General features: G+C 46.4%; 1 protein-coding gene across 1 annotated transcript; it reads left to right on the top strand.

Moving 5' to 3' along the window:
- The first annotated feature begins 186,766 nt into the window (after window positions 1-186,766).
- On the top strand, window positions 186,767-445,317 carry LOC144826439 (CDC42 small effector protein 2-B-like). Its single transcript, XM_078684766.1, has 5 exons — window positions 186,767-186,895; window positions 253,165-253,394; window positions 304,505-304,606; window positions 321,651-321,768; window positions 444,009-445,317. The coding sequence occupies exons 2-4, from the start codon at window positions 253,341-253,343 to the stop codon at window positions 321,723-321,725; spliced, it is 231 nt and encodes a 76-aa protein (XP_078540892.1). The 5' UTR covers window positions 186,767-186,895; window positions 253,165-253,340; the 3' UTR covers window positions 321,726-321,768; window positions 444,009-445,317.
- Window positions 445,318-576,716: the final 131,399 nt, after the last annotated feature.

Below are 576,716 nucleotides of genomic sequence, written 5' to 3'. Positions count from 1 at the left end.
ATATTGGATACACCGTCTTCTAGCGATGCACCCAAAAGGACTCAATGACAGATTGGAATACAGCTGTTACCTTTAAATATATATTATTCCAATATTGTATTCGTTCTATTTGCAAATTGACATGCTCATTTGATTGATAACCTTTATGTATATTTGCCCTTTATGTATATTTGTCTCGCACACATCAGGATGTTTTAGTAATTAATTTTTTTGTGACCCTCCCTCTGTTCTTTGCATCATCCTTCTCTTGAGTTTTTCTCATTATATTCATCTGTGTACTGTCTCTGATACATGTCACTCTTTTACCTACACCGCCTCCTGTATCTTTATTATTTTACTTTCTTCTGCACAGGCCTCTCCTTTGTGCTTTACTTCAGTTTGCTAAATTTTTTGATTTATATTATCATTTGATTCTTATATTCACCCCTAATTCATTGCTGAATTGTACACCTTCGTTTCTTTTCTTTTCACTCGTGTTGCTCGCTAAGTCTGTTTTCACTGTTTCGTCTCCATGCGCTCTTAACTCCATCCAACGCGCATGCGTGGCGTCTTCCGGGTTCTCGAATTTGAGCTCGGCACTCACTCGGATTACTTTGCGGAATGGGTCTAACCTTTTGTATATTCGGTAAGAGTTTTGCTTTTTCACGTTCTCAGTTCGGTAAAGCAGCATCCTATGCTCAACGCACTGTCGCTTTTACAATCCCACACGTTGGTATTTCGGGTGCTCTACTTTGAGATACTTTAATTCTGCACAGTGTTTCTGCCGATTAATATATATATTCGTATTCTTCGATTCCTTTGGTGTTTTACTCTTTGGCTGTTTAATGCTTAACTTGGACACTATCTTTTAACACACTGGCATGTTACTTTCACGATTGAAACGGCCTTTAGTCACGTCCTTTTTCCATTAACCACGGATGAAACCACACTGTCTTTTCACCCTCTCGCCTAAAGTATACTTTGGCACCGCCTTTACTCACCATTGTTTAGTCTCGTTGTACACATTGTGTGTCTAGGACTCCTGTATCAGCGCCCTACATGTGGTTTCCTTTTACCTTTCAGATTCCCCCTGAAGAAGTGCATCTCAGCACGAAATGCATCGGGGACAGCTTTGAATGTATAACTTTAAAAGAAATGCAAATATTTATATTCATTGGATCATATGACTATAATATGATGATGATATTTTGAATTCGTGATCAAATGACTACTATTATGCACAAGGATTGCTGAAATAAACTTACCACAAGTTTACGTTCAACGTTTGAGTTCAAAACTTTATTGATCTTACGCACCACGGTGCCCATCAGAGTGCTTAGAATTTGTCCTTACTGTCTGTAAGGCTCATCTTGTTTTCATATTCGTGCACCTTCTGGACCAGGAAGGTGATCTTCTAAGCACCTATAAACCAGACTACTGATCCCACTTCGTGTATACACCAGCTTACCCTGGAGTGCAGCGGTTCTTCACATATTATTTATTCCCTCCCGGTCCAAACCGCTTAAGGGCACCCACTGACTATGTCTTACGCTGATATTGCAGGAATTACCACAAATAAAGCGGATACCTTTGAATTTAATACAGATGATACTGATCGTATATATGCACTAATACAGGAGCCAGATTACATATCCTCCAGTACTGGATCTGCACAAGCTAACATTCGACAACTCCTATATACTGCCAAAAGGGAAATCAATCAAAGACTGCATGCTTCAACCTTAATCAGATACCATCGGGTACAACGCATTCCCAGAGGCTTGCGAATTCCATTGAAATCAACTTTATGCAAGAACAATCCCCGATTCACAGAGAAGTGGTACGGGATACTCAATAAGTGCTCCCTTGATTTAATATTGCTCATAGTGGAAGAACTATCTAAATTACTAGAAGAGCTTGATAACGAAGTCAAACAATTAAAACACGACCTAAGCACAAAACTCACCTCAGAGGAATTGGCTTCAACATTGGAAGACATTAACAGCCAATTAGATAAGTATGTGAAAGAAATTAATGAGAGAAAAATACGAAAATTCAAACGAGACACAGTTGATTATAAACTGGGAGAAGTTTATAATTGGGCTGAAATTTACGCGGCTAGGCGACAAAACCGCGCACAAACCAACAGATCAACTGACGGAGACACCTCATCATCTGAGGACACGTCAAGAACAGGACCTACCAGAGGTCAACCAAGATCAAGGACCAGTGCACCTGACCGTACAAGACCAGACCAGCCGTCAACTTCCAGTTTACCAAGTGACTCAAGAAATCGTACAGATGTTACACCCTCTTCTTTTTTAGAAGTGGGCCAAGCACCAATCACAGACCCAGGAGGTCCCGCAGGACCCACCGATTTACCACCGGCGAAATCCACCAGGAGTCACAGAATTTAGTAATAAATATTTCACAAATCCCATTAACTAATATTCAGCAACAAGCTCTCCAAAAAGGTATGAATTTCGTACCAACGTATCACACTAATGAACTTGACACTACCATCTCTTTTTACAAGTTCATGAGAACTTTGCGTTTAAGACATTTTTTCACTAATGTATGTCCGCCACAAACTACTCAAGATCAAAGTACCCTAATGGGATTAAGACCAAAGAGTTCCTTTATCCCACCTACGAGTCACAAAGTGTTGGACACATTTGAAATAGCTGTACAACAAGACATTCACACTATCTTTAAAACGTCCTCCAAACACCGTTCCAATTTACCAACTAACGAATTTCAAGCATTAAGACAACTCTCTTCTAACAGCAATATAAAAATTTGTAAGGCAGACAAAGGAGGCGCACTAGTAGCCTTAGACACCAGCTACTACAATCTTCATTTAGACAAACATCTGAATAATCCTGATCTATATTTGCTTTTGGATACTGATCCTACCTATGAATACAAGCAGGTTCTGATTACCATCGTTACCAAAGCTGTCTTATCTGGAACCATCACCGAAAAAGACAAAAGATTTCTAGTCAAAGATTACCCTCAGATACCATACATCTATCTTGTCCCCAAAATTCATAAGCATGCCACCAAGCCACCTTTCAGACCGATAGTGAGCACATGTGATTCCATCCACGAACCAACCGGCAAGTACATTGATAAACATTTGCAAAAATCTGTGACAAACATGTCTACTTACATACAAGATACCACAGACTTTCTAATTAAGCTTCAAAACATCAACATACAACCCAATCAACCTGTGATCTTATGTACTATTGATGTTAACTCTTTATATACGTCGATACCTCACGATTTGGGATTGGAAGCACTAGAAACTGCCTTGGTACACAGTGAAAAACCTATGGACTTACAAGTTTTCATCATGGAACTCATGCAGTATACTTTGCATCACAGCTATTTTAAAGCATCAACTGGCAAATTCTACCAACAGTTATCAGGAGTCGCCATGGGCAACTGTGCGGCTCCTGCATATGCTAACCTGTTCATGTACTCGTTTGAGACCAAATACATATTGAGTCACCAATCATGGCAACCACACATACATGCCTACTACCGTTATATTGATGACATTTTTCTAGTGTGGACAGGCAATGAGAACCAACTTCACCAAGCCATCAATTATCTTAATCATGTAGATGATCGCATTCAATTTACTTACAGTTTTGATTCCAAATCCATATCTTTTCTGGATGTACAAATCACATTAACCAACAACCAATTTGTCACTTCAATCTATACAAAAGCCACCGACCGGAATAACTACTTGCATTACAAGAGTTTCCACCAACCCAGCTTAAAGCGACACCTGCCATACTCGCAACTCTTGCGGGCCAAAAGAATTGCATCTACTCCTGAAAATTTTGACCATAACAGTTCCACCATTATCACTAAATTCAAACAACGGGGATACCCAGAGGAAGTTACAGAAACAGCTAAAACCAGAGTCTTGAATAAATCCAGACAAGAGCTATTAAAACCCAGAGAACAACTTACAGAATCAGACACCCGAGTTGTATTTGTCTCAAAATATTCGACACAATCCTCAAAGATCAAACAATCCATTCGCAGGCACTGGCAAATGCTACAACTTGAAACGGACTTTAACAAGATATTTGACCAACCGCCAATTTTTGCTCACCAACGCTCTAAAAATATTGCGTCCATGCTTAAGCAATTTCCAACTCAAAAACAGACAACCTACAAAGGCACTATACCATGCCACAATTGTGGCCATTGCAGTAGTATCATTTCAGGAAATTGTCTATCACACCCTACCCAAGGGACGCCTATTCATCTGAAAGTCAATGCCACCTGTGACTCAACTAACGTCATATACATGCTGAAATGCCCGTGTGGCCTACCTTATGTAGGTAAAACTGAAAGGAAAATCAAAATAAGATTGACAGAGCACCGTAGCAACATACGCACTAAAAACCTCAAATCTTGTGTAGCAGCCCATTTTGTGCAACATGGACACAATCCCAGCCAAATTCGCTTCCTTGTTTTGGAAGTAGTGGACAAACATTCCCACATAGACAATAATAAAAATCTGCTACGTCGTGAATTATATTGGATACACCGTCTTCTAGCGATGCACCCAAAAGGACTCAATGACAGATTGGAATACAGCTGTTACCTTTAAATATATATTATTCCAATATTGTATTCGTTCTATTTGCAAATTGACATGCTCATTTGATTGATAACCTTTATGTATATTTGCCCTTTATGTATATTTGTCTCGCACACATCAGGATGTTTTAGTAATTAATTTTTTTGTGACCCTCCCTCTGTTCTTTGCATCATCCTTCTCTTGAGTTTTTCTCATTATATTCATCTGTGTACTGTCTCTGATACATGTCACTCTTTTACCTACACCGCCTCCTGTATCTTTATTATTTTACTTTCTTCTGCACAGGCCTCTCCTTTGTGCTTTACTTCAGTTTGCTAAATTTTTTGATTTATATTATCATTTGATTCTTATATTCACCCCTAATTCATTGCTGAATTGTACACCTTCGTTTCTTTTCTTTTCACTCGTGTTGCTCGCTAAGTCTGTTTTCACTGTTTCGTCTCCATGCGCTCTTAACTCCATCCAACGCGCATGCGTGGCGTCTTCCGGGTTCTCGAATTTGAGCTCGGCACTCACTCGGATTACTTTGCGGAATGGGTCTAACCTTTTGTATATTCGGTAAGAGTTTTGCTTTTTCACGTTCTCAGTTCGGTAAAGCAGCATCCTATGCTCAACGCACTGTCGCTTTTACAATCCCACACGTTGGTATTTCGGGTGCTCTACTTTGAGATACTTTAATTCTGCACAGTGTTTCTGCCGATTAATATATATATTCGTATTCTTCGATTCCTTTGGTGTTTTACTCTTTGGCTGTTTAATGCTTAACTTGGACACTATCTTTTAACACACTGGCATGTTACTTTCACGATTGAAACGGCCTTTAGTCACGTCCTTTTTCCATTAACCACGGATGAAACCACACTGTCTTTTCACCCTCTCGCCTAAAGTATACTTTGGCACCGCCTTTACTCACCATTGTTTAGTCTCGTTGTACACATTGTGTGTCTAGGACTCCTGTATCAGCGCCCTACATGTGGTTTCCTTTTACCTTTCAGATTCCCCCTGAAGAAGTGCATCTCAGCACGAAATGCATCGGGGACAGCTTTGAATGTATAACTTTAAAAGAAATGCAAATATTTATATTCATTGGATCATATGACTATAATATGATGATGATATTTTGAATTCGTGATCAAATGACTACTATTATGCACAAGGATTGCTGAAATAAACTTACCACAAGTTTACGTTCAACGTTTGAGTTCAAAACTTTATTGATCTTACGCACCACGGTGCCCATCAGAGTGCTTAGAATTTGTCCTTACTGTCTGTAAGGCTCATCTTGTTTAACAGTACTCCATTGCCATCAGTCTGGAGGGTTTGCGCAAGCAAATTTAGATGTCCTCATTGTGCTGGGGGTGTCCTTGCGGCGGAGTCTTCACGGAGTGAGGCCCTGGTGCTGTGTAGATTGGTAAGTACTACTATAGCCTTGTAGCCCACCCTAGCGGGCTATACCGGCCATTAAAGATCCACTCTAACAAGGGAACTGGGCTTTAATGACCGGTATAGCCCAGCTACGAAGGGCTAGAAGGCAATTAGAACATTTTGCCACTAGAGGGCAGAATGTTCTAACAAATAAAACAAAGGCCTCTCGAGCCCAAGAGGGTTTGAATCCCCTCGGGTTCCAAGAGGCCTTTGTTCACAGCACCAGCTGTGAACAAAAGAAACATTGGAATGTTGCTCTGTAGGCTTTTACCGGCCCGTAGGAGCATGGAGCACTCCATTGTATTCAATGGAGTGCTCCACATTCCAATGTTCTAATAATCATGAACTCACTACACATATATGTTGTGAATCAGTCAATATGTATATGTACGTAATGTATAATGCCATTTATGTTCCATATAGCATTTCACACCAACAAGATATATACACTATTATATGTACACCCCTAGTCATCACAAGCACAACAGCCACAACCAACACCACCAAAGGAATTTTTTCATGTGTCAACACTTATGCATGACACTTAAAAAAAAATGGATGTGAGAACAATGTAAAAATATACAAGGCAAAAACTAATGTTAACACATGATTGATAAAGAGACAAGTGACACAGAAGCCTAATATAGATTCTGGCGACAACAGGGGTTGCTAAGCTTTGTGGTCAAGTAGCAGCAGCACAGGAAGGACCTGGACAATGGGGTTCAAGATGGAAAGGGAAGTGCGAACCCGAAAAAAGGTACGTTTTTACCTCTTTTTCTTAGTTTCAGCCAACCCGAGTATAGAGGTTTCCCATCCACAGTTACCTAGATGGAAAGATACATCGTAATCAGCTCTGCAGTATTCTTGGCGGGACTTACTCCAACAGCCACACCTGCCTATTATGCTGTTGACATGGGAGGAAGATTCTGGCGGAGATGACGGGACTCCGATGGTCTTCCCTCCAAGAACCCGCCAACATCTAAATACAGCGAGCGGACCACCAAGCCGGTGGGTGGGAAAAACTGTCAGAAAAGCGGTGGCTGGACCCGATCTGCCAGATTCTAAACCAGGCCCTAAGAGTGCTATATTATATGTTTTAATACACAAATGTCTTGACACAGTTAGAGGACATCACCTATTGGTCATCACCGTCTCCTTGCCTAATATAATGACATTGTAGGAGTAGTGAACCCTATCAACAGCATAGCATCTTGCAAAACGTTAAACATGTTTAATTACACCAGATTAAATTATAGCCCAACATTCTATGGCACCTGAAACTTGACCTATGCGAGAAGAGCTGGGTGCGGTGCAAAACATCCTAATGCTGGGTCTGTTGATGCCGTACCAAATGTGACATTGCTGGTATGGGTGTTTATATTTATAGTATAAGTGAGAGGTGATAAATTGTGCTTGATGCAGCGTTGCCCAAAAAAACACATGTATTGGTGAAGTCTCACCTGAACATATAGTGTGTAATATCCCGTCCCTCCATTGGGTCTCAGTAATTGATAACTGTTTTTGTTTTTGTGGGTTGAGTGGACCTAAATAGTCAAAGAGCTATGGGGCATATTACCAACAACTAGCGAAATTTATCGCAAAATGCGCTTAGCGACTTTTTTTCATCGCTGCCTATCGCTGGATATTTTAGCTGAGAAAACATGCTATTAGCAACGTTTTTCTTCATTGCGCTAAAATATCCAGCGATAGCGGCGTAATGGGAGAATATCGCTGAGAATACATCGATATTCTCGCATTAGCGACGAAATGCTCTTAGCCATGTTATCCACCACCCATTGGATAACATGGCTAAGAACTGGTCTGAGCAGGCGTTAGTTTTTGGCGATAGCGGAAATATTTCCATCGCTACGCCAGCCTTGTTAATAGGTGATAGCGACGTTATCAACTGCTTTCAGTCGCTAACGGGTTGGGTACGCCCACTTTGCATTTCATTAGCGATAAATATCGCTGACATGCAAAGCGGACCCCAAACCGCTCGCTATCGCCTTCAAGCTGTCGCTAACTGCTGTTAGCGACAGCTTGATAATAGGGCAATAGAATTTTCGCCGCTTAGCGGCTGAAAACGGCCGCTAAACCGGCGAAAAGTGCCTATCGCCCCCCTTGATAATATGCCCCTATGTTTTTAAAGACTTCCAGAAAGCAAGGTGGGTGTGTAGTTTCCTGATCTTGGTGGGGTGGCAATTAAGCAGTTGGCTGGCTCAGACTAATGATGAGTGTTAGATTGGCAACTTCATCTAGACCTTTGGATGTAAAATTGATGTGCAAGGAATGTTGGTCCTATTCCAAGCAGTGATTGATGAGTTATAATTATGGCTTTGAACACATTCCAGCAACAGACTAGAAGCCAGAGCTAGGTCACAGTGGATGGAATAACGATGTAAGATTAGACTAACTGTTGACATTTGAATCTGTTGCAACTTGTTGTAGGAAAACCGCTTTTTCTGAACAGTCACCTCATATTTTTCGCCATTTGGTGGACTGTATAGTTGTGCTGGCATTAGACCTCTGTGCAGTTTAACCCTACTAGCCAGTGGTAAAGGGCCTATGCTCCCTGTTTAAACATGATTGAATTGGCATATTCCTAATCTATATATGTAACTTACATTTAAGTCCCCAGTTCATGGTATAAAATGAACCCAGTGCCTGTAAGTAAAATGTCACTAGTTGACTGCAGAACCTTTTGTAAAACATGGTCACAGGCCTATCTTGTAGCATGACTGTAACAGTGTAAACATTGCAATTTGTACTGTCCTAATAACCCCTTGTGACAGGTCCAAACCTGCCTTCTAAATGTTAATAAGTCAACCCAAGTCAGTGCTTGTCACCCACAAAAAAAGGGTGCATGGCATTTCAAAGTAGGGCAGTAGAAATGTAATGTTCAAATGTCCTTAAAGAGACTAGCACCCAAAAGCTACTTTTCCTTGTGGCGGGCTGCCTAGCTGTCCTATGTATAAAAACCAGAATATAGATTAAAAAACAGGTCAGGTATCCCCTATCCTAAAAAAAACAACAGCTGACCCATCTGATTTAAATAACTATTGCCCGATATCCAACATCCCCACTCTAGCCAAGCTCTTAGAAAAATGTGTTCACATGCAGCTTAGCAACCACATTGATCAACTCAACCTGCTCAACCAATATCAATCAGGCTTCCGGGCAGGTCACAGTGCAGAATCAGCCACGACCCATGTGAGAAGTTGGCCTGATATATGATGCTCACTAGTTCTAGTGATCACCTTGTATCAGTCCAAACAACCCTTATGGTGATTGGTTGTAAGTCAACCTTATAGACCAGCTATCCTAATGGTAGCATGGAAGAAGCAGTCTTAGGCTAAACTCTTTTGGCATGTGAAGCCAGCTGTTTTACCACAATATAACCCCTTGAATACCAAGTGAAAGGACACCACACAGGTTGTTATGAAAATAAACTGTATATTTATTAATAACAACACCTCTGAACTCTTTATGAGGTCAGAGGGCTAAGCACATGACAATCTCTTACGAAAAATACTCCAAGTTGCATAAAATTACAATGGTGCCCTAGGGGCACGACAAACCATATACTAAGTAAGAGGAATGTGAGAGTCGATAAAAGGAATGGAGCTGTCCAGAGGCTGTAGGATCGATGGGACCACGCTATACTAACTTCAGGTAAGTAATAGGAGGCCCACGGAACGCGTGTGCAGAGTGTGAACTCACACGCGAGATGTGTAACAACGTCTATGGACAGTACAGTTCAAGTTAAAGGTGAGTACGGACAATCCTGACTAGGTAGGACTAAAACGACTGTGGAACTGGACACTAGGACAGTTAAACTACCCTTGAGCACCGAAATGCTCTTGTTACCTCACCCACGGGCCGCGGGTGCATAGGTGTCAAAGTGCGTCGGATTCTCGCGTTGAAGTCAATGGAGCCTGAAAGAAAAGATGCTTCAGGCGACCAGGAGGAAGATGTCCGGTGCAATCCAAGGGTGGATTGTTGAAGAAGGAGACCTGAAAGCAGAGGGGACAATGTTCACAGTCACTAGCCAGTGACTGGACTGGAACCAGGAAGGAACCAGATGTCGTTGTCGCGATCAGGTGAAGAGTGGACGCTTGACTCTGCAGCCACGTGGACCAGGAGGTGTCTTCGATGACCAGGATGGAGGCACGAGCTGTCCGACGCAGGCTCTCGCTGTCGGCGGTGTCGGATCCGGGATTGGACTCAACAGGCCTTGGCAAAGGCAACCCACGCGGTGAGTGAAGAAAGCGTCTGGTGCGGACTAGGAGAGTCCGGGGTGCCCCTCTTTTGGAAGGGAGCAAGGGCCAGTCTGGAGCAACCAGACCAGCAGTGAAGATTTAAAGGTTCGTCGTATAGGAGGCCACTAGCCAGCCGGCAAGTGACCAGACAATGCGTCGAGCAGCAACAAAGCAGAAGGGCCTCACGCAGATCTCGTGGATGCTGGAGGGCTGATCTTCGGTGCAGGGGCTGCTCAGGGCTGGGGCTTCTCAGTCCCCAAAGCACTTGGTCGAGTTTACCTCGGGAGTTGTGCTGGAAGCGAAGTGCAGGTTCGTTCAAGATGGCCGGTCCCATGTGTCTCGTCGCACCCACGGGTCTCAGCTTTGCTGCAGATGTAGGTAGAGGTCGGAGAGGTCTGGGAATCCAGGTCCCGTCGGGCTCTGAAGTCTGGATCCTCGAGGGAAGACGACAAAGTGAAGCCGCTGGACGCTTGATGGTGCCTGCAGTTGCAGGGTGGACACTCCTTGCCCACAAGGGAGATAAAGTCGAAGGCCAGAGTTTCTTCGTGTTGAATAGTTCAGGATAATCTAATTTGGAATGGGACCAGCTCCTACCTTTATTCTCCTAAAGGGGGCTGCACTACTGACTAGGTCCCTCCCCTGGGTGGGACCAGGAAGGGGGGTGGCTACACCCCCTATCCTTTGTCCGGTTTCCCGCCAGAGCTGGGGCAGGGTGCCCCAGCAACTGGTTTGAACCGGTGTATGCACAGGGCACCTTGTGTGCCCCAGGCATGTCTCATTCCTTTCAGGCCTCCCTACCTCAATACACAAAATCCTGTCTGGGGTGGTGCTAGCACCTCCCAAGGCAGGAAACCCTTTGTCCAAGCCATCCTCGCTGGAAGGACTCCCAGCAGCAGGAGGTCAGACTTGTGTCTGTGGTGGCAGCATCCATTTTGTGATGCTGAGGCTCGAGTTAACTTTAACAGGGGTTCACAGTTACCTACATGTCGTGTCCCTCTAGAAGGGTGGAATGCTACCCCCGTCGCCAGAATTGGCGAGGGGGTAGTATTCCAAATCGTATGACACCTTACTCGACATGTTTTGATAATGTTATACCAGAGTTAGCATTTAACCGCGAGGTTGATAATGCACTTAAGAGTACATGGTATAGCGTTATCATGGAACAGCTATTAGGACTTGGTTCCGCAAGCTGCAAACGGGCTCAGCTCATGCCAGAGCACCATCTCACATAATTCCAAGCACTCTGCCTTCAGGATTGATAAGGCCTGCCATAGGAGTGACTGATAGGAATATATGTGTCCATTTTTAGGGTTAGATATAGGTATACTATATCTACAGCAAAGGGTGATTACACCACCTTGCCCCAGCTGTCATGCAGCCAGTTGTGTCAGATTTAGGTGGCCAGCCAGGGGTGGCATAATACATGCTTCAGCCCCTGGTAGGCCCTGGATACACCTATGCCCTGGGTACAGGGACTGATAAGGTGGCCCAGTACCAATTGGTAAATGCACCTAAAGTACATGGTTGTCAATTTAGAGAGAGAACAGCTAGGCTGTGGGTCTGATTAGCAGGCCCACGGCCAGGGAAAGTCGTAAACCAGTGAAGCAAAAAGCAAAAATCTGGGGTGACCATAGGATTGCAGATCCCACTCTCCTACATGGTATTGGATGGGCATCTGTCTTAGTGACAGCATTGAGACCCCTGTAGTCTACACAAAACCTCATCTCTCTCTTACCATCCTGGGTGTGAGGTTTAGGCACTAGAACTACAGGACTAGCCCAAGGGCTCTCTGAGGGTTCAATGACTCCCAATTCCAACATCTTTTGGACTTCTTTCTTAATGCAGTCCCTGACGTCGTCAGGTTGCCTGTAGATTTTGCTCTTGACAGGCAGACTGTCACCAGTGTCCACCTCATGGGTGCACCAGTTTGTCTGACTGGGGGTCAGTGAAAACATTTGCCTGAAGGATTGAAGAACCTGTTTACAATCCTCTTGTTGATGGGCAGAGAGGCTGTCAGAAAAGACTACACCATCTACTGACCCATCATCAGGGTTCTGAGTGAGCAGGTCTGGGAGAGGGTCACTCTCTTCCTCTGCCCCTCATCTGTGGCCATGAGCAAGCCCATGTCCTCCCTGTTGACAAATGCTTTGAGCCTGTTTACATGAAGCACCCTGTGGGGGCTCCTGGGAGTTCCCATGTCCACCAAGTAGGTGACCGCTCCCTTTTGCTCAATGATGGTATGGGGTCCAGACCATTTGTCTTGGAGAGCTGCTGGGGCCACTGGCTCCAACACCCACACCTTCTGTCCTGCATGATACACAGTTAGGACAGCCTTTCGGTCATGCCAAGCTTTTTGAAGTTCCTGGCTGGCCTCAAGGTTTTTAGATGCTTTCTCCATGTACTCTGCCATCCTGGAGCGGAGACCAAGTACATAGTCCACTATGTCAAGCTTAGGCTTTTTGAGAGGTAACTCCCATCCTTCTTTCACAAGACATAGGGGTCCTCTTACAGGATGCCCAAACAGAAGCTCAAAAGGGCTGTAACCAACCCCCTTCTGTGGGACCTCTATGTAAGCACACAGGAGGCAGGGTAAAAGGATATCCCATCTTCACCTGAGCTTTTCAGGTAATCCTTTTATCATCCCTTTGAGGGTCTTGTTGAATCTCTCAACAAGCCCATTGCATTGCGGGTGATAGGGTGTGGTGAATTTATAATTGACACCACACTCCTTCCACATAGCAGTCATGTATCCTGACATGAAGTTTGCACCTCTGTCAGAGACAACCTCCTTAGGAAACCCCACTCTGGAGAAAACTCCAAGTAGGGCCCTGGCCACAACAGGAGCTGTAGTGGTCCTAAGGGGAATAGCTTCTGGATACCTGGTGGCATGATCCACTACCACCAGTATACATCTGTGCCCAGTTGCTGCTGGGGGGTCCATTGGTCCAACAATGTCAATCCCCACTCTTTCAAAGGGAACCCCCACCACAGGTAGTGGTATAAGGGGGGCCTTTGTTGTGCCACCTGATTTGCCACTGGCTTGACAGGTGACACATGAGCGACAAAACTCTTTTGTGTCTTCAGACATATGAGGCCAGTGAAAGTGTGGGGCAAGCCTGTCCCAAGACTTGTTCTGGCCTAAGTGACCTGCAAGGGGAATCTCATGGGCTAAGGTGAGAAGGAAACCTCTAAGAGACAAGGGGATGGCCAGCCTCCTAGTAGCACCAGGCTTGGGGTCTTTTGCCTCAGAGTATAGGAGTCCATCTTCCCAATATACTTTATGGGCACCTGTAGCATTCCCTGCAGCCTCAGCAGCAGCCTGCTGTCTGAGGGGTTCAAGAGAGGAATAATCTAATTGGGCCTGCCTCAAGTCTGCCCTGGAAGGTTCCCCCTGTCCCAAGAAACTCAACCTGATCAGGTTCAAGTTCTTCTAGGACAGTTCCTTCTGGGGTCTCTGGGTCAGCCTCCTGAGAGGGCTGATCCTCAACCTGAGGCAGGGGGGGAGGCTCTGCCTTAACCCTACCACTCCTTCTCTTGGGTAGTGTCTGGTCCATTCTTCCAGGATCCAGCACTTGTTCAGCTGGGCATTTCTTGGCCCCTGACCTAGTCCCTGTACCTAGTCACAGCAAGGACATGTGAGGAGAGACCTAGCATTTCTACATAAGTCCTGTACCCCAAATCTGACCACAGTGAGGATTCCAAATCATTGCCCAAAAGACAATCTACTGGGAGGTCTGACCTAACTACAACCCTTTTGAGGCCAGTTACCCCTTCCCAGGAGAAATTAACAACTGCCATACTGTGATTGGTAGTGACATTGCTAGCATTGGTCACTAGGTAATCCGAACCTAGCATGATATGGTCAGGGTCCACAAATGTTGGTGTCACCATGGTGACACTGGCACATGTGTCCCTGTAGGCCTGAGCCATTTTTCCATTAATTAAAGGCGTTTGTCTGTATTTGCCCAGAGTACTAGGACTTACAGTAGGGGTCATATCCATGTCCCCAGTACAAACAAGAACTGCCTGAGTAGGAATTCTAACTAAGTCAGAACCCACCTCAGTTCCCAGGGTTAACCCAACTATAGCCTTGGGAGGTACACTACCACTACTAACTGTACTAGGGGGTGCTGGTGTCTTAGGGACAGTAGTGGTCGGGGTTTGGCCTTTCTTGGTACACTCACTAAACCAGTGAGTCTTACTTTTACAGTATTGGCACCATGGTTTCTTAGGACCATCATTCTTCTTCTTTTGGGAAGTTTGGGACCCACCCTCCTTAGGTTGTTGGGGCCCTGTTGAAGACTTCTGGTCATTTTGCTTATTCTCATTACCCTTCTGGTCTGCTTTCTTCTGGCCACCACCCTGGTTCTGGTTCTGCTGCTTGACCCTTGTCCTGACCCATCTGTCTGCCTTCTTTCCCAATTCTTGGGGAGAGGTCAGATCTGAGTCAATCAAGTGCTGATGCAACAACTGGTTCTGACAATTATTTAAGATTTGCTCTCTCATAATTAGATTATACAATCCTGTGTAATTAGTAACTTTACTTCCCTGTAACCAGCCCTCCAGAGCCTTAGTGGCACAATCAACAAAGTCAGTCCAATCTTGAGCCTGAGTTTTCTGGGTATCCCTGAACATCAACCTGTACTGTTCAGTGGTTAAGCCAAACCCATCAATCAGAGCAAGTTTCAAGACTTGGTAATCATTAGCATCCTCATCTCTAACAGTGAGGAGCTTGTCTCTACCTTTACCTTCAAAGGAGAGCCACAATATAGCTGCCCACTGACTCTGGGGTACCTGCTGTACTTTGCAGGCTCTCTCCAAAGCAGTCATCCACTTGTGGATATCATCCCCTGTCTTATAGGGGGGCACTATTTTACTCAGGTGTCTATTATCAAAACTCCTGTCTCTATCCCTAGGGATAGTGCTGCCACCAGTGGGGACTACCCCACTCAACTGTTGCTCTCTAGCAAAGGCAAGCTTCTCTTTGGCAAGGGCAAGTTCTTCCCTCTGGATCCTCAGATTAGCCTGTCTCCTCCTTGCTTCATGCTCTCTCCTCTAAGGGGAAGTCATTCTCCTCTGGGGAGAAGTCATTCTCCTCTGAGCAGATGCATGAGAGTGCACAGATCTATTGGAGTCCCTAGAATGAGACCTATCTCTTCTATCTCCAAAGTTAGGCCTGCTCAGGGTCAGTACTGGGGGTCCCCCAGATCCTTCCCTATGTAGGTCTAAGTTGGCCCTTGTAAGTCTGCTGACTAACTCAGGACCTTTGTCTGCCTCATCCCCAGAGGTGTCCTCTTCTTCCTCCTCCTCTTCCACATTCTCTGTTTCAGGGAGGTCTGGATCTCCAAGGGTACCCTCTAAGGCTGGCATGTTCCCATCTTTGTTAGAAGCCTTTCTAGAATCATATGTCTCTAAGAGACCTAACAGAAAAGGAGTGGTAGGGTTAGAACCCTGTTTCAATTTCCTGGAGGTACACAATTGTCTCATCTCCTGGAAACTGAGAGCTGCATATCTGGAAAGGACCTGTGGAGGGTCACTAACCACCTGGGGAGTCTCTGAAGTCTCTCCATGGGTAGACATGCTTTCTAGTGAGGTGTAAGTGATGCACCTACCTACACTATGGGTTTTCCTACTGATCCCTTGCTAAGAGTTGTAGTCAGGGTGTGCTAGGCCCTTTCTACTACAACAGCTGGTTCAGTAGAACTCAGAGTATTTCTAAGCTTGTTATATGTACCTAGGTACCTTATGTGATCTTTCAAATGATATTTCAAGATTATACGTGGTAAAAACAACAGCAAGCTCAAATCCCAACCGCTGCACACCAATGTGAGAAGTTGGCCTGATATATGATGCTCTCTAGTTCTAGTGATCACCTTGTATCAGTCCAAACAACCCTTATGGTGATTGGTTGTAAGTCAACCTTATAGACCAGCTATCCTAATGGTAGCATGGACGAAGCAGTCTTAGGCTAAACTCTTTTGGCATGTGAAGCCAGCTGTTTTACCACAATATAACCCCTTGAATACCAAGTGAAAGGACACCACACAGGTTGTTATGAAAATAAACAGTATATGTATTAATAACAACACCTCTGAACTCTTTATGAGGTCAGAGGGCTAAGCACATGACAATCTCTTACGAAAAATACTACAAGTTGCACAAAATTACAATGGTGCCCTAGGGGCACGACAAACCATATACTAAGTAAGTGGAATGTGAGAGTCGATAAAAGGAATGGAGCTGTCCAGAGGCTGTAGGATCGATGGGACCACGCTATACTAACTTCAGGTAAGTAATAGGAGGCCCACGGAACGCGTGTGCAGAGTGTGAACTCACACGCGAGATGCGTAACAACGTCTATGGACAGTACAGTTCAAGTTAAAGGTGAGTACGGACAATCCTGACTAGGTAGGACTAAAACGACTGTGGAACTGGACACTAGGACAGTTAAACTACCCTTGAGCACTGAAATGCTCTTGTTACCTCACCCACGGGCCGCGGGTGCATAGGTGTCAAAGTGCGTCGGATTCTCGCGTTGAAGTCAATGGAGCCTGAAAGAAAAGATGCTGCAGGGGACCAGGAGGAAGATGTCCGGTGCAATCCAAGGGTGGATTGTTGAAGAAGGAGACCTGAAAGCAGAGGGGACAATGTTCACAGTCACTAGCCAGTGACTGGAGTGGAACCAGGAAGGAATCAGATGTCGTCGTCGCGATCAGGTGAAGAGTGGACGCTTGACTCTGCAGCCACGTGGACCATGAGGTGTCTTCGACGACCAGGATGGAGGCACGAGCTGTCCCACACAGGCTCTCGCTGTCGGCGGTGTCGGATCCGGGATTGGACTCAACAGGCCTTGGCAAAGGCAACCCACGCGGTGAGTAAAGAAAGCGTCTGGTGCGGACTAGGAGAGTCCGGGGTGCCCTTCTTTTGGAAGGGAGCAAGGGCCAGTCTGGAGCAACCAGACCAGCAGTGAAGATTCAAAGGTTCGTCGTCTAGGAGGCCACTAGCCAGCCGGCAAGTGACCAGACAACGCATCGAGCAGCAACAAAGCAGAAGGGCCCCAGGCAGATCTCGTGGATGCTGGAGGGCTGATCTTTGGTGCAGGGGTTGCTCGGGGGTGGGGCTTCTCAGTCCCCAAAGCACTTGGTCGAGTTTACCTCGGGAGTTGTGCTGGAAGCGAAGTGCAGGTTCGTTCAAGATGGCCGGTCCCATGTGTCTCGTCGCACCCACGGGTCTCAGCTTTGCTGCAGATGTAGGTAGAGGTCGGAGAGGTCTGGGAATCCGGGTCCCGTCGGGCTCTGAAGTCTGGATCCTTGAGGGAAGACGACAAAGTGAAGCCGCTGGACGCTTGATGGTGCCTGAAGTTGCAGGGTGGACACTCCTTGCCCACAAGGGAGATAAAGTCGAAGGCCAGAGTTTCTTCGTGTTGAATAGTTCAGGATAATCTAATTTGGAATGGGACCAGCTCCTACCTTTATTCTCCTAAAGGGGGCTGCACTACTGACTAGGTCCCTCCCCTGGGTGGGACCAGGAAGGGGGGTGGCTACACCCCCTATCCTTTGTCCGGTTTCCCGCCAGAGCTGGGGCAGGGTGCCCCAGCAACTGGTTTGAACCGGTGTATGCACAGGGCACCGGATCTTGTCGGGCTCTGAAGTCTGGATCCTCAAAGAAAGACGACAAAGTGAAGCCGCTGGACGTTTGATGGTGCCTGCAGTTGCAGGGTGGACACTCCTTGCCCACAAGGGAGATTCTTCAGTCTTCTGTGGAGCAGAACGTCGAAGGCCAGAGTTTCTTCGCGTTGAATAGTTCAGGATAATCTAATTTGGAATGGGACCAGCTCCTACCTTTATTCTCCTAAAGGGGGCTGCACTACTGACTAGGTCCCTCCCCTGGGTGGGACCAGGAAGGGGGGTGGCTACACCCCCTATCATTTGTCCGGTTTCCCGCCAGAGCTGGGGCAGGGATGCCCCAGCAACTGGTTTGAACCGGTGTATGCACAGGGCACCTTGTGTGCCCCAGGCATGTCTCATTCCTTTCAGGCCTCCCTACCTCAATACACAAAATCCTGTCTGGGGTGGTGCTAGCACCTCCCAAGGCAGGAAACCCTTTGTCCAAGCCATCCTCGCTGGAAGGACTCCCAGCAGCAGGAGGTCAGACTTGTGTCTGTGGTGGCAGCATCCATTTTGTGATGCAGAGGCTCAAGTTAACTTTAACCGGGGTTCAGAGTTACCTACATGTCGTGTCCCTCTAGAAGGATGGAATGCTACCCCCGTCGCCAGAATTGGCGAGGGGGTAGTATTCCAAATCGTATGACACCTTACTCGACATGTTTTGATAATGTTATACCAGAGTTGGCATTTAACCGCGAGGTTGATAATGCACTTAAGAGTATATGGTATAGCGTTATCATGGAACAGCTATTAGGACTTGGTTCCGCAAGCTGCAAACGGGCTCAGCTAATGCCAGAGCACCATCTCACATAATTCTAAGCACTCTGCCTTCAGGATTGATAAGGCCTGCCATAGGAGTGACTGATAGGAATATATGTGTCCATTTTTAGGGTTAGATATAGGTATACTATATCTACAGCAAAGGGTGATCACACCACCTTGCCCCAGCTGTCATGCAGCCAGTTGTGTCAGATTTAGGTGGCCAGCCAGGGGTGGCATAATACATGCTTCAGCCCCTGGTAGGCCCTGGATACACCTATGCCCTGGGTACAGGGACTGATAAGGTGGCCCAGTACCAATTGGTAAATGCACCTAAAGTACATGGTTGTCAATTTAGAGAGAGAACAGCTAGGCTGTGGGTCTGATTAGCAGGCCCACGGCCAGGGAAAGTCGTAAACCAGTGAAGCAAAAAGCAAATATCTGGGGTGACCATAGGATTGCAGACCCCACTCTCCTACATGGTATTGGATGGGCATCTGTCTTAGTGACAGCATTGAGACCCCTGTAGTCTACACACAACCTCATCTCTCTCTTACCATCCTGGGTGTGAGGTTTAGGCACTAGAACTACAGGACTAGCCCAAGGGCTCTCTGAGGGTTCAATGACTCCCAATTCCAACATCTTTTGGACTTCTTTCTTAATGCAGTCCCTGACGTGGTCAGTTTGCCTGTAGATTTTGCTCTTGACAGGCAGACTGTCACCAGTGTCCACCTCATAGGTGCACCAGTTTGTCTGACTGGGGGTCAGTGAAAACATTTGCCTGAAGGATTGAAGAACCTGTTTACAATCCTCTTGTTGATGGGCAGAGAGGCTGTCAGAAAACACTACACCATCTACTGACCCATCATCAGGGTTCTGAGTGAGCAGGTCTGGGAGAGGGTCACTCTCTTCCTCCTGCCCCTCATCTGTGGCCATGAGCAACCCCATGTCCTCCCTGTTGACAAATGCTTTGAGCCTGTTTACATGAAGCACCCTGTGGGGGCTCCTGGGAGTTCCCATGTCCACCAAGTAGGTGACCTCTCCCTTTTGCTCAATGATGGTATGGGGTCCAGACCATTTGTCTTGGAGAGCTGCTGGGGCCACTGGCTCCAACACCCACACCTTCTGTCCTGCATGATACACAGTTAGGACAGCCTTTTGGTCATGCCAAGCTTTTTGTAGTTCCCGGCTGGCCTCAAGGTTTTTAGATGCCTTCTCCATGTACTCTGCCATCCTGGACGGAGACCAAGTACATAGTCCACTATGTCAAGCTTAGGCTTTTTGAGAGGTAACTCCCATCCTTCCTTCACAAGACATAGGGGTCCTCTTACAGGATGCCCAAATAGAAGCTCAAAAGGGCTGTAACCAACCCCCTTCTGTGGGACCTCTCTGTAAGCAAACAGGAGGCAGGGTAAAAGGATATCCCATCTTTGCCTGAGCTTTTCAGGTAATCCTTTTATCATCCCTTTGAGGGTCTTGTTGAATCTCTCAACAATCCCATTGCATTGGGGGTGATAGGGTGTGGTGAATTTATAATTGACACCACACTCCTTCCACATAGCAGTCAAGTATCCTGACATGAAGTTTGCACCTCTGTCAGCGACAACCTCCTTAGGAAACCCCACTCTGGAGAAAACTCCAAGTAGGGCCCTGGCCACAACAGGAGCTGTAGTGGTCCTAAGGGGAATAGCTTCTGGATACCTGGTGGCATGATTCACTACCACCAGTATAAATCTGTGCCCAGATGCTGTTGGGGGGTCCATTGGTCCAACAATGTCAATCCCCACTCTTTCCAAGGGAACCCCCACCACAGGTAGTGGTATAAGGGGGGCCTTTGTTGTGCCTCCTGATTTGCCACTGGCTTGACAGGTGACACATGAGCGACAAAACTCTTTTGTGTCTTCAGACATATGAGGCCAGTGAAAGTGTGGGGCAAGCCTGTCCCAAGACTTGTTCTGGCCTAAGTGACCTGCAAGGGGAATCTCATGGGCTAAGGTGAGAAGGAAACCTCTAAGAGACAAGGGGATGGCCAGCCTCCTAGTAGCACCAGGCTTGGGGTCTTTTGCCTCAGAGTATAGGAGTCCATCTTCCCAATATACTTTATGGGCACCTGTAGCATTCCCTGCAGCCTCAGCAGCAGCCTGCTGTCTGAGGGGTTCAAGAGAGGAATAATCTAATTGGGCCTGCCTCAAGTCTGCCCTGGAAGGTTCCCCCTGTCCCAAGAAACTCAACCTGATCAGGTTCAAGTTCTTCTAGGACAGTTCCTTCTGGGGTCTCTGGGTCAGCCTCCTGAGAGGGCTGATCCTCAACCTGAGGCAGGGGGGGAGGCTCTGCCTTAACCCTACCACTCCTTCTCTTGGGTAGTGTCTGGTCCATTCTTCCAGGATCCAGCACTTGTTCAGCTGGGCATTTCTTGGCCCCTGACCTAGTCCCTGTACCTAGTCACAGCAAGGACATGTGAGGAGAGACCTAGCATTTCTACATAAGTCCTGTACCCCAAATCTGACCACAGTGAGGATTCCAAATCATTGCCCAAAAGACAATCTACTGGGAGGTCTGACCTAACTACAACCCTTTTGAGGCCAGTTACCCCTTCCCAGGAGAAATTAACAACTGCCATACTGTGATTGGTAGTGACATTGCTAGCATTGGTCACTAGGTAATCCGAACCTAGCATGATATGGTCAGGGTCCACAAATGTTGGTGTCACCATGGTGACACTGGCACATGTGTCCCTGTAGGCCTGAGCCATTTTTCCATTAATTAAAGGCGTTTGTCTGTATTTGCCCAGAGTACTAGGACTTACAGTAGGGGTCATATCCATGTCCCCAGTACAAACAAGAACTGCCTGAGTAGGAATTCTAACTAAGTCAGAACCCACCTCAGTTCCCAGGGTTAACCCAACTATAGCCTTGGGAGGTACACTACCACTACTAACTGTACTAGGGGGTGCTGGTGTCTTAGGGACAGTAGTGGTCGGGGTTTGGCCTTTCTTGGTACACTCACTAAACCAGTGAGTCTTACTTTTACAGTATTGGCACCATGGTTTCTTAGGACCATCATTCTTCTTCTTTTGGGAAGTTTGGGACCCACCCTCCTTAGGTTGTTGGGGCCCTGTTGAAGACTTCTGGTCATTTTGCTTATTCTCATTACCCTTCTGGTCTGCTTTCTTCTGGCCACCACCCTGGTTCTGGTTCTGCTGCTTGACCCTTGTCCTGACCCATCTGTCTGCCTTCTTTCCCAATTCTTGGGGAGAGGTCAGATCTGAGTCAATCAAGTGCTGATGCAACAACTGGTTCTGACAATTATTTAAGATTTGCTCTCTCATAATTAGATTATACAATCCTGTGTAATTAGTAACTTTACTTCCCTGTAACCAGCCCTCCAGAGCCTTAGTGGCACAATCAACAAAGTCAGTCCAATCTTGAGCCTGAGTTTTCTGGGTATCCCTGAACATCAACCTGTACTGTTCAGTGGTTAAGCCAAACCCATCAATCAGAGCAAGTTTCAAGACTTGGTAATCATTAGCATCCTCATCTCTAACAGTGAGGAGCTTGTCTCTACCTTTACCTTCAAAGGAGAGCCACAATATAGCTGCCCACTGACTCTGGGGTACCTGCTGTACTTTGCAGGCTCTCTCCAAAGCAGTCATCCACTTGTGGATATCATCCCCTGTCTTATAGGGGGGCACTATTTTACTCAGGTGTCTATTATCAAAACTCCTGTCTCTATCCCTAGGGATAGTGCTGCCACCAGTGGGGACTACCCCACTCAACTGTTGCTCTCTAGCAAAGGCAAGCTTCTCTTTGGCAAGGGCAAGTTCTTCCCTCTGGATCCTCAGATTAGCCTGTCTCCTCCTTGCTTCATGCTCTCTCCTCTAAGGGGAAGTCATTCTCCTCTGGGGAGAAGTCATTCTCCTCTGAGCAGATGCATGAGAGTGCACAGATCTATTGGAGTCCCTAGAATGAGACCTATCTCTTCTATCTCCAAAGTTAGGCCTGCTCAGGGTCAGTACTGGGGGTCCCCCAGATCCTTCCCTATGTAGGTCTAAGTTGGCCCTTGTAAGTCTGCTGACTAACTCAGGACCTTTGTCTGCCTCATCCCCAGAGGTGTCCTCTTCTTCCTCCTCCTCTTCCACATTCTCTGTTTCAGGGAGGTCTGGATCTCCAAGGGTACCCTCTAAGGCTGGCATGTTCCCATCTTTGTTAGAAGCCTTTCTAGAATCATATGTCTCTAAGAGACCTAACAGAAAAGGAGTGGTAGGGTTAGAACCCTGTTTCAATTTCCTGGAGGTACACAATTGTCTCATCTCCTGGAAACTGAGAGCTGCATATCTGGAAAGGACCTGTGGAGGGTCACTAACCACCTGGGGAGTCTCTGAAGTCTCTCCATGGGTAGACATGCTTTCTAGTGAGGTGTAAGTGATGCACCTACCTACACTATGGGTTTTCCTACTGATCCCTTGCTAAGAGTTGTAGTCAGGGTGTGCTAGGCCCTTTCTACTACAACAGCTGGTTCAGTAGAACTCAGAGTATTTCTAAGCTTGTTATATGTACCTAGGTACCTTATGTGATCTTTCAAATGATATTTCAAGATTATACGTGGTAAAAACAACAGCAAGCTCAAATCCCAACCGCTGCACACCAATGTGAGAAGTTGGCCTGATATATGATGCTCTCTAGTTCTAGTGATCACCTTGTATCAGTCCAAACAACCCTTATGGTGATTGGTTGTAAGTCAACCTTATAGACCAGCTATCCTAATGGTAGCATGGACGAAGCAGTCTTAGGCTAAACTCTTTTGGCATGTGAAGCCAGCTGTTTTACCACAATATAACCCCTTGAATACCAAGTGAAAGGACACCACACAGGTTGTTATGAAAATAAACAGTATATGTATTAATAACAACACCTCTGAACTCTTTATGAGGTCAGAGGGCTAAGCACATGACAATCTCTTACGAAAAATACTACAAGTTGCACAAAATTACAATGGTGCCCTAGGGGCACGACAAACCATATACTAAGTAAGTGGAATGTGAGAGTCGATAAAAGGAATGGAGCTGTCCAGAGGCTGTAGGATCGATGGGACCACGCTATACTAACTTCAGGTAAGTAATAGGAGGCCCACGGAACGCGTGTGCAGAGTGTGAACTCACACGCGAGATGCGTAACAACGTCTATGGACAGTACAGTTCAAGTTAAAGGTGAGTACGGACAATCCTGACTAGGTAGGACTAAAACGACTGTGGAACTGGACACTAGGACAGTTAAACTACCCTTGAGCACTGAAATGCTCTTGTTACCTCACCCACGGGCCGCGGGTGCATAGGTGTCAAAGTGCGTCGGATTCTCGCGTTGAAGTCAATGGAGCCTGAAAGAAAAGATGCTGCAGGGGACCAGGAGGAAGATGTCCGGTGCAATCCAAGGGTGGATTGTTGAAGAAGGAGACCTGAAAGCAGAGGGGACAATGTTCACAGTCACTAGCCAGTGACTGGAGTGGAACCAGGAAGGAATCAGATGTCGTCGTCGCGATCAGGTGAAGAGTGGACGCTTGACTCTGCAGCCACGTGGACCATGAGGTGTCTTCGACGACCAGGATGGAGGCACGAGCTGTCCCACACAGGCTCTCGCTGTCGGCGGTGTCGGATCCGGGATTGGACTCAACAGGCCTTGGCAAAGGCAACCCACGCGGTGAGTAAAGAAAGCGTCTGGTGCGGACTAGGAGAGTCCGGGGTGCCCTTCTTTTGGAAGGGAGCAAGGGCCAGTCTGGAGCAACCAGACCAGCAGTGAAGATTCAAAGGTTCGTCGTCTAGGAGGCCACTAGCCAGCCGGCAAGTGACCAGACAACGCATCGAGCAGCAACAAAGCAGAAGGGCCCCAGGCAGATCTCGTGGATGCTGGAGGGCTGATCTTTGGTGCAGGGGTTGCTCGGGGGTGGGGCTTCTCAGTCCCCAAAGCACTTGGTCGAGTTTACCTCGGGAGTTGTGCTGGAAGCGAAGTGCAGGTTCGTTCAAGATGGCCGGTCCCATGTGTCTCGTCGCACCCACGGGTCTCAGCTTTGCTGCAGATGTAGGTAGAGGTCGGAGAGGTCTGGGAATCCGGGTCCCGTCGGGCTCTGAAGTCTGGATCCTTGAGGGAAGACGACAAAGTGAAGCCGCTGGACGCTTGATGGTGCCTGAAGTTGCAGGGTGGACACTCCTTGCCCACAAGGGAGATAAAGTCGAAGGCCAGAGTTTCTTCGTGTTGAATAGTTCAGGATAATCTAATTTGGAATGGGACCAGCTCCTACCTTTATTCTCCTAAAGGGGGCTGCACTACTGACTAGGTCCCTCCCCTGGGTGGGACCAGGAAGGGGGGTGGCTACACCCCCTATCCTTTGTCCGGTTTCCCGCCAGAGCTGGGGCAGGGTGCCCCAGCAACTGGTTTGAACCGGTGTATGCACAGGGCACCGGATCTTGTCGGGCTCTGAAGTCTGGATCCTCAAAGAAAGACGACAAAGTGAAGCCGCTGGACGTTTGATGGTGCCTGCAGTTGCAGGGTGGACACTCCTTGCCCACAAGGGAGATTCTTCAGTCTTCTGTGGAGCAGAACGTCGAAGGCCAGAGTTTCTTCGCGTTGAATAGTTCAGGATAATCTAATTTGGAATGGGACCAGCTCCTACCTTTATTCTCCTAAAGGGGGCTGCACTACTGACTAGGTCCCTCCCCTGGGTGGGACCAGGAAGGGGGGTGGCTACACCCCCTATCATTTGTCCGGTTTCCCGCCAGAGCTGGGGCAGGGATGCCCCAGCAACTGGTTTGAACCGGTGTATGCACAGGGCACCTTGTGTGCCCCAGGCATGTCTCATTCCTTTCAGGCCTCCCTACCTCAATACACAAAATCCTGTCTGGGGTGGTGCTAGCACCTCCCAAGGCAGGAAACCCTTTGTCCAAGCCATCCTCGCTGGAAGGACTCCCAGCAGCAGGAGGTCAGACTTGTGTCTGTGGTGGCAGCATCCATTTTGTGATGCAGAGGCTCAAGTTAACTTTAACCGGGGTTCAGAGTTACCTACATGTCGTGTCCCTCTAGAAGGATGGAATGCTACCCCCGTCGCCAGAATTGGCGAGGGGGTAGTATTCCAAATCGTATGACACCTTACTCGACATGTTTTGATAATGTTATACCAGAGTTGGCATTTAACCGCGAGGTTGATAATGCACTTAAGAGTATATGGTATAGCGTTATCATGGAACAGCTATTAGGACTTGGTTCCGCAAGCTGCAAACGGGCTCAGCTAATGCCAGAGCACCATCTCACATAATTCTAAGCACTCTGCCTTCAGGATTGATAAGGCCTGCCATAGGAGTGACTGATAGGAATATATGTGTCCATTTTTAGGGTTAGATATAGGTATACTATATCTACAGCAAAGGGTGATCACACCACCTTGCCCCAGCTGTCATGCAGCCAGTTGTGTCAGATTTAGGTGGCCAGCCAGGGGTGGCATAATACATGCTTCAGCCCCTGGTAGGCCCTGGATACACCTATGCCCTGGGTACAGGGACTGATAAGGTGGCCCAGTACCAATTGGTAAATGCACCTAAAGTACATGGTTGTCAATTTAGAGAGAGAACAGCTAGGCTGTGGGTCTGATTAGCAGGCCCACGGCCAGGGAAAGTCGTAAACCAGTGAAGCAAAAAGCAAATATCTGGGGTGACCATAGGATTGCAGACCCCACTCTCCTACATGGTATTGGATGGGCATCTGTCTTAGTGACAGCATTGAGACCCCTGTAGTCTACACACAACCTCATCTCTCTCTTACCATCCTGGGTGTGAGGTTTAGGCACTAGAACTACAGGACTAGCCCAAGGGCTCTCTGAGGGTTCAATGACTCCCAATTCCAACATCTTTTGGACTTCTTTCTTAATGCAGTCCCTGACGTGGTCAGTTTGCCTGTAGATTTTGCTCTTGACAGGCAGACTGTCACCAGTGTCCACCTCATAGGTGCACCAGTTTGTCTGACTGGGGGTCAGTGAAAACATTTGCCTGAAGGATTGAAGAACCTGTTTACAATCCTCTTGTTGATGGGCAGAGAGGCTGTCAGAAAACACTACACCATCTACTGACCCATCATCAGGGTTCTGAGTGAGCAGGTCTGGGAGAGGGTCACTCTCTACCTCCTGCCCCTCATCTGTGGCCATGAGCAACCCCATGTCCTCCCTGTTGACAAATGCTTTGAGCCTGTTTACATGAAGCACCCTGTGGGGGCTCCTGGGAGTTCCCATGTCCACCAAGTAGGTGACCTCTCCCTTTTGCTCAATGATGGTATGGGGTCCAGACCATTTGTCTTGGAGAGCTGCTGGGGCCACTGGCTCCAACACCCACACCTTCTGTCCTGCATGATACACAGTTAGGACAGCCTTTTGGTCATGCCAAGCTTTTTGTAGTTCCCGGCTGGCCTCAAGGTTTTTAGATGCCTTCTCCATGTACTCTGCCATCCTGGACGGAGACCAAGTACATAGTCCACTATGTCAAGCTTAGGCTTTTTGAGAGGTAACTCCCATCCTTCCTTCACAAGACATAGGGGTCCTCTTACAGGATGCCCAAATAGAAGCTCAAAAGGGCTGTAACCAACCCCCTTCTGTGGGACCTCTCTGTAAGCAAACAGGAGGCAGGGTAAAAGGATATCCCATCTTTGCCTGAGCTTTTCAGGTAATCCTTTTATCATCCCTTTGAGGGTCTTGTTGAATCTCTCAACAATCCCATTGCATTGGGGGTGATAGGGTGTGGTGAATTTATAATTGACACCACACTCCTTCCACATAGCAGTCAAGTATCCTGACATGAAGTTTGCACCTCTGTCAGAGACAACCTCCTTAGGAAACCCCACTCTGGAGAAAACTCCAAGTAGGGCCCTGGCCACAACAGGAGCTGTAGTGGTCCTAAGGGGAATAGCTTCTGGATACCTGGTGGCATGATTCACTACCACCAGTATAAATCTGTGCCCAGATGCTGTTGGGGGGTCCATTGGTCCAACAATGTCAATCCCCACTCTTTCCAAGGGAACCCCCACCACAGGTAGTGGTATAAGGGGGGCCTTTGTTGTGCCTCCTGATTTGCCACTGGCTTGACAGGTGACACATGAGCGACAAAACTCTTTTGTGTCTTCAGACATATGAGGCCAGTGAAAGTGTGGGGCAAGCCTGTTCCAAGTCTTGTTCTGGCCTAAGTGACCTGCAAGGGGAATCTCATGGGCTAAGGTGAGAAGGAAACCTCTAAGAGACAAGGGGATGACCAGCCTCCTAGTAGCACCAGGCTTGGGGTCTCTTGCCTCAGAGTATAGGAGTCCATCTTCCCAATATACTTTATGGGCACCTGTAGCATTCCCTGCAGCCTCAGCAGCAGCCTGCTGTCTGAGGGGTTCAAGAGAGGAACAATCTAATTGGGCCTGCCTCAAGTCTGCCCTGGAAGGTCCCCCTGTCCCAAGAAACTCAACCTGATCAGGTTCAAGTTCTTCTAGGACAGTTCCTTCTGGGGTCTCTGGGTCAGCCTCCTGAGAGGGCTGATCCTCAACCTGAGGCAGGGGGGAAGGCTCTGCCTTAACCCTACCATTCCTTCTCTTGGGTAGTGTCTGGTCCATTCTTCCAGGATCCAGCACTTGTTCAGCTGGGCATTTCTTGGCCTGTGACCTAGTCACAGCAAGGACATGGGAGGAGAGACCTAGCATTTCTACATGAGTCCTGTACTCCACATCTGACCACAGTGAGGATTCCAAATCATTGCCCAAAAGACAATCTACTGGGAGGTCTGAACTAACTACAACCCTTTTGAGGCCAGTTACCTCTCCCCAGGAGAAATTAACAACTGCCATACTGTGATTGGTAGTGACTAATTGCTAGCATTGGTCACTAGGTAATCTGAACCTAGCATGATCTGGTCAGGGTCCACAAATGTTGGTGTCACCATGGTGACACTGGCACATGTGTCCCTGTAGGCCTGAGCCATTTTTCCATTAATTAAAGGCGTTTGTCTGTATTTGCCCAGAGTACTAGGACTTACAGTAGGAGTCATATCCATGTCCCCAGTACAAACAAGAACTGCCTGAGTAGGAATTCTAACTAAGTCAGAACCCACCTCAGTTCCCAGGGTTAACCCAACTATAGCCTTGGGAGGTACACTACCACTACTAACTGTACTAGGGGGTGCAGGTGTCTTAGGGACAGTAGTGGTAGGAGTTTGGCCTTTCTTGGTGCACTCACTAAACCAGTGAGTCTTACTTTTACAGTATTGGCACCATGGTTTCTTAGAACCATCATTCTTCTTTTGGGAAGTTTGGGACCCACCCTCCTTAGGTTGTTGTGGCCCTGTTGAAGACTTCTGGTCATTTTGCTTATTCTCATTACCCTTCTGGTCTGCTTTCTTCTGGCCACCACCCTGGTTCTGGTTCTGCTGCTTGACCCTTGTCCTGACCCATCTGTCTGCCTTCTTTCCCAATTCTTGGGGAGAGGTCAGATCTGAGTCAATCAAGTGCTGATGCAACAACTGGTTCTGACAATTATTTAAGATTTGCTCTCTCATAATTAGATTATACAATCCTGTGTAATCAGTAACTTTACTTCCCTGTAACCAGCCCTCCAGAGCCTTAGTGGCACAATCAACAAAGTCAGTCCAATCTTGAGCCTGAGTTTTCTGGGTATCCCTGAACATCAACCTGTACTGTTCAGTGGTTAAGCCAAACCCATCAATCAGAGCAAGTTTCAAGACTTGGTAATCATTAGCATCCTCATCTCTAACAGTGAGGAGCTTGTCTCTACCTTTACCTTCAAAGGAGAGCCACAATATAGCTGCCCACTGACTCTGGGGTACCTGCTGTACTTTGCAGGCTGTCTCCAAAGCAGTCATCCACTTGTGGATATCATCCCCTGTCTTATAGGGGGGCACTATTTTACTCAGGTGTCTATTATCAAAACTCCTGTCTCTATCCCTAGGGATAGTGCTGCCACCAGTGGGGACTACCCCACTCAACTGTTGCTCTCTAGCAAAGGCAAGCTTCTCTTTGGCAAGGGCAAGTTCTTCCCTCTGGATCCTCAGATTAGCCTGTCTCATCCTTGCTTCATGCTCTCTCCTCTGAGGGGAAGTCATTCTCCTCTGGGGAGAAGTCATTCTCCTCTGAGCAGATGCATGAGACTGCACAGATCTATTGGAGTCCCTAGAACGAGACCTATCTCTTCTAACTCCAAAGTTAGGCCTGCTCAGGGTCAGTACTGGGGCTCCCCCAGATCCTTCCCTATGTAGGTCTAAGTTGGCCCTTGTAAGTCTGCTGACTAACTCAGGACCTTTGTCTGCCTCATCCCCAGAGGTGTCCTCTTCTTCCTCCTCCTCTTCGACATTCTCTGTTTCAGGGAGGTCTGGATCTCCAAGGGTACCCTCTAAGGCTGGCATGCTCCCATCTGTGTTAGAAGCCTTTCTAGCATCATATGTCTCTAAGAGACCTAACAGAAAAGGAGTGGTAGGGTTAGAATCCTGTTTCAATTTCCTGGAGGTACACAATTGTCTCATCTCCTGGAAACTGAGAGCTGCATATCTGGAAAGGACCTGTGGAGGGTCACTAACCACTTGGGGAGTCTCTGAAGTCTCTCCATGGGTAGACATGCTTTCTAGTGAGGTGTAAGTGATGCACCTACCTACACTATGGGGTTTCCTACTGATCCCTTGCTAAGAGTTGTAGTCAGGGTGTGCTAGGGCCTTTCTACTACAACAGCTGGTTCAGTAGAACTCAGAGTATTTCTAAGCTTGTTATATGTACCTAGGCACCTTATGTGATCTTTCAAATGATATTTCAAGATTATACGTGGTAAAAACAACAGCAAGCTCAAATCCCAACCGCTGCACACCAATGTGAGAAGTTGGCCTGATATATGATGCTCACTAGTTCTAGTGATCACCTTGTATCAGTCCAAACAACCCTTATGGTGATTGGTTGTAAGTCAACCTTATAGACCAACTATCCTAATGGTAGCATGGACGAAGCAGTCTTAGGCTAAACTCTTTTGGCATGTGAAGCCAGCTGTTTTACCACAATATAACCCCTTGAATACCAAGTGAAAGGACACCACACAGGTTGTTATGAAAATAAACAGTATATTTATTAATAACAACACCTCTGAACTCTTTATGAGGTCAGAGGGCTAAGCACATGACAATCTCTTACGAAAAATACTACAAGTTGCACAAAATTACAATGGTGCCCTAGGGGCACGACAAACCATATACTAAGTAAGTGGAATGTGAGAGTCGATAAAAGGAATGGAGCTGTCCAGAGGCTGTAGGATCGATGGGACCACGCTATACTAACTTCAGGTAAGTAATAGGAGGCCCACGGAACGCGTGTGCAGAGTGTGAACTCACACGCGAGATGCGTAACAACGTCTATGGACAGTACAGTTCAAGTTAAAGGTGAGTACGGACAATCCTGACTAGGTAGGACTAAAACGACTGTGGAACTGGACACTAGGACAGTTAAACTACCCTTGAGCACCGAAATGCTCTTGTTACCTCACCCACGGGCCGCAGGTGCATAGGTGTCAAAGTGCGTCGGATTCTCGCATTGAAGTCAATGGAGCCTGAAAGAAAAGATGCTGCAGGCGACCAGGAGGAAGATGTCCGGTGCAATCCAAGGGTGGATTGTTGAAGAAGGAGACCTGAAAGCAGAGGGGACAATGTTCACAGTCACTAGCCAGTGACTGGAGTGGAACCAGGAAGGAACCAGATGTCGTCGTCGCGATCAGGTGAAGAGTGGACGCTTGACTCTGCAGCCACGTGAACCAGGAGGTGTTTTTGATGACCAGGATGGAGGCACGAGCTGTCCCATGCAGGCTCTCGCTGTCGGCGGTGTCGGATCCGGGATTGGACTCAACAGGCCTTGGCAAAGGCAACCCACGCGATGAATGAAGAAAGCGTCTGGTGCGGACTAGGAGAGTCCGGGGTGCCCCTCTTTTGGAAGGGAGCAAGGGCCAGTCTGGAGCAACCAGACCAGCTGTGAAGATTCAAAGGTTCGTCGTCTAGGAGGCCACTAGCCAGCCGGCAAGTGACCAGACAACGCGTCAAGCAGCAACAAAGCAGAAGAGCCCCACGCAGATCTCGTGGATGCTGGAGGGCTGATCTTCGGTGCAGGGGCTGCTCGGGGCTGGGGCTTCTCAGTCCCCAAATCACTTGGTCAAGTTTACCTCGGGAGTCGTGCTGGAAGCGAAGTGCAGGTACGTTCAAGATGGCCGGTCCCACGTGTCTCGTCGCACCCACAGGTCTCAGCTTTGCTGCAGATTTAGGTAGAGGTCGGAGAGGTCTGGGAATCCGGGTCTTGTCAGGCTCTGAAGTCTGGATCCTCAAGGGAAGACGACAAAGTGAAGCCGCTGGACGCTTGATGGTGCCTGCAGTTGCAGGGTGGACACTCCTTGCCCACAAGGGAGATTCTTCAGTCTTCTGTGGAGCAGAACGTCGAAGGCCAGAGTTTCTTCGTGTTGAATAGTTCAGGATAATCTAATTTGGAATGGGACCAGCTCCTACCTTTATTCTCCTAAAGGGGGCTGCACTACTGACTAGGTCCCTCCCCTGGGTGGGACCAGGAAGGGGGGTGGCTACACCCCCTATCCTTTGTCCGGTTTCCCGCCAGAGCTGGGGCAGGGATGCCCCAGCAACTGGTTTGAACCGGTGTATGCACAGGGCACCTTGTGTGCCCCTGGCATGTCTCATTCCTTTCAGGCCTCCCTACCTCAATACACAAAATCCTGTTTGGGGTGGTGCTAGCACCTCCCAAGGCAGGAAACCCTTTGTCCAAGCCATCCTCGCTGGAAGGACTCCCAGCAGCAGGAGGTCAGACTTGTGTCTGTGGTAGCAGCATCCACTTTGTGATGCTGAGGCTCGAGTTAACTTTAACCGGGGTTCACAGTTACCTACATGTCGTGTCCCTCTAGAAGGGTGGAATGCTACCCCCGTCGCCAGAATTGGCGAGGGGGTAGTATTCCAAATCGTATGACACCTTACTCGACATGTTTTGATAATGTTATACCAGAGTTAGCATTTAACCGCGAGGTTGATAATGCACTTAAGAGTATATGGTATAGCGTTATCATGGAACAGCTATTAGGACTTGGTTCCGCAAGCTGCAAACGGGCTCAGCTCATGCCAGAGCACCATGTCACATAATTCCAAGCACTCTGCCTTCAGGATTGATAAGGCCTGCCATAGGAGTGACTGATAGGAATATATGTGTCCATTTTTAGGGTTAGATATAGGTATACTATATCTACAGCAAAGGGTGATTACACCACCTTGCCCCAGCTGTCATGCAGCCAGTTGTGTCAGATTTAGGTGGCCAGCCAGGGGTGGCATAATACATGCTTCAGCCCCTGGTAGGCCCTGGATACACCTATGCCCTGGGTACAGGGACTGATAAGGTGGCCCAGTACAAATTGGTAAATGCACCTAAAGTACATGGTTGTCGATTTAGAGAGAGAACAGCTAGGCTGTGGGTCTGATTAGCAGGCCCACGGCCAGGGAAAGTCGTAAACTAGTGAAGCAAAAAGCAAAAATCTGGGGTGACCAAAGGATTGCAGACCCCACTCTCCTACAACCCACATAATAGATGACGCACTAAAAATCCTTGACCAAAACGAAGCCTGGTTACTTATCTTACTTTACCTTTCATCTGCATTTTACACTGTCAAACACGACAACCTGCTACACCTCCTAAATCACAGAATGGGACTATCTGGATCTGTGCTTACCTGGTTTACCTCTTTCCTCCAAAATAGATCTCAAAGATTCAAGGTCAATCAATCCTTGTCTAACCCCATCCCAGTCACGTTAGAAGTACCTCAAGGCTCTTCCCTTTCACCCACACTTTTCAACCTCTTCATGGAGCCTCTCACCAAACTTCCCAGTCTCTCGAATGTCCTTTTTCACATGTATGCAGATGACACTCAACTCTACATCAAGATCCACTCACTTGAGGATATCAAATCTCTCAACTCAACGCTTCAAAAAACTCAAGCATGGTTGGCCGAAAACCAATTGAAACTAAACTCCCTCAAAACCGAATTCCTCTTAATTGCCCCCCCCCAACAAATCGTCCAACATCCTCAACTCGATGAAGCACCTAACAGCACTCAAAGGACAACCTCTCACTGTCAAATCAGCTAAATCACTGGGTGTGACACAGGACAGTAACCTAAAGATGCAGAAACATATCAGCACTTCCACTAAAGGTGCAAATTTCCACATGAACACCTTAAGAAGACTGAAATCCTTCCTGCCAGCAAATGACTTCAAACAAGCAGTTCAAGCCCTAGTAAACCCAAGAGTGGAATATGGGGCTGTAGCCCTATGTGGCCTCCCCAGATCGACGACAGCCCGCTAAGAGCCGCTATCAACTCAGCCGCAAGACTCATCACAGGTTCAAAAAGAAACACTCACATCTCCCCAGACCTTAGAGCCCTCAACTGGCTACCGTTCAAAGTTAGAATTCATTTGAAAATTGCATGTATGATGCACAAGGCCTTACATCACAACACTCCGAGCTATCTAGCTCAGAAACTGGTGCTCTGTGCTGGTAATAGAGCCTCTAGGAGCTCCAGGAATCTTCTACTGAAACCACAACAATTTGCCAAGAAAAAACTTACAACCGGACCTTCTCGGGAATGGCTCCTAGGATTTGGAATGCTTTGCCTACAGAAACAAGACTGAACCATTCTACTGCTTACTTCAAAAAAGAAGTGAAAACGATTCTCATGGCTAAACTCACTTGAATTATGTATTTACCTCTGTAATATAATTATTAGTCTCAATTAATGATCTCCTGTTATCGGAATCACCTATATTTCTATATTTCTATGCATGTACTTATGTCCAACAGCTTCCTTGTAAAGCACTCTGATACCCGCAAGGGTCTTGTTTGCGCTATATAAAACCTTCAAATAAATAAATAAAATACTGTATCTATGGAAAGGCAATTGCTAGAAAAACAATTGAACATCTCTTTTTAATAGTTAGAAAAAAATCCAATTCAATAGTAAAGTCGGATTTTTAATACATATTAGGAAAAGGAAATGGGCTGAACTCCTTTCAGAGGTCCAAGGGGCAAGCAGGGGTTAATCAGCCCAACCATGGGGGTTATAGCCTTTAATTCCTGATGTCCTGGTGCCAGCCAACTCTGAGCTCTGAGTAAATAAGCAAAGTACTACCCCATCAACCCTTGACTTTCTTTGGTAGCCCATGTCCGGAAGTACAAGGCTTCTCAGGGGGAGGTAGGTGTAAGGTGTACACGAGCACAAGACTCAAAATATGCTCAGTAACAACAATAAATTAACATCCAGCCCGGATACTTGCTTTTATGAAAAAGTTGTATTTTTATGCAAACACAAAGTGAAATGCAGCACAACACAAATGATACAGTCTTCGTAAGGCCAGCACTTTAGCATTGTCTGGGTAAGAGCCTGAGTCCCACCTGCCTGTTCACGGCCTATGGTTATTCCCCATTTGCTTCAGGCAACATTCAGGTTAGGTCCTGCAAGTAAATACTAGTCTTACAACCTTATTGACTTTTTAAAAGTCAAAGTTTCTCAGCGCTGTAACGCTTCAGTCAAAGCAAGTTCCTCCATAGGCTCTGCGGCTGGGAGATCAGTCTTACTCGCTCCCTTCGGTATTGCAATACAAAAGGACTGGGTGCTTGTCCATGGCCTGGCGATGAGCAGTAGTGTGGATGCTGTGGGTATATGTGCAGGTATCATCGGTGCACTACAGTCGTGCGGTAACTCCTCCTGATTCTGATGGCAGGCCTCTGGGGGTAATTAGTTGATGCTCTACTTACACAGATCACAACCTACAATGCTTCACTTTCATGTGCTGCTTACGGGCGATAGCCCTCTCGCTTTATCGTAGCATATGAGGGCCACAAACAGCGGCACATAGGGCAACAGCCCCTCAGGGCCACAAAGAGTTACCTAGCAATGGTCCTTTTTGGTCACAGCTATGAATCAGAATGACATCCCTCAACCTTCACCACGGCCCCCACTTGGTATACGGGGTCGTGAACAGCGCTGCACAGGCCGACGGCCCTCTACAGTTACAGTGATGCACCAGGGAGATGGCCTTCAATCTTCTCCGTGGACACCCACTTGGTATATGGGGATCATGAACAGCGCTACACAGGACAGTGGTATCAATGGGTCACAGCGCAGCACATGGTGATGGCCCTCTTCAGTCAGAGCAATGAACCAGGTTGATGTCCCTTAAATTTTAACGCAACCCCCAAATGGCATACGGAGATTGCAAACAGCAGCATAGGGGCAGACGGCCTGGTCGGTGTGGCGGCCCGATAAGACACTTTGATTTAGGGATCTACTCAACAGGATCCCCAAAGGACCACGCTCCCTTTATGCACTCCCTCCCTTCTCCCAGGGGCCTCTGGTCTCAGCGGCAGGAAGAAGCTGGTGCTCCAGGCCAAGTGTCTTGATTCTCTTGAGTCATGTCCCCTCACCTAATGGGTAGACTAGCAGATCTTGATTCTCAGTCGTAGTCCCAACAGGCTGAAGACGTATTGAGCTTCTCCATACTGATACAGAGCCAAAGGCTCCCAGACACAAATGTGAATTAGTGAAATTTTGAGGTGGGACCATGCAAATTTATATATTTTAGATCAGCAGTATATGCTAAAATTGATTTTTAATGTAAATATGTATTTTACTTCTGTGCTTCTATGATTTACTTTTAGATCAAATAAAGCTATTTCTGATCTGATTTAGTGTCTCAGTCTTTGGAGTCTGGGTTGGGGTTGTTACCTCCTTTGAGGGGCCCACTCTTCTGTCCTATCTTTTACCTAGGAAGCATTCTGTCACAGTACGAGTGACTCCAACTTTGATAGCCTCACAACATAGACAAGGGGAGTGACTCAAGGATCACACCTGAATTTCAGCCACACTGATATATGCCTAACAAAAGGTGACAACGACCCCAGTTCTGTTCTTTAGGATTCCCTGTCTCCTCATTGTTTCTGTTATCAGCCCTATCTTCTTCCAGACGATGTGCCTCTGTCTCACTGATTAGAGACCTATTCAGAATCAAAGTGCCCTTTTGAAGTGCACGGAGAGCCTGACTCTCCCTTCCTCTAGAGGGTGTCCCACCCGGTTCTCAGGAAAGAAGTACTCAGAAACTCTGTCTGGTATGGCTCCATCACTTGCCTTTCCAAAGCCAGGAGTTCCAATATTGAATCCACAGGCCTCTGCACTGTATTACATGCAGGCACACATGAATCCCAACACCCACACACAGGGAAACAAAATGCCAAAACAATTCTTGTGCATCCACTATCTTTTTGCTGGAATACCCTACTTTTGTTCTACCAGACTATCTCTGGGGTTATTGTGGGTACAGAGGTTACCTCCAACTGGATGTTAGTGTTAGATGTGGTAGGACACTAGGATTACTATATTACACTCCCAACACACACTCCAAGCCCTCAGAATCCAAGTTCAATTCAATTATAATCTTTATTCGGTTCTTAAAAAGACACCATAAAAGCACAAATACAATATATGTACACAAATTAAAAACACAGCAAGAGATATTCAGTTTAAAAGATATAAATGTTAAGGTTTTTTATACTCAAGGAGAGGGCCAGGATTACTATATTACACTCCCAACACACACTCCAAGCCCTCAGAATCCAAGTTAAGTGTGGCCAAAGTGTGGCCAAAGTCTATCTTTATTGTCCAAAGTGAATAGGGTTGGCCCCAGGAACTTTTACCCTATTGGTTAGGGAGTGCCCTAGAGTAATTCGTACCCACCAGCTTAACTAGGCATAAATGTGACACCTCAAGGCACACACTTCAGAAAACTCCTGGCCTGAGAAAGATCAGAAGAGATTTGAACATATTGCATGCGACCTGAGAAGAGCCCTGGAGGACAGGACCTGCCCTCTTTTATCAAGAACAAAGAAGTGGACTCAAAAGGTCATAAGGCTGACCTTTTCAAGCTTCAGGGATACAACAAGCTAGGGGAGGCCTTTCCTGCAACTTCCCAACTGATCAGTGGCAACACTGTACCCTCCTGTTGGCCTCTGCCTGTAATCTCGTGAGTGTCTAAGTGACCCCCTCCCCCCACAGCTCCCCCCAGGAGGTCCTGAGGGGCTTTAGAAGTGCACTCCTTTTGTGGATTGAGACTTAAAGTACTAAAGTCAGAAGGCAAAATCTTCCACCAGGACGAACTTGGTGTACGTAGCCAACCTGCGCTCAATTGAGGTCAACGTCAAATTGTGCCTAGGTCCCAGTCTACTGTGACTATTGAATATGATTGGCTGTTTATGATTCTTTGAGCTATTACTGCTTCAGACTTTAAAAAGTCATTTCTCTGGTTCGCAGTATTGGATTTTTGTACTCTCTGTGGAATTTTGTTTATTGAATTTCAGTCTCATTTTCCAATTTAGTTTGGGACTTTATTACTATTTTGGTCCTGAAAAAAATTCTTTACATGTTCCCGTAATTAAACCTGTCTGTTCTGTGCCATAACTACCATGGGGTTGAGCTCAGGGTTATTTAGTAAATTTAGTGGTTTAACCTGACAGGGGTTGTGAGTATTTCTTGTGGTGGGTAGTCACGCACTCCAAATGATAAATCTATTTCTTACACTTGTTTGGGAGGGTTTGCTAAACTCCTTATTATAGACCTTTTGCATAAGTTCTGAGACAATTCAGAAAACCTCTTTGCAGTGCACAAAGCAAAGTAAAGGCAAAATCTATAATATTACTTTTCAGGTTTCGCTGAGCACGTTTTCGCTATTTTGGAGACCTAGGGCCTTATGTATCATCAACCTGATTTGCGATTCTCAAATAGCGATTTTTTTAGAAATCGCTATTTGAGAATCGCAAATAGGGATCTATGTACAAAATCGCAATTTTTTAGCAATTTCTTAGTATTCCTTAATTGCGATTAGCAAATTGTGAATCGCAATTAAGGAATACTGTCCCATTCATTTCTATGGGCCAGGAGGGAAGTTATTCTCAATTTGCGATTCGCAATTTGAGAATCGCAAATTGAGAATAATTTCAAGGGTGCAGGGGTGTCCAAAGGACACCCTGTTTCACCCCTGAAATCAGCATGGGTGCACATGTGGTGCACATACATGCCCACGTATGTGCCTCACACTTCACTTTGAAAAATGCAAAAAAGTGCATTTTTCACGGAATTCGCAAATTACCACCAACTTGAATTTGGTGGTAATTTGCGATTCTTTAGGGCCAATTTGCATTTTTTTGATGCTTCATACATTGCATTTAAGGAATCGCAAAATTTGCGATTCCTTAAATGCAATCGCGAAATAAGGAATAGCAAATTTTGCGATTCCTTATTTTGCACGCAGATTTCTTTGATACATACCATTTTGCACTAATGCGTTTGCAAATGCAGAAATTCTGCGAATTTCGGCGTTTGCGGATGCATTAGTGCTTGATACATATGGCACCTAGAGACCAATTTAAAAATGCATTTTGAAATAATGAATGGAATTAGTTTCCTAGCATGAGATTAATTTAAATAATTTCAAAAAAGTTATTTTAAAAACATGCTCTTGTTTACAGCGTTATGGCTGACCCTTCTACTGCAGAAAGTTTATACAATTGTTACTCAAGCTGCACATTATAATAGGACAAATAAAAAGTGTATACTATATTTGTAACGTACAGACATTTTTTTTAAACCTAAGTAAAATAGTTTGGTAGCTTTGTACCATCCCCTACTTGTGGTTACGCAACAGCCCAGTACATTTCTACACCTATAGATGCCATTACATAAGACGATTTGTTTTAAAATCATTTGTCTTTCAGTTGATCTTGCCGGACAGCAACATAAAATATGCTAAATAGATTTATTTTTGTGTTTACACCGTCAACAATTAACAGGAGTATTCTCAAACTGCGTCCTAGGCTAATGTGTCTGAGTGTAAGAGTGGTTTTCTTTCATTGCTATAGCGTTCCCATTAATACAATCGTATCAGGGGGAACTGAATTGGGCAAAGCAACTCATACAAGCTAGTTTTCATACCCGAATAATTTCCAGTGGCAAGGAATATATCCTAAATAAATGTTGTGTTTTACGACTGTTGTCATACATACCACGGTCTTCTGAGACGAAATCTGAAGATATACGAAGTATAACATTTGTGGCATCTTTATTACATCCTAGTTGAGAACAAATCCAGGCAACATGGAACACTATAGAAATTGCATATCTAGTCGATAGCTTCAGAGACTTACCTGTGCAGTGAGGGCATTCTGGAGTACGTAAAGTGGAACTCCTGGCGTACTTTTCTACGTACTCTTACATGACTTTGTGAATTGGCCCCAAAGCACCTAAAATGGGAACAAAGTAGGGTTATTTAGAGAGTATTCATTTACAATTAGTACAAATAGAAAGGACTGTATCCTCTTTGGACTTTTACTAGTGGGACATTTTGGAGCCCATACACAAAGGAGTGTAAGTGTACGTAAAAGAGTACTCCTATAGCACTACTTTCCTTACTCATAAATGCATTTGTGAATCTGCTACGTCATGTCGACAATAATTTCAAAATTACATGATCAAGAATCATACAGAGAAAGTGGCCCTTGGGTCTGCCCCCTCCAGCGATTAGCTCTCGTGTAATATGCGAGGATGGCCTTAGCGTGGAGGTGCACCCATCAAGAGGCTGACATTTCGTGCTAGGTCTCAGTGTCCAGTTTGTGCTCCCAGTAGGTGTTGGTGAAGGGACATACAGTAGGTCTGTACTGGAGGCATGTTGCTGCCACCTCCCCTCTCTGTACCATCACTCCCCCGACCTACACTTGATCAATGCTCACCCCTGCCATCCCACCTGCCCATCAGCCCCACTTCACTCGCTCTTGTTATCCCTTGCAGTCACCCAAAGCACTGCAGTCATCCACCTACCGTCCACAATAGCCATGGAATTAGCTCACTGTCAGAGTGCACGGTTTCTCGTGCAGTGGGCCACTGTTTTACGCCCCTTCCATTTCTCTAACAGCTCGAGCACGATAATAACTGTTTGGGGTTGATATATGGCAGTATCAGCTGGTGTGAACCCCACCCGCCTTGTACAACACTCTGTGTATGCTGAAGAGCATGGTAGTAACTCAACAATATACAAGATGGCCACACCTTCATAATTGATGTTTACCTAATTGAACAGGTTGTGCACAGATTGGAATGGGCTTCGAGAATTGTTTTTCAGAGTAGGGCAGCATGTCTAAGCACTCAAATGCTATATTGGTTATAAACAAACTTAAGACATGCTGCCTCCCCCTGCTCTCCTTCATTTGCCCTTGTCAGCCTGCAGAGTGTTAATCCACTCTGCAGCCATGCTTGGTAGGGTGACCAACTGGCATGGGTGCAAATTCAGGACGGTGAGTGTAAAAATTCAGGACAAAAGTTCAAATTCAGGACAAGAGGTCAAAATTCAGGACAAAACTTCGGGACAAAAGATAAGCATTACAGACACGTCAGAAGAGGTTGAGCAATAGTATATAAGTAAGTAAATAGACAACCACTTAAGTAAAAGTCAAAATAAGTTTATAGTAGGTTGAGACAATCGTGCACTTCACGTTTTTCCAGTATGCCCGCAGCTTGCTACCTTAGACGATTCAAAACTCACATCTCACTCCAGCAGGTACATTAGTCACCAGACAGTGGTGAACCACATCTGGATATAAGTGAGGCTGCTTTTATTGTTGATTGAAAACTACTGGATATACAAGGAACTTTGCAGTGCCAGCCAGCCACCTTGTAACAAAACTGCCCCCCCTTTCCAGCCTCCCAGGGAAACACCCGATGCCTGGTCCGGCCTGTCCGGCCTTGCTACCAACCTCCAATGGTGCCCCTCATCTTCACAAAGACCGTCTCCCATGTGTATTTAATTTCTTTTATAGGGCTACTCATACCAAATATGTAGGGCAGGCTGTCGGAGTGTGTTACATCATACACATATTATATAGAGACAATGACTCATGTAAACGTGAAAGTCAATGTATAGGAAATGTTACTTAAGATAATGGGTGCTACAAGGTGTAATCATTCTTTCATCTATCATTCAGTCTTTCACCATTCAAGTTCAAGTTCAAGTTCAAAAGACCTTTATTCGAATTTCATAAAATTCATAAAAGTACCGATTACAACAATAATTCATTAAAAAATAAAAATATAATACATACGAACAAATAAAAAAAAGTTGTACAGAAAAACATTTCAAAGTTTTATGCAATAACAATAAAATAGATTCCGTTTCATTACATTATATATAAGGTGACACCATTGTAGCTAATTACTGATTTCAAGGGTTTTCCATCGTCTTACGTGCTCGTATGGCCATTCTTAGGAAAGTGCTGGTGCGAAAAGTCAATTCATCATTGTCCAGTTTAAGCAGCATTATATATGATTCTTTGAGGGTGAGAGGTCTGTGTTTTTTAAAATAGGGGGTTAAAAAACATTTAATAAATCTCAGATAAAATTTACAAAAAAATAAAAAGTGCAGGTCATCTTGAGTGCTCATGCCATCACAAGGACATGGGGTAAGATCAGCACTATGTCGATACCCCAAAGGAAATGACAACAAGAATTTAACAGTTCCTGCCCTCAATCGAAACAATAAAGCTCTCTCCCAACTGGACATAGGGAGGGAGAGATAGGGCGGGAGAGTTTGCCCACACAGTCCGTTTCCTATATATTTCGCAACACTTGATTTCTGGGATTCTCTTCCAAGACGACCATTTCTGTAAAGTGCATAGAGTGCATTTTGAACCTCCATTTTGTCCTTTGGTTCAATTAACATTGGGTCGATAAACAAGGTACCTCTGTCAACTTCATTAAGTGATTTAAAAACTTCTGTGAGCCAAGGAATCTTCATTCCATGTTCACAATTTAGGCAGTCCTTAATAATATTTTGTGTAAGGACGGCAGCATCATTTCTCCAGATCCTAATCCAGAAAAGAGCTGGTCTGGCTCTAATAAAATCACTTATATGAGGGATATTTAGTTCTTTGTGACAGATGAAATCGGATGAGGAAATCGGGGCACCCAACACTTTTCTACAGAAACGGTTTTCCTCTCTTTGGATACATGTACTGCTTCCCAACCCCCATACCTCTGCTCCATACGTAGCAACAGGTGAGCACTGTAATTTAAAAATCTTTAAAATAGCCTTAGTGGCACCAATCTTCTTTGGGCGAGGGAGGCTCAACACAGAATTGTTGGCTTTCGAGAACTTGCTCGTGGCGTGGGCCAAATGCCAACTCCACGAGCCGTTCGCAGCGAAAACCAACCCTAAATAAGGAAAATTGGGAACAGATTCTAGTTTGTCTGTGCCTATTCGAATTGTGTTAAGTTTCCTTTTGCCCGGGCCACAGGACATAATAAAAGATTTTTTTAAATTTACCTTTAAATCCAGACCCTCCATAAAATTTACGAAGCACTGTGCCAGAAGACGAAGAGCATTTGGGGTGCGGGCCATAAGCACCGCATCGTCTGCGTATAAAAGCACGGGTAAAGGATTTCCTAAAATCATTGGGACGTCTGATGTAACTTTTTTCAGACAGTTAGATAGGCCATTAATATAAATGATGAACAGCAGGGGTGCTAAAACGCACCCCTGTCTCACCCCCCTCCCTATCTCAGTAGCTCCCGAGACCTCTCCACCCATCCCAATACGTACCCTTGCTTTTAAGTCAGTATGGAGATAGGCTAGAAAACTGACGAGAGTGTCATCAAGACCATTGGATGAAAGAATTGACCACAGCTTAGATCTATTTACGAGATCAAAAGCGGATGAAAGATCCATAAAAGCGAGGTAGGTAGGGGATGAGCGGGCAATGCAGTATTTATCAATTATCAATTTCAAATTTAAACATTGCTCCACTGTTCCTACCCCACTCCTGAATCCCATCTGGCATGGGTCCAGGAAGTCAGTATCCACCGCACATTCTAATACCCTATTATAAATTATACGTCCTAGGACTTTTAGGGTATTGTCCAAAAGGGAGATAGGGCGATAGTTTGCTGGATCTGACCTGTCTCCCTTTTTATATATTGGGACAATAACACTGGTGGCCCAGGTAGATGGCATGGCAGCTTGTGGAAGACTATTAAAGATATTAAGAAGTATAGGTGTCCACAAGTCCACATTATATTTAATAATGTCAATAGGGAGACCATCTGGTCCAGGTGCTTTATTTCCTAGACTTTCCCTTATGGCCATTTTAACTTCATGTTCCATGATCTTTAAGCCATCCAATTGGTCTAGATTAGGGAGAAAATACTCATCAGGCTCTTCAGGAGGTGTTTCATATATTTTAGAGAAATGGCTCTCCCACGCTGCACTTGTTATATTACAGCTTATTTTGGTAAGCTCTTTACCCATTTCCCTCGTTTTCCGGACAGCGGACCAGAATGGGCCGCTGCCACCCAGATTTGCACTAATTAACAAGGAGTCCCAATGATCGGACAGTAGGTTAGCCTTCCTTTCTGATATTTTCTCTTTGTAGTTTTTCCTGGCGGCTTGAACAGCAACTCTGCACCTTGGTTTGGCAGAGAGTACTTTTCTTAACTCTCTGTTAGCCAAGGAGCAAGCTGAGTCAAACCACCTGGGCTCTTTGCTTTCTTTGGGAAATGGGACTGACAAAAGGGTTTTAATAGTATGACATAATGCTTCAAAATCTGCTATTAATTTCTTGTTGTTATCAATGGGGGACAAACAAGATTTTATCAGATGTGGGTATAACTTTTTTACGCTATCTAAGATAGCCCCACAATCAACTCCTCTCCATTTCAATCGAAGGCCATCAATTGAGGGTGTGATGTCCCTTGCCCCATTTAAATTCATATAAATTGGACTGGATACAAAATTTAGAATCACCAGCAATGGATTATGATCACTAAAGGAAGTTTGCACCACAGAACTGTTTACTATGCAGTCAGTTAAAAGTAGTGAAGTGAATACATCATCAATAGTAGAGCTACTATCCCCACTGGTGAACGTGGGGGCATGGGAGAAATTCGTGTTATTCCCTATCCTCATAGCATCAGCAAGGTTGAATTCAATTAATATTTTGAACAATTCTGATCCCCTGCGGCCGGCTGAGTCAGGGCAAATAGGATCATCGGACCCGCAATTCTCTGTTAATTTCACATTGAAATCGCCCCCTATTAGAATACCAGTGTTAGTATCTTCTGATAAGGAACATTCAAGCATACTTAGAACCCTTGACAGTGCCAACATTTTTTTGTTCGGTACACAATAAAAATCATTATTATAAAAATTAATTAAATAAATCATGGTCTTTGACTTTAACTTATATTCAAGAATTTGGATGTTAGGATTATCAGAGTTTTCAATCTGCAGATCTCTGACTGTACCACCTGCCAGAATTCTGATCCCTATGAATAAGCCACCCACTGCTCGACCAAATCTAGGTTTGGGTGATGTTAAACTAAAACAGTGGTATCCCTCAATATACAAATTCCCTACAGCCCATGTTTCTTGAAACATAAGAATATCCACGTCATTAATTATCTCAATCCATGCAGGGTCCTGTAACTTTGCTTCCAGTCCTGCAACATTCCAACTTAAAATAGATAAGCCATAAGCATTGCTACCTGTGCCCAGTCTACTCCCAATTTTCCTAGTTTCATGATACATTGACTTATGGGAAAGGGGCAAAATGGGCAAAATGCTATTGGTGGGCATAGTTTCTATCGGATCAATCAGGTCATGACAAGGTGCAACTGAAACCGGAGATCCCTCCAATTTACCAATTGCAACCTGTCCATACATTTCGTTATTAGCCGATATACCCAGTCAGTCCTGATCATCTAAATTGGAAAGATATTCAAATCGATTGTAAGTAGGAATGTTGAATGTTGTTGATGTGAACTGATAAGGGTCATGAGCTGGGTAAGACCTTTCTCTATAATTATGTTGGTGCACGGTTGGGAATTGCGGATAGTGGAGAAAATAAGGGGTAGGGATTGACATTAAAGGCTGATTCCACAAATTGTTGTTTTTCATATGATTGGCAATGGGATTCTGATTCTGGATGAAAAGCGGAGATTTGATCCTTGCTCCAAAATTCATTTCTTGATGAGGGATTATAGGATGATTCGGTATAGCCTGATCAGGAGGTATCATATGTCTGTAAAAATAACCTAATGGGAGGAGTGTGGTGTTAAATTCCCGGGAAGAGGGCATTGGGGCGCTAGCAAGTGTTTTCTCCGCCCATTGAGGGTTTTTGAAAGTTATAGTAACACAATCGCCCTCAAACTTTTTCCTGAGTGGGCCTATCCAACCCACTCGCTGAGTGTTAATAATCTCCCTTGCGCCATCTATAGGAAAATTGCAATTTGCAATTAACCAGTGGAGTGTTTTATTTTTGAGAGATGAAAAAGTTTCATCCTGGTCCTTCCTTAATTTAGTGACATTTACCAACACCAATACATATGCTCCGCATTCTGGAGGAAGATTGATGCGAGAGGGGACTTGCTTGGTTGTTCTTTGTGGCGGTTGGGCCACAGAAGAGCTACTTGCGGGATTCGTAAATTGACCAATAGTAGTTGCATTTGCTTTTTTGGTATTCTGATCCTTCCTTTTATCCAGAGCTACGTTATTAGTGCTAAGGGTAGCTGTAGCTGCTGGCGGCTGCCTAAGAGGTGGACCCTTCGGTGTCGCTGATGTAGCTGATGAGATTTTGGGTGTATCATTAATGTTTGTAGTTGGTGCTTGTGGAGTATTGAGTTTGGTGCCAACTATTTTATTTAAGCTGGAGTTAGTTGCACCATTAACGATACGTTCTTTATGTAAATTCTTAATAGGGATACTCAGATCAGCTATTTGTTTTTCGATCCGAATAAGCCTACTCTCAATGGGAGATAAATAAATACTCAATAATTCAGCCAGCCTTTCCAACATACAATCATTTGCACTTTCAGGGTTGTCATTGATGGTAACATTGTTAACTAGCATTCCACCCTGCTGCTCCTTCTCTCTACCGTCCTCCTGGATAGTCTCTGCGAGTCTCGTTATATTTTGGTCAGGGTTAGAGTTAGATCCTTTCCCGGTTTTTCTTTTAATCAGACCGTGTTTCCTAACCTTTGTGGACCGAGGCTTCGGTACATATACTTTCTGTTTTTGAATAGCCCCCTCACGCCTACCTCTTAGTTGTCTTATGTTATCAACAGGTATTTCTTCAGGGGTAGGATTAATAAGTAAATCTGGGGTCTTCTCCAAATCCGTACTAATGTCTGTGTCAGAGTCTATCAGAGGAATAGAGGCTGATAGATTTACCTCACTTGGGATGGTATGAATCTCGGCACATATGTTTACTAAAGGTCTAATATTGTTTGGCAAGACCTGAACAGGAGTGGTAGCAGCAGCGATAAGACCAAGGGAAGAGCGTCTGGCATGGGCTAGATCTTGAGAGACCCTGCGCTCTAAAAGCGAAATACCTTGGTTTATAGCGTCATTGGCCTTAGTAATAAAATTATCTATGGGGCCAATTATAGAGCCGCCCCCCGCAGCAGCTGTCTTGCTGCGACTGCCCCTTGGAGACATAATGATGGAAACGTATACTAGGCCAAAAACAATATAAGCTAACAGTAGTAGTAAACAATAAACTAGATAAACATACAGAGCCAAAAACTAAAAGGAGTGAAAGGTTGGAATTACCACTCAATAGGCAGTGTAAGATAATTATGGGCCAGTATACAAGTACACCCTGCTACAGTGTAGAACAAAGTCAATGTCAAAGTCAGTGGCACAAGACTCCCCAGCTACAACTGTCTTTGGCAAATCGTAAACATGAACTAGGATGGAAATGCCTTACGGGGATAGCATTAGGGGGGTTGCCCCGTCCCGTCCTCTTCGTGCCACTGAGGGCCACAGAGGGCCCGCCCTTGTCCCGGGCTTCTCCCGGTCGCTCCCGCGCGCGACTCGCGGGGCGAGAGGGGTGTCAGCCTTTTTCTAGCGCCTCCGGGCGCTCCTGGCGCGTCACGGGCGCGCTGCCCCAGAGGCTGCTGGGGAGTGTGGTCCGGTCGCTCCGGTCTGCCTCCCGGCGTCTCCGTGAGCAGATGAACACTACCGCCGTTCCCCTCACGGCTCCGCCCGATGGCGTATAAGCAAAATGAAATGCCTCCTGGTGTTCCCCCTGGGCTCCCGGGGGTCAGCCTTTTTCTAGCGCCTCCGGGCGCTCCTGGCGCGTCACGGGCGCGCTGCCCCAGAGGCTGCTGGGGAGTGTGGTCCGGTCGCTCCGGTCTGCCTCCCGGCGTCTCCGTGAGCAGATGAACACTACCGCCGTTCCCCCTCACGGCTCCGCCCGATGGCGTATTAGCAAAATGAAATGCCTCCTGGTGTTCCCACTGGGCTCCCGGGGGTCAGCCTTTTCTAGCACCTCCGGGCGCTCCTGGCGCGTCACGGGCGCGCTGCCCCAGAGGCTGCTGGGGAGTGTGGTCCGGTCGCTCCGGTCTGCCTCCCGGCGTCTCCGTGAGCAGATGAACACTACCGCCGTTCCCCTCACGGCTCCGCCCGATGGCGTATTAGCAAAATGAAATGCCTCCTGGTGTTCCCCCTGGGCTCCCGGGGGTCAGCCTTTTTCTAGCGCCTCCGGGCGCTCCTGGCGCGTCACGGGCGCGCTGCCCCAGAGGCTGCTGGGGAGTGTGGTCCGGTCGCTCCGGTCTGCCTCCCGGCGTCTCCGTGAGCAGATGAACACTACCGCCGTTCCCCTCACGGCTCCGCCCGATGGCGTATTAGCAAAATGAAATGCCTCCTGGTGTTCCCCGTTTCACCATTCATTCTCTCCTTCCATCTGTGTGCCCATCTATATCCAAACATATTCAACCTTTTGCAAACATATCCATCATGTATCCTTCCATCCATCATTTCACTCATACATCCCTCCATCCACCCTTTCACTTATCCATCTATTATTCATCCATCCACCCTTTCACCCCACCCATCCGTACAGTCATCATCCACTCTGCCACCAATCCATCTATTCACTCATCCATCCAGCCATTTACCCTTTCACCTATCCAGCCATCCTTTCACTTACTCATCCATCTATCTATCCATTTGTCCATCTACCCCCTTTCACTCACCCATCAATCCTTTCATCCACCCTTTCACTCATCCATCCATCCATCCATTCACCCTTTCACTTATCAATTCATCAATCCATCCATCCTTTCACTCACCCATCCGCCTATTCACTCGCCCATTATCTACCCTTTCACTCATCCATCCATCCTTTCACACACCCATCCACCCTTTTACCCATCCATCTACCCTTTGATCCAGCGCCCTTATAGAAAATATGTCATAACAACGCTACCCAACTCCACAATACTCACCATTAATCATAAAACATTCACAAGGCCCATAAACTAATGTGATATATTTTGAGCAACTGAATCATGTGACCTAATTAATAAAACCTATTCACAAATTATATACACATTTATATACAACTGTAGTATAATGATTTCATCATAGTATTTGTAAAGCTTTGTATTTAATTAAGTCACTGAGGCAAATTAATCTGCTGATGGTAATGACCATAAAATAACAAGTCCAGCTTGTCTTTTCAAAAGTCTTATTTATTAACCATTTATTCAAGAAAAATGCATTTTTTTTAGAGGAATAGCAAATTAGACTGACAGTTCCAAGCAAAATCAAATAGCATGTTAAATGAAGAATAAACAGTTTTCCATCACCTAAGCCCTATTTTCCCTGTCTAAAAATTAATTTCACCTAAGTGAATAAAGGTAAAAGTCATTCAACCCTATTGATCCTTACGTGCTCCAAAGAGTCCGTCAGCACGTCACGCCTAACAGGAATCAGGAGAAGATGAGCAGCAAGCGCCCCCTCCCTCCCATGGGGACAGTTTTTATACCTTTTCTAACTAACTAAAGTATCTTTATCACTCTTTTTTCTGAGAATCCAAACTTCCCATTGGCTGAGCTATATCAGTCCACTATTAGGTCACGCTCTCCTGACCAAGTCCGGGGCCTCATCATAGCCCTTATTGTTCTTAGATTCACCATCCTTTTTGCTTACTCAAAACGATACTTTTTCAGAGGAGAAACTCCTCATTTCCTAATCTTGGCAGGCCATTCAGCACCCTGTCCTTGGAAATGTCAACAAGAACACATTCAACTCGATCACGATTGCTTCTGCATTAAACGTTGTCAGCTCAGCAAAATACTCTGCGCATGTGTGAAGACTTCACTCTGGTCAAGTCTCGAAAGCTGCAGCACTGGCAGCCATTTTCTTTAGGCCCATTCGTAAAACTAATGTATAAACAAACACAAATCATTGATTAATAAAAGAAATAAAGTTCGTTCTGTTACCCACCCACCTTTGCTAATTATTAACCCATTAATTTATATTACCTAGCAGAAGCGAATAAAGCATTTCCATAGGATACTCCCCAACATAGATACCAAGACCATTAAAACAAAAAAAAAATAGTGCACATAATTCCTTCTTGACATTTCCAATAACACATATCAGCAAACCGAGATTTATGATTGAATTTCATTTTTTTTTTAAAAACTGCTGCATCAGACAGTGTAATCTCTACTTTAATTTTGAGATATTTGCTCTTCACCTGATCAATCTCGCACCCTTCCCCTCCCGTTCCCTCCCTCTTAACCCCACCCCTCCTCCACCCCCACCCCCACCCAAAGAAAGGCAAAGGGACTAAAAAGTCCCTCATCTTGATGAGAATGTGAGATGCAACTTGTGGGACTCACCACTAAACTACAGAAAAACATTAAAGTATATATGTCCTCCATCGTCTAAGAGAAGTGAGTTAATATACAAACTAAACAAAAAAGAGATATAGACGTGGATGAACTTAACTAATGAATAATAATAACACTATCTGTGACAATCATTACTGCTAGATATTCCATGAAGGGGGTCTAAGTTAAATCATATCGATATAAGTAACTCTTTAGCTGCCCCCTCTGATGTTAAGAAATGTGTTCTCTCCTTGAAGATAACCTTCAATTTAGCGGGATTAAGGAGATAGGCCTGCGCTCCCTTTGCTTGGAATGATGGAATCAGCTGTCGCAATTGCCATCTAAGTTGTACAGTAGAATGGCAATAGTCGGGACGGACAAAGAACTCGTGGCCCTTCCCCCTGCGCTTTCTATCTGGCCTAGCTAGGTCATAAAGGGCTTCTCTTGCCAAAAAGTTATTTAGACAGATAAGAATAGCCCTGGGTTTGATATTAGAGTCACTTCTAGCATGTTTTTAAAAGGGAAATCTATGCGCCCTTTGAAGTTCTATATCCCACTTCCATTGAGTAAGCTCTGGGAAGGCTTCAGTAAAAAGATCTACTACGAATTTTCTGATATCTCCCCCCTCGCTAGCTTCAGGAATACCTAGAATACGCAGGTTGTTCCTGCGTGACCTACTTTCAAGATCAACAAGCTTCCAATTAATCTCTTCTTTCAGCCCCTCTAGTGATGACAACTGTTTGTTCTGATGAGTCATTGAGTCCTCAATTGCTGAAATCCGAGCTTCTGCTTCCACCACTCTAGCGGACACCTCACTACAGGTTTTGCCAACTCGTCGAAGATTATTTTGGAGGCGACGAACTGCGCAAGTTCTCAGTTCTGGTCTCTTCACGGTGCTGAAGCATAACTTGGTATAGAGTATTTAATGTTATTTCAGATGTCGCAGAAGTCTCAGATGTTAATACCAAAGGAGTAGGAGACAGCTCAGTGGACGGACCTTGGATTGTAAGAACCGTGTGCTCCTCGTCACCCCAGTCAGGTCTCTCCGGGGATTTATCATAGTCAATGTCAGAATCTTGGGGGGAGCTATACATACTCTTCCCGCTCTCATCGTCCCCCCACTCACCGCCTCCTTCTGCTCTGTCCTCGTTGCAGCTACCAGCTTCCAGCGCATTTGATAAGTCCGACATCGAATAGAATTGTCCTGCCGAGTCAGTTGATTCTACTTCTGCACGCAGATTAGCCGCCTCAATAATCTCCAATGTATCTTGGAGAATGATATCAGGAGGTGAAACCGTCTCCGCCTGTAGCTGCTGTATCTGCTGTGCAATGTCAGCCAAGCCAGTTGTGAGGGTTAAAGAGTCATTACTAGCGAGGGTAGTTTGTTGAATTGAGAGCTGCTCAAGCTGTTCAGGCTGCTCAGAAGTTTCCTCTTGCTCCCCTTTTCCTTTATTGGTAGTTTTGTTTACTTTCCTGAACATGCCATGAATTTTCGGAGTTGTACCTGAACTGGCACTACTAATCCCAGAGTGCACCGGTAAAATATGTGCTTGGTCCCGGGCTGGAGCGTTCGTGCTTGTTACAGATAATCCTGACCCCCCTCCAGGTGGTATTTTGCTCTGAATTGCATTGCCATCAGCTTTGTCTTTTTGAGTACTCTGAGTACTCTGAGCCGCTGATGGTGCGACAGCTGCTCGAGTGTGGGCCGTGTCTTGAACTGCCGCAGCTGTCGCGGCGCGGGTCTTTGGTTTTGGTTGTTTCGGCATGCTGCGCGGAGCGGGTAGGGCACTGCAATCTGCCGCCGCCGTGGTCTGAAATAAAGCAACAAACAGAATTTGTGCAACATAAAAACAAAAAGACAAAACATGTGCACACAGAAATAAGCACATGCCATTAATAAAACAGCCGCATTTAATTCTGACAAAACAATATACAAGATTAGTTTATTATTTTTCACAAACATGCATTTGCAACAAAAGCACATATATGAGCACATATATTAGTTCTCACATGTCGTGATCTGCATTTTAATCTAGGTTGGTTAGTACTATTCACTCTGTTCACGTTAATATAATAATTTTATTATAGAAGTTTAACTTTGCGAGTTGAAATAAATATATTTCAAAAACTCGCTCCATCAATTCCCTCATCTGGTGATTTAAAAATCACCAAACCACACCCAAAAAATTAGCAACATTTTTATCCCATAGAAGAACATGTTTTGATTTTCACTGTGTTAGTATTCTAAAGACTTGTTTCAGCTGTTTGTCTGCAACTCTCATATTAAGTTCTACGAAACTCTTCCAGTTCTATCTCTCTCTCCTGTTCCTTTCTGATCTTGTATATCCTCTTCTTTTCCCTCAAGTATTTCTTTCTCTTGTGTAACATGCAACTAATCTTTAACAACAGTATCACAAAGACTATAACTAATAAAGGTGTCAGTATTTTGCCAATAATTGAACCACCAATCTCTTGAAACCAGGTTTTGATTGCTGCAAATCTTTTGCGTAAACGTTCCGAAAAATCATCCTCTTCTAGGGGTACAATTTCTGATTGCAACTCAGTGATATTTTTTATATACATCTCAATATTCTGACTCTCATCAGGAATATAGGTACAACAGTGTTGGACATGCAAAATGCCACAAACTCCTCCCTCTTTTGGCACCAGAATGTCTAAAGCAAGACGATTCTGCATTACCATGGACCGTATAGCAATGAGCTCAGTATCCACTAATTGGAAGCCACTAGCTGTGTCAGTTGACAATCTGTCAACAATTGTGGACAATTTTCTGATTCTACCTGCATTCAGGGTTATACCCACTAAAGGTATTACTGCTTCAAAGATGTCTCCCAAAATTTCTGAGAAACTTTCTCTTTTAAACCTGTTTAAATGATTACTGATTTCAAATGAACCTTCTGCATTTCTGTCAACATGGAATATTTTTGGAAAAACGAGTCCAACAAAACACGTCCCATACCAGTGATCTGGGAGGTTATAATAAGCTTTGTCTCCACATACAAAATAAATTCCAGGAAAAATTGGATCCTTGCCACCTTTGAATCCCCAAACCCCCATGATTTGATAGGTGTCCTCACAATGACTTGCACCCACAAAATAATTATCGAACAATCTATTGTTTCTCCTAATACAACATTTTCCACTAATTGGTTTGTCAATGTGAATAGCAACATTTTCAAATCATTTACCATTAAGCTTTTCGTCATCTAACCGCCAAAATTTAGATTTTGTCTGTTTAAACATCTCATTTCTTTTATAAATTGCTCTTCTCTCCTCAACTAAATTCAGGAAAGACGTTTCCTCAGTTCTCAATTTACATGTCAAATTATTTCTAAAAGCATACTCATAGGTGAGTTCATTTGTCACAATGAAAAATTCCCTCATCTGTTTGGCTTGTTTGTGCTTATTTAAGCTTTTCCCAATTTTCAGGTTTGCAAAAATCTCGTCATGGTTAGAATAGTAATATTCTAAACGACCAGTTTGATAAAAAATAAGCTAGCTATCACACTACAGGTTATGCCATAAGTAAGAGGAAGCATGTTATAGGTCACTCCTTCCGAAACAGAAGCAGGCAATTTCACACAAATGTAACAGTCTTTGACTTCCATGACCTTTACATATTCAGCCAGGAGTCTTGAAAAAGTATTGTTAGAAAAATCTATCTTGATGAATCTCTGGTCTATGATCAATAACTCTGTTAGTTTTACCTGTTGCACTATGTTTGTTTTGTTTAACTGAAGCTTTGCTCGTCATATTAGCCTTATACACTTCCTTGTCAATTCCAAAAGGGAATATGACAGCTAGAATTAACCAAAGCAGGATTATTAGGACCACACAAATCAAAGACATCTTACAGCATCTCCTACGAAGGGAACATCTTGAACTGTTATTAACAAAAACGTAAGGCATTTTTACTCTTCTTAACAAAGTCTTGTAAAGAAAATAAAAATCAAAAATTAAAAATGTCTAAATTTTCTAAATTTCTAATACCCCCTTATTTTTTTTTTTTTTTTTATAAAAACCCCACCTTCTAACAACTTTTTTTCGACCTTGCGTCACAATTTGTTTTCCAGCTAACACAATTTCTTCGACCTTGTGTCACCTAACACAATTTTTTTTTTCAGCCTTATGCCAAAAACGGAAACCCTAAATTTTTAACAGATAATACTTCAATCGTTGTCACTATTGTCTTCTATCTCTTCCTGACTACTGCTGTTGACTTCCACTACAGGTGGAATAATTATGTAAGTCCACTCAGGTGACTTATATTTTTGGTTTGGTTTCACAACTCTCTTTGCCCTACTACTAATAACTTCTATTTTCTTTCCTGCCTCACTTTTCTTTTCAGGATCCTTTTGACTTGATATTTCATTAATTTGCTCCTTTGAATTTTTTATCAATTTGAATTTCAGACCTTCATTTTCTCTTGGCCAGTTATCACCCTTTCTCGGTAATTTCTTCTTTGGCTCGGTCACATTACACTCTGTTCTGCAAGCCCTTTTTCTGAAATTTCTTATCTGAGAATATTCATCACTCTCTTCAGTTTCACTGTCAGAAATTTGAATTCTGGACTCAGGTACTTCTTTACTCAGCAATTTCACTCCTTATAGTTGGTACTTGATAATTCGTCTTCTCTTCTTCAATTACCTTCATCTTCCCAGTTTCAGATATCCTGTTCCTGCTTTCAGAGCTTCTTTTCTGCTTTTCAATACTCTCCTGGTCTTGAATCACAACTTGATCAGACTCTTTTTCTGCTTCTTTTTCTAGCACATCTTCGTCATTTTCAGAGTCTAGTATCACAATTTCCAAATCTTTCTCATTCGATGCTTCATTTACATTTGAACTTTCCAGATGTCGACTTTCCTGTCGAGCTTCAGGATCTGGATTTTTCTCAGGTTCTTCTTCGGAATCTGAATCTGCTGTAGTGTCACTGTCACTTTCATCAGAATTTTCAGGTGGAGGTACACAAATGATATGGCTTGCGTGGATCCACCTCTACAGATCTTTGCACTTTACTGCATTTGTTGTGACTAGAATGACTTGTCTTGCTTTCTGCCACCTGGGTACCAGACAGTTTCTTCTTCAATGAACTTTTGTCCTTACCCAGTCACCTGGCAAAAGATCATGTGCTTGCTCTTTTTCTCTTGTTTGCACTTCAGTTCCCACCTGATGGAACACAGAAGTCACGACGTCAGATAAGTTCCAGCAGTATTCTAAAATGACGCTATCATTTATTGTCATCAATTTTCCTACAGGTATAAATGCTTGTCTCATGACTCTGCCCATGACAATATCATGTGGACTTAACCCTGTCTTTTTATCAGGAGTACTTCTTAGTGACACAAAACAAGTGGAAGTGCATCAGTCTACTTCATTCCTATAGCTAGAAACATTTTTCCAATCCTGTTCTTAATTGTCCCATTCACTTGCTCAACAACACCTGATGCTTCTGGTCTGTATGCACAGTGTAACTTTTGCTCCATGTTCAATGCTTCACATATCAATTGTAACAATCTGTTTTCAAAATGTGTTCCACGATCACTTTCCACAGTCACCGGAAAACCGTACCTTGGTATGATCTCCCTTAAAAGTAACTTCGCAACAGTAACTGAATCATTGTGACGTGTAGGAAACGCTTCAACCCATCTTGAAAACAAACAGACTATTACAAGGACATAACGTAACTTGTTGTGTGTTGGCATGTCAATGAAATCCATTTGTAACCTTGTGAATGGACCACCCTCCCGTCCTATAGTTCCCATGCTCACAACTGTTTTTCTGTTGGGATTCATTTGTTGGCAAATCAAGCACCTCTGGCAAAAAGACTCTGCTATTATTCTGAACTTTGGATTGAACCAAGTCTGTCTGAAAAGCCTAATCATGGAATCTCTTCCTATATGTCCCTGACCATGATACATACTGGCCATGTCAGCAATCATGCTATTTGGTAAAACTGGTCTGCCATCTTTGTAAGTCCAAATTCCATCTTCTTCTCGCTGCCTACATTCTGCCTTTAACCATGTGTTTTTCTCCTCATCACTTGCCTCATCTTGTAAATCCTTTACTCCCTGCCATGTTTCAACTACTGATGTTAGCATAAGTGAACTCAAGACATGTTCATCATTCTTTTCCCGATTAATTGAATAATTATTTTTCGCACAGTATCTCGCAATCTCATCTGCATAGGCATTTCCTTTTGTGATAAAATCTTCTCCTTTTTTATGAGCTGCACATTTCACGACAGCAATCTTTTCTGGTAATTGAATGCCATCTATTAATCTCTTAATCAATTTTGCATTTCTGATGGGAGTACCTGCAGATGTTAAGTAACCTCTTTGAGACCAGAGCTGTCCATAATCATGCACAACTCCATATCCATATTGACTGTCAGTGACTATGGTGATTTTTAAATCTTTTGCTCTTACACATGCACGAATCAAAGCAATTAATTCCGCTACTTGAGCTGAACGAATTCCTTCAAGACATGATGCTTCAATCACAGTAGCAACTGTTCAAACAGAATATGCTGCTCTCAGAAAACCCTCCTCTGTTCTCAGGCAAGAACCATCAACAAAGTAAACAAAATCTGATACAGGCAAAGGAACATCTTTAATGTCCTGCCTAGGCTTGGTGCAATATTCCAAAACATCCAAGCACTCATGATCAATGTCGTTTTCATTCCTGATTTCTGTTACAGTACCATCAGGTAATAATGTGGAAGGATTTAAATTCACACATCTTGCTATCGAGACATTATCTGATCCCAGAATAATTTTCTCATATTTTGTAAGTCTGTTACTTGTTAAATGCTGAGTTTTGCTTCTGGTAAGCAGAATTTCCACTGAATGGAGTACATAGACTTTTACAGGAAATCCCATTATAATCCCCTCACTTTGCTCAAGGCTCACACTTGTTGCAGCTACTTCTTTCAAGCAACCTGGTAATGCCTTTGCAACTGGATCAAGAACTGCTGAGAAATATGCTATTGGCTTTCTCAGTTTCCCATGTCTTTGAATCAGAACAGACAATGCACATCCTTCTCTTTCACTGCAATATAGCTCAAAATGCTTTTCATAGTCTGGCATACCTAGAGCAGGTGCTTCACACAAGCTTCTTTTTAATTTTTCAAAAGCTTCCATTTCAATTTCTGTCAGAACAATTGGATCTTTTATATCTGATTTTGTTAATCTCTGCAGTGGTTTCGCAATTACTGAAAATCCACTAATCCATTGGCGACAATAGCCAACCATTCCTAGAAACATCCTAACCTGTCTCTGTGTTTTTGAAGGTTGCGTTCCCTGAATCATTTTTATTCTTTCAATTGTCACGTGTCTTATTCCCTTTGCAATTCTGTGCCCAAGGTATTTTACTTCTTGTTTGCAAAACTGTAATTTTGCAGGAGACACTTTATGTCCTTCATCTGCTAAATGATTCAGAGGAGTAATTGTATCTGTGACACAGTTATCTCGCGTTTTTGCTGCTACAAGTAAGTCATCAATGTACTGAACTAATGTTGATTTTCCAGGTAAATTTAGATTCTCCAAGGACTTTTTTAACAACTGATTAAAGATAGATGGACTCTCTGTATACCCTTGAGGGATACGACACCATGCTAATATGCGGTTCTGGAAGCGGAATGCAAACATTTGTTGGCTGTCTGGATGTCTGGATGCAATGGAACAGTAAAGAACGCATTGCAAAGGTCGATAACTGTATACCATTCTACATCATGCGGGATTTGGTAAAGAATCACTGCTGGATTTGGAACAATTGGGCAACATGAAACAACTATTTGGTTAACCTTTCTCAGGTCTTGAACTATTCTGTACGTTCCATTTGGCTTTTTGATCCCCATAATCGGTGAATTACAAGGACTGCTTTCAATTTCTTTTAGAACACCTTGTTTTATGAATTTGTCAATTACAGGCATGACACCTTAAATTGTCTCTGCTTTCATTTTGTACTGTGGAATGTTTGGAAAATCTATTCCTTGTTTCACTGTAATTTTAACTGGGTCTACATTTTTCATCAAGCCCATCTCATTTCCTGACAAATCCCAAATTTTAGCTTTGACTGTCTCTTTCAGTTCTTCAGGTAAATTGTCTTTATCAAATACAGGAAATAATTTACTTTCCTCTGCTTCAACCATTAGCATTATCAATTTGTAAAGCCCATCTTCTTCTAGTGTCTGAAGCTCAATACCTTCCGGTGAGCAGTATATTTTGCAGTTCATCTTGCAGAGAATGTCTCTCCCTAGCAAGTTTACAGGACTGCTGTTACAAACTACTGTGTTTGTCTTTAAATTTGCCAATTTCAATTTTTACTGACTCTGTTAAATCTGTTTTAATCTGTTGATTAGCTACACCAACTACTCGGATTGATTCTCCAGAGAGAGGCAGGTTTTCTATTTCCACTGACAACAGTAGAACGAGTAGCACCAGTGTCCACAAGAAAAGTGATTTCTACATCATTCACTTTACCATTTACAAATGGACCAGACTGGTCAACCTCAAGAGTGGCTCCAAGCACACACTCTTCCCCCTCTCTCAGGCACCATCATAAATAATCCTCCGAATCACTTCCACCATTTTCTGTCATCAAAAATTGTCGGGAAACATTTGGCACATTCACTCTTTGTGGTCTGATTACCTGATCACCTCCGCTGAATCCTGTTTCCGAATTATACCTCTGACCACTCACACAATTTGGAAGAGGAGGTTGTGGAATCTGACTCTGCTGATTCGCTAACTGTCGCTGTAGCTGTTGCTGAAGATTTAGCTCATTTAATTGTCGCTGTAGCTGTTGCTGCAGATTTACATCATTCTGCATCTGTGGATTTAATGATGCATTTTTAAAATTTCTGGGCGGATTTTTACATTTGCGCTTCCAGTGTCCAATTTCGCCGCAATTAAAACAAGGCAGCTTTTGCTTTAGCTCTTCAATATTAACATTAAATTTCGGTTTATTAAAATTGCCCTTAAATTTTCCTTGACTCTGATTCTGATTAACATTGACATTTTTGTTCTCCAAATTTGCAATCTGCTGCTCAGCTACTTTCACCTGTACCCACATTGCCTTTTCCTTAAGCTTTTTCTGCTTCGCGTCCATCTCATCACTACAATATTTTGCCTTTCTCAATATATCGTCAACTGAGAGTGATTGCCAGCCGACAATTCCATTTCTAATCATCTCACCAATTTCAGGTCTCAGGCCATAAACAAATCTGTATATAAAGTGGCTCATGTCCTTTTCACTTAATTTTTCATAGCCACTGTACTGTTTAAAAACCAACAGTAGTCTTTCATAAAATAAATGCACTGATTCTTTTGGCTCCTGATTTGTTCTGTCAATTTTGCCCCAATCAACTTCTTTTGGGGGAATTTTATTTTTCAACCAGTAAATCACTTTATCATACAGACCCATAACTTCTGATGATGGAGCACCTGTTACTTCATCTCGAGCAGGTTCTACTTTTGGCCAACTTACTGAGACTTTACATTCTGTCCAAAGATCTGACGGGACAACAATGTCAAAGAATCCATCCAGATCAATCCACAGAACTTTTGAAACCTTTATAAATCTGTGTACCTGTCGATACCATTCCACTGGCTTTTCTCTCAACCGAGGAAAATCATTTGTGAACAACAAAATGTCCTGTCTAGACCAAGGAACATGCACGTAACTGATGGAGCAGATTTCATCTGCAGTCATGCATTGTTTTATTTTTTGTGCTTCAGACAGGCTGCATTTAAATTGCCACGCACATTTTGGTGCAGGTTAAAAACATGGCACATGAAAAACATGAAAAGTGAGGCCTATTCACTTCAGACTGAAAATGCTTTTGCTGAATTAAATTAACATGTGTTTTTTGCAATGTAGAGAAAAAGTGGCCTTTTTACCTTTGAAGATTTTTAATAGAATGTGTTTCTCTCTTCCCAGCACATCCATGTAAACTAAATGTATTATTCCTGTCTTAATAGACTTTGACTTGTTGCACATTTTGATAAACATTTTCAGTTAATAACACCTCTTTTTATAATGTGTGTGAATTAATAATGCACTTGGGACACATAATGGACTGATTTACATGAAATTAATATTATCTTTGTGTTTGTTTTATTTTTGGGGCCTACACAAAACATGGCTGCCTGTGAATCCATCAAGACTATGGCTTGAAATTTAATGAGAAGGGAGCATGCGCAGACTGTGGCAGCTTTCCTCATGACAAAAAGTCAAGGACAACCTGAATTCTTGTCATTCTGCCAATGTGCCAGTTAGTTAAAAGTGTCCATCTACTGCGCTGAGAAGGAAGGAAAAGATGAATTAGATTGAAACATTTTTCCTAGTAAATGTTGCAATGTTTATAAATGTAGTTATTCATGTATGCTTCTTTTGTTAAGACTAGTGAAGTCAGGTTTTTAGAATGAGTCAGGGAAGTGTGACCTCATGCCTTTATGACTGACCAATCACGTAAGGTTCTCCTGAAAAATGTTACATCTTTGTGTACTCTGCCAATAATTATGGTATAAATACTGTCCTCTCTGGATGGGAGCCGCCACTTCTTCTTTTTTCTCAGCTCAGCTGGCTTCTATGGGTTAGGTACGAGAAACGTCTCGGGAGATTGCTGAAGGGCAGGTTTGCGTCCGAGGAGATTCAGGGGGAGGTTTTTTGCTTCCACGTCATATCTTGGCACTTCATGCCGCATTCCTTTGAGGTCTGGTGAAGGAGGGGCTGCTTTCCTCTTTAGACACAGACAGACAGAGAGTGCAGTGGATCAGGATAGATGCTAAACTTTAAGTTCATGTTTTGACTAATTAATTAGGTCTAAAAGATTTATTTGTCTTATGCATTTATTTCTCTTAATGGGAGATTTTTGCCAACTATTTAATTATTGATTAGCTTTGCAAGACTATTTTTCTTAGAAACTCTTTAAGAATTGTGACTGAAATTTTGCGCCACATTTTCATAACTACATGTAATGCTTATATGCAGACTGTAATGTGTTCTGTATTATTGATATTTTTCCTGTTTTCCAAAATTCTGTAACCTAATTGATATTTTACTAATGAATAAAGGGTCAGAGAAAAATTAACTTTTTGACTAGAAAATAAAACCCTTTAAAATAATCAACAACTCTCTTTATTGGCTTACAATAATAATTGCATTTTGACTGTTCATCTTTATTTAAATTTCTCCTGATGGTAATACATGGTGTGAAGGGCCCAACACCTTTTGAGCGGTAAAATAGAGGTAGCATGAGGGTTTTGCATTGAGAAACTACCAGAAGAAATTACCGCTCTCCATCAGTTTTTGGTAAGCAGAGGATGGTCATTATTGATTAGTTTGGTGATTAGTAATTTTTGATTTCACCATCAACTACTCAACTAATGGATCATTCACCTTAAGAGGGAAATAAAATAATTGCCCAAGTTAGATAAATGTCCAAGTCCTGATTCCTGACTCCAATGCTCAGAACCTGAAGACTGGCAAAGCAGTACTGGCAGGTGATGCAAGAAGTGGTGTGAGTATCAATAGGGTTGTGAAATGGTGTTAATATGCTAGCATGTTTTTTGAAGTGTTGAAAATATTAAGTTTTTTTGCTATTGGTGAAATTTAGCTCATTTTGAATTGATGGTGTTATTGATTATATTGGTAATTTCATAGTACATACTTTTTTGGTTATTGATTACATGTTTTAACTCTTCATGTTTAGTTAGTGTCTTGTTCTTTGTTGTCTGGAACACGCAGGTATGCACACCTGTGGAATCCCGGGAAGGAATAGCGGGTGGTAAATGGAAGCCACACTGCACTGAGGTTACTCGTCTGTTGGAATAGCACTGAGAAGCTAGGTAGGGCTGGCAGTGTTAAATTAGGGACTATTTTCTGTGTGAGTGATTAATAGCAAAGAGTTCGCTGGTGAAACTTTGGTCTGATATCACCTAGAAAGGGTCACACCAAAGGAGTAGCAGGTTCTTCTGAGCTTGATTGATAGCAAAAGGGTTCGCTGGTGAAACTTTGGCCTAAGATATATCCTGAAGGATAAGTCCAAAGGAGTAGCAGGTTCTTCTGAGCTTGATTGACAGCAAAAGGGTTCGCTGGTGAAACTTTGGCCTAAGATATATCCTGAAGGATAAGTCCAAAGGAGTAGCAGGTTCTTCTGAGCTTGAGTGAAAGGTAAGCGGAAGGGATTTACCTGTAGTGTTTGAAGAGTAAACGGAAGGTCTTACTTTGTGAAGGGTAAGCGGAATGTGTTACTCGCAGTGAATATAAATCTATCCTTTATTTAGCACAACAGACAGAGTAGCGAATGTATTTATGTTGTTACTAACAGAGTAATTGATTAAGAAAATATTGCAGTAAGATTTTGTGGAGGGTCAGTGGTAGGAGTAAAACTGACTGAAATTTAGATTGACATCTTTGAAGAAAAGAAATTGCATTGAACTATTGCAAAAATGAAACTGTTTGAAGGTTTAAAGAAGCTGTTAGGAGGTAAAGTGAAAAATTCGTTTTTTATTGGTGATGCTCCTGAAGGAACACCTGTGCATTTTATGTCTACCAGTTTGGGACAAAACACATGTATGTGGGTTCAACAATGGTGCAAGATTACTGAAAAAGAGGGTGCTTTGAGGTTTCCAAAAGATGGTACTTTTGAATTGCAAATTATTTACAAATTAAGGGAAGTGTTATGTGAAATAAAGACACCATCTAAAGCTGCACAATTTGAGGCCTTAAGCCTGTGGGAAAAAGCAGCAAGAGAGAAAGCAAGTGAGGATGAAAAGGTAAAGCACCATATACAGGAGAAGGGAATTAATGCTGAAAAAGAGCTTCAAATAAATAATAATTCAGGGGATGAAATAATGGATGCATTGTTAACTGAGTGTCCACCACTTTATGTGGTTCCCATGAAAAATACTGAAAATAGTGCACCAGTAAATACTACAGGGGCTACTGCTTCTGTTGAACAGAGAGAAATACAGACTGAGAGAACTGTGCAGACATTTTATATTGAACCATTACCTGTTGATTCAGTACTGACAGTGATACCTCCAGGTGTTACTGCTTTAAATGTGCCTGATTTAGTCCAAGAATTGCAAACTGCAGATGCACAGATAATGCCTAGAAAAATTATGACTGTCCCAATTAATATGGTCCCTACTGAAAAGGTTCAAAGAGCTGCAGAATCAGTGATTTTGCCAGGGTTTATTTCAGAAACTAAGAACACACAGATTATTGAACAGAAAGTACACCAAGCACTGAAAGGTGAGAGAAAAATGGTATTTACAACATCTGCAGCCCAGGATAAAATAAATATATTTGAAAATGGGATTTTTCAAACCTGCTCTGAGGAAGCAGCAGTGATTAAAAATATAGAAAACATGGGGGAACATATTAACACAGGCCCTGAAAAAGAGAAACAGCTTAGTGTTTTAAATTCAACATGTGAACATGAAGAAATTAACTGTCCCTGCTGTTTAAATAATGAAAATGTGAACCAGTGTCAAGAAAAAGAATTAATTTCCCTGAGTAAGGAAACAGCTACATGTTCATTAATTACTCATAATGGACTGACAGATTTGGCTCAAAAATATAAAACTGATGTTTCAGGAAGTTTTCCATTTCAGAAAAGTTTCAGGGTACACATGGATGATGAAGCAAATGAGAAAATGTATTCTTCAGAAATGCAATTGCACCTTGCAGAAATAAAATATATTTTCAAATGCAATGGGTTTGAGAAATTAGGAGACAAATGGGCACGAAAACATGAGAAGAAAAAGAAACGACCAGACCTAGCAAGGAAACTGGATAAGGAAAAGAAGCCACCAGATTTAGTTGAGAAAAATAATAAGCAGAATGAGGGAGAAGCTTTTGCTTACTCATTGAGAGAAAAGGTGGGAGAAATGTATGTTTATATGCCACAGAATAAAAGTGAACTTGCAGCATTTCTGAACATAATCCCACAATTGAGAGACAAGATTGTGCTGTGGTACCCACAAGTTGATGGATTTGATGAAATATTGAAAGAGTTGTGCATTCATTTGGAAATGTTCTTTTATATTGGCATGCTGACTAAACTGTGCTTTGAATCTAAAGTTGTTGTTCAAGGGCCAAGTGAAGAGACAATGAAAAGGGTTTGCATGAATGCACCATCATTTTCTGTTGTTATGGAGGAAAATATAGCAGTGATTTATTTCCTAAAGGGCAGAGTGCTAGCAAAGGATGTTGATTGGGTACAGATTAAAAGAACACAGGATGGAAGTAAAGGTGTTTTGGTTTGTGCAAATTCAGGTATGGATGTTGTACTGCTGGAAAATGTGTCCTTTTGCCATCTTTATAACAGATTTGAGCATTGGAAGAAGAAAACTAAATTTAAACATGATGCACAAAAACATGGAGAAATGCAGGTGCAAAATATGCCAGTTAAGCAAACGCAAATGTCAGTTCAGAAACAGGTACCAATGGCAGGAATTTTTCAAGCACAGATGGTCCCACAAAATATGGAAAATGCCAACATGAATTTAAATAAGTTGTCCAGAGCCAATGTGAATTATTTTCAGAGACAAAATCAGAACCCAGTTCAACAGGTTACTGTGTTTGCAAATGAGAGTTTTAACACTCACAATTCTGAATTTACCAATTCCATTGTGAGGGCAGTGGAAAGTCCAGATTTAGTTGCAGGAGTTTTAAAGAAAGAAATTACAAACCAAGTATTAGAAAATTGTGCACCAAAATTAGGCCCATTTGAGGAAGATTGCAAAACTGTTGTCTGTGACTCAGGCCTAGCAGGAAAACAATTATTTTGCAAATTAAGCAGCACAGATTACTGTACACCAGATAATGCTATTTTTCAGATTCCTGATGAGGATGTACATTTTAAAATGGCCCATCAAGAGACAGTTGTAGCATTGTTTTCAGAAAAGACTGTTGAAAAATTACCTTCTGCTTTGGAAAAAATATTAAACACAGAAATAAGAGAGTTCACAGAGAAGGATGCCAGGCTAATAAAATGTGCTGAACATGTCTTATTAAAATTTGAACCAGATGACATGTATTCAGGAACACAATCAGTTGCAGGAATTTTACCAATAAAAGGATTTTTGATGGAACTGATTGGAAGTTTGTGTAACTTTCTGATCATAGGTTCACAGAAAATAAATGAAAAGAACAGAATAGTGCAGGAGATTAAAAGCATATTTTTTCCATGTTGTCCTGTGGTACCGAATCCAGCCAATATATTTTTTCACATTCCATGTGGTGAAGAATGGCTTACTTTTATTGATTTTTGCCAAGTTCATGTCACAGTGCCATTGCATGAGAATAGTCAGGAGTACTGTCAAAAAGAAGATGAATATCTGGGACACAAAATTGGAAAGGGAGGTAGAAAGGTGTCACCAGAGAAGGTGGAAATAATTTCCAAGATGAATCCACCTCAAATTCAGAAAGAAGTCAGGACATTTTTGGGAATGGTTAGCTGCTGTAGAGAGTGGTTAATAAACAGTTCCCTAGTGGCTAAGCCTTTACTGAGGCTGACACACTCAGGTGTGTCTGATCCGCTTCCATTGGACAACAATTGCACAAAAGCATTCCTAGAGTTGAAAGAGAAAAAATGGCGCGCCCCAGCACTAGGAATGAAAGTTTATTTGAAAGAAAATACACTAATTTGCAGTGAGAGGGAGGGCTGCGCTCTCTCATTGCTTATTCAAAAAGATGAATGTTTTCAAAGGTCTGTGATGTATTGCCCAATGACCTTTGACCCTAACTTCACAGAAATGTCAGCAAATGAATTGGATTATGATGAAAATGAATATGAGTGTCTAAATATCATGAAAATATGCATAAAGCCAAATTCAGACTTGAAGGATGAACATCTGAGTCAGCCCAACAATGTCCATTTTGTAGATGGCCCATGTTTGAAAGGTGACACATTAAAAGCAGCACATGCTGTGCTCCTTATACATGATGTTGTCAAAGCTTCATGGCTTTTAGTAATTACCCCAGCCCAAAATTCGAAATTGATTGCCCTTACCATAACATGCAGTATATCTGCTCAATTGGGAGTCACTGTTGTCATGGGAGAGAGAAATGCTAATTCAGTTGCACAAAATTGTGTTCTGTTAGCATATACATTCTATGGAATCTTCACAGTTAAGTTTAAAGAGGCTCAAGAAAATGTTTTTGAAGCAGCACAACAGGGTTGTATCAGAACTGTTTTTGAGAAAAATGACAACTTCAAAGTGACAAATGTGTTATTGCAAAGACTGATGCCCAGGTATAAATTGCCAGTTTCTCTGAAATCAGATCATAATGTGGTCTCAAAGATAATGAGTGCAGAACAACAGATTGGACAAGAAATGGATTGTAGCTATCTGCCTGAAGTGTCACGCATAATAAAGCAAAACAATGGCAGCACAGAGTTACCTTTTGCAAAAGACTGTTTTTCAGCATTACCAAAGTGGCTTGAAAATGCATATGCAAATACACTTGTGGAAAACACTGAGGAGAACACTAGCCATTGCTGTGTAGGTCTGGTTGATGTACAGTGTGCAGTTTCTCACCAGATTGCAGCTGCTACACAAGATCTGCATAATGGATGGTGCAACGGTTTTGATCTGAGAGATGTTGTGGTGAAACATCTGAATCTGATCAAAGTGAAAATAAGAGTGAAAGGCCTTGGTTGAAAAAGTGCAAAGGATTGATGGTGCTCTGTCAGAGTTTCTCAGCACCTAAGTAGTCCAATTTGCATGGAAAGTATGAGCCATACTGATGACAAGCTGATGACAATGAGTAAAGAAATGCTGAAACTGTCCTGTTGAATTCCTTTTTTATTATTTTACTTACTTATTTTAAAGAAGACTAACTGTTCCAAAAAGCTACTTACAGAACTCAGCACTAAAACAATTGAACTTGGCTATATATGATCTGATTACAGACCAAACTTGTGTTTGCCTTAGAAATAGAAGTAACATTCTTATATGCTCAGCTTTTGCAATTTAAAAAAAAAAAAAAAAAAAAATTGTCACTTATGAAATGAAATATGTGTGATGAATTATAAATCATTTTATTATGATTTGAATTATCAAGAGGGTGGATTGATGGAGCAGATTTCATCTGCAGTCACGCATTGTTTTATTTTTTGTGCTTCAGACAGGCTGCATTTAAATTGCCACGCACATTTTGGTGCAGGTTAAAAACATGGCACATGAAAAACATGAAAAGTGAGGCCTATTCACTTCAGACTGAAAATGCTTTTGCTGAATTAAATTAACATGTGTTTTTTGCAATGTAGAGAAAAAGTGGCCTTTTTACCTTTGAAGATTTTTAATAGAATGTGTTTCTCTCTTCCCAGCACATCCATGTAAACTAAATGTATTATTCCTGTCTTAATAGACTTTGACTTGTTGCACATTTTGATAAACATTTTCAGTTAATAACACCTCTTTTTATAATGTGTGTGAATTAATAATGCACTTGGGACACATAATGGACTGATTTACATGAAATTAATATTATCTTTGTGTTTGTTTTATTTTTGGGGCCTACACAAAACATGGCTGCCTGTGAATCCATCAAGACTATGGCTTGAAATTTAATGAGAAGGGAGCATGCGCAGACTGTGGCAGCTTTCCTCATGACAAAAAGTCAAGGACAACCTGAATTCTTGTCATTCTGCCAATGTACCAGTTAGTTAAAAGTGTCCATCTACTGCGCTGAGAAGGAAGGAAAAGATGAATTAGATTGAAACATTTTTCCTAGTAAATGTTGCAATGTTTATAAATGTAGTTATTCATGTATGCTTCTTTTGTTAAGACTAGTGAAGTCAGGTTTTTAGAATGAGTCAGGGAAGTGTGACCTCATGCCTTTATGACTGACCGATCACGTAAGGTTCTCCTGAAAAATGTTACATCTTTGTGTACTCTGCCAATAATTATGGTATAAATACTGTCCTCTCTGGATGGGAGCCGCCACTTCTTCTTTTTTCTCAGCTCAGCTGGCTTCTATGGGTTAGGTACGAGAAACGTCTCGGGAGATTGCTGAAGGGCAGGTTTGCGTCCGAGGAGATTCAGGGGGAGGTTTTTTGCTTCCACGTCATATCTTGGCACTTCATGCCGCATTCCTTTGAGGTCTGGTGAAGGAGGGGCTGCTTTCCTCTTTAGACACAGACAGACAGAGAGTGCAGTGGATCAGGATAGATGCTAAACTTTAAGTTCATGTTTTGACTAATTAATTAGGTCTAAAAGATTTATTTGTCTTATGCATTTATTTCTCTTAATGGGAGATTTTTGCCAACTATTTAATTATTGATTAGCTTTGCAAGACTATTTTTCTTAGAAACTCTTTAAGAATTGTGACTGAAATTTTGCGCCACATTTTCATAACTACATGTAATGCTTATATGCAGACTGTAATGTGTTCTGTATTATTGATATTTTTCCTGTTTTCCAAAATTCTGTAACCTAATTGATATTTTACTAATGAATAAAGGGGTCAGAGAAAAATTAACTTTTTGACTAGAAAATAAAACCCTTTAAAATAATCAACAACTCTCTTTATTGGCTTACAATAATAATTGCATTTTGACTGTTCATCTTTATTTAAATTTCTCCTGATGGTAATACATGGTGTGAAGGGCCCAACACCTTTTGAGCGGTAAAATAGAGGTAGCATGAGGGTTTTGCATTGAGAAACTACCAGAAGAAATTACCGCTCTCCATCATAACCACCTCCTGCTATTTCTCTCATTGGGTACTGATTAGCCACCATGCCCCTTTCTTTCCTTTTTTCCTCTCTTTTCTTTGTCCATTTTACTCTCCATTTGCTTAAATCACCCAATTTTTTGATGTACACAATCAAATCTTTTATATGCAGAATTCTTCCCGTCGCATTAAAATTCCCAATGTCTTTTTCAGAAAATTCTAATCTGTAATGTTTTCCCAAATTATTTTGTTTGCTGAAGTCAATTTCTAATTCTGCAGCTAATTCTTCTAACTGTTCATATTTATTTTTCATTTTCCATTGTACGCTTTTGCAAATGAATAACAGTTCATCATCTTACTAATGCTTTAAACTGTCAGGACCAATTGTGCCAATGATTAATTCCTCCAAATCTGCCTTAAGTCTCGCGGCATCAAGCTTTGAGTTTGAATCTGTTTTCTCAACACTCTTTTCTGTAGATTCAGTATCTGATTCTGCACCTATTGGTGTTCTGCATAATGAACCTGGATTAAAAGTTAAATCAGGCATCATTGCTTTTTCTCGATGTATTTCAGTTAATTTCGAATAAAAAAATTCAGCCACTTTCTGAATTTCTGCATTTAATGGAATAGTCAAACCTGGATGTTTAATCTCTCCCTGATCAAATACAGGTTGAACAGGACCAATCATTACTGGAACTGTTACTGCTTCCATTCCTCTAGTTAATTGCCGAATTAATTCTTCTTTTGATCGTAAATATTCTGAAGTACTTGGAGTTTCCTCATCTCTTCCAACACCCATTAGACCTCTGGAAGGAGTCTCATTTCTTGAAACTGGAGTTTCAGGAAAATTTCTACTTTCACCGTATGCACTAGAATTAGTTCTTGTTTCTAATCTTTCAGGAGTTTCTGTATTATTTGGGTAAAATCTGGGTGAATGCTCATTAAGTGGAGGTGCACTCGGGGTGGTTCCTGTACAAACCATCGGGGTAGACCATGAACAAGCTGGTTTTAAAGGAGTCTGTTTCTTATTTGTAAGATATATTTCTTCTAAAACTAGATCTTCCAAATCACTTTCTTCAATATTATTTTTCTTTTGGGTATTCTTTTGACCTGGTATTCAGTAATCATTACTCTCACTGGATATAAACCATCACACATGTCTGCCTGTCTCCATCGACACATTCTATCCTCATGAGTTTCTCTCTCAAAATTTGATTTTGGACTTTTTTTATACCACAACTTTCCCTTTGCAGCTGAAACATCTCATACTCCCATTCAACTAAAGCCTCAAATTGTGTTGGTCTAGGCTTCGGCACAAGAACCATCATTTTCTCTCTCAACTTTTTCAAAATTCTCATATTAAATGAGCCATCCTCTGGCCAAGCTAAAACACCATCATTCTTGGTATAATCCATCCAGTTATCAAACCAAAGGCAAGTATGATAACCATATTCACCTTCCATATAGGCTGCAGGGGTTTTGTACTTATGAAGTAATTTTCCACCTCGCGTTTCAATTTTCTTATCGGGTGAAAATATATTTTTCAATTTCTGAAGCCTTGTAAGCTTCTTTTCCTCTTTTCTGTAATAATAACTCATATTTTTAATCAAATCCGTTCAATTTAAAATGATCGTAAATGTTTCCTGGTAGTTCCACAAAACCAACTAATCCGTGTGCGCGAAACACACAAACAAGCCAATCAGGTTAAGCCATGTCACCACCTTGCTTACAGCTTGACTCAGTCACGTGAACCAATCAGTGTGCTAGCTGTGACGTATGTTAGCCAATCACAGCGCGAACCCTGTGACGTACACAGCCGCTGCAGCTTCTCGTCTCTCACTCCTAGCGCTCACCCCTCCTTCACAAAATATTTTCACAGCGCCATTTTAAGAAAACTTTCTCAATGGATTTCAATTAATAACAACAAATAAACAAACCATTTGTCTGTTTCGCTAAAATACAGTGATAGTTTATACAATCATTCAAGTATTCTTTTGTGTGAATAGACGACGCTACTCTCACAGAATATTCAATCGTTGATAAAGTAAACTTTTACTCTACCCTTCTAACATGTAATAACGAACTCGTTTCCCTCTGAATGCACTTTAAGTAGCAATTCAAAGTTTGACTCGAACGCATTTACAAAATCATTTACGCACTTTCAAACAGAAAACTTCCCTATCCATACAGACATGAAATCTTGGTAGGACTTTAACCAACCATAGAAATCCACTTTTGCCAGTAAGAATAGACGACGCTTCCTTAGCCTTCACACAAGCTCGGATAAAATTCTATTACTCTTTTCGCAGTGAGTTTTAAAACAGGCTCTAAGTCCCTATAATCGAAAACTACAATTTCATAGACAATCCTCACTATACATTCTACCTAGCACACCTAAAATCCCTAAATTCATGCTGTACATCCACAACACTAGTAATATATGACAATATCACTATTTTGAAACAGAACAAATGCACTGTGTAACTTCATTTGTCACACCACTCATATGCCGGCACAACTAGGATTTTTCACACTGCAGGAAAAACCTTTCGACTACATGTAACAAATGAACAAACTCAACATATGTTAAACATCGATCCTATGTAATTACCATGTAGCATGTCAGTTACCATAGCAACAGTAACTCTGCTACCAGAGAATTGATCCAGCGCCCTTATAGAAAATATGTCATAACAACGCTACCCAACTCCACAATACTCACCATTAATCATAAAACATTCACAAGGCTCATAAACTAATGTGACATATTTTGAGCAACTGAATCATGTGAACTAATTAATAAAACATATTCACAAATTATATACACATTTATATACAACTGCAGTATAATGATTTCATCATAGTATTTGTAAAGCTTTGTATTTAATTAAGTCACTTAGGCAAATTAATCTGCTGATGGTAATGACCATGAAATAACAAGTCCAGCTTGTCTTTTCAAAAATCTTATTTATTAACCATTTATTCAAGAAAAATGCATTTTGTTTAGAGGAATAGCAAATTAGACTGACAGTTCCAAGCAAAATCAAATAGCATGTTAAATGAAGAATAAATAGTTTTCCATCCCCTAAGCCCTATTTTCCCTGTCTAAAAACTCATTTCACCTAAATGAATAAAGGTAAAAGTCATTCAACCCTATTGATCCTTACGTGCTCCAAAGAGTCCGTCAGCACGTCACGCCTAACAGGAATCAGGAGAAGATGAGCAGCAAGCGCCCCCTCCCTCCCATGGGGACAGTTTTTATACCTTTTCTAACTAACTAAAGTATCTTTATCACACTTTTTTCTGAGAATCCAAACTTCCCATTGGCTGAGCTATGTCTGTCCACTATTAGGTCACGCTCTCCTGACCAAGTCTGGGGCCTCATCATAGCCCTTATTGTTCTTAGTTTCACCATCCTTTTTGCTTCCTCAAAACGATACTTTTCCCGAGGAGAAACTCCTCACTTCCTAATCTTGGCAGGCCATTCAGCATCCTGTCCGTGGAAATGTCACCAAGAATACATTCAACTCGACCACGATTGCTTCTGCATTAAACGTTGTCAGCTCAGCAAAATACTCTGCACATGTGTGAAGACTTCACTCTGGTCAAGTCTCGAAAGCTGCAGCACTGGCAGCCATTTTCTTTAGGCCCATTCGTAAAACTAATGTATAAACAAACACAAAACATTGATTAATAAAAGAAATAAAGTTCATTCTGTTACCCACCCACCTTTGCTAATTATTAACCCATTCATTTATATTACCTAGCAGAAGCGAATAAAGCAACAAACAGAATTTGTGCAACATAAAAACAAAAAGACAAAACATGTGCACACAGAAATAAGCACATGCCATTAATAAAACAGCCGCATTTAATTCTGACAAAACAATATACAAGATTAGTTTATTATTTTTCACAAACATGCATTTGCAACAAAAGCACATATATGAGCACATATATTAGTTCCCACGTGTCATGATCTGCATTTTAATCTAGGTTGGTTAGTAATATTCACTCTGTTCACGTTAATATAATTATTTTATTATAGAAGTTTAACTTTGCGAGTTGAAATAAATATATTTCAAAAACTCGCTCCATCACCTTCCACCCATACAGCCATCTATTTACCTTTTCTCTCATCCATACCTCCACTAATTCACTCATCCATCCATCCTTTTTATCATTATCTATCCATTCACCCTTTCATTCATCCTTTCACTAATCCATCCAGCCATTCACACATTTCTTCACTTATTTACTCACCCATCTTTTCACATTAGGAGTTGAGCCTTTGTCGGCAGAGTTGCAGACAGAAGAGGCCCATCAAGAACTTGACCTCACTGTAGTTCCTAAAGCAAGGGGTGGTGTGGGGGAGGGTTCACTATGCCCCTGTAGATAGGCAATCTGAAAAGGTAGAAGTCATAAGTCCTGCATGATGCACAGTGCCAGGACGTGAGGTGACTTTGACATGGTGTTGTTTCCAGGGCTTTAAGTGGTGTAAAAAAACAGGGGGTGGTCTCTACAAAGGGGGTGTTCTATGTAATTAAGGGCGTGGTTTAAAACACCTAGGCTAAAAATCTGTGCTTAGCATTGTGTTCCGCCCGACTGGTATTATGTTGTTTTTGTCATTGCATACAGATATATAATACTGCAAGTATCATTACACCAACAACAAGCCAGGACTATTGACTTTGTCAATGGTTGTTAGTTGCTTAAAAAAAAAAAAAAACAGCAACCATGGCTGTGTTGAATATAATATTGAAAATGCCTCAGTTCTAAAAGAATGAGACAGTGAAAGGACTATAACCCGTTCTTTTTAACTTGTTTCACAGGCTTCGTTATATAAACTGTTTTCTCACGTTGGAGCATGGGTGTTTTATCTTTCATCCTTCTAACAGAATGCCTAGAACGAGGCAGGAGGAGGCCACCACATGCTATGCCAGCCCAGACTGCCCCATTGTCATTCCGTTTGTGGCAATTACCCGGCATACAGAATGACAATGGGCGGGTGGGGCTGCTCTTGTGCTTTAGGAGGAGTGTGAGGCGGCCCCATCAAGGGGTCAAAGCTTCTCGCAGGGGAGCAGTGCTGCTCTCTGTGATGACCAAAATTACAGACAAAAGGCGTCCGTGAAAGGAATCCTCATGGACAACGGACGTGAGATCCAAATTACGGTTTGTCCGTGAAATTTACAGACGGTTGGTCACCCTAGTGCATGGGAAGAGGTGCTTGTGGATGATGTAATCCACTCTGCAGCCGTGCTTGCGAAGAGGTGCTTGTGGATGACGTAATCCACACTTTAGGCGTGCTTGCGAAGAGGTTCTTAAAGTTCTGGATGAGGTAATCCACTCTGCAGCCGTGCTGGCGACGAGGTGCTTGTGGATGACATAATCCACTCTGCAGCCGTGCTTACGAAGAGTTGCTTGTGGGTGACGTAGGCAGCTCTCCCTTTCCGAGAGTTTCCGGTGCATCAGGTGCTTTTGGGTGTTACAGGGGCATAAGGGAAAATAGTGGTTGTGGCTGCAGTGAGGGACTGTAGGCAGATGTCCTGAAATCTATACTGCACTCTCTGTGAACACATTCCTGCAGCTACCAAAGTCATGCATCAAATGCTAAGCAGTGGCGTAAACACATGCCCATGCAGCTCCTGCGGTGCTGGGGGAGGGCGCAAACCTCTAGGATGTCCCTAAGGGGTCTCTTATTCAGCAGAAGGCCAATGAATATCTAAAATATAGGAGACTCAGGGCAGTTTTGCAGGGTCGGATTGGGTTTCAAATACGGCCTGGGCACCCCCCAAATAAGTAGCCCACATTCCCGGATCACACCCGTTTGTAAAACAGCATTTGGCTAGTCTCATTTTTAGAGAAATGTTGGATAAATTACATATTTTTTAAAGCTCTTAGAGCCAGAAACATTGGTGAAAACTAGAAGCACTACATTTTCGCTAGTCACGTGAGGTGACATAAAGTGGCCAAAAGGCCACAGCTCCTGACGTGGCTTTGTTTGCCACCTGGTCATTTTTTTAACCAGCATTACCAGTATTTTAATGTCCTGGCTGATAGGAAAATGATGAAAATCGCCTAAAGCTTGTATTTTCTCCTCTGATCAATATGTACTTCAAACAATAAACATAAGATGAATACAGTTTCAAAATGTGATCTAAAGCTGTTTTAATGATCTGTGATAGATAGTTAAAAACTAACCAAAAGCAGAAAAGCCATGTTAAGAACAAATACAGAGGTATTTATAATTGTATAAAGAATCATATTTTATTATTATTCCAGCCTTTGCAGACTCTTCAAACATGAGCAAACAGAAGGTTATGTTTTTTATTGTAGTTTTAGTGTGAACTCAGCCCAAGGGTAGTGATTATAGGAGCACCAGTCACATTACAGAAGATTAAATTCATTTTTATTTTAGGCCTTGGGCAATTAAGTCATTTCACCAGAATCACAGGATGTTGAGATGAGGCTAGCACTTGAACTTATTTCCATAGTTACAAATTCGGCAGCTCTGACCCTAACATTACATGCTCTCAATTTTCCTCGCTGGGAAAGATGCCTCACATCCAATCCTATGCAAACATGCCCCCTGACCCCCAAATGTGTGAAAGACACTGGGGCAGAGATGCCAACAACAGGCCTTCCGTGTAGCTGATTCACTTACCCTTCCACCTCCCCAGCAAACAAACAGCCTCAGGGTGATGGCCTGGCAGGGGAGGGGTGAAGAAAAGCAGGGAGCTGCTGCTGCTACAGGGGAGATGAGCTGATGACGGGCCAACAGCCACATCACCTGCCCCCAGCCAGACACCTCTTTTTAAGAGCACAGGAGGGAAGTGGGACACTGCTTCTGAGCATCTACCCCGGCCCCATGGGGACCAAGCTAAAGTCTGCAGCAGCTAGAATCTGGCCGCCTAGCGACGTTGATTCAAGCTTCCCCCTCCGAAACTTCCTCCCCATGATGCTGACCCCACATTACAGTGGCCTGGCGGGTAAGAAACAGTAAAGCTCTGTGGGCCCGTTGACAGAGCTCCTAATAAAAACCGGCCCACAGGTGACCCTTGGAAAAGGCCATCGGCCAATGCCCGACTGCCCGCCTTCCCAATCCGATGCTGCAGTGCCGTAACGAAACTCAAGGGGGGGGCCCTGCAGAGTACACAGAGGGGGCTCCTCACGTCCCAGACCCAGTCAAGGAAATGTCTTCCTTTGGCCTTTCTGCACTTTTGCTAAGGCATGTAAGGACTACGGAATCGCGCCGGGTCAGTTCATGGCACGCAGTCGCCTAACTTAAGCAACTTGGCTGATGTAGTTTAGGGAATGCTCGAAGTAGAGGTTGATAAGATACTACAACCAGTGCTGTGCTGGGTACATGGGCAGTAGAGAGTCTCACAACTATATAGACTTCTGCTGGGACCCATAGGTAAAGCACTCTCTGGGTTACAAACAAGGTGGACAGAGAGCATGGGGAGAGAATTTGAAACAACATTATTAACAAATTTAGTATACCTGAACAGAATGATAAAATACATCTTTTAGTGAAGTTGGTTATAACATTCTGTGTTTGAAAATACCACTTTTAGAAAGTAGGTATCTTCTTGCCTAACTATCCAAGCCTGCCTCTGCTAGGTTGTATATTCCTTGTCTGGTTTTTGAGTGACAGGGGCTGAGGGGCTCCAGGAGACTGGGTGAGTCAGCACAGGGCTGAATAGACCTATCTGCATGTAGAGTGGTGGAAGGAGTTGCACCTGGGCCTGAATAGGGCTGTGCCTGCCTTCCACAATGCTGGCTCCACCTCCTGTGGTGTGTCTGATGACCCTGGCCCACACTGTCAAAGGAAAGAAGGAGTCTGTAAACAAAGTGCTCCAGGACTGCACAGAACTGGTTTGGACTAGGTACATAAAATGGGGGACCCAGACCCCAGAACTTTAGATCACTTCTGGGAATCAAGACAAACCTTTCCTGAGGAGAAGAACCAGGAAGCTGAAGGAGGAGACTACCCCTGTGCTGTATGTTTGGGGGTTGGCCTGCAGTGGTTGCTTCATTGCCAAAGAAAGGAGAAGAGGACTGTGTGTGTTTTTCATCAACTCAATGAAGAATCTCCAAGGGCTTGAACTTGAGCTTGTATCTTGCCTGAAGTCTCAGGGATACAAGACTTCACCAACCAGCTCCCCCCTGAATTCCCTTGCTGGGAATTGAAGTGCCTGCTGTTGTGCTGGGCCTTCTGAGAGACTGCGTGTCGCTGGGAGCTGGAAGCACAACTCAACGACGAGAAGCATGTCCCCGTCACAGCAGTTGCTGTTGCATCGCCAAGGAAGCATGCTGCCGCTGTCACCATCGAATCACCGAAGCGCTTTGCATCACTGGAGAAGCGTAACGCCGCCACAGAGGTCGCCGTCCCATCACCGGAGAAGCGTGTTGCAGGGCCTGTCGCGGCTCAGAAGATCATCGAGGTGCCGCACGGCCGTCGGTTGTGCAAGCATTGCATCAACGCTGTCACATCGTAACCAAGACTCCATTTTGTCGCATCTCAACTGGAGAGAAGTATCGCATCGAGGCCCCATCTTGTCGCATCGTACCGGAGAGCAGTAAGAAACCGAGGCATCACCTCCCCACACAGTAAGGAAGCGAGCATCAACTCCCCTACGCAGCAGTAAGGAACCGATGCATCCACTCCCCTGACTGTAAGGAACAGACGCATCACCTTCCCGGCAACCCTTTTGTTTGCATTGTGTTACGCATCCAAGAAACTTTGAGAGTAAAGAGTCACATTTACAATCTTAAGACAACTGAGCTATTTCCTACCATTTTAAAGTCTATTTTTGAGTACAGTATTTTGGATTTTTGTTGTTTGGTCTTGTGATAAGTCTATATAAAAATACTTATTTTTATAATACAACCTGTGTGTTGTGCCTCTGTAGTGTTGTCACTGTATTACTGTATGTGTTCACAAATGCTTTACACACTGCCTCTGAGATAAGCCTGCCTGCTCGTGCCAAGCTACCAAGGGGGTGAGCAGGGGTTATTTTAGGAGTGTAGCCCCTTACCCTGACTAGACGCAAGGGTCCCTATTTGGTCAAAGGTACCTAACTCTGCCAACTAGAGACCCCCAAACCTAACATATACAAATTAAATATCTTGATAGGCCCAATCTGACACTGTCCAGGCTACGTAGAATATTTGGACTTGCCTCTGGCTATTGCCGTAGGTGCCACTCATCAGAGCCTGTCTATCTCTGTATGGTCTGGGAGTGCCTGGTGTTGACCCTGTATTGGTCTCCGGACCAGACTGGCCATAGCGGCTATCGGGCGTTTCCCCGGGAGGCTGGTAGGGTGTGGGCCGGTTCAGCTGCAGTGCGGGCCGGTTTTGTTGCTGGGGGGCGGTTTTGCGGCAGTGCTGCAATATCGGCCCCCAATAACAAAAGCAGCAGGGCTTCAGACTTGCATCCCCCTTCCTCTCTCTGGGGCTGGTCTCACAAAATTGCCAGTGCTTCCCAGGGTTCCCAGTCTGGCCCAGTTAGGTCTGAGATCCTTACTTGTGCCATAGGCTGCCCATTGCTGGTCCCCCTTGCTGGCACTAGTTTCATACACAGGTGCTAAGAAACATAACAGTAGATTTAGAACAACCAAGGCACATCTGAACCCAGTGAACCCATGGGCCAAGGGGAACTTATCTCAGCTGGTACCTTCTCATTAGAATCCTGCTAGGATGTGAAGATTAGCCTTACATATGCTTATAGCACTGTTATTGCTTCAACATTACAGCAAGTCCCTGCCCACCCTCAACTCTGAAACCTGACGTTCACGGAATATTAATTAACTTTGATATATTTTCTATAAAAATATAAAAGAAAGACTGACCTGAGAGCTATAGACTCAGGAATAGCCATCACCAGCGAAGAGGCAACGAGACAGCATTGCAAACCTCAGAACATGCAAATATGTTGCATGGCAATGGGATTCTAAATCCTGGAAACCCCTCTAAGACATATTAAAGGAGCCCCCTAGATCAATGACGACTGAAGTCTTAAGAGGTTGGGTGTTCGTGTAAGAACATACTTAAAGGCCCATATCTCGAACACCATCCCTGAAATCTTTTATAAACAACAGTGGCCTACCCCGGCTCTTCAGAACTGTGCATGACCCTGCATCATGGGGTTTCTATTGGCCATAGAAACCTTGAGGATTTCAACAGATGCAACTCCCAAAACCTCAAAGAAGGGTTATTACCAAGAAGGTAGAGGAGATGGTGGATTGAACCTACACAACAGGTCACATCTACCATTTTGTTTAAAAGAAAAATCCCTTGCATTGTCCACTGTAGAAGGGGTTCCATGTGGCATTCCTCATAAGCTGCACCCATTTGTGCCCGCCACCCATCTCAAGAAAGAGATGATCTCTCTGAATGTGATGAGAGTTTTGGAGGAACCTACCACTCACCCCGCAAATTAAGGCCAAAAATGGGTAGTAGTAATGGAAGATTTGGCATTGCTTATCGAAGGGAAATCTGGACTGTAGAATGAAAATAATGAAGACGTAGCATGGTTTTCAGGGTGTGAACACAAGAGGACACCACAATCTCGTTACAGTAAATCATAAACAAAGCACAGAATGCAAAAGAACTAAGCCTGCTTCGGGGGAATAGGTAAATAGAACTTCAGGTTGAAAGGTCATGTATCTATGTCTTTATACCAAAACTGAGGGACAAAAATCATTGTTAAGGCCGGTTGCAGAACTTGGAACAGGCGATTACTTGATAAGTCAGATTCGAATATTTGTGTAACCCTCTTCCGATTAACAAAGGCTGGAGCCAAAGCAGTCAAATGTATAATTTAATTTATTTCCTGAAATCTGTAACGCTTCAGCCCAGAATATAAAACATGAGGGGCTGATTTACAACGTCCTTGCGCCGCTGTTGCGTCACTTTTTGTAACATAAAAAGTAGTGAAAGTGTTTGTAAAAATGGCCCTGAGTCTTTGTTTGAATGGCATCTGCACTCTTATATTTAGTTATAGAGTATGTAGTGTAGCATTGTGACTATCCTGTACTGTGTACTTGGCATTTCTCAATGAGTGCATTCAGTGTCATCTGTTAACATTGAAGCCAGGCATGCATCCGGGATCCGATTGATTTTCAGCGCCTTTCATTGGCTCGGGCGCACCTGTCATGGTTCTTTGACAGTGCGTCATTCGTTACGTGCATCTGACCCCACGAGTTCTGGCCGTTGATAATCATGGAGTCGCATTGCTCCGGCGCGTGCTGGCCAAGCTGATCACGGGCTATTCAAAATCTTCAACTGAAACCCGTCAGTTTCGAAGCAGTGAAGAACAGTGCACACCACCACCCGACATCCTCGTAGACAGGCGCTGGCGTCTGGTCGAGCGGGGGTCTCCAGCAGTCACTGGACCCGGTTCTGGGTATTGGGGGAGGTGCAGCAGATGGGTCATCAAGGGTCAGTAGTCCCAGCGGCACAAGAGCACCTGCAGCAGAGTTCGCCTATGGTGCAGTCCTGGGACACAGCAGCACTTCCACCTCAGGCACAGTTGTCTTCGTTGCAGCACAAACCGAATGTCTGGTATCCCGGTTTTCACTTTAGCCGCAGTCTCACACTGAATGTAATGCATGCTGCGAGGCCTAGTCTTGTTCCTTAACAGGAGTGAACTCTTAAACATGTCATGTGACCTGAAGGTATGCACCAAATGTGCCCTAATGTTAGGGGCAGTGTACTACTTTCCCTGTTATAGCATGTAGAGTGATGGTGGCACTGGCAGCATATTGTGTTTTGTGAAACCAGAGTTGGGACCAGATCTTTTTTAACTGTGTCACTGGAGTGGAGGCCTATTGGCCCATGTGTGTAAAGGTATGCTTTTAACCCAGATTCTAGCACTAACATCCCAAGTGTGTGTTGTATGTGTTCCCAGATTAAAGCCCTGGTAACTTATCAATGCATTCATAACAAAACACAACACACCCCAGCAGTACATATTTTATTTACCATGTTTCTGTTCTGTGGTCCAAGAGGTGTTCTCATGGTGTTAGCATTCTCTGAAGCTAGGCAATTCTTGTGCTTGGGAGTAGATGGAACAGCATAGAATAGTCCCCATTTACTCCAACACAGGAAAGGGGGTCATGATATAACAATTTAACCCATTTCAAATGCCCAGGAATTAGGTTCATCCTCCCCAGCACCTGAAACAGACAAGGCCACTGTAGTGACGGCCACAGATGACAAGGACGTCACGTAGATTAAACAGTGGTGTTTATTTAAGTAAAAGATATACACTGCGACCTCAGCCACAGCCTCCGCTTCTGCAGCTTCCTCACACTAATCCACGGCGCTCGCCTTGGAACGCTGGTCGCGGTGACATTCTGAGTGATGTCACTGCGAGCAGCTCCATTACACGCGGAGACGCCGGGGGACGCTTAAGGTGGGAGATACGCTTAAGGTGGGAGATACCACACATCCCCCTCCCCTGCGGAATAAAAACATAGAACAATGCATGAACAATATGAAACAAAGGGGGGCAAATTAAATCCTGATGGGAATGCCTTGAGAGGCTGGTCACTATCCTGCTAGGAGGAATAACTCAAGAATGGCAGAGTAGCAGGGGCTACATCATAATATATTGATCGAAATGCCTGGGGGGTCTGGTCACTCTCCTGTTAGGCCTACCACCTGGGTGGGGGACTGACAACAGCTTCTTGGTGTTGGGACCTCGGTCCTGCCTTGCATCACCCTCACCCCCCCTTCCACTCCCAGAGTCATTCCCTGGTGGGTGGAACCTCACTACTCTCCCTAGGTTCCATATCTTTCCCTCTTGAGTCTTGACAGCATTCTTGAATAGTTTTGTGATTTTGGTAGGACTACTGTACCCTGACCAATTTGCTCTCCCAGTGGGGGTTCTGATCTTGATGCTATCTCCTACTTTGAATTCGGTCTCCCGTGTGGCCTTGAGCTGGTCGTATCTTTCTTTCCTTTTTCTCATGGCTTCCTCTTGCTTCTTCAAGCTTTCCGCTCCTTTGGTTTGGTCTGACCACCCCTTGTGCCACTCCATCCACCCTGGGGATAGCTTGGTGTTGGGTATCCTTGCACGGAGCAGCTCGAATGGGGTGACTCCCGTCGTCTGGTGCGGTGTGAACCTGTATGCTTCTAACCGCCTCCACGCCTCTTCTTTCCAGCTTATGCCACTGGCTTTGGCTAACTGGATGCTCTCCTTGAGGGTTTTGTTAAATCGCTCAACCATGCCATTGGTCTCGGGGTGGTACAAGGCGCAACGCTTGTGTTTGATGCCTCTCTCCACAAGGAAGTCTTCCATTTCTTTCGAACATAGTTGCACCCCATTATCCGTGAGGATGTTGCTGGGCAGCCCTTCCCTGATGAACACCTCTTCCAGGAACCCGATGACTGTCCTGGTCGTGGCTTCATTTACAAACTTCATCTCCGGCCACCTAGAATACAAATCCATAAGCACCAAGATGTAAGGCGTTCACAGTTCTCCAGACATTGGGCCCACGATGTCTAGCGCCAACTCTTCCCATGGTCCTGACGGTGGCGGCCTACATACCATTGGGGGTGTCAGTTGCTTCAGGACTTTGTCACTGTTGCTGCACGGAATGCAATCTCTGATTCTCCTTTCGGTGACCAGGTCCATGTTCGGCCACCAATAGCTCTCCCTGAGTCTTTGTTTAGTCTTGGTGATACCCAGATGTCCTTCGTGGGCTATCTCGACCAGGTTGTCTCTCACTGATACAGGTGGTACAAGTCTCGTGCCCCTGAATAGGCATTCGTCTACTATGGACAACTCATCCTTGACAGCCCAGTATGGCCGCAGATTTTCTTCCCGTTTGTCTTCATTCTTCCATCTGCCTTTTATTCTTTTGCACACCTCCTCCAGTATCTTGTCCTCTTCCAACGCCTTTCTCCATGTTTCCTCTCCCAACGCCCTCTGGATGGTGCAGACGCTCTCCATCTGAAGTCCATCCTCTTCTTCATCCAACTTCTTTTGCTTCTCTCTCGCCTCATTTTCACTGACGAGTCTCGACAGACAGTCTGCTGCAAAATTTCGTGTTCCTGGGACGTACTCGAAGCCGAAAGTATATTCTTGTAGGCTGACCACCCACCGCCTTATCCTGCTGGAGATGGCATCCAGACCTTTCTTGCTGAATACTTCCACCAACGGCTTGTGGTCAGTACGAAGGGTGAACTGAGTTCCCCACAGGAAGTCTCTGAACTTTCCCACCGCCCAGGATACTGCCAGGGCCTCTTTTTCAATTACCGAGTAGTTGTTCTCGGACTTCTGGAGTGACCTTGAGGCAAACGCTATGGTTTCTTCTCCTTCCTTGCCTACTTGGGTGAGAACTGCTCCCAGCCCCTTGGCACTTGCATCGGTGGTGACTACCGTCGCCCAGTTGGGTATATATGACTTTAAGCTGGGGGCCTCTGCAAGTGCCCTCCTTACGTCTTAGAACTCCCTCTGGCACTCCTGACTCCAGTTGAATTCAGTCTCCTTCTTCAACAGCAGCCTGATGGCGGAGGTCCTTCCTGCCAGGTTTCTTATGAACTTCCCGTAGAACTCCAACATCCCCATGAATGACTTGATCTCGTCCTTGCTCGTGGGAGGTGCCAGATTTACGATGGTGTTTTGCAGTTCGGCCTTGGGACATATTCCTTCTGTCGTCACCTTGTGCCCCAGGAAATCTAGCTCTGCACAGCCAAACACACACTTATCTTTCTTCACTGTAAGTCCTTGTGACTGGAACCTCCCTAGCACGCATCTCATGCTCTTATCGTGCTCTTCATGGTTCTTGGCGAATATGAGCACGTCATCCTGGTAACACATGACGCCTGGGATGCCTTTCAAGGTGTTGCCCATGATTCTCTGAAACACGGCGGCCGCCGAGAGTAGCCCGAAAGGCATCCTTTTGAACTTCTATGCGCCCATCGGTGTCACAAATGCTGTGAGTTCCTGTGACTCTTCGTGTAGTTTTATCTGGAAATAGGCCGAGGTGAGATCGAGAGTGGAAAACACCTTAGCTCCCTCTAGCATGCTCATCATCTGGGTGATGTTCGGTAGGGGGTATCGGTCGACCACGACCTCTTTGTTCAACGCCCTTAGGTCGATGCAGAGCCGGACCGACCCATCCTTCTTCTTTGCGGCCACGATGGGTGCCAACCATTCCGTCGCTTCCACCGGTTCGATGACTCCAGCCTTGCACAATTTCTCTAATTCGGATTTCACCTCTTCTTGGATGGCAATAGGGAGCTTTCTGACTTTAGCCACAACTGTCTTGGCGTTCTCTTTCAATCTTATCTTGTGACAGTAGTTTTTTAGGCATCCAAGTTCTTCTCTGAACACTCTTTTGAACTCTGTCACTATGTCAGCCTTGTGTTCTAGTATCTCCTGTATCAGGATCTGGGGATTACTGTTGGGATTAAGATAGACCCCTAACTCCTTCTGTGCTTCCACCCCAAGATGTTGTCTCCTACAGTGGACACGTACACTTTGGACACAGTTGCCCTGTTACTGTATTCAATTTTCACTAAGAAATATCCTTTCATAGAGATGGGGCGACCAGCATAGCCCCCTGGCCTCAAATCCATTTTCCTCAAGGTTATCTTTCCCTTAGACACTCGAGAGAACTCCTTCACATTGATAATAGTTATCCTAGAACAGGAATCGAACAATGCTTCCAGATCAACCTCCCCTACTTTTACGGTGTCTTTTGGGCTGTTGACCTGGCCTTCATCAACCTGCACCACTGTTTCTTCACACATGGGGTCGTTGGGACTTGGGACCTGCAACTCTTTTACTTGCACCATAATTTGGTCGCACACTACATTCGTCCTGTCTCTACTCTGTCTACTGACCCCTTGCCCACTCTTGCAATATTGTTTGAAGTGACCTTTCTTTCCGCACTTGTTACATGTGAATCTGAGGGCGGGGCACTCTTTGTCGTTAGCTAGGTGTCCTTGCTTGCCACACCTATAGCAGGTACCCTTGAACGATCCCCCAATCTGCTCTCCTTCTGTTCTCTGCCCGCTACCTTCTGGCCTTTGATCACAGACACTGCCTCACATTCGGTCACCACTTCACTGACATTGGTCTTGTCATCGTTTTTCTTTTCCCCTGCGTCTTGCTTTATCTCCTTGACACACTGCAGCATGTGCTCCACCTGCTTGGCTATGATAAGAACCTCCCTCAACGGTGGGTCATCTTTAAGCCATAACTCTTCCCGCACACGCTCCATCCTGCAAGCCAAAACAAATTGGTCCCTAATTCTTTCCTCACTCGCTCCACCGAACTTGCAAGTAGCTGCTAATTTCCTCAACTCAGAAACAAAATCTTCAATAGACTCTCCTTCCTTCTGTGCTCTTTTCCCAAAGTGGTACCTCTCCATGATTGTGCTTGTCTTGGGGAGGTAGTGCAAATCTAATTTCTTTAGACTTACTTCAAACTCATTCAGACCCCTTGCTTCCTGTGCCCCTAAGTCTGGGAGGTGATCTAAAACCTCCTCTCCTTCTGCGCCTAGGTAATAGGCTAACAATGCAACTTTCCTTTCTAAACCAAGGTTAGGCCCACATACAGTAGCGTAATTCAAAAACACTTTTTTCCACTTTTTCCACTGGATAGTGGGATCACCTGGGTTGGTCAAGAAAAAGGGTGGAGGAGTCACACTTTGCATGGTTATTCGTCACAGGGCTATATATGGATTAACAACCCAGATGAGAATGTACAAGTCCTGCTGGACCAACTGAAAGCGTAGGGAAGGGTACTATTAGCCTGCACCAAAAGAAGCAAACATTTATAAACTACATACGAATACACTTCTACTTCTGGTGTCAGTTTCCAAACAAACCTCTTGTAGGAACTGTTAGGGTGAGCCCCAGTTGAATGGGCTTCTAGATTTCTATGCTACAGGACAGTTAAATCACACATGTATAGCGCAGTCCACATTCAGCCCGCAGCGGAAATGCTTCAGAAAACTCCTTGGTTTTATTTTCCCTGCACGGCCCACACTCCCTGGAGCAGACTGCACTCTGCATAAAGCTGACTGCAGAATAATGCTGGCTCTAATAATGCGTGGCCACCCTCCTTCAAAATGTCATTCCTATATTCACTTGGTGCACTGCACCGTACTGCCAGCACAGTTCAAGTTGAATCACTCCCGTGGTGACAGGGAAAAAAAACTCCTTCTTCACATGCCCCTCAATGCGTTAGGAAACAGCACACAGTTTATGACGAATTCTGGTTAGAACGACTTCCACATACTGTCAATGCTCATATTCCTTTGTGAGAGTGTGTGCGTTACACTCCGTTCACTCAGACTCTGGGTTGCTGGCAATGTCATTAATCAAACGCTCTGTGAGGTGGCAGAAGAGCTGCTTTCACCGCACGCGCCTTGCTGCGTTGATTCTAAACAGCTGCCTTTCCTGACATCATCCGATTGCACACTTGATCATCGGCAACGTAACTAAGGAAGGTGAATCGCACTTAACGACCAGTTCTAGCCGTGCTGTTCACTTCACTCTGCCCTTAGAATGCGCTACACCGCACTCGAGTCAGACTTGGGTCAAAGGTGTCTGCTCTACGCTTTCGTGACTGCCTGTCACAGGCTCCCCATAAAATTCTGAAGTGCGTGAGGGAATCGCGTGCCTGGCTCTCGCTTGTCGACGCGACTCAGCTGGTGCTCTGCTTCACCGCTTACCAGACACCAACCGCACCAAAACGCCTCACACGCTTAAGTGACCCTGGATGCCAGTACATACCATGCAGGTCGTTAATCACAGGTCTAAGTGCAGTGCGCTAGGATGGCTGACAGGCGTTACCTCACTTCTTGCTCGCACTGACGGGTGACATATTCTCACTGACCCTCAGTCGCCCTTTTCCTCATTCCTTCTTCCGCAGAGCCTTCTTCAATGGTTTCATCATTTTGCCTCTCGACCCCGCTGCTGCTCCTAATTCCGAAAATTCCTCCGCGACACGGTCTGCTTCTGCTGCATCCGCATACTTTTCTCTGTCAGCCGTCTCCTTTTCCTCGTGGGAATTCCTCTTGCTTCTTCGAGTCAGCTGATCTTTTACCTTCCTCTGGCGTGTTGAGGTCGCAAGCTTGTTTACCCTCGTCGCCAGTGTAGTGACGGCCACAGATGACAAGGACGTCACGTAGATTAAACAGTGGTGTTTATTTAAGTAAAAGATATACACTGCGACCTTAGCCACAGCCTCCGCTTCTGCAGCTTCCTCACACTAATCCCCGGCGCTCGCCTTGGAACGCTGGTCGCGGTGACATTCTGAGTGATGTCACCGCGAGCAGCTCCATTACACGCGGAGACGCCGGGGGACGCTTAAGGTGGGAGATACCACAGCCACTCAAGGGAGTCAAAAGAGTTTGAGGCATCTTATGACAATAACCCGGCCAGCTGTGCTGACAGTTCAATAGGTGCCATACATCCATGTAACCACCTTCAGTTCAGCCTACTGATCCTGCCCAGGATAAAACCAGATTGCTTTGGATGTACTACGTGGTTATAACTCTACCTAACCATGTCCCCAGAACCTTGCCCAGTATCTAGATCTCAGTATTTAGAAGAGATGTTGGTCTTTCAGAGGAGCAGAATCTAGAGGGCTTATCGGATTTGTTTATGGCAGTAAGCTTGTCTAGTGAAGTTCCCTCACCATTGAGCCCTGCTTTCTCACTATACATTTTTAGGAGATGGCTCGATAGTCTACTAGAAAATTTGGTCCTGGGGCCTTGCCGAATTGTAGGGATCCAATTGCTCCCTCTATTTCTTTAGTTATTATCTGCACATCTAGGGCATTATTCCTGCGTCATCAATAACCAGCAATGGTATGTTTTTAAGAAAATCCCTCACTTCTGCTTCCAAACAATCCACAGAGGAGGCATATAGGTCTGGTAATATTCAGCGAACACCTCACCAATGTTACTATTCCCTTTGACACTTAAACGTGATCTCGAATGGATCTCGCTCAGACATCTTGTTTACACTTCTCTTTTTCCCCAGCCATACTAAAAGCCTACTAACCTTGTTGTCCATCTTATACAGTCTTCTCTGAGTTGCCAAGTAGTGATTACAAGCTGTATTTGACGATCAGCTCCTAGTATTCTCTGTGCTTGAGATACAAGTGATGTATTTCCATCTGAAGGTTATGTTTTTCAAATGCCAATGCTAATATTTTTTCTTCTATCTTTCGTACTTCTTCCGATCTTCTTTTATGCTTGACCAAGGCTGGCGATACCACCTGTCCCTGTAGCACAGCTTTATACACCCCACACAGGACTACCCCAGAGTCAACAGTGTCTTCATTTTTACAGAAATAGTTGTCGGTAACTTAGAATAATTCATCCGCTGCCCCCTCCTGTTTCCACATCCAGCTATCAAACCACCACCTTTGTAAGTCCCCCTCCACCGTAAACCCATCTCTGCATAAAGAAGTGAGTGGTCAGAGATCCCCCAGGCCAGAAACCTAATGTTTGAAAACCGATGCACATAAGAGCCCAGTGTAAATATTAGGCCTGGGGGGAACTCGTGGAATTTCACTTTGCAGAATCATGTGAAGTTACATAAAAACTCCACGTTATTCCACGGAGTTCCGCCAATGGGCGGAAAATGTACACTGCGCTGCTCACGCCCTAAAGAATGCACAGGAAATTGGAGGGAAAGTACTTTAAACCCAGGTCCCAGGCCTCCCAACAATGTGCAAACCTTTTTCCTTAGAAAAGACAAAAACATTTCATGCAATATCGGCCCCTACTGCAACTCCAGGCTACTCAGAATCAAATTGAAAAATTGTAGAAAAAAAGGAAAAAGGGAAAGAAAATACTGGTGCATGCCCTCCATCAAACAACAAACGTATCCAAAAATTCTAGACCTTACTTGATTTTTCACAAAAACAAACGTAAAATCCAATAGTATATATATATATATATATATATATATATATATATATATATATATGCAGCAGGGATTGTAGACAGAGGGAGGGATCCTTTCCTCCAAATTCATATGAAAAGTGACAAAGGGATGGACAAAGCGGTGGGAGGAGTCTTCTGGACAGAAAGAGGAAGTTGCAGTCTCTGTGGCATTTCTTTCCTGTTAAAAAAATAATGTAAAATAAATAAATGTGTTTCAAGCTAAAAAAAACTACCTGAACTGTCTGTTCAGGTAGAATATCTACTCAAAAACAGTTTGTGAGTTGATTTGCCGCCACTCGAGTAGAAAATAGACTCAGGAAGCAACCCTCTGACGTGACCACCCATAATCTGGAAATCATGCTACGGGACGCAAATACCGTTCCCCAGTTCGGATTCTGAAGCTTTGTGCAGAGGCAGCTCCTCCATTCGAGCAGAGAAGTGCTGCACTGCAAGCCCCTGACCTGAAAAAAACAGCAATACATTTTATTTGTTGCCGTTTTATTTTTTAGCAACCCATCCTGAACTAAGTGTCAGGACAGGGTGGGGCCAACACTGCCGAGTGGCAGCAGCAGAGAGCTATGTTCTTTAAAATGTGCATGTCTCTTTGGCCGGCTGTCTTGGATGGCCAGGCAGACATGCGCATTTTAAAGTTCTCTAATCTAGCTGTCTTAGACATTTAGGTTAGAGAACGTGCAGGTCTCCAGTAGTCTTAGGAGCGCTGATACAGACTGCTCTTTCATGCTGTGAAAGCAGCACCACGATTGAGTTGTGCAGTTTTCTGCATCGGTAGCATCTGTGAGGATAGAAAACACCAGAGGGAGCAGGACGTCATGCTGCAAGATAAAGAGTAAGTCCATTTTCATTTTTTTAAATTTTTGTACCCCTGCCTCACTACACTTGGTACAAGCCAGCCGCCTCTGGCTTTGTGCTGTTCCCGTTGTCATCATGTTGCTCAAATGAAAAAACAATTCCGCCACATGACAACTGGTAGATTTTGGCAGGAACTGTGTGTTAGAAGTGTAACGCAAAGTCACCAAAATTCTCCAATCCGCTTGTGAAATTAAAATTCTGTTCGGGGTTAGTAAATACATATTCTAGCATAGAATAAGATTTGTGTACTCCTGAGTGAAAACAAAATTGCAACACATGATGTATTATACCTCCTCCACACTTCCACTAAGCCACAAGCCTCCACAGATCTCCTCAAGTGCAAGCTTCCACTGCTACCTCTCTGACAAAGTCTATCCATGATCTCATTCATGATGAGATTAAAATCTCCCCCATAACCAGCAGCCAATTCAGACGTTGCAAAAAAAGTGCTCCCAAGTCCTCCAACCTGCAGTTGAGCTGCAAGTATATCGAGCCAACCACCAAAATCATTCCATTCCATTTTCCAACCACCACTGCATAGAGGACCGAGGGGCCAACCCCCACCTTTGACAACTGCAAAGGGAAAGGCCTTCAAGGTCAATATCGCTAACCTCTAGACCCCGAGGAATAACCTGCCCGCAACGCCAATCGGTAAGCCACCCTAGTTCATATACAACATCTATTGCCTATCAGATGGGTCTGCTGGAGTGGGAAACAGCCTTAACAACGCGGCCTAAACCACGTGTGCCATTACAACGCAAGCAGAACAACGCTTGCCTTGACCACACATATGCCTTAACCACGCATATTCCTTTACAATGATTTCTGTTGTAAAGGTGGTAAAGGCATATGTGTGGTTAAGGCAGTCAGCGGTCTAGCATTGGAACGAGTGGGCGGGTGTGAGGAGGTGTTGGAGACTTCCTGTGGACAACAATAGAAGGAAAATCAGCTTGGTGAGAACTTTTTCGTTTATTTTATGGTTGGACTGGGGTCGAGGTATTTCACAGGGCTTGGGGCAAGGTTTCAGGGCGGGGGGTTGGGGTATTTTTTCAGGGCTGGGTCAGGATTTAGTGATGAGGGCGGGGGGTCGGGTCGTTTTTAGGGCTCAGATCAGGACATTTTTAGGGGCTGGGTTTTTGGGCTCAGGGCGGGGGGTCGGGTAGTTTTTAGGGTTGGGGGCTGGGTACTAGGGTGGGGGGTTGGGGTATTTTACAGGTTTTGAGGCCTGGTTTCAGGGCAGGGGCTCAGCATATTATTCAGGGCTGGGGGATGGGATTTAGGGCTGAGGGTGGGCGTCAGGGTAGTTTTTAGGGATCGTGTCGGGGTAGTTTTTAGAGCTGGGGTCCGGGTTTTAGGGCTGAGGGCGGGGGTCGGGTAGTTTTTAGAGCTGGAGACGGTTTTAGGGTTGAGGGCAGGGGGCTGGGGTGTATAAAGGGCAGGAGTTGGGGTAGTTATTAGGGTTGGGGGCTAGTTTTAGGGCTCAGGGTGGGGAGGCTTAGGTATTTTAAGGGCTGGGGTTGGGGTAGTTTTAAGAGCTGGGGCCGGGTTTTAGGGCTTAGGGCGGGGGGCTGCGATGCAACCTTTACCACTCATTTACCTTTACCAATCATGCCTTTACAACTAAATGCTTTGTAAAGGCATGTGTGGTAAAGACATGGTCGTTGATAAGACCGCGTTGTTCGGGCATACATTGTTAGTGCAAGCATTGTTCAATTTTCCCACTCATCATTCTTCCTGCCAACAGGAATCCCATCCTCCCCAGGACGTACTTAAAGGAGGCCGCAGTTCTACCACGCCGTTGGCACGCATGGCAAGCCCATCTGTGGTGGTATGTGCCCAGTGCCACAAACCCTGGTCCTCCTGCCCCTTGATACAACATCGGCAAGCTCTACACCCTCGACCCTTGACACCGCAACAAACACTGCAACTTCGTCAACCCATGCTCCACAGTAGGACCTTCCCCTTCACCGACTGCCACTTCAGCTGCCACAACACATACCCAAGCCACCGACCACCCCACCCCGAAGACATCACAGACACCAACTGAACTAAAACATCAACTCACATGCGTCCTTCTCAACACAAGCTTACTATGCAAAGACACCACCGAAATTTGGAACCTCATCTCCTCCCTCTCACCAATTATCCTCTTCCTCATTGAGACCTGGCTCAACCCCATGTCAGGGCCCAACATCACCACTGCAATATCCGAAGAATACAAGAACACCCACAGCAACCGCATCAACAAGCCTTGCGGAGGGATCTCCGTCATACACAAGGAATCCTTCCAGTGCACCACCACAAATCACAACATCACCCCAGCCATGGGACACCTCAAGTTCCGACTCCAAACAGACAAAACCACCATCAGGGGCACCCTCACCTACCATCCTCCAGGACCAAGTCCAGCCTTCAACAACTTCATTGTCGGCTTCACTACAGACTCCAACAACTACATTGCCCTCGGCGACCTCAACTTCCATCTCGACCACCACAATGATATCAAAACTACTAACCTTCTCGACAGCGTAAACAACATCGGACTCACCCAACTTGTCCATGCACAATGCAGGTCCACACGCTAGACTCCATCTTCACCTCCAGTGACCACATCAGGTACAGCCACATGATGGAACTCAACTGGACCAACCACTTCATCATCTACTTCAACATCACCAGCTCACCCATCTCCGCCCCCAGTCTGCCCAATGCAATCAAACCACAACTAGAGCAAAGTCTCAAAGGAAACATGCATCAAAGCCCTCAACACCACCCACCCTATCTCCTCCAAAAACCTAGACCAGTACAATAGAAACTTCAACAATTCGATCACCAACTGTACCAGCAGCATCGCTCCCATCAGTAACAGCACACAGAAGGTCCATCAAGCAGACTAGCTGGTACACTGAATACCTCAGTACCACTAAACAACACTATAAAAAACTGGAAAGGAGATGGTACACCAGCAAGGACATGACTGACAAGACCACCTTCAAGACAGCCCTCAATCTCTACCACAGACTGTTGAGACAATCGAAGAAAATGGCCTTAGCCTAGCAAAGAACCCTTGAACATCGTCAAAGAATACGCCAACCCCTTAGTTGCAACAAACAGCATTACCCCCTCACAGGAACTCTGCGACAACCTTGCAAACTTCATCCATGCCAAGATTACCAATATCTACAGAAACTTCAAACCGCAGCCCAAGGCCACCAACTACTTCAAGCAACACAACAACCCTGCCTCTACCACAGACATCAGATTAAACGAATGGAGCCAGGTCGCCACACAGGGTGCCGCTTCCATTATTAACTTGGTCCATTCAGGGGCCCCAACCGTCCTATGCTCTCACCACATCTTCAACCTAGGAAAAGCCAGAATCAGTCACGTACTTACCACTTTGTTCAACACCTCAATTACCAGGGCCACCTTCCCTGAGGACTAGAAACACACAGAAGTCAACGTCCTACTAAAGAAACCATTGACAGACCCTACAATTACCGACCAATCTCTCTGCTCCAATTCCCGGCCAGAGTATTAAAAAAGCCATCAACCAACAACTTTCCTCACATCTGGAATGGACCTACTCGAGTCCTCTCAATCTGGATTTCGCAGCAACCACAGCTCGGTGACATTCCTCATTGCGGCTTCCGACAACTTCCATGCCCTACTCGGCAGCCTTCGATACAGTCTCCCACCACACACTCATTACAAGGTTGCACAACATAGGCATCCAAGGAGCTTCTCTCAGAAGGATGACCTCTTTCCTCACCTGGAGAATGCAAAAAGTCTGTCTTACCCACTTCATCTCCGAACCCAAGGAACTCATCTATGTAGTATGCCAAGGATTCTCGCTCAGCCCCACCCTCTTCAACACTTATATAACATCTCTAGCCAGCAGTGCCAAAACCGACAAACTTAACATCATATCCTAAGCCAATGACACACAACTCATTCTCTCCCTCTCCAAAGACACCACCAACACCAAGACCAACTTCCACAACTGCATGACAGACGTTGCCAACTGGATTAAGGACAACTGCCTGAAGCTGAACTCCGAAAGACAGGTACTGATTTTTTTCAACAAAAGCTCTCCATTGAACGCATCTTGGTGGCCCTCAGAACTCATACTTACTCCTACCCCCATTGGCCATGCTAGGAACCTAGCCATCATTTTTTCGTTTATTTTATGGTTGGACTGGGGTCGAGGTATTTCACAGGGCTTGGGGCAAGGTTTCAGGGCGGGGGGTTGGGGTATTTTTTCAGGGCTGGGTCAGGATTTAGTGATGAGGGCGGGGGGTCGGGTCGTTTTTAGGGCTCAGATCAGGACATTTTTAGGGGCTGGGTTTTTGGGCTCAGGGCGGGGGGTCGGGTAGTTTTTAGGGTTGGGGGCTGGGTACTAGGGTGGGGGGTTGGGGTATTTTACAGGTTTTGAGGCCTGGTTTCAGGGCAGGGGCTCAGCATATTATTCAGGGCTGGGGGATGGGATTTAGGGCTGAGGGTGGGCGTCAGGGTAGTTTTTAGGGATCGTGTCGGGGTAGTTTTTAGAGCTGGGGTCCGGGTTTTAGGGCTGAGGGCGGGGGTCGGGTAGTTTTTAGAGCTGGAGACGGTTTTAGGGTTGAGGGCAGGGGGCTGGGGTGTATAAAGGGCAGGAGTTGGGGTAGTTATTAGGGTTGGGGGCTAGTTTTAGGGCTCAGGGTGGGGAGGCTTAGGTATTTTAAGGGCTGGGGTTGGGGTAGTTTTAAGAGCTGGGGCCGGGTTTTAGGGCTTAGGGCGGGGGGCTGCGATGCAACCTTTACCACTCATTTACCTTTACCAATCATGCCTTTACAACTAAATGCTTTGTAAAGGCATGTGTGGTAAAGACATGGTCGTTGATAAGACCGCGTTGTTCGGGCATACATTGTTAGTGCAAGCATTGTTCAATTTTCCCACTCATCATTCTTCCTGCCAACAGGAATCCCATCCTCCCCAGGACGTACTTAAAGGAGGCCGCAGTTCTACCACGCCGTTGGCACGCATGGCAAGCCCATCTGTGGTGGTATGTGCCCAGTGCCACAAACCCTGGTCCTCCTGCCCCTTGATACAACATCGGCAAGCTCTACACCCTCGACCCTTGACACCGCAACAAACACTGCAACTTCGTCAACCCATGCTCCACAGTAGGACCTTCCCCTTCACCGACTGCCACTTCAGCTGCCACAACACATACCCAAGCCACCGACCACCCCACCCCGAAGACATCACAGACACCAACTGAACTAAAACATCAACTCACATGCGTCCTTCTCAACACAAGCTTACTATGCAAAGACACCACCGAAATTTGGAACCTCATCTCCTCCCTCTCACCAATTATCCTCTTCCTCATTGAGACCTGGCTCAACCCCATGTCAGGGCCCAACATCACCACTGCAATATCCGAAGAATACAAGAACACCCACAGCAACCGCATCAACAAGCCTTGCGGAGGGATCTCCGTCATACACAAGGAATCCTTCCAGTGCACCACCACAAATCACAACATCACCCCAGCCATGGGACACCTCAAGTTCCGACTCCAAACAGACAAAACCACCATCAGGGGCACCCTCACCTACCATCCTCCAGGACCAAGTCCAGCCTTCAACAACTTCATTGTCGGCTTCACTACAGACTCCAACAACTACATTGCCCTCGGCGACCTCAACTTCCATCTCGACCACCACAATGATATCAAAACTACTAACCTTCTCGACAGCGTAAACAACATCGGACTCACCCAACTTGTCCATGCACAACGCAGGTCCACACGCTAGACTCCATCTTCACCTCCAGTGACCACATCAGGTACAGCCACATGATGGAACTCAACTGGACCAACCACTTCATCATCTACTTCAACATCACCAGCTCACCCATCTCCGCCCCCAGTCTGCCCAATGCAATCAAACCACAACTAGAGCAAAGTCTCAAAGGAAACATGCATCAAAGCCCTCAACACCACCCACCCTATCTCCTCCAAAAACCTAGACCAGTACAATAGAAACTTCAACAATTCGATCACCAACTGTACCAGCAGCATCGCTCCCATCAGTAACAGCACACAGAAGGTCCATCAAGCAGACTAGCTGGTACACTGAATACCTCAGTACCACTAAACAACACTATAAAAAACTGGAAAGGAGATGGTACACCAGCAAGGACATGACTGACAAGACCACCTTCAAGACAGCCCTCAATCTCTACCACAGACTGTTGAGACAATCGAAGAAAATGGCCTTAGCCTAGCAAAGAACCCTTGAACATCGTCAAAGAATACGCCAACCCCTTAGTTGCAACAAACAGCATTACCCCCTCACAGGAACTCTGCGACAACCTTGCAAACTTCATCCATGCCAAGATTACCAATATCTACAGAAACTTCAAACCGCAGCCCAAGGCCACCAACTACTTCAAGCAACACAACAACCCTGCCTCTACCACAGACATCAGATTAAACGAATGGAGCCAGGTCGCCACACAGGGTGCCGCTTCCATTATTAACTTGGTCCATTCAGGGGCCCCAACCGTCCTATGCTCTCACCACATCTTCAACCTAGGAAAAGCCAGAATCAGTCACGTACTTACCACTTTGTTCAACACCTCAATTACCAGGGCCACCTTCCCTGAGGACTAGAAACACACAGAAGTCAACGTCCTACTAAAGAAACCATTGACAGACCCTACAATTACCGACCAATCTCTCTGCTCCAATTCCCGGCCAGAGTATTAAAAAAGCCATCAACCAACAACTTTCCTCACATCTGGAATGGACCTACTCGAGTCCTCTCAATCTGGATTTCGCAGCAACCACAGCTCGGTGACATTCCTCATTGCGGCTTCCGACAACTTCCATGCCCTACTCGGCAGCCTTCGATACAGTCTCCCACCACACACTCATTACAAGGTTGCACAACATAGGCATCCAAGGAGCTTCTCTCAGAAGGATGACCTCTTTCCTCACCTGGAGAATGCAAAAAGTCTGTCTTACCCACTTCATCTCCGAACCCAAGGAACTCATCTATGTAGTATGCCAAGGATTCTCGCTCAGCCCCACCCTCTTCAACACTTATATAACATCTCTAGCCAGCAGTGCCAAAACCGACAAACTTAACATCATATCCTAAGCCAATGACACACAACTCATTCTCTCCCTCTCCAAAGACACCACCAACACCAAGACCAACTTCCACAACTGCATGACAGACGTTGCCAACTGGATTAAGGACAACTGCCTGAAGCTGAACTCCGAAAGACAGGTACTGATTTTTTTCAACAAAAGCTCTCCATTGAACGCATCTTGGTGGCCCTCAGAACTCATACTTACTCCTACCCCCATTGGCCATGCTAGGAACCTAGCCATCATTTTTTCGTTTATTTTATGGTTGGACTGGGGTCGAGGTATTTCACAGGGCTTGGGGCAAGGTTTCAGGGCGGGGGGTTGGGGTATTTTTTCAGGGCTGGGTCAGGATTTAGTGATGAGGGCGGGGGGTCGGGTCGTTTTTAGGGCTCAGATCAGGACATTTTTAGGGGCTGGGTTTTTGGGCTCAGGGCGGGGGGTCGGGTAGTTTTTAGGGTTGGGGGCTGGGTACTAGGGTGGGGGGTTGGGGTATTTTACAGGTTTTGAGGCCTGGTTTCAGGGCAGGGGCTCAGCATATTATTCAGGGCTGGGGGATGGGATTTAGGGCTGAGGGTGGGCGTCAGGGTAGTTTTTAGGGATCGTGTCGGGGTAGTTTTTAGAGCTGGGGTCCGGGTTTTAGGGCTGAGGGCGGGGGTCGGGTAGTTTTTAGAGCTGGAGACGGTTTTAGGGTTGAGGGCAGGGGGCTGGGGTGTATAAAGGGCAGGAGTTGGGGTAGTTATTAGGGTTGGGGGCTAGTTTTAGGGCTCAGGGTGGGGAGGCTTAGGTATTTTAAGGGCTGGGGTTGGGGTAGTTTTAAGAGCTGGGGCCGGGTTTTAGGGCTTAGGGCGGGGGGCTGCGATGCAACCTTTACCACTCATTTACCTTTACCAATCATGCCTTTACAACTAAATGCTTTGTAAAGGCATGTGTGGTAAAGACATGGTCGTTGATAAGACCGCGTTGTTCGGGCATACATTGTTAGTGCAAGCATTGTTCAATTTTCCCACTCATCATTCTTCCTGCCAACAGGAATCCCATCCTCCCCAGGACGTACTTAAAGGAGGCCGCAGTTCTACCACGCCGTTGGCACGCATGGCAAGCCCATCTGTGGTGGTATGTGCCCAGTGCCACAAACCCTGGTCCTCCTGCCCCTTGATACAACATCGGCAAGCTCTACACCCTCGACCCTTGACACCGCAACAAACACTGCAACTTCGTCAACCCATGCTCCACAGTAGGACCTTCCCCTTCACCGACTGCCACTTCAGCTGCCACAACACATACCCAAGCCACCGACCACCCCACCCCGAAGACATCACAGACACCAACTGAACTAAAACATCAACTCACATGCGTCCTTCTCAACACAAGCTTACTATGCAAAGACACCACCGAAATTTGGAACCTCATCTCCTCCCTCTCACCAATTATCCTCTTCCTCATTGAGACCTGGCTCAACCCCATGTCAGGGCCCAACATCACCACTGCAATATCCGAAGAATACAAGAACACCCACAGCAACCGCATCAACAAGCCTTGCGGAGGGATCTCCGTCATACACAAGGAATCCTTCCAGTGCACCACCACAAATCACAACATCACCCCAGCCATGGGACACCTCAAGTTCCGACTCCAAACAGACAAAACCACCATCAGGGGCACCCTCACCTACCATCCTCCAGGACCAAGTCCAGCCTTCAACAACTTCATTGTCGGCTTCACTACAGACTCCAACAACTACATTGCCCTCGGCGACCTCAACTTCCATCTCGACCACCACAATGATATCAAAACTACTAACCTTCTCGACAGCGTAAACAACATCGGACTCACCCAACTTGTCCATGCACAACGCAGGTCCACACGCTAGACTCCATCTTCACCTCCAGTGACCACATCAGGTACAGCCACATGATGGAACTCAACTGGACCAACCACTTCATCATCTACTTCAACATCACCAGCTCACCCATCTCCGCCCCCAGTCTGCCCAATGCAATCAAACCACAACTAGAGCAAAGTCTCAAAGGAAACATGCATCAAAGCCCTCAACACCACCCACCCTATCTCCTCCAAAAACCTAGACCAGTACAATAGAAACTTCAACAATTCGATCACCAACTGTACCAGCAGCATCGCTCCCATCAGTAACAGCACACAGAAGGTCCATCAAGCAGACTAGCTGGTACACTGAATACCTCAGTACCACTAAACAACACTATAAAAAACTGGAAAGGAGATGGTACACCAGCAAGGACATGACTGACAAGACCACCTTCAAGACAGCCCTCAATCTCTACCACAGACTGTTGAGACAATCGAAGAAAATGGCCTTAGCCTAGCAAAGAACCCTTGAACATCGTCAAAGAATACGCCAACCCCTTAGTTGCAACAAACAGCATTACCCCCTCACAGGAACTCTGCGACAACCTTGCAAACTTCATCCATGCCAAGATTACCAATATCTACAGAAACTTCAAACCGCAGCCCAAGGCCACCAACTACTTCAAGCAACACAACAACCCTGCCTCTACCACAGACATCAGATTAAACGAATGGAGCCAGGTCGCCACACAGGGTGCCGCTTCCATTATTAACTTGGTCCATTCAGGGGCCCCAACCGTCCTATGCTCTCACCACATCTTCAACCTAGGAAAAGCCAGAATCAGTCACGTACTTACCACTTTGTTCAACACCTCAATTACCAGGGCCACCTTCCCTGAGGACTAGAAACACACAGAAGTCAACGTCCTACTAAAGAAACCATTGACAGACCCTACAATTACCGACCAATCTCTCTGCTCCAATTCCCGGCCAGAGTATTAAAAAAGCCATCAACCAACAACTTTCCTCACATCTGGAATGGACCTACTCGAGTCCTCCAAATCTGGATTTCGCAGCAACCACAGCTCGGTGACATTCCTCATTGCGGCTTCCGACAACTTCCATGCCCTACTCGGCAGCCTTCGATACAGTCTCCCACCACACACTCATTACAAGGTTGCACAACATAGGCATCCAAGGAGCTTCTCTCAGAAGGATGACCTCTTTCCTCACCTGGAGAATGCAAAAAGTCTGTCTTACCCACTTCATCTCCGAACCCAAGGAACTCATCTATGTAGTATGCCAAGGATTCTCGCTCAGCCCCACCCTCTTCAACACTTATATAACATCTCTAGCCAGCAGTGCCAAAACCGACAAACTTAACATCATATCCTAAGCCAATGACACACAACTCATTCTCTCCCTCTCCAAAGACACCACCAACACCAAGACCAACTTCCACAACTGCATGACAGACGTTGCCAACTGGATTAAGGACAACTGCCTGAAGCTGAACTCCGAAAGACAGGTACTGATTTTTTTCAACAAAAGCTCTCCATTGAACGCATCTTGGTGGCCCTCAGAACTCATACTTACTCCTACCCCCATTGGCCATGCTAGGAACCTAGCCATCATTTAGGACAACAAGCTAACCATAACTGTTGATTATGTCTCCTCCTCCTGTTTCTTCATCCCCCTCTTGCGTTTTAAGATATTCAAATGGCTAACCCAAAGCTCAAGATGCACCATCACACATGCCCTCATTCCCAGCCGACTGGACTATGGCATCGCTCTCTACGCAGGGATCGCATCTCACCTCCTCTGATGACTACAAACCATATAGAACGCTGCAGCCAGACTCGTCCTGGATCTCTCTATATGAACAAACATCACCCCCTACCTCAGCAACTCCACTGGGTCTCTGTACAGAAAAGATGCCGGGTCAAGCGCCAGACCAATGCATACAAGGCCCTATACAGAAGTGCGGACCCGCCTACTTTAACCACCACCTGAATTTCCATCAGCCCACCAGACATCCAAGTTCTGCATCCCTTTCTCTAACCCTCTCTCCCGCTTCCGATGTAGGAGATGTGAAGGTCTCACATTCTCCTAACCACCAGCATGGACAAGCTACTGCTAGACCTGGCATGTTTTGATGTGTTTCCCCTGTCTTTTTGCTTTCTAACCTACTGGTTATGATGGGGTGCTGGTCTTCATTTTTGCTCGTTTAGTGTCTCTGTGCACTTTCTCACTGCTGTTCAGTGTTAAAGTGCAAGTGCTCCTGCTGTAAATTGTGTTTATGTATTGGTGTCTCCATAACTGGCTAAGTTGATTTACAACTAAGTCCCTTGTACAGTGCACTGTGTGTGCCCAGAGCCTGTAAATCACAAATGCTGCTAGTGAGCCTGCAGCACTGATTGTGCCATCCACACAAGCAGCTGTTCAAAGGGGTCTCAGACCTGACACTGAAGTGTCTTCGCGCAGTTTTTACTGCCATGTCGACCTGGCAAGTGCACCCTCTTGCCAGGCCCTAACCTTCCCTTTTCTTACATGTAACACACCCCAAAGGTAGGCACAGGGTACCCCTGTGGGCAGGGTGCAATGTGGGTGAAAGGTAGGACATGTACTGATAGTGAAATACTGTGCAATTCATTTTCACTATGGCTAGGCTATCTGGATCATAGGTTAACATGGGGGTTGCCTTGTAACATCTTACAAGGCTAACTTTCCAATGGAACGAGATAGAGAAATTGAGTTCAGTCTTTCTGAACTCAGAATTTAATAACACAGCTTTTAGTAAAAGTGTTTTTTAAATTAAGTTTTAAAATGCCACTTTTAGAAAGTGTATATACTGGAGGGTTGGGCCCTAATACTACCAGCCAAATTGAGCCTCTTCAAATTGTATAAAAAAAGCTTATAAATGGCTGTAATAATTGAGAAGCACTTATTCTAAGAAACCAAGTCAAATCAATGTACCACATTGGCCTGTGTGTGACCAAGCCTAGTACATTGATTTGACTTGGTTTGTTAGAGTAAATGCTTCCATATTATTACAGCCATTTATCCCTTTTATTTATCCAACTTTTAGAAAGTGGACATTTTCTTGCTTATCCATCATGTGTGCCTCTACCAGTTGTGTATTAACTGTCTGAGTTCAGAGAGATAGAAGCTGGGAATGTGAAGTCACACTAGACAGACACAGGGGAGGTTCAGGTGTGTCCTGCCTTTCCTGGATGACTCATAGCCAGACTGAATAAACCTGAATGCATTTAGAGTAGGGGGAGGAGTAGTTTATTGCACCTAAATGGACTGTGGCTGCCTCTCACAAAGCTGTCTCTCTCTCCTGGAGTGAACCTGGCCTGAGCCAAGCAGAACTGGTTTATATATGCCAGAGGAACTTTGTTTGTGCCAACTTCAAAGGCAAATGTGGTATATATATTGGAGCCCTGACCCCAAGATTTTAAACTCTTTGGGATCAAGAACCCTGCAAAGAAGAAGGCGCTGTGAGGGGGGACTACCACTTTGCTGTGTTGGCCTACAGTGGCTGCTTCTGTCTTAGGCTGTGAAAGGCCTGGACTGAACTTTATTCAACTTCTTCTGATTATCTCCAAGGGCTTGAAGTAGAGCTTGCCCCCTATTCAAGAAGTCTCAGGAATGGCAAAGACTTTGCCTGCTCACTCATTTAGAAGATTTGGGCATTCTGGTAGATATACAGTCTTATTAGCACGTGATGGTGAATAAAGTGAACCAGGTCTAATCTGCAGAAACATTTCAAATTGTCAGTGGTGGCAGAAAGTAAGAGTGGACACCCGTCAACGCGCATCATGGAAAAATTGGTCATAGCTACGAGCTACATTTGTGTCTATACTTGAATACCCCCTTCCCCAATCTACTGCCAACAACCCCTCTGTAAACCTCCTACCGAAGTCCCAAAATCTAGGGCACCCTAAGGAGATAACAAGTGTCCTTGTTTCATTGTCCCCTGGAGGTTCTGCTTTTATAAAAAAAGAACCCCCTGTCGCCCACACACAAAACTTCAACAGCAAATAACAAAGATTCATGTGGAGGTGCCTTTGGGAACTTGCAGAGCAAGAACGGTCGCCAATACCTAATGCAGGGCACCGAGCAATGTATTTGGAAAAATAAAAAATAAGGAATATTGAGACAGAATTAAAAACCACTGTTATGTTTTTGCCTCACATGCCAATTAGGAGTCCCCTATATTGTGTACTTGCTCATTGTTGCCTCTGGCTCTACATATCATTATTCATTTGCTATTGTTGATTAGTCCATATGTATTTATGCTTATTATTATTTAACAAAGTGTGGAAATGCTGAGCCATAACAACAGAGTTGCGATCACTGACTCTGTAATATATGTGCTACATGTATGGTATATTTTGATAGTATGCTTCTTGGAGGTTTCAAGCCTGTCTATAACATGGAACTCATAAACAGACCCTTCTCTTAAAAGAGAAGGCTGTACAGCTGCTACTGTTCAGATGTAGCCATGCTTTGCTTTCAGCTTTTGCAACAGATTGTTTTGCACCTCGTTGCACAGTCGTATTACACCAAAGGTTGTTGCCTTGCAGGATTATTTGTTGTTTATAAAAATGGAATAAGCGTTCCCGTGACTGCATATATTCATATATTTACTAGAATGCTTACCATAATTCCAGGGGTGTCATGGGTTTATCTTATATGCCTATAAGGAGCCCCTGATGCTGTTCATTTTCTCATTGTGTCCTAGGGCCCTAAATATCATTAATACGTTTGCGATCAATGATGATTTCATATGTATTTATGCTTATCATTGTGTAACATTGAGTGGTTCACGTGTTGTACATTTTGACAGTATGCTTTTAGTTTGTACATTTATATATTTGTTTAAATATAAACATAAAGCTGACAATTGAGAAAAGCGATTCCAGCTGGTGGAAATTTGAACTAATTAAATCAGCAGACATCTTGAAACTGCTAGCTAATGCTAAATCAGGGACTCTTTGGAACTCTTCCCAGTAGATATAGTTAGGAAAGTGGCCTCTGGCCACTGTTAACCCTATCACTAAACTATATAGTTAGTCATTGTCATCAGTAAGCATTCCACAAAACTGGAAAGTGGGAATTGTATTCCCTCTTTGAAAAAAGACTAACCTCGACCCTGGTAATCCAGCACATTTGGCCTATTACTTTACTTCTGCCCTCAGTAAAATACTGATGAGTGTAGGAGCATCCCAGTTATTCAAATTCCTAGTAGAAGCCATTCTCTTAGATCAATGGCGATTAAGATTCATACCAAATCCTGGGATAGATTTAGCTCTCCTCCTTGCTCTTGAGGAAATGTGGCATAGCTAAGCTGAAAAGGATACTGTGTGTTGGACCCGGCCTCGTGGCGTGGTTCACCTCTGTCCCTCCACACCCTGTGAGCGTAGGCCTGTACCCCGAGTCCCCTGCGCAGCCACCCCGTTAGTGTAGCCTGCAACCCGAGCCTGGTCGTCCTACCCAGTGACGCCTAGATCCCCCGAGACCCTTGACCAAGCCTGCCTTTCCCGCTCCTCGCCCGGCTCCGAGCGCCTAACCATGCATGCCCCACAAGGCCCGGACGCCATCTTCCCTTCCCGACATCCCTGTCTCCCTAGGCCTAGCGTGACCCCGGCCCCAGCGAAGCCCAGACTCCAAAGGCGAGCCAGTCCCGGCTGGGGGGTAAAGGGCTCCCCGAGTGAGATAAGCCAGGGAGTTTCGATGGCACCTCCGGCCTCCCCTGAGGGGCTGGTTTCTGTCACACCTTTGGCCCTCCCCTGTGGGCCAGTTTGGATCACACCTCTGGCCTCCCCGAGGGCTGGCTCCAGACCCGCTGGGCGTCTGGGAATTCCCGGACCCATCTTTCAAAGGGATCAAAGAGCCAACCGCCGGACCTCGCCGACGACCAGCCCCCAGGGCCGGAGACCTCTGCCTGCGAGGGTCCGGAGATCAAAGAGTAGAAGGACTATAACTGGGCCCGCCTGACAACTAGCGGGCAGTTGAATCTTGGACCTGAAGCCTGCTGATCTGATCGCGGCTGACCCTAAGAAGACTCACCTGGAACCTCTGAGCCCTGCTGACGCTGTCGCGGCTCCTTCTTCGCCTTAAGGAACTGAACCACCGGAGCCCTGCTGACGCTGTCGCGGCTCGATCTCTAAAGACCACCGGAGCCCTGCTGACGCTGTCGCGGCTCGACCTCTAAGACCATCCGAGCCCTGCTGACGCTGTCGCGGCTCGACCTCTAAGACCATCCGAGCCCTGCTGACGCTGTCGCGGCTCTCACGAACTTCTCCAGATCAAGCCCTGCTGACCTCGTCGCGGCTCGAGGAGTACTCTGGTCCGGCCGGACCATCGAGACCACCATCACGACCGGGCCGACTCGACGAAGGTGAGGCAGCCAGTACGACCACCATCCCGTAACCCCCGGCTCGAGGATTGAGAGCTGTGCGTGGGGTACGCCTCGTACTGACCCAGAGACTAAAAGACTGTCCCGCTTCCCCCTTCCCGAATCCTCAGAGACTTTGTGGTCCTGTTGCCACTGTGTATATAAGAGTGCTTCCTTCATTATTTGCTTATATAAAGAACTTGTTCCTAAAACCCAACGGTGTGGTGTCTGTTCGTAGTGTGGTGTGAGCTCAGTGTGTACGATCCCAAACCCAAAGGCCTCCCCGGCGAGGACCTCACAATCAAGACTCGGCAAGTTCTGTGGGAGAGGTGGATCTTGGGGTGTCTGGGTGAGCACAACCTGGCCCTCGGAGATTGCCCCTTCTAACATTGGTGGCAGCGTCGCGATAAGAACCTACGTCTAGGGATCGTACAGTACTGACACACTACCCGAACAAAGAGCAGCCATGAGCGTCACTACCGACAAGACCACCTTCCAGATGGAGCTTCTGGGAGACTATTCGCACCGTGAGCTCAAGCAATTCTGCAAAGATCTCCATATCCCGTCAACGGGATTAAACACCAAAGAGGACTTCCAACAAGCTCTAACAGCCTGGGTGGAGACCGGAGCCCAACCTCCAGCACCGACGGAAGCCGATGGAGGGGGAGCACCCCTGATCGAAACCCACGCCCCAGAGCAAGAAAGAGCAAAGTCCCCGACGCGGACTTACAGCCCCGAGAGAGGTCTGTCTCGAGAAGAGATGACCGACCGAGAGCGCAACCGAAACCACGAGCTAGAACTAGCCCGTTTGAAAATGGAAGGAGAACTCAAGCTGGCCGAGAAGAAGCTAGCCATCGAGCAGCTGCGGCTGCAAGGAGAACTGGAGGAGAAGAAGCTCCAGCGAGAACATGACGGAAAGAAGCTCCAGCTGGAGCACGAGCGCAGCATATTGGAAATCGAACTCAAGGCCCGGAACGAAGGCAACAAAACAGCAGCGACCCGAGAGTCTGGTCCCCCAGTGGAACCCAAGGTCCACATCCCCAAGGATGTAGTCAAAGAATATTATAAAAACGATGACATCCAGCAATGGTTCAAGGCCTACGAGGTAGCTATGACCTCACACCGAGTTCCACAGAAAGATTGGGGAGCCGGGCTGTGGGGTCGATTCCTGAGTGAAGGGAGAGACACCCTACTCGACCTACCGTCTGCCGAACAGACCTCCTACAGCCACATGAAAGAGGCCCTCCTCACAAGGTACGGGCTCACTCCAGAAATGTACCGCCAACGCTTCCGAGAATGCAAGAAGATCCCCGGCACCACGTGGGTAGAATATGTCAATTTCTACAGCCGGGCCCTGGAAGGGTGGATCAAGGGCAGCAAAGTATCCACCTTCGAGGGGCTCATCGACCTCATTGCGTATGAGCACTTGTCCCTGAATTGCTTTGTGGAACTCCGACAGCACCTCCTGGACAGCAAGTTGGCCGACCCCCGGAAGCTGGCCGTCGAGGCCGATCGCTGGATGAGCACCAGAGTACCCCGGGGGCCCGGGGGGGACACTGGCCGGAACGACCAAGGACCATCCCGCCCGAGGGGAGGAGGGGGTCAGAATAGACAGAGGGGTTCCCAGGTAGGGTCCCCGCGCAGTCCCCCCAGAAACCAGCCAGGTACCTCGCCTCCCACAGCGCGCGCAGGGTTTCCCCCAGCTAGGCCAGGGCCCCGGGTCAGCCAAGCCTGCTACCATTGCCAGAAACCCGGGCACTATGCCAATGACCCCCGCTGCCCCTTGTTCCAGAAGCCTGCCGCTGCAGGGCCCCCAGTGCGCCACATCACCTCCGTAGCCCTAGAAGAGGAGGGGGAGGAAGAGTTCGAGGGAGCTGAACCCACAGCTATGATGTTAGTCTCCTTGGGTGATAGGGAGATGGTCCCCGGAGCTCCCCTACCCGACAACACAGAGAAGTACCGGCAGCAGGTGACTATCAATGGCCATCACATAGGGGCGCTCCGAGACACTGGGGCCAGTATCACCGCCGTCAAACGGCACCTCGTCACCGAAGCCCAGATTGTTCCCCACATCTCCTGCAGGGTGATCGCAGCCGATAACTCTGTCCGCACCTGCCGGATAGCTCAAGTCCCGTTCGAGTGGGGGGGCGTCTCTGGAGAGTTACGAGTGGCGGTCCGCTCCGACATGCCGGTGGACTGCCTGCTCGGCAACGATCTAGAGAGCTCCCCATGGCAGCGGGTTGAGAAAAGGACCCACTTAGAGATGGTGGGCCTACCCGAGTGGGCCTGTGTGAGTACCCGGTCGATGACCGCCCGAAGGACCGCCCCCGAAGGGGTGACCTTAGAGGCGGCCCCGGCGACCCCGAGGACCTCGAGGTCCCTGGACCCTTTGAGACCCCTGAGCTATTCCCCGGGGAGAGCTTCCCCCTCGACGCAGGGCCCCTCGGCCCCGACGTCGAACCAACCCCGAGCTTGGGCGACCTTCCTGAGCTGGCCCAATGGCGCCAGGAAGGGGGACCGTCCCGAGAAGAGTTCTGCCTAGAGCAGACATCCTGCCCATCCCTGGTGGGGCCGCGGCAGCAGGCCGCCGCCCAGGCCGCCGGTGACCAGTCCGGCTCCCACTTCATCTATTGGGAAAACGGCCTATTATACAGCGAGCAAAAGTCCGCCGAGCTAGGGTCCGGCCGAGTGCTGGTGGTCCCCCTACGCTTCCGCGGCTTTCTCCTGAACCTGGCCCATGACGTGCCCATGGCGGGACACTTGGGACAAGACAAAACGTACCAGCGCCTGGTCACCCACTTCTACTGGCCGGGCATGCGCTCCGATGTGGAGGCCCACTGTAAATCCTGCCCCACTTGTCAGTCCAGCGGAAAGAGCGGAGGGAAGCGCAAGGCTCCACTCCAACCCTTCCCCGTGGTCAGTACCCCCTTTGAGAGGGTGGGAATCGACATTGTGGGCCCACTCGACCCCCGAACCTCCTTGGGGCACCGCTTTATCCTGGTGCTGGTAGACCATGCCACCCGATACCCTGAAGCCGTTCCCCTCCGAACGGTGACCGCCCCCGTAGTGGGGCGGGCCCTCATGGCCATCTTCTCCCGGGTGGGATTCCCTCGAGAGGTCGTCAGTGACCGAGGGACCAACTTCATCTCGAAATACATGAAGTCCCTTTGGCAACAATGTGGGGTGACGTACCCGTGGTCAGTACCCCCTTTGAGAGGGTGGGAATCGACATTGTGGGCCCACTCGACCCCCGAACCTCCTTGGGGCACCGCTTTATCCTGGTGCTGGTAGACCATGCCACCCGATACCCTGAAGCCGTTCCCCTCCGAACGGTGACCGCCCCCGTAGTGGGGCGGGCCCTCATGGCCATCTTCTCCCGGGTGGGATTCCCTCGAGAGGTCGTCAGTGACCGAGGGACCAACTTCATCTCCAAATACATGAAGTCCCTTTGGCAACAATGTGGGGTGACGTACAAGTTCACCACCCCATACCACCCCCAGGGTAACGGTCTGGTGGAACGCTTCAACCGGACCCTCAAGGGAATGATCATGGGACTCGAAGAGCCCCTGAGGCGTAAGTGGGACGTCCTCCTTCCCTGTCTCCTCTTCGCGTACCGCGAAGTCCCCCAGAAATCCCTGGGGTTCAGCCCCTTCGAACTGCTCTACGGGCACCCCGTCCGGGGACCCCTCACCCTGGTCAAGGAAGGGTGGGAGACGGCGGCCCCAGAGCCCCCTCCCGATGTGTTTCGATACATTTTGGCCCTCCGGAACCAGACGAGGAAGTTCCGAGAGCTGGCCGAGGCAAACCTCGAAGCCAGCCAAGAAGAAATGAAACGGTGGTATGACCAAAATGCCACTCTGGTCGAGTTTCAGCCCGGACAGCAGGTCTGGGTTATGGCCCCCGTAGAGCCCTGTGCCCTGCAAGACAAGTGGACAGGGCCCTTCAAGGTGGTAGAGCGCAAGAGTCAGGTGACCTACCTCATCGATGTAGAGTCCCCCAGGAACCCCTTGCGGGTCCTTCACGTGAACCGCCTCAAGCCCCACTTCGCCCGGTCCGAGTTGAGCTTGCTCCTCGCCACGGACGATGGGGAAGAAGAAGAAACGGAGCCTCTCCCCGATCTCCTGTGCGTGAAAGAAAAAGATGGCTCCGTAGAGGGGGTGAGTCTCTCCTCCTCCCTCTCTCCCGAGCAGCGCGAGGACTGTCGCCAGTTGTTGGGACAGTTCTCGGACCTCTTCTCCCTCACCCCCGGCGTCACCAACTGGTGCGTCCACGACGTGGACACCGGGGACAGCCCACCGGTACGGCACCGAGCCTACCGCGTCCCTGACCGAGTCCGGGCCTGTATCAAGGCCGAGGTATCAAAGATGCTAGCTCTCGGGGTGGTCGAAGCCTCTGACAGCCCATGGGCTAGTCCCGTGGTCCTGGTTCCGAAGGCAGCCGCCCCCGGTGCTGTTCCCGAGCTAAGGTTCTGCGTTGACTACCGCGGGCTCAACGCAGTCACCAGAACCGATGCTCATCCCATCCCCCGAGCCGACGAGCTTATCGATCGCCTCGGGGCTGCTCGCTTCCTTAGCACGTTCGACCTGACCAGTGGATACTGGCAGATCGTCCTCACCGAGGGAGCAAAGGAAAGATCCGCTTTTTCCACCCCGGATGGTCACTACCATTTCCGGGTGATGCCCTTCGGGATGAAGAACGCCCCCGCCACCTTCCAGAGGCTGGTGAACCAGGTATTGGCGGGGTTGGAGTAGTTCAGCGCTGCGTATCTGGACGATATCGCAGTGTACAGTTCCCACTGGCCCGAGCACCTCCAGCACCTCTGGGCAGTGCCGACGGCCCTGAGAAGGGCCGGTCTCACCATTAAGGCAAGCAAGTGCCAGATCGGACAAGGGTCCGTAATCTACCTCGGGCACCAGGTCGGAAGCGGCCTCGTAGCCCCCCTCCAGCCCAAGATCGATGCCATCGTGGCCTGGGAGGCCCCCACGACCCAGACGGAAGTGCGGGCGTTTCTAGGGCTCACGGGGTACTACCGCCGGTTCATCAAGTGTTACGGCAGCATCGTAGCCCCCCTCACGGAGTTAACCTCCAAAAACCAGCTGAAGAAAGTCAGCTGGACCCCCGCCTGCCAAGAGGCGTTCGAAACGTTAAAAGACGCCATGTGCACTGCCCCATCTTGGAGGCCCCCGACTACTCACGAGAGTTTGTAGTCCAGACGGACGCGTCCGAGCATGGCATCGGGGCCGTCCTGTCCCAGGTGAATGAGAACGGCCTAGACCAACCAGTGGCATTCATTAGCCGGAGGCTACTCCCTCGAGAACAAAGGTGGAGCACCATCGAGCGGGAGGCCTTCGCGGTAGTTTGGGCCCTGAAGAAGCTGAGGCCCTACCTGTTCGGTACTCACTTCCGGGTCCAGACCGACCACCGACCTCTCCGGTGGCTAATGCAGATGAGAGGGGAGAATCCCAAATTGCTGCGCTGGACCATCTCCCTCCAGGGGATGGACTTCACTGTCGAACACCGGCCGGGCGCGGACCACGCCAACGCTGACGGCCTGTCCCGATTCTTCCGCCTCAGCGAAGAGAACCCCCAAGAGGATGGGTAGTTCTCCCCGCCTTCAGCTGGGGGGGACGCGTGTTGGACCCGGCCTCGTGGCGTGGTTCACCTCTGTCCTCCACACCCTGTGAGCGTAGGCCTGTACCCCGAGTCCCCTGCGCAGCCACCCCGTTAGTGTAGCCTGCAACCCGAGCCTGGTCGTCCTACCCAGTGACGCCTAGATCCCCCGAGACCCTTGACCAGGCCTGCCTTTCCCGCTCCTCGCCCGGCTCCGAGCGCCTAACCATGCATGCCCCACAAGGCCCGGACGCCATCTTCCCTTCCCGACATCCCTGTCTCCCTAGGCCTAGCGTGACCCCGGCCCCAGCAAAGCCCAGACTCCAAAGGCGCACCAGTCCCGGCTGGGGGGTAAAGGGCTCCCCGAGTGAGATAAGCCAGGGAGTTTCGATGGCACCTCCGGCCTCCCCTGAGGGGCTGGTTTCTGTCACACCTTTGGCCCTCCCCTGTGGGCCAGTTTGGATCACCCCTCTGGCCTCCCTGAGGGCTGGCTCCAGACCCGCTGGGCGTCTGGGAATTCCCGGACCCATCTTTCAAAGGGATCAAAGAGCCAACCGCCGGACCTCGCCGACGACCAGCCCCCAGGGCCGGAGACCTCTGCCTGCGAGGGTCCGGAGATCAAAGAGTAGAAGGACTATAACTGGGCCCGCCTGACAACTAGCGGGCAGTTGTATCTTGGACCTGAAGCCTGCTGATCTGATCGCGGCTGACCCTAAGAAGACTCACCTGGAACCTCTGAGCCCTGCTGACGCTGTCGCGGCTCCTTCTTCGCCTTAAGAATCTAAACCATCGGAGCCCTGCTGACGCTGTCGCGGCTCGATCTCTAAAGACCACCGGAGCCCTGCTGACGCTGTCGCGGCTCGACCTCTAAGACCATCCGAGCCCTGCTGACGCTGTCGCGGCTCCACCTCTAAGACCATCCGAGCCCTGCTGACGCTGTCGCGGCTCTCACGAACTTCTCCAGATCAAGCCCTGCTGACCTCGTCGCGGCTCGAGGAGTACTCTGGTCCGGCTGGACCATCGAGACCACCATCACGACCGGGCCGACTCGACGAAGGTGAGGCAGCCAGTACGACCACCATCCCGTAACCGCCGGCTCGAGGATTGAGAGCTGTGCGTGGGGTACGCCTCGTACTGACCCAGAGACTAAAAGACTGTCCCGCTTCCCCCTTCCCGAATCCTCAGAGACTTTGTGGTCCTGTTGCCACTGTGTATATAAGAGTGCTTCCTTCATTATTTGCTTATATAAAGAACTTGTTCCTAAAACCCAACGGTGTGGTGTCTGTTCGTAGTGTGGTGTGAGCTCAGTGTGTACGATCCCAAACCCAAAGGCCTCCCCGGCGAGGACCTCACAATCAAGACTCGGCAAGTTCTGTGGGAGAGGTGGATCTTGGGGTGTCTGGGTGAGCACAACCTGGCCCTCGGAGATTGCCCCTTCTAACACTGTGGTTCTCGTTTCCCAAGATCTTTCAACTGCTATCATTACGGTTGACCATGCCAAACTGACCGATCGCTGAAGGAGACTAGTTAGCAGGGCACGGTTTTAGTGGATTTCCTCAGGCCTCATCTCTGTCACCAATCTTCTTTAACATGTAGGTTTCCCTTTTATTTATTTATTTATTTATTATTTATATATTGTGCACAAATCATCCCCAGAGGGATCTCTCGGCGCCCGGGATGCAGACAACGCTGTACAGAGTCAGTATACTCAAAATAGCCATGTTTTTAGTTTCTTCTTAAAGACCGTAAGGTGGGACAGATTCGGAGGTCTTCTGGTAGTGCATTCCAGTACCTGGGGGAAAGCATGTCCCCCCATCCTGGCCTTTTTGATTCTGGGGATTTGGAGAAGCTTATGGCCACTAGATCTTAGCTGACGGGTTGGGGTGTACCATAGTAATTTTCTCCTCAGATATTCAGGTCCTAGACAGACCCGAGCTTTAAAGACCAGACAAAGGAGCTTAAAACTTCTCTTTTCCTCATTGGTAACCAATGCAGCTCATTTAATAAGGGGAAGAGGGGGTGCATAAGGGCTTATTGAGAGCTAGACGGGCCGCCGTGTTTTGTACGACTTGCAATTTGGAGAATAATTCTTCTCTCATCCCACCCAGCAGGACATTTCCATAGTCAAGCCTGCTGACTAGAAGTGCCTGTAACAGAACTTTTCTAGAGGAGAGCGGGATCCAGGGGAAAATCTTCTTTAGCATGCAAATTAGTCCAAAACATTTACCAGCTAGAATTTTCCCATGCTTATCCATGGATAGTTTGGAGTCAATTAGCACACCCAGATTTTTTACCCAGTTTTTAGGGCCCGGAGCTTCTCCCAGTTCCTCTGGCCACCACTTCTTAGTCCATATCTGCTTGGCTTTCCCGAACAGTAGAATCTCGTTCAATTGTAGAAAGTTTTGTTTCATCCATGCTGCAATTTTTGTCATGCATGACTTAAATCTGTCCCTAGTCCCTCCTGAGTCCTTCTCCATCGGGACAATAATCTGCGTGTCGTCGGCGTAAGAGATGGTATGAAACCCGCAGGATTTAATAATGGATGTCAAAGACGACACGTATATGTTGAACAGTGTGGGACTTAATACAGAGCCCTGGGGAACTCCCTTATTCACAATTGTGGTCCTGGACACAAGAGTGTCCAGTTGTACACATTGAGATCTTTCAGAGAGAAAGCTCTGCATCCAGTCCAACGCCTTCCCCATGACACCTGTCAGGCTCCTTCTTCTGGTCTCTTCGGGGCTGTGCTGAATTACCTATAACGTCCCCTACACAACTCCCCCAGAGCCTGAAGTTGTAAACACAGGCACTAGGATAGTCCCGCAGGGGAAGGAAAGGAAGGGGACAGCGGGGAGGGAGATCTGAAACGAGAATGACAGACAATTAGAATACACCCTCGTACCACCTTATGAGAACCCCCCACTTTCTTCCTTTCTCGTATGTTCTGGTATAATCGGCGATGTCGGCGCCTTCGGCGAGCTCTTTACTTCCTGGTTCTGCGTGGCGTGCGTCACGCACGCAACGTGTCCCACGGCATGCTGGGAAATGTGGTTCTTTGCTTGCGCTGCGAACGCCGTCATGACGCTGTGTTGTAACAGCGATCCGCGGATGACAGGAATCCTGACAACACCAATCTCCCGCAGTTTCTCTAATAGGATCCTGTGAGAGATGGTGTCAAAGGCCGCCGATAGATCTAAAAGGACTAGCATAGTGGTGGTCCCGTCATCCAACAACAGCCTGATTGTGTCTGATACGTCAGTTAGTGCAGACTCCGTGCTGAAACCAGCACGGAAGCCCGATTGTGATGGGTCAAGAAAGTTATGCTGTTCCAAATAATCTGAGAGTAGATGATTCACCAGACTCCATGATTTTTTAACATAAAGGCAGAAGAGAAATGGGCCTATAGTTTTGAAGATCCCCATGGTCAGCCAAAGTTTTTTTTGGCCAGGGCTTAATGTATGCCTTTTTCCATTTCTGCGGGAAAGAGACAGAGGATAAGGACAGATTACAGATTTCCTTAATTGGGTTAGCCAGTTCCAGTCCTAGGTCAGACATAATGTGGGGGGGAGCAACGTCGGCCGGCGAGCCAGACTTGCTATGTTTTAAAGATGAGAGCACTTGCTCCAACGTTATAGGGGCAAAGTACTCCAGTTTTGAATATATAGGTTTGTCTGGAGCCGGAGTCTCTGCCATATGCTTCACGTTTTAGGTAAAGGAGTTATAGATATTATCTATTTTGCTGGTGAAATACAAGGCAAGCTCCTCTCAAAAGTCTTGCAAGGGGGGGCATATGGAGTTACTAACACTGGGGGAGGTGAATTCCTTGAGGACTTTAAAGAGTTCTTTAGAGGAACCTTTGGCTTCATCTATCCGGGTGGCTAGATGTGCACGCCTGGCTGTATTACAACTAATTAATCCTTTGACCTAAAGCTGTCATTTGCAATCACCCAAATCATTATCAGATTTAACCAAATGGCACCAGTCCTAGCAACTGGACTGGAGGATTATTTAAATGCAATACAGAAATGGATGAACTCTAATGTCTTAAAGCTCAACAGAGCTAAAACCGAACTCCTGCTTTTGGGTAAGGATTCTATCTGGTGGAGTAACATGCTTTGGCTCAAAGAACTAAGACCACCTACATTGGAAGAACCAAAAGCCAAAGTATTGTAAGATGACATTGATGCTGACAAGTCAAGACAATGGGACAGTTGTCTCCACCTTTTCTTGATCTTGCATATGCTCAAAAAGATGTTATCTTTTAACCTCATGAAAAGCATCTGGCTGTTGTAACTGCTTTAACTTTGTAATGATTGGATTACTCTATCATTGTTTATATAGAACTTTCAACCTACCTACTGAGCAAACTCCAGCTTGTTCAAAACTTTGCAGTCTAGCCTGTGCGTAAACTATATAAATTACAAGTTTCTAATGCTCAATGGTCATTACACTGGCTGCCAAGAGAACAAAAGTGCAGTTCAAAGCTCAGTGTATTGTACACAGAATTTTTCATTGCAAAGAGAAAACTGATCCAAAATGTCTTGTTGACCCCCCACAAGCCCAACTCCCATTGTGATCTACAGGGCAGCTACTATCATCTTAATTTGTAAATCAATAAGTACCAGGGCCCAAGGTTTTGTTCATAAGCCTCCTGTTTATGCTACTGAATACTGACTTGCCGAGTAGAAAGGCTGTGTAGTCTCGATTCCACCTCATGCCCCTTTCATCCACTAGCAGACAATCACTGCACCTTTCTCTCACTCTTCAAGGTTCTTTTTCATCCTTGCTTTTTTCCTTTGTCACATTTTCACCATTTTTCTCTTACTTGAATTCTCTTGCTGAACTGCAAATTGATGTGGTCTATAAACACCTCAATAGCATGCTTTAGCCCCTCGGAATAATGCCTCTTAATAGCTAAAAGTTTCTTATCAGTGATAGTGTAACTTGTATCAGGTGGTGAGAATTTCTTGGAAAATAAGCAATTGGATGACCCTGCCCAGTGATTGGATTTCTCTAAGACTAAATGCTCCCCTCCCCTCTTTCTAAGTGATTATACAAAAGGGAAATAAAATCTATACAATTTTGTGATTCACCCGCTTTATTTGGCACTTAAAATAATGTAGATGAAGCTGGTGACTGTATTTGTCTGATGAACCCATTAGCCAGGCTTTCCTCTAAATATCTTTAAGGTATTCTGTTTCTGATTTAGTGATTGCTAAAACTAAGCTCCAGCTAATGATATTCACATGTTTTACTCATGCACCCATCTCGATGCTGACTGGAATTCAATTGGTAGGATTGTTGGTAAGGTTCTGAACAGCAATATTAAGGTAAGCGCCTTTACTGTTACTTTTGGCATTTTGGACAATAATTAACCTAAAATTGTTTTAAGAAAAATCAGAGACATCTTTTGTTTACTTTAATGTTACTAGCCAGACATGAGGTGTGTATAAAATGGATTATTCTATCTACTCCTGAGGTGGATGATTGGCTTTGTTCAGTCGATAAGTTTAGGAAACTGGATACATCTAGAAGGGAAAGCAAACGTACGAGCCACTGGGAACTTTGGGACATGATCTATGTGGTAGGGTAGGAAGGGATGTCCAATGATTCCAAGTAACGCGATCAAACAAATTCAAGGGAATCATCATGGTGGCCCCATGGTGGTAAACTCAAAGAATTTGTAGGTTCTCAAGGCATGGTCTTTACCTCGTTATCCAAGGGTGGTTCTTCTCTAACGAACAGGAGGAGACCTTGCTTGCCATAACGATGAAGATTGCATAAATGAGGACAAAAAAAACTAAGCTCCAGCTACCAAATCAATCTTAAAATCATGCCTTGTATCTAGGGGTAACATATTAACTTTTCTCTTATTGCTTACATCATTACATACCTCCTTCATTGGTGAGCAAGTTTTATTCAGGACAACATAGATGAAAATCCTCTAACTTCAGGGAAGACAAACTGACTTTTGACCTCTGTCTCTGAAAGCAGAGCAAATGTGACAAGATAGCAAGATTTAAATGCATCTTTATTGCTCACAAAGTGAAAGAGTAATAAAACTGCCATTAAATCTTATCATGTCACATTTGCTGGCTATCAGAGGCAGAGGTCAAAAGTCAGCTTATCTTATTACATTTATTTTTCTTTCTCTGGTTCTTAAATTAGAAGATTTTGTAAAGTGAACTTTGTGACAACAATGCCGTGCAAAACATTTTAAATGAAAGGCTGTAAGGTGTCAGGCTTTTTTCTAACACAACACTGAAATAGCTAAGTGAACTGTTCAAACATTTCAAACATATTTTGCTAGTTATGAAGACGCATGTTTGTAATTCTGTGGTGCAAAAAATATTTTTATAGAATCCAAAAAAATTAGAACACTTTACTTGGTGTTGTGCAAATTGTAAATAGTTTTGCTGAAGCCCAATTGCCAAAAATTGTTTATGCACTATTATCAGTAAAACTACATGTTTCTGGCAAAGTTTTGTGGCCATTTCAATGGAAAATATGCTATCTGTAAATGACAATGCATTACCACATCATGCTTTGGTGATATATTTATGAAAAGTGAGTTTTTAAACATGAACTGGGAATTAATAGTGCTCCTGCCCAGATGACAATGCTATTAGTGAACTAAGAGGCAAGCCAGGAATCATGTGTACCCTATGTATGGACTCGATTCTTGTTATACATGGAGCAAACATTTAGTCTAGTAAATAAAAAGTACAGCAGAAATAGTCAACATGCAAAGTTTAAGGTGCTCTCTGTAATAATAAAGATAAAGGTGGCACCATAAGACAAAATATTTGCCTAGTATCACACGATTTGAGACCAGTTCATGGGTAAAGTACATTACAGTTAGGTCGAGTAGATTATTAAAGTTACTGTACCTGGAGGTCTAGTAAGATTTGTATGATTTTTTCGAGCCCTGTACCAAGAAGGTAAGGAAATTATTGGAGGAATAGTAATCCCTTCTAAGGCCTTAGAAATATAATTTTCAGGATTTTCACAAGGAGTCAAACAACTCACTTGGCAATAATTGGAGTTTAAATGATCTGTTTATGCTGCTCACTCGAAATGGGGATGATATCAAGTCAATAAAATCATGCCCAAAATAACCTTATACTGATGACAAAATATCAAGGTAAGATTTTCAAAATAGTTACCAAATGATTACCAAAACAAAACAAGGAAATTATATACACATAATATCACACCGGACCTAAGGATAACATGAATCCATCAATTGTTGTCACCTCCTCTGCAACTTTTTTCTTAATGGCTGGAATGTGTAAAGATTGTGCAAACTCTATATTCATAAAATGTCCCAATGCTCCAGGCTGTAAAAGGCCTAGGGCCTCTTACACTAATTGCATAGGTTCTAAGACTTCTGCCACCTAATTCTACTTAGCAAACATGAGAACGGAGCGCTGAAACTTTTCAGACACTCATCCCCAGTCACATATTTGGGTTGAATCCATCATCGTTCTTTAGCTTACTTCACCACCCCAGTTCAGACCCAGCTATGTGCAATCAGTCTAACCCTGTGCCTCATGGGAACAGTCCAACCCGAACTGCCAACGGAAACAAGCATCCTGGGACCTGTGTTGGGGTAACACCCCTCATCAGCCAGGCTAGCTTGAATCCAGTGGCAAAGTGAACAAGGGACCCACGTCCAGGCATACCCTGCCAACTTAGGGCAAACAAAGCAAACACAATGAGAAGATGGATGGAGCACTGAAACTTTTCAGACACTCACCCCCAGTCACAGATCTGGGTTGAATCCATCATTGTTCTTTATCTCCCTTCACCACCCCAGTTTAGACCCAGCTATATGCAAATCAGTCTTGACCCTATGCCTCATGGGAACAGTCCACCCGAACTGCCAAGCCAGGTCTTCCCTGGACCAGATACAGGCATCCTGGGACTGGTTTCGGGGTAACACCCCTCATCAGCCAGGCTAGCTTGAATCCAGTGGCAAAGTGAGCAAGGGTGCCACGTCTGGGCATACCAAGCCCGGACAGAGAACTCCGGGCTGCCCTCCTCCTCCTGGCCGTGGTCTCTCTTGCCATCTGCTTGTCCACCCACACAAACCCCTACGTCGGACGTGCATCTTGGTAGGACTGCGCGCATGCGCAGTTCTTGCAAGATGTATGTGTACGAGGAGATGGCGAGAGAGACCATGGTGAAGAGTAGAAGGGCAGATACGCCACAGCAGAGGTAAGTGGTTGTTTCATTTAAACATTTTTATTCATATTTTTTATTGGAGGGATGGAGGCGGGGAGCAGAGTGGAGTTCCACTGAGTTTTTCCTCAACTCTGTGGAACTCCGCCTAGTGGCACTCCGCCACCTCCACCCAGGGTTAGGGCATACCATGCCAAATTATAACAAACAAAGCAAACACAAGGAGATGATGGACGGAGCACTGAAACTTTTCAGACACTCACCTCCAGTCACAGTTCTGGGTTGAATCCATAATCGTTCTTTAGCTCACTTCTCCACCCCAGTTTAGACCCAGCTATATGCAAATCAGTCTTGACCCTGTGCCTCATGAGAACGGTCCGGCCTAATTTTTGTAGGCATTGGTCAGAGCACCATCACTATTTTTTTCTGAACAATGTTTAGACAAGCAATAATCTAATTGTACCACTAGGTCTATTAATTCAGCTCATTTGATTTCAACTGTAGCTAATCATCATCAAACATCTAACAGGCACAATCTAGGAAATGACAATCAACCTACAAAGGACCCCATCATCACTCGCTAAAGCGCAAAGGTACATTCCCTAACCCTACTACTACGTCTCACACCTCCACCATCTTTCAGTGCTTCTATCCCTCCACCATGCTCATCACTTCAACACCTATCTTCTATATCCATGACCTTAACTAAACCTGCAACTAGTCCAACATTGACCATCTTCTGTTCTTACACTATTGCCTTTCACTTCCAAAATGTTATTGGGTGGACCAAACTTGGATCTACCCTTCTTGACATTGGATGTATGACATTACAACGCATGCTTTTACACCGCATGCTTTTACATCGCAGTTTTTACAACGCATACCATTACAACGCATAGCGCTTTGGGGTGCTGGATAGTGAATAGTTTAATTTACTATTCCAACTCCAGTCCCCGTGGACACTAGGGAAGGTGTTGGATAGTAAATTAAATCTATTCCCTATTCTAGAGCGCCCCCAAGCGCAATGCATTGTAATGGTTTGCGTTGTAAAAGTTGCGATGTAAAAGCACTGCGTAGTAAAAGTTGCGTGGTAAAGGATGTTTCCCCTTGACATTTGTAGGGTTTCTTAACCCGTACCACATCTCCCACTTCGATTTTAAAGTCCATGACCTTATTCTTCTCATCAAAATATTTATTTTGTTTACCTTGTGCAACTTCTACATGTTTCCTTACTACCATCCGTCCACTTGCCATGCCATACTTGACCCATTTATTCATCCAAACTGGGCAGAAACTTGTAGAGGCTCTGTGACAACATAACAAATTAAATGGTAACACTCCCTGGACACCTTCAGGAAGGCTCTCGAGACCTGGCTCTTCGGCGGAACCGATCTGCGTACCACCCCCCCCCCCCCTTCAGCACCTTGAGACCCTCACGGGTGAGTAGCGCGCTTACATTTCCCTGATTGATTCATTGTTGCATGTGGAGTCATGTGATAAAACCACAACATACCTTTAACTGCATTAGCCACCACACAGTTGTTGGCAACAGCCGACTGTATACACTCTCCCAGCATCCTGTTCATCCTCTCAACCAGACCATTGGTTTGAGCATGATGCAGCGAGCTTTTTAAATGTTTTACCCCACTAGCTTGCAAGACAAGAAACTCTCCACCTCAGTTGAAACAAACTGTGTTCCATTATCAGACACCAGTGTGGCCAGAGAACCTTCTTTTAAAAACACATCCTTCAGATATTTAACCACCACTCCAGATGTAAATTCATTTATGAATTTTACCTCCGCCCATTAAATGTAGTAGTCCATCATGACCAATGCAAACCTAGAGGAGGATGCAATAACATTAAATGGTCCCACAATCTCAATACCTATCTTTTCCCATGGTGCAGATGGTACAGATAAGGGACACAAAGGAGATGTGCACAACGTCATGGTTTTATCACAGCTTGCACAAATGGCATATTACCTGCCTATCTCTTCAATTACTCCGTCTATGGAGGGCCACTTTTTTGTCATCGTAGCCCCTAGATGCCTCTCATGAGCATGGATTATAATGGCATTCCTCAAAGCAACTGGAGGTACCATCTTTCAACCCTTATTAACAATCCATCTTTTACTGACAAATCCTCCACCACCTTTACATAAGTCCTGAACTCAAAGTTGAGATTTCTCTCTCTCTGCCTACCTGACTCTACATATTTCATGACCAACAGCATAGAAGTTAATTCTCAACAGCATTGCGCCATTCTTGTTCACAAATCGCACACATCTGCAGTAAATTCACAGCTGCTACTATGCAATCCTTCTTGTCTTCATCACCTCCACCAGTTCCCATTTAAATACATTCCGAGGAATGTGACAGATAGTCTGCATAACCATTCTTACTACCTGGAATATACTCTGGCTTAAAATCAAATTGCAACAACTTGGATGACAACCGTGCAATACGTGGCGTAAATTCTATGTCATTCTTTCCACTCAAAATGAAAATTTAAGATTTATGGTCAGTTTGAAGTCCTAATTTCCTGCCCCAGATACAATGACTGAACTTCATGACTACCCACTAGCAGGCTAACAATTCCTTTTCAATGACAGAATACTGAATTTCTGCCCTGTTAACATTCTTGAAGCATACCCAATAGTTCTCACCTCTCCACCTTCTTCTTGACTGAGAACCGCTTCTACCCCGACATTGCTGGCAGAGACAGTCAATACACACTGCAGCTCAGAATCATAATGTTTCAGGACTAGCAGAAACCTGTTGTCTTTTTGACCCAATCGAGACCTCTCTGCAGCCTTTGACACTGTTAATCATAGCACCCTCCTCAACACTCTTCAACAGAGAATGGGATTGGTTGGCACAGTGCTGAAATGGTTTTCCTCTTTCCTCTCGGACAGATCCCAAATGATTAAGATAGCGAACAGTCTTTCATCTCCATTGGCTGTAGGTCAAGGCGTCCCTCAAGGTTCTATCCTGGCACCCACCTTGTTTAATCTCTACCTGGAACCATTAGGGAACTTCCTAAGCAAATCTGGGATCCATTACCATCTTTATGCGGATGACACACAAATCTACCTCAAGGTCTCTTCCGCACATGATCTCTCACTACTCAACTCTACTCTCAACTCCATTCACAACTGGTTGTTAGCTCACCTACTCATTCTAAATCGCACCAAAACTGAATTCCCCCTCCTTTCTACCTCTCTCTCATCTCCTCCCATCCAATCGTGGATGGATCAGCTGAGCTTACTCAACAACAAACCCATCATTGTCGACAGCGCTAAATCCCTAGTTGTCATACTTGACAAAAGAAAAAGACTCAACCTAATCTCCCACATCAACTCTCTGGCCAAGATCGCATGATACCAGTTGCGCCTTCTGTGGGGGATCCGTCGGTTTTTCCAGGAGAAAGACTTAAAAACCTTGGTACAATGGCTGGTTCTCTCAAGACTGGATTATTGCAATTCTCTTCTGACGGGCCTACCTAAATCTCACCTCTCCCCTCTCAAATCCATCCTCCATTCAGCAGCTCGCTTCATTACAGGGTCTAAAGGAAGTGACCATGTCACTCCTATCCTGTCCTCTCTTCGATGGCTTCCGCTCGAGGCAAGATCTAGCTACAAAACTGTCTGCATCACGCATAAATCCTTGCACACGTCCTCCCCTCGTTACCTGGCAAACAAACTGAAATTGTCCGGAGGCTCTCGACCATCGCGCAATGCGGAAAAGCTTCTGCTTGAGCCCCCCGTACCAAAAGGAAAAGATTGATGGCACAATCCTTCTCAGGCAATGCGGTGAGAATCTGGAACTCACTTCCCCCATTGCTCCGTGCCACATGCTCTACCCGGATCTTCAAAGCTGATCTCAAATCTCTCCTCTTTCAAAGACACTTTCAGAACGAATACTTTCATGCTCAGGCCCCTCTTGGAAGTTCACTACTCATTGTAAATTTGAATTTTTTCCTGTACATTCCTCACTCCTGCGTGCTTTGTTGGATTTTGTGTCTATGTAACCTTCATTTTTAGTCTCCTGTTTTTCTTTGTAATGTTTTATCGTGTTCCACTGTTCTCTTGTAACGTAACTGGCTCTATTGTACAGCGCTCAGACACGTTAGGGTATTGTCCGCACTTTATAAAAATGCACTAAATAAAATTAAAAAAATTAAAAAATTAAGCCTTGTTACCACAGTGCTCCCGCCTCTCCGGTAAACAACGCGCTGGGGCGCTAATCACCGGTTCACGGGGCCCCAGCCTCTCCAGATACTCGCGCAGGAGCGAGATTAAGAAACACGGTAGGTTCGGTACTTTGCATCAGGCCAGTTGTCTTTGGTACTGGGGCGCCAATGATAGTACCCTGGAACACCAGCCTCTCCAGATTACACGCGCTGGTGCACGGTTTCATTTATTTCATTTCTATGCAAAGAGTATGAGTTTCCTAACGTACAGGAGCCGTTGAGTGGCTCGGATTAGGTTTCCCCCATATTTCCATATTTTGGTTATTATTGGCACACGCTGGAACCACGTGTGAACCCTTACAGCCTCTGCCCGAGGACCTACATGGGAGTCTTCACAGATGCTAGAGACTTGCAGCTTCTACGTTAAGTACTTTATTTGTTTCCTCATTCCTGATATTATGAGTACATTGACGTACAACATAGGGTTCAAACATATTGGAACCCGCTATTGAAGTGCTACTTTATTTTATTTTATTTATTTATGTATTTTTGTGCCTTTTGTCATAAGGATAAGTGTGGCAGTAGCAACTGTAAGTGCATCCACATATTGTATATTATATGTTAAGAGTTCTTTAAGGTGATGATTACATGTGCATTGTGCTGTGTCTCACTTACATTGAGCACAGGGTTACAGCAGGAGTGAAGTTCACAACTCCTTTCCCCACTGAGTGTTTTTGCAGCTGCACGTTTTATTGTTTCGTTTATCCCTTTTTTCCTTTCCCCTACTGTGGTGTTGCCTATTGAGTGGATATTTATGGCTCGCAGGTTACTCCATATAAGGGATACGGTTACATGGCATCTTTTATTGCTCCCGCTGTATCCAGCTTCTAAGGTTAGTGATTACACTTTCTGTGTCTTGACAGACAACCACCAGGGGAGATAACCACAAAGATATGTTCGATTATTCCCCTTTTGCACAAAGAGTCTAACTCTTTCTCTAAATCTTGCCACATGCTGAAAGGAACATTCCTCAATTTATGTTTCATCGGCTTACCTCCTTCCTTCACTATAATCTTGAGTTTGTAATTCTGGACTTTCCCTAACTCGCCTGAGAATACAAGAGAATACCTGTTCATGATTTTTTCCAAATCTAGATTGTCTCTAACTGCCACACTGGCTCTTTTGCCACAGGTCTGAGTGACTTTCCAAATAATACCTGGTGAAAGCACCCTAAGATGGTCAATCCCTTGTGGGTTACATACACCTTTCCAGCTATTCTTTGACCTTTGAACCCTAATCAGCATTTCGCTATCTCACAATTCATGACAAAATGACGAAATCGCGAAATCAGCTGACTAGAGCGATGGCCGCGATATTTATAATTTTGGCAGCGATATTTACAAAAAAGTGTCTACCGGGAGACAGCAAAACAAACAATGCCCTTTTACTGGCTGTGAGCGCACACGTCATTACGTGCCGCCGTCCAATATCTGCTTCCTCCTGGTCAAGCTGTAGGAGAAGAAACGTATCTGCCCAGCTTTGATCTGTCGTTTTTTTCTCAGAACAAGTCTGCGGAACACATTTAACTGAGGGCAATCGTCTCCAGTTAAGGATAACAAATCGAGAACAGCCAAGGGGCCAAGTCAATGTGAGGCTATCCTGGCGCCTTCGAAGAACTGCATGGCTTCAGAGGATGTGCATGAATCAGCAGGAAATGCATGCGATGTAAACCCCCTGAACCACAGGACACTTTGTGGTCATCTGACAAGCTGCTGGGAATGGGGTAGAGTTTCCTACAAGCAGAGGTATATGGAGGGTCTGCAGCAGCACATCTGGTGCGATCCACAGGAGGTCTGGGATGTCAGGGAAGAAGCATTAGACAAGGAAAACTGTCACTTTGAGGCCTACAATCAGATGCTGGAATGCAAAGTAGCATCATGGGAAGACATGAAAAAGACAGTCTTGACCAAGGGTAAAGCTGTAAATTGCCGAAAACCTTCACTGCCTTCCCTGGCGTCTGTTGACATAATCAGAGCCTCCAGCATTTCACGATTCTAGGGCTGTAAGTGGGCCGGGTCCCGTCTCGTCCTGTCTCGAAATACGCTATTCCCCAGCATGGCAGGCTGTATTCACCAGGTGAGGGCGGGTGAGTGGGCCAAAATCTATGTGTAATAGCAGTGGATTTTGAATGGAAAAAGTCCAGCCTATGTACTCTCCTTCCATTAGTTGCGCATGAATAGTTGAATGGTAAAGAATATGGTCTAACCGGACATGTAAATCATGGGGTGGGGAATAATAGGAATATTTCCTCTCTTGGCAGTGAACCCCTAAATAGTCCTTGCAAAGATGAATACACTCTTGTAAAAAGTCATATTGACAAGTTACATTAGTTTCCACAGGGTCAAGTTCCTTGGAAAATAAATTTGAAACTTTATCGGCATCCACTGAAAGACTGTGGAAAAACAACTGTAGATTCCAGTTTAGCATGAAAATGGATATCAGCGAATAATGACTTCTATAAGTTCCAATTGGTATAAGTCCTCTAGTTTTTACTGCTGGATATATATCTTTGAAATTTTAAAAAAACATGCATCTTCTGATCCTCTACAAACCATATGTGTGATCAACCAACACTTCCTTCAAGGCTTGCATGAAACTCTCACAACAGTTTCCCAGCTAAAAATCTATTAAAATTGCAGGCAAGCATCATTTAATTCTTCAGTATGCTTAACATGAGTAAGCTACTGAAATATGCTGTAAAGAGTTAAGCTACACAAAGGTCCTTCTTTCTAGCAAACATTTGTTTAGTTTAATTGATACATTCACAAAATAGAAAAAAGGGACAGCTTTTCGAAAATCCTTCTCCTATTATTTCAGACAGAATCTATTTTTAAGTTTGGCTTGACTGTGCAGCTTTCTGAAAAAAACCTATTGCTTCTAATTTTTTTAAATACTCAGGGCCAGATGTAGGTAAATCTTATTTTCCGATTCTTAAATACCGAGTCATACCGAATCGGTATTTCAGAATCGGAAAATGAGATGTAGATAAAAAATCGGTAACAATTACCGAATCGGAATCAGTCGGTAATCGTAATCGGTATTTACCGAGTCGGAATATACCTACTCGGTAAAATCCGATTCGGTAAAACCCAAGCTTACCAACTGTTCCATGGCCCATAGGAATGAATGGGTAGTCCCGACTCGGAAAATACCGAGTCGGGAAAAACCGACTCGGTATTTACCGAGTCGGTAATATCCGACTCAGATTTTGAAACAGACAAACATGTGAGTCTGTGAACCAATCAGGTACTCCAACCACACCCAAATCCAAAGCCACTGGGGAACTAACCAATCAGATCCAAGCACCACACCCCAGTACCTGGGACGGGCCACGCCCATGCAGGTGCAGAAACCAACAGTCAGGAGAGCAGGAGGACAGAGTGTGGAGCTGCCTTCCCTGAGGCAAACAACACAGCAAGATGGAGAGTCAGGAGGCACAGAGGGATGCTGCAGAGCGCAAAAGGAAGCAGAAGTTCAGCCAGGAAGAACTGCAGGTGCTAATTTCCGAGGTAGTAAGACATTACAGCAAAATTTTCGGGAAGCAATCTCTGCATGTAGCAGAATCTATCAAACGCAGCACCTGGTTGGAAATACAAGGCAAGGTAAATGCCATTGGTGTCACCCACCGTGACCTTGAAGATCTGAAAAAACGGTGGTATGACATCCGCATTATCACAAAGAAAAAACTTGCTGCCCACCGCAAGGAAAGTGCTGCAACAGGGGGAGGAAGAAACAGAGCCCCTAGACTCAGCGACATCGAGGAGATGGTGGCATCCACCCTTGAGAAGGAATGCATTCACGGCATCGGAGACGCTGACAGCTCAGCAAGAGGCGCAAAGAAACAAGGTAAGATGCAAGTACATTGTCATTTACTCATTTACCTATTCCCCTCACAGGACAAATCAGACTCCACAACAGGTTTAACTAATGTCTTGCAATGCATCCTGGGAAATGTAGTCATGTGTAGATACCCCAGAGCAGTCAGCATGCATTGCAGCAAGGGGAGCAACAGACAACTAGCATAGGCAAATGAGAGACAGGCAAAAGTGCAATAGAAGTGTGTTTTATCATGAGACACAGGTGAACAACTCCACTGACACAATGTCCATGTCTGTCCACAGGAGAGTCAATGCGCAGCACAGCAGAGGTTAGAGAGAAGAGGAGGGAAGGAGCTGGACCAAGCACATCACACGGAGGGAAGGACCAAGAGCAGGCAGCCCTGATACCTGAGGAGGCAACAGCACAAAATCCACAATCCCCTCTCCTATTTGGTAGTCAGGACACAGGAGCGCCTGAACAATCACCCACCCCCACAACACCATCCCCAGTGCTGGGAAGGGTAAGGTGCCATGATGTGCCCCCTCGCAGAATACTGGAAACATCGTCGGAGGAGGAGGTGGAGGGTGACACACAGGACAGAGGCAACACCGAGCAGCAGCCCACTCCCAGAGTAACGCGGGCCAGTGTCCGAGGGCGACGGCCACGGGAGGCAGAGGATGTGCGTGAAGTTCAGGGTGTCTTCTGCGGACTGGAGGCCACCATGGTGAAAGTGCAGCGCCTGCAGGCAAAAGCGATGATGGGGGTTCAGAGGCAGACACGCACAACAAATAACAAGCTGGATGCAGTAGGCAAGGGCATAGGGGAAATGGCATAAAGCATGCAATCTATGGCGTCAGGAATATCTGATATTACACAGTGCATGACTGTCCTGTGTGACAAGTTGGACAGGGACCATTTAGAGAGACGCAAGGCCCGTGTGGATGTGCGTCAGCAAACAAAGGCCCTGAACAGGTTTGCCACTGCTACCACTGTGCTGTGCAGACGGTCAGTGACGATGCAGGATGCCATGGTGCGGTGCTGCAACAATTTATCAGAAGGTATGGCCAGGATGACCTCTGCTATGGAGCTTGTGCTCGCGCATCAGACTGGCACTGGAGGCGACACATGTGCTTTGGAAAGCGAGGGGCCCACCAGCAGGAGTGGTGCAAGCACTCCTGTGCAAGACTTACGGAGGAGTGGCAGGCGTCGGGGAAGTGTTACAGGCCACAGTGAGAACATTGATTCACAGCCACAGCAGCCCCGCCCTGTGGTCCGTGGCCACAAGCAATGATTATGCCCTCCACCTGAGGCTGTAGTCACGGTGGTGTTAACCGTGACAACACACTCATGGAGTGTTTGATATTGTGAGCCCAATGTGAGCTATCAATGCTGTGGCGTAGTGAAAATTAAACTACTTACACAAAGTTACATTCATGCCTGTGTCTCTTTACTCACTCAGAAATATTGTTGTGTAACCTCTTCCCGTCTCAGTCTCCCATCTGTAGCTGCTGCTGCCACCGTAGCATGGGGCTCTGCCTCCTCTGGGTCGTCATCAATGTCCTCATGATATGTCATCTCCACCTCTGTGCCTTTCTTGGTGGCGAGATTATGTAACATTGCACAGGTCGCTATGATCTTGCAGCAGATTAAAGGGGTGTACTGCCGTGCCCCTCCACTCTTGTGGAGGCAGCGAAACCTGCTCTTAAGGAGTCCAAATGTGCGCTCCACTACGTTTCGTGTAGATCTGTGAGCCACATTGTAGCGCCTTTCACTCCTGGTGGATGGGTTGAGGTAGGGAGTGAGCACAAAGGACCGCAGGGCATATGCACTGTCGCCTAGGGGGGAGAAAGAATGACATTAATTGCATGTACATGAGACGTAGATCTGCTGTGAGTGTCATGGTGTGTCAATGTGAATTACCTAGCAGGTATCCATTTCCAAATTCTCCGGCAAGTAGGCGTGTGTATATTCCACTATTCTGGAATATATATGAATCATGGGTACTTCCGGGGAACTTGGCAACGATGTCTGTGATGAGATTCCCTGCGTTACATATGACCTGGACGTTGATGGAGTGCGTCGACTTGCGGTTCCGGTATATGTGCTCTGTGGCTGCAGGTGGACAGAGTGGGACGTGGGTACCATCGATGCAGCCTATCACTTGAGGGAAGTGTGCCAGGTGATAGAAGTCTGTCTTGGTTTTGGCTAAATCTGCTGGTGTTGCAGGGAATGAAATGTAATGCCCCATCCTCTGCATCATTGCGTCGAGAAACCTCCTGAAGAAGCGGGACAGGCAGCCCTGGGACACACCACCGACTGCAGCTATCACACTCTGGTAGCTCCCAGAGGCCAGCAGGTGTAGGCTACATAGCACCTGGACATGGGGTGGGATGGCGTGGGCCCTGGGTGTTGGGTGCTCCAGGAGTGGTTGTAGGTCCCTGATCAAGTCCTTGATGGTTTGGGGATGTAGCCTGTACCTCTGGAGTATTTCAGGCTCTGTCAGTTGGAACAGTGTTATCCTCTGCCTGTACACTTGTTCCTCCCTTTGCCATTCTCTCTCTCCTGCTGCCTGTAGTCTTTGCCGTCTTGCTATGACGTAAAAAGCCGCCATTATGGTTCCAGAGGTGCATTTTGGGTCTCTTTTTATGGCCCTCCCCTGGTTACCACCTGCATTCAATCCATGGTAAATACCGACTCTTAAATACCGATTTTCTGCAAAATCGGTATTTTTGGGCTTTCCTACATCTCCATGGCCTGTTTTTACCGTTTCTTATTTACCGATTCGGAAAATAAGAATTTGGTATATTAGGATTCGGTAGATCCCGCCTCGGTAATTTACCAATTCATATTTACCGAGTCGGTATTATTCCGACTCATATTTACCGAGTCGGTATTATTCCGACTCGTATTTTCCGATTCGGTAAATATTGGGCTCCTACATCTCATTTCATGGATTCCGGTCGGTAACGGCCGATTTTACCGATTTTCGGCCGTTACCGACCGGTAAATGCCTACCTACATCTGGCCCTCAGTGTTCATTGGCTCCGCTCTTAGATTCACTTTTCCCTCATTTTATGCTATTTGCTGTTTTGTGGATTATTAGGAATCCTATTGAGTGCAAACATTGCAATGAATGAGGAACAACTTTACATCTCTAAACTACACACATTAATTTACTTGTCATACATACAATGTTTTGTATTGTATTGTAATTGCATTTATATAGCGCTTACTACCCCTGACGATGCGTCAAAGCGCTTTTTCGGCGAGTAGCCTGCTACTCCGGGACCCATAGAGGATTAGTGTTGAATTAGTATAGTGAAACATGCGAGTACATTTTAAGTGGTGGATAGGTTAGTCAGTTATTTGGATTTGGAATGATAGCAGAAGGATAGAGGAGGACAAAGGTTTGTATTTATATAGCGCTTGTTGGCACACACTATTCAGGAAGCCTACAAAGGATTAGTGGTGAATTATTATGGTGAAATAAGAAGTAATTTCAGTGGTGGATATTAGTCAGTTACTTGGAGTGAGAAGGATAGCGGAGGGATAAAAGGGGAAGAAATATTTGCATTCATATAGCACTTGTTACCCCTGATGGGTGTTGAAGCGCTTTTCTGGCGAGTAGCACGCCACTCCAGAACCCATAAAGGATTACTTTTGAAAATTAGTGTAGTAAAAAAAAATGAAGTAATTTGAGTAGTGGATATGTTATTCAGTTATTTGGGTAGTATATTAGTATAGTTTAATATGGAATTTGAGAAGTGAACATGTTAGTCTGTTCATTTTGATTGAAAAGGATAGTGGAGGGATAAAAGAGTGAAAGATTATTATTTTTATATTTTTTGGTCTTAGCAATAGGAGGAGGCTTTTGGATGAGTAAAAAGGAGTTTTGGAGGGGAGGACTCAGTGGATTGGGTATTGCTAAATGAGAAAAAGGGCAGCATTTCTGGCCCTAGTCCCGACCAGTCTCTAACAGGCTCAAACAGGGAACTGCCCTTGTACTCTCTGCCCTTTACAGGCTCAAACAGGGAACTGCCCTTGTCCTCTCCGCCCTTTACAGGCTCAAACAGGGAACTGCCCTTGTCTTCTCCGCCCTTCTCCTCGACGCCCGGGCTGAGACGCCCTAACCCTGGCCTTTTATAGCCCTAGTAATCAGGTGACCCCTTCAGCCAATGGGGTCCCTATACCTAACACTATCCAATCACAACACTAGCCCTAAAATCTAGAACCAATAGGAGACCAGGACCTCACAGCCAATCTTAGCCCTAGTCCAAGCACCCAATCAGTTCAAAAACCCTGATCTCTACATCCAATAAAGGCCCTAGCCCTACCCCTACCAGTAGTCCCAAAACAAGTCTATGCAACGAATTTCACAGGTAGCCCTAGTCCCTACTTCCAATAGAAACCCTAACCCTACTGTAAGTCCCACACCTAGTCCAGCAACCAATCACACCAGAAGCCCTAACCCTGGCCTTTTATAGCTCTAGTAATCAGGTGACCCCTTCAGCCAATGGGGTCCCTAGACCTAACACTAACCAATCACAACACTAGCCCTAAAATCTAGAACCAATAGGAGACCAGGACCTCACAGCCAATCTTAGCCCTAGTCCAAGCACCCAATCAGTTCAAAAACCCTGATCTCTACGTCCAATAAAAGCCCTAGCCCTACCCCTACCAGTAGTCCCAAAACAAGTCTATGCAACCAATGTCACAGGTAGCCCTAGTCCCTACTTCCAATAGAAACCCTAACCCTACTGTAAGTCCCACACCTAGTCCAGCAACCAATCACACCAGAAGCCCTAATCAATACTTCCAATTAAAGGTCTAAACCTAGCCCTAGTCCCACCCTACTCCCAACAACCAATAACATAAGAAGCCCTAGTCCCTACTTCCAATAGAAATTCTAACCCTAGCCCTAGTCCCAACCCTACAATGATTGAATCACAGACCCAGAAACCAACCAGAACCCTCAAATACCCAACCAATGAGGACATTAACCCTGATCCAATAGAAACACCAGATACAACCACCAATCAGTGTACACATGTACCAACCACTAGCAGACCATATAAGGTCCCAGCGACCTCAGACAAGGTTTGCTGACCAGGGAGTTGGAAGCTGCTTCTCCAGTTCAGAATCTCCTAGGAGACAGACAGGCTAAATCCACACTTTGGACATCAGCAGGTAAAGGCCTAAGTAACTTGAAATCTAACAGTAGGCCCTAGTAAAGCACAGTTTAAACAGTTCACAGAAGCCCCCTCTGATGTAGAAAATTCCTGTTGCTGGGGGGGAGGCAGGGGGCTGGTTTCATTGGCTTGTGAACACAAAATGGTGGCTAGGAGTGCACTGTTTTAACATAAAGGTCTTAGCACAGAGCAAAGGAGAAATTTGGAGGGAAAATAGATTGTCACCAAGGAATGAGAGGGACAAACTACAGTGGTTAGACTGCAAATCCCACAACTCAACACTCTAATTGGAGGCAATCATGGGCAGGGAAAACCACTAGTTTAAAACACAACACATGTGATAAAATATGCAATTACAGGCAGGCTAAATTTAACTGTAACAACCACAGGCAAAGACAGTAAACACAGAAAGTGAAAATCGTTTTTAAACAACTTTTTGTCTTGGGAAGAGACAGCACTAGTCTGTCTCCTTACCACTTCCTGGACTCTGCTCACTGCAATCTGGGGCACAGGTAGGCTGCAACTCACAAGATGGAGGAGAATGATTTGGGGTGCACCCAGCAAGGCCTTAAGAGGCCTGGGCTGGTGTGAGAGGAGGGCTCAGACTTGCCTGGTAGCTGAATAGCCAATGGTTTGCTGGCCTGGGGTTGGGGCTGGGCAGCTGCTTCTCCTGTTCAGAATCCCCTAGGAGACAGACAGGCTCAATCCACACTTTGGACTTCAGCAGGTAAAGGCCTCACTAACTTGAAATCTAACAATACTGTTTGATTAAAACTTTACTCCCCCTGCTGGCCAAAAAACGTAGTGCACAGGCCCTAGTAAAACACAGTTTAAACAGCTCACAGAAGCACCCTCTAATGTAGAAAATCCCTGTTGCTGGGGGGAGGCAGGGGGGGCTGGTTTTACTGGCTTGTGAACACAAAATGGTGGCTGGGAGTGCACTGTTTTAACATACAGGTCTTAGCACAGAGCAAAGGAGAAATTTGGAGGGAAAACAGAATTGTCACCAAGGAATGAGAGAGACAAACTACAGAGGTTGGACTGCAAATCCCACAATTCAACACTCTAAATGGAGGCAATCATGGGCAGGGAAACCCACTAGTTTAAAACTCAACTCAGGTGATAAAATATGCAATTACAGGCAGGCTAAAACTACAATTTTTAACTGTAACAACCACAGGCAAATACAGTAAACACAGAAAGTGAAAATCGTTTTTAAACAACTTTTTGTCTTGGGAAGAGACAGCACTAGTCTGTCTCCTTACCACTTCCTTGACCAACTGTTGTACACATGAGCACAAAAATATTAGGTTCAAGAAGTACTACCGAGAGAGGGGCTTTGGCTCCACCCACATGTTGGGAAGCCTGAGAACAGGATTTGGCAGAAGTTGCATGCCGCCCGAGGAGATTCTGCCTCACCTAAGATGCCGTGACGGCAGACAACCCTGCCCCCATTTCCGACTATCTTCCTTTTACGTCCGTTTTCCTTTCCCTATCCTCAAACTCTCCGTTTTCCTCCCAGTCGCTTTCACAAAATTGACCTTACCACTTGTTTGGTATTCCACTATTGCCTCTCTGCTTTTCCATTCTGTCTCACCACATATTGCTACCACAGTGCTGTCTACTTTCTCCCTCGCCTTGAAGTTTGCCATTCAGAACAGAAAACAAAGTCGTCTATAATCAAACAGCGAAACCCGCTGCCTGAAACCTATTTATTAAATAACGCGACAACGTCTTGCGAAAGAGGGGAAAGAAATAACCTCCTCGCTATTGAGCATGCACAGTGGGTAGACAGAAGCGCAGAAATAAACACCTAAGTGATAAATAATTTTTCATTCAATTAAGGATATGCAATCTTAATTTGTAGTGCAAGTAAGTAATGCGTAATCTTGGCAAAATGCATGCATAGATAATAAATAGTTAGTCAAATAGATATACAAGGCAGTTAATTATGTACCATATTACTACAAGAAAAGTTCCCAGACAGACGAGTGAACCAAAATATTATACATGATAGCACACATAATTACGGTTTTATATGTATTTTTCAAAGACTTTATTTTCCAGAAAGTATCCACACTAACAAAGGAGCAGCACCAGCCATGTGGAAAAAATGCACCAACGTGCGTTCCGGTGCGGGGACCCCGATACATGGGTCGCACCTTCTACAGGGCGCTATACAGATAGCAAGAGGGGCAGCACAGGTCTGGAGGGCCTGTAGTAAGTTACAGTAGATCACCCAACAAATACTAGCAATGGAGCCTGCTTAGGTAGAAAGAATCCAAGAGGTGAGGTAACACCCTCAGAGATAATGATATATAGGATGCAAATCACCAAGCTTGATGGAGCAGATGGGGCTCTGGGCTCTCAGGACGGAATTCTTAGCCCAGGTATTCTCGTATGCTCAAACCACTGACCGTATAAGGCGTGAAGGATCAAAGGGCCATCAACGGAAAACATGAATCGGATACGATGGAATCCATGCTTCGCGAGGCAGATCCTCAGCGAGGACCTCAGGACATACGATAACCTGATGCATTTTAGTGCAGAGCGCCTCTGAGAGTGAAAAAACAAGGATGGACAAACAAAAATATTATGAAAGGAAAAAGACATTCTGACATTGCAGGACAGTGCGAAATTTACTCTAGGAACCTATGCAGAAGAGAAGGGAGACCTCACAGGAAGCCTTGATGGCTGGAGGAATTAAACTCGGTCCCCTGTAAAAAAAAGAGCTCTTCTACGGCCGCAAATTGCCAATATTACCTCCATTTTGACCAGTGTTTGAGCCTAGTGCACTTGAGCTGGACAGTGACTGAGGCCCAGTGAAAGCCCCACACAGAGCTAGCAATTCACAGCAGGTTAGGGAGAAACACCCAGAAAGGGGAAACAGCAGTCTCACCATCACATCCTACCCCTAAAATGATACAGCAGACAATGCCTATCTGGGTGGGGCTGGGGATGGGGGTGGGAGTGGGGCGGGTTGCTCTTAGACTGAGGCCTGTGGCAGTAGGCTGCTCGAGGCTCATCAATTCCTCCAAGAGAGCAATCTTTGGCACATTCAGGGGCAAACGCCGTGGGTCATAATAGCTAAAACAGGTGCTCTCACACTGCTGGAAACCAACCCAACTAAATGGGAGACACGGTAGTGCTACAGACAACGCATTGTTGCAGTGAATAGGTTGCAGCACAATCTCTAAGAATCCAGCAGCTCGTTAGCAACAAGTTTCAAAGAAGAACAGAGCAGTTGGCAGGGTGGAGTTGGTGGTGTGGGGAGTAGGAGGGTGGAAGGTGACAGCACAGGAAGTGAGGAAAAGTTGAGCAAATGCCTAAAAGCAAGCAGCCTGGTAGCAGTGTGTGGCTGCCAAGCCCTCTTAAGAAACAAATACTCAATAAACAAATCAAAATTAGAGAGGAGAGAGAAGGAAGAACGTGATGATAGTCAAGCCCTCCCCTTGGAGAGCTTAAGAGAACTAACAACTAATTCCTACATGTCAGCAGTAGAAGAATAAAGGCAGCCAATCAAAATTATGATGAAGAAGCTATGTTCCAGAAGTCAAACAAAAACTGAAATAGGGAGGAAATCATTTGAATGAAAATTATCATGAAAACCAAACCCTCATCCCAGAAAACATTGCCAAAGACCTTAATACTCACATGCCCCCTACTGAGCAAAATTGGTAAATCTCTACCCCTTTCAAGGAAGATTTCCTGGCTGCCTCAAAACTGGACAAGCTACCTCTCTCCTCAACAACTATTGCCTGATCTCCAACCTGTCTTTCTTTCCAAAAATCATTGAAAGGTGTGTAATGGAGCAGCTCACCCAATACATCAAAGATGACATCCTCCTAGACGAATACCAAACCAGTTTCAATCAGGGCAACAACACAGAAATAGCTTTACTAGAGGTGGTCAATGATATACTTCAAATCCTAGCCTCTTAATTCTTCACGACCTAACATCAGCCTTTGACATAGTCAACTTCCACACACTTCCAGACATTCTCAAAATCGAATGGGTATTGGTTGTGTGGTCCTTAAATGGTATGAATCATTTCTCATGGGCAAATCACAGGAGATAAACATTGATGACTGTCTCTCTACACCGATGGTGGTTTAACAAGGGGTCTCCCAAGGGTCTATCCTTTCCCCTGCTATATTCAACCAATAAAACTACCAACTTAGAGACCTTCTTAAGAAAGTGGGGGTTTTCTATCATCAATATGCTGATGACACACAACTATATCTTAAACATCAACTCACCAAACAACATCTCACACTCCGCCTTCACCCTAAACTCTGTTCAAAACTGGAAGACTTCTAATGATCTAAAAATGAACCCTTCCAGAGGAGGAGCTTCGCGGGCATCTAAGATGGTCGTGTGAGCAGAGGGCTCCCGAGACCCGCGCCACCCTCCGCACATATCCTTTCTACATCCTGATTCCGACGACGGGCTTTTGACGACGAACTCTTGCTGATCATGACGAACTTTTCAGCATTCTGATCGGACATTGGGGTCCACTTTTGTGTTGTCTTGAACTTTGCGGCCTTCCCCGAGCCCGGACTGGGGTCTTGGTTAACTTCGCCAGCCGTGGAGTAGTTGAACAACATCGGCCGCAGGAGCCTCCCTCTGGGGGCTCCCCCTCTTAACTTTCGGTTTCGATTTCCTACTCCCGGCGTAGATCGGTCGTAACATCGTCTGGATTTTCCCTGATCCTGCCCATCAGTCAGCACCGTGTGTATACCCCGGCCTCTCGTTTGTCCTCAAGCACTACTGAGGTTCATGTTGATTTTGGTCAGTTTCACTGATTTCACCTACGTCTCGGTCGGCCATTTTTACCAGGTCGAGCGGACCCCTCCGGGGCCCGTTCTCCAGTATGGCCAATTCGGACCCGGAGCGCCGACGAGGTAAAACTCCCCACCGGGGGGGGGGGCAGACCCAGACCAACATCATGGATCACTACTCCAATGTGAAGGGGTCCCCCGGCGGAGTTGGCCGCAAACCCGATGACTCTAAGGCTACCTCTGGTACGGTGCCCGGCTTATCGCTGCAGGACGTGATGAGTGCTATCACTAACATGGAGGCCGCCATGGGGAAGCAGTATGAGGCTCTTGCCTCCAAGATTGACACGGTGGCGCTGGATGTTACTCTGATAAGGGCTGATCTGGCCAAGACCAACGAAAGGGTCAGGGAATTGGACATTAAGACCTCCAGCCTGATCACGGATGTTACGGACGTTCAGACTGAGATTGGGAACCTGCGCTCTTCTCGAGACGCGTTGGCCCGACGCCTGGAAGACTATGAAAATAGGTCCCGCCGCAACAACGTCCGCATTATTGGGGTCCCTGAAAACCCTGAGGCCTTGGCGACCGACCTCCTGGTGGAAGATCTGGTCTCCAACTATCTTGCTCCCTCTGGAATACCTGGCGGTAAGCTCCAGCCGGGCGCCCCCCCGAGACCCATAATTGCTCGCCTGTTCCATTTTAGGGACAGGGATGTTATTCTGCAGGCATCTCGAGACAAGGGCCCGGTGACTTTTGAAAATGCCACCGTGAACTTCTACCCGGATTTTTCTCCTCAAGTCCAGAGGCAAAGAATGGGATTCCAGGGGGTCAAGAGGCGGCTCCGAGATCTGGGCCTCAAATATGCAATGCTGTTTCCCACCAGACTCCGTATCGAGTATGGTGAACGAACGTTCTTTTTTGATCGTCTGGATTGTGTCAGTGACTGGCTGGACTCATTGCCTAAAAGGGACGATTTCACGGAGCACCCCGGCGGCGCCGAGGGTGACATGCATCAACAGGAATGACCGGTGGATCCCGATGTCTGAACTTTCCGATCCTTCCAGCTGAGTTCGGACAATGATTCTTATTATTGTTTTGGGTGGCGGGGCGAAGGGGTCTTTTCCTCCTCTGGGGGTCTTTGTGTAGATTAGTTTCTTTTTGGGGCGACAGGCATACTGCAAGTTGGGGTGGATTTCAAGTCTAACGCAGGGGTGCAGGGTGGGGGGAGTTGTAACGGGTTTTAAGTTCTGGGGGGTGGGGGGTATTGTGTGGGATTGTTTTTATTCACAAGGCTTTCAAATGTTTTTCTTTAATCCTTTCGGTCCACTGGTGTCGTATGTGGGGCGCTCTGCCTCTTCTGGGGGATGGGGGGCGGTGAGTTGAGACTGCTGTCGTGGAATGTTAACGGGTTGGGAGACAGAATAAAACGAGGGGTGGTGCTGCAGTACCTCAAGCGCCATTCGCCCGATGTAGTTCTCCTGCAGGAGACGCATCTTATAGGTAATACTTGTCGAGCTATGAATAGACGGGGATACCGCCTTGTTGCTCATTCTGGCTTTTCCTCGGGCTCCAAGGGGGTTGGTATTCTTATTTGGTCTTCTCTTCCTTTGGAGATTGACGAGATCACTCTCGATGATAGAGGACGCTATGCAGTGCTTACGGGAGGATGGGAGGGGAGGGCTGTGTCCGTACTTTCTGTCTATATCCCCCCGGGTCTACAGGCTGTTACTTATGCTGACTTGGGTAGGGTCTTGCTGGGCTTGCCTGAGGGTCTTCTTATACTCGGGGGAGATTTTAACTCCGTAGTCTCTGGCACCGCTGATCGCTTTCCCCCCAGGGACCTCGCTAGATCCCATATGTGGTTGAGCGACTTCCTCGACACCTTTGGACTAGTGGATAGTGGACGCTTATTACACCCCGCACTGCTTCAGTATACCTTTCACTCTGGAGCACATGGTAGCCTCTCCAGACTTGACTATTTTTTGTTGCCTTCGGCGCACTCCGCCTCAATTGGTGAGATTCGCCATCTTCCCAGGGGCATTTCCGATCACTCCCCCTTGTGGCTTCGTCTTTCGGTGGGAGGGGGTGGTGCGGGCAGAGTAGCTCCCATTAACCCCTGGTCTCTTTAGGACCCGAAGATTCGCTCTGACCTTGTTAAAGCTGTGGATCATTATTTTGCTGATAATGTGGGATCTGTGCCTTCCTCTGTGTCTGTGTGGGAAGCATTTAAGACGGTGATTCGTGGGCACTCTCTCTCATTGATTGCGGCAGCCAAAAAGACCAAAAGTGCGGACCTGGTGCGCCTGGAAGCTGAGATAACTGCACTGGAGAGTGATCTTGGTACTGGTGCAACACGATCGAAACTGCATTCTCTCAGCCTAAAACAGGCGGATTACAAGTCGATTGTCACTGATGCTGCGAAGGTGATGCACAGGGAACAATTGGGGAGATTGTATGATGTTGGTGACAAGGCTGGTAGATTGATTGCGTGGCTGGATAGGAAGGAAAGAGTGAATCGTGTTGTTCCTGTGATTGAGAGGTCGGATGGTGTGTGTGTTACTGACCCTGCTGGGATTGTGGAGTGCTTTGTCGATCATTTTGCATCGGTGTATGCCTCTGTTTGCGACAGGGACGAGGTGGATTCCTGGCTTTTGCTTCGTGACATTGCGTTGCCCTGTCTCTCCGACGAGGACAGAGATCTCCTAGACGCGCCCCTTACTACGGAGGAGATAGCGGACGCTATACGCTCCCTCCGTTCGGGCAAGGCGCTGGGCCCCAACGGCTTGCCCATTGAACTTTACAAATTACGACCCGACAAAATGGCGCCCCACTTGAAGGATATGTTCCTTGAGGCCCTTGACTCGGGTTCTCTTCCCGTTGATCAGCGTCTCGCCACTATCGTGGTGATTCCTAAGGAGGGTAAGCCTCGGGATCGCTGTGCCTCTTACAGGCCTATCTCCTTGCTTAATGCGGAACCCAAAATTCTGGCTAAATTGTTAGCGAATCGTTTGATCACGGTGATCGGAGACTTGATTCATCCGGATCAGTCTGGGTTCATTCCCCATCGTAACACCGCCCTCAATCTTCGAAGACTTAACGGTGTTCTCGCGAGGGCTGCGACTCTCACTTAGCCGGCCATTTTGGCCTCTCTTGATGCCACGATGGCCTTCGACACCATCGAATGGCCCTACTTGTGGGCGGCCCTCTCGAAGTTTGGATTCGGTCCCGTGTTTATTAACTGGGTTAAACTTCTCTATGAGCAGCCTCTCGCCCAGGTGGTGGTCAATGGGCGGGCATCCGGCGTTTTTGCACTTGGTCGGGGCACTCGGCAGGGCTGCCCGTTGTCTCCGTTGCTTTTCGCACTCGCGCTGGAGCCCTTGGCGGAATGGCTCCATTGGGAGCCATCTCTGAAAGGGATCCGGTGGGCCCCCGGTTTTGAAGATCGTGTCTCGCTTTACGCACACGACATTCTCCTATACCTGACTTCCCCTCAGAAATCACTGAACGTACTATTCGATGTTCTTACCTCCTTCGGAAAGAACTCAGGTCTCGTTATTAACTGGACTAAATCCTGTGTCTACGTTCTGGCCGGGGGCCTCCCCCCGTTGCCTCGTAGATTCCCTATTCAAGTAACGGAGACTGGTTTCAAATATTTGGGGATCTATGTTTCGTTGGACCCCACCGTTCGTTATGAACGTAATCTGTTGCCCCCTCTCCAGCGACTGCGGCTCGATGTTTCACGTTGGCGTCGTCTGCCACTTTCACCGCTTGGTCGTGCGGCTCTTTTCAAAATGATGTCGCTGCCCAGATTTTTGTATGCGCTTCAAAACTCTTTTGACCCTGTTCCTTCCCGTTATTTTCGGGAGGTGGAGAGCTTACAAGGGCAATTGATATGGGATGGCAGGTCGCGCATTGCTTTGTCCAAACTCACGCTCCCGTGGTATGACGGTGGCGTCGCCCTTCCCGATATCAAGCGCTACTACTGGGCCTCCCAATTGAGTGCGGTCAATCATGCTACTTATGTTACGGGTCCCGCTCCTGCCTTCGCCATGGATAGACATCTTCTTCCAGGGGGGAACTTTAACAGGGCGTTGTACTCCAGGGGGCTCTGTAGAGCGCTTACCGGACCGACTAAAGTCGCTGTGCGGGTGTGGCATGATGCGAACGTGGCCTTGGGTTGGAAGGATAGGTTCTCGTGTGCAACTCCTCTGTATGATTCTGCGTGTTTGGGTAATCTTTGGCGTACGAAAGGTTTTGATAAATGGGATATGATTGGAATTGCTAAGGTGGGGGATCTTTGGGCTAAGGGTACCGTTAAGTCCTTTGAGGCGCTTGAGGTGGAGTTCGAACTTAGTGATAGAGAGTTCTTCAGGTACGCTCAGGTCCGACATGCCCTCCTGTCGCTTTTTGCGGTTGGCACGGACGTTCCTGAGTCCTCACCCCTAGAGGATCGTATCCTGGACGGACATGTCCCTGATAGTACTATCTCATTAATCTACAAAAAACTGATTTACAATAGGGCGGACCAGTTGGTGCACCTCAGGGCGTTATGGCTCGCGGATGGTCTGGAACTCGACGATGAGGACTGGCAGTCCGCTGTGTCCTCTCCCAAAGAGGTTGCCATACCCGCACGCCTTAGGTTTGTTCAGCTCAAGATCCTCCACCGGGTGTATGTTACTGGCCCGAGTTTGGTGCGCATGGGGTATGCTTCCGATGACTTGTGCAAGCGTGGCTGCGGTATGCCTGGTACCTTTCTTCACATTTTGTGGGAATGCCCGGAGGTGGTCGAGTTTTGGTCCCGTGTACATGTCGTCATGGGGAAGGTCACTGGAGTGGTTCTCTTACCCGAAGCCAGACGCTGCTTACTAAACGTCTGGGAGCCTAACGATTACACCGTGGCCCAGATCACCTGGGCGACCCTCGGAAATATGATCGCCAAAAGAGACATCGCACAGCTCTGGGGCGCCAGTAAGCCTCCGACTGTTACAGCGTGGGCAGAGAATGTTGATTGGTGTATGTTTCGTGAAAAGACTGTGTATGTGTCTCGTGGCAGGCCCAAGAAGTGGGGCAGAATTTGGTCGCAATGGAACGCATATCGTGGGGACGTATGCACTCCCCCTCAAGACTTGTCGCTTGACGACGTGGTGTCCCCCTGATTGACATTCCCCATATTTGTCATAATGTTTGCCTTTGGTTTCCTCGCTGCCCCCCCCCCTGAGTCGGACTATGTAAATGTATTGTATACAGTATTGCTGAAGCTGCCTCCGCATGGACCCAAGACTGTACCGTTGATTCCTCATTGCCTTGTGTATCTTGTTTTCTTGTTGTTGTTTAATCTCAATAAAAAAAAATCAAAAAAATAAATAAAAATGAACCTTCCAAAACTGAATTCCTCCTTATCTCCCCTTCAAAATAATCACTTCTATTCCAATCCTGGATGGACACACTCAACATCCTCAACAGTAAGCTCCCCATCGTTGACAGTTGAAAATCCCCAGGAGTCATCCTAGCCAAGAAGCTCAACCTGCAGTCTCCAATCGGCACCATGGCAGAAAGGTGCACTATTAATTGCGTCTTCTCTGGGGAATCCCAGAGAACCCGATACATTCCAGAGCAAGATCTGAAATCTCTCTTGCTCATACATTGGTGCTCTCCTGAAATGATCATTGCATTTCTCTCTTAACTGATCTCCCCAAAACCTATCTCACCCCCTGAAACCGATCCCACACTCTGCAGCACGCTTCCGTTTCTGGGTCAAAAGTCACATGACATCACACCTATGCGGGTATCTCTACTCTGATTGCCCATTGAAGCCAGGGCTGTAAGGCCCACAACACATCCACAACCCGTTACCTGATAGACAAACTCCAGCTTTGCGGTGGCTCTAGGACATCACGAAACACTGAAGCAGGGCTCCTAGAACCTCCAGCCTTTAAAAGGGAACTACTCCTGGCACAATACTTCTCGGGTAGGAAGCATGGCTCCTAGAATCTCCGGCCTTTAAAAAGGAACTACTCCTGGCACAATACTTCTCAGGTAGGAAGCATGGCTCCAGAACCTCCGACCTTTAAAAAGGAACTGCTCCGGCACAATACTTCTCGGGTAGGAAGCAATGCTCCTGGAACCTCCAACCTTTAAAAAGGAATACTCCTGGCACAATACTTCTCGGGTAGGAAGCATGGCTCCTAGAACCTCCGGCCTTTAACACCTTGCCTGCTAAGGCAATTCCCGCTGGGTGCTAAACATCATCAATTCCCATTGTTCATGACAAGGTCAACTCGTCATAAGCACAGCTCCAGTAAACTGCATGACGAGCTGACCTTGTCATTAGCATGGAAGTGGTTAAAAAGGAACTACTCCTGGCACAATACTTCTCGGGTAGGAAGCATGGTTCCTAGAACCTCCGGCCTTTAAAAAGGAACTACTCCTGGCACATTCCAGAGCAAGATCTGAAATCTCTCTAGCTCATACATTGGTGCTCTCCTGAAATGATCATTGCATTTCTCTCTTAACTGATCTCCCCAAAACCCATCTCACCCCCTGAAAACGATCCCACACTCTGCAGCACGCTTCCGTTTCTGGGTCAAAAGTCACATGACATCACACCTATGCGGGTATCTCTACGCTGATTGCCCATTGAAGCCAGGGCTGTAAGGCCCACAACACATCCACTCCCCGTTACCTGATAGACAAACTCCAGCTTTGCGGTGGCTCTAGGACATCACAAAACACTGAAGCAGGGCTCCTAGAACCTCCAGCCTTTAAAATGGAACTACTCCTGGCACAATACTTCTCGGGTAGGAAGCATGGCTCCTAGAACCTCCGGCCTTTAAAAAGGAACTACTCCTGGCACAATACTTCTCAGGTAGGAAGCTTGGCTCCTACAACCTCCGACCTTTAAAAAGGAACTGCTCCTGGCACAATACTTCTCGGGTAGGAAGCATGGCTCCTGGAACCTCCAACCTTTAAAAAGCAATACTCCTGGCACAATACTGCTCGGGTAGGAAGCATGGCTCGGAACCTCCGACCTTTAAAAAGGAACTGCTCCTGGTACAATACTTCTTGGGTATGAAGCATGGCTCCTAGAACCTCCGACCTTCAAAAAGGAACTGCTCCTGGCACAATACTTCTCGGGTAGGAAGCATGGCTCGGAATCTCCGACCTTTAAAAAGGAACTACTCCTGGCACAATACTTCTCGGGTAGGAAGCATGGCTGCTGGAACCTCCGACCTTTAAAAAGGAACTACTCCTGGCACAATACTGCTCAGGTAGGATGCATGGCTCGGAACCTCTGACCTTTAAAAAGGAACTGCTCCTGGCACAATACTTCTTGGGTAGGAAGCAGGGCTCCTAGAACCTCCGACCTTTAAAAAGGAACTACTCCTGGCACAATACTTCTCGGGTAGGAAGCATGGCTCGGAACCTCCGACCTTTAAAAAGGAACTGCTCCTGGCACAATACTTATCGGGTAGGAAGCATGACTCCTGGAACCTCCGACCTTTAAAAAGGAACTACTCCTGGCACAATACTTCTTGGGTAGGAAGCATGGCTCCTGGAACCTCCGACCTTTAAAAAGGAACTACTCCTGGCACAATACTGCCCGGGTAGGAAGCATGTCTCGGAACCTCCGACCTTTAAAAGGGAACTGCTCCTGGCACAATACTTCTTGGGTAGGAAGCAGGGCTCCTAGAACCTCCGACCTTTAAAAAGGAACTACTCCTGGCACAATACTTCTCGGGTACGAAGCATGGCTCGGAACCTCCGACCTTTAAAAAGGAACTGCTCCTGGCACAATACTTCTCGGGTAGGAAGCATGGCTCCTAGAACGTCCGGCCTTTAAAAACTAACTACTCCTGGCACAATACTTCTCGGGTAGGAAGCATGGCTCCTGGAACCTCCGACCTTTAAAAAGGAACTACTCCTGGCACAATACTTCTCGGGTAGGAAGCATGGCTCCTAGAACCTCCGGCCTTTAAAAAGGAACTACTCCTGGCACAATACTTCTCGGGTAGGAAGCATGGCTCCTAGAACCTCCGGCCTTTAAAAAGGAACAACTCCTGGCACAATACTTCTCGGGTAGGAAGCATGGCTCCTAGAACCTCCGGCCTTTAAAAAGTAACTACTCCTGCCGCAATACTTCTCAGGTAGGAAGCATGGCTCGGAACCTCTGACCTTTAAAAAGAAACTGCTTCTGGCACAATACTGCTCGGGTAGGAAGCATGGCTCAGAACCTCCGACCTTTAAAAAGGAACTGCTCCTGGCACAATACTGCTCGGGTAGGAAGCATGGCTCCTAGAACCTTCGGCCTTTAAAAAGGAATACTCCTGGCACAATACTGCTAGGGTAGGAAGCATGGCTCGGAACCTCCGACCTTTAAAAAGGAATTGCTCCTGGCACAATACTGCTCGGGTAGGAAGCATGGCTCCTGGAACCTCCGACCTTTAAAAAGGAACTGCTCCTGGCACAATACTGCTCGGGTAGGAAGCATGGCTCGGAACCTCCGACCTTTAAAAAGGAACTGCTCCTGGCACAATTCTGCTCAGGTAGGAAGCATGGCTCCTGGAACCTCCGACCTTTAAAAAGGAACTGCTCCTGGCACAATACTTCTCGGGTAGGAAGCATGGCTCCTAGAACCTCCGGCCCTTAAAAAGGAACTACTCCTGGCACAATACTTCTCGGGTAGGAAGCATGGCTCCTAGAACCTCCGACCTTTAAAAAGGAACTACTCCTGGCACAATACTGCTCGGGTAGGAAGCATGGCTCGGAACCTCCGACCTTTAAAAAGGAAATGCTCCTGGCACAATACTGCTCGGGTAGGAAGCATGGCTCCTGGAACCTCCGACCTTTAAAAATGAACTGCTCCTAGCACAATACTGTTCGGGTAGGAAGCATGGCCCCTGGAACCTCCGACCTTTAAAAAGGAGCTGCTCCTGGCACAATACTTCTCGGGTAGGAAGCATGGCTCCTAGAACCTCCGGCCTTTCAAAAGGAACTACTCCTGGAACAATACTTCTCAGGTAGGAAGCATGGCTCGGAACCTCCAACTTTTAAAAAGGAACTTCTCCTGGCACAATACTGCTCGGGTAGGAAGCATGGCTCCTGGAACCTCCGACCTTTAAAAAGGAACTACTCCTGGCACAATACTGCTCGGGTAGGAAGCATGGCTCCTAGAACCTCCGGCCTTTAAAAAGGAACAACTCCTGGCACAATACTTCTCGGGTAGGAAGCATGGCTCCTAGAACCTCCGGCCTTTAAAAAGTAACTACTCCTGGCGCAATACTTCTCAGGTAGGAAGCATGGCTCGGAACCTCTGACCTTTAAAAAGAAACTGCTTCTGGCACAATACTGCTCGGGTAGGAAGCATGGCTCAGAACCTCCGACCTGTAAAAAGGAACTGCTCCTGGCACAATACTGCTCGGGTAGGAAGCATGGCTCCTAGAACCTCCGGCCTTTAAAAAGGAATACTCCTGGCACAATACTGCTAGGGTAGGAAGCATGGCTCGGAACCTCCGACCTTTAAAAAGGAATTGCTCCTGGCACAATATTGCTTCTAGATGGATACCTCATTTTGTCGAACTCCTTGGACCTTTAATTATGAAAATGGCTGGCTTTCCTATTCTAGGAGATTTGAATTTACACTTGGAAAAAGATGACTGCTCCATTGTGAGCAACTTTAAAATGGATCTTGCATCCCTTAATCTGATCTTAAAGAACTCTGGCTCCACACATAGAGCCGGTCACTTGTTGGATCCCATCTTCTCCAACTTAAATGACATATCTAAACCCACGGCTATTCCTGTGCCCTGGTCTGATCACTTCCTGATTAAATTTTTCCTTCTTGTAAAAACTTCTAATAGGGTTAAAACATCAGTACCTACACAATTAATCAGGAAATGGAAAAAGCTTGATCTAGAAATTCTTAACTCCATGCTAGAGGGCCATCTCCCCTGTACAAAAGCAACAGTACAAGAGTTCTCAACATCAGTCCAAACTTGGCTCTTAGAAGCCGTTGATTCCATTTTACCTAAAACCAAACTAAAACAAAACTCCCACCGCCCCCCTGCTCCGTGGTTTACTGAGACTTTGAAACAGGAAAAAAGTATATGTAAAACTGCAGAACGTCAATGGAGGAAATCCTATTGCCCTGACGCCAAATTGGCTTACAAAAATAAACTCTCTAATTATCAGAGACTCTGTGCTAAAACCAAAGCTGAACATGTTTGCACGAAAATCACCGAAGCCCTATGTCAGTCTAAAATACTTTTTAAAACTGTAAGAGAACTAGCTGGTTCCCTCACCTTACAATCTCCTCCAGATCTAAACAAATCACAATGTGATACTCTTGCAGCCTTTTTTGTAGAAAAAGTTGATAAAATCTATCAGGGTATAGAACAAACCACAAAGGAAATCGCCAAGTCCAATGTGATTCTGCCTTCTACCAATACTGGCCTTGAAACCAATATTTTAGCCTCCATTATCCCTACGGAAAATGAGTTGTTCTCCTGTATACTCCCACATGATGCAACACCTCCAGCTATTCTAGATAAATGGCCGCCGCTCAACTTAGACCTGGTTCGGAAACTTTTGGATTCCATTAAATCAGGTTCACCAAATGATCCACTCCCTTGTTCCATCTTGAAAAAACTAAATAATAGAGCCCTAGAGACAATCACCAATCTTCTAAATAAATCATTACAGGAAGAAACCGTACCGAAAGAGTGGAAACATGCAATGATTCACCCGTTATTAAAAAAAGCTGGAACAGATCCCAACTTGCCATCTAATTTTAGACCTATCTCATTATTACCAACTTTCGCAAAGATATTGGAAAAACATGTTCACAGAGTCCTCACTGATTTCATTACCATCCAGGATATACTACCTCTTCATCAGTCAGGATTCCGCACAGGATTCTCGACGGAAACAACCCTGCTGGGTGTAACTGAGAACATCCGTCTACTGTTAGATCGCGGTGAAACGGTTGCCTTGCTGTTACTGGATCTCAGTGCAGCATTTGATACTGTGTCACATGCTGTACTTGAGCAAACTCTCCATGACATCGGTATTAGGGGCGCCGCCTGCAACTGGATCAAATCCCTATTAGAACAACGCACTTTCCAAGTTTTTTCCCAATCAGCATGCTCAGATACCATGATCCTCAAACATGGAGTGCCGCAGGGCTCTATATTGAGCCCGCTGCTCTTCAATATTTACATGAGCCCACTGGCCAAAATGATAGAAGACTCTGGCCTACTCATGTTCTCGTATGCTGATGATTCACAGCTTATTTTTTCTCTTTCATCTTCGGACTCCAATAACATCTCGTCATTAAAAATCGGCCTCACCAACATCGCTGAGTGGATGAGAAAAAATTTTCTCAAACTTAATGGCGAGAAAACAGAGCTACTTGTTATGGGCAAGAACAAAGAACTCTGGGGACCCCAGCACTGGCCTGATGATGTGATGGGTACACCCCCAGTTCCAGTCAAATCAGCACGCAATCTTGGTGTCATCATTGATGAATCACTTAGTCTCAACCAGCAAGCTACAAAGACATCAGCTACTTGCTTTGCGATCCTAAAGTGGTTGAAGAAAATCTGTTGGATGCTGCCCAAAAATACTCAAAAATCGGTCATTAATGCTCTGATAACCTCCAGGCTCGATTACGCCAATGTGCTGTACCTGGGGGCCAACAAGGCCATAACCCGACGATTGCAGACAGTGCAAAATGCTGCCGCAAGATTACTGTGGAAAATTCCCATTTCCACGCCCACAACCAAGTATATCCGCGAATTGCATTGGCTGAAAATCGAGAACCGGGTAAAATTTAAATCCTTATGTCTTATGCATAGGATTTCAACTAACAAGGCACCCAAGTACTTACAACATCTTGTACATCCCTACCGTCCATCCCGTACTCTTCGTTCAGCCACAGCAAACCAATTTGTGATCCCCAAAGTCAGGCTGGCGAGAATGGGCGGTAGATCCTTTTCATATCTTGGACCCTCCCTCTGGAACACTCTCCCACTGACCCTTAGGCAGGAAACTAATCACTTGAAATTCAGGAAGGCCTTAAAAACCTGGCTGTTCAACATCTAAAAAATCTGAATATCTCAATGCACTGAATCATCAGCGCCGGGAAACCCTTTGGTGGGTAGCTGTAGCGCTATAGAAATGAAATAAATAAATAAATAAAAATACTGCTCGGGTAGGAAGCATGGCTCCTGGAACCTCCGACCTTTAAAAAGGAACTGCTCCTGGCACAATACTGCTCGGGTAGGAAGCATGGCTCGGAACCTCCGACCTTTAAAAAGGAACTGCTCCTGGCACAATTCTGCTCAGGTAGGAAGCATGGCTCCTGGAACCTCCGACCGTTAAAAAGGAACTGCTCCTGGCACAATACTTCTCGGGTAGGAAGCATGGCTCCTAGAACCTCCGGCCCTTAAAAAGGAACTACTCCTGGCACAATACTTCTCGGGTAGGAAGCATGGCTCCTAGAACCTCCGACCTTTAAAAAGGAACTACTCCTGGCACAATACTGCTCGGGTAGGAAGCATGGCTCGGAACCTCCGACCTTTAAAAAGGAAATGCTCCTGGCACAATACTGCTCGGGTAGGAAGCATGGCTCCTGGAACCTCCGACCTTTAAAAATGAACTGCTCCTAGCACAATACTGTTCGGGTAGGAAGCATGGCCCCTGGAACCTCCGACCTTTAAAAAGGAGCTGCTCCTGGCACAATACTTCTCGGGTAGGAAGCATGGCTCCTAGAACCTCCGGCCTTTCAAAAGGAACTACTCCTGGAACAATACTTCTCAGGTAGGAAGCATGGCTCGGAACCTCCAACTTTTAAAAAGGAACTTCTCCTGGCACAATACTGCTTGGGTAGGAAGCATGGCTCAGAACCTCTGACCTTTAAAAAGGAACTGCTCCTGGCACAATACTGCTCGGGTAGGAAGCATGGCTCAGAACCTCCGACCTTTAAAAAGGAACTGCTCCTGGCACAATACTTCTCGGGTAGGAAGCATGGCTCCTGGAACCTCCGACCTTTAAAAAGGAACTACTCCTGGCACAATACTGCTCGGGTAGGAAGCATGGCTTGGAACCTCCGACCTTTAAAAAGGAACTGCTCCTGGCACAATACTTCTTGGGTAGGAATCAGGACTCCTAGAACCTCCGACCTTTAAAAAGGAACTACTCCTGGCACAATACTTCTCGGGTACGAAGCATGGCTCGGAACCTCCGACCTTTAAAAAGGAACTGCTCCTGGCACAATACTTCTCGGGTAGGAAGCATGGCTCCTGGAACCTCCGACCTTTAAAAAGGAAGTGCTCCTGGCACAATACTGCTCGGGTAGGAAGCATGGCTCAGAACCTCCGACCTTTAAAAAGGAACTGCTCCTGGCACAATACTTCTTGGGTAGGAAGCATGGCTCGGAACCTCCGACCTTTAAAAAGGAACTGCTCCTGGCACAATACTTCTTGGGTAGGAAGCATGGCTCGGAACCTCCGACCTTTAAAAAGGAACTGCTCCTGGCACAATACTTCTCGGGTAGTTCAACCTGAATTTGGAACTCAGTACCTCCAGCCCTATGCACTCCTCCCTCACTGGCGACCTTCAATACGGAACAGAAAGCCCTCTGTCTTCAAGGATACTATAAAAAAGACATTACAGCAAACCCCCTGCATTGATAACGTTAACTCGACTCTTTGCCCAAAAGTACACTATGTCCACTTTATCAGGCGCTTACAAACTTTTCACTGCTGTAAATAACTATTATACAAGGTGTTTGTTGTTTGAATGATTTACCATTTTTAGTTCTAGAGCATATGTAACAATACTTGGTAATATTTAGTAATACTTGAACCTTTTGTAACTATCCATGTAACAACATATGTCCTTTGTAAAGCTCTCTGGAACCTTTGGGTAATGTCCACGCTTTATACATAACGCATAAATAAATATATAAATTATTAGTTACAATTTGTGTTATTGTATGTTGTGGTGAGGATCTACATTAGTCTTTGCACGCCACCTAGTGGCGTTTCATTGAATAGTACATGTGATCAGAGCAGTGTTATTTCTTTATCTCATCTGTAAACACAGGCTGCTAGTTTCCAATGCGTTTGTGTCACATTTCAGATTCTTATTTACGACACTTCAAGCCTTTTTTTATCATGCAAAAAAAAAAGCAATCCTAATCGTGAATTGGCATTCATTTCAGAAACAACTCCGATATCAGCTAATAAGGCGAGGCTGTTGTTCATTTTGTAGCTGCCTTTAATGCTCATTCTGCTGCCTTTGATGTTCCTGTCTGTGTCGAAGTATAAGCGTCCCAAATAGGGGAAGAACGAAATGGCAGATTAGAGCCATAGGCTGACTCGGTAAGACTGTTGTCCACATATAGCTGCCACCGTCTTTCCTACTCTGGGACAGCCCCAGTGCATAAGAACTCCCTGGGTCACAAGTATGTCACCTTCAAACAGTGCTTCATTTGAAAAGACAATTTAGTACACTCTTTTAGGTTCTTTTTCACCTAAGCTTTCCCGCTTTCCGTCTTTTTCTTCCCCCTTCTTTCCACTTTCATGTTCTTCTCTCTCTTGCTCTGGATCAGAGTCTGTTAAGGAAAAATAAATCCACAAATATGAAAGCCAGTGTGCCCCACCTGCAACCACCGGCTCAACTGAAGCACTGCCTCCAGACCCACATGAGTTCTGTGAGTATCAACAAACCTGCTCCTCCATGTCATCACCCTTCCATGGGCACTTATGTTACTCTAATATCTAATACTCGTTTTTAGGGCTCGGGCCTTAGACTCCACGACGTGGAGGCGGAGCTTGCGAGCCCTAATGTGTTCAATGCAGAAAGGGCTCCGGCTGGCACATTCCTGGCACATTCCGTAGTTTTAATGGCATCTGCCTAGTGATTCGTCTTCGCTGTGATGTGTATTTAGAAACGTAGATGTGATAGGCTGTAAGTAATGTACGCGTGCCCGATGTGGCATATTGTGTGCGAGAACGAGCACGGCAGAGTGATTAATCTTAATTAGGAGCTGTCAGAGGGCCCGTGTAATGCAATCCAGATGGTGTGCACGTTCACCATCTAGCAGTGTGTTTGTCGGGCGCGCGTCAAGCAATGCGTGATTTTCTGTAAAGTGGAATGGGGCTGGTGAGTCACAAAGGATAAGCAGAGGTGGGTGTGTGGGAGGTGGAAGCCCATGTCAAGCGCTTGGAGTCATCCCGCTTCTCGGCGCCGAATTGAGTTAATTGGGCTGGGGCAAAGGAGGGCGCAGGACAGAGAGAGTTTGCAAGAATGTACAGTCAGACGCCCCCCTCCTCTCCTCAGTCCAGCTGCAAATGTATGTTTCAGAGGCCAGCACCGCTGGAATTGTGCCGGGAGGGGCTGTGACCGGGCACGCGCGTGCCAACCCCGTCCCTGCATGAAGCAATGTCTGCCCTCTGGACCCGTTCCACAGGGGGGGGGGAGCAGAGGGGCCGCGCGCCACAAGGGAGGCCAGAACGAGGGGGCTGGGGGGGGGTCAGGCACTGGCCAGGGGGACCATGAAGCTGAAAACAGTGCCGGCTTTCAGTGAAAACACACAGAGGTGCCGGGGCCCACTCTGGAGTGGACGTTATAACATGATTTGTGGCTCCTGTCCTGGCTGAGAGTAGAGTGGAGGCTCTAAATAACCCGCAGAGCCCCCACCCCGGCCCCGATCCTGATAAAGGATCAGTCTGTGCGGATCCTTATATGATGAGTGGCGCACGCAGCCTGTGCACCCTGCAGCAGCTGAAGCCCGAGGCGGACTCGGTGAGTAGGCACAAGTGCGGGTTAGTCTGTATTTGGATAACACCACTGTCATAACTCCTTTGAGCCCAGGTGTGGCAAAAATAAATTTCGCACTTTTCTGTTTTTGCTTCAAATCCCTTCCCTGGGCTCTAGGTATTCCTTTCTCTCGTGTGTGAAAAAAATGTGAAAGCGCTGTTTTTTTCTGTTGAATTAATGGCGCTGGTATGTTTGTCTTTCATCCACGGTGCCGGTAACTGCCTGACTCTCTGATTAGACTTTGCTTTATTTGTTTAAGTGGAGTGAAAGTGAGCGTATTAAAAATATTTGTACTTTTAAAGTTATAATTAACCTGCCATGATGGTAGTCGTAAGACATTAGTGATTTATGACATATTGGTAATTTATAATTTACATCCTAAAGTGACGAATACTGAAAATTTACCCCTCTCTTAAGAGGCCAGTTTTTGTACAACTTTTGAAAAACTTTAGCCATGGGCGAGTTCTGAATTGGCTGATGCTTGTAATATTTTAGGTGGCATTTTCTGCTGATGTCATGGGGTACTAACACAAAGGTTATTACTTTGTTATAGATGACGCATTATAACACCTCCTTTATAGTCCTGTGATGTAGGTACAATTTAATTCCACTAGGCCCTAGATGTAGACCGAATCGACTTTCTGCCTATTAATGACTATTGTAGTGAGGTTTCAAGAGGCGCCTCTGGTCACACCGTGATTGCAGAGATGTGGTTGGGGGTGCTGTGCCAGAGAGAGCTGGGTTACACTATGATACAGGAGGTGTATTGGCATCATCCTCTGGTGAAGGGTTGGGTTACATCAATTGACGTAAGTCACACAACATACAAGTACAGATTTTGGTTGCACCGAAGGCCCATGCCATTGTCTTAGAACACACACAGTGTCACGGTAGTGCAAGTTCGCATTCAACCGCAGGGATATCGGATTCAATCACATAGTTTGAACTTTGGTTTGACCCAGATAGTTATGGGATATGTCCGTGGGCAGAATTTTTTCAAAGTAGTGAATTTTCAACCGAAGGGAGGACAGGCGTGCATTGTAGTTGTTAACTGGTGCTTGTGTGCATTCTCGAAGTGTAACATAATATGCATTTGCAAAGCTCACCATCACTCCTGGGTGCTGAATAATACGTTTATTGTTAACCAGTTCAGTGGTGCTCATCTCATTGACCTGAAGGATGAAAGGGGCTTTTCTTTTCTGTGAGCTTGGTGCACTTTCCATTCCAGTGCCGAAGACCATCAGTAAATGTCGACACAAAATGGCAGCATTTTTCGTTCAGTGCAAACATGAGTGTCCAATGTAAAGTGTATATTTTGTTTTAAGCGATCGCATGTATTTGTATCGGGTTTTGTTGCCCCTTTATGTTTTTGCTATGAAATAATAAAAAATGTGATTTAAACCTGGAAATAAGCAACTGTTTATGTTGCTATTTGGCTAAATAGGCGTATGCGCCTTCTAGTGCCACAAGCCATTTATCTACTTACAATAGATTATTCCTTTGTCTGCCCCAGGAAGGCAGTACTAATCCTTCCTTTACTTGAAGATAGTTTTATTTACTTGATCTAATTCAATCATGATGTACTACCCTTTTTGTGACAGTCTCATTCTACATGTGTACTGCACGTTTATTCCAATATATGAAATCACTTTATGTGTGTGTGTGTGTGTGTGTGTTTCCTTTTTGTGAGTTTGTGTCTTCTTGACATAGCATCCTTTCCTTCACACTAGTAGTTCCACCTTCATCACACACTTCTGTTGTCTTGCCACCGCACATCTAGTGAGTAGAGTAGTGAGTAAAGTAGTGAGTGCAGAGTAGTGAGTAGAGAAGTGAGTAGTGAGTAGAATAGTGAGTAAAGTAGTGAGTGCAGAGTAGTGAGTAGAGTAGTGAGTAGAGTAGTGAGTAGAGTAGTGAGTAGTGAGTAGAGTAGTGAGTAGTGAGTAGAGTAGTGAGGTGAGTAGAGTAGTGAGTAAAGTAGTGAGTGCAGAGTAGTGAGTAGTGAGTAGAGTAGTGAGTAGTGAGTAGAGTAGTGAGGTGAGCAGAGTAGTGAGTAAAGTAGTGAGTGCAGAGTAGTGAGTAGAGAAGTGAGTAGTGAGTAGTGAGTAGAGTAGTGAGTAGTTAGTAGAGTAGTGAGTAGTGAGTAGAGTAGTGAGTAGAGTAGTGAGTAGTGAGTAGAGTAGTGAGTAGTGAGTAGAGAAGTGAGTAGTGAGTAGAGAGTAGAGTAGTGAGTAGTGAGTGCAGAGTAGTGAGTAGTGAGTAGAGTAGTGAGTCGTGAGTAGAGTAGTGAGTCGTGAGTAGAGTACTGAGTCGTGAGTAGAGTACTGAGTCGTGAGTAGAGTAGTGAGTAGAGTAGTGAGTAGAGTAGTGAGTAGAGTAGTGAGTAGAGTAGTGAGTAGAGTAGTGAGTAGAGTAGTTAGTAGTGAGTAGAGTAGTGAGTAGTGAGTAGAGAAGTGAGTAGTGAGTAGAGAGTAGAGTAGTGAGTAGTGAGTGCAGAGTAGTGAGTAGTGAGTAGAGTAGTGAGTAGTGAGTTGAGTAGTGAGGTGAGTAGAGTAGTGAGTAAAGTAGTGAGTGCAGAGTAGTGAGTAGAGAAGTGAGTAGTGAGTAGAGTAGTGAGTAGTGAGTGCAGAGTAGTGAGTAGAGTTGTCAGTAGTGAGTAGAGTAGTGAGTAGAGTAGTGAGGTGAGTAGAGTAGTGAGTAAAGTAGTGAGTGCAGAGTAGTGAGTAGAGAAGTGAGTAGTGAGTAGAGTAGTGAGTAGTGAGTAGAGTAGTGAGTAGTGAGTAGAGTAGTGAGTAGTGAGTAGAGAAGTGAGTAGTGAGTAGAGAGTAGAGTAGTGAGTAGTGAGTGCAGAGTAGTGAGTAGTGAGTAGAGTAGTGAGTCGTGAGTAGAGTAGTGAGTCGTGAGTAGAGTAGTGAGTAGTGAATCGTGAGTAGAGTAGTGAGTAGAGTAGTGAGTAGAGTAGTGAGTAGTGAGTAGAGTAGTGAGTAGAGTAGTGAGTAGAGTAGTGAGTAGAGTAGTGAGTAGAGTAGTGAGTAAAGTAGTGAGTGCAGAGTAGTGAGTAGAGAAGTGAGTAGTGAGTAGAGTAGTGAGTAGAGTAGTGAGTAGAGTAGTGAGTAGTGAGTGCAGAGTAGTGAGTAGAGTAGTCAGTAGTGAGTAGAGTAGTGAGGTGAGTAGAGTAGTGAGGTGAGTAGAGTAGTGAGGTGAGTAGAGTAGTGAGGTGAGTAGAGTAGTGAGGTGAGTAGAGTAGTGAGTAAAGTAGTGAGTGCAGAGTAGTGAGTAGAGAAGTGAGTAGTGAGTAGAGTAGTGTAGTGAGTAGAGTAGTGTAGTGAGTAGAGTAGTGAGTAGTGAGTAGAGTAGTGAGTAGTGAGTAGAGTAGTGAGTAGTGAGTAGTGAGTAGAGTAGTGAGTAGTTAGTAGAGTAGTGAGTAGTGAGTAGAGTAGTGAGTAGTGAGTAGAGTAGTGAGTAGTGGGTAGAGAAGTGAGTAGTGAGTAGAGTAGTGAGTAGTGAGTGCAGAGTAGTGAGTAGTGAGTAGAGTAGTGAGTCGTGAGTAGAGTAGTGAGTCGTGAGTAGAGTACTGAGTCGTGAGTAGAGTACTGAGTCGTGAGTAGAGTAGTGAGTAGTGAGTAGAGTAGTGAGTAGTGAGTAGAGTAGTGAGTAGAGTAGTGAGTAGAGTAGTGAGTAGAGTAGTGAGTAGAGTAGTTAGTAGAGTAGTAGAGTAGTGAGTAGAGTAGTGAGGTGAGTAGAGTAGTGAGTAAAGTAGTGAGTGCAGAGTAGTGAGTAGAGAAGTGAGTAGTGAGTAGAGTAGTGAGTAGTGAGTAGTGAGTAGAGTAGTGAGTAGTGAGTAGAAAGTAGTGAGTTGAGTAGTGAGTAGAGTAGTGAGTAGTGAGTAGAGTAGTGAGTAGTGAGTAGAGTAGTGAGTAGTGAGTAGAGTAGTGAGTAGTGAGTAGAGTAGTGAGTAGTGAGTAGTGAGTAGAGTAGTGAGTAGAGTAGTGAGTAGTGAGTAGAGTAGTGAGTAGAGTAGTGAGTAGAGTAGTGAGTAGAGTAGTGAGCAGAGTAGTGAGCAGAGTAGTGAGCAGAGTAGTGAGTAGTGAGTAGAGTAGTGAGTAGAGTAGTGAGTAGTGAGTAGAGTAGTGAGTAGAGTAGTGAGTAGAAAGTAGAGTAGTGAGTAGAGTAGAGTAGTGAGTAGGACATCACAGGCAGCAGCTGTGCAAGCTTCTTACACTCACAAGGAGACCACAGGCAGCTGAGGTGCAATCTTCTCCCACTCACAAGAACGACATCACAGGCAGCAGCAGTGCAAGCTTCTTACACTCATAAGGAGACCACAGGCAGCAGAGGTGCAAGCTTCTCACACTCACAAGAAGGACATCACAGGCAGTAACGGTGCAATATTCTCACACTCACAAGGAGATCACTGGCAGTACACACCACATGAACACACTCCATAACACATAGCAACAATACATTGGCATTTACAATGCCATTAGCTCGAACTCAAATAAATCCGAGCCCGATTGCATTTCTAATGCTTGTTATACTTTGCAGTATTTGCAGTCTTAACCGGAAGTATAGCCATCAATTGTGTTACAGGTGCAGCTGCACTGGCTCCCAGAGAATTTTGATTGTTTCTGTATTTTATTGCATGACCATTTGGAAGGGCGCATTTTCCTTTCTTGCACTAGGGCCCAAGGCACACTCGCTACGCCTCTGGTTTAAAATATCACGAGTGGATTAAAAATAAACCACCGGATGAGCTACGGATGTCTGAAATCGGTGAATAAGAGTGCTCAGCATTCTGCAGTTAAACAGAAAGTTCTGTATTGTGTTCGCTGCGGCATGCCTCTGCAGCGATAGTCAAGAAAGAGTTTCTGTACTATGTGAAGTTAGTTGAACTCCAAAAGAAATAGCCACATTATGTAGGTGCTCATTCTTTGCACTCATTTATTAATCAGTGCTTGTGCAATCAATCAATCAATCAAGCATTTATATAGCGCACTACTCACCCGGAGGGTCTCAAGGCGCTTGGGGAGGGGGGGTCCGCTACTGCTCGAACAGCCAGGTCTTGAGCTGCTTCCTGAAGGCGAGGTGGTCTTGGGTCAGGCGGAGGTGGGTCGGGAGGGAGTTCCAAGTCTTGGCGGCCAGGTAGGAGAAGGACCTTCCTCCTGTGGTGGCTCTTCGGATGCGGGGGGCGGTGGCGAGGGCGTGGCCGGTCGATCGAAGCTGGCGTGTGGGAGTGTAGAAGTTGAGGTGGCTGTTGAGGTATCTTGGGCCTTGGTTGTGTAAGGCTTTGTGTGCGTGAGGAGACGGAAGGTGATTCTCTTGTTGATCGGGAGCCAGTGCAGGTCTCTCAGGTGTCCGGAGATGTGGCTGTGTCGGGGGATGTCGAGGATGAGTCTTGCTGAGGCGTTTTGGATCCGCTGGAGTCTCTTCTGGAGTTTGGCGGTGGTTCCGGCGTAGAGGGAGTTGCCGTAGTCCAGTCGGCTGGTGACGAGGGCCTGGGTGACCGTCTTCCTGGTCTCGGTTGGGATCCACCGGAAGATCTTACGTAGCATGCGCAGGATGTTGAAGCACGACGAGGAGACGGCGTTGATTTGTCTGGTCATGGAGAGGGAGGAGTCCAGGATGAAGCCCAGGTTGCGTGCGTGGTCTGTTGGTTTGGGTGCGCTGCCCAGGGCGGGGGGCCACTAGGAGTCGTCCCAGGCGGAGGGCGAGGAGCCCAGGATGAGAACTTCCGTCTTGTCTGAGTTCAGTTTCAGGCGGCTGTTCATCATCCACTTGGCTACGTCTGTCATCCCTTCGTGTAGGTTGGCTCCGGCGGTCGCGGGGTCGCTGGTGAGGGAGAGGATCAGCTGGGTATCGTCGGCGTAGGAGATGATGTTGAGGTTGTGTTGGCGTGCGATGGCCGCAAGGGGGCTCATGTAGACATTGAAGCGGGTGGGGCTGAGCGAGGAGCCTTGAGGGACGCCGCAGATGACTTCGGTGGCTTCTGATCTGAACGGGGGGAGGCGGACTCTCTGTGTCCTTCCGGCGAGGAAGGAGATGATCCATTCTAGTGCCTTCTCCTGGATTCCGACATTGCCGAGGCGCTGCACTAGGGTGCGGTGGCAGACAGGGTCGAATGCCGCGGAGAGGTCTAGGAGGATGAGGGCCGCTGTTTCTCCGTTGTCGAGCAGGGCTCGGATGTCATCGGTGGCTTCGATGAGGGCGGTCTCGGTGCTGTGGTTTGCCCGGAAGCCAGACTGCGAGGGGTCGAGGGATCCGTTCGTCTCAAGAAAGGCGGTCAGCTGCTTGTTGACGGTCTTCTCGATGACTTTGGCCGGAAACGGGAGGAGCGAGATGGGGCGGTAGTTTTTGAGTTCGGTGGGGTCCGCTGATGGTTTCTTCAGCAGAGCGCTGAGTTCGGCGTGCTTCCAGCTCTCCGGGAAGGTAGCGGTGTCGAAGGAGGTGTTGATGATTTCCCGCAGATGGGGTGCGATGATAGCGTCGGCCTTGTTGAAGACGTGGTGAGGGCAGGGGTCGGTTGGAGATCCGGAGTGGATGGAGTTCATCGTGCGGCTGGTGTCTTCGGTGCTGATTGGGGTCCAGGCTTGAAGGGTGGTGGGGGGGGGCGTTGGTGCGGTCGTGGGGTGCGTCGGTTGTGTGCTGAAGCTGTTGTGTATGTCTGCGATCTTGTTGTGGAAGTAGGAGGCGAGGGAGTTGCAGAGGTCTTGTGATGGGGTGATGTCGTTGTTTCCGGCGTTGGGGTTGGAGAGCTCTTTAACGATGTTGAAGAGTAGCTTGCTGTTGTGTGCGTTGTTGTCCAGTCGTTCCTTGAATGCAGTTTTCTTGGTGGCGTGGATCAGTTGGTGGTGTTTTCGGGTGGCGAGCTTGAGGGTGGTCATGTTGTCTGGTGTTGGGTCTCTGCGCCAGGCTTTCTCGAGGGCTCGGCAGATCTTTTTGGAGCTCTTGAGTTCGTCGGTGAACCATGGGGCTTTCTTGCTGCCGGGTCTGCTAGGCGGGGTCCTCAGTGGGGCGAGGTCGTCTGCGCAGATGCTGATCCACTTCGTGAGGTTGTTGGCGGCCTGGCTGGGGTTCGCTGAGCTGGTGGGAGGGTTCTGGCTCAGGGATGCGGCGAGCTGGTCGGCTGTGATCTTGTTCCAGCTTCTGCGTGCAACCTGTTGCTGGTGGTGGTGGATCGTGGTCCTTCTGAAGCTGAAGTGGACGCAGTTGTGGTCCGTCCAGTGGAGTCCGGTGGCGTGGCTGAAGGCGATGTCCTTGCTGGATGAGAAGACGGGGTCGAGTGTGTGTCCGGCGTAGTGGGTGGGGGTGGTCACCAGCTGCTTGAGACCGAGGTTGGCAAGGTTGTCCAGCAGGATGGTGGTGTTGCGGTCGTTGTTGTTCTCCAGGTAGAAGTTGAGGTCCCCGAGGAGGATGTAGTCAGCGGAGGGGAGGGCGTGCGGGCTGATGAAGTCGGCGATGTCTTCGCTGAATTGTGTGCGTGGTCCCGGGGGTCTGTAGATGAGGGTGCCTCTGAGGGTGGTCTTGGGGTCGGTGTGGATCTGGAAGTGCAGGTGTTCGGCTGTTGTGAGGGTGTCGTCGGAGTTGGTTGTGATTCGGATGGTGTTCCTGTGGATGATGGCGATGCCTCCTCCCGTCTGGTTGCCGCGGTCCCTCCGGGTGATCTTGTATCCGTCCGGGATGGCGATGGCGATGTCGGGCGCTGAGGAGGCGTTCATCCAGGTTTCCGTGAGGAAGGCGACGTCTGGAGATGTGGTGTCCAGCAGGTTCCAGAGTTCGATGGCGTGTCTGTGGACGGAGCAGGTGTTGAGCAGCATGCACTTCAGGTGGTTGCTGCTGGTGCTCGGCTTGGTGGGTGCTGGTGTAGTGCAGGTCCGGATGCAGGTGAACTTGCAGGAGTGGCAGCTGAAAGGTCCGTGGGTGCGTCTCGGAGTGGCTCGGTAGCATCCCGGGATTCGGCCGACGTTGAGTGCGTTGAGTTCGGTGGCGTCGTAGGTCCGGCGGGTGGGCTGGTGACTGCGGGGGCCAGGGGTTCGGGCGCTGGGCGCGGTCCAGGCACGGACGGGCGCAGACGGGCTTACCTTTGGCGCGCCCGCTGTGCGTCACCGCTGCGCGTTTGCCACTCTGCCATATGTGGAGAGTGGGGAGGGCGGAGCGAGGGAGGAGCAGCTGGGAGGTGGGAGCGGGGCGGCGAATGGGAAGGGCGACCGAGGGAAGGGGGCGGGGCCGCAGGGGGGCAGCGGCGGGGAGCGGGGAGGTGTCGGGAAACGCGGCAAGGGCTGGGCACAACAACAAGGGGCGAACAGAGGACGAAGGATGTAACAGAAGCAAAGGCAATGTTAACACGGAGAAAAATGCAGCAAAGTTAGCAGAAGTACAATTTACACAGGGAGATGACGCGGCGGGGGCTGGGCACAACAGCAAGGGGAAAACTGAGGAGGAGAGAATAACAGAGAGCAAAAGCAAAGTTTACACGGAGGCAAAATGCAGCAGAGTTAGCAGATGTACAAATAACACAAACAGGACAGATGCAGTACCGGCGGTCGAGGGCCGGGAGCACAGCTGCGAGCAGCGGCGGCACTTGGCGGGAACGGGGCTCACTCATGGGGAGTGTGCGCGGTGCGTGGGGTGACCGGCCCAGAGGGTCAGAGGTCACTGCTCACCACCGCGTGCACTCTGCCATTTATGGTCCAGTGGGAGGGAGGAGCAGCTGGGAGGTGGGAGCGGGGCGGCGAATGGGAAGGGCGACCGAGGGAAGGGGGCGGGGCCGCAGGGGGGCAGCGGCGGGGAGCGGGGAGGTGTCGGGAAACGCGGCAGGGGCTGCGCACAACAACAAGGGGCGAACAGAGGACGAAGGATGTAACAGAAGCAAAGGCAATGTTAACACGGAGAAAAATGCAGCAAAGTTAGCAGAAGTACAATTTACACAGGGAGATGACGCGGCGGGGGCTGGGCACAACAGCAAGGGGAAAACTGAGGAGGAGAGAATAACAGAGAGCAAAAGCAAAGTTTACACGGAGGCAAAATGCAGCAGAGTTAGCAGATGTACAAATAACACAAACAGGACAGATGCAGTACCGGCGGTCGAGGGCCGGGAGCACAGCTGCGAGCAGCGGCGGCACTTGGCGGGAACGGGGCTCACTCACGGGGAGTGTGCGCGGTGCGTGGGGTGACCGGCCCAGAGGGTCAGAGGTCACTGCTCACCACCGCGTGCACTCTGCCATTTATGGTCCAGTGGGAGGGAGGAGCAGCTGGGAGGTGGGAGCGGGGCGGCGAATGGGAAGGGCGACCGAGGGAAGGGGGCGGGGCCGCAGGGGGGCAGCGGCGGGGAGCGGGGAGGTGTCGGGAAACGCGGCAGGGGCTGGGCACAACAACAAGGGGCGAACAGAGGACAAAGGATGTAACAGAAGCAAAGGCAAAGTTAACACAGAAAAATGCAGCAAAGTTAGCAGAAGTACAATTTACACAGGGAGATGACGCGGCGGGGGCTGGGCACAACAACAAGGGGAAAACTGAGGAGGAGAGAATAACAGAGAGCAAAAGCAAAGATTACACGGAGGCAAAATGCAGCAGAGTTAGCAGATGTACAAATAACACAAACAGGGCAGATGCAGTACCGGCGGTCGAGGGCCGGGAGCACAGCTGTGAGCAGCGGCGGCACTTGGCGGGAACGGGGCTCACTCACGGGGAGTGTGCGCGGTGCGTGGGGTGACCGGCCCAGAGGGTCAGAGGTGCAACAACACACATCCGTTATAGTGCGTCGTCTGTCAGCAAAGGGAACGCAAAAGTAAGACAACTGGAGACATAGGCCTGAAAGGCAGACCAGGAGATTCACAATTATTGATCAAAATGTATAAATATAGGAGAGGTGCAAAAACTATTGGACAATTAAGGAAAGGGTAAGGGGGGGCCTATTCGAAATGCTGACACAATGAGATACAAACGGATGTATGACGTTTCAACGCATGCTTTTACAACGCATGCCATTACGACGCAGGTTTTACAACGCAAGGCGTTGGGGGGCGCTGGATAGTGAATAGTTTAATTTACTATTCCAACTCCAGTCCCCGTGGATAGTAGGGAAGGTGTTGGATAGTAATTAAACTATTCCCTATCCTAGAGCACCCCCCAGCGCAATGCGTTGTAATAACTTGCGTTGTAAAAGTTACGTCATAATGGTAGTGCGTTGTAAAAGTTGCGTTGTAAAGGATGTTCCCCGATACAAACTGCATAAAGTGAGAATGAGGCACAATGGAGAATGTGAACACAAGTAGAATGTGGGGGTTGAGTAACACCAGCAGAAGGGGGTGTCAAGTCAAACGTGGGGGTTCCAAAGTGTCCAGTGGTGGCTGGTGACATTTGAAAGAGGTGGGGCATAAAAGTCACGGGCAGCGCAATGTCGCGAGCGAGCGTAGCATACACTTCTTACTCCTTTTCTTACTTATTCCTCTTCTTACTACTATGTTGCCGCTCCACCGCAAATACATAATGTAATAGCAGCGAAGGCTCGCAAATGAAAGATGGGTCGTCTAACAATTAACAAAGTTTGTAAAGTGTACAGAGATGAAGAAAAACATTGCTGTTCGTTAAAGCCAGGCGTATTTTTCCAGAGTGTGGGAGACAAGTGTTAAGTGAAAAAATGTACAAACGAGGGATTGCTTGAAATAATGTTTTTGTGTTGACGTTAAAAGCTAAATGGAGAGTAAGCCCCATGTCGTGTCAGCGCACTCGAAACACGACAGGAGTCAGCAGTCGTTTCCAGGTAGCTTTATTATCTTTCGTACAGGGTGATTTCCATGACCTGCTTCGTCCCCTGTTCCTGTTCTTCTGCCCCGTCTTCACCCCCTTGGCCTCAACTGGTGTCCGGTTTCCTGCCCCCTCCCACCAGTCATTGTCTAGGGTCCTAGTGCCCCAGACCCAGGGCACGACATCTCCCCCCTTGTTGCGGAACAAAACAGAGATGTTGTTGACACCACTTGTTGTGAGTAAACGAGAGAGAGAGAGAGAGCATTACATCACATCTCTTCAATCAGTCTCTTTGGTCTTTTGCGCTCTCTTCTCTTTTGTCCATCAGCGTGCCTTTACCCTGTCTTGTGTCTCTCGGTGCAATTGTTCCTCCTTCTTCTTCCATGCCCTTCAGTTCCTTGAAATGTGTGAGCTGTTTCGTGTGATGTGGTAGCGTCCTGCTGATGCTGTTATCATTGGTCCTTTTACCTCAGTCACCGCCAATGGCTCCTTTGAGAAGGGGCTGTCTGATTTCCCCAGCTGTCGCTGCTGCACCACCACTGTGTCCCCTTGCTTTAGTTGCGCCGGAGTAGCGTGTCTCCTTGCGTCTGCGTAGGTCTTCATTTTCGCTTTTGCTTCTTTGGTGGCAATGCTGACTTGCTCTTGCTTTGCTGTTGCTTCCAGCTGTGGTATCCTCGTCCTGCTTGATCTGCCCAGCACTAGCTCAGCGGGACATCGTCCTGTGGAGCTGTGGGGGGTGTTTCTGTAGTCTCTAAGTATTTGGCACAGAGCTTGTCCTCTTGATATCTGCATCAGTTTAGCTCTTTGTACAGCCTTCTTTATGTTTCCCATAAATCTTTCTGCCATGCCATTTGCTTGTGGCCCAGGGGCGTGTTTTTCCGGTGACCGATCCCTAGATAGTCCATGAACTTTCTGAACTCCTCCCCTGAGAATGGTGGACCATTGTCTGTCTTTAGTGTCTGCGGGGAACCCCACGCCACAAAGACGTCATCCATAGCCAGCAGCGTTGCGCTTGCTGATTTTGACGACGCTTGTCGCACAATGGGAAACCTGGAAAACTCATCAATTATCACAAGCAGGTAATTTCCTGTTTCCAGGGGCCCGTAGAAGTCTGCTGCTAGCTCGGTCCACACCGCCTTCGGGAGCTCCGACATCTGTAGTGGTTCTGGTTTTGCTGGCTGCCCTGTCACTTGGCAGATATGGCAGTGTGTGACCGTGACTTCCACCATGTTGTCCAAACACGGGAACCACATTTTCTCCCGTAGTAGTTTCTTTGTTGCCACCATGCCTCGATGCGATTCGTGCGCCAGATTCACTGTCTGTCTCCGCAGCGCCCTTGTCATCACTATTCTTGTTCCTCTCATTATTATTCAGTTTTTTGTCTCTCAGAGTTCCTCATGAATCTTTTTGAATGCCAGCATTTCCTCTTTGATCACCCCGTTTTCCATGATGCTGTTGTTGACATGCCTCCACCGCTGTTGTCTTGTCACTCTTTTGACCGCTTGCATTGTGGCATCCCTGTCTGTTTCTATTTCCAACTCTTCCATCGTTATGGATGCTGGCGTATTGTGTTTCAGTACAAAGTTAAAATACTCCTCCGCCACTGATGTTGCCTCAGGTGCGTGCGGTAGAGGGTGCCGTGACATGTAGTCTGCCGGGTTGTGCTCTTTCCCTGGCTTGTGGACGATCTTGAAATTGTAGTCCATGAGTCGTATGCCCCACTTCTCTATTCTCGGCTGTATCTTCGCGTTAGGATTTCCATAGATCGTTGCCAACGCCTGATGATCTGTTATGATGGTGAATGGTTTCCCATATATGAACATGTGATAGTGCTCACATGCCCATACTACTGTGAGGTTTCCTTCTCCGGCTGCGAATACGCCCTCTCAACGTCGAACAGGCTTCCGTAGGCAACTATGCATCTTGGTGATTTTTTGCCTGGCCTGTGTTGTGCCAGTATTGCTCCCAGCCCCACCGGGCTGGCATCCACTGTCAATTCTGTGCATAGCAGTGGATCAAAGTATGCAAGGTGATCTACCTCTATCACTGATTGTCGTATGGCCTCAAATGCTTTGTTGCAGTTTTCTGTCCACGTGAATGTCTGGCCTTGTTTCGTCAGTTCTCTCAGCGGTGTGCTTACCGTGGCAAAGTTTTTTATGTATCTTGTGCAGTAGCTGGCAAGCCCAAGGAACGACCTCCCTTCTGCAACGTCGCTTGGATGTTTCGCTTTTTCTAGCGTGTCCACCTTGCTGCGATCTGGTCGCATCCCTTTTTGGGAGAAAATGTGTCCGAAAAACACCAGTTCATCTCGCGCAATTTCACACTAATCTTCATTTAGCGTCAGCCCTGCTTATTCTAACTGGGTGCATACGTCTCGCAGTGCTTTGTCATGTTTATCATCCGATTTACCGAACACCAGAATGTCGTCGCTGTAGTTGAGGCTGTTTTTTACCGGTCTTATTACTTGCCTTATTGTCTCTTGAAATATCTCAGCCGCCGATGAGATTCCAAAGCTTAGTTGCTTGTATCGAGAAAAAAAACATGTGCGTGGAGAATATTGTGATATATCTGGACTGGGGGTCAAGTTCTAGCTGATGGTATCCTTTACACAGGTCCAGCTTTGAGAATCGGCATGTTCCTGTCAGGCAGCTGATCATGTCGTCGAGGTGTGGTCCAGGGTGTCTTTCACGTTCAATTGCTGTGTTTGGTATTCTCATGTCAACACAGATGCGAATTTTGGATGTGTTCTTCTTTGGTACTGCCACTGTTGGCGACACCCATTGTGTCGGTCCCTCTGCTGGCTCTATGATGTCCTGACTTAGCAACGCTTGTATTTCTTCCTCCACTTGCGGTTGTAAGTGTATCGGCACTCGCCTGTGGTGTTGAGCCACTGGTTTTACTGCTTCATTGATGTGCAGTGTTATCTGTCATCCTTTTAGTTTCCCCAATCCAGTTAGGATTCCGGGATAATCTCGCAGGATGTTATTCTTCTCTGACATGTGGTATGTCATGGCGAGGAGGCCCATTACCTGCGCCGTGACATTGCTCAGTAGGCACGGTGCGGGAATGTCACCCTTTAGTACATGTATATCTTCCTTGCTTGTTTGGCCTTTGTATACTAGAGTCTCTGTACATTTTCCCTTGTTCATAACTGGTTTTCTTGATCCCCACGTGAACACATCAACTCTGGATGGCACCAGCACTGGCTTTACTTCCATCTTCTCATATTCCGATACACACATGATGTTGCATGTGGCTCCACTGTCTAATACGAACCGGGTTTTGTGTTGCCCCACATCTATGGTCACGGTCTCAGTTTTTTTTACTTGATTCTTTCCCATCAGGTGGATGCTTTCTCGCCCCATGTCTTCTTCCGCGGCCACAGCATCGGACATTAGGTATAGGCGTTCCACCTTTTCTTCCTCCTCTTCTCCGTCCGATTCTGCCGATGAACTGCGATTTGTCGTCTCCATGTGCCTGGCATGCCTGCTCGTCATCATTTGTGGTCTTCCCGGTCTTCCTCTCTCACTTTTCGGAATTGCAGTCCCAGACATGCGCTGGCGAAGTGATTGCTCCTGTTGCATTTCCTGCATGTCTGGCCCATTGCCGGGCCGCGCCTTTGTGTGGGAATTCAAATCCACATTTGTAGCAGGTCTTTTCTTGTTGTTTCCTTGTCGCCTGCTCGTTGTACCCTTCCTTCCAGGTGTTCGTGCGGCAGCTCTACACCATGCGATTTGCTTGTTCTGTTCGCCGTTCCTTGCCCCGCTTCATCTGTTTTGCTTGCATTGTTGCCCTCGCTTCGTCCCTTGCTAACGATAGAATGTTCGCCAACGAGGTTGGTTCTTTCAGAATTCGTGCTCGGAATTCTGTGTCACGACATCCCTCGATGATGCGCAGGCAAATTCCTTGTTCATTGTCAAACTTGTCAAATTCACAGTGCGTCACCAGCTTGCGTAGTCGTGTCGCAAAGTCATCAAGGGATTCATCTGTGTGCTGAAAAGTGATTGTGAAGGTGTATCTCTCAAAATCAACGTTTCTTTGCAGATCAAATCTGTTTGAGAGACACTTTATCAGCCCTTTGTATGTCGTAGTTTCTTCGTCCGGGAGGTTACTAGTAGGTCATCTACTTCATCGCCTACAAGATTTAGAAACAGATCCATTTGCTTGGCATCTGTTACGTCCGTGGCGCACATTTAACCCTCAAATTTGCGAATCCATCGCTCCCATCTGATCCCTACTTGTGGTTCAGATAGGGTGAACGGGAGGGGTCTGCGGTATTGAGGGCTCTGCTTCTCACTCCTTTGTTCGGTCATTCTGTGGCCTGTGGCGTTTCTTCCTCACTTTATTTTTATTCCTTTTTTTTTTCGTCTTCCACTCCTTCCTGTTGTTTGCACTTGCTTCTTCTGAGCTCTTTCTCTTCTTTTGTGTGCTGTCTCCTACGTTCCTGTTATTTTTGGCCTCATTTTATTCATGCCCTTCTTTTTATCTTATTATTAGTCTCTTTTCCACTTGTGCTTCTTTTCTTTCACTTTATTTCAGCTGTTCTTGGCCTTTCTAGCCCTTTTTTCCTTTCATTTCCTTAATCTTCGTTTATTGGCTTGTCTTCAAAATGGCCGCCCTGTTTTTCTTGCTCCTTATTAGCTAAGCCGCCTGATTTCAAAATGGCCGCCGGGTCTTCTGCAATTCCTATTGGCCGCTTTGCCTGGCTTTAAGATGGCCGCCACTGCTCTCGCGAGATCTCACGCGTGACTTCGCGCTCGCGATCTTTTCAATAGATCGGGGAAAAGGCTCTTACCGGCCGGACCATATTTCTCCCCGTCTTTCTTCTCTGGGCCAGTTGTGGCCGGGGTGGGCTCCCGCGCCGACTTTCTGCTTGGCCACACGGAGCAGGATGGGCTCCTGGCTTCGTGGTGTGTTGCAGCTGGGCTCTTTATACACGCTGGATAACGCTGGACGCTGGATATACGCTTGATTCTGCTCCCCACCTCTTCATCGCCAGTTGTCGTGTCGGCGCACTCGAAACACGACAGGAGTCAGCAGTCGTTTCTAGGTAGCTTTATTATCTTTCGTACAGCCTGATTTCCATGACCTGCCTCGTCCCCTGTTCCTGTTCTTCTGCCCCGTCTTCACCCCTTGACCGGAACTGGAATCCGGTTTCCAGCACCCTCCCACCAGTCATTGTCTAGGGTCCTAGTGCCCCAGACCCAGGACACGACACACCATAACGCCACTGAAGCGAGATAACATATGCAGCTAGATGTCTACACACTGAGAAAACTAAATAAGTAAGCCCCTTACAACAGTAATAAGAAAACAGTCTGGAAAAGGTACAGGCAAACACTGATGTACGAAACATGTTACCTTTTTCGTCAGAACATTTCAAGCCCCAGCTTCTACAAATGTTATATAGTTTGGCCAACAAGAGGAACGCAAGTGAGGCCATGTACCATCGCAGCAGAAAACACAGGCTCTCCACATCCCCCAAGCTGTCAACATCCGGTCAGTATCCCACCCAAATACAGTCACAGCCGAGTGTACAGGCTGCACAGGCGAGGCTTAAGTCTGCTGTTAGTGATAAATGTAAATGTCATGGTACTTATAGAGCGCACTGTCACCAGACGGTCACCTTGCGGTGTCACCTATGCGGCTTCCTGGCGCTGATACTCATACCACTGTGGAACCCCTCCTGGCTTTCCCTGTGAAGTGTCCACTCCTGGGCACCCCTAGGGTGAAGCCAGGCATCCTTAGCGCTGATGGGGCCGGTGTGGAGGCTAAGCAAGCTATTGCCCAGAGTTGCAGCGTGGGGCCCGTGATTAGAATAGGCACCGAGGCGAGAATTAACAGGTCTGAGGAAATTGAGCCTGAGACCCCGCCGAGGCGGGAATTGAACCATGGTCCCTGGCCAGAACTCTGCATCAGGGTCTGCTGCTCTAACCATTGAGCCACACTCCTCCACTGTGGTGTGTAGGAAGGTGGAATGTGTTTGGCTTGGCTGGTGGGTGACAGTAGCGGGTCGGATTGGCATTTTTTCTGGCCATGTATTTGGGGAATGGGCAATTTTGGCACTGGTCCTTAAGGGGGCGCCTAGCGACGGATGTATGTCAGTACAACGCGATCTTTTAGATCGCAGTACTTTACAACGCTGCCATTACAACGCAAGTCGTTACAACGACTTGCGTTGGAGGGCGCGGATTGTGTATTATTATAATTTTATATTCCAACACCAGTCCACGTAACAGTAGGGAAGGTGTTGGAATATAAAATTACAATATTCCTTAACCAACAGCACCATCCAGCGCAAGTCGTAGTAACGACTTGCATTGTAATGGCAGCGTTGGTAAGGTAGTGTGGTGTAAACACCGCGTTGTAAGCGATGTTTCCCCCTGGCGACAGAAGGAACTGTATTTGAGTGTGTTTCTGTTTCTGGTTTTGTGTGGGGTCTGACAGTCGAAGGACTGATGAATGTAATATTCCATGACCCTGAGGTCTGATGGTACGGTTATGGAAAATATGGATATTTCTTCGGGTTTTTTGTGCTAGCCTGAGGAAACGTAGGAGCAGTGCTCCAAGAGAATAAAAGGACATTGTAATGGGCTCTCTTTTTTTGGTCTTCGCCTAATGAAGAAAAGAAATATGCACTCTGTTAATGCTAGACCAGCGACAGAAGTTACAGGTGTTTAACATAAAAAGAAAAGTCACCGAGCCACTAAATGTATGTCTCGCTCTGCAAAAGAACCATTTTGTATACTTGTGAATTCAAAAAAGGAATTTGTCCATAAGCAAAATGTGCTGTATGTAAGCAATATGCTCTGACATCAATGGGTACCAGGAAAGCCCAGTGCCAAGATTATTCTGACAGCAGCAGGCCCCACTACCATACCCATGAGGATCATGGGAGCCAATTCTTACCACCGTTTTATGTATATTGGGCCTAGGGAAAATCGTGGAAGTGGTATCTGTGCTCATAATCACAGGCCGCCCTCCATGCTCGCTTCCCCCGGGCGCAAGTCCCAATTGTGAATGTGGACCTACAGGCTCAGAATATATGCAGCACATTTGCATGGGAACATTTTGGCCCTTGTGTCAGATAATAGCTCATTGAGGCGTTTGATGATGCTGCCCACCCTATACCTCTAGATCTGACCCCAGCTGACCCTGAGTCACCTGTCTTCACCTTACCACACACTACTCTCGCTTAAAACCACAGGCTTATGTCACGTGACTGTGACATTACAGCATCTGAACACTAACTCGACTGATCTTCGGATCTCCGAGTCCTGAGACTGCAGCAGGGACGACCCTTCACTTAAAGCCCGGCAGGCGTCCGGTTGCATCCTGAACCTGCCCTCAACTGGCTTATTGGCGAAAGGTTGAGAGAGTCTGTTGTCCTGCAGACACTACTCTACAGACACTGGCATATAGCTTCACTTTAAAGTTGAGGTTCCCAAAATGATTGATATCAAATGTCTTATTCTTCTGGAGCGTACCATTTACTGATAAACAAACAGTAGCCAATAGGTCTGACTTTAATATGCAAACACAGCCATGCACAAATGTTGTTTGTATACTTCAAAAATTAAATAATTAAAGCCAGACCTATTGGTTTTGCCATTGCGTGTTTGTCTTATATTGTACCTTGGGCAAATACAGACACACCGTTTAAAGTTTGCATTAGCATCGTGGCATTGGCCTCACATCTTTACTTTTTAAAGCTATCCTGACATCTAGTGGTCAAAGTTTGCAATTCTAGAAATGGTTTATGTATGCTAATGAATAAAGAAAAAAATCCCGAAGAAACCACTAGAAAAATCTCATGACGTTGTTTCAAAGCAGCAGAACAGTTTTATGTCTTTAAGGAATGCTGTTCTTATGTACCTGATGATTTTTGTAATTACATTTAATAGATTGATTTGCATTTAAAATTATATAAATGCCATGGACTAGTCGACAAGTCCTAGCCTAGTTCGGTTTGCTAGAGCATAATAATCCACATTTTGTAAAGCGCACAATCACCCGTAAGGGTCTCTAAGCGCTGGGGGCCGTCGGGAAGATTAAGCAAGCTATTGCCCAGAGTAACATGGTGCTGGACTAACCTGCCGCCAGAGCCGGGGATCGAACCCTGATCCCCAGATTCCAGCGTCAGTCGCCCTGGCCGCGGCGCCACACCTCTCCCCGATTCCTGCTACCTTCCACATCTCACCGTCAGTCCCATGCATTTCTTTGTATCAGTAGGCAACTTCACAATTCATATTTTATTTAAAAACAATTATTGAGTTTTATATAAACAGTACAGCGGTTGACCAGTTGCAAGACTGGTGTGGCTCAATACAGTAACAAACGTAGGGGTGCCCAAGAAGCCAGTATTCATACAGCTCGAGTAGAGATATTATTTTATTTGATTTTTTATTTAATGCATTTTTATAAAGCGCGGACTTTACCCGAAGGTGTCAGAGCATTGTACAATAGAACCAGTTACGTTACATGAGAGAACTGTTGCAGGAATAGAACAAACAAAAATAGCATGAACAGACTGTACAAGCAAAAGTAAGAATAAATATGACACATTTTACAATGACTAAAAACTTCCTGGCGAACAATAGCAAGCCCGTCTGCGCCCATCCGTGCACCAACTACACACGGCGCCAGCCTCTATGCTGGAAGTTTGGACAACTTGAGTCATCTGGGTGGTTGTCCCCAGGTAATGGATAAGCAGGAGGAGGCTGAGGGAGGCGCTCAATCAGTGACAGGGATGGAGACTGTAATTAATTCGACCAGCACGGGCTCCCTGCGTTGTGGCCTACTTAATGTTAGGTCCCTTTGTAAACACTATCTGGAAACGCAGATGTTACTAGAGTCCTATGATCTGGATGTTCTAGGGGTGACGGAGACCTGGACCCACCTGGACTCCGACGTAGAGCTGGGGTTAGCCTGCCCTCAGGGCTACAAAGCCTTTCATAGGCCACGCCCCTGTGTTAGAGGTGGAGGGGTTGGGAAACGGCCACTACAACTAAGCTGTTTCCACGAAATCCTTAACCACGCATGCAGTACAACGCATGCGTGGTTACCACTAAAGCCTTTACCACTCATACCTTTACTACGAGATTTGTAGTAAAGGCATATGTGGTAAAGGTAAAAAGTAAAAAATTGGGGGACTTGGGGGGGGTCTCCCCCCCCAAAACAAAACTCACCAGAAGTCACGTCGGGATATGAAGATAATCAGCGTCGTTTAAGAGAAATAGGAAAAAAAAATCAGTTTCCTCTTAACGACGTATGACGTCACCACGCAAGTATTCGAGGTAAAGGTTATGCGTGGAAAACGAATTCCATTGTAACGCATGTGTGGTAAAGGCATGCGTTGCAACGGAATTCGTTGTAACGTCATACATTCGGAGGGGTTGGGATTTTCTTTAAGGAGGTCTGGAACCTTTCACCTATGGATAGCGACGTGGTCGATGGGATTGAGCTACTGGGCTTTGCTGTAAATGTTCTTGGACAGCAGGTGTTGACAGGTATTATTTGTTATAGGCTGCCGGGAGTGGCCCGTCTGCTCCAACAGAAAAATCTGATCGATGTGTTCAGTAACATGGCCCTTTCTCATGCCAGACTTCTCATACTAGGAGATTTTAACCTATGGGCTAATGGGAGCACGGGCCCAAGGTACAATAATCTTTTACTATCATGCCCTGATCTGTCCCTCAGTCATTGGGTGGTAGATCCTACTCACACTGGGGGACATACCTTGACCTGATATTTGCCAAGGAAAATTCACTGGAAGCTGTGGGGGTGTCTCCGGTTGGCTGGTTAGACCACTATTTGATACAATTTGATGTGGTTGATATTAAATGTAATGACTCTGCTGGGAAGGACACAAGACGGTTCCTTAGCAGGGACTGGAATGGTCTGCTGAAGAAAGCTAGCGCCTCCCAATATTCCATCTTGAAGGCTTGTTTCAGCCGGGGGAACAGGTGGAGGACAACTACGCCGCTTCTGTTCTCACATTACTGATCATCTTGATCAGATCGCCTCTTTTAAAATTCTAAAAGAGATGAGAAACCCTCAGCACCTTGGTATAATACTGCCTTGAAAAACTTAAAACTTGGCTGTAGACAGGCAGAGCGGAAATGGAGGAAGGGGTACTCTGCTGTTGATAAATCCATCTGGAAAGAGAAATATGCTAGCTATAAAAAAAAGTATTGTTTCCACTAAAGCTGAGTATTTCTCAGATGTTATTCTGAATGCCACCAATAGATCCAAAAGTGTATTGAATGATAGAATGATATTGCTAACCCGGCCTGCACTAAAAATAACATCTCCCCTATGCAGGAACTTTGCGACAGTCTGGCCGTCTTCTTTGATGATAAGATTAATAAAATCATCAAAGGGCTGGAGGAGAACAGTTTGATTGATAAGACCACTGACCTCTAATTGGTCGGGAAGGAGGACTCGGGAGTGATGAGGGAGACCCCGGCTCAGATGCCTCTGTTGGATCATTTTGACACTCTTTCCACAGACGTGATTGAGCAGATTGCGCTTAAAGTCTCCTCTAGCTCGCCTTTAGACCCTTTCCCACACAGGGTCTGGAAGGCGTTTGGTGCTGAACAGTTTCCTCCTCTCAGACAGATGTGTAATCAATCTCCTTGCAGTGGGATGGTTCCCCCCTGCTGAAAGCAGGCAGTTGTATCCCCTCTATTGAAAAAGCCCTCTCTGGATCCAGCCTGTCTTAAAAATTGCAGTCCTATCTCGCTTCTTCCTTACCCTGTAAAGATCATCGAGCGCCTTGTGAGCAGGGCACTCTCCCAGTTCCTGGAGACAAATGGCCTACTGGATGATGGTCAGTTTGGATTCCGCCCGGGACATGGGATAGAGACTGCACTGCTGACTGTGTTGGATGATCTTTGCGTGCAGACGAGGGTCAACATGCCATCCTTATCCTATTAGATCTGTCTGCCGCATCCAATACGGCCAATCACAGGGTTATCTTGAAATGGCTGGAAGGAGTTGGGGTAGTTGGTCAGGCATTGAAATGGCTCCATTCTTATCTATCTGATAGATGTCAGGCTGTGGCCCTCCCCCCTTTTCAATCAAAGTTTACCAAGATCCACCATGGTGTGCCGCAGGGCTCTGCAATAAGCACCATTCTCTCAAACATCTATATGCGGCCACTGGTGAACATCATTAAATCCTTTGGTATAGGTGTGGTAAACTATGCTGACGACACCCAGTTGATTCTTTCACTGGAGGGAGAACAGTCATCTTCATTAGAAAATGTTCATACCTGCATGCAGTATGTGGCCCCATGGCTAAGAAACAACTCTCTGCAATTTAATGCAGATAAAACTGAAATTCTTTGTACTAAAAGTGAGAGAGTGCCTTATCTTCTTCTGCCTAACTTTTGGCCTATTGCTGCGAACCTCCCACTGTTACCATCTAAGGGGCAAATCAACAACAACATGCGATAACAATCGCTTAACGCGTTTAGCATGTTTGTCATTATCGCCGTCTATCGCCGGATCACATCGCTATGTTAGCGTCGTATTTGCAACACTTTGCTAACTGGCGATGTGAAATCCAGTGATAGACGGTGAGAATGAGCATTAGCGTGCAAAATCCTACAATAAGGGAACTGCGCTAATGAAAATGTAGCTAATAGGGCGATGTGGACTTAACCTTGCGATCCACCTCCCATTATCCAGACAGCTAGGTCGGAAATAAAGCAGACGTTAAATACCAGCGATAACCACGGTTAGCATGTCTTTTATTATCGCTTCGCTTGTCAGGGGCCAGCTTGCAATACTGCGATGTCTGGTTAGCGAGTTGTTCCCTGTTGTTTCTGGGAAGAAACACCTACTTCGCATCTCATTAGCGATGCGTGCCGAGGCGTTAATGAAATGGCTGCTAACATGCTCTAATGCATGTTAGCGGTGCTTTGATAATACTGAGTTAAAATAATCGCCGCCTTTCCAGCGCTACGTGCCAGGAAAGCGGCGTTATATCTCTTGTTGATATGCCCTTTAGTCGGTTCGTAATTTAGGAGTTTCATTTAATGAGGAGTTGACCTTGGAGACACATGTTAATAAAATCGTAGGGATCTGTTTTTCCTCATTAGGGTAGTGAGGAAAATTCTGCCTCTGCTCCCTGCTCATCACAGAAGTGTGCTACAGTCTATAAACTGTATACACTGTTAAGGCATAGATGTAGGGCAGAAGGAGGCACTGTCTTTAACATAACAGGATCACAAAAAGGGGGAGGTAGAAGTATACGCTAGGACCACCCTCCTAGTACAATAGTAGACCTCTAAAACCAGAGATAACATAACAGAACATTGTCTATTGAATGGAAGCAAAATGCCAACATGCAATTTTACTGAGAAAACTATACAGCACACAAATACTAATTTGTGGAAATGTAGTTTGGGCAAATATGTATCATTTTAACAGCAACAAATAAAGTGTATTGATTGTTTTGATCCTATTAAAACTTGGTTTACAGCACTCTTCTGAATTACAAACAAGTCGTCCATTTGTGGTTCCCAAACTGCTGATATGTTTTGAAACATTTGCACAGTTAGTTTGCAAAAATTTAAAAGTTATGTGTTACAAACAATCTGACAGCTTACAGCCTTTGTTTTTGCACCCCAAGGAAAGTTGGGAAAACATGGTGCATTCTGCAACACATTTGTCATTATATATCAATTGTATTAGCTTCTAAAGCATAGTAAATGATGACTTTACTGTGCACCAGGATATAACAATCTTTGATGGTGCTCTACAATGATTCCCTCACTATCACCAACAGTGCCTCTCTCTCACATGTATTTAATTTGTTTTATAGTGCCTCTCATACCAGTGTAGGGTGTCAGAGCACTTTACATCACACACACATACAGAGACAATGAATCATACATGTGTAAATCAGTGTATACAAAATGTTACATGCCGCAATGGGGACTACAAGGTGTAGGATACACATCGCCCATACTTGTAGGTTTTTTTGTGCTTGATCTGAAGAAGCTCAAATTCAGGACTCAGAATATAACACAGTAGTTAGCGTTAACTTTAATGATAAGAATTTATTACTACCCAAACAAACCTTTCTTTCTTAGCAACATCAGGATAATGAAAAACTAGGAAGAAAACATAATTTTCCAACCTGTACCATGCAGCTTGCATGCAGCTCTTTGATGGCAGTTCATAGCGCACTGTGCTAGATTACGTATGTAACTTAAGAACTGCACAGTAAGAAAAGAATCTCAGTGACAAAAGGAGTAACCCACTGAGCTCTGCACATAAAATACTGTACTTTAATTTGCATGGTACACATTCTTTGTAGCAGGCATATTAACCCTCGGTGCTACCTTAGATGATTCAAAACTGCCACTAAACAAAACTCCCATCTCTCTCCAGCAGGTACATTAGTCACCAGAGTTATCGTGACACTTTTATTTTTTGCCTGAAAACTTCTGGATATACAAGGAACTTTGCAGTGACAGCCCCCAGTAACAACCCCCCCCCCCCACCCTTCCAGCCTTCCTGGGAAACGCCCAATACCAGTTTCAGCCAGTCCGGCCTTGCTATCACCCTCCATGGTGCCCCTCATTTTTACATAGACCTTCTTTCATGTGTGTTTAATTTCTATTATCGTGCTACTTATCCAAAGTATGTACAGCAGGGTGTCGGGGTGCGTTGCAACACACACATATTATATAGAGACAATGACTCAAAAATGTGAAAGTTAATGTTTAGGAAATGTTACTTAGGACAATGAGGGCCACAAGGAGTAAGAGTCAGATGTCATCCATACTGGTAGGCAGTGACGTAGCGTGGGCAGGGCCACATGGGCCATTGCCCTAGGCACAATATTCTTTGGGGTGCAACATCTTAAAAGAAAAAAGAAATTGTGTCGGAATCAACTGCTCTTTAAAGAATCCTGGCACTATGCTGAGCTTTACACACGTCAATAAACCTTTTTTAGCTAGTTTTTCTCCTTGTTTAAGACTGTTTGTCTGAATGATTACGATTCAGTACTGTTATTTTAATTCACGTTCTGTTTGTGTGCACAACAATCATTTTTAACTCTTACCGTGTTGTGCGCCGCTTTTTCTCTCCTGTCCACCGCAGCTTGTGCTTTTGTGTGGAGGGAGGTTTAAAGCGTGACTCACTGTGAGTGAATAATACTCACTTCCTGGGGAACATTAGAGGAGGCCATTTTGGCACATTAGAGGAGGCCATTTTTCCTAAGGTGACGGTCTAGTCTTCGTACTAAGACCAATCTCAGCCTCCTATTTGAAGCACAGATGGCGCCGACGCGCAGCGGGCGCTCCCAGCGGGCGCGCCGCTGGCGTGCCGAAGACGTGCCAAAGGCAAGGCCGTCTGCGCCCGTCCGCGCCAAGACCGGGCCTAGGGCCAGACATGCTGCCTCTCCAGGCCCAAAACAATCTCTCCCTAGGGACCTTATATTATCTTTAAATAACGGTCCAAATAAATGCCATCAGGCCCTTAATGTGGCCACCTGGGAGGGGCCGATTAGCTGTAACTATTTTAAAAGATCTTTCAATTTTACTCAAGCACGTACACCACTGGAAAAGGGTCCCCTCAGAGGTCTACGTGGGGGGCTTATAAATGTTAGATCAATGTGCAAACATGCACTGCATATCTTTGATCTTATAGTTGAGGGCAAACTAGACTGTCTCTTTATAACTGAGACATGGTTAAAAACCTGGTGTAACCCAGATATTGTGAACACCCTCCCCTCCGGTTATTTAATTCAAAGGGCAGACAGATTAGAACAACGCGGAGGTGGCCTCACAATAATTTATAGTGATACCCTGAAAAGCACAATAGATCAGCTTCCGGATCTAAAAGGAGCTGAAAGTATCTGTTTTCGCATTCAGGTTCATGATTCCTTCACCTTTGTAGAGGCGTTAGTCTACCGACCTCCAGGACAGCACAATGAGTTCCTAGAAAGTATTGGGGAGGTGGTCAGTAACCTGGCTCCCAGGTTCTCCAATTTTACGCTACTAGGAGATATAAATCTTCACCTGGATTCCCTCACATATCCGGGGGTAACCTGCTTCAAGGAAATCAATCATAGGACTCCCTGATCTAATTCCTAAAGTCCTCGAAAGCAGACCCAATAAGACGGGAAACCCTATAACTGACAACCAGCTTTTCGGGCACTGGATGCTCGGACTAAGTGATCAGTCGGGTCCCACAGTTTCTAGTCATAGGCCCCTTAAAAAGAAACTGTCCGAAATTACGAAAGCAATGATCTTAGCATCTACAAATCCACACAGAGAAAATATCATGCCCTGATCAAGACCACTAAAATAAACTACTACACGGAAGCCATAAAAACCACTAATAATAAACAGAAAGAGATTTTCAAGATAGTAAATCTATTTACGAACCCTAAAAGTGTGCTACAAGAGACCCCCCCCTTCCAGAGTCTTTGTAACAACGTAGCAGACTTTTTTGAAGAAAAAGTTCTGACACTTATCAAAGATTTTCCCCCTCCAATGCCATCGATCTTAGATGAGGGGATCACTGCAGGCACAAATATAGCCTGTATGAAAACTTTCCTGCCCATCAACCTGGAGGAAACTCGCCTGGCTATACTGTCTATTAAATCAGGCTCTTCTTTTGACCCCTGCCCCCATTCTATTACAGGCCCTCATTGATATTGTCAACCCCATCATTAATATTATAATAAACTCTTCACTTTGTACAGCAAAGATTCCCATAGAAAACCACTCAAGAAGAAGCAATTGGCAGATCCCACAACCCTTTCCAACTTACAGCCTATTTCGCTCTTACCCACCCTGTGCAAGCTTACTGAAAAATTTGTGAACAGGCAACTCACTACTTTTTTAGAGGATACCAATGTTTGGCACCCCAATCAATCGGATTTTAGAGCCCAACACTCCGCAGAATCCGTCCTCCTGTTCACCGCGGAAACCCTACGTACTGCTATGGATCAGGGCAAGAAGGCAGTTCTGGTACTATTAGACCTATCCGCGCTCTTTGATACGGTCTCACATGCCATTCTCAACGACTGTCTAGCAACATCTGGCATAGCCGGGAATGTACTGGAGTGGATCAAGAACTTTCTGCAAAACAGACGCCAAGTGATCACGCTAGGGCAGTTCAGTTCAGAAGAAAAAGCGCTCACGTCAGGGGTCCATCAGGGATCCAGCCTGAGCCCGACTCTTTTTAATGTATATAAGGCCCCCTTGGTTAAATTAATATCATCCTTCAAGATTAATACAATCTCTTATGCGGACGATACGCAGCTTATTCTAGTCCTGGACAATGATACGACGGATGCAGAAGAAAATCTCAAAAACTGCCTCTCAGCCACCTTTGAATGGATGAACAACAACCACTTGAGGTACAATTCGGAAAAAAATGAAATTCTGCCTTTTGGCCAACAAAATCTCTTCATTCCTAAAAGGCGGTGGCCTGAACATGCCACCCCTCCCCCCAATACAATTAATGCTGCCAGGAATTTAGGAATCAAGTTTGATACCACTCCGTCTTTTAAACAACAGTCCCTGGCTGTGGCAGGCACCTGCTTCAACATCATTAAAAGCCTAAGAAAACTCTTTGACCTGTTACCGCTCTCAGCCAGACAAACGATGGCGGTTGCCCTTATAACATCTCGGCTGGACTACTGTAACAGCCTTTATGCAGGAACCAACAAAGCAGTCATGCATAAGTTGCAGATGGTCCAGCATGCAGCTGCCCAGGTGGTGCTGAGGTGGCCCAGGAAATCCTCTGCCACAGCAGCATTGGATGTCCTTCACTGGCTGCCAACTCATAAACGTGTTCTGTTTAAGGTCCTAATCATCACTTTAAGGGCCTTTCACTCACGGGGTCCTAAATATCTTCAAAAGAGTTTCAAACGTTATTTCCCGTCCCGTAACTTAAGATCTTCTAATGCAAATTTGCTGACCATTCCTACCTTTAGATTGATCTCAAAGGGAGGGAAATCTCTGGCAGTCATGGGATCTAAGGCTTGGAATCAACTTCCCCCCATCTCCACCAAATTACCTCCGAATCAGTTTTTAAGAAAACACTTAACACCTGGATTTACAGTGCTCCCGATACACTGTGTAAAGCCTTGATCTGAATGCTCTGTCCCTCTTATAAGAGCAGTTAACCAGGTCTTCCATCACCCCTGGTGTTTCCATTCTAGCGGCAAGATGCTCCTTGGAGTGATAGCTGCGCGATATAAAAGCCTATTTACATTACTTGAGTCACATCAGTGCTGTTGTCTGCAAGTGCAGGTTATGTTGTCTTGCCCGTCTTTCCCGGCAGAATTGCAGCACGGAGCCATGCCCTCATGCTTCTCTCATGGCCTCAGGCAAGTGGAGTGCTGCTCGGGCTGGTTTCCCATGGCATGAGAGCAGCGCCGCTCAGTGGCACAATAGCGGAACATCTCTTGTGGTAACACGGCGATGTACAAGAAATCAGTTTCTGCTTATTGACAGGCAGAAGGAGCATTTCAAGCCTGAGTTCTGCGCTTGCTGCCTGAGTCATTTGTCGGTTTGAGATGGCTGTTTGGGAGGGTACACTATGCCCCTGCACATTGGCAATCTGAAAACTTCAAAGTCAAAAAGTCAAAAAGTACTTTATTCGGTTAAAAAGTAATAACCATAAAAGTTCACAACATGATATACAATTTACACAGGGAAATATCTTTTTGTTTAAAAAACCATATCTTCAAATTTCATTAAAATCAATTGTTTTCCGTAATTTAAAAACAAGTTTAAAAAAGCCTAAAACTACATCAACAGTTAAAACAGTGTCCATTCTTTGAAGTTCTAAAAATGCTGGGCGACATCTATTTAAATTCATTTCTTTAAGAATTGGGATAAGGAATTTTCTACGGGGTAAAATATAAAATGTACAAAAAAATAAAATGTGAATATCAGATTGGCACGACAGATCATCACATGGACACATAGGCAAATTTTGAGACCATGAGTTCATTACTGGGAAGGACAAGAGTCTGGCAATCTGAAAACTTGAAAGTTATGGGTCATGCATGATGCACAGTGCCTGGGCGTGAGGTGACTGTGACATGGTGTTGTTTCCAGGATTTTAAGTGGGTTGAAAAAACTTGGGGGGTCTCTCCAAAGGCTGTGCCTGATGTAATTAAAGGCGTGGCTTAAACACACATAAACTAAAAATCTGTGCTTAGCATAGTGTGCTGCCCAACTGGTATTCTGCTACTTCTGTTAATGCATTCAGATATATAATGAATTACACCTACAACAAGTCAGGACTATTGGGTTTGTCAATGGTTGTTAGTTGCATAAAATAAAAAAGAAGCAACTATCGGTTGGTTGTATATAATATTGAAAAAGCTTCAGTTCTAACATGATGAGACTGTGAAAGAACTATAACCCCTTCTTTTTAACTTGTTTCGCTGGCTTCTTTTCATGAACTGGATTCTATACATTTCTTCCATCTGGTGAGGTGCAACATGTTTCTTTATGTACGGTTAAAATAGAATGTCCTGCCCTAGACCGAGGCTGGAGGAGACCATCACATGCTTTAACAGCCCAGACTGGCCCATTGTCATTATGTATGAGACAATCATCCGCCATACAAAATAACAATGGGCGGGTGCGGCTGCTCTTGTGCTCAGAGGATGAGTGCGAGGGAGGCTGAGGCTTCTCACAGGGGAACAGCGCTGCTCCCTGCAATTCCCACAATTACGGTAAAAATGCGTCCGTAAAAGGGATCATCACGGACAACTGACGTGAGGTCCAAATCACGGACGGTCTGTGACATTTACGGAAAGACAATTATGTGAGCATTACTAAAGAGGGGCTTTGACTCTGCTCACATGTTGGGAGTCAGGAGTAGATGTTTTGATTGCGCGGAAGTTCTGTACTTACACAAAAAAAACTGCTTGTCCTTCACACAGCTGTGTTCATTGTGTTTATTTATCCAGCTGGCTGAATTTGAACTTTTAGGGGCACACACATGGCATTGTAATGCTATTAAAGCGTCTAACTATATAACTATATAATTGATGGTGTTTTTCTCTGGCACCAGCTCAGCTGGAAGGAGGGCAGTCATTCACATACATGGATGTTTAGGACTGGCTTGAAAGTTCAACTCTCACCTGACCTTTTAACCTACACCAATATTATTCTATAGTTCTTTGCTTCCACACAAATACACATCCATTCCCATGCTATTTTCTTGTAATGCTTCACATTACCATTCAACATTCTTTTAAAGCCAGATAAACTGGCATTACAGCTGCTTATTCAATTTTTAAGAGACTATCACATTTTCAAATGACGTTTGTTGTTTGATTTAGATGTCTACTATTTTCAGGGCTGGCTCGCCCAGGCCTCTGGCTCTGCTCTCCCTGTTAATTTGTTGGGTTGTCCACCTCTAGAGTTGATACTCCACCTAAGCAGGAACACTACCTTTGGGTGAATAACTGTTCATTTCTTGTTTCGAGAAAGTACTTTTACTGCTGGTGTGTTCTGTAATCAGTCCTGCCAAGTGCCACGCATTTTAAGGCAAGTCTCTGTATCCCCGCATTCAAATAATGATCACGCATTATAGCACCTCCTGTCCTTAGCTGTCAAGTCTGGAAGACTAGTATAATAAATAGCACTCTGAAAAAAAAGATGTTGGTGCCGGTCCGCTCTGCGCCTGCTCACCACTTGAATGCTGGCTCAGCTGCCCAGATACATTTACCCGCAGCATTCTGAATCACGTGCACACGTCCGGTGAGTGGCTGCAATTATTTGCCCCATGCCGAGACAAGGCACTTAAAGGGGTGGGGGGTGTTGGCGGTAGTTATGTGCAGTTTGGTAGCAGCAAGTGTAAGTTCTTCCACTGTAATGCTCGCACCGTTTAAGTTGTGCGCCTTGGTGCCAGTAAAATATATAACTTCTTTGATCATGCCCGTTCAAGGGAGTGCCTGCAGTAATACCTCGTGAGAATGTGGCGCGAATCCGACCTTACCGGACCGTGGCCACTGCGGGAGCAATCATCGTGGCGCAGCTCTGTCCCGTACAGTGATGGCGCTCACTCTGTGATGTAAATTAGTGTCAAGGTATATTTACCTCCTTTGACACACTTATTAAATCTGAATTTCCTGCCTGCCCAGCCCCCAAGAGTTATTTGCAGCCCTTTGCCAAGTTAAATAAATACAGGAGGAGCCCGGTGTTCGGCCTGTCACCTCCTGACCTCAAAACTTGCTGTCTTGCCTACCCAGCCGGAGCCCCAGTCTTGGGGGATCCTTGGGCGTTGTGTCCCATCATAAAGTGAGTCTGAGAGCAGGGGCTGAGGGTCTTTGAAAGGCACAAGCAAGGCTCTCAAGACAGCGGTGCCACTTTGCAGCTTGTCTCACCGTCATCAGTCACTATGCGAAATGTATCCCGAGTCCCAGCAGATGTCTGCAGCCAAGGATGATAACATACCACAAGAGATTACAGGGATCCATGGGCAGCAGTCTTTATATCACCAGCTCACAGACTTGGTAAGTGTTAAAAACAACATTATAAATATTCCTGCTAAAGTCGGAGTTGTAGTTTTAATATCATGGTTGAAGTTTTAATATCATAGTTAGATATTTGTTTTATGATGCAATCAGGTTTACAAGGGCACTGCTTTACAACATTTTCAAAATCTTCTTAGACAGACCCTCCAGCTTATCGCGATTTCGCGATTTGCAAAAAAATCGCGAAATCGCGCGATCTCCGCAAATGCCGCGATATTTGCCCTAAAGCCCGCGAAATTTGCCGTTTCCGCCCGTCGCCCCCGTTTCCGCCTTAAAAGAAGGCTGCGGCGAGAGAAGACGGCGGCCGAGCGAAGGGAGAAGAAGACCAGCACCACACCAAGAGGGGGAGGAGAGAGCACGAAGCTGCAGCGACGACACGAAGACTCTTCCAGAGACCGGGGCTCGGAGCAGGAGGAAAGCCGGCCGGCAAACAGAAGACAGGTAAGTCCGTCCTACGCTGGTGGGGCCTCGCCGCACACATAGGGGAGAGCGCTGCCCTGGTGGGAGGGGGGCAGCGGAGATGTGGCCGACCGATGGAAGCTGTTAAACAGAGAACTCCTTTCTTCAGTAATAGCCTCCGCTCGCGCAATTACTCACACGTCCAAGTTAAAATGTGATGCATGCTAAAAGCTCGTCACCTAAAATTAAACTAAAAACGCCGCTCAGAACTAATCTTTTGTCAGGCTTCTCATGGCAAACGTTTCGCAGGCTTTTAAAGCATTAAAGGCTGTCTCTTTATTCAACAGTGCCCCATTATAAACAGAATAATTGAAAGTTACTGATGTAACGTTAATGTTTGCATTTCTGTTCTGCTGCAGAGCTAATGTGAAATATATTTAAATCAATACTAAAGCCATATTTCCAGCGCGAGAACACTCACTCCCTTCTGCAGCTACACATAATCCCCAGGCAACAGAAACACAAGACCACATTTCTACTTTTAATTGAAATGGGATTACAGAAACTTGCCTTTTTCCCAGTGGGACTAACTTTGACCTTTGACAGCACTGCAGGAGCCAATGGAAAAATCCAAATACATCTGGGCAAGGCATTTGCCAGGGGTCTGTCTTGATTGGCAAGATATCAGCATTCAGATCAAAATCTCTTTCAGCTTGAAATCATTCTGCGCCACAGCCTCTACTCAAGCACTTTCTGCAAAGACAAAAAATATGCTTTTCTGCACAAGTGAAATTAAGCCTCTTTTGAGACACGACATGTCTGTGAGGTTTGATTCTTATGGAAACGATTAGCAACTCGGAGGGGTGGGGAACACAACATTTATGGTTTCCTTCTGATTAACCCCTTCTAGTGCTTTACTTACAGGCTGAGCTCTTGGGTAGGAATCCTATTTTTGGTTACTGAAAAATGCAGACAGCACACGTCTGGAAAATTGATTTCAGAGACGGGGCAGACTTGGGTGCTCAGTAATTAAGTACATAATGCTTGTTCGTGTGCCTGAGTGTCTAGCACCTTTTGCAGTATTACGCCTCAAATGATACTGTGTTCTTGTAACTGCACATTTGTCACTTTTTTCTTCCTGTGCACTTTTTACTACCTCATGTATTTTTGGCTGCTCACAATTCTCACTACCTCATGTATTCTGTGTGCTCACAATTGTTACTATTACCTTTTACTTTACTACCTCATGTGTTTTTGGTTGCTCAACATTCTCACTAACAAAATGTACATAGCTCCATGTTGTCAAATAACTCAAACAGTAAGATATCTGTGTTTGGTGTTGCAAAAACCACAAAATAAAATGCCGCTAAATGCCGCTAAATTTCCATTTTTATGCCGCTAAATTTTCATTTTTGTGCCGCTAAATTTGCCTATCCATGCCGCTATATCCTGGGGGGTCTGCTTAGAGTTGCTCGTTACTCAAATGGGTACAATTTCATGTATATGTTTCCCTCAGCTTCATTGCTTGAATTTGGTCGAGAAAGTGTCACTCATAGTTGTTGAAATGTCACTCATAATTACACTAAAATTATGAAAATGTTACACTGAAATCTTGTCAGCTATGTGTAATGGCACTACGTACCCTGCAAAGAGAACATAATCAAAAGCCGTGGCCATCTTTGAGGTGCAGTATGTTTGAAGGAGATAACAGAAATCAGCAGGAAACATTTTTAACACTGGGAAATATTTAGCGAATTTTGTCACAGACACATCATATTGAATATATTTTCAAATTCATCGTTTTTCAAAAAAAAAATCTTTAAAAATATTAATAGAGCTAAATATTGAGGAAGCGTTCAATGGAACTATACTTGCATATTCAATTTATAAAAGTCAATGATCTTAATTCCACTGATTGAACAACGTAGTGCAATTTGGCGACTGCTTTTCAAGTGAACATGTTTGTATGAATTGCTTCCCTATTGTCCTGTTTTTATTTTTATTTCTATACCACGTTGCGCTTGCGCACGTTTAGAATTTTTCTGTCACCCCTTTTATGCGCATGCGTGCCGGGTTTGGGATGGTTTGAAGCTTTTAGTTTTACTTCTTTGAATCGTCTTTGACGGCTGTGGCACGGTCTATCTAAGGATATAGACTTGGGGTAGGTGGAACGTTTACACGCATCATAGTCTGTTGTGCGTTATTTAAAGCTTTTTGAAACGATGTGTGGGAAGAATTCACAGCTGTCCGCAGCCCCTGTCTGGTTTACTGTATGTTGGTAACTGATTGTTCACACAGTAAACATCCATCTGTGCTTTTGGAGATACTTTCATGACAAGGATGCTGTAGAAAAATATTTAATACTTTATAGCGCACCACTGGTATTCGTGTACTACCCTAACGCCCTTCTCCTTTGCTTGCGACCCCTTAAGGTGTTGACACACATTGACTGCTCATTACTAATGCTTAAGTATGTAATCCATGACTCATACATTCCTCGCAGTCTCGCGAACCTATTCAATTTACACTCCACTTTCTTTGGGAAACACCATGAAATCAAATTTCATAAACATTTTGGAATTAAGGACGTCTCTGCCGGCAGCTGTCATTGGTGGGGCGTGGAATTGCTAACACAGCTTCTGTCTCTTATTATACCGGTCCAAATATACTTATTCCAACTTTTTTTTACCAGTTTTCTATGGTCCTTTTATTGTACCTTGTGAAAGTGTCAGACTAGGTAAAGAGTAATTCTAAACCTTTTTTTAAGTAAAGGGACAATCGAGATACAGAGCAGTCGGGGGGAGAGAAGGCAGGAGCCTTTGTGTGAGTGATTTAAAAAAACAAAATAATAATAATATATACATCAGTTCCACCGGAGACTACAACCGCTGGTGGTGATTGAAACCTTAGGGCGACAGTCTAGGGTGTTGTAAATGATGACTAGCAATTTCATGCATTGTAAACAGGCGTTGGCAATGTATACAATAAGAGACATTTTGACTAGTGATGTAGTAAAAATGGTTAAGTGGACCGGACTGGATATTTTGGCAATAGATATGAGTGGAGAAGATTGTTTGTTGAGAGAGTTGTTCTGTGGTTGATCTTTATGTGGAGAAGTAGTTATCAGAGGATCGGTTTGTTTATGATAATGGAGAGTGGGAGTGATAAGAAGTGAGTATATTGTCCAAAACGGGTACTTTTTAGGTGCTGCTTAAGTGACCTTATTAGGTCTTCGAAGTACTGTACTTTGATTCTTCGAGGGTCGTAGTGAGGGTATTCAGTGCCCTGTATTATCATCAAGTTGCTTAGGTGTGTGTTGTTTCATTAATTTTTGCAGCTAAGAGCATATCGTACTCTACTTATCATGTGAATGCTAGTCTGCCCAAACTTGGCTAAAACTAGCACGATTGTGGCATACGATTTATGTTTGCTCACTTTAGTTTGATAAATGAATATGAACCATTTGAAGTGCTGATTCTGTTAAAGGATGATCTTCAATGGTGCAGCTGTGTTGAGGCTTAGAATAGCTATATGTTGTTCCATGTTATGGAGTTTAAGGATTAATTCAGTTTGTTTATTAAGGGTTGCTGTTGGGTATGCCAGTGAGGGTAAAGAACCTAATTTTTGGTTTCGCATATCAGACAGCACAAGCTGTCAGTTTGTAAAAAGACCTATTGTCAGCTAACAGAGATCTTAGAGCCTGCCCATTGTTTGGCTTTACTGAATATCTGATTTGATTGCTTTTCATTTGTTGGCTTGTGTGGGTTTTCCTTAGTCTCCTTGCATTTGACCCTACTCCGGAGAATGTACTCATTACTTGCATCCTACAATTGCTTACTTTTCAAGCACAATTTTGTATTTTTTTTGGATAAGCACTCAATGAGATTGCATGTATTTTACAGCTGTCCCCATCACATACTTCTCTCCACCTACTGCACCACGTATTGCTCTTAGTTGCCCATGTGCATCTCCCTGCCCCTTCCCCATTTCTCTCAGTGGTTCCCTGCTGCCTCCGCGTGGGCTCCCTGCCAGCCTCCCTCCGCCACCAAGACCTTGTGCTGTTATACCTGCGCACTCTGTGCCTGGTTTCCCCTGCCACCTGCGCCCTCAGTGCCGGCACCCCCGTCACCTGAACTTAAAAGATTTTTTTTTTTTTAAAGCAACACGTTTTTGAGCTAATTAACTTTTTTGTATAGATCTAACTCTAGAAACAAAAATAAAAAAATCTTGTCATTTTGTAGGCATGCATAGTGCACACGAGGTTTTTAGCCATCATCTACAGGGACACCATCTGCGTCACGACCATCACCGAAGACACCACCCTCACCGTCGAACTCATACATTTCCAGATCCATACCGACCCTCAGACCATCCACAGAGGAACACTCATCTACAGACCCCCGGGACCGCGCACACAATTCAGTGAAACCTTAGCTGACCTCATCAGCCCGCACGCCCTAGCCTCCCCAGAATACATCCTCCTGAGAGACCTGAACTTCCACCTGGAAAACGACAACGCCACCGCTACCCTACTCGACAATCTCGCCAGCCTCGGACTCAAGCAACTAGTGGATTCCCCCACTCACCTCGCCGGCCACACCCTCGACGCCATCTTCTCAGCCAGTAACAACATCACCTTCAACCATGCCACAGGACTACACTGGACTGACCACAGCTGCGTACACTTCACATTCAAGAGGCCGGCATCCCGCCAGCCCACACTCCGGATCCCCCGCAGATGCTGGAGCAAAATCACCGTGGACCAGCTCACCGCGTCACTGAGCCAGAGCACACCCGCAGACACCAACATACCCGACACCAACTCCGCAGCGCTTAACGTCACACACTGGATCACCAACTGCGCCGACGACCTCGCCCCACTAAAGAACACCCACAGCAAGACCACCTCCAGAAAACCTTCTTGGTTCACAGATGCCCTCAAAGTCGCTAAGAAATCCTGCCGTAATCTCGAAAAGACCTGGCGCAAAGAACCAACTACGGAAAACCTGACTGCCCTCAAAACCACCACCCGAGAATACCACCAGCAGATCCGGAACACCAAGAGGACCTCACTCAAGGAACGTCTTGACAACAACACCCGCATCAGCAAGGAACTCTTCAGCATCATCAGAGTTCTCCAACCCCGTCGCCAGCAATAACGACATCACCCCTTTGCAAGACCTCTGCAACTCGCTCGCAACATTCTTCCACCGCAAGATCGCGGACATACACGACAGCTTCGGACCCCAACCTCCACCTCCGGACACCAACCCAGCGACCACCACCATCAACTCCTGGACCCCCATCAGCAGCGAAGACACCATCCACGTCATGAACACCATCCACTCCGGCTCCCCCTCCGACCCATGCCCTCACCACATCTTCAACAAGGCCGACACCACCCTTGCACTCCACCTACAGAACATCATCAACAGCTCCTTCGCGTCAGCGACCTTCCCTGAGAACTGGAAGCACGCAGAGATCAACGCCCTCCTGAAAAAACCCACCGCAGCTCCCAGGGACCTCAAGAACTTCCGGCCCATCTCACTTCTCCCTTTCCCGGATAAAGTCATCGAGAAGACCGTCCACAAACAGCTGACTACCTTCCTCGAGGACAACAAAACGCTCGACCCCTCCCAGTCTGGATTTCAGGCAAACCACAGCACCGAGACCGCCCTCATCGCAGCCACAGACGACATCAGAACCATGATGGACAGCGGGGAAACAGCCGCCCTCATCCTCCTAGACCTCTCAGCAGCCTTTGACACCGTCTGCCACCGCACCCTAGTACACCGCCTCAACAACACAGGCATCCAGGGTAAGACCCTGGGGTGGATCTCCTCATTCCTCACCGGCAGAACCCAGAGTCCGCCTCCCCCCCTTCCGCTCCTCGGCAACCGAAATCATCTGCGGCGTACCCCAAGGATCCTCACTCAGCCCAACACTCTTCAATATCTACATGAGCCCCCTCGCAACCATCGTACGAAAGCACAACATCAACATCATCTCCTACGCCGACGACACACAACTGATACTCTCCCTCATCAAGGACCCAGCCACAGCCAAAGCAAACTTCCAGGAAGGGAGGAAAGAAGTAGCAGAGTGGATGAAGCACAGCCGCCTCAAACTCAACTCGGACAAGACGGAGGTCCTTATCCTCGGACAATCCCCCACGGCATGGGACAACTCCTGGTGGCCCCAGACGCTGGGTTCCGCACCAACACTCACTGACCACGCACGCAACCTAGGCTTCATCCTCGACTCATCGCTCACAATGACCAAATAAGTCAACGCCGTCTCCTCATCTTGCTTCAACACCCTACGCATGCTCCGAAAGATCTTCCGCTGGATCCCCACCGAAACCAGAAGATCAGTAACCCAGGCCCTCGTCACCAGCCGACTGGACTACGGGAACGCCCTCTACGCCGAAACAACCGCCAAACTCCAGAACCGTCTCCAACGCATACAAAATGCCTCCGCACGACTCACCCTCAACATCCCCAGACGCAACCACATCTCTCCACACCTGAGAAACCTCCACTGGCTCCCCGTCAGCAAGAGATCTCGTTCAGACTACTCACCCACGCACACAAAGCACTCCACAACATGTGCCCAGTGTACCTCAACAACAGACTCAAGTTCTACGTCCCCACCCGCCGGCTCCGCTCCACCAACCTCACACTCGCCGTCGTTCCGCGGATCAGCAGAGCAACCACAGGAGGAAGATCTTTCTCCTACCTTGCAGCAAAGACCTGGAACTCCCTCCCCACGCACCTATGACTGACCCAGGACCACCTCAGCTTCAGGAGGCACCTCAAGACCTGGCTCTTTGAGCAGTAGCAGCCCCCCCCCCCCCAGCACCTTGAGACCCTAACAGGTGAGTAGCGCGCTCTATAAATTCCAGGATTGATTGATTGATTAACTGTATAGCGTGAATAAAAACTATTGGCACAGCCAATATGTCTAAATGGCATAACCTATTGGTCTTGCCAGGGCTTGGTTTCCGGGCATCATCTGCTTTTCGATTTAAAGGATGATTATGAGTTGAAATGATCACCCAACCTGACATGGTCTTCCAACTCCCATAGGACGTGGTCTTTGGCGTACGCAGCGGGTCGGCCACTGACCTGACCGTTAACAACAGTGTCCAATCCACTCTGGGTGGACAAACATTGCAGCACACTGCCTTTGGTTGTGTCTATTTGTCACTGGTCCCAGGACTTGGAATCCTACAATAGGGGTCTTCACAGGACCTAACCTACCCTGGGGGACTAGCTAGCCATACAGTACATGACATTCGGCCATGCGCTTAGGAGTTTGTTCATAGGGCCTGGCCTCTCTTTCTCTTTAATTGATAATAAAATAAGTCTCAGTTCCCAAAATGAATACCATTGTTCACATCCTGAAAACGTAGACTCAAAATAAGCACTGAGGTTGGTATGGTGAAAGGACTGTGGAGGAGCTATGGCCAACCTAACTCATGTTGACCTCCAATGCCCAAATCTTAAAATTAAGTTTTTTTGCCAGTTTGCGGGCTCCCTCAACATCTGTACTAATGGAGGCATAAGATGTAGATTCAGTAAATAATAAGCAGATTTTCAGCGTTCAACAAGCGCCCATGATGTTGAAAATGACTTAGACATTATCAATATCAAAAGAGTACCCATGACCTCGAATTTTGGTATAAGCCAAGTAAATCGTTACACCACGGCCAGAAAGTGGTTTGCCTTAGCCAAGGGCTCCGGCCTTGACAGAGAATTTATGGTAGGAAAGTCAAGATTTCCATTTAGTTGCTCTTGGAGGTGTACCCAATGTCTCTGCATAACTCTGCTGTTAAGCTACTGCAAGGTAGTATGGAAGAGACTGATCCCTATGGTAGGCACCACATTGCCAAAGGGAAGTACTTCTAGGTTGGCGTGCCACAAAAAAAAGCCAGGGACAGGGTCACACACCTGAAGGAATACATCTCCAGGGTACAACAATTCAGTATTATGAATTTACATGTGTCTTGAACTTAAACTCAGCAGGCAGGCACGGTGCTAGGGGCATAGTTGGATTCTGAATCACTGCATAACCTATGGTCTCAGTTTTAGCTTCTTTTTTAAGGGTGTTGAAAATACTACCCAATTTAACGTGTGCAAGAGTTAATGTGGTGACTTTTTTATTTTAATTTCATTTTAATTGATCAACAATAAATTGAGTTTTGTTATATGGCTAGCTATCAAGTTGCAAACGTTTTTGAGTTTCTTTAAATTCCAACACGCCACAAAGGTGCAATTAATGGACATGGAAGGTCACTGCAAGCCAAGCCTGCTTTTAGAAAGTTGGTCTGCAGTGGGATTATGGCAGCTTACAACGCTCGAGAAACCCAGATAACAGCAAAAGGTTAGGTGATTTTTTTATTAGGTCTGATAGATGTATTATGGGATTTCCACTGTAAGTTCTTGGTCTTATAGCCTATTGTTTACCATAGAATGGGATTTATTAAGAGGCTCATTTGCTTGCTTCATATTCGATGACTTGCCTTCCTCTACTTATATTTGTCCCTCCTCTCAAGCATAGCCTCTTTACCATCCTTTTGATTGGCTAATTTGTACTCTTCCACTGCCTACTTTTAAGGGAATTCCATTTTTCTATTTGGTTTAGCACTCCGAGAGTGAATGTGTTTACCAGCTCTCTATTGTGTGCTTTTACTGCTAATATCCACCATGTGCTATGTTTTTCTCCCTTGTGTGCTGCTCACTCTTGTGGTTTTCTACCAGCCAAACTCCCCTGAGCGGCTTGCTGCTCTCTTCTACGTGTCTTGCTTTTCCACTGATCTCCACTGACTTTTTTATGTTATCCTACGCCCTGCTGCTCCCCATCCGCTTATACCTTGCCTCGACATCCTTTTTAAAAATATATTCCTTATATAATTTGGATTGCCAGGCAACAAATTGCAGCCTGCCTCTCCGCTATGCAAAAGCGCTTTAGTGCTCGTTACATTTCATTAACATTTTCTTTAATTATTTTAAATGTAAGGCTCCACCTTGGATCTCTAAATGAAAAAAAAAATGTAATTGTGCATGTACGCACCTACAAAACGAAGTGGAGGACTCTTCATTGCAGCTTTTTCTTTTCTTTCTTTTTCATTTTTTAAATCTTGTCCGATACAGCACCGCATGGGCAAACTCCATTAGCAAAGCCATTAAGACAAAAAGTCCAGACCTTTTGGTTTTGCCAATGCTTGTTGGAACAAAGGCATCTCAAGGCACCTATAGTATGGTTTTTCAGCTGAAATTCGAGGGCATGCAGTAGTTCGTAAATAACCTAACCAAATTAGCAAACCTCTATTTTAGGAGGTGATCACTGAGGCTTAAAACGCATCTGTGCATAAAATGGTCTAATGTGTCCCAGAAAGGGAAGAATTTAATATGGAAAGAACTTCCTTTAACATCATTTACCCATTAGTGTTAGAGCTATGGATGCTTATGTATCTTTGTATCACATCCCCATCTAATACAACAACTTCACAAAACCTTTTTTAATGCTCATGTCGAGCATCATTTATCAAATCACTTCAGCACAAAGCAGAGCTAGAAATTGTGGTTTACTAGTACGTGTGTTACTGCAAACTCAGACCAATAGCTCAAGACTGACATTTACCATACTCCAGTTAAATTCATAACATGGAGTGTTTTCCTGGTTAGTCTTATGAATGTGTCTTTTTTTGGAGTCAGCAGCGGTTTGTTTCTTATAAACCTAAATGTGATACCACTTTCATGCTGACTTTGTGCCAATGGAGCACTTAAATGTATTTGTTACTAAGTGCTTTTGTATTTACAAGTCTTCCCACGCCTTTTTTGAATTTGCACCTCAGTGTTTTCCTACTAGTGCCCGCAGATGTATCCCCAGTGGCGATATACATATAAAAGCAATTTTAAAACTAAGTGTGATTTTGTTCCAAAAAGTGATCTGTTCTCCTGCAATTGTTTCTACACGAATTCTGCACTTTACGTGGTTAGGGCTCTTCAGTGTGTTTTCTGCTATGTTAATCAGAACCTGGGGTGTGGGAAAGTCACCCTGGATATTGTTGCCTCCAATAACACGCGTCACATCAAATGGGGTAATTTTATTGAGAACCCTGAGAAATTGGAGGTCCTTAAAAACATGGTGGTCGAAGAAGTGGTTAATTTAAATACTCACATTAGTAAGTTAGACTTTCCACAAATAATGTTTGAGGCCCATATCCACTTTTTCGCTAAACTCCAATTGATCTTTAGGAAAACCATAAATCAAGCAAAGGTAAATAAAAAACAACCCAAGGCGGGGTGGTATAACAACGCCTGTAAATTAGCCCGTCAAAACTTGTGTACAGAACTAAAGTGTAGGATTCCCTCAAGAGTGAGAATAGCAAGGGAGACTTATAGGCTAGCCCAAAAAGCAGCAAAAAAAGAGTGGGATGAGGAACAATGGCGTGATCTGAAAACAGCCTGTGGAGCAAAGGACTCAAAACAATTTTGGGCCATTGTGAAATCGGATAGAGGTGTAGCTGAACCCCCCCAAAACAACGTTGCCAAGCAACAATAGGTAGATTTCTTCAGACCACAATATGCTCGTAACCGAGCTGAAGAAGATTGCCCGCTACCCCCAACTATTTTTTATAAAAGTCAGCTTTTTACAGCTAAAGATGTCAGTTTAGCGTTAGATTGCGTGACCGGGGGAAGAGCCCCAGGCATGGATGGCATCCCCGCTGACGTGTTTTTAAGTGATAGTTCATCTTGGTGTCAGTACTTTGAGTGTTTAGCTAACTCTGTGGCCAGGGGTGCGTCAATCCCACCATCATGGAAAGGCGCCGAAATAATTCCAGTTTTTAAAAAAGGTGACAAATCTCTACCCAGTAACTATAGACCAATCAGTCTTATAGACTCAGCCCAAAAACTTGTTGGTCGTCTAGTGCAAAATAAATTGCAAACATGGATAGAAGAACATAACATTTTGTTCCCATACCAAGCTGGCTTTCGGCCTTGTACTAGTTCAATTGACCAGGTCTTTTACTTTATAGCACTTTACTGGAAGAATGTAGCCTTAACCAAGGGGACACTCTATGCGGTCTTCGTAGACTTGAAATCGGCTTTCGATTTAGTCCCTCGTTCCAAACTTTGGAGGGTTCTCGCTGAAGTAGGGATACCCCCGGAACTATTGACTTTACTCGTCCGCTTGCAGGAGAACAACTATGCCAGAATCAGATGGGGGGAGCAGGGTGAGGTGACCGACTCATTTCCTGTCGAGCGTGGTGTTCGACAGGGGTGCGTACTGGCACCCACCCTGTTTTCTTTATACATCAACGGCATAGTGGAACATCTTAACCGTTCCCCCACTGATGCCCCCGTCTTGGCTGGGGCCCGCATGCCTGTTTTCATGTTTGCGGACGACACGTTGATTATTTCCCGGACACCGAGTGGGCTCCAAAAGGCCGTGAATGCATTTGGAGAATTTTGTCAGCTGTGTGGACTTGAGATAAACACCTCAAAAACCAAGTTCATGTCCCTGAATCAGCGAAAAACCTTCAAAGGTACAATTAATTTTAATGGAACTCCACTAGAGCAGGTCGAGGCATTTACGTATCTAGGAATATCTCTCCAGAGTAATATGGGCTGGAAAAGTCATATTGACATGGCTGTTTTAAAATTTCACCAGCTTGCGGGTGCCTTAGCCACAACGCACAAAGCTTCTTTTACCAAGCCAATCACACCTGCCCTTGAGATTTACAACATGAAGGTTATAAGTGCCTCTTTGTATGGTTCAGAACTATGGGGGTTTAATAATCTGAACCAACTAACAATGGCGGAGAACAAATTCCTACGCTGTTTATTCGGGGTTCCTCAAAGTACACCTACCATACCGCTAGTATAAGATCTTGGCAAGAAAAAATTGAGGATACAGCACGGCTACGTCCTCTACTTTATTGGAGGCATATCTGGACCACTCCGTAATTAGCACACTATGCCCTGGCATTAAAGGACATTATTAGGGCAGTTTGCTTTCATTCTATCCAATGGCTTAAGGACATAAGGGGCCTACTACAAAAATTGGAGCTTGACCATCTATGGGAAGACGCAGATGTCTCAAGGTTACCATCGAAAATAATTTTGAAAAAAAAGTACTGGGAAATGATCTGGAGGTCCGTCCATAGTACCTATAAAAACACTAACTTAACAGGATGGTTCCTCGATTTCAAATCTCGCCCAGTTTGTGAGGCTTATTGGGATATTATAGAGCGTCCCTTTGACCGAAAGCTGTATTTCCAGTTTAGAAATGGAACTCTACCTGTAAAAGCTTTCAGTTACAAATGGTCAGCAATCCGGGATGACAAATGTCATAACTGTAAAGTCTTGATTGAGAATGTAGCCCATATGCTGTTTGTATGCCCTCTTACACAAGCCCTCGTCGTAAGTGGCTCAAACTAATGTGTACGAACCTGGGCACCAGGAGGTATATTGAGGCTTTGAGAATATTAGCGATCGCTGTTGCTAAATTTCTAAGGTGGGCTTGGATCATACGCACTTGCACTTTAAACTCTCCAGAAGTTAGCTAATGAACTGTAAGACCTCTAAAAACACATGATTGATCGTGTTTTATGTTCAAATTTTAGCCATTTTTAAAATAGTCTTTTAAAAAAACTTTTTAACTCTATAGATGACAGCTACAAAAATTGAATAACTTTTTAACAATGTAATTTCTTTTGCGATGTAGTATTTATAATGGTTGTGATAGGATGTTTTTTTGCTTTTATGACATGCTGTCGAATAAAGCTTTGAAATTGTTGTGCTATGTTAATCTAAATTTGGTTTGTGCATCCAAAAATGTCCAGATTTCTAACTGTTGTGATTTAGCAACTGAATGTGATTTAGCTTTCAACTACACCACAATCCTAGTTACTGTGAACCTTAATACAGTTTTGCACATTAATACAATTTGTGTTCCTAAGTGTTTTCCATACTCATTTTCTTCCAACATGACGTTATTACACAGTTCTCTTTTTGTACTGAGTGCTTTTGTACTTGGATGGTTTTTTTGGTACTTAACCCCTTCGATGCTTATGACGGAACGGTTCCGTCATCAGCATCGGTTGAGCTGTGCTGATGACGGAACGGTTCCGTCATGACACATCCGTTTTTTAGAACATTCAGCACAGCGCGAAAATTCGTGCCGTGCTGAAGGTGTTAATGTTATTTCACCTTAAGCTTCTCCATAATGGTAGTGTTATAATATAAAAGATTGTGCACTCAAATGCCTTGCACATGAAATCTTTTCCGCTCTCCTGGCTAAGCAGCATCAATAGTGAATTATCATTCAACTGTGTTTTTTCTTGTAGACATAATTTTGTGCTCCAGTGTCTAAACACACTTGCTAAATTTGCACCAAGGTTGATTTTGCGCCTAAATGTGATGCTAAAATGCTCTTTACTTTACACCTGGGACAATTTTGCACGTAAAAGTGGTTTTATATCCAGAAGGGATTTAGTTTCACATGAGCATGATTTGCACTTCTACAATATGTAGCTCCAAGGATGATTTTGCACATCAGTGGGTTGTTGCCCAAATGGGATGCCACAGCGATGTGCCCTTTTTAGGTCTCGCCTTGCCAGCGCATGCGCTGTCTGAGCAAGACCTAAAGTAATCTGTATGTTGGCTTAAACATCATGTAATCTGTTTTTCCGCTTCCTATTGGCTTACTTGTGGTAGTATTGTTGTTATCTCCCTTTCTGTTGGTTGTTGGTCATTTGCTAACTTCTTTGTAGTCCAGATACAACGGCGCCTAACTACAGTGTTAGTTCGCTCTGCTTGGACTTCTTTTAATTGAAGTGCAGTGTGCCATCTGTTTTTTATGCTGTAGCCTGCCTTTTTAATTGGAGACTTTTGAGCAGCTTGCTAGTTTTTGCTGTGTGATTCCTACGCTCCTCCACCCCACTGTCTGTTTTCACTCCCCCTCGGTCACAGAGGGGGGTTGTGCTGCTGTATGAGGCATTTTTATCAGGGTGGCTCCCTTTCATGAGCGCCACCCTGGTTCTGCTTACATTCTTGTTTCTTGATTGCGTTTCTGTTCCTGCTGCGGCACGACATGGTCTGCTTAGATTCCGCGCGCTGTGCGCCCTTTCACTTTCATATTAGACGGGACAATCACAGCCGCTTGTTTGCAATGTCATAGGTCTTGCATAGACCTATGGCACTGCAAATATTTTTTTGTAAAGACTATGCCTGGATCTCCTGGACCAAAATTGCCAGCTCTGTGTATTGAGTCACAGCCCTGAATTATTTCAGCCTTGTTGCAAGGGAGAAGGCATGTTCGATGCACCCCCACCCACCTTTGTTTCCTGCTCATCCGAGCCTCTGGAGGGCGCCTGTTCTAATCCGTACACCCGCTCCTCTACTTGTTTTGATGCAGCAACATTTGTTAAGCTGACCCTATACCTGTCTTACAGCGAACAATGCACTAAAATAAACAATTAGCACAAGAGTCCCACAAGGCTGAAAATAAATTATACTTACTAAATTATTTAATAATATCAGCATATGTTTATGGAGCCTACGCCGAGACTCGAACCCGGATCCCCAGGACCAAATACGAAACCTTTGTTTTTATGCCACACCCCTAGCTTGTTTTATTTCAGTTACGAGGGAGGGTGCATGGTCGAAGCTCTTCCCCCCCCTCCCCTAACGTATTTGTTTCCTGCTTACTGGAGCTTTTGGAGGGCACCAGTTCTATTCTGTGATGTGACTTAAGTCAGGAAAACAGTGTAGACCCTCATTCTGGTGTGTTTTTCCATTGAAAAATGAAGGCAATTGGTATTCAGACCTGCCGGTTGTTTATCTGAATATTCAAACTCTTGAAAAATAAATCAGCTTCCTGCATTACCCCTCACATATTTCCTTCGCATATTCAGTTAAACACACCAGGTCATCGGAGCCCAGCACTGTAAAATGGCAGGATACAGGGCGTGACTAATTCAAGGTGACCGCTCTGTTTGAAAATACCTGCTTGCTGTTCACTAATAGTGTAATGAAGCATTTGTTTACCTTTTGACAACTGATCCTTGTTCAAAGGATAAAGGCTGTCTCTTTCCACATTATTTGCAGGACGTCAGTGTATATTGTCTCTTGGTTCACATTAAAGCAGATTCTGCTCTTCGCGGCGTGGGCTGCAATTTGTCATCTGTCTCCAACATCCTAACTCTCTTCTAAGAGACTGAAGCACAGCGTGACCCTGCCTTGCTAAGAAGCTCTATATATGGATTTGCTGGACAGTAGCTAAAATAGCACTATTACCATCAAGTGTGCATTACAGCAGATATTTTCATAGGTTTCATTAATAGATGTTAGCAAGATAACATTTTTTTTTTTTAAACGCCTGGATGGGTACCGTCACATTGTGCTAGGCTCAGAGACAACTTTTGGGATAATGGGCAGCTGGGAGCCGCAATGTCCGACAGATCTGCTGCCTGGCCTCTGCCTGGCCTCTGCCAGGCTTCAAAAATCCTGCTCTGTAGACCTGACGTAAAGTCTGGGTTTCCTAATATTGGAGTTAGCGGAGAGGGAAACGATGTATGTATGTATGTTTGGATTTATATAGCGCTTATAACCCAGGGGTCTCTAAGCGCTTTGCCTTGGGAACCCGTCCTGGCTTTTTCCCTGTGAGATAGCCCCTACAGGGCATCCCCAAGGTGAAAGCCAGGCATCCCGCCGCGGGGGGCCGTTGTGGAGATTAAGCAAGCTTAATGCCCAGAGTTGCAGAGTGTGAACCCATGATTAGGTCAGGCACCGAAGCGAGAATTATCGACTCCGTGGACATTTGAGCTCGAGACCCTGCCGCGTCGGGAATTGAACCCTGGTCCCGGGTCTGACCTCTGCTTCAGGGTCTGCCTTATTATGCTTAGTGCCTACTGTGTCACAGACCCTCAGCAGAGGCCCCGTAATGACTGAGAGATATCGGTGACTCTTTAAATGAAAGATGTTCAGAGTGGGTGGTTTTAAGTGAGCCAAACATCACCATACAAGTGTCTTACGTTATGGAAGCCTATGCATCGATATTTTTTGTTTCTAGATTGGAAGTTACTTTCTCTGCATGAAAAGATCCACATTATTTGCAGGACGTCAGTGTGTTTTGAAATGCATTATTAAAAAAAGGTAGTCTTTCATTTAGCGGAATGTTGGTCATTCTGTATTTCTGTTACCCACTTGATGGGTCGTTGCCTGCTATGTCTGTCTTTTTTCACTGGAGAAGGGTGCATATGTATGCCATTTTGCTTTTTATATTTGAATGTGTTACCGTTGCATTACATGCACGTACCCTTGCTTTAAGTGTTATATTGCACCTCTCTGTTGCTGTACTAAATTACTCTATGCTGTATAGCTATTTTTTAGATGAACCATGGTTAGTATGTGCCGATAATTTTTGATTTGATTTTGATTCATGCTTTTTACTTGCTGATTATGCCTGTGTTAGTCAACTTGTGATGTGTTTCTCTAAATGGGTCCATTGTTAGTTTACAGCAACATGATCCAATTTAAAACACTCCTATTTCTATGTGAACACCTGTTCTATTTGTATACGTATACCACCCACCTCTGTGTTTTTAGCAAACTGCGACCATCAGGATGCTATGTTGCAGACTTTATAACAAAAACATTAGCAGTCCCATTTTTTTGAAGACCCCTTTTTGGGTTTTGCCTGCCGAAGGCTGCGCTCTGCGCAGCTTTTCAGCGCAGGTGAAATCCTATGTTGACAATAAGCACTTCGGGAACGTCCCCCGGCTCTCATTGGCTAGCTCCATAAATGGAGGCTAGCCATTGAGTGCCGGATCTGTCCGTCAAGGCCGGACCAGATTCGGGGGCGTTCCCGAGATTTTTTCACAGGGCGGAGTTACGTTTTTTCCGTTCCCTCCCCTTTCACTGAAAGTGAATTCAGATGCGCTGTCCATTCCCGCCCCCTCCGTGTGCCTTTTCCGCCCCCCCTCGCTGTCCTGTGCACGTTTCCCGCCGTCCGTGTCCTCTCCCGCCCCCTCCCGCCGTCCGTGTCTTCTCCCGCCCCCTCCCGCCCCCTCCCGCCGTCCGTGTCCTCTCCCGCCCCCCTCCCGCCGTTCGTGTCCTCTCCCGCCCCCCTCCCGCCGTTCGTGTCCTCTCCCGCCCCCCTCCCGCCGTTCGTGTCCTCTCCCGCCCCCCTCTCGCCGTTCGTGTCCTCTCCCGCCCCCTGTGTCCTCGTAGGTGCTTGTTTAGGCTGGTTGCCTAGTGCTGTCTCCGAGCGACCAACTATTCAGTTTAGTCAGCGGATTTCAGTAAACAACGGCGAGAGGGTCGGATTAGGAGGGCTCAGAGGAGAGCGCACGTATAAGAATCCAGAGAGCAGGCTGCGTGAAGCGGCAGAGCTGAACGCCGAGCTCAAGAAGCGTGAGCTCGCCTTGCTTTCTTTCTACTTCCGCTGCTAATTTCGGTCGCTGAGAGCCTCCCCGACCTTCGCTCCGGTTCTGTTGTACTTCAAAACCCCCCCCGTTATCAATATTTTCGCACATTTTGAACCTGAAATCCCGCAGTCAAGGCTTGTTACTCCTCGGCGGACCTGCCCACCCACCCCCTTACTCTTTCTTCCACGTTTCTATCTATACACCACGAACTAAACCCGCCCATTCTCGGATTCTGGACACCTGCAGTCCTGCGTTCCTGTTCGGTATCCAGAGCACCAGGGATTTTGAGTTCTTGCGCCTTGCTCCCACAGCCTGCTTCAGCCGCAAACCTCGCTCGCCTGCCTCTACGGCCATTTCGCTCCAGCCCTCAACAATGCCTACAGACTTCAATGGCTACTGGAAGATGGTTAGCAATGACAACTTCGAGGAGGATCTAAAAGCACTAGGTAAGAGGTTCTGGTCTGCACTATTATGCGCTGGTCACAGGGCTTTAAGTGGTATGAAAAAACTGTGAGGGGGGGGAGATGGGGCTCCCAAACGAGCGTGGCTTAAAAGATGGAAGCTAATACATATTCTGTGTTCACCATATTGTGCTGGTGTTTTGGTGCTTCTGTCATTGCATCCAGATATATAATACAACACGTCGGGGATAATACAACACGTCGGGTGATCTCAAATTGTCAGCATCAATGGAAATAGAGGCACATAGCAGCAAGCAAAACCGTTGCATTGTAAATGCTTGTTCAAAGTTGCTCTCTGTAATTTCCGAATATGTCTGCTAGTTCCACTTTTATTGTGAAGTTTGTGGCGGATTTTACTGCACCAGTCATGTCACAACGTATTTGGTAATTTTATGTGTTTTTAAAATTGAGAAGCATGGTTGTAGGGTATTTTTTTGACATAGCTGTATTTCTCAACAAGCATTTGCAATGCAATAGGCCTGGCATTTGCGAGAGTTGGAGCTATTGGTATTGTAAATGACAATGCCTTTTATTCATTTGTTTTTAAAACCTGCAAACAGTGCATAAACACGCGCTTTGTACGTATAGTCCTTGCTTACGAGAAGCAAGGCTGGCAATAAAAGAGACTGCCAGCCTTGCTTCTCATAAGCATCGACTATAAGTACAAAGTGCTTGTTTACGCACAGCTTGCAGGTTTAAATAAAAGGCATTGTCATTTACAATGCCAATAGCTCAAACTTTCGCAAATGCGAGACCTATTGCATTGCAAATGCTTGTTACTTCTGTGATATCTTGACATCTTAATGCCATGTTTTCTTTGTGCTTAGTGATGGCACACAGTTGATTTTTCTTCTCTCCTCAAAGAACACAAACCACCCTTGCAGAGAGAAAGAACTTTATTACCATAACAAAAAATATAAGCGCAGTGTCAATCTCTGTGCAAATGGGAAGGTCATGGTGCAATTTTCACATAACCACTCCATATCTTCACCACACCCTGAGAGACCTAAAACTTTTGGCATCATGCCTGCCATCTATAGACACATATAGATTATCCTACAGTCTCTTGGTTGTCACCCACACTGCTCTGGACTTAAACCGGACTGCATAATTCCGAAACAATAGCTTAGTACAAAGCTACTCATGAACTGACCTAAGACTGAACACTTGTTAATCACCAAAATATTGTCAAGAACAAGATCCACAGCCTGCTGGTAGATAGCCTGCCTTAAAGAACCAGCTCCCTCATGCAACCAACCTCCTAGTTTAGTCCTGCTGCGCCAAAGAAGCAACACAAAAACTGACTCTCCATAGAAGGGGTAGGCCTGGCTAAAATGTAAATCATGCCTGGTAATTTGGGGAATTTCGTGTTACTCTTGTTACTCAAAATTCCTGAAATGACATCATTATGCAACTTCACATAATTGCATGCCATTCATGGAAAAAGTTGATCGCAAACACACAGGAACAACAGAATGTAAGTGGTGTCTTTTCGTGGTGGATTTATTTAAATGTGTCCTCACGCCAAGATTTGAGAGGAAATATTTTTGCACTAAAATATAACTCAAAATGAAGGATTCACATGTTGGGCAATTTTGCCATAATGTCTCATAATTACGCTGAAAACTATTTATGCAATTTTCGCACAGTCCTAAGAAGGCATGATTAGCATGAGATGTGTCTACTCCCTCCCACACTTCATTAAAGCCACTGACTACTAATCAGAGCCCTTTGTGTTTGGAGCAGTTTTGGAGCTGGTGGGATCGCTTGCCGTGACTCTGCATCACTGAACTCGAATTTCAGTTAACCCGTCGCTTCGTGGCGAGGACAGGGCGCCACTTGTAATCTAACTCATCAGGGTGTAGTGGGGCCAAGCAGGGCTGCGAGCAGGAGCAAGGACTCGATGTTCCAGGAGTCCTTGCTGGCCGATTGAAGACACCTGGCCGATCTCCCTGCTAGCCCCGCCCCCTGTCACCAGACCACGGTAAAGGCACACCCCTGCTAGTGTGCGGTGGAACCCTTTGTGTTTGGAGCAGTTTTGGAGCTGGTGGGATCGCTTGCCGTGACTCTGCATCACTGAACTCGAATTTCAGTTAACCCTTCGCTTTGTGGCAAGGACAGGGCGCCACTTGTAATCTAACTCATCAGGGTGTAGTGGGGCCAAGCAGGGCTGCGAGCAGGAGCAAGGACTCGATGTTCCAGGAGTCCTTGCTGGCCAATTGAAGACACCTGGCCGCTCTCCCTGCTAGCCCCGCCCCCTGTCACCGGACCACGGTAAAGGCACACCTCTAAATATCCTAACTACTATTAAAGTATCCCAGCGACCAGCTGCGCGGGAGTGCGCCGGCAGAAGCCCGGGACAAGGGCGGGACCGTCTGTGTCCGTCAGGGGCCGAAGGAGGCCGGGCTGGGCCAGGTCTCTGACACGTTTTGTCTATTTCATTTTACGTTGTGTTGTACCCCTGTGGAGTAGTCAGGTGGGTTTTGTGAGTAGATAGATATATTGAGTCCTTTAGTCGATATGACTACCTCTCTTCCTTCTAGTGTGGGTGTTTCCTTCCTAGGGCCACTCGATAAATATTTCGAGAAGGCTCACAAGGAGGTTGATAAGGAACTCCTCTTAGCCGAGAGACGAGCTGAGCGTCGTCGCTCCATTGAACACCTTAAGAATCTACCGTTGTCCACCCAACCAGTCTCAAATACCACACAGGAAATGGTTGTTCAAGGGAAGATGGCCATTGACGTGGATATGTCAGGTATGGACCAAATTCCCAGTATATTTAGGGCTCCCAATATCTCCCCAGCTCGTTCTAGCATTAACAGTGAGGCCCAAATTCCCAGTATATTTAGGGCTCCCAATATCTCCCCAGCTCGTTCTAGCATTAACAGTGAGGCCCAGACGTTCTAATAGTTAGCATCAAATCTACTAGTGGGATGAACCTTTTGTTGATTAACATATATGCTAGGGGCATCCAGGGTGGCAGGGTTTCACCTGCCCTTCTCCGTCTGGATGATTTTTTAAGTGATGCTCCGGTAGCTGGTCATATGGTTGTAATGGGCGATCTAAACACCTGTTTCGAACCATTGAGTTCGGATGATGGCCTTATAACAGAGGCAGAGGATCTGGCTTGGGGGATTCCCCAACTTGTCCTCCCCTCGATTAAAAAATGGTCTCAAGCGGCTATCTTTATTAAAGGGTTGTGCCTGGATCGGGGATTACGTGCCCTAAATGGTCGAGTACGTTCCGACAGGTTGGGCAAACATACCTTTAGCAATGGTAGACATAGTCGAATTGACTATATATTATTGGATGTAAAACTGTGGCATGTGGTAGTGGATATGGAGGTAAAGTCACGTCCGGAAAGTGATCACGATCCACTGGTGGCGGAATTAAGGGATTTCAGCTTCTCAGGGCCGGTTAAAAGCCTGCCCAACCTAGTCCAGGAGGCAGTTGTACTCACTAACGATTTGAGGAGGGTACGATGGCCAAAGATTTCTGTAGATGCTGAAGCACGCAAAAGTATCAGATCCTTGGTTTCTAACTCCCTGGCCATAATCTCTCAGTGTGATTCACAGGAGGCGATTAATACAATTATCACTGACACGCACACTAGCTTGTTCATGTCTTTAAGGAAACTATTTACAAAGTCTGTTTCCAAAAGGTGTATTAGGGGGCCTAAGAAATCCCCTAATTGGTTTAATGAAGAGTGCCGTCGGACCCATGTAGAATTGTTTAATGCCCTAAAACTCAAGAATCTTGTTTTAATTAGGTCCTGTAGGAAGTCTTTTAATGTTGCCAAACGTTCTGCTAAGGCCAAATGGGATGAAGAACGATGGTTAACTCTAACTGAAGCATGTGGCTCTAGGAATATGCAACAATTTTGGCACCTACTCAAATGGGGCTTGTCCCAGGACGACCGTCCAAGCCCAGCCTCGGTGGACCAACAACAATGGGTTCGATACTTTGAAGAACAATTCAGGTGCCACAGTGACGCGCAGGAAAACATATGTTGGCCACTGTCGGATGACCCCTTGGAGTTTACGGTCAGAGATGTTGAAGCAGTTCTGAAGTCTATTCCAAGGGGAAAGGCACCTGCTCCTGATTGTATTCCTGCCGATTTATTCCAACAAGATCATGACCTCTGGGTACTGTACTTAGCCCAGTTGGCAAATGCTTTGGCCACAGGTGCTAGGGTTCCCGAATCCTGGGCAGGTGCTGAAATCCTGCCTATTTATAAAAAAGGTGATCGGTCGGTCCCATCTAACTACCGGCCGATAAGTCTTATCGACGCGGTGCAAAAAATCATAGCCCGTCTTGTTCTCGCTAGGATTCAGGATTGGATAGAAGAGCATAATGTTTTAACCCCTCTTCAAGCAGGTTTTAGATCCCATGTGAGCACTTTAGATCAGGCCTTCCGATTTATGCTTCTTTATTGGAAGACTGTTGTCTTGGGTAAGGGTAACCTATACGCAGCCTTCGTGGACTTGAGGTTTGCTTTTGATCTCGTCCCGAGGGCTGGGTTGTGGAAGTGCCTATTAGAACAGGGTATGCCACCCTCCCTTGTTCGTCTCTTGGTGAACCTACATGCACATACTTATGCCCAGGTCCGCTGGGGCAAACCAGGGGAGGTGACGGATAGGTTTCCTGTGGCCAAAGGTGTCAGGCAAGGGTGCGTGTTGGCCCCTACCCTTTTTTCCTTATATATTAATAGGGTTACCAAGTATTTTGATAACCATCCCACGGACGCTCCGACTTTGGCCAGAATGAAAATTCCCTTGCTCATGTTCGCTGACGACACACTCCTGATTTCAAAAACCAGACAGGGCCTTCAACAAGCCTTGTCGAGGTTTGAGTGTTTCTGCAGCGAACATGAGCTTGAAGTGAATGTGTCTAAGACCAAATTCATGGTTTTAAGAGGGCACAATCAAATTAGTGCAAGGGTAACTATGGGGGGTATTCCATTGGAACAAACCAAGTTTTTTACTTACCTGGGTGTTACTTTTAGCGAGACCCTCAGTTGGTCCCATCAAGTTGAGCTCATGGCCTTAAAGCATTTGCAGATAGGTGGTGCGCTGATTAAAGAGTATAAAGGCTCTTTTACCCGGCCAATTTCACCACTAATCAAGATATACGGCTCCAAGGTTCTACCCTCAGTTTTATATGGGGCGGAGCTATGGGGCTTTTGCAAACTGGATCCTTTGAGATCAGCCCAAAACAAATTCCTCAGGATGGCAACAGGTCTGCCCCAGTCAACTCCGCGGATCCCGCTTTTATATGATCTCGGGTGTCAACCGGTGGAGGACCAAGCGAGATTCCGTCCATTGGCATTCTGGCGACGTCTATGGACAACGCCGAAACTCCATTTTTATGCCAAGGCTTGCTTAGAGGTCAAAGATCGTCCTGGTTCTTCAGACATAGGTTGGTTTAAGGATTTAAGCTCTATCCTTTCCGCCCTGGGGTATGGTGATTTGTGGTCTGGTCCTGAATTAGCAATCTTTCCCTCCAAAAAAGACCTAAAATTGCACTATTGGGACTGGGTGGTTTTTAATAGACATCTGAGTCTGTGTTCCAGCAATCTTACAAGTCTATTCATTGCTTTTAAAGACATATCCAAGCTTGAACAATATTGGGATATGATAACAAAGCCCCTTGATCGTAAATTATTCCACCAGTTCAGATGTGGCTCGCTGCCTCTAGGGGATTTCACTAAAAAGTGGGGTTCTGGTGGGACAGGGCATTGTCCAAATTGCCAGGGTCAAGGTGAAAGTCTAAACCATTTTTTGTTTGTGTGTCCTTTGTACACAGCCCCAAGAGCAAAATGGTTAAGCCCGGTTTGTAGATGTCTAGGTACCCGCTCGGCTGTTGAAGCAAGCAGAATTTTAAAAACTAACCTGACCCCAATAATTGTTGTGGGGTTAGCCAAATATTTGGGGTGGGCTTGGTTGCTTAGAACCAGGTTCCTTAAAAGTAAATAGCGGGGGGTTTAATATTGTCTGCCTGCTTACCTGTTAATGACTAATTCACTATACCTGATGTCTATTGGTAATTCATGTGGTAATGCCAATTTTGTATTTATTCATAGAAGCCTGTATAAGTAATTTAATTTTGGTTTTAGATGTTTTTACAATGTATTTACTGTATTTTTATGTCTTTTATGATGCACCAATCGAATAAAGACTTCTTGAATTGACTAATCAGAGCACACATTTCTGATCACCTTTCTAAAATGGGTTTGCTTGACCTCAAACTGATGCTGGATCTACATAAGAGAATACTAAGTCTGCAAATAACAGTCTAAATATTTCTCTTCCATAAGCATTCTCGTCCCAGGGATTGCTCTCTTAACATCACGCATCACTAACACACCTACTCACGAAGAGCCCAACATGGACAGCAATCCCTACGCACATTTATATTTTTTTATGACTAGTTCTAACTCTGTTCTTATCCTAGACAGTCTTCATTGTTTCCTCAGGATGAGATGTTCTGGGGAAGGAGTACGGTCTGTTGTCTAAGCAGTTAAAGAGCCAATATTTTCAAAGCTTTTAATGATTTATGAAGCGTTTTTCTGAAGCTTAACAGCAATTGGAAACCCCTTCTTTCCATTTATCAGTCACTGAGCAGCGCACTATTGCAATGTACAAAAAATGAAGGCTACGAGTTCCATAAATTGCCTTGAATATGTTCTTCCTTTGCTGTAATTAAGGAAAAAGTAGAATGGAACATTAGTCGAAAAGTAGTTGTACTTCACTTCTTGTTCTTGGCTCGCAGGCCGACTCTAAATTGCTTAAGACTTTACAGTATACCCACATCTCCAGTGTTGTTGCTGTCTTGGTATGCTTCTTTGATTACATTATTTATGGCTCTACAGCCTGTTCTAGGAAGGGACAAATGAGCTATTCTGTTGACTCTTCATACACATTTATGAAGATCCCATTCAAAGTTACTTATCCGGAACAGAAGTTATCCTTCATGGGGATGCTTCATTAAGAAATTAAATAAATACATGAATACGTCCTCTTTCCTCCATCCCGGAGCAGCCACTGTAATGGAAGCTGAGAGAAGGATTTTAGTTTTCATTCAATAGACAGTTAAAAATGAACTGAGCTACCTTAGGGTGACGGCACAGCTTTTACCTCCTATGTGAAACTTCAAGCCGGTAAAAGTTTCCTTTCATTTTTCGTCTTTTTTTTCAAGGGGACGGGTGGAAATGAAAAGTTGCTTTGGAAGCAAAGGTTATTGTGTCTCTAAAACCCGTTTATATTTTTTTTAATGACATTGAAAAAAACTTTTTCTTATGCAGTTTTTTTAAAACATGCTTTATTTTTAGACACCTTTTCCTCACTGTTTCAAAAGTGTTACCAGATCTTGCACGTAGGCAGAGAACTTTCAGTGTTAATGAATTTATTGAAGATATTCAAATTCAAGAACTAACTGTTACAAATAAATCATTTTTTTAGCCTCTAATATTTGAACGCTGTTATAATTGGTGCAGTAGTACATGAAAGACAAGGTTATGCTGCCTGTATTTATCTGGATCAATCAATCGGAGAATTGTAAGCGTGCTACTTACCCGTGAGGGTTCAAGGCTCGGGGGGCGGGGGGCAGCAGATATAACCAAAACATATATTTTTCTAACTTTAAAATTCTAGAGCTTGGCCGGCGGCTCATAGGCAAATCAGAGACCTTTTTAGGTTTCGACTGCAAAAAGCTGCGCAAGCAGCTTTTGCGCAGGAGAAATCTTATGAGAACTGTAGTGTGGCTTTGGGTCGGCCCTCGTCATTCATTGGCTGGCTCCATAAATGGAGCCTAGCCATTGGACGAGGGGCCTGTCCATCAATGCCGGACCAGACACGGGGGCGTTCCCGAGATTCTTTTCCTTTTGCCGACGTCACGCGACGCCGGGAACGCCCCCGTGTCTGGTCCGGCCGGGCCGTGTTTGCTGTTCCCTCCTCCCTCCCGACGTCCGTGTCCTTTCCCGCCCCCCTCGTCCTCTCCCGCCCCCTCGTCCTCTCCCGCCCGCCCCCCTCGTCCTCTCCCGCCCCCTCGTCCTCTCCCGCCCGCCCCCCTCGTCCTCTCCCGCCCCCCCGTGTCCTCACAAACAAATATTGGTATCCCGTCCCGCCCGCGGGTTTCTTCAGCCGGCCGGCCAATCCCAGCGCGGCCGGCCGGAAGTGCCCGCCCCCCCCGCCGCCCAGCGCGAGAAGAGGAGCCACGGCGAGCGCTGGAAGTCTGCGCTGCTCCCGGCCGGGTGACAGCAGACTGGGAGCCCAGAGAGGAACTCCCGCAGCACCCGGGTGAAGCGAGGCGGGACTGGCCTGCAGCGCTGCCACCCCGGCCGCCTCACTTGGAAGGAGGAAGAAGCGGGCGAGGGTGGGGGGCTAACCGGACAGGAGCGGAGGGCCGGCCAGCCGAGGAAGTCCAGGTGAGTGGTTCGTGCTCAGAGCATGAAGCACAAAATAGAAGTTTACTGTCTGCGTTTTCTATGCGTGTTAGCTTGAATTTGCACAAATGATACCACAATGAGCTTTCAACAGCTTGTAGGTGAGCCCCGAGTATTTTAAGGAGGTCTTGAAACTGCCTAAGAGAAAAACTGGACGACTGGTCTGTAGGAATTAAGCCTCTCGCCACTACCCTACCTGATCTCTGGCAGTCGAATGCTTACAATTACAAAATCCACTCTTTAAATTTCAATTCATATCAAAAGGCACAGTTCTAGGGATCTGGCTACAAATAAGAAAAGGTTAAGGGAAAACAAACAGCAAATAAAATGTTACAAAAACGGGCAGACCTAGTTAAAAGCACTTTCATGTTTATAGGGAGCGTTAGTTTCTTTTGAATGACGTCAAGAGTCATGTAAATGTACAAGCTCCGATCCAACATGGCAGAAGTGTAACCCATTCTTGCATAATTATGGCTTCAGAGCCAACCAGGAGATGATTAGGTCAGAAAACAATTCAACCGTACTCTATTCCAAGGGAGTAAATGAACAAGCTAACTATTGCTCTGAACACACCAACAAACCGTAATGGTTAGTTAAATGCTATTTAGAGCAATGACTTCAGAAAAAGTAAAATGTGACACCCTGTAAATACATGTGCTAGCATGTACTGTTGTAGATTCACGTGCTCTGCCACTCCAGTCATCAAGTAGTGGGCTCAGATGTCGCAACATGTTTTTCTTTTAAGAACTTGGATTCACAAGACACGGCTCATAGTCCACACTACATAGGGACACAGGCTACACCTTAGATTCCCTTCTGTCCAGTGGGTGAGTAGTGTAAGGGTAGTGTCAAAGAGAAGTGTGAACATCGCCAGCTTCTGAGGAAGAGGGTGCGCATATGTGATCTATAGCACAACACGCTAGGAACAGATGCTTACAGGGTCAGTAATAACAGATATTTTATCTGTAGATACAAATGCTCTTTATAGACTTAAATGCATTTTACCCAAAGCAGTGGCTAGCGGGCAGATGATGCAGATGTTTGGAACAAAGCCATTGAAGTTTGGCCCACAAGTGCCTCTTGACGGGCTAGAATATACAATCAGAAATGTTTGGTAAATGTATGCGAGTTCACCAAGTGGCAGCTTCACAGATGACAGATATCAGGATGTTATAGAGGAAAGCCATAATGGCACCCTTTTTAAGCATGGTGTGGGCCTGTCTGCTTGACTGTTTATTGGTATTTGAAAATTCTGGGTTATTTTATGGGCTGTGGATGCCATTTTAGGAATGAAAGGTTTCGGGCATGGCAGTGTAACAGTGCACAGTGCGAACATATTTATCCAGTATGTTGGTGAATGCTGGTTAGATTTGTGTCTTGCATGTTGGCTAAGCGCATGGACATACTGCTTCTGATTTTATCGGGTACCTTTGGCATGCATGTTGGGGAGCTGCAAGTTCTCGCTGTTAGTCAGGCTTGGTCATGGGCTCGTTTCATGTGTATCTTCACGTCACATATTCAGTTTTGGATCATGTGCTGCATGTTAAGTTTACGTCTTGAACAGGCTAGTTGTGTTTTTTTTTCTTAAGTCAAACTGTGAGCAACATGTAAACAGACTGTGTAGTCGCTTACATCGTGTTATGTTTGTGTATAAGTCGTGGGCTTGCTTGTGTCATGTGTTTACTGTATTTAAGTCATGGGCAGACTGTGGGTCCCATGTGTTGCATTGCACCATGTTGTGGTTGAATCATGGACAGTCAATGGATCACAGCATGATTTGCTTGGACTAGTTGTAGTTAATAGACAGGCTGTGGGTCACGTGCACCATTGCAGAGGGTGTGCAATTCATGAGCAAGCTACGTAGTCCCATGATGATTGTTTTGGCTACATTGTGTTTGTGGTGTATTTGTGTGTGTATTGTGTTTGTTTTCCATGCTAGGTATAAACCGTGGGCAGGATGGGGCTGTCACATGCTTCTCACCATGGTTTGCTTTGTGAGTGTGGTAAATAAGGATGCCTACTTGTGCTTGTTGGACAGAGGGAGGGGTGTGCCCTGTATGCTGTGTATCTAGTGTCTGCTGACTGTGTCTATAGTGTCTGTGAAGTAATGTGCAGTATATTCTACCAGTCAGCTGGAAGAGCGAAGAAGTAGTGCTGAACTGCTGTCAACGTGTTCCTGGTGGGGGTTTATTGCCAGTGGACTTACTTCGTACAACCCACTTCTTGTGCCACATCGATATGCGCAGGTATGGCTTGATACGTGCTGTGGTCAGTTCCTTTCAGCCGTCTGCATTGGACATCTTGCTCTATATGAAGACAGCTATGGACTGAATTTCTGCTTGTAACTACCCCTCTTTGTGTCGACTTCTAGTAATAAATCTCCATTTGTGATACATTTTACCCGGATATATTGCTTACTTCGTCATTACGCTCCATTCACTATTGAACAATGAAAGTAAAAGTACATGACCTAGGAGATTCCTGTACGTTTACCCCCTTTTTAGGTCTGGCTTGATAGCCCATCTGCTGCGAGACCTTCTGTGATCATCAGGGGTACTACATAGAGTTGCTCCGGCTACGCACACATGTTGGTTGTCAGAAGCACAGCATGTGATTGGACATCAGTTGTAGTAGTCCGCCTAAGATATTGTTTAATTGCACTTATGAGTCATGCACCGTTCATGATATGCTTTATAGGTACTTTATTTTCCCCACATCGCCAAGGACTCGACCATCCCTCAGCACTGACACCGCAAGCTTTAATAACCACAGAGCTAAGGTTGAAAACAGTAGTGTCCGTCTGTCTGTGTGCCTGTAGTGTCCGTCTGTCTGTGTGCCTGTAGTGTCCGTCTGTCTGTGTGCCTGTAGTGTCCGTCTGTCTGTGTGCCTGTAGTGTCCGTCTGTCTGTGTGCCTGTAGTGTCCGTCTGTCTGTGTGCCTGTAGTGTCCGTCTGTCTGTGTGCCTGTAGTGTCCGTCTGTCTGTGTGCCTGTAGTGTCCCGCTGTCTGTGCGCCTGCAGTGTCCATCTGTCTGATTGCAATGTCCGTCTATCTGTGTGCCTGCGGTGATCGGCTGTCTGCCTGCCTGCAGTGTCCGTGGTCCGTCTGTCTGTGTGTGTGCCTGCAGTGTCCGTCTGTCTGTGTGCGTGCAATGTCAGCCTGTCTGTGTGTCTGCAGTGTCCGAGGTCCGTCTGTCTGTCTGTGTGCCTCCAGTGTCCGTCTATCTGTGTGCCTGCAGTCTCTGTCTGTCTGTGTGCCTGCAGTGTCTAAGGTCCGTCTTTCTGTGTGCGTGCTGCAATGTCAGCCTGTCTGTTCGTTCCCCCAGCAAAAAAAAGTGAGCAACCACTGTCAAGGAAACCACAGTGTCATGGAGCAGCCCCTCTCCTATCTGTTCCTTCCTTCAACAAATCTCGCACAGGGTGAAACGCCGAAGATGCACCACTCCGTGCCAGCAGGAATAAGAGGACTTTGCAAACAGCAAAAAAAAAAATGGAGCACATTAAAACTTGGCTGCGCAGCCATGTAAGAGGCAGGGCATGTCTGCGCTTGTGCAAAGTAGTATATTATAACCAGCCACGTAAGAGGGCCGATCTGCGCTTGCGCAGAGTCCCCATCTCCAGACCTCACACGCGTCACCCAGCATCACAGGCACTGGTCACGCTCGAACCCGCGCCATCTTAAACCTTTGCACCTAGGATCTCCGTGCAAATCAGAGCGCTCCACAGCCCGGGGATGAAGTGCTGTGTAAATGTCACAGTGCAGTACATGGTATAGGCCAATTCTACTACAGTACCTGCTTCAGTGCACACTTGCACTGAGAACAACTGCTGTGCTGTGACAGCTGTGTGGGCGGATGGCTGTGAGAGCTGTGTGGGCTGTGAGAGCTGTGTGGGCTGTGAGGGCTGTGAGGGCTGTGAGGGCTGTGAGGGCTGTGAGGGCTGTGAGGGCTGTGAGAGCTGTGTGGGCTGTGAGAGCTGTGTGGGCTGTGAGAGCTGTGAGGGCTGTGAGAGCTGTGAGAGCTGTGAGGGCTGTGAGAGCTGTGTGGGCTGTGTGGGCTGTGTGGGCTGTGTGGGCTGTGTGGGCTGTGTGGGCTGTGTGGGCTGTGTGGGCTGTGTGGGCTGTGTGGGCTGTGTGGGCTGTGTGGGCTGTGTGGGCTGTGTGGGCTGTGAGGGCTGTGAGGGCTGTGAGCTGTGTTGGGCTGAGAGCTGTGAGGGCTGTGAGGGCTGAGAGGGCTGTGTGGGCTGTGTGGGCTGTGTGGGCTGTGTGGGCTGTGAGGGCTGAGAGAGCTGAGAGCTGTGTGGGCTGAGAGAGCTGAGAGCTGTGTTGGGCTGAGAGCTGTGTGGGCTGTGTTGGGCTGAGAGCTGTGTGGGCTGTGTTGGGCTGAGAGCTGTGTGGGCTGTGTTGGGCTGAGAGCTGTGTGGGCTGTGTCGGCTGTGGGCTGTGTGGGCTGAGAGAGCTGTGTGGGCTGTGAGAGCTGTTGGCAATATAAATAACAATGCCATTTATTTATAAGTAAAAAAAAAAGAAATGTCATGAGCAATGCCAATAACTCTAACTTTTCCAAAGGCGAAACCATTGCATTGTAAATGCTTGTTTTATAATGGCAGAAAGAAACTACTGGCTGTCTTATTCACCTGGTCCAAACGCTAATGTATTATTCCTTGACCGGTTTCAGGTTCAGCTATGTTCATCAGTTGGATGTCTCAATTCTCTGATGTTCAATGATTCAAAGAGTTACACAGAGCGAGAGGCTCTAATTTTGGCTTTCCATCGTCTACCATGGAAGGTAGACATTTCTCTGTTAGTTCCTTAACTTTGTATGCCCTTTCTACTATAGTCATCGTATAGACCTCTTCCAAAAAGTTTAAGAACCTTATAAAAACTCAAGTGTTTCATGACGCTTCCCATTGCTCCTTACTCATTTTGAGAGTATAATATGCAATAGAGTGGGTGCATGGTGCTTAGGGCTGAAAATTTGTATACGCTGCTTTTTGACCTTCAATTACATTGGACAGGTGTGACTGTTGAGAAATTCTAAAGCGAAAAATCGGGGAGAGCAGGGTGAAAGGGGGAAGGGGGGTTAGAACATTATAAATCGAAGCCGTATTTAATCAAATGTTCTATGGATAGTTATTGGACTTGAAAAATTTTGAAGCTCCTAATAAATATTGACTATTATGAATCAGTAAGTGAGTGTACTCTACTATATTTATTGGATAGTGTTTCTGTTTTGATAAAATGTGTTTTTCAGGATCAATATGTTGTGGTAGACTGTGTATATCTTCTGTGTCCGCTGTATTTAGGTGCTCTGCTATTACTTGTGTTCTTGAGTAGATATCTAGTTCTGACTTATGATTTGGTTTGAGATTATTTGGAGGTGGACCAAGAGACTGATTACATCTTGTCAGCGATGCAATAACTTTGGTACTTCGTACAGCGACAGTTTGGAGTAATCTTTTGATAAATTGGCAATAAGAATGGGATACAAACTCACATGATACTGGTTGTAATGAAGTGCGATTGTTTTGAGAAAGTAACTCTCAATGGATGATGAACTTGTGATGAGATGAGGCAGGTGATACCCCCAGAAATATTGAGAGGTATGTTTTTGGATGTTTGGTATAAAGGACATTTAGGGGTCATCATAACCAAATTGAGAGCAAAGAGTGGGTTCTGGTGACCTTGGCTAGATATAGAAATGAAACAAAAGGTAAGGAATTGTGTAGAGTGTAGCAATTTGGACAAGTTACGCTCAGGTCACTATTTGTTGTCTTAGGTTGCACCTATATGCCATGGGAAACGATTGACCTTATGGACCAAATCCAAGAAAATTGTGGTGATTGGAAGTACATAGTTGTATTCGTTTAATCGAAATGACCTGAGTAGGAACTAGTAAGAAAGGCAGATACGGGAGTTCTATTAAGATTTTTTTTAACGGACTATTCTTAAGAGCCTTACCCAAGTGTCCTGTTAGTGACTATAGTTCAGAATTTCATTTGGAATGTAAGGAAAATGTTTTGAAGTGGAATGGTACTGGACACAGGAGGATATCTGTGTATCACCCTGGTGGCAACAGTTGGGTGGCACAGTTAGTTATGTTATGCAGCACTTATAACGCGCACGGATACTCTGGAGTGTCCCGGCGTGAAAACCAGCTACAGGAGACAGAAAGAGGAGTGTGAAAGGAGCTGTGTATTAGTTACAAAGCAAAGTCTTTAACTGCTTTTTAAACAGCCTGAGGTCTTGAGTGTTTCTCAGTTCTAGGGGAGGGTGTTCCAAGCTTTGGCCGCCCTAAAAGAAAGGGAGCTATCCGGGGGGCGCTAGAGGGCGCACAGCGGAATGGCTGACTGTTAAGAAGCTCCGCCGGCCAGGTCCCAAGATCGGAATAATACAGTGCAGAAACAGAACGAAAATGGACCTATCCTACAAATAATCGTATCGGAATGATACCTGCACACATTGGCGGCCTCTGATTTCTCCGGAGAACTACACAACGCCAGTAATCCTGCCATTCCGAGACGGAGCTGATCCGAAAGGTGCGGATCCAAGACGGCGGCGCCCAGTGACTGCAGCGACCGATGAGACACCAGGGACGGCACCGCCGGCCAGCACGAACGAGAGAGGAGGGAAGGTGGAGATGCTCCCCGGAGTAAGCGACAGCCCGCACGCCGCATCGCAGCGCAGGAAGCCCACCCCAGGAATCAGTGAGCAGTGAGAGGCAGAGCCGCCGGCGGCGCCGAACTTCGCGCGCAAAATGGCGGCAACCGCAGGTGCGAGGGGGATGGGGGCTGTGGAGGCCTCAGCCACATCAGCGCCCTTCTCCAACTGAAAGAGCAGCGTCACCCACCACTTTAGCGCCTGTGGACCAGCAGAGTGAGGTGTGTAGGAGATACCAACATCGGCTACAGAGAGAGCCCGAGAACACACCCTTCCATCCCCGGGCACTGCGCGTCAGTAGATGGAGTCCAAATTACGGAGTGAGCCAGCCGAGCGGAGTTGAGCGGGGATACGTGGGAGGAGAGCGAGAGCGGCAGACAAACTGGCGCGAGCCCAACTTCCCGCGCATACGGACAGTCGCACGGCCCGATCCCTGTCAACCCTGATCGCAACACAACAGCCCACCACAGCAAATGACCAGCGGGGGGAGACATCTGGCGTCAGAGTCATATAGTGCGCGAGCACGCTGATGGAGGGCATTAGAGCAACCAGGGAGTAAGCACCGTCAACCCATAGCGCCACTGCACAACCCCCCGAGATCGCAACGAAACGCTCGACCCCTTCATCACGACCAAAAGCGGAGTGTGGATGAGGAGCAAGCACCGGGGACGCATTAGTGGCAGTCAGACCATACACAGATCGGGGTGACCCGTTCCTCCCAGAACACACATTAGAGATACGTGAGTCTCCCGAAGCGACGGCCCGACCATAGGGAACTGACAGCGCCAGAGGACTGAGGGCTGCAGTCATTGAACACAGCAACGCCGGCGGTGAGGTGTCTGCACATTCAGGGGTCCCCAACAGCGAACCAGGTCCGAGCATTGCCGCGGTTGGGCTTTCTGACCACCTACCATGGGCAAGCCGGAAAAAGTGCAGTCCAAGCTGGCCTTCGAATCCAGGAGATCCGCGAAAGGGGGAGCCCAGCCATCTGACTCAGAGCAGGATAATGACAATAACGCTTCAAGCGGCATGGAACAAGTCCTACGAGCAATTCAGAAAAGCCTGCAGGGTGTGCACGGGAAACTGCACACAATTACGCAGAGGGTCGACAACATGGCGGCCAAACTCGATAAACATGGTGAGCGCATCACAGAGGCCGAAACCAGAATATCGGCGGTTGAGGATGAATCGCACACGACAACGGGAAAATGTACGGAAATGGACAGATTGCTGGAGGTGATAAGAAATGAGTCGGAGGATTTAGAAGCGAGATCGCGCTGGAACAACGTAAGGATAGCAGGCGTACCGGAATCGACCGACACAGGCAAGATGGAGAGCTTTGTGGTACCGGAATCGACCGACACAGGCAAGATGGAGAGCTTTGTGGAAGATTTGATCAAAACTATTTTTGGGACTGAGCATCTGTCGACCGTATTCATAGTGGAGAGGGCACACAGATCCCTAGCACCGAAACCGGGAGCCCCTCCACGCCCAATAGTAGCCCGCATACTCAACTACAGGGACAGAGACGCAGTTCTCAGGCTTGCCAGAGAAAGGAAATCGCTTGAACACCAGGGCAACAAGCTAGAGTTCTACCCAGACTTTACTATGAATGTTCAAATGGCGCGCAAGGAATTCTCCTCTGTAAAACAAAAACTCCGGGAGATGGCAGTTGACTATGCAATGTTGTACCCAGCCTGCCTAAAGATCACGCAAGACGGCAAATCAATGATGTGCCTCACGCCAAAAGAGGCGATGGAATGCATCAAGAAACTGGGCAGGAAAAGACGGGAACAACGGAGAACAGAACAGCAGCCAGACTCGGAGTGAAAAGTCACATGGGCAACTTAAGACACGCAGACCGCAGAGACTGCCTGCCTCGTGCGCAGTTCCTAAGGTGAGGATACGAAATATGTGACAGTTCCATGGACTCGTGTATAGGAGGGCTGAACGACAACCAGCAGATGCTGTGCGACCGAATCCCTGGGATGGGGGAGTGACAGCAGCGAGAACGATTGTGAACTGGTACACGGCGCCTTTTAAGGTTGGTTGGTCGCTGCTCCCTCTCCTCGGGACTTCCGCATAACACCTTAGGGGAAATCGGGTTGCTGCCTGAGTCATCAACCAGAAGTAACATCTGTGATACGGGTGGGGAACTCTGGCATATAGATAGTACATCCGCAACATTGGCGAACAATCCCCACTGCCATGCGCAACCATACCTTCACCTGGAACGTGATTGTGGAGCAGGAATTAGATTCATGAATGTCGGAGATGAGGGTGGGGGTTTATAGCATATAGGCAGAGCAACTGTGGCATAGGTGTACCCCCCCCCCCGCCATTGCGATTTATCGAACTTCCGCCTGGTTTGGAACTTTGTGTCATGCTTTATATTCATGGACCTGGCCACATCCACTATGCTGGATGAAGTGTTTCACCCCTAGCAGACCCCCTGACAGGGTGCACCCCTACCACAGTTATGTTCAGTTTAGAGTTTGTATGGGGGAATGTCTTCGGCATATTTGGGAGTGGGGGGGGGACAATTGGGGATCATTGTTGAATCTACTGCATTTGAGAAGCACTGCCATAACCCAGGGTACGCACCCACATAAGCAAAATTACTGTCAGCCACAGTACATAACGCACGTAGTTGTTCTACCACCGTAACTCATAACAGTACAGTAACACAGCCGAGAGATATGAGTGTTCCCAGATTGTCGGATGAACTCAGTCTAATTACATGGACTGTGAGAGGTCTCAAGAACCCGAAAAAGATAAGGCAGATCATGGCATACTTCACAAGGCATCACATTGATATCGCGTTTCTCCAGGAAACACACATCGACCCACATACCACCAACCGCATCGGCCTGAAATGGGCGGAATCGGTCCATGGGGCAGCATACTCATCCTATTCAAGGGGAGTTCTCACCCTCATACGTAAGGGGATCCAATTCACAGTTGAACAGGTCACACCAGACCGAAACAACAGGTATGTTGTGGTGACGGGCCTGCTCCGAGGTCAGAGAGTGACGCTGTTAAATATATACGCACCTAATGTAGATGACCACGAGTTCTTCCACACAGTGTGGCAGGAGCTTCAGAAATTCCCAGACACATCGTTGCTGTGGGGAGGGGACTTCAACCTCGCCATCAATGATACCATAGATAGATCGTCTACATCACTGGAGACACATAAACGAGCTTTGCAAAAATTGAAGGACATTATGCATGAGGAACATCTCCTAGATCTCTGGAGGCAGAGACACCCCACTCAACTAGAAGCCACACACACAACAGCGGCCCATGGAACTTGGTCTAGGATCGATTATTGGCTGAGTTCCCGGACAGTGTCCTTGTGGACAACGGATGTGTTGCACCTAACCCGCACATTTTCTGATCACAACCCGGTCATGCTCACGCTTAAAATCCCACAGTATGTCCCCCCGCCGTTTAGCTGGCGATTCAATAATAAAGCCCTATTAGACCCGATATACAAAGACACGATCGCAAAGGCAATAACAGAATACTTTGAGCTGAATGGGCCCTCAATGGAGGACCCCGGAATTCTGTGGGAAGCCTTTAAGGTGACCATCAGGGGGGTATGCATAAGCACCACGGCAGGAATTTTAAAAGACATACGCCAACAGTTGGCAATCCGGGAACGTAAAATTAAAGCCCTGGAAGTAGAATACACACAATCTCAAAATACGGCACTGTTGGGGGACATCAGACAGGCGATCACAGACTACCAGGAAAGTGCTGAGGAAGAACTACGTTACGTGATGAAACGTCACTGAGCAAAACAGCACGGAGAGGGAGGCAGACCGGGAGCCGTCCTGGCAAACAAAATATGCAATCCGAAGCCGCCACATATGGTGCAGGCAGTTCGAGATGCCGGCGGCGTCCTGTGGCATGACACGCAGGGAATACTGCAAGCATTCATGCACACATATGGGGCATTGTACGAGCGAGAAGATACTGCCACAGGGGAAGACATAGCGCAATACTGCGATGACATAGCGTTAGCCGGGCTTTCGGACGGGCATAGAGAGTACCTATCCCAACCTATAACGGTGGAGGAAGTCACGGAGACGATACACTTGTTGCCTAATGGCAAGGCCCCGGGCCCGGACGGGTTTACGGGGGAGTTTTACAAGGCGTATGCGGAGCAATTGGCACCGTACATAGTGCAGATGGTCGGTGACGCACATGAGAAGTTGATACTGCCCCACACTCTTAGAGAAGCAGTAATCCTAGCTTTCCTGAAACCAGATAAAAATCCCGAAGAATGCGACTCGTCAGACCTCTGTCCCTCATGAACGTGGACACGAAAATATTGTCGAAAGTGTTAGCTACCAGACTGAAACACCTCATGACGAGACTGGTGTTACCAGATCAATCTGGATTTATACCCACACGCTCCACGTCTCATAACACCAGATCACTCTTCGCCCTGTCACACTACCTCGACCCCTCTATCAAGGCTGCGGCCGTCCTATTGGACGCGGCTAAGGCCTTCGATACCATAGCATGGACGTATTTACATGCGATACTGGCCAGAATGGGATTCCCCCTAATATTCCGTCAATGGATACAATTGCTCTACACCGCCCCAACAGCCAGAATACGAATCAACGGATATATGTCGGATAGCATAACCATAGCAAGAGGCACCAGACAGGGATGTCCACTGTCCCCCCTTTTGTTCGCCAACGCATTGGAACCTCTGGCCTGCAAGCTGCGCCAGGGCCATCACTACTCGGCAATACAGTTCCCTCAGCGTCCACTCCACATATCACTTTACGCAGACGACATGTTGCTCTACGTAAAGAATCCAGAACCAAATCTGAACCCACTCCTTCTGGAGTATGTCAAATTCGGCAGACACTCAGGTCTTCGGATCAACTGGGCGAAATCCATAATCATCCCCCTCACTGACACAACCATACCTGTCACTACGGACTATCCATTGGATTTGCAAACCGATCCGGTGAAATACTTAGGGATTTGGTACCACAGAGATCCAGAAGTAGTGATTCGTACAAACTATGGCAGAGTTATATCGACACTCGAGGAGAAAATAGAAAGATGGGTCAGCCTGCCATTATCCCTAGCAGATCGGGTGGCAATAGTTAAAATGGTAATCCTCCCTAAGATACTGTATCTCTTTAACAACATCCCTATTAAACCTCCCGCTGCGGTCTTCCAGGCAGTAACGACCATGACGTTACGATTAATATGGGCTGGGAAAGCAGCAAGAATTGACCTACATTCACTGACACTACCGTACTCCAGTGGGGGATTCAAGGCGCCTGATTTCCTCCTCTACTACGTATGTGCTCAGGCTCAATACGCCCACTACTGGTATCACTACACCCCGTTCCTTACGCATGTGGCGATCGAGGAAGGTGATGCCGCACCTGTCCCATTAACCGCCATTATTACTCATAACAGGCCTCCCCTTCACAAAAGAGATGTCAATACCATAGACGCCACAAACCAGGCCTGGCGTGTTATAGGACAAAAAACTAACAGACTACCCCTATACGCCCCGACCATGCCACTGCACCACCACCCGAATATTTCAGTAACGCAGGAAGAGGTAGGGATGGACTTACTGAAACAGGTGGGAATAGACACCATGGGAGATCTATTTCAAGATGGAAAGTTCATAAGCCTAGAAGAGCTATCTTATGTGCAGAACCAAACGATGTTATTTAAATTCACATATTACCGACTCCAAAAGGCAATGAAAGCCCTGTACCCAACATATCCGGTTGAACCCCCAATATCTAAAACATTCCAACTAATACTTACCACTCCCACGGCTACTCATCTGGTCTCCAAATTGTATACGGAGCTGCAAGCGGAAATTGGCGATACAACCCATAAGGCATTGGCCAAATGGAATGCTTGCCTGGATAGCCCCCTGACTGAAGATGAGTGGACCACGGTGGGCATGATAACGGGTTTACTTACACCGAATGGCAATTTAAAACTGATACACATAAAATATATGCACCAGACATATCATACCCCGACACGTATGTTTAGATTTGGGCTGCGATCGGATTCCAAATGCCAGAGATGTGGTGCTGAACCAGCAGACTTCATACATCTAGCGTGGTATTGCCCGAAAGTAGCAGAGTACTGGATGCAAGTGGTAGATACTTTGGGGATCATGTTGGGTGTAACACTGAGCTGCGATATTAAGACATGCCTGCTGGGACTGGTACAAGGAGTGAGAGCCTTGAAACGGAAGTTTTGCGTGATAGCACTACTAATGGCAAAACACAGAGTGTCAATTACATAGGGGGGTAAAACTGTACCGCGAGTGCGGCAATGGGTTGAGGACCTAGCATACTGCAGGGACAAACTAACAACATATGAAGAGGAACTGCCGAGTTGAGCACGCCCCAGAGACTATTGGGTTTACCTCATCTCATATCTTAAGGAGCAGAACCCGGCGCTGTAATGGGTATGAACTATACTTCAACTGTAACTGAGAAATGTTGAGTGGTGAAGCTATGACAGTATGGTGTGTATAAACTGTGCTACTGGAGCAGGAGTGCTGTAATGCAAAGTAGTTTTCATGGTTCTGGAGGGTGCGTAATGCGCACAATGTTGTAACCTAAAGTTTGAAATGCCAATAAAAAAGAAAAAGGGAGCTATCCCCTGTTCGAGCAAGGCGAAAACGGGGGATAACTGCGAGGCATTGGGCTGTTGATCCCAAATGCCTTTGGAGCACATAGAATTCAAAGCGTCTCCTAAGATAAGAAGGCCAGATTTGTATAGGGCGCCGTGGGCAATGGTAAGGGCCTTAAACAGAACATGCTGCACCATAGGAAGCCAATGCAAATCCCGGAGATGTTGCTTTGTACTTGATCTACCAGAAATGCCCAGCCGCACTCTTGCGGCCCCAATTTGAATAGTCAGACGCTTTTTTTAGCTTAGAACTGGGAAGGCCAATATATAATGCATTGGCGTAATCCATGTGTGACAAGATGAGGGCACAAGTCACCATTTCCTTTGCTGATCTGGGCAGCAGTGGTAGAAAGTGATTTCAGTGTACCAAAGCAGACTCCGGTTATTTTTTTTGTATCTGAGGTGAGCATCTGAGGTCCTCACTGAACCAGACCCCCAGATTCTTCACCGGACTGCCCATTGAGTTAGGCCTGGGATAGTCCGCAGGCCAAAGATCTTCCCTGAAATTGGGAGGGAAAGACCCATATAGAAGAACCTCAGACTTGTCCTTGTTGCATTGAGTTGAGCCCTTGCGAGCCCGTTAAAGACTGCTGAGGGGCAATTTTTGATTAAGTCTGGAGACAAATCTTTTTCCTTCCATGTAAAGAGGAGCTGAGTATCATCAGCGTAAGCTATGATCTTAGCTCCCAGCTTCTCCGCCGAATAGATTAAAGGTGTGATGTATAGGTTGAAGAGTAGGGGGCTCAAAGTTGATCCTTGAGGGACTCCCGTGGTCACCTTTCTTGGTGCCGTAGAAAACTGGGGCAGCCAGACCTGCTGTGTTCTATCCTCTAAAAAGGATTTAATCCAGTCCCACGCAGAACCCTAGATTCCAGTATTAGAGAGACGGGTCAACAGTTGACGTGTGGCACCGTATCGAAGGCGGTAGAGAGGTCCAATAAAATCAGGGCCACCCTGACGCCTACATCCAGGCATTCTCTCATAGCTTCCGACATCTCAACAAGGGCAGTCTACTGTATGTGGCCCTAAATCCCGACTGGGCTGGGTGGAGGGCACCAGAGGTCTCCACAAAAATGGAGAGTTGTTTGTGGAGTACCTTCTCACACACCTTCGCCACTGCCAGGAGGAGTGAGATGAGTCGGTAGCTTGCTAGCGTAGCAGGGTTTAAGGAGGGGTTTTTTAACAGCGGGAATAGTTTAGCCTGTTTGAAGCGATATATTAAGAATATTAACTTCGGGTTGACCGCCTCCGCAGCTGCTGCTGGTAACTGCCTAGCTAAACGTGGATCGGCTGGAGAACCCGATTTGAGAATGGACAGTGAATCCAGCAAGGGAATGGGTGAGAAACATGTCGGGGAGATAGGGGCTGAATTGTCAAGGTAATTAGGCAATTGTCTAAGCATAATTGTTTAAATTGGGAGCTTGTGGTGTGTCAGATTATTTTGATGCACAGGGTTACTCCTTTTGAAACCACAGATTTTAGAACTTTTGAAATAATGTAATGAAGAGCTGCTTTTTTTCTAAGGACATTTTAGGTAGGATTTCTAAATCAAGATAAGTTAATTGATCAACTGAAGTGGTTAGAGAGAACATGTTGGGATCTGCAGGAATCACGCAACAAGATTTATTTATGCTAAAAAACATAGGGCAGAACGAAGTTAAATGTAAACCAATATTCAGCGTCCTTTTAGGGAATACTTTTTGCTTCTCCTTGCGGCTTTGACTTGTTCTCCACTGGTCCCAATTCCCAGTCAGGAGGGACGGCACCCAAAGCAAAAGAAGGAAACTGACAAAAAGTCAGTGCGATGAGCAATTGCTGAAATGAGGGCGAGGGAGTGAGGAAAAGAATGCACCCGTTGCAATCAGTGGTCAGGGTGAAGATAGGCAAGAGACCGCCACCGTAGATACAGATGAACCACCCTCTCCGACTTCACGGAGTTTCTGAGGAGTTTCCTGACTCTAGACCCCGCCCGCCTCCCACGTCTAAGGTACCGGGCACGTACCAGGGCAAGCCACGTTCCTCTGGGAACACGGCTGGGTGATTCGCGAGGTCGTTAGCTTCCTGGCTCTCCTCCGAGACGTTCACTGACAAAGTCCCAGTGCAGGAAGTCTGCTTCCCTCCTCATTCGTCCACGAAGATGGTGAGCGTCCCCTCTAGACCTTCTGTTCAAGTCATGGCTCTCTGGTCTCCTCCTTCGGCGTGTTCTCCTTTCTCTGGCATGTTGCACTCCCAGCTCCAGGGGGCGTGGCTTAAATCCAACTCTGCTTCCGGGATAGCGGATTTAAAGGTCCCGCAATGTTGTTCGTCCGGATCCTCATCAGCATACCTGATGTCACATAGTGATCCCGGGGGCTGGAAAGACAATAATAGTGCGGGTCAGTGAGCCAGAGTCCCATTGTTGTCGGGTCAACGGGGCCAGATCCTGACATACCCCACCCCTAGATTCTTCCCGATCGGGGAGATATGGTATGCGAGATAGGAAGTCCGCATTGGAATTATGTGCGCCTTTCCTGTGTCTGACCAAAAAGGAGTAGGGCTGGAGGGATAGGAACCACATCATGACTCTAGGGTTGTTTCCTTTGTTCCTACTCATCCACGTTAATGGGGCGTGATCAGTGTAAAGGATGAACGGCTTTCCCTCCAGGTAGTACCTACGTTTGTCTATTGCCCACTTGACTGCTAGGCATTCTTTCTCAATTACAGGTAGTGTTGTTTCCTCAGGAAGAGTTTCCGGCTGATGCACAACATGGGTCGTTCTAGGCCTTCCTGGTCTCTTGGGAAAGAACCGCCCCTAGGCCTACATCTGAAGCATCGGTCTGCAAGATGAGGGGCCTGGAGTAGTCAGGGGAGATTAGGATCGGACTGCTGGTTATGACCTCTTTCAGTTGTTGGAAAGCCTTGAGGGCTAGTTCTGGTGACTTAAAAGGTTGGGCAGGCTATCTCGGAGTACCTAGCTATGAAGCGCCTATAATAGCCTAAACGGCCCAAGAAGGCTCTCACTTCTTTCTTTATTGTGGGTAGGGGGGTTTTCAGGATGGCTTTTATGTTCTCCTCTTGGAGTGCTATACACCCGTTGTCTAGGAGGTACCCCAGGTATCATACCTTTTAAAACCCGACACAGGACTTCCTGGCGTTTGTGTAGACCCGCAGTGCGAAGCTCCTGTTGTATCCGATGACAATGTACGAGATGGGTCTCCCATGTTGGGCTGAAAATGGCAATGTCATCAAGATAAGCCGAAGAGCACGTTAGATGGTTTTGGAGGACTGAATTCATCAGCCTTTGAAATGTGGCAGGCGCGCCACGCAGACCAAAGGGAAGCACCGTAAATTCAAAAAGACCGTCTGGTGTGGAAAAGGTAGTCTTTTCCTGGTCCTTTGTACACAGGGGTACTTGCCAGTATCCCTTCGTAAGGTCTAGTGTTGTTATAAACAAAGCATCTCCTAGCTTTTCAATAAGTTCATCAATACATGGCAATGGATATTCGTCAAACTTGGATATGGAGTTGACTTGTCGGAAATTCGATACAAAACCGGATGGAGCCATCTGGTTTTGGTACCATAACGATTGGGGAGGACCAATTACTCTGGGAAGGCCGTACTACTCCCATCTGTAACATGTTGCTAATCTCCTCAGAAATGGCCTCTACAAGCAGACAGTATCCTGTAGGGCCTCTGCTTTCTCACCTGGCCAGGAATAGTCTCAATGACATGCTTGACCAAAGAGGTCCTTATCTGTAGATCGGAAAAGAGATCTGAGAAGGGCTCTAGGAGGTCCAACAGACCAGTTCGTCGTTCCCCTGTCAGCTCCTCGTTTACGACCAGATGTTCTAAGGTACACAGACTGGCTGTAGTGGCCAGGGCAAGTTGGTTGTTCTGAGGTATGGGACCCAACCATTTTTAATAGGTTTATGTGGTAGGTTTGCTGTTTTCTAGGGGGCACCTATATACGGTAAGTGGTTTTTCCAATTGTAGCTACTACTTTGAATGGACCTTTCCACTTAGCCTTAACCTTAGAAAGAGAGGAGGTTTGCATTATAAGTACCCAATCGTTTACCTTCAGGGTTCTCTACTTCTTTCTCTTGTCATATGTTTTCTGGGATTTTTGGCTTCTTTCCAGGTTGGAATGGGCCAAGTCTTGTAATTTGCCTCTCCTAGACCGGAGATGCCGGGTGTAATCAAGGAGTTCTCTGGTATCATCCTCTCCTTTCTCCCACGCTTCCCTCGTCATCTACAACAGGGTCCTTGGCTGTCGGCCCTACAAAGTTCAAAAGAAGAGCAGCCCAGACTGCTCTGGACCTGTTCTCGGATGACAAACTGGGTGAGGGGAAGGAGCCGATCCCATTTCTTCCTGCCCCTGTAAGTATTTTTTTCAGGGTCAGTTTGAGGCTCCTGTTGTATCTCTCCACAAGCCCGTCAGTTTGAGGATGGTAGACAGAAGTTTTGAGGTGCTTTACGTCTAACATCTGGCATACCTGAGACATCCGCTTGGATACGAAAGGGGTGCCCTGATCGGTGAGAATCTGGTGAGGAAACCCAACCCCGGAAAAGTACTCGATCAGTTTATCCGCTATGCTGGCGGCGTTAGGGGACCTTAGGGGAAAGACCACTGGGAAGCGAGTGGAGTAGCCGAATACCACAAGAACATACTGGAACCCTTTTGTGGCTTTGGGGAAGGGGCCTATTGGGTTCATGCCTATCCTTTCGAACGGTTTGCCTATGATGGGCAGTGGTTGGAGTGGAACAGGAGGGGGATCTATAGGGGTTCTTCCTTTGACATACAGGACATTCCTGGTAGTACTTCTTAATGTTGGCATAAATGCCAGGCTAATAGAAGTGCTGTAGGAGGTTCTGGGTGGTTTTCAAAGCCCCTGAATGACCTGCTCACAGATGGGAGTGGGCAAAGAAAAGTATCTGTTTGCGCAAGTCCTTGGGTACTAACAGCTGGGGAGACTCGTTTTGTCCACCCACCCGATACAAAAGTCAGTTGGTTACACTGAAAGAGGGATCAGACAGGGATAGTCTACTCTGTGATTGTCGTGCTTCCTGCCAAGCGTTGTGCAGGGTGGCGTCGTTGAATTGGGCGATTCGAAAGGTTTTATCTGTTTGCCAGGGTTCTTGGGTGATGAGAGTAGGGGAGACCCTGGTTTAGTTTTCTGGTAGTCATTCCCTTTCCTCTTGGATGTTTCCCCTGACTAATGATAAGAAGTTTGAGTTATCTGTCCCGAGTATCAGTTCCTCGGGTAATGCTGACAGTACCCCTACGGTCCCCTTGGTTTAGGGCCCATTCAGCAGCTGAAGGGGTATGCGAGCTACAGGAGAGGACTTGATATCCCCATGGACACAGCTGATCCGTACCTATTTCACAGGAAGATTCTGGATAGCCCTTACCAACTCCCTTTGGACAATGGACTGGTGGCACCCAGAATCTAGAAGGGCTGTTACTGGAGTCTGATTGAGTAGAGCACTTGCATAGAAATAAGCACCCATTTCCTCCGTATACATGAGGGATTTAGGCATGCAGTTGATGTCCATCGGCTCATCACTCGGCTTCCTGTGAGGCCAGGTTTGTGCAATGTTGTCCCACTCTCCACAATCTAATCATTCTGGACTCCGGTAATGAGGAGCTTCAGTTTTGGAGAACCCCGTTTGTGGGGTCTCGCTGACAGGCCTCATGCACTTCTTTGTTATCGGGGTCCCTCGCGCTGTTTTATCCGACTCTCCTGGAGAGACCTGTGGCTGTGCCCTCGAGAAGGAGGTGCCCATTTCCACCGCTTGCTCAACTAAGGTGGGAATGTTGACGAAGCCACCTTTGAGCGGGTTATAGCAAGGCTTTCAGTTACTGTTTGAGATATGAGCTTCATGATCTCCTCTTTGGTTCTTTCTGTGGGTTTAAGCCATTTATCGGCTGCTAGTTTGAGCTTGAAGAACAATGTATTTGAGTTGTCTCCAGGAGCCCCTTTTTCTTTTCTGAACCTGACCCTGTAGGATTCAGAATCCATACCCAGATGGTCCAGGATGATAGCTTTCACTTCCTCATACGGGTGGTACCCCCAGCGTTGACAAACGGGTATGCCGTTTGGGCCACCCTGGACAAGAGGGGTTCCAGAAAAAACGGCGACTTCCTGACCGCCCATCTTGAAGCTTTGGCTGTCCTTTCGAAATTGAGGAGAAAGGCATCCGGGTGTTCACCCGGCAAGTATTTCTGTAAGGAAACGTTTGGGTATGTTAAAGCATTAGCCTGGGTTCCTTTCTCTCCAGCGGCATTCTGGGTCTGTTCCTCAACCACTTGCTGTAGGGCATCCACCTGTGACTTAATGACATCCTTGAATGATTCTCTGTCTGCTTGGACGGACGACATCTGACGTTCAATGGCAGATTCCAGCTTCTTTTGGCCATCAAACAGGTGATGTATCAATGCTTCCATTTCAGCTAACCAATGGAAAGTCTAAGCCCGCATTCTCCACCACTTGTTTGGATCTGAAGGAATCACGCGACAAGATATGCCGGGCATATGAATTTAATAATGCTCATAAAAAATTGGACAGAATGAAAATAAATTTAAACCAGTATTCAGCGTCCTTTTGGGGAATCCTTTTTGCTTCTCCTTGTGGCTTTGACTTGTTCTCCACCGGTTCCTGATTTCCAGTCAATCCAGTCAGGAGGGATGGCACCCAAAACGAAAGAAGGAAACAAAGAAAAAGTCAGCACGATGTGCAATTGATGAAATGAGGGAGAGGGAGTGAGGAAAACAATACACCCTTTGGCATCAGTGGACAGGTTGAAGAAAGGCAAGAAACCGCCACTGTAGGTACAGATGTACCAGACGCTCCGTCACTTCACGGAGTCCCCGAGGGGTTTCCTGACTTTAGTCCCCGGGACGTACTCCCGCCCACATCACACGTCCCAGGAACCGGGCACATACCTGGGCAAGCCACGTTCCTCCAAGAACGCGGCTGGGCGATTCACGAGGTCGTTGGACTCCTGGCTCTCCTCTGCGATGTTCACAGACGAAGTCCCGGTGCAGGAAGTCTGCTTCACTCCTCTTCTTTCCACAACAATAGTGAGCGTCCTCTCTGGTCTCCGCCAGGGTGATTCCTGTTAGAATCACGCCTCTCTGGTCTCCTTCTTCGGCGTGTTCTCCTTTCTCTGACGTGTCACGCTCCCAACTTCAGTGGGCGTGGCTTAAATTCAACTCGGCTTCTGGGATAGCGTATTTAAAGGGCCTGCACTGTTCGTCCGGATCCTTATCAGCATACCTAATGTCACATAGCAATCCCTGGGGCTGGAAAGACAAAGGTGGTGGCCAGTGAGGCAGAGTCCCTTTGTTGTCCTTTGGTTCTGTGTCAACTGGGCCAGATCCTGACAGAACATCAAAGGGGCTCAGCCAGTTTAACAGGTGTATTATAATAAGCATGGTGTGAAATCCATTGTGTTGAAAGAAGGGTTGTGGATGAGTTTAAAAACAAAATTGTGAAAGAATGGGAGAGCCTACATTTTATAGTGGATAAAATAAGTAAGAGATTTATAAAGGACTAGACTGCTGAGGCGTATGGGCACTGTGGAGAATGGGCACTGTGGAGACAAAGCTATGAAGTGATACCCAGAAAGGTCAGGTCATTACTGTGTGGGAAAGAGCCAGGTTTTCAGGAAGCCCTGGAATTTTGTCCAAACCGGTTGGGATCTAATGTAGAGTGGCAGCTTGTTCCGGAACTCGGAAGCTACAAAGGAGAGACATCTACCTCCCCATTTTGCCTTCTTGATTATCGGGACGTTGACCAGTGCCTGATTAGCTGATCTCAGTACACATCCGGGGGTGTACCATGGGAGTAGTTTGCAATATTCTGTTGGCCCACCTCCATACAAGGTTTTATAAACAAGACATACTATACTGCCTTGAATTCAATCCGCTCTTTGACTGGGAGCCAGTGGAGATTCCTAATGGCCCCAGATATGACTGTATTTAGGGATGTTCAGTAGGGTTTGGGCAGGCGGGCTACTGCAGAGATTGTAGTTTGGTTAACTGCCGTTTATCAACTCCTAGGTAAGGGGCGTTGCAGTAGTCAATCCGCGATAACACATGTTCTTCCACAACAGTTTTCCTGAGTTCCATTGGAAGGAACTGTAAAATCTTCTGCAGTATCTTTAACGTGAAGTAACTGGTCGTGGTAGCCTGTAATGTGTAGGCCTGCCCTGTTGAGTGATGGAAGAGTGTGGCAAATGAGCAGGATGTATGGAAGAAAGTAGAAGTGGATGAAGGTCTGGTGTATGGTCTTGAGGGCAAGACTTTTGAAGGAATAGATGATGAAGAGGAAGAATGTTGCTAAATAAATGATGCAAGCATTCAGAAAAATAGGACGCTTTTAGATTTCTGTGTTTGGACTGTAAAAGACATCAGACTTGGCATTAGTCCATGCTTGTGAACCCTTCATTTTTAGGGCTCGGCCTACATCCCACGAAGTGGGTGTGGCTTCAGAGTCCTCTAGAGAGCAGTTCGGCGAGCTAACCTAGACATTCCAGAGAAGCGCGTGAAATGCGTTCGGAATTTATGGCAGCTGCATGTCAATTGGCCCGCGCATGGCTGTGTTTTTACAAGCCAGCACGCAATAGGCCATAGGCTTTTGAGCTGCTCCGCTTCTTGCATATTCCGTGCGAGGACGCGCACCAGAAGTATATATTTCATCAATTACCAGCTGTCAGGGGCTGTGGTAATTGAAGCCAGATGCTCTGTGCTCATTCACCTTATCCAGGTATTTTTTTTTTCAGCTGTGTGTGCGCGCACGCTGGCTCCCTGCCAAAGCTTGTTGGCCTGCGGTAATTGAAGCCAGATGCCGTACCACTCGTTAGTATTAACGCAGACCTCCTCTGTACTCTTCAAAACTAGGTAGATTGCATAAACACCTATAGTGTCTCCTCAGCACAAAAGAACCCTTCATGTACACACCTGTTGTAATAATAAACGTGCCACATTTATTTATTCCGTGCTTGCAAGTTATGGTATGGGAGTGACACCCATAGAGAATAGGCACTGCACCAATGCTGTGAGAGTGACACCCATAGAGAACAGGCACTGCACCAATGCTATGGGAGTGACCACCACAGAGAACAGGCACTGCACCAGTGCAATGGGAGTGACACCCATAGAGAAAAGGCACTGCACCAATGCTATGATAGTGACACCCATAGGGAACAGGCACTGCACCAGTGCTATAGGAATGACACCCATACAGAACAGGCACTGCACCAATGCTGTGAGTGACACCCATAGAGAACAGGCAGTGCACCATTGCTATGGGAGTGACACCCACAGAGAACAGGCACTGCACCAGTGCAATGGGAGTGACACCCATAGAAAACAGGAACTGCACCAATGCTATGATAGTGACACCCATAGGGAACAGGCACTGCACCAGTGCAATGGGAATGACACCCATAGAGAACAGGCACTGCACCAATGCTGTGAGAGTGACACCCATAGGGAACAGGCAATGCACCAGTGCAATGGGAATGACACCCATAGAGAACAGGCACTGCACCAATACTATAGGAATGACACCCATTGAGAACAGGCACTGCACCAATGCTGTGAGAGTGACACCCATAGAGACCAGGCACTGCACCAATGCTATGGGAGTGACACCCACAGAGAACAGGCACTGCACCAGTGCAATGGGAGTGACACCTATAGAGAACAGGCACTGCACCAATGCTATGATAGTGACACCCATAGGGAACAGGCACTGCACCAGTGCTATAGGAATGACACCAATAGAGAACAGGCACTGCACCAATGCTGTGATAGCGACAACCATAGGGAACAGGCACTGCACCAATGCTATGATAGTGTCACCCATAGGGAACAGGCACTGCACCAATGCTATAGGAATGACACCCATAGAGAACATGCACTGCACCAATGCTGTGAGAGTGATACCCATAGGGAACAGGCACTGCACCAGTGCAATGGGAATGACACCCATAGAGAACAGGCACTGCACCAATGCTATGATAGTGACAGCTATGATAGCGACACCCATAGGGAACAGGCACTGCACCAATGCTATAGGAATGATACCCATAGAGAACAGGCACTGCACCAATGCTGTGAGAGTGACACCCATAGAGAACAGGCACTGCACCAATGCTATAGGAATGACACCCATAGAGAACATGCACTGCACCAATGCTGTGAGAGTGACACCCATAGGGAACAGGCACTGCACCAGTGCAATGGGAATGACACCCATAGAGAACAGGCACTGCACCAATGCTATGATAGTGACAGCTATGATAGTGACACCCATAGAGAACAGGCACTGCACCAATGCTCTAGGAATGATACCCATAGAGAACAGGCACTGCACCAATGCTATGATTGTGACACCCATAGGGAACAGGCACTGCACCAATGCTATAGGAATGACACCCATAGAGAACATGCACTGCACCAATGCTGTGAGAGTGACACCCATAGAGAACAGGCACTGCACCAGTGCAATGGGAGTGACACCCATAGAAAACAGGCACTGCACCAATGCTATGATAGTGACACCTATAGGGAACAGGCACTGCACCAATGCTATGATAGCGACAACCATAGGGAACAGGCACTGCACCAATGCTATAGGAATGACACCCATAGAGAACAGGCACTGCACCAATGCTGTGAGAGTGACATCCATAGGGATCATGCACTGCACCAATGCTATAGGAATGACACCCACAGAGAACAGGCACTGCACCAGTGCAATGAGAGTGACACCGATAGAGAACAGGCACTGCACCAATGCTATGATAGTGACACCCATAGGGAACATGCACTGCACCAATGCTGTGAGAGTGACACCCACAGAGAACAGGCAGTACACAAATGCTATGGGAGTGACACCCATAGAGAACAGGCACTGCACCAGTGCAATGGGAGTGACACCCATAGAAAACAGGCACTGCACCAATGCTATGATAGTGACACCCATATGGAACAGGCACTGCACCAGTGCAATGGGAATGACACCCATAGAGAACAGGCACTGCACAATGCTATGATAGTGACACCCATAGGGAACAGGCACTGCACCAATGCTATAGGAATGACACCCATAGAGAAAAGGCACTGCACCAATGCTATGATAGTGACACCCATAGGGAACAGGCACTGCACCAGTGCTATAGGAATGACACCCATACAGAACAGGCACTGCACCAATGCTGTGAGTGACACCCATAGAGAACAGGCAGTGCACCATTGCTATGGGAGTGACACCCACAGAGAACAGGCACTGCACCAGTGCAATGGGAGTGACACCCATAGAAAACAGGAACTGCACCAATGCTATGATAGTGACACCCATAGGGAACAGGCACTGCACCAGTGCAATGGGAATGACACCCATAGAGAACAGGCACTGCACCAATGCTGTGAGAGTGACACCCATAGGGAACAGGCAATGCACCAGTGCAATGGGAATGACACCCATAGAGAACAGGCACTGCACCAATACTATAGGAATGACACCCATTGAGAACAGGCACTGCACCAATGCTGTGAGAGTGACACCCATAGAGACCAGGCACTGCACCAATGCTATGGGAGTGACACCCACAGAGAACAGGCACTGCACCAGTGCAATGGGAGTGACACCTATAGAGAACAGGCACTGCACCAATGCTATGATAGTGACACCCATAGGGAACAGGCACTGCACCAGTGCTATAGGAATGACACCAATAGAGAACAGGCACTGCACCAATGCTGTGATAGCGACAACCATAGGGAACAGGCACTGCACCAATGCTATGATAGTGTCACCCATAGGGAACAGGCACTGCACCAATGCTATAGGAATGACACCCATAGAGAACATGCACTGCACCAATGCTGTGAGAGTGATACCCATAGGGAACAGGCACTGCACCAGTGCAATGGGAATGACACCCATAGAGAACAGGCACTGCACCAATGCTATGATAGTGACAGCTATGATAGCGACACCCATAGGGAACAGGCACTGCACCAATGCTATAGGAATGATACCCATAGAGAACAGGCACTGCACCAATGCTGTGAGAGTGACACCCATAGAGAACAGGCACTGCACCAATGCTATAGGAATGACACCCATAGAGAACATGCACTGCACCAATGCTGTGAGAGTGACACCCATAGGGAACAGGCACTGCACCAGTGCAATGGGAATGACACCCATAGAGAACAGGCACTGCACCAATGCTATGATAGTGACAGCTATGATAGTGACACCCATAGAGAACAGGCACTGCACCAATGCTCTAGGAATGATACCCATAGAGAACAGGCACTGCACCAATGCTATGATTGTGACACCCATAGGGAACAGGCACTGCACCAATGCTATAGGAATGACACCCATAGAGAACATGCACTGCACCAATGCTGTGAGAGTGACACCCATAGAGAACAGGCACTGCACCAGTGCAATGGGAGTGACACCCATAGAAAACAGGCACTGCACCAATGCTATGATAGTGACACCTATAGGGAACAGGCACTGCACCAATGCTATGATAGCGACAACCATAGGGAACAGGCACTGCACCAATGCTATAGGAATGACACCCATAGAGAACAGGCACTGCACCAATGCTGTGAGAGTGACATCCATAGGGATCATGCACTGCACCAATGCTATAGGAATGACACCCACAGAGAACAGGCACTGCACCAGTGCAATGAGAGTGACACCGATAGAGAACAGGCACTGCACCAATGCTATGATAGTGACACCCATAGGGAACATGCACTGCACCAATGCTGTGAGAGTGACACCCACAGAGAACAGGCAGTACACAAATGCTATGGGAGTGACACCCATAGAGAACAGGCACTGCACCAGTGCAATGGGAGTGACACCCATAGAAAACAGGCACTGCACCAATGCTATGATAGTGACACCCATATGGAACAGGCACTGCACCAGTGCAATGGGAATGACACCCATAGAGAACAGGCACTGCACAATGCTATGATAGTGACACCCATAGGGAACAGGCACTGCACCAATGCTATAGGAATGACACCCATAGAGAACAGGCACTGCACCAATGCTGTGAGAGCGACACCCATAGGGAAGAGGCACTGCACCAGTGTAATGGGAATGACACCCATAGAGAACAGGCACTGCACCAATGCTATGATAGTGACACCCATAGGGAACAGGCACTGCACCAATGCTATAGGAATGACACCCATAGAGAACAGGCACTGCACCAATGCTGTGAGTGACACCCATAGAAAACGCAGTGCACCAATGCTATGGGAGTGACACCCACAGAGAACAGGCACTGCACCAGTGCAATGGGAGTGACGCCCATAGAGAACAGGCACTGCACCAATGCTATGATAGTGACACCTATAGGGAACAGGCACTGCACCAATGCTATGATAGCGACAACCATAGGGAACAGGCACTGCACCAATGCTATAGGAATGACACCCATAGAGAACAGGCACTGCACCAATGCTGTGAGAGTGACATCCATAGGGATCATGCACTGCACCAATGCTATAGGAATGACACCCACAGAGAACAGGCACTGCACCAGTGCAATGAGAGTGACACCGATAGAGAACAGGCACTGCACCAATGCTATGATAGTGACACCCATAGGGAACAGGCACTGCACCAATGCTGTGAGAGTGACACCCACAGAGAACAGGCAGTACACAAATGCTATGGGAGTGACACCCATAGAGAACAGGCACTGCACCAGTGCAATGGGAGTGACACCCATAGAAAACAGGCACTGCACCAATGCTATGATAGTGACACCCATATGGAACAGGCACTGCACCAGTGCAATGGGAATGACACCCATAGAGAACAGGCACTGCACAATGCTATGATAGTGACACCCATAGGGAACAGGCACTGCACCAATGCTATAGGAATGACACCCATAGAGAACAGGCACTGCACCAATGCTGTGAGAGCGACACCCATAGGGAAGAGGCACTGCACCAGTGTAATGGGAATGACACCCATAGAGAACAGGCACTGCACCAATGCTATGATAGTGACACCCATAGGGAACAGGCACTGCACCAATGCTATAGGAATGACACTCATAGAGAACAGGCACTGCACTTATGCTGTGAGTGACACCCATAGAAAACAGGCACTGCACCAATGCTATGGGAGTGACACCCACAGAGAACAGGCACTGCACCAGTGCAATGGGAGTGACGCCCATAGAGAACAGGCACTGCACCAATGCTATGATAGTGACAACCATAGGGAACAGGCACTGCACCAATGCTATAGGAATGACACCCTTAGAGAACAGGCACTGCACCAGTGCAATGGGAATGACACCCATAGAGAACAGGCACTGCACAAGTGCTATGAGAGTGACACCCATAGAGAACATGCACTGCACCAGTGCAATGGGAGTGACACCCATAGAGAACAGGCACTGCACCAATGCTATGATAGTGACACCCATAGGGAACAGGCACTGCACCAGTGCAATGGGAATGACACCCATAGAGAACAGGCACTGCACCAATGCTATGATAGTGACACCCATAGGGAACAGGCACTGCACCAATGCTATGATAGTGACACCCATAGGGAACAGGCACTGGACCAGTGCAATGGGAATGACACCCATAGAGAACAGGCACTGCACCAATGCTATGATAGTGACACCCATAGGGAACAGGCACTGCACCAATGCTATAGGAATGACACCCATAGAGAACAGGCACTGCACCAATGCTGTGAGTGACACCCATAGGGAACAGGCACTGCACCAGTGCAATGGGGATGACACCCATAGAGAACAGGCACTGCACCAATGCTGTGAGAGTGACACCCATAGGGAACAGGCACTGCACCAGTGCAATGGGAATGACACCCATAGAGAACAGGCACTGCACCAATGCTGTGAGAGTGACACCCACAGAGAACAGGCACTGCACCAGTGCAATGGGAATGACACCCATAGAGAACAGGCACTGCACCAATGCTATGATAGTGACACCCATAGGGAACAGGTACTGCACCAGTGCTATAGGAATGACACCCACAGAGAACAGGCACTGCACCAGTGCAATGAGAGTGACACCGATAGAGAACAGGCACTGCACCAATGCTATGATAGTGACACCCATAGGGAACAGGCACTGCACCAGTGCTATAGGAATGACACCCACAGAGAACAGGCACTGCACCAATGCTGTGAGAGTGACTCACACAGAGAACAGGCAGTGCACCAATGCTATGGGAGTGACACCCACAGAGAACAGGCACTGCACTAGGTGGCTCTATGTGAGGGTGGCTCTGTGTGTGTGGGTGGCTCTATGTGAATGTCTGTGTGGGTGGCTTTGTATGTGTGTGTGTGTGGCTTTGTGTGTGTGGCTCTGTGTTGGTGTACATGCAATAGGTCATGCATTTGCGAGCGATTAAGCTATTGGCATTGTAAATGACAAAATGCCATTTATTTATGTTTTGAAAACCAAAACATAAATAAAAATAATGTCATGAGTAATGCCAATAGTTCTAACTTTAACAATGCCAAGACCATTGCATTGTAAATGCTTGTTTCTACTTTTTTTAGCTCCAGTCTGAACTGAATTTTGTTCACAGTACAAGCTCAGGTTCAGCGGCCTTCCTTATTGATTTATTGCAGTTTAAGCGATCTACCCGTGTGCATTAGACAAATGTTAATCTGAAATAATGGCAGGTGCTCTTTTAAAGTTATCTTGGCTAGTCCGGTGAGAGTAGGACATGGAGTACTGCTTGAATTTTAAATTCCTTTCACCACTTTTGCAGGTAAATGACAGCTAATGATTTAGAGCAGACAATGTGATTGTGAGGAAACAAATTTCAAGCCTGTCGAGGACACACATTTAAAGAGGGAGAAAACAAATTACTTTACACTTTCCTTTGCGACAGTGTCTTGCGACCTCCAGATTCCAATAGTATTGAGTTCTTGTTTTTCATCTTGCACTGTACTAGTTTCCGGCAGATGTAAAAAGATGTTACTGTTTAGATGCATGTAACTGTTCTCTGTTTCCACCCAAGGAAGGATGGAAGGCGGAGCCGGTCTTGCCGGATTCGAGCTCATGATTTACTGATCACCACAGATGCCGGCTTATAGCATAATATGCAATTCATGCTTCTCGAAGGATTGTACAGCCGTTTTGTATCCCTGTGCCACATAGCGTCCTGTCATGTGGTGTTTGTAAAACCTCTCAGCAAGGTTGTGATTTGACTCCTTTGGCCGTATTTGCTATTATGCAGTTCCTCACTGCGTTTGGTTTTGCTGTTTGTTGCTTTGCTCCATTGCTGGTGTAATATTATTCGAAGTCATAGGTTTTGTGTACCTTTCAATGTTTTCAATTAACCTTTGCTGACACTGCATTCCAGTCCACATCATGTTTTCCAGTGACTGAAAAATGCATTCTGTTCAGGCTGCCTTCAGCTCTGAGAATGAAGGAAAGGGAAATTAAGAAAAAAAGCAATGTTCAATGATTAACGAAACCTTTACATTTTAAACCCTACTATTCGTTTCTATTTACATGAGTTGTTTTTTCCCAAAACGCTTGTAGTGGTAACTAGCACTGCCTTTCTCGTTCAGTCTCACTTTTCCCATGGATTGGTATGGGATCGGCAGCATGTAGCCACCCGTATTTAAATGCTGATGTACGGGATTATTGGCGTGGGAAGCAGCACAGCGCTTCTATGGTACTTGAACTCATTCAGGTTCTGCTTTCATGCGAAGGCCTCAACCCGTTTTGCATGAATTCAAAAAGAAATCTGTAACCTTCCGAACAGATTCAGATTTTGTCTTTAAAAACGTGGCTTTTGTGTCCTGCAGCGACTCTGAAAAGTTGAGTCTTACTCAGTCAGTCAGTCAAAAATCTTTATTCGGTTAATTAAAACCATAAAAGCAGTACATGGTACAAAGATAATTTTTATAAAATACAATTAAATAAAGAGAGTTGATTGCATTCCTACTTAAAAACAAGGGAAAAAGGGGACATTAAAAGAAGGGATTTGGTAGATACAGGGAACACCTAAGAATAACAGTATATAAATCTCACCAGAGTATATACTAACAATCAAATTTCATGAGTTAATAATGCGGCAGTTCTTACTCTTTTCTGTCTGGTGGCAGCTACTAAAAAACAGGCTACGCCAAAAGTGACTGGCACTGAGTTCAACATCTGTAAATATAGTAATGCTGGCCGTACCTGCACGAAATTTAAAGGTTTTAAAATAGGCACAAGAATTTTTTTTCGCAGAACCAGATAGTGCTCACACAGCATAACCAGATGTAGAGTGTCCTGTGTTGAAAAACAGTCGCATGTACAAGGAGGAAAATTTTTTGGAGTACCCCAATCTGTATACGTGCCAAGGATGAGATGGATCAAATTAAATCTAAACCTTATGAGCAAAAATCGATGGTAGGGCTTTGTGACATATTTTAAATAGGGTTCCATCTCTGTAGTGGTGGAAAGTTGAAAAAGTAATCTGACTGTAGGTTTACTGATTTCAGCCGATTCTCTTTCGCCTTCCAACAGAGATCGAAAATGTTGCTTCACCCACTTTGCATCCTCTTTTTTGAGATGTTGCGGAAGAGAGTACATTTCCGGACGCCCTAGGCTTGCACATGCCGCTCTAACATATGCCAGCCATGGGATGGTAAGAGCTTTATCTAGAGATATACAATCCTTAAGGATGGAGTGATTCAGACTGATTTCTTCATTGGTCCAGGTTTTAATCCAGCAAAGTACTGGGGGCATTTTTAGAAGATCAGTAACGTACCCCATACCTAGTTCATTATACGTTGAATGTGTGGGGGAAGATTTCGGAAGAGTCAACAAGGCCCGTATGAAATTATTTTCGGCAATTTGTATGCCTGAGACTGGAACATAGCCCCAAATGTCTGCCCCGTAGGAAGCGATTGCCAAGCATTTGGCTCTATAGATCCTGGTCATTGCTTCCATAGGTTTCGAGCCCAATTTTTTTGAGAAGCTCAGAAGTGCTGTTGTTGACCTAATTACTCCATTTTCCTTGAGTTTCAATTGTGGCTTCCAGGTTCCTCTCTCGTCAAAAGTGACACCCAGATAGCAAGTCTTACTAATAAAACTGTGGTGTGATTGGGATTTTTCGCAGGAACAATCGTTTGTTTGTCGCAATGCCTTAAATCTTACTACATCCAATGGACACTGGCCAATTATAGACACACTTTTCTTGGTGTATTAAATGTCTTCACCCCTCTGATGTCGCACCTGCATTCTGCTTCTGTACAAACGGCTTCAAAAACACAATCCTTCACTTACTCTGGAACACATGCCTTAATTTCAATTGCTAATGAAAACTGAGGGCCTTGTCTAGATGTTGGGTAGAACTGGATATCTGCCAAAGTGTAGTGGATGTCTCTTCCGCCACATTTAGAGTGCCATTGACATCTATACACTCTTAATATTGCTGTCGGGACAGCCACCCAACTCTAAATAAGACCCTATCTTCCAGACGGTTGCTGGCTCGAAGTCAACAAAGGTCAATGAGGACTGACTACATTTTGGGTAGAGCTACAGGAACTGCGCTCTTCCTGTTAGAATTCCGTTTTAGTTGTTAAAGTCTTCCAGAATGTGTCAGTATGGATCCTATACCCAGGACTTTGGGCCTGGCTGCAGATTGCCTTCAGTCGCTCTTCATCCTTAAATGCAATAGTATTTGACGGCCTCCTGCTGTCTGATTATGACTAGATGGGCGGACTGACGCTGTTTGGTGGTGGACCAGGAGGATTGTTGTGGTATTACAGGATTTTAAATTAGCAGCAGTCACCTGTAGCCTCGGGTTTTCTGATTTGCAGGCCTGTATGCCTGCTCCACCTCTGCACATAGTCCTTCATATTCATTTACTGCATGTTTCTGTTAGTAATGACCGCAACTAAAGGCCCTGCTGTGCCAAGTCAGAGCAGACCTGGGTGTCTCTCTGCTGTTCAGTGATCTTTGTAGATCATTTATGTGCACAGGGCAAAATGTGGAGACCGGCAAGCACTCTAACCTCCAGCTGCCTCATGCATTGAGCAGGAGCAGTGAAGCAGAAGCTAGTTTTTTCGTTTTCTATTTTTTTTGTGACTCCCATTTCCGCACAGCTCCAGCCTGTTCCATGTTTTCACCTATTCATATGACTCCCCTCTTTCCCAACGTCTGTGGGAATGCCATCTTCTCTAAACCCACCGTCCTCTCTTCACATGAACAACTGCTCACTCTGTGCCTTCACACGGCAAAGGTAAGAATGGCATATGTGTGCAGAATGTGATTGAGGGTGGGCAGAGCCTGACTAATCCTATATAGCGTGGAGGTGAGCATGCTGAGTGAGCTTTTTAGAACATGCTGGAGGGTACCTCGGGATAGGAATTTGTGTGAGACGTACGATGTGCAGGATATGAGTGCATAGTATGATTGAGTGTTGGCCGAGGATGTATAGAAAGGGTCTACACAGTGCTGTTAATATGCAGAGCATGCCTCGGTGTGTGTGTGTGTGTGTGTACACTGATCGTGGCTTTACGCTTGCTATGTGTAAGATGTGCAGACCGAGTGATGGCTGAGGGTGTGTGGGGAAGGCTTACATAGTGCATTGATGCTAATAAGCAGCGTGCACCTCACACTGCGCCTTCACTTGTACAGATCGTGGTTTTATGTTTCCTGTGGTGCATAGAATAGTCATTTGGATTGAAAGCATGACTGAGGACTTGGAGGGTGTAGCTAAGGGCCCACAAGGTATGGCAAAGGGAATAGAGAGTGAGTGGGTCAGAGTGTGGGTTAAAAATGAGGTCATTGGGGGCGTGGCTAGCAGCCGGCGGGAATGGTCGCTCTCTAACGCGGCTCCCGGCCCCGTTCTGCTTATCCGCCACATTTCATCCGTTTCCCGACCTCAGATCCCCCCTAAAAACCACGGGGGGCCTCACAGTAGTCCTCAGTGCCAGCCCTGGAGTTATGATTGTCCTGGTTCGCGCTGGATTGAAAGCGGAGCACATCTAAGAGGTGAAGGTCCAGCTGAGGGCAAGATGGCGCCCATATCGGAGCTCCGACTCCGCAACTTCCCTGGGAATGCATTCCACCCGTTGCTTACCATTGACTTTGTGGTTTATAACTCACATTTGCACTCTAAACCACTACCCTCTAAGTCACTTCACTCTAAACCATTACACTAAATGCCACTGTGCTCTGCACCACTGTAATCTACGCCACTCTATGCTGCACCAATCTATGCCACTGCATTCTACTCGGCACCACTCTATGCCACTCTACTCTGCACCATTGCACTCTACCGTGCACAACGCTAATCTACACCACTGCATTCTACGATGCTGCATTTTATGTCAATTAAATCTATGCCCCTGCACTCTGCTATGCTGAATTCTATGCTCTGCATTCTACACAACACTCTGTGCCCCTCCACTCAACGACACTCTACTCCAGTCATATACCATTCCACTCTACGGCACTCCACACCACTCCACTCTACGCCACTAACTTTTAGCCATGCTGAACAGCAGCCACGCTGGTATACAACATGACTAAAACACATTGGCAAAGCCAATCTCTCTCAATATAGCTGAGATCTGTTGGCTTTGCCACTGCTTGTTTCCAGTGGTTATACCGGCAAATGGGGAGTGATGAGTCTTTGCTCCTTTACCCCACCAACCCCACCAAATGCCATTGACCCTCAGAGGACAGAAAAGTGAATGACAGTGCTACCTCATAAGAATATGGTGTAATGGGGAGCCTGAAGTTGTCCTTTTTTAAGGGCAAATCTACCCTAAATATGAGGCAAATGGAATTTCCGTTAATTATTTGGTTAAATTATGGTTGTACATGTTTAAGGAACCATCTACGCTAAACTCAGCCACTCACCTCGTAGTTTGAGCTTTTTATTTCCAACAAAAAAGTGTTTCGGCCGACCCTAAAATGGACTCCAATATTTAATGTCAGACGGATGCTTTTTATTCCTAGCAAAGGAAATGGACAAGAATCACATCTTTGCTTTTCTCAAATTAACAACAAACAGTGACCAGAGACTACCACAATTTCTTGGGTATAGTAATGCAATCTTTTATGTGCCGTTTTATTATATTGATTTTATAGCTTGCTTTCACATATCCTAGTAGATGGCTGCTAGAAATTTGTTGGAGGTCATAAAGGAGGACATAACTCGCCATCCTTTCATTTGTTTTATTAGCAGTCTGTACAATTCTGTTTTGCTAAGCTGGAATGTTTTGATGCATTTGAGGCCACTGAATCATTACAATAACTGTCACACATCTTTAGTCAACTACTTGGCTGGCCTGGTGACAATTCACTGCTGTCCCTGAAATGCGTTACTTGCTCTAGACCTTGAAAATATATTCACAATGCACTCTATATCATTCGATGAACATGCCATTCAACAAGTAAATCCATAAAAGCAAATTACAAACACTTGCAGCAGTGCCAACCAGGGCAAATCCAGAGGTGACAGTGCGAGGCATCTGAGAAGAGGGTCTCTCACCTGAAGGCCAGGGCCCTCTACTGTTCTCTTCTCCCCCTCCAGCCCCCCCAGAGAGTATCCGGTTCCTAAGATATATCTTTGAACTCCTCAAGATATTACAGTTAAAATCTGCTTATCTTTGGCAGTGATTGCAGGTTATGCGATTATTAGTTGATAACCGTGAAGTTGATTCTGTGACTGTTTTGATTGATGCAAAATTATGTAACCCAGGAGCAAAAAGCTCAAATGTTATTTGAGATTAATCTACAGTAGGGTCTCACTGTTCTAGACCTACATCTGCAGTCTAAACCGTCCTACAAAAGTTAAGAAACAAAAGTACAAGTGCAAGATTAGGGTTTGATGGAAAGTTCACGTTTTGAGGTTTTTGTGTGCAGAAGGAGGAATTGGTAGCCTAACACCAAGAACCAGCAGGGTTCAAGAAACAATGAACAGCTGTCTTTACTTTTTATAAACTGAGTTTAAGGACTAGCTTGCATCCGGATCAGCTTAGAAAACTTTATTTCTAATTATATAGAAATGATTGTGTTTAAGATTGAGGGATCAGCAAATAATGTCTGGAAAGGAACTTTAATATATCGACCACCTGGTGTTGAAGTCCCAGGTCAATGTAGTCACATCTGCATGCTTCCACATCCTACGCATGTTAATTAAAATGTTGAAGTGGCTTCACTAGACACCAGACGCAGACCCTAATCACAAGCAGATTGGACTACGGCAATGTACTCTTACTCTGCATCCCTATCCATGTTCTTCACAAACTCTAAACTATCCAAAAACACCACAGCCAGACTTCTTCAGACTTCTACACTGACACCACACCACTCCTCAGAGAACTCCGCTGGCTCCACATCCAAATGCTCTGCTAGATCAAACTTACACACATTCAAGTCATTACACAACACGGGACCCGTAGACCTCAATCATCCACTTCACTGCCATCAATCCACCAGACTACTTAACTCAGCATCACTCCCTGACAAATTATTATTTATTAATAGAGTTTTGTTAAGCGCATTCTACCCGGAGGCCTCGTAGCGCTATATTGTTTGAGTCATGAGAAGTCACAGAGCCAGATTAGGTGAAGAGAAGCGTTTTCAGTTCCTTACGGAACTTCAATAGATTAGGCTCGCCACGGAGGGTGTCAGGCAGGGAGTTCCAGGCTTTCGCGGCATTCCAAGAGAAGGAGCGTCCACCCCATCTTGCCAGTCTAGTTCTGTTGACGGTGGCCAGGAAAGCTGAGCTGGATCTCAGGCTTCGTGTAGGGAGATAAGGGTTTGCAAGGGAGCAAACCATGGCTGGGCCGGTCTTCCACATGGCTTTGTGCATAATGCACATGGATTAAACACAACTCTGGCCTTGATGGGCAGCCAGTGCAGTTTCTTTAATGCAGCTGTGCCTGACTCTCGTCGGCCCAGGTTTAGGAGAAGGCGAGCTGCTGCATTCTGTGTAGTATGCAGTTTTCTGGTGGTGGAGATAGGGGCTCCTAAATATAATGAGTTTCCGTAGTCCAAACGGGACAGGATAATGGCTTGCACCATAATTCTTCGTGCCTGGAAGGGAAGAAGAGGCAGCACCTTCCTGAGCATCCGCATCAGGCCAAAGCAGGTGGCGGATAGGGTAGTAGCTTGTTGCTTAAAATCCAACTTTGAATCCAACCACATGCCCAAACTCTTTATTTGGGTCTTGGGTTGGGGTGGGGTCCCCATACTGGGGGGCCAATCGAGCGTAAGGCTCGGAGTTGGTGAGTTACCCAGAATCATAAGCTCAGTTTTCTCACCATTGAGCTTTAGGTGTGAGAGGGTCATCCAGTGATTTATTGCTGCCAAGCAGTTCATAAGATTGGGGGGGGAAGGTATTAGGCTGGTTCAGAGATACCACTAATTGTGTGTCGTCGGCATAGGTCACTATATCTAGGCCGAACGAACGCACAATATCTGCCAGAGGTTGTAGGTATACATTGAATGAGGTAGGGCTCAAAGACGAGCCCTGTGGTACACCTTGCTCAAGGGGCCAGATTTGTGAGTGGGCATCGTTCTCGACTACCTCGAAGGAACGGTCCTTCAGAAAAGATTGGAGCCATTTTATGGCCTTCCCTGTAATTCCTATGTGACGTAGGCGGTCAAGGAGGATGCTGGTATTGACGATATCAAAGGCGGCACTGAGATCAAGCAACATGATTGCTACAGTGCCGCCTTGATCCATCTGTTTCCTCGCCATCTCCGTCACAGTCAGAAGGGCCGTTTCTGTGCCTAATTTTGGACGGAAACCTGCTTGGGAATCGTGGAGCAGGAGGTTATGTTCCAGGTATTGAGTGACAGAGGCATTAATATGTTTTTCCAGCAATTTGCTGATCCAGGGGAGGAGTGAGATTGGACGATAGTTGGCCATGTTATCGGGGTCCAAGGTAGGTTTTTTTAGAAGTGCTCTAACTTGGGCACGTTTCCATACTGTTGGGACTGTGCCTGTGGTAATAGAGGAGTTTAAGATTTTAAGGATTGTAGGCCTAATGGTGTCCTTGATTTTGAGTAAATGGAAAGGGGGAGCCGGATCGATGGGTGAGCCAGATTTAACCTTTTGCATCAGAGTATCTAGTGACTCCTCGTTAAGTAGAGGAAACTCATCCAGCGTGCAAGGCGCCAACTGTGGTAAAGGGGAGCTTTTGGATGGTTTAAATGTGGCGATGATATTCTGGATCTTTTTATAAAAATATTCTGCCTGATTATCACAGCGTAGTTGGATTTTGCTGGGATCAAGGGGAGTAGAGGGGGTGTCCATGAGGGATTTAGCAATTTTGAAAATTTCCCTCGATGAATTTGAGGCAGTAGTAATTATACTTTCGAAGTACACGGCTTTTGAGTTACTAATTTCTGCCTTGTATTTTTTAATTGCCTCTTGGTAGCTAAGTTTGTCCAGGTTATTATGGGAAACTCTCCAAGTGCGTTCCAGTTTCCTGCAGCCTCTTTTCAGCTCTTTAAGTTGAGGAGTGTACCATGGGGAATTTCTTGATTTGGTTTTTTCTTTGAGAGTTTTCAAAGGTGCCACAGAGTCGAGAGCTGTACACAACCAATTAGTGTAAGTGTCATAAAGTAGTGTGGGATCATTTCCCAATTGGAAGGGGGCTGGAGATAAGGATTCGATCCACTTGTCTACCGAAATTTTTGACCATTCTCTCCCTTGCTGAATAGTACGGGTGACGACTGGTGGTGGGGTAGCTGCTGTCCATTGTATCGGGACCAGGTGGTGGTCAGTCCAGGCCAGGGGCAAGGGTGTCCCTACCTCTAGCCTATGATCATTACTAAATACCCAGTCTAAGAGATGACCTTTTTCGTGAGTGGGTTGGAAGCCCTTCTGGGTGATTTGAAGGGCTGCCAAATCATCTACTATAGACCTGGCCGTCGTGTTACTGGGGTCATCCAAATGGATATTAACATCTCCCAAAAGTGAAAAATGGGGACAGATGATCACTGATTCCGCGATCTTTGAGTGGAGCGAGTCCAAGAAATCTCCTAATTGATGTGGAGGGCGGTAAATCAGAATTCCTGAAAAAGTTGTAGTAGGATTGAAGTCTAGAGAGAAGTGCATGCTCTCACAGTTAGAAATCGAGGACGGGCTGATCCTACATTGGTAGAGGTTTTTGACGAGAATGGCCAGTCCCCCTCCTTTCCCCTGTGGTCTGTCCATTCTGTGGAGAGCATATCCCTGTTGCATAAGGGCAGTAATGTCGGGATCTGGCGTGTCCCTAAGCCAAGTCTCTGTTAGAAATATAGCGTCAGGGCTGGTTTCTTCTAAAAGTAGCGCCATTTGCACAGCGTGTTTAACTAAGGAGCGACAGTTCACGAGGTACATTTTGTAGTGTCTGATGCTATGAGGGATAACACGAAGGCTGGTGAATGTATAGTTACAATGGGAGCAAGTACCTGTGGCCGAAGTCGGGTGGATTGAGTGCCAACAGGGAGCTAGGGGAGGTGACATTAATCTTTTTAAGGAATAAGAGTCATACCGTATAGGCAGGGTGCTAGCCTCACTGGTTTGTACAGGGGGGGTGGCCCCTGGTCCCGTCCGGTCGCGGACGGGCGCAGACGGGCTTGCCTTTGGCGCGCCCGCTGCGCCCGCCCGCTGCGCGGACGGGCAGTGCGGATGCTCTTATCCATTGGTTGAGTGAGGAGGGTGGGAGGGACGATCGACTACACCGTCTCCCTTCCCTTCCCAAGATGGCTGATCCGGTGGGTGGGGGCGAGTGCCCAGCGCCAATCACGAGCGGAGCTGAATGACCGATCGTGACTCTCCTGTAGCGAAGTAATCTCGCCTCAGGTACGGATCTGGTTAAAATCTGCCAGTAAAATATATACAAGTGTTAAAAAAATTTACATTTCCAGAACCTCCAATGTTGTAGAGTAATTAGTAGTCAATATCACTCTAACTCAAGAAGCGCAAGCGAGCGCTGAGAACCCCGGCTTTCCGCCTCAGGGTGGGAAAACAACTCGACTAACAACACTCCTGCATCCACAGAAGCAGAACAGGAGGTCGATCATTCTCCTACCAGGCGGCCAAATCCTGGAACAACCTGCCCCCAACATATCAAGGCCTCCTCCCCACATTTCTAGAATCCCGCAAGTAGCTGACAACCTGACTTTTCAATTAGTGTTCTTGCGGGACCATCAGGACTACCTATACTCTGGCCCAGTCTCACCACACGCCAACTCTAACCTACCAAGTACCTGGATACCCTCCCGGGTGATGAACAGTACCTTGCATTACATTACAAGAAACAGAGGACCTATTTCATAGGTGGACAGATGAATGACAAGACGTCCCTTCATTTGCACCTGAAAGGCTCTGCCTGCCAATGTAGAATCCCCACCTGATTATGCAGCTGTTTCCTCCCCCTATTGATCCCTTTTTACCTGGCTCTTGCTGTAATGTCTCTGTCCCTCCCACTGAGTTTCTGCACAACTGGAAATTATTTGATGATGTTTCCTTCCTGTCATGCCTAAAAAGCATCAAGTCAGGATCTCCTCGGGACCCTGTCCCTATGAGGATACTGAAACAACTTGACTTGAACCGCGCAGATTCCTAATGAGGTTACTTAACATCTCTCTTAGTGAATCTCGGGTGGAACAGGAATGGAAACATGCCATGGTCGTTCCCCTACAGAAGAAATCTGGCATGGACATTGCTAACCTGGCCAACTTCAGGCCTATATCCCTGCTGCCAGCTTGTTCTAAGATACTAGAACGTCACGTCAACTTTCAGCTAAACGAATTTGTTGAAAATACGGGATATCTCCATCCATCCCAATCAGGCTTTCGCGCCAATTATTCCACCGAATCCGCACTCCTGGGGGTGACTGAGCGACTCCGACACGGTATTGATAGTGGTGCGACCTTTGCGCTTATACTATTGGATTTAAGCGCAGCTTTTGATACCGTGTCGCATTCCATTCTTCTAGAGTCCCTTCACTCCCTTGGTGTTGCAGGATCTGCGCTCGCCTGGGTGGCTTCATTTCTTAATGAGCGTACCTTTCAGGTATTTTCAACCAAAGCTGAATCGGCGATCTGTTCATCTGCTTATGGCGTTCCGCAGGGGTCTATATTGAGCCCTTTATTGTTCAATATCTACATCAGACCCCTTGCCACGATTGTAGAGGACGCCGGTCTGTCTATTTATTCCTATGCAGATGATACGCAGATCGTGTTCTCCTTGTCTGACAGTAGGTCTCAGGACACCTCTGCCCTTAAAATCGGCCTTTCTCGGGTTGCAGCCTGGATGCAGGTTAACCTGTTAAAACTCAATGGTGAAAAGACCGAGGTTATCGTACTTGGCAAACATAAAGATCTGTGGGGTTCTAGACATTGGCCTAGTAACATGGGTCCACTGCCTACCCCCGTGCCAGTTGTTCGTAACCTCGGCTTTCTAATCGACGAGAAACTCTCGATGCGTCAACAGGCAACTAAGGTCGCTGCAATCTGCTTTAATACTCTACGCTGGTTGCAGAAGATCCTATGGATGCTGCCTGAGTCTACTCGTCGAACTGTTGTCCAGGCTCTTGTAATGTCCCGTATCGACTACGGCAATGTGCTCTACCTGGGAGCTGATAGAGCTACAATGAATATACTCCAAGTTGTGCAGAACTCAGCTGCCCGCCTTCTGTGCAATGTTCCTCGCAGAATGTCTGCAACACAAGCCCTATGTGACCTCCATTGGTTAAAAATTGCTGACCGTGTAGCTTTTAAAACTTTGTGCCTTATGTTTAAGATCAGTCAGGGTTTTGCTCCTGCATATTTGCACAATCTTGTCCGACCATACCAGCCAAACCGTCCCCTTAGGTCATCAAATCAAGCAAACTTTGTAATTCCTAGAATTCGCTTGACAAAAATGGGAGGTCGCTCTTTTGCCCATTTGGGGCCGAAGATGTGGAATACTCTTCCATTGACGCTTAAAACGGAGACCAATCTTTTGGCTTTTCGCAAAAAGCTAAAAACCTTTCTGTTTTAGTTGATTAAACGTTTTCTGCTTTTCCTGCTTCAGCAAATACCTATCTCTCTTCTCTAGGCTGTCCCTGGCGCCGGGAAACCCTTTATGGGTAGCTGAGCGCAATACAAATTCAATAAAATAAATAAAAATAAATAAAATGGGGGTCACATTTCCAAGCTCCTCATATCCAGCATTTGATGAACTGAAATTGGTTCAAAAGAAATTTGAAGTGCTCTAAATAAAGTGCATTTGCATAATATAGATGCAACCCAGCACTGGTAGCCCACCTGCGGACCTCAAGAGTCGGGTTGTGAAAAATTCTCTAAAGATCTGCAAATTTAAAGAAGCAGATATTGATACTGCCTTTAATTAGGTGGCAAGGGACAAGTTGGAGTAAAACTTAAACCCAAAGTTCTAAATTTTTTATTTTTTGTGGGAGGTACTAAATCTAGTCCTTCCTAACTTGGAACATCACAGCAAACTACATATGCATCGTTTTTGATTTTTTACAGTTTCCTTGTCTTTAATGTGATTTCAAAACTGAAGTTCCTGTGAATTTGTTTACAATTGCAATGAATTCATTCGTTGTGAGAATAGGGATGTTTATATGGCTCTATTCATTCTTATGTGCCTGTGTATGGGTGCGAAACTGCTCTGTGCTTTTTTCCTGTATACTAACACGTCTTTCTTTTTCTTTCAAACAGGCGTTTGAGAAGTTGCGACATCAGCCTGTGTCTTGAGAAACCAGCTTCAGTGGGTGCTGTTTCTGTGCACGTGGCTTCCGGTGTGCGCTTGTGGTTCACCCTCCGCAGCAAGACAGAAAAAATTAAATAGATTTAAGAAGAAAAGGGAGCAGGTTCTTTGGGCCTGCAGACGCAAAATGACTGAGTTCTTTGTGTGTTTTAGTTGTTGCATTGGGGAACAACCACAGCCGGTAAGTTAGTTATTGTTTAATTTATCACTTTGCAATTTTAGTAGTAAAACTATGGTTTTGGTACAATGATCCAGATTCAAGAAGGTTGAGCTGTGCATCTGGTGTTTCCTTAAACGTATGACCAGTTTATTGAAACTTGGGGAGAAGTAGGTTTTAGAAGGAGTATCCTGCTTGGTGTGTGGACAATCTCAAGGAAACTCCTAGTTAAATAAATGGTTGTCTTACCGATCCTAAACAATGCAATGTGTGCTAAAAATCGTCCCGCACTAATAACGCGTTCCTTGAGAAGGACAAATATTTTCCCTTTCAATAAAATCCCTAACAAGATTTATCCCAGCAGCCATCCAAATCCGTTGGCCAAAATATTTAGAGAGCAAAGTGAATTTTGACAAATTTCGTAAGGGTCTCTCTGGGGCATAAGTAGTTATCCCCCAGAACAGATGTATATGCGCAGCGGCAGTATTTGACAACTTTAAGTGAACATGCTTAAGTTCTTGTGGGTTTATCGATGTCCAGTACTGTGTTCAAGATTGAAGCTCCTCCAAGTCATATAGCAATTTCTAGAGTGTCGTGTTCAGCTGGGTGCCCACAGTATGAACCCACACCCATCTGGCTAGCCAGACTAATTGTGTAGCCAGGTAGTACATTTTCAGAGATGACTTCCAATTTCCCTCTTATGCAATGTTAACACTATTTTTCTTCACTGCAAGTCTCTTGCATTTGTCTGCCCATACCGAGTCTGATAGGAGGGCATTGAGTTCCCCAAAGTAAACCGGTTTCAGCTGCACAGGTAGTGCCTGAAAATACAGACAATGTGGCAATATTACAATTTTGACAGTGGCCATTCAGTTCATAGGGGAAAAGGGAAACCCTTCCAAAATGTCACTGAGGAAATAATGGAAGAAAGTGTTCTGCCACTGTTACTTTGTATTAATTGTTCTTCATTGTGGTATACCCAAACACCCAGATATTTGACATTGCTGGGGGCCAAGTTAGCCTAGTGTTTAAGCTCAGATAAAGCCGAGATAAAGAGCCTGGGCATCTGGTTAGACCAGAACCTCCCCTTCAAGGCTCAAGCTAGGAAGATTGCTGCTACATGCTATGGCTTGCTCAGAATGGCCCGCAAAGTGCTTCCCCTTTTACCCTTCCTAGCAAATTAATTGCTAGTCCAATCACTAATACTCTCAAGGATTGATTTTTGGGAACGCTCTATTTTTAGGTGCCCCAAACTCAGCAGTCGCGAAACTTCAGACTGTACAAAATTGTGCAGTTAGATTGCTGATGGGAGTCCCCAGTCACTGTGCTAAACTCCCTCGACTGGCTTCAGGTGCAGGAAAGAATCAGCTTTAAAGCCCTCTGCGTTATCCATAAATCCCTGCAAGGGAACGAGCCACCAATCAATTCAGCCATGATTCACTCCCATAGCACTAACAGGAAACTGCTCTCTGATGAGCTCCATTTAGTAGTGGTCCCCAGGATCAACAAAGACAGAAGTGGAGGGTGGCTTTTTGTGTATGTCGCAGATGGGAGTATCCAATCACTGTTAAGCAAAACCCGTGCTACACTCCCTCCACTGGCTCCCAGTGCAGGAAATAATCAGCTTTAAAGCCCTATGCGTTGTCATAAATCCCTGCAAGGGAACCGGCCACCGATCAATTCAGCCATGATTCACCCCTATAAGGCTAACAGGAAACTCCGTTCTGATGAGCTCTATTTAGTAGTGGTCGCCATGATCAAGAAAGCCAGAAGTGGAGGGCGGCTTTTTTCGTATAATGTCGCCAAGCTCTGGAATACTCTACCGCTGTACCTTTGCTGGGAATCTAACCATCTTACCTTCCGAAAACAGCGAAAGACCTTGCTCTTCCCATAAGGTCCTGTTTCCTCTATTTACTGTTAAAGGTAGAGGGGTCCCAGACTTGGAAAGGAAATAGAATCATAGAAATTTCAAATTTAAATTAATCAATGTACGAGGATTAAATTTCAACAGTATGGTTGTTTTTATTCACAACATACCGAAACCTACAATTGATTATTACAGTGTGAATCTAAAACAGTCATTAAATTGTTGTACCATAATTGTGCCCACGCGCGCAAAAGGGAAAAGAGGGTGGGGAAGTGCTGGTGTTGTGAAGGAAATCAGTGAACAGTGCAGGAAAATTTAATTGGTCAAAAAACAGATAGAATTGCATTTCATTCTATATATAATCACAAATTATGTCAAGTGGCTCCCCCTCCAGGGGCCACAGTAAGCTGCTTTAACAAGTCAGAGAAGGTTAAAGAAAACAGTCTTCTATGGTAGCTGAATTAATCCTGCTTGTGGACAGAAGCTGATATCGTGGTAGGTATGGTCTACGTTTCGACCCTTGGGATAGTAGGGACAGTTCCCCTTACGAAACGGGTCTTCATCAGGACGAGGGATGGGGTGGGCAGGGGTCCTAAAAGCGATTAAAAAACAGGATTTAGGGGGAGGGTCAGATGAAAAATCCCCATATACACTTGAGAGTGAACGCCCCATCAGGCGCGATTCTAGGATTTTAGTGCACAGAGGAATAATTAAACAAAAATACCATTATATTGTCACACAGATGATGGACAAGTTACATGAGAGAACCATGAAATCATTCAATCGTTGGGCACAAAACAAGAGTTAAATCAGATATTCAAAATGGTGTTTAGAAATATAAGCTAGGAAGTACATGAGTCAAAGGGTTTATTCCATAGGAAAGGAATCGATTTTACCTTGAATTCAATTCAGGGAGCGGACCTCAAAGTGGTTAAACGGCAGGTTCTGCAATATAAATGCATCATTTGTAACCTCCGTGTAAATTGTAAAAGCGTAGGTTAGTAGTCTATGGGCTTAGGGATGTTAAACTAGGCTCACCTCGCGCTCAGTGGAGCCGGCACAATCAGTAAAAAAGGAAGCCTCTCAAGGTTGTGGATCTTCACGCGAGTCAAACAAGTTTTGCTGCCGTCCTGAGACGAACGCTGTTTACCCACGGCCCCCCCAGTGATTGCATCGATAATTGATCCGAAGGTGAGCCACCCCGCTGTAGTCCTTCACAGTTTAGCAAAACAATACCGCTAATCCCGTGTTTCCATGGAACCAATACGATGCTCATTTTCCTTACAGCATCAGCCGGAAGATCCACAACATTTTTTATTTTTTTTGCAGAGTTTTATATAGCGCGAACTAGACCCGAACCGAATCAGGTATCAGAGCGCTTTACATAGCACCAGTTACGTTACATGAGGACACACTTTCATTTTTTTAGGCACGGGGAGATTAAGTGATTTGCCCAGAATCACAGGAGGTTTTTTGCGTCGTTATAGAGACTCAAACCCAGATCCCCAGGTCCGAGGTCGAGCGCCTTAGCCGTTAGGCCAACCCCTCTCCCCTTGAGAGGCTTCCTTTTTTACTGATTGTGCCGGCTCCACTGAGCACGAGGTGAGCCTAGTTTAACATCCCTAAGCCCATAGACTACTAACCTACGCTGTTTACAATTTACACGGAGGTTACAAATGATGCGTTTATATTGCAGAACCTGCCGTTTAACCACTTTGAGGTCCGGTCCCTGAATTGAATTCAAGGTAAAATAGATTCCTTTCCTATGGAATAAACCCTTTGACTCATGTACCTCCTAGCTTATATTTCTAAACACCATTTTGAATATCTGATTTAACTCTTGTTTTGTGCCCAACGATTGAATGATTTCATGGTTCTCTCATGTAACTTGTCCATCATCTGTGCGACAGTATAATGGTATTTTTGTTTAATTATTCCCCTGTGCACTAAAATCCTAGAATCACGCCTGATAGGGCGTTCACTCTCAAGTGTACATGGGGATTTTTCATCTGACCCTCCCCCTAAATCCTGTTTTTTAATCGCTTTTAGGAACCCTGCCCACCCCATCCCTCGTCCTGATGAAGACCCGTTTCGTAAGGGGAACTGTCCCTACTATCCCAAGGGTCGAAACGTAGACCATACCTACCACGATATCAGCTTCTGTCCACAAGCAGGATTAATTCAGCTACCATAGAAGACTGTTTTCTTTAACCTTCTCTGACTTGTTAAAGCAGCTTACTGTGGCCCCTGGAGGGGGAGCCACTTGAAATAATTTGTGATTATATATAGAATGAAATGCAATTGTATCTGTTTTTTGACCAATTAAATTTTCCTGCACTGTTCACTGATTTCCTTTACAACACCAGCACTTCCCCACCCCCTTTTCCCTTTTGCACGCGTGGGCACAATTATGGTACAACAATTTAATGACTGTTTTAGATTCACACTGTAATAATCAATTGTAGGTTTCGGTATGTTGTGAATAAAAACAACCATACTTTTGAAATTCAATCCTCGTACATTGATTAATTTAAATTTGAAATTTCTTTGATTCTATTTCCTTTCCCAGTCTGGGACCCCTCTATCTTTAACGCTCAGTTACCTAGGTCCTTTTGACTAATTTTGGGTCAACTCTTTCCTATATTCCGACTTCGAGCAGGCGCTGGCCTGCGAGGTTTCCCTTTCCCTTCTAAACAGGATCGCTGAGACTTTTGAAATTCCTTCTCCAATATCTACCCATCATGGTAGACAAGGAAGTCCTTACGTACACAGAGGATTATATACATCAACTTTTGCATGACCCTGCAAATAACTTTCTTTCATCCAACACTCCCGTCATTGACATTACTCTTAATGATTAAATTACCCAGTTAGAATGTCTTGAAAAGAAATTGATTAGAACGCGCCTACATGGCCACTTTCTTGCACAGTGCCTACAATCTAACATCATACCTGTAGGTTTACAGATCAAAATTGAACCTGCTATCTTCGTGGATATTCCGAAGTTTAGGGAAGGATTTAGTTTCGTCGCAAATAACTGTTCCCGGCACTTGAAGTCTGCAGCTGCGTCCCGAGAAAAACATACTGTAGGATCCTTAGACAAGGACTCCATAATGGCAAAGACCCTCGAAAGATCCAGGATGTTGAGAGCTCATCAAGGGAAGGAAACATCAAAGTCGAAAGGAGGGGTCGAAATCCGAAAAGCATGGCCCACCGCCAGCCATCTAGGGGCCTTCTACTGCAAAAAGAAAGGCTGAAAGTCTCTATGCCAAAAGACACACGTCCGAGATCGAGAAGAAGAGGAAAAGGCTTGAAGTCAAAATGGGGAGTATTTTACAGCGAAAGCAAGATTTCGCCAAAAGCTTAAAACAATTCAAGATACCGCCGAAGACTTCGACGGCGAACGAGAAAAGCGTAGAAGGTTTAGAGCGTCCCTTAATTCCCGAATCTCAGAGGAACAGGAAGAGGCATTCTTTTTCATAGAAGAACAGACTTACATAGGATCAGAAACCTCCGAGGTCCAATAGCTGCAATGGCAAGACCTTGACAAAGATTCCAGTGAAGAAGCTGCTGACACCTATCCGTCAGTCAGTCAATTATCTTTATTCGATTATTAAAAATCATAAAAGAACGAGCATTAATACATAGCAACATTTCATCAGAACACAAATTAATACAGTCAATATTTAAAAACTCTAAAATCACAATGTACAAAATAAGTTATACAAAAATGTTAAAAATATTAAAATCAGTGAGATATAAAAGGGTAATCAATATTCAGGAACAAGGTGCCTAGTTCTTGTGCGGTGCTTGTTTATGCGTGCTCCTGCAACTAAAAAACTAGCAACATGAAAAGCTACTTTTACATTAGGAAGGAGTTGCAGGAACATCAAAGCTGGTTTTACCTGGGTAAAACCCAAATTGCAAGCAAATATCTTTTTCTAATCTCAGTATAATGGCCGCAGAACATGATAAAGTGAGTCGTGTCCTGGGTGGAAAAGTGATCGCAATCACATGGTTCAGCATTATCGGGTCTATTCCATATCTTAAAATTGCCCAGAATGAAGTGAATCAAATCAAAACGGAATCTCGTTAGAAGGAAACGATGGTATGGTTTAGTTACCAGGAAAAGGTATGGTTCCATTCCTGGGACAGATGTCAACATACAGTGTTTCCTAACCATGGGTTTATTTAGCTCTGTGGCTTCCCTCTCCATAACGTATAGATTTGTCAGGGTATTTTTTACTGTTTTTACATCTTCCTGCTTTATCAAATGTGGTGATGAGAAAAGCTCAGGTCGGCCGGCTAAAATTAGCTGCCTATGAACATATTTTACCCACGGAATGTTTTGGGCTCTATCCAGGGCTAAACAATCTTTTAAGATGATATGATTTAAAGTTAGCTCCTGATTGAGCCAGATTTTCAACCATCCAATAACTGGGGCTAGTTTTAAAATGTCGGTTATATAGCCCAATCCAAGCTTTGTATGTACTACATAGGTGGAAGTCGATTGGGGGACAGAAAGCAGGGTTCTCAGAAATTTGTTTTCTACTTTCTGGATTTTATCATGATTAGTGTACCCCCAAATAACAGAACCGTATTGGGCAACAGACAAACATTTAGCTTTATAGACCTTTATAATGCTTTCCATGGGGCGGGCTCCAAGTTTTTTAGCAAAGCCAAGCAACCCAGCTGCCGCTCTTGCCACAGCGTTGCTTTTGACGGAATGCTGGGGGCCCCACGTGCCCTTTTCATCAAAGGTCACCCCTAAGTATGGAAAAGATGGAACTCTCCTGACCTCTTTCCCAGCACAAAAAAATGTTTTCGACTTTCTTTTCCTGCCTGCAGCTCCTGCAATCATTACATGAGATTTATCAGTGTTGGTTTTCATGTCCAAAGTGGACATGAAATCCCCAAAGGATGAAAGGAGTTTATTTAGTGCCACTCCGGAGCGTGCCAAGAGGACTGCATCTTCCGCGTACAGGAGGACAGGTATCTTTGTCTCACCTGCACGCGGAATGTCGGTGTGGGATGCTGCCAGGACTGCCTCAAGGTCGTTTATATAAAGAGTAAAGAGGAGGGGGGCAAGGATACACCCTTGCCTAACCCCCCTCTCTGACTTAAAGTGGCAAGTGCATCTCCCTTCCCTGGTCACTCTGACCGAAGTCATTAGATCCCTATGTAACTCGGCCAGGTATCCGACCAAAGGAGGGTCAATGCCCATGGCCAGAAGGACCCTCCACAGCTTAGCCCTGTTGACCAGGTCAAAGGCTGAGGAAAGGTCCATAAAGGCCATGTACAGAGAGCCCCCCTTGGCGATTGCGTATTTTTTTATGATCAGTTCTAGGTTTAGGCACTGATCTAAAGTTCCTCTTTTGGCTCTAAAGCCATATTGTGCATTTGATAGGACACCCTTCCCTTCTAAAAGCTGAGTCAGTCTTCCTAAAAGGACTCTTCCCAAGATTTTAACACTGGAATCAATGAGAGAGATTGGCCTATAACAGGCCGGGTCTGTTCTCTGTCCTTTTTTAAAGATCGGTATTATCGTAGACTTGGCCCAACTAATAGGAAAGATGAGATACCTTGTAGCGTTGAAAATATTTGTGAGAATTTTGGCACTTAGTTCAGGGGCACTCTTAAAAAAATCTGCGGGAACCCCATCGGGCCCCGGTGCCTTTTTATAGAGTGTGTCGTTGATTGCTTTTTTCACCTCCTCTAAACTAAAAGGAGAGATGGTAGTTACTGCTTGTGTGAATTGCATCTCACAGCCTGGAGTGATATCAGGACAGCTATAGATGTTACTGAAATGTGTGACCCACTGTTCGTCAGGTATGATGCAATCTGCTCTCTGATTCTCTAGTCCCACGAAGTATGGATGGTTTATTATTGCCCAAAATCTGGCGCTATCTCTCTGTATATCAGGCGACAGTAAATCATTCCAGGCCTCCTTTTTAATCTCAGATTTCCTCGTCCTGATAGCATAACTGTATTGTCGCCTCAGTGATGCTATCTGCTCTCTATCTCTAGGTTTATTTTTTAGGGCATTCATGAGGATTGAGTGAGCCTTGGAACAATTTGAATCAAACCATTTGGGGCCCCTGAGCATATTGGACTTTTTCTTTACGGTCAGGTCTAGATTGACCTGACGGCAGATAACATTGAAAGCCTCTATCATGGTAGTACCAGAGTTGTTATTATCCAAGCAAATTGCAACCTCCCCCTCAACTTTAGCCAGGGTATCCTGTATAAAGGTGATTGGGGTTACTTGATCCCATTTCAGTCTGCGATTCTGATCTCTCAGGACTAAATCTGTCACACATAAAGCATCAATCATCCTTTTTCCCCAAAACTCCCTGTGATACGACCTCTAAAATTACTGGATTATGATCGCTAAAAACTGTAGTTTCTACCTTATAATTAATGACTTCAGGCAGAATACTAGAAGATAAAAAGATATAGTCTACAATTGTGCCTGTGTTGTTGCCCACGTATGTTGGTAACCTCGGGCCTGAGGGGCAACTATATGATTCATAAAGGTTAAAAGTTGCTAGGAGCGATTCCAAAGCCTCTCCACGTGATGAGTGTTCGAAATGCGGTGTAGAGGAATAGGGGGAAAAATCCTCGTGTTCCACATGGCAATCCACATGGCATGGATGGATGTTAAAGTCGCCCATAAGGATCACCTCAAACCCATGGACACTATTCTCACTGTGGGTAGACAGGAATTCCTCTAGAGTTACCAAATGCTCATTTGGGATTTGACTGACGGGAGAATTGTAAAAATTAACAAGTAATCTGGGCTGTGAATTTGGTGTAATTAGTTCAACCGCTAGGATGTTTAATGAATTAGTTTTAATCTGTCTTGGCTTTCCTTGAATATCTAAGGAGATGTATATAGCCAAGCCCCCCTTCGCCCTTCCTGTTTTACTAGGAACTGCTGGTACAGTGAAATGGGAAAAGCCGTCCAGAACCAGTCTGTCTGACGTTTCCCAGGTTTCTTGAAAAGCAAGAACGTCGTTGAATCTAATTATCTCCAGCCAGTTCTTATCGTTGTATTTGGCTCTGAGGCCAGCGATGTTCCAGCTCATAATTCTACAGACCCTAATGCCTGCAGAGTTCCGATCTAGTGAACTGGAAGCAGACGGAAGACCCTCACCATTACAGTCTTGTCTGGGGGAGAGTCAATCGTTTTGATCAATGAAGGACAACGGGGCATAGCGATTAAACAATTGAAGGGATTCTGCAAAAGGATTGTGCTGTACTAAATGGGAATGATGAGCCGCTACGTTATACCTTGGGTCCTGCCCCCATCTGAGGTTTGAATCCCAATTTCTATCCCACCCTGGCGCGGGAGTCCTTGGGTGGGTAACATTCTGCTGTTCACCATAAAAAAACTTTAGGGTTAAGGGAACAACAGTACCCTGTCTGCGTTGGGGAGGGAATAAGTTAGCAAGAATATTAGGAAGGACATCTTGATTTGAAAAGCTCACTGCCACACAGTCCCCTTTAAACTTTTTCGTCCGGTTTCCCAACCAGGGGACCCTAGTTGCTGACTTGATTACGCTTGCCAGATGGTGCTTTCCCCCTGGTGCTAGCCGCATGTTACTGGTTAACCAGTGTAAGGCCTTGCTTGTGAGAGAAGTGGAGCTTTCCGCTGTTCCCCCTTCCAGAGGAGGGACATTCGCTAAAACTAAAACCACTGGTGTGGCTTCAACTATAAATTGTAGGGGGTCCATTGAGTGAGCTTGTACTGGGGGGATGCTGACAGAAGGGGTTCTATCTATTGGAATGTTGGCTAATAGAGGACCCTCGCTGTTAACAGTCAATGTTGGTGGATGAGGTGGTGGATTCTCTTCTGGCAACTGGATTCCTGCGCCATCACTTACATCCTCTCTAACAACATTTCCCCCTGTGTTATTACTCAAGTTTGTAACTAACATAGTTATATTTTCTACCCCACCTACAACCGTAGTATGGAGTCCACCCAACTTCTTAATCTCCGCTTGCAGTTTGTCGATTTTTGATATTAGGGGTTTAATAATAGCGTTGATTTTTAACTCAAGAAAATCAGCAATTCTTTCAAAAAAAGCATCCTCAGATGTATGATTTGATTTGTCCTCCACAGTGTTCACTTGCTTTGACTTTGGGGTAATGGCCCTCTTCCTTCTTATCCCCGATCGTGGTCCACCCTGCTTTGGTGGGTTTTTGGTACATAATCGTCTTGGCCTGGTGGCACGTCCTTTGGGCGACTGCTCGTCAGATGAGACACGAGTCTGTTTCTCCTGATCGGAGTCAATGTCAATGTCACTCTCAGCCTCTACATTAGGAACCTCAGAGGCCGGGGCTACGTTAACAGGTGTGCCACTTGTTCCTTGAGAGATAGGGCCGCTAGTTATGACCTCGTGATGAACTTCCTGCAGAATGGTGTCATCAATCAGAATCGATGCGGAGGGGAACAGACATCGTAAGTCTGGGGATTGGCTCAACCCCAGAGAATTTCTCCTCTGCGTATTTATTTTTTTAACAGTTTGGACAAGGTAATTGTCAAGAGTGTTTAGCGGAGCTTCCTTAGGTTTTGTAGACATGTTTACAATATACACACAAGGTCACTTTTGTACAGTTATAGTGTCAAGTAGCAGAATCGTAAAGCGATAAGTCTTACTTGAGGTAATGTTTCCTGCAGCGTTTCTGTCCCTGTCCCTGCCTCCTCCTGCCGATGAGGGCCGTAGAGGGCCCGCCATTTGCCCGGGCTTTGCCCGCGCGTCCCGCGAAGCGGGTCGCCGCGCCGCTTCAGAGCGCCTCCCGGCGCTCCCCCGGCGGCGCGTGTGGTCAGCTGTAGTTTGACTCCTGGCGGTGGCGGCGTGCTACTAGATGCCTGTGTGCCTCGGAATGACTCTTGGCGGTGGCGGCAACTTGCAGGTAAGTGCTGTTCCTTGTTTTTTGCTCTCCCCTATCCTTCGAGGCTTTCTCCACCAGACGATGTTGGTTGTACAACCAAGTCATTAAAAAAGCAGCAGATACCTATGGAGTACAACTCTAAAAAGAAAAACCTCCGTCATCATTTTTGCTGGAAACTTTAATGTCTACAGAATCAAGGAACCAATTCCTTCCTATGCTGCTAAGTGTGCTAGATTAGAGAAAGGAAGCATTTAAGGAGCCTGCCAAATGTAAGGCAGTCACGCCTAGAGGGGAGAAAAAATACAAACCCTCCTCCAAGGATCCTGATTACATCAAGGGGTCGGTGACTGCTAACTCCATCATTGCAGCCACGGCCAGGAAAAAGGCTAATGTAACAAATAATACTGGGCCACCACTACTTGAGGAAAGCAAGAGAATGGATCTCATGGGCAGGAAGGTCGAGAGAAGTGCGGCATACCAATGGCGTATCACCAATTCAAATGATTTGCTCAACAGACAACCAAATGATTGCACTCTGAACACAATACACACCCCAAAAACATCAGGGAGAGGGCCCCAAAATGACAAAAGACAAACACAAAGAACCAGTTCCTCCTACATTCTACATCAGTAGGAGGCAGGCTAAAAATCTTCCACCACAAATGGAGAGTGATCACTTCAAGTGGATAATACAGTACAGTTACTGCATAGAACTAATCAAATCACCTCCAAACAGAGGCCCAAGGAGGGAAGTACATTCCAAAGTGGAAACTACTCGGCTACTCCAAGAAGTACAAGACCTTCGGGTGAAGGAGGTATAGATCTAGTGCCACACAGAGAAATAAGGAAAATTACACCACATATTTCCTAATTCCACAGATAGACGGAACGCTGCGTCCTATCTTAGATCTGAGGTTCCTCAACAAATCTATAAAGATTCAACGGTTCAATGTGTCAGCCCTGCAGGAAGTGATACCACAGCTACATAAAGGGGACTGCATGGCTAAAATCGACTTAAAGGACGCCTATTTGCACATCCCAGTGAACAACAAGCACATAAAACTCTTAAGATTGGTGATCACCAAGTCACACTACCAATTTAAAATGCTAGCATTCGGTTTAAAGTCGGCACCAAGGGTATTCACAAAGGGGCCGCTTACCTAAGAAGGCAGGGAATCCATTTATACCCATACTTAGATGAGTGGCTAGTAAGGGCAAACTCGTACAGAGCCTGCAACAACATATGCATGAAGTAATGGAGACACCATACCAGCTTGGTTTCTCCATACACTGGGAGAAATCTTCCCCAGAGCTATAACAGGAGAAGGTGTTCTTGGGGACAAAGAAAAGTGCAATTGTGGGGAAGGTGTTCCCAAGCGTAAAACAAACAGTCTTACTGAAGGAAAGAATGGCTTCAAGCACAATGGTCACAAGCAACAGGTAGTTGAGAAGATCTCGTGGTTGTCACGTAAAGGTTACAGGAGGAGATATTATGGTGAAGCAAGTCAAACAAATCACAAGGGAGACCTTTTACACAACCAACTCCAACAGTGAGCATAACTACAGATGCCTCCCAGATGGGATGGGGAGCTCACATGAACCACCTCAAAGAAAGGGGAGTGTGGACAGATCGGGATGCAATACAGCACATCAACCTCCTGGAATTAAAAACTGTGTGCTTAGTCTTAAAAGCCTTTCATAAATCAAACCATACAGATACCAAGTTTCTTCCAAAATCCAAAGGCGCAGGCAGAAAGAGCATTGCACACTAGACACTAGAAGAGCAGTGATGTATTCCACTGAAAGAACGAAACTATCCAGAAATGCAAAACAACTCTTCGTATCATTTGTAAACCGTTTGCTTGAGAAACCAGTAACCAAGAATACAATTACAGGATGGATAGCACAAACCATACAATTGTGCCACAAACCAGCAGGAGAAAAATTACAAAGGGCCCCACTGGCTCATTCAGCAAGAAAGAAAGGGGCAACTATCGCCTTTCTAGCCAACACACCACTTCAAGACATTTGAGTGGCAGCAACATGGTCTTCAGTGCACACGTTCACAAAGCACTACTGCGTGGACATCCAAATGAATAAGGAAGCACAAGTTCAACCAAAGGTCTTGCAACATCTATTTACAAACCAACGCTCCTCTTCAACCCAGCGACCACAGTCCTAACAAACCGCTACAAAATCTATGCACAGAATGTGAATCCAGAAAAGATTCACGCTGCAAAACGTATAGTTTCTTACCTGTTTAGTGTAGTTTTGCAGAATTTTCAGAGAGGGTTTTGCTCGAAGGGTCCGGGCGTACAAAGTCAACAGACAATAAAAGTGAACAAAGTCGATGTGAGGTAAGCTGTGTGTCTTTCACCGTGGTGGTCCAGCCTCTGGGAATCCCTCTGAACCACAAAGGTACATCCCCCTCCTCAGCAGGTCCGATTGGAGCACAATAGCTGGTCTTTTCTGCCTTGGGAGGAGGTGGTAACCACAGCATGCACGTCGCTGCTCGTTCCCGAGCCAATACTCCATGGGAATTAACTTCAGAGAAAAGGTGGGACATGCAGCAAAGGTTAGCCATTTGCACACTACCATTTTTTAATGACCCAGACACAAACCAATTCTAAGCAAAGGAGGAGTCCGACCACACAAAGCACATACAACCCATCAAAAGCACTATTGAGGCTCGACATAAAAAAAGGAAACCAAATACAACAATTCCAGACCCAACCACTAGATGGCGAAATAATGCAAAGCATGTGAATCCGAAAAATTTTCAAGCTGCAAAACTAACTGGCAGGTAAGAAACTATGCGTTACTATTATACACTGTTCATCTAAAAGCATTTGGTGTGAAGACATTGTGATGTTAGGTTATTTTGTTGCGCATTCAAGTGTTGTTGGATGCAAAATTCCTACAAAAATGTATGTTGCAGAGAAAGATTACTACTTAGATGGCTGGAAGGATCTGGCTAGAATGGGGAAGTAATCAGCCGCTTTTTGGGGGCGAAATACCTATTGCCTCAGTTGATTTATCTGAAGGTAATATTACTTGTGAGATCAATGATATTCTTAGTAAGCATAAAAGCATATTTGAGTATAGATTAGGTTGTGTTAAAGGTGGTGTTCATTGACAGTGTGATCAATTAAAAATTGAAGGCATCCCTTAGGGCACACTAATGTTTGGGGTAATTATCCTCCATATGTTAAGAAAAACATGTTCACTTGAGTTGGTAGTGTGAAGATTTTATTAGCTTCAGTTCAGTTTTGTCAACTTGTTAATTCACATCAGTTGATAACGTTTTTTTCAATTTGAATGTTTTTATATTCTCCTGCTCCAATGTATTTCGGGTTAATACCCTTCGTCTGGGAGCATCTACTAGAAACGAACATATATAGCGAGTGTAAATTTTGTTACAAAATAAGTATCTAAAATAACATAAATGCTGCATTTGTTAAGAGTCTACAGAGTGTCAATATACAAAAGTAGTGTTAAAAAACGGTGAATCGAGGAGGTAGGTTAAATGAACCTGCTATGCACATTGTAATGGATCGAGTGAAAGTAGTGATGTGATAGATATCATTGAGGGGGTGGTGTGATGGAGTTTAAAAAATACAAAATAAGTGAAGGTCCATGAGCTCTAACGATCTAATTCAAAGGCTGTGGATTGTTAAAGTGACACGAGTATGTAAATCATCGGTATTTAATATAACCGCTACAAGGTGGTTATAGCGTGTCGCCTAAAAAACGGCTTACTCAAGTTCATGCGGGGATACAAATTAATACCGCTGGGTTTATGAACAATTTACTTACGCGCGAAGTCTCCTAGCGGCCTGTGTTGTGAAGCTGCTTCGCCGTGTGTAGCGGGGTTTGTGTGGGTCGGCGTTTTCGCCGATCGGTTAAACAGCAAACTGATACCGATCGCGTGGGGTCAAAATGGGAGTCATAGAAATAGGACTCTCGCGTGTATTTACTATGTGTATGGACAGGATGAACTGTGAGGAATGTGTAAGGAAAACGAGCCGGTGAGCTCATGGGTTGGACTGCTACAAGATGGAAAACAGTTGATGAAAACACAATAAAGCATAAGCTAAAAGTCAATTGTTGCTACAGCATAATAAACTAATGGTACAAAATTATACACTGTGTACTGACAGTGAGGAAACAGTCCAGCAACGTGTTGCCCATACATGATGGTTCTAGAGGAACAGTCTAGATAAGAGCTTTACAGGTAACATGAGTATTCGATGCGTTCATTAAGTCCGTAAGGTTTCATGGATTGAAGTCTATATATCCAATGGTTTTCCCTTTGGAGCAAATATTTGTTATCTCGCCCCTCGATTTTCTTGATGGTTTCTAATATCATAAATTTTAATTGTGATATGTTGTGATTCATTTCGTGAAAATGGTTGGCGACGGCAGTTTTCACATTTTTAGTTCTGATGTTTGACTTGTGTTCGTTTAGACGAATTTTGATTTTTCGCTCTGTTTTGCCAACATAAGTTTTGCCACATGGGCATTTTAACATATATATGACATTATTAGTGTCGCAAGTGGCAGTCACGTTTATTGATATTTTGTATCCTTTCATGGGGTGTGTCACTTTGTTCCCCTGGATGATATTATTGCAATTGTTGCAATTGTTGCAAGTTTAGTTCCACGTGATTCTGTTTGAACATTTTGAGGCTGTTTGAGGATCTCACCTAGGTTTTTTCCCCTTGTGTAGGCGAACAATGGTCGTGATTTGAACATGTCTTTAAAATCGGACTCGAGTTGTAACATCGGCCAATGTTTCAACACAATGTTGCGGAATTTTGTGCTTACGTTGGAGTATTTAGAAACGATGACCTTTCTGTCACTTTGAGGTTTTGTTCGCGTTTTTTTTAACAAATCTTCCCGGTTGAGTTCCTTAACTTCTTTTTTAGCTGTCTCCAAAATTTGATCTGGGTATCCGCGTTCTCGAAATCTGTTCATCATTTCTTCCATGCGAATTTCTGACTGGTTGGGATCAGATGTGATGCGCTTGACTCTTATCATCTGGGATTTAGGTAGATGCTTTTTAAGTGACGCCTGATGAAAGCTCGTATAATGTAAAACATTATTACGGTCCGTTGTTTTGCGATGTATGTCTGTGATAATGTTGTTGTTTGTCAATTTGATGTTGACGTCCAGAAACGTTATAGATTCAGCATCTATTGTCCATGAAAACTTTATTCTTTGGTTGATGGTGTTGAGTGTCGTTAGAGCTTGTTCCAAATTTTGTCTAGTATCTTTCCATAAAAAGAATAAATCGTCAATAAAACGAACGTACATCTTGATGTGTTTGTTCCAATTTGTGTTGGCCCATATGTGGTTGTTTTCGAATTCGCCCATGTAAATATTCGCATAGACTGGCGCTGCTGAATTTTCCATGCTGGTGCCTACTAATTGTAAATACCAGTCCTCCTGGTGTTTGAAATAGCTTTGATATAGTGTGAACATAACTAATTCCATTAGGAATATTTTCATGGCTTCGTCTAGCTCGAGTTTCAAGATAGCCTGTTCCATGGCTTCGGCTTGTGGAATTGATGTATATAATGCGCTGACGTCAGCCGTGCACATCAATAGTTGTTCATTAGGATGAATTGTCAGGTTATGTAGTTTATTTAGAAAATCCGTGGTATCTCGAATGTAGCTTGTCAAGGATTGGACTGTGAGTTGTAATTGCTTATCTAGAAATTGACCTACCGGTTCATGTATACTTCCCCTGGTTGAAACTATGGGACGTATTGGTGGATCCGTTGGGTTTTTATGAATTTTAGGCACTGTGTATGTATATTGAGGGGCTTCTCGGGTTGGCTTTTAAAAGAAAGTCCCTGGTTTTTTGATTGATCGTTCCTTGTTGAAGGGCAGTGTCCACGATGTTTTTCAATGTGGTGGCAAATTGTACTGTGGGATTTGTTGGTAATTTCATATAAGTACTGTCATCCATTATATGTTCGTTCAATTTCTGCTGGTACATTTTTGGGTTCATCACGACTAAGGCGCCGCCTTTGTCAGCTTTAGTACATGTGATTTCTTTGTTGTTGGCAATGGACTTTAATTTATCACGGTCCTTTTGGGTGATGTTCTTGTGTGATATTGTATTGTAGTTGATGGTAGATAGATCTTGTTTAATGAGTTGTTCAAATAAGTCTATGGTTTTATGGCTGACTGGTGCTTGATAAGTACTTGGGTTTTTTAATCCCATCAGGGGGTCCGGTCCTTTGTCCGTGTAAGTGGTTGCAATGTTTTCAAAGAAATTGCGCAATCGTAGTTTGCGAGTTAGTTTGAATGTGCTGACCTCTAACTCTAACAAGTCTGATTTGGTAGCTGGTACGAACAAAGTTCCTTTCTGTGACAACTTTAACTCTTGATTTGTGAAGGTGTAATCTGAAATGTTGATTACTAATTGTTTTGTTGCTTCTTGTTGTTTTTTTTCGGTTGGGTCACACTTCTTGTTTGCGGTGGTTCTCTTTGTTTTGCTCCTCCTGAGTCGTCTAGTGTTCCGGCCTGTTCTAAAAAAGAAGCACTGGATAGAACTGTCGATGTGCTCGTTGTTGGTATGAAAAATGTATTTGGACTGAATTGCATGATAAAGCATTTTGGGAAATTAAAGATATGATTATAAATGCACCTAGTTTGCATGCTTTCAATGGTGCTGATAAGTACGCAGTCGTTGTGGATGCTAGTTCTGTACGTCTTGGAGCTGTGCTCACTCAAGGTCATGATGGCAAAAAACGCACTATAGCTTTTAGCTCAAGAATTTGAGTAAATCAGGAACCTACTATTGCACCATTGAAAGGGAAGCATTAGCCTGTGAATAGGCTGTTGAGAAATTCAAGACTCCTCATTGGGGGTAAGTTTTCGATTTATTTATGGATCATAAACCTCACATATTCCTAATGAGTGGTAATAAAACAGGTGCAGCTTCTTCTAGGTGGTACAATTATTATCCAAGTTGCAGGAGTACACCTTTGATGTGAAGTACATTCTAGGTGGAAAATATTACAGATCAGATTGCTTGTCAAGTATGCCGCTCAACTTAGACATAGAGAAGGATTTAATTCAGGACCAGGAGTGAGCAGTGTCTGCTGTTGATGCTATAGTTCATTCTTCTGGAGCCATTACTGAAGAGGAATGGGTACAGTATTTCAATAATGATGTAATGTTATGCATTTTAACCTTTTCCCTGCGCACGACGGCCGTGAGCTGTTGTGCGCAACGGTGTTCATGTGCGCAGGACGGCTCCTGGCAGTCCTTGCACATGGCACCAGAAATCCCTCTGTTGCAGGGACCAGAGGGATTTCTTTTTCATCTCCAAAGTCTCGGAATCTGGGAAAGAGTTTCCCCAGCTCCCGAGGCACCCCCCTGTAGTTTCTATGAAATGATGATCAGCGCGCACGTCGTAGAAACCGAAACTGAAATGAGCCTTTAGGCTCATTTCAGTTTCACTTTCTATGTGCTTATCAGCCATCTGAGCACTAGAAAGACGGGAGAGGTATCATTGGAAAGGGGAGAATCTCCCCTTTCCAATGGAATCCCTGGAGGCGATCCCCAAGCAGGGATCCACCACTAGACACCAGGGAGGGGGGAGCAGCCCCTTTTGCAAGGGCCTTTCCCCCGCCCATACCCCCCCCCCCGCCAAAAAAATGGCCAAATTCAGTAGCCCCCAATCTGCCCAGAAAGCCAACTGGACGCCAGGGATTTTTATTTTTATTTTGGTAATTTCAATGAGGGTGGGGGCTGCCCTAAACGGGCATGCTAATGTCCCCACCTCGTCACAACTGTAGCCTTTGAGGCAGTAGCCCCCAATCTGCCCCCCCGGGGGTAGAAAGTCCTCTAGGGGCAATTTTAACTGGGTGGGAGCTGCCAAAAACGAGCAAGCCAAAGCCCTCACCCACCTCGTCACAATTACAGCCTTTCTTCAGGTCATTTTGAAGTTGCCTCAATAGATTTTGGGTCCTTGCCTGTTGCGGGTACTTGACCAACCCACACAAGTGAGGCACCATTTTTCTTAGAAGACTGGGGAATGCAGGCTGGGTGGAATTGTGTGGATCCACGCAGATTCCAGAACTTTCCAACACAGAAATGTGAGGAAAATGGGGTTTTTTTGGGGACAAATTTTTAGGTTTGCAAGGGATTCTGGGTAACAGAACCCGGTGAGAGCCAGTCAAGTCACCCCATCCTGGATTCCCCTGGGTGTCTAGTTTTCAAAAATGTATAGGTATGCTAGGTTTCCCTAGTTGCCGGCAGAGCTATGGTTAAAAAACTACAGCTAGGCACTTTGCAAAAAAAGGGTAATTTCTCTCTGTGAAAATGTGGTGTGTCCACGTTGCATTTTTGCGCAGTTTGCTGTCTCGGCACTAGAACTACCCACACAAGTGAGGTACCGTTTTTCTTTGAAGACTTTGGGGGATGCGGGGTGGGTGGAATTATGTGGCTCCAGGCAGATTCCAGAACTTTCCACATCAGAAATGTGAGGAAAATGTGTTTTTTTTTTTTACACATTTTTAGGTTTGCAAGGGATTCTGGGTAACAGAACCTGATGAGAGCCCCATCCTGGATTTCCCTGGGTGTCTAGTTTACAAAAATGTATAGGTATGCTAGGTTTCCCTAGGTGCCGGCAAAGCTAAGGTTAAAAAACTACAGCTAGGCACTTTGCAAAAAAGGGTCATTTTTCACCGTGAAAATGTGGTGTGTCCACGTTGCGTTTTGAGCCATTTCCTGTCGTGGGCTACTAGGCCTTCCCTCACAATGTGAAGTACCATTTTTATCGGGAGACTTAGGATAACACAGCATTGTAGAGCAACTGTTATTACCTTTTGATTTTCGATGCATTTCTGCCATCCAAATGAAATACAATGTGTAAAAAAGTCATTTTGAAAAATTACCTATAATTCTCATGCTACTATGGGTACTCCCAATTTCGGAAATGTGCAAATATCTACTGTTTCTAACCTCTACATTTTGTTCCCATTTCAGAAATACATAGGTGCCTTTCATACCGATTTTTCCATGTATACATTTTCCCAGAATAATTGCCATATACCCGGTACATAATAAACCAACATTAAAAATGCAATCGTCTCACCTTTGATTAAGTTAAAGCTTTGCTAATAGTATTATATAGCAAAGCAAATCGCTTTAACTTAATGAAAGGCTAGACCGATTGCATTTTTAATGCTTGTTTCCTATTGCTATTAAGACAACAGATTTCAAATGGTGAATTCTGTCACTGCGTCCCTCCTGGCTATTCATTAATGACTTGGTTTTTTCATCTGGTTTGTGAAGGCGCATTGTAATACTTGGCAGACTATCATTTTGATTAATAACCAGAAGCATGTCTGTAGATTATTGTTGTAATTACTTCACATAAAAAAATGACTATTGCGAATGATTACGCTTTTGTTTGCTTTCTATTGCAAGCCTTCGTGGTTAATACCAGATGTTTGAAGTTGTTGACTTCAGCAGTTTATCTAATGCTCCGAGAGGGTTCCCAACATCTTGGCCGACCCCAGGGAAGTCCAGCTTATTAACCCACTCCACCAACAACTAGCATGCCACAAGGAAGGGAAGCCTTACAAATAGAGAGTTTCATAATTACACTGGTGGTCGGGCATAGGTATCACAAAACTCCACTGAAAGATAATAGACCTGGAAATCACTTTTTCCTTGTTTTATAGTACAAATCACATTTTACCATGTTTGAGTGGATCAGATTCTAAAATAAAAACTTGCACGCACAGACTGCACATCTCAATCGCGCGGCTTGACTAGGGAGCATTTGGGTACTTTCACTAGGATAGGGAGACATAGATACTGACATGGGTATAAAGAACATAGGAAACCTTGGGTACTGGCGCGCTGTCCTCCTCCGAGTTACGCAGTTGGACTGCGGCGGACTTGGACGACCTGGGAGACCTGTATAGCGATGGGGAGTTACTGTCCTTCGAGACTCTGGCCACTGACACTGGTCTACCGGCAGGCCAATTTCTGACGCATGCCAGGCTTCTTCGTGCGCTGACGGGGACATGGGGAGACCTGACCCATGAGCCGACCACGCATATGCTCATTCAGTACCTGCATGTGATGGTCGATGGCTCCCATATAGTGCACTGGCTGGCACAGGCACTAAACTGTCATACTCAATTCTCCTCCCAACGACTGAGGGAGAAGTGGACGGCCGACCGGGGTAGTGAATGGACAGACAAACAGTGAACAGCGGTATTGGCAGGCGCCAGAAACGTTCCTCGCAACGCGAAGTTTAAGATCATCCAGTATTACATAATACACCGAGCATACTTGTCCCCAGACAAACTGAACCGCTACTTTGGACTCAACTCGTCAGCGTGCCCCAGGTGCGGTCTCCTGAACTCGGACATCCTACACGCGCTCTGGAGTTGCCCTCACCTCACCTTGTACTGGTCGGCGGTCACTGACACATTGACGGCAGCCACGGGCGATACCCTCCCCAAGACGTGGGAAGCATGCCTGCTGGGACTCTACAAAAGAACCAAGCAGACCAAACTACAGACACGTTTCTGGGACCTGGGGCTCATTACGGCTAAGCGACTCATCACGAAACGATGGAAGAATGACACCCCCCCCGCGCCCTGCAGACTGGCGTCGCTCATTTGACAACTGGGCTTGCGCAGAGAGCGTGTCTCTACACAGGGAGGAGACGGCGGGCCTCCGTATGTACCCGATTGCCCAAGACTGGGACGCTACCCTGACCGCATACCATCGGACATGCACCCAGGCTGGTATAACGTGACCGCCTCGACACGGAGCAGTGGGGGAACAGTCATCCGCCGCCCCGGCAGGACACAAGATGATCCTGGGACATAGGTAGTCAGATACTAAGAATATACAAAAAGACAAACACAAAAGAAACAGTGAGATAGAGGAAAACAAACAGAGGGTGGGACTTTGAGACAAGAAGACAAATGACACAGGGACAGGACACACTGACTATTACTGAGAAGAGTTCTGCAGTGCATGAACAGCAAGACACAAAAGACAAGGAACGAGCTAGGAGCAATAGAAACAATGATAAACACACCAAAGTACAAACACAAAACCTAATCACTGCAGCCCCCGAACGGTGTTGTCAACACGATATCTGGAAATGTTGCACGTTAAAATGCCCACAATAACAAGAACATTTGTATTGTGTTTTTGGAGCTATTGTCGTATTATTATGCATCAGAGTAATGCACAAAGTATTCTGAAATAAAGCTATGTGAAATGTGTTTCCTACTACCGAATACTGTATTAAGAGATTGTAATTAGACAGCTGAATATTCACTGAAGAATAACATATATTGACTTGACAGGCAGCAATTGAAGCACATGACTCAATGGCTACAGGAAGATTTTGGAGTGAACTTGTTGTGCTTATCTAGTCACAATATAATCACCAACCAATGAAGCTGTGGGAAATGTTCTCTTTAGCAGCAAATTAAACATGGGGCAGTTGCACGTATTACATTACATTGTATGCCCTTGCTTTCTTTTTATTACACACAGACTACTCTGCGAGAGTGGTATTACAAGTGCTGATTCTGGTCGCTTCGTGACAGAGTACAAAAGATGAATTATTAGACAGAGAATCTTGAGGCATTCGAAATGGACAAGCTTTCTGTACCCCACCCACCAATTAAGTGAGCTTTCTGAAGTAAACATGGCAAGATGTGCGCTTTTTACCAATCCAAAGTCTGCTATTCCTGCTGTTTCTCTCTGGTCCTTAGATAGACAAAAATATTTACATTTGCCACTGAAAATACCAGTGTGAAGCCGAGAATATTCCAACCGATAAGAGTAGTATATATGCAGCGTTGCTCTTTAAATGAAAGTGTTCTCTGTCGCGTCTGACCACATGGTATTACACTTTTCGAATGACAAATTACCGGTTTAAAATATATTTTTAAGTGGACATTCACAGACAAGACAGCTATGAATAGTTCGACTAAAATCATAAATGTGTATGTTAAGGTTCAAAAACAAACCTAGTTAAAACCAATCCTCGCCAGAATACAAAGGTGAAACCTCTGCTGCGATTTAAAAACCTATTCGAAAGGCAACTCACCAGTATCGTATAGAGTCATGCGGGAAATCCACTTGCACCACGTTAAGTTCTGCTTGCAAATTTGTCCACATGTATGAAGAAAACTAGTACAGCGTCTACAAATGAAACCCCCTGAATGTACGAACGGACAGTGGGAGTGATCTTTGTCACATCCTCAACATAAGAGTCCTACATTGCTACATTTTAACTAGAGATCAAGCAGAACTCTGGACGCTGTTGTTTGGTAAACGGCCATTGTTCTGTCACGTGCCGTAATCTTCCCCAGCCCCGTGGACTGTTCCATGGCACTTCCATGGTACAGGCACTACCCTCGGATCACAGGCATTGCTATGACATGTGCTTGCGCCTTCCCCAGCCCTGCGGATAGCTCGGAAGCACTAGCACGTCGATTTCACCACATCTCCCAGCCTGGGCGCCTGCAGTCCTGCGAAACGTGACCTGCGCCGAGAATAAATTAAAGTTATCCCCGTTAAAGACCATGTCGAGGGGAGGAGTTATAACCAAGTGAAAATGAGCAAAGTGTGTGTACGCTAGGGGCTCGGCATTAAGTAAATAAAAGGCTGGCTTACCTTGAGGGCGACGTGTTCATCCCGAGCTCACAGCCCTGAAGTTTGCTCAGTTGCAGGCCCACTGGGCTCAATAAAAAATTTTTTTAAAACAGCGCGGTGTCCCTGAAGTGAATGCCGCGAAAATATAAATAAATAAAAGTGAACGCGGTGTCCCTAGCGGGCAGCCGCACTCATTAAAGTAATATAAAAAGTCACGAAAAAACGTCACGGGAACAAAGATGGGGTTGGGCTGTCCACATGGGCCGGCCAAAAAGTGGACACTGAGGTAAGCCTAAAGCCCGCTTTCCAATCACGTGCCATCGTTTAACCTAAACGATGACACAAGCCAGTGGAAAGAGGGGCGGGGCTTCAAGTAGAAATCTGGAATTGCATTGATTCCAAAAGGCACTCGCATGGTGAGAGCTATGCATGCGCGCTGCTACCGCCAGGCTAAACCTAAAAACCATTGCAAGACGCTGCACAGTTATTGGCTCTGGATTAGTCGGGTTCTTGGTGAACCTACAAGTCCTATATATCCCCACAAGCAGAAAGGTCCAGCGGATGTAGCGGTATATTGATTTCAAACAGCTGTCATAATTAGAAGAATTTACAGGTGAAAACATTGACCCAAATGGCTGTTTTTATTAATACATTTTCAATGTTTCCTATATTTAACTGTTATTTTCTATAAAGAAACCTTGAAGGATCTACACAAATGCTGAATTCAGAATTTGTTCTACCTTTCTAAAATGTATAGCTTTCCAGGATCCATTATTGCTTTCATATCCATTTCTACCATTGCCTGGAAGAAGGTTGAAAGCACAAAAAATAGCAAAAATAGGCTATATGCCAGTAAAATGCAAAAACGGTGTAAAAAATGTTGGTTTTCGGTTTCTGTCAAAAGTCTGTCATTCCCTAAAAGCTGGGAAAATTGTGATTTCATCCCAACAAACCCTTTTTTATACCATTTGCTTGGAAAAAAACAGACTGTTTCATTTGCAGCACTTTTATCCCATTTTTCCCCAAAAAAACAAAATGTAGCTGTATTTTGGCTACTTTCTGGGTCCCCTCCAGGACGAATCCACAAACCCTGGGTACCTTTTAGAATCCCCATGATGTTGTAAAAGGACGCTAATTTGGCGTGGATACCTTATGTGGTCAAAAAGTTACAGGGGCCTAAGCGCGAACTACCCCAAATAGCCAAAAAAAGGCTTAGTAGAGGGGCGGGAAAGGCCTAGCAGCGAAGGGGTTAAGCAAATGACCACCTGTAAGAAATGTAAACACAACATTCATTCCATATCAAAACATTTCTGCAGAATTGTCAGTGGGGAATGGTTTGGTGACCAGACAAGGTCTATTTGTACCAGCTTAAGGCTAAGGGTTATTGACTATTGCTTATTCAGGGCATCCAGGCATGTCAGGCACCACAAAGTTACTTTGCAAATATTACTTGTGGCCAGGTATGGACACGTGGAGCAATTTGTAAACAAGTGTTCAGAATGTTTACTTTGACAAAGACTGAAAGCTTAAGTGTGAAACTGGAATGAATTCACTTCCTGAACAACCTTGGACAATTTGTAGAAGGGAGAAAAACTCCTGTGCCAGTCGAGTCCTCGGGAAGTATTTATTTATGTACAATAGTAGATAGCACCTGCTGCCATTCAAGTCAACAGCCCAAGCAGGACTGCCAACCAAAGCAACAGCATACACCATGGCAATCGAACTCAACAGTACTACTACATAAATATACAAACAAGTACCGCTTCTCGAGTATAGAATATGGTAAACATAATATATATATATATATATATATATATATATATATATATATATATATATATATATATGTGTGTATATATATATATATATATATATGGTAAACATAATATATATATATATAATATGTCATAATGGAACATCTCCCAACAGAAACAAAAAAAGAGAAAATCTTTAAGACAAAAATATAACTTAATACAACTTATAATCTTTACGGATGCCGTCCTCGCACTCGGCGAACTGAGATAGCCTAAAGTTTGGATCAAGGGCCAAACATCCTGTCCCCCTAGATCCAAACAAACCTCTCACGAGGGACTTCATAATATCACTCAATACTGGCCCAAACACATGTAGTCAGACCCTGAATATGGCCAATTGGGAGCGGCCGATGAGCTGTAACCAGTGTAAGAGAACCTTTGGGTCCAGTAAACCGGCACTGGAAAATAGTCCTTCTAAAAGCCTACGTGGTGGGCTCATCAATGCCAGATCAATGAGCAAACATGCACTGCATACCTTTGATCTCATAACGAAAGATTTAGACTGTCTCTTTATAACTGAGACCTGGTTAAAAACCTGGTGTAATCCGGATATTGCAAACGCTCTCCCCCCTGGCTATCTAATCTCAAGGGCAGATAGACCTAAACAACGCAGAGGAGGCCTTGCAATAATCTATCGGGACACCCTGAAGTGTCTAACATACGATCTTCCGGACCTCAAAGGAGCAGAGAGTATGGGCTTTTCCATACAGGTCCATGACTCGTTTACCTTTGCAGGAGCATTAGTGTATCGACCTCCAGGGCAGCATAATGGGTTCCTGGAGAGTGTGGTGGAAGTACTCAGTAACCTGGCCAATTTTACGCTTTTGGGGGACATAAACCTGCATCTCGACTCTCCCACAGATCCAGCTGCAACCTGTTTTAAGGACATAATGAGCGTCCTAGGCCTATCCCAGCTCACACTAGACATGACACGTAGGGCAGGCCATATCCTCGATTGTATCTTCTCTAATTTAGAAACACTTAATGTAAAACAGCCTCTAATGCAAACATGGACAGACCATAATTTTATCCCATTTGAACTCTTTCAAGGATTACCCAGTAAGCAAAAGTATAGCAAAAGCGATAACGCCTCTACAGGGAAAACCCTGTTGAAAAAACATCATAGGACACCCCGACTTCGTTACTAAAGTCCTAGAAAAGAGGCCTTCCTTGATGGGAGACACGATCAAGGATAACCAGCTGTTTGGGGATTGGATAACGGAACTCAGTATGGAGTCAGGTCCCACAGCCCCTAGAAAGGAAGCACGGAATAAGAAAACATCCACACCATGGTTTTCGTTGCTTCTAAAAGCAATACAAGGGGAAGTGAGGGCATTAGAGCGAAGATGGCGGCGAAATTATGAGAGCAAAGATCTCAATATTTATAAACTTGCACGGAGACATTATCATGCCCTGATAAAAACTGTTAAAACGTATTTCTATACGGAAGCCATAAAAAATAATAACAGCAAACAGAACGAGATTTTTAACATAGTAAACACCTTTATGAACCCCGAAACTCTGCTGCAAGAAATTCCCCCCTCTTAAAGTCTCTGCAACACCATAGCCGATTTCTTTGAAGAAAAAATTCACATCCTACTCAAAGACTTCCCCTCCCCGAACCCATTGAGCCTAATTGAGGATACTAAGGCTGTGACATACACTGCCAGTATGAACACGTTCTCTCCTATCAACCTGGAGGAAACTCACAAAGCCATACTGTCCATTAAATCGGGCTCCCCCTTTGTCCCTTGTCCCCCTTTGGTCCTACATTCCGTGGTGGACATTGTCAATCCCATCATAAAAAAAATAATAAACTCCTCACTTGACCAGGCAACGATTCCCATAGAATGGGAATTAGCGGCAGTAAAACCGTTACAAAAGAAGCAGTTAGCGAATCCCACAACTCTCTCAAACCTACGACCTATCTCGCTCCTACCTGTTCTTTGTAAACTAACTGAGAAATTTGTAAACAGACAGCTTACCGCCTTTTTGGAGGAAAACAATGTCTGGGACCCAAATCAAGCAGGTTTTAGGGCCCAACACTCCAGAGTCAGCTCTCCTTTTCACCACAGAAACACTGCGGGCTGCTATGGACCAGGGAAAGAAGGCCGTCCTGGTTTTATTGGACCTTTCCGCGGCCTTCGACACGGTCTCACATACCATCCTTGTAGACAGTTTGGCATAGCAGGAAATGTATTGGGCTGGATTGAAAAATTTCTGACAAACAGGTGGCAAGTGATTACATTGGGACATTTCAGCTCGGAGGTAAAACAGCTTACCTCAGGGGTCCCTCAGGGATCCTGCCTGAGCCCCACGCTCTTCAATGTATACATGTCCCCCCTGATTGAACTGATATCATCCTTTAAGATTAACACCATCTCTTATGCGGATGATACACAGCTCATCCTGGTGCTGGATGATGATACAACAGAGGCTGAAGAAAACTTAAAAAACTGCCTCTCAGCCATCTTTAAATGGATGAGCAACAATCACCTGAGGTGTAACTCAGGAAAAACGGAAATTCTGCCTTTTGGCCAATGTAATCATTTTAGTCCCAAGCAGTGGTGGCCTAAAGATGCCACCGTTCCCCCAAACACAATCAATGCAGTCAGGAATCTAGGGATCAAGTTCGATGCTACTTTGTCCTTAAACAACAGGCCCTGGCCAAGGCAGGCACCTGTTTTAGCATCATAAAAGGCCTGAGAATTTTTTTGGACCTACTACCACTCCCAGCCAGAACAATGGTGGCGGTGCCACTTATAACATCCCGGCTGGACTACTGCAACAGTCTATATGCAAGTACTAACAAGGCGGTTATGCACAAGCTGCAGATGGTCCAGCATGCAGCAGCCAGACTGGTGCTGAGATGGCCTAGGAGATCATCGGCCATGGCGGCGATGGATGTCCTCCACTGGCTACCGATTCATAAGTGGGTACTGTTCAAAGTCCTACTGATCACTTTTAGGGCCTTTCATTCACGAGGGCCCAAATACCTTAAGAGGAGTTTTGAGCGATATCTACCATCACGAAATCTGAGATCCTCAGGCGCAAACCTGCTGACCATTCCTACCTTTAGACTAAAAACCAAGGGAGGGAAAGCTCTGGTGGTTTTGGGTTCAAGGGCTTGGAACAAACTTCCCCCGCCCCTTCGTCAAACCACCTCTGAATCAGTATTTAGGAAATTACTAAAAACCTGGATCTATAACCTGCCAGACACACTGTGTAAAGGTTTAATCTGAAATGACGGGTCCACCTAGATGAGCAGTTGATCCAGGGCCTCCCATTCGTCTGGTTTCTCAGCGCCAAGATGCTCCCTGCAGTGATAGCCGCGCTATACAAAAGCACCATTACATTTACATTTACAATGACCAAGCCTTATTTAACAACAGGTCTGGTATGTGTGGAATATGGTTTACTATCATTTCAGGGCAGCCATCAAGATACGTAAGTGCATACCAATCTCGAGGGAGCTCTCCTCAGCAGTGCAGCAACTGGGGTTGGGGTTGGTAGAGTGCTCTGACTCTTGCACTACTCTTTCCTCATGCTGCAGCTTTTTAGTTGATGCGCACCAGCAAACTACGCGGTGCTCACAAGGGTACAACCTCCTTTTTACCCAATGACTGTTGAAGGAGACTCCGCGGGGGCAGATCCAAGACTCACTGACACCTAGTGTGAGGAGTGTGTTCCCTTTTAAATCATTCAAGATGTAATCACTACAGTCCCCAGCAAGGTGGCTTGTGGGAGAGAATGGTGCACTCCTCAGTGTAAAGTGCCAACTTAGTAAATGAGGCAATGCTAATACTTCTTATTGTGTGCAGATTCTGGGTGCTCGCACAATAGTCCAAATGCGTTATACTAACATAAGATGTGTGGGACTTGACGGGGCTATTTTTTGCTGCATTTGTCTTTTCTAAGACATAGCTACATATACATTCTTGAGATGAAGTCCTCAATAGCCTTTGGCAAACATGCATATACATATATTTATACAGGGGCTTTCAGGAAGCCCTCTTCATGCAATGATCTCTTGTAGTGTCATTCAGTTTTTACTAGGACTACAGTTTGAGAAACAGGTCCACCTCGTCAATCCACTGGTACCTTCCTGTGTCATTAAACACTTATGCAAGCGTCTGGCACTCCAGCATACACTGGTACAGGGCCCTCCCATGATGCGGTCACTATCTTGGATATTTCTCTTGTAAACCATCCCAAGACTTTCACCTTGCATATTCATGGGGAGGGGGGGCGGGGTACAAACCTTGGAAGGTTTTTTATTTTACCTACCTGAAAACATTTCAAAATGGCCACCCATGCATGAAGATGTGTGCAGACGCATTGGTTAATCACATTTTTGTTGTTGTTGTCAATTTAATAAAACCTACGTTTGAATTGGCGGGCCATGTTTGTTACAAAACCCATTAATAGTCGGTCGCTTGTTCATGCGCGTGCATGTACTTTTAAGTGTGGTCATCTTTGAAAGTTGTGTAATAAGTTTAACAAAATATTTTCCAAAGAAATTCACATTGGAAAAGCCAATAAGTCTGCAGATGCCACACCTTTTGGCTTTGCCAATCCTTGTTTTACGTTGAATGTAGCGTTTGTCTTCACACAAACAAATTGATTCTGCATTCTACCCTGATGTTGGCAACTTGCATGATTGATTTCTGGTGCAATATATGCCCAGCAAATATCTGAGATTGTGAAGTCCATTTGAAAGTTCACTTCTTTATACTGCTTCCAATGTCACAAGGCTGTCATAAAGTTTGCAGTACTATGTAAGCTGATGCTGCTTTTTACCAAGCCTGTGTGAATGGCCAAAGATGTGGTGACATGGTACGTGTTGTTTATGATTTGCCTCTAAATGTGTAAATTCCATTATCAACTTCAGTGCTCTTCTTCCATGGCACATTTATTTTCATATCCCTTCATTACTTTTCAAACTTTTTGGTAAGGTTGAAAGCTGAAAATTAGACCGATCATCTCTCAAGATATGGCACTGGCTTCATTCACAGTGACCTGTTTGAGCTTCCAAAAGCTAATCGGTTTTTCAGAAGTGCATCATTTAATTTCCAGTATCTTCGGTCCAGATTTATTAAGAGTTTACACAGTGCAGAGCAGCATGCAAAGTTGCTGGCCTGCATTGCATGAAGTGTGCCATATGCAAAAAGAAAAGGCTTGGTTCTGCTCTCTCCATGTGATGGCACACTTTGTGTTGCCTAATGCCAACATAGAAACCTTTGTACTGCAGTGCTTTGTGGTCAGAATAGTTTTAGTGTAGGAAGGTGGTACCTTCCTGTAGAAAAAAAACATATCCTTTGAGGTTTTTTCCTCTTTGCATGTGTGATGCAGAAAGGCAATAAAGATCTTTCTCCTCGTTACGCAGACACCAGGCAGACACACATCCTTGGCTCCACCCTCTCAGCCTGGGACGACTCCTGGTGGCCGACCGCACCGGGAAAAGCACCAACACTCACCGACCATGCACGCAACCTAGGGTTCATCCTTGACTCAACAATCTCCATGACCAAGCAAGTCAACGCTGTCTTGTCCTCCTGCTTCAATACCCTCCGCATGATCCGCAAGATCTACAGGTGGATCCTCACAGAAACAAGAAGAACGGTCACCCAGGCCCTCGTCAGCAGCAGGTTAGACTACGGAAACGGCCTCTACGCAGGAACATCGGCCAAACTCCTGAGACGACTACAACGCATACAGAACACCTCTGCATGCCTGATCCTCGACATCCCCCGCTGCAGCCACATCACACCACACCTGAGAGACCTGCACTGGCTTCTCGTCAACAAGAGGATCACATTCAAGCTCCTCACCCATGCACACAAAGCACTACACAACACCGGACTGGCATAACTCAACAGACTCCCCTTCTACACCCCGAACGCTAGCTCCGCTCCGCCAACCTCACCCTCGCCACCTTACCCCGCATCCGAAGAATGACCACCGGCTGCAGATCATTCTCCCACCTCGCCGCCAAGACCTGGAACACCCTCCCAATCCTCCTACGGAACATCCCGGGACCTACTAACCTTCAGGAGGCTACTCAAGACCTGGCTGTTCGAGCAGTAGCAGCACCCTTCCCAACCCAGCGCCTTGAGACCCTAATGGGAGGAGTAGTGCGCTTTACAAATGCTCTGATTGATTGATTGACGCAAACCCTTATCTACAGCTTTGTAAACATGGGTATGGTCTAAATTCGTTGGTGCATGAACAGGAACACCCACGCACTGCACATGAAATGTCTAACTGATGCAAAGTAACACAAGCCTCCGCAATGCTCTGCCTTTGCATTACTTTTTCCCTACAAAGCTTCGCGAATAGACAATTGCATTACTTTATAAAAACCAAAATAGATTTTTCATGGGCCTGTGTGAAAAATGGACACAAATATGACCCATAATATTTGTAAATCTTGGTTTAGGTTTTTTGCTTAAAGTGAACATATCAAAATATTATGGTAACTGAAGCAAGACTGGAGCTATAATGCTGCCTACTTTGAAGTTCTTTTGACTCTTCTTGTGCCAAAATTGCGGTAAAGATGTGATTAGATGATGGCACTACGGCCATAAAAGAAGAAAGTATAGTCTTTCTCTTGAAAGTGGTGCACACTCTCAATTGTCATCCAGTCAAGCCTTTATTTCCTCTCTTTACCCTTTAGAAGTCACTTTTATTAAAAATGGTTTCTTAGATTTTTTCCAAATTCCAAACGTTCCAATGTTTGGATCCCTTCCACCATCGTTGCAGTCTTCTTTGAAATGTAAATGTAAATGTGGGATACTTGTAAAGCGCACTGTTACTCTACCCGAGTGTCCTGGCGCTGTAGACCGCTGGGGAACCCGTCCTGGTTTTCCCTGTGAAATGCTCCCTTTCTGGGTATCTCCAGGGTGAAACCAGGCATCCCCGGCGTCTGTGGGGGGCCGTTGTAGAGATGAGGCAAGCTTAATGCCCAGAGTTACCGAGTGCACTGAGGCGAGAATTATCGAGTCCGTTGACCCTGGTCCAAGACCCTGCCGCGTGGGGAATTGAACCCTGGTCCCAGGCCGTTCTCTGCTTACAGGTCTGCCGCCTCTAACCAGTGAGCCACACCTCTCCACTCAGAAGTGTGTCAGGTCTAAAAGAAAGTCCTGAGATACTCCGCATGTCCCTGTTTTGGTGCACCTTTGGTAGCTGCTAACATAATATTGATGTTTTGAATTCATGTAACAGCAAATGTTATGTTAATAGGTACAGCTGTCCCAGTTTGTTTTTTAAAAACATGATGAAAATAATAGTTTTTCCACCTTTTTGGGTCTGCAGATGTTAAATGTGCTTCTCTAAAACAGCAAGTTTAAACTTATGCCTTTTATTACTATATCTTTTTACACCACTGCCATTGTGCCTTGCGGCCGCTTCAGAATTCCAGCATGTTAGGAAAGCGATGAACATACAGATATTCTATGTTTTAGAATTGGTGGCGGATATCTGCCTTCACCAGAAAAGTAGGGGTTTGATGGAGGCAAATGGAGAACCATTACTCCATTCCTATTGTTAAAGTGCTATATTCAAGCTGCTCTGCACACTTTCTGGAGATGTATTTTGTGTTTACTTGATTTGTAAAGCTCATGGCTACTAAAAGTTTTCCCAGAGCTAGCCTCCTCACTAAACTAAAATCAATGAGCATTTCCAAACGCCAAAGGATAACTCATTATAGAAATTGGAACATCCATGTTTTACAAAACGCGCACAGCGTATCACAAATTGCTCAGACTCTGTTTTAGTGGCAAGGTGTTCCATAGCTTTGGTCCCAGTTATGCAAATGTCTGACCATGTTGACTTGTTCTCTTGATTCTAGGAGCCACTGCCAGCTCCAGAAGGCTAGGGCGGAGCGAACTTTTGAGTGTATACCAGAACATCAAGGGTCTCAGATACACTGGCCCTGTATTGGGAAGGCCTTTATGCATATAGCATGAGACCTTAAATTGAACCAGACGTTCAATTGGCAGCCAGTGAAGAGTATGTAACATGTTGGCTGAAGAGGTGAATCTGGGTGAGTTAAGGACAAGAGGTGCTGCTGCATTTTGTACAGTCTGAAACCTTTTGAGCAGAGATTTTGCAGCACCTAAATACAAGACATTACCACGTCCAGTCTGGAGATTAGCAGGGCCTGGACTACTGGGAGACATGCCACGAGTTTCCTTATCCATTTAAGGATGTCAAAACAAGTGCCAGCTACTTTATTGATCTGGTGGCTCATAGGCAACTTGTCATCGAGCCACACCCCGATGTCTTTCTACCTCCTGAACTGAAGGAGTGATACCCATATATTTTTTTATTGGCTGTACTAAAAGACATACAATTTAATATCCCCAGCATTAAAGGGCATGCCGGATAACAAATGATACAGTTGTAGATGAACAACAACCATCACATAACAAAGATAGCTTTCTTAGTACACAAATGATATGCATATGGCATATGTGGGGGACTAACCTATGAAGCAACAAAGGTGCGGGTACATAAGTGCCAGACATATGAAACAGGAAGGCAAGTCAATTGTCTGTGTTCGCCTCACTGTGTTCTGGTGTATTAGGGTTCGCCGTCTACAGCCAATTCACAGACTGACCCCAAATGTCCTTTGGCCTGGACGCGACGGGCATTAATTGCCAGGAAGTAGTGACTTGCTCTTGACAGAAGGTTACATCCAGAATCCAATCCAGTGGTACCCATAGTTGATGGCCACAGATAAGTACCCAATAGGTGGGGGTTGTTGCCCACCAGCAGAAACTTTAAGAGCTGAAAGGAAATGATGCCTACACGTTCCTACCCAAGTAGTACTACTTTATTCCTCTGAAGTGTTCTGACAGCTCAATTTCATACCCAAGCTTTCTATGAGCATCAAGTCTATTCTGATTAGTGAAAAAGAGCTAAAATTGGGGTCTTCTATGTACTTGTGAGCACACAATCCCTATTATCATCCTGGCCCATAAAGTAGATGACCACCCAAGTTGTGTGGAGATTTAGCCTGGGTAAGGAGGTATCAGTCCAAGATATCTGTGAAAGGCCAGGTGCTCAGATACACATCCTGGAAAGTACCCTTTAGGGAGTGGCTGAAATAATACAGGAACCAGGTGTCTTTGAGCCACTCCTAAGCGTGTTTGTTATGAGAGAGCAGCAGGTGTACCTTATGTAGGGGCAGTTTGATCATTCGCTCAGTCCTGGTGGGATGTTTAAACTCTTAGCATTCAGTGTGCCATCCCAAATCATGATGTCATTCCTTAACTGATCTTTTTCTGTAACATATTCCTCTAAACCAGATGGATTGTATTCCCACAAATACTGCTGTCCTTCCTCACCCATCCTAAGCTGTCAGATGCAGTCCTTCCATCAATCCACTTCTTGTGTTGCTAGCCTCTATACAAGACTCTCACACAAAAACAATTCTAGTTGGTGGAGGGCATGACCCAGCACAAGTGAGAAACTCCTCTCTGAGACTCCTCCCCCCCAGCTACTTTTATTGTGAGGTTATGCATCGCCTGGGACACCCATTGACACTGGTGAATCAACAGGAGTGGTGATGGAGCCAATCCTAAGCAAGGTTCTATCGACTAAATGAGGACCTGACTTCTGAGTATGTTAGTACACCACGCCAAAACAGAAACCCAACTCCTCTGGATGGCAGTTGCAGCTGAGTGATGCCACTGAGTAAGAATGATGGCATTTTTTAAGTGTATTTGAGAACTTTGTTGCGCTTCCCCCTCCGCCCCGACTGATAACTAAGCTGGTTTCCGTGGGGAAGTGAGTGCCACTCAAACTAGTTTGGATGTACTGGATGGGTTCTGTCTGCTGCCACATAGGGAATCTGTAGCGGGGGTACATGGGACAGAGAGGCGGGGCAAGGTGATCTTAACAAGGAAAATGTGCTAGGGTCATGACCACATTGGTCTATGCATTTTTTTATTTCTGGGTGATGTGTACATCTTTGGAGGAGCCAGATTCCACTACCTTCAGGGGCTATTCAAGGTGACGCATCCCTCATGTCATCTTCTTAAATACTGCTCCAAGTAATTGTAAATAGCAAGACATATAAACTGAACTGTTTTGCTAGAGTACCTTAACCAGATACCCAACTGACACAGCCAGAAGGTCTTGAGCACATATCGAATCGCTTCTATGCTTTCACACCCAAGATAACGGAGTCATCGCTGGGAGTGACCCTTGACTCAAGGGTTGAATGTTGTTTGAAAAAAGAAACATAAAAGAACTGGCTGGGATTCTTTGCACTCACAACGAGGATGGGGGTGTGCAGCCATGGGTTCTTCCTACAGGGCCCAGATAATTGGACCACCCTCAGCAACTCAAGATGTTACCCATGAAGTCTGAATTATGAAGGGCTTGCCCATCTTCAAGACCGAGCTTATATGACGTAGTGTGTGATCTCGCTAAAAGTCTACGATACCTTAGATATGATCTGGCACTTAAACTTGATACGGTCAAGGAAGATATGGATCCTCTGGGCGACAGTGTTGTGGAATTGGAGAATATGGTGGACCATGAGGGAAAGAAGAACCCCAGACTGTCCCGAAGACTTGAAGCACATTAAGCAATGACTTAAATGGGTGTGAGGAACCTGAAAACCGCTCCCAACAGGAAAATATCAAAATCTAAGGCGTGACAGAAGTGGTGCAGGGCCCGCCCTGGAAGCAGATTTGGTGGCCATGTTCTCCACCCTTCTAGGAGAAGATCACGCTGTAATGAGAATGGCTCGAGTTTTTACAGTGGGCCTAAGGAAACCATTCCATGACCAGTGGGTTAGAGATGCTCTGGCAAAACTTCATTACAAGTCAGATGAGGGAGAAGTGCTAAGAATAGCCAGAGGAAAATAGTAAGGTATCTTTCAGGAGTATACTTGTTGGCTATTTCAAACTATACTGTGAATTACCCTATGAAGGAGAATGCCATTTAAGTCTGTCACTGATGAGCTCTCCATCAAAGGCACCCAATATAGATGGCCATATTTGGGATTATTTATGAATAAGACACATTTTTTCACTTTGTCAGCCGGTGAGAAGCACCAAATTTCTATCAGCACCATGATAATGAGGCGGTACATAACAATGGCCCGAATAGATGGTATGTTTGCAGAAATGGAGGGCCGCCAGGAGGCATGTGGGAGAAAATTAAAATGAAGACTGATTTGAATTTACTGTGTATTCTTTATTGGTCACTGTTGAGATCTGTTAACTGATCAGATAGTAATGTATTATGTAACAGTGCCGCTAGATGTGGTTTAAGTTGGGACCAGAGACAAAACATCTTACCTAAAGTATTGTGGCAAATTTTGTCTTTTAGATGGTATACAAGCAGGCGTGATTGGTGTGTGTCTTGCTGTGGCTCGTCACTGTTCTTAGAAGCAGCATCCGGTTTTGATCCTCTGATTCTGCAAAATGAGGTTTTCTCTCATTTCTGGGAGCTATGTAGAGTGAGGCAACGGTTTGTCTTACAATTTTTGGTTCATTGGTTATTGTTCGGGGTTGTGTTGATTGGGGTGGTGGGATGTGAGAGTTACAGCGAGCCGATTGTTCTCTTTATAAGACTGAGTTGTCTTGTGCATTTCTAACCACACATGGGCATTGAATGAGGGAAGGACACCATTGCAGACTCTGGAGTTACGTCGTGATACTTCCACAAATTAGACTACACTTTTAGAATTAGATTTCGGAAGGTACAGAGCCTTAAATCACTGAAATAACAGCCTGACAGGAGATGTGTTTGAGACAAACTGTTTAGTTGAGAATGAAGCATAGGCAGTTGTCTGAATCCTAGTATTCGACCAAAACCTGAAATCACAATGGGGTAGGAATTTTCTTGGGGAGAAAAGCAAAAAAGATAAAAATGGTATATTCTTAATGGTTAAGTGTACTTTAGAGATCCAGGGTGGTGCTCGTGGTTTCATTTTGGTGTTCAGTTTTTAAAATCCCCTGCGTTGCCCATGCTTTTAACTACTGCAGTTGGTACTATTTCCAACAACCGCCATCATTTTTACTTGGTTCAGTCTCTGTATTCTTCGAAAATTGCTTTGTCTCTCCGCTGGATGTCGTCTCTTGTTCTTAATGATCTTTTCAAAATGTACCTCCGTGGTCATTCAGCGTCTGCTTCAAATTACATAACTAAATCTTTTTTGGTTTCCCATTGTTTGATCTGGTCAGTACTTTATCTTTACTTTCTCATGTATCGAGATGATTGTGACCTATGTTAATGGTTTTTCTTTGTGAACAAAACCAGTCTGCGGTACAGTGTTTTATATTTTTGCCAAAGGTTCTCACAAGCAACACTCTGTGTGGTCAATCTGTAGGGGAAACAAAAAACCTGTTGGGGAGAGGGACATGGGACGAGTCTTAGTGTTTTCAAGAAGCTTTTACTCTGCTCTATTGTTAATGCAGGTAATTGTAAGTCATGGTTTTTGATGCAATTACACATTCATGGCAGTCCTATCGGATGCCCTTTTAATAAATGTGAATTTTCACTCGGATCATAGGAAGGCTCCTACCTAAAAATAAAAAATCATTTGTAACAGTGATGAAACCCTGTTCACCTCCTACCATTAGGAGCCACTAGCAGTACAAATGGAAGGGCGAGATTTTGATCGATACCTTATCACTATTGATCCAAACCTCGATCTGGTCGACTGAACCTTTATTGCCTGTCTTTGAGGAAGAAAGTGCACCTCTCTGCAAGTTAGTTCACCCAATAAAGGACTCTGCTCCCAAAGATCACAAACAACTTCTAGCTTTCAAAAGTTTATTGTAAAGATATGATAAGCTGCAAATACAGGCATCTCAGAATGAGATTCACGAGATACACAGGTCCAACTACATACATGTGCTCTCTGAAAGCCCTCAGACGAGCAACGGAAATCACTAACACAAGTTCTAAGAATAATAAAGCTATCAGCATTGACGCATATCTCTCCTTCATTTAAGTTGGAGGAAAACGCACAGGTTAGGCTGTCCCTACCCTGCTCTAGATGGTATCCCTACTTAACCAAATCCCAACCTAACGAAGGTGTCAGCAGTGAATGACCCCCAAGGGAAGTCACTCACTCTAAGTCTCTTGGTGAAAACCTATAGTTCTCCAGTCATGACCCCTCTCTGCCTACCCATCCGCTCTCTAAAGGGTCCTCAGGTATCTGCTCTAACTCCACCCAGGGGTGCTGTCCCTAATACAAAACAGTCAACAACATTTGAGACGCCCCTCGTGAGACGCCTCTCACGTGGTGTAGCTTCTGGCTTTTTCCATGCTGCTTTGTATTGGGCCTCGTACGTTGGAGTTGACCTTGCTTCTCAGACTCTTCTCCGGCCCGCTGATACCCCTTAAACATTCCGGAACCCTCCTCCATGTCTGGGCCGTCTACTGAACAGACCTCTATTCATTCATTTATAATTGGATCCCCCCTTTTCCTTTGCAGACAGATATCTGCAGCCAAGAACCCAACTCTCATAGACTTCCAAAAAGGCTTGCAACATTTCTCAGCCCAGACATGTACGTATAAATCAATGTTTAAAATAATTCAGGCCCACAGCATTTCTCATAATGATTATAGCATTCAACTTCTTCATTAATTAAAGCATGTTAATACTCTTATTCTATTATTCAGTAAACACATCTATAAATCATGGCCCATTAATGCAATGGCCAAAACATTATTTCAATCTATGTCGTGAAAAGAAACACTTTCTAGCTTTGGCCCTGAGGCCTACCACATTCTGCGTTTTACCACATGCCATCTTACATTTTAGCAGCTACACGACATGAATTCAGGAATAATCACATCTAATAAAATCATATAGTGTCACACATTTCTGTATTAGTTCCACTTCTACTTAAATCTCTACATTAGCTATACATTCAGAATATAATTTCAGATACTATTAGCACTCATGGCATTTCTCCTCATGATTTATGCTTACTACAGGTAAGTGTGATGCACTCATACATTTAGGTCAGTTTGCGCTCTCTCAGTTCCCCCCTTTGATGACCTCTCGGGGTCATCACTAACATTTAAACTGCAGTTATTGCTGGCATAATTTGTCTCTGCGCTTCCAGAGCCCTCAGACTCCTGTACTGATTATCTTGTATGGCAGCCAATCTCTGCAGCTGTTCTCTTTGGGCCCTTTCTGACCTTCTTGCTCTGTACCATTTGAATACCCTCACCAATCCCCACAATATAATCCCACAGATCAATATTATGATGATAGGTTTTAGTATATACCACACAAAGCTTTTGCCTATGGTGGAAATCCACCCTCCAACTTCACTCATTCCGTGGCCCACCTTTTCCCAGACATTTTCTCTACTCAAGTCTTCGATCTCCTTGTGAATATTAGTTATGTTCCTAATAACTTTCTCAAGGGGCTTTGAATTGTCTGGAATGTAAGTACAACATTCCTGGACCTTCAAAGCCTTACAGACTCCGCCCTCTTTTGCTAGTAGGACATCTAACGCAAGACGGTTCTGAAGAACCATAGCCCTTATCGATTGCATCTCTCCTTCTACCAGCATTAAGGACTGAGCAGTGCTGGCAGACAACCTGTCGACAACTGTTGCCAGTCGTCTAATTTTAACATCATTAAGGATTACTCCCAAAAGAGGGAACATAGCTCCAAAGACATCTCCAACCATTTCTGCATCTCCTACATCTCTCTTTCCCCTTGATGATGTCTTGCCCTCGATGATCACTAAGTCTTGTGCATGATATATTTTGGGGAAGACAATTGCTAGGTAACATGATCCATACCAGTTGTCAGGTAGTCGCACGTAAGCATTTCTTCCACATACAAAATACACATTTGGAATCACTTGCATTCCCTTTAGGAAATCCTTAGTATAGTACTCTATATTGAAAGCATGTTCACAGTCGACTTCTCCCACGTATACATTTTCATAATACGTTTTGGCTCGGTGAAGACATAGCTTTCCTCTCTGCGTCTTATCTAAAGCTATTGGACCACTACTACCCTTTCTCTTGTGTGCCTTCTCTTCCTCGGTCCAATCTGTTTTCCATTGTCCTGATTTTTTCAAAATCTTTTGTCTCCTGTAACGATCATCCACCTGCCCTATGAACTTCTTCTCGACTTCTGACACCTTGCATGTCAGGTTATATCTACGGGCATGTGAAGTATCTAAGGTAATCCAAGGAATGAAGAATTTGGCCAATCTGTCTTCACTCTTCCAGTAGTCCCATTTGTTCATCTGCTTATAATTTGGGACTTCTGGCAACACTGAATCATAGTTGGAGAAATAGTATTCAAAACTATCTCTCTCATAAAATATACTAAGCAATAAGCTACATGTAATGCCATATGTCAGCGGGAGGTGATGGTATCTAATGCCTTCATCTACAGACGCCGGCAACTGCATGCAGACATAACAGTCCTTAACCTCCATGGCATCCACGTATTCATATAAGAGTTTAGCATAAGCATTTGACCTAAAGTCTCCTTGGGACTCATCTACGTGTAACCTGCGGGCTTCTGCAGCTAATAACGCTTTCTCTTGAATGTTTTCCCTTTTCTCACCAACAACAGTGGGTGTAAGCGTTTCTACAGATTTCACATCAGTTACCTTCGCCTCTTCCTCATGTCCCTTTACATAAGAAATTGTTACCACTAAAGCTATTAATATTATCACTCCTACTATTAGTGTACCTATTATACATTTAGCTCTGCGGTTCTGGGTGCCGGCTTCCATTTCGTCAGACAATATGGCTCTCTCTTATCTTAGCAAAAAGTTCTTTTCCTCTCGTTCCTTTACAGTCTCTTTTTTTTCCTTTTTGTCTTTAGAATCCACACAACTGGAAGCTGACAACCTTTTTCGCAAAAGTCCTTTAACAGTTCAATAAAGACAACCCTAGCCCTTCTCCATCAACTCAAGGGAAGTTCCCTAAAATTCTCTGCTTCCTGGGCGCTAGGTAATCTTCTTTTTTCTGTTCACTTTATTTACAAAGTCCTTTAACAGTCTACTATCAAGCCTGTGCCTGCAGCTTCGATAGCAAAGTTCAGTATTTCCAAACGAAGATTGTGCTCTTCATGTGCTGTTATCGTTGTACCAAAGTCGGGGAATTGCAATTCTGAAAGAAACATGTGTTTTAACTTGCTGAGGCGGGGAGGTCTGGGGAGCATGAATGTTAGTGACCCTTCTTGTTCGACTCCGGGTACCAACAGTCGTATTTCCACGGTGACGATGGGCTCAGAACTGGACACCACCACCGCTCGAATCCTCCCTGTCTCCTGTTTCACAGACATTTGTCGCCAGATATGTCCACTCAGGAGTGGAGTATCTTCTGTTAGGCACACGCACTCTTCTCGACCTTCTTCGGTCCGGTGCTTCAGCGCCCTGAGCACCTTCTTCCGGGTCTGAGTCTTCTGATATCGAAGGAAGGGTTACCTCTGGAGTTGACCTCAGGCTAGAACTCCTTCTTTGCGGCCAATTAGCTTCTCCACGTGCCCTTCTACTCCTTCTCCTTCTTGTCTGTTCTCGCTCTCTGTCAGACTTGTCAGTGTCTGACTCGTACTCCCAGCTACTTTCTCCTTCTGTAGCGTCGTCTGTTTCGCTGTTGTACTGACCGTCCTCAGCTTGGTCAGACTCGTTCCCTGCTTCCGCTGGCACCTCTTCAGCTTGGCTAGCCCCCTCTATGGCTTCTCGGTCCTCTGCTGGACGTCTATCCGAGAGAGGAGCTGTTTCTTCCCGAGGTGCTGGAACCCTTCGCGTATGTGACGCGTGGATCCAATTGGGCAGGCCTCCCACCTTCACAGCCGTATTCGCAATCAAGATGATCTGGAAAGGCCCACGCCAACGAACATCCAAGCAGCTTCTTCTCACATGTTTTTTCACCAGGACCCAGTCCCCAGGATACAGGTCATGGCACGGGCCCTGGCACGATGGAACCTCGGCAGCCTGCACCTGAAGGGACACAGAACGAATGGCGTCAGACAGCCCCTTACAATAGTCCAGGATCATATCATCTGTGATATTTAACAGTGCAGTAGTTGGGACAGATGGCAGCCTCATTGCTCTCCCCATTAACACCTCATGGGGTGACAACCCCGTTCTTCTGTCTGGGGTACTACGAAGGCTCATGAGAACCAATGGCAGGGCGTCAGGCCAACTCAGGGTCGTTGAGGAGCACACCTTGGCAATTCGGGCTTTGATCGTGCCATTGATCTGCTCCACAATTCCTGAGGCTTCTGGTCGGTAACTACAATGCAACTTCTGATCGATATTTAAAGCTGCACAAATCATCTTCACAAGCTCGCTATTGAAATGCGTTCCCCTATCTGATTCCAAAGAGGCCGGCACCCCGAAGCGCGGAATGAGTTCCCTAAGCAGTAACTTGGCCACTGTGAGGGTGTCGCACCTACGTGTAGGGTATGCCTCAACCCATCTGGAGAACACACAAACAACCACCAGGACATAGCGGAGGCGGTTGCATCTCGGCATTTCAATGAAATCTATCTGCATTCGATTGAATGGACCTCCAGACCTTCCTATGTGACTCAGTGCAACTGGTGTTCTTTTCCCTACATTCAGCTGCTGACAGGTCACACAACGCTGACACACTGCTTCTGCTGCTATTCGAAACTTAGGATTGTACCAAGTCTGTCTAAACACTCTCAGCATAGCATCTCTCCCTAAGTGTACGGGACCATGTATGAGTCTGGCCATTGGACTCACCATCTCATTGGGCAACACTGCTCTGCCGTCTGCTGAGACCCAAAAATGGGACTCACCCATTACACATCCTGCCTTTTCCCATGTTTCTTTTTCAAAATCAGGAGCATTTTCTTGCATGTTTGACAGTTCATCCCAAGTATCAACAGTTTCCAATATCATGGCTAATTCAGTTCTTACATTTATTCCACCCACTTCCACCTCTGTGAAAGAGTACCCTTGTTCTGCGCAATACCGCGCAACTTCATCAGCATATCTATTGCCTTTCGAAACGAAGTCCTCATTTCTGGTATGTGCGGTGCACTTTACAACTGCGATACCTGCTGGGCATTGCAACGCCTCTAACAACAGGCGCACAAACTCTCCATTGCGAATGGGAGAGCCTGAAGAGGTCATGAACCCTCTTTGAGACCATAACTGCCCGTAATCATGAACCACCCCATAACCATATTGGCTGTCGGTGTATATGGTGACTCGAATTTGATTGCTTGCCAAGCAAGCACGTGTCAAGGCAATAATCTCGGCTACCTGAGCGGAGTGTACTCCTTCCAGGCACCCAGCTTCCACAACTCCAGTAATTGTACAAACAGCATAAGCTGCTCTCAACTGCCCAACTTCGTCTCTTACACATGAGCCATCGACAAAGAAAATTTCATCTGGGTCAGTCAGTGGCTCATCTACGATGTCGGGTCTGGGTTTGGTGCATAGTTCAGTCACATCGAGGCAGTCATGGTCTGTACATTCATCATCATCCTCGATATCATTTGGGAGTGGCATCAAGGTGGCAGGGTTCAAAACAGAGCATCTCTTGAGGGTCACATTCTCTGCAGCAAGAATAACTTGCTCATAGCGCGTGAGCCTGCTGTTGGTCAGATGCTGTGTTTTGGTCCTGGTCATCAACAGTTCAACAGAATGGGGCACGCACACCTCTAACGGGTGCCCCATGACGATATTTTCACATCTCTCAATGCTGACACCCGTTGCAGCAACGGATTTGAGACATCCGGGCAACGCTGCGGCTACTGGGTCTAAAGTAGCCGAGAAATAAGCAACTGGTCTACGGGCATTCCCATGGATTTGGACTAACACAGACAACGCGCAACCTTCTCTCTCACAACAGTAAAGAAAAAATGGTTTATTGTAATCAGGCATTCCCAATGCCGGAGCACGACACAGGTCCTCTCGCAGCTGTAGGAATGCCATCAAACAGTCTTTGTCCCATGGTACCGGATCGCTCACCTCCTTGTGCGTCAGTTTTTGCAAGGGCTTTGCTTTCAGTGAAAAGTTCGCGATCCACTGTCGGCAATAACCCACCATCCCTAGGAACATCCTGACCTCTCTCTGTGTCTTAGGCGCATTCATTTTCATGATCGCCTCTATCCTGTCTGGTGACACCTTTCGTTTGCCTTTCTCTATTCTGTGTCCCAAGTACTGCACCTCTGTCAGACAGTACTGCAACTTTCCCGGGGACACCTTGTGCCCATTGGCAGCTAGGTGATTTAACAAAGCAATGGAGTCCTCCCTGCAAGCTTCTTCTGTTTCTGACGCCACAAGGAGGTCGTCTATGTACTGGACCAGAACTGACTTCTGGGGCAGCACTAGACTTTCAAGATTTTTCTTCAAAAGCTGGTTAAAGATCGATGGGCTCTCTGTATACCCCTGAGGGATACGACACCATGTTAGGACGCGATTTTCCAGCTTAAATGCGAAAAGAAAATGGCTTTCTTCGTCCAGAGGGATCGAAAAGAAAGCCTGACAAAGATCAATCACAGTGAACCACTCAGCTTGGAATGGAATCTGAAACAGTATCACTGATGGATTCGGTACCACTGGACAACATGAAACGACTATGTTATTAATCTTTCGAAGGTCCTGTACTATCCGAAATTTCCCATTTGGTTTCTGCAGACCCATAATCGGGGAGTTGCATGGACTACCCACGATTTCTTTCAGTATTCCCTGTTTAATCATGGACTCGATCACGGGCTTTATGCCTGCAATCGTTTCTGGAGTCAATTTATATTGGGGTGTTCTTGGGAACTCAGCATGCGGTTTCACTACAATTTTCACTGGGTCCACCCCTTTGACCAATCCTATCTCTTCCCCAGTGAAATCCCATACTTCTGGTGCCACTGTCTCTCTCAAGTCCCAGGGGAGCTCATCTACTGTTAAAGTAGGGTACAGCTCCACGCATATTCTTGAGTTTGCAACTTTGAAGTCTGCATCATCATCATTGGTCAATACCTCCACTCCCTGAGGTGTACAGTATATAGTACAATTCAATTTACACAACAGGTCTCTTCCTAGCAGACACACAGGACTTGAATCGCAAACCACAAACTGGTGCTCATCGCTGTACTTCCCTATTTTCACCTGTACCGGTTCTGTCAATTGGCTGGTTATTCTCCTGTTTGCGACCCCTACCACTTGTACGGTCTCTCCAGACATGGGCAGGTCTGGAACTGCAGCTGATCTGATCGTGGACCTAGTGGCTCCTGTGTCCACCAGAAATGTCGTGGGGCACCCTGCTACTTCTGCTTCAACATAGGGTCCCCTCTGATCCACTTCCAAGGCTGCCCCGAGGGTGCAGTCTTCTCTTTCCACTCTCTGTCCGGTTAATGGGTCCACATAATAGCACTCTTCTCCTTCTACAAACAGGGGCATCTGTCTATAGGTCTTACCCATGGTCCCTACTCGAGGAGGTTGCGGGAACTGGGCTCGGGGAGGAGCCCCCCCCCCCTTTGAGCACCTTTCCTTGGTATGGCGTCACCCCTTTCGTAGGCGCTCTCTGGACCTCTTCCTCCTCTTCCTCTTGTTCTCCTATCTCTACATTGTAGGGACACTCGCGTTTCCAATGCCCCACCTCGTTACACTGGTGGCACCTTGTCGTTTTCTTCAAGGCAGCTATGTCTAATCTGGGTCTAAAGGTGGAACTCTCCTCATTGCCCTTGTTCTGACTGTACTGCTTCTTTCCTCCTGTACCTGTTCCTTGCTGCTGTTGCTGCTGTCCCCCCTTTCCTGCTGCCTGCATCTGTACCACCATCAACTTTTCTTTTAGTTTCTTAGCCTTGGAGTCTATCTCATCACAGCAGTACCTGGCATACCTCAGTATTTCGTCTAGGGGTTTACTTTGCCAACAAATCGAGTGTTGCTGAATCATTAAACTAATATCCGGTCTCAGTCCCAGGACGAACTTGGACACGAATTGCCCTATGTCTTTTGGATCCATTACATCCAGGCCGCTATACTGTTTAAACGCCTTCAGTAATCTCTCGTAATATTCGTGGACGGTCTCTTTGGGTTCCTGTCTGGTTCGGTCTATTCTGACCCAATCTATGTCTTGCATTGGCACTTTCTCTTTCAGCCAATTCATCACTCTCTCGAATTTTGCCATCACAATCTCGGACGGCCCATTAGTCTTAGCATCTCTCTCTGGCTCCGTTGTGGGCCACTCAGCGCTAACCTTGCATGCTGTCCACAGATCTCCTGGTACTACAATGTCGAACAGCGTGTTCAGATCTATCCATAGGACCTTTGAGATTTTTACAAATCTCTCAACTTGCTTGTACCACTCCACCGGGTTTTCCCGCAATTTGGGGAAGGAGGTGGTAAAAGCAGCTAAATCTCCCCTACTCCAAGGGACATGCACATAGTTCCCATTGGCGACTTCACGCAAAGGGTATGCTTCTATTCCCTGCAGCCTTCCTGGTGTCGTCCCAAGCGTGCTTCTCCTACCGGTCCCTTTCTTGGACCACCTTTCTTCCCACTTATCTAGTGCCCTCCATGTCCTTATTCCAGTGATCAGTTCCCTTATATGCGTTTTCAGCCCAATCGTTCTCCTCTCATCTAGGTCTCGATCTGTGTAATGTAGCCTGTGGTTACCCTGTAATGCTTTGGTTCTTGACAGATCCACCATATATTTGCCTGCTAGTTCGACTAACTTCTCATGGATTGCTCTCGCCTTTCGAGTGATATCCTTTGCCATATACAGTATTTCATCCTGCTCATACATTTCCATTCTTTCTAAAGGCAGGGTACCATCTATCATGTCATCCAGGTCTGACCTTAAGCTGGCGACATCGAGTCTCTTAGCTTTTATCTCAGCTCGCAATATGTCTTTCGAAGGGGGCTCACTGGTCTCCCTACCATCCCAACTTCGAGCTCTACGTTTGGGCTCGGGAGAGTTAATGAGTACTCTCCCTTGCTCCCATCTCTCCAGGTCCCATGCTCGGCCATCCGATCTTGGAAGGTGATGGAACACGGGCCTGTTACCCCCACTCTTACTCTGCCCACTCTCTTCTGCTTCTCTCCTTTCACCGTACGCCTCTCTGTTATTTTCCCTCTGGTCGCTACTCTCCCTTTGCCTAGTATCGCTCAGTATCCGATACGATCCTTCCTGGTTCCCCATATTCCCTGGGCTGCGCTCATTTCCGTCATCACAGGGACTATGGTGCGACCTCTCACAACTCTCATTCTGTTCTCTATTGCCGGGCACACAGTGTGGACACTTAAAGCTGTTTCTGTACTCTTGCGCTCTCCTCTCCCCTTCACTGAGTATTGGGCACGCCACCCCTCCACTCCCGGGGCCCCCGTTTTCCAGATCTGTTCTATTCCCACTCCGGGCCCAATGGGTGACTCCCCTACTATCCCTCTCTCTACAGTCCCACTCCGGGCTGCTCTCCCCAGCCCCGCAGTGAGTCCGAGCTCTGCTGTCCTGACTTTCCCTTTCAGCTTCTGCAGCTATGATGCTCTTGTGAGCCTCCACTGCCTCATCCCACTTCTTCATGTACTCATTTAGCTCTTGAAAGGATTTTCGTCCGGTTCCCCTCAGATCCGCTGGCCATCTAGGGCCCCCAGGATCCCCTCCTGGGTCCCCTGCTGTGTGCATCGGGGTGCTCCACTCTCTCGGTATCGGCATCTGACTTGGGGAATTGATCGTATCGTTCCTCCTTGCCTTCTCTGCTCTTTCTCTGTCCTTCCGTACCCGTTCTTCCCCTCTTGCTCTTTCTTGGTCATATATCGATATTATAGGACCTATGGTAACAGGTACCTGTAGTGCATCTGGTAATCTGTAGGATGTGGCGCACTCCGTTTCCGGCGCTCTTTGTACCACAAACCTCCCGACTACCTGTTGCACCTGACTAGGCTGGGACAGCTCTTTCTTTGCCTCAGGATCCCACTCTGAACTGGGAAGCGGTCTATGCTCTCCTGCATTGCCCCCCTTTTCTCCTTCAGTATGCTCGACCTCTCCCCCTGCTCTATTATACGGGGGTGGCCTGTCTGTCAATAATCTGTTTATCAGGCTGTCCTCTGTTTCGCTCTCATCATCTTCTTCTAGGGGGCTTTTATTTACGGGCACCTCTAACACTGGGTACAGTTTATTTACTTCCATGTTATGCACTCTCCATCTTTTAGCATCCGCATCCCACCTGGCATCCTGCACTGCCCTTACCGATCGTTTCACCCTTTCTTGTCGTCTGTTCATATTCTTTTCATGCGCTGCCCTAATCCATGCTTCAAGAGCTTCAAACTGGGTCGGTCTAGGCAAGGGTCTCATTGAGGTCATGACTGATTTTAATCGATGTAACACCTCTAATCTGAACGTCCCGTACTTCGGGAACGTCAGTTCCTCATTTCCTTCAGTAATCTTACTCCACTCTGATATCCAAAGGATCGTATGCAGCCCAACATTCACTGCCATGTAACGAGCTGGCGTACCCTCCGGCGGGGCTTCTTCCCCTTCATACGATCCCCGCTTCTCTTTTTTGAACACCGCTCTCAGCCATTTAAAACACTTCATAATTATACGCACAATATCCAGCCTCGCTACTCTGTTTACTTCCTGATGACAATCCACCAATCCTGTAGCGGCTTTGCTAGCTTGGCCTATCGCAGCGCGGTCTTTCTCCGGTCGGCCAATCACGTCGCGACACTTTCTGACGTCTTTTCTAGCTGGCCTATCACGGCGCGGTCTGTCTTCGGTCAGCCAATCACTGCGCGACACTACCTGACGTCACTTTTCTCCGCTTCGCAGCAGCACCCCTCCTTTCTCAACTCGTCTCCCGGTCATGCATGCGTCCCATTCATACACCGAAAAATGACTACTTCCGACCAAGCGGTCACTTCCCTCGACTGTACGTCCACAGTCTATATGTAATTGTCAATACAACTGACGAAATGTCTATCGTCTCTCTGATAGGTTGCTTACACACACAGTAACCTCCGACCAGCGTCCGTTACTCACGCACTCACTCTTACGTTCCCCCTATCTCGGTCTTTCGGGTGATCAATGGTACCTCATGACCCCCTTCACACTATTTGACAATTACTCTGGGTGTCCGATACACCCGAACCACTTAAGCTCTCCTTGAACTTAAGATTTCCACCGGTTGCGCGCGCTCACAACCTGTTCCACAGTCACTCTACAGACATTCAACTCCGCCAGACATTACAACATAGATACAATACAAAAACACCGCAATCTAACACGCATGACCCTTTATACTCACTCTCGACCGATACTGCTGCTTTTTCTGTCTCACGTCATCCGGATCTTCTTCGGCGGGCTGTTCTTCCGATCATCGATTTCTAGGGGCCTTGGGGTAAGCTAACCTGGCCTAGGTCACCGTCCTCAAGAAGGCAACCATCCTCTATAGCTACCAACTGGAAGGGCGAGATTTTGATCGATACCTTATCACTATTGATCCAAACCTCGATCTGGTCGACTGAACCTTTATTGCCTGTCTTTGAGGAAGAAAGTGCACCTCTCTGCAAGTTAGTTCACCCAATAAAGGACTCTGCTCCCAAAGATCACAAACAACTTCTAGCTTTCAAAAGTTTATTGTAAAGATATGATAAGCTGCAAATACAGGCATCTCAGAATGAGATTCACGAGATACACAGGTCCAACTACATACATGTGCTCTCTGAAAGCCCTCAGACGAGCAACGGAAATCACTAACACAAGTTCTAAGAATAATAAAGCTATCAGCATTGACGCATATCTCTCCTTCATTTAAGTTGGAGGAAAACGCACAGGTTAGGCTGTCCCTACCCTGCTCTAGATGGTATCCCTACTTAACCAAATCCCAACCTAACGAAGGTGTCAGCAGTGAATGACCCCCAAGGGAAGTCACTCACTCTAAGTCTCTTGGTGAAAACCTATAGTTCTCCAGTCATGACCCCTCTCTGCCTACCCATCCGCTCTCTAAAGGGTCCTCAGGTATCTGCTCTAACTCCACCCAGGGGTGCTGTCCCTAATACAAAACAGTCAACAACATTTGAGACGCCCCTCGTGAGACGCCTCTCACGTGGTGTAGCTTCTGGCTTTTTCCATGCTGCTTTGTATTGGGCCTCGTACGTTGGAGTTGACCTTGCTTCTCAGACTCTTCTCCGGCCCGCTGATACCCCTTAAACATTCCGGAACCCTCCTCCATGTCTGGGCCGTCTACTGAACAGACCTCTATTCATTCATTTATAATTGGATCCCCCCTTTTCCTTTGCAGACAGATATCTGCAGCCAAGAACCCAACTCTCATAGACTTCCAAAAAGGCTTGCAACATTTCTCAGCCCAGACATGTACGTATAAATCAATGTTTAAAATAATTCAGGCCCACAGCATTTCTCATAATGATTATAGCATTCAACTTCTTCATTAATTAAAGCATGTTAATACTCTTATTCTATTATTCAGTAAACACATCTATAAATCATGGCCCATTAATGCAATGGCCAAAACATTATTTCAATCTATGTCGTGAAAAGAAACACTTTCTAGCTTTGGCCCTGAGGCCTACCACATTCTGCGTTTTACCACATGCCATCTTACATTTTAGCAGCTACACGACATGAATTCAGGAATAATCACATCTAATAAAATCATATAGTGTCACACATTTCTGTATTAGTTCCACTTCTACTTAAATCTCTACATTAGCTATACATTCAGAATATAATTTCAGATACTATTAGCACTCATGGCATTTCTCCTCATGATTTATGCTTACTACAGGTAAGTGTGATGCACTCATACATTTAGGTCAGTTTGCGCTCTCTCACAAACATTCATGAAACAGCTGCCTTTAAAGGCAATCCAGAGATCAATGGACACATGTAATGCAGTTGTACCTCTGTCTGCCACACATGAAGCATTTTGTATTTTGTGTTATAGAAGCGGCGTCGGAGAATAGACCGAAGCATGATTGGAGAGCCTATGAATTTTGAACATACTTCGCATGTAGGATTAGGAGATGAGGTGTCCGCGTATAGATCGGTAAGCATGTTACCCCTACGTCATGTTTACTTTGCAGTATCTTCTGCTGTAAGTGTTCCTTCTTGTTCTCCTAGATAAACGAATTGGGAATACAGCTTGTTTTCATTTTGAACCAAAATCACTTGCATAATTATTCTGAAATGCCTTTCGGAAATCATGCTATTGTGGCCGAAGCAGCACTCTTGAAGACTGGATGTTCTCCACAAGGGCAACGGTGTGTAACATCGCACTGCAGTCAACACGATAAAAGTATTTGCATTGTCATATTCCCAGCGCTAGTATCTTCCCTTAAACCTCCCACCCCATAAATAGAAGTTAATGTTTTATCGCCTTCCCCTTTCCATACAATTAAGCACTTTGTATTATTTCTGCATTCATTGTTTAAAATCGTCTCTCACAGATTTTCAACGCTCATTTGTCTTTCCAAAGCTGGTGAGAGCTCGCTCAATGGTGCCCAAAAAATCATGGGGGCCTGAGACAGCCAAGAGTTCATCAAAATAATACTCTTAATTTGTTACATTTAATAAGACCACTCTTTGACTGTCGGTGAAGCATCTTTGAACCAGTTGGTCATTACTCTGTATTTGTCGACCTGATGTGCTATCTCTGGGCCAGATATACTACGAAACAGATTGCATACAGTGGATGCAAGTTGAACACAGACCTTTGGTGATCTGGCACCGATTTTGTGATGCAGCCTATGTACTAATGTAGCGGTTTCCAACGAGTAGCTTGGGAGGTACTGCTAGATTGCCAGCAACCTCAAAGTAGCTCTCAGAGGTGAAGTCAAGTCCAATATTTCAGAGAGACTGAATATTAAAGAAAGCAGTACTACTCGTTTCAGAGAAAAGAGCCTCATCTGCATTTATTTATGCATGTGTCCGTCGGTCATTGTGCCTCTCTATAATAAACAGTGTCACTTTATGAAAGTTATGCCTAGTGTCAAGGACTGCCAAATGAGTATAGTAGCCCCCATCATAAGAGTTTAATCTCTGGCAGAATTGTGTCCGTTTATGGCATAATAGTGCCAGTGGCGTAATAATGGTCACACTTGACCATTTTTGCCAACATTGGTTTACTTATGGCATACTGGTAGCCATCATTAACATATTAAAAGTATGTCTGGCCTACTTTTAGTCATCCCTGAGAGAACAGTGACCGCCCCCTGAATAATAATGCCCATTTCAGATATATAGTGGGCATCCTAGCTGTTGTGGTGTCAAGCCTGGGCACAATGGTAGCCATGGTATAATGGTCTGCATTGTTGGCATAATACAGTAATCCTTTGACTTATAGGGAGCATCCACGGCCTATGATTGTAATACATGGCCATTGGTAGCAGAATCTGTCCATATGAGGCATTTTTACACGAGTACTCAATGAAAAGGTGATGTATTTCCTAAAAACGAGAACTGATATCTTAAAGGCAAGCAAACATTTTTTTTCTTCAGGAAAGGTTTTTCTTTAAGAAAAGTGAGTTTATTTGCCCAAAATGGAAAGTGGTATTTGATAGAAAAAAATATATATTTTCAGACTCCGATATGCTGATGAAGACAAAGGGTTGCAGTTCCAAAGTACATTTAAAGTTGATAGTTAAAACTGAGTACCAGAGACTGACTGCTGTGGTTAGGTCTTTAGTGCCAGAGGGCATGTTAAGATTTGAATGTTACTTCTTTAGTTAGGAGTAGGTTTTTAATATTGATCAACATTTTCCTACCATTTCTGCTGATAACCTCACCTAGAAGGCTTGCATGTTCACTGTTGATAATCTTCATAGAGTGGTAATAGTGTAACAAATGCCATCTCTATTTTACAGTGATAAAATGTTAGTAGCCGAGAGGACTTTCCGTGAGCAGAAGTAGCGCTCACTAAAGAAAAGCTGGAGACCTTTGTATTGATGGGTCTGGTTGCAAAATCTCTAGAGGCAGGGGTGTCCGAATGACCATCTTTATAAATAATTATTATGGACTCGCTGTTTGCCCTGTGATTGGCTACGAGCACAGGGATGTGGCATGCAAGGAATAGAGGACCACCATCTTAAATGGGAGGGATTTTTTTTGTGTCCCTTAAATAAACCAATGATTTTTAAAAAATGTTTTTCCCCATATACCAAAAGGGAAAGCTGTGTATCGGAGACAGGTTCCCCTTTGCAATCTTTTACCGCGTCTTTGAGGAGTTGGTAACATTTCTGTGCCCATTGCAATCGAAAACCATTGATACATATAGGAGGAATGTCCTTTTCACTCCCCTCCCTCGTTGTGATTTGAAATAATTCCTAAAATCCTTTTTGTAATTAAGAACTGCTGTTCTGAGTCTCTAAAGGGGTTTAATAAATACTAAAATATCATTTTGCAGTTGCAAAACCTGTGATTTTGATCTTGTAGTTTGCAACTGAAAGATACTTTATTATATCTGGCCTTGTTTACTGTTGGAGTGAATTTTCATGCCATCCACTATTACCAGAGGCTCCCTTTATAATGTAATTTAATGAATAGAATCGATCAGATACCCGACATCTATCCAGTCAGGCAAGACCTTTGGAAAGATCACATTCAGTTTCTTTCAGTTTGATATAACTTCTATAGACTATTACATTGCAAGAGTTTTTGACTGTGTCTATAGAGCACATGGTTAGTCTGCTGACTGGAATAGTGCCATTTCTTATCAGTTCTAGAGCGGTAAAAGCTTTCTCACAGATCAGTGTTGGATTTTTGATAAAGGGTTGCAATTAAGCTATGCTTGCCTGACCTATTAATCGCTGTATTGAATAAAGTGAATGGTTTGGGCTGGACAGGCAGTCCATGAAGCAGTTAACCAAGATTTAATCACATTTGAAAGCATCTCATGATCTATTATGTATTCCCTACCCATGTATCTTTATCTTTAAACTCTTCCAGTGTCATCAAAGTATTAAATCTGAAAAATCTCCCAGTTTACGGGTACTGGCTTAGCTCTTAATTACTTTTACCTTTTTCGAATGTCAGTGGCATACAGGGTAGCTACAAACCTTAACTGAGTAAAGTGTGCTGTCTCTGATCTAGCCTTTGCAGGCAATTGCATCCAGACCCACATGCTCCACACATTGATCTCAGAGTTAGACATGTGCACCCAAGATAATGTGCTTTTGGAAATGTCAGTCCATATACCTAAGAAGTAATTGTTCCCTGAATGCAAAGCATATCAAACTTATGCTACCAGATAATGAGTCTATCTGAAAATAATATCCCCCTTTCTCATATCCATATGAATTAATCATATTCTCTAATTTCACACTTGGCTGCCCCAACCCTCACCTAATTAATTTGAGTATAAGCCACTTTGGGCCGAAGAATAAAAGTTGCTCACACTTATATTCCCAAAAAAGAAACCTAGGGAAAAAACATCTTCAAAAGTATGACTCTGCCTGTAAATGGAGAGAGGCAGCGTGATCCTCTTCTCCACCTAAGCTTCAAGCTTCTCTTTAGCAACTCCATAATTGCCCCCGACAGTCACTTTTAAACTGTGGCTATAGCTATAGACCAAAGTGTCTCTGGTAGTGGCTCCCAAACAGGGCCATACTAGGGAACCTAAAGCAGCCCAGACAAAAATATTAAAACCAGCCCCACTCCCTTTGTCTCCTTGTGCGATTTCTCTTTCTATCCATCCCATCTCTCTCTCTCATTCTCACTTCTCCCCCCTCTCGCTTTCTCTCTCACTTCCTCCCCCCTCTCTATATATCTCTTGAATTCTCCCCTTGCCTCCAGCAACTGGGAAAAGTAATGGGCACCAGGGGTGGCCCTGGTCTCTCAAAGCCGGCCTCCAGTAGGCCCAGCCCATCAGGTAAATGCCTAGTGGAATAAATGGCCTGTCCGGTCCTACTCTCAAAACCCACAACTATATCAACATAGCGCACATTACGGAAATATTGCATGTCATAGAGGAATCGGAAGGAAGAGCTAGTTTCTTTAGACGTCAAGGAACAAACAATGCCATTTTTATGTTGATTTAATTCTTTATTTATGATGTATACATATAACTGCAGCTTCCTCACCTTGTCAATATCACCAGGTGCCAGATTGGATCCTCAAGATTCTTACAGGTTAGCCCCTGAGCACTGGTGGGTGACATCATGCATTTCCATATCAACCTCATGCCGCACCTGAAGTGACGGTCAGAGCTGCATATAAGCACCTTTCTGCGGCGCTGACATCCGTTCCTTTCTTTCTGTCCCTTTGTACGCAGTTCCAGAGCTCACTCCCAACCTTTTCCTTCTCAATTGACAAGTGTTTTTTCAGAAAATTCTTCTTTTCCAGCGTGCAAAGGAGGCCCCTACACCGCAAATTAAAGGGTTTAAGCTTATAAGGACTATGGCAAACCGATATCTGTGGCAGAGCCTCATGAAGTGCGTCTCTGGTGTTTTGGTTCTAGGTTGTGTGTGGAGTGAGCCCTTATGAATCAGAAGTTGATCCATGAATGTAAAACCAAGAAAGTGTATGCTTCTGTACACCAAAAGAAACAGTCTTGCTTGAAGTCACAGAGGTGAACCGGTTCTGGCTATCGAGGCCGCTCCTGTGACAAGTCCTCATCATGTCCTTGTCTTCGTGTACGTTGAAGAGGCCCAACAGGTCTGGTAGAGTTAAAGATCAGAGAACTTTAGCATCTGGCAGAAACCTCATCAACCTGTTGAAGTTAAGGGCCACTTGCTTGGTATTGAAAGAAGTCTTCCTACTTTCCATCAAATGGAGGCTGGTTCAGTTTCTCACAGACCACACTGCCATGCGTTATTGCTACAAACATTGTAGGTGCGGTCCAGTGTCAGGAGGTCCTATGCCTTTAGAACTGGCTGCATCGTCCGGGCATTTCCATGCTTGTGCACCACCTAGAAGGATCTTTAAACACTAGGGTAGACAAACTCAGTCAGCGATGCTTAGTAGATCATAAATGGCAGTTCCACCCGGAAGTGGAGCTGGGTGTCTTCCAGCAATGGTGAAAACCCTGGCTCAGTCTCTTCGCCACCGCCAAGAACACATAATGTCGGCACCAATATGCGCTGAAGGTCCCAAGAAGGCTCTCTCTCTGAAACGTATTCCGCCTAGATTGGAGTACGAGACTCCTCTATTCATTCCTGTGTCTAACTCTCCTGTCTCGAGTTCTCAAGGACGATTGGGCCCAACTCATCTTAGTGGCTCTGAATTGGGTCAGGAGAGTGTGTAGCTGGAAAATCTGTGCATGAGCTGCCCCTTCAGGCGCATCTTCTGTCACAGCAGCAGGGTAGGGCCTTGAATCTATACCACCACAAATGGCACCCCCCATACATGAAGATTCGTCAGCTGCAGTTAACTACATTTGATCTCCCTCCCAATCACTCAATCAATCATAGCATAGAGCGATGAGTTAATTTCAAATCTATCGCACCAAAGACCATCGGGTGAAGGGTCAGATTTTAAGGGGTTCTCTGGGGCAGAGAAAGACACAGTGGTGCAGAAACCACCCATATCAAGATGAATAGTCCTCTGTATTAATATTTGCTATGCATTGGCTAAGAAGCAGCCTCAAGAAGCTCTGAGGGCTCAATATTCCAGAGCCAAGGCTGCTACCATTGCCTTGACATGCAAAGGGCTGGGGCTGGTGTGGTCTTTGGTGCACCTGAACACGAAGCACTACTTCCCTTACACTGAGGCTCAATAGGGAAGGCATTTCGCTCGTTCACTCCTGCAGGATTTTCTGATGTGAACCATTACTCAGGCCCTCCGCTTTGAGAGGTACTGCTTTGGTCTCTATTCACAAGGTGAGCAATCTGCAGTTAAAAGTATCCATGTTGCTGCCGCGAAGCCGCAAATGCAGGTACTGTCATGGGTGGCAAAATGTCTAGCTACTCCACTGGTGGCACTGGCAGCCAGAGGAAGACTAAGACAGAACTGGGTGAGATTTACTGGGCATAGGCTGCACCCCCTCCAAATACAGTATATTCCTTCTCAACACGGTGTCAAAATACTACGAGTGACAGCTGGTGCCACACAGAGCTGCAGGAGAAAAGTCAGGCGATCACAGGCAGCAGCCAAGTCAGATTGAGACAGGCACCCCTGACTGGAAGGACTTGCCAGGTATCGCATGCCGATTTGTAAGACAAAGCTCCAGAACTCTCCAACCAACACTACTACATTTCACTAAGAACTTTATGTCTGGTCATTAATAAAATACACCAAAACTCTACATGCCCTTACTTGTAGAAAGTATGAATTGAAGGATCCAGTTTGCTGAGATCCCCCAAATACCATCAACTTTAAATTGAAAGAAACTAATCTGACCTGGCACAATCATCAGAGACGGGATCAGGCAGTACAGATTCATGTGATGTTGGGTCGTATTGCTATGTATACCATGTCAGTGTGCCGTACACTAGCTAAGCAGGACATGTTACTGCGATCAGCTCATCACGCTGGTGTTTCACAACTATAAATGCCATGTTGGTGCGATAGTTATAATTTCCATGAACACTTAGTGCCCTGTTGCAATGCACGTCATATTTGTGCATTTAGCATTGCTTGACATGTAATTGCACTTACATACATGTTATATTAGTGTGTTTTAAGATATGTATGTCATGTTAGTGTGCCAGAGAGGCGCATGAGCTGTTGGTTTGTCGCAGCTATGAATGTCCTGTTAGTGTAACACAGCTACCAATTGCAAATCCAGGAATGTTGTATATGGAATTCTTTGTCCATGCAAAAAACTGTATGTGGGAAAGACAAATCAAGAAGTTCGACATAGGATTACTCAGCGTATTCGAAAAAAAGTACTTTCTGCTCCGTTGGTACACCATTGGATCAACAATAACCATGCAATATTTACGTTGGACTGTTATCTCCAAATTGGAAGCCGATCCACGGGGAGTTGATTTGGAAAAGAGATTAACACAACGGGAAGCACTACTAATCGTCAAATTTGATACTCCCATTGATGGTTTGAATGAGCTATCGGAAATTTACAACCTTGGATAAGCAATTACAAACGATCTATATGAGCTGGTGATATAACCAACCGTTTTTGAGCCTATTGTTGGCACAATTGCCACTGCTGTCATTGTTTGGTTTTTAAATGTCCCAAAAACCCACGTTCTGCCAATTCTTGTTTCAACACATATATATTTAATGAGGAATAATTGCAGTTTTATTATTTTAAATGAAAATTATATTTTTGGGATGCAGAAGTTCTAAAATCAAAATATCAACCTGTTTGTAAAGTCTAAAAACACGAAATCCTAAATACATACCACTTGTAGCGTATGTTAAAAGCACCAAACTACATCTCCTATCAATCCAAGCGCATTAAACCACATTTCCCAGAATTCCTAGCACGCGGGACACAAACCGGAAACTCCAAGGGATAGAAAAACGACAACAACCAGACGGGAATCTAACCCGACTCCATTACTAATGAGGAAGCCATCCGTAGCGGTCTCGGAAATATATACAAGTAAGTGGAACGGGGATTCGGAAAAAGGGTTGGCGCGAGCACAGGAAAAAGACCCACTGTGACTGCCGCATTATCAAAATATCTCATGTTAATTGGTTTAGGCTTGAGCTTAATGTCACCGGAATTTTGCCTTAAACGCGTCCCTCTAGGGAGAGCTCACAGCATTTTTTTGGCACTAGCGAGACATCGAATATATTTTTTTCTGAAAACGCATTTTTTTACAAACGTTGCTAAAAGGGCACTGCGGAGCTTGCAATTGTATCGCTTGGATAAATTGCAAACGCGTTTGCGTGAGCGCAGTACTAGGAGAGTTAACCGTTGGTTTCAGCTTGTTTTTAAGGATAATGCTTTAGGTATTATTTCAATTACATAGGAAATTGGCAGTCATGAAACCCGTGACTGTGTACTTTTGGAAACAGGAATGCACGATTGTGCATTAATGAGCACCGTTTTTGATATTTCCTCAGATCAAAAATTGTCCCACCTGACAGAGAGTAACCAACATAGAATTGGAAAGAGGTAATCTTTGGAAAGATCTTTGTACATTTGAAACTACCTAGACGACAGGCGGAGTCTCATGTATAATTTATTTCTATGTTGCAGAGACAGCACAAGTAAGCAAGGATGGCTATCCATGCCCTTTAACATAGAGATCCAAGTAAGTGGACAAGAACGTACCCCTGGTAGTAGCATGTTTAGGGTTCATACAAATATTGATGGTTATTTATTTCTTTTTTTCCTTTCCTTGGTTGATTGTGGCACAGAAAAAACTAATTGGAGACAGTAACTAATCTGTATAATGAGATCGGCTGATTTCATGATGAAAAGGTAACTAGGTGACCTTTGTAAGTGTGAAGAGGAAGTGTTTTTATTTTTAGAATATTGGTATTATAATATCATATTGTGGTCTTTCAGCTATTGGTCCTGGTGAGAACCCCCTAAATGTGTGGGTTCGAAACGCGTCGACCACGTATTATTCAACAATAAGTGCAGCGATAAGGAAAAAGCCCCTGTATCTTGCTAAAATGGTGTAATAAGCTAGTTTGTGTACTGAGATTCAGTCTTGGCGAGAAGAGGGTTGTTAGAATAACAGACACTGTTGTTTCTAAGGATTCCATTTAGTGAATTATGAATAAGCATTTTTTATGTAACATATGTCATGTTTGTATTTTGTACATTGAATGTTTTTATTTTTCATGTCATGAAGCTAATTGTGGTTTTTTTTGTATAATTGTGTAAAGAAGGGTGTGGGTTGTAAATATGAAATGTGTAAAGCATAGTAAGTATTTTTGATGAAAATTGATTGAAGTATTTGAAAGAATAAAAAAAGAAAAAAGTGAATTCCTTGTGTCACATTGAATCAGGGATGTGCACCACTTAGAGAATAGGGAAGGAAATTTGTGACAGCATTGGCAGTTCTAATGGGTTTTATTTTTAATTGGCTGGCACAGGCTCAGCTTAAGTGCAATGAGGTCAAGTCTGAGATACTTTTGTATGGGTCCTTTCCACCACAATTTAGGGAGGATCTCTGGCCCTCTGAGTATCTTCTGCCTTATTCTGTGGGTAATCCAGTTAAGAATCTGGGGGTTTGGTTTAGCGAGGACCTCCGGTTCTCCACGCAGATCAAAAAACTGGCTGGCGTGTGCTTTGGTACACTAAAAGCGCTCAGGAAGTTCCTGCCTTTGCTACCTAGACCAGCCAGGGAAATGGTGACTCGTGCTCTTATTTTGACACGAATCAACTATGCAAATGCATTCTATATTGGCTTACCGGGATACCAGCTGAAAAAATTACAAATTATTCAAAATGCGGCAGCAAGAGTGTTGCTTGGCATTTCTGGCAGATCAAGTATAAAACATCACCTACTGGACCTTCATTGGCTCTCTGTGGTGCAACATGTTCAGTTCAAGGCTCTCAATCTTGCCCATGCAGCCCTTTACAAATCTGGGCAGCTGTACATTAGGAGACGCTTGAACTTCTAGGTTCCCCGAAGACTATTGCGCTCAGCCACGCAGCGCCTCGCTGTGATTCCCCGCTTTTGTGTTACGCGAACGGGGGCAGTTGGCTCTCCTTTAAGGCAGCGAAAGCTTGGAACTTCCTTCCCTACAAATTTCGTAATACCCAAGATCTCAGGTTGTTTAAGAAGCAGTTGAAGGCCTTGGTTTTTAGTTAAATGTTCAGCTTCCCCCAGTTCCTTGCTCATTTTCAGTTGACTTCCGCGCCGGGACACTCCAGAGTATCCGTGCGCACTAGAAGTAATAATAACATAACCAGTAATAATAACATATTTTACACATGCAGTCGTGCACTACAGCTATAGTTGTAATGTTGGTCTCGGCACTATTTGTGTGATGTTATTGGGCCACATATGTACATGTGACTGAGGGGGCTACACCTACTTCGCATGATATTGCTAAAGAAAGACCACAGTAGTGCAGTCACGCAGTGTGCCATAGTTTCTGGGAGTAGGACTTTCTTGACTTACTAGAAAACCAGGAGGTGGGCCGGCCATCGAGTGGTCCAGCTTAGACGTGGCCTCTTTTCCCAGGACAGTGACTACACTTTCCACATGCAGGTCACCAGCCCTGTCTGTGTCCGGGCAAGAAACCTGAGAACACACTGGGAGGAGTTTGTGTAAAATGTGCAAACAATGCTCCGGTCAATAAGCCCTGCTTATAATTTGTTATTTTGGCATGGGACAGCAGGCCAAACCCAGATAGGGAAGGTGTGGCCCTAATCTAACTTCAGGTGCAGGATAAGGTTCTCCTTCCACCATAACTGGACACATTATTAATTAGTTACCCGGGTCTGGTGTCAGGCTCTCCGCCTCCACGGCCCCATTTCCGTACAACTTACAAAGGCCATGTACTCTGCGTCTGACCACATAATCTCCCAGGTATGAGCTATGCTCTCCCACCGCACTCTTGTACACACAGTGGACTGGTATGAGCAGGGAGGATCTCCAGCTCGGTGTTGCAAGCCTCTGACATCACGCTGGGGAGCTCAGCTAGAATGGTGACCTGGATCAGCCCATCATGCAGGAATATGGCCTCCTCCATCACCGACAGCCACTGAGCAGAATCGGCGGTAGCAAAGACCATTGTTGCGGGCGGTGGCTGTCCAGACCCATGCGGTGAGTAGTCGGCCACAGCTAACACTCCACATGAAAGCAGGACCAGCTGGCTGACCCTTCTTCCTTGTCGGCGAGCTGCAGCCCACAGGGAGGCTGAATGGTGCCTAGCACCCCAGGCTAGGAGGAAGGGAGTCCCGCAGCCCCAGCGCAGCTCAACTTATACTTGTATGAGCCTCTTGTAGAAAGCCAGCAGTCCTGTTTGCCGGCAGGCGTGCCAGATGTAGTCATACCTCACCCTCTGGCCAGGTGTGGGGTGAGGTTATATAATAAATGAGAGGAGACCGCTTGGGGTCTTACTGCCTGAATGACAAAAGGGTGCAGGCGTATACTTCATTGGCAGGCTGCAAAGGCCACGTGTGTGCAGAGCGAGTGCGACCTACCCTGCACTGGAGACACCACACTGGCGACGAGGTTGGGGGGGGGGCAACCCTCCTGTCCCTCCACACCGCCATTGAGGCCCTGCAGAGCAGCGGGTCAGGCTACATGCCCAAGGCAATCCCTTAATTAGTGGCCCTGTGCACCAGCAAGCTAGCAGCGGAAAGACTACCACACCCCTACGTGTCATGCTGCCACAGACTGCTGTCAGCATCTAATGAGGCAGAAGGGCACTGCAGCCTTTGGCGGAGCATCAACTTCATGCAGTGTCTCCTGGTCCATGTGTGTAACAGTGTCTGCATCGGCAACAAGGTACTGTTGCCTACTCATAAAGGCAATAAACAAGCAGTGGCTAAGTCAAAAAATTCCTCTTAAAACCCAGATCCGTGCCTGTCAGCTGGAAGACAAAAAAAAGAGGAATAAATAGAGGACCTTTTCGCATACCATCCTCGGGGAAGAATAGCACAAGAAAGAGCAGTGTTGCACAGAAAAGAAAGCGAAAAAAACACATTGTCAAGGGGAGAATGCAGACCAGAGCCAAACACTACGGCCAGAGGCAACCACTCCCTAGTCAAAAGGAGAATCCCAAGGAATAGGATTCACGTAACACCCTTCAAGATGGGGGATGAACCGAACGCTGCTCAATCTCCCGGCCACGTCGTCACACACTCGCATGTGTACTACCCCCATTCAGCGAACTGGCTGATCCCGCAATCGCCACCCCAGGTGAAAGACCTGGATACGGCCTTTGAACAACTACTTCCTAGCCACAAAACAGACTGACGGTGTCGTAAAACACTCATTACTCCTACACTATGCAGGGGAAGAAATGTACCTTCGATTCAAGCACATACCGCTGTAAGAGCAATTAACGCTAATTTTGACCCACAATTAAACCCGGACTTTCAGAGGCTCAAACTGTGCCAAGCCTGCTAGTAGGAGAGCGAATCAATCCATGCTTTTTACGCCAGGCTAAGGGAATTTGTGAGTACCTGCACAGCGGATGACCAGCTCAAAGAGATCCGCGCCCAGCTAATTTAGGGATGTTGCTACAAGATGCTGCACAGGTTAATTCTAAGATAACTGAATATAAGCCTGTACGACTTACTAATGCTCACTAGGTTGCACGACCTATCCACCGCAAGGTCCGATGAGATGGACCTAGCACTAGCACAGACGTCAGACAAGAACGTAGTCGTCAAGACTGAGTGAGCAGACGCTGTAAGAATGAAGGAGAGACGAAATGCCCCCTTGGGGTGCCCATTCTAGCCCCAGAAGAATACGTGGGGATAGTGTGGGCGGGAAGAACATCCAATCAACGCCTGTCCCGCACAAGTCTGAACATGCTTTCACTGCAGAATCCCCAACCACTTCGCCTCAGTTTACTGAAAGAAAACCCAGGGCAGAGACCCCCGAGGCAACAATCCACTGAGGAAAGTGGTACGCCAATTGTCGAGCACGAACCTCACACACCCTGGTGACTCGACTACTCCTCAATCTACTTACCGGGTAGAAGACTCCTCACCTGAAGAGTAGGAAACGTTCCTCCTTTCATTTACAAGAGAGCTGAAGAGGCCCCGGAAGCCGTAACATACGTGCACAATATGCATAGCAGGGTCGGAAGTAAAAGCTGTCATCAACACCAGGGCCTCCATAAATGTTATGGGAATACAGTAATACAACCGCCTAAAGCCCAGGCCGCAATTAGTGCTGTCCAACACCAAAATATTTGCGAATGGGAATCAGTCAGCTCTACCCCTACTCTGACGGATGATGGTACCGTACAATAAAAAGACTACCAGATCATGACAACGATCCATGTCGTCGACCAAAAGCAGACAGCCTCTCTGCAGAGGATCTAGGCCTCGTGTGGTTCACAAGGAGCGTGATGTCAAATCAAACGGATGACTTACTCTACCAATTCCCAACCATCTTTGAAAGGCTGGGGTGCCGCAAGCATCTGTCCGTGAAATTACCCATTGGTTCATCAATAACACCAACAGTGCTTTGGCACCACCAGGTCCCGTTCCACTTTCGACCACTGGTGGAGCACGAACTGCAGAAACTTGAACAAGGGCTTATAGAAAACGTCTCCAGGCTTGACTCCCTGGGTCTCTCCAATGATCATCGCCGAGAAGCCAAAACAGCTGGGGAAGATAAGACCAAGCATTGACATGTGGCTCCCAAATCGAGCCATCCGGAGAGAACGCCACATAGCCCCCGACCATGGACAAAATAGTGGCGGACGTCAACGGCTCCCAGTGGTTCTCCACTGAATGCCGGATATCACCAACTGGTCCTGGCGGAGGAAAGCAGGTATATAATCACCTTCAGTACGCCCTTGAAGCTGAGCCGTTATAAGTGCCTCAACTTTGGCATTTCCTCAGCAGCCGAGGTATTTCAAAATGCCATACGTGAGAGACTATCAAGGCTACCAGGCATCCTAAATGCTAGTGATGACATTCTCATGCATTCCGCCACGACAACCCAATGCTACAAACACCTCTGAGACATGTGGAGACGTCTCCGGGACCATGGTGTCACGATACATCAAGAAAAGTGTCTGTTCTTTTAACCAACAATACAATTCTTTGGATATATATTCAACCAGAATGGAATACAAGTCGAACCCTGAAAGTCCCATGCAATGTAACCAGTACTTCAACCAGGTTGGAGGAACGAAGTTTCCTTAGGATGGCCACGTATTGTGGCCAATTCATCCCGGACCTGGCTACTGTCGCAGAACTGCTGAGGGCTCTAACTCGGACAGGCAACAAGTGGAGCTGGGGTCACCATGAAGATGCAGCATTCCAGCACATCAAGGATGCCTTCTTCGACAACAACACACTGGTGTACCTTGACCTAGACAAGTGCACTGAACCAGCCCGCCCAGTGTTCCTTGGAGCTGTGCTGTCCCAGGAGCAGGAGCCCGGGAGGTGGGTAGCCCTAGCATTCGCCAGCAAAGTGCTCTCACCCACCGAGCATAGACTTTTGGAGTTTCCCAGATGGGAGAATCATGGTAGTTATGATGTATGCCTATTTCAAATACCCCAGCGTCTAAGTCAGCAGCTCTCCGGTGTTTACACACGTGGCTCCCATCTTGGAAAAGGCGTTTGCAATGTTTGACTTCCCAGTCGAAATCAAAGTGACAATGGACTGCCCTTTCAAGAAGGGGAATTCAGTCATTTCTTGTAACACCACAGAGTTCGACATCGGCGCATCACCCCCAGTGGCCCTATGACAATGGAGAAATCGAAAGATTCATTAGACCACTCAATAAACACTTTGGATTACGGTGGCCGAGCAGGCTGACCTACACACCACCTCCAATTGTTTGTAAGGGACTATCCAAGCACACCACACAGTACCACCCAACAAGCTCCATGGACACTGATGTTTAACGGGCCTCACCGGGACACGATCCCTTTGTGTCAGGGGTGGGCACTGCCCCCTTGCAATGCCCCATAACTCTCGCAGTAAGGAAAAGGCGGAATAGAGCGGCCAGCCACAAAAGGGGGCCAAGCCGCATGACTTCCAGCCAGGGGAGCAAGTGGTCATCAAAGACTAAGACCTGGGTGGAAATTCAGGACACCATGTGAGCAAGGGGTATGGACGGTGGTGAAGATTGAGGGCACCATTGTCACCACCACAAAGGGACAGGAGACAATGGCCCTAAACATCTCATGGATCAAGAAGGTAGAGGTGGCCCCATGAGACCAAACCCTGGATGACGAGGGAGAAGAGGAAGGAGACTGGCCCTGTATGGAAGAAGTCTCAGGAGCTGACAGTGGGCCAATCGGCCTGCATTTAACAGTAGCATCACCCATGGCAGCAAATCAAGGACCACCCTCTCGCGATCTGCATCCAAGATGCTGTCTTCGGTCCAACCCTCAACCCAGCCTGCAGCTCCAAGGCTTTGCATGCCAACTGGAGGATCGTGTATCAGTTGTTGCAAGGACTGAGTTGGAAGGGGATGTAGAAGTTCAGCGGTCCTGTTGTTTGCTGCCGGGCGCGCCGGATTTTGGCACAATAAATGGGAGACCACTCTGGGTCTTTCCGCCCAAATGACAAAAAGGTACAGGCGTATACTTTATTGGCAGGCCGCAAAGGCCACATGTGTGCAGATCTACCCTGCATGGAGACACCACACCTCCTACACAGCTCTGCTTAATGGAGAAAGGCAGCAGTGAGGTTCAGTCCTGATATGCGGCTTTGACAGCAATGACTGCCACTGTTTGTGAATCAAACCAGCCAGGCAGGCTCCAATAGCTTCTCTAAACTGTCAGAGGAATGCCATGTTGGTATGGAGGTGTTCTCGTCATGCACTGCACTAACAAATCCAACAAAAGCTGTTCAGTGGTGCGTGCGCAGCGTGCCTGTAAACTGCTCCGCTGGTGGAGTTGTTTCTGTCGCACTTTTCCAAGCGGAGTTGCAAAACTTCATGGGCATCCGCAGAAATGTTTCCGAGGGGGGCACATTTTTAATTTCATCACCATCCCCCTTGCACCCTTCTCCCCTCTGCCTTGCACCCTTCTCCCCCACCCCTTGCACCCTTCTCCCCTCCCCCTTGTACCCTTCTCCACCTCCACCTTTTTCTACCTTGCACCCTTCTCCCCTCTGCCTTGCACCCTTCTCCCCTCTGCCTTTCACCCTTCTACCCTCTGCCTTTCACCCTTCTCCCCCTCTGCCTTGCACCCTTCTCTGCCTTGCACCCTTCTCTGCCTTGCACCCTTCTCTGCCTTGCACCCTTCTCTGCCTTGCACCCTTCTCCCCTCTGCCCTGCACCCTTCTCCCCTCTGCCTTGCACCCTTCTCCCCCTCTGCCTTTCACCCTTCTCCCCCTCTGCCTTTCACCCTTCTCCCCCTCTGCCTTTCACCCTTCTCCCCCTCTGCCTTTCACCCTTCTCCCCCTCTGCCTTTCACCCTTCTCCCCCTCTGCCTTGCACCCTTCTCTGCCTTGCACCCTTCTCTGCCTTGCACCCTTCTCTGCCTTGCACCCTTCTCCCCTCTGCCTTGCACCCTTCTCCCCTCTGCCTTGCACCCTTCTCCCCTCTGCCTTGCACCCTTCTCCTCTCTGCCTTGCACCCTTCTCCTCTCTGCCTTGCACCCTTCTCCCCTCTGCCTTGCACCCTTCTCCCCTCTGCCTTGCACCCTTCCCACCCAATGGAGGGGGCTCCACCTGGAACAATGGCACCATTTCAAAAGCATGATGGACTAGGGCCGGCCCTGACTGGGCTCACACCGGATGCACTGGCGATCCGGGGGGGGGGGCGCAAGTCTCCCCCTTGCCCCCCCCCTGCGGACGCCCATGAAACTCTGCGAACTCTACCTGCAGAGCAGAGTTTACCGCCCTGTCCTAATTTTGAACCGGGGAAACATAAGGTGGTGAGTAGAAATTAATTTACCACTGTCTAGAAACTTGCATTACCAATTAAATACAGTATAGATGTTTAGAAGGCAGCTGTGTATAGTATACAGAGTAAGGTCACGAATCGGTAGTTTTATCTGTGGGTGACAAAGCTTCGTTAAAACTTGTCATTTTTGCATAGCACTTTAGTGGTGCCTTTTAATAGCTGGGTTGGTTACACCAAAGTGCTATAATTTCATTTATTATGATTTTAACACCTAATAACAGTAAGTGGATTATGGGTTTGTGCCTGTAAGTATACCCTTATAATTTGAAGGTTAAGAATTGTCTAACTGCCGTAAAAGCGACGACTTTGATGCATGCTCATTCATTGCTATGTATTGTAAGTATCTCTGACGTGTATGACGTGTTAAAACCTGTATTTATCTCCTATACATAATGTATGATGAGCAAAGCTACCAAAAAGTTTTTTTAAAGAAAAAGATGAAGAAATATGCGATTGTACATTTAGTATGCTCGTTTTAGCTAAAGAGGCATTTTCCTATTTTACATACCAAAAAATATAAACCGTGAAAGCTGCTTAAAAAAAAATCGAGCTAGCAGAGATAATCTTCCTCAGCGGCCGTCATGTGTGTGTGTTGTAGAAGGTCGAACCCACCTCGAGAGACAAACTAATGTGCCCGGTCCGACGTATGTTTGTTTCCCCCTCTCTAGATCGAGGCGTACCACGAGCGGATGAAGTCCAAAGGGGGCTATGAGAACGGCGTTTCCCCGAGAGCCCAGCGTTAGCAGCGCTCGCCCACCACGAGGAAAAGCACAGCTTGTCGTAGGAGTACGTTCACTTTACCTACTTTTAATAATGTGTCGTTTGTGAGTACATTTCAAGTCCTTCTTGGGTTCCCTCCAAACTGTGACCCATCCTCATTTCAAAACCTATGAAAGAATACTTACATGCACTCTTGATATGCCTTTACATAAAGCACTGTTTGAATTTTTTATTCCATATACTTTTGTGTAATTACTGATTTTGCATAACATGAAATTTCTCAAGAATGTGTTTAGCCCACCGGCAGAGTGGAAAATGTCTCGCCCGCATTTTATCCTCAAACAGGTCAGATTCCACTTGACCCAATCTCCTGGTATCTTGCTGACATTTTCGTCTGATATATACCCTCACGGAGAAAACATACTCTGTAGCAGCGAAATGTATTTCACGTAATACGCAGAATTTCATTAAAATTACCCATTTTGCAAAAGTGTATGACATCCGCCCTTATCTAATTAGCACTTCCTGTTCACTTGTTTTGGACTCCTATGATTTCTCCAAGCCGTCCAAACGCCAGACCCAAAATGGTATTTAGAATAAACTTTGCTATTGTCTGGTATGGTTAGAGGTTTAGACCCTGAAACGCTGTGTTTACCCTTTCAGAATATAATTGTGATCTTTCTTTGTAAGTAATTGTATAGATTTTTCAGTTTGGCTTGAAGCTTAAGTGCCAGTTTGCATTTCCAGCTGCAGGGCCTTCATGTCTAGACGCGGTAACTCACCTTCCGCTTGGGTGTAATTCTGGCCTGTGTGCATGACGTTCTAATTCTAGGGTTCAGATCAAGCTAGCCATTTCTCTGCCATATTATTAATTAAGGTCTAGTTATCGTAGAGTCTAATTGTAATATTATCCGGTAAGTAAATAGCTGGATATTTAACATGAACATTATATCTTCAATACGTGGGTTTTACGTTTATGTTGCTAGATTTGGTATTCGGTTTTGTATTTCACATGCTTGTGTAAAGGAGTTAATCGAAGGCTGCCTCGTCTGAAAACATTGACAGGGAAATGCAATGTATGATTGTAGTGCCTTGTACTGATGTATAAAACTGAATGAAGGGAGTGGCATGCACTAGATGTGAAGACATCGGTCATGGGAAAACGTGGTCAACAACAAAAAAATGTGAGTTTATGGTAAAGGAATTCATTCACTGAGATAATGCATTATTTTACGTTTCACAGGAGCAGTTTAAATGATTTCCTCAAATGATGTGCCAAAATATTAAAGTGGAAAGGTGTGCAGTATTATCGGAGACACTGGAATCATCTGTCAAAAGAGGTCCAAATTATGTGGCAGGGTTAAGAAAGTTATGCGGCCAGAATAGCCCAGTTATGCGGCGTAACAAGGCACATTTTATGATAGCATTACTTCACTATTTTGTCATTTGTATACCTGTTAACACAGTGTGGGTATTGGTTGCTCCTCATTTAGTACCAGTTGATTTAACACCCACATATACCAATAAGCAACAGAAAGGTGACCAGTCAAACTTTTCAAAGGGCCTTCTGTTGCACAGCAGCATATCAGTCAATTTTTAGTAACATTGAGGTAGAAAGAAACATTTCTTTTGTTAAAATCTGCGGATTATGTAGCAGATGATGGGTTATGTTGCAAATCTATAATTATGCGAAAAATACAGCGACTGCACAAACTCATAATTCCAGTGGCCATGAGTATAATATACAGCTGTGACTGTTTTATCTTTTACATGTAGACTGGACGAAAGTCATTTTAATACCCAAAGGACTCGAGCATCCTGCTGGCTGATTTGGATCTGTGGAATAAGGAAAGTCTTTGGATATTTAATGACCACTGAGTGGTGGCCTTTCGCACCATGTGATTGGCCCCTAGGCACATCACTTGGATTTATAAGGCCCTGCTCAATCATTTCTCAACTTCGTGATAAATGGGAGACTGAAGCACCAGGGTATGCCATCAAAATGATGAAGACCGAAAGTCATGGCCTTTTCCGTAGTTGGTATTCCGCTGCGCCAAATTCAAACTTATACAGTATTTCATTTCCCATAGAGCCTATTTATCCCATGCACCACTCAACAAATGCTTCCCAGAGTCTAGTGCTGGTTACCCTCGCTGTTTAGTGACAACAGCCAATTCTACACATATGTTCTGGTCTTGCCTCTCCCTCGGATGGACCTTAATGGACCTTCTCACCACTAGTCCAATTTAACCCATTCCTCACGATTGGACACTGATCGCACTCTGCATACACAAACAATCTAATGAGACAAGACCGCCTCTCACTTTGCTAATCCAGCACTGCTCGGCGCAAAGCGCACTGTCATCATGCATTGGAAAGCCACATCCCCTCCCTCTTTTTTGGCATGGAGATGGACCTTCACTAAATGGGCATAAGCAGAAACGAAATGATTACTTACAGTAGGAGTAGTTTTGCAGCTTGAAGAGTTTTCTGGATTCACATGGTGTGCATCATTCTGCCATCTAGTGGTTAGGGTCTGGACTAGTCTTTGTTTTCTTTTACTTATTTATTTCTTTTGTTGTTTTGTGCGTCGTTGACCACCATTTGGTGCCAGGTACGTCCCCTGTGTGACGTCAGACGGCACCCTGTTCGTCGTTGTACGTTGTAGCCATCTTTGGACTCTTTTTTCCTCCTTGTGCTTTAGGGTATAATCCTTTAGATGGTTTTTCCTGATAATATCTATCTATATCTATATCTATATATATCTGCCGTAGCTGTACTGGATGTAAAGGTTGAATAAACATCTTGCCTGAATGAAGTGGTCCGTTTCTCCTTCTTCGCCGCTGCAGTGGAATTAGCATGAATAAATATATATATATATATGAATAAATATATATATAAACATATATATATATATATATATATATATATATATATATATATATATATATATATATATATATATATATATATTCATGCTAATTCCACTGCAGCGGCGAAGAAGGAGAAACGGACCACTTCATTCAGGCAAGATGTTTATATATATATTTATATATATATATATATTCACTGAAAAAACCATAGGTTATAGATCATATATAGTTAGGAATTAGCATTTACAAAACCTTGAAAATTCACTGAAAAAACCATAGGTTATAGACCATATATAGTTAGGAATTAGCAGTTAAAAAACCTTATTTTACTCACACAAAACCATTGAAATTCCATATATAGTTAGTTGCACTAACTATATATCGCGCACCCGCAATCCACTGCTGATGATGTCACATATTACATCATTCATGACATGGTCAGTGACATCACTGATGACATCACTGATGACATCTCAAATGACATCACTGATAACAACATCCAGTGATTTTATGTTTCTGTAAAGTTTAAATATGTCTTACATATTGAAGAATGAGTGGATGTATAAGTGTCTGGACGAAGGATTTAGTAGGTGCATGACTGACTGTATGAGTGAGTGATTAAATGTGTCTCACTGAGTGCATGGGTTAGTGACTAAACTGTCTTAATTTGTGCATCATTATGTCTGTTGTTCTGTAAACTGCTGCATGTGTTGATCAGTAGCTATATGAGTAACTATATGGGTTATTGATTGATTGTCCAAGTATTTGTATGGGAGACTGAGTGTGTGTGTGGCTGGATGGGAGGTGTGTGACTCTGTGCAGATCAATGTGTACTTATATCAATGATTGTATAACAAGGTAAGTATGTGTTAGTATATGTTTGAAAATATAAGGTGCTCTATGTTTAACTGTATAGACAAGAAAATGGAAGTGTGATTGATTCTTTACAGGACTGACTAGGTGTGTGAGTAACTCCATGGATGAGTGGCAGAGTGTGAGTGTCTGTATAGGTGTATGAGTGCATATGATAGTGTTGTAAAGATGAGTGATTGTATGTATGAATGATTGTATAGGTGAATGAGTGAATGTGTGTGTAGACGTAGGAATCAGTGAGTACATATGTAGTAACTAGTATTGGTGTGTCAATGGTTTCAAAAATTATACTCTGTATTTAACACTGGGTGAAACAGAGGTTATATTAAAATATGAGGAGATGCATTGTATTGTCACATGAATGATATCATCAGTGATGTGGTCATTGATGTCAAATGAGATGTCATCAGTGATGTCATCAGTGATGTCATCAGTGATGTCATCAGTGATGTCACTGACCATGTCATGAATGGTGTAATATGTGACATCATCAGCAGTGGATTGCGGGTGCGCGATTTATAGTTAGTGCAACTAACTATATATGGAATTTCAATGGTTTTGTGTGAGTAAAATAAGGTTTTTTAAATGCTAATTCCTAACTATATATGGTCTATAACCTATGGTTTTTTCAGTGAATTTTCAAGGTTTTGTAAATGCTAATTCCTAACTATATATGATCTATAACCTATGGTTTTTTCAGTGAATTTCAATGGTTTTTTAATAGCAAATATCATAAGCTGTCGAATGTCAAGTACGTGGTAAGTGAAAACATTTTCGTGTTTATGCACACTGATCTGCTTTGAATGGTGCCCCCCCCTCATTTCTATTAGGAGTACTCTCTCTTTGCACATAGTGAAGGGTAGTTAACGTAGGCCTTTGCCCCCGTTGTAATACGTCGTGCCTGCTTCTCTCTCCATTTGATTGATTGTTATCCAAGTATTTACTGTTTTAGAATTGGTTCTCTTTGGTTCATTCTCTATTTACAAACAAACACAGAGTCGCAATACTCTGTTTAGTCTTTGCAGATAACGAAAAATCGTGTAAAAAAAAAAAGAAAAGGAATCGAGCAAAATCAGTAGGCCACTAACGGGATCTCTTTTTGACCTCGCTAAAATAGAAACATTAGGAACAACCCCTCATGACAAATACAAAACTAGTGAAATGAACTGAACTCCACACAATGATGGCTGCAAAACAGCTCGGCTCCGCCACCCACCCCGCCCAAAATAACGATAAAGAGCGGCTGCCATGATTGGTTGCGGAATGGCCACGACGGAGCTACGAAATGGTACTGCTCTCATGCTAACCCCAGCTTCAGTCTGAAACATCCAGAAACACTGTAGACTACCAATTCGATCAGTTCCGGTAGCGCCCCAATGTAACCCGGTAGAGAAGAACTAACCCTCCCCTCTTTGACTGATGGTTCTTGTTGCCTGTCCCTTCTGTTGTCATTTAACAGAACTATTTAGCCTGCTGAAAGGGGTTGTGTTCCGACCGCTGGTTGGTGGAGACATTTTGACTATATTCTGGACCTGCGTTGTCGCGTAATGCGTCATATGACGCGCCGCGTTAGCGCATCCGGAAGTCATCCGGGGCGCGCAGCGCGTAACGTAAGCATAACCAGTCATGTGACTTGTTAATAAAACTTTTCATTGGTTCATTTTACTTTTCTTATTCTAATGATGAAAGGCTTGGTCATATGACCTAAAAATTACGCTTTTTATTACTTCCGAACATTATTTTTTCTTAAATATATGTTATAATGTTCCAGGCTAATGTACTTTCCCGGAAAATTTACAACTGTCCTGCAAGTAAAATATATTCTTTTTTCGAGAAAAAGAGCGTTTCTTCGTCCCATGACGGAGCCGTTGAGCAAAAGAGGGTCGACCTGCTGTCTTAGTCGCCGATACGCCTGAATATGAGATTCTTATCGATCACTTTATGTTGCAGGAATAGAAAACACAACAGCCCTTGACCATTTATCTTTACTGCGTTCCTTCGTATTATACCTTTTACCCTTCATGTAATTGGTCTGCTTTATTTCACTTGCCTTTTAATGATTCTAAAACAGTGACTATTATTAAAAACTTTACCAATGTATATACTACTACCATGTTTTCTTTTAAAAACCTTTATTGTGAAAATTTCATTATACAAATACGAGCCTATAACCACGTGGGCCGGCCACGGAGCAAACTGTAATCGTATATGATGAGTAGACATTTACACTGTAGAGGAACGTAACGGGCGGGCCATTAGGTTGCAAGAACTAAGGTGTCTAACAGTTACGGAATCGGTGGACGTACATTTTATAATTAAAATACGACAGGGCCAGTTACAATAAAATTATCTAGATATACATTTGCGGGCAAGTACCATGGGTGACGTTAATTCGAACTTTCAATAGTACAGTAATCAATAACACATCAGAACTTAATATCAATAGGGATGTCGAAATATTCAATCAATTCTCGTCCCCGCCCGCCATGTGCTTCAAAACTGCATACGTATCTCGTGATTTCAAGGTTCTGCAACCAGTACACAACAAGGAGTTACGAGTCCCATTTATTCCGGCGCCATTTTGGGCGAGGACGGGCAGGTCCAGGATATAGTCAAAATGTCTCTACCAACCATCGACTATGATGATCATATGCTGTATTTATTAGAGTAACACTCATCTGTCCACATGAAATTAATTTGCCACAATCTAAACATGTCATTTTAATCTTTCCAAAGTTCTTCTAAATATTTGGGACCGTTTCCCTTGCCTCTGATGCTGTCAGTGCCACTTCTTTGATGAATGTACTAGCAGGTCAGGGGTTCTCCTCCAAATCTCTCTTTTATGCAGCACTATAATTAATTGGTGCCACCTCTCCATATGACGATGCATGGTATAGTTACCATAACTATATTTTTTTTCGGTTCCTCTGGAGAGTTCATCGTGGCAGATGAAGCGTGTAACGTACCGGGCATTTACCTTTTTTTGCATGTACAGGAAAGGAAAAAAAAATCGAGCGTCCGAGTTCTAAGGTGTCCCAGGGCCATTTTAGTGGACCAGGCCCAAATCCAAAGAACAGGCCGCCATTTTGAGAGTCCTGTTGCAGCCGCCTGTCGCTGTAGCATCAAGAGCAGCCGAAACTCAGCTGAATGGCAACTGAAACGGAAAAGGGGCGCCCCACTACAGCAGACGAGCCTCCACCTAGGAAGGCCCGTTCACGCCGCCTCCCCCCCCCCCCTTCGGGCACCCCACGCCGTTATTCGGAGCAGTATTGTAGGATGGCCACACCAGTGCGGCAACTTGCTAGACATCACCTCGGTGGTAACCGAATCTCAACGCCTTGTGGTGTCTTCTATTCAGAAAACATTGTTATGCTGCCTTCGACCTATTCGCCGCAAGTGCGCACACAACTCAACTGCATAGCTTGCTAGACACCACCTCGGTGCCATCCGGATCTTGGAATCTCAGCGCCTTTTGGTGTCTTCTCTTCAGAAAATATTGTTGCGCTGCCTTTGGCCCCATTCGCACATCGGTCCGCTACTGACGCCATCTCACAGGCTAATGGGGCGCCCCACGCCGAGTTTCAGCATTGTAGGATGACCACACCAGTACAGCAACTTGCTAGACATCACCTCGGTGCCATCCGGATCTCGGCGCCCCACTGCAGATGAAGTGCCTCTCAACTATGAAACCACCACGGTGACATCCGGATCTTGGCGCGTTGTGCTGCCTTCGGCCTATTCGCACATCGGTCCGCTACTGACGCCATCTCACAGGCTAATGGGGCGCCCCACGCCGAGTTTCAGCATTGTAGGATGACCACACCAGTACAGCAACTTGCTAGACATCACCTCGGTGCCATCCGGATCTCGGCGCCCCACTGCAGATGAAGTGCCTCTCAACTATGAAACCACCACGGTGACATCCGGATCTTGGCGCGTTGTGCTGCCTTCGGCCTATTCGCACATCGGTCCGCTACTGACGCCATCTCACAGACTAATGGGGCGCCCCACGCCGAGTTTCAGCATTGTAGGATGACCACACCAGTGCACCTTACTAGACACCACCTCGGTGCCATCCGGATCTTGGCATCTCAGCGCCTTGTGGTGTCTTCTATTCAGAAAATATTCTTGCGCTACCTTTGCCCCATTCACACATCGGTCCGCTACTGACGCCATCTCACAGGCTAATAGGGCGCCCCACGCCGAGTTTCAGCATTGTAGGATGACCACACCAGTACAGCAACTTGCTAGACATCACCTCGGTGCCATCCGGATCTTGGCATCTCAACGCCTAGTGGTATCTTCCATACAGAAAATATTGTTGCGCTGCCTTTGGCCCCATTCGCACATCGGTCCGCAACTGACACCATCTCACAGGCCAACAGGGCGCCCCACGCCGACTTTTACCATTGTAGGATGGCCACACCAGTACAGCAACTTGCTAGACATCACCTCGGTGCCATCCGGATCTTGGCATCTCAGCGCCTTGTGGTGTCAGTCAGAAAATATTGTTGCGCTGCCTTTGGCCCCATTCGCACATCAGTCCGCTACTGACACCATCTCACAGGCCAACAGGGCGCCCCACGCCGACTTTTACCATTGTAGGATGGCCACACCAGTGCCACAACTTGCTAGACACCACCTCGGTGCCATCCGGATCTTGGCATCTCAGCGCCTTGTGGTGTCTTCTATTCCGAAAATATTGTTGCGCTGCCTTTGGCCCCATTCGCGCATCGGTCCGCTACTGCCGCCATCTCACAGGCCAACGGGGCGCCCCACGCCGACTTTCAACATTGTAGGATGGCCACACCAGTGCGGCAACTTACTAGACACCACCTCGGTGCCATCCGGATCTTGGCGCGTTGTGCTGCCTTCGGCCTATTCGCACATCGGTCCGCTACTGACGCAAACTCACAGGCCAACGGGGCGCCCCACGCCGACTTTCAGCATTGTAGGATGGCCACACCAGTGCTGCAACTTGCTGGACACCACCTCGGTGCCATCCGGATCTTGGCGCGTTGTATTGCCTTCGGCCTATTCGCACATCGGTCCACTACTGACGCCGCCTCACGTGCCAACGTATTTTCTCCGCATTTTATACCCTATGCCGCATAACAGGTCATGTGACTTGTTTATAAAACTTTTCATTGGTTCATTTTACTTTTGGTTTCCTAATGATGGAAGGCTTGATCATATGACCTAAAAACAACACTTTTCATTGGATGAAAACTTTTTTTTTTTCCCAAACGATGAAAGCCCCACCTTGTTTCTGGATGTTTCAGACTGAAGCTGGCGTCAGCATGAGAGCACCACCATCTCGTAGCTCCGTCGTGGTCATTCCGCGAGCAATCATGGCAACCGCTCCCCACCAGAAGCCTACAGGAGTCGGGGGCCCCCAAAACTTTTGATGAATCCTCAAGGCGGAGGGGACGCTTTCGAGAATGGGGTCCAAGACCTAGCAGACAAGCGTCCGATTTCCAAGGTGTCCCAGGGCCATTTCAGTGGACCAGGCCCAAAAAGGAAACAGCCTGCCGCCATTTTGAGAGTCCTGTGACAGCCGCCTATCGCTGCACCGCAAGAGTGGGCGCAACTCAGCTGAATTGCGGCTTTTGACACAGTGGACCAAAAACGGACGGAATGGCAACTGAAACGGTAAAGGGGCGCCCCACTACAACAGATGACACTCCACCTGGAGAGGCCCGTTCACGCCGCCTCCCCCGGGGCGCCCCACGCCGTTATTCGGAGCAGCATTGTAGGATACCAAAACCAGTGCGGCAACTTACTGGACATCACCTTGGTGCCATCGTTCTGCTGCCTTGGAACTATTCGCACAACAGTTTGCTACTGATGACCCACCCCCCGCGACGCCCCACGCCGGAAATCTGGACGTTGTGCTGCGTTGGGACTATTCGCACAGCCGACCGCTACTTCGTTGTTTTTCCCTAAAAATGTTTATATGTTATTACTATTTTTGTTTTCTTGTATATATTTATAAGTTATTAAAGTTTTATAATCTTACTACTTTGTCGGAGTGCTATATATTTTTAATGTGACACATAATTGTAAAAACTTTGATGTACAAAGAGTCATCCCTGGAATCTTCCGCTTCAGGCTCGGTCCCCTCCCCAATCACAATACAGGATGGTTTTCAGATAATAGGAACGCGTCTGCTGTGACGGATCTCATCGAGTGTGGGCCTTGATCTACTATAACTCCTTTGAAGAGGGGTGATTCTTTACAGCTGGGGCCATAAACTACATCTGCAGGGCTAGCTGATACCCTAGGACCGGCCTGGACAATCGGACACAGAGGAAAAGGAGTGTCAGAGGGTGCGGTAGTGAATAGGGCGAAAGGGAGGTGTCGGGCGGGCACAGGGTGTGATTCTCAGGGAAGAGCAGCGCAGATGGGGGGAGGTTTATTACGCATGCATAAGACAGAGAGCGGGGGTGACCACTGCCTGGGGGAGATGCTTGCGAGGGTGGGGAGCCATGCTAAGGATCGACAGCGTGCACAGAGTGGGTCTGGTCAAGGCATCTAAAATGGCTGCCGTGCACGACAAAAGTGTGGCATTTGAAAAAAGACAAGATGGCGCAGACAATGTTTTTCAACACTTCCTGATTTCCTTCGAATCGAACGTTAACAGACGTTGGGGCATATTACCAAAGTTAAGCGATATTTATCCCTAACGATGCTTAGCAACGATTTTTTTACCGCTAAGCATCGTCAGAAATTATCGCAGATAAACCTTGCTATTATCAAGGTTTATCGCAAATACGATAAAAAACGACCGCAATGCATTAATATCGCTGAAAACTCAGCGATATTCATGCATTACCGAGCTAATGCTCTTAGCCATGTTATCCACCTCCCATTGGATAACATGGCTAAGAACTGCTCAGGGCAGGTGCTAGCTTTTGGAGATATTCGCGCTTATCTCGAATATTTCCAAAAGTTGATAATAGGAGATAGCGATGTTAGCGACTGTTTCCAGTCGCTAACATCTTGGCATGCCCACTTTGCATGTCATTAGTGATAAATATCACTCACATGCAAAGTGGGGCCCAAGATGGTCGCTATCTCCTACTAGCCGTCGCTAACTGGTGTTAGCAACAGCTAGGTAATACAGATATAATTTTATCTCCGCGAAGCGGAGCGCTGTTACAGATATATATCTTTTTTTGAACGTTAATTTCTCAAAATCCACTGAAGCACATATATTGAGACCTAGCAAAGGCACATCGAGCTACCAGTCCCTGCAATTTTGCCAAGTTTCGTGCAAATCCATTCAGCCGTTCGATTATTATTATTATTATTATTTTTTTGCCCCGCGGGGCCCTTTTAAAACCTCCACATCAAACCTAAGAGGTCAAGGAGGATCTACTATGCCCCCTTATGGTCATTTGCCCCTTCGCTTTGGCCTCCTCTTGTCTCTCGATCCTACCGAGAGACAAGATGGCGGCCGCTACGGACTGTTTGCAATGTTTACAGACGCCGGAGAACCAATCAGCTTCGCAAACCTCCGTTACGCGAAGCGGAGGGCTGTTACAGATATATATCTTTTTTTGAACGTTAATTTCTCAAAATCCACTGGAGCACATATATTGAGACCTAGCAAAGGCACATCGGGCTACCAGTCCCTAATATTTTACCAAGTTTCGTGCAAATCCATTCAGCCGTTCGATTATTATTATTATTTTTTTTTTTTGCCCCTCGGGACCCTTTTAAAACCTCCACATCAAACCTAGGGGGTCAGCGAGGATCTACTATGCCCCCCTATGGTCATTTGCCCCTTCGCTTTGGCCTCCTCTTGTCTCTCGATCCTACCGAGAGACAAGATGGCGGCCGCTACGGACTGTTTGGAATGTTCACAGACGCCGGAGAACCAATCAGCTTCGCTTCACAAAGCTCCGTACCGCGAAAAGTCCGCGAACCGGAGCGCTGCCCGGTCCGCTGTTACAGATGTATATCTTTTTTTGAACGTTAATTTCTCAAAATCCACTGGAGCACATATATTGAGACCTAGCAAAGGCACATCGGGCTACCAGTCCCTACAATTTTGCCAAGTTTCGTGCAAATCCATTCAGCCGTTCGGGCTAAAAGTGAGGCCAACCGCCCTATGGAAAACTCAATGTTAAAAACACGTTTTGGGACCCCCCTTTTTTCTCGGCCCCCCCTTGACGAACCCCCCCCCCCAAATTTTCAAGGGCTGCTCAGAAACAAAATGTGCCATTTTCCTGAAAATTTCAGCCAATTCCGTCCACAAACGCCAAAGTTATTAGACATAGAATTTTCAAAAATCCCATAGAGAAAAAATCCTAACTATATATACCTACTGGCGACCGCCAGTAGGTAATATATATATATATATATATATATATATATCTATATATATATATTCATATATATATATCTATATATATATATTCATATATATTCATATATATATATATTCATATATTCATGCTAATTCCACTGCAGCGGCGAAGAGTGCTCTCAGCTTGTGAAAGGTCACGCGACCCTGTCCCCGCCATCAGGCATTTGTTTCCTCGCTGCTGCTTGCCTCAACAATGCCAAGTATTTAACTCATGGCCGACGCGTTTCGAGGCAACGCCTCTTCTTCATGTACAGGCAGGCACATACATTGCGAGTCATCTCATTTCCGGTGTCCTTTTTATTTACTTTCGTTGGCTTTTGCTTCGTGCATAATTATCAGTGCATTATGGGTGTTATAGTTCAAATGCGATGAATTGCAGTTCATTCCTATGGTAGGTACAATGTTGTGTTGCAGTTAAAATTAATTTCTTCACCTTAGTAGGTTTGGCATCTTTGAAGCAGGCTTATTTCATTGCTGGGACACGGTGCTGCTCGGAGTCAGACCTTCTGCTCCACAGCCTTTCATTTGCAGAAATGGTGCTCCATTCCACGGCGAGCAGCCGTGCATTCATTTTCTTTCCCAAAGTGCTCTCAGCTTGTGAAAGGTCACACGACCCGTCCCCGCCATCAGGCATTTGTTTCCTCGCTGCTGCTTGCCTCAACAATGCCAAGTATTTAACTCATGGCCGACACGTTTCGAGGCAACGCCTCTTCTTCATGGGCAGGCACATACATTGCGAGTCATCTCATTTCCGGTGTCCTTTTTATTTACTTTCATTGGCTTTTGCTTCATGCATAATTATCAGTGCATTATGGGTGTTATAGTTCAAATGCGATGAATTGCAGTTCATTCCTATGGTAGGTACAATGTTGTGTTGCAATTAAAATTAATTTCTTCACCTTAGTAGGTTTGGCATCTTTGAAGCATGCTTATTTCATTGCTGGGACACAGTGCTGCTCGGAGTCAGACCTTCTGCTCCACAGCCTTTCATTTGCAGAAATGGTGCTCCTTTCCACGGCAATGTATGTGAGCACTGAGAGCACTTTGGGAAAGAATATATATATATATATATATATCTCCCCTACTGGCAGTCGCCAGTAGGTAGTTATAGTTAGGATCGTTTTCCATAGGAAATCCGCAACATTCTATTGGGAATAACTTTGGCGCCGAATGAGGGATCTGCCTGTAATTTTCCTTAACTTTGCCTCGCTGCGCTCCGCTCCTTCCCTGAAAGTTTCGGGGGGATCCGTCAAGCGGGGGCCGAGATAAAAGGGGGGTCCCAAAACGTCTTTTCCCCATGTTAATTTCTATAGGGCGGTTGGACTCACTTTTAGCCCAAACGGCTGAATGGATTTCCACCAAGCTTGGCAAAATTGTAGGGACTGGTACCCCGATGTGCCTTTGCTATGTCTCAAGATATATGCTCCAGTAGTTTTTACGAAAATTAACTTTGAAAAAATATATATTTATTTTATTTATTTATTTATTCAAAGTTTTATATAGCGCGAACAAGATCCTTACAGATATCAGAGCGCTTCACAATGACAGGGTAGGGGCAGTAGGAGTGAGCAGAGATAATGGAAGCAGAATAATAGTCACTGACATGGTATGATAATAATAACATACATAAAACATATCAATATACAAACAGGTAAACAAGTAATATAAGACGGCACCAGTCATTGATCCCACTACAGAGGTGTTCAGGTACACCTTGGGTGTGTGGATGGCTTATACCAATGACTTAGTGTAGAGAGAACACTGAGTGGGGGCATCGGGAGAGTGAATCAGTAACCCAAAGTGTATCATATATTGGTCGGTATTAAGAGAGTAGCGTAATAATGTCCCCCATCAAGTAGAAGTATAGTGCCAAAGGACCAGATGAACAGAGATACAGAGCAATGCAGAGTCTCTGATCCAACACCTATAGCGTTCAGGAGATCTTGGCCAGAAGGATGGTTTTCACCTCTTTCTTGAAGAGTACAGTGGAGGAGATAAGCCTGGTTTCAGGAGGGAGCGCATTCCAGATCCTGGGTGCCATTCCTGAAAAGGAGCGCTTGTATGTTTTCTCTTTCCGGAATCTACGAGGTTTCAGGAGTAGATTTTTGTACTTCTATTGGATCTCGAACCTCCTGATATAGACAACTTTTGAGCGAGGTAGTTGGGTGCATTGTGGTGCACAGCCGCGTGTGTCATAACTGCAATTTTTAGCTGTATTCTAGCTTCAAAAGGCAGCCATTTTAGAGACTTTAAGTCTGGGGATATATGCAAGTGTTTTCTTGAGCCAGTAATGAGTATCGCGGCAGCGTTCAGGGAGGCTCTTAAGGGTGCTGTTGTGGATAGCGGGAGTCCGCTGAGGGCCACAATTCCGTAGTCTATTCGAGGGATGACTAGAGCTTGTACAGCAGTTTGGAAGTCTTCGGCAGGGAGGAAAGGTTTAATTTTCCTCAGTGTGTTGATTTGGAAATTAGCTCCTTTTGTGGCTTTGCTAACGTGCTGCTGCATGTTGAGCTTGGCGTCGAGTGTGATGCCTAGGGATTTCGCCGAATCCACGATGGTAGGTTGGACATTGAGTGCTGTTAGATTATTGAGCCAGGTTTGGGTGGTGGAAGTTTTCGCCGGGGGTGAGATGAGTAGGAACTCAGTTTTCAGAGCATTTAGTTTGAGGTGATTATCGGCCAGCCAAGATTGAGTGTTAATAAGTGTGGAGTTCAGATGTTTGATATCTTCCGGGGACTGTAGCTTTAGGTAAAGTTGTGTGTCGTCGGCGTACATATGGAATTGGACATTGGAAGCTTGGAGCAAGGTGGCGAGCGGTTCCATGACGAGGTTGAACAGTGTGGGGGAGAGGGAGGATCCTTGTGGGACACCTAGATCTGCAGGCACAGGTGTAGATAGCACATTGTCGATCTTGAACTTCTGAGACCGGTTGTGAAGGAAGGACGAAAACCATTTGAGAACAGTTCCCGATAGACCCATTCTAGTGCTTAGCAGCTCCAGCAAGTTCTCATGTTTGACCGTGTCAAATGCTGAAGAGAGGTCAAGAAGGATGAGGAGGCAGGACTCATTGCGATCAAGAATTTGGAGGGCGTCATCAATTATGTGTGTCATAGCTGTTTCCGTGCTATGTTTCGCTCGGAAGCCTGATTGATGAGGGTTGAGGAGGTCAAATTGATCAATGTGTTTTGTTAGTTGGAGTTGGGCTATATATATGTTAGAGCCCAAATGTAGCCCAATGATGGCCACCAGAGACAAAAAAAACAAATGTAGCCCAAATATCAGCCAGATGTAGCCCAACTATAGCCCAATGACAGAAGTCCCAGCGTGTTCTAAAGAACAACTTGAGCGCTAACAGTCTTACTTATGACAAAAGTATGGCACACCTGAAGTCATCTTGATTGGAATAAAGTGTTAACACTTAAAACATTTAATTTGCAAAGGAACAAAATGAGGGGGTTCATTTTGCCATAGAAATTATGATTAGTGCGAGACAAAAGAGCCCAAATGTAGCCCAAATATCAGCCAGATGTAGCCTGACTATAGCCCAATGACAGAATGTCCCAGAGTGTTCTAAAGAACAACTAGAACGCTAACAGTCTTACTTATGACAAAAGTATGGCACACCTGAAGTCATCTTGATTGGAATAAAGTGGTAACACTTAATACATTTAATTTGAAAAGGAACAAAATGAGGGGTTTCATTTTGCCATAGAAATTTTATGTATATATATATATGATTATCTTTTCCATTTTGGAATATGTATATTATATATACCGCAATCAGAATAGGGTAACTGCCCATCTGTGGGCTCTGTTATTCACATATATGGTGATGATTCTGCCTTAATAACTGCAGTCGACACTGTAAGATGGCCGCCCCTATTTTGTCTGTGGTATAAGTCCCTTTTCTTTGTTGATGTCCCGAATGTGGGTTTGGCAAAATGATGTTTAAAAAACATGTCGACACTAAACGCAGTGTAACACACACTGACGAAGGCAGCACGCCGAAACGCGTCTGTGTGTGCCTCTCCGCTGAATAAAATCTAGCGTGTTGGTAACATTTCGCCCTCCGAGTGCTGTTTTATCCTTTCTTTGGAGTTTTGGGAGGATTTGGAGCGTCTTATGTGGCGGCGTCCACGAGCCGCCGACAGCACCCGTCACCGAGTAAGCGGCCGCTTTTCGTGGGAAAGGAGCGTTGTGAAAGTTGTAAGGCTGCGCACCGCCGTATCCGAAAATGGGAGACTGAAATTGACCGGAGTACGGAGTACGGAGGAATACACTAGGCGGACGCCGAGGGTCTCCCGAGGAAGACGTCTCCGGGTGAGAAAAACTTTTGAAATAACTTATCCCCATTCCTGTATGACAGAGACGTTCGGAATATTTCGGCAAGACGACAGAAGGGCGAAAGTTAAACACGCTAACAATTGCGGAGGGGCCACACGAGTTGCATGAGTCCGCGATACACACAGTAAGAGCTTAATATTGTGCAGGACAAGTGCTAATCAGACATGTTTTCGGATGCAGAACAGCAGGCGGCAGCCAAGGGCATGTTTAAGCGGCAAGAGAAAATGCCTACGACAACAACAATGCCGATAGCGGAAACGCCCAACAATCCACTTCTAATCACTCTGATTAAACTAGAGAGACTCCATGAAAGGGAGATCCGTAAATGGTGGGAGGCGACCAGCCTCACCAACTACATTGAGGAAGAGAGGGTACCGCGAGGATTGAGGGTCCATACAGTGCCCTCATACGAAAACCCGGACCCACAGCTACTGACAGATTGGTTTGAACATACCGCACAATACTGCGAGGGGACATTAAAAATACTGGTCAAGTATGCATGGAGCGACAGAGAACGAGCATTGGCAGAGATCGCTTCAATTATTACCGAACTGGACAGCGAAACGGAACCTAGCCTGATAACTACAATTGGGCAGATGAAAGAACAAATGAAAGCCCGGCTAGTGAAATATGAAGCCAAAATCAGACTTCGCAAACAGGAGAAATATGAGAGGGACGCAAATGATTACCACACTGGACGCGTACTCACATATGCGAAGAAATTCGGCGGTCCACGCAAAGCCCTGCAGAAAACTAGAAGTGACGGTGCTGGAGTAACGAATGCAACTGGGGAAGTGACATCTGAATCGGACATCACTGAGAATGAATCCGAGGAGAATCAATCAGACCCGGATGAACGAAGGGGCAACAAAGGATCGAAGGGAATGGAGAGGAATAAAAGAACCCCTTTTCAAGAGGAATTCGAAGTGATAAAGAAATCCTGGCTCCGGGGAGGAAAGAACAAACCACCGGATACAGCCACACCAGGAACAAGAAAAGAAGGAGAACAAGAAGGGCAGGTGGGGGCGGGAAGAGGCAGAGGCGGCACGGGGCCATCCCGCTGGTCGAAACGGAACCGTACCAACAAGAAATAATGCCACTTGCCAGCGATAACGCTAACACCCCCGATACCCCCAACATCAGAAAGGACCCAACCAATCTAACAGTGGTTAACTTAACATGCAGAGAGCTTACGACTGATGAAGAACAAGTCCTAAGCCTTGGACTAACATTTTGTCCCAACAATGAGTTGGAATACACCCAGACCAAAATAGACTTGTTCCGCTTCACACGTAAGCTAAAATTACATAAATATTTCAAATCACGACCGCATCTACAAGATAAGGGGAATAAAGGCTCCAGGATCACTGCCACTGATGCTCTAAGCATCAGAGATCTACATGCAATAGAGACACTGGATAACCTAGAATTAGAACAGACACAGGAACTTGCCCAATTGGATATGGCGCAAAGAGCCGAAATGCAAGGGATAGAACAAGAGAGGGACGCAAGTGGATTCAAGCCAGTCTCAATCTTTGTTCCTCAATCCCCTTGGGATGCAGTTGATGTATTTTCGGAAGCTATGAACAATGATCTATTAAAATATCAGAAAGCGGACCACCATGATCTCAACCATAATATCACGGAACAACAAAAGTATGCACTGAAGACCGTAATGGCAGACACAAATATTATTGTGAAACCCTCAGATAAGGGCGGGAATGTGGTTTTAATGACACGGGACTATTATAAGCAGGAAGCTCTGAGGCAACTCTCAGATGAGAAGTTTTATAATAAATGTACCAATGAGACCTACCAACAAAGTATCCGAGACTACGATACATTGATCACAAAATGGTACGACCTCCAGATGCTCAATAAGGACGAACATTTGTTCTTACGAACCAACTGCCCCATGACTCCTACATTCTACCACCTCCCGAAACTACATAAGCATCGTGACTGCCCACCCGGTCGTCCAATTATTTCCTCTATTGGGAGCCTAACAGAGAATATGTCTCGCTTTGTTGACAACACCTTGTTTCCTCTGGTAGCAACTAAGGAATCCTATGTGCGAGACACAAAAGACTTCTTGATGAAGATACAGAACCTTGTGTGGGAACCAGGATACCTGTTGATGGTATTAGATATCACTAGTTTATATACTAAAATAGAACATCAACATGGACTAGAAGCTGTTAAGCATGCACTGGGACAACGTCAGTTGCGCTTTGCAAGACATAATATTATGATTCTTGAATTCGTATACTTTTGTTTAACCCACAATATTTTCCTATTCGAGGATCAACTGTATATTCAGAGGTCTGGGACGGCGATGGGCACCTGCTTTGCCCCCAGCTATGCGAACTTGTTCGTAGGCTGGTGATAGGAGCAGGTGCCCAGGAGCTGCGCAGTTGGAGGAAAAGAGGGTAAGGTCATATGTTGGCATCGTTATATCGATGACCTGTTCCTTGTATGGAGTGGCGATTGGGATACAGCACACGAATATATTAATGTGCTAAACAGAAATAAGGTTAACCTCCATTTTTCGGGAACAGTGAGTCCGGTGGCAGCGGACTACCTGGACCTGAAGATATTTGTAGAAGAGGGACACCTGCACACACGCTTATTCAGAAAAGAAACTGCTGGCAATTCTACACTCTTTGCCAGCAGTAGCCAGCCTCCCCAACTGATCAAAAGTATCCCCTATGGGGAACTACTTAGGCTTCGCAGAAACTGCTCTAGAGAGGCTGACTTCGAAGCGGCTGCTTCGGAGTGCGTATCCCGGTTTAAGATCAGGGGATACGGAGAAAAACTACTAAGTAACACCCTAAATAGAGTAAGGAAAATTGAAAGACATACCCTTTTGACTACTAATCCTGAACGGGGTAGATACAGAGGGGAAAAGGGTAACAACACAGGAAAATTCAGAGTAATAACTCCCTATTCATCAGGGGCCGAAAATTTAAGAAAGATGTTAAAAAAGAATTGGCACATTCTCCTAACGGACAATGTGCTTAAAGGAGACCTACCGACCCATCCTCTCCTAACTTTCAGTAAAGCTAGATCAATAGGCGACATGCTAGTGACCAGCCACTTTGAGAAATTGCCTCAGAGAATTAACACCTTGAGGGACCAAAAAGGCTTTTACCCTTGCGGCCGCTGTAAAGCTTGCGCTGGTGGCAAACGGGTCCTTTCGTACATCATAGCTGATACAGGTAGAAAAATGAGCATTAACAAATTCATCACCTGTAGCACACAGTATGCTGTCTATTGTCTACAGTGCCCATGTGGCTTACGCTACATTGGGAGTACGATCAAGGAGCTCAAGCTAAGAATACTTGAGCACCTAAGAGCCATTGACAAAGTGGACCAGGCTTATCCTGTGGCTCGCCACTTTGCGGAGACCCATAAGCAGGACCGCAGTAAACTCCAATACTTCGGTCTGGACATTGTACCTCCCAATATACGTGGTGGTGATCGTCTACGTAGGTTAAGGAGATTAGAATCTAGATACATCGTAGATCTTTCAACAAAATTTCCGAAAGGTCTAAATAGTGGGGAGGAGATGGCCTTTCACTTGGGGAAATAAATTAACTCTAATCCCTAACAATAACAAGAAGATCCAATATGTCATATCAGTCTGATATAGCTGTGATAAGACCTATCTGATTGACACTGGATCTGCAATAAAGAGGCCCCACATTAGCATATGAGATAGTAAAAGTCTGTCAGATGAAGAATAGTGCTATGTGTACATATATTGTTGAGTTTTCAGTGAGAGATATGTTGTCCATGTTTTATTATATGATGACACCTTGAGATCAAAAATCTGTAACGGGATCAAATGATATATAAAAGTCCCTTTACTAACAATGTGTATTTGAAGATATGGCAATTCAATTTAGAGAACTGTGATTTGTGTGTATTTATATCATCTGAAAGAAAGCCACTAGAAATTGGAATTATCAAACCTCATTGGTATGAACTGAAATATGATGCATTATTTTTTAAGTGATTTGTTTAAGTGATTGTTGGATGACTACTTTTTTACAGAGATGAACTATTATATCTATAACTATAGATATTTTTTCCTGTATTTTGTCAAATTGTACTACCTGCCGCCACGCATACAGCATCCAGCCTTATGAACCCTCTAATTTTATTTATAAGTAACTTCTAATGGAATGTTATCGAACTTGAAGTCTTATAATTTGATGGACTGTATCGATTTATTTGATAAGGGACATTAGCCGATCCACGGCTTGATTATCTTTTCCATTTTGGAATATGTATATTATATATACCGCAATCAGAATAGGGTAACTGCCCATCTGTGGGCTCTGTTATTCACATATATGGTGATGATTCTGCCTTAATAACTGCAGTCGACACTGTAAGATGGCCGCCCCTATTTTGTCTGTGGTATAAGTCCCTTTTCTTTGTTGGTGTCCCGAATGTGGGTTTGGCAAAATGATGTTTAAAAAACATGTCGACACTAAACGCAGTGTAACACACACTGACGAAGGCAGCACGCCGAAACGCGTCTGTGTGTGCCTCTCCGCTGAATAAAATCTAGCATGTTGGTAACATTTCTCCCTCCGAGTGCTGTTTTATCCTTTCTTTGGAGTTTTGGGAGGATTTGGAGCGTTATATATATATACAGAGGAGCGTGTTCCACGAGGGTTACGTATTCTATTGGCACCCAATTATGATAAACCCCATCCGGAAATGTTGAAAAAATGGGGGAAAAGCAATTTGGAGGCCTCACGTAATTTGATACTCATTTTAATAGAATATGCTGAGATAGACCGTGACATTTTGTTGAAAGAGCTAGAAACGATCAATGAGGAACTACTCAAATTTGAACCCAATGATCTGATTACATCCTTGAGAAAGGAGATCCAAGAAAGAGTCAATGTACATGAGGAGAAAATAAAAGTTCGCAAAGCGTGGAAATTTGCACGTGATAAAGATGATTACGAGCACGGCAAAATCTACACTTTCGCACGTAAATTTGAGGATGCGAAGCGTTTGAAAATTAACCAGAATAAGGTATTACCATCAACGGGTGGGGGAACATCTTCTGGTCAGACAAATACAAGAGAACATCAAAGAGAACAATTACCTAGTACAAGCGACTCCAATTCTAATTTGAGTAGTAATTACAGTGACAATTCCACAACAGGTGATGAGGGAGATGAACCAACAATGGTACTTGATTTGGGCGAAGAAATTGATTTTTTAGTCAACGCCCGATTGCAAACTCTGCGCCCACGGAAGCAATCACAAAAACAGCAGAAAAAAGGGCCAGAATTAACCGCCGCAGGAAAGAGCGACGCAGAAAAAACCGACACAAGAAGCAACAACAAAAAGAAAAAATTCTGGCACAAGAACAAAAATCAAACGAAAAAACAATAATCAATCTCTCATCCCAAACTTTAACGATAGCGGAACAACAGTTACTCAGTCTTGGCCTTACTTATTGTCCTCTTACGGACTTTAATTATTCGGCTACAAGAATAGATATATTCCGCTATATTCGAAAATTGAAACTGTCTAAATTCTTTAAGATCAAGCAGAACCCAAGCTCGGTGGAATTAGACTCAGCAACACCTTCTACCTCTAATCTCCAAGCCAGTGATGTTGTGATGTATTCCTATAGGTTCTGTATCGATCCCCCTATTCCTGACCCTATTCTGGTTAACGAGTTAACTAGCAGCCATCCCATGATGCAGAAACCGTTATCTGATTACGCCAGACCACGGCACAGGAGCGCGTTATCTGATTAGGTCATAACGCTTGCCATCTAATTAGGCAAGCAATATTCCTCCAGCCCCTGATAAGGCATACGGAGTTCTCAAAACAAATCAAACCTATGACAACCTGGGAAAAACCCTGCGGCCATTGTTTTGATTTCACCGAGAACTTCAGTAAAAGAATGCGCTAACGACCAGCTCGTATGACATCCTTATTGACGTATCTATGTCCATCCTTACGTCAATCTCGGCACCTTACAGGTATAAATATTACCGATATTGCCTTAAGCAAACACACGCGGTGGTGACGAGATCGGAGCAGCGAGGCTTCCCGAAGCCCAGCAGAGAGCGAAGCCCACTAGCTGCTCCGCCTCCCTGACGCGCTGAAAACGAGACGCTGCCTTTATCCTGCCGAGAAATCCAGCTCCGGCGCTTCCGAGCAGCCCTTGCAGGCAGCCTGGAATATTGAGACCAAAGATGAGAGATACCATCCCTCAATCATCCTAGACCTCAGGTACGGAACTGAATAACCCCTTGCAGAGAATTCTTGAATCAGTCACTTGGCAAAACAAACTTAACTTAGACTGCTACTTTCTATCCCCACCCACGTATTAGGCTTAGGTCAGGTACACTGGGGTAGGCGTGGTTAGAAGCACCAGTTGAGTACGATTAGTCAAATGTTTATATGTACGTATCTATTTTATCCATTTTAAACCACCATATGGCTTAGAAACCATATAAATGTTTTTACAGTATTATTTTATACTTCTGCTTTTATTGTATGCACTTTACTTAACCATAAGTATTGCAATAATATCGATTAATTTCTCTTGTACGAGAAAAGAGACTTATCAATAAATAACATCTTTTATTGAACACGCCCGTCTCTTCTTTTTCTCTACAATCTGGTGAAACTAAGAATGCACGTACTGACTGAGTAAAATAAGTTGTCTTTTGTTTTCACACGACTCTAGAGATACACTCTTGATTAGGGGAGAGCAAAGTTGTCATGTTCTATGGTTGTCAGAAACTAAATCCCTTCTTGTCTATCCAGGGAGGTTCAACTCCTCCTTGTCTATTCGAGAAAGTTTCTAGTGAACTCTGAGCTAGCTGGCAAACCCAAAACTTTAAGTCTAATATCAACAATAGAAGACCTAGTTAACGTCTGGTCTAGGTCTATACTATTGGAGGTATTATTCCAATGCGCAGAGCCTATTGGGATAATAGGAACTACACTACATGGCGCCCAACGTATTTGGATAGGCGATAAAACTAACGCAAGATTTTAGAGTAACTCAGTCGTGCTTTTTCACTCAGACCCCTTTTTCCCATAATACTCCAAAGACGTCTGGAGTGGGTGAGAGGTAAAATCCGCCAAAACCTCGCAGGAGGGAACTCCTATGTATGGTTCTTGGTTCAATCAACATTGAAGGATACACTGTTCCAAAATATTGTGCATCTCATCTTTGTTTCCATAAGAAACCTGATCTGCAAACAAACAGAAAAACCATCCTGACAGTAAAATGCCAGACAGTGATGATGAAGGAGAGAGAGCTAGAGTAGCAGCTGAAGTAATAGCAGCTGATAATACTATGCAAGAAGCAGACCCGGATATACTACTCATCCCGGTCAACATAAGAAGATCTATAACGTTAAAACTTATAGAAAATGGACTGACACCAAGAGGTGGTACAGTCATATTCGTAATTGAGGCACACGAATATCGGCAGACAGAGGTATTCTATTCATGGATAAACTTTCCAGCAGCAAATGCTATAACAAAGGAGTTCCACTGTTATAAAATAGAGGAACCACTGGATACCTACACTCCTTTCGAGGAAGTGGAAGTACCACTCAAATTCCAAGAGCATCTGCTCTTGTTTAATGGCGCCCTAAAACATAATAATCACATCACCAGGCTCGGTCCACTAGGTAGACCAGGAGCAACGTGGCCGGTCCTAGCCGGATACACACCACATCCAGACATCGAAAGAATGTCTGCAGCAGACCTTTTAGTACAACTAAAACAATTAACTAAAATATCTAGAATATGAAAGAATATTCCCTCTGCCAATCGACATTCTGCCATTACGACAGTACGCCTGTGTATCTATACAGACGGACATGCTCAACCATCCGTTTGGGGGGAACAAGCATACAACCCCACATGTGAGATTACAAAAGAAGTGTGGCGCGGAGGTATACTAAGACCTCTATTAACAAAAACACACTCAGTAGAAACTAATTCAGAACAACAGACTGAAATAATAGCATTGAAAATGGCGCTAGATAATGCAGATCGCGAATTCCCGACACTCATAGTGTCCGATTCGTATTACTGCGTCAAATCATATAACAGCGATTTGCAGAAATGGATTCAAAACGGTTACAAAGATGACACAGGTGCAACAATAAAACAAAAACTGCTTTGGGAACAAATAGTTCTGTTAAAAAAAGAACTACCAAAGACTCACGTGATACACTCACTGAGTCATCAGCGTGATGGCGTTCACGTTGCAGGGAATTCATTGGCTGAGAAAGCCACAGCGGTAGCAACTGAATCGGCTTCCGTAGCTAGAAAAAAGCGTGCAGTAAAATACATTGACGGTGAAACAATGCTGGCGGTGAAAACGTCATCAAAAGGCGACTGCTCAGCGTTACCGATCAGTTACCCACTCAAATATACATACATAATCGATGCGAACTCCGTTCCTTTTGCTCGAATCCCTGGAGTGGGGGATAGAGTAATTCCAAACAAGGACAGGAGAACTTTGTTAATAGCAGACGCACATATGGGCGAGGGTCTCAGACACCTCAAACTAAAAGATTCTCTGGAAGAACTACAATCAGTGTACTGGTGGCCAGGCATGAGCCTGCATCATCACATCTTTGTAAAAAAATGCCCGGGCTGCAACAGAGATCGTAGCGGCGAGAGGAACGGTGTAATACCATGGCGTTTCACTCAATAAGGGCTAAACAATAATCAGTGAAACAAGTGTAAATAATGCGTCCCATTAACAAATAAAGACTAGTTTCCACTTATAAATGTAGACCCCAGCACTCGGCTGACGTCGGGACTGTTATACAAGATTTGCGAGTCTAAATGGCATATACGCTAGGAGCATGCTACATTTGACCAATGTTTTCACTTTAGCCCTCAAGCTGGTGGGAAAGCACGGCCAAATGAGCATAGCGAAGCGGAATTCTTCTCACTTCCTTCCTGAGGGATACGGGACGGTGTAAAGAAAAAACCAAGACATAAAGCAATCTATAACAGCAAAGGTATTAGGTTCGGGAGCTGGGTGGGTCAAACATCTAATAAGTGTCCAACGTAGTCTAAACAACTTGCCAAGAAATTCTCTGAGGGGATTCAGTCCGTACGAATTACTGTTTGGAACTAGGATGCTAGTCTTAGATCTTGACAGTCAGACTTCAGTGGTAAAAGAAAAAAGCTTTGATATCAAAGATAGTTTGGCTATTTTACAGGACTTAAACGAAACAAGAAAAGACCTGAGCAACATAAAGTTGAAACAGCAGCCAACAACCACTGAAGAACCACCACCTGTCCCAGCAAGACCTTTCTGGATTCCAAAAGTCGGGGATCTAGTCAGAGAAAAGATCGCGGTAAAGAAGGAATTTGGGCCTTCTTACAGAAAAGCAGTTCCTGTCTTGTCCATCAACGGGACAAGATCAGTTGTACTACCGCCGCTTGCTGGTAAAAAGGAGAACCGAGTTGTATCCATCGACCTGGTAAAACCACAATCATGTGGCCGATAACAAACAGTAGGCCAAGTGGACTCCCGATAAGTAGTAGAACACCAAGGTTTGCTACAAGTACAGAGGTGCTAACTAAAAGGCTAATCACATTCGAAACGCCTACAGAACAACAACAAGGACTATGCAACAATGCAATGGAACTCACACCTCTGAAAACCCAAATAAAAACATTTAGTAGAGACACACCAATGAAGTAACAAATGAATATGCTGAAGCTGCAAGAAACAGTAATCCTGAAGCTATTGGAACAATAGACAGAACGGCATCCGGCTACTTCATCAACTTTGAAGATTCTTCTGAAGATCTAAATGAATCAAAGACCCAGCCATCAACAAAAACTTTTAAAGATAAAGCTAAGGAACTTTTGAAACAGCTGAAAGAAACCTATCTGATTTCTCCGTGGATTGAATTTTGGGTATCCTTTGGTGTATTTATCCTCATACTTTGGCTCATCATGATACTATGTTTGGGACGCTTCATTGAGGGAAAATATGCTAAAATGGACACAGCAAGACAGAAAATCAACTTGATCCTCAAGCCACACATGTCTTCACACGTCAAGAAAAGAGAACTTTCTTCAGTCAATTTCACAGCCAATCCTATACCGGGTGGGGTAGCATGGGACAATACTGACTATGAAATTTATGGTCCGGTAGAGATCCTCAAATATCCACATCAAATCAAGATCTCGTTGAGTGACTTTGTAAAACCAAACTCATTTGCTGATGATTGGGACTTTGAAAGTATTAATAACATGATGTCTGTGCCGGACATGAAGCTTTAATATCTCTGTGCGCAGGCACATTTTGCGATTTTACTGGCTGAGTGCTCCACCGTACACGCCGCATGTGGCGCTTGAAGCCAGTGCTGTTTTACCGTATCCACTGAGGGCCAAGATTGTCAATGAACAATCGGTGTTCGAGAAGGGGGAGGTTGACACTGTAGGAATTACGGCGAAGGCCTGGGAGGAATTGGGCAGGCGGGCAGACAGGTTGCCATTGTATGCGCCGGCTATGCCGCTGCTGTATCACTCGGGCATTTCGGTGTCTAGTGAGATAGGGGGGCTACAGGTTCTGAGGGACGCTGGGCTTCAAACTATGGGGGACCTCTTCCCTGGTGCATCGTTTCTTCCCCTGCAGGCTATGACGGACCGCTCCACTAACACCACTATGTCTACCTTTATCTATGTTAGGCTTCGGGCTGCGGTGCATACCCTATATCCAACGTACCCGGAGGAACCGCTGACACTTGGGGCTTTACAATTGCTATACACTACCACGGATAGGGCTAAGTTGCTCTCTAGACTGTATCGAGCGGCACAGGAAGATGAGGGAGGGGGCGCGGTCCAGGCTAGAGCCAGATGGGATAGAAGTCTCCCCGACCCTTTAAGTGATGATGACTGGACTGAGTGTTGTGCTTTGATAGGGGGGTACATGATAAATGGTAATTTTAGACTTCTGCATTTTAAATACATACATCAGTGGTACTACACGCCGGTCCAACTGGCTAGGTTTGGCCTTCGCGACTCTGCTAGCTGTGTTAGATGTGGAGAGGATGACGCTGACTTTGTGCACCTGGCCTGGGGTTGTCCGCGCGTGTATGACTTCTGGAAGGCGGTGACTGAGACGCTTACTGCTATGACGTCGACTGAGGTTGCGTTGAATGTGCGCCTTTGCCTCCTGGGCATTGCTTCTGGTGTGTCGGTCAAGTCTAGAAGATTTGTAGTATTGGTGCTGCAGCTGGCCAAGAGAAGAGTAGCGCTGAGCTGGGGTGGGAGGAGAGCGCCTGACGTACGACTGTGGTTGAGTGACATAGCTTACTGTAGAGATCAGCTGAATTGTTACTATGAGGGGCTTCCTGAGACGGCAAGGCCACGGGATATATGGACTCCATTTACGCTCTATATGCTCTCCCTAGATGATTCTGAGAGCGAGAGGAGTGTGAGGGCTGCCTCATCTGAAGGAGGGGTAGAATCCGACTGAGTTATGACTGAGGAAGCATGTGCCGGTTGTCCTGCATATTGTCTTTGAGTTACGGAATTATTGGGGTCCTGCAAGCTCCATCATTAGACAGTGAGATCTACTGCTTGTACTATTGCCTACGGTTGTTTTTTGATTTACTGTGTATAGGTCTTTTCATGACTGCCTGCATGAGTTGCTACTCACCTATTGTCAAAGGGGATGATTACATTACGGACAATGTACCTTACAGGTTCGGACTACTCACGAGGACCAGGATTGGGGGGTTGGGGGTGGATTGGGTTTTAGGTTGTTTGAGTTTGGTTCTTCAAAATGTAAAATGAGACCGAGATTCCATCAAGGCGCTACGGCCACAGTCCTATGGTGTACTTCGTACAGTTTTCCCATGACCACCTGTTGTGCCTGCACGAGTTGGGTATTCATAATGTGCGTCATATTGCTTGTAACACCTATTACTGACTCTGCTGTTTCAGCTGGTGCACTGATTGCGGCCGGCCCTGTCAGTGGGTTGTAGGCACACCGCTGTGTATATATAACATGTGCAATAAAGGTCTTTAAAAAAAAAAAAAAAAACATGTCTGATCTAGTGATGTCTGCTAAATTTACCAAACATGATTATTTGCAGGGTTCGTCTAATTATGATAGTATGTACTGCTACAACCACTATGGTAACCATTTTTTACATAAATCAGCACAACCTAGAAATGTTTTAAATTATAATCAATGGGAACATTGTGCAACCCCTCCAAAAGGAAGCTCAAGAACCTTTTATGACAAATATTCATACTTTTCAGGGTTCAACACAAGTAATGCTGAAACATTTTATTTCAAATTGTCAAATAAGACAGGAACAAAAACCATGCTTACAAACACAAAATTGATATATTCGGACTCATTTTTTGAACAAATGAATACATTTGGTTTTGATTATTGGGACAAAAATGTTGAAGTAAAAAGTGTTTGGGGTACAAAAGAATGGCAAGTACAAGGTATAGAATCATTGTTTAGAGCCTGCATGATCCCAGAACAAATTATATTCTTGAATGAAACTATTCAACAAACTACCTGTCTTGGATTAGCCAAAATCAAAGACTTAAATAAACCGTCTATTCCAAAACCAACAATGAACAGCAATAACTCTGCAGATGAAGAGATAGACGTAAACTATGTATTAAACCAAAACAGAACAAATCCTGATTGGAAACAATGGTTAATCTGGCCCACAGATACTAATAACTGTCAAGACAGATTCCTGAACAAAACACAGGGTTTCAAATTGACCAGGCCAGACCCTAGATATTCCCAAAGACAACACCCAGGGATAATCACCACCTACAGTGTGGGCAAACTATGCCTTCATTGGCTAAAAACTTCCACACTGACAGAAATTAAGCAACACCTAACTTTACTTACTGATGGTGCTGACTTGCGTGATTTCATTATGGGACCACGCAAACAGCGTCAAAAACGCTTCATAGCAGCCTCTATATATGCAGCTTACAACGAGGCCTGGAAGATAACTCAAATTGAGACAGCAGAAAGTATACGGGAAATTGACCGTATTATTTTGGAAAAATCACTTTCTGTAGTGGACAATGGGTTAATGACTCTGTCCTCCAGAATCTTTTCATTGGACAGCATTGTGTCATCAGCAATCGACATAATATCGCAAGACTTACTGTTATTACAACACGGTCAGTCTCAATTGCGTTCTATTGTGCAGCTTGGCTGGACGTTACAAAACCTGCGTTCAGGCTATGTGCCTTTGCGTTTAATCAACACAACGTCACTATTCACTATCTTTAACCTTACTGATAAACAGATCAGTATGGCACAGAAGGGTGCTGATTATACAATCCTGAGCATTGAGAAACTCGAGAGATTACCATTGACAATGTCAGAACGATCTGTCATTGAATGGATAATACATGGGATAATTAATATTCCGATATCTACTTTCAGGTTTCAATACTGCCAAAAATATATACAGGCTGGCATGTACGAAAAATTGGGAAAAGGGTACATTAAGACAACATGGAACTTGCCCTATTCACATGCATGTGTCAGTAATAAAGGACAGAAAGTGTTTCTTAGTGGCAATAATTGTGCGATGTCACTAAGCGGTACACTTCTGTGTAATGGAATTAGTTTGCATGGAGCCTGTGAAGGGAACTCAAATAACCTTTCATGTCACCAGCTAGGCACACCTGCAACAGAGATAGAACCATTCTTTAAAAGACTCTATAACGGGAGTTACATTCTAATTGTGGATCGCAGATGTTGTAGTCTACTGCCCGGGGTTCCTTATCTCGTTAGTACGACTGCGAAGGTCATGTGCTGTGGACGCTTATTGTTCCCCAGCTCCTTTCCAGACAGGGAGGCAAGGGCATGGCCTCACTTGAAAATTACTTCTATTCGAGTTGATACTTTAAGCAGAATGAAAACAGTGCTTCTTCAGACGCCGACCAGGCTCACGTCATCAAAAGAAACGTATGATCTCCTAGTTGCAAGGACGACTGCAGAGATTCACTCATTGTTATCAACTAATTCCCCCATACATTTCGCAGAAATCCTGAATGAAATCTTAAATATTTCTGATACCAGTGGAGTCTCAAATGTATTTAAGACAGTATTTTCGATGGCATTAACACCATTCAAAGCCATACTGGGAATTTTTCCAGACTTCGTCCATTCGATTTTTGGAGGAGTTCCCCTCATTTTGGGACTAATTGCAGGAATCCTGTTCTTAGTCCTTATATTTCGTTATGGCAAACCATGTCACAGACAAAACACCTGCGACATGGGAAGAAACAATCCGAGCCATTGGATACCGGGACCGGATATCAAATATCCTGGGACTAACCCGGCTTAGAGACCTGAACATGACTTGGTTTCTTTCATTTCGACCGATATGGCAAAGATGTGTTTTACCTGTATTAAGGTGCATGCTGTGTGGAGAAGAATGCGTGTTGGACACCTGTCTGACGCTACAATCGGATGCGCCAATGGATGCAGAAACACTGTTGGGTCCGGTAAAGGCTCATGCATTGTGCTGCCCTCAACGGCTGCCAATCCTGATGACGGCATTCGTGGAAACTTCACCACTACGATTAAGGGGTAGTGAAGATCAAGATGAAAGCAGCATCGATCAGGTACAACCTTCTGTCAGCAATACTACTCAAAACGTCAATGGAAACAATCATGCACATGAATGCATGGTTACATCCTTTTCCGAGTTAGTGGAACTCTCACAGGAAGCTGTTGACAGCTTTTTCAGCAGTCTCAACGATATGATGTTCTCACCAGAGCAGAAATAATGACTCTTGAACAAGCTAGCACACGGCGTTCCCGACACCTTGAATTTGGCCTTCAAACTTTAATAATAAAGTAGCAAGATCGACTTTTTCCTCCAGTTCACGGACAGCAATTTTTTAGCAGCCCCAAAATATTTTTGTTAAATTTTACGGGACACTTTTCTTCTGCTTAAAGTAAGAACTATTCTTAGAGAACTAATTTCTATTTTTAGAAACTTCATAGACATTAGCTGACCGCTGGTATGTTTATAAATATTTTGAACTGTGATGAAGTGGTCTCGAACTTTTCTTCTGTATTAAGAGCCATTTCATGTGTAATTCTAATATTCAATTACTAATAATGTATACATATGCGTGATTATTTTAGCATCATTCTACTGCTTGAGTGCATATAGTACATATGACTATTTTTTTCCACGTATGTTACATAATTTCAAAATGCATTATGTGTATTTTGGGGTGGTAAGGTATACACGATACTCTACAGTATGTTTTCCTATGCCTAGATTCGTAAATATGGCCATAGTTAGCATGGAGTGGGTGTGATGTATTCCTATAGGTTCTGTATCGATTCCCCTATTCCTGACCCTATTCTGGTTAACGAGTTAACTTGCAGCCATCCCATGATGCAGAAACCGTTATCTGATTACGCCAGACCACGGCACAGGAGCGCGTTATCTGATTAGGTCATAACGCTTGCCATCTAATTAGGCAAGCGATATTCCTCCAGCCCCTGATAAGGCATACGGAGTTCTCAAAACAAATCAAACCTATGACAACCTGGGAAAAACCCTGCGGCCATTGTTTTGATTTCACCGAGAACTTCAGTAAAAGAATGCGCTAACGACCAGCTCGTATGACATCCTTATTGACGTATCTATGTCCATCCTTACGTCAATCTCGGCACCTTACAGGTATAAATATTACCGATATTGCCTTAAGCAAACACACGCGGTGGTGACGAGATCGGAGCAGCGAGACTTCCCGAAGCCCAGCAGAGAGCGAAGCCCACTAGCTGCCCCGCCTTCCTGACGCGCTGAAAACGAGACGCTGCCTTTCTCCTGTCGAGAAATCCAGCTCCGGCGCTTCCGAGCAGCCCTTGCAGGCAGCCTGGAATATCGAGACCAAAGATGAGAGATACCATCCCTCAATCATCCTAGACCTCAGGTACGGAACTGAATAACCCCTTGCAGAGAATTCTTGAATCAGTCACTTGGCAAAACAAACTTAACTTAGACTGCTACTTTCTATCCCCGCCCACGTATTAGGCTTAGGTCAGGTACACTGGGGTAGGCGTGGTTAGAAGCACCAGTTGAGTACGATTAGTCAAATGTTTATATGTACGTATCTATTTTATCCATTTTAAACCACCATATGGCTTAGAAACCATATAAATGTTTTTACAGTATTATTTTATACTTCTGCTTTTATTGTATGCACTTTACTTAACCATAAGTATTGCAATAATATCGATTCATTTCTCTTGTACGAGAAAAGAGACTGATCAATAAATAACATCTTTTATTGAACACGCCCGTCTCTTCTTTTTCTCTACAATCTGGTGAAACTAAGAATGCACGTACTGACTGAGTAAAATAAGTTGTCTTTTGTTTTCACACGACTCTAGAGATACACTCTTGATTAGGGGAGAGCAAAGTTGTCATGTTCTATGGTTGTCAGAAACTAAATCCCTTCTTGTCTATCCAGGGAGGTTCAACTCCTCCTTGTCTATTCGAGAAAGTTTCTAGTGAACTCTGAGCTAGCTGGCAAACCCAAAACTTTAAGTCTAATATCGACAATAGAAGACCTAGTTAACGTCTGGTCTAGGTCTATACTATTGGAGGTATTATTCCAATGCGCAGAGCCTATTGGGATAATAGGAACTACACTACAATGTGAGAGGTCTACTCACTCTTTGCCAGCTGGATGAAGGAACGAATGACACCAGTGGCAATCTGTCGACACAGGAGGAACTAAGAGCTGCCGAAATCCAACAGATCGGAGCAGGTTCAAGTCCGTTCAAACCATCATCCACATTCATGCCCATCATGCCCAAGGATGCAATTGACTCGTTTCATGATGTGGTAGTTTCAGATCTTAAAAAATTACACCACCAGGTCAAACACCGTGGCAGAATAAAGCACGATAAAGAAAAACAATACTGGGATTTGGTATCTAGATTGAAAAATGACCATCGCAATGTAGTATGCAGCTCTGACAAAGGTGGTAATATTGTCATATGGCCACAAGAACAATATATTGCTGAGGCCACCAAACAACTCTCAGATCCTGCATGCTACATCAAAACAGATGTCAAACAATACGACGTGGCAAGGGAAAAGTTGAGAAAACTCCTCCTTCAGTACAAAAGGGAGGGTTTAATCTCCACTCAAGAGTTTAAATTCCTGCATGTTGAATCGCCAATCATGGCGCGTTTCTATTTGATACCCAAAGTCCATAAGGAAGTAACACCTGTACCTGGGCGGCCAATTATTTCAGCTATAGAAAGTATGGGTGAACATCTTGCTCAATATATAGACTATTTCTTGCAGCCGTTGGTGGTCAAATTACCCACATACATTAAAGATACGGGACATTTCCTGAGTAAAATTAACAATGCCACCTGGACAGATGACTCTCTGCTAATTACGCTAGACATTGAGGCTCTGTATACGAGCATAGAACATCATAAAGGTTTGAAGGCTTTGGAATTTTTTCTTGGCACGAGGCCGGTAGAATGCTACAACCACTGCAAAATGCTAATAGCTCTAACAGCATGGAGCCTCAATCATAATTTCTTTATGTTTGGCAAAGACATTTATCTACAGCAGCGAGGGGTGGCAATGGGGGCCTGCTTTTCCCCAAGCTACACGTGTCTCCACGTGGGGTTTTGGGAAAAGCAGGTCCTCATGGGAAAACATCATGACACCTTTATGGAAAATGTCCAGATGTGGGTAAGATTTATAGATGATGTGTTTTTAATTTGGAGAGGGGATGAATTGAGTGCGCTTGCTTTTATTGATCAACTTAACGCTAATGATTACAACTTAAAATTTACTCATCACATCAGTGATCAATCAGTTGATTTTCTAGACGTTAAGGTTTATCACAAATTAGGCAAGATTGCGACCACTCTTCATAGAAAAGCCACGGCGGGCAATTCAACTCTGCACGCTAGTAGTGCACACCCGCCACACACAATTGAAAATATCCCCTATGGAGAACTGCTCCGCCTTAAAAGGATTTGCAGCAGTGAGGATGAATTTGAGAGATGCCCCATTGAGGCGCTGAGTAGGTTCAAAAGGAGAGGGTACCATGTTGACACTCTGAAAAGGGCAGTCGAGAAAGCAAATCAAAAACCTAGAGACTGCCTTCTCCAGCAAAATACTAGGAGTTTACCAACTGAAAATACCCCTGAAAAATCAGAGTTGAGATTTATTACACCATACAGTTGCCAGAATAGGAAAATCAGATCAATCCTCACGAAGAGCTTGCCAATTTTACAAACAGATAATGTCATCTCACCTGAACTTCCTGACAATCCTAGAATTACTTTCAGGAGAGGACCCACTCTCCGCAATCATGTCACAAATGCATTTCCTGAAATCCTCAAACAGAAATCCTGGTTCCCGCAGCGTCGAGGATTTTTTAAATGCTCTAGTTGTCGGGCTTGTAAGTTTGGTGCAAATACTAGCACCTATATGACACCATTCAGTGATGTCATGAGTGATATCACTGACCATGTCATGAGTGATGTAATATGTGACGTCATCAGCAGTGCATTGCACGCGCAAGTTAAAGTGAGTCCAACTAACTATAACGTGGGAATTTCAATGGTTTTATCCGAGTAAAATTTCCACCTAACTATAACTGGTGTGAAACCTATGGTTTTTTCAGTGAATATATATATATATATATATATATATATATATATATATATATATATATATATATACACATACACATACTTCTTCCCCACCTGTTTATATTCCTCGTAGGGAAGGTCTGGTGGGTCGCATGTGAATCCAGAAAACTCTTTAAGCTGCAAAACTACTCCTACTGGTAAGTAACCATTTCGTTTTGCAGCATGAATCCTTTTCTGGATTCACATGCTGTGCATCAGATTATGTAGTGTTTTCTCCCCTGTTAGGGGTGCTGTGGTGAGAGGAAGATCTTGCGTACAGGTGTTGAAGTACTTTCTGTCCAATTTGCGCTTCCTCATTAATGTGAATTTCCACACAATAATGCTTGGTGAATGTGTGTGGTGATGCCCATGTGGCTGCTGCACATATAGTGTCTATGGCTACATTGGCTATAAATGCTAGAGTCGCTACTTTCTTTCTTGTGGTGTGAGCTGTTGGTCACACTGCTAATTCCTGGTTAGCGGTAGCCTAGCACAGTTGGATGGTTTGTACTATCCATTGTGAAATTGTTTCTTTTGTGACTGCCGCTCCTGTGTTTGTATGCACATAGGTGACAAACAGCTGTTTGGTCTTGCGGACTTGTTCAGTCTTTTGTAGGTAATACAGTAGTGCTCTCCTTACAGTATGGAGGATTTTTTCTACCCTTGTTTGTGGGTTTTTTAAGAAAACCGGAAGGAGAATACTCTAATCTAAATGATATTTGGATAACACTTCTGGCAGGAATTGTGGGTATGTTTTTAAAATAACCTTGTCCTTGTGGATTTGCATGTGAGGTTCCTGTATGGTTAATGCCTGTAACTCACTCACTCTTCGTAAAGATGTAATGGCAATGAGGAAGGCTGTCTTGAAGGTGATGTGTTTGAGTTCCGCTTTGTGTATTCGCTCAAATGATTTTGTCATGTGTTGCATGAGCACTGCATTCAGACTCCACATGGGTACTGGGGCAGTACGAAGAGGAGCAATTTGTTTGGATCCTTCTAGGAATCTTTTTATGACAAGTCTTTTGAAGAAACTAGTGCATGTTTCTCCCTTTGTGTACGCCACGATGGCAGCAAGGTGTACCTTTATGCTTAAGTAGTTGATGTGACTGTCTAAGAGGTGAGTTAGATACATGATTACCGTCACGTGTGATGTGATAGAGTTCATTTTATTGTTAGCTGTGCACCAAGTGGTGTATCTCTTCCATTTGGCTATGTAACATTTTCTTGTTGTCTGTTTTCTTGCCTCTTTTAGAATTTCTATTGTTTGCGGAGGCAGGTTGAGGTGACCAAATTCTACATATTCGGGTGCCAAGCTGCCAAGTGTAGTGTTGGTTCCGGATGAAAGATTTGGCTTTGTTGCATTGTCAACATGTCTTTGTCTGCTCTTATCCTTAGGATTTGTCCCGTGGACATTTCTAGCCATGTTAAGTACCATGTCTGTCTCCGCCATTGTGGAGCAATGAGAATTAGGTTTGTTCCTGGTTGTTTTGCTTTTTCTATTATTCTTTGGATTAGGGGTATTGGAGGAAAATCATTTGCAAATGTCCCAGACCAGTTTAGTGACCTTCCCTTTTGACAGGTGGTGAGGAAACCTAGAGGCAAAGGACTGGCATTTCTTGTGTTGTACTGTTGCAAACAGATCTATCACTGGTGGTCCCCATGTTTTGAAGATGTATTGTACAGTCTTGTCCTTCAATTCCCACTTGTGTGAGCAGCTTTCCTGTCTGCTTTGCAGGTCTGCTGTTGTGTTGTATAATCCTGGTAGGTGTTTTGTTTGCAGATTGATACCTTGAGGTATTGCCCAATGCAAGATCTCTTGTACAAATGTGCTTAGCGGAAATGATCTTGTTACTCCCTGTTTGTTGAGGTAGAACATTGTGGTGGTGTTGTCCGTTTGAATCTGGACAGATCTCTTTTGAATGTGTTTCTGGAACGCCTTCAGTGCTACGAATACTGTTTTTTCCCAAGTAATTGATTTGTTTTATGGAATCTTGATTGTTCCATTGGCCTCTTACTTTCAGTTTTTTGAAGTGTGCTCTCCATTCATTGAGGGATGCGTCTGTTATCGTCACAGAAGGAGTTTGGTATTTGAAAGTCTCCTCTGTGCTATGTTGTTGGATGCCCACCAATTTGTTTCTACTTGCAACTTGTGCATAAAAACCAATAGTTCCTCCCAACTCCCTGTGGCTTGCGACCACTCACTGTCAGAGATTGACCCCTCTGGTAGAGGGTGGTTTCCTGTTTGATACCTTGAATCCTGTTTTACATTGGATATGCCCGTGCATTCCTTGAATTTAGTCTTGCACCTAGGAAAATCTTTTCCTTTTCTGGTATTGAGGATTTTATGTGATTTATGGAGAATCCTAGCTCCTGCAACATGTGGATTGCTGTTTGAATGAGGCTGAGACATCTTTGCTTTGTGCTTGCCTTCATGAGCCAGTCTTCTAGGTAGGGGTAGACTTGCATTCCCTCCCTTCTCAAGTGTGCTGCGACTGCAGCTAGGCACTTGGTAAAAACACATGGTGCAGATTTTATCCGAAACGGTAGTACCTTGAACTGGTAGTGTTCCGTTGTGCAGAAACCTGAGATATTTGTTGTACATCGGTATGTGCAAATAGGCGTCCGTAAGGTCTATTGTTGCCATGTAATCCCCTTTTTGGAATTGTGGGATTATTTATTGTAGAGTAGTCATTTTGTTGTGTTAAAATGAATTGGTTAATGGACCTTAGGTCCAGGATTGGTCTTAGTGATCCTGTTTTGAAACTAGGAAATACGGTGAGTAATTTCCTTGAAGAGTTCTTCTCTTGGAACCAATTCGATTGCTGGTTTTTGAAGAAGGTCATTGATTTCTGCATTTAACTGTTTGAGTTCTGATTTGAGGAACTTCTTTTTCCTTGGTGGGTTTACAGGTGGTGTTTCTGTTAGTTCTATGCAATACACATATTTCCAAATTTTAAATCCATTTGTCTGTGGGGATTTTTCTTCACTGATGCTGGTATTGTGTAAGCCGTCCTCCCACTGGTGTTATGTGTGGGTCCTTGTCTGTCACGGAGTCAAGGAGAGCCATTTCCTCTTCCTCTTGAGGTATGGCATCTGCTTCTACCTCGAAAGGGTTTGCTTGGGCTGTTGCTGCCAACCATGGTATCCTGTTTGCTGGCTGCTTCCCTGGCCTTGTTGTTGATGTAAAAACATAAACGGGGATTGGAGGGTCTAAGGGAGTTTAAAGACCTGCCCAGGTTGGCATCCCCTTACACAATATTTAACTACAGAAAAACCTGGGGGTCTAGGGTCACAAAAAAGTTGATAGTGCTCTCAGGACTATACTCATCAATTCTGTCAGTGAAGTACTCGAATGGATAGTGAAACAGTCCGTTTACAATGTTTATAAACCAACGCAAAAGACCACCAGCAACGGTAGGTGAGACCCAAGGTCCAGAGATGGATTACCATCAAAATTCTTGTTAGTGATCTAATTTTATCATCTGGCCATCCACAGTACAGGGCTGGATCGTCTCTAGATAATTTGAGACTAATTCCAGTGCCGTCTGGTAGGACTGGGGTCAGGCCCACAGTCACAAGTTGACCATGCGTGGGATCACTAAATGGAATAAAGTGCAGTGCAAAAAGTGAAGGTGTAAGAAAGTGATGTTTAAAAAGAATAGAGGAATTACAATGAAGAACTTTAATATCTGTAAGCCTCTTTCTATTAAAAACCAGAACAGTGCAAGAAAACAGTATAAACAAATAACTGCTTAGGGGCCAACATGTTTCTGCCTAAACGGGGGTTCACTCCCTAGGCTTTCATCAGGGCCTCTGTTCTTAATAATTTTTGCTACTGCTACTAAGAAGTGCACTCTAAATTACAATAAACAAAAACAGTGACAATATAAAGGATATATATTTTCTTAGTCCTCCATGTCAGCTGGTGTATCAATCACCTAAAACACAAATGCACAGTGGTATAATTGCATTGGAAATACAACAGTGTATAACAATATAGGGAGGACTGCGGAAGTTCCTTACTCACCCTTCGTGACAGGAGAAGACACCTCACCTCACCTGGACCAAGCTCAGAGTAAGGGAGGCCACGCTCTGAGAATAAGAAAAAGAAGGGAAACCCAAAATCAGACCCAGAAAAGGAACTGTGCTTTTCTATCCTGAAAGAGTCCCTTACAAATGTCTTAACTGAGAGAGAAAATCTCTCCAACCTTTGCTCCTCCTTGCTCACCCATAAGCCCTTAGACTATATACCTGAAAAATGCTATAGCAACAAATGCCCATACTCTCAAGCAAATGTTTAGTCAGCATGGACTTGTAATCAGACTCACCTCTCCGTCGTTGCCCCGAACTGATTCTGAGGTTGGGGGAGGCGACGCCCTGGAGGAGTGTCCGTTTATTTATAAAGTAAAAATTGCCAAATTGTCCTATAAGCTCTCGTTTTTATCAACATGTGAGTTGGGAGGTAGCTTAGGGGTACAAGAAGGCAGTGTAAATCAGCAGACGCGGTAAAATTGTATACTTGGCGTCTTCTCGCGAGATCTCCCTCGAACTACCGAAGAATGGAAAATGTAGTTCGGGGCATATCATGATCAGGTGTTTACCAAATATTTACCAGGTACAGACACCTACGGGCATCATACTCTAGATTACATAGGCCAGGTTAACAAATTACCGAATAGCGAGAACAAACCGACAATGTATTTAGTTTCGCTTCGTACGTGTGTTTACATCGCGTCTTCTCGCTAACTCTTGTTCTTCTTGCGAGGTCTGCCTCGAACTACATGAGTCCTGAAAACGTAGTTCGTGGCATGTCGTAGTCAAATATGTGTCAATTGTTTACTTAGAGCCCAAGGTGTCATAATCTCAACCACATCACAATTATAGATAACAATAAATTATCGAGAAAGAAAGAAAGAAAAGGCACAATATGTGTCTACATCGCGTCTTCTCGCGAGATCATGTTCGAACTACACAAGCCTAGGAGTTATAATTTATGGCTTATCAGGGTCAAGTATATGTCAGAAAACGACTGTTAGCCTTATTTAGATAAATTCATGACAAACACTCATATGTTTTTATTAGTATTGGATACATGAATATTGCAGTCCGATGGGACACGACTCAGTTAGATATAAGTCCACGTAGGTGGTTAAGATGTTTCATATCTCGTATCAGGTTTATGTAGATTTACTCAACACTTTGTAGACTTTCTTGAAAGTCGATTATACTGTCAGTAGAACACGTGTGATACTTAGGGACCAGAAGGACAAACTACAATATTTTATTTTATTTGATATTAAACCTCTGGATATGTAGAAGCATCTGTGAAATAAATAGACATGAAATAATGTAATAACACAGATATATGAAAAGGTTAGGATCTCGGTTGATATCTCATCATAATGTTATTCGCATGGTGCCTACGGCCTGGTCACCCCCACGCTCCTGTGCCTGCTGCCGCTGCCGCAGCCCCAGCCTCCCGAGGGCCGCCGAGCCCACACCAGCTTTTCCCGCCGCCCCAGCCTCCCGAGGGCCGCCGAGCCCACACCAGCTTTTCCCGCCGCCCCAGCCCGTGGCCCCGCCCCCCCGACAGCCGATTGGCTCGCGCTCCCGCCTCCCCGCAGACCCTCCCGACCGGCTCCCTTCTTATGACGTCCCCAGAGCGACCGCGCAGCGGACGCGCGCAGCGGGAGCACCGATTGAGCGCCGAAGGTGCGCCGAAGGTGCGCCAAAGGTAAGCCCGTCTGCGCCCGTCCGCGCCTGGACCGCGCCCAGCGCCAGGACCCCTGGCCCCCACAGACCCCAGCCCACCCGCCGTACGTACGACGCCGCCACCCTCAACGCACTCAACGCCGGCCGAACCCCTGGATGCTACCGAGCCACCCCGAGACGCACCCACGGACCCTTCATCTGCCAGTCCTGCAAGTTCTCCTGCACCCGGACCTGCACTGCACCAGCACCCACCAAGCCGAACTCCAGCAGCACCCACCTGAAGTGCATCCTGCTCAACACCCGCTCCGTCCACAGACACGCCGTCGAGCTCTGGAACCTGCTCGACACCACAGCCCCAGACGTCGCCTTCCTCACGGAAACCTGGATGAACGCCTCCTCAGCGCCCGACATCGCCATCGCCATCCCGGACGGCTACAAGATCATCCGGAGAGACCGCGTCAACCAGACAGGAGGAGGCATCGCCATCATTCACAGGAACACCATCCGCATCACGACCAACACCGACGACACCATCGCACCCGCCGAACACCTGCACTTCCAGATCCACGTCAACCCCAAGACCACCCTCAGAGGCACCCTCATCTACAGACCCCCGGGACCACGCACACAATTCAGCGAGGACATCGCCGACTTCATCAGCCCGCTCGCCCTCCCCTCAGCCGACTACATCCTCCTCGGGGACCTCAACTTCCACCTGGAGAACAACGACGACCGCAACACCACCACCCTGCTGGAAAACCTCGCAAACCTGGGACTCAAGCAGCTGGTGACCACCCCCACCCACCTCGCCGGACACACTCTCGACGCCGTCTTCTCATCCAGCAAAGACATCGCCTTCAGCCACGCCACAGGACTCCACTGGACGGACCACAGCTGCGTCCACTTCACCTTCAGAAGAACGACGACCCACCACCACCAGCAACAGGTTGCCCGAAGAAGCTGGAACAAGATCACAGCCGACCAGCTCGCCGCTTCCCTGAGTCAGCACCCTCCCGCCAGCTCAGCAAACCCCAGCCAGGCCGCCGACAACCTCACGAAGTGGATCAGCAACTGCGCGGACGAACTCGCCCCTCTGAGGACCCCGCCCAGCAGACCCGGCAGCAAGAAAGCCCCATGGTTCACCGACGAACTCAAGAGCTCCAAGAAGAACTGCCGAGCCCTCGAGAAAGTCTGGAGAAGGGAACCAACACCGGACAGCATGACCACCCTCAAGCTTGCCACCCGGAAGCACCACCAACTGATCCGCGCCACCAAGAAAACTGCATTCAAGGACCGACTGGACAACAACGCACACAACTGCAAGGAACTCTTCAACATCGTGAAAGAGCTCTCCAACCCCAACGCCGGAAACAACGACATCACCCCATCGCAAGACCTCTGCAACTCCCTCGCCTCCTACTTCCACAACAAGATCGCGGACATACACAACAGCTTCAGCATTCAACCATCGCACACAACGACCACTGCAACGCCGCCCACCACCACCCTCCGCGCCTGGACTCCGATCAGCACCGATGACACCGTCCGCATGATGAACTCCATCCACTCCGGATCTCCGACCGACCCCTGCCCTCACCACGTCTTCAACAAGGCCGACGCTGTCATCGCACCCCACCTGCGGGACATCGTCAACACCTCCTTCGACACCGCCACCTTCCCGGAGAGCTGGAAGCACGCCGAACTCAGAGCTCTACTAAAGAAACCAACAGCGGACCCCACCGAACTCAAGAACTACCGCCCCATCTCGCTCCTCCCGTTTCCAGCCAAAGTCATCGAGAAGACCGCCAACAAACAGCTGGCCGCCTTCCTCGAGACCAATGGATCCCTCGACCCCTCACAGTCTGGCTTCCGGGCAAACCACAGCACCGAGACCGCCCTCATCGAAGCCACCGATGACATCCGAGCCCTGCTCGACAACGGAGAAACAGAGGCCCTCATCCTCCTAGACCTCTCCGCGGCATTCGACACTGTCTGCCACCGCACCCTAGTGCAGCGCCTCAGCAACGTCGGAATTCAGGAGAAGGCACTGGAATGGATCGTCTCCTTCCTCGACGGAAGAACACAGAGAGTCCGTCTACCACCGTACAAGTCAGAGGCCACCGAAGTCATCTGCGGCGTCCCTCAAGGATCCTCGCTGAGCCCCACCCTCTTCAACGTCTACATGAGCCCCCTCGCGCCCATCGCACGCCAACACAACCTGAACATCATCTCCTACGCCGATGACACCCAGCTGATCCTCTCACTGACCAACGACCCCGCCGCTTCCAGAGCCAACCTTCACGAAGGGATGAAAGATGTAGCCGAGTGGATGACGACCAGCTGCCTGAAACTGAACTCAGACAAGACGGAAGTCCTCATCCTGGGCTCCTCGCCCTCCGCCTGGGACGACTCCTGGTGGCCCCCCGCCCTGGGCACCGCACCCACACCGACAGACCACGCACGCAACCTGGGCTTCATCCTGGACTCCTCCCTCTCCATGACCAGACAAGTCAACGCCGTCTCCTCGTCATGCTTCAACATCCTGCGCATGCTACGGAAGATCTTCCGGTGGATCCCCACCGAGACCAGGAAGACGGTCACCCAGGCCCTCGTCACCAGCCGACTGGACTACGGCAACGCCCTCTACGCCGGAACCACCGCCAAGCTCCAGAAGAGACTCCAGCGGATCCAGAACGCCTCAGCCAGACTCATCCTCGACATCCCCCGACGCAGCCACATCTCCGGACATCTGAGAGACCTGCACTGGCTCCCCGTCAACAAGAGAATCACCTTCCGTCTCCTCACCCACGCACACAAAGCCCTACACGATCAAGGCCCGAGCTACCTCAACAACCGCATCAACTTCTACGCTCCCAAACGCCACCTCCGATCAGCCAGTCACGCCCTCGCCGCCGTCCCCCGCATCCGAAGAACGACAACAGGAGGAAGGTCCTTCTCCCACCTGGCCGCCAAGACCTGGAACTCCCTCCCGACCGACCTGCGCCTGACCCAAGACCACCTCTCCTTCAGGAAGAAGCTCAAGACCTGGCTGTTCGAGCAGTAGCAGCACCCCCCCCCCCCCCCAAGCGCCTTGAGACCCTCCGGGTAAGTAGTGCGCTCTATAAATGTCCTTGATTGATTGATTGATTGCCTATAACCATGAAAGTCTTTCCGTAAATGAATACTGTCATATATTTCACAATGGTATATCGAGAATACTACAAATTAGTGTGATGTAACATATCTACAGGGTCTCTAAAGTACCAGATCAGAGCATAGTCCAGGGAATTTCATCGTTCAGACCCCGAGAATCTGTGGATAATTTAAATATCCATTTTTGTTCTTTAATGAATAGATATCTTGATCTATCCTCAATGTGTGAAGGTATAAAAGGCTTCTCCAAGACTGTCCAGGTGAAATCAGTCTCATTGTGATTGTGCTCGATGAAATGTTTAGTAAGCTTCGAGACACTCTTTTTGCAACGAAAAGCACTTTTATGCTCGAGCATCCTAGTGCGCACTTTTCTGGTGGTCATCCCTACATATATTGTTCATGACAGGGACATGTCAGTAAATAAATTACATGCAAACTATTGCAATTTTGTGAAGTTTTTTAAGATTCAAGGACGATCTGTACCTATTTCAATTTGGGTGACTTTGGTTGTTTTTGGACAAACTGTACAATTGCCACATGGGTGATGTCCCGTGACCGCTGCAGTATTCCAGAGGGTACCAATGGGTCTTTTATGAACTTCTCTGGGCCGTGTATGTATCAGACGATCTCGTAGGTTAGTGGACCTTTTAAATGAAAATAGAGGAGGTTCTATTTTTTCATTACCAAAGTTCAGGAAAATCCTGAATATACCATTGTGAAATATATGACAGTATTCATTTACGGAAAGACTTTCATGGTTATAGGCACCATGCGAATAACATTATGATGAGATATCAACCGAGATCCTAACCTTTTCATATATCTGTGTTATTACATTATTTCATGTCTATTTATTTCACAGATGCTTCTACATATCCAGAGGTTTAATATCAAATAAAATAAAATATTGTAGTTTGTCTTTCTGGTCCCCAAGTATCACACGTGTTCTACTGACAGTACAATCGACTTTCAAGAAAGTCTACAAAGTGTTTAGTAAATCTACATTATCCTGATACGAGATATGAAACATCTTAACCACCTACGTGGACTTATATCTAACTGAGTCGTGTCCCATCGGACTGCAATATTCATGTATCCAATACTAATAAAAACATATGAGTGTTTGTCATGAATTTATCTAAATAAGGCTAACAGTCGTTTTCTGACATATACTTGACCCTGATAAGCCATAAATTATAACTCCTAGGCTTGTGTAGTTCGAACATGATCTCGCGAGAAGACGCGATGTAGACACATATTGTGCCTTTTCTTTCTTTCTTTCTCGATAATTTATTGTTATCTATAATTGTGATGTGGTTGAGATTATGACGCCTTGGGCTCTAGGTAAACAATTGACACATATTTGACTACGACATGCCACGAACTACGTTTTCAGGACTCATGTAGTTCGAGGCAGATCTCGCGAGAAGAACAAGAGCTCGCGAGAAGACGCGATGTAAACACACGTACGAAGCGAAACTAAATACATTGTCGGTTTGTTCTCGCTATTCGGTAATTTGTTAACCTGGCCTATGTAATCTTGAGTATGATCCCCGTAGGTGTCTGTACCTGGTAAATGTTTGGTAAACACCTGATCATGATATGCCCCGAACTACATTTTCCATTCTTCGGTAGTTCGAGGGAGATCTCGCGAGAAGACGCGAAGTATACAATTTTACCGCGTCGGCTGATTTACACTGCCTTCTTGTACCCCTAAGCTACCTCCCAACTCACACGTTGATAAAAACGAGCGCTTATAGGACAATTTGGCAATTTTTACTTTATAAATAAACGGACACTCCTCCAGGGCGTCGCCTCCCCCAACCTCAGAATCAGTTCGGGGCAACGACGGAGAGGTGAGTCTGATTACAAGTCCATGCTGACTAAACATTTGCTTGAGAGTATGGGCATTTGTTGCTATAGCATTTTTCAGGTATATAGTCTAAGGGCTTATGGGTGAGCAAGAAGGAGCAAAGGTTGGAGAGATTTTCTCTCTCAGTTAAGACATTTGTAAGGGACTCTTTCAGGATAGAAAAGCACAGTTCCTTTTCTGGGTCTGATTTTGGGTTTCCCTTCTTTTTCTTATTCTCAGAGCATGGCCTCCCTTACTCTGAGCTTGGTCCAGGTGAGGTGAGGTGTCTTCCCCTGTCACGAAGGGTGAGTAAGGAACTTCCGCAGTCCTCCCTATATTGTTATACACTGTTGTATTTCCAATGCAATTATACCACTGTGCATTTGTGTTTTAGGTGATTGATAAACCAGCTGACATGGAGGACTAAGAAAATATATATCCTTTATATTGTCACTGTTTTTGTTTATTGTAATTTAGAGTGCACTTCTTAGTAGCAGTAGCAAAAATTATTAAGAACAGAGGCCCTGATGAAAGCCTAGGGAGTGAACCCCCGTTTAGGCAGAAACATGTTGGCCCCTAAGCAGTTATTTGTTTATACTGTTTTCTTGCACTGTTCTGGTTTTTAATAGAAAGAGGCTTACAGATATTAAAGTTCTTCATTGTAATTCCTCTATTCTTTTTTAACATCACTTTCTTACACCTTCACTTTTTGCACTGCACTTTATTCCATTTAGTGATCCCACGCATGGTCAACTTGTGACTGTGGGCCTGACCCCAGTCCTACCAGACGGCACTGGAATTAGTCTCAAATGATCTAGAGAGGATCCAGCCCTGTACTGTGGATGGCCAGATGATAAAATTAGATCACTAACAAGAATTTTGATGGTAATCCATCTCTGGACCTTGGGTCTCACCTACCGTTCCTTGTTGTTGATGTGACATTTGCTGCCCCTGTGCAAATGCTCCTCTTCCTGTGGGTTTTCTGCTGTTAAACCCACCTCTTTTGAAGGTTCCTCTGTAAAGCTCCCATTGCTCTTGAGGTCTTGTTATCCTTTTTTATTTATTTGTTGGATTCGCCCACCTCCTTTCCAAACAGTGCCTCCCCTGTGAAAGGTCTGTTAATGATGGAGGTTTGAACCTCCTGCTTAAATCCAGAAATTCTTAGCCAGGCATGTCTTCTCAAGGTTGTACATGTGCACATTTGCCTGCTGGCAGTGTCTGCTGCATCCAGTAAAGATTAAAGGAATGTGTTAGCAATGTTTCTACCTTCCTGGAAAATAGATTTACCTCTATTTTTGTCCTTCTCCGGGAGTTTGTTGATGAGTTCTTCAATCTCATCCCATTGCTGGTGTCCATATCTGTATAGTAGAGCATTAGAGTTTGTGATGCACCACTGCGTCGCTGCCTCTTTCTCCATCTTCCTGCCCATCTTGTCCATTGTTAGAGATGGCATTTGCCCTTCTCCTGGCTGTGGTAATGATGATGGAGTCAGGTACAGTGTTTCCCATAATATATTTTTGGTCCTTGGAGGAGGCTTTGTACTTTGCTGAGGCTGGTTCTTTAAAAGCCTCCTTGCCTTGGTCTAGAATGCTTGGCAGCATTGGCAACTATTGAGTCCCCCTACTGGCTGGGGCTAATGTTTCCGGAAGGAAACATGGGTCACCTTTTTTCTCTTAAAGGGGACTCCAAAAGTGTCTGCTGCCCTTTTAACCAGTCCGTTGTAGAAGGCTATATCATCTGGTGATGATGCCTTCGAGGGATAGTGGCAAGTTTCCTCTTCGGGACTTTCGCTGTCCAGGTCATTCCATGTGTCCTCGAAATTCTCAGATTCATCCTCCTCTTCTGGAGCATCTGTGTATTCCTCGGGGTCTTCCTTGCGAAGTTCTGGGGTTAGTGGAGAATCGAAAATCTCCTCTTCCTCCCCTTCGGCATCTACGTTGTCTTTTGAGGCGGCTGGGATATTCGGGATTCGGAAGTCCTTAAGCAAAGCGTCGAAATCCTCCTTTTGGAGAAGCGTTCCCATTTCGGCTTCGAGACACTGTCTCTTCTTTACGACCTCGAGGACTCTCTCGGCTTCGGAGGCCGGAGTCTTTCGTTTCTTGCTTGCGCTTGCCTGTTCTTTTGACAGCGTTACGCTTCCCTTTGGGGTCTCGTGTTTATTTATTTAAGTTTTTGTAAAGCGTGTAGTAACCCGTATGCATCCCAGCGCTAAGATCAAGACACTCAAGAGGATGACATAAGGGAGGAGATCAGGGGAAAAAATGAGTTTTCAGAGATTTTCTGAACCGGAGATAATCTGGTTCCATCCTGAGATTGGGGGGGAGGGCATTCCACAGGTGGGCCACGTTCACCGAAAAACGCCGTCCGCCAGTGCGTGCCCTCTTCACTCTGAAAGTAGTTATAAGGTGTTTGTGGTCAGAGCGAAGGGATCTTGCGGCTTTGTAGGGCCTGATAAATTTCTTGAGGATGGGGGGACCTTTATCCTGCAGGAGTTTATGGGACAGGCAGAGAGCCTTGAATTTGACTCGCTCTCTCACTGGGAGCCAGTGGAGATACTTCAGAGCTGGTCTGGCCGATGATCTGGCCGGAGTGTTGGTGAGGATCCGTGCCGCGGCGTTCTGGATCCTTTGCAATTTATTAAAGGTTGCTTCGGGGGCCCCCAGATATATGGCATTGCTATAGTCCAGCCTTGAGAGGATGAGGCCATGGATGAGCAGTTTCTGGGAGACGGGAGGGTGCAGGGGCAAAAGTTTCCTGATAGATTTAAGCAGCCCGAAGCAAATCCCAGTGATTTTTTTGGCCTGAGTCTTAAAGGACAGATCTTTTTCTATCCAGATTCCCAGGCTTTTGATCTCAGCTTTGGGGACTGGAGGTTCACCCAGACAGGGGGGGCAGATGTTAGGGGGAAGGGAGGTCCCCTTTTGGCCAAGGATTAGGATATCTGTCTTTGATCCGTTGAGTTTCAACGACGAACAGTTCATCCATCCCTGAATTTCTGATAGACCGCTATGGAGGTTAGACGGTTCCTGGTTGGGATGTGACAGAGACAGCACTAATTGCGTGTCATCCGCGTAGCTGATGATTTTTACTCCGAACGGGATGACCACCTCCTCCAGCGGGGACATGTAGACATTAAATAATGTCGGGCTTAACGACGAGCCCTAGGGCACTCCACACTGGAGGGGGGTTGCGGGGGAGCGGGTGTCGTTCTCCCAAACCTGGAAAGAGCGGTGGTCTAGAAATGATGCGAACCATGCCAGGGCAGTACCATCCACACCGATGTTTTTGAGTCGCTGGATTAAGACCCGGTGGTTAACAGTGTCGAAGGCCGCACTGAGGTCCAGGAGGATCACTGCCACTGATCCTCCTGCGTCCAGGATGATTCTGGCCTCCTCCACTGCCGCAAGCAGGGCGATGTCTGTGCTCTGACCTGGGCGGAATCCAGTTTGCGAGTTTCTGAGCAGATTGTTGGACTCTAGAAACTGCGAAAGCTTTTTGTTGACAAGCTTTTCAGTGATTTTACTGATTCCAGGGAGGAGGGAGATTGGCCTATAGTTGGCCATGTCAAGGGGATCAAGTGAAGGTTTTTTAAGGAGCGCCTTGACAACGGCCGCTTTCCAGCTGGGGGGGGACTATTCCCTGGAGCAATGATGAATTGATAAGGTCCTTGAGGGGAGGGGCGATCGTAGGGGCCACTTTTTTTAGACTACGTAGGGGCACCGGGTCATTAGGGGAGCCGCTTTTGATTGTAGCTAGCGTTGTTAGAACCTCTTTGATAGTTACTGGGCCAAGGGAATTTCGGTGGGGGGTGACTGGGTCCAAATTAGTGCAGCCCTCATTGATGAGACTGAGGTCGACATGAGGTAGGGAGGCGAGAATTTTTTTAATTTTCTCATCAAAGAATTTGGCCAAGTTGAGGCATTTCTCTTCAGAGGTTTGTGGGTCTGGAAGTTTCTCATGTCGCGGCTCTGGGACTTTGAGTAATTCTTTTAAAATGATGAAGGTTTCCCTGGCGGAACAGGAGGAGTTTTTTTATCCTTTCATCATAGAAAGTGCTTTTGGCATTGCAAAGGGCGAGTTTGTAGTTTTGTAAGAAGGTGCGAAAAGCGGCTTTTTTACCTGTGGATTTATCCCTTCTCCATAAGCGTTCTGTTCTTTTGCACTCCTTACGTAAAAGGTTAAGATCAGGAGTGTACCAGGGAGCCGGGTTCACTCTTTTGACTCGTTTTAAGCTGGTGGTTTTAGGGAGGAGATCGTCCAGTGAGTGGGTGAGCCAGGTGTTGAACTGACTATCCGCAGTGACTGGGTCGGAGGCCGGAGGGGGAAGAGTGACCCTGAGTGTAGTGGTCCATTCATCTGGCGAAAGTTTGTGCCAACGCCGATCGGTGACCCGGGTTTTCGACGGAAGGGTAGGTGGGACAAAAAAATACCAATGAATGGGTATAAAGAAATGGTCTGTCCAGGGTAGGGGAAGAGGAGTGTGAGTTTTGAGGTCGAGGATGTTGGTGAAAATGGGGTCCAGGAGATGTCCTTTTTCATGGGTGGGCTCTGAGTTCACTAGTCGGATGTCATAGGACGTGAGGTCGAGGAGAAGATCGGAGGCAATTATATCCTTGGGGTCAAGTAGGTGGAGGTTCAGGTCCCCCAGGATTAGAAAGTTGGGAATAGTGGTTGCCATCTGGATGACTGTGTCGGCAAGAGCGCTAGGGAATTTGGCTGGGGGTCCCGGCAGACGGTATATCAGTAGACCAGAGAGGGAGGTTACAGGGGATATCTGTAAGGCAAAGTGGCAGCTTTCGCAGTTATCTATATTACCGTCGTCGGTTCGGCAGGAGAATTGTTCTCTATATATTATTGCCAGGCCACCTCCTCTGCCGAGGGGTCTAATCTGAGTGTGTATTTGGTAGCCAGGTGGTAGAGCGTTGACCATGTCCGAGTCAGAGCAGGGGGTGAGCCACGTTTCCGTAAGGAACAGTATATCGATGGCATGGTCATGTATCAGGAGGTTGATTTCGTGGGAGTGCTTAGGAAGGGACCTGCAGTTGAGGGGGCCGAGCTGTAGGCCCTGGCGTTCGTCGACGGTAGTCGCCGGATTGCAGAGGTCACAGTTGATAAAGGGTTTTTCTCCTGCATAGGTGTAGTTACACTTAGGGTTTTTCGATGGGTTAAGTGCAAGGAGCCTGTCTCTGGGGTAGGAAAGACGACCAGCAGGAGAATTGGGCATAGTGACTGGGCCTAGGGCCGGCTGGGCCCGGACGGGCCCAGACGGGCTTGCCTTAGGCGCGCCTGCTGCGCCCGCCCGCTGCGCGTACGTGAAATGCACATTTTTATATGGCGGGTTAGGGGCGTGGCCTCGAGAAAGTGGGCGTGGCATGAAGACAGGCTCGCTCGCTGAAGGCGGCAATGGAGATTTCAATCCTGCGGCAGCGTTTATCTCAGCTGCGCGGGTGTCACAGGGTGTCGACAAGTGCCCCAACAGAGAACAGAAAGGTGAGAGTGGTGAGTTTTTAAAAACAATTCAAAACACCATTTTTTTAAAAAATACGATTTTGGCGAACAGAGCTCCCGGCTGTGCCTCAGGAGTGTAGGATCTGATTCAGCTCGGTTAAGTAGGCGGGGTGGGGGGCGTGGCCTCGAGCAAGTGGACGTGGCCTGAAGACAGGCTCGCTCGCTGAAGGCGGCAATGGAGATTTCAATCCCGCGGCAGCGTTTATCTCAGCTGCGCGGGTGTCACAGGGTGTCGACAAGTGCCCCAACAGAGAACAGAAAGGTGTTCTACTCTACTCTTTGGTGCCTTGTGCGATTTTCCCTCTGCTGTCCCTTGGTAGAGTTCTGTGGGCTTCTTTCAATTGCGGCTGGCCCCAGATCAGCTTTTTCTTCGGTGTCGAGGCTGCCTTTGGCTGCACCTTGCTGTCGTGGCCCTTCGGTTCCGACGGGTGTTTATGGTGTATTACCTTCTCTGTCGTCTTCTCTGCCTCGCACAGTTTCTTGCGGTTGGGTGAATTTATGGAGTCGCCCTCTTGAATTTCGATGTCCGAGCCTTCGTGCCTCGATTCTGCCGGGACTCCTTGGTCTTCTTAATCACTGGAAAGGCCCATGTTTTTCAGTGGGATTTTCTTCGAAGTCTGACATTGTTGCGTAGTGGGCATCCTCTGCTTTCGGAGTCTCCTGAGAGTTTTCGGTTGGAACACCCGGCAGGTCTCTCAGTCCTTGTCCTGATGGTCTTTGGGCAGGCAGAGGTTGCACACGACGTGTGGATCGTACTGGGCAAACTTGTGTGGTCACTCGGGGCAATACTTGAAGGGGGTATTTTCTAAGGCCCCTACCTCGTCATTTGTCGACCCTTGTCTCCTTGAGGTGTTCTCATAATTCTGTCCCCCACTCCGATGTCGATGACGGTCGAGTTTAATTGAAATCTTGTCCTTTTCTTTCTTTGGAGCTTTTCCTGAATTTTTTTTCATAGCCTCCCGTCTTGCTTCCAGACCCAATGGCGGAAAAAAGAATCTGAAGATGGCTACCACATACAAAGACCAACAGGGCGCCGTCTGACGTCCCACAGGGGACGTACCTGGCAACAAATGCTGGTCGACAACCCCCAAAACGGATTTTTAAAAAACAGACTATTCCGGACTCAACCACTAGTTGCCGAATGTTGCACAGCATCTGAATCCAGAAAGTGATTCACACTGCAAAAGCAAAACGATACATCAAGAAGACAAAAGTGTCCGTTGATGCCCCAGAGCCAGAATCTAGGGCTTTCTCATTGAGACCCTGAAAACTTCATCGATTGGAACTGCTCCACCCTGACAGTACCTCCCCACCATCCCCTACTTTATTGGTAGTCCCTGCATCAGATCTCCACCTCTACATGTCATAAGCTAGAATAAATCTCTTGACCCTCCATCCCATGAATGCTCTGTAAACTCCTCTAGTGCATTTGTGTCCCATCCTGACCAAGACCTCCTAGGTGCTTCCCTGCTATTATTAGAAGTTTCACAGGAGTGAAACGAGCAGAATTTCATATTAACAGTGATAACGTGATGATGCAACGGCGTCTTAAGTAGCAAGAGTCAACTACTAGTCAGATTTTGTGGAGTTGCACTGGCGTGCGGTTTGTTCTGCGTATGTAGTTGAAATATATCAGAAGTAGTCTGCCATTGTGCGTTGGATACATCGAATTGTAGGTCACTCGTCCAAGCCATGTGGGCCCTTGCAGTGTCTGTAGGTGTCGCTGCTTGCGGGGGCGCATAGATTCTAGTGATAAGTTTACGTGGTGATGCACTTGCATGTACATATTCCAGCGCAGCCAAGACAGGGGGAGGGGAGGAGAATGTATTGTGTATCACACAGCAGGTGGCCTTTATTGTATAGTAAAGCAGTGCATCCGTCAGTGTCAGAGGTGCTGTTTCTGTGGCGTGAAGCAGATGAGAAATTCTCTCCCGGTTACAGATCTGTACATTTTTGAACACCATGTGTTGCTGCACACCTGATGGTGCCCCTGTCCTGCAGTGGGAGGAAAAATGTGGTAGTTTGATAACGAGATGGATGGCGCATACTGTGCGGGTGAGCCCACCCTTTTCCGGAGCCCATCCCACGCCCAGCGCACGCACTCCACCGTGCTGAATTCGCCTTTTGGAGCTCTATATTTTTGGAACAGCACGGTTTTAAGTGGCCTCGGCAGTGCTTGATCGTGTCCTAGTGCAAGTTGGGGTTAAAGTGGAGTGGGATGTAGCCAATGATGCGTAAATTGTGCCTGAGCGCACAATGCGTATAATGCCATATCCGTTGCTGCGCGCAGGTGGGATAGTCAGTCGTTTATAGGACACCCTCTGCTGTTGGCCAGCCCACACCAGTGTTATCTTATTTTTTTTTAACTGTTTTAAGTTTTGACAATGATATACACTCAGTATCATGGTATATAGAATGTAAAGGGCAAGGATATCTGTTTTGAGCGTGTTAAAGCGTTATCATATTAGATCGCAACCGCTTGAGGAACTGGGCAGTGAGCTGGAGTGGGATGTTTACAAAAAGGTACAAGAATTGCGGGAGAACCACCATCTTGGCAATGGCTGTACAGCCCGCAGGGGACAGCGGCAGCTTATTCCACACCTGGAGTCCTGTTTCCAGCCAGTCCATTGCTCTGCCATAGTTGGCTTTCCTTGGTTCTTCTGGGTCTCCGCTAAGCCATATACCCAAGTATTTTACAGGTTCAGATGCCCACCGACGACTGGGATCTGCAGGTTCGTATGGGCCAGTGGCCCCAGCAGAAACTGAATCGATTTCGACCAATTTACCTGAATATTAATGATGCAGAGTTTGTTCTTGGGTCCCGTATATAGTAATCGCCGGCATACATGGATATCACCAGGCCGCGCATGGAAAAACAGATACCCCGTTAAACATTGAGCTACCGCCAATGGCTCCTTAGCGATGGTGAAAAGCAGTAGGGATAAGGGGCATCCCTGTCGAGTTCCACTTGTAATATTTATTGGTTCCGATATTTGGCCATTTAACCTGGTACGTGGGAGAGTGTATAGAAGTTGGATTTTGGATACAAAGTTGTGGCTCAGCCCCAACCGGTGTAGCAATTGAAACAGATAACACCATTGTATTGTATCAAAAGCTTTGGTAGCGTCGAGTAAGGCTTTCACCACTTACAAGTCTGGGTGGAGGTGGTGCATAATTGCAAAAATAGTGCGTGACGTGGAACATCCTGGGCTAAAGCCAGACTGGTCCGGGCAAACGATCAGCTGCAATAGGGGGAAGCAGCCGGTTTGCTAATATTTACGCAAATATTTTGTTATTAATGTTTATCAAGGACAAGGGGCAATATGAATCGCAAGATTCTGCAGGCTTTTCAGGTTTAAGGATTGTAACTATTACTGTCTCTCCGTGATGGCGGGAGACGGACCAGCGTCATTGACTCATGATGCATTTCTAGTAGATGCGGAATGAAAATAGGTGCATATTCTTTATAAAAAGCTGGTGTTAGCCCATCCAGTCCGGGGGCCTTGGCCGCCGGTAAACTGGCAATGCTTGGGCAATCTCTTTCGCCTTGATAGGCGTGTCAAGGTAATCTCTATGGCACTGTTCAAGCCATAGGAGCTGAATGGAATCAAAAAACTTTCACAATGTCAGTGGGTCATTGTCCACAGTTGCAGTGTAAAGTTGGGTATAGAAGGCAGACATGACCTCCGATAGTTTCACCGGATTGGAGATTAATTGGGAGTCTGCCCCCTGAAGCACTGTGACATAAGAAGCATGTGGTTTGCGTAAAGTTTCGGCTAGTGTCTTCCCTGGTGTATTGCGTTTGCTGTATCTTCATCTCTGGGCTTCCCTGCTAAGGTAGTGAGTTTCCCTGACAGCCTCCTCCCGGTAAGCAGTTATTTTCTCCCTTATCTCCACCAGTATGGGGGGATCAGAGTTCTCAAAGTATTTATTTTCCAAGGCTTGTATTTCAGACAGAAGCTTAAATAATGTATCACAGAGCGTTCTCCATATACTTGATTGCTTAGCAATGCAGATGCCGCGTATTACCGCCTTGTACGCCTCCCATAGTGTGGAGGGCGATTCAACCAACCCTGAATTGTTTATGAAATAATCCTTAATGGCACGTCGGATTGCCTCTTTAAATGCTGTATCCTGCAGCATGTTCGGGGGAAGTCGCCACGAGAAGGTGCGTGGGTTTCTGCGGGATCTGAAGCAACAGCAGTACAGGTGCATGGTCAAACAAGGTGTGGGGGAGGTGCACGGCCTGAGTGATCCCAACGAGCACGTTTCTAGATATGAGCCAGTAATCTAGCTGGGACCAAGTGTTGTGATAGGAGAAGAAGCATGTGCCTTCCTGTGTGCTTGGGTGCATGTGTCACCATGCGTCTGTGAGCTGATTGTTCGATATCATGGTGTTAATTGTTATTCGGTAGAAACACTTAGAGAAATTAGACTCCTAGGTAATAAGCATAATCCATGCGATATAGCCAAACCCTTTGCCATCTTTGAAGGTCCCGTTTCATGTATACATTGCCATTTTCAGAGCCATACGTTAGATCAAGAGGCGGTACTACAGGTTACTTCATCTCAAGCAGAGCAGAAGTCAATCTTACTCAAGTCCTCACTTTCCCCTCACTTCCGTTTCCCCAACCCCATCCATGGTTGGAAATGCTTCTTAAGTAATGTGGGATCCTTGCCTAGGTATGCCTTTGACCTATGGGATTTGATTACTGAGGAAGCCATTGATTTCAGATTTCTCACCGAGACTTGGCTCAAACAGGCCTCCACTCCATCTATTGCCCTGGCTCTCCCTGAGAACTACCACATTTTAAAGTTGAACAGGGAGGTTAGATCAGGCGGAGGCATCACTATTATCTATAAAGAGTCCTTAAAAGTTTCTAGAATTGAGAAGAAAAGCTTGAGATTTGAATCTTTAAAATCACGCTCATGCCCCAGGACTGCTGGAAAGGTGCCCTGGTGTATCGCCCACCAGGACCACTTTCAGATTTCACTGCAAATTGATGGAACATATTGCTATTCATGTTATCCCCTCCAAATGGTTTATGCTTTTATGCGATTTCAATATACACTGCTAAAATAGTTCCAATTTAAATGTTGCTCAGTTCCTCGCAGATTTAGCCTCTCTAGGACTGAAAATGATTAATACAGGCCCCACCCATTTGGCAGGCCATCCACTGGGTCTCATTTAAACCAACTCTCCCCGCATACATTCAGAAGCTCCCCGCGCTGTTGTATGGTCTGATCACTCCTTGATTTATTTTCATATCCTTGATATTATTGTAACCCCTACCATTAAAAGTCCTCTCGCAGTCTTAGACAAATCACAAAATTACCCAGGATACCTTTATGCAGGAATTTAAGTCCCCTACTATGGGAGAGTCGGGAGGTATAGATTAAATGAATTGCATGGAACTGTAAAAGCAGCTATCAATACTCTCGCTCCTCTAAAACAACAACGCAAAGACAGGCATAGGCATCATGCATCCTGGTACTCACCTGACCTGCGTAAAGAGAAAGCAAGGTGCAAAAAAACATGATGGCAATAGTCTCATAAACTCGACAAGAAGGACATTTTTTAAAATGAATTAGCACTTTATGACAGAATAAAAAAAAGCCCATATCACCGTCCAAATAAGCCAGGCAGGTAATTCCACTAAAGATCTTTATAAAGTCCTTAAATCTTTTACCCATCCCACCGCCTGGGCCAACACCATCCCCACTTCTCAAGCATTATGTGATAACATCGCTGACCATTTTGAAGAGAAAATGAACAAAATATATAAGTTCCCTGAGGCCACAGATACTGCGAAAGCCATACCCAGTTCCATCTCATCTTTAACCAGGAATAATTCTATTTTAGAAAATGTTATCCCTATCCATACACATACTATGATGGAAATGCTAAAAGTGGCTTAATCTGGGTCACCTCTCGATATTTTACCAGCAATGATATTTGCGCTGCTAGCTACGCAACAAACCCCATCCATCTATGCAATTTTACATCCATCTCTGAACGAAGGATATCTTCCATGCATATGGAAAACAGCACAGGTACTTCCGATCTGCAAAAAGGCTGGCCTCCCTCCATCCGATCTGTCGAATTATCGACCAATTTCTCTTCTCCGACTAATGAGTAAACTCCTAGAAGGATACATTAACTCAATACTTAATAACATATAGAGTCCCAAGGCTGCCTGGACCCTTCTCAGTCCGGTTTTAGACCCAAGCATAGTACCGAACCTGCACTTATAGCTGTGACAGATTACATCAGGCTTCACTGGATAACAATCGGGCTGTAATATTGGTACAATTGGATCTATCGGCAGCCTTTGACATTTGTCGCATCAGAGATTACTCCATGGATTGGAGGAGATAGGAATCGCCGGGCATGCTTTACAGTGGTTTTCCAGTTTAAGTCAGCCCATGCAGAACATTAATTTGGGTCCCTTCCGCTCTCGCACAATTTAGCTCACAAAAAGGAGTACCGCAAGGCTCCTGTCTCAGCCCCACCCTGTTTCATGTGTATGTGTCTCCCCTTGCTAAAACTGTTTAAGAATTTCGGTTTACCCCATTTTCATATGCAGATCACACTCCGCTTCTTCAGTCTTTCGACAACAGTGACATTTGTACTAAATCCCGCTTTATGGCGGGCATTAAAGCGGTTTCAGGTTGGATGACAGAAAATTTCCTCCAACTAAATGCTAAAAAGATAGATCATGCTTTTTGGCAGTGCCCAAAAGCTCCTGTCTGCCTGGTGGCCTTCTAATCTAGGCACAGCACCGGTTCCCAAGACCCTGGTTAAAAATGTAAGTGTGATTGGATCAGTGTCTCACGATCAACGATCAGGTAAGAGTTACCATTGGTACCGGTTTTCATACGATGAGTCTTTTACGGAAAGTGTTTCAGTTTATTCCACTTGAGGTGCGAAAAACATTTATTCAGGTGCTAGTCATAAGTCGCCTGGACTATTGTAATGCACTATTCGCTGCCAAAAAATGAAGCTTTAATGAATAAACTTGAAGTGGTCCAGAATACTGCAGCCCGTTTGGTACAGAATATGCCACCCAGAACATCCTCACTGCTTGTTCTGCGACAGCTACACTGGCTCCCAATACGTCAGAGAATTAAGTTTAAGATCTGTTGCAGTGTATATAAAGCGCTAAATGACAAAGAACCTAGCTATTTAACAGAAAAACTCCTCCCTTATCAACAGTGCAGATTCTTACTCTCAGGAGACAACTCTCTCCTCATTAACCCCCGTTTCTCGCAAGACTTTTTCCTATTTGTCTCCCCTATATTGGAACTCCTTATCTCTGCAAGTTTCGCTGATCTCCTTACTTTTAGAAAACTTCTGGAAAACTGAACTTTTTGGCAACTGATATACTGGAGCAATGCTACATAGTGCGGAGATACACCTGTGGGGGTGATTCAGGTGCTTTTCAAATCTTTTTCATTCAAGGGTACTCGCAAAGCGCATGTGCTGGTGTCCTGCTCCGAACCGGTCCATCCCGTCTGGTAGTGCAACGTTGAAGTCTCGTTCCTTCCCCAACAGGGTCATGTGTGGGCTGTGGTTGACCGCTTTCTTCCAGGCTTTTAAGAAAAATTCAGTGTCTTCAATGTTGGGGCCGTATATTGACATAAGTGTCATGGGTTGTTTGTATAGTCTGCCTACCGCTATCACGTATCGTCCATCCTGGTCGATGTGCGTGGTGCACCACAGTAGTTCTTTATTAATCAATATGGCTCCCCGTGACTATTCCCCGAGTATGTTGATGGGTGTATCTCGCCCCATCTTTTTGCATATAGCCTATTAATGGTACTGGCGGTGCGGTGCGTTTCTTGTATGTAGCATATATGCATCTTATGGCGTGCTAGATATGCATGCATCAGTTGGACTTTGCGGTGGTCGTTAAGACCTTGCACATTCCACGTTGGGCAATTCATGCTAGCCATAGCAGCGGGGTTACTGTGTGCTGTATGATGAGGGTTCACTCTGGTGCCACAGAGGCTTCTACGGCCGTAGTGCATCTGGGGTTGGTAGGTGTGGTTTGGTAGTGTATGTCACAGGACTCAGTGTCTAGGTCGAAGTTTTGTCAAGGATGGTAGTTCGCAGAGAAAACCCCATCCCCATCTTGTTAAACATGCTTGCCCTAACAACTTGTGTGAACTGCCCCCCTCTGCCGCCCACTCCAACCCCCCAATCAGGTTGAGACCCCCCAATCAGGTTGAGATTGTCCACCCTCCTGCTTCTCCTTCCCCAAACAATCAAACCAATTAAATAGTTGGTTTGAATCATCCCATAGGGCCATGGCTTCCCCAGCGGATATCCCTGACTAGAAGACCAGGCTGGCCGAGCAACAGTGGCCGTCATTCCCCCGAGGGAAGAGAGGTCACAGCTGTGTACAAGTCAATAGTCGGGCAGAGGTTTTTTTACACCCCGGTTTCCGGTGCAGTTGCGGGTAAAGTAGTATTGCCTCCAGTTTGCGCAGAGGAGGTCCCACATATCAGTGAGCCCGGGACTTAGTAGTTATCACTGGTGCGGGCGTTTTCCGAGTGGCGCGGAGAGCGGAATATTGCACGTTTGGTCTTATTGAGGTGAATGGCAAATTTCAACACCTCCACGGTCGAGAATAAAATGCATCTTGCCGGCATGTGGAACCCCCAGCTTGGCCGGGTATAACATGAAATATGTCACCCCAATTTGTTGGAAAGCCGCTTGGCCGACTGGAAGTTCCGCCACGCAGCTTGTATTACCCTGGTAGAGTATCTCCCCACGTTTTCTCAGGCACACCAGAGGATAGCATCCCAATAGTTTAAAAGACGGGCTATTATGGGCCGAGCCGGGGCCCTAGGCGGCAGCCTGGGACCGAGCGACCTGTGTGCTCTCTCCACAGGTGGTATTGCTTAGACTCCATGTGGACAATTAGCAGGGTTTATCCTGCCCCTTGGAGGACACCCCCAGAGAAGAGGTTCAGCCATGTGCTCGGTGGTTCCGTAGTTCTTGTTCCGTACAACGCTGTCAGTGAAAATTAATGCTGTATGGGAGGATGGGGGGCCCAGCAGCTGCATGGGGTGCCCCCACCCGAATGTGAATTCCAGCCCTGGCAAACTCCCCCCAAGACCTTTGCTTCTCGTTGTTGAACAGGTCGCTGTCGCAGCCCTCCGGCTGTGGCAGTCACGCAGCCCGCCCTGCCAGCCTCCAGGAGACTGCCAGCTGAGCACACCAGGAGCAGCCCCCAGGACATCCTTTCACAGGCCCCTGCAGCCCTCTCAAGCGGAGGGCGCCTAGCAGCAGCCACACAGTCACCAGCCCCCGCTCAGGAACATAAATTCCGGCAGCCCCCGGCAACAGGTCCACACATCTGCACCCAGGCACTTGCAGGGCTACTTTCCTCCAGTGCTGGCTGCAACCGGGTCGTCAGCCGGAGTCTCATCGCCTCTGTCCCAACAATCAAGGAGGAGGGGGGTAGCAGGCAGCAACTGGAGATCTCTTGCAGCCCTCTTGTCCCGCCGTCGGCCGAACTACAAAATACACTGCTTCCATGGTCGATGGTCTCGCCGTCTTTCGCAGCAGCTCAAGGGGAGCAATAGTCTCCACAGCCAAATCGCCATGTCCCTTCGCTGGATCCACACAGGGAGGCCAGCCGCCGTCTCGCTACCATGCCAGGACGTCACCGGACCGGCTGCGCTCCGACTATCATTGTTGGTGGCAGATTTATGCGTCCCGCAGCATCTGCCGTTAGCAGGTAATTTTGCCCTTGGGAGGGGTGGTTCCAGGCTTTTTTTGACGCAGAGCTCCAGTAGCGCCACACTTTCTCCCTGGCAGTTCTCTCAACGCGGGCCCTGCCAAAGCCAGGTTCCGTGTGCAGCAAGAATTGCTATCATGTATCCCGAAACCCCCGATCTGGCTCAATTCTCGATTAGGAGCGTGATCTGCCTATTTCGTAGTTTTGTGTCTATGGGATGTCGAATAATGGCAGATTGACTTGCCCAGCTGGCAGAGCCTACTCAAGGTGCAGCCCCCCACCTACTGACTTTAATCCTATGAAACAACAACCAGCTAATAATTTTTAAAACCTGAAATGCCAATAAAGAAAATGCCATTGCATTACTCCAAGCAGTGAGTTGACCGTTTACTTGGGTTGGTATTTGATACATTAGTCCAATTTGCTTAAGATGAGGGCTCCAGCTTAGCACTTCACATTGACCTAATTACACTTTCATCTATCTTTGGGTGGCATATAGCTCTTTAATCAACCATTCCATCCCAGACAATCACCAGGAAGAGGATACGTTTGTAGTTCACCTGGTTATGAAGAACGCATGGCCAAAACTTATAGTGCCCTAAGATCACATCAATAATGCCATCAGAAACATCACCTCCAGCATTTTTTGTATGTCTCCAAGCTTTGCTGAAATCTTGTGATATCAAGCAAGTGGCTAAAGAAAAAATAACCAACTTCCCGGTTGATGGAAAGTACTTTTCTGAACCCCCAACTGATGAGGCCATGTAGAGGTAGTTTATGTGCACGGTTACATCCAAGCAGTACGGCTCAGTCCTCCACTTCCGATCAAGGCTGTGAAGGCCTTTAAAGACAATGGCATCCATTCACCCAAATGCCTTCTGCTGGCGATTTCTCCTCCTCTATTCTCCACCACGACCAGTAGACTTCGAGACACTTCAAGAGAAAGAACAAATCAGCTCCACTGGCCTCAATGCAGAGGTTAAGAAGTCCTTGTGCTTTAAACAGCACTGTTAACCTCTCTGAAGGACCTCTGTGCTCCGTTAATTGGGAGAATGCTTTCCACTACCACCTCTGGATCCACTTAACCACAAAAGTCGTGTTTGTGTCCCAAGATAGAGAATGTCTGTACTATATCTTCCTCAGCTCTCTTCATCAGTGTCATCTCTGCTTCAGAGAGTTTGACACGGATGGGAAGAGTCTCACAAAAATCTCCTCATGACGTCCATAGCCTCCTTTTAGGAGCAGATGCACATGTTGGAGTCCATTCAAAACTAAGCAGGACTATTACTCCTACTATTTCATTGTATGGTCAGAGAGTTTTGCGGTTTGAAATGGTACCACCCCCTTGCAGAAGTTTAAGATCCTGACATTGGTTCTGGCAGCCATGTAGGGCAACACTGGAATGTGTGTGATGGGTCAAGAAGAGGCTTTCTTCCACCTTCTGCAGGAAAACATGATCTGCATGTAATTCACAATGGAAATTTCAGGTATAAGCACCAAATTTTGCCTTGTCGTCTAAGTGTGGGTCCTCAGGCCTAGACTAAGGTACTCGCCTCAATGGCTGCCTTTCTGTGGCTGTAGAAGATCCACCACTTTCTGATAGATACATCTGCCTTGTGGATTCCTCACCTTGTGAATATCCCCCTTGCGTCAGCAACGTTCGGAATTTTTCTTCGTAGCACGCCGGCGTGGACGACGTCATAGGAACGCGGCATGGCGCGCGACTCCGTCTGACGTCACCGACCCCTTATTAGGCCTACGTCGGCGTGATGACATCAGTTCCCTTTTTCCGCGTCGTCGACACTAACGGTTTCAGGGATCTTCTGTGATTACAGATAGAGACTTTGTTGCTTTTTGTCTGTTACTGTTTCTGTTCTTCATCGAGGATGTCGTCGAAGAAGACGGGTTTCAAGCAGTGTGGCTCGTGTGCCCGGATGATGTCGATTACTGCTCCACACGAAGATTGCTTGTGGTGGATCATGACGTCAAGGGCTGTCGATCCTGCTCAAAGATTAATCCGAAGGCTCTGCGAGAGCGGGAGGCTAAACTCCTATTAGCCAAAATAAAAGGTAAAGATGCCGGTAGATCTTCGATATCAAGATCAAGACACTCCAGATCGAGGCCGAAGTCAAGATCGAAGTCGCGATCGAGGTCGCGATCGAAGTCACGATCGAGGTCAAGGTCGAGGGCCAGATCGGAGTCGGCGTCAAAGTCAGCTTCTGGGCATGCTTCGGGTTCCTCGAAGAGAAAACATAAGAGAAAGAAGCATAGTTCTCACCATCATTCGGGGTCATCGGACTCGAAGAAGAAGTCTTCTCGGAAACATCACAAGGATTTTGTGTCTCCTTCTCCTGCTGGTGGAGCCACTCCGATACGGTCTCAAGAACATTCACCGGAGCCGGAGTTGGATCCGAATCCGGCTTCGGACCAGTCTTCGGAGCATGAAGATGTCGTGGATGTTCCTCAATCACCGATTCCGGAGGATGACCTGGAAGGTCAAAACGGTCAGGAGGAACCGAATCCGGAACAACCTCCTGCGGAGCCGTCAATGGGTGCATACCCTCCTTTTCCTTGTCCTGGTCAGGACCCTTCGCATTTCTTAAATGCTATGTTTGGAGTATATGCGAGGGCAATGTACCCCACTGGAGCACCTACGGGTCCCATGGGTCCTTTGTCTTTTAACTTGGGTGTCCCCCAAGCTTATGCACCGGCGCCCTTTCTGCCTTTTATGCCTACTCCATAGCCTTCTTGGATCGGTACGGTTCTGCCGAGGTCATCGACTCCGCGCATGGCTTCGCCGGCTCCGGAGCGACCTCGAAGTTTGGATCGAGGCTCGACGCCGGTTCCTGTTTCTCAGCCTCCTGTTGTTCCAGCTCCTCGTTCGACACCGGCTCCAACTCCATCGGAGTCGTTACCGGATCCGTCGACTTCGATCCGTCTGGAGTGGTCGAGGCGTAGAGCCCAACGTCTCTTGGAGGAGAAGGAGTTTGGGGAACCTGAAGTGGATGAAGGCGAGCTTCAGGAACATGAGGATTGCTTTGAGGATCTGCATAGTGCAAGCAGTCTTTAACTTTCTCCAGAATGGGGGTTGCCTGTGGTTTCGGATGCGCCCTCTAGGGATGTAGTGCCATACCATATGGTAATCAGAAAGGCTGCTGAGTTGCTGAACTTGACTTTACCAACAGTGGAGTTCAAATCTAATATCCTTACAGAAGTTTTGCATTCGCCTTCTTCAGTCATTGAGCCGACTCTACCATTCACTGAGGCTCTGACCGAGCCGATTCTAGAAGTTTGGAAAAACTTTTATCTGCACCTGCAGTGTCTAGATCAGTGGCGAGGCGTTATAGGGTGGCTCCTGGAGACCCTGAGTTCTTATCATCTCACCCTTCGCCGGAGAGTCTGGTGGTACAGGCCGCTTGTGCGAACAGATCAGCAGGCTCTTTTCCCCAGGTTCCTGGAGATAAAGACTTCAAGAAGTTGGATCAAGCCGCTAAGAAGGTTTTCTCCTCAGGTAGCATGGCTTTAAAATAAACTAATGCTACTTGTTTACTAGGAAGGTATGTGCATGCCTTGATGGACTCGGTCAAGCAATTATCAGCTAAGCTTCCGGAGGAAGACATGAAAAACTTTAATGAGGTTGTGTTGGACACTCAGGCCGCAGCCCGCCAAGTTATTCAGAGTGGCATGGACACGGCAGACTCTGTGGCTAGAGTAATGGGTTCTTCAGTGGCTACCAGAAGAGCTGCTTGGCTAAAGTCCTCAGAGTTTTCCGCTGATGTACAGGCTACTCTTTTGGATTTGCCTTTTGACGGAGTTGGTCTGTTTGGGAAGAAAGCGGATGCGGCTTTAGAAAGGTTCAAAGATAGCCGGGCGACGGCTAGGTCTTTGGGCTTACAAGCGAAAGGCACAGCCACCAAGAAGTTCAGAGGCTTTGGCAGGTCCTCCTTTCGTTCCTTCAAACAAGGCCAGCAGCACCAGCAGCAACAGAACCCTCTGTATAAGTCTTACAGAGGTAGACAAAGGGTCGTTGGACGTCAGGCCTCTTCCTCCTCTACTTCCTCCTCTAATACCCACCCCCCACCTACATCAGCAAAGCAGCCCTAGATCCGCCATTCCGGATCATGCGGGTCCGGTAGGGGGTCAGCTTACTCATTTTCTACGGGATTGGGAATCGGTTACATCAGATCTTTGGGTTCTCAATCTCGTAGAAAATGGGTATGCTCTTCCTTTTCAGGAGTTCCTCCCAATTACCCTCCTTGCCAAGGTTATTGTTCGGAGGACCACCTGCTTCTCCTGCAGGAAGAAGTCCTGGCACTGTTCAGAAAGGGTGCGATAGAGGTGGTTCCGGAGCAGGAGAGGGGTCAGGGGTGCTACTCCCGGTATTTCCTGATCCCCAAAAAAGATGGCAGACTTCGACCAATCCTGGATCTCAGGATCTTGAACTTGTATCTGAAACAAGAAAAGTTCAAGATGCTCACTCTTGCGCAGGTTCTTCAGGCGCTGTTGGAAGAAGACTGGATGGTGTCGATCGACTTGCAGGATGTGTATTTTCACATCCCCATCCTGTAGTCGCACAGGAAGTATCTCCGTTTTACGGTGGGGTCGCAACACTACCAGTTTGCGGTCCTTCCGTTTGGACTTACTACTGCGCCTCGAGTTTTCACCAAGGTGATGGCAGTGGTGGCGGCACATCTCAGAAGGTCTGGAATACCTGTATTTCCGTATCTAGACGACTGGCTAATCAAAGCAGTCGCCAGAGAAGGTGCTCCTTCATCTGCAGGAGACAACTCAGTTGTTGCACAGGTTGGATTTTTCGATAAATGTACCCAAGTCTCACCTAGTGCCCTCCCAGCGCAACCTGTTCATAGGTGCAGTACTGGACACTACTGTATGTCGTGCATTCCCTCCACCTCAAAGGATTCGCAACATACAGGAGATGATTCCTTTATTCTACAATGGAGCGGTTGTTCCAGTCCTGAAGGTCCTTTGTCTGCTCGGTCTGATGGCTTCTTGCATTCTGTTGGTCAACCATGCACGCTGCCACATGAGGGCACTCCAGTGGTGCCTCCGCAGGCAGTGGTATCAGCACAACGGAGATCTCAGGGAGTCTGTGAGGATCTCCAGAGAAACTGCAGCGGATCTGTCATGGTGGAGCGTGGAAGACAACCTGTCTCAGGGGAAGCCTTTCCAACTACCTCCATCGGTTGCCACAGTGATAACGGATGCATCCACTCTCGGGTGGGGTGCTCATCTGGGGGATCTGGAGGTCAAGGGTCTTTGGTCTCCAGAGGAAAGGTTGCTTCACATCAACCTTCTAGAGTTGCGGGCGATACGTCTAGCGCTCAAGGCCTTCCTCCCTTCCCTTCACGGTCGGTCGGTTCAGGTCCTGACAGACAACACGACCGCGATGTGGTATATCAACAAGCAGGGAGGAGTAGGGTCGCAGTGTCTCTGTAAAGAGGCTCTGCGGCTCTGGTCCTGGGTTCAGGACCACCAGATTTGTCTAATGGCAAATCTGTCCGGAGTTCTGAACGTACGTGCAGGCGTTCTCAGTCGGCAGTTCTCTGCCGACCACGAGTGGAGGCTCCATCCGGAGGTTGTTCACGACATCTTTCAGATGTGGGGGACTCCTCGGGTGGACCTTTCGCCACTCGCGAGAATGCTCACTGCCTGTCATTCTGCAGTCTCCTGTATCCGATGCAAGGAGCACTGGGGGACACGTTTCAGTTGAGTTGGGACTCGCAACTCCTTTACGCATTTCCTCCCATACCCTTGATTCCTCGGGTTCTGAGGAAGATTCGCCAGGACTGGGCCCAAGTCATTTTGGTCGCCCCAGATTGGCCAAGAAGGGTGTGGTACACGGACCTACTCCACCTCTCCTCTCACCCGCCGCTCCGTCTCCCTCACAGGGCAGACCTCCTCTCTCAGATGGAGGGGCAGGTTCTACACCCCCACCTCCAGACATTACACCTTCATGCCTGGAGTTTGAACGGGGCAACCTGAACTCTTTTTCTCTCCCTCACGATGTGGTGGATGTCATTCTTTCGGCCAGGCGTGACTCCACTAAGTCCATTTATTCGTATAGATGGTCTAAATTTGTGGTTTGGTGTAGGGAGAAGGCTGTTGATCCTTTGAGGGCTCATCTGTCTGCAAATGTTTTCAGTTTGCTCTCTTTGGCGCAGCAAGGATTTGCTGTTGCCACTGTCAAAGGTTACCTCTCAGCATTTCTCTGCTTGCCGGACCAGCCATCTCTTTTTAAATCTCCAGTGGTTTTGAGGTTTCTGAAGGGCCTCACCAATAAGTTCCCTCCTTCTCATTTTGTCGTGCCTCAGTGGGATTTAAATCTTGTCTTGACTTTCTTGATGGGTTCTCACTTTAAACCCTTACACAAGTGTCCCCTGAGGCTTTTGTCTTTTAAGACGGTCTTCTTAGTAGCAATCACCTCGGCAAGCCCCCATTCTTGACCATTCATGCTGAACGAATGGTTCTTAGGACCAGGGCTGCTTTTCTGCCTAAGGTGGTAACTCCCTTCCATCTAGGACAGTCCATTACCCTTCCTACCTTCTATCCTCCCCCTCACCCTCCTAAGGAGGAAGAGAGACTTCACAGTCTGGACCCTAATAGGGTGGTGTCTTTTTATCTGGACAGAACTAAAGACTTCGGGATGGACGACCAGCTGTTTGTTGGTTTTGCTGGCTGTCGGAAGGGCAGAGCGGTGCACAAGCGCACACTTTCCAGGTGGATAATCTTGTGCATCAAGATTTGTTACTCCCTGGCGGGTAAGGACCCTCCTGAGGGTATAAGAGCTCATTCTACCAGGGCAAGGTCTGCTACTTCTGCATTGTCTAGAGGTGTACCTGTTGAGAACATTTGCAGGGCCGCGACTTGGGCCTCCCTCCACACTTTCGCGAAGCATTACTGCTTGGATACCGAGGTGAGGAGGGACGGCCACTTCGCGCGTTCTGTCCTCCAAGATTTCCTGGTATAGCAGTGTGGACACCCTCCTCCGGGAGTGGGGACTGCTGTGGGACTCCATTCACAAGGTGAGGAATCCACAAGGCAGATGTATCTATCAGAAGAACAAGTTACTTACCTTCGGTAACGCTTTTTCTGGTGGATACAGTATCTGCCTGTGGATTCCTCACTGACCCACCCGCCTCCCTGTTGTCCACTCTGCTATACCTGGGTTTATTTGTATATTTATTTGTATATTTATTGGGTTTTTGATATCTTTGTTACGCACTATGTGTGCTATTTTGGTTTGTATGTACTATGTACATTGTATATATGTATATTTCCTGTCATTGGTCCGTCCGGGTGCCTCGAAGGCACGGAAAAAAGGGCGGAACTGATGTCATCACGCCGACGTAGGCCTAATAAGGGGTCGGTGACGTCAGAGGGAGTCGCGCGCGATGCCGCGTTCCTATGCCGCGTTCCTATGACGTCGTCCACGCCGGCGTGCTATGAAGAAAAATTCCGAACGTTGCTGACGCAAGGGGGATATTCAGAAGGTGAGGAATCCACAGGCAGATACTGTATCTACCAGAAAAAGCGTTACCGAAGGTAAGTAACTTGTTCATCCCTGCATAGGCACCCATTTCCTCCACATTGTGTCGTAGGAGGAAGTAAAATCTGCTCTTTCCGGACCCTCAGAACCCTATTCATTCATTGGTTTCCATTAACCACCCCAAATCCTTCTCTATGCCTTCTAAGAGTATTCTCTTCAACAGCGTAATTCTGATCTCCTGCCAAGTGGAGATGTCATCCTGATGTTCCAGCAGTTTCAGGGACATTAGGCATCTGGAAAGGATGTTCCTTCAAATGTCGTATTCCACTTACACTCCGTGCTCCTTCATCTCATATAACATTGGGCTCAGGTGCTGTTCAAGTCTGTGGTGATGGAGTGAGCTAAAGAATGATGAATTAAACCCAGATCAGTTGACTGGGGGTGAGTGTTTGATTTGCTCAAACACTCTGTCCATCATCCCCTTTGGTATCGCTTTGTTCGCCCCAATTTGGCAGGGATGCCCGGACGTGGGACACTTGCTCACTTTCCCACTGGATTCAAGATAGCTTGGCTGATGAGGGTTATGAACCCGAAACCAGTCCCAGGATGCTTGTTTCCTGTCCAGGAAAGACATGCTTGGCAGTTAGGGCTGGACTGTTGCCATAAGGCACAGGGTCAGACTGATTTGCATATGGCCATGTCTGAACTGGGGAGGTGGAGTGAGCTAAAGAATGATGATGGATTAAACCCAGATCAGTTGACTGGGGGTGAGTGTTTGATTTGCTCAAACACTCTCCGTCCATCATCTCTTTGGTATCGCGCTGTTCAAGTCTGTCCCTGTCCTCCCTTCCAAACTTTCAGCAGTGAATGTGTGCCAAAATCTTTGGTGAGTCTCCATTCTGCCTGTGGATCATGCAACACTTTGTCACAGTGGACTCTTTAGGGCATCACTTCAGAGGAGGGCTCACTGAGGGTTGATTTCTGTCAGTGCCTTTTGGGATCAGATCCAGCTGCCTACCTAAACATAGTGGAGTAGCCCTGGTAATGTTGAAAACCTCCCTTCCAGTGGTGACATCCAAAGTATGATTCACACAGTCAATTGAAGATGGTCGCGTGTGTGGAAACAAGGGAGTCCCCACTCCAAAAGCTATACCAGTTGATGGCTGAGCTGTTGGATTTTAAGCACCTCTGTAAGATCAGCCAGCTATTGATGCCTTTGCCACCCACTAAGACTTGGTTATTCTGACTTGCTTGTTTTTACCCATAATGTTATCTTTAAGCACCGGGACCAGGTAGTTGTTGGGTTAAATAAATCATTAATTCATTCATCCATTCATTAAGTGCTCAGATGCCGATGGAATGATGATCTGTTGGATTAGCTGCAGGTGTTTTTGGATATTTTGCCTGGAACTCATTACCCTGTTTTCTGAGGGGGGAAGAATAGAGACAGTCTAAAACCGCTCCTGTTACTGCTTCACTCTTGTCCCCCCCCCCAAATTGGCCTTGTCAAGTTTGGCTCCTGTGTCTACTTAATCTACTGCAAAGATATCTTCTCCAGACAAGAGACAGTCTACCACTGTGGACATGGAGAATGTTGTATTCCGCTCACCTTGAGCACCTGGGTACCCTGGTGTTTGACAAGAATTCTTTCAACAGAGCCCAGAAAGTGAATGAGGTTTTACCACTTAATGGCATGGTGGATAATGTTACCTCTTTCCCGTCATTCGATTGGGTGCAGCTGATCAGTGGGAATTATCGGAACTGACAGGACTTCTTTTCTCTACAGCCAGTGAGGTCGTCAAAATTCATTTAAGAGGCATGATGCACACATTTCTTCTGATCATGTACTCCACAACCTCTTAGGATGTCGTCCAATCTAGACAGGTGCAGGATAGTCTCATTTCCTCATGTTTTCTCCTTCTAAAAACTCTGTGAAAAATGTTTCCATTCATACCCCAAGAGCTCCAAAAAACAGTGATGGCAGCTTTATTTTTGTCAAAGTTGGCCTACTTGGATGCACTGTTCTTGGGAATTGACAAATTCCAACTGCAAAATTTGCAGTCCTTGCAAAATGCGGCAGCCAGACTCCTCCTGGGCTTACACAGGGGACAGCCAACCTCTGCCGGAATTAGATCACTCCACTGGCTGCCTATCAAACAGCGCATTGAATTCAAATCTCTAACCTTGGTATATAAGGCGATAAATGGGTGGAGTGCTGTGGACCTCCAAAAACTGTTCACATTATACGTCCCCCCATGTGCCCTTAGGTCTACCAGTCAAGGTTTCATAGAAACCGTGAAGTTCAAACGAGCCAGATGGGAGGGCCGAGCTATAACATACTGCGCGGCCAAGCTCTGGAACAAACTGCCTCTGTCTCTAAGACACCAGCCTAACCTCCAGAGTTTCAGGAAGAACCTAAAAACTTGGCTTTTTACAACCACTTAGGCTACGCTTTCACCCCTTCTCTACCCTCACACCTCAGCACCAAGACGCTTCGGCATCTAAACATAAACATAGGTTTCAGGGACCAGTTGAGTACTTATGTGATTTGAATTACAATACAAAAAAAAAGGCCTGGGAAGATTAAACCGATACAATATTAAACTGCCACTGGCAGTCACTCTTGGCTGTATCTCAGTATGTTGCTTTTTGCACCTCTAAGATCTAATCCACTCCAGATGGGAAGTAATGCAACTAAAGATAAATGGATGATTTGAAGTTTCTATTATAGAAGTTTTCGTCATTCTTTCAGGCTATAACATCTGCCATGTGCATAGGTGGACATAAGCCATTTGTGCTCCAGAACGAATTCAGTGTATTCCACTGGGGCATTATGGCCCTGAGCACTCCCCACCTTGGTTGTAAAATTTATGTCAAGGTTTAGTTTGAGTCAGGAGCCATTTTTAGGTCGAGCTGGAGAAAGCAATGCGAAGTCCCTAGTAAAGTGAAGTCCCTAGTAAAGTGTACTGGGTGTGCTAGGGCTTGTGATGACAGATGCTACTAGTGGGTCTGCAGCACTGATTGTGCCACCCACATGAGTAGCCCTAAAATGGTGTCTCAGGCCTGCCTCTGCGGTGCCTGGGTGCAGTTTAGAAACTGCCATGTCCTCCTGGTCAGTGTCCCCACTGACCAGACCTAACCCTTCCCTTTTTGTGCACATCAGTCACCCCTATGGAAGGCCCAAGGTACCCCCCTGGGCAGGGTGCAGTGTATGTAAAAGGTAGAGCATGTACTAGTGTAGGTGACATGCTCTGGTAGTGAATGGCAGCCATTTTCGTTTTCAATATTGTAAGGCTATCTTGCTCCATAGATTAACATGGGGGATGCTGGCTACAGTGGTTAACAGCATTTCTTCCCATAGGAACAAGATAGGACATAAGTATCTAGTATCTCTGAACTCCGAATTTAATAACACATCTTTTAGGAAAGGTTGTTTTTAAATCCTGTGTTTGAGAACAGCACTTTTAGAAAGTTGCTGTTCTCTTGTCTGACCCTTCTGTGTGCCTGGGCCTGTTTGTGTATTGACTGTCTGGTTTGAGAGGGACAGGGGCTGCGCCCCGGAGATCGTCGCAGCCCCTATGAGATCGTCGCATCGTGCCTTTGCGAGAACAAACTTCCTACGGAACCTACGCAACGGAATCCATACAAGTGGCCTTCCTCCCCATACAGACCGGATTCCTCGCAACACGCCCGCTGCTGCAGCGGGGCTGTTGCAAACGCCTCCCCAGGGTCTCAGGAGCAACGCATCGCTTGTTTTCCACCGCACCAGCTTCTGCTTTTGGAACTTTGTTGCAACTAAAAGGTACTGTGAGTAAACGTGACGCAACTGTGAACTTTTCACGCATCTGTAGAGAATTCTATCGCAACTTAGAGAATTCTATCGCAACCTAAAGAATTTTAACGCAACCTTAAGAACTCTTTTTGAAACCATATTCTTGAACTGTGTATGTTGGATTTTTGTCGTTTTGGTCTTCTGTAGTTTAGATTAAATACCTTTATTTTTCTAAACTGTTGTGGAGTCAGTTTGCGGTGATTTCACTGTGTTACTGTGAGTGTTGGTACAAATACTTTACGCATTGCCTCTGGTTAGCCTAGACTGCTCGTGCCAAGCTACCTAGAGGGTGAGCAGGGGTTATCTCAGAGGGTTGCCCTGACTAGAAGCAAGGGTCCCTATTTGGACAGTGGTACCTACCTCTGCCAACTAGAGACCCCCAGTTCTAACAACCAGCATGGCTGTCTGCGAGCGCCACCTCTCGGCAGGAGTTCAGAGAGCAGGCTCCAGTGCCAGGCCACTCTGTGCACGTGATGTCTGTGGATCAGAGACCCGCATGAACTGCTCACTCAGTGATGCATTTTGGTAATTTTCGCTTTCTTTTCCAAAATACAGGAGTGCGCGTCACATGACGCAGACAAAAAACAGGTCCAGTGGGGCTGCTCAAACCTGAGGTTTACAAAATACAACTTGAGGATTTTGTGGGATCGGCTGTGTGAAGCGAGCTAGTGCTTTATAGTCTTGACAGGGGTAGTAAGCACTATATAAATACCCATACAATACCACACGGCATCCCACAGGGCACTGATGTGAAAGAAGTCCCAGTCTGGCGGAACTCAGACTTCACTGGTATGGGGTCAGGGAGGCGAGAGGAAGCGCTCACAGAACCTGCCCCGCTGCTGGCAGCACTGCAGTCAGCGCAGACCGGCACGTGTGTGAGACTTGAAATGCAGTGCACAGACACTGCCGCCCGGGCTGCACCACCGCTGACACTGCCGCCCAGAGACACGTGTAAGCCACAGCGATCCTTGATATACACTGCACCACCACAGGCACTACCAGCTGCACTGCAGCGCCACTGACACTGCCGCCTGCAACGTGCCACCACAGACACTGTCTGTCGTCTACTTTGCACCATCGATGACACTGCCGCCCAGACACACGTGTAAGCCACCGCGATCCAAGAAATACAGAGCACCTCCACAGGCACTGCCATCTATAATGCAGCGCCACTGACAACACCGCCTGCACCGTACCACCACAGACACTGCCAACCAGGCGCAAGTGCCTCGAAGTACACGGCGCTGCCCCAAACGTTGCAGCCCAGGCATAAGTAAGTGTTCGCCGACATAAAGCCTTGGAAAGATGTGCAGGACTAAAGACACGGGCCGCCTCAAAATGAGTGCAGTTGCACAGTAGCTGCCTAAACTGTTTCTCCCCCGTGCATGCTGGTAAATGCAGTCATTTTTCCTGCCCCTTAGGGTAAATGTTGTGTTTTGAAAATAGTCATTCATTCCCCAACCACACACTCCAAGCTTCACTGTGAGGCATAGCACGTATATTAAGAGCACAGAACAGCCAATGCACAAACAGCAGCAGTGCAATTTAAACTAGCACCGAACAGGTGCAACCAGACTCCGACCCACAGGCTAAGATCGTCCTGCAGACAGAACGGGAAGAACCCCTTTTGTAAGAGTGCACATCTCATACGCACTGCACGCACATATATTTTGATATTCTCTATTCTGTGCAACCATTCAACAACAACTGGTTCAAATATGTTCTCTCAATGTTTCAAGCTTTATTTTAAATGTGACAAAAAGATGTTAATATTTCACTTCTGTCCTTGGATTTACGTCACAATGAAATACACTGAACATAATCTTCACAACAGTTATTTATAAAGGTTATTGCCATTATAAATTACAATAACTTTTATTTAAGTATTAATTATTACAAAAAATAAAAGCCATTGTTATTTGTAATATCAATACATCTAAGTCACGTAAATACAACACATATTGCATTACAAATGCTATAGGTGTCACATATGCGAAAGGTGAAACTATTGACACTGTAAATGAAAAACCTATTAATTTCACTATTTTCAAAACTAACACATAAATAAAAGAAATTGTCATTTACAATACCAATAGCTCAAACTTTCCTAATGCGAGACCTATTGCATTGCAAATGCTTGTTTCATTTCCAGTTGCCTTGTCATCTGAGGAGACACTACACAACCTGGGTGTCAAGCGTGTTTTGTGCTTTCATTTTGATAGAACCAGGGTCCTGCATTCTATAGATTGATTATTGGAAGGATTGATGTTGAGTGAGCAACTACTATGACCACCATTCCCAGATGACATCTTTACTGTATCATCTACTGCTACTTTGTAGGTAGTGCTACTTTTCACTGCATCCGATCGCTCTCCAAGCATGTACCCGTCTGAGACTTTTGTCAGGTAGCTTTGTAGTCTGTCTTCTACACATTCTTTCAACTCAAGGCCTTCTCCCACAGAAATTCTTAGTTTTGCCAGGAAGTTCTGTGCTACCGGTTTGTCTAGTCCAAATATGCTGAAGGATGATTTTTCCTTTCATATTCTCAATGCGGATTATATCCACAAAATTTTGAATGAGACTGACCTACAGGTATGATCAAGTTACCAACATGATGACTGTTATTCATAGTCGATAGGCTCTTTCTCGTTATCTGTGTCCTCTGGCCAACCCATTCAGAGATCGGTCAAAACCAACCCATTGCCTTCTTTGTTCATGAAGTAAACTGACAGTGCACACACACTCGGTTGAGGTGTATGGGAAAGGAGTATGGCACACATGCATGTGCTGTACTAAAGTCGAGCTCAGAGCTTAACAGCTTTGAGGTAGTTTTTTGGCCCTTCACCACAAAGTCGATAATAGAAATGATCCAATGGACAAAAAAACGATTCTCTTCTATGTAACTTTATCCTTTCTTTTCAGTGAAATAAACTTTGCTGCCAGTTCATGGTTGGGTAGTTGAAACTTGAGTGTGGGGCCCTTTCCCTTGATAAGCTTGCCTCTCCTCCGGTCAATAGCCTTTCCAGCAGGCACATGCTTTTATGAGTAAGTAAGCTTTTCCAAGACTGCATAGAGTAGCCATACCCCAAAAGGTGGGCTGCTTGCATCTCTATTTTGAAACTCACATACATACACTAGGCCTGCCCTACAGCACTGCATATATGCCAATATCTGTTAAATTGCTCTTTCTGCTTAATTTCTGGATATTTTAACCCTGTTTGGCCACTCTCTACAATTCGCCTGCCTCCACCTAGGCTTCGCTCTTAAATGAAACTATCTGCCAGTCAAACTGGACACCCGCATCCAGACTATCTGACCAGCTTCATCTCTACAGTCAGCCCAAAGGCATCATACAATGGCAGTCTTTTTTTCTGATTCTTCCTCTTTTTGAGGATGAGCTATTTTTACGGCGAAAAGACCCGCAGGGGTACCTCCCCTTGACATAGCACGGTTTGTGTCTCCATGGTGACCACTATTTAAGAGCTGTGCGATATCCTTATGGAGGAAAGGGAGTATTCATTATTTCCCGATTAAATAATTCTTTGGTCAGAATAGAATTAAAGCAGGTTCCACCAAATCCCACCCTCTACTTGACTGCTGCTGAACATTTTTTATTAGTTTAGCTCTAGGGTTTTTCGTTTGTGGCAATATGGGTAAGAAGAGAATTTATCTGAAGAAGTATTGGAAAGCAGCATTGATGTTTCTCTCACAATTACTTATTTTGTACGCCTTGCTAATAGTGCAGTGGGCTTTGCTTGTGTTTGAGATATATTGAGCAGGTATGTAGCGTGTTGAAAATGGGTTGAATATGTTTGGGTTATTGGGGTGACTGTTTTGTAAGCTGCTGAGAGTGACTCTATTGGACGGTATTGGGAGTCAGCAAGGATCTGGAAAATGGAATGTGGTGCCAGTCACCGTAAAGGTGGGTGATGGTAGTTAGCTTCTACTCCCTTTCAGTTACAAATTATCAGCAAGGGTTGCCAGTGGCCACTGGGGACCACCAACTACCAGTCTGCTAGTCTACCATGGGATCTTAGGAACCTTTTTTCTAAATGTTGAGATCCTGCTGCAGCAGTTGGCCCATGCGTTATAACTAGTTACATGGTACCTTTCCAGGATAGACCTGCTCTGAGGCAGTTTTCCAACTTACTTCTCCCTGTTGTCCACTTTATTTCAGCAGCGCTAAGACAATGACTATGGACTTCTAGTATAGTACCTTTTCAGGTGGGCTCCTGCCCTCTTGATTGCCATAATGGTAGAGTATAGGATGAGAAGTGAAGCTGGCCCTACTAAAATGCAAGGTAAACATGTGAAGGATGTAGCATTGAATAGTTGCCCCTCAATAGAGGAGTAGCCAGTTGATGAAACCTTGCTAGGTTCAGGATTGAAATATCGCGATCTATCAAAAACCGAGTCGGTGCCAGTTATCTCACAAAACTGCAGTCGTTTCCTACTTTTGACCACATGATGCGACATGTACTTCCCCGTTTTAGGTACACAAGCATGCTGTCAGCTCTGGCCTGGCCTTGTTTTTTTCTCTCAAATAATGAGTTTTGAAAATAGGTCATATAACCTGCATGTGTAGGCTGTAGACCCATTAGAGTTATGTAATTTTTTGTGGCGATTTCATCTGTGCAGTGACGACAGATCTGTGGTAGCATTGTGATTTTGAGAAATGGTACGATAATATTTTTCAGATAATATTTACATTTTAAAAGTTGTACATTAATAAGTAAATTGTAATTTGTTGTGTTCAGGTAATGGCTTTCTAGATCAGGCGGAACAGCTCAGTTTCCTACTTGGATTATTGTTAGCAATTCTGTAAAATATATGTAGAGTGGGCTTTTACTCCACCCAGAAGAGTAATGCGATCTAACGTAATGCTACTGGCTCTTTGGTGCATCATTTCCTCTTCCAGGGACTGCTTCTGTTGGAATCCATGGTGGACTATTTACATGTGGAAAGTACATCCCATCATGATATTCACATTGATGTTTTTATTTTCTGTATTCTATAATAACTCTGTTGTGCTAGGTTTCTCAGCACCGGAATAAGCCAGTAGGGCAGACTATAATGTGAAACAATATTTGTGCATGCAAGTTATGTAAACCGCACTTGTGAATGCCTGTTTTTGCCTGTGTTCATACATGAAGGTCAGATCTATGGGATTTGCTAATGCTTCTCTTATTAATTAAAACATTTTTTCTCGTAAAACGTGATTTCAACCCTCTGATTACTCCCACCCCATAACGAGCATTTGCAATACAATAGGTCTCGCATTTGCGAGAGTGTAAGCTATTGGCATTGTAAATGACAGTGTCTTTTATTTGTATGTTTTGATAATTAACACTTAAATAAAAGGCTTTGTCAAGTACAATGCCAATAGCTCAAACTCTGGTAAATACGAGACCTATTAAATGATGCGTCCGCCATTGTCGTGGGCTGCTTGGAAAGAGTAAAGCATGCATGAAGGAAAGCATGTCATACTTACAGTAGGAGAAACTATTAACAAATTGTGCTTGCCCGCTTAACTGCGGCGGCAATTCCGTATAAAGACTAGGGAGAACTTAGGAGGGACTAACAAGCCTATTAATGAATTAGAAGCCAGCATTTACAAAGGACCATGACCAATATAGGTGGAAAGTGGGCAGGGCTTCTATTCCATGCTCCAGTACAGCATGGTTTGCAAAGCAGCGCATGCGCTGCACCGACAAGACCAAAAAACGAGTTCCATTTGCATTCGGTGAAAAGAAGGATATTTCATATTTCTGTCAACCTTTTAGAACAAGATTCTGAAATATTTTCGGCGACCTCGGTATCCACTCTACTGTTTCTATAAGAGGCACTGTGTATCTGTGCATGCCGCCACAAAATCATAAGGGTGTCCCAGGGCCCCCCGCCCCAGTCTCATCCCCCACGCCAACCATGCCCTGGCCATCCATTACATACTTGCTTCATACCAGTGCGCCTTCGCCAGTGTAACTCCCCCAGGTGAGCTATATTTTGTACATGTGCAGGTGGGCTCCATCCCTCTTTGTTGCCATAATGGGAGGAGGGGCACTGGTTAAGACGGAAGGTCTAATTTGTTTATTTTATTTGATTGATTCCAGCTCTGTCACATGGTGCCAGGGTAGAGGTTGGACACTTCAGAGTAAGGAGTGGTACAAAAAAATGGGTTGAGCAGATCATTAGTACCTTAGAAACTCTGGAGTTTGAGTAGAGCAATATCTCACCAGGTCTGCGTGAATGTTTGTGGTTTACATCAAGTGGTGCAGAGCTGGTAGTTGGGGGGCGGAGCGGATGGTGGGACCTCTGGCCAACGACATTACCCTATTGTAATGCAAGATATGCAACTTATCTCAGTTAGTCTGCGGAGATAGAAAGTGACCAATTAATTTTATTATTTTTGCTGTATTAGTGAAATGTATTTATAGTAATGTTTAAGACCTAGATAGTTTAGTCTCTTAAATGTGCATACTTCATTTTTGGCAATAGCCATGGGACAGCATCCATCTCACCCAGTTGTGCTTCACATGTGATTGAGACAAGAGAATGACACATTAGGGAGCCAGGAGTACATTTTAAATTAGACTTAGAAGAGAACTAACCCAGACAGTCCTTCTAATGATGCAAGGACATAAGATTCAGTTGCACTTTGAAGTCCCTCGCTTCTTCAGGTGTAGGAGATCATTTCACTGAAGTGGAGGGAATCTGATAGTGATAACATTTCTGTCCTCCATGTTATGTCCATTTGGTACTGCCTCCTGGGAAACAGGATTTGCCTTCTGAGCAGAAGGTTAAAACTTTGTGTCATTTTGTCACTTTATAAGTCTGTTGCAGTAAAACAAAAAACAGCACAGAGGCTTCTTATTGACAAGGAAGTGGAGTCCCTAAGCAAATTTGACTTAGAATGTTAAGAAATATGCAGCATAAACCCTAGGCATTGGTCTGTGATTGTGGCCTGTTTCCAAGGTGATTGACGAAGTTCTATGTTTTCAATTTGATCTGTGAATGCATTTAGTGGGATTGGGCATAGGCATTGGCACCAGGAGTCTGCATTGCACTCCAGAAGGCAGCAGGGTGCAAGAGATTGGAGAGGCAGATATGACAGTCTTGATCATACTCTTCTAAGGGATAAGATCGTTTTAAGGACCAACCGTAAGACCACATTGTCATTGAGTTTTAAAAAAAAAAGCGAAACACAAACTCATAAAAATTGGTAAAGATTAAAGACATGATTTTTGCATTATAAACTGTTTCGTTTCAGTAGCCTTAATATAGGATATAGTCATCTAAGCCACAGAGCAGACAGACGATGGAACCAGCACACTCTATGTATGTATGTATGTGTTGCTTGTGTAGCTCACCCCTAGCTAAAACGCTGGGGTACAAGATGAAAGGCAAGGATACAGGAAACCAAATTGATTGGAGAACGATTTGGTTTCTGAGAGCAGAATTGATCTGTTAATGCTTCGTAATGTAATGTTTTTTGAAGAGTTGCGTCTTCAACTCATCATACCGTCCAGAGAGCACTCCTGTGGCTGGGCTTAACTGTGACCAAGAGAGACCTCGCTAGAAGGATGCAGAGGTGCCGGCGGTAGAAGTTTGGACAAAGGGCCTGGACCATTGTATGAGGCTGGAGAGCCCAAACTATCACTGTCACGGGGATATCCCCAGAAACATTTTAAGATATGGAGGATTGGGCGGAACACAGGGATCCATCTGGAGTTGCATGGGGACGGGCCGTGGGAACCAGGAGGAACCGGAGTAGCACAGAATGTTGTATTTCCAATATATGATCATTGGTAAAGGGTCCATGCACTGCTGTTTCAATGTATATGACTTTGATGACTTCTATGGGGGAACGATTTCATACGCTGTTTTATCGTCTGGTACAGTACTGAATTATTGTACATGGAAGTCACGCTGGGAGCACTATTCTCGTTTATCTAACACTCAATAAAAATGTTATATAGTTATATATATATATATATATATATCCCACACACGAAGTTTGCCTGGAATGAGGAGCCCAACGCAGGTGTGTGAAAATATCCCGCTTTTAATGGAGAAACCAGCAGCAGATAACAGCACGCAGGCACCCAGCTTAAAACTTAGTCCTGTGAAAACGCCCGACGCGTTTCATGTTAACAAACATTTCTTCAGGGGCTCACAGTTGCAAATAGAGTTCCTGGGCACAGCTGTTTAACAGGCACTTAATATTACATCCCGCCCCGATGGGCGTTGCCACGAGCGTGGCCTCCTGGATCATGTAGTGCCTGATTTCATAACTCTTGTGAGCCGCCGTGCACAGTCTCCCAATGTCAGCATTCATTAAACCCAAGTGGGCAGTTGATGTCACCCACGACGTTACTGCTGCTCACAGTGTGTAAATCCATAGGGACTCTCCTGTCCTGGCGCTGCAACCTCGGGTGAAGTCACAGCAGGACTGTGTCAGACACAGTGGGGCTTCACTCGCGGCTCAGGCAGCGCCGCTCAAATCCCACACACGAAGTTTGCCTGGAATGAGGAGCCCAACGCAGGTGAGTGAAAATATCCCACACAGTCTCCATCCCCTCGGCTCATAATCACACTTTTGCTCCAGGGGAATGCCTCACTGCCTTGTATCGCACGGATGTCTATTTCCATGCACACTGAACATCTGTAAATGGTAAGATTTGAATTGCAAGGAGCCAGTTATCAATCATCCGTACTCTTTTGTCCCAGAGTCTTAAAGAAACTTCTTGCACTGGTTGTGGTATATCTGATCAGCCAGTCCTGGTCATCTTTCCTGGTCTCAGTAGTTGGATGCTCTGGCAGAGGCAATGACCAGATGGATGACGGAGATATGGGGAATATTTAAATACCAGGAATTCATATTCATCTGGAACAAATCATAACTGACTTTTCCTAGGATCCCCAGTTCTACCCCTGCACCTTATGCATGCATTTAGCATTTGCTTTTCTAATAGGTAGTGATGCTTGGGGGGCACTCCTGAAATAGCTACTTCAAGTCACCAGAGGTGGCAGCAAGTGATTGGCTTTCAATAAAACAGCACAACGCAGTATGTTGGTCTCTAATGGGTCAAGTAGCTCATACGTTTACTCAAAATACACATACGTGCACAATCTAATTGTGTCTCCCTGCTCTCAAGAGTTTTAGGATTTGATCCCTGTTACTTAGAGGCCCAAGCACTCATTTCTGTGGTAAATGATAACCTCCATCCTTTCCAGATACATATAGCTGAATCCTCCTCCTCAAGTAGAGACTGCAATAAGCTTTAGCAGCATGGGTTGAGGAGTAGCATTAGTTGCTTATTTATTTATTTATTTATTGTTTGCATTTATACAGCGCGCTGTTACCCGAAGGTGTCCTGGCGCTTGATGAATACTCCTACAGGATCAGGCCAGAATCCGGTTAATGTGTAAACATCCAGGTTTTAATGCCTCTCCTTAAGGTCAACAGGTCTGTCATGTTCCTCAGGCAAAGGGCAAGGTATTCCAGGCCTTCGTTGCCCCCAAAACAAAGCTCCTGCCTCCCCACCGTGCCTTCTTTATACGAGGAACTTCGAAAGAGATCCGCTTCCGTACCGGCAGCCAATGTAATTTAATAATTTCGGCGGAGATGGAGGCATACTTTGGTATGCCCGTCAGCAGTCTAGCTGCCGCATTTTGCAACACCTGTATTTTATTGAGAAGCCCCTGTTGAGCATTCAAAAGCGGGCTGTTGCAGTAGTCTAGGCGCGACAACACTAATGCAGTAATAACTATTCTTTTACTGCTCTCAGGAAGGAAAGGGAGAATCTTCCGTACCATTTTAAGTATAAAAAAAATACTGATGATGCTATGGCCTTGACCTGGGGCCTAAAGGTGAGCTGCTCATCTATGAGGACACCCAAGTTCTTCACCTTAGCGACTGGGATAGGCGGGGAGCTCATCTCCTCCGGCCACCAGCGAGGACTCCAAAAGTCCTCCTTTGCGCCAAATACAATGACCTCAGTTTTGGCTGTGTTTAATTTGAGGCAATTGTCCGCCATCCACCTGCTCACTGCCAACATACATTCCTGGAATTGCGTAGCAATTCCTTCTTCCTTCTTCCTTCCCAGGTAACAGTGACACCACAATTTGTGTGTCATCTGCATAAGATGTTAAATCAAAACCAAAGGACCTGACAATCGGGGCCAGCGAGGTAACATAAATATTAAACAGTGTGGGGCTTAGGGACGAGCTCTGGGGAACACCACAGGGCAGCGCGAAAGGTTTAGATGCATAATCACCCATTGCCACACACTGGTCTCTATTAGTTAGGAAGGCTTTCAAGATGACTCTGCATCGTTTGTCATCGAACATAATGTATATTTAATCTAATTAAAGAAGTGCTGGTGCTCTCAGCCATGGTAACTGATGAAACTGGTAAGTTCTGTTTAAAAGCCAAATACACTCCTAGCCCATTAGTTAATACCCTTATTAGAGTCTTCGAATTCAATTGAGGAGGAAACCTTGCCACTCATATAGGGGTTGAGCCAACAACAACTCCTTTTTTTTATTTTTATTTTTTTTATTCAAATGTCAACCAAGATGAGTGTATCCCTCAAAATTACTAGGATTCCTTTAAATAGGCCAATTACCATAAGAACTATAGTTTACCCAAAATATAATTAGAAATGAATGTTCTATTAAGATTTCGACAATAAATTGAAGTGTCTTTTTGTCATATACAGAGCATGATTTGTAACGATACTACAAGATCAAAAACTCCTTCCTTTTTTGGACTGAAAAATGAATGTTGGGTGTCTTTCTTTCTACAAACAAGCAAGAATATATAAAGCAATTTATTGTGGAAAATCTTGATGGAACATATTAATTTCTAATTATGTTTTGGGTGAACTTAAATTCTTATCGTAATTGACCTATTCAAAGGAATCCTTGTAATTTTTTATGATACTCATCTTGGTTGACAACTGAGGGAAACTGCCCTTTTCTTTCAGTCAGTGGCCAAACAACCCTTTAATGTCCACTGTGTAGTCACTGTGGGCTAACCAGGCTTGACTGGTTTCTATGGTTTCTGCAAGTACTTGGGGATGTTCGTCAGACCTTTGTAATGCCGACTATGGATTTGCTTGCAAGGCAATAGTCCACATTCCTATTTTTTTGCAAACACTTTCCTTATCGTATACTTGGTGGTCAGACGTCAAGTCCTTTGACCAAAGAGTCTTTTCTATGACTCTCATAATGTGCATCTGTATCAAGATGAGACTGAAAACGTAATTATGCCGTTTTGCAGAGAAGATGGGCCCACTTGATTTGTCAGGGAAGTTTGCCCCTAGGCGCACAACAAAAAATTTAAAAAAGAAAAACATTCACTGAAAAAATGTTAAAATGAACTTACAATTAGGATTAGTTAATGTTTGCTTAAAAACTTCATCAAAAAACACATTACATGACACTTTAACTACATTTCACATTATATTGCGCATTAAATTACAGTGATGGTTACAGATTAAAGCGGAAACATGAAATAGACAAGTTAAGCATATAGCTGAAAACCATAACTATCATCAGAGGCATGCACACCATAACTCGTACATCAAATGCAAGGCTCATGACCTCACTCACACCTTTGTTAGTAGGGTGTGGATAACCATTATCGCACTATACTAAACACATTGATTTTTTGTGTTTACCATACTATCCACATAATGAATGTATGTCTTTAAAGAGGTGTGATACCAAAACTACTTCTACCTCTTGTTTTTATGTATTCCATTTCACATCAGTGTTAACACTCCTACTATTTATTGGTTTGTCTCTATATTATTTAACAATGTAATGATTTTAGTTGTCAGTTATTAGTATAAATGTTGTGAGGTCAGAAGTATTGCACGTGAAGTGCGAGTTCTGGTTTGCATGGGTGTTGTGCAGCTGATAGCCTGTGGAGCTAATAATTACTTGTCATTTTTTAAAGTGAATTTCTGAGGGTTAAACATATATTAATGGCTTATAACCATAACTTCAATTTAGCTCATTTTTAGTGAGTTTATTTTGATATTGTACACTTTATTCAACTGAATAACCTGCGTGCAGGTGGCTAGTTCCCTCTGCACCCAGCCCAAGACATTGTTTAAAAGTTAAATGGAGCGCAGGCCTTAGTATTATTTGCAACGCCAATAGGTCAAACTTTCACTAATGCGAGACCTATTGCATTGCAAATGCTTGTTTAATCCTGATCTTACCTCTGGGATCCCATGACATTCTTTAGCAGCAGGCCAGTGGCCTGTAGAAAAGGGCCTAAATGTTCCCCCTCCAGATAATGACATGGATGGCCGCTGCATTTGCCTGTGACAGGGGGGCGGAGGGTGTGCAAGCGAGGAGTCAAGAGATGGACAGGGCTGACCAACCAAGAGAATCCATTGGTGATGTGCATTGGGAGTGAACTAAGCACCAAAAGTTGGAAACAGATGCACAATATTAACCAACTAGAGAAAAGGAATTTTTAAAAGCAGGCCAACTAACCAACCAAAAGTGGTGGGCGTGTCCAAAGTCTCGGATCGCCCATATACCGAATACAGCATGCCTCGCAGCACATGCGTTGCCCAGGCTCGACCTAAAAAAAGGAATAAAATGAACCCCATAACATTTAACAGTGGAGCGCTCTACTTTGGTTCCGCTGCAGATTGTGTTTTTTTTATCTGGACGCGTTACTCACTCATGGACCAGATGAGGTTTGCACTGTGTGCAATAGAGTTCTCACAGTTTCTGAATTTCCTTTCTTCATCATGCTGCACCTATGATGGAATGGTAGCTAATACTGGCTGCTAATCAGTTTTCCTGTGTCAGGGCTCCTCTGCCACCATGCCCGATGTTGTACCTGGTACTGCAGTTAGAGCACATGGTGATCTTCCCAAAGGAGTAACTTCTGGCTTTCCCCCAATGAGTACTTGCTCACAAATGTTACGAATCACTTTGTTAGCATTTGTTTTTAGGTCTCGTGGCGTTAACCGCGCGAAAGCGTGGTCTCGCCAGAGACCTATAGTGAGCGACTCATCTTTCCAGGAGACGAGAGCTGGCCAAGCGCATCTTCCAAAAGGCGATCGGAGCGGGCCGTGCGCGCGAGAACGCGCACGCCGTGGCCATCTCCTGTCTCCTGGGAAGCTCCAACACACACACAGCCACACCTCCCCCTGCACGCATACACATACACGCACGCACACATACAGAGACACACACGAGCGCACATACACGCACGCACACATACCGAGACACCCCCCCGCCATCGCACACACACAAGCGCGCACACACACACAAGCGCACCCCCCCCCCGCTACCCCCCTACAACTAAGGCCCACTTACCGCCACTCCGGACATCTGCAGCCTCCGCGGGGCTCTCCCTCGGGCATGGGAGCCCCACTGCTCCTCCAGGCACTCCGAGACCATTCCCCCTGCGACCGGGCAGAAAAACACTCATCACAGAGGACGAGCGACGAAGAGCCAATCACAGCACTGGAAGAGACAAAGACCATCTGTACATGCGCACTGGACCCATCGCGAGCACGGCTTAGCGGACACAGTTTCTCTTTTTTTTTTTTTTTTCTTCACTTTGCACGCTGGGACTTGTAGTTTTAATGTTCACATGATTAATGTAGGTTGAAGTGAATGCAAACAATCGCCTCCTTTTTTGTAACCAAACTTGCCGGGCGGGGGCTGCTGCTGCCCGGCCCCTTGCTCCTGGTGATGCCCGGGGCTGCAGGGGCCGAGGCCTCGCGGGGGGGCGGGTGGGGCGGCGCGCGCTGTGTGCTTTCTGTCTGGTGACTCCGCACAGGAAGGCATTACCCCACCCCCCTGCCCAACCCCCCCTTTAAGCGCCCCTTCCTCTGTCCTTCCCCGCCGCCCCTGCTGCCAGGAAGGGAGACAGGGAATGCCTGCGGAAGTAGGAGAGGCGTGGGCGCCGGGTCGGGGTCTCTCTTGCACCCAGTGGTGGGTTGGGGTGGGGGGACATGTGGTAGTTACATTGGGAGGCTGCCCTCACCTGGAGACTGAAATCGGCGCCCGTAATCGGATAAATGTGTGTGTGGGTTTGTGTCGTGTTGGAGGAGGGGTGGTGACGATCTGTGTGTCCACGTTGAAAATGTCATCCACAGCCCGTCCCGCCCGTGTTGTATGTTCTCCTGTATTTGAAGTTTTTCCACATTGCATAACTCGTTCTTGGTGACTGTTCATTGTATTTGTCGTTTCCACGTATAATTCGCATTCATGTGTGTTTTTGTCTCTGTTTTTATTGACTGCCGGGCATCGGACCACAGTCTGTCCCTATATGTCATTTCGTGTAAACACTTGTCTTTGCCCTGCTTGTGTGTGCCTTCTCCCAATACTGATGTGTTATGTACAGGCGATACATGCACTGCACAAGGAGACGCAGGTACAGAGGCAGACAGGCAGGAAGTGTTCCATGTGATATTATTGCAGGTGTAATTTTGTAAGTGTGCGCATTCCCACATAGTACAACGCCCTGTATTTTTTCTGTACAGTGTGGTTCTGTACTTTACAGGTAGCAGCCTCTGTGTGTCCCCCTGTGTTCTACAGACCCTTTCCTGTATTCGTCTGTTTCCATATAATACTCTTGTGAAGTGTATGCCTCCACAGGCAGATCGAGGTGCTATGCATAAGAACTGGAGAGTGGAGAAGTGTGGCTCACTGGTTAGAGGAGGCAGACCCTGAAGCAGAGGTCAGACCCGGGACCAGGGTTCAATTCCCGACGCGGCAGGGTCTTGAGCCCAAATATCCACGGACTCGATAATTCTCGTTTCGGTGCCTACTCGAATCATGGGTTCACACTCTGCAGCTCTGGGCATTAGCCTGCTTAATCTCCACTACGGCCCCCCCGCGACGGGATGCCTGGCTTTCACCTTGGGGATGCCCAGTACGGGTATCTCACAGGGAAAAACCAGGACGGGTTCCCAAGGCAAGCGCCGAGATGCCTACGGGTAATCGAGCGCTATATAAGAACGCATAATAATAATAATAATAATAACTATATTGTGTGGTTCAGTTAAAACCAGGTTAAAAATCATTGATGATGAGGCACATGTAGATGGAACAGTACCAAACAGAGCACATTACACGTATTTACAAATTGGGGGTATCAGTTGATGGAATGGTTTGCCCACATTCGATTTTTGGTTACATTGTAAACCATGTTTAGAGTGTTAGTCCTAAAAAGTACATTTGAATATGGGTACCCTCAAACTGGTTTCGTCAATCGGGGGGGTATCGTGTGAATGCCTTTGTGCAAACAATGTTTATATACCAATTGCAAATTAAAGACAAAATATTAATGCAAAGCATTGTCATATACAATGCCAGTAACTCAAACTTTAATGCTGCGAGACCTATTGCATTGTAAATGCTTGTTTAAGTGAGTGGATGGGAGAAGTACTCCCAGACTCCTTTTTGTGCTATAAACCAGTTTTTTGAAGTTACTTAAAGTAATTATTCCACTAAAGTTATCTAAAATCTACTTTCCCCTTTTGAAATAGATTTGGGAAACTAAGTGAATAGTAACTTTCAAGTCAAGTCAAGTCAAAGAATTTATATAGCGCACTACATACCCAGAGGGGTCTCAAGGCGCTTAGGGAGGGGAGGAGGATTACTTATCAAATATCCACGTTTTAAGTTGCTTTCTGAATGCTAGGTGGTTCTGGGTAAGGCGAAGGTAAGTGGGGAGTGAGTTCCATGTTTTAGCTGCCAGGTATGAGAAGGATCTACCTCCCATGGTGGTCTTGTTGATGCGAGGTACAGTGGCGAGGGCTTGGCTGGAGGAACGTAGTTGGCGGGAGGGGGTGTAGAAGGACAGTCGTGAGTTGAGGCATTCTGGTCCGATATCGTAGAGTGATTTGTGTGCGTGGGTTAGAAGTCGGAAAGTGATCCTCTTATTGACGGGTAGCCAGTGGAGGTTTTTCAGGTGACCAGAGATGTGTTCGTTACGCGGGATGTCTAATATGATCCTGGCTGAGGCGTTTTGGATGCGTTGGAGTTTTTTCTGGAGTTTAGCGGTAGTACCTGCGTAGAGGGTGTTTCCGTAGTCCAGTCGGCTCGTGACCAGAGCATGGGTGACTGTTTTTCTGGTTTCGGTGGGGATCCAGCGAAATGTTTTTTTGAGCATGCGAAGAATGTTGAAGCAGGATGAGGAGACGGCGCTGACTTGTCTGTTCATTGAAAGTGAAGAATCCAGGATAACGCCTAGGTTCCGTGCGTGGTCTGTCGGGATGGGTGCTTTTCCAAGGGCTTACGGCCACCAAGAGTCGTCCCATGCAGAGGGGGATGTACCTAAGATGAGGACTTCTGTTTTATCTGAGTTCAGTTTCAGACGGCTGTGTTTCATCCATTCGGCAACTTCTTTCATTCCTTCGTGTAGGTTAGTTTTGGCGGTGCTGGGGTCATTGGTGAGAGAAAGGATCAGTTGAGTGTCATCCGCGTAAGAGATGATGTTGAGGTTGTGTTGGCGGGCGATGGCCGCGAGGGGGCTCATGTATACGTTGAAGAGGGTGGGACTGAGTGAGGATCCTTGTGGTACACCACAGATGACTTCAGTGGCCTCGGACTTGAATGGTGGAAGGCGGACTCTCTGGGTTCTTCCGGTGAGGAACGAGGTGATCCATTCAAGTGCTTTTCCTTGTATTCCGATGTTTCTGAGGCGTTGTAAAAGGGTGCTGTGGCAGACTGTGTCGAAGGCTGCAGAGAGGTCGAGGAGGATGAGGGCGACTGTGTCTCCATTGTCCAGCAGAGTTCGAATGTCGTCTGTTGCTGCGATGAGGGCGGTCTCAGTGCTGTGTTTTGCTCGGAAGCCGGACTGTGAGGAGTCGAGGGATTTGTTGGCTTCGAGGAAGGCGGCGAGCTGGTTGTTGACAGCTTTCTCGATGACTTTGGCCGGGAAAGGAAGGAGCGAGATGGGGCGGTAATTTTTGAGTTCGGTGGGGTCCGCTGTGGGTTTTTTCAGAAGGGCGGTGAGTTCGGCGTGTTTCCAGCTTTCCGGGAAGGTGGCGGAGTTGAGTGAGCAGTTGATGACGTCTCGGAGGTGCGGTGCTATGACGGAGTCTGCTTTGTTGAAGATGTGGTGAGGCCATGGGTCTGTGGGGGATCCTGAGTGGATGGAGTTCATCAGGCGGATGGTGTCCTCAGTGGAGATTGGGTTCCAGTCGTTAAGGGTGTTCAAGGGGGGAGAATGTTCAGCATATGGTTGGGTGGGTTGGTCTCCGGGTTGGTTGTCGAAGCTGTTGTGGATGTCTGCAATTTTGTTGTGGAAGAATAAAGCCAGGGAGTCGCAGAGGGCTTGAGAGGGGGTGATGTCGTTGGAGTTGGCCGAGGGATTGGTAAATTCCTTGATGATGTTGAAGAGTTCCTTGCTGTTGTGGGCGTTGTTGTCTAGTCGGTCCTTGAATGCTGATTTCTTGGCCTTTCGGATTAGTTGGTGGTGTGTGCGGGTGGCGTTTTTGAAGGCGTCCTTGGTGCTAGTGGTTGGGTCTTTTTTCCAGGCCTTTTCAAGGGAGCGGCAGAGTTTCTTGGACTTCTTAAGATCATCGTTGAACCATGAGGCCTTCTTGCTGCCAGGTTTGCTTTGACGTTTTTTCAGTGGTGCTAGGATGTCGGCGCTGTTGGATAACCATAGGGTGAAGTTAGTGGCGGCTTGGTCTGGGTTAGAAGAGTGGGCTGGGGTGTTAAGAAGGAGCGATGAGGAGATCTGGTCGATGGTGATTTTGTTCCAGTTTCTTTGCAGAGTTGGTTGGGGGTGGTTGATGGGTTTCGGCTTGTTGTAGGTGAAGTGAACGCAGCTGTGGTCAGTCCAGAGGAGATCCGTAGTGTGGCTGAAGGAGACATGGTTGGTGGAGGTGAAGATAGGGTCGAGTGTGTGACCAGCGATGTGGGTGGGGGAAGTGACCAGTTGTTTAAGTCCGAGGTTGGCGAGGTTGTCCAAGAGGGTGGTGGTGTTGCGGTCGTTGTTCTTTTCAGGGTGAAAGTTGAGGTCTCCCAGAAGGATGTAATCTTTGGAGGGGATCGCGTGTGGAGTGACGAAGTCCGTGATGTCTTCACTGAATTTTGCGCGGGGTCCTGGTGGTCTGTAGAGGAGGGTGCCTCTGAGTGTGGTCTTGGGGTCGATGTGGATCTGGAAGTGAAGGTGTTCAGAGTTGGCGAGATTGACGTCAGAGCTGGTTGAGATGTGGATTGATTTTTTATGGACGATAGCGATTCCTCCTCCTGTGTGGCCGGTACGGTCCTTGCGTGTGATCTTATATTCTTCAGGGATGGCAATGGTGATGTCTGGGGCGGAGGAAGCGTTCATCCATGTTTCAGTTAGGAAGGCGACGTCTGGAGAGATGGTGTCTAGTAGATTCCATAGGTCAATGGCGTGCCTGTGGACCGATCGGGTGTTGAGAAGGATGCATTGTAGGTGGTTGGTGTCGGGAATCTGAGGTGTGATCGTAGCGGAGTTGGTGACGGTACCGACGAATTTGCAGGAGTAGCAGGAAAAGGGTCCATGGGTGTCTCCAGGAGCGGCTTGGACGCAGTTGGGGGAACGGCCGGGGTTGAGGGCTAGGAGGGTGGTGGCATCGTAGGTAATGCGGGAGGGCTGGGCAGCGCGAGGGGCAGGGGGTCTGGCGCTGGGCGCGGTCCAGGCGCGGACGGGCGTAGACGGGCTTACCTTTGGCGCACCTTCGGCGCGGATTGGGCGCGGTCGCTGCGCGTGAACGCTGCGCGCGGGAACTACTGTCATGAATGGATAGTGGAGGGGGAGGGGCGAGGGCGGCTCTGCTGGGAGGCGGGGCGGGCTGCACAAGACGACAACAACAAACAAAATGGAGGAGGGGGGAGCACAACAGAGCGTTTGGGGAGAACGCGCTAACACAGCAGATAAATTAACAATCTAGAAGCCAAAGCGCTTTAAAAGCAAAGCGGCAGCCAGGCAGAGCTGTAGGCAATATTAAGGAGGCAAAATCGACAAAAAGCGCTGCCCAACGATACCAGTAGACGCCAGGGGCACTGGGAGCGACCACTCCGGCCAAAGCGAAGAGCGAGTCACAGCGCTTCTAGGTAGGGAAGCGCTGTTTGTAGTCTGTGGGAGGGCGGCTCAGCTGGGAGGCGGGGCGGGCTGCACAAGACGACAACAACAAACAAAATGGAGGAGGGGGGAGCACAACAGAGCGCTTGGGGAGAACGCGCTAACACAGCAGATAAATTAACAATCTAGAAGCCAAAGCGCTTTAAAAGCAAAGCGGCAGCCAGGCAGAGCTGTAGGCAATATTAAGGAGGCAAAATCGACAAAAAGCGCTGCCCAACGATACCCGTAGACGCCAGGGGCACTGGGAGCGACCACTCCGGCCAAAGCGAAGAGCGAGTCACAGCGCTTCTAGGTAGGGAAGCGCTGTTTGTAGTCTGTGGGAGGGCGGCTCAGCTGGGAGGCGGGGCGGGCTGCACAAGACGACAACAACAAACAAAATGGAGGAGGGGGGAGCACAACAGAGCGCTTGGGGAGAACGCGCTAACACAGCAGATAAATTAACAATCTAGAAGCCAAAGCGCTTTAAAAGCAAAGCGGCAGCCAGGCAGAGCTGTAGGCAATATTAAGGAGGCAAAATCGACAAAAAGCGCTGCCCAACGATACCCGTAGACGCCAGGGGCACTGGGAGCGACCACTCCGGCCAAAGCGAAGAGCGAGTCACAGCGCTTCTAGGTAGGGAAGCGCTGTTTGTAGTCTGTGGGAGGGCGGCTCAGCTGGGAGGCGGGGCGGGCTGCACAAGACGACAACAACAAACAAAATGGAGGAGGGGGAGCACAACAGAGCGCTTGGGGAGAACGCGCTAACACAGCAGATAAATAACAATCTAGAAGCCAAAGCGCTTTAAAAGCAAAGCGGCAGCCAGGCAGAGCTGTAGGCAATATTAAGGAGGCAAAATCGACAAAAAGCGCTGCCCAACGATACCCGTAGACGCCAGGGGCACTGGGAGCGACCACTCCGGCCAAAGCGAAGAGCGAGTCACAGCGCTTCTAGGTAGGGAAGCGCTGTTTGTAGTCTGTGGGAGGGCGGCTCAGCTGGGAGGCGGGGCGGGCTGCACAAGACGACAACAACAAACAAAATGGAGCAGGGGGGAGCACAACAGAGCGCTTGGGGAGAACGCGCTAACACAGCAAATAAATTAACAATCTAGAAGCCAAAGCGCTTTAAAAGCAAAGCGGCAGCCAGGCAGAGCTGTAGGCAATATTAAGGAGGCAAAATCGACAAAAAGCGCTGCCCAACGATACCCGTAGACGCCAGGGGCACTGGGAGCGACCACTCCGGCCAAAGCGAAGAGCGAGTCACAGCGCTTCTAGGTAGGGAAGCGCTGTTTGTAGTCTGTGGGAGGGCGGCTCAGCTGGGAGGCGGGGCGGGCTGCACAAGACGACAACAACAAACAAAATGGAGGAGGGGGGAGCACAACAGAGCGCTTGGGGAGAACGCGCTAACACAGCAGATAAATTAACAATCTAGAAGCCAAAGCGCTTTAAAAGCAAAGCGGCAGCCAGGCAGAGCTGTAGGCAATATTAAGGAGGCAAAATCGACAAAAAGCGCTGCCCAACGATACCCGTAGACGCCAGGGGCACTGGGAGCGACCACTCCGGCCAAAGCGAAGAGCGAGTCACAGCGCTTCTAGGTAGGGAAGCGCTGTTTGTAGTCTGTGGGAGGGCGGCTCAGCTGGGAGGCGGGGCGGGCTGCACAAGACGACAACAACAAACAAAATGGAGGAGGGGGGAGCACAACAGAGCGCTTGGGGAGAACGCGCTAACACAGCAGATAAATTAACAATCTAGAAGCCAAAGCGCTTTAAAAGCAAAGCGGCAGCCAGGCAGAGCTGTAGGCAATATTAAGGAGGCAAAATCGACAAAAAGCGCTGCCCAACGATACCCGTAGACGCCAGGGGCACTGGGAGCGACCACTCCGGCCAAAGCGAAGAGCGAGTCACAGCGCTTCTAGGTAGGGAAGCGCTGTTTGTAGTCTGTGGGAGGGCGGCTCAGCTGGGAGGCGGGGCGGGCTGCACAAGACGACAACAACAAACAAAATGGAGGAGGGGGAGCACAACAGAGCGCTTGGGGAGAACGCGCTAACACAGCAGATAAATTAACAATCTAGAAGCCAAAGCGCTTTAAAAGCAAAGCGGCAGCCAGGCAGAGCTGTAGGCAATATTAAGGAGGCAAAATCGACAAAAAGCGCTGCCCAACGATACCCGTAGACGCCAGGGGCACTGGGAGCGACCACTCCGGCCAAAGCGAAGAGCGAGTCACAGCGCTTCTAGGTAGGGAAGCGCTGTTTGTAGTCTGTGGGAGGGCGGCTCAGCTGGGAGGCGGGGCGGGCTGCACAAGACGACAACAACAAACAAAATGGAGGAGGGGGGAGCACAACAGAGCGCTTGGGGAGAACGCGCTAACACAGCAGATAAATTAACAATCTAGAAGCCAAAGCGCTTTAAAAGCAAAGCGGCAGCCAGGCAGAGCTGTAGGCAATATTAAGGAGGCAAAATCGACAAAAAGCGCTGCCCAACGATACCCGTAGACGCCAGGGGCACTGGGAGCGACCACTCCGGCCAAAGCGAAGAGCGAGTCACAGCGCTTCTAGGTAGGGAAGCGCTGTTTGTAGTCTGTGGGAGGGCGGCTCAGCTGGGAGGCGGGGCGGGCTGCACAAGACGACAACAACAAACAAAATGGAGGAGGGGGGAGCACAACAGAGCGCTTGGGGAGAACGCGCTAACACAGCAGATAAATTAACAATCTAGAAGCCAAAGCGCTTTAAAAGCAAAGCGGCAGCCAGGCAGAGCTGTAGGCAATATTAAGGAGGCAAAATCGACAAAAAGCGCTGCCCAACGATACCCGTAGACGCCAGGGGCACTGGGAGCGACCACTCCGGCCAAAGCGAAGAGCGAGTCACAGCGCTTCTAGGTAGGGAAGCGCTGTTTGTAGTCTGTGGGAGGGCGGCTCAGCTGGGAGGCGGGGCGGGCTGCACAAGACGACAACAACAAACAAAATGGAGGAGGGGGGAGCACAACAGAGCGCTTGGGGAGAACGCGCTAACACAGCAGATAAATTAACAATCTAGAAGCCAAAGCGCTTTAAAAGCAAAGCGGCAGCCAGGCAGAGCTGTAGGCAATATTAAGGAGGCAAAATCGACAAAAAGCGCTGCCCAACGATACCCGTAGACGCCAGGGGCACTGGGAGCGACCACTCCGGCCAAAGCGAAGAGCGAGTCACAGCGCTTCTAGGTAGGGAAGCGCTGTTTGTAGTCTGTGGGAGGGCGGCTCAGCTGGGAGGCGGGCGGGCTGCACAAGACGACAACAACAAACAAAATAGAGGAGGGGGGAGCACAACAGAGCGCTTGGGGAGAACGCGCTAACACAGCAGATAAATTAACAATCTAGAAGCCAAAGCGCTTTAAAAGCAAAGCGGCAGCCAGGCAGAGCTGTAGGCAATATTAAGGAGGCAAAATCGACAAAAAGCGCTGCCCAACGATACCAGTAGACGCCAGGGGCACTGGGAGCGACCACTCCGGCCAAAGCGAAGAGCGAGTCACAGCGCTTCTAGGTAGGGAAGCGCTGTTTGTAGTCTGTGGGAGGGCGGCTCAGCTGGGAGGCGGGGCGGGCTGCACAAGACGACAACAACAAACAAAATGGAGGAGGGGGGAGCACAACAGAGCGCTTGGGGAGAACGCGCTAACACAGCAGATAAATTAACAATCTAGAAGCCAAAGCGCTTTAAAAGCAAAGCGGCAGCCAGGCAGAGCTGTAGGCAATATTAAGGAGGCAAAATCGACAAAAAGCGCTGCCCAACGATACCAGTAGACGCCAGGGGCACTGGGAGCGACCACTCCGGCCAAAGCGAAGAGCGAGTCACCGCGCTTCTAGGTAGGGAAGCGCTGTTTGTAGTCTGTGGGAGGGCGGCTCAGCTGGGAGGCGGGGCGGGCTGCACAAGACGACAACAACAAACAAAATGGAGGAGGGGGGAGCACAACAGAGCGCTTGGGGAGAACGCGCTAACACAGCAGATAAATTAACAATCTAGAAGCCAAAGCGCTTTAAAAGCAAAGCGGCAGCCAGGCAGAGCTGTAGGCAATATTAAGGAGGCAAAATCGACAAAAAGCGCTGCCCAACGATACCAGTAGACGCCAGGGGCACTGGGAGCGACCACTCCGGCCAAAGCGAAGAGCGAGTCACAGCGCTTCTAGGTAGGGAAGCGCTGTTTGTAGTCTGTGGGAGGGCGGCTCAGCTGGGAGGCGGGGCGGGCTGCACAAGACGACAACAACAAACAAAATGGAGGAGGGGGGAGCACAACAGAGCGCTTGGGGAGAACGCGCTAACACAGCAGATAAATTAACAATCTAGAAGCCAAAGCGCTTTAAAAGCAAAGCGGCAGCCAGGCAGAGCTGTAGGCAATATTAAGGAGGCAAAATCGACAAAAAGCGCTGCCCAACGATACCAGTAGACGCCAGGGGCACTGGGAGCGACCACTCCGGCCAAAGCGAAGAGTGCGGCATTTTCGTAGGTGGATATATAAAATAAGGATATTATTTATAGCCAGTCCTATTCCTAGAAAATGCAGTTACTTAAACATTGAAAACCCCGATTTTGGTAATTGTTCCTTGTGACCTAATTTTCCCAATGTGGAGTATGCTTTAGTTTTATATATTAACTCAGTACTGTGGACTTTCAAAACATGTGTGTTATATGGTTTCCTATATGGCAGTCACTTTTCCCTAACATGTGTTGCTGTTTCACCTAAATCGATTTTTTTCTTTGACATGAGTGGTGCCAATACATGCTGCAATCTATTTAATGAATTTTATTTCGCTGCCACTGACATAATTCCTGCACCAACTTACAATGACCTTAATGAAGGCTCAAATACGCCAATTAGGGGAAAACAAGTTTTACAGTAATATTTGAGGGCTAGAGCATATGCTTCGGATGGTAGTGTTGTAATGCACAACGTTCTAACACCAGCAAAAGTAACATCCTGAAAAGGGCAAAAAATCAAAGCAACTCTGCTGCAATGGTCTATTGTTTTAAAAGACATGCATCTCTAGAATTAACCTGAATGACTCTGCCAGCCTCATAATATGCTGGATGTCCACAACCAGCCCAAAACGTTTCTGTTGCCGGAGCAACCCTGGGTAAAGACCCTGTATACAGGAAATTTCAATGCAAGCCTCTACCAGTAGTTTAACATAACCATTTAATCATATTTGGGGAGACAGCACTAATCTTTACAGTTTCTACATGAATATTCACAGAAGCATTTCCCTCTTAGGGATGCAGACATGTCACCGTAAAATTATTGCAACTGTAATTAACAATTGCTTTTGTAATTAAAACTCGTTTTTTTATTTGCTTATATTTAACTCACAAAAATTATTTTGAAGCCAGTGCATGTTCATGTAAGGATATGAAATTACTGACAAAAGGTTTTTTGATGTTGTTCCTACTAGTGTTTTGATCCTCCACTATCCTGAATTTAGTCTTCAAGCTTTGCCCTATGCTACAAAGAGAATGCAGGAGGTGTTAGCGACTTTTATGGCCTTTCTGAAGCTCAACTGGTGGATATCGGAATCTGATCTTGGAGCAGTAGTCTATGTAGCAGAATATTAAGTTTCGTCCGAGCCTAAAGTTTATCCAGGGGCAGATGCCCTCATAATAGGCATTGTACTCCACTATCTCTGCTGATGTGTATATGCACTGAACATTGTAATTAGTCTTTCCATGATTTTCTGTCCACCTCAAGACACATCCCTATGCCTTCCCAAAATTCTCAGTCCGATCCAGCAGGTCCTGAAAACTGTCACCATCCCTGCATAGTTCCCCATTTAAAGTGGTTCTTCTGCAAATAACCGCTTTAACTGCACACAATTATTTTCATTCTATTGTTCCCTGAATTATTTTGACTGCTAATTAGGTCACACTAGTTAAGGTATTCTGTGCCAGGAGCTGGCGGCACTCCCTATCACTCCCTTCAGCATGTAGGAACGGGTTGTTATTACTCATCTTTTCGATAGGATACAGTCAACCTGTGTTTTGCCTAGTTATCGAGTGGCGAACGCCCATTGTATAGATACCCCCACTTTTTGCCTGGTATTTTGTTTTGACTGTAGTTCACTGGGATCCTGCTAACCAGTACCCCAGTGGCAGTGGTCTCTCCTCTAAACTTCATGGTAAGTACTTTGTACACCCCACAATTGGCATACTGGGATACCATTGTAAGTCCCCAGTATATGGTATTGAGGTACCCATGGCATTGGTATAACAGGCGTCTCCTATGGGCTGCAGCATGGATTAAGCCACCCATGGGAGCCCATGCAAACTGGGTCTGTTGAGCTACCATCGAAGTCTGCGTGAATTGGTGCTTGCGACTTTCACTTTGGATATAAGGTATTTCCCGGTCACTGCACTTTTAACCTAGAAGTCACCCCTAAGGTAGGCCCTAAAGTCCAAGGGCAGTGTGCTTTGTTCTAAGTGTGTGGGTACCACATTATTAGATTTTGCAGCCTGGAGGAGGTCCATCCAAGTGGCTTCCTCCGAGTTCATTATTGCAGTGGCCAATATTCATTTCCTCCACCTTGAAATTTTGCACTGTGAACAATGCCAGTCTTATTGTAAATACTGTATATTGCTTATTATATTGTTTTAATTGACTCTTATACATATCTGTATTTTATAGATTTGAACTAAAGCATAAAGCTATCAAGTATCTTGCTAAGTATGGCCTTTCCAAAAGATTAGATGATAGATTTAAGGACCTGCATTTTCTCTTCGGGTCCGAATACTTGGATTGAAATGTAAACAGAAATGACATGTATGTTTTATATTTACTGAGCGGCAACCGACTAAGAACTATGTTCTTAGTGGAACATAGTTGGATGTGGAATATTTTAAATTGGTTTCATCATGAAACTTTTTATGGCCTATGGCCGAAATAAAAGTATTACTATATAATTGTGTGTTTGTGCCCTTGCATAAGTATGTAGTGGACACTGGCAATTCGAGATGCCCAACTACATAACGGTTGCCCCACCTGGTCATGTTTTGGTATGCAACATTTTGGAATCATGCAACTACACCGATTCCAGTGTTAGTTGCATGATACCATGTAGTGGGGGGCTGCTCATAGGATACCCAATACCTACCTGTGTATCCTTACAGGGTCTGACTGCCAGTCCTTGCTGCTGCTGACTCTAGACCGTATTCTGCCGCCCTGCTGAGCCTATTTCGGGCAGGGTAAGCTGAATAAAGGATTTCCTGAGAAGGAGAAGTGTGACCACCACCTCTTCTTCAGAATTGGATATGGTGGAGGGCGCTTCAGAGCGCCACCAGATTGCATTGAAGGACACATTTGGTGCCCTCCTTGCATAAACCAGTTTTGGCCACTTCAGGTAAGGGGAGTGACCACCTCCTCCCTAGAGAGGTGCCCAGAGCTCCTCCAGGTGGCCCCTTGATTATGCCATGTTGAATCTTGCCTGCTGCCAGAAGGTTCTTGGGGGGAGTGGGAGGGGGGGGAGTGGGAGGGGGGAGCAGGGTCATCATCTGCCAGCCACCAACCTTCCTGCACTTGTCCCCAGGCGTGGGACAGCTCGTAGAAGGCTCCTCTACTCCTGCATCAGCCCCTGGGCTTCACAGCTGCTGCTTCATCCTCACCATGCTAAAGCAAGAATCAAAGACAATGGCTGGTCTTGTGGTTCTGTGCCCCCGGTCCCCTCTGGGTGGTTTGGACTCTGGGCCCTCTGCTTTCAGGTTCTTCTCATCTGGATTCCACATCACGGGTCAGCAGCCTGGTCCATGAGACGCTGTAGCTGCTGAACTTCCACAACCCTCCATTGGTGCCTAGTGTGGTTCTGACACCACTTCATCCCTATGCACCTGGGCTCCCTGATGTAGGTATCCTGGTTCTTGGGGAATCCACGGGTGGGGTGGCTCTCCAACCTTCCTTGATCGAAGTGGTTCCTTTGGGAAGGGTCCTAAACTGTAAAACCACGACTTACCCTGTGTTATCCTACCGAAGTTTGACCTAGGGTACCACTGTACCCCCGGGAGCCTTGGGGTCCCTGGCTACTCACCTTGGGTGATTCTGTGTTTCCCCTAGGGTTCTCCATCCTTGGGTACTAGTCCCGGTTGGTCCGTAACTCACATCCCACTATTTAGTATATGGTAACCCCCCCTAAACTCCTGTTGGGCCCTATATGTTTTCCTATGCTACTTGTTTATTTCTAATGTATTTCTTGTGTTTAATTGGTATCCCCATGTAAGAGATACACCATGTAAGTGCTAATAAAGTATTTGTATATTCACCTGGTGCAGTTATTTCTTGTGTGAAAAGCTTACTGACTGACTATAGGGGTAAATGCACTTGCTTACACTCTCCTGTATAAGCCTTAGCTGCTCCCCACAGCTACCCCTTGAGAACTCAGTTTTTTTAGGGACCTAAACACTATCACTAAGGGTTGCCTGGACTCAGTGCCTTACCATAGGTAGACACCACAAACCGAGCCAGTCTCCTACACATTGCCTCACGGACCTACCTCTCCTGACGACTGACCAACTGGCAGACCGGCCCAGAGGACCTTCGGCCTAATTACGTCTGTGCCGCACAGCCCAGCATATTTAAGTGGGAGAATGCAAGCCCGCAGGGGTGCGCCGATGGAGCCCCGGAGGCAAGCCCGTCTGCACCCGTCTGCACCCGTCCGCGCTCCGGAGGCGCTCGGCGCCGGCATTGCTGCCCGTTTGGAAGTCGGTCAAGGGCGGTTAACCTATGATAGGGAACGACTTTTGAAGTTGGGTAAGACAGATTGTAAAGCTACGTCTACCACGGCCCTTTTGGGAACTGCTGGAAAAACGTTTATGGGTGGGCTGATTAATAGCTGGTCACTTATTAAGCATTGTACAGAGGTCTCAGATCTGATTGAGGATATGGGGCTTGACGTACTGTTTTTAACAGAAACATGGACGATTGTAGAGTCTACTGTTGAATTGGGATATGCCTGTCCCAGTGGCTACAAAATTCTTCATAAGCCTAGAACCACAGGCAGAGGAGGGGGAGTGGGGTTGATTTTTAAAGAGGAGCTGGATTTTTAGACTTTTACAGACTGATGTAGAGGGGATAGAAATGATAGGGTTCTCACTACATTCCTCTAGTGGGTACCTACTTACGGGATTGCTATGCTACAGGCCTCCGGGGGGTGCCACACATTATCAGAATTTTTTTGATATTATTACTAATCCCACGTTGGCACGCTCCAGAATGATTATTCTTGGAGACTTCAATCTTTGGGAAGACAGGAAGACCAGTAGCCAATTGCCAGATTTGAGGCTTACATGTACAAATCTGAATTTTGCCCAGATGATGGAGAGTTCTACACATCAAGGGGGGCATGTTCTTGATCTATTATTTTCTTTTCAGGAAACAACTAGGGTATTAAACATAGTGCAGCAGAACTGGTCGGATCACTATCTAGTTCATTTTAGTGTTAGGATGGTGTACTCAAGGGGCAGTGTAGGTCAGCAAAGGTCATATAGGATTGGTAGGGAATGGGCAAAACTGGACATGACCAGGATTCTTGCATCTGATGCTACACATTTTGTCCCTACGATGACCGTAGAAGAAAACTATAAAGTTTATACCAACTATATAATTGATACCCTAGACCAGGCAATCCCTATGAAGGAAATAAAAAAAATAGGAGATAGGCCACGGCTCCTTGATTTAATGAGGAGCTGAAACAGCTCTGCATGCTCTGCAAGAAGGCGGAAAGGAAATGGAGAAAGGGGTACCGTGAGGAAGATAAAAAAGATCTAAGACTGAGACAGCTGCACTATAAAGAGCGCATCCTCAAGGCTAAGGCAGGTTTCTATGCCAGCTCCATAGTACAAGCGTCAAATGGGACAAAAGCACTCTTTAAAATTATTAAGGACCTGTCCGCCCTTACATGTATGGATAATAAAGTGGCAGCATCTAAAAATGTATGCGACGAAATCGCTCTACACTTCCAGGATAAGATAGCAAAGATCGTGAACACCCTTCTTGTTAACAATAAGGCTGAACAACTTAATCCTGGACAGTTGGGAGTCGAAGATCAACAACAGTTGGTATCTCTGGATAACTTCCAACTTTTAACAGAAGCTGCATTTGACAGTTTGGTGGATAGTGTCTCTTCAGGTTCCCCGCTTGACCCATTCCCCTCTAAACTATGGAAGTCATCTGGACGAGACACTCTTCCCTGGCTGAGGCAGATTTGCAATCCGTCCTTAGAAGAAGGAGTGGTCCCGGAAGACTGGAAATTGGCGGTGGTGACTCCACTGATACAAAAATCCTTCCTTGGACCTGTCTGTACCGGCAAACTTTAAACCTATCTCTCTCCTACCTTATCCGGTGAAAATTTTAGAAAAAACAGCCAGTAGGGAATTTTTTTTTGGAGGAGAATTCCCTGCTTGACAAAGACCAGTTTGGTTTTCGCCCTGGTCACGGGACGGAGACGGCTTTGGTCACAGTGATGGATAACCTGCGTATGTGTGCCGACAACGGGAATGCCACTGTCCTAGTGCTTCTCGATATGTCGGCCGCATTCGACACGGTGAACCATCTCATTCTAACGGAAAGACTCAAGAAGATAGAAGTGAAAGGTCGGGCACTGCAATGGTTACACTCTTATTTAGCAGGGCGACATCAGGTGGTAACATTAGCACCATTCTCTTCTAGCAAATCACCAGTCATAAGTGGGGGTCCTATTCTTTTTAATATTTATCTGCAGCCCCTGCTCCCCATCATAAAGTCCTCCGGAGTATGCCTAGTCAACTATGCCGATGACACGCAATTGGCATTCTCTTTAGAAGGTGAGCAGCCAATATCTCTGGACTTGTTCCAGCAATGCATGTGGCGGACAACTGACTGGCTTAAAAGGAATTCTTTACAATTTAACGGTGGAAAGACCGAGGTGGTATACTGCTCCTCTGCTAGGCTGCCTAGACAATTTCCATCTAAATTCGGGCTTACTCCAGAGGAGGAACCACTAATTCCGGTAAGTAAGGTACGTAATCTGGGGGTGTTGATTGATGGTGATCTCCAGATGGAATCACAGGCAAGTACGACCGCCAGTATATGCTTTGCCTTAATACGTATGTTACGTAAAATACTCCCTTTACTACCTAAAGAGTCGCGATCACTGGTGGTAAGCAGTACAGTGGGAAGCAGGCTGGACTATTGTAACTCCCTGCATTTGGGGGCACCATTATACATCTTTCAGGGGCTTCAAAGAATCCAGTCTGCAGCAGCTAAACTGCCCTTGGCAGGCAACGTGGATCCTCCACAACACTGGCTCTGAGAGAGCTACATTGGCTTCCCATAATGGAAAGGGTTCATTTTAAATCCCTCTGTCTGGTTTTCAAAGCAGTGCATGAGTTAGGTCCGGTTCCTATGCAGGAAAGGTTTTCATGGTATTTACCAACAAGGCAGCTCCGTTCCTCTAGTGCCGGTCTACTGACGGTCCCTAGATTTAAACGGTCCAGGTTAGGAGGAAGGGCATTTAGGGTGGCTGGTGCTCGTTTGTGTAACAAACTACCCCAGAGTCTAAGGCAGTCCAGCTCCTTGCTAGAGTTTCGTAGGAACCTTAAGACTTGGCTTTTTCCCAAGGTTTAGTCCTTAGTCCCTTTTTCTTTTTTCTTTTGTGACCTGCTTTCCGCTCTGGTTTATTAGTCTGAAGCGCCAGGATACCAGTGGGGTGACAGACCGCGCTATATAAGTTTCAAAATCAATCAATCAAGCTACTCGGCCAGTTAATATATTTAATGCTTTCTGAGTCAGCTGATTGAATTTGATGTTCCTGGTTTTGTCCCTATAGGTTGCTTCTGGATAGGCACCATGTTCCCCTATCTGATCGTTGCTCAGCCATTTTAAAGCTCTCTCTATTGGAAGAACCAGAGACATAGAAGAGGCCATACCAGTCCTTCCTCATAGAAATAGAAAGAGGACAGATCGAACCTTGAGTAGTGGCCATCTTGGTATGGGAACTTTTCACTAGTCTTTTCAACCTAACTGCTGAATGAGACCTCACTTATCACTGGCCGTCTTCACATAATTTAATTTAATTTGGTTAATCAATTAACACAGGATTGCGGATCATTTAAGACAGGGCAACTCATCATGGTTGGTGGGGCCTGGCCTCTTTTGTGTTTAGGCTATACACAGCTATAAATGTTTTATACTTTAGTTAATGTGGCACTTTAAAGTTTACTGTATATTCTGCTAGATCCCGGACTGTGACTCGGCATTTTCTTCTTCGGCTTGAGTCCTGATTGTATCTCGGAATTTCTACCATTCAACCATGCGCCCACCTAACCCCACCCGGAACTCGAATCTCGTGCGCTACGGACCCAACTCCTGGTCCATTAACTATCCAGACAAAATGACCAGTAATGCAAAAAAGAACTTCAAGCATAGCACTCTAAAACAACACCCGGAAACACTCATTGTAGATAACTACCACACAGCGACCAATGGCAACATGAAAACTAACTTCATTTTCTACACAAATCGCCCGACTAAATGGAAAACCACCTTCTCTCTTCACCTTCAAGTCGCCAAGACAGTAATCATTCTCTATGGTGAAAAAATCTCCACTACCATCACACCAACTTTCAAAGGGGAACTCACCATTTCCATCTATAGAACTGGAACCATTCTCATACAGGCCTCTGACCCGCACCTCACCACTTTTGACTGCCACTTCCCCCCACTTCTCTCCTCGTTAACTCAACTGAGCCAACAAACCATATCTCCCCTACCCCCCATTACTCCCACTAATAACGTCGAACTGATCCAATCTCCCTGCCCTGAAAATCCTCTCTTAAACTCATGGACTTCCACCATCACTCACTACAGTCACACTACCACTATCATTACTCTCCGTCGCCAAACACCCACCATTATTACATCAACTGATCACACCAGGAACAACAAACTCCCAATTAAGAAACACCACAAGACCGACCTAGATCTTGACAGCTCGGTCTCTAACCTTTGACCTCCCGCAACTGAAATCCCCACAGGCACTCTCCGCTCGACCCCTGATAATCTGAACCCTCTCCCACAAACTACCTCTTCCTCCAACACAGACCCTTTTCCCCCAACCCTTACTTCCCCCTTGTCCAACGCCATCTCCAATCCAGCGGTCACTCCCCCCCCCTACTACCATTGCACACTCCCCTTCTGATGTCCCACATCCACAGGCACAACTGGTCTCCACCGCTTTCCTCACTGACAACCCCTGTGACATCTCCATGTCCAAAGTCGTCCCCAATCCAGCAGACACATTCCCCCCTATTATCACTGCACACTCCCCTTCTGCCGTCGCACATACACAACCTGCCTCCACCACCAATCTCATTGACTTTCCCCGGAACTCTGACTTCCTACCTAGAATCTCTCTCCCTCCTCACTTGGACAACAGACCCTCTACTCCTTCTCTGAACTCCTTTAATGGGAGCTTTACTAATCTGGCTCCCTGCGTCCAACCTCTCCCCTCTCCTAAACCCACTGATTCCATCCAATCCCTGACCCCTGCTCACTCTCCCTCCGTAGACCCAAGTCATTCTCGGCCCCTGCCTAAAACCTTAATCTTTTTCAGCTCTATAGCACAGCAACTGAACAGAATGGAGCTGAAAATTAACTCCCTTTCTGCTGATTTCCTATACTTACAACAAGACCTTCTCAACAGGACCAGGCCACTGTTCTCCCTCTCCCCGGGTAGACTTGCTCCCACTCCTCTCAATACCTCTCCCTTGACCCCACAGAGCACCCCTCAACCCTCCAGTCCGTCAGCGAGTCAGGCACGTCGACCCAACCGGGATTGTCAACCCTTTTCATTACCGAAACCTGATGAGATCAACGACCCTTATCTCGCTTTGAGCCAGAAGTCAGCCCCTTTCCCCATCCCTGTTATTATCGGCACTAACAAAATACCTAAAACTGTCCACTCACCTAGACCTTATGCTCAATACTCCTCTATCCACCTAACTCCCCCCATCATTGAGGCTCCCCATCCTCTCTTGCATGCTCCTCAACTGCAGATCAGCAGTACAACACACCACAGACCTTGCTGAAGCTCTACTCGCTGAAGAAATTGACATTGCTTTCCTCACCGAATCCTGACTCAATGTCCACTCCACCCCCATTCTTGACATTCTCCCCCCTCCAGGGTACACCGTAATCAGACAAGACAGACCAATCAAAATTGGGGGAGGACTAGCCATCATTCACAAAGCTGGAATACAGATTACCAAACTTAAACCTGCAGAATACCTATTGTTTGAATACCTTGGGTGTCAAACTCACTGCCAAGGGCACCTCACCCATCAAATTCCACACCATCTACCATCTTGCTGGAGAGCGCACCCTTTTCCCTGAAGAACTAACAGACCTAATATCACGGTTCTCCATGACTGACACTAAAGACGTTTTTATGGGTGAACTCAGTATCCACTGGAACGACCCAGTAGACTCCACTGTCCAGAACCTATCCAACCTACTTGAAATATATAACCTCAAACAACTCTGCAATAAACCAACTCACATCACAGGTGCAACACTGGATGCGATCATTACCAACAATGAACTGGTCTCTCTGAGAGCGATTTCTCCCATTGACTGGTCCGACCACCACCTCATTCTGTTTAAGATTGATGCACTTGTCAGCCACCAACCTATTCATGATGACAAAACTAAACACTGGACCAGAAACATCAAAGAAGTCCCTTTATCCGAACTTGAATCCAGGATTCATGCCCATCTTCAACTCCAACCCTCATCACAGACGGCCGATGACCTCACTACACACTTTAACTCAAAAATGACAGAGGTTTTAGACCTAGTAGCTCCACTCAAACAATTGAGGTGAACCAAATCTAAACCCTTGTTTAATGTGGATCTGAATGAGGAAAGACGTCAACTCAGACAAATGGAATGGTCTTGGAGACTAAACTCTTCGACCTTACACCTAGCGCAACTTAGATCTGCTAGACAGGCATACAAAAAACACATTTTCAGTGAAAAGGCGTCTTTCTTCCGTGGCCAACTAGATCTGGCAAAAAACAGACCGAGAGAACTCTTCAACATTGTCAAAAGCCAAACAAACTGCACTCCCTCTCAAGAAATCAAAGCCACTAATGAGCGATGTGAAAAAATTGCCACCTTCTTCATTAATAGTCTCAAAAATTGATCAATCCTTCGTCCAAACCGCAAAACCCTCCTTCCCTCTTAACCTGCCCCCCTTTAACCACCGTTGACCATTCAGGAAGAGTTCTTAACAAGGACAATCAGGCCTGCCTCCAGCTAAAAAACAATGCGCATTGGTCTGACTTTGAGCTAATGTGGGAAAATTAGGTCTTCAGTATAATTTCTAACCTAAAACCTTCCTTCCTCCCACACTATGGACCCTATCCCATCCACAATTCTAAAATAACTCAACCACACCCAGGGCATATGTGAGCTAAATTTAGCAAGGGTGAGCTGTTTTTACCTCCTACTCGCCCTTTCTGGCGAGTAGGAAGACATCCTAACTTTTGTCCTCTCTGAAAACTGAGAAAATGTGACCAGATAACAAGATTTAAAGGCATTTTTATTGCTTACAAAGTTAATGAGCAATAAAGAGGCCTTTAAATCTTGTTATCTTGTCACATTTACTCTGTTTTCAGAGACGGAGGTCAAGTAGGTTGCAGATAGGTCGAGGAGATTTTTTAAGGTACTAGTACCATTTTTGGGACTTTTCGAGCCCTGACACCATTTCCCCTTTCTGGACAAAAATCAACGCCTCTCTCACCTCAGGCTGAGTCTCAGCCTCCCTTCAACTCGGACAAATCACACCCATTCTCAAGAAACCAGGTGCCGATCCTAATGATCTCTATCCTCCCATTCCTTGCAAAAACATTGAAGAAATGCGTTTTCCACCAACTCAACAAACACATTGATGAGTTCAACCACCTCGACACCTTTCAGTCAGGATTCAGGAAAGGCTGTTCCACGGAAACAGCTGTGCTCAAGTCTCTGATGATCTTCAGAAGGCTTTAGATGAAGGTGATGCCTGCCTACTCATCCTTATTAACCTATCTGCAGCATTCGACACAGTAAATCATCCAGCGCTTCTGGAGACCTTGTCGAAGCGCTCCAGCATCAATGGCACAGTACTAAAATGGTTCACCTCCTTCCTTCAACACCGCTTGCAACAAATTAAAATCAACATCTTGTCTCTCGAAGCCAACAAAAGTCACACTTGGGGTCCGCAAGGCTCAATCCTCTCCCCGTCCCTCTTCAATCTCTTCATGGAGCCCATCACAATCATCTTGAAAAAAGCTGGAGTGAATTACCACCTTTACGCTGACAACACCCAAATCTATTTCAAAATCAGCGACATCCGACACCTCAATGCCACTCTAACCGAGATCCAAACTTGGTTCAACGCTAATCACTTAAAGCTCAACCCAGATACAACTGAAGTAATCCTGTTCTCTCCAAAAAGTAAACCATCGTCCAATCCAAGAGTGGCTCAAGAATCTGGTCGCCCTAAACTGCCCCATCGTCCTATCCGACTCAGTTAAGTCTCTAGGCATCACCCTTGACAAGAACTTATCTACGGAGGCCCACATCAAAAACTCTGCAAAAAGTGCTCTTTGCTCTCTAAAACACCTCAAGAAATTTAAACCTTTTCTTCCCCATGATGACCTCAAGACAGTAGTCCAATCCCTAGTTCTCTCTAAAATCAACTACGGGAACGCCATCCTACCAGGGACTCCAAGAGCTCAGCTAGCCCCTCTAAGGGCAGTGTTGAACATGGCCGGTCGACTCGTATGTGGAGTAAAAAGATTTGAACACATCACTCCAGCTCTCAACTCCCTCAACTGGCTTCCCATGGAAGGGAGGTGTATTTACAAGGTGGCCTGCATCACACACAAAACCCTTCACTCTCCGGCCCCTAACTACCTTAACAAACTGGTAAGGGCACGTCAATCCAGAACTCTGAGAAGCTTCAACTCACTCCTCCGAAACAAAAAGAAAACCACACAATACCGATCGTTTTCTGGCAATGCTTCCTGGATGTGGAACGCTCTCCCTAGAGTCCTCTGATGCAACCCCCTCCTTCTCCTGTTTCAAAAGGGACCTGAAACTCCATCTCCTTAACAAATACTTTCCTGACCAACGTCAACTAACTTAGTCTTCAATATCCGAGTTTACTCATCTCTCTTGACATTTAAGGATAGTTGGTGACCGGACTGTGTTAACCACCTTATTTTTCATGCTGTGTTTTTTTTATCCTTGGTTTGCTTTCTTACTGCCTGCTTACTATGTAATGCAATTTCCGTCTGTTCTTTTACAGGATGTATGTGAAGCGCTCTGATACCTACGGGTTAAGCTAGCACTATATAAAACTTCTAAAATAAAATATACAGTCACATCCGGTAGAAACAAACTCAAGAAGAAGAAACGGGGAACTTGCTTACTGCCCGTTATGATGGCTAGCATCTAGGGCAGCAATGAAGGACCTCCATTTCTGTCTGTCTTGGGCATGTTTCTATTAGTTGCCCCAGTTGTGGTTCAAAGTCTTCATTTCGGTTTCCTCAGTTCAGTTGTTCTTTGGCCTGTCTATCTTACGTTTGCTTTCTGAGGTCCAGTCGAGAGCTGTTATTATGGTGATATCTTCTAATGGTGTCCTATCCATGTTCTCGTAATGATGGTGTCCATGCCCTCTTGTTAAATATAGAGCTGAATAAAGCAGACACAACCGAAAGTATAGTGAGGAGAACGGCAGCTAACTATTTGGCTAAAAGGGAGAAATGCTACGAGTATAATGAAAGAATTGGACACCTTCTTGCAATCCGAACTAGGCCGAACTCGGCTGCAGGGCAAATAAAGGAAATAAAGAATGAGGCAGGGGAGGTAGTAAATAAGTTAACAGAAATACAGGAGGTTTTTAGGAAGTTCTACACCAAACTCTATGAGCAGACACTTAAAAACACAGAACAAGAGATTACGGATTATTTGGAAGACATACACTGTGTAGGGCTACAAGATGAGGAGAAGGAAAAACTAGAGCTCAGATTTACTGCACAAGAAGTACAGGGAGCTGTAAATACCCTCCCAGTTGGAAAAGCCACAGGCCCAGATCAAATCCCAGCAGGGTTCTATAAAATCTTCTGGGACGCATTGGGGGAGGATATGCATGAAACCCTTTTGCAGGCACAGTCTGGTAAATCAATTCCACCTTCATGGGGAGGGGCTGATATTATAGTTATACTAAAGAAAAGCAAACCCCCATTAGAACCTGGGTCATACCGCCCGATAACACTTATGAACGCAGACGCCAAAATGTATTCCAAAACACTTGCTCAAAGATTAAGTAAGATTATAGAGCACTTGGTGAGCACATCGCAGCACGGGTTTATCCCAGGGAAGGGGACCACGCAGCACACAAGGCAGATGATCACTATCTTAGATGCCATGGGAGTTGCAGGGGACCCTGTCGCGGCCGTATTTCTGGATGCCGAGAAGGCCTTCGACAGGGTCTCTTGGAAATACTTATGGGAAGTAATGAAATGGTTTGGGTTGGGAAATGGATATATTAAGGCAATTCAGGTATTGTACACAGAACCGAATGCTAGATTAAGGATCAACAAAGGATATACTGACCCAGTACAAATTAAGCGCGGCACAAGGCAGGGTTGTCCTGCATCTCCGCTGTTATTTGCCCTGTACATTGATCCTATATTGCGTAGACTCGAAAATAACGGTAGGGTCTCCCCAATTAGGCTACACGATATCAGCTATAAAGTATTTGCTTATGCGGATGATGTGGCTATAATCACCAACAATCCAGATATTGCTCTCCCTGAGATAGAGAGGGAAGCAACAGGCTTTGGAGTAATTTCGGGATATAGAATTAATAGTGAGAAAACACAAATAGTACAAAACTCCTATATGACATATCAAGACAACAGAGTTGTCAAAGTAGCCACATACTTAGGAATAAAAGTTACTGCAGATTTAGAAAATTTAGTAGAGATAAATATGAAACCACTAGTAAACAAAGTAAAGGAGAATACAGAAAGGATACACAAGCTTCATTTGACGTTGATGGGCCGCATAAATGTGATCAAAATGACTACCTTCCCAAAATTTTTGTACCTATTTAGAGCAATCCCACTCTACTTTGATCACTTTTGGTTTAACAAAATAGAAGCAATTTTAAATAAATTTATTTGGGCACAAGGTAAAACCAGGAGAGCATATCGACACCTAACACTACCAAGAGAAAAGGGGGGTTGGGGAGCACCTGATTTTCGTGTTTATTATTGGGCCACAGCTATGCAATATTTTCAGGGACTAATAGGGGGTGGCGGCACAGAGTTAGGAGAGGAAGGCACACAGGGATACACTAATGTCTATACTGCATTGTTGGGAGAAGGGGCTGAAAACGGATTTTTAAACACAATTGATTTCAGCTATTTCAAGCATACTAGGTTCAAAACTTTAAAAGCTGCCTATAGTATCTGGAAGGTACTACAAAAGAAAATGGGATTAGGAAGACACAATAGCTACACACGAATGTATACAAACAGATCTCTCCCTGGTGATATTTTCAGGGATATGGTGATGAGGGACTGGGATAATAAAGGGATTAAGAAGATAGGGAACCTTATGAACCAACAGGGGGAAATCCTACAGTTTCGAGAAATCCAAAGCAAGTTCAAAGTAACAAACAATAGCTTTTTCAAATATTTACAGATTAGAAGCTATCTGGCAAATAAACAGGGAGGAACGTTGGGCTTTGGGAATTGTCGTATAATGGACTATATAGAGGGCAGCTCTCATTGTACAATTCGGTATTTATACGCAGAATTGTGTACATATAAAACCGATGATAGGGAGAAATATGTCAGGAAGTGGGCGGAAAAACTGGGGTCACAGTCAGAAGGTTTTCAGCTATCCCTTGATCTGGGCCGAACGGTTTTATGTTCTGCTACCCTACAGTCACAACACTACAAGACTATATACTCGCTGTATCATACCCCAGCCAGAATTGCACAATGGGGGGGGTGCGACACAGGAATAACATGCCCACGTTGTGACTCCGATGGTGCTGACATTATACATATGTTTTCGCAATGCCCACAATTGTTTTCCCTCAAAAAAGAGATTGAGAAATTTTCTGACATATCGCTGGGTCTTAAAATTAAGCTTACAGATGAGCTATTACTGTTGGGGGTCTCGGTAGGAACTGAGGATGCTCCTTTTGAGTTTATATTTATGTTGACCGCAGTCTTTCGAATTTGCATAGCAATATCATGGCTTGACAGGGTCCCACCAACCTTTCAGATGTGGATTGCCCGGTTATTATCAACTTATAATTTAGAAAAAGCAATATATGATAGAAAGGGAAAAAGAGGCAGATCTCTGGGAAAGAAGATTTGGCATCCAGTGGCAAATTGGAAAAACGGAATGATAAATCAGGAAGGGATGTCTGTGGCTAACGACTAGATAGCTGAGGACATGGGGTGAAAAGTATGTAAATTGTCTTCTCTATTATTGCTTTAAACGGTTGTGCATCAAATATAGTTACAATTATCTGCAAATGATGGTATTAGTACTGTAATGATTCGGATTTTGAAATGTATAAGTGTGCTGTAACATTTATTGGATTATTACTCTGGAAAATAAAAAAAAATTAAATATAAAAAAAAAAAAATACTTTCCTGACCAACGTCAACTAACTTAGTCTTCAATATCCGAGTTTACTCATCTCTCTTGACATTTAAGGATAGTTGGTGACCGGACTGTGTTAACCACCTTATTTTTCGTGCTGTGTTTTTTTTATCCTTGGTTTGCTTTCTTACTGCCTGCTTACTATGTTTTTTTGCAAAAATAGTTTTTATTGGCAGTCGAGTTCAAGAGGTACAGTACAATGAAGAAAATAAGCATTCAAGGTTTTAGCCAATGGTCCAATATATCAGTACAGTGCCAACAAGACGCCTTTTATATAGAACAGTCCCCTAACCGAATCATCCCACCCCTTATCCCACCCCCGCAGCCAGTGTGTCACACTTCTCCCTCTCAATCATTTACATGGTATCACATTCCTTTCCTGGATAGGAACCTTGGTAGGGTAAGTAACGCCCTTCAATGGGGAACCAGAACCCTCAGATCTGTTATTAGTAGGTGTAAGTAGTGTGTGCGCCATGGTGAGTGCAAGGTATCCCTGAACCCAGTGTCCTCAGCCTGGTGATCCTCCCTCATCCTCACTCAGGTCACCCTCCGGTTGCTGGAGCGCCTCAACTAGTGCCTCCCACGCCCTAGCCGCCTCTAATGCCTTGTCATTATCTAGGCTCCTGGCCTGTCGCAGCTGCAAGGTACTCTCTGCCTTCGCCCAGCGCTCCAGTGTAGTCCTCCAACGCGAGTAGCTGGGACCTTGGGTAGATTTCCAGTGCATGGTGATTTCACGTTTGGCTAATATCAAACCCAAGTCGTAAAATTTACTGGTGATTCGAGTATGAGGAGTGTGAGGGAACCACAGTAATAGGCAGGTGCCTATGTCGGGATCGATCTGCCGGTCCGTGACAGCATTCAGGCAGGACATCACCGCCTCCCAGTAACCCGCCATCGAAATGCAGGTCCAAAACATGTGAGCGAAGTCCGCGTTCGCCGTCCTACATCTAGGACACAGCGAGGATGCACCCTCGAAATATTGCGAGATTTTAATTGGCGTTAGGTATGCACGGTGCAGGGTAAAAAACTGGACCAGTTGAAACCTGGCGTTCCTAGTGCCCTTCCATGCCCGGCGCAGCAGTGTGGCCATGTCGTCTCAGGAATAGGTCGCCCAATGTCCCCTTCCCACTTGGCTCGCAGCTCATCTAGGGGTCGCAGGGCAGCAGTCGAGAGCCTTCTGTAAAGGCACGTGACGGCCTTGTAAGTGCCAGCGGCCATTACCACGTATTGACAGCACTCCGAGGTCGACGGTTCGGCGAGCCCACTCTTCCAATGACGGCGAATACCTGCCACTAAGGAAGCGTGCAGCAGATAGTCACCCCTCGGCTGATCATAAGTGTCCCGCAGTTCTTGAAACGTGAGCAGTGACCCTTCCTTGTAGAGATCGCCAACCATCTGCAAGCCAAGCTCCTCCCAGATCACCAGTGCTGACCAGTCGCCACCGTGTGGAAAGGCCGTGCACATCCCTAGCGGGATTTCAGGGGCATAGGGGGGAGCGGCACCAAAACGCTTGTGGCACCGAAGCCAGCAACTGCGAATCGTGCGTTCCTCCAGTGTGAGCTGGGCGAGGTCTAGTTTCTGGCCCAAGATTATAAAGGAGATGATGTGCCTCGGGAACAGTCTGCCCGCCACTCCCACTGGGCCTCGGAACTCCAAAGCCACCGCCTGGGTGAGCCACTGCAGTTGTGCCGCTAAGTAGTACCACTCAAAATCCGGGGCCGCGAGACCCCCGTCCGCCCTGGGGCGCACCAACGTGGTCAGCGCAACTCGTCGTCTACCCGACCCCCAGATGAACCCAGATGTTAGGGAGCGGAGTCTGTTGAAGACCGATGCAGGGATCCAGATCGGCAGGGTGCGAAACAGATATAACAATCGGGGAAGTGCCACCATTTTCAGCAACGCGACTCGTCCCGCGACCGAGAGCGGCAGCGTCCGCCAGAAACTCATGCAGCCCTGCAAGCTCCGAATCGCTCTGTTGATGTTGCCATCTAAGAGGGCCAATGGTGAGTGGTAGATGTGAGTGCCCAGATAGGGGAGGCAATGGTGTTCCCACCGCAGTGCGCCCTCCGGTTGGATGCCACCTTCCCCCGGGGTCAGCGGGAAGAGGCATGATTTCCCCCAGTTAACTCTCAGTCCCGAGAGTTGACCAAAATCCGACAGCAGTCGTTCAGCACCACGCAGGGAATCGTTTGTGTCCGCCAGAAACAGTAAACAGTCATCCGCATAGAGAGAGATGTAGTGGGTGTCGGCTCTCAGCGGTAGACCTGCATACGCTCGACCCAGACGGGCATGCGCAGCCAGTGGTTCAATAGCGAGTGCAAATAACAGGGGGGATAGAGAGCACCCCTGTCGGGTTCCCCGACTCACCGCGTAAGGGGCGGAGATGGTGGCCCCTGTTTTGACACGGGCCGTGGCCGCGGCATAAAGCAAGGCAGTCCACTTCACGAAGCGCTCGCCAAGTCCAAAGGCCTCCAGTACACGGAGCAGGTACGGCCACTCGACGCTATCAAATGCCTTCTCGATGTCAATCGAGAGGACTGCAGCCCCCGGACTAGCAGCGGCCTCTCCCCCCATGATCCGGAGCAACCGGCGCACACAGGTGGCAGTGGTGCGTTGGGGAATGAAGCCCGCCTGGTCAGTATGTACCAAGGTGCGCATGTGGGTCAGCAGTCGCGTCGAGAGGACTTTGCTCAGGATCTTATAATCCGTGGTGAGCATGGAGAGCGGGCGGTACGCCGAACGGCAGCTCGCGTCTCCTTCCCGCTTCAGTAAGGGTATCACCAAGGCCTCGCGAGTAGACGCCGGCAAGCACCCCGAGTCCCAGGCCTCACAGTAAACCGCCTGCAATCTCGGAACCAGCACATCCGCATATGCCGCATAAAATTCGATCGGCAGCCCATCCGTGCCAGGAGTCTTGTGGCGGGCAATGTGCTTGATGGCCACTCTGATCTCCCCCACGGAGATGTCCCCGCCCAGGCGGTTCGCATGCTCCGGGTCGAGCTTGGGTAACTGCGCCGCCAACAGGAACTCCTCCAGCTCCACCGGAGGGTCCGGCATCCTGCTCTTATAAAGGTGCGTATAATATTGGAGGAACTGGTCGTTAATGTCCGACTGCGTATGAACCATGTGCCCCTCTGGGGTGGCGAGCGCTACTATCGGGGAGCCACGGGTCCCAGGGCTGGCCAACCACGCCAACAGTGAGCCTACTTTGTCACGCTCGGCGTGAGCCCGGGCCAGAAACTCCTTATAGTCAAAGCAGCGCAACTTTTCCATGGTCGTCGCCACTACCTCTCGTGCCGCCGAGACCGCTCCGTGAGCCGCAGGGTCCGTGTGACTGCGTCGTTCCTCTTCGCGCAAGCGGCCCTCGCTGCGCTCTACATCCTGCAGGAGGGTCTTACGGACTCCCGCGGTAGCCGAGATACAGATGCCCCGAATCACCGCCTTAAAGGCGTCCCACTCTAACGCCCTGCTGGAGGCTGTGCCCACATTAGCGTCGAAGTATCCCTCCACCCCACTGCGCACATCGGCCTTGAATGCCGGGTCTTCCAGTGTTAGTGGGTTCAACCGCCACGTCGGGATAGCTTGGCGTCGCCTCATCCACTGGACCGTCACTAAGCAAGGGTTATGGTCGGATATCATCCTGGCCAAGTATTCGCTGTGGCGGACCAGGCTCTGAGCGTCCAACGAACACAGAATGCTGTCTAGGCGAACATGCAGATCGTGCGGGGGGGAGTAAAAGGAGAAGTCCCTTTCCATGGGGTGTTGGGTCCGCCATGCATCTACCAGGCCCCAGCTACTTTGCCACTCTCTCCTACTCTTCGCTAGTCTGTGAGCCGACGCCTGCGCCAGAGGTGGGTGAGATCTATCTAGTTCTACGTCCAGTACAGAGTTAAAATCCCCCCCAAGCAGGACCGTGCCAGCCAGGACAGTTGCCAGTTTCCCAGACAATCGAGCAAAGAAGGCAGGCTGGTCCACATTCGGGGCGTAGATGCTGCAGAGCGTCACGTCCCTCCCATCTAGGCGGCCCTGTACAGCCACAAACCTCCCCTCAGGGTCAACCACCGTTACCAAAGGCTGGAAGGGAATCCCCGCCCGCACCCAAATCAAAGCCCCCCTTGCAAAGGCCGAGTAGGTAGTGTAAAACATGTGTCCCCGCCATCTGCGCTGCAGAGCCCTCCCCTCAGTTCGATCAATGTGAGTTTCCTGCAAAAAGGCAACCTGCACCCCCCTGCGGACAAGATAGGCATGGACTTTATGACGTTTCAGCATGGAATTCAGACCCCTCACATTCCAGGTCACACACTTCAGTTCAAGGAGGGTCCCCATCCCGAATAACGATTACAGTCCCAATGAAAGCAAGTATCGCATGCACACTGGCTACTCCCCAAAACCAAAACCCCGACATCCCCCAACAATCCCATGCCCCACCCCTCCCCAGAATAGGCCCCAAACAGTAGAAACCCATCCAAATGATTAACTCCCAAAGAGAACAGTCTCTGGCAACTACCAGAGTCCCACAATAGGTGTGAGATATGAGGGGGTGGCCTGTCGCCTCTTCCAACAGACCTTGAACCGCACACTCCTCCTAGTCAGGTCTCCCCAACGTGCCCCATGTGCCCCGCATCTCCACCCCGATTAAAGCAACAACCACTATAGGAGTTAGCCGCCCAATACCATTGTCAGACCCATCCGGGCTACACTGCTTCCAACCCAAACCCAGATCAGGAACACATCAGTTCACACAATACCACTGTAGGGGAGCATTAACATCATTCGTCCATCAAACCATCAGCAGTCCCAGGTGTGACATGGGGCGGTATGGGGTCCCCAGCTCCCGACTCCTCCGAAGTCCCCTCGTCAGTGCCTCCTCGGGAGCCCGACTCCACCACCGATGTGGGACCCTTCGTTTGGGAGATAGTGGAGACCGCCCGGAGGGCATCTCTGCGCTCCAGCTCAGTTTGTGAGATTGAAGGTGTCCGAACGTTCGGCGGTCGTTTCTTGGGCCTCCTACTCCGCCTGGGTCTCGGTGGCGCTCTCTGTTGTTCCCCGGGTGTGTGATGCGCATCCGCGCCGGTCTTGTATAACTCCAGCCAGTCCCAAACGTCGTCAGGAGAATCGTAGAAGGAAGTTTTGCCATCCATCATGATCCGCAGGCGGGCTGGGAACAGGAGGGAGTAGCGGACGCCCTCCTCCCGAAGAGCCTTCTTGACCCCCAGAAAGGTCGAGCGTTGTCTCTGGACTTCCAAGGAGTAGTCCGGATATATGGAGACCTGGGCGTTGTCCACCTTATAGGGCCCCAAAGCACGCGCCTTTTGTAAAATGAGGTCCCGTTTCCTGTAATGCAGCAATCGCGCCACCACCGGGCAGGGAGGCCGACCCTCGGCCGGGGGACGAGCCGGTACACGGTGGGCGCGCTCTAGAGTGTAGAATGGCGACAGACCCTCCGGGACAACCACGTCTCGCAGCCAGGCCTCCAGATAGTTCAGCATGTCCGTCCCTTCAATCTTCTCCAGCAGGCCCACCACGCGAATGTTGTTGCGGCGGTTGCGCCCTTCAGCGTCCTCCGCCCTCTGCTCCAGAAGCTGCACCCTTTGCTGCAGCTCCCCCATCAGGGCGTCCGCCGCTTTTGTCGCGGGCTCCAGTGCATCCATCCGGGTCTCGGCCTGCTTGACCCGATCTGCCAATTTGCCGTGGTCCGCACGTAGTAGGCCCAGGCTCGTGGACACCTGCCCGATGTCATGATGTAGGGCCTCCCTGGTGTCGGCGATGGCCTTCAGGATCTGCTCCATCTGGCTTTGCGGCAGACCCGCCGCCGGACCAACGTCCAGAGTGGAGCCCTGGTCATCCGTCGCCTCTCCAGCAGCCTCCGGGGGAGGCTTTAGGCGTTTCCCCATGGTGACAGTCGTGCCTCGACTCCGCAGTAGCAGGGTTGGCGTCCACCTCCAAGTCCAACTCGCAAGCTCACGAGTCCTGGGGTCACTCTCCGCGTTGTACACCCGCCGGTTCCGCTGGCCACCAAGACCAGCAACTCCCTAGCAGCACCTGGTCACCACCTTTCACTCCGCAGGCCGCCGACCCCGAGGAGCCCCCCTGGGCGCGCCGCTCCTCCGAGTCCAGAAGCGACGACGAGTGCAGCCAGCCCAATATGGCGTCGGGGGCAGTCGTCCAAGGTTCCAATCACGCGGGGGTCAGGGAGCAACACCCCCGGCAAGGGCAGGTCCAGGAGTCAGCTCCCGCCACGTCCGCAGGGTCCCAGGCCGGGCCTCAGCCTCCCGCCGCTGGCGCCGCCAACAGGGCCCCAAGGTGACCGGTCCTCTCGAGTGTCCCCAGCGCTGAGTCACCAGGCCCTCCGGTGGCAGTAAGGTCCTTCGTTGGCAAGCAGTCAGGGGCCAGCGCCGGTCCGTCTCTACTCAGGCAGGCTTTGCAGGGTCAGGCCTTACCCCAATCCCGCGTTCCGCGGTTGGCGCCCAGCAGGGCCCCCGATGGCGAGCGGCCAGGGGCTAGCGCCGATCCGTCCTCACTCTGGGGGGTTGCGCAAGGCCAAATCTTACCCCAATGCCGCGCACCGCAGTTGGCGCCCAGCAGAGCCCCCCAACGGCAAGCGGCCAGGGGCCAGCGCCGGTCCGTCGTTACTCCGGTAGTCTGCGCAGGGTCAGGCCTTACCCCAATCCCGCGTTCCGCAGTCGGCGCTCAGCAGGCCCCCAGGGCCGAGGGCTGCTTCTGGCCTCCCCACCGTCAGGCGCCCCCGCCGAGCTTCTTCAGATGCTCCGCAGCAAGATGGCCAAGGCTCCGCTCCCTCGGCGAGCCCGTGATTCCGGTACTCCGATCCCCTCGGCAGCCGGCGGCTGGCCAGTCGCCACCGCGGGCCGGCCTCCTGATCACTGGAGGCCGCAAAATGGCAGGCGCCGCCCAGCAGGTCACGGGCGCGGCGCGGGTTTCACACAGCAGCGGACCCGGGCCCACCGCCTCCGATCAGTCCCCCAGGCGTGCGGAGGAGATGCGGGCAAAATCAGGGCTTCAAGGCCGCCAGGATGATTATCGCCAGGATTAATAGGGGAGGCCGACTCGGAGCTCAGCGATCACCCGTCTTTCTCCATCGGCTGCCAAGCCCCGCCCCCCTACTGCCTGCTTACTATGTAATGCAATTTCCGTCTGTTCTTTTACAGGATGTATGTGAAGCGCTCTGATACCTACGGGTTAAGCTAGCACTATATAAAACTTCTAAAATAAAATATACAGTCACATCCGGTAGAAACAAACTCAAGAAGAAGAAACGGGGAACTTGCTTACTGCCCGTTATGATGGCTAGCATCTAGGACCTCCATTTCTGTCTGTCTTGGGCATGTTTCTATTAGTTGCCCCAGTTGTGGTTCAAAGTCTTCATTTCGGTTTCCTCAGTTCAGTTGTTCTTTGGCCTGTCTATCTTCCGTTTGCTTTCTGAGGTACAGTCGAGAGCTGTTATTGTGGTGATATCTTCTAATGGTGTCCTATCCATGTTCTCGTAATGATGGTGTCCATGCCCTCTTGCTTGCATCTGGTGAGCAGTTCTTGGTTGGAGATTGTCTGCGGCCAGAAAATTGCAAGATTCTTCTCAGGTTAGTGCTGTGGAACACTGACAGTTTGGTTATGCCGCTTTTCGTCATTAGTCCGCATTCTGATCTATACAAGAGTGTGAACAGACCACAGCTCTGTTAAACCCTCAGTTTGATGTTGGTGCTGTACTGCGAAGGCCTCCACAAAATGTTCAGCATCCAGAATGCATTCCTGGCCTTGTTCAGTCTGCTCTTGATGGCACCACCTGCCTCTCCATGTCTGACAGTACTGCCTAGGCAGCTGAACTCTTCCATTATGGCTAGGCCTTCTCCATATCCAGGGTAATAGGTAGACCTACAGTGTCACAGCCCATCCTTGGACTAGTCCACACCGAAGTACAAATAATTCCAAAAATGGCGATCTCTTTTTCTTGTGATCTTCTTCTATAAATTTGAGTAAAGATAATCAGCCACGTTGGATCATAGATTAAGGATTTCCTCCACGGCTTTGTTTCACACAAGTGCTAATCATCAATACTTTATTTTTCCTTATTCGTGTTCATTATTAATCCTACTTTTCTGTTGACTACCAGTTTCTTGTAGAGACCACGTGTACTTGGCTTTTGTTCACCATACTAGTGACATAATTTAAAAAAATATTTTCAGAGCCAACTCCCAGTTAATAGCCCTAAACTTGGATAGGGTCCTGAAGGCCCTTAGTGACTTTCTGGATCACGTTACCGGTGTCCCTGAAGGGTAGACTTGCAGTGGCTAAAATGGTGATGCTACCAAGGTGCCTATATGCACTCCAGAACTCACCCTGCCCAGTTCCGCAATGAATCTTCAAACCGCTCAATACAATTCTTATTTCACTACTGTGGGCTGGTCGGTGAAGCAGAGTAGCTCTCACGCGTATATTTAAAGAAGGCGTATTAGAGGCCACTCTCTTTGAGTTGTACTACTTTGCGGCTCAGCTCCAGCATGCGTCCCCCTGGTTCGAGGAAGCCGACAACTGGGAAAAGCGGCTCCTAGCTGGCTGACTAGACCCAGGGGCCCTCCCAGCAGCCCTGATGAGGGGGAGGGCAGTGGAGGGGGACCTGCCCTACTTGGTGCGTCAAACTGAAACTATTTGGCATCAATTTGTAGAAAAGGTGCTGAAGCATGCACCCTTCCATAAAGAGCTACCCATTTGGATATTGGCTCCACTCAGAGATCTGAATGCCCATAGATCCTTTCAGGCCTGGAGGGAGGGCCGATGTGAGGTCCTCGCGGATCTCTACCCAAATGAGACGTTCCTAACGTACGAACAAGCCTGTGAGGGCTTTGCGCTTGGGCAGGATCACTTACTACAATACAGGGGGATCCGGGATGTAGTGAATATTACCTGGCCACAATATGCAGACATTCCGCAGCCGACAAATACCCTAGATTTGATCCTTACCTGTGGTTCTGTCCGCAGACTGATATCGATCTTTTACAAGGCTAGGAGACGGGATTCGGCGGTCCAGCCCAGTCGTCACGAGTAGCAGGGGAGACGGACTTCAATATGCAAATAGAGGACGGTTCTTGGACTGCTATCTGCGTACTTACACACAGTTTCCTGCAATACCAGGTTTAAATTTATCCATTATAACTTCCTACACCGCACCCTCATTACCCCGGCGAAGCTACGATGCAGCTCACAAAACAATGATGGTATGTGCCATGGGTGTGCCCTGAGAGGCGGCAGTTCTGGGCACAGGTGGTGAAAAAGGTGCGAACGAGCATGGGTCTTCCCATACGAGAAGATCCAATCATCTGATTGCCAGCCCATGTACATAAACCTAAAAAACGAAAAATACCATACAAGTTGCTGCAACTCATGGTGGTTCTGGCCAGATGTAGAATAGCTATAAATTGGATGGGGCAGAGAAGCATGGATATACCTACATTGCTGCGGGATGTTAAGGAATGGACCATAGGGGAAGAAAAGCACATGAAACTAACGCGCAATGATGATAATTTACAGGCAGAGCTCATGGAATGGCGTGGGCTGTGTATCTTGGCCTTCAACTCAGGGTTGGAGGGGAGTGACCATAGTGATACAGCGCTTAGCAGGACCGGTTCAGAAGTAGAGGATGAACGAGCTGGGGAGTACTCAGGGGGTCAAGTGCAATAATTGCCGCCCCCCACCCCCAATCCCCATTGCTTATAGTGAATTTTGACGATGCCTATAATGTATTTCTCATTGTCAAGTATGCCACAGCCTTAATTTGGGACGGTGTCCTGATCAGTCTTAGGGTTGTGCACAAAATACCGATGATCTATTGTATGCTGTAATGTTGGGTGGTTGTTTTTTTTAACAATTACGTTTTTTTTAAAAAAGAAATATATTTATTTACAGAGCTACATCTAAACTAGAATAACATTGTACTTTTCTCTGTAGTCTTTGTGGTGTATAACATTGTGTTTCCTTTCTTACAGTACCTCACATGCCAAGAATCCACTGGGAACCAATCACTAGTGTATGTGAAGAGTTTTAACACCGTACATGCATAATTCCGGCTGCGACATGTCAACATTAGTTTTGATAGAACTAGCTTTTTGTGCATTACCTAGCTGGCTAATAAATCAAGACGTTAGTATCATTGTTAAAATATTAGTTATTGAGTTTTCAAATACGAAAGGTGCTTTTAGTCTTACAAGTTGGTGTAATTTTTTGATTGCTTGATTATTGCATTTGAAATGTATAAATCTGTCTGCAAACCACATATGATGCACAATTATAAGATTAGGACTGATCTGTATTGTAAATGACTTTTGATGACCCTAATAACAGGGTTGATTATCCACTTATGGTAACCTGATGAAGCACTGCATAGTTTACATGTCTTTCCATTGCCATTTAATGGACCAAGTAGTTACGTTGGACAGAGCTGAAACCTTAGAAGTGGGAAACTGAAGCTTTGCAATTTAGTTATTTAATTTATGTTAATTTCCACGCATCTTTAAAATCTAATATTTAAATTTTAACATTTTTCAAATAAACTTCATAAGAATGCCTAAGATTGTTATAAGCAACATAAATGAAACACCTTGTTGATTGTGCTTAGTTTTCAATTTCACATTTCAGTTGAGCAAATAGTCTTTTACTGGAGCTGCAGCATTTAATGCACTGAAGTGGTTGGTTTTTTTAAACAAATGTTTTGGGGATCATTCTCCTTTTGAATATACTGAAATATGAATTGGGATCATTCATAAAATTATTCAAGTTCAGTTATCTGTTATTCAGGAGATATCGGTTGCCTAATTTGTTTGCAACATAGCAGTGGTTTGTTTTTTGCCAAACGGATGTGTGTATATATTTTGGATTGTTTCAAATGCATCTTGTAGGTAACAGATGGTTTCAATTTGTTCGGGCTAAACAGTGACATTGTAAAAGCACAACCGCTCACAGTGTTTTCAAACTTATGAGCTTTTGAGCATTGTCCTCAGTTGCATTGCCCTTTTTGTTACATGAACGCAGTTTTTCTTTTTTAGATAACTTTCACTTACTTACCGCTCTGTCACATGTTATCCTTGATGTATACCTTCCTCCCTTTCAAACCATTCAAAATCCAGATTTGCTCCTTTTTGTTTTTTATAAAGTTGATATAATTTGTATATTTGTAGTATTATTTGGCCAATAAATTGTATTGTCTTGAGGGTAATATGTTCCCAGTAAGAATTAGGACAATTTATTGCAATATCTTTTTTTTTATTTTACAATTTAATTAAATTTTTTCAAATTTTCCATTTGTATTGTTTATTTGCAAACGTGTTTACATTTGCCAGTCTGATATGTATTTACATATTCCTGTTTAACTAGATAAATGTTAATATAGATGTAGTAACAAAGACTGTCATTGTTTCAACTTGTTGAAACAACCTAGAAAGAACCATCCTCAGGTCAATTGTGTTTCAGTGTCATCCCCAAAGACTAAAAAAAACATAATGCTGTAGCACTGTACATCCACTTATATTCGTCAGTGTCATTCATGAGTCTCTGGAATGCGGAACTGCACTGTCCAATTGGAATAGCTTGCATTTGTGTTGAAATGTTCCCTCTGGTATGATCCAGGCAGTGAAATGCTTGGAGTCCTCACCCACCTCCTATTGATGATATGCACTGTCCAAATCAATTATTGTAAAAACTGTAGCACCAGATACCCCTGCCAACATTTATTGTAAATTGAGTATTGAGGAACTGTCGAATCATTCAAACAGGATGCAAGTCTACACATTGATGGCCGATAACTACAGTCAGAAGTGCTTCTGGTGGGTCGAGACATCCATCTATGGGGCAACCAATGGTGGCCTAGATCCCTTGGTACCCCTCCCAAGCCGAAAAGCGTGGTTAAGAATTTTGGAGTTCTGATACACAGCACCCTTTTGTTCGAGGTGCAGGCCAAGGCTACCTAAACATTGCCGTGCCTCTGACCTCCTTCAACGGCTTCACTGGTTACCTATAGAACAGAGATTTTACTTTAGGACCTTATGCACCACAAATAAGATCCTGCATGGCCTGTGTCTGCACATTTTGAGTGAGTTGTGCTCTGTTTATACTCCAGCTCATGCCTTGCGCTTTGCGGACTGCATCTGGCATCTGTCTCGCGGGTGCGCGGGACCAGAGCAGGAGGGTGCTCTTTCAGGGCACTGTCACCCAGCCTCTGGAATATCATCCCTCTTGCTATCCGCGGCATACAAGACCATTGGGCTTTTAGGAAAATGATTAAGACATGGTTTTTCTCCAATCTTTATTTAGCTGTCAGCCTCTTTATCCGCCTCTATCAGATTTAGCACTGGGATGCCCCGTTGCTGGGGCAGCCATGCGCTCTATAAATGCTGATAACATAACACATAATCTTGACTGTCCTGAACTCTTGAGCGAGCCAACCAATCGACTAAATTATGTCCTTACACAACACTTGTAAAATTTTCTTAACTCTGTTTCTCTATTTACATTACATACCTTTTGTCTTCCAGGTCTCACATTTTCACACAATCAAAATGTTATGTTTACCGCCAATACTTGCTCAGTTCTTCCTTGAATACATCATTGAACTCCTCACTCAACTTAGCTTACATATAACCAGCGCACTCACTGGCACCCATAATGTACATGGGTAGATTCACTCTGGATTCTAGACTCATTCCCATAACTTCTTGGTGTGGCCAGCCCAAAATCACACATAACTCCATCCATTACTTCGACTTGCACCCCATCCATTCACCCTGCGCATTTGTGTATTCCTTTGTTAGCATTTCCCATTATGTTTTGGACCCATAATACCACTCCATCTTCCCCTTATGGCCCATTCCATTTAATTCCTTTAGCATTTACACAAATCACCCCTCGCAATTGCTTCTTACACACACACCCAAAATTACCACGTTTCTTGCATCTGTTACAAACCTTATTGACGATAGGACAGTGTTTTGCACTTGCTAAATGGCTAGGACTACCACAACTTTATAACTGGTGCTTTTTTTCTTCATAATAATAATAATACTGTTTGTACTATATCCTTCCTTGGTATCCCCTCTTGCAGCATCCCCGTTCCGATCACATTTCTTATTATTAGCATAACTTTGCTACAACAGATACATTTAGTTTAGTATTAATTTTACACCCTTCCACCACACGATTTTTAATGACTCAGTCATCCTAATAGCATTTATCGCGCCTTTAAGCGTAGGTAATCTATCCCCAACCATTACCTTTCTTCAGTCTTCTTTGACTTGGTCTTCATCAAAACCTCAGCATTTGTAAAATTGTCAATCAATCAATCAATCAGTAAACTTATAGAGCGCGCTACTCACCCGTGAGGGTCTCAAGGCGCTGGAGGGAAGGGGGGGGAGGGAGTCACTACTGCTCGAAGAGCCAGGTCTTGAGGTGTTTCCTGAAGGTGAGATGGTCCTCGGTCAGTCGTAGGTGTGTGGGGAGGGAGTTCCATGTTTTGGCTGCCAGGTAGGAGAACGATCTTCCTCCGGTGGTGGTTCTTCGGATCCATGGGACGGGGGCGAGGGCGAGGCTAGCAGAGCGTAACTGGCAGGTGGGGGTGTAAAACGGGAGGCGGTTGTTGAGGTATTCGGGGCCACTGTCGTGGAGTGCTTTGTGTGCGTGGGTGAGGAGCCTGAACGTGATCCTCTTGCTGACGGGGAGCCAGTGCAGGTTTCTCAGCTGGGCGGATATGTGGCTGTGGCGGGGGATGTCGAGGATGAGTCGTGCGGAGGCATTCTGTATTCCCTGGAGTCGTTTCTGAAGTTTGGCTGTGGTTCCTGCGTATAGGGTGTTGCCGTAGTCCAGTCGGCTAGTGACGAGGGCCTGGGTGACGGTTTTTCTGGTTTCGGTGGGGATCCACCAAAAGATCTTCTGGAGCATGCGCAGAGTGTTGAAGCAAGATGAGATGGCGTTGACTTGCTTGGCCATTGTAAGGGAGGAGTCCAGGATGAATCCCAGGTTGCGTGCGTGGTCCGTGGATTTTGGTGCGGCGCCCAGCGCTGTGGGCCACCAGGAGTCGTCCCAGGCGGAAGGGGATTGTTCGAGGATGAGGACCTCCGTCTTGTCTGAGTTCAACTTCAGTCGACTGAGTTTCATCCATTCTGCAACGTCTTTATTTCCTTCCGGGAGGTTGGTTTTGGCGGTGGCTGGGTCTTTGGTGAGGGAGAGTACCAGTTGGGTGTCGTCGGCATAGGAGATGATGTTGTGTTTGCGTGTGATGGCGGCGAGGGGGCTCATGTAGATGTTGAAGAGGGTTGGGCTGAGCGAGGAGCCTTGGGGTATGCCGCAGATGATCTCAGTGACTGCTGATCGGAAAGGAGGTAGGCAGACTCTCTGGGTTCTGTCAGGGAGGAACGAGGTGATCCAGTCCAGGGCCTTTCCTTGGATACCTGTGTTGAAGAGGCAGGTTATCATGGTGCGGTGGCAGAGGGTGTCGAAGGCAGCCGAGAGGTCTAGGAGGATGAGAGCGGTTGTTTCTCCGTTGTCCATCACGGTCCTGATGTCGTTGGTGGCTGCGATGAGGGCGGTCTCTGTGCCGTGGTTGGCTCGAAATCCGGACTGGGACGGGTCGAGCGCGTTGTTTGCCTCGAGGAAAGCAGTCCGCTGTTTATTAACGGTCTTCTCGATGACTTTGGCTGGGAAGGGAAGAAGAGAGATGGGGCGGACGTTCTTGAGGTCTTTGGGGTCCGCTGTGGGTTTCTTCAGGAGGGCGTTGATTTCTGCGTGCTTCCAGCTCTCAGGGAATGTGGCTGACGTGAAGGAGTTGTTTATGATGTTCCGGAGGTAGGGTGTGATGATGATGTCGGCTTTGTTGAAGATGTGATGGGGGCACGGGTCAGAGGGGGAGCCAGAGTGGATGGTGTTTGATGTGGGTGGTGTCTTCGGTGCTGATGGGGGTCCAGGTGCTGAGTATGGTGGTGGGGGTCAGTGGTTCGGTGACTGGAGGCGGTGTCTGGGGTCTGAAGCTGTTGTGTATGCCTGCGATTTTGCGGTGGAAGAATGTGGCGAGGGAGTTGCAGAGGTCTTGTGGTGGTGTGATGTTGTTGTTGCTGGCGCTCGGGTTGGAGAGCTCTTTGACAATGCTGAAGAGTTCCTTGCTGTTGTGGGTGTTGCTGTCAAGCCGCTCTTTGAATGATGCTCTTTTGGTGGTGCGGATCAGCTGGTGGTGTTCGTGAGTGGCGTTCTTGAGGGCAGACATGTTCTCGGTAGTCTGATCGTGGTGCCAGGTTTTACCAAGGGTTCGGCAGGATTTCTTTTAGTTTTTGAGGGCGTCGGTGAACCATGAGGATTTCCTGTTGCCGGACTCGCTTGGGGGGTTCTTCAGTGGAGCGAGGTCGTCGGCGCAATTGGTGATCCACTGTGCGAGGTTGTGGGCTGCGTTGTTGGTGTCCGCGGTGTTGGTTGGCGGGTTCCGGCTCAGTGATGAGAGGAGCTGGTCTGTGGTGATTTTGCTCCAGCATCTGCGGGGGATTTGTTGCGTGCGGAGGTGGGAAGTGGTCTTATTGAAGGTGAAGTGGATGCATCTGTGGTCGGTCCAGTGTAGCCCGGTGGAGTGGCTGAAGGAGACGTGGATGCTGGTGGAGAAGATGGGGTCGAGCGTGTGACCAGCTAGGTGGGTGGGGGTGTTCACCAGTTGTTTGAGTCCGAGGTTGGCGAGGTTTTCGAGCAGGGTGGTGGTGGTGGTGTTGTTGTTTTTCTCCAGGTGGAAGTTCAGGTCCCCTAGGAGGATGTATTCTGGTGAGGCTAGGGCGTGCGTGGTGATGAAGTCGGCGATGGTTTCGCTGAATTGTGTGCGCGGGCCCGGGGTTGGTCTTGGGGTTGGTATGAATCTTGACGTGCAGGTGTTCGGCGGTGGAGAGTGTGTCTTCGTCGTTGGTTGTGATGTTGATGGTGTTCCTGTAGATGATGGCGATTCCTCCTCCAGTTTGGTTGATGCGGTCCTTCCGGGTGATCTTGTAGCCGTCCGGGATGGCTATGGCGATGTCTGGGGCCGAGGAGGCGTTTATCCAGGTTTCCGTGAGGAAGGCGACGTCCGGTGCTGTTGCGTCGAGGAGGTCCCAGAGTTCAATGGCGTGCTTGTGGACGGAGCGGGTGTTGAGGAGGATGCATTTGAAGTGGTTGTTGTTGATGTTAGGACCGGTGGGAGGTCGCAGGTTCAGAGGCAGGTGAATTTGCAGGCTTGACAGGTGAAGGGTCCCTGGGTTCGCTTTGGGGTTGCTCTGTATCAGGTGGGTCGACGTCCGGTGTTGAGTGAGTTGAGGGTGGAGGAGTCGTATCTCAGTCGTGTGCCCTGGATCCTGCAGGAGTTCTGGCACTGGGCGCGGTCCAGGCGCAGATGGGCGCAGATGGGCTTGCCTTTGGCGCACCAGCGGCGAGTCCGCAGCGCGGCCTCCAGATGAGGGGTTGTGGGAGGGAGGAGCAGCTGGCAGGCGGGAGTGGGGTTGCGAATGGGACTGGAGGGGCAGGAGCGCAGCGGCGGGGAACGGGGGCAGGATACGGGAGGCGATGCGGAGGAGCAAGGGGCACAGAAGGCAACAAGGCACAACAGGAGGATACAAAATAGACACGGAATGCAATCAAAGAAAAAAATAAATGAAATACAATACCGCGAGCAACAGAGGGGACTCACGCGGCACCAGGGGCAAGGCAACAGCGGGGGCAGCGTCACAGGAGGACCGTGTGGCGGCTGGGGGGGCGACCTACCTGAGGGCAGGGTCAAAGGTCGCTCCCTTCACCGCCGCGCGGCCTCCATATGAGGGGCTGTGGGAGGGAGGAGCAGCTGGGAGGCGGGAGTGGGGTGGCGAATGGGACTGGTGGGGAACGGGGGACAGGACCCGGGAGGCGATGCGGGGGAACAAGGGGCACAGAAGGCAACAAGGCACAACAGGAGGATACAAAATAGACACGGAATGCAATCAAAGACAAAAATAAAATGAAATACAATACCCGAGCAACAGAGGGGACTCACGCGGCACCAGGGGCAAGGCGACAGCGGGGGCAGCGTCACAGGAGAACTGTGTGGCGGCTGGGGGGCGACCTACCTGAGGGCAGGGTCAAAGGTCAATGGTCAGTCTTCATCAAAACCTCAGCATGTGTAAACACACAACTATCAAATCCTTCAATGCAGACATTCATTTATCGATTTCTCCCCCTTACTTTGACTTCTAGAATAAAACCTAAATCTTTCAAGAACCACAGTCACCCTTTTCCATACCTCTCCTGAAAGCGTTTGCCAGCTTTTTGATAGACATTTAAATTCCCAACATTTCCCAAACTAGGCAGATTTTTTATTTCCTACAATCCGATTGCAACAAGCTATAATTTTAGTAAATAGTATTGCATAGATAACTTGCATTCACCATTTTCCAAAACCTCTACATTTGCTTGGTAAGGTCACGCCACATGTCCCAGTCAATTGGTGGTTCTCCATGTTCTGCCAAGAATGGAGCAGGTTGTTGGATTTTGAGGTTACTCTCTTCTCGAAGGGGAGCCAGTGGAGGTCTCACAGGTGTTTGGACATGTGCTCCTGTCGTGGGGTGCCGATAATGAGTCTGGCTGCCTGCACTGTTCTGGATGGTCTGGAGTCTGTGTAGTAAGGGATTTGTTGATTACAGCGTAGAGGGCTATCCCGTAGTCCAGTCTGCTGGTTATGAGTGTGTGGATGACGGTCTTTCTGGCTTTAGGGGGATCCACTTGAAGGTCTTGCAGAGGATGCGGAGGGAGTTAAAACAGGTTGAAGCAACTGCATTGATCTGGCGAGTCATGGTAAGGGAGGAGTCGAGGATGATGCCATAGTTCTGAGCGTGGTTCCGGAGGGGTGGGTGGGTTTCCATGGCAGGTGGCCACCAGGTGTTTTCCCTAGCTGTGGGAGATGGTCCGAGGACGAGGACCTCAGTCTTGTCCGAGTTGAGCTTTAGGCAGCTGCTGCTCATCCAGGCTGCAACGTCCTTCGTTCCTTCCTGGAAACTGAGTCTAATTGCTTCAAGGTTCTTCGTGAGGGAGAGGATGAGCTAGGTGTCGTCTGTGTAGGATACTATGCGAAGTCCGTGCTGTCTGAGGATGGCGGCAAGGGGAGACATGTAGATATCGAAGAGCATGGGGCTGAGCGATGATCCTTGGGGTACTCTGCAGATGATCTCTGTGGGTTCGGAGAGGAAGGGAGGGAGTCTGATCCCTTGGTTTCTGCCGGCTAGAAAGGAGTGGATTCAGTGGAGGGCAGTGCCCCTATGCGGGCGTCGTGGAGTCTGGCTGCGAGAGTGCGGTGGGAGACGGTTTCGAAGGCTGCGCAGAGGTCTAGTAGGATGAGGGCTGCGGTGTGGCCCTGGTCGAGGAGCACGCAGATGTCGTCTGTGGCAGCAAGGAGGGTGGTCTTGGTGCTCTGGTTTCTGCGGAATCTGGACTCGGAAGAGTCAATGATGTCGTTCTCCTCGATGAAGGTGGTAAGCTGGGCCTTGAAGATTTTCTAAGTGACCTTGGCTGTGAAGGAGAAGAGAGATGGGGCAGAAGTTCTTCAGGTCCGTCGGGCCGAATTCGAAGGTGGTGTTGATGGTGTGGTGTAATTCGGGCGCTATGGCGGCGGCTACACTGTGGAAGATGTGCGGTGGGCAGAGGTCCATGGGGGCTCCTGAGTGGGTGCTCCTCATGATTGTGGTGGTCTCTTCGGTGGTGACTGGGTTCAAGGTGGTGATGGTGGGCTAGCCGTCCTTGCTGGAGGGAGGGTGGTTTCTGGAGTTTGTTTGCTGAAGTTGTCATAGAGGGTCTTGATCTTTGTGTGGAAGTAGGAGCTGAACTTGTCAGAGGTCCAGGGAGGGTGTGACGTACGTGGCTTCGCTGGGTGGTTTGGTGAATTGCTGGATGATGTTGAAGAGTTCCTTCGGGTTGCTGGAGTTGGTGAGGATTTTGTTCCGGATGAAGGTCCTCTTGATGCCTCTTATGCGTTGGTGGTATTCTGTTATGGCGTTCTTGTAGGTGGTCTGCTCTTCGGTGGCTTTGCAGTTTCTCCATCATTTTTCGAGGCGTCTGCAGGAACGTCTGGCTTCTTGGAGGTCAGTGGTGAACCACATGACCTTCAGGGGGCGCCGTCTGTTGGGGTTGCAGAGGGGTGCAAGCTTGTCTGCGCAGCTAGAGATCCAGCGGTGAAGCTGCTTGACTACAGATTGGCATCGGTCGTGGCAGAGGGTGGGTTGTGGATGAGGATGGGAGTAGAGGTGTTCTTCTGTGACCTTGCTCCAGTTCCTTCGTGGTGGGCGCGGCGAGGGCAGGTGCGTGGTGGTGTTAGAGGAGAAATGTACTCAGTGGTGGTCTGTCCAGAGGGGCTGCTAGGTGTGGCTGAAGCAGACTTTGTCCCCTCCTGTGAAGCTAGATCAAGGGTTTGGTCTGCCTTGTGGGTGGTTTTGGTGACGAGCTGCTTCAGTCCGAGGTTGTCTAGGAGGACTGTGGAGTCTGGTTCGCTGCGGTTGCCAAGGTGGAATTTCAGGTCTCCGATGAGTATGTAGTCCATGGAGGCAATAGTGTGGGGTGCGATGAGGTCGACAATGGTGGTGGTGAAAGAAGAGCAAGGCCTGGGTGCTCTGTAGGCGAGGGTGCTTCAGAGCGTATTTCTGGTGCTGGTCTGGATCTGGAAATGGAGGTGTTTGTGTTGGAGGGGGAGTTGCTCGTGCTGGAGGTGGAGAGTCGGAGGCAGCTTTTGTGTGCGATGGTAAGTCCTACACCTGGGCGGTCCTTCCTCTGGATCTTGTATTCGTCTGGGATGGCAGTTGCAATGTCTGGGGCGAAGGAGGCATTGGTCCAGGTTTCTGTGAAGAAGGTGACGTCTGGCGGAGGGTGTCTAGCAGGTCCCACAGCTCTATGGCGTGTCTGTGCAGGAAGCGCACGTTGAGGAGGATGCACTTTAAGGCTCCGGAGGTGTCAGCGTTTGTCGTGGGAGCGGCATGTGTGGGGGTATGGTCGGAGGCGAAAGCCTGGCAGCAGAAGTACTGGCCCTGGTTGGTGTTCAGAGTGGATAGCTGGCAGTTGTTTCTCCCTGGGTTGAGTGCGAGGAGGGCAGCTGAGTTGTAGCAGTGTGAGGTCGGATATCCAGGGGTTCTGGTGCTGCTCCTGTTCTGGCACAGACAGGCTTGCCTTTGGCGCACCTTCTGCTATTAAATAGGGAAGGCGTGAGGGACGTGCATCTGGGAGGCGGGAGCGGGAACCAGCAGGGGGGAGGGGCTGCAGAGGCAGCAGTGACGGGGAGGAAAAAAGGCACATAACGAAACAAGGCCCAATATCACCAGAGCCAGGCACAATCACAAAAACAGAAAACCGGACCAGAACAGCAGAAAGAGGTGAAACGGGGTCAGATGCGGCGGCACAGACAGCGGAGCTGTTGGGGAGAGCAGGTCTCAGACCAGAGGTTAGAGGTTTTGCTCTGATCTCTGATATAATGATGATTTTCAATGTTTTGCTATAACCACAGTTCTAAAATGTACACTGTTCCTGTCACCTAAAGATGCAGGCAGCAATCACTCCTTATACATTATGAAACAAATTTTGAAAATGATGCGTTGTGCAAGCACATGCAGTAACTGTTCTTCTCTAAGGATGATAAACACAGCTCTGTGGCGATGTGACATTCAGTTTCTCACAATGAGGATCTGCTACTTGCTCCATAACTGTCCCAAAACTGTTTATACATGTATTTGTTTAGAAACCACCTGTTGATCAGGTTAATTTACAATAGATATTGTACCAGCGTACTATATCCAAATCAAACATGTTTGCTGTGTATAACGAAATCCACACAATTTCAGTAACTTAATAGCAAGAATCCATTGTATAAAAGTTTAGTGAATTATTTGCTAACAGTTAAAAAAAAAAAAGAATCCAGTGTCTTATTCAAAGAATCCAGTGTCTTATTCAAAATTAGATGAGCGTGTCTGTCATGCGCACTCTCGTGCACAAGTTAGGTACAGTACCCAACTCAATCCAATATGTGCTCTGAAGTGATGCAACCGACTTCAGTACATAGGTTGGTGATACATCAGATGGAGCGCATTAGCGTTTTTGCACGCTCTCTCACTGGCAGTTGAAATTAGTTCAAAATGTTAATACTGCCCTGAATATGAAGCACTCCTCAGCAAATCGCACTGTGCAGTGGTAAAAGCTTCAATATTTGACGACTGATTACTAAAATTGATCTTCCAGTCTGCTTGGTTAACAACGTGTTGGGTAGCTTTGTTGATGCGCCGGCTCATTACCGGTGTAGTACCGAAGTCTCATTTGTCTGTTTAATTTTTTTATTTCCGTTACAAGGCGATCAACAAAGCAAAATGATAAGTGGCATCCATCTCATTCTCGTTCCTTCTTCAACTGCTATTTCCCCCACTTGCACACATTCAACATCATGCCTACATTCTACATTCAGTCCTTCTATACATATGCATCAATAGCCACATACCACAATAGTTGTATACATTCCATAAGCCTATAGCTGTCCCTGAATAAGACAAAGATGGACTCCTCCTTTAATTTTATTATGGTGTAGTGAATTCACAGATCATCTCTAGACTTCTCAGAGATTTTGGGTTTGTTCGCTTTCAAAATATATTAACATCTGAAAGAGACTATTAGTTATGGATTCCTCACCCTAGAATTACCCCAGACGTCAGACTGGATCTGGAGAATTTTTCTTCAGCAGTACCCCTGCGTGTCGGTAGGTGGCGTCAGTCAACTCTGCGTCCGTCGTTGATGTTGTGATTGCCAGAATGACGTTGCTGTATCTACTTAGACGCCACCCCTGTGCACTGACGTCAGTTGTTTCTTTTTCTGCACCAGCCAGCGCAGTTCTGGAGAGAGCGGTACCTCTAGTCACTTTTTGACTACTCTTTTTTTAAACTTTTTTTTTTTTACTTCTTTTCAAGTCGTTTGACTCCTGGTGCACGTACGGATGTCCCGTCCTTGAACCGGCTATCGCAAATTGATGTCTGTCACAGGCCTGCACCTCGTGTGACTGGTCTTTGGAGGGCGACCACGGCCCTAAGTCGTACTCCGACTGCCGGGCCATGAACCCGAAGTCTTTGTGGGAGTGGTCCCGAAAGCTTCTCGAGGCCCGACAGTCTGCTACGCGCCGCTCCAGCTCCCGTTTGAGAGGGAGGTTGTGGGACCGGTCGCTGAGCCATCACCATCACTCGTCGTCGAAGACTTTGGGTAAGTCGAAGCACAAAAAGAAAGCGAAGAAGCATTGTTGCACTTCGCGTTCTCCCTGGCCGATGTGACGCGGGTTGAGAAAGGTAGTCCAGCTCCACCCACGGAGCCTGTTGGGTCAACTCAGTCAAACCCCCCCCCCCCACCCCTTTCTGGTGTGGGAGCCGGAGCAACCCCTGCTCAACTTGTAGTTTTTACGAAGCCCTCCACTCGATCTTTGGGCACCCTGACTCTGTCGGCGCACCTTCGAGCCCTGTGGACTCGGCTGGGGGTTCCAGGCCTTCGAAGCCGTGGGCTTTGGCCCGGCACCACGGGCCCTAGGAATCCAGGCCTGATCCGGCTTGGTGCCGGTCGACCTTACGACACCTCCTCCGACGTAGAATCCACTGACACGGGCGCCAGGCAGTACTTTTGTATCATTGTTCTATCCTGGCATCCGTTTTCGCCCTGAGTTGCAGCCAGAAGAGGATGAGGAGGACTGGGAGAGGTCTGGTGACCCTGGGGCTGACCAGTTGAGTGAACCGGACTGGAGAGAGGAGTTGGGTGATGCCAGTGGTCTGGATACCTCACCAGACCCTGGTATGCTTTCTCCCCCTACTGTGGCTATGGAGGAGGGAGCCTCATACGCAGTGGTGTTCAGTAGGGTGGCTGAGGCCTTGAACCTTGAGCTGCCTACGGTGGCAGTCAGGACCAACCTCCTCATCAAGGTGCTTCAACCGGCAGCGGCCTCTTCGGAGCCCCTACTGCTGTTCAATGAGGCCCTTACTCACCTCATTCTGGGCACCTGGTCCAAGCCCAGCACAGGGGCTCCTGTGGATAGGATGATTGCCTGACGCCCCTGCCCAGCCCCGGGCAACCCACTTTTCCTCTCCCAACAACCTACCCCTGAGAGCTTGGTGGTCCAAGCCTCTGCTTCTAAGGGTGCATTCCCTACTGCTTCCCCGGATAGGTAATCCTATCAGAAGCTGGACGATCTTGGGAAGATATTTTCTTCTGCCAGCTTAGGACTGCGGTTGGTGAACACTGCATTCCTTTTGGGCTGTTAATCCCACTCTGTGTGTGATATGGTTGCTCAGGTGTTGACACAGTGTCCGGAGGAGGCCCGGACACTCTGTCCTGTGCAGTCGCTGTGGGCAGAGATGCAGCGAAGTTGGCCATCAGGTGTGGGCTGGATACCGCAGACTCGCTAGTCAGAACGATTTCGACGTCAGTAGCCCTGTGATGCTACGCCTGGCTAAGGGCAACTGGCTTTTCGGGTGATGTCCAATCAACTCTTTTGGACATGCCCTTTGATGGACGTCGTTTGTTTGGTGACAAAGCGGACAAAGCATTCAAGTGCTTTAAGGATTCCAGGGCTACGGCCAGATACTTCGGCATCGCTACCACCGTTTGCCCAGCGCAGTCTGCTTTTTGCCTCATTCATGGCTACAGAAGGGGTGCCCCGCCATATACCGCCCAGAGCCATAGTCCTGCGCAAACTGTTCAGCCTCTGCTCAGGTCTTATCTGCCCTCGACCCTGGAGATTGGATGGTGAACTTGCAGGACGCCTATTTCCACGTACCCGTCCTGCCTGCCCACAGGCGTTGGCTATGGTTCTCGGTAATCCATGAGCACTTTCAGTTTACTGTGCTCCCCTTTGGCCTTACCAGTCCCCTTCGAATGTTCATGAAAGTGATGGCAGTGGTCGCAGCTCATCTGCGCAGACCAAGGGTTCCAGTCTTCCCCTATCTCGACGAGTGGTTGTTGAAGGCGAGCTCGCCCTAGGCTGTCGTGGCCCACCCCAATACTGCAGCGGACCTCCTGCATTCGCTGGGGTGCACTGTCAGCGTGCTGAAGTTGCACCTGAACCCTTCTCAGAAGCTCCTTTTCATCTGAGCGGTTCTGGACACAGCGCAGTTACGGGCCTATCCTCCTGAGCAGCGAGCCAGGGGTATTCGGGCAATGATACCGATGTTTCAGCCTCTATCCCGGGTTTCAGTCAGAATGACCCTGAGGCTGCTGGGCCTCATGGCATCCTGCATCGTGCTGGTGGATTATGCTAGGTGGCATATGCGGGCTCTTCAGTGGGACCTGAAGTTCCAGTCAGCGCAGCATCAAGGGAATCTTTCCGATTGCATCCAGATCTCAGAGGGCACTGCATACCAATTGCAGTGGTGGCTTACAAAACAGGATTGGCTCACTGGCAGATCCCTTTCCCTCCCCCAACCAGAGTTGACAGTGGTGACAGATGCTTCACTTCTGGGGTGGGGCGACCACATGGGAGAGGCGGAGATCAGAGGCCTGTGGTCTCTGGCGGATTCCGGTCTCCACATCAACCTTCTGCAGCTCTGGGTGATCTGTCTTGCACTGAAGGCATTCCTTCTCTCTGTCCGGGGAAGATTAGTGCAGGTGTTCACTGACAAAACCACCACCATGTGGTACTGCAACAAACAATCCGGGGTGGGGTCGTGGATCCTATGTCAGGAGACTCTCTGCCTTTAGACCTGGCTGGAACATCAGGGCATATTTCTGGTGGTGCAACACCTGGCAGATTCTTTAAATGCCAGGGCGTACAAACTCAGCCGCAGGTGCATGATTGATCACGAATAGAGTCTTCACTCAGAGGTGGTGCAAGGTCTTTTTTAGCAGTGGGGAGAGCCTTGGTTAGATCTATTCGCCACTGAAGAGAATGCACAATGTCAGCAGTTCTGCGCGTTGGAATTTCCAAAGCTGCACTCGCTAGGTGACGCTTTTCGTCACAAGTGGAGTTGCGGTCTTCTATACGCCTTTCCGCCTATACCACTTCTGCCCAGCGTGCTAAAGATCAAGTACGACTGGGCCCAAGTCATCCTTGTAGCTCCGGATTGGGTGCGAAGAGTCTGGTATCCCGAGCTCTTACAAATAGCCATCGATCCTCCGATCAGACTGCCTCTTCGGGAGGATCTTCTGTTGCAGCAGCAGGGGACGGGTCTCCACCCGAACCTGTCCAGCCTCTACCTCCTTGCGTCGAGATCGAGCGGCGACTGTTGACAGCTTTTGACCTTCCTCATGTAGTCTGTAATGTTATCTTGGCAGCCAGGCATCCCGCCACCAAAACAGTATACGCCTGTACATGGAACAAATTTGTGGCATGGTGCACAGCAAAGGCTGTGGATCCCCTTTCTGCCCGTCTTTCTGAAGTTTGTTTGTTCCTCCTTACTTTGGCCCAGCAAGGCTCTGCTCTGGGCAGCCTTAAGGGCGATCTATCGGCAGTTTAAGCTTTTCTTCGGCTTCCTGATTAGCCTTCTCTTTTCAAGTCCCCCTATATTAAATAAGATTTTTTAAGGGCATTACTCATCTCTTTCCTTACGTTCCTTTCGTAATGCCCCAGTGGGTCTTGAATATGGTTTTGACTTATCTTATGTGCGCTCTTTTCGAGACGCTACATAATTGTCTGCTCAGACCTTTGACTTTGAAAACTGCTTTTCTTATTGCCATCACCTCTGCTCGCAGGGTGAGTGAGCTTCAGGCTCTGTCTTCTAAGTCTCCTTTCCCTGCTGTTCATCCGGACAAGGTTGTCTTTCGAACCCGACATTCTTTTCTCCCCAAAGTGGTTACCTCTTTCCACATTCGACAGACCATCACCTTGCCCACCTTCTTCCCGCCCCTGTATCCTTCAAAGGAGGAAGAGAGGCTCCACCATCTGGATCCAAAATGTGTGCTATCCTACTATCTGGATTGCACAAAGCAATTCCGGGTAGGTGACCAACTCTTTGTTTGCTGTGTGGGTGCAAAGACATAGCTGCCAAGGTTTTAGATTGCTTATGTGTGACAGTTTACAATTTCAATATAATTATGAGTGACATTCAATGACTGAGTGACACTTTCTCGCGACCAAAATTCAAGCATTGTAGTCCCTGGAAACAGACAATTATCAAAATGTACTCCCATTTTATCAACGATAAACTCTAAGGAACTCTGTTGCAGGTGCTTTTAAACCTATTATTTATAAATACACAGCACCCTTCAACCCCTCACCTCTGCGCCAGGAGGGTTGAACCATAAGTAACAAAGGGATGTGGCAAAAGCAGTAACACAATGCCTATTCACATAAAATACAGTTCTGTTATATGCTGGGACACGTCTTTGGCAGGAGCACATTAACCCTCTGTGTTATTTTATGGCGAGATTCAAAACTGCCAGAAGACAAACCTCGGACCTCTCATCAGCAGCAATATTAATACCCAATGTGATCTTTGTCTTACAGTGCTGGGAAAATAACGCCTGCTGCTTTGGACTGCCACTGTAGTTGAACTGTAAGAGGAGTCAGTCACTGGCTGTAGACAGCTGCTCAGACAGTGGTGCTGTCATGTGGAGGCAGTAGTCAGTTTCCAGTTTGGAGAGTGCTGGCAGGCCTGCCCAGTGACAGAGATGATGCTCCTCTCTGCAGACTGTACAGCACTGCTGTAGATTAAAGTCATGGTGAGAGCCATGCGCCTGCTCAAGATACTCGGCACAGCCTGCTCTCACCTTGACCGGACACTGCCCCCCCCTCACCCTCATACAAACAACAGGCGAGTACGTGTCTTGTTTAGGAAAGAGATGGCGTGTCCTATCATTTAAAGTTGGTGTGCATCAACGCCAATTCCTGGGGCCTGGGCCTGGAGGAATTGCCTTTACTCTGGTCAGGGTTCTTTCAATCAATCAGTTTGCGGCCCCCAGAGTGACTCCGCTCTATTCCTCAGACATTGTGAAAGATAATTAAGTTACTGACAGCACAGGCACCTGTATGATATCCTCCCACTCCCCCCATCGGTTTTGACTCCATGAGGAGCGCTACCACGCTGGGCCAAAGCCTGGGAAAGATTAAACTAGAGCCCACTGCCATTTCACGACTAAACTTTCAGTTTTAATAATGCCTCATCTGCAAAAAGCGCTGAGCTTGTGAATCGAGCCCTGCCGCGCACACACACATTCCAAGGTGCGCGGGTATCAGACTTAAATGCACGAATGCTGCCCGTGTCATAAACGAAAAAGGCCACTCTCTTTCATATTTTTTATTCAGCATCGTAAGGGCGCAGATCCAGCACTTGAGAAAAATGTATGAAAATCGCCTCACTTGAAAAATTAATGTTTCCTCTTTAAGCCAATGTTCCGTTGTCATCCAAATAGTTTCTTAACCATTTTCTCTGGAATTTGGCATGCTGTGGATGCCCGCGATGCAAAACAACAGACTCCAGTTAAATGCCCCACCCACTTTCTGGCTGAATCCGACCTCACTTCCTTCCAGGACGTGAGGTCACGACATCCCACGCAGCAACCACAGCTGAGGGCGGGCCCCGCCCCGGGTCTCCGTATGGGGCAGTGTGAGTCAGTGACTCACTGGGTGACTGACAGCTGCGACGGAAACTTCAATGCAGTCAGCCTGCCTCCTGCAGTGCTGGCAAGTCTGTGGGGGTGAGCAAGCCGGCGCACAGATGTCAGGCGCCAGTGCGCGCGCTGGTACAGCAGAGGGAGACAGTGGCATTAAAATGCGTGACAATGCATTTCAGTGCGGTGATGCGGTACACCACACTAAAATGCGTTAGCCACACCTGAAGCGTGATACTTGGCAGGGCTGCAAAGAAAGGCCAGGCCGTGTTAAACGCACCATCTCCCAGTGGGTTGTTCTTTGCATCAAAATGTGTTTTTCCTGAGCAAAGAAGGAACCTCCGGTTGGACTGTGTGCCCATTCCATCAGTGCGACGGCAGCCACTACTGCTTGGGGATGTGGAGTCCCCCTCAGTGACATCTGCCAGGCGGCCATGTGGGCATCCGTGCACACGTTCACAAAACAATACTGCCTGGACAGCCAAGTCCAGAGAGACAGCTTCTTTGGCCATTCTGTTCTCCAGGACTTTCTGGTGTGAACTTAGTTCACAGACCCACCTCCGGGGTTGGTATTGCTGGGGTATCTATTCTAAGGTGAGGAATCCATAACTAATAGTCTCTTTCAGATGAACAAGTTACTTACCTTTGGTAACGATATATCTGTAAGAGACATATATTAGTTATAGATTCCTCACCGCCCCACCCATAATCCCCGTTCTGCAAACTGACTTCTAGGGTAGGGGACTTCCTTTCAGGGCCTTAGTTTCGTGCACCAGTGGTCGGTGTCTTGTATGGCTCTGTGCTTCTAGCGTGGAATGTCTTGTAAAGAACTGACGTCAGCACACAGGGACGGCTTATAAATAGATACCGCGACGTCATTCCGGCGATCACTACACCAATGACGCACGCTGAGTCGACCAACGCCACCTACCGACGCGCAGGGGTACTGCAGAAAAATTCTCTGGATCTAGTCTGGTGAACTGGTGCCTGAGAGGTTGCTGCCACCTAGCGGTTGGAGGTGTGAGGAGTGCGAGCCTAGCAGGAGCAGAACCACCGAAGGCCACGGACGTAGACACAGACACAGCCGTGCCGTGCCCCAAGTGAAGTCAGCGAGCGGCGGGCAGCGGTTCTTTCGGCATCGGCGGCAGCGCGGGAGGTCTTACCCGCATTCCCCACTGAAGCGGTCGGGTCTTTTCTGCCTCCACGCCGGCACCGGGACCAGGACCGCAAAAGAGGTGAGGCTGCCTCCAAGGGAGGGGGGAGGAGAAGGACGTGAGCGCGGCTGCCGATAGAGGCAGCCGCGAAGTAAGAGCCCGGGGGGTGACTTAGGCGGATCTGACTAGGTCCAATTTCGCCCGTGGTCCTCCCTGAGTGCTCCGCTCGCGACTAGCTCCTTCGCGCTTTCGTGGGCTTCATTTACAGCCCCCTCACTGCCCTTTCTGCCAGCTGCCAGCCGCGGCGGGGGGGGGCATTAGTCAACAAATGGTCCCCACCGACCAAACACCCCACTCGTCCCATAGGAAGCCTGCCAGCGGCCCCATGGTGGGTACAATTCAGTCAAATTAGTCCAATAGGACCCACAAACCTCATTGATCCGACTAAAACTGCCATTGAGGATCCAGGAATTAAGAAAATAGGAGCAAGGCTTCAGGGGGCCATATCATAGGTGTTACATCATAAGAATCACCAAGCCTAACAAGTCACAACTCATCAAACTCATTGCACTTTTTCTTGCTATTAACCGACCGACCAGACCAGAGCACAAATTTAACCAACTAAACAACCAATTAATCAATAAGGAGAATGCGATCGGGAAGAAACCGCCAAGCGCCATCAAATAAAGCCCCACGTAGTAAGAAAACAAAAAAACCTAACCCAGACAAGTCCCTCCAAGAGAGTCTCTCCCCAGCTGCAGCCCGGAAAGGGGGGGGGGGGTTAGTAGCCCAGGGGGCGAGCGTGACGGTAGGACCAGATTCGACACTTGACAAATCCGGACCAACCATAGGAAAACAGCAGAAGATTAATAAATTCTTCTTTTTGAAAGACTCGGTATCCGCACTCTTTGCAACAACAAGGGAGGCACTGAACCTACCGAGCCCTACAAGCCAAATCCATCAAATCAGTCGGGAAGTTTAAATCTGGGCAAGCCAACAATGGAACCGATAGTCAACGACCCCACAACAGCCTTATCCATTTTACTCTCCGAACAATCGAATAAACAACACCTAGGAAAATAAACGGAAACCGTGCAGGCCCTGGTCCACAAAATAAATCAATCACCGACTGAAATCGAGCCGAAACTGAGCCGACCAGAGGAAGGGAAACTACAAACAAGGAAGTCAGATATGAAGAGCGAACAAGAAATCTCACTGATTTCCTCGATATCCCCAGGAAAAGAATCTCTGGAGAACATTTTTAATAATTCCGAAAATAAAACCAGTATGAGGGACAAAAACGACCTAAATCCTCGTAAAGATCCACGTAAAGAGCCACACTCAGGAGGAACCGAGGAACCGATAAAGCAGAGGCTAGACGGGGAGGGCGACTGGTTATATTCCCTCCCAGCACCTAGCGACTTAAACTCGGCCAAAACTACAAAAAGACCAGCATTAAGAACATCACCGCAAGGGCCTATCCCAGCACAGGATCTAACCCCTAAGGAGCCAAGGCTGGGCCTAGTTGCATCCACGCCACACAATTTAACGAAAAATAGTGGCAACCAAAGAATTTTGATAGAAGACAGTTTTAACTGCGGAGCCGAAGTAAGTAAAGGAATCATGCAGACGCCAATTTCCATTTCGTCGGCAACATGACTACACACTCAGACGACCCAAAAGGGAGCATAGGCAGTCAAGAGCCCAACGTACATTGGGGGAACGCGCTAATAAGCACACTGGACCAAGCCATAAAGGCACTTAATTACCAGTCCGACAAAATGGAGGTCTTAATCGATCTCATAAATATTATCGCAGAGCACATTGCACACATCAGCTCCAAGACGGACTCAATAATATCCTTATTGGCAAACAAAGGAAGTATGGACGATCTCACAAAAAAGGTTTCAACCAACCAAGGAACCACTGACCAACTTCCAACTAAACATAAACAAAGTACTTGGGATTGTGGGAGTATTATTGAGAAACTTGCGTCTCTCCCAGAAATTCTAAAAGACATTCTCGGAGTAGTAAAGACAGCGAAAAAGCGGATGGACAACCAAGACTCACTAACAAAAAAACCCAGCAAGGATAAATTAATTGTTCCAATTACCCAAATTAAACAAAAACACAGCAGAGAGGGAGACGGGAAACCCAACATAGAGGATCATATTGAGAACCAGAAAAAGGAATCAGTAACTCTGGAAACTCAAACAACTAAACCTCCGGGCAACTCAGACCTTCAGCCTCAAGATAAATTAACAAAAAAGCAAAGGAAACGAGCATGAAAGGCAAGGCCCAAATCAAAAGGCAACCAAATGTTTGCTACAGATTAATCTTTTTTCAATATTCAAGAACAACTCGAGACAAGAACGAGTAATGATAAACAGTTCACCAAACACTTCTACCAACAGATCGGAAGAACCGGAAACTGATCGGGCAAGCTTCTCGTTCGAGAAACCGACAACTCCGGAACAGTTCCATGAATTAGATCTAATAACTCTCGAAGGACCGAATCAGGGCACGCAACCACCCACAGCCAGAACCAACCTAAAGAGGTTAAATATAAAAGGAACGATTCTGACAACATTGGTGGAAAACCCCCGAAAGAAGCACTCAGCAAAAAACTCCCCATCACCAAGAGATACAAATATAGCTATAGAGGTCTGCCCGCCCTCGAAGAATCGAACTACAGAGACAGCATTATAATGCGCCCGCAGATCACTGGGCAACAACTCCAATCATCAAAACCAGGATACAAAGCCCGTTCAGTTAGGGACAGACTTGACCCCTATTAAGATCATAAAAAACGGAAGTGACCGGCAATGTATAACTCAAAGCAAAACTTGTGAACAGATGGGAACCAACAAAAAAACAAAAGGAGGATATGGACCTACTAGGGATGCGACCCCCATCAAGATCACCACAAAAAAGGGACGTGACTGGCAATGCATAGCACTAAGTAAAAACCAAGATCAAGTCAAAAACAATCAAAATTCAAACGAAGGACAGGTACTCATCAGGGACATGGGGAAATAGGGCCACACAGGACAGGTGGCAGCCAAAATCAAACCCAGCCCAGCAAGTGGAAACAAACCTCCAGAACCGGCCTCCCGAGGAAATAAAAAAATTTCCCTAGACGACATTGAACCAATCCTGTCATTTACACCCGAATACGTAACAAAGGGCAGGCAGGACATTCTAAATAGAGGGAACTTAATAAAACTAATTAAGGCGATTCCAGAGCTATGGGGCATAGTCTCTCAAGATATGGTAGCAGTGGAGTTCCGTCAAAACAAAGACATCTTAGACATTGAAGACTCTGTGACCAACTGGGCCTCCAAGGAGTTAGCTGCCAAGATCTTTGCTAATAAAGGTTCGTTCGAGAGCTGGGGAATAACCCTGAAACAACACATGCGGCCTAGATATCCATACCCCCTTTCGAAAAGTATATCCCACATAAAAGGGGACGAACCAACAAGTTGCAAGCAATCATCATGCCTCCATGGAGCCCGAGCAACGTCTTAGGAGAAAATCCTTGGAACAACGAATAACCATCCAAACCAGGCACACAAAGGAGGGCCACCCAGCATCAACCAGGATTGGTCATGGATTCCGATGATATTAAGTCAAAAGAGTACCTAAAACAGATGCAATATTATCACTATATAAAAATACCCAAAACCAAAGCACGGACACAAATCACCTGGTAAAAATCAACATGTGCACATGCAATACTCACGGATTCAGCAGCATGAATCAGGACCACGAGACTCGATCCTTTTTTCAAAAACACGACATCATTCTTTTGCAAGAGACTTGGAACCTAACACACCCCGCTATCCCGGGCTTTTCTGAACACAACATACTTTCAGAGAAATCATCCAATTATGGCAACCCATGTGGAGGGCTAGCGACGTACGTGTCACAGAAATTTAACTGGCAAACTGAGAATCAGGACGTGGGGTTGAGTTGGGTCCAAGTAACAAAAATCATCAGCAAACCACAGCAGCAACTTCTAATAATAAACGTTTACATTCACCCAGACCGTTCAACCAAAATGGAAAAAATGACCACACTCGTTAAACTTATCAAAGCTCTCCAGAAATCAAACACCCAATGCCTGTTGATAATTTCAGGGGATTTTAATTCTAATCTAATGAGCAATGGGATAGTTACTCACAAACAGAAGATAAAACCACGAGATGGGAACAACCCGTTCTCATTGAACAAATTAAAAACATTGGGCCTATCAATATTAAAAACGACGAAAAGAGGAACTCCAATACTAGTTCCAACATACATGAGCGGCAAAGTCATGTCAACACTAGACTTTACAATAGTTAGTAATAATTTATTAGACGCCATTGAAGACTATAAGATAGTCCAACGTATAGAAAGCGACCACTTTCCACAAATCACACGAATAAACATCGCGGTTACCTGGTCCGAAAAGTTAACTTCCTTGTCTCAACAACCTGAGAAATTTAACTTGCGAAAAATAAAATGGAAAGGCGGTGAAACGAAAGCAATCCAAGAAACAGCAAGTAATTTTATGATAAAGCATAGACACCAAGAAGACGGAAATTACGTAAAAAATTTGGAAAATCTGATAGAGGTCTTGATCCATAAGCATTCCGCCCCTCCTGCTCCACAAAATGGCACAAAAGTGCTGAGAGAACCTTGGTTTATGCACAACTTAAGACACGAAAAGAGTAAAATCGCCCGGGTACAACGGAAGGAACTAAGGAACAAAAAACAGGGAATTAAACCGAATTATAACCTCATCAGGAGCTTGAGAATAAAATATCGCAAGATGATGTGGTCCGCAAAGGCCAAATACAAAGAACCCGTGTGGGCACAATTGTTATTCGCAAGTAAACAGCAAAATTCTCGGGACTTCTGGGGCATCATCAATAACTTAAACAACGGTGAAGCAATGTCACAGGACCCCGGAATTGGCGACAGTGGATGGGAAGACCATGTAAGGAACCTTTACTTAAGAAGGGAACCCCATCCAATCCACAAGATCCAAGGTTCAAAAATATGAAACGGAACCCGGCAACCTAGTAGGATCCTTGGACAGGGCAACAATCCATAATGACCCGGACAGTAAAAAATGGGCGAACGACCAGCCCAATTTAAACAAACACAAAGTAACTGTGGGTCAAAAGAGGAAAACAGACTGGTGACTGACTGAGTATCTGACAACAAGGAGAACCGTAAATAGAGACACATTTAACAAAGAATATTGTGTATCAGAGTGTGACATAGCAATGGTCAACAGGATACTTTCTACATGTGAAAAAATACCCATCAGTTGTCGACCGAGACCGCCCTTGTCATCATCTGGGATCCTTCACACAGAGAAGGGAAGATGTTGCAACCACTTCAATAAAGTTATTAGTTAACCAAAGATGTGTGGCCCAGTGAAATTGGAAATCTGTTTGGGCATAGGGTAACAACTGTTAAGCAGTGCGTAAATGTGAGTGAAAAATAAAGTGATAAAGTGCTTAGGAGACTAAAATTGGATAGGAAAGATGCAAAAAGACATTTAATGGAAACCTCTGCTTCCAAATCAATAAAATGAGTGTGATAATCGTAGTTTTAACAAATAGCTACTTATATTGTATCAGGTCAGCATGTTTCTGCAGACTAATGGACCCTAGAAGGTGTCGGCTGCTTTCATCAGTACCGGTAGTCGCTACTGCTCCAAAAAATTAGTGGAATAAGAAAAAACAAATTTTATCACCTGGGTATCCTAGGTGACATTGTTCTCCTGGCTGGTGGTCCCCGAAACAGGATAGACAGGAAACACAGAGTCAGATACATAGAAAGACAAACAGTCAACACACATACATTAGTATTTGGATTAGAATTTCTCTATTTTACCCAAATATAGGGCGTCAAGTGGGTTCATTGACGCCTCCCTAGTGTCAAGCACATGTACACTAATAAGTATCTATCTCTCACTTACCTATTAGGCAGGAGAGAAAAGCTCCACCTCACCTGGCTACGGCGCAGGTAAATAGAGCACCGCTCTAGTGAGGAAAAACATAAGAGAGAGAATTACTTGAACATGTCAGTGAGAACCGACTTCGCATACCCACTCAATCCGAGTGAGTGTCCATCTAGGTTGCTGTATTCTATTCTAAAAGAGTGTATTGCCCCTGTTAACATTAGGGCTCCTTTAGCATACATTCAGATCTTCACCCAACAGAGTTGATTAGTCGGGTGGCAATATGTTTGGGGACCGGATTCTACAATTTACACTGACTTCATTTCTTTTTAATCTTTTTTGGTCTGAAAGGTTTGTGTACTCATGATGTACTGGCCTCATACCTATTGATTATAACGCACGAAAAATAGCCATCCCTTTACTGTAGGTAGATCTTTTCTTTATGGCTTAATGGCGTCAGACTGCATCGCACCCTCAGAGCAACCAGACGTCCAATAGCTCGTTTCTGCCCTGCCAGCAGGATCCGCTGCTTCTCTGCATATGACTCGCCTGCGCCTGAAAGCATGTCATGGGCTGCATACAGCCATCAAGGAATATACCTGTGTTCCCTTCCCTCTGCACTGCTCCTTATTGTCTAGCGTGCTCATATATTTCCATTTAACAATTACCGGCTATTGTTGTATACTCACTGAAACATCACCAACACCCAAAGAGACAACCTTTTTACCAGCAAGCCGGACTTCTTCATGTCAAACTACACTAACCCCATACAACGCTTATTTGCGCGTGGCTAAAGCTCTTCGCCTCATCGCACTTACCTGACCGTCGGTACTCCAGGCGTCCCTCTGGGCAGTCTTGGGGAGGTACCCGGTTAGGTAACTGCCTCGTATTTACTCGCCAACATTAATCTCCTCTAAAAGTGTAAAAAAAGTTCATACAAAAGCTCAAACCCAAGGGTGCACCAGGACCAAACGGTCTCCCTACCGCCGTATTTAAACACAACGAGGACTTTTGGACTTAACATCTAACAGTCCTGTTCAACCAAGTCTTCAACAGAAACCATATGCCAACATCATGGAAAGGAAACATCATTCACCCGATCTACAAAAAGGGTGATAGAAGTCACCTAGGGAACTACAGGTTGATCTCTCTAATAGACGTGGAAGCAAAACTTTACGCCTCATGTCTTTTAGAGCAGATCCAAGAATGGGTGGAAAACAACAACTTAATCCCCAGTATTCAAATCGGTTTTAGACCGGGGATGGGGACAACGACAAACCTGACTACCCTTGCACTGCTAATGGAGAGAGCTAAAACAAAGAACCCACGGCTATACGGGTGCTTTGTAGATATAAGAGCAGCATTCGATCGAGTGAGCAGGTCGAGACTTTGGGGAAAGCTCAAAGAGTGGGGGCTGCCTAATATTCTATTAAACGCAGTTACCCATCTATACACAGACACATTGGCAAGGGTAAAACAAGGCCAAAGATTAAGTTTAACACCTAGAAGTGAAACCCAGGACGGCCTAAAACAGGGCTGTGTCCTGGCCCCGTGTCTATTTAACCTGTACCTGGCAGACTTGGGCAGAAACGTAGGATTAATCGAAAGTCACGCTCCTAAACTCGGCAACGTCCTAATTCCAATTCTGCAGTTTGCCGACGACATTGTCCTAATAAGTAAAATGCCAATAGGCCTACAACGTTTAATAAATAAGCTTCAATCCTATTAAGATCAAGAAAACCTGGAATTGAACAGGGAAAAAACAAAAGTATTGTGACTAATGGAGCATAAGAACATCAAATTCAAATGGACAATTGACAACTCAGCTTTAGAAGAACAGAAATCCTATCGGTATCTAGGCGTGACTCTCGGGCAAGGTAATTCAAAAAAGGAACACACTTTGGCAATAAAAGCAAAGTCACACACATTAATTTACGCTTATAGGCAACTTCAACTAAAAATGGATGGCCCTAACCACACTCACCTCCTAAAAGTAATGGCTGCACAGATCCTTCCAACACTGTCATATGGACTAGTAACATGGCTCGGAGGGGAGGCCAAATTACTAAACTAACTACAAAACAAAATATACAAAGCAGTGTTCAAATGACCTAAATCAGCATCTGTGGCTCAAGTCCATCTAGAATTCGGACTACAAAATCAAAAATTTCGGTCCATGACAAGGTTTGTAAAACTGTGTCACAAACTTCGCTCAGCCCAACCCGAGTCAATGAATCACACCTGTTGGCAAGAAATAAATGGCGAGGACAGCGAGCCTTCGAGAAACTCGTGGGCAACCTACTTGAGAACCTGCCTGTCTGAACTGGATCTACTTGAAGTATGGATAAATAGATCAAGCATACTTTAGTAAAACAGCCACATTGCAGCAAAAAGAAAATCACTATTAGAGGACAAAAAACTTCTGACTAACCGACGCCATGCCTGGACTGTAATTTCCTCCTATAACAATCAAAAACCGCAGGCTTATCTAGCCACCCATTTTAGTCTACATTTAAAAAAGATCTTCATAGACTATCAAATCGGTTTGCATTATTCCAAGGACCTGAGGCCGACCTGGAAATACCAAGAAGAAAGCCCCTATGCAGACTGTGCGGTTACCACAATGAAACCCTAATTTATTTGTTTTGTGTGTGCCCAGCTCTCATGGCACTAAGAAGACCGTACTTACGGGATACCTTGATCCAACTGAACATAAAAACATGCCGGCAAGCGGTAATAAGCTGGCTGGGAGGTTCCTCTTCAATCCTGGCCTGTCGGGGTCTTAAATTCATGAATGAAGTAAGGAAAAACTCCAGGACATTCATTGAAAAAAAAATGGCAGTATCACTGAGAATAAAAGTTTGATAGTGGCTGGACATTCAGTAACGTGACCTCAACTTCCTTATTCGCTCGCCCAAGACCCAGTAAATTAAAGGACCTGCCCATGGGGGAAACTAAGAAACGGTTTTAAAATCACTTTTATGAAGTTTTTTAATGAGAGCATGCTTTTGTAGTGCGTGATCTATTCATTTTTTAAACAAAGATTGTAATCATTTTTATTAATCAAACAATAAAATTGAACAGTCTGACGACTGGGGGTAATTCTAAGGTGAGGAATCCATAACTAATAGATGTCTCTTACAGATATATCGTTAGCGAAGGTAACTAACTTGTTCATTACTGTCTTCAAAACGACTTTGCATACATAATAGCTTTGTGCTTCTTTTTATTAATGATTCACAATTCATATTCAGTATTTTTTACATTTGTTGTTCTTCATAATTAGGCTTTCCTGTTTTCAGTTTCTATTTTCAGTAAATTCAGGTGGGGGGTTTTCAGTGTTTTCAAGTGATTTTAATACCTTAAACAGTGGTTATCAGTGGTTATCAGTGGTTACACATGTTTGCGCCATTAAAAATAGAAACCGCTTTTCCAGTGTTTATGGAATGTTTTGCTTCTATTATTGCTGGCTTTCTGCGTTGATAGTCAATGGTATATAGACAGTGTACGTACAGTGTATATGAGGTCCAATTACATTTTTGAAAATCAAGATTATGGTAGTACACAATACAATACTTCTTCAGTGAGTCTTTGGTCCTGTGCACTCACTATTTCCTTCCCATGTAAAGTTTTTTTCTGTGAAAAGGCCCTCTCAACATTGGCACTTGAGATAGACAACGCCAAAACAGCCAGTCCACAATTTGCTAACTCCGGCTACTTGCATAGCTTTCCAAGCCAATAGTGGTGCACTTGAAGATTGCGATTCTTTGGGCAGGTTAAGGAACATTGTGTTGAACTGGGCTCTTATGCCCTCAGAGTTATTGAAGTGGTCTAAAATGAAGCCACACTTTTGAAACTACGGCGTAAACTCCCCACAGTGAGGTTTCATTGACTTCAAATGCCATGGTTGGTGAAGAGACACTTCTATGCATCATCGCAAGCCATTTATCACACATTGTAAAATGAAAGTTTCTGAATTGCTTATCAACATTGCTTTGCTTACCAAGTGGCAAGCACTCTAACATGGAACATATTGCAGTGCCAAAGTCACTAATGATGTAGCCCAGCCTACTCTCAGGGAGAGGTTTCACATGTACACTAATTATGCTGAACACTTGGCAGACAAGGGTGTTTTCAGACTCTAGTAGTTTTATTATGTCCACTACAGCAGCTATGTTTTCCTGTAAAAATCTAAGCATGCAGTAGAGTGTACGACCATAGATCCTCACATTTCTTGCCTTTGGCGTCATCAATTCTGTAAACTGTTGCCACATGGATAATATAGCATTCACAGCCCCTTGGACTGAGAACCATCAGCTAAGTGACACAGTTGGGATGACTCTTTCTTTGATGCCTCCCAAAGTGAGAAATATTTACATTTTAGTTCCTGAGCATAACAAAACAGTGCACCAGAATGGACTAAAACATTAATAGCATTCTTCATTAACTCTGAAGATTGTAAAGATGCTTTCAGCATATCATCTAACAAGTGGTAAGGATCTCTTACAGGGAAGCACTTAAGCTCAGGTATCGATTTTGACAGGTCATCGCCAACTTTTTCATATACTTTGCTGAATCACTGCAAATACAAACAATATCACTCCAATCTTTGTTGAACTTGGAAAAAACCTTTTTGCAGCAGCATTCCAAATGCCACTGCGTTCCATGTTTTCCAAAAGTCTGGTGTCCTGTTTTCACCACTATCCCAGATTCTTGGTGATAGCACTCTTTTCACATATACTTGTCACTATACCCTGCATTAAACGTGAGGTGTTGGCAATTCACCTACTATCAATACTGACTCACTAGAAACTGGAGGCTGATGTAGCAAGGACTTTTACCCATTCTCTGTAAGTAAATGTGATGGCACACATTGGGAAAGATTCTTACGACACCTACAATTTCATCTATCAGAGAAACATGCTTCTAAACCTTGCATCTTTAGGCCAAAGACTAAAAAGCAGAAAAAATGAAGAAGAAATAGTATTTTAGTGACAACCCTAAACAATAAAACTCAAGCAGAATAATGTTAGCCTAGTGTTTCTTGATGCTAGCTTGTATAACAAATTTGCATTGTATTGGCCCCTTCAGGAAGAAAACAAATTACTTTCACTCTCCTTTTCCTTTCTTCAAATGTCATTTAGTTTGTGGTTCTGCAAGTGTTTTTTCAGTGTTTATATGTTTACACTGGTGAGGGCTATTTCCCTTTCAATGGGGTTTTATCACTTATAGCTTTAAACCTAAAACCGGACAGCCTAATCATTATAGAATGCCACTTTCCTGATGACTAAATAAATACAAATAAAGTAATAAAACAAGTTTCATGGGGCTTTTTTAGGCAGAGATGCCTATTGTCTATCCTTTTAATCAGCTACATTTATTCACTTTTGCCATTATTACTAACCACTTATTTCAGATTAAGTGCAATAAGTATGCGTAGATATGTTGGCAGCATGTATTGCTGCAAGGGAGTAGCCAGAAAATAAAAGTACCCCCACTTCAAACCAAAGTTCTTATGGCACCAAGCAAACTAACCCAGTCATCACGACCCTCCCCAGAAAAGCTCTTGTTTTTTTCATCCAAGAATCTATCCATTTGGGGGCGTAGCCAGCACCATAACTGAATAGCCGCGTTTGCTGGAGCTCTGACCGCCCACAGTAAATCCTGATCCCTATCCTGTCTTCATGCCATTTTTGAGGACTATATTCGCTGGCTGCTTGTAGAGGGACCCTTGGCCCGCGGGAGTAACACCCCACAGCGCTGACACAGGTGGAGAGACGAGGCTTGCGTGACCAAGAAGAAGACGGGCCTGGCCACAGAGATGGGTGCCTGGGCCTAACTGAGAGAACTGCAGGGGGTGGAGCCCGCCCATAGGGGGTGAGTCGCCCGCGCCGACCCGGGGTGGCCGCCGTCCCTATCTTTTGGGAGGATCTGTCACCGTGTGTTGTCTGGGAGCTGAGGGACGCATGCTGGGTACTCCGGATCGGAGGGGCTGACCTCCCTGGATGGTAGGGCGGTGAGGTGTAGCAGACTGCGTGCAGAGGTGGGTCCTCCTCGTTCCTGCTGCAGTGAGAGAGGCTTCCCCGGAGTCCTGCTGGTGAGTGGGGCCGCCGCCGTTTGTGTTTCCGGCACCGGAACTGTTTGCACTCTGCCCCTGGGTCGGATCGCTGTGGGGCAGGGAGACGGGGAACACAGAGTGCCCTGGATTGTGTGCGGCTGGATGCCACCACCAGAGTTGCTGCGGCTGCATTCCCCCTCCCCCCTCATCGCAGTGCAGAGGGGGTGCAGGCCCTCCCAAGCGGGGTCCTCTGGGCATGAGATCCCCCTCGCCTCCTTCTGGGATTCCAGAGGTCAGTGGACGGCTGGCCATAGAGCCCGAGGTACAGGCGGAATGGGGGGCAGCACATCCTGGTGAATGTGACCCGCAGTGCGAGGGAGAGACTGGAAGGCCCAAGGGCAGCATGTGACACTGATAGTTGGCCAGAACTCTGCCATTCCCCCCCACGTTGGCTAGAAGCGAAGCCCCTTGGGGTGACAGACAGGTGCACCCTCATCTATCTGGCGGTCCCCTTTGTGGCCCCCCCCAGGAAAAATGTTGTGGGGTCCTGCTGTACCGCACGTCTGTGGAGTTGGTGTACTGTTGGTCCACAGGGAAGACTGGACCCCGACGGCTGAGGGACCCGGCGTGGTGGTGTTTAATTAATACCCCTTGACTACTGCTCCAGGAATGGCCAGGTGGCAATCCAGACCCTTCTGGGGCTAAAGACTTCGCTCCATCCAGTATTGTCCTCCCTGGGGCCATAAAACTGTCCTATGTACTGAGAGGCTCCCTCCAAAAAAGGTTCATTCACACTGCCGAGAGAGCCATTGGGGGCGTGGCTCGTGAAGACGGTGCTGACCGCTGGGCTCTGTGCGTGCTTGCTATAACTGGGGGTGGGGGGGGGAGGGCATGGTGCCTGCCCCCAGGCGGGGCAGCTGGCTGAGGCACTTCCTCTCAGACTACAAAATGGCTAAAGATAAGGAATCCAAGACACACCACCAGGGGAGACGCACGAGCGCACCAGACAGCGCAGCTATTCTTCAGGCGATTCATTTTATTGATACAAAAGTGAACAATGGGCATTTTTAAAGATATTCAGTGCATACATTACTAGGACAATAGTAAAAAGGAGAATCAAAATAGATACAGTGAAGCATTTCAAAGAGGAAAAATCAGTACAATCGTGGCAGCGTTTTAGTACCTCCACCCCGTTCCCAGGACCCCTCCACTCCTCCCCCCTCTATTCAGAATCTGTATCACTATCCAACCGAGGTGGTTCACAAATGCACCCTCTAGATTCATTCCATGCTCCCCAAATCTTGGCCCACTTTCGCGGACATTTTCGATTCAGATATACTGCCTTTTCGGCAACCATCGCTGAGTCCAGATCAGCACACCAGTCCCTGAGCGTCGGCACCAAGGGGGATCCCCAGGCCTTCGCCACATTTCGTTTAGCATACATAATGCCGAGCGTAGCCCAGTCTTGGAGGGGGTGATTAAGATCGTTAGGTTCCCAAATGTTCAGCAAACAGCAACGCGGTTCGGGGATCAATGAGACCTTAACAACTTGTGATATAGTCCGCATAACCTTGGACCAAAAACAGACAATTAGGGGGCAGTCCCAAATGGTATGGAAGAAGGTCTCTTCCTTCCTCCCCACAGCTTCTCAAACAATACTGATGTGCAATTCTCCCTATCCTGTGTAGTGTGATCCTAGTATAGTAGACTCGATGTAGAACTTTTAGTTGTATCAGTCTGAGCCGCGATGGCACAGCAACCTCCCGAGGAGAGTGCGGCCTGCCAGTCTGACTCGTCAAATTCGCCTACCTCCGCAGTCCAGGCTGCTCTGAGTCTCACAGTAGGGTCAGGCATATTGTTAACCAGCTTACGATAGACCAGCGAGGTCGCCTTTTTTAGCATATGTTCCGTAAGCAATCTATCTTCTAAAGGAGTGGATTCAGGTAGCTCTTCATCTGGTGGAATCACCGATTTGAGGGCATGGCTAACCTGCAAATAGCGGAAACGTTCCGTATGTACCAAGTCAAATTGATCCATTAGCTGGTCAAAGGTGAGGACGGCACCCCGCCTCCAGAGGTCTCCAACCGTCGAGATGCCTATCAGGTCCCAGTCCTCAAATCCCTTACTATTACAGAGCCGGCCAAGGCACCGCGACGACCAAAGTGGTGTCATCTGTGTGATCTTGTCTTTGCATTTTAGGCGAGCAGAGGCCAGATACCATAACCTCACTGTATGCGCCGTGGGGCACAGGAGGGCCGCCGCACCCTTGGGGTCATAAAGCGCAGCCATCACTCCACAGCCCCCTAAGTCGTACCTATCCGCTTTGTACGCTTGCTCAGTCTGTGGGGCGTGGAGCCTTTGGTTTATGGTCTTTAATTGGGCTGCCCAGTAGTACAATTGGATATCTGGAAGTGCTATGCCTCCATCAAACCATCCCCGAACCAACTTCTGCCGGGAAATGCGCGCCGGTTTGTACCCCCAAAGGAGACCGGAGACCAGTGCGTTTATGGACGTAAAATATTGTGGAGGCACGATAAACGGAGTATTTTCGAGGATATACAATAGTCGTGGTAAGGTCATCATTTTAAATAACGCCGCATTCCCTAGTAGAGTCAACGGTAGGGTGTGCCAATGTCTCACATCCGTGCGGAATCGCTCAAGTGGAGGCGATAAGTTGCGGTGAAAGAAGGCCTCCTGATTAGGTGTTACCCACACCCCATGATATTTAAAAGGTCCATCAGTGATCACCAGTGGGCAGTCATCCGGGAGCCGCGGTGGGAGTCCTTTAAGGACAAACAATACCGACTTGGACCAGTTGATTGTGTATCCCGAGGCCCGTTCAAAAATCTCACAGATGTTGAGAAGAATTATGATTGACCGCCGAGGAAGAGTCAAGTAAAGAAGGATATCATCAGCATATAATGATATGCGGTCCTCCCAGGACTCGGTCCAGCTAAGACCCTTAATCATGGGGTCCCACCGAATCCATGCTGCCAGTGGCTCTAGGATCAGTGCGAAAAGCAGGGCGGACAAGGGGCATCCCTGATGCGTGCCGCGGCCAAGTCGGAAGTCCCTGGAGATATGGCCATTAGCTACATGTGCGAGGGGTCTTGTATACAATAACTTCACCCAAGCACAAAACTTGGGGCCAAGCCTAGGTGTCGTAGCACCGCAAAAAGATGCGGCCATTCGACCATGTCGAAGGCCATTCGAGCATCTAATGAAAGGATCACCGCAGGTTCCGAGAGGTTAAGGATTTGAGCCAGTACCACGTGGACCCGTCTCAAATTGAGAGCAGTATTCCTGTTCGGCATAAACCCGGATTGGTCCGGGTGGATAAGCGTCTCAAAGTGCGGGGTCAGTTGTGTGGCTATCATTTTGGCCAGCATTTTCGCCTCCGCATTTAACAATGAAATCGGACGATATGATGTACATTCGTCCAGAGGCTTGCCAGGTTTTGGTATGGCTATTATCGTAGCTGTCCGCTGATCCCTAGGCAATTCCTTCTTAGCCAAGCTGTCCTCAAACATTCGCAACAGATGCGGGGCCGTGAGATCAGAGATGCGCTTGTAGAGTTCTATGGGGACTGGGGGGCGCTAGAGGGCGCACTGCGGGATGGCTGGCTGAGAAGACAGCTCTGCCGGACGGACCTACAATAATGGTCTTTATCCCGCGTACAGTAACTGAACCCGGCACTACTGTACATGTGCTGAGAGCGACTTATGCGGAGCCCCAAATGGTGTGTGTTTGGTGAAGATTCTGCCAGCGGAGGTGCTGCTAGCTGCGCTGGAACGGCTGACCAGGAACGAACGCGAACCGGGTAAGATGGCGCCTGTAACCCGCCTGACTGTATAATCCCTAACTGCCGCCCAGCCGATACTCCAAAGAATGGCGACCCGCATCGGGTAGCGCATTAACCCCAGATGCGGTGACACTGTCTGATATGGGCCCACAGAACCAGTGTTACTTTCACGCCGGAGAGCCGCGCTTAATGCATGAAAATAACATGGCAGCCTCCATTAGACCGTATCCTCTGCACATCAACGTCTACACTGCATAAAAGAATCACACGGGCACGCAATATCAACAGTGGGAAACACTGTGGTAAATTACGATCCCCCGACGGTTACCTCGCAAATCAACACTGTATGCTCACTGTTTTCCATGCGGGGCATAAAAGCAAAAATGGCGCGAACCCGCAATACAAGATGGTGGCGCCCATGAAATGCAGCATTGGATGGGATAAATGCCAACTACCGGCGCTCGCTACAGGCTATATGACACCATAACTGAGGACTGAACCACCACAGATACTCCCGACGGCGCGACACCGCTGGTGGCGATCAAATCTGGTGAACTTATTAACATCGGGCACCCCTCACCCTTGGCCTCATGACGTGAGGTGCTTCGCTCCCTACGCCACACGCGCCGCTAACAATTAGTGAAAAGCTGCGCTCCTCAACTGCGTAGCTATATGAGACTGAGCTGGATACATAGCTGATTGCCGAACCCGACGAGACTCGGTAACGGAACCATCCCGCAGCCCAGTCAGCACAGAGACAGCGCGGACACCAGAGACTCTGCCCTTCTGCCGGACACGACTTGAACCACGTGATGTGTTGACCACCTCAGCCCGACCACGCCAGCAGGACCGTACCACATACGTGCGTGCCATACAGCCACACTGCCTGGACTCTACCCTGCTCCTCTGACCTCAACTGGATCTAGCCCACCTACCCTTCGGCCTTCACTCGGGCTAATTAACGACCCCACTGTTCAATTTATGACCCAGGAGGCACCACACGGCTACCAGAGGGAGAGATTCTGGCCCAGAGACTGAGTCCGATCCAGAACGCGGCCTTTCACGACCTTTCATGACACTGCCTAACCATCGCTACGTCCATTCCTGTAGCGCCCTTGACACATTGCCTTGAAACAACGTCCCGTACTATTGACATAGCCTACCTGCCTCCAGTTGGGGAAACCGGACAAGCAGCAGTCGAAGCTCACCTTCAAACAACGCAAACCACCCCGTGGGCAAACATCGCACTCGGACACGGAAACGGACACAGACCCCACCCCATCCCAGGGTATGGAATCCATTTTGAAGGCCATCCAGTCCAGCCTCCAAGACATCAATGGCAAGCTGGACCATCTCACCGCCCGCATGGACACTATGGCAACCAAAGTCGACCGCCATGGCGAACGCCTGGACGAAGCTGAAACACGAATTTCAGCAGTGGAGGATGAAGCCCACACCAGCACTACAAATGCACTGGCTTTGAAAAGATACTAGAGGTGATCAGATCCAAGGCGGAGGATTTAGAAGCCACATCGCGACGTAACAACATTCGCATAGCAGGCGTACCAGAATCCACGAATGTCGGCAACATGGAGTCATATGTGGAGGAGATGTGTCTCGCCTTGTTTGGCAAAGAGAAGCTGTCACCTGTCTTTATTGTAGAAAGAGCCCATCGCTCACTGGCACCACGACCGCCACCACGACCGCCACCGGGCGCTCCTCCCAGGCCAATTGTAGCCCGCATATTAAACTATCGGGACCGTGATGTGATCTTAAGGATCAGAAAAAACAAGGGTGGCTGGGCCCGGTGGGATGGAGGGTAGGCAGGACCACAAAATTGTAAATAAAGAAATATTTGCCTATGCCTCCAAATTTTTAAATTACACACTGATTCAGGTGAGGATAAACCACAATTTATTAGTTTACCCAGACATTAATTTCTGTCTTTCAATTAGTTGCTCAGTTTACCAAAAAATTATCATTTTACAAAAACAGACCTAAGACCACTGTCGACCTCATGTCTAGCCATATACAATTTGGAAAAACAATTTGTGCATATGTACAGTGAAAAAGAAACAAATAATTAACGTTTTTACAAAAATGACTTTTTACCATAAGTGCATATTCATGACATGGACAAATTAACCATACACATTGTGAGTGATATGTGACTTTTTACAATAAAACGATCACAAACATAGGGAGAAAAAAAGAAAAAATATTTCTAAACAAAATCAACTCCCAAGACCTGAACCAGATGAAATCATTTTTGTTCAGGAAAATTGCCCATTTTTGCATCAGTATCGTTGACCTAAATGTCAAAAAAAGTGCCGACGCGTTTCGAATCCTGTTTGGTGACTTGCAGGATTCTCATCAGGGCGGTGTGATTCTAGTCCATGGGAACTGTTTGAAAAAGGGAAAGGACGATTTGTTTACCAAAAAGGAGGGTCCTCTAACCATTTACTCTTACAACAACAAAGCGTGCGTAAGGAATATAGCATACCTTGTATTATTACTGCCCAAAGTTGCTCCTGCTTTAAAGGAATATCGTCTATGCCGTGGGGTTTGGACTGCAACAGAGTAAGGAGTGAATCAGGTCCAGGGGGAACGGAGTTTGGTGTTAAAAAGCGAAGTACATAATTTAAAAAAATATACCTTCAGTGTTCCTGACCCCTTGGCAATTGTGCCGGTGTCTTGAAACTAATCGAGTTGTTGGCTCGTTTACATCTCATAATGAATCCCATAATGCGCCACAATCCACCTGAGACTCGGATTGGCTGAGGACACATCACATGTTATGTGAATGAGAGAACCGGCAATGCTGCGGACACCTACAATCACAGCGTGCCGGGCTGCAGTGAGTTCCACAAGCGGAGTTTACCGCACACAATCACGGTAAGACAGAGACTCGCTCCTACGGCGCTCTGACATTGCGCATTAAGTAAAGGATCAGCGCATTGACATTCTATTTCCATCCTTGCCCCCTCAGATTTGAAAAACAAGACAAATAGGAGACCAACCGATAGTGGTAAAGAATTCCTCCCGCCACCGCGGAGTTATTCACAAGTAAGTTTCCTTTCCTGGCTCTGACCTTTGGCGCACCACCGAGTGAGCAGGACATTAAAACACGCCTTATTTTCTTTTCCTAGAGATGTAAACGAGCCAACAACTCGATTAGTTTCAAGACACCGGCACAATTGCCAAGGGGTCAGGAACACTGAAGGTATATTTTTTTAAATTATGTACTTCGCTTTTTAACACCAAACTCCGTTCCCCCTGGACCTGATTCACTTCTTACTCTGTTGCAGTCCAAACCCCACGGCATAGACGATATTCCTTTAAAGCAGGAGCAACTTTGGGCAGTAATAATACAAGGTATGCTATATTCCTTACGCACGCTTTGTTGTTGTAAGAGTAAATGGTTAGAGGACCCTCCTTTTTGGTAAACAAATCGTCCTTTCCCTTTTTCAAACAGTTCCCATGGACTAGAATCACACCGCCCTGATGAGAATCCTGCAAGTCACCAAACAGGATTCGAAACGCGTCGGCACTTTTTTTGACATTTAGGTCAACGATACTGATGCAAAAATGGGCAATTTTCCTGAACAAAAATGATTTCCTCTGGTTCAGGTCTTGGGAGTTGATTTTGTTTAGAAATATTTTTTCTTTTTTTCTCCCTATGTTTGTGATCGTTTTATTGTAAAAAGTCACATATCACTCACAATGTGTATGGTTAATTTGTCCATGTCATGAATATGCACTTATGGTAAAAAGTCATTTTTGTAAAAACGTTAATTATTTGTTTCTTTTTCACTGTACATATGCACAAATTGTTTTTCCAAATTGTATATGGCTAGACATGAGGTCGACAGTGGTCTTAGGTCTGTTTTTGTAAAATGATAATTTTTTGGTAAACTGAGCAACTAATTGAAAGACAGAAATTAATGTCTGGGTAAACTAATAAATTGTGGTTTATCCTCACCTGAATCAGTGTGTAATTTAAAAATTTGGTGATCTTAAGGATGGCGCGTGAGAAGAAAGATCTCTACCAAAACAACCGGATCGAACTCTATCCGGACTTCACCTTAGCTGTGCAGCAGGCCCGCAGAGAATTCAACGGAGCAAAGGCGAAATTACGCGAACTACAAATTGAATACGCTATGCTGTATCCCGCAAGGTTGAAAGTCACCTGGGACGGACAGTCAACGATGCTCTCCACGCCGAAAGCTGCAAATGACTTCATCAAGAAGATAGTCAATCATCCCAAAGAGAGTAAGCGTCGCGACCGAGACCATGATGCAGATTGAACGAGCCTTGGAATGAAACTGCACTTTTGTGACCACAACTGGCCAAGAACACTCACCAAGTAGGTGCGGGGTTCATTACTTCTCTGACGCAGCAGACTCTGTTGTAAACGCCGCGAGTCAGGCGGTAAGTTCACTCTGTACATTACTGTAGATGGTTCCATAGCACGCCCTTCCTGGCACCACTGTCTTCTAGCAGTTTGCCCATGCCCTTTTTGTGCCACTAACAGTCAATGACGAGGGCTTGCTTGCTTTTGCCTGGCCAGCCTGGACAGCTATGACTATGAACTGGGGCTGTCCGGAACTCGAACTGCACTCACATAAGTTGGGGGGCAGAGGTGTCCTACCGCATAACATTGTCGGATGTTCAACCTTGCCTTGCAGGGAACGGCTGGTGGGGGCTTCCTACACCTCCATCTCGACGACGCACATGAAGAAGTACTGTTTTGTTGGTATTATAGTGCAAACACCGCCCACGCCGCTGGACCTGTTACTAGAGATGCCAATCATAGGGCGTGCCTCAGCGAAACATTATCATCTGCCACATACTCTCCACTTATATTTGTAGTATATACTGTTATAGACTGAGTTGATGTCCCATACAATGCATGCACTATGCTTCATGTTAATAGGACTGTATGTCTTACTGCCACAGTTCAGTTGTTGATTAAAAACGTAGGCCGTCCCCATCCATTAGATTGGATGGTGATGTGTAGTCCAGGCGGACCCCCCCTATGGGTGTTCCCCACAACTGTTGTATGAAGTTGGGTTGTTCAACTAGGGTATGGTATCAGCAGGATTGGGCTGCTGTTGTGGGGGGGGGGGTGGAACAAGAGGGTTTTTGTATTAGTTGTTGGATCAAACTGCTTGAGATGCATTGCTGACATCCACACCGTTAATACTGTATGCTTTATCACTTACGCCTGTTCGAACCGTATGTTATCTCTCATGAGTAGTAGTTCGCGAGATAGGATTGACAACGTTCACAGATTGCACCTTAACTTTTCATGCCAGCTTCTGTTTTAAGTGAACAGAAGCTGACCTTCCTCACATGGAACATACGGGGCTACACTAATCTGAAAACAATACACCAGATATTCACGTGTCTAGATAGGTGGCACGTGGATATTGTCCTATTCCAGGAAACACACGCCGCTCCACACTCACACGCAGCAGTAGGGAGACGATGGGCGGAGTCCATTCACTGCTCTAAGTACTCGTCCTACTCCAGGGGGGTCTCAATATTAGTCAAAAAAGGGACAAACTTTAAGATCGACACAGCAACATTAGACACTAACGGCCGCTATATCATACTACGGGGAACACTACGCGGACAACAGCTTACCGTAGTGAACACATATGGCCCCAATGTAGATGCGCCTGAGTTTTTCCACGAACTATGGCAACACTTACACGCGGACACGGACCGGTTGCTGTTGTGGGGCGGTGATCTGAATCTGGCCTTAGACGACCGCCTGGACAGATCGGGCGTCACGACTGAAACGCATAAACAAGCGCGAGCGACACTGCGGGATATGATGACGGAACTGCGTCTCCAAGACATATGGAGAGCACGACATCCAGGCATATGCGAGGCTACACACACATCGGCGGCACATGGTAGCTGGTCCCGCATTGATTACTGGCTGGGATCCCAGGAACTGTTACTGTGGACGCGACATGTGGCCCACATGCCCAAAACACTATCGGACCATAACCCCGTTAGTATATCCCTCCAAATTCTCAACTACACTCCGCCCCCATATAGCTGGCGATTCAACGCTGCAGCACTAACAGACTCCCTCTACACTGACACCATAGAAAAAGCAATTGTGGAATATTTTCAGATGAATGAGTAATCTACAGATAATGCATGCCTTTTGTGGGAAGCCTTCAAAGCCACGATACGGGGGATTTGCATGAGTACTAGCATAGGTATAGTACGGGACATTAGGACGCAACTCCAACGCTGTGAGACTAAGCTCAGTTCGCTGGAACATGAATATGAGCAATCACAAAACCTGCTCACACTCGCCGAAATTCGGCAAACATTGTCTGAGCACCAATCCTTTGCACTAGACGAGGTTAAATATCTCACTAAACGCCCCATTGCTAGGGCCTATGGAGAGGGAGGCCGCCCTGGCCGAGTCCTGGCTTCAAAGATCTGTGAAGGCCGTAGACCCTCCACCATCACTCAGATTCGAGATGATGATGGTACCACGCACACTGATCCGATGAGTGTTCTACGCGGCTTTGTTCACGTATACCGAGACCTGTATAAATCACGCCCAGTAGCGACATCGGCAGAAACGCTCAAATACCTGGAAGACGTCACTATTGCATGGTTATCCGACAATCAAAGGGCGTATCTATCACACCCAATCACGGTGGAGGAAGTAGAAGAAGTCATTACTTCGCTCCCTAACAGCAAAGCCCCAGGCCCCGACGGGTTTACCTGTGAATTTTACAAAGCCTATAAGACCCTCTTAGCACCTCGCTTAGTGGCGATGTTCGGTGAAGCGCATTACAAACAAATCCGCCGACATTGCGGGAAGCCATCATAATAGCGCTACTTAAACCTGACAAGGATCCTGAGGATTGCAATTCGTATCGCCCTCTGTCGCTACTAAATGTAGACTCAAAAATCCTCGCTAAAATACTTGCCACGCGGTTACAGCCACTTATGTGGAATCTAGTCCTTCCGGATCAGTCGGGTTTTATACCCTCCAGAGCCACCACACATAACACGAGGACGCTCTTTGCGGTCTCTCACTATCTGATCCCGAGCGAGAAAGCGGTTGCAGTTATGTTAGACGCCGCTAAGGCGTTTGACTCCCTTGAATGGTCCTACCTAATCACGATACTCCATAGAATGGGTTTCCCCTTACTGTTTATCCAATGGGTGCAGCTCCTATATACGAGGCCGACTGCCAGAGTTAAAATCAACGGCTACGTATCGGAAGCATTCGACATAGAACGCGGGACACGGCAGGGATGCCCGCTGTCCCTCTTGTTGTTTGCTCTGGCTCTGGTGCCCCTGGCGTGCATTGTCCGACAGAAACACCACCACTCAGCGCTTCAATTCCCCAGACGACCCCTGCACATTTCACTATACGCGGACGACATGCTATTATATGTACGGGATTCAGCGCGTAACCTTGATCCACTGCTATGTGCATATATCAAATTTGGGGGGCATTCAGGACTGCAAATTAATTGGGGAAAATCATCTGTCTTCCCTCTAACAGACACCACTCAGCCACACACGATGGAATATCCACTAGAATGGCAGGACGACCCCATCCGCTACTTAGGGATATGGTTTCACAGAGACCCAGAAATGGTCATCAGGACAAATTATGGCAGAACCATTGACAAACTAACAGATAGAGTAAACAGATGGATACAGCTCCCCTTATCCTTAGCTGACCGAATAGCGATAGTTAAAATGGTGCTACTACCCAAGTTTCTCTACCTGTTTAACAATCTTCCTATCCCACCACCTGGGGAAGTCTTCAAACGTATTACTGCGTTGGTACTGAAACTTATATGGGCTGGGAAACAAGCTTGGATTAAACTTGCTACGCTAACACTGCCGTATTCTAAAGGAGGTTGGGGAGTCCCAGATTTCCGGCTCTACTACCTGTGTGCTCAAGCTCAATACACCACACACTGGTACCACAGAACGCCATACCTGACACACGTAGCTGTTGAAGAGGGGGACGCTGCACCAATTCCTCTAAACGCAATAGTCACCCATACCAGGCCACCTCTGCACAGTAAAGATATAAACACCATTGATACCACCAACGCTGCCTGGAGGCAGTTAGGACGTCTTACACACAAGTAACCACTTTACGCTCCTGCCCTGCCGCTACATCACCACCCCAGCTTATCTGTCGCAGGTGAAGATGTAGGCATGAAACTCCTAAGCCAAGTGGGCCTACTGACATTAGGTGACCTCTACAAAGACGGGGTATTTCTCGCAGATGCAGACCTAGACTCCATACACAACCCCACCCTGCTATTCAAGTTTACGTTTCATAGACTACGGGGCGCGATTAAACAACTTTACCCTAACTTTCCGAACGAACAACCATCGCTGAATACGTTATAACTCATTCTCACCTCTCCCAACACCACACATTTAGTATCCCGCCTTTATGCAACGGCGCAAGCTGAGATAGGATGTCAGACGACCAAAGCACGAGACAAATGGAGCATGGTACTTGACTCTCCCATAACGGAGAAGGAATGGGAGACGGTATGCACACTAACTAAAATGCTCACACCTAATGGTAATTTGCGGATCATACATTTCAAGTACATACATCAGGTGTACTACACACCGGCACAACTTCACAAGTATGGTCTGCGTGACGATGCACGGTGCAGACGATGTGGAGATGCCCAGGCCGACTTCATTCACTTGGCATGGTGCTATGCGCACATACAATCCTATTGGGTGGAGATAACGAAAACACTGTCTGCAATGGTTGATCTTGACATTACCTGCACAATGCGAGTGTGTCTCCTGGGGCTACTGGAAGGGGTCAGAGCTACGAAACGTACATTCTGTACGGTGGCCCTGCTGCTGGCTAAGCGGAGGATCTCTATGTGCTGGGACAGTAAGACATCACCAGCGGTTAAGCAATGGCTAAGAGATATGTCTTATTGCCAGGATACGTTAAGGACGTATGAGGAAGAATTACCGGCCAAATCTAAACCTAAGAACTATTGGATGTATTTAACAGATTATTTAATGGGCCTCGCTGAGGATTAAGGCACTCTAATGACTAGATACGAAACCACATTTGAACTACTACTTTGATGCTATGTATAACAAGGTGCTAGATGTATATTTTGTATGTATTTTTGGATGGACGACGAATGTAGAAGTGGAATGATCCGTATTGTACTGAGTTTGTTGATGACATATGATACCTTTGCATTATACTATGAAATGCCAATAAAAACATTTAAAAAAAAAAAAAAGAGTTCTATGGGGACTCCGTTCGGTCCTAGGGCTTTACCTGACTGCAAGGAATGGATGGCACCCAAGACCTCATCCGTCGTAAAGTCCGACTCCAACAGTGCAGCGTCAGAGTCTGAGAGGGAGGGCATTCGTATATCCTTAATATAAGTCTGCGCCTCTTCAGATGACATGCGGGAGGTGGGGGTGTAAACCGTCTCATAATAGTTTGGTAAAGTGTCTACTATGTCCGTGGGGGTGGTGACTACCTCACCGTCAGCGTCTCGGAGCTGCGCTATCGTCCTTTGGGCCTTGTCTTTCTTTTCCAGTCATGCCAAAAGTCTCCCTGCCTTATCGCCAACCTCTTAGATAGTGTCTTGCGTGCGCATAAGCCGCTGTCTGACCTGTATCCGCTGGTATTCAGTAAATTCAGCCTGTTTGAGGCGCAACTGGTGCGCGGCCTCCTCAGTAGGGTCATGATCATGTCTGCACTGTAAGACCTCCAGGTCGTTCTCGAGTACCCTGAGGTCCTCTTGTACAGTTCGTTTATGACCCGTTATGGAAGCTATCACCTGGCCCCTTAGCACCGTTTATATGCCTCCCACAGGACCCCTGGCAAGTCGACTGAATCTGTATTTTCTTGGAAGTAGCATTTCGTAGCTTTGACCAGTTATTTTCTAATTTGTGGAATTTGTAAATAGTGAGGGGAAATCGGAAAAATGCGCCTCCGGGCTTTCACATAGGAGGAGTATATCATGGAGACCGGGGAGTGATCTGACATACCTCTCGGGCCTATGGCTGCTTCTGTTAAATGGGGCAAACTATCAGCAGAGACGAAAAAATAATCAATGCGTGAGAGACTATTGTATACCCCCGAATAAAAGGTATAGCCACGATCCCCGGGATGTTTAAACCTCCACCCATCTGTAAGACCAAGGGCCTCCACATAGCCAGCCAGCCGTGACTTATTCGACCCCGACATCCTACCAGGATGACGGTCAATTTCATCGTTAACAACCGCATTAAAATCACCTCCTAGTATGAGCTCACCCTCCGGCAGCGTCAACAGAAAAGCACTGAGGGCGGGAAGAGCAACTGCATGAAGGGCAGGTGGAATGTAGACTGACACCACATTGAACCTCTTCCCCTCCCACAAGCAGGAGATGGCTGCAAACTGCCCTTGTGTATCCTTCCATACCTGCTGTACTATCAAAGGAAAGCGCTTACGTACCAGTATGCCCACCCCCCTGGAGCCAGTAGAAAATTCAGAGTGCACTGCCATCGCATATCCCCACCGGTCTAGAGCCTTGCATGTCGACCCCACCAAATGCGTCTCCTGAAGTAATACCGAAGCCGGGGCTGCACGGCGTACATATTGCAACACCAACCCTCTCTTAATTTTATCCCCCAAACCGCGCACATTCCAAATAACCAAGGTTAAAGGGGATACTGGGGCCATGACCGGTGCGCTAGCGTCTGTTATCCTGCCACCCAATTCTTCGTCTGCCATCACATTCAAAACATCCTCGGGATCACTGTATCTCGCATATGCACATTTAGAACCTTGAAATGCAGCCCATAACCAAAACCCAAAACAAAATTTAACCAGCCCTCCTCCCCCTCCGACACTGTAATCCGAATTCGCACATTATCACAGCAATCAATATCAATAATTTGCCTTGCCTCCGAATCCCCCTCCAACTCCCCTCCACCCCCCACCCTGCTCCCCTGCCTGTGGACCTCGAACTGCCCACCCCCAACATGGCAGAATGCCTGTACGTTCCCTACCCGTGCTAAACACAGGAGGTGAAGTGATCCCTCCCGACCCGTGGCATTCACAATGACTTCAGTAAATCAGCTCTTAGTATTTTAAGACACAGCCCTTAGAACAATATCATAACATGTCTAATTAAAAAAACGTCAATTTGACCTGTTACAAAGCCGGAACACTGGGCCCTGGCACCCCGAAAACTATGCCCCCCCGTCAGACAGTGCCCGCCCCTCCAACACCTCCCCCCGCCCGTTACTTGCGAACGGCATCAGGAGTCGAACCCATGGGTGGTGCCAAATGTCACTCATTCCTGCTCGTCCAGTCCACTGGTCTCGATCCCGGTCCCAGTCGCAGAGTCGCCGGGCTCCCCACCTCCTCTCCGATCCGCCTTGTTGCAGCGGATACCTCTCGTGTCGCCGACCTTTGTCCACCCCTCCAGCCACTCCCAAGTTGCATCTGGAGAGTCAAAAACCATGGTTTACCGTCCTACTCCACTATCAATTTGGCCAGGAAGAACATAGCATATTTTATTTCCCTGCTGCGGAGTTCCTGCTTCATGGCCTGGAAGCTGCGCCTCTGCGCCTGGACCCGTGCCGTAAATTCAGGAAAGAAAGAGACCTCATAGTTGTCAATCTTCCGCGGGGGACCCGCTCTGGATGCCTGTAGAATATTGTCCCTGTCTCGAAAGTTGAAAACTCTTGCAATCAGGGGTCTAGACGGAGCCCCTGGCTTAGGGCAACCGCCCGGCACTCTATGGGCTCGTTCAATGGAGAAATAAGTGGAGAGAGCCTTAGGCTTCAAATGTTTCGTGATCAGCTCCTCCACAAAGAGGTCCGCCGTGGGCCCTTCCGTTTTTTCCGGAACCCCGAGGATGCGTATGTTATTCCGGCGGGCCCTCCCTTCATAGTCATGCGAGTCTGTTTCTTTTCCAAGTCGGACACCTGTTGTTGCAGTTCAGAAGTATCCTCCTGTAGTGCCGCTGTACCACCTTTAATTCCTTTACTTTTTCATTCATTCATTTGTTTGAAGTCTGCACGAAGCAAGGAGACCTCTGTTGAGACAGAGTCCACTGACGTGCGCATGCCTCCTATGGCCGCCATTACGTCGTGGAGCGTGGGCTCCTTGGTCGGGGAGGGTGACGCCTCTGCGCTCTCTTTGTTTGTTCTCGGCGAGTCTCCTTTGTCACCTCCTTTGGTCCAGGCAAATTTGGCCAACTGTGCCTATGCGGTGCTCTTGGAACCTCTGCCCCACGTAGCCATCCTCCTCGGTGGCATAGAAGGTTAGCTAGGGGCACGTGCACCAGTAATAACCTTGGCCTGCTATGATATCCTACAGGTCTTCAGGATCAATAGTGTGCACTCCGGGCTATTCACGGCGTTCTTGAGCCCGACCGCGCTCACCAGTAGTCAACAGTGCCTGGGGATGCGCCAGCAATATCCGGCGGCTGAAGTCGATATCTGCCCACAGTGGTGCTACAAATCCGGCCGTCTCAACATACTCCGGCGACCGGTCAACACTATGTCATTGGCCAAGACGTGGGAAAGTGTCTCCAGACAGCGCTGCCATCCAAAGAAGGAAGGGCTAATAATTCCCCTCAATAGACAGTTCCATCATGTAGGGGGGGGTCGGGAGGAGGCACGAACTTCAATTGTCCCCTCGCCGCTATACCTTGGCGCGTCCGCCCCAAAAGCATGTCTTCAGTACTTGCTTCAATCACGGAGAGTGCCTACAGGTCCTTTCAATGCTGCAACACTCCGGTGATGGCACGTGAAAACAGCAGGTCATCTGTGGCTCCACAGGACTGCAGGGGGGGGCGGGGAGGATGGCATATCCATACCACAGCGTCCACCACAGAGCGTCCCCAGGTCTCTTCCTCCACAATTTCAGGCACACTCCAGGGAGCCCCGCCACAGGGCACACATCACCATCATGCCAGAAACAAGGCCTAGTCAGCACTGCCACCTCAATCATGTACCCAGACACTATAGTGTTCGCAGTGGGGGGGGGGGGTCCGGCGCCCCCAGTTCCCCCACGGAGCAACTCCACCTCCCGCAGCCCAGGTAGGTAAGGTTCAGGAGTCAGTGGAAGGGGGAGGGAGGGGGGGTTCCGCAGCACTCCAACCCCGGGCACTCACAGCGCTCCTCTCAGTGTCTGCCGGCAACAGGCCCTGAAGCCGGGGCCTAAATTTACAACGCTCCCCGGGGCCGTCCCTACCGCACCTCCGAGTGACTCCACAATGCAGTGCGAGACCTGTCCCTCGCCGTTCCTTGATATCACCCCTCCGCACTCGGTGAGCCGGGCTGGCAGGAACAGACAGATGGAAGAAACGCGGGGGTCCCGTGCGGCGCCGGCCGCTGCCTACTCCGGCTCCGCCATTTTGTGGGGTCCGGCCTCAAGGCTCTTCGGCTCTCTCACGGAGCACCTCCGCGTCCCTCAGTCCTGGCAGGTAGGGAACGACTGTCGGCGGAGGGGGGAGGGAGTGAGGGCCCGCAACACCCCGCCCTCGGGCACCCACAACGTTCTCCACAGTGTCTGCCAGCAACAAGCCTCGAAGCCGGGGTCTAAATTTATGGCGTTCCCCGGGGCTGGCCCCTCCGCACCCTTGAGCTGCTCCGCAACCCAATGCGGGATCTGTCCACCGCCGCTCCTCGATGTCGCCCCTCCGCAGTCCGCGAGCCTGGCCAGCAGGAGCAGGCAGCTGGATGAGACGAGGGGTGGTCCCGTGTGGCGCCGGCCACACCGCTGTCCGTCGCCTACTCCGGCGCCGCTATTTTGTGGGGTCCGGCTCCTGGGCTCTCCGGGAATCCAATTTCCGTCTCTCAGGGGCCTCGGCCCCGCAAACCCCTCACCGGAGCTCTCTAGGGGTGTCGGGCATCACGGGTCGTCGTTTCCGCTCAGATTTACCCGGATCCGTGGGCTGTGCCTTCAGCTGAAGCCACGGGTCGATCGGAGCACACTCAGGCTGTGGCCATTGCTCTTGGCCGCTAGCCACGCCCTCGACCGGCCACCTTCTTGGCTTCATGGTTGTGTGATGCCCTCCCAGGGGCTCAGTTCTCCACTTGCTTCCTCATTGAAAGGGTGCATTGGATGCCGGGTGCGAGATCTCCACCTGGGGCTCCGCCCCGTCCCTTGATTGCTAATTTTTTTAACTGTCAGGACCAACAGAAAATGGGTGAACTTAAGTTAGCCAATACCAGGGTCATGATTTTCCCTAACTATTCAATGGAGGTACAGAAGATGCCCTGCAATCGAAGTGGGAGGCTCGACCACAGAAGGTTAAACCGAGAAGGCATCTCTGAAAGCTTTCCAAAAAAACATTTGCAAGAGGACTGTCTTGATTCAAATAGACAACACCAGCACAATGTTCTACCTCAACAAACAGGGACGTATAAAGTCATTCACACTCTGCAAGCTAGCATAACAGATCTGGAAATGGGCAATTTCACAATGAATCAATCTGCAAACAATACACCTACCAGGAATATACAACACAACAGCAGATCAACTGAGCAGGCATAACAGCTTCTCCCACGAATGGGAATTGAAACACAACACAAGACAATACAATACATCTTCAAACTCTGGGGGATCCCAGAGATAGACCTGTTTGCAACAATACAGAACAAGAAATGTCAGTTCATTGCCTCCAGGCTTCATCACCACCTGTCAAAAGGGAATGCCCTGTCGCTAGATTGGACAGGGACATTTGCATACGCTTTTCCACCAATACCCCTAATCTAAAGTGTCCTAGAAAAAGCAAGACAACCAGGGACAAACCTAATTCTCATTGCTCCACAGTGGGCCAGACAAACATGGTACTCAAGTCTGCTAGAACTGTCCAAGGGACAAAAAATGGGACTCAAATCGGACAAGGACCTACTAACAATGCAACAGGGCCAAATCTTCCACCAGGAGCCAGCGACGCTACGCCTGGCGGCCTGGTACCAGGCCTTGCATCAAGACGTCCAGCACAGAACTAGCCCCAAGAAAGCATTTGTCAGCAGAGCTCCTGGTGCTCGTCGTGACCGACGCCTACCAGGGTACATGCCTGAAGCTGAACCCTCAGAAACAATGGCCAATCCCACAAAATGGAAAGACTTAGACCAGCCTGAGACAATGACACCTGCAACATTGGGAACAACTGCACCAACAACCCAAGAGGCAGGTGCTGCACAAATGCTCCAAGACATACTTCAAGCTATCACGTTCTCTAGAGAGGCTCTGGACCTCAAATCAACACACAATACAATCTGCACTGGCCTCAACTGCTGAAAGATGACCACAGAAAGCTGGTGGAGATGGTGATGGGCAACGAGCGCGCATTAGCAGATATCTCTCCAGCTATGGCCGCAATGAAGAAGTAGCTGCAGACTGTAGAGGCTAAGGTGCTGACACTTGAGATGAGCGCAGAAGATGCCGAAACCCGCTCCCGACACAATAATATTTGGATCATAGGCCTCCCAGAGAAAATCGAAGGAGCAAACTCAGTGAAATACCTAAAGCAATGGTTACGCACCAATGTGGCCACTGAGGGCCACTCTGCTTTATTTGCCCTTGAGAGAGCGCATAGAGTCCCAGCCACCCCCCTGGCCCATGATTGCATGGCTCCTGCATTATAGGGATCGGGACACTATTCTAGCAGTGGCATTCAAAAAAGGGGATCTTAAGGTATCTAATGCAACGTTGCGGATTATCCCGGACTTCTCCAAAGAAGTCCAACGACTGAGGGCATCCTACCAAGAGGTCAAAAGAAACTCTGGCAGTTGGATCTCCAGTACTCCATGCTTTTTCCGCCAAAGCTGAGAGTGGTGTCTTCAGACGGGGTCACTGTATCTCGCATATGCACATTTAGAACCTTGAAATGCAGCCCATAACCAAAACCCAAAACAAAATTTAACCAGCCCTCCTCCCCCTCCGACACTGTAATCCGAATTCGCACATTATCACAGCAATCAATATCAATAATTTGCCTTGCCTCCGAATCCCCCTCCAACTCCCCTCCACCCCCCACCCTGCTCCCCTGCCTGTGGACCTCGAACTGCCCACCCCCAACATGGCAGAATGCCTGTACGTTCCCTACCCGTGCTAAACACAGGAGGTGAAGTGATCCCTCCCGACCCGTGGCATTCACAATGACTTCAGTAAATCAGCTCTTAGTATTTTAAGACACAGCCCTTAGAACAATATCATAACATGTCTAATTAAAAAAACGTCAATTTGACCTGTTACAAAGCCGGAACACTGGGCCCTGGCACCCCGAAAACTATGCCCCCCCGTCAGACAGTGCCCGCCCCTCCAACACCTCCCCCCGCCCGTTACTTGCGAATGGCATCAGGAGTCGAACCCATGGGTGGTGCCAAATGTCACTCATTCCTGCTCGTCCAGTCCACTGGTCTCGATCCCGGTCCCAGTCGCAGAGTCGCCGGGCTCCCCACCTCCTCTCCGATCCGCCTTGTTGCAGCGGATACCTCTCGTGTCGCCGACCTTTGTCCACCCCTCCAGCCACTCCCAAGTTGCATCTGGAGAGTCAAAAACCATGGTTTACCGTCCTACTCCACTCTCAATTTGGCCAGGAAGAACATAGCATATTTTATTTCCCTGCTGCGGAGTTCCTGCTTCATGGCCTGGAAGCTGCGCCTCTGCGCCTGGACCCGTGCCGTAAATTCAGGAAAGAAAGAGACCTCATAGTTGTCAATCTTCCGCGGGGGACCCGCTCTGGATGCCTGTAGAATATTGTCCCTGTCTCGAAAGTTGAAAACTCTTGCAATCAGGGGTCTAGACGGAGCCCCTGGCTTAGGGCAACCGCCCGGCACTCTATGGGCTCGTTCAATGGAGAAATAAGTGGAGAGAGCCTTAGGCTTCAAATGTTTCGTGATCAGCTCCTCCACAAAGAGGTCCGCCGTGGGCCCTTCCGTTTTTTCCGGAACCCCGAGGATGCGTATGTTAGTCCGGCGGGCCCTCCCTTCATAGTCATGCGAGTCTGTTTCTTTTCCAAGTCGGACACCTGTTGTTGCAGTTCAGAAGTATCCTCCTGTAGTGCAGCTGTACCACCTTTAATTCCTTTACTTTTTCATTCATTCATTTGTTTGAAGTCTGCACGAAGCAAGGAGACCTCTGTTGAGACAGAGTCCACTGACGTGCGCATGCCTCCTATGGCCGCCATTACGTCGTGGAGCGTGGGCTCCTTGGTCGGGGAGGGTGACGCCTCTGCGCTCTCTTTGTTTGTTCTCGGCGAGTCTCCTTTGTCACCTCCTTTGGTCCAGGCAAATTTGGCCAACTGTGCCTTTGGGGTGCTCTTGGAACCTCTGCTCCCCGTAGCCATCCTCCTCGGTGGCATAGAAGGTTAGCTAGGGGCACGTGCACCAGTAATAACCTTGGCCTGCTATGATATCCTACAGGTCTTCAGGATCAATAGTGTGCACTCCGGGCTATTCACGGCGTTCTTGAGCCCGACCGCGCTCACCAGTAGTCAACAGTGCCTGGGGATGCGCCAGCAATATCCGGCGGCTGAAGTCGATATCTGCCCACACTGGTGCTACAAATCCGGCCGTCTCAACATACTCCGGCGACCGGTCAACACTATGTCATTGGCCAAGACGTGGGAAAGTGTCTCCAGACAGCGCTGCCATCCAAAGAAGGAAGGGCTAATAATTCCCCTCAATAGACAGTTCCATCATGTAGGGGGGGGGTCGGGAGGAGGCACGAACATCAATTTTCCCCTCGCCGCTATACCTTGGCGCGTCCGCCCCAGAAGCATGTCTTCAGTACTTGCTTCAATCACGGAGAGTGCCTACAGGTCCTTTCAATGCTGCAACACTCCGGTGATGGCACGTGAAAACAACAGGTCATCTGTGGCTCCACAGGACTGCAGGGAGGGGGGGGAGGATGGCATATCCATACCACAGCGTCCACCACAGAGCGTCCCCAGGTCTCTTCCTCCACTATTTCAGGCACACTCCAGGGAGCCCCGCCACAGGGCACACATCACCATCATGCCAGAAACAAGGCCTAGTCAGCACTGCCACCTCAATCATGTACCCAGACGGCTATAGTGTTCGCAGTGGGGGGGGGGGGTCCGGCACCCCCAGTTCCCCCACGGAGCAACTCCACCTCCCGCAGCCCAGGTAGGTAAGGTTCAGGAGCCAGTGGAAGGGGAGGGAGGGGGGGTTCCGCAGCACTCCAACCCCGGGCACTCACAGCGCTCCTCTCAGTGTCTGCCGGCAACAGGCCCTGAAGCCGGGGCCTAAATTTACAACGCTCCCCGGGGCCGTCCCTACCGCACCTCCGAGTGACTCCACAATGCAGTGCGAGACCTGTCCCTCGCCGTTCCTTGATATCACCCCTCCGCACTCGGTGAGCCGGGCTGGCAGGAACAGACAGATGGAAGAAACGCAGGGGGTCCCGTGCGGCGCCGGCCGCTGCCTACTCCGGCTCCGCCATTTTGTGGGGTCCTGCCTCAAGGCTCTTCGGCTCTCTCACGGAGCACCTCCGCATCCCTCAGTCCAGGCAGGTAGGGAACGACTGTCGGCGGAGGGGGGAGGGAGTGAGGGCCCGCAACACCCCGCCCTCGGGCACACACAACGTTCTCCACAGTGTCTGCCAGCAACAAGCCTCGAAGCCGGGGTCTAAATTTATGGCGTTCCCCGGGGCTGGCCCCTCCGCACCCTTGAGCTGCTCCGCAACCCAATGCGGGATCTGTCCACCGCCGCTCCTCGATGTCGCCCCTCCGCAGTCCGCGAGCCTGGCCAGCGGGAGCAGGCAGCTGGATGAGACGAGGGGTGGTCCCGTGTGGCGCCGGCCACACCTCTGTCCGTCGCCTACTCCGGCGCCGCTATTTTGTGGGGTCCGGCTCCTGGGCTCTCCGGGAATCCAATCGCCGTCTCTCAGGGGCCTCGGCCCCGCAAACCCCTCACCGGAGCTCTCTAGGGGTGTCGGGCATCACGGGTCGTCGTTTCCGCTCAGATTTACCCGGATCCGTGGGCTGTGCCTTCAGCTGAAGCCACGGGTCGATCGGAGCACACTCTGGCTGTGGCCATTGCTCTTGGCCGCTAGCCAAGCCCTCGACCGGCCACCTTCTTGGCTTCATGGTTGTGTGATGCCCTCCCAGGGGCTCAGTTCTCCACTTGCTTCCTCATTGAAAGGGTGCATTGGATGCCGGGTGCGAGATCTCCACCCGGGGCTCCGCCCCGTCCCTTGATTGCTAATTTTTTTAACTGTCATGACCAACAGAAAATGGGTGAACTTAAGTTAGCCAATACCAGGGTCATGATTTTCCCTAACTATTCAAGGGAGGTACAGAAGATGCCCTGCAATCGAAGTGGGAGCCTCGACCACAGAAGGTGAAACCGAGAAGGCATCTCTGAAAGCGTTCCAAAAAAACATTTGCAAGAGGACTGTCTTGATTCAAATAGACAACACCAGCACAATGTTCTACCTCAACAAACAGGGACGTATAAAGTCATTCACACTCTGCAAGCTAGCATAACAGATCTGGAAATGGGCAATTTCACAATGAATCAATCTGCAAACAATACACCTACCAGGAATATACAACACAACAGCAGATCAACTGAGCAGGCATAACAGCTTCTCCCACGAATGGGAATTGAAACACAACACAAGACAATACAATACATCTTCAAACTCTGGGGGATCCCAGAGATAGACCTGTTTGCAACAATACAGAACAAGAAATGTCAGTTCATTGCCTCCAGGCTTCATCACCACCTGTCAAAAGGGAATGCCCTGTCGCTAGATTGGACAGGGACATTTGCATACGCTTTTCCACCAATACCCCTAATCTAAAGTGTCCTAGAAAAAGCAAGACAACCAGGGACAAACCTAATCCTCATTGCTCCACAGTGGGCCAGACAAACATGGTACTCAAGTCTGCTAGAACTGTCCAAGGGACAAATAATGGGACTCAAATCGGACAAGGACCTACTAACAATGCAACAGGGCCAAATCTTCCACCAGGAGCCAGCGACGCTACGCCTGGCGGCCTGGTACCAGGCCTTGCATCAAGACGTCCAGCACAGAACTAGCCCCAAGAAAGCATTTGTCAGCAGAGCTCCTGGTGCTCGTCGTCACCGACGCCTACCAGGGTACATGCCTGAAGCTGAACCCTCAGAAACAATGGCCAATCCCACAAAATGGAAAGACTTAGACCAGCCTGAGACAATGACACCTGCAACATTGGGAACAACTGCACCAACAACCCAAGAGGCAGGTGCTGCACAAATGCTCCAAGACATACTTCAAGCTATCACGTTCTCTAGAGAGGCTCTGGACCTCAAATCAACACACAATACAATCTGCACTGGCCTCAACTGCTGAAAGATGACCACAGAAAGCTGGTGGAGATGGTGACGGGCAACGAGCGCGCATTAGCAGATATCTCTCCAGCTATGGCCGCAATGAAGAAGTAGCTGCAGACTGTAGAGGCTAAGGTGCTGACACTTGAGATGAGCGCAGAAGATGCCGAAACCCGCTCCCGACACAATAATATTTGGATCATAGGCCTCCCAGAGAAAATCGAAGGAGCAAACTCAGTGAAATACCTAAAGCAATGGTTACGCACCAATGTGGCCACTGAGGGCCACTCTGCTTTATTTGCCCTTGAGAGAGTGCATAGAGTCCCAGCCAGGCCTCTGGCCCCAGGGGTTCCACCCCCCTGGCCCATGATTGCATGGCTCCTGCATTATAGGGATCGGGACACTATTCTAGCAGTGGCATTCAAAAAAGGGGATCTTAAGGTATCTAATGCAACGTTGCGGATTATCCCGGACTTCTCCAAAGAAGTCCAATGACCGAGGGCATCCTACCAAGAGGTTAAAAGAAACTCTGGCAGTTGGATCTCCAGTACTCCATCCTTTTTCCGCCAAAGCTGAGAGTGGTGTCTTCAGACGGGGTGCGGTTCTTTCAGACTTTGCGGGAAGCCTGGGACTGGCTAGAACACCGGGGCGAAGCAAGACCCAGCACAGGGGACTGCAAGCGAGGGCGCCCGCGCAGGTGTCCCAGATGCGTGCGTCGCCGGCAACAAGTAACACTGTAGTCTCAGGCTGAGATTGCAAAAAGTGATGGAGGTAGTGGCTCAAATAAGTGGGGGCCAGCCAGAGCAGGACACATCAGAGCAGGAACTGCTCCCTCAGGACTCTGAGTCAGATCCGGAATCTCACACTTCCAGGACATCAAGCTTGGGGATGCCCAAGGGCACACCATGCACTGCAGATGATATAATTTAAATCATATACCCCCATGCTGGCTTAATGAGCTGATCTGCAACCCGGGTTGCTGATGCCTTTCCTCCAGTAGAGCCTGTGATACTATTGAATTACGTACTTTAAGTGAAGGCTACACAGTAATTCCCAATTAAGCTGGATCGGAGTTTAGCTACCTGGAGAGGAAGCGTGGCACCACTTCAGAGTGAAATGGAGGCTCTGCTCCAAATGTTAATGAACACTGATACTGTTTGGGCAGGTGGCCTGTTGCTGCTGGCCCTGGGAGGGGGAGTTGGAGATGTTGCCTGATGCAGTTACAGTTGGAGCTTAGCGATTCCCACATAAGATACACACGAAGCAAGTGGGAACACAATGCGAGGGGGTGGCCAAACTGCAGTTATGGAATGAGAGGGTGCTCCACTCCACAAAGACACCGCACATGGCTAATGACATCAGATATATAAATGTATGATATGGAAGGTCAGGGGAATTCATACCATGGCGAAAAGGTACCAAGTGTTTTCCTATCTACATAGAAGGGGAGCGCACATCGCACTTCTACAGAAGACACATCTCACCATGAAAGAAGGCCTGGCACTGAAAAAGCAATGGCGAGGCCAAGCGTATTTTACCACATACACAGCATATGTCAGAGGAACACTTATATGGGTAAAAGCAGGGGTCCCTTTCCAACTCGTAGACACCATGATCGATGCTTAGGGTTCAAATGAGTTCCTTGTGAACATTGTTTCGACTTGAATAGCAATACCCAGTTCGCAAGGACATATGGGTCGCTCTTGTCTTTTGTGATAACAGCGACACACATAGGGGGCGACTTTAATTGCGTATTGAACATCATGCTGGATCACTCTCACCCCCCATTGCTGGACTCCCAGACGACCCATGTGGCCAAAGTATTTTCTGACTGGCAACAGCAAAGGGGCCTGGTGGACTCCTGGAGAGGCCAACACCCGCTGGGTTGAGATTATTCCTATTTCTCAAGTCTTCAGGAACTACATGTCCGCTTAGACTTATTTCTATCTCCCTCTGAAGTCCATAGCTTAATTAATGAGATAGAATACCTGTCCCACACGATCTTGGACCATAGCCCAGTACTACTCCGGCTGCAGTGGGCGCCCCCCTAACCTTTCATCCCCACATGGAAATTAAGGTCTGAATTACTGGAGGACTGGGTCTTCCGTGAGGTGGTTAGGACCAGCATTATAGACTACTTTGCTGCAATGCTGGTTCTGTGGCCAGCCCCCAAATCGAATGGGATGCCTTTAAGTTGTGCTGACGGGGCATTGCATTGCCGAGTCCAAAGGGATCCAGCAAACTCTCTTAAAAGATATAGAGACTGCTGAGGCTTGCCTATGTGACATCGAAACCAGGCGACAGGAAGCCCCCGAGTTTGAGCGCGATCTGGTGGCAGCAAAAGAGGAGGTGGCAACACAAGTAGAGAGACTCCAATGTTTCGATTACCGGATGTACACTGATGAGACCCACGCCGAGCGAGATAAATCAGACGCGGCTCCCCTGTACTGGTGCGCGAGAACAGAGAGAGCTCCATAGTTAATGGCCCAGAGAAGCTTAACAACATATTCGGAGGCTATTACTCGGCCCTTTACGCGACCCCCTTGGCCAGCCACCAGCAAGTAGTGCATGTTTTCCTGAGCAACCTCCAAATCCCGCAGATAATGGAGGAAGAAGCAGATGCTCTGTGAGGAGATATAACTTCCTAAGAGGTAGTAAGCACTATCAAACAGATAGCGTGGAATAAAATGCTGGGTACGGATGGATTCCCGGTTGAGTTTTACTCCACATACACAGCAGAGTTGGTCCCCCACTTGATTACGATCTACGAGGTGGCCCGAAACAAAGGCTGTCTACCAGACACAACAAGAGCGGCCATTATAGTCCTTGTTCTAAAACCAAATAAACCGGCCCATGACAAAACAGCATACCGTCTGCTGTCAATGCTAAATATAGATGATAAAATCCTAAACCGAATACTCGCTTTCTCTTGCTTTTTATGACCACTCTGGTGCATAAGGACCAGGCTGAATTAATTCCTTCCCGCAATACAACAGGGAATATACAACGTCTCCAGAAACGGTAGCGGTCCTAGCAGTGGACATAGAAAAAGCCTTCGCTAGCCTGGAATGGCCCTATTTGTATGAAGTTATGGCACTCATGGGGCTGGGGGAGGTATTTATCAAATGGACCAAACTCCTATGTACTAGACCCACAGCTTGAGTGCAAACTGGGAGAATTATATCACAAAAGTGGCTGGTAGGGCTGCCCGCTCTCCCCTTTGCTTTTCGCCCTGGCTGCGGAACCACTGCCAATTGCAGCATGAACGGGCAGTTCAAAAGCGGGCTGCACATCCGAAACTCATGCCACCTCATAGCACTCTACGCTGATGACCTGTTGCTGTTCCTAGAGGGAGGGAGGGGGACTTGACGGGAGCCCGCACGCTGCTTGAGATTCGGCTCCATATCAGGCCTAAAAGTGAGCTGGGGTAAGTCTCAGCTTTTCCCGGTGACCCCCACAGGATGCCCCCCCGGGGGACTTGGCGAGATTACGTTGGGAGCCTAACTGTCTTCCTTACGTAGAAGTCCATATATACCATACCCGGCCAGATATCTACGAAGGTAACATAGGGAGAGCCCTAAGAGGGCTGAGAGCATCCATGGACTTATGGCGAACGCTGCCACTCTCATTGGCTGGCAGGATTGCTCTTCTTAAAATGATAGCGATCCCTCGCCTGCCTATAATTTTAACACACTCCCTTTATGGATATGTGTGCCCTTTTTTAGAGATCTTAATTCCCAAATCCGGGCCTTCATCTGGAACTCAGGACGATGTAGGATCTATCTAACGACTTTGCAGCGCCCGATAACTGTGGGCGGTCTGGCAACCCTGGACCTTGAGGCCTATTATATAGCAGCCCAACTGCAGTGGCTGGTGCGGGACGTGGCCTGGGGGCTCCAACGAACAGAAGCCCTGGAACTGATCGGTGGGCGACTTGACCCGAGCATTTCTTAGAATACGCAGACTGTCCCGAACTGACTCTCAAGAGCTCAAGGTGCAGACAAAATGCTAGTGCTGGGGACTGCAGAGAATGGGAGTGAGGGTACCATACTCGCCAGACATCCCAATGGATATGCTAAAGGCCCTCCCACATGCAGGCAACTGGCGGGACCTAGAGGTGTGGATGGAAGCCAGGGAGACCAAAAAGGGCGACTTGTACAGGGACAATGAATTGCTGCCGTTTGAAGAATTCCGAACGGGGTTTGATCTACCTCAGGGACATTTCTGGTTACACAGCGCCGTCACGGCAGCCATCCGTAAAAACTGGAGGATGGGATCCATGGAGCACCTGCCGCAACTCAGCTGATACTATATGGCCCTGTCGGCGGGAGTCATCAAGGCAATATCCTGCCTATGTAGAGCACTTAGGGCGGACGGGAAGCACTCCGCCACCAATGGGAGAAGGACTTGGATACCCCAATCCCTGAGAAGGACTGGGACAATATCTTAACCGGGATACCCAAGATATCCAGAAACGCACATTTCAAACTGATAAACTACTATGTCTTCCGCAGAGCCTAACTCACACCTGAGCGAATACATCGATACTTCCAGGTGAAGGAGGCGGCCTGCCCGCGATGCAGTGATGCGTGAGCCCATATTATGTACATGCTTTGGTCCTGCTCTCACCTGAGGGAATACTGGGAAGGGGTGGTACAGCTGGTGAGTGAGGTAATAGATAAGGAGATCACCCACTCACCTGCGCGCTGCTTATTGGGATGGTTTCTCAACACAGCTAAAACTAAAGTTACTAGTAAGTTCCAGGACCTGGCCTTCATGCTGGCAAAGCGCAAGATAAGTAGAAACCGGAAAACCCCGAAAAGCCCTAGTCTAATCGCTTGGAGAAAAGAACTCCTAAAATGGGTGGGATCTGCAGGGCGAATACTGACAAGAGAGGCCAAAAGGGGCTTACAACACAAAGAGCTGGCCAGAGTCTGGGAGACCCTCATGCATGCCGGGGGAGGGGGCCCAGGAGGACGTGGAGGGGACAAATCAGTAGAGACCAGTACCTGACATCGGAGCGAAGTCAACACCCATATTGACCGGATGGTAACGAGACCGAGATGGCCATGGCTGCATTCTCACCCCCAAGATACAATCACTCAATTTGCGACACGCAAAGGGGGACGGGGGAATAGGCTAATTTTTATAACAACTTGCAAAAAACCCAGCTGATCGATATTCTAAAAGAGATCCGCTATATCCTCATGGAATTTAATATTAAGTATCAAAGGAAAAGAGTTTCTGTCATTTGGGGCAGTGATTTTAACCTATCTCCGTGTAGCCAAAACGACATTATAACCTGTGGCATACAAGTTGAGAGCACTAACAACTTGACTCACTTTCCACACACTGAGAGAGGGGATTTTTTAAATGAGACCTTATTTGTTTTAGATTTAGGTCTGGCTAATGAATTAGTGGACCCAACAGTACCCCTGACTCCGACCTTATATTTTGGTCAAGTATGGCAGCACCCCTCATCTCGCATTTTAAAAACCCACAATAATGCCTTTAGTGAACATTTTCCTAATTCCATTACACTTTCTCTCCCATCTGGGCAAGAAAAGACTAAACTAATCAGAAAATATGGTGAAAGAAAAGTTGGTCTTGAACAGATTAAATGGATACTCTCTTAAGTGGGACGATGTTGATCCGGCTAAGGAAGTTGTGAAGAATTCCATGAACACCATCGTAAAATGTTTAGATGATTCCTCTAACTCCCCAAGAGATCTTAGATAACTTTGCGATTATAGCTAACTCAGTAAAGGAAGCTCTATTTATTTATCTCAAACGAAATATGCGTAAAACAGAGGCCTGGTTCAATAGTGCCTGTACCAAAGCACATTTTATTCTAAAAACTGCCCTCCATAACCCAGAAAGAGACAAGAGAGAAATGATCCAACTTAGAAAAATCTATTATGCCGCAATTAAAGTAAAGAAAGCTGAACTGAAACAGTAGATATGGGTTGAGCTTCATAAGAGCTGCTCAACGAAAGATAGTACTGCTTTCTGGAAGATAATTAAATCTCCATTCTTGTCTGGACCTAGGGAAACCGACAAAATTGAAAAAGCTATCGATGAAGTATCTTGGGTGGAACATTTTCCCCAGATTTTCGGATTAACAGCAAGTGCATTAACTGACCATAACCAACTTGGGATGAATAGCTTTTGCGATAAACCCCCATTTACCCCTCTCGTTTTAGATTTTACGCAGTCTGAAATTGAACTTGCCTTAATGGCTTGTAAAGGAGGCAAGGGGCCGGGCCCTGATGGGGTCCCGGTCAACCTCTTTAAATTCAACACAGACCTTTGGACGCCAATACTGGTCAGGGTTTTGGAAGCAACCTGTACAGTAGGTTTGCTGTACTCATGGTCAGATTCCATCCTGGTCCCGGTGTTTAAAAAAGGAGATCGTCAAAGCCCATCCTGTTATCGACCCATTTGGTTACTAGATTCTTTGGGTAAAGTTGTTGGGCGCATTATACTTGAGCGCCTTCAACATTGGGCTGACGATAATAATATATTGTCAGATCTCCAGTACGGGTTCAGGGAAGGTATGGGCACCACTTAGCAAGTTTTAAATCTGACATTATTAATGGGTAAATACGTGAACGCAAAGCGTTGGAGACTGCATATGGCATTCGTAGACTTAACATCAGCTTTCGATTGCGTAAGCCATTCGAAACTGTGGGGTATTTTAACAGAAATGGGCGTTGATCTCTCCTTAGTTAATTTCCTGCGTGAAATGTACTCACATGCCACGGTTCGGGTAAGATTTGGAGTGGGAGGGGAGTTGACAGCCCCGTTTAGGGTTGAGAGGGGTGTCAAGCAGGGCTGTGTCCTGGCCCCCTTCCTTTTCACACTCTATACAAACGGCTTAGAAGCAGCCATGTTGGAGGGGTGCCAGGACCTTCCCCTACTTCAAAATCGCCCGATACCCGCTCTCCTCTACGCGGACGACGCTGTGATCATTGCACGTACTCCCCTGGAACTCCAACGTTCACTCAATAGATACAACACCTATATGTGTAATTTACACTTAAATATTAACATTAAGAAAACGTTTATAATGAATATAGGACCAAGGCATAATAAAAGGAGAGATATTTTTATCAATAACACCAAGGTGGAGAATACAAACACATACCCTTATCTTGGAATTTTAATAAACGACAAATGCACATGGAAAAAAAGCCATAGAGGCCAGAAAGATGTTATTTTTAAGGTCTACCTCGCCGCTAATAAGTTTTACACAGAGGCTAGGTAAAAGACCTCTGGCCAAAATGATTCATCTTTACCAGGCCAGATGCATTCGCTCTGCTATCTACGGGGCAGGGGTGTGGGGCTATGTACAGGCAGAAGCCCTCCAAAAAGTGGAGAACAGTTTTCTGAGGTTTCTCCTCGCTCATCTGCGAGGTACCTCGACCTTTGGTTGCCACCTAGAACTAGGCTTGCCTTATATCACCGACATTATAAAAATGCAGCCAATTCTATTGTGGCATCGCCTATGGTCATCTACTAAGTTAGATTTTATTCAAAGTCTTCTGAAAGACTGTCTCGCACTTGAAAACTCAGCTAAGATTGGTTGGCTTCTATATGTTAAGAAGTTCCTGTACGACTTGGGCCTAGAAAGATATTATTATAATCCCCTGTTAATTTCAGAGCTAGCGAGAAAAAGGTGGAAAAATCAATGCCTGCGTCATTTGGAGGACTTGCGTCTGGCCTCTGAAGTCAGCAAAACCTCGGTCTAACATTCATTGGTGATCCAATCTTCTATTGCTATTCAGCCTTATTTAATCTGCAATTTGAATGGTTATGATAGGTTTTTGTTGACTCGTTTTAGGGTCAATATTTTTCACCGATTGGTAACCTTTCCGAAAACTAATGACTGGTTGAAGCTATTATCACCTTGTCCCTGTGACGATGTCTTAACCCAATCCTTAATTCACCTGACCCTTTTCTGTAAATTTTATGTAGAACCAAGAAAGCGTTGGTTAATTCCAATTTTAAAAATTTTAGGTTTACGTCAATGTTGTCCTGCCCTCACCGTATTACAACTTATGGACTCAGACTGCTTGGTGACTAACATTGTTAAATTCCTTAAATTTTGCATCAGACATAGGGGTACTTTATAACAAGACCGACACACTTTCTACTCTGCTTTTTAATGTTTAACTTGCCAGGTTTTTACTAATATCTCTGTATTTTAAGCTATTTTATCTGGACAGATTTGTCTTTTTAAAATTTGTATCAATAATGAATGCACTTGGCTTATATGCATGTACTTTTATGGTTTTTCTTAACTGAAACCAAATAAAGTAATTTTTGACTTTGATACATCCACTCTTCCATACTTTCACTCATTCGCTTCCAAGTTCATTATGAGGCTTTGTCTGCCAGGTTGCAGACAGAAGAGGCCCATCAAGAACCCCACCCTCTCTGTAGCTGCTAAAGCAGGGAGAGAGGTGGGATAGTGGGTGACAATGCAGAGGCTTAACTACACACTTACCCCTTAGTCCACTAGTGCAATTGTTGTCTGCAGCTCGTTCCTTTCTTGTCTTGGGACTCTACGGAGTCAAGATAAGGAGGTATCTGTGTTATTGCCAGGATCGCAGCCCCCCTGCACCCTTCCTACAGCCTGCCTAGTGGGAATAATTGGTTGATTACCATACAAAATCCATCCTTGTACTCATCGGCCTGCCCCGGCCATTGAAGTGCATGGAGTTTTGTAACTGCTCCCAGGGCCACTGTTCATGTGCTCCAAAAGAATCGGACGCATGGCTTTCTAATTCAGCTCTTCCTCTCATGTGATGTCACTTCTGTAATTCACTAGAGTTCACCTAAGAGATCCAGCACACCGCCTCAGAGCAGCAATTTCTTTTCAGCTGCTCTGTTTAGTGTTCCAGTTCTTGCCACTTCCCCAGTGGTGGCAGGGCACCGCCCCCTTTGCCCATGAACACCAGTCACCCCAGTTTGAAGATGAAACAAACATTGATTCAATTAGATTCTTCTATTTTTATAATGTCTTTACGATTACCCTCACCTGAATTAGTCATTACCAAACAATTTCATAGATAGTTCTGAAACTTTTGGGTTTTTCTACTTCCCCTCAGTTTCTTTGGTCCTACAACATGCCACAAAATGACCCTTTTTTTCCACATCCTTTAAATGTTGCCTTCCATGCTGACATTCTAGCCAGTTAGCCATGTGACCTACCGTACCACACTGAAAACACTTCCTTTAAAGCTTTGGCCAGTTATTTTAAGGGTCTCTGTTTTTTCTCTAACCTAACAACATTCACTTCCCCTTACTGTCAGATGCAATGCTTTTATTCTCAACTCTTTATTCCTTGATACAAGACAACATATGTTCCACTTGCTTGGACAATATGAGAACCTCAATGAGAGAGGGAGTGTCCTTGAGCCACAGCTCTACACGCTCTTTATGTTGCAAGATAATACAAACTGATCATGAATGCGCTCATCAGCAGAAACACCAAATTCTTCAATGCTCTCACCTTCTCGTTGATACTGTTTCCCAAAATGGTACCTTTCAAGAATTGTGCTTAGTCTAGGCAGAAAGTGTATGTCTAATTTCTTTACACATATTTCATATGCAGTCAAATCAACAGCTTCCTCTGTAGGCAAATCTGAAAGGTGTTCTAGTACTTATCTCGTAGGGGATTTCCATGTATAGCCATAGCATTGAATAGTCCAACCCATCTGCAAGGACCTGGGAGCACTTTATCCAATATAACTTTTTAAGTGCTGGAGTTAGCCTTTCTTCGGGAAGACCTTGAAAAGTCACTTAAAGTAACAATGCAGCCTAAAGACCATGCTACAATGGTGATAATTCTTCATCCTGGAGACTGTAAAGAAATATGCGCTCAGTACATGAAAAAAATTCTTTGTGAGGGCACAGAAAAAGAACCTTCACAAACCCTTTTCCTAGGAGAGAAAACAGAGAGGAAAAAGTGCAGGGCAATGTAGCCTATAGGCTGCCATTATAAGTAAAGAACAAGCATTTACAATGCATCGGTCTCGCCTTTGCAAAAGTTAGAGCTATTGGTCTTGTAAATGACAGAATTTTGATTTATGTGTTGGTTTTGAAAACAGATAAATAAATGCCATTGTCATTTACAATGCCAATAGCTTAATCTCTCGCAAATGCGAGACCTATTGCATTTGCACCCACACACACACACACAGAGCCACACACACACACAGAGCCACACACAGAGACACACACACACACACACACACACACATAGAGCCACACACACAGAGCCACACCCACACAGAGCCACACACACCCACACACACATACACAGATCCCCAGAGCATAATTCCAAGAGCCAATGTAGTTTAAAAATTACTTGTGAAGAAGCATCCGGGGCACCGTGGAGGTGCTGACAGCTCATTTGCTACCGTTGCCCGGGGGTCCATCACTGGGTGCTGAGGTAAACACCCTGCGTCACGCCGCCGCCAGAGACCTAAAAAAAAGCCCCACTACTCCTAGGCCCGCCTTTCCTGTCACACACTGAAAACATTTTAAAGCATTTTAGCAGATTATGTCCCAAAGAGGGGTGTGTGGTGAGGGGGGGGGACACTTTTTTGGTAAATGAATGCTCGGCTTAAAAGGGAATAAAGAACCTTTGACCATAGATTGGTCATGACCTATATCGGAAAATCTATGAAGCCGATAGATGTTGCTTGTAGGTAACTCCATGTCACTGAAATACATTATGTTTAATGAACGGAGTGCATTCTGGGAACGGTAGTCTTCATTGGGGTATAAATAAACTTGGAATAAACATGCCAAATATTGTCAGAGCATACAGGAAGCAGCCACCAAGGCAAAAGAAAGAAACTGCAACAGGTAAAGGCATCCCAAGAGCAGCTTAGCAGAAAAACCCACTTCTCCCAGGCCCCGTCCCTCCTCTCCTCTCATGCAATGAACGACCACCAGCACTGCGCCCCCCACCAAGCCCCACTCACCGGAGCTCTCGGCTGTCCCTTGATGACTGGACACGCAGGGCTAGCATCGCTGCTGCGGGAGCCCTGCCTCTGGGATTCCTGAAAGCTTTGTTGGGGCAACGTCGCGGGGCGGGGTTCAGGTAGAAGGCATCATGGGCAGCAGAGAGGCAGGGGAGTGAGGGATGCACGGGGTTCAGGTAGGAGGCATCAAGGGCGGCAGGGAGGCAGGAGAGTGAGGGATGCACAGGGTTCAGGTAGGAGGCAGCAAGGGCAGTAGGGAGGCCGGGGAGTGAGGTATGGAAGGGGTTCAGGTAGGAGGCATCAAGGGCAGCAGGGAGGCACAGGAGTTCAGAGAGGACACAGGGGCCGCCAGGGGCACTGGGTATGCACCCGGTACAGTGATCCAACAAGGGCAGAGATGAAGTATGAAGGGCGTCGAGGAGGCACAGGGGCAGCAGTGAAGCCTGGGCCCATAATCTAATGATCCGCCGGCCTAAAGGTCTTGGAAACTGACTGGTAGGTCAGGTGTTATATCGGCTAACTCACCTTCACGAGACAGCAGGCTCCGGCGTGGGGCCGCATCCGGGGCGTACAGAGCTCGCGTCGGGCAGCAGGGACGGCGATTCCGTGAAGGCCCAGAGCAGCTCCCATCAGTCACCGTCATGTATAATGCACAGCACCCCTGCATTCAGTGTGCAAACCTTAGAAAGGGTCACATCTCGAGCTACAATACTCTTCTGTTTTTTACACCGCACCTCACAAACTTAAGATTCCATTAAATTACGATTATCGTGAAGGATGAACGTCTGCAGCTACAGGATACTTTCATTTTTACAACCACGAGGTGACAATCCCAGAGTGCTCTCAATTATGCAAATCTTGAACGGTATATCATCTCCAGCTACAGGAGCCTTCTGTTTTTAAAACACATAACGTCAGTTTATAGGACCCCAAAAATGAGGTTTTATAAATTGCGTAAAGAGCCCAAAATTAGGATTCGCAAATTATTCAAAACGTCAAAGGCGTAACATGTCCAGCTATGGGATTCTACTAGCTTAAAAACACAGGGCACAAGGTCAAATGCCGCATACCTTACGCAGATAGTCGAAAGTGTGACGTCTACAGCTACAAGAGTCTTCTATTTTTAAAAACAAACATTAGGTGCGCATACATTGTGCAAACTTTGAAAGAGTAACGTCTGCAGCTGCAAGATTAATACACCCCATTATGCCAAATCAGGAGTGCCGCATAAATTATGCAGGGTTTTGAAAGAGTGATATCTATAGCTGCTGAATTCTTCCATGTTTAAAAAAAACACTTTGCAACCTTATTGTGTTGTTTACAAAATAAACATATTTGGAAGAGCAGCACGTACAGCTATAGCATTCTTTTATTATTAAAGCCAATCCTTCTTGAGTAATAGATGCATTGTGCTAATCTTTAAAAGATTTGCATGTGTAACTAGGTTGTTATATTTTAAATATGACCGTCACAACAAATATAGATTAATTTATGAAACAGTGACATATACAGCTATAGCCTTCTGTTATTGTTAAAGCCAATTCCCAGAGTAATCAATATATTGCGCTCATCCTTGACAGAATAACATCTCCAGCCTCAGCATTATTTTATTGTCCAAGGCCATAAATCGAGTCATAGGTAGATTGTGCTAATCTTTGTCAATCTAACAGCTACAACATTATTTTGCAGATAAAACCCGTTGATTGAATAATTGGTAAATTGCGCTAATCTTAAACATAGCAACATCTACAGCTAGATTGTTCTATTAATAAAAATGATGGTCACAAATATAGATTAGCATATGAAAATATTTGAAAGGGTAGCATGGATCCACCGGACTTTTCTATATTTAATTCACATATAATGCACATTTAAAGCAAGTGTTGTTGAAGTAACGCCTGCAGGATTATTTTGCTCTTTCAAAACCACATCTTGCAAGTTTGCAGGGCTGTTTACAGCGAGAAAATATTCCAATGCCTTGACTAACATTTCCCACCGCAGCATTCTTGTCTTTGTTAAAAACAACTGTTTTATGGTTTAAAGTATTTTATTGGTATATCAACATAAACAAACATAGACAGCGTTTGAGGTGGAAGGCCACTGCAAGTCGGATAGCTCGCGTACCGGTGCATCTACAAAAGGATTGTGTGGCCGTAGGCTCAACCACAGCGTCGGCTAAGAACATAGGGTGTTGCATGAAGGTAATGGCAATTCCGTCCTCAAACTCCCGTCCCACCCACCCCAACTCCGAACCCCCCCTCCCTCCCTCACCCCCGTCCAGTGCACAAGATCCCCGCCGTTCACCCAGGGTATCACAGATCACAGAAACCAATCACAGGTCCAGTCAGGAGATCTATTCAGCAGACGTCGTGAGTCTCAAAAGGCGGAGATACCTAGGGCAGGTGAGTTCTCTAAATTCCGTAACCAGCAGGGACTTAAATGGCTGCCAGAGCTCTGCAAATTGCTCTATGATCCCCGCCGCCGTGAGTGATAGTTTTTCCATACCTAGAATATGCCAAAGACGGTGTAGCCAGCCTATGACAGAGGGAGGTGTGGTAGTGCGCCAATGCCGCAGGATGTTTTGGACCGCTGAGCCTAATGCTATAGCTATCTGTCTGCCTCTACGTGATTTGAGGGGATACATTAGTCTGTTCGGGAGCCCCAAGAGGATGTACGCTGGGAAGCGCGGGAGTTCAGTGTCAAAATGGGAGTCAATCTCATCCAGCACCTCTTTCCAGTATTGTGCCAGCAGTGGACAGTCCCACAGTATGTGCGTAAGTGTGCCTTCCTGTCCGCACCCCCTCCAGCAGTCAGTGCTCTTGTTCCGATCTATTTCATGTAACCGTACCGGCGTGTAGTACCAGTAGGTGGAAATCTTCGTCAGTGTCTCCGTGAGTCCCATATGGTAAGCTGAGTGTCGTGCCCTGTGGTATATCTGTTCCCATTCCTTATGGCTCAGTGTTCTGCCCAGCTCCCGTTCCCATCTTTCCCTCCCGGGGTTATAAAAGTGAAAAGAGGGCGGTTGTAGTATCTTGTAGAGGTCTGTAATCAGTTTTGAGTCATTCTTGCGCGTCATGAGCCACTTTTCATACGGGAGTAGTTGTCTGTCAGCTGTTTCCCAGATCTGTGGCTGCAAGGCCCAGTGGCGGACCTGCATGTAGCGGAGTCTATCAGACTCTGGGAGAGAGTACTCCTGGCGAAGGTGCAGGAAGGAAGCGATCCCCTCCGGGCCATACATATGGCAAAGGGCCTGGCACCCGGCAGCCCTCCAGTGGGTATAGGCTCCGTTCTCCATTCCCGGGGTGAAATCTGGGTTGTCCACCAATGGTGTGAGTGGGGAAGGGAACGTAGTAAGGTTGTGTACAGAGGTGGTAGCGTCCCAGACACGCAGGGGCACTCTGGTGACGAAAGAGGCGTATAAGTTCGCAGGGCGGTGAGGCCTGCGCAGGAACGGCACCTCCTGAAGGGGGCGGCCCGCCACCGCCTGGTCCTGGAAATGCCAGTGTTTATCTGATTCCCTCCTGCTCCATTCTACCAGGTAGCGCAGCTGAGCCGCTTGAAAATACTTATGAAGATCCGGGATCCCAAGTCCCCCGGCCTCAGGAGCCAGCACAGAGAGTGTTCTACGCATCCTGGGTTTCTTGCCCTGCCAGATAAACCGTGAAAGATCTGCCTGCGTTTGTCGGATCCACCCCGTTGGGGGCTGAAGCGGCAGCGACCTGAACAGGTACAGGACCTGGGGCAGGATCGTCATTTTAACCGCCGCTATCCGGCCCAACCAGGAAAGGGTACCGCGGTTCCATCTCCCCAGCTCCTCCCGGATTTTCCGACTTAGCGCGGCATAGTTGGCTGCGACCATAGCCGGTAGGGTAGGGGCCAGCTGGATCCCCAAGTAGGGCACCAGCTCTGAGGACCAGAGTAGGGGGAACAACCCCTGTAGGTGAGATCTAGTGGCCGGTGTCAGGGAGATGTCCAGGGCCACCGACTTCCCCATGTTCATTCGGAAACCCGCAACCTCAGCAAAGGAGTCCAGCTCCTCCAGGCACGCCGGGAGGGCAGTCCTGGGCTCATCCAGCGACAATATAACGTCATCCGCGTAGAGGCTTACAGTGTGGGTGAAGCCCCCAAATTTTATACCTGTCACAGCCCGATTAGTGCGTATGCGCTGGGCGAAGGGTTCCATATAAAGGGCGAAGAGCAGGGGTGAAAGAGGGCACCCCTGCCTAGTACCTCTCTCGATGGCGAAACTATTGGAATTATGGCCGTTCACACGAACCACAGCGGTCGGCGACTTATAGCAGTTAAAAACCATGGAGCGGAATTTCTCCCCTATACCCACCTTCAGCAAAACCTGTTCCAGAAAGGGCCAGTGGACTCGGTCAAATGCCTTTTCGGCATCAATCGCCAGCATCATCCTCTCGCCGGGGACTCGGGAGGCCTTCTCTATGAGGTGGACTATCCTCTTGGTGTTATCCACCATCTGGCGCCCTGGGACAAACCCAGCTTGATCTGGGTCTATAAGCCCCGGTAGGTGGGGGGCCAGTTGGGCCGCGAGGATCCCAGTATAGAGTTTAAGATCGATATTCAGGAGAGAGATCGGCCTGTAGGAGCCGCAGTGTGACCGGTCTTTCCCCGGCTTGGGTATGACCGTGAGAGGGGCCCTCAAAAGGTCTGGTGGGATGGCCCCCGGAGCGGCGAATGAGTTAAATAGGCGGGTGAGTAGTGGAGCTAGCTCCATGCAGAACGTCTTGTAGAAGAGGGATGTATATCCGTCCGGTCCCAGAGCCTTGCCATGCTTGAGTTTAGCGATGGCAGAGAACACCTCCTCCGGTCGGATGTCTCGTTCCATGTGTTCCGCCTGTGAAGGGGCAAGGGATGGGAGGTCGACCGAGTCTAGGTAAGCCGAAGCAGTGATCCCGTCTGGGGGGTCACCGGCATAAAGGTCCGTGTAGAACCTCCGAAAGGTTTCGGCAATCTGAGCATCTTCTGTGACCATCGTCCCGTTAGGGTCCGAGATTCCCTTAACCACGCGGCTCTGGTGCGCCACTCGGAGTCTGTTAGCCAACATTCTGCCACAGCGGTCTCCCCCCGTATAGTAGGCGTGACGTAAGCGGAGTGCAGCGTACTCCGCACGGTCCATGTCTAGAGCCGTTAGGAGCTTCCTTGCTTCTTTGAGTTGCTTCCAGATCCGAGGGGCCCCGGTCTGGCGGTGTATCAGTTCAAGCTCTCGGACCCGCTGGGTAAGTTCCTCCCTTTTGTCCCGGCGCTCTTTATTTTCAGCTGAGGAGATGGCTAAAAACTCTCCCCTAAGTACCGCCTTCAGGGCAGCCCACTGTGTTGCCAAGGAGGTGTCAGGGTTATCGTTATGTGACAGATAATCCAGGATCACATCTTGTATGCGCTTAACCACCGCTTTCTTATGCAGTAGGGTATCTCTAAGGCGCCAGACTCTGGAAGGGCAGGACATTGGTGGGAAACAGAGCACGGCGGTGACTGGGGCGTGATCCGACAGGGAAATCACTCCCATATCGGTCGAAGATACCATAGCGAGCACCGGGGTCGTGACAAGAAGGTGGTCTAGCCTCGCATAGGTCTTGTATGCATGGGAGTAGTAAGAAAACTCCCGGTTGGTGGGATGCTGCACTCGCCAGAGGTCATGAAGATCGACCTCCGTCAGGAGCGCCCGACTCCCGGTCGAGAACTCCCCGACCTGCGGGGAGCGTTGGGCGGACCTATCGAGAGCCGAGTCAAAGACCGTGTTGAAGTGCCCCCTGATCATGATGTGCCTATCCGACGAGGCGGTGACGTCTACCACCGCCGAATGGAGGAAGCGATCCTGCTGCTCATTGGGGCTATATAAGGACCCGATCGTGAAAGGGACCCCTCCGATCCGAAACCTATAGACTAAAAGCCTGCCTTTGTGTTCTGCATGTTTATGTAGGATGTCCCCCCTGAAGTGTCGTGCTACAAGGATTGCCACCCCCGCTGTTTTGGTGGTGTTAGAGGAAAAGAATTGCGTCGGGAATTTATGGGAGCGGAGTCTGTGTGTGTCGCAAGCTAATAGATGGGTCTCCTGAAGAAGACAAATGTCTGCGTGGGTGCTCTCTAGAAGAGACAACACTGCCCTTCTCTTGACTGGGTTATTTGGGCCCCTGACATTCAGGGTCACCACTTTAAGAGTTGTGGTAGGCATGAAACAGAGTGGAAACAAAGGCATAGGATCTCCCCCTGAGCGGGGCAGGGTGTATAACCATCGCTAGGTTGAGCGAAGCCCTTACGGTGCACTGGACGACTCACCCTCCCCACCCAATTCCCCCATCCAACCGGAACACCCCCAAACTCCCCCCTCCAACCACCCCCCCCCCCCATCCAAACTCCAAATTCCCCTAGCCATCCCTCCTCCCCCCCTGCTCCCTCGACCCACTGGTCCAAAAACCCCATTGTCCAAGTCCGGTCCCTTGTGGACAAGTCTATGGTAAGTTACTCAAGTGGACGTCCAGCCACAACACACCCCCCCTCCGTCCCCCCTCCCCCCGAACCCCTGAACCTGCTTAGATGAAGAGCTGTGTCGATCTCCCCCCGGAGTTCTCTCAAGCTGTTAAAGCCATGTCGCCAGACGCCGTGTCTCTGGCCACTACTCGAACTGCACTGTCCATTTCAGCCTGGATGGTGGGTGGGTCCGGTCGCCGGGGTGACGAAGGGGATCGCCGACCGGGGATCGTCTGCCAGCCGTCTCTGGTGGTGTGTCCACGGCGGGGAGTAGGTGCATCCTCGTCTGTCGCGGTGATTCCTAAAACACTGCAGGTGTCCTGGAGTGAGCGAAGTTGGTGTAGAGTCCCGTTCCACCGGAAAATGAGTCTAAAAGGGTGGCCCCAGGTATACTGCGTATCGTGTTCTCTCAGAAAGTCTGTCGCTATTTTAAATGCTTTGCGCTTTTGTAGCGTGATGACTGATAAATCTTGGAAAAGAGCAACCTGGTGTCCCCGGAAACGCAGGGACTGCTGCTTCCGTGCTTCACGGAGGATCCGTTCTTTCAGAGGGAAGTCTGGTAGGAAGGCCAGGATATCGGGAGGCGGTGCCGAGGCCCGGCGCGGCAGGCCCACTCTGTGCGCCCTGTCAATTCTTATAGGGAAGTCCCCCGGTTCGCCCAGAACCTCCCTGAACAGGTCCCTCAGGTATCCAGCTACGTCATCGCCCTCTTCTTTAGATGGAATACCCTGGACTCGGATGATATTGCGCCGAGATCGGTTCTCTAGATCCTCATTGTGCGCTTGAAGGTCAAGCTGCTGGTCCCGTAATCGTAACACTTCCTGTTGTAGCTGTGCGATCTTGTCATCTCGAGTGTGTCCGGCCTCCTCCACTGTAGCCACTCTCTCGCCAAGGTCATCGACTTCTCTCCGCACTTCCCGCACCTTGCCAGCCACCTCTTGCTTTAGTGTTTGGAAATCGTCCCTGAGTGAACTGAAAAGCGCTTCCAGGAATGATCTGGTGACCGGTGGCTCCCCCCCTTCTGCCCCTCGGGAGCTGCCCGAGGTGCCCGGCGAGTGCTGACTCTTATCCTGTCGCGGGGGACCCCTACTTAGCATTTCTGGTAATGTCCGGTCCCCCTTCTTGACCCCTCTATTGCCAGCCATCTTGAAAGCGGTGAGGACACACCAAATGATGCAGCGTTCCGATGACAATCCTAAGGTGCGGCACCGCTCTGGGGGCCCTGTCTGTTCAGCGGGTTGACCCCCATTGGGATCCGGGTTCAGTGCCACTGCAGTGGGCGTCACAGTTATCCGCCAACTCCTGCTCCTGGGTCGTCAGATCGCACCAAGGATCGCGATCGGAGGGGAAGTTAGGGTCCGACCCCAGGGACTGTCGCAACAAGGCTCCGGACCACACGGCTCAGATGTGCGTGTGAGAGCACGATCGTGTGGTCGTGTGAGTGGGGCGGGGTTGGCCCGGATCAGGCCTCTTCGGTCTAGCCTCTCAGTTCCACACACCTCTGAGGGGGCGCCGCACTTCTCGACGCAGGGGTCGTGTCGCGGCCAGTTCCCGCCAAACCCCCGAGTGCCGGGCTATCACCGAGCCTGCCGTGCAGTCCACATTCGAGTCCACTCAGGGCTATGCAAGGGGCGTCGGGGGATGGGCCCCCCCACAGGCTCCGTACCTCTGGACCTCCCTAGGCCCCGGAGGAGTTGATGAAGGCGCTCCCGTCCCTGGGGCTGGGTGGCAAAGAGACGGGGGGAACGGTGCTTGGCAGAGGCCGCGGCCCCAGACTTGCGTAGCGACCCTACGTCGGTCTCCCGCTCCACACCTTGGAGCACGCGTCCCCGCCGGTGGAACCCGCTAGGGGTCGCGTAGCAGCTGGTTGTCTCCTCTGGGTGGCTTGTGACGCGTCCAGGCTCCCCCGGGAACCGAGCGGGCGCCACGTGTCCTCACCCTCGGCGCCGAGTCTCGACGGGATGGAGGGGCGCTGTGCAGTCAGAGGCCTACCTTCCGGCCGGGCCCACGGCCTCATGTAGCGACCTCACGCCGTCCCACATCCAGCGCTGGCGGCTCCAGGCGTCACGCGCGCCCCTACCGCTGGATCTTGCTGGGGGCTTGGGTGGAGGGCCAATCTCCTCCTCTAGGCAGTCCCTGCAGCCCGTATTCGGCCCGGTGTAGATCCGCAGCTCCGCTTCCACAGCCGCTTCAGGCCTCGGTCGGCGCTCCGAGCCGTCCCCGCCCTCGACCCCGGCCCACACCAAAGCTCCGCAGCCGTGGTCCGAGGATTGTATGGGGCCCCAGTCAGTGTCGCTCCGCGTTTCCACGTTCCTGGCACTCGATCTCCTGGAATGTGGGGGGAGATCAGCAGGTTTTAGCAGTCCAAGGGCCCAGGCTTACGGGAGCTCGCGGATGGTGCGACCGCTCAGCTCGCCATCTTGGCCACGCCCCCCAAAAACAACTGTTTTAGAGTGCGGGTGTAAACTGTGCAACTCTTTGCAGAGGTAGCAACAGCCAGACACTTCTGTTTTAAATCCCCAGCTCGCAGGTTTACGCAGCTGCATAAGAGGGTTGTTTTATTTTGGAAACCACCCTCGCAGACTTAGAGTGCTGCATAACAGAGTTGTTTTATTTTTTAAACCACAGCTCACAGGCTTAGAGAGCTGAATAACTTTTAAACCCACCGCTCGCAGGTTTACAGTGCTGCTTTACAGGTTTGTTATATTTTTTAAACCACAGCTCGCGAACTGAGAGTGCTGCATAACAGGGTTCATTTTTTTAATCCACTGCTCCGAAGGTAGGGGTGCTGCTTTAAAAGTTTGTTATATTTTTTAAAACCAACGTTCGCAAGCATAGTGTCGCAGAAATTATGCAAATATTTGAAAGAGTAACATCCACAGCAACAAAACTGTTCTATTTTTAAACCGCAGTTCGCAGACTGTGCGTGCCGCATAAATTATGTAAATACTTGAAAGAATTACTTCCACAGCTACAAGACTGTTCTATTTTTAAAGCCGCAGCTCTCAAAGGAGCCGATTCACGGAACTAACTTAAGACTAAATCCTAAACTTACTACTTTTATTATTCACAGAATGCACTTACTACTTTTGGTATTCACAGAATGGATTTCCGACTACTAACTTTACGTCCGCACTCGGGCCGTAATTTCTGGCCCAGGGGCGGAGCTTCCGGCCCAGAGGCGGAGCTTCTGGCTTGAAGGCGGGGCTTCCGGCCAGGAGGCGGAGCTTCAGGCCCAGAGGTGGAGATTTCAGCCATGGCTAACTCCCCACCTCCGAGCCAGAAGATCTGCCTCCAAGCCGGAAGCTCCGCCTCTGGGCCGGAAGCTACGCCCCGGGCCAGAATTTACAGCCCGAGTGCGGACGTAAAGTTAGTATTCGTAAATCCATTTAGTGCTCCTCCAGACAGATCGATCCCACCTTTTGCCAGGAGGGGGACATTCTCCTGTATTGATTAAACCTGGCTAAATCTGGCCTTCAATACTAATCAGAGTCCACCTGTCTGCACTCACGGCATACAGGAAAAGTCCTTCACAAATCTCTTTCTTTAGGATTCCAGTTACTAAAGATTTCATAGAGTGGTTGAAGAAGGTTTTTCCTCCCATTAGACGTCCCTCTCTGCCATGGGAGCTGAATACTGTGTTTTCTCGCCTCATGCTTTCACCCTCTGAAAGTATTCACAAGGCCTCTCTGCAGCATCTCACATCGAAAACTGCCATCCATGTGGCTATAACTTCAGCTAGGAGAATTAGTGAGTGTTGCGTACCCATCCTAAGTTCCTACCTAAAGTGGTCTCAGATTTCCACATAAATCAGACGGTCGCTTTACCCACGTTCTTTCAAAATCCTTCTTCTCCAGTGGAGAGAGCCCTCCACTCGCAGGAACGGAAGAGGGTGTTAAAATTCTATTTGGACAAGACCAAGTCCATCCGCAAATCACAACAGCTATTTATCAGTTCTGGCCCAGCTTGCACAGGTTTGGCTACCTCAGTCATTCACCAGGTGGAACATCTCTTGCATCCTCTGCTGTTATCAGCTAGATAATAAATCTCTTACGGGTAAGCCCAAAGCTCACTCTACCAGAGGCAAGGCAGCTACTAAAGCCTTGATGAGGAATATTCCCTTACGGATATTTGCAAGGCAGCTACTTGGAGATCAGTCCCCACATTCACTAGACACTACTGCCATGACGCAGATACTAGAGCACATGCTCAAGTAGGACAGGCATCCCTCAGAAATCTCTTTTCCTAGCGATGTCCCTACATTTTGGTATCTGTAGACTCCACCGCTTCAGGAGGAATGAGCTCGCTATTCTATTCAATGCTTATGACTATACAACGAAATCCCCTAAGAGAGAAGGTGTACCTGTAACTCCAGTTCTCTTGTCGGGGTATTTCCATGATAGTAATAGGCAACCTTCCCTCCTGCCCGGTGGAGTAGACAGACACTTTTATGCTATGCTCTGCTACTAATCAGCTAGTACAGCTTTCAAAATGAACTGAGGTAACTGCCCCTGGCTGAGCATGATGGGATATTGGAGGTATCTCTGCTCTTCAAGGCACAGTCTCTTTTTTCTATAGTTATAATGGCAGCCTATATGCTACATTGCCCTGAACTACTTCATCTCTGTTTTCTCTCTTAGGGAAAGGGTTTGTGAAGGTTCTTTTTCTGTGCCCTCACAAATAATTTTTTCCATGTACTGAGCGCATATTTTCTTTACAGTCTCCTAGATGAAGAATTATGGCCATTGTAGCCTGGTCCTTAGGATGCATTATGACTTTCTTAAGTGACTTTTCAAGGACTTCCTGAAGAAAGGTGAACTCCAGCACTTAAGAAGTTATATTGGATAAAGTGCTCTGGGGTCTGCGCAAATGAGTTGAAATATTTATATTCAATACTTTTGACCATCAATGAAATAGGGGCCATCTCAGTCCTCTACGGACTGAGGCATGCTACGACTGGCGAATTACTTAGGAGCACTTATTGTGAGATCTATGTGTAATCTTCCTTGACCTGAATATTATTGCACAGAATGGGCTTCTAATCACAACGACACACTTCAAACCAACCGCAAGGAACTGTCTTTTGGTATATGACAGCTTCCATCCGAGACAACTAAAAGACAATCTCCCATTCGGTCAATTTTTGTGATTTCGACACAACTACACAGAGGAGGACTACAACACCCAAGCTAAAGACCTGTCGAAAAAACTGAGACTAAGAAATTACCCTAAAGACATAGTATCGAAAGCAACGAAAAGAGCTTCCAACAACAACAGGGAAGCCCTTTTGGAACCCAAGCAGAAAGAATCAAACGAAGAGAACAAGACACCTATCTGCATAACCACATTTAACATTGCATCAGATAGGGTGACAAAAATTGTGAAAAAACATTGGCGTACCCTGAACAGTGGTGGCCTGAACATAAAACAACCTACGTTCAGTCATAGAAAAGGGAAAAACCTCAGGAATCACCTGGTGCACACACACCCCAAAAACACTGCAGAAACAGAAGGGATGTTACGACTTCTGCACCCACTACCACAGGGCCACTATCCTTGCAGCAATTGCAGCGTGTGCCACTTAACAACAGCTACCAAAAAAGTAGAATGTAACAATGGTATGACATGGGACCTACGAAGTTTCACTAACTGTAACACAACAGGGGTAATGTATTTAATCACATGTATATGCAACCTTCACTATGTAGGAATGACCACAAGAAAAGTCAGTAGTAGGATAGTGGAGCACCACAGTAATATACGGTGTAAACACACCACTACTAGAATGACAACCCATTTCATGGAAAAACAACATACCCCCAATGATATGAAGTGGGTAGTCCTTGAACACATAATAAGTAATATCAGAGCTGATTTTCTATCACGCCTTCCTCTAGATATTTCTTATGAGAGGTAGACAAGTAATCACGGATATCTCTCCCAGATTCTCTGTGTGTCATAAAGGGAATAGTGACTTTACTATTTTGAATGATGATAGTCTAAAAGTTAAAGATTCCATCTGCAAGCAGCAATTGAAGTCCAAGCAATACTACAATAAGACTTTCAAAGCAGTTCACAAAGACATTGCTAAAGGAGATTGGGTCATAGTGAAGAAACCATTTGTTAAGCAGAAAGGAGATTCTAAATACTATGTTCCTTGTGAAGTCATAGAAGTCTCAGCAGGAGCAGTTTGAGTGTCGGAATTGGGTTGGAGAAATAGAGTGACGTTATCAAAATTAAGAAGCATCAGAAGGACTTAATGTCTGAATCTAATGATCAGAAAGCATTTTCTCTCGCAGATACCTTTCGGTATGATGTAACAACCAACAATAAGGATATAGATAATATGTCAAAGTCAGGTGTCTCGTTAAGTTCTAAAGAAGGAGTTAGTTCCCCAAAGGTAACAACCAATGTTCCATCAGGTACAAATAGTGAGTTGTACTTAGGAAGTGCTACCATGATTTCTAGTGAGTCAAACCTCCAGGGTCTGTCGCAAGTAAACATAGTGAACCTATTAATACTCAAGTTGAGCAGGATGTGTTATTTTTTCGAAATGTATGTGAATTTGCATCTACAAGTTCAGGAAGGGTTTTGCAACTTCCCAGCAAATTTAGAGATTTTATCAGGTATTAAAAGTAACTTTTCATTTGTTTGGCAAAAAAGGGGAGATGTTGTAATATCACTACCATTTCATGGGTTAGCGTTTCAGTTGTTTTCTCTTATTGTATCCTTCCCGTTCATTTGCTACTTCCTCATTGGCCACACTATCGTGTACGTCACCACCCTGTGATGTTGTACCCACCCCACTGTGTGACACGGGCATTCCAGCCCCAGCTGTTGTCTCTTCCGATGCGGGCCTTTGAATTAATATAATACTTTTATACGAATCCGTTTCTGTGTCTTATTGAGAGCAGACACAACACCTACTAAGTAGGTTATACGTGTGTGTTGTGTGTCTTTATCACTACGTATGGGTGTTTTTAAATCACATGCTTACCGCATATTGAATAGGCAGCATGCACAACAGTGTGATTGACAGCTTTTCATTATCGGAACCAGGCACGATGAAAGGCAACTCATGTACTATGAATGAGTTTTGTGAGCACTGAAAATACCTTACAGTTAATCCTGAAACAGCGAATGTGGGGGACTAGGTTCCCTTAACATTGTTTGTGTTTTCTATCCATAGACTCTACGTGATATTATTAACTCGTATGTATTCACTAACGCATGCTTATTAGTTGCAGGGTCATTTAATATTGTTGTATATTTTTGTGTTCCACTTATTAAGGTTATTAGGAGTGGCGTACATAGGGCTGGTCCCTATGTAGTCCTGATGAAGAGCATTGGGGAACGCTCGAAACATGTTGACCAACACTAGGCACACCTAACCCATTGCAGCTAGGTCCCCTAGTGTTTTCATCCCCCGACTAGGAGCAAGAATAAAATTAATTCGCCCACTAGCCAGGTATTTTTTAAAAACTCACTCTAGCCCACTCCACTACACTTTCTGCACTACACATAGATCTCACAATAAGGGCTCCTACATAATTCGCAAGTCGTAGCACGCTTCAGTCCGTAGAGGACTGAGATGGCCCCTATGATGAAGCATGTCACTGTGGGGAAACCCCGGTGAGTGAGGGGAGTCAAGAAATATTTTTTTTTCTTTCCTGTGGATTCTCAAACCCAAATTGAATTAAGAGATCACACCTTTGGCTAGGTTCTCTACCCGACACTTCGGGTTTTTCAGGTCTACTACAATTTTTGGAGGGTGTACCTAGCTTATACCTCTACCTCCCCCCCTTTCTTTAGATATCATGGAAATATCCCTACAAGGGAACTGGAGTTACAGATAAGAAACAATACCTTCCTGCCCCTCAGCACCTAGATAGTGTGCAAGCAAGGCTACCTTCCGTTCAATATTTCACGCACTATGAAGTAATTGATAAAAAACATTCTTCAACTTGCTCCATAACATAGGTGCCCCTGGCGTGGTCAAGAAAAATGGAGAAAGCGTTACAACAATATCAAGGCTGTTGCCATAGAGCTGAGATTTTCATAATACTTAACTGTAAAACATAACTGTAAATTCCTATGGAAAAATGAACAGAGATCTCACCTTGACTGCATTTACTGTGAAATGAATATTATATATGAACATTCATCAGCAGACTCATTACAAATGAATATTACAGTCTGAAAAGTTACAATAAATTTGCTTTAAAATTCTACCATACCGAGGAATGAGTTAAGCTCATCTTTATTTGATGGTGTTGCCAAGTTCGATATGGAATTTACCAAGTCTTCTTTGGGTTTGATTCCTTTGCTTTAAATGATTGCCCTAAGTTAGCTAGTTCTTCGCATGCAAAAGTGCATTTTTCAGCCTTCACAGTGAGACCAAATTCTTTGCTTTTTCCGAGTACCATTTCATCTCTTTCTTTGTGGTCAGTGTTTTTTGCTCCACAGACCAATGCGTCATCCTGATACTAAAACTCATCCTGACACTAAAACACTCGTGGAATTTCTTTGAGCATAGAAAACATGGCTGCCTGGAATACTGAGGAAGCTGAAATCAGCCCAAAAGGCATGCTCCCAAGGGCACAATAAAGGCAGGAGTTGGCCTGACGGCTAGGGCAGTCGACCTCGAATCTGGGGAACTGGGTTCGAGTCTCGGCAATGACACTGAACATCCTGTGATTCTGGGCAAATCACTTTATCTTCCCGTGCCTTATAAAAAATGAATGTGTCATGGTGTAACGCAACTGGTGCTATGTAAAGCGCTCTGATACCCGATTTGGGTCAAGTTCGTGCTATATAAAACTCCGTAAAAAAAAAGAAAGATCTTTTGAGTCAGGATGAAGTCTGATCTGATAATACACAGATGCAAGGTCAACAATAGAAAAGACTTTTGCCCCTTTTAAGGCTGTGAACATTTCTGCAATGGTTGGTAGTGGAAATCTGTTCACCACCACTTCTTTGTTTAATGCCCTTAAGTCAACACACAATCTCTCCTAGGGAAAACAAAACAACAGTGGCAACAAAGTGAAAAAAACCATCAAGAAATGAGAAAAGAAAAATATAACTGAGACAAGCACACCAAGAAATCCAATGTTACAGTAGGGGACTGGGTAACGATTAAGGCTTCTACTGGGTGTGCCAAAGACTCGAAATTTTCCAAACGTGAGTTGTTAAACTTTTTCAAAGTGCCATGAAAACGGATGATGGTAAGATATGGAACCGAAGAAGGGTGGAAAGACTCAACCACTCTATATTCAAGAGTAAGATGAGCCACAATGTAGAGAAAGGAGTCGCAAGCAAAGACAAAATATGGGGTACTGAAAACAGAGTAGTGAATACACCCTAAAACAAGGACACTCAAAGGAATATTTCTTATAGGGTGCAAACAAGCCATTGGGCCACCAAGATATTTGAGGGACTATGTCAGTGATTAAAATAAATTGTTTTGTGTATTCAGTTGATAAATACATAATGGATAGCTTTAAAATTATTTAAGTGTAATGAAGGTATCTTTTAGAATTGCTCACCTATTCATATGTTCTCAGGATATGCATATCATTCCCACAAATGTATTCTGCATTTGCAATATTTGCTTGTAGACTGCATGTACTACACCTTTTATTTTCCTTATATTTATTCCATTTTGGATACGTCTAATATCCAACCCTCCTGCTTATTCTTCCTAATTGACAGATTGTGTATACCCCCCAAGCATCTTCACTCTTCCTTTCCTTCCTTGTGAACATCTAACTTGTTTCAATGAAGAATGGGGAATGTGTGATATCCCCTATGATGGTCTAATCCCTGTCTTGGTCCCCCCCATTTGCCCTCCGTACAGTTATCCATGCCCACCAACATTCCATGCTGAGAGTTCGAGGAGAACGAAGGCTGGTTAGATGAAGTAGACTGTATCTCATGTGCTCTGGCTGGGGTGTATTGTTAGAATAAACGTGTGGAACTTATATTCGCCCTCCCGGGGTTCACCTGCATCTTTACACTGGCGGCAGAGAATGGGATGCGAAAATTGATGATTACACCCCAACACACTTGAAGCTCAAGGCGGCTCTGGTAAGGCAGTATTTCCTTATTCTGTACTGTAGAACCTTCGCTAGCATAATCGAGCGCATGATTAAGCGGCACGCATAAGGGAATCAAGAACAGGCGATACATTATCGCCGCTTTTATCGGCAGGAAACTGCCAATAAAGCGGCGAAAATGGCCTTGATAATATGCTCTATGAATTCCAATCGTAACAGTTTATGAGCTCCAAGTGACAGCTACAGTGTTCGTTTAATACCCTTAGTGGCTTTCGTCGTTTTGCAGCGACCCACGTCAACACACTGCTTATCAGCTGTCAGCTTAATATCCGTGTGGCACATGTTATGTAACAGTGACCCATATTAACGTAATCACTGTTCGCAGAGTCATCATGCCGGCGTTTTATATCCCACTGACTGCCTAGCTAGCACCTCTCAGATCGAGGCTTGAAACAGCCGCCTGAGGAGCGGCGCTCCCTTTAGAATGTTTGCATGACTACGACAACGACCTCAAGTGCCACGGGATGGCGCAGCGAAATATAGTAGGTGTGAAGTTTCTGACCTATGCCAAGGGGTCCCTCATAGGGAGTGAACACATCGAGAGTAGCTGACCTAGTTGAATCTCCACACAAACCTGTGGCAAAAAGGGAAACAAATAGAAGGTTCTGTATCATTACGGATACAATTATATTAAATTCAGCATACCTGGGACAAAATATGTTTAATTATTTTACTACAAAAAAATGGCCCATCATGAATTAGGGTTTATGTTAATCAAAAATGTATTAAATATGTAGAATTATTCATAGGCCAACAATGTGGTACATTGTGTAAAGTTGATTTACTGTGGTGTTATTAATTAAGTTTGATACAAAAACGTACCAAGATTCGAGTGGGGCCCCTTTAACAGCTGAGATAATGTGTACAGCTAAGAACTGCTGCTCTAGAGGACGGACAACCAATAAGGAGTGACCCTTAACCCAGGAGGCAAGTACGAACAGCACTAAATTCCTTGTCTGGTTTCCTTCAAAATGTCAGAGAGCTCCTTATATTGAAGCTTTCACCGCTCTCTTAGGCTGCAGCCAATCGGAATCTGCATTACATCATGGCACCCACTGTCACGTCCTTAGGAAAGGAGCCCTGGGGATTGCAGTCCTTCACATGCCACTCACAAATATTTAAAATAGGCCTGTAGTCTACAGCTTCCAAGGAGCAACTGTGTATTCCGCATACAGTTACGGGATAACATAGCCAGCTTTACCTGTGGGAGTCACGTTTAAAATGAACTGGAGAGTTTGACACTCTGTGAGCTAATCTCTTTTGCCTGATAGAGCCCACCAACACCACCGCTGCTGACAAAGGGGGTAAGCGGATTGGGGTTTGGCAATGCTGCTATTTTTTCATTGAAGAATTATTTTGAGTCCTCCCTTAGCTGGTAATGTGCATTGGCATCAACTCTGTTAGATTGTTTTTTTCTGCCATCGGGTTTGGGTGTGTACTGATGGGGTTTAGTGTACGGTGCTCGTAGCACTTTCCTTCAGGCCCACTTCATTGCTCTTCAACCCCGGTAGAACCAGAAAACCTTTCACATGACTGTTGTTCCATTTTGTCTGGTAAGCAATGTAGCGATGGCCACCCTTTTGTGACACCTCATCCTCTGGCCCTCTTCAGGGTTTGTGCCCTTCGCCCATGAGTTTAGTTGATGAGAATGTGGCACCAGTAACCCATTCAATACTGTCGCCATGCCAAGCCAAATTACTGTGCATCAACCACCATTAGGTCTGCAATTCCTGCCTTTCCACTGACCGCAACAAAAGTACGTGAGTGACCTGCCTCACCTTTTGGTACAAAAGAAGCTTTGGAATCGAAATGGGCTCACTGGAGGATGCAGAGGCAGGATTCTGAAAATACCTCCAATATCTTTGGCGAGGATGGCATAGAGGGAGAAGAAGAAGCTGGAAGTTAAGGAGCACTGTTCGTCCAGTCCCCTCAGAGCCCAGCGGCAGCCTTTTTCCCCGAATACGAGGAGGAAGAGCAGCTCGACACAGGTATGTTGCAGACATGGGCGAAGGCAACAGTGAGTACTTTACCCTCAAAAACGTAGCTTATGCAGCACAATGGAGGCCAAAACCCAACTCCTTAAAGGCCATGCTCCAGCCTTTGCTTTAAAAGACCCTCAGCTAGGCCATGGTCAGCACCGACTGAAACACTTCGGAGCCAACCACGCTCCTGCCTTCAGCCACTGAAGCAACTCTTCCTTCAAGCACGAAGATTCTTCACAGGCCTCTGAAGCTGGAGTGGGCTTTCACTGCCAGCACCGGAACTTGCCACTGCACCAAGACTGTTGTCGACATCAAAACCTACATCAACGCCAAAACTTCTGCTGGCTCAGAGAGCCCACCTCGTGCTTAAAGCACCCTTATTGTGGGTTCTGAAAATTCAGAGCAACCCATCCACCAATGGAGATGGGCACCAGCCCCCTTCGTCCAGAACTTCCTCTGCTGCCCCATCCTCCTCCTCCTCCTCCACCACCACCTACATCCCTTCTTCCGCCTCCACACACCTTTCCCTGCACCCCGCTCTCCCGAAATATCATCTCATTCTTCATATGGGAAAGTTAGTGTGTTGTAATCTACTGTCTACTAAAATGCGTCCTCCTCTGCCTTGCTGCTCAGCCAGCGTGTCAGGTCATTAGAATGCTGAGAGTGTTTGGGCTTGTATAAGAGTCAGTTGGAGTGTATGGACTGAGCAGCAAGGAGGCTGTTCCTGGTGGGGCTTAGCTATCTACTTACCTGCTTGTAACTAAGATGTAATATACCTTTTTATAACCTACACTACGGCCACTGGACTTCTTTTATAACATGGCCCAATGCATCTTCTAGACCCATACAACACAGTGTCTGAACCTGTACCCAAGGCTGACCTGTGGAACAATTAGTATGTTGCTCCCTCAGGTGAGATAGATCCTAGTCTGTATTCAGCTAGCCCCCCCAAAAGATACAAGACACCACCTCCTACCACAAGGTAATTCGGAGGGCAGCCACTTATCATAAAGGGGATATGCATGACCTCCACAAAGACAATGACTTCCTGGTAGGGATGCTATCCGAAACTCAACCTACAACCCTTCCTTCCTGCATGTTTAAAGGGATGCTCAAAACCTCCACAGACACGTCTAAGGAGCCAATTACAGCTTCCACCAGATTTTCTAGTTATGCATACTGCTCACAAACTCACCAATACACACCAATACACACAAGTCTTCCCCCCTCCAGATAAGGAGAGCAAAAAGATGCGTCAGGGTTGAGGGGAATGTCTAGCCGCGCATGATGGCGGTGATAGAGCGCCATGTTATTTTGAAATTTGTAGGGGTGCATCATAATCACGGGTAGTCAGCACCCATATACTTAGAGGACTGTATTAACATGTTATCATTAGAAATGTAGAACTAAATTGAGTATATTGCAATATGTAAGAGTGTGCTCATGTTATTCAAAGACTAATGTAGTGTTTTAAAGGAGAATACGCCTTAGGTAATGTTGAAAATGTTGCTTCATGTGTAAAATGTTGCATTAGAATTAAATGTGCCATATTAGAAGTGCACATGTAGGGTTGTCTATTAATGAACAAAGTAATGCTTTAACATGAGAAAGCGTAATGTTTTAGAAATGCTGTGAAGACTAATGCTGTAGAATGATTTTGAATGCAATACTTATTTTGTAGTATTAGAAAAGCATTTAAAAGTGTAAAGGCCTGAGACATGGAAACGCTAGCAGAGGCCTAACTGAATTTTCTTAGCTTGACTGAACGTTGTAAACCTGAAATGTATTTTCCTTGGGAAAGGCTCCTTTCTCAGTTGAATTTCGAATTGTAACTTAGTGTGCGTGCATGGTTGCTTTCTCACACGTTTCTGTTGCAGGTGCAAGGACACATAGCTCGTTAGGTGGAATAATTCTTTGTTTGAGGAGTTAGACTGTTAGAGTCGAAGGATGAGGGAGTACCGAAGAATGTATAAAGTATACATTTGGCGGAAAAGGTGCCTGGGACCTAAGGACACAGCAACGTTTTTTGGATCAAGCTGAAGGTTTGCTGGAAATATCCAGGAGGAAGCACCTGCCCGAAGGGGTGTGTTTTGGGAGTGTTTACTGTTTTTGGGATTTTGTATTAGGGACAGCACCCCGAGGGTGGAGGGCAGATGGAGCAGGATGCAGTCTTAGGGCGGTTGGAGACTGGAGGCAGAAGGCAGGAGAGGGGTGTAGGAAGGAGCATCTTAGAACGAGCTCTGTACCTTAGGCTACTTACTTATGGAAAGTGAGTGTACTTCTTAGAAGTCATCAATGCTGACAACTTTTTCTCTTGCCTGGGAGGAATGCTAGGCAAGGATGTCACCTTAGAGTTAGTGTAGGGACAGTCTAACCCTTTCTTTTCTTTTGAGTAAATGCAGTCAAGACTTCAAGCAGGAACTGACCTCGTTTGCCTGATGCTTCTCGAAATTACTCTGATTTTCATATTGAGTCGTCTGAGACTCTTGCGTAGGATTATGTTTGTATTAGTACCGGTTTATTTTATGAAGCTCTCGCTGAGGTGCTTGTATGTTCAGTTGTTCTTGGCTTTGTAATACATTTTTAAACCTTATTTCGTAGTCAGTGGTCCTTTAAAATTGATTTAATTGATTATTTGCAAGGTTGTCATAAGTTATGAATTTGAAAATCTTCTCTTTACCCTTCTTAGCAGGCAACAAAGATCTAGTCGACCACGGATTCTAGGATTGGTGAAAATCTAGATAAGAATCCAGCTGTAACAGCGATTGCAGCTGGAGGTCTCTCCCGCTGAGCGAATATAAATCCATAGGGGTGCAGCCTACCCAGCTGAGACTACCCAAAGGAAAGAGGGTGGACTGGCCTACCAACCTCCTTGGGTCAAGGCTGCGTATGAGTTGAGTTGGAGCGATCCCATCCTGTAACACTAGATGCGGCATCAAGCGCAGGCCAAGGCTGCGGCTGACGTGGTTCGAGGGCCGGGCATACCCCCCTGGGACACATCAGGAGGAGCCCTGGAAACTAACCCCCTACAAAAAAAGCTAGGAAACCGGGGGACCCAAACGCCTACCTAGATTCCCTCACAATTGAGGCATGGGGTGAAGCTGTCAGGTTTTGGGTCCTATGCGCCTGCCTAATGTATAAACTACAATTCCCATGATTCCTTCTCAGAGGGGAGGTACTTAAGACAAAGTCGCGCTGGGGCTGACGCGCATAATTCTGATTCTGGTTTCCGGAGTTGCTGATGTGCAGTCAGCTTTTCTTTCATGCCGAGCCTTTCTGTGCCTTGATAATACGGTCTCTCCGGCTGGAGAGCAGAGAGGACGTCTTCTTCTTCGAGGGTAGGACACTGTTATTGTGCGGAGCGCTGTGTGTCTGCTGGCCACGCACTGCCGTACTCTGTCCCGTATTCTCCTACCCTTCATTCTGATTTATACCTAGCGAAACGTGGTGGGGTCATTCCGACCACGCGTGTTCGCTATTATTCTAAGTGGCCATACGTAAGAGTACTTGTGCAGCGGAGCGCTGTGGTGAATGGGAAACCCCGCGCTACCGTTTGCCTTACATGTCCAGGATTGTTAATATGCGGAGCGCGGTGGTATTGTTCTAACCGCGCGTTACCGTGTAGCCACTAACTTAGTCATTGTGATCTTTTACTTTGTTGAAGCAGAGCGCAGTGGTGAGGACTCAACCATGCGCTACTGTATTTCCTACTTTACCAAATTTCTAATTTGCTCAGTGTTCATCGGCGGAACGTAGTGGTAGAATTACCACACGTTGCCGTGTTTTCTGGATACCATTCATTTCGAGACTGGGCAGGATTTCCTGGTTCCATTTGTTAAATTTTTCCTTTTCAAAAATGTCTGTGTTCCATTGGAGACAAAGGTTAAGATGAAATACTTGGTGATGACTTCTATAAGGATAAAGGAGTCTAACAGTATGCTACAGGGTATCCCTTGATATATGAGTTATTTTTCGTGGATAACAATTCCCTGATATCAGTCTTATCATTTATGGTATGTGAGAATGTGGTGCACATATTGAGTACTATTAGTAAGCACAGAAAGGTCCTTGTTCAGATTACCTATACGTTTCATAGGTTTACAGATATTGTCCTGGGAGAAGGTCTGTCTTGGATGCTCTGGTGTTTTAAGAGGTCCATATGACACACGACAGGTACTGCTTATTCTAGTGTGACCACATGAGTGTAGTCATTTATGGCCGCTTTGTCTATAATATTGTGTTTGTGTTGTTTCAGATCCTTTTCCCTGCAGTCCCCTTCACTTTCCTTTCCCTCGCTTGATGGTTCAAACACCCTGTGTTTATACTTCAGGGTGTTGGTAACGTCAGGAGGTGGACCCCTATTAGCAACGACTGGATCCTGCGGAGCAAACCTGACAGAAGAAGCGGCGTCAGAAACGAGGATGGATGAAGTCCCTAACGAAGGAAGGATCATGCGGCAGAGGGAAGTGGAGGGATTGAAGGGCAGCTAACATGTAATGTAACCAGTTCCTGTACCACTGTTCCCTCCCCAACCCCCTTCAAACACCGTGGGGGAAGGGAAAATTCAAGTAACAATGACTAACCAGCAGACCAATATAGACAAATTTGCCACCTCCGAGCATCAGCAGATACAGACTTCCCAATAGAAGCCCCCGCCTCACAAGTCACCTCAGAGGAAAACCTTGAAGCTATATGTGAGAAGCTCTCAACCATGGAAACCCAAAGATAGGGTTGGTTGGACTAGAGTTGGGAATGATCTGCCAAGACTTGGGTAAAGTCACAGATAGAGTTACAGAAGCTGAGCAATGCATCTCCACAGCAGAAGACACGGTTAGCAATCTAACAACAGATGCTGCCCGCCTGAAAGAAGAAGTAAGCTACCTTGAACACAGGGTTTCATTTGAGATGAAACAACCTATGCTTTGTTGGCATCCAGAAGTGTTTCTGACTTAAGACATGGATGCCCACTGATGCACTTTCAACATGTTTTGTTATAGAGAGGGGAGGTACACAGGTTTCTAGTGGCAAGGCCACCCCTGGGAGCCCCCTTGCAACCGATAATTGCCAGATTTATTTCCTATGCTGATCAAGATGCTATTTTGAAATACCCCAGACTCCGGGACCCTCTAAGCCTAGACTCTGTGACAGTGAGCGTATACCCAGATAATACACTACGGAACTAACGAAAATCATTTTCTGATGTTAAACATAAACTTAGAGCTCAGAAGCTGATGTATACGATGATGTTCTCAGCCAAATTGAAAAGTATACACAAAGGAAAGAGGCACTTCTTTGAACCCCCACAATCTGCATGAGACTTTGCTGGATATCTGCTCACCAAGAAGCGCTTCAAAGGCCCAACATTTAAACCTCCTAACTTTAATGTACAGCTGTAAACCCTCCTCTACTGTGTCCGACCTTCAAAATGTCTCCCATCTTCCCACCAACGGATTTCTCTGAACCGTAACCCCGGTCTAAAATGGACTATAATGATTTTGATGAACTCGTGCAACTATCGCTTCTCAATTGGAATCGCATCAGGAGTGCTGCTTTTAGCCGTTTATTCTTTCCAACACTTGGAGTCCTATACTATGGGATCTATTAGTTGACAATGTTTACCTTTTTTTACCATAATGGGCAACTGCATTAATATTAATTGTTGTTGAAGCACAGTGATTCACATCCACAGGGTGGGCGGGGTATATTTGTATCGCTTTTAATAATTTATGTCAAAGGCAATTGTTTGTTGAAACCTCGAAACATTGCGCTGAGGGGTATTGTGGGTCTTGTAGTTTTCAGGGCTCACTAGATTCACACAGAATGACCGTGATAGGCGCAGTTTGCAGCTGGAGGGAGGGGTTAAACCTTGAGTATCAATTTAAAGGCAGTCTGTTAGCACGGGGAAAAGGAACCATCTGGGCGAGATTTACTTGATTACAAGACGCGAAGGTACGAGTGCATTCAGTATGAAGCCGGGGTGTTTAGACCGGGGTTACGGTTCAGAGAAATCCGTTGGTGGAAAGATGGGAGACATTTTGAAGGCCGGACACAGTAGAGGAGGGTTTACAGCTGTACATTAAAGTTAGGAGGTTTAAATGTTGGGCCTTTGAAGCGAGATAGTGACAGCGCATTGCACGTAGCGGGAAAGTGCTTCTTAAAGTTGATGCAGAGTCACTAGTAATGTAGATTATATAACATCAACAGGTATGTTGTACTGAGCGGTTTGAGGCCACTTATTAATTATGATGTTTTTTTTCGATTTTAGTGAACCCCTGAGGAAGGGCTCATGATTAGAGCCCGAAATGCATTGGGTAACAGCTATTTCGCTAATGAAGTTGGTTTATGTTTATTCTAAACGTGTCCAGAAAAAGGCTCGGATGGGCATATCTGGCCATGAGACGTTGTAAAAATAAACATGCTGCACGAGTGATTTAAAGCACAAAACAAAGAAGACTACAATAAAACTTTGGACTACCAGGAACTATTTTGTTGAAACCGAGTAATTATTGATATTATTTCATGATCACTGCTCAGAACGCTGTGCACTGGACCTGGAGGGAATCCCCCCTCCATCTTCACTGGCCAGACAACAGGCATTGGTTGGCCGGACATTTTTAAGAACTTTATTCCAGACATATGCATCAGCCACACACTAGCTAACACTTATGGATGGTACTGCGTTAGTCTATGCAAAGCATGTGTATCTACAGCAACACATGCTATGCATGAAACATGCATTACCCTGTAAGCATCTGCTTGTAATGTGTAGTGATGTAGATTCACAAGTGACCACCCTCTCCCTCGGATGCTTGTGGCTCTGATCACAAATCTCTTTTCTTCCTCAAATCACTACTAATTTTGTGCAATACACATGGGCTTCACTTACTGTGGACTCAAAACTCCATACTACTCCCACACACTGTGCAGATAACAATCTAACATGGCGTTGATGCCCATGTACATTGCCAGCGAAGGGAGTAGTCACATACCTTGTGACTCAAAAAACTTCTTTCAAGAGAAAACAATTTGCAATTGTCTAATCCCAGCACTAGATGTCAGGAGAGTATGCAGAGCATGTGGATCTACAGCATTACATGCAACGAACAGACGCTTATAGAGTTTGTAACATTTTCCTTATGTGTGTATATATAGTGCTTTAACAACATTTACTTATCTTGTTGATAAAATAATGTATTTTTCATTCCCAGTACTCAATGTTTTTCATTAATAAAATATTGTCAGCCCCATAGTTAGGCTTCTTTTAATTGTAATGATCTTTGTTAATTTGTTTTTAACAGCAGTTTTAGGGAAGTGAAGTCTTTAAACAACCAGAATTCAAATGGAAAGACCGGCCTGGGTCAGGTGTTGTGAGCATGACAGTGGAATGTGTAAGAAACGTGTGTGCGTGGAATTATTTGAGATGAGGGGGAATAGTTCAGGTGGACCACGTTATGTTAAAGGCTTTGTTTTTACAAAGACTGGAATTTGTGAAGGTGCAAGAACATGTTCACATATAAGGATGATTGTCATGGAGAAAATCCTTTTATTTAAGGTGCTTTCTCACTTCTTCATTTATGTTCAGACGGTTGTTGGGCTATGATTTTGTAGCATCAGCATGGGTATTCAAGAAAACAAAAGGAGCCCATGTGGATTTCAGATTTTAGAGTGAGTGGTTATTACCTATGATCTTGGTTTTAATTTTGTGATACTGGCAGGTGGGATCCCACCAGTGGGAATAAATGGAGGGTTGGAAACCTTCATTGTTGTTGTGATTACCTTTTGGAGGGTTTAATACTAGGGTAATCAACTGGTGGATGTGTTCCTAGAGTTTGAATGTTGACTTCTTCAGGGATAATTGACCTCTTTACAGCACTGCTCTTTTCAGCCTCGTTGTGTCTTCTCGGTAACCGTACGGCAGAGCAGATTTAAAACCGTAGTGAACTGTTTTCTCAATGGGACCCCATGTACCAGACAAAGGAGTACTACATAGAGCAAACTATGCATCAAGTTGGGAAGAGCTACTGGGCATGTCAAGATAGTGTTATTTTTTTTTTATTGACTACCTTATATGCAGTTGAGCTTTTTTATCTGGGTGCAGGAATTGAATGGGGCACTCGTGCCAGACCGTCTGTGCAGTTTAATTCAAAAGCTGTTGATCAAGAATCTACTAGAAGGGGAGGGCGTGGGCTTGCTGCCGAGTAAGATGGCCGCAGTCTGACAGAGCTCCGAGGGTGAGACCTTCTCCTCTAGAATCCATTCATTGATATGGACACTGAATTTTACCCAGATGTCGTGTAGTAACAGCTGAAGGTTTGCGACGCAGATTGGGCTGACTCCGGTGGTTTTATGCCGAGTAGAACGTGGCGTGTGCTGTGCAGCGAGGGGCGGCCTAAGTCGGCGGATTAAGCCGCGGACTAAAGTTTGGCGACCGCCCCCGATTGATGAGCCAGCAGCCTGAAACCGCTGGCGAGAAAGCGCTGATGACTGGGGACGAAAGTAGAGAGTATGCCTACTGATCGGCGTGCTGGGGCGCACAGAGTAAGCTTGGCGGCTGACTGTACCGGGTGCCGGAGGTGCAGTTGAGAGGACTGGCCTGGTGCGACAAGGGGCGGACTGAAGTTTGGTGAATACTCCGAGCGTCACGCTTGCGGCCGGACATTGCTGCAGAGGGGGCACCGGCACTTAAGGACTGGTGCAGTGGGAGCGCCTGCTGGACACAGCGGCGCCTGCGACTCTTTGCTGCCCCCGGGTGCCTTACTGATGTAGAAGTCAGCGGCCGACCTTGCTGGGTACTGTGGGCGCATGGTGAGGGACAGGCCTGGCGCTGCTGTGAAGACCCGGTAAAGACCCGGTGGGAGCCCTCGGGGGCGAAATATTGTAAATTGTGTGGTGCCATTTAGAGGGTGTCTAAGGGTCCCCTAGAGAGGGGGGTTTGGCGCTACTTGTGACGTCACTTGTTAATGACCACAATTGGACCTTGCATCAACACTACGAGAAGAGTGTCAGCGGACGGGGTGAGGCATTTGCAGTCTGCTGTGAGCCACTGAGTTGTGAAGCGCCTACTATCTTACATGTGAACTTGCATTGGGTCTGCAGTGATTAGTATTTGGGCACCATTGATGTCAGAAGAGGTCTCCCCCAGGATTGTGCCACTGCAGGTATATATTGTGGCAGAGAGGCTGGAGTGGACTCACAGAAAGTGGCAGTGAATGAGTAGTGGCGGTTACTACGGATTGTGGGTCCGTGTGCTGAGCCAGGGACCAGCCCCCGCTGATCCTTTGATATACCACTGAAGCACATAATGTTGTGCCGAAAGGGAGGGACTAACTAGCCAACAATGAGCGGTAAAGGGTCCTGCACGAATCAGCAAGGTAAATTGGACACATTTGCATACAATAAAGACTTTCCCCCACTGACAGAGGGCTCACTGACAAAACCACGGATGAAGCGGGACCGCCCAAAGTGACGTTAGAAGATATTATGTCTGCCCTCAACAATGTGCAGTCTACGGTGGGGACTAGCTCGCCAGACGTGTCCTTTCTAAGGGTGGGATTCCAGAAAATGTCCACCAGAGTTAGAGAGGTGGAACAGGTGACTACGACCCTGACGAGAGATACTACCACTTTAATCAAAAAAGTGTCGCAGAAGGGGAGGAGCCAAGATGGCGACCGAGATGGCTGCATAGACGCCCGGCTCCGTGAGCCTTCTCACCCCGCGCATACATCCTGGCAACTATCCTGAGCCGTAACGGGGAATTTAAGTAGGCGAAGGACAACTTTCACCGACCTGTTTGCTCCTGAGGCTTTTCCATGCGGCATACCCGTGGCGATGTCCCCGACTGCTTTGCGGCCTTCACGGAGCTGGGACCGGGGTGTCGAGTGTGGAGAGTAGCCGGCCGCGACTGCGACAACAGCAGCCTCTGGTGGTGGTGAGGAGTCGGCCGGAGGGAACCGGCGATCTGTTGGGCCGATGGCGGCAGTGCCGACCCAGTCCATCTAGCGGAGTGCCTTGTGGGACGTGCGGTACATCAGGATCGAGGGGAGTGCACGATACTTGGCCCCCTTTCCAGTGTTGAGTCCGGGCATGTTTATTGACTTCTTTCGGAATCGACGGGCGGCTCCCAGGGAGCGGCGGAGATTTTGTTTAGCCCTTTGGTGACCCTCTGCTGGGAAGCCTGCCTTGACTCTCGGGACCCTCGTGGTTCATCCTGTTGCTCCGTGGTTTGGGGCCCGGTCCCGAGGTGAGGTGGAGAAGGACGAGGCCGGTTCAACTAAGATGGCGGATGGCGCCCTCTTACGCACACCACACCCAGGCCGAGAAGCTGCTGTGCGGGAGAGTCCTGGGGTCTGGCGACACGAGAAAGAACCCACGTCCAGAGATATCCTGGCTGCGCTAACAACCCTGCAAATGACCCTGATCCGGGACGCCCTGGATCTGGGAAGAAGGATGGCTGCCATTGTTGTCCCGCTGTTCCACACGGGCATGGCTCGCTCTCTAGAAGGCGCCGATGTGCCCGCCTCTGTGTCAGTGATGAGTGCTCCAGCTACGCCTATGTTCGTGGAGACGCTGGAAGACCCGGTTTGTGTGATCGCTTTGGACAGATCTGTTGTACGTGTGAGTGACTTGTCGGCGCACTTCTCTGTTCGGCGGCTGGGGAAACAACGTCGATCTATGGTTTGGACTGCCCCGGCGGCATTTCCGCGCTTATCGGAAGGTGTGACTCTCTCTCCCTGGATGGTGAGACAGTGTTCGGACTGGAGGATGTCTTCGGGGTCGATACTGACACAGGCGGATCACCGCCATACATCTTCGGCTGGGTTTTGGTGGCTGAAGTCCCATGGAGTAACAACACTGCCAGGTCCGCCCGGATCGCTCGGACCCTCCACGCTGCTCTGTATGCTGATTGATAAGTGGACGTATGTTGGTACTACTGATAGGAAAGGCCAGGGGTGAGACCGTCTGGGACATGGTGGACCTTCTTGTTGGCTGACGGTGATTTAGGGGACACTCTGCGGGGATGTTGTTGATTGTGCTATCGGTGATTACTGTTTTCCGTGGCTGTTCTGATCTTGCTTTTAGGATGTTTACTGTGCGCGGTGGTGGAGAGGGGGCCGGGTGGCTAGATCGATGGCCCTCCCCCACGTTTTTCCTCTTTTTCCTGTTTTTCTTCTTTTTCTCTTCTTCTATATTTTGGGTCTCTTATTTAGGGTGACAGGCACGCTGCTGGGGGGGGATTGGCCGTAGCCTTCTGCAGGGGTGCAGGGTGGGGGGTAGGGGGATGGGGTTTGTTCATTTGTCCTTTCTTTGTTTCTATGGCCCTTTATCTTTCTTCCTTTTTGGTGTCGTCGTTTTTCATGTTTCCTACAGTATGTTTCGTCTTGAGGGGTGGGGTGCAACTCGCTATAGAACGCTTTTGTTTTTACTTTCATCCTGACTCGTATGCCTTCCCCCAATACTTTAAACGTATTTGCACTATTTGCGGATTTCCTGCTTCACGCTTCGCTATTGTAGGACCATGTATGACTGTATGGCATTGATTCTGAGTTTTCTTTATTGTAAATTGAACCTTCTCGAATCCTGATCTTGCATAGTATGCTTGCATACAAGTTCTATCCTGGACACTTCTTTGACCCCGATTTTCGGGCTGCTGTATTTTTCTGTATTGATTTGATGTCCTTGCGACTTGACTAGCGGCCGGCCGGGGTGGTTGTAGGCCCATGCTTGTATTTACCTGAAGTAACAATAAAGGTTCTAAAAAAAAAGTGTTGCAGTTGGAGGCTGAGAACAAACGTATTGCGGCTAAACTGGATGATCAGGAAGGGCGCTCTCGCCGTAACGATGTACGAATTACTGGTATTCCAGAATCTGAAGGAAGCCCCGCCATGGACCTTTACGTAGAGGAACTGATCAACACTAGAATGCAGCTTAAAGGTCTTTCCAGCTTCTTCTCGGTGGAACGCGTACATAGGGTACCGGGGGGGCAGGCCTAAACCTGGAGCTCCCCCTGGCCAGTGCTGGCACGCATATTTAACTTTCGCGATAGGGATGCTATTTTGCACCGGCCCGGGTGGCGCCACCAATCCATGTACAGAATTCGGTGGTGTCCTTCTTCCCAGATTACACAGCAGCGGTGTCAGCGCGTCGCAGAAGCTTCCTGGAGGTCAAGAAGAAGTTGAGAGCCTGTGAACTGCCCTACTCTATGTTATTCCCAGCTAAACTCCGCGTGGTGGCGGATGAAAGGACATGGTTCTTTGAGACGCCGGAGGAGGCACATGACTGGCTCGAAAGATGGCGACGGGTGGGAAACACCGGGCGTAGGGATGGACGACACCAGAGTATCGGGAGGGATGCTGCCCCGGAAGACCAGGAGCAGCGGACAGAAGAAGAGGGACATATGCAAGAAGAAGCTGCTGAGTGAGATTTACTGTGACACCTATGAACCTCAGGTAGACACTGTGTACGAGCACCCAGCTGGGCTTGCCTCGGCTAAGAACTGGACAAGGACATGTCAGCGACTGTGGACTCTGGGATAGGGGATGTGTACGGTCTTCCTCGGACTTCCTGCTCCCATACAAGCAAGTAATGTTTCGGGGATTGGGTTCAAAGCACTCTGCTGAGTTGGGGTGGCGGGCAGTTCTGAGTCCGCAAGGCAGGGAGGCAGGGAGGGGGGTGGAGGGGATGGGATTGTTTTAATGTTCTTCTCAAAGCATTTGTTTTTATTCTGGATATGATACACGGTTGGGCGTTTCGAGCACAAACTATGGAGTACACGACTTACATCTACGAATCCGTAATACACTTTACAAGCCCCGTTGGCTATGGCACTAACGAATACCACAACTAATACAGTAGTCACAGGCCCTTTGAAGCCGGTTCCACCTCTTTCCCAGCTTACGTGGAATGTGAGAGGCCTGGGCGACAAAATAAAGCGGGGTCTAATCCTGCATTGTATCAAGAGATGCGCACCAGCGGTAGTCTTGATGCAGGAAACACACTTTATAGGCACTACCAGCTAAGCGATGGACAGAAGGGGATGCAAGATGGTGGCGCACTCGGGGTTTTCTTCAAGGTCTAGAGGTGTAGGTATACTGGTCAAAAAGCAGTTTCCACTAATAGTACACAAAGCCAAAACTGATGGTTTGGGGCGGTTTGCAGCCATAGTCACTCAATGGGAGGGTCGGCCCCTTAATATTGTATCAGTCTATATTTCTCCTAGTGAGTTCTTGCTTGACTTGCCGGAGGGGGAGTTACTTATCGGCGGGGGCTTTAATGCGACCATGAACGCGGCCATGGATAGGTACCCAGTGAGAGCGGGTGGAGCGGGAGTGTCCCGTCTTGGGAGTTTTATGGACGCACTGGGTCTCACGGATATATGGAGGCGGCTCACCCTACAGCGCGACAATTTACATACCACTCTGGGGTGCACAATAATTTCCTGGGGTCGGCTGGCAGCCTTACCAAGATAGACAATATAGAAATCAGACCTAGAGGCGTCTCTGATCATTCACCAATACTTCTGACATATACTCACTACCATCAGGCAAGACGGCGTATCTACCCGATATATCCAGGCTATTTGCAAGTCCCCAAGATTAGGAAGGCAATCACTAAGACAACAGATACTGGCTACACGACACAAAGTGTACGACACGGGGGACAAAGCTGGGAAATTATTGGCGTGGTTAGACAGAAGAGATAGGGGTACCAGATGGATAGCGCAGCTTAGTTTGGACAAGGGGCAGGCGCTAACTGACCCGCGGGCGATAGTGCACACACTAGTGCATCATTTCAAGAAAGTTTATACGTCAGCTTCTTCGATGACCTAAGAAGAGACGTTGAGATACGTGACTGACATTGAAATGCCCAGACTCACCCCAGAGGCATCGCGCGAGCTAGAGGCAGATCTTACTATAGAAGAGCTGCAGGCAGCAAATCAGTGGGGCCAAACGGCATACCTCTTGAACACTATAAAAAGACGACTGGGGCCATCACACATCACTTGCTAGCCATGTATAACGACAGTTTGGAAAGGGGCAAACTCCCACTGGATCAGGGCACGGCCGCTATAGTGGCTATACCAAAACCGGGGAAACCAGCTGATCAGTGCACCTCTTACCACCCTATTTCTTTAATTAATGCAGAGGCTAAAATACTAGCAAAGTTGTTGGGCAATCAGGTTGACACCCCACTTAACGACACTAATACACCCCGACCAGTCTGGCTTTATGCCAGGCAGAAATCCGGCCCTCAACTTGAGGCGACTGCACGGTGTGCTCGCACGGGCCGTCTATTTGCAGAACCGGCAGTGGTGCTATCACTAGATGCGCAAATGGCGTTCGATATGGTCGAATGGTGTCAGGGCTCGGGTGGCTTGCGGTCTAGGGCCCGCCCCACTCAGCATTCGGGGGTACCCGTGTGGCAAAATGCATCAGGCACCCTTGGGAGGGCGTTGGTGGTTGATGTGTTCTAGGCCTGCTTGTGCATCTGTCCTGCATCCTTGTTAGGCTATCTGTGTAGGTTGCCTTTCCTTAAAACGCTGTCTAATGACATTCCGCCTAATGCGTGAGGTTTGGCATGTGAAAAGCGTCCGCCTAATGCGTGAGCTTTCATAGCCTGGTCGCGTACGTGAGCGCCGTAAGCACGCTAACCTACGCGACCGCGCCCTGTCTCCTGTGCTCACTATTCTGTTCGTTTCTAGGGAGAGGCTGTGGGTTCTTCTTTCTCCCCATCTTGTTTGTGGCAGATCCTGCTTTTTGGCTGAAGAAATCTCCGGAGGCTTTCGGTGATCGACCCAGGGGGCGTGGCAGTTTCCAGCTTCCTCCGTTTTCAGGATTCCTGACTTGAAGAGTCGTTTCGAGTGTCCAGAGGGGACGTATTGACCTTCAGAGAAGTAGAGTAGGTCGTACTCTACAGGTAGGGAATAAGAAATCTGAGTTCATGGCGCAAATTATCTAAAGGTTTACTTATCTGATTAGAAGGTGTCAATTAGGCTGCTAATTAACAATAGATAATTTAAATGCACAGAAATTCTGACTCTCTTTATGTTTTCTTTTGAATCATTAAAATTCATCTCATTGCTGGCAATGGTTGTATAATGCTTTTTGAGGAGCGCAAAGCTGATTAAAGGCGCGTAAATTCTCTTTCAATCGCAGAATATCTTGGCGCAATTCTTTATTGGGGTATTTGGCGAAAAGGCCAAAAGGTGATGTTTACTGGAGCTTACGTAAAAGACCACATTGTGATATTGTTTATGAGGTTGCTCTTCAAACTTTGGTAAAGGAGTTTATTTACTAAAGTGTGGTGTTATTTCTTTGGAAAAAGAATCAGTCGCTATTCACAAGAAATGTGAATAAACAACATTGTGAATAGGAGAGTGGTTAATGAATGCAAATTTACAAGAAGTCTATTGGATTCATAGGGAGTTATTGTTAGAGGCTTGTGTTCCAGAAAATTCCCAGTTTGGGTTTAAAGGTCATTAGACAACTTTGGATTCTGGTGTATTTTTGTTATTAACTATTCCTTTTCAGATCTCCTTCCCTGCTGTTCCCTTCCTAATTCCCTTTCCCCCCCCCCGCTTGATCACTCCAAGATTCTGTGTAATAATTACATTCGGAATTGGAGGTATCGAGAGGTGGGTCCTTATTACTTCACGACAGACCCTGAGGAAGACTTCGCCTGACAGAATAGTGAGCCCACGAATTATTTTCCTCCCGGTCTGTATGTGAAGTCATAATGACTACCATCAATGACATAATGTCAGCAATCATGCGTATGCAAGCAGACTTAAAAGAAACCATGAATGCAACTGCTTTGTTAGCAGCTAAGGTAGACAATATCCAATTGCAGGGTACTCCTCTTCCTGATGACGTTCAGGAAACTGGTGCTAGTAGGGCAACTACGAACATAGCTGTTACTGTGCCCCCCCAGATTCCTTTAGCAGCTCCTGAACGCTTTTCTGGGGACTCTTCCAAGGTGCAAATCTTCTTGACCCAGATAGAATTACATTTTGCTTGTAGACCAGCTGCGTTTCCAACCCCTCAGTCTAAAATTGCGTTTTTAATTTCTTATTTGACCGGAGATGCCGCAAACTGGGCAGTTCCTTTGGTCAGACAAGATGACACCTTGTTATATAACTGGAAACGCTTTGTGGAAGAATTTGAAAAGGTTTTCGATCGACGTACTGTAACTTTATCAGCAGATCGAGAACTGCTTCAGTTAAAACAAGGAAATAGGGACCTTGTTTCTTATTTGTCTCACTTCAACAGATTGATCGCCGAAACTTCTTGGCCAGAGGAAAAAAGAGCAGCTCTTTTTTATCAAGGTTTAAAAGATGATCTAAAAGATGTTTTGGCGCAAATAGACCCTCAACCAACTGTTTGCTCTGAACTGATCAATCTAACTCTGCGTTTAGATCACAGACTTTCTGAACGAAGATCTGATAAAAAAAGAATAGACAGACCTAATTGGAGATCTGAAGCTAAATCCAGGCCTCAATTCACAAACTCTGAAGCTAGTTCTGAGCCGATGGAAATTGGAACTTTAAGACAACCTTTGTCAAAAGAAGAAAAAGACAATCGACGAAAAAATGGTCAATGCCTTTATTGTGGTCGAAAAGGTCATTTCGTGAAGGACTGTTTGACTAAGCCGAAAGGAAGATTTCCGATCCCTAGTAAGTCAGCAGCTTTGGAAAAAACTGATCAAAAGTCGGAAAACTAGCTTGCCCAAGATGTTTGAAGGGAGATCTCTTGGGAACCATTGCCTTCCCTTCGGTGAACTCGTGTGTCTCTAACTACAAAGCACATTTTAGATTAGCAGTGCAAATCAGGTTAATTCGTGAAACATGTCAAATGGAAGTTTTGGTTGATTCTGGAGCTACAGGTAATTTTGTGGATTTAGAAACTGCCCAACGCTTAGGAATCATCTGTGAACAAAAAGAGACTCCAGAAATTGTTCAAGCAGTGGATGAAAAATATTAGCTGGAGGTCCAGTAACCATGCAAACATCCAAAGTTGTTATGTTCTGTGAGGATGCTAAGCAACAATTACATAAGGAAGAGCTTCAGTTTGACGTTATCCAAGCACCTCAATATGGTTTTATTCTTGGAATGCCTTGGCTTTGTTTACATAATCCAATTATAGATTGGCGGAAGAGAGAACTGGTTTTCCTATCAGATTTTTGCCATTCTTCTTGTCTAAACACCTCAAAACCAACTCTAAGTCAATTGGCCACAGCAGAAGAGAAAGAGACGCTTATACCTAAAATGTACAAGGAATTCGCAGAGGTTTTCAGTGAAGTTAAGGCAGCCCTCCTTCCTCCTCATCGCAGCTATGACTGTCAAATTGATCTCGTACCTGGTTCCAGTGTCCCAAATTGTCGCATCTATGCTTTGTCAGAAAAAGAAAACCAGCATTTAAGACAGTATCTTGATCAATACTTAGAGAATGGATTCATCCGCCCTTCCAAGTCCCCGGCAGCATCTCCGTTGTTCTTCATTCCAAAAGCAAACGGGGAATTAAGAACCTGTATCGACTATAGGGCATTGAATAAAATCACTGTCAAAAATAAATATCCATTACCACTCATCCCTGTTCTGTTGGACCAAGTTAAAAAGGCCGAAATTTACACTAAATTGGACCTTAGAGGGGCCTACCATTTGGTTCGTATTAGACAAGGTGATGAATGGAAGACTGCTTTCAAGACTCGATACGGACTATTTGAATACTTGGTAATGCCATTCGGTCTGTGCAATGCACCAGCGGCTTTTCAGTTTTTTCTGAATGATGCCTTAAAAGAATTTTTGGATCTTTTTGTTATCGTCTATATAGACGATATTTTGATCTATTCCGATTCAGAAGCTGAACATGAAGGTCATGTCAAAAAGGTTTTGAGCACTCTTCAGTCTCACAACTTGTATTGTAAACTATCTAAATGTGATTTTCATGTTAGAGAAGTTGAATTTTTGGGAGTTCTCCTCACGCCCACTGGAATGAAAATGACTGATAGAAAGATTAAAGCAGTTGCTGAATGGCCTACTCCAACATCAGTTCGAGACATACAATGCTTCTTGGGCTTTGCGAACTTTTATCGTCGCTTCATTGATCACTTTTCTGCTGTGGTAGCCCCCATCACACGTTTGTTGAGGAAGAAGGTGAAATTTGAATGGACCTCAGAAGCTGAAGGTGCGTTCCAGAAGTTAAAAAAGGCCTTTACTGAAGCACCTGTTCTCATGCATCCCAACGTAGAAGAACCTTTCATCGTTGAAGCTGATGCTTCTGATGTAGCCATTGCAGCCATTCTCTCTCAAAGGCATCACACTACTGGTCAAATGCATCCGGTTGCTTACATGTCTCGAAAATTAAATCCAGCAGAGCAAAACTATGTTATAGCTGAAAAAGAACTACTTGCTATTCTTGAAGCCTTCAAAGAATGGAGACATTACATAATGGGAGCGAAATTTACTGTGACAGTTTATACTGATCATAGAAATCTACAGTTCATGAGTTCAGCTAGGATGTTAACCCCGCGACAACTCAGGTGGATGATGTTCTTTGCCGAATATGATTTCATAGTAACTTTTCGTCCAGGTCAAGACAATAAGAAAGCCGATGCCTTGTCCAGAAAAGACTCTTCTTTGCATCGCTTTGAAGGAACACCCCAACCTATAATCGATCCTGGCAAGGTAATCTGTGTACTCTCAGCAGATCAATTCCTGGAGAATATTCACGAAAGTTTTCCTCCTTCTCAGTGGAAACTATGGTTGAACCCCAAAGTTGATCAAACTATCAAAGAAGGAATACCTTTCCATGGAAAACAAGTGTATCTGCCCTCTTTGAAATTACAAGAAACTGTGTTCAACTGGTTACATTCACATCCTATGGCTGGACATCCAGGCCCCAGAAAGACTGTGGAGAAAATACAAAAGATGTTTTGGTGGCCAACGCTGCAAAAAGATGTAATGAAAATGGCTAATGATTGTGAAGTCTGCGCAAGATTTAAATCCGATCACACGAAACCAAAAGGTTTCTTGCAGGTTCTACCAACACCAACTGAACCATGGAAACATATTTCATTGGATTTCATTACCGACTTGCCATCAATCAATCAGCATACTGTAATTCTAGTAGTTGTGGATAGCTTAACTAAATATGCACATTTCATTGCTTGTAAGCAATTACCTTCTGCTGGACAATTGGCACAGTTATTTTTGCAACATGTGGTGCGCTTACATGGTTTGCCTTCAGTTTTGCTTTCTGATCGTGGTTCTCAGTTCTCTTCCAAGTTCTGGCAACAATGGTGTAAAAATCTACAGATTGCTTCCAATATGTCCACCAGTTATCATCCTCAAACTGATGGGCAGACTGAAAGACTGGACCAAACTTTGAAGCAATACTTGAGATGTTATGTTACAGACTCTAAGAAATCTTGGTTAGATTTGCTTTGGATTGCTGAATTTGCATACAATACTTCACCTCATTCTTCGACCGGGTCCTCTCCGTTTGAGGCTCTCTACGGTTATGTACCTACCACCATTCCGTTGACTCTACCCAATGATGGGAGTGGTGTGCCGGCAGTTAGAGACTCTGTGCAGCTTATGCAGACTATTCATCGTCAGGTTCAAGATCGCTTGTTACAAAGCAAGAAAAAGTATAAGGAACAGTATGATAAAAGACATCGTTCAGGTCCTCAGTATGCCCCTGGAGACAAGGTTTGGTTGTCCACAAAGAACTTGAACTTTAAACACAAGAACATGTTCCAACCTAAGTTCATTGGTCCTTATCCAGTTCTACGTCAGGTGAATCCTGTGACATTCAAACTATTGTTGCCCAGGTCCCTGCGCATTCATCCAGTGTTTCATACTTCCCTCCTAAAGCCTGCTAATCAGAGCCTGGCTCCCCGTCCAGCACCGATCTTGGTTCATGGCAATTGGGAATATGAGGTGCGGAACATTTTGGATTCTAAACGTCGGGGCTCCAGGTTGTGGTATCTTGTCTCCTGGAAGGGGTACGGTGCTGAAAATGATTCCTGGGAGCCGGCTGGCAATGTTCATGCCCCTCGCTTGTTACGCCGTTTCCACCTCCTTCACCCTCTGAAGCCGGGCCCTAGACCGCTCTTGGGAGGGGGGAATACTGTCAGGGCTCGGGTGGCTTGCGGTCTAGGGCCCGCCCCACTCAGCATTCGGGGGTACCCGTGTGGCAAAATGCATCAGCCACCCTTGGGAGGGCGTTGGTGGTTGATGTGTTCTAGGCCTGCTTGTGCATCTGTCCTGCATCCTTGTTAGGCTATCTGTGTAGGTTGCCTTTCCTTAAAACGCTGTCTAATGACATTCCGCCTAATGCGTGAGGTTTGGCATGTGAAAAGCGTCCGCCTAATGCGTGAGCTTTCATAGCCTGGTCGCGTACGTGAGCGCCCTAAGCACGCTAACCTACGCGACCGCGCCCTGTCTCCTGTGCTCACTATTCAGTTCGTTTCTAGGGAGAGGCTGTGGGTTCTTCTTTCTCCCCATCTTGTTTGTGGCAGATCCTGCTTTTTGGCTGAAGAAATCTCCGGAGGCTTTCGGTGATCGACCCAGGGGGCGTGGCAGTTTCCAGCTTCCTCCGTTTTCAGGATTCCTGACTTGAAGAGTCGTTTCGAGTGTCCAGAGGGGACGTATTGACCTTCAGAGAAGTAGAGTAGGTCGCACTCTACAGGTAGGGAATAAGAAATCTGAGTTCATGGCGCAAATTATCTAAAGGTTTACTTATCTGATTAGAAGGTGTCAATTAGGCTGCTAATTAACAATAGATAATTTAAATGCACAGAAATTCTGACTCTCTTTATGTTTTCTTTTGAATCATTAAAATTCATCTCATTGCTGGCAATGGTTGTATAATGCTTTTTGAGGAGCGCAAAGCTGATTAAAGGCGCGTAAATTCTCTTTCAATCGCAGAATATCTTGGCGCAATTCTTTATTGGGGTATTTGGCGAAAAGGCCAAAAGGTGATGTTTACTGGAGCTTACGTAAAAGACCACATTGTGATATTGTTTATGAGGTTGCTCTTCAAACTTTGGTAAAGGAGTTTATTTACTAAAGTGTGGTGTTATTTCTTTGGAAAAAGAATCAGTCGCTATTCACAAGAAATGTGAATAAACAACATTGTGAATAGGAGAGTGGTTAATGAATGCAAATTTACAAGAAGTCTATTGGATTCATAGGGAGTTATTGTTAGAGGCTTGTGTTCCAGAAAATTCCCAGTTTGGGTTTAAAGGTCATTAGACAACTTTGGATTCTGGTGTATTTTTGTTATTAACTATTCCTTTTCAGATCTCCTTCCCTGCTGTTCCCTTCCTAATTCCCTTTTCCCCCCCCGCTTGATCACTCCAAGATTCTGTGTAATAATTACATTCGGAATTGGAGGTATCGAGAGGTGGGTCCTTATTACTTCACGACAGACCCTGAGGAAGACTTCGCCTGACAAATGGCCCTTTCTCTTCGCAGTACTCCATCATCTAAGTTTTGGACCAAACATATGTGCGTGGGTCCGACTTCTCTATACCAAACCAATGGCCCATGTCACCGCCAACGGTCACATTTCTGATGATTTCCCCCTGACGCGTGGCACGCGTCAGGGTTGCCCATTATCACCGCTACTTTTTGCCCTGGTGCTGGAGCCATTGGCGTCATGGATACGGTGGGAGCCAACGATACGGGGACTCAAATGTACAGAGAGCTGGGAGGATCGAATCTCCCTATATGCGGACGATGTTTTGTTGTATCTGACCTCTCCTAGGCGATCTATACTGTCCCTTCTAAATATATGTGAAATTTTCGGGAGAGCGTCTGGATATACCATAAATTGGTCCAAATCGATAATGTATGTTCTTTAAGGCCCACCGCCACGACTTCCCGCGCTTGCCCACTCCGAGTTTCAGAAGGTGTATTTAAATACCTAAGCATATACATTACTACTGACTCAGAAGATTTTTTACGAGGAATTTACGACCGTCTTTGGACCGTCTCAAGCAGGATGTGGGGCATTGGGAAACCCTCCCGCTGACCTTCAAGATGATGGCTTTACCCCGCTTCCTATATGCATTGGAAAATACGCCGTACCCGGTATCCCCAACATACTTTAGGGCGAGTGAGGCACAGGTCTCAAGTCTTCTATGGGGCAACAAACCGGCACGTATAGCGCAATCTAAATTAGTGCGGGGATGGTATGATGGCGGAATAGCACTCCCCAATATACACCTTTATTACTGGGCGGCGCAACTGAAGGTCATTAATCAGTGGCTACACGCTCCGCAGTCCGACCTAGCGTTCCAGGCAGACAGAGTAATATTAGGCACGAGGGGTATGCTCTCTACGATAAAAAACTGACTCCAGCACTGATCGAACCCCTGAGACACACTGTGATCCTTTGGCACACCGCCCGGGCCAAACTGGGATGGTGTGGGGTTCTGACCCAACTCACTCCATTATGGGACATAAAACGTCTGGGTAGACTTAGAAATACTAAGGGGTTCGACAAATGGGATGATATAAGCATATCCACGGTGGGCGATTTGTGGCATAATGGTGAGATGGTTCCATTTGAGCGTCTTCAACAGCAATATGAATTGGCGCCTGTGGAGCGGTTTCGCTATATACAGATCAGACATGCCCTGATGACAGCGTTACCGTCGGGTACTGAAGTCCCGGAGGCATCACCCCTGGAAGATAGGCTACTGACAGAAAGTATGGAAAAGAAAGCCACCTCACTCACTTATCGCAAACTGGTGAATAACCTACCGGACCCAACGGGCACCCTAAGAGACAAATGGTCCCACGACATAGGCGACTTTGACGACTCTGAATGGCAGGGGGTGCTGACTTCTCCACGGGAGGTGGGCATACCCTCAAGACTCAGGATGGTGCAGCTCAGAATTCTACATCGCTCATACTACACTAGGCACACCCTACACAAGATAGGTAAAGCATTACACCCATACTGTTTGAGAGGATGCGGAGATGAGGGCACCTTTTTCCACACTATCTGGGAATGCCATAAAATAATGGAATACTGGTCACAGGTGATGAGGACGATATCACAATCAGAGGGTGTTTCGTTGATACCTGAGCCCAGACGGTGCATAATAAACGTGTGGGAACCTAACAACCTAACCCATCCGGCTCAATGCTGGACCACGTTGGGAATCATGGTTGCTAAGCGAAATATAGCCCAAAAATGGGAGGTGGCGGAGGCTCCCACTCTTGCTGCAAGGGGAAGAGACATGGGTGCTGCTATGATGGCTGAGAGAACGGTGTTTATTAATCGTGGGTGCCCTTGGAAGTGGGGTAAACTCTAGGGGTCTTGGAATAAATATAGGGGAACCTTTGTGATCCACTGTCTGAAATGGTGTATGTCTTTTATATAATTTGTGCGAGAATTGTTTGCTTATGGCTGATGCAAAAAATAAAAAAAATCTACAAAAAAAAAAGAATCTACTAGAAGATGCCCTAAAATGTTTTTATCTGTTACCTTGGTGAAATAAAAATTAAGAAAGTGTTGAGCGTTACCATCGACAATTAGTCACTGTTAAAAAATACTTAACTGTTCCCAAAGAGGCATTGAGTAGTCCTCTTGAGTTCGATGTAACGACATATAGGTCTGATAAGTCCGTCGGTTTTAGTTTGTCCTACACAGACTGACTGTTGGTGGATGTGGATGGCGTCATATTCGTAAATTATTCTTTTGGCAGAGTTGGGGATAGCAAGGTGGAAATCACTTTTCTTACTGCTAGTGAAAGCGTAAACATAGTGGGAGGGAGTCAATGACAGACTTCTAGATTGATCTTTGGAGGGGTCTACAAGGTTGGCTATAGTATCAGAAGTTGATCTCGCCTTTTTGATTCTGAATTTGAGGGCGGTGATTGCAATTGTGGGCTGTTTTCTTTTCCATAGAAATGTAATCCGGTTCCATCTGATTTCACCGAAGAAAGATGGTGGAAATATAGTGCAAACACATAGACCCTATACAGGATTATTGGAGTGATAGTCATCTTGATGGTACCAATGTTATCACGTCAGCTCACTATGACAAGTTAAATGGTTTCCAAGCAAAGGTTTTGTGTTTGATGCCTACCAGGATCCTTTTCCAATTTGTGTTAGCAAGTGTTCATGTATCTAGATGAGGTAATTCTTAAGTACTCTAAATATGAGGCACTCCATTTGGATTTATCATCTGGGCGACCATGTCTGAGGCAGATTTGTGATTGGCAGTGTTAGACCTGGCATCTTTTGGTGTGACTTCCCCTGTATTTTTGCTTCTGACTTCCTGTTTTTGACTGTGCAGCATTTTGGTTTTTGCTGGCTTTCATACACTGCATTTTACCACTGCTGATCAGTGCTAGAGTGCAAGTGCTCTCTATCTAACTTGTATTGGTGATTGGTTCATACATGATTGGCATATTTAGTTTACTAGTAAGTCCCTAGTGAAGTGTGTGCTCAGGGCCTGTAATCAAATGCTACTGGCGGGCTTGCAGCAATGATTGTGCTACCCAAGTCACACCTAAGGTAGGCTCAAGGCAACCCAATGAGCAGGGTGCAGTATATTTAAAAGGTAGGACATGTACTAGTGTGTTTTACATGTCCTAAGAGTGGAATACTGCTAATTTTGTTTTTCACTACTGCAGGGCCTATCTCTCCCATAGGGTAACATGGGGATTGCCTTGAAATATCTTTAACGTGTAGTTTCCAATCGGGAGCAGATAGAGATTTTGAGTTTGGGGTTTCTGGAATCACAATTCAAAAAACATATTTTGGTTTAGTTGTTTTTTAAATGGTAAGTTTAAAAATGCCACTTTTAGTAAGTGAAAAGAAAATGTTGAGATGCACTCTAATTTAATGAAAAATAGACCTCTACTGTAAGCATTAGTAAAGTAGTCAGTTCAATTTTGTGTGCTCTCTGTGAGGGGCTCACCCACGTCCCTGTTTAAGAATAAGAAGAATACCTAGAACCATTGCTCCAGTGCACAACGTAATCCCAAGTAAATGATAAAGAATGGTGTAGACATGTATGTAAAAAATTCAATGATGTATCAATCATCAGTAAAAAACAATCTTACAATACAAAAGTAAACATATGCAATGTGACACTCGTAGACACTGTCTTTGATCAAGTCGCTTTAATTTCAAGGTCAAGATTCTTTTCAATTAGTATTCATATGACATCTAGTCTTGTCAAACTTCAAAGACTAGCGGTCGAGTATAACCCAATGCATTTCGGGCTGTCACAAAAGCCCTTCGCTAGGGGTATCTAGTAACAAAACATATAACAAAGTCTTATAGTCAAAACAATAACAACAACTAATTGAGAAGTACAAAAGCAACCTCATACTGTGAAGAACATTGAGCAATGTAAGTGATCATGAGTCATTGCAATACTTGAGAAAGTATATAGAAAGATTGTGAGTTATCGCTGGAACAATGATATGAAACTGTGGTGTAGTGCTTGTGAAGGTGAAACAAGCCAAATCACAAAGTGGAAATGAGAGCGTAGCGCAAACTCAAGATGTCATAATCATCAACTGAAAAAGCATATAGCCTCTAAAATAAAGAGGAGGAGAGAGACAATCACTACTATCACCGTTACCATCTCTGCTAGAGTAGCAGTGAAGCAAACAGGCGACAAATTCAAAATGGTCAAGACCTGTAGCTGTGAATGAAAATGAGTCACAAAGTTTACATGTCTGGCTTACCAAAGTGCCAACATTTCATGCCGTCTGTTTATTTATTTATTTTTATTTATTTATTTACTTCTATAGCGCAGGACTCGACCCCCGAAGGGGTATCTCCGCGCTTTGCTCGCTGTAGATGTCAGACAGTGCCTTTAGGACATGCAGGTGAGAGGCTAAACCACCCAAAAAAGGTGCGTTTTAAGTGCGTTCCTAAAGGAAAGAAGATTGGTGTTATGTCGCATGTCAATCGGGAGTTTGTTCCAAAGGGAGGGTCCTACATAAGAAAGTGCTCGGCCACCCTGCTTGGCTTTCTTAATGAGGGGTATTTTTAATAGGAATTGACTGCCAGAGCACAAAAGGCGTTCTGGTGCATAGATTTGAAATTTCTGGGTTAGATAATGGGGGCCTGATCCAAAGAGACTCTTGTGAATGATGCAACAAATCTTGAACTCGATCCTCTGGCGTACAGGCAGCCAGCGGTGCTCTTTCAAGAGCGGCCTAGATGGTGTTCTCGAGGGGACATTGAGAACCAGTCTGGCCGCGGTGTTTTGGGCCACCTGCAGTCGGTTGATTACATGTTCATTCGCAGAGATAAGAAGGCCATTACAGTAATCCAACCGACTTATTACGAGTGCCTGGACTAAGGTCTTTCTATAAACGTCTGTAAGTCCCCAAATGAAGAAACCTTACCTAAATGCTACACAAGATCAACCTACTCTCTTCTGAGTAAGATGGGTGTATGTTAGGATCTAACTGACAAAGAACAACAAAAGAACCAACAAGCTATTCAGATTTAATTCCTGCTTAGCATCAAGTATAGATATTCTGGAACGGAACTCTTAAATAAACGACGTGAGATCCTACCCGCTTCCTTGCATGTATGTGCCCTTCAGATAAAGGTTAGTAAATCACAATATCGTGCCTTCTCCGTAAATAATGTGTGACAGGTGACGTTAGGAAGTACCAGAAAGAAAAGAAAGACCAGCGTGTTAACCAATGAAATGGTGGATACCCAACCAGGTTTTAGAGCAATAAAGTTAAGTGAAGAAAATATTAAAGAGAGTAAAGAAAAATTAAAGTCTAGACAATTGAAAATACATAGTATAAGTTCCAGAAGCGATCATCGCTAAGACTGAAAGCTGATAATTCAAAATGCAGAGGTACATAAATAAGGATAAATGAAGACTTCAGAATTATGAACATGTGACGGGGTGTGCCAGCCTAGCGAACAGACAAAACAAGTACCTGATTGGTGCTCTCCTACACATGTCACCCCCACTCTTGTTCCCTTCCAGCACGACGAGTGGAAAACAGAAGACAAAACATTATTACTCCCGATAAACCCCGAACCGGAGGACGGCTCCTTTAACTGGGGGTTTCAGTCAGACGAGACCCCGCCCACTGGTGAAGTCAGCCCGCAACCGGCATTATCTGAATCGACTTCCTGGTTCTCGGTGTGTCCCAACAGTGGAGAAGAGAAGGAGTGGTGTTTTGCAGAGTTGGAGGGTACGAGAGGACCAGCAAGAGGAAGAGACGGAGACCGCGGACCAAGTTCGGCTGAACTCAAAACGAAGCCAGGAGGCCAACGACCCCGCGACCCGCCGCGCCATGCCCACGGAGGTGCATGGCTCGACCAGGTACGGAGCAAGTTTTCGGGGTGGGTGGGAAGGAAGGAGTGTAGTCTGACCACCGAGTTACCTCCAACCCCCACCGATTTGTAAATAATCCCGGAGCACCTCCACTCGAGCACAGTCCTCCTCCCCTTCACGTCTCACATAGTGCACTGTGTGTGTGGTGATTCTTCTCACTCCCTGGCCCTCACAATCTCGGCTCTGAAGATAAGAGTCCTGATATCCTTGTGTTGTTCCTTCTTTTTTTTGTTTCTTACCTGGACCGCATGCATACTGGACGGACCCCCGAGACTCCAGACCCGAAGAGGCAAAGCACAGATCCCTGGAAGGAAAGGAGAAACCAACCTCTGCCAAAACTGATCCGGACCCTTTGCCCAAGGAGAAGCGGACTCAGAGACAGAAACATAGTTTTAAACAAAATAAAACCTTACTTGACCCGACCTGGCCTACGTCCCATTCATTCGAACCCACAACAGAACATAAACCCAAATCAGTAAAATAAATGATAAACATGAGTATCAAAACATAGAAGATTAAAATTAAGATGTTGATGTACCCTAAAAATTGCGATGGTAACAGTTGGGCCCGCTATTGGAAAGTATACCTATTACCGGTTATTGGTGTTGAAACAGATATAAGCGAACACTATGTAGGTCAACATGCATCATATCTCATTATGAGCTTATCTTCAAATGGTGACATCGACATATGTAAACAGGCATATATGAATGATTACAAAAATAGAGGCTAGTGTACAGAAGACACTAATAACAAAAAAAGTGATCAACCTAAGTATAATGAAGGAATGTATCAGGATGAATTGATCATGGGACGCCTTGGGGTACTAAAGGTATATGCAATGACTTCTGGTGAAAGGAAGCATGAGAGTTCCAACTTATCGTTCCGACCCTTTGGAATGAGAGTGTCCAAGAATCGTATCCAATAGGAATCCCGCTGGTAACTGTTTCACTACATCTAAGATAGTGAAACGCATCTGTGCGATGCCATGTTTGGTGTCAGTCTAGTGGGTTGCCAGGGCTGAGCTCAGTATTTTCGTTCTGATGCGACGTTTGTGCTTGGTAATTCTTGTTCCATTCTGCCTTTCAGTTTTGCCCATGTAAAACAGCCCACATGGACATTTTATAGCGTATATAATGCCTTGTGTGTTGCAATCTGCTGTTTGATTAAATGTGATTTGTTTGCCAGTCCATGGGTGAAAGATGATTTTGCCTACGAAAACAATGTTACAATGTGTGCAGTTATGGCATTTCGTAATGCCTCTATGCACAATGCTAGTGGTCTTTGTTGTCCTTGATAGTAATTCTTTAAGGTTTCTAGATCTTTTATTTGCAAATAGAGGAGAACTGGCAAATATCCCCTTGAAATCCGGTTCCGTCTGTAACAGCTCCCATCGTTTAAGGATGATATTCTTGATGGTCACAAACTTGGTGGAAAATGTGGAAACAAAGACCTCTCTGATTTGTTCAGCTTTAGATGGCTTCTTCAATAAAGAATCTCTATTGATTGTTTGTATTCTTTATTCAGCCAGGTCCACCACCTCTTGTGGATAACCATATTGTAAAAATGTATGTTAGTATTCATGTATGGTCGAAAGGAAATGGTTGCTGCTCGATGTAACACGTTTGATTCTGGTAAATTGGGTCAATGGCAAATGCTTTTTGAGGGATGGTGAATGGAAACTGCTATATAGCAATGAATTATTACTGTCATTAGATTTTTTTAAACAACCTGCTTTGAATCTTCGTCCCCACGACCATGATTTCAAGATAGGTGATGATACGCTCTTCTATGCAATGAGTAAATTGTATTTTGGGATTCTTCGTGTTTAATTTCTTAATTTGGTCATCCAAATCCTGTTTATAACCTTGCCAAATTAAAAAAAACTAATCTATGTATTGTCGATACATGATGAGCTTCTCTTTCCAATCCTCCTTGGATAAGATCTGCTCCGTTTTAATTTCGCCATAAAACGATTTGCATAGCTGGGGGCCCCAGAAAAGCCCATGGAAGTTCCATTAGCTTGAAGATAATATCTATCTTTCCATGAGGAATAGCTATGAAATAGGCAAAAGTGAATTAATTCTAGTAAAAATATATTTTTGGCTTGCATTTCACTTTCCCTGAGGAGTGCCCATTCTACTGCCTCTAACCCTTCCGTGTGAGGAATGTACGTGTAAAGGGCTACCACGTCAAATGCGCATAGCCATACTGGTTGTGTAGTTGTAAGGTGAACATTCATTAGTAATTTTTAACAAACAATTTGAATCTTTAAGGTACGAAGAGCTTGCTTGCAGCAATGGTTGTAGAAAAAATCTAAATACAGACCCAATGGTTCAAGTATCCACCCACACCCGGAAATAATCGGTCTGAAGGGTGGGGTGCGAGCAAATTCTTGTGGATCTTAGGTAACATGTATAAGGAGGGCTGTCTTGGGTGTTCAGTTTATAGAAATCTGGTCTTGTCGTTGATTGTTGATCTATTCCATTTCTGTAGCTCGTATAATTATGATCAACAAGGTTTCCCCAAAAACTGCTGTGGCATCCTCTGGCAACGGTAGATATGTACAGTCATCTGACAAATGCTCTTCCACTTTCCTCTCTTAAAACTGACAATCCATCACTACCAGTGCACCCCCTTTGTCTGCTGAAGAGAATGAGAGTGATTGGTTGTTCTGTAGAGCTTTCAGGGCAGCTATTTCTTTCTGAGACATGTTAGTGAGTTTTGTGGTAAAGGTAGACAGTTTCTGTAGATCTTTATTGACTTAGGTTTTGAAGGTGTTAATTACTTTGTGAGAAACCGGAGAAACAAACGTACTTTTAGGTTTGAATTTGCGATATCTCGACTCATCCTTTTGGGATTGAGTAGAATCTAAGTTCAGAAAAAAATATTGTGGTGTACTAACCCTTATCTGGAGGGCATATACATGCAAGGAAGCCGGTAAGATCTTACATCGTTTATTTAAGAGCTCCGCTCCAGAATATCTATACTCAATGCTTGGCAGGACTTAAATCTGAATAGCTGGTTGGTCTTCTTTGTCATTTTTTGTCAGTTAGATCCCGACATACACCCATCTTACTCAGAAGAGAGTAGGTTGATCTTGTGTAACATTTAGGTAAGGTTTCTTCATTTGGGGACTTACGGACGGCATGAACTTTTGCCACTTTGATAAGCCAGACATGTAAACTTCATGACTCATTTTCATTCACAGCCACGGGTCTTGACCATTTTGAATTTGCAGCCGGTTTGCTTCACTGCTACTCTAGCAGAGATGGTAGACTAATGAAGTAGTTGCTATTTATTCACGCAACGAAGTATGGTCCTCACAGTATCAGCACGGTCATAGTGGTGATTGTGTCCCTCCTCTTCTTTATTTTAGAGGCTGTATGCTTTTTCAGTTGATGGTTATGACATTTTGAGTTTGTACTACGCTCTCATTTCCACTTTGTGATTTGGCTTGTTTCACCTTAACAAGCACTACACCACAGTTTCATATCATTGTTCCAGCGATAACTTACACTCTTTCTTTATCCTTTCTCAAGTATTGCAATGACTTATGATCACTTACATTGTTCAATGTTCTTCACAGTATGAGGTTGCTTTTGTACTTCTCAATTAGTTGTTGTTATTGTTTTGACTATAAGTCTTTGACATATGTTTTGTTACTAGATACCCCTGACGAAGGGCTTTTGTGACAGCCCAAAATGCATTGGGTTATACTCCACAGCTAGTCTCTGAAGATTGAAAAGACTAGTCATCATATGAACACTAATTGAAAAGAATCTCGTCCTTGAAATTAAAGTGACTTGATCAAAGACAGTGTCTATGCGTGTCTATTTTGTGACAGCCCAAAATGCATTGGGTTATACTCCACAGCTAGTCTCTGAAGATTGAAAAGACTAGTCATCATATGAACACTAATTGAAAAGAATCTCGTCCTTGAAATTAAAGTGACTTGATCAAAGACAGTGTCTACGCGTGTCACATTGCATATGTTTATTTTTGTATTGTACAATTTTTGTTTACTGATGATTGATACATCATTTAATTGTTGAAATTTTTTGATATACATGTCTATGCCATTGTTTATCCCTTACTTGGGATTACGTAGTGCACACTGTGTCTGGAGCAATTGTTCTAGGTATTCTTTTTACTTTTAGGAAGTGGACATTTTCTTGCTTAACCATTCTGAACCTCTGCTTGTCTGTAGAATACACGTATGTGTCAGGATGACAGTTGGACTGTTTGGGCATTCACTCTAGACAGTCACACAAAGGGAGCTGAGGTGTGCCCTGCATATCCTGAACGCCCATAACCAGGTGGATGGGTCTTCCTGAGCTAGAGTGGTGTGAGGAGTTGTTACTGACACCTGAATAGGGCTTTGCCTGTCCTCACACAAAACAGTCTCCACCCCCCTGTAGAGTGTCTGGAGGCAGGGTAGGGAAAGGCAGGGTATTGTGCATTACAAAGACTTCTCTTTGAAGTGTGCCTATTTCAAAGGAAGAAAGGGGTATAAGTACACACCTCTGACACCCCAAAAGCAGAACACTTCTGAAGTGAAGACATTCTGCCAGGAAGAAGAGCGTGTAAAGCTATCAGGAGGGACTGCCACTTTGCTTTGCTGTGTTGGCCTGCTGCTTTGCTACTTCTATCATGGGAGTGAAAGGACTGGACTTTGCTTTCTGAATCCTACTTCCCAGGTTCTCCAAAAGCTTGAGTTGAGCTTGCCTCCTTTTAAAGAAATCTCAGTGCCATCAAAGACTTCACCTGGCAGTACCTGGGCTCCTCTGCTGAAAGTCCTGACTTGCCAAGTGGTGTCAAATCCAATTCCTGGGTTCTTGGAAGTGAATTCTGGTGATTTCAAGGAGAAACCCACACATTAACTGCCAGCGTCTTTCAGAACCGATGCATCGCTGCAAAACTCGACACATAACTGCTGCCAGCACTGGAGCGTGGTCTAACGTGAGGCAATGACCGCAACTTACAACACAGGCCCCAGCTTTCTGTCGCAGCGCATAAAAAGAAGAATGACTGCAGCGTGAGTTTCGAGCACCGTATCACTGACATCTGTGACGCCCGCTCCAACTTCGACGAAGCACATGCTTTGCCGCTGTTGAATCAATGCAGTGCATCTGCATTTTTGATGCATTGTCCCTGGGCACTGATTCTTAATTAACAGAACACCGCAGTAAGGAATTGAGGCAGTGTGTCCGGAAACTGACACATCACCTTCCCTGCTATGAAGAACTGCTTCATCACCTCCCCTGCCAGTAAGGAACCAACACATCACCTCCCCTGCCTAGCAATAAAGAACCAACGCATCACCTCCACTGCCAGTAAGGAATCGACGCACAGTGTGCTCTTCCAGCACCGCGCCTTTCCTGCGCCTTGGCTCATTTTTGATATTTGAAGCATCTACGGTACTTTGTTCTAAAAAAAATGCATCCATTGATTTCTATGGACTAAACTTGCTTAATCTTTTTAAAGTGATATTCTGACTTGTGTATGCTGGATTTTTGTCATTTTGGTCTTGTTCTATTCAAATAAATATTAGCCTGTTTTCTAAACTGGTGTGGTCTCCTTTTGTAGTGTTTTCACTGTATTATTGTGTGTGTGTGTGTTTGTGTGTGTACATAAGTACAAATACTTTACACATTGGCTCTGAGATAAGTCGGACTGCTCGCGCCAAGCTACCAAGTGGGTGAGCAGGAGTTATCTTAGCTGTGTAACTCCCTTACCCTGACTATAGTGAGAGTCTCTATTTGGACTGGGTGCAAACCACTGCCAATTAGAGACCCCATTTCTAACAGGCAGTATTTCCTAAAAATATTAATTGTAATATAGAAAAATAAATATTTTGCGAACTTGAGGCACTGAACATATAACTTTTTTTGTTAACTCAAGTCATTTGGTGGACACTTACTGTTTTGAGCCAATAACGGATGAGTTAGTTGCTTGAGTAAATGAGTGCATATTTTGAGGACCTGGTCCAGGCAGGATGTCAGTAGTAATCTGTGGTTATATCCACTCTTGTAATTTTCAGTGTCAGTTTTCGTAACTTGGGAGAAGGTTTGCTTATAGACAATTTGGATCTTCTAGTCACTGCAAAATGCCCTGCATAGATGAGGCCTTTTGCAAATCAACTTGGACTTGTGGGCTATTTTCTTGACATTATATTTGTACTTGCTAAGGTTTTCTTTATGACTGTATGAATTAATGGAAACAGATGGGAAACAACCTTTACAACGCAACTTTTACGACGAACTACCTTTACAACGCAACTTTTACAACGCAGGATCCATTACAACGAATGTCTTTACAACGCATGTTTTTACATCGCAGATGCCTTTACAACGCATGCCATTACAACGTAAGTATTGGTAAGTATATAATTATATTAAAAATGTTATTTAATTTTTTTTTTTTATAAATAAATATTAATTAATTAATAAATTTAGAAATAAAATATAATTTATTTAAAAAAATAATGTAAGTAATTCTATTATTAATTAATATTTTTACCCCTACACTGTCCAGCACTTACCCTACTATTTCACCCCCCTGGAGTTAGAATAGTATTTTTTACCCCTACACTATCCAACACTTACCCTACTATTTCACCCCCCTGGAGTTAGGATAGTAATTTTTACCCCTACACTATCCAACACTTACCCTACTATTTCACCCCCCTGGAGTTAGAATAGTAATTTTTACCCCTACACTATCCAGCACTTACCCTACTATTTCATCCCCCTGGAGTTAGAATAGTAATTTTTACCCCTACACTATCCAGCACTTACCCTACTATTACACCCCCCTGGAGTTAGAATAGTAATTTTTACCCCTACACTATCCAGCACTTACCCTACTATTTCACCCCCCTGGAGTTAGAATAGTAATTTTTACCCCTACACTATCCAGCACTTACCCTACTATTTCACCACCCTGGAGTTAGAATAGTAAATTTTACCCCTACACTATCCAGCACTTACCCTACTTTTACACCCATTATTTTAAAACACCTAAATTATTATAAAAAATATATATATATTTAAAAAAAGAAAAGAAAATTAAAGTAAAATTAAAATTAAATTAAATTAAATTATATTAATTTTAATTAATTACATTTAAAAAAATATTATATACTTACCAATACTTACATTGTAATGGCATGCGTTGTAAAGGCATCTGCGATGTAAAAACATGCGTTGTAAAGACATTCGTTGTAATGGATCCTGCGTTGTAAAAGTTGCGTTGTAAAGGTAGGCGTTGTAAAAGTATGCGTCGTAACGTCATACATCCGAAACAGATTTATAAAGCACGAACAGCTGTCCACAACTAGAGAACAACGGAAATTAAGAAGTTTGTAGGACAAAGGGTTAAGATGAATTAAATAACCGAGCCAGATCTTGCTAACAAAAACCCACAATGATCAACCTCCTCATCTGGTTTGGGAAAAGCCAGATACGTACACCATTTTGGCCAATTAAGAGCGCATAGTATGTATTGGAACATGAGGTTGAATTAGACTACAGTTAGGCGGGGGCCCTATTGTTCATCTGGATTTACATATGATTACCAAAGTTTTAAATTAGACTTTCATGTGATCAGGGATGTAGTAAAGCTCTCGAGGCTGTGTGGAAAAGGACCATCAATGCAAAATATTAAGAATAAGGCATGCAGTTGAAGCTTCATGATCAAATATTTGAGGACGCCAACTTAAAGAGAATTGGCTTAATCAAGTCTAGATGGGATGATACCAAGCACCACTTTTTAGCTGGTGGATGCAGGAAGACCATCTAGAGCCTTTTTTAGGAATCTGAGTAGAGTAAAACAGCAGGCCAGAAATGCCACAATTGGTAGACTGTCAGCGAGATCTTGATTGAATGTGATCCCAAGATCTGTGGCCCATTACAACGCCATTAGTGGAGTCACCAGTTTGGGAGGCTACCTGGTGTGGGTTCCGATGGATTGAGACTTACTAAGGATTTCTATCTTCTCTGTGTTGAGTTGTGGACCACTTTCCTTTATCCATTTGGATAAGGAGATGAGGTAATTTTTAATGATTCTTGCATCAAAGCAGTGCTCTCCGATAAACTAATGATTAGTTGGATATTCTTTAGCCAAATGATTGAACTAAAAAAAGCTAAGTGGACCATGTTTATATATTTTTTTAGAGTTTTATTTAGAGCGAACTAGACCCAAGAAGTTGAGTATCAGAGCGCTGTACATGAGCACCAGTTTTCGTTAAAGGACACATTCATTTTTGTTAGGTACGGGGAGATTACGTGATTTGCCCAGAATCACAGGATGCTTTAGCGTCATTGCTGAGACTTAAACCTGGTTCCCCAGCTTCGAGGTCGACAGCTCTAGCCGTAAGGCAACATCCTCTCCCCATCTCAAACTGTTGAGCTCATTGAGTGACCCTGAGGCAGGGCTGGACTGAGAACACAAAGCAGCCCTGGCAATTTTGTGGGTGGGCAAGGGTGCAGGTGTGAAGCACGGCTTCATAACTAAAGCAGCCCCCAGCACTGCTGCTTTTGTTACTGGGGGCCAATACTGCAGCATCGCTGCAAAACCAGTCCCAGTAACAAAACTGGCCCCCACCCTTCCAGCCTCCCGGGGAAACGCCTGATGCCCGCTACGGCCATTCCAGCCCTCTCCTGATGTACTCTGTGCTGTAGAGATTTAGGTTCAGATGAAAAAGAATTTAGAGAAACTGCTTAGAAGCAGTTGTCACGAAAGGAGTAAAGCCATTTCAAGGCATCTCCACCGATGCCTACATTGAAAAGCTGTTGTAATAGAAATGCATGATACACTGTAGCAAATGTCACAGAAAGGTTAAGGAGAGTAAGTGCAGGGTGCCTCTGTTGTCCAGAATCGAATTACAATGTTCCAAACCTGCTAAGAAGGCAGATTCCATGCTGTGTGGTGGCATGAACCCTCAATGGGTTTCTTGCAAAAGAAAATTCGGACCTTAATACATTTCGCAAGCATTTTAGAGACTGCCAGTAGGAGAGCGATGGGACTATAATTACCTAGAATATAGAAATAAAAAACATGAAAGGGTTGTATCCTTTGATTTCTTCTTGTTCTTGTTACCAATTTCTCTAGTCTTTAATTATCATTTTGATGCCTCTGGTCAATTGTTATTGGTTTATAATAAGTGAAAATTAAATTATCAGTACAATAGTAAAAAGAGAGAATAACTTTACACTGTAGCCTTTCAGAAGTAAAAACCTGGAAAATGTGTAGGTTACTCTGTGTAATCTGCAAATTGCACATGTTTGTAGTATGTGTTTTATGTGCAGTATATATAGGACATGGAAAAGACTATACAGTTTATTCCTTGTGTGGTAGGTATAAACAGCAAAATCTATGACCCTGGGTACAGTACATTCAGAGCATAGGACCTATGTAGAATTTAGAAAACCGTGAAGAAAGCCATTTAACAGAAACAAACAATTGAGTACCCTTTACAATGCCCACAGGGCCACCCTGTAGGTCGTGAGCTGCGCACCCCGAGTGCATGTAAAATTAGCATTTTGTACAGCACATACATGCCAAAGTTATTGCACAGTTCAGCTAGAGCATTTCAGTCATTTGCTTTTTTTCTACAGAAAATACATGTTACGGCCTCAGCATGTGCCTTGTATGTAGTAAACAATTATAATGGTGGGCCAATCCCTTTCCAGCAGACTGTCTCCTACCTGCTTCGTGTAGTTCTATTCGGATCCTGATTATGTTCAAATTATATTTTGTGCCTGTTAACTATCCTTTGGCTACTAATAAACAAGTTACTTACCTTTGGTAACAAACTTACTATTGAATTCTTTAAGCACACATTCCTCATTTTAAGGTGCAAGGCAGGATCCGGATATTTTTGAAGCAGTGCTCCAGCGCACCGGTAGGTGGTGTAGTGCTGCTTCGTGGTGAGACCATACCACAGGCAAAGTGACAGAGCAGAGCCACATACATTTGCCAACCCTGCGCGCCGACATCACTTTCATCAACTTTCTCCGTCAATGCCCTCAGTTGGAGTATTCAGCAAGTGTTCAAAACAGTCTGCTTGATACTCATCTTTAGAATAAGTATCATAGCAGAGCAGCACCTTCAAAGGTAGATGGTGTGGAGAATGGGCTCAGCCCAACAAGAGATCTTTCCGCTAGACTGGACTGTCGAGGCAGTAGTGTTTTGCGAACATATGCTCCCATGTCCATGTAGCAACATAGCAGATAACCAAAACAGATACCCCTTGTGCCAATGCTTTTGTCATGGCCTTGGCCATGGTGGAATGAGCCTGCAAGCCTTAAGGGAGTTGTCTCGTAGCATTGCCTAGTAGGTTTTGATACAGAGGACTATCTACCTTCACACAGTCCCCTTTTGAGTAGGCTTCCCTTTCCTTGCCCCAGAGAAAGTCCACAATCATCCACACAATGGTCTTATGTGTGGTCGATGTACAAACTCAGAGCCCTCTTAGAGTTGAAGCATTCCGTCCTCTTTTGAGGGGTGCAGCAGAGCAGAAAATGCAGACAGAGTAGTGGTTTGGCCACCACGGATGGGAGTTTCAACCTTTGGTAGAAAAGAAGCCCAGGTGGGGCGGAGCTTGCCTGGGCTCAAGATGGCCACAAAGTGAGGGAGCTCTGCTGAGCCATCCTAATATCCGACAGGAATCCTGCATCTGAACAATAAAGAACCGCCCTGCTTATAGCCCCGAGAAAGCGCGGTAGGAGCTACGTTGATTGATCTGCTCAGGAGACTCCGAACCTGAGAGGAAGAGCAGAAACAAGGAGACGGGGAGGAAACCTGGCTGCGGCCTATGTGAGGCCAACTGCGCACAAACACAGGACGGGAAGACCAGCAACGGAAAGGCGACCTGCTGCTGTAACATAAAACGTTCCATTCCCTCTCTTAATTTATCCAATTTTATACATGAGTAAATCATATGCAGCATGTCAGCAGGTCCCATTCGACATCTGGGGCAGTCATCTGAATCTCTTTTCCCCATTTAAAGAGTTTCGATGGAGTGTAGTACAAGCTATATACCGTTTTATATTGCTTACTCTTTAAGTTAGTTGACATGAAAGCAGACTTTCCCAGCTCCAACACCTTATATATATAAATTTCCCCATCATTTAATTTAGTTGACCAGCTTACTTCTGTTTTTTCCAGATCATCAGCCTGAAATTTTACCAACTCTTGATAAAAATCTTTAATTTTATGGCCAGTATTGCTTATAAGGTGTATAATTGGTATCGACCCAAAATCAATACTCTCTTTAGCAATTCCTTTTATACAATTACGGGTCTGTAAATATTTAAAGCATGAGTCCCGCTGTAAACCAAATCTTTGTGCAAGTTCCATAAACCCCACCATTCTTGATATACATAGACATCTGCCAGAGTAGTAATCCCCTTTTGTTCCCACCTTTCAGCCATATCATCGTATATATTTGCCTGTAGAAGATCAGAATGCCAGAGTGATGAATATCTAGTAAACCTGCTTATCCTACAAATGTTCTCTGCTCTTTTCCACACTTTCACAGCATAATCAATACATTTATAGCCTTTCTTCTGATATTTGTTTATGTCATTTTGCGGTTGATATATTCAAGCTGCCGCTTCCCCAATCATCAATTGATAAATACTCGGTAACTCACTCGCATTGCTTTGTGTATTCTCATAGTGATAGAGAGCGCCGAGATGTTGCAAAGCTGTGGCCATATAGTACATCTGAATGTTAGGAGCATTCCATCCCCCCCAATCGCTTGGGAGAGTCAAATATTTATAAGCATGTCGGGTTTTGTGATAATTCCAGATACAGTTGGAGAACATCCCTTCTATTTTTTTAATTCTCTTGACCGTAAGCTCTAATGGGATAGCTCGGATTAAATATAGAATTTTTGGAAAGATTTTGCATTTTAATAACATTTATCCTACCCATTATTGTGAGGTGTAAATGATCTAGCCGTTTCAGCTCCCTATTGATTGAGGCCATCACTGGATCTATATTTAATGCCCACAAATCTGTGATTTTAGGGGTTAATATAACTACTAAGTATGTTGCTGACTGCACCACTCTGAAATCTTGTATTTACATTGAGAGGAGCAGATAATTTGCGTTTTTGAGCTGTTCAATAGATAACCCGATCTCCTCCCAAATTTTTCTGCCAGCCTTTCAACTTCTATGATTGCCTCTTGTGGAGCTGAAGTTAATAGGGCAATATCGTCAGCGTATGCCAATAATTTTGTTTCCTAACTATGGGAGATTACTGATTTAATTTTTGGGTTGTTCAAAATCAGAGAAATAAGAGGGTTCAAATAAAAAGCAAACAAAGTTGGGGAGCAAGGGCAGCCTTGCCGCGTACCCCTTTCTATCTTGAGCTTTCTAGATGTATATCCCATTATTTGGATCTTGGCATGAGGATTATAATACATAGCCTGTATCGCCCGAATAAGTCTTGGACCAAAGCCTCTCTCTGTTAATTTCTCCCACAAATAACCCCAGGCCACCCGATCAAAAGCTTTCTCTGCGTCCAGGAGGACCACAGCCACTGCTCTTTTTTCTACCTCGGCGATATCCATTATTGAGATTACTCGCCGGGTGTGGTCTGTGGTCCCCCGGGCGGGAATAAAGCTGTGTTGCCATGGTGAAATAATTGCAGCTATATTCTTTTGTAGTTGGGTGGCCATGATTTTAGAATAGATTTTTGCATCCGCATTCATGAGAGAAATTGGACGATATAACGATGGGAGCTCTGTGGGTTTGCCTTCCTTTATGAACACGACAACGTCCGTGTCCAGCCATGACATTGGGGGTATTCCATGAAATTGAATATCCAAAAATAAATCCTGTATAAGAGGTGCTATTTGTGTTGCAAGTATTTTATATCGCTCTATGGGGATTTTGTCCGGCCCGGCCGCTTTACCGGATGATAAAGACGTCAATGCCGCCTGTACCTCTTCTATCGTAATTTCCTGCTCTAACTCTTGAGAGGTTTCCTCATTTATCCTAGGCAGTGATATATCAGTGCAATCTTCCCCTTGATTTCCTGTCAAAGGCTCTGCTTGATAAAGTTTATTATAAAATTCCTCGAAAATTCTAATAATCTTTGCCGGATCTGACACCAATATACCATTCGAATCCTGCATTTTAAAAACATTATTTCTGACACTTTTTTGCCACGTTCTTAAGGCCAGTAACTTGCCAGTTTTTTCACCTTACTCATATAGTTCCTGCTGATAGATCTGATATTTCTGGGCCACCTTCTCTTGAATATATTGGTTAATCTCTGCTTTTTCCAGTGTTATTTTACATAGATGTTGCATTAATGTATTTTCCTCAGCTCCATTGCTAACTATTTGAATATGCTCTAGCTCATCTAGCTCAAGTTTACCAAGTATATTGATCAGTTAATCCATCTTTGCCTTACATTTCTTCCGGGTGTATACTGCAAACCCTATCACTTCCCCCCTCAAGGCCGCTTTATACGCGTCCCACACGACTGCCCGAGATGCACTATATCTATTAATATCAAAGAATGCTTGTGTCCATTGTTTAATATAAGTACAAAACTCATTATCTAATAATAATTTTCTGTCAAAAGTCCAGACAGTTTGCCTATTCAGACCCTCGATCGCCTTAATTTCCAGGATTAGCGTATTATGATCTGAGTATAGCTGCGGAAGTTTTATTATGTCTAAATTATCTAACCATCGTGTAGGAGCCAGAAAATAATCTAAACGAACATATTTTTTATGGGGTTGTGAGTAATAAGTAAAACCAGGATTATTATGTTGTTTCTCTACCCAAACATCCCCTAACCCATGAGTACTTTTGAGTGAACAAAATGCTTTAAATACTTTAGGCTTCCTGCCTTTATATGCGTTTAGGAGACTGCCACCCTCCACATGCCACCCTCCACATGTATATTGAAATCCTTGCATATAATCAATGAGCCAGGCCACAGTGCTAACTCAATCTCCAGCTCTTCCCAACTATGAGGATCATCCAAATTTGATCCATATATATTGACCACCGTGAAACCCAGAGATAGCTCCATTATGGCCCAACAACCCCATTTATCTGATTTTATCCTAAGGGCTGTGCCGCCCCGATTTATAATATATATTGCCACCCCTCTTGTTGTAGTTGTCTGGGAAGAGCACACTGCTAGATTGTAACCTCTAATCTACAGACAGGTTTTATTAGCCCATGCAAGGTGTGTCTCCTGTAAACATAGCACATCCGGATTTAACATCATGATTATTTCGAACACCCTGGCACATTTCATCTTATCATTTAAACTGCCAACGTTTGATGAACAGATTGTATATTTTCAAAGGGGCACGATGGTCTAGATCTTTTTTCATTCTTTTCCAGAGTTTTGCGCACAACTACAAGCAGGAAAACTTCATTTATTCTGGCATCTCTGGAATAGAACCGCGTTTACAATGTGGGCAGCCAATTTGAAGGAGACAAATAAGGCATAGATATCGAAGATCGAGCGACGTCTTGTGTAAAGGTAGCCCTCCATACATCAAGTGGGTACGAGATGTTTATTAAGGCTTTCCAGCCGGAACATAGAATTTAAGAATCTACAAGTAGCACAAGAATTGCACAGATTGGTCCGCCGCCCCCCCCTTTCAAATAACGCCGTGAGCACCTCTAAGAGTGAGTAGATACCGGAAATGTTATGCCTTTCCCGTTATCAAGGCTGAGTAACTAGTACATTGATACAGTTACCATTTATGTGAAAAGAAACACAGAATTCCTGATGAAGGCGCAAGCTGAAACGCGTTGAGTGAAAGGAATTGTGGTTCTAGATATTAACTTGTATCTATTGGTATATTGTGTATAATAAATTGTGAATTAAATATTTATATTAGGAAAAAAGTCTATATAAAATATACAAAAAAATTGTGTGATAGAATGTTCATGAAACACTGATATGAAAATAAAAAGAATATAAAGGAGAAACATATCATGGTATTCTTATATAGTGTCATAGGTTAACGTTAATTTGATATTTTTAAGAATAGTGCATTGAAACCGATGCTGAGTTTCCTTTTTTCTACAAATTGTATATTTACCCATTGTTCTCTAATACAGATGCCTTATATAACCATTGCTTATATTTTTATAAAAATATTTTAGTGGTACACTGCATTTCCTTGTACATCCAGCTGTATGTATCTGACTTTTGTTTTTTCCCATAACTACCCACCCCTCCCCCCACCTTACCCTATTACCCTCCCTCGCGCCGCCCATGACCTCACCACACACCTTGCCCTCCACCCCCTGTATCTGCCCTCCCCTCACCCACCCTCCACCCTACATCTAAGGAAAAGGGGCTTATGGCCCTTACGATGGGGAGAGACTTCGTTCCAGTCTACGCTCTGCTCTAGCACTATTACTCCTTAACCATCATCTGCAGGAAATTATATGCAAAATCTATACTAACATATTCATACTTCATTTCCCATCTTGAGTATTGCCTCTTACTCATCATTTACCACTCTACTCTGAAAATTTACTCAAATCTCTTATTTTGTAAAATCCTAATTTGAACACAATAATGCTTCACTTTTCAGAGGGAGTCCAAATATTCCTGTGCTTGTATCTCTGATATAAAAAAAAGTATACGTCCCTTATATAGTACTTTCAGGGTTGCTCAGTTTAGCAGAAAAGTTTGTGCTCCCTTATTTTGAAAGGGGTTGATTAATTGTCTCAGGTGCCAACGTCTCTCCATCGTGTAATGGCAAAAGTCTGGTCTTACAAAAAATTTAAATCCTTTGCCCTGTCGTTTCCTATTAGGTCTTGCAAGATCGTATAATGCCTCCCTGGCTAGAAAGTTGTTCAAATGAATCAAGATTTCCCTAGGATGATTTCCTGCAGAGCTTTTTTTCCCCTTGGTCAGTTTAAATGGGAACCTGTGGGCTCTCTGTATGTCATTGACCCAGTTCCACATTGTTAACTCTGGGAAGGCTTCCAAAAACAATTCCTGTACAAATTTGCGAACATCTGTCCCTTCCACCCCCTCCGGAACACCAAGGATCCTGAGGTTGTTTCGCCGGAGTCGGTTTTCTAAATCAACTATCTTCAGTTGCATATCCTCGCGATTAGATGAGATCATATCTACATCAGTCTTTTGTGCGACCATTTGATCCTCAATGGCAGATATCCGTCCTTCTTCTGCGTTTATTCTCTCAGAGAATTCAGTACAGGTCTTCGCAATTCTTCTAACTGAGTTTTGAAGTTTACGGCAAGCCGTATGTGTTTTCTGGATCTCTGAGCCTGTCTCAGCTCTGTGCTCCACGATTAATTGATAGATTGCGGCTAATGATATCTCATTTGGGTTGTTAAGTATTGCTGTTGGTTCTGTCATGGTTGCCGATGTTAATGAATGAATGAATGAATGAATGAATGAATGAATGAATGAAAAATATTTATAGAGCGCACGATGGCCAAACGGCTTCCTGGCGCTGGGAGCTCTGAAGAACCAAACAGACAGGGCCAGGAGGTTTAGCAGGGGTAGGCCAGGGCAAACAGAAAAGTTTTCAGCGCTTTACGGAAATGAGAAAAAATAGGGATCGAGCGCATAGAAAGAGGAAGGGAGTTCCAGAACCGGGGGGCAAGAACAGAGAAACGGGTTCCACCAGTGCGAGATTTGTGAAAGCGGGGAACAGTGAGGAGGGCAGAAGATGATGAACGGAGAGTGCGGGCAGGGGTGTGACGGGAAATCAAAGAATTGATGAAAGCCGGTGCAGAGTGATCAAGGGCCCGGTAAACAAGGCACCCTAGTTTAAACAGAGATCTCTGCAAAATGGGCAACCAGTGAAGGGATTTGAGGACGGGAGTGATGTGATGGGTTTTGGGCAAATGAAAGATGAGACGGGCGGCCTGGTTCTGGATAGCTTGTAAGCGGCGGGTTTCATAGGCAGGGATGCCAGCGAACAAGCTATTGCCATAATCAAGGCGGGAAGTGATAAGGGCAGAAATAATAATTTTAAGGGAGTCGAGAGAAAAAAAACGAGAGATTTTCCGGATCATTCGGAGGGAAAGAAAACAGGAGGACACCACGGCACTGACCTGGCCATGCATGGACAGGTCCTGTCTGACCTTGATGCCCAGAGTTTTAACAGAGGGAACGGGGGTGGGAGGGGGGCCAAGGATGGGAGGCCAGAAAGCAGGGGACCAGGGACTGGATGAGCCGCCAATCAGGACAAGCTCAGTCTTATCTGGGTTGAGCTTGAGGTGATTGGCGCTCATCCACCCAGAGATAAAGACCATGGTGGAGTGAAAAAAGGATAGAGAGTGAGAAGTAGAGGAAAGATCAAAGACGAGCTGGAGGTCGTCAGCGTAGTTATACACAGAGACCCCCAGCTCAAGAAGAGAAGAGATAAGAGGGTGAATATAGAGGTTAAAGAGAAGGGGAGAGAGAGAGGAACCTTGGGGGACCCCACAGGGCACCGGGAGGGGAGAAGCAGAGAAGCCGGGAAGGTGAACGGCTTGAGAACGCCCTGTCAGGAAAGAGGTGATCCAGGAGAAGGCAGAACCTCGTATGCCCGCTGCGCTGACACGGTCCAGAAGAATGTTATGGTCGACCGTGTCAAACGCAGCGGACAGGTCGAGGAGGATCAGAGCTTGAGGGGAGTTGACGTCGGCCTTGGCTTTAAGCTCGTCGAGGACGGCCAACACCACGGTTTCGGTCGAATGACCCGAGCGGAAGCCAGCTTGGTGAGAAGCCAGAAGCTGGCTCTGCTCAACATAAACAGAGAGACAGGAAGTAACATAAGACTCAAGAATTTTAGCCAGATAAGGGAGAAGAGAGATAGGTCTGAAGTTAGAGGGAAGAGAAGAGTCGAGACCAGGTTTTTTAAGAATGGGGGAAATAATAGCAGATTTGAATGAAGAAGGGACCAAGCCAGTGGAAAGAGAGGCATTAAGGAAAGAGAGAGGGGTATCAGGACAGGAAGAGAAGAGGGTTTTAAGAATACGGGCAGGGGCACAATCAGTGGGGGAACCAGACTTGATTTTGGTGAGCAAAGCTAGGAAAGAGTCCAAAGGGAGGGGGGGAAAAGAGGAGAAGGAGGATTTAGGCGCAGGGGGAGCAGAGTGAGGAGGAGTAAAAGGAGTGACCAAGATGTTAGATTTGATTTTTACAATCTTCTCGATAAAGAAGTTGTTAAGAGAGGAGCAGAGGGCCTGGGAGGGAGTGAAGGGAGGGCAAGCACGATCAGAGGTGGCCAAGTTGTTTACCAAAGAAAAAATTTCTTTAGCTTTGTTGGCCGAGAGCGCCACTTGTTCAGAAAAGTACTTGGTCTTAGTGGCCAGGATGGCCTGCTTGTACTCTTTAAGAAGGGTTTTGTATTTGGCCTTATGGTCAGGGCCGTAGCTGCGGCGCCAAAGGCGCTCTGAGCGTCTAAGCTCCAGTTTAAGAGTCTTGAGCTCCGGGCTAAACCAACGGTGAGCCTCATGAGGGCGGATGGATTTGACTAGCTTGAGGGGGGCTACTAAATCACATGCAGAAGAGAGCCAATTACCAACTGCAGCAGCCTGTGAGTCAAGGGGAATACCAGTGAGATCAGGGGAAGAAGAAGCAAGGGAGTGAGAAAGGGAAGCCAAGTCAGCACGATTCCAGCTACGGGAGAAAACATTCTTGGGGCGAAGGGGCTTGTGAGGGGAGCCAGTAGTGATAGAGAAAGAGATGAGGGAATGGTCAGACCAGGTACATGGGAGGACACAGGGGGGGGAGACTATGTCCTGAGATGACCAGACTTGGTCCAGGATGTGTCCAAATTTGTGGGTGGGAACCTGGACGTGGGACTTAAGGTTGAGACAGAGGAGAGTGGCCGTGAAGTCCTTAGATGCTGAATCCTCCCTGGGATCGCCAGGCCAGTAGTTAAAGTCCCCAAGCAAAAGGACAGAGGAGTTATTAACCACCAGCGTGGCGAGAAGTTCCTGCAGGGAAGCCACGAACAGGGGCATGTTCAGGGGAGGACGGTAAACAAGGACGACGGTGAGAGGTGCCAGCAGATTGGAAGAGCGAGCAACCAGGAAGTCCACTCCAGCAATGGGTGCTTGGGGGAGAAGCTGAAATTGAATAGTGGATCGGACAATCATGGCAACACCCCCCCCAACCTTGTCCGTGGGGCGGTCAGCCCGAAGGACATAGTAGGAGTGGGGAAGGATGGCAAGAATGTCGGGGAGAGAAGCCTCCGAAAACCATGTTTCCGTTAGGAATAGAAAATCAGGGGAGTCTGTAGTAAGAAGATTAAACAGGTCGAGTTGGTGTTTGCCTGCCGAGCGAGTGTTGAGGAGAAAAGCGGAAGCAGTGTGAGGGGGGGGTGAGGGTCCAATGGGGAGGGGATCAGTGTCTGGCGTAGGGAGGGGAAGAATTGGGTGAGGAGACACAACACGGTCTGAACGGGGAACATAGATATCCAAAGCAACTAGATGCTGCGTGAGGGTGTGGGGGAGAGGCACATCAATGGTATAGGAGAGAAGTTGAGCAGGCGTGTACGACAACAAGAAAGCAGGGGGTGTGGCCCCTGGTCCCGGCCCGTCGCGGACGGGCGCAGACGGGCTTAACTTAGGCGCTACTTCGGCGCGCCTTCGTCGCGCCCGCTGCGCTCGTCCGCTGCGCGGCCGGGATAATGGTGCCATAAGTAGGAGACCGGAAGTAGCAGGGCGTGGCAGGGGGTGGAGGGACAGAGGAGCTGCCCCGCCAACCAGAGAGCAGCCCAAGATGAAGCACACGCCCGTCCCCGCCCTCGTGACCTGCCCGTCAGAGGGGGAGGGAACGCTCAGCGTGGGGCGCTCTGGAGGCGGCTACCAGGAAGTCCCAAGAAGATAGGGGGTGCGCGGTGTCCTCAGCGCAGCCCCTGAAGCAGGAGCAGGGTAAGTAAAAAGTGTCCAAGCACTTGTTTAAAAAGATCGTTGCGCCGCACCTCGGCAGCGTTGTTGCTCCCGGCGAAGCCTCGGGAGGTCTGGGGATTCAACAGAGCTAGGCGGGACTAGCCCGGCAGGAAGAAATTGCCAGGGGGGGAGGGACAGAGGAGCTGCCCCGCCAACCAGAGAGCAGCCCAAGATGAAGCACACGCCCGTCCCCGCCCTCGTGACCTGCCCGTCAGAGGGGGAGGGAACGCTCAGCGTGGGGCGCTCTGGAGGCGACTACCAGGAAGTCCCAAGAAGATAGGGGGTGCGCGGTGTCCTCAGCGCAGCCCCTGAAGCAGGAGCAGGGTAAGTAAAAAGTGTCCAAGCACTTGTTTAAAAAGATCGTTGCGCCGCACCTCGGCAGCGTTGTTGCTCCCGGCGAAGCCTCGGGAGGTCTGGGGATTCAACAGAGCTAGGCGGGACTAGCCCGGCAGGAAGAAATTGCCAGGGGGGGAGGGACAGAGGAGCTGCCCCGCCAACCAGAGAGCAGCCCAAGATGAAGCACACGCCCGTCCCCGCCCTCGTGACCTGCCCGTCAGAGGGGGAGGGAACGCTCAGCGTGGGGCGCTCTGGAGGCGGCTACCAGGAAGTCCCAAGAAGATAGGGGGTGCGCGGTGTCCTCAGCGCAGCCCCTGAAGCAGGAGCAGGGTAAGTAAAAAGTGTCCAAGCACTTGTTTAAAAAGATCGTTGCGCCGCACCTCGGCAGCGTTGTTGCTCCCGGCGAAGCCTCGGGAGGTCTGGGGATTCAATGCTGGAGTAGCTGGGGGTTAATGCTGGAGTAGCTTCTACATCAACTTGGGCTTCTGGTGAGGATTGCGGGGTGAGAGATATTTCCCATGCAAGACTCTTGCTCGTCCCGACTTGTAATATACCTGTATCTGGAGGGTTTTGTTCCAGCAGTTTATTGCAGACCACAGTGGCATTTGGGGTCCTTTCCTCT

Source organism: Lissotriton helveticus, chromosome 3_2 (genome assembly GCF_964261635.1).
Source record: "Lissotriton helveticus chromosome 3_2, aLisHel1.1, whole genome shotgun sequence".
Lineage (NCBI taxonomy): Eukaryota > Metazoa > Chordata > Amphibia > Caudata > Salamandridae > Lissotriton > Lissotriton helveticus.
This window is presented reverse-complemented; position numbering and strand designations above follow the sequence as displayed.

Coding starts and splice junctions, on each gene's coding strand:
- LOC144826439 (XM_078684766.1), top strand. CDS start 253,341: ATGACTGAGTTCTTTGTGTGTTTTAGTTGTTGCATTGGGGAACAACCA. Junction 253,395..304,504: donor TTGGGGAACAACCACAGCCG/GTAAGTTAGTTA, acceptor TTTGTGTTATAG/AAGCGGCGTCGGAGAATAGA. Junction 304,607..321,650: donor AGGTGTCCGCGTATAGATCG/GTAAGCATGTTA, acceptor CCCCCTCTCTAG/ATCGAGGCGTACCACGAGCG.